The sequence below is a fragment of the Topomyia yanbarensis genome, chromosome 2, assembly GCF_030247195.1.
Source record: "Topomyia yanbarensis strain Yona2022 chromosome 2, ASM3024719v1, whole genome shotgun sequence".
Taxonomy (NCBI): domain Eukaryota; kingdom Metazoa; phylum Arthropoda; class Insecta; order Diptera; family Culicidae; genus Topomyia; species Topomyia yanbarensis.
In genome coordinates, this window is record NC_080671.1 from 120,445,795 (window position 1) to 121,022,510 (window position 576,716).

General features: G+C 38.2%; 4 protein-coding genes across 5 annotated transcripts; 2 read left to right on the forward strand and 2 right to left on the reverse strand.

Annotated features, from left to right (window-relative positions):
* The first annotated feature begins 14,650 nt into the window (after positions 1-14,650).
* LOC131679583 (larval cuticle protein A2B-like) lies at positions 14,651-58,841 on the forward strand. The gene is made up of 4 exons (XM_058960322.1): positions 14,651-14,730; positions 56,490-56,570; positions 57,281-57,397; positions 58,209-58,841. Exons 1-4 carry the CDS (start codon positions 14,719-14,721, stop codon positions 58,623-58,625), a joined length of 627 nt encoding a protein of 208 aa, XP_058816305.1. The 5' UTR covers positions 14,651-14,718; the 3' UTR covers positions 58,626-58,841.
* Positions 58,842-104,569: 45,728 nt separating this feature from the next.
* On the reverse strand, positions 104,570-105,614 carry LOC131686059 (uncharacterized). The gene is made up of 3 exons (XM_058970179.1): positions 105,381-105,614; positions 105,122-105,270; positions 104,570-104,841 (listed from the first exon to the last, which is right to left on the reverse strand). The coding sequence occupies exons 1-3, from the start codon at positions 105,595-105,597 to the stop codon at positions 104,662-104,664; spliced, it is 546 nt and encodes a 181-aa protein (XP_058826162.1). The 5' UTR covers positions 105,598-105,614; the 3' UTR covers positions 104,570-104,661.
* A 43,652-nt stretch (positions 105,615-149,266) lies between these two features.
* Positions 149,267-403,007, reverse strand: LOC131679641 (zinc finger protein chinmo). 2 transcript variants are annotated; one of them, XM_058960373.1, is made up of 8 exons: positions 401,204-403,007; positions 281,552-281,573; positions 237,887-238,118; positions 159,610-159,830; positions 159,065-159,540; positions 150,501-150,645; positions 150,228-150,432; positions 149,267-150,163 (listed from the first exon to the last, which is right to left on the reverse strand). In XM_058960373.1, the coding sequence occupies exons 3-8, from the start codon at positions 237,999-238,001 to the stop codon at positions 149,943-149,945; spliced, it is 1,383 nt and encodes a 460-aa protein (XP_058816356.1). In that variant the 5' UTR covers positions 238,002-238,118; positions 281,552-281,573; positions 401,204-403,007; the 3' UTR covers positions 149,267-149,942. The 2 variants fall into 2 exon arrangements, with proteins under 2 accessions (XP_058816356.1, XP_058816354.1); XM_058960371.1 differs by lacking the exon at positions 401,204-403,007 and adding an exon at positions 347,410-347,604.
* On the forward strand, positions 391,458-392,110 carry LOC131679642 (uncharacterized). Its single transcript, XM_058960374.1, has 2 exons — positions 391,458-391,640; positions 391,708-392,110. Exons 1-2 carry the CDS (start codon positions 391,489-391,491, stop codon positions 392,027-392,029), a joined length of 474 nt encoding a protein of 157 aa, XP_058816357.1. The 5' UTR covers positions 391,458-391,488; the 3' UTR covers positions 392,030-392,110.
* Positions 403,008-576,716: the final 173,709 nt, after the last annotated feature.

The following is a 576,716-nucleotide window of genomic DNA, read 5'->3' on the forward strand; positions in this document are numbered from 1 at the left end:
TGGCTTATGAAACCAGCGCCCTTCCCTATAAACCTTCAGGCCTGGGCGTTGCAGTAACGGAAACTTTTTTCGTGTTGATTTACCATTTTACTTCTTTCAAGTCCAATATACTAACCGGAAAGCATGTATTCTTAGTTGACGAAAATGTGTTACCGAAATGACCCTTAACTGAATGCAATTTAACCAATGTAATATCAAAAGTTCATACCGTTTCAGAATCCAAAACTAATATACTGAGATCGCCAAAAATGGTATGATTAGCAGTAGTCATTACCATGCGACGCAGTGCTTTAAAATTAAAAGCTACAGATCATTTTGAATTATTTAACACGCAAGAAACACCAATAATTCTCCAATATTAAAGTCAAAAAGCACACTCTACTAAGGAGACCCACAAAGCTTGATTAGCTAAATGGTGCTCAACAAGTAATTTACTATTGATTGAAGGTACCAACCAACCGTAACATTCCCCTGGTTAGCTCACGACGAGTCACACTCAAAAGCGAGATTGATAATGTGTAGATCGAAAAACTTCCCGTCAAAGCAGTACCACCTCCTTCTAACGAAAAGCTAACTCTCACTAACTCGAAACCCTTCCACCATATCAATTGCTCTTATGCACAAATTGCCGGTGTGAGTACCCAGATCAATCTGTCCATTTGTACCCGAAGGGTTAAAGAAATATTTATTGTAATCGACTACGTGAGCCGCCGAACTGCCACATACACTGCCTTCCACCAAGCAAAAATAACACACAATCTCGCTCTGTGTGAAGCTCTAGACCAGTACCCTACCTCAAGATAAGGAAAAGCGATAAGACTGCTCTGATAAAATCCTTCATATTAAACACAATCATGTGATATATTCATTCCTCTCAGCTGTTCCTCTACACGAGTCTACGAAAGGCGAGACAGTTCATTCGTCGGCATTCTATCATGTTTACTTCACATCCACGCGATCCTATGCTATGATTCCCTGCTACATCCTACTCCACACCAGGGGCTGAGTCAGTGAGTCTGTCTGTCTCCGTCCACAGGCGGCATGGCGCTTAAAATTAAAGCACAAACATAAAAGGCTTAGGTATTGCAGCTCCGTCACGTTGCCGTATGATTACGAACGACGCTCACACTGACATGGGAGCGCATAGTTTAGACGAAAGCCCACATGCAGCATACCAATGGGCGTCGATGACGAATGCTCTCTAGCCGTAATCGTGTAGGTAGCCACCGACGACGACGACGACGACAGACGCAGTCTTCTATGATTTAGGTGCTATGTCAAATTGCTAATGCACACTTATGGACGGATGCTGGGAACTTCGTCTGCAGCGCGGTATGCAGCGTAACGAAAATTAAAGCAAAGTTGTCGCGTATAAAGATAATTATTCGCATACACGAATAAAGGTGTTCAAATACGAATGGTTTGATATAAACGCGATAATTTGGAATCGATTACTCGTTTTTTTAGCATTTCTGCAGTGCTTAGAGTATCTTTTAAAGGAACGCTTCGGATTTGTCAAGCATTGTTTGTACGCAAGTCATGGTGATAGATCATGGAAATTCTCCCCACAATAGGCATTCTTCACGGCATTCCCAATGCAAGAGTCATTCTAAATATTCGCTGCGCAATTGCCACTTGACACAGTTTCTTGTTTTTAGTCCAATGCATGACTCGCGACAATAAATATCCGAATAGGTTGAGGAACCTTGTCCAACAAGACTTAATTAGACAAAGCAGTCCCACCAATAAACCCGATACAAATTAGAAGGGGAACACAATTCGAATCGGTGACCACACCGTCGATCTCACTTTTGGGTGCGGGAATGTAAACACGGTAGTCCAATAAATATACTTGTCGCTGGTAATGTAATTTCCTTGCTTTAGACACACTATCACAAATGGTTCATTAAATGAAGAATAAATTTATTTTCTTCTTTTGTTACATTAATCGATGGAAGCACGATTTTTGATTTTTTTTACAAAGATGTAAATACGTCTTTGACACTATCGGTCTTATTTAGTAAATGATTTTAGCCACATGGGATTGTATTTTTGATAGTTAATTCAGGAGAGCGATAGGGTTCAATTTGATGAATGGAAGGTGTGGTCCTATTAATTAAGTTTTATAAAAGAGTTTCTATTTGTCATTTACATATCAAAACGTGATAAAAAGTCGATCAAGCATTTTTAGTGTCAGCTGCATCTAAAATTAGCCAAAAGAAGACTGAGTATTATGTATATCATCTTAATCGGGAAGTCGGAGTCGTCAATAAAGAATCACCTGGGTTTTTTTCAGGAGAGGCCTCACCAGGCTTCACCTCAGTTTACAGGTCTTGATATACAGTCTCCTGAAGAGATGCACCATTTGCTGCCTTCAAACATCTAGTATTATCCGACAAGATAAGATTTGCGGCATGATCAAGCTTCGGTCGAATCTTTCGGTAATCAGATTTTTCGGAAATAAATATAAGGGATGGTGAAAGAACCAATATTCAAATGAATTATTCGAATTTTTGTATGGTAGAGACGAGTCTGCTCAGTAACCGATCTGTATGAAGTCTCTTGGAAAAATGCTCCATCTGTCGCCTTCAAATACCTTGCGTGAACTGATTTCACAGCAAATGCTCCGTTCGTCGCTTTTACAAACGTTTAGTTTTCTTTAGAAGCTCCGTGTCGATGGATTTTGATGAAATAGACTGGGAAATTTTAGATTTCAGCGTCACTTTTAAAATATTTTCTGAAATTTGGATTCCACATTTTTTATAAAAGTCATAAGTGCTTCGAAATTGAATAAACATTGATTAAGATTTCACCGACTGATATGTTCATTCCAGAGCTTAAAAAATTGACATCCCTGCGTGAACTTGAAAGGAAACGAAATTAATTTCTTTCATGCTCGCCGCGATTAATGAAATTTTTGGTTCCTTTCCATCGTAGTTCGTTCTACCTACGCAGCTGTATTCGGACATGTTCGGTTTCAGAAGCAAACTGAATTTTTTCTCTATGCTAGCTCTGAGCAAAAGTGCACCAGATATAGATTACGCAATTCACTTAAGCTCGAAAATGTAGAAGATGCCAACTTCAGCCTTCAAACTGTCCACATAATAACAAATGAATGCTTTGATTGGCGAAGGAATTTATATTTCCTCTGCTTTCAAGCATTCGATTCTGCATGAAATTTCGGTCAGTTGAAAAGTTAATGATTGAGGGAGGCGGTGAATCTGAATGTTGGTTTTGGTAAATACAAGCAGAAATATGCAACTGATTTTGAAATTTCAAAGCACTGGTTCATTTTGGTCAATATTTCATCAGTGTATTTAGCCCTCCGTGCACATACGGTGAAGAAATAATAATCCTTGAGCCTGCAAGGTTTCAATGATTCCGAATCGAAACTGCCTTTTCAAGTCAGTAAAACTGTTATGAAACGGCGTATTCACATGTCCATGTTAAATCAATCATTGTTCAAACCTGATGGATTCGCCATCTATTAAGGATTTTCGCCAGTTGTAGCATTAACTCACACTTGCAGTTAAACCCTGTAAAACTTGCACCATTTTCCTTGCTGTGTGTAAAGTTCATCGTGCGCTCTTCGCCACGCTGTGCGATTTGAAATTTTGCATGTTCACGAATGAGTTCAACAGTGCAGGGTGCGACGTATGTGCGCCACTTGTGACTTGCGTTGGGATAAAGTAAGTTAAGTTTCTGCTTGTATGTGAGTTGGGTTGATCAGATGTATCGATACGTGTGAAATTCTCTAAACAACATGTTTTCGGCAGTTTGTAGGTGTAATAAGCCTATTTCCTCGTAAGTTTCATATTTCGAATCTACGTGATGCGTTTTTGATCACTAAAACATCTAAAAACTATAATTAGTTCACGTGTTTGCGTTTCGACTTTGTCTCTTCAGCACCACGGCACCAATGCACCGGGCAAAACACTATTTGTGAACACACTAAACGACTTCTACCTTACGATGTCCCATAGCTGACAACCGGATTTGCGCCTACTGATAGGCGGATGTTACTTGGAGATTTTGATGGGTGAGGAGATTGAGTTATGTTAGAGCAGTTTCAGTTTATTTTGAAAAGTTGTGAAGCAAATCGATAACGATTCTTGGTATTTATTTATTCTCATCTGGAGGCATAAGATAACAAGCGTCAGTAAAGAACAACGAAAAAAGCAACGGTCTTGGATTGCTCCCTTGAGGCACTCCCGACCAGTTGGTGAAGCTGTATGACATGTTATTTCCTAATTTTACGTATAGTAAACAATTTGCGAGATATGATTTAAGTAACCCTGTAAAATTTAAATTAGTTATGGAATCGTCTCGTCAGAATCCAACACTAATTTAGTGACAGGACTTAGCTAACGCTTCAAAAACCAAAACACTACTTCTGTTTCTGAGCAAACCCCTAGTCCTGCCTGATGTAAAGGGTGTCCCACATCAAAAATTACTTTGTGAACCGATCCTATTCAAACTTCCAGACAATAAAATATATCCCGTTAGTAAGCTTTTGGCATATTTATTTCATTCCACTCCAATACCATAACATTGCGCTCGCACCTTACGCTTAACTCCACTTATTAGGTTCTGTGCAACATCTCGTTGCAGTTTCTTCTGTACGGAAATCCACTTTTTCTTCATGTCTTCCTCAGATTTTACCTCCTTGGGATGCTTCCGTAGCGCCTGTTTCATAATTGCCCAGTATTTTTCGATGGGCCTTAGTTCCGGTCCGTTGAGTACGGAAGTGACTCCGTTGGCTTCATACCACTCCAGGAAAACATTTCAATAGTGTCACGAAACTAGATCCAACCAGAAGTCCGTAGAGCCCTCGTGTTGCTACAGCAGAGGAAGCAGACGCTTCTGTAGATACTCCTTGAGCGAATCTGCCCGTTCACAGTCCCGGTAGTCAGGAACGGCTCACTTCGTTTGTCACATGAGCAGATTGCTTGCCAAATCATGTATTTATTGGCAAACTTTAAAAGTTTATGTTTTCTCACTTTCTCCGGAACATCAAACTTGGACTGGGCGGTGAAGAACGGTAGCCCGGGAAGCTTCCGGAAGTGCGCCTTGACGTAAGTCTTATCATCCATGATGAGACACTGAGGCTTCGTCAGCTTCAGGAAGTACGGTTTCCGGGACCGTGACTTTCCCATCGTATTTTGCCGTTCGTCACAATTTGCAGCCTTCTGCACTTTGTACGTGTGCAGTCCCTCCTGGTCCTTGTCTCTCTGAACGAAAAATTTGGACAGATTCAACTTTTTGGCCACATCCCTGACCGAAGCACTGGGATTCCGCTTAAACGCTTTCACTACATAATATCATTTCTGACCGCATTTCTCCTTCCGTGCGATGCTCAGAGTTTGGTAGTAAGTTTTGATCACACGACTCACTGTTGATAGCACGATTCCGAATTGTTTTCCGATGTCCCGATGAGAGAGTTGAGGATTTTTCAGGTGCTTGCGCAAAATCAATTCGAGACCTTGCTTATCGGGTGATACCATTTTTTCCAATTTTCGAAAAACTGACAGCAATAAAAATATCATATAAACAATACACTCTAAACTACTTCTACCCAATTTTTCAAGAGAAGGTATCCAATGGGTTATTTTCTACAGCGTTTTTTTCCGTGATGCAATTTGATGTGGAACACAATTTACCACAAGAAAAGGTGTTCTGATTATGCTGATTTAGTTTAGGTTTTGTGCCCTTAACGCCCACTTAAAACAATTTTCTCCTCAGTGGAAAAGAAAAGAGTTTTACCTATGTTTTCTCCACAAAGGAGAAACATGGCATAGCGCATATTACATTGGCTTGCTAAACCAAACAAAATTTCGACTTCTATAATTCTCATCAACTTAATCAAAACTCTTTTTCTTGTGAGACATTACGCAGGACTAGGGGTTTGCTCAGAAACACAAATAGCATTTAAGTTTTTGGAGCCAGCATTATTCTGACGCTAGCTTCGTCCTATCACTAAGTTAGTGTCGGATTCTGATGAGATGAAGTCGAAACGCAAATTCCATAACTATTTGTATTCCATCTTTCCATTGTGAGTAAAGCCGACAAAAGTGCTCTGCTTCGACCCAACTCCACGGTTGTCGGCTTTAGATTTTGTTCAATACGACTGAGTTTTCTTGAAGTGAAATACCTTCTAAAGGTGAAAATGTAGTATTGCGGGAGTCGCGTACCTTCAGTATCATCATCTCCGCAATGCAGTATCAATTTCAATTAACACATTGGCGCAAGCTGAAGTATTTATTTGAAGAACAACTTAAAACACGTGGCTGAAAGTAACAACGTTGGAATTAAGCTTCCCGTGTATATAGATCATGACTATGTGGAGGTAAGGCTACATGACTCTCCTAGACTAATTACAAAATATAGGGTGACGAGCCTATTTGCGCCATGTTTCTATTATCACCCTACCCATTTGAAGCCGTTGGTTAGAGCAGTATCTGCCATCTTTGTCCAACGCATTGAGTCTAATGGTAGTGCAACAATAGGGGCACTCGATTTAAATTTTCATTGTGCTCAAACACGAGAATTGTTTTGAACGCATTTGTGTTATTAAATTGGTTCTAAACAACGAAGCAAAGCGGTGATGTCAATGTCCACGCATTCCATTGATTGTAAGGCAAGAAATTACCGAATTAGTGAGAAGTAAAATCCGTTACACCTGACCTATTCCCTTCTACATGATTATATAACTCAAAACTGACGGAACTACTATTAATCAAATTACTCTATGCACCCACGAGGGAAAAACTCCTACTAGCAATTAAAGTTTTGTATGGAAAACCAAGTTCCGTAATTCTGAAGAGACGAAGTCAAAACGCAAACACCTGGGTTAATTATAGTTAGGTTTTGTGCCCTTCATGCATAAAGACGGTATTAAACCAATTTTCTCCTTGTGGAGTAATATGGAATAATGTCAAAGAGCTTGTTTTTGCTAACATTTTTACTGAAGACCAAAAACCTTTATTTATAGTACACTCGAAGTTATTGACCGTTGTTTGTGAATGACTCCTTAAAAGCTTTTATTCAAAACATAACTTCCTAAATGTCGTAGATAAAGCTTCAGTATGTTCAAGACAGTTGTTCGTCTTTTTAAGATACCCATCTTTCCAGAAGAGATCATTGGTCCATCACTTGCGACTTAGCAGTTATTGGGTAATTTTTGGTAAAATTAGCAAAAATTTGAAAAGCAATAACATTGGAACGGGTAAAAACGGGCAGCCAGTTCTAATACAATTAGAAATGCTACATCAACACTCTAGAACTCAATGAAGTTCGCTTATCTCTCGTTGTCTCCAGTAGAATTATAGATGATTTGAAAGAATATATTGCTTTTCAAAAAATATCAATTATGATTATCTAATTAATTTACCCTAATTAAAAATCATTTTTTAGTGAAAACTCGCAACACAGTCAACCAATCTTCGTAATATTTGTTTCCGCGCTCCTCGATTTTTGTTTATATCATTGTAATTTGTTGCCTCGATATCCTGCAAAACCGTTCAAACTTGATATCCAGCCTCCGTGTTCACTTGCCGAATGACGGTGTTTTGCTCACACGCAAGGTAGGACCGCAATATCAAGGTATTCTGGACAAGCTGAAGCAGTTTGCTGATTTGCCATAGCCGCCATACCACCGCTACACCGCCACCTCGCCACTCCGTCACCTCGCCACTCCGCCATCTCGCCACTCCACCACCATCACTTCCACTCGCAGTTTACAAAAGTGTCACCATCTGAACAAATATCAACATAACACACGACCAAATACCGCCCATCAATTTGCTAATTCATCATCCAGCAGAAATAAACATCATCGTCGCTGCTGTGTTTTATTTCTGCCAACCGAAAGAACAACAGTTGTCCTCCGCCTTCCTGAACTCCAGGTGCCAGAACGAGAAAGGTGAGAGGTGATTTCGTAGTTGTTTTGGTTAGTACTTTCTTGCGCTCCTTCGATCTTGTACCTAAGTGAATTTCGTACCCAAAAACATACCTGTCATCATCTTGTAGAGTGTAAGTGGCGCCATCTGTTACTGAGCATTTCAACTAGTAACCCTTACACTACCGCATACCGTAAAATGCCTGGATTTTGTGAGAGTTGTACTGATAAATTTTCCGATGGTCGTAATGCCGTAAAATGTGGCGGTTTTTGCTCTTCGTCATTTTGCGCAAAATGCTGCGGACTAAACGATGAATTATTTGCCGCTGTTATTAACAAGTCTAACTTATTTTGGATGTGTAACACCTGCAAAAATATCATGGACAAAGCACGTTTTCGTAACGCATTAGTGTCCGTTGAGTCCGCAAACCAAATGGTGATCGAGGAGCTTAAAAATTCTATTCGCAACGACATACTGGAGGAATTAAAGGTATAAATTCGGACCAACTTCAAAACGTTGATAGACGCTGTACCAAAAACGCCGATTCCTGGACCGCGTCAATTTTCCTTTAATTCTGCTAAAAGAAAGAGAGACAACGATGATACAGGCTCCAATCCTTCTAAGCTGCTACGTGGTACTGATGCCGCCGACTCATTGACACCATCTATCGCTGTGAATCGTGAAGATAAAAAGTTTTGGTTGTACCTGTCAGGAATTTCGCCCGATGTCCCTGATGAAAGCGTCACCAAGCTAGCTGCGGATAAACTCGGAAATTCGAACATCACTGTCGTCAAGTTGGTTCCTCGTGGCAGAGATCCTAGAACGCTGAAATTTGTCTCCTACAAAGTTGGCATGCCCACGGATCTCAAAGAAAAGGCTATGACGGCATCTACATGGCCAGTTGGCATTGCTTATCGTGAGTTTGAAGAGAAGTCGGTTTCCAGAAAGGTTTTTTGGAAACCGAATGCGCCCGACTCAGCAACAATGACTACTTCCACTGCTCTTCGCCCTCCTCCCAACTAGTTACATCGCCTGTTTCACATCCTGTATTGCCTTTTCCCGAAGTTACCGCACATTCCGAGCAGTTTATTTCCGTTTACTACCAGAACGTGCGAGGAATGAGAACGAAAACACAAGAATTCCATCTAGCGCTCTCTTCTAGTGACTACGACATCATTGTCCTTACGGAAACCTGGCTGCGCGAAGACATATTAAACGCTGAGCTCTCGTCAAACTACGTAATATATCGCTGCGACCGCAACTCAACAACCAGTCATCTGCGTCGAGGCGGTGGCGTCCTAATAGCGGTAAAGAACAACCTCGTAGGCTCGCAGCTAAGCTTATCTGGAATTGAACGCCTGGAGCAAATCGCCGTGCGTATCGCGCTCCCGAATCAATCTGTATATATTAGCTGTGTCTATCTCAGGCCAAATAGTGATCCGGATTTGTATCACGCGCACGCTAATGCCGTTCAAACAATTCTAGACAATGCTGGCAGCACCGACACTGTTCTCGTCTTTGGAGACTACAATCTTCCACGCCTTCAGTGGTCGCTCGATAATGATCTAAAATGTTACCTACCTATTAATGCCTCTTCGGAACAAGAAATAGCTGTAACGGAGTCTATGGTTGCAGGCGGTCTGTACCAGATCTGCTCATTGACGAATGTGAACGGGAGGATCCTCGATCTTGCATTCGTAAACAACACGGATATCGTAGAGCTGCTTGAACCTCCGACTGCTATTCTCAAAGTCGATCCTCACCACAAACCGTTTGTCCTGCGGCTAGATGTACGTACCAACACTGGTGATGATTCATTTCATTCGATTGACGAGCTTGATTTTGACTTTAACCGTTGCAACTTTGACGAAATCTCCGCACTGATTGCCACTGTCGACTGGACCGACTTAATGTGTTGTAATGAGCTTGACGAAGCAGTCGCGCTGTTTTATGGCAAAGTATATGACATACTCCGCCTAAAGGTTCCACTGAAACGAGTCAACAGGAGGGTGGATTTCAAATTTCCATGGTGGAACGCTGAGATTCGCCGTTTGCGTAATGCACTGCGAAAACAACGCAAGCGGTATTTCCGCCATAAGTCAGACGAAAACAAAGTTACTCTTCGACGGATAGAGCTGCAATACGAAACGGCCCGGAATTCCGCTTTTCGTGAGTATTTGAATCATGTGCAAAATAGCCTTCGCGATAACCCCGCAACATTTTGGAAATTCGTTAGCAGCAGAAAACGATCTGGTAGTACTCCCACTGACGTTTTCCTTGGAAACGCAAGCGCGCAATCTCCAGCTGATACCGTAAATTTGTTTGCTGATTTCTTTCGCGGAGTGTTTAGAAGCGACTATACCGTCCCTTCGGAAGAGTATTTGGAAACATTACCATCGTACAACATAAATCTCCCCCGTCCCACTGTAAGCCGAGCTGACGTCTTGTAGGCTCTGACTGCTGTTGATTCGTCGAAAGGGCCTGGCCCCGATCATCTCTCGCCCCAATTTATAAAAAGCTGCGCCCACGTGCTGTCTCTTCCGGTGTGTATCATTTTCAATCGCTCTCTCGCTGAAGGCATTTTTCCTATCGCCTGGAAAGAAGCTGCTATCGTTCCCATTCACAAGGCTGGAAATATTCACAACGTCGAAAATTACAGAGGTATCTCATTATTAAACTGTCTCTCCAAAGTTCTCGAAAAGCTGGTCTACAACGTCACGTATGCAGCTGCATCCCACATTATCTCGGAGTATCAACACGGGTTTGTCACAAAACGATCAACAACTTCTAACCTGATAGCCTACACTTCTAAGTTGTTTCCCGCCGTCGAGAAGCGTCATCAGGTGGACGCAATTAACGTCGATTTCTCAAAAGCTTTCGACAAAGTACCGCACAACATCGCAATCTTGAAATTAAAGCGTTTGGGATTTCCCACCTGGTTGACTAACTGGTTGCAGTCGTATCTTTCCGATCGCTCGGCATTCGTGAGTATAAAAAACACGCGTTCAAGCACATTCAGAACACCCACAGGTGTCCCGCAAGGAAGTCATCTGGGCCCGCTTATTTTTATTCTGTTTATTAACGATATCTGTAGTCGGATCAAGTCTGGGAAATTGCTGTACGCGGACGATCTCAAAATCTTCCGAACTATCGCTTCTGCACTTGACGCCGTAGTGCTTCAAGAAGATATCTGTACTATTCAAGAATGGTGCACGCTTAACGGAATGGAAGTCAACGTTAATAAATGCAAAGTACTCAGTCTCGGACGCTTGCTTACTCCAGAACGTTATGAATACAGCCTTAATGGTAGAACAATTGAAAGCGTCGACTCGATCCGTGACTTGGGAGTGCTCTTCGATAGGAAGTTGAGCTTTTCCGACCATATCACCGCGACAACTGCTAAGGCTTTCGGAATACTGGGCTTCTTAAAGCGGAACACGGCGGACTTCGATGATTTCTACGCACTAAAAGCACTCTACTGTGCCCTGATCAGAAGTGTTCTGGAGTATGCTGTGCAAGTGTGGGCACCATACCATGCCGTTCAAATTGACCGACTAGAGCGTATACAAAGATGTTTTGTGCGATTCGCCCTCAGGAAACTTCCATGGAATGATCCAGTTGTGTTACCTCCTTATGCCGATAGATGTATGCTACTCGGTCTGCAGACTCTGGCGACTCGCCGTATCTTCCTGCAAAGAGTTTTTGTTTTCGACTTGCTGTCAGGTAATATCGATAGTCCCGATCTTCTCTCGGGCGTTAATTTGTATGCGCCTCCTCGTGTTCTCCGTAATCCCACTCTGTTGTGGATCCCTAGACACCGTACTTCATATGGACAAAATAATCCACTGGAAAGATGTTGCCGCAGATTTAACGAAGCTTCTTCAGTGTATGATTTTAACATTTCCAAGCATAGATATAAGATATTAATAAGAAATATATAGTTTTAAAATGCGTCTGTACGGTGTATACCGAAGATAAGGAAATAAATAAATAGATTAATAAAAAATGTCAATTATAATAATCCAATAATTGTCTTCGAAAATACTCGAGGAAAAAAAAATTACGCGTTAATAAAAATTGTGTATTTTCATGATTGGAATAACTTCGTAGAATATACGAAACCCGTAGAAATGAAAATTGAATAGATATTTAAAAAAAATTGGGGTCATCCAAATATAACGAGCTATAACTTCTTATGCATTCAAAGAAGAAACTTCGTGTATTTAGAACAGATATTCGTGAAAAACAATCTACACAACTTTTCCAACGACGTTAGATCATTTCTTTTACCAAAAAAAAATTAGTTGTAATATCTCACTTATAGGACGATTAATCACGAAAATCAGCAGCAAATGATAAACCATGCTATTTTCGATGAGTAGTCCGAAAACACTATTAACGTAAACTCATCCGTTTCCCCGTTAACAACCAATCACCATTTAAAACACTTTATTTTTCAAAAAATGCTAAATTACTTTGATAATACACGAGATACGCCATTGTTTTAATATAGAAAGTTTTCCATTTTGATAATTCAAAGCTTTTTACTGAGCATGTCAAACTTGCCAGAATGATATTTCAAAGGGATCATCCGCAAACAACCAACCATAATATCGAAGATATTAAAGATATAGACTTTGTGTCTTCAGCAAAGTTGTTGGCATGTTCTACAACTTTTCCAAAGACATCATTTTAAAATATGCACTTGCAAGACAGTTGGTAAATATATCTCACTTTTAGGGAGATTAATAATTAAAATAACAATACCATGTGAAAGGGCTTATAGTGTCGACAAGCTCCTCCGAAGACGTCATTGACCCAAATTTAACGATTTAGGCGTAATTAATAGATCGCAGATCTTTGGCAAAAAAACACTGCTGTTGAGAGTGGGAATCGACTAAGAAGTAAGCTGCTTGAGTTCTTGAAAATTGCTTGCGTTCCACGGCGTTCGTGATGGACGTACCCGTCATTACTTGACTTAAATATTCTAGTTTATCCGTTCATATTGTTCTAAATGGATTAACAATTATACGTTGGGCTGCCTTCCTCCCCATTTCTACACTACTGCGCAAATTGTTTTCAGATCTGATATTACCAGTGATTGAAGCAGCAGGAAATAAAAGTTTTGACCAAGGATGCAAAATGCCTACCTTTTCTGCGGCTGTAATTTTTCTGCCTACATTCTCATTTCTGTCTCGATGCTGCTGTCATTCGCTAGTGCAGGACGCCCAGCGCTGTACGGCTGCCTGTGTGCAAAGCAGTAACATGACAAAAAACTACTGTCCCCAGTACAGCCACCAGACGCGAGCGGTACAGCTTCTCTTTCCTTATTTTACATTTTTTAATATTTTCAACCTTTTTAATATTTTTATTCAAAAATGACAACAATGAATGCGGCTCATTTACGCCACGGCCGGTATCAACGCTTTCGTGTGCGAGCCTCTCCCTTTGACTATGCAGAGAAAAATGTACAAAGCGAGAGAAAAAACTTTACTACGCCACACTCTCACCGAGCAGTCGGAGTACAGTAGCAAAACAAAAATGTATTCTACTGCTGTACGGGAAAATGTACTCGGTTTGGCTACCGTTCTGGCAAGAGCTGTAGTCATGCGTCGCTGTAGCGGGCTGTACGGCTTGTGAAAATGTAAATATACCGAAAAAATGTAGTTTATCGGTACCGTTGGCATCCCTGGTTTTGACAATTCTCCGGGAATGTAGTGATGATTATATCACCAAAACTGGTGCTTTTTACAGTTCAGCCCCAGATGAACAATGTTACCCAAATTTGTTTTACATTAAACATAATGTATAAATTTTGCGTAGAATAGTATTTTAAAATATGCTTTTGAAACTGGTTTGTTATCTCACTTCTTTAGATGCTCGAAGATAATCAACAATATCAGACTATTTACTACATTTAATAGTTCGCTGAATATCGCCCCTTTTCGTGAAACTCGATTCTGCCCGCATTCCTAACAAGGCAACACTGTTGATCGTTGACAAATTGAAAAATATGATTTATCACCATCAACAAAAAAGCACTACCCGAAAGCTTACGGAGAGCGAAAAGGTAAAAAGTCGAATATCAAGCAACGAACCCGAACCTACGATAAACATCTCAATCGAGTGCAATCGCCGGCAGCTTCCACCTGGTCTCCATTGTATGTGTGTGTGTTTGTGTGTGATATTCATGTTCTACCTACCTTCAGTGTACGGCGAGCATTTTGAGTTTGATTTACTTTGGTGGAGGTGGAGTCGGTAGCCGTGTACGAACGTGAGAGAACGATCAATATTACAGCATCCTGAAAGTGCAGCAGCGGCACGTCGCGTCGTCCCTGCAGCGATTCTATCAACAGCCGGGCACGGCGGGTGGGTGGTCGGACGGGTACGGTGGCGGGTGTCGGTCGCCGAAAGGCCGGCTGCTTATCGGTGCGTCTCGATCGATGGTAAGCACAGCCGTGGGTAAGCACGAGGTGTGAGAGAAGCCGAGTTTCTGGTAGAAGGCAGGTTCGACAAGGTGGGAGAACTCGAACATTTTGCTCGTTGGGAGGTTCAAAATTGAGATTGATTCTATATGCGTTTTTCTTTTTTCATCGTTTTGCGCCCGAATGGGGGGAGGGAGGGGGTGAATGCTCTTTGATAGTATTTTTCGCGGTCGCTTTTTTTACTGATCACGCACCGTTTTGTGACAACCGCTTTCTGAGGTATATAAAGTGCGTGCATTGCACCGAATTGGTATCAAAGTCTAGTAAACCTTCCAAGTTTAAACACAACTCGACCCTCCAGTAGTAGTCCCTGCTCCAAAAATAAATCGACAACAATGTTCTCCAAGGTAAAGTGTAATTGCCAACAGTGAAATCATATTCAAGTGTTTTGGGAAAATCGCCATCAGATCGACGTTAGTGCATCAAAAAATTTCAGTTTAATTTTTCAGTGCCAGTGAGAATAGTTCATTCGAACAAAGTAGAAACGAGATGCAAACGACAGCTACAAGCAGCTTTCGACATGAAATTCAATTATTCATAAGTCAAACTCGCTAAAAGAAGTCTTACAGTAGAAAAAAAAACTTGTGTGTTCTGAGAAAAACGACCGCCTGTTCTAAGTGAACTGTAAATCTGCAAATGCAATCAGATAGTTTTTTTTGCTAGTTCCAGAACTATTCGGAATCCAAAGTTTTCTGCTGTTTCAGTCAATATTCATATTAAAGCACTTTTTATGACAATGAAATCCCATGTTCTCAAAAAGTTAAAACTTTGTTTAAACTCAATTTGGAATCATCCAGCGAGAGTAATTATGCTCCAAAAACCACGTGCTCCAAAGCCATGGAAAATCTCTTCCTCACACCAAGGTTCCAAAGTACGTGCCCGAGGGAAACTTTCATCCTTGCGGGAGCTACAAACCTGTTACCAATGTAGAATGGGAAAAAACGGAAATCTAATTTCCACCTCAATCCCGCTGGTTACCGATTGAGGTACAGCAGTTGTAAACTAAAGTTTAATCATCTTTGCAATAACTTTCTAGACTCATATTCCAAGAATTCGATTGCTCTCATGTTAGCAGCAGAATTGTTTAGCTATGCATTCCTCCGTATGCAATGTTAAAACAGGTTATCGTAATGGTGAAATGATACTTTCCGGACTAGCATCCGATAGCTCATAGAGTAGCTGCTTCACTAAAGCTAACCAAAGCGGAAATATTATCGCCGCTGCAACGAATGTTACAAATGTATAGTGCAACTGGCAAATCCAGGGAAAAAGTGGGCTGCTCTAGTTCTGACCGAAACGTATTCCTTTTTATGGCTGTTCGTTCGTTCGTTCGTTCGTTCGCATTTACATGGAATGCTGCTTTGGCTAAATACACAAATTCCAAACGGGGTGGAATTCAGAGATTACTTTTATCTTTCCGGAAGTGCCGGAAACGGCGCGATGGGCAACAAGTTGCTACTATTTCTATGCTACTTATCGCACACAAATGAGGCAGGATGTACGTTTGAAACTTTTCTTTCTCTGCTCATTCTCTGAAGAATTTTAATTTCACCCGCTTTTGGGTTGATGATAAATGCAAAATTACTTTTTTTTCGTGGTAGTGACTATGCAGGAACACGCTCAAGGGGTAGCGTGGTCTTGAAGCGTTTGTTTAAGTCCTGTAAAATGAATGTACTCTTGCTCAGCGTTGGATGCAATATTGGGGAAATATAACGAGCTCCATTTACGGACTCATTATTTTTACGTGACTTACTTAAATGTAAGTACCAAATTTCAAAGCAGATACCATTTGAAATTATTATATTTTTACTCACGCTTACAGTGTGTGTTCTAGTGGCTGACCTATTAATTAAAAGTTTAGATTAAAGGGTATTTTTAGTTTAGGTAGCTTCAATGAAGTGCTGTATTCGCATTCTAGGCAGTTTCACAATCTATGAAGTTCACATGTTAAGTATTGCATGCATGTCTAGAAAACACTTCAAAAAAGGTGTATGAAATAGCACTTTCTTTTTTTTCATTTTTAAATCAGTTCTTTTGAAACGCATTTTGCTTAAAATTGAAATAAACCAGGAAACTCGTAAACTGTCGAGATGAGTGAGTCACAGAAGCAAGAAGTGGAGCTCCGGTCAAATACGGTTTGCCGAAGATTGATTTAGACAAACAACCTAAAACACGTGTTTGTGTACGCATTAAAATTAATATATAGGGGAACGCGGGGCAAGTCCGACACCTTAAGCGCAATAATTTTTCTAAAATTCCACAAAGTTCCTAAAATTGTATATTCTGTGCATAATCCTTGTTTAGGTGGTTCTTAACAAAATATATTTTTTTCAGCGTTTCAAAAAATTGAATTCATTAAAAAATATTTTCATCAATATCATTTCAAAATCTCATATTAGATTATACTTTTCGTTTCTTTTTGTAATATTATTATGAATCACGTTCAATTAATTTTTAATTTTTTTGGTCGGCTTGAGACAATACTGATAAATAAATGCAAAAAACATAGTTTCCGTGTATTTCAATTATTAACATGACGTAATTATAGTATAATTGAACACAACAAATATACCCAGTCGTTTGTATCGAATCAAAAACGAACCCAATTATCTAAACACCGTGTCGGTCTTACCCCACCCAAAAATTGTCGGTCTTACCCCAACAGCGCCCATTTTTGTTAAATGCTCAATTAACAGTATTGGAATACTCAAACTTATCTTCAATACATACAAATAACGATATGGAGAGTAGAATAGAATGTGTGACAAAAAACAGGTCATTTTCAAAGCTTTTGTGTTATTAAAACCTTAAAATGTATCAACTAAAAATAACATCCAAAAGCGCATCAACTTTGCTTTCGCTTGTTTTGTTTATTTTGTTGACGTTTATGAACCCATATGGCATCGATATGTATCGAAATGCCAAAAATAATCGTACTAATAATATCCTGTCATTATTGTATGATTTAAAATTTGATGTCAGGGAAAAGTCGTGGGGTGTCGGGCTTCCCCCCAGTTCCCCTACACACTTAATTTTTTCAACCGAAATTCGGTTTTTTATCATTTATCGAGAACTTAACACCTGCAAAGTAATTTCGTTACTGGAGTCTCAGTAAATGTGATGTTTGATAACTGAAATGCGGAAAATATTTCACTGAAAATCAATAGACAAAATAAGCTGAAATATCAGTTTCTAAACATGCTGACCACACAAAATTGAGTGTGGATTATGGGAAAACTGAACTAAGGCTATAAAATCCCCTACACAATCTACGATACCATTAACTGAATTGAAACATTGTGGCTGCTGTTCAACAACAACGGCAAAATCAGTCAGCACCTTAAGCGAGAAAACTTATACCGACGGAGTCGTATTCACACTCGTCACCTGTAAATGCAAGAAGCGCGGCATAACATCGAACATCTAGGCATTAACGATGGCAATAAGACCACATACTACACGATACAAACGAATGACGTGATTGGTGAAGAAACAAAGGCTTTTCCGCCGAGAAAGAGGGTCTCAAAGTGCAATGGAATTGGCAAGTCACACGCATGAGATTGAACGAACAGTCGCTGATATTTGCTTTTACTATTTTTAAATCTCATAAATATGTAAAAGACCCTCGACTCCGTTGCGCTAGCGCATTGAGCTGTACTAAATTGAAACAATAATTTTAATTTTTCTGACATTACTCGGGATAATACTCGAGTCAAGTTAGTTCGATTATCTATGAGTTGCTAATGGAGCAAAGATTATTCGGATTATTCGCTTACCATAGCTGTTAATCGATGAATCGATTAAACGAATAATCGAATCGTAATCGTACATCCTTACATCAAACAAAAATGTTTCCACGAATAATATTCCAAATTTTGTGAAATAGTTCGCGTGAAAATTTCATAACCACCTGTACAGTTGCAAGAAACTGAAAATGATTAGAGATATCTTCTAAATATCATAAGCAGGCAAGATAGGTGAATTATGTACTAAGAATCATAAACCGGTTCACGGACTTCATGATTTTGTGAACTACTTCACGGGTATACAGTCAGTCGTGACTATTATACTAGGAATCATGAGCAGCGATGCCGCATTGAAATCTGTGTTTCGGTCAAAAAAAGATTTTTTACCATCTGGCCTGTGTTAAGCCAAAGAGGACCAAGCGCCATTTTGAGGTACTTTATCTAAAATCGCTTTAACATCCAATGTAACACCAGGAACTCTAATTTCTATTATGTTTTGGGAGCTCAAATAGCAAACGAAAGCAAGCAAGTGTTCTTTGACTTTCTACGTAAATGGTAAGTTATCGAAAAATGAATTTTGGTACGAAAAATGCACGAAAAAATTATGGTGCTTAGCTCGGTTTGGCTAAACGCAGGCCATCTGTGATGACTCAAACAGGAAAACAATCTGTGAAAATCTGTAATAAAATTTTCAAAAATCTGTGAAAAATCACAGTATTTCCAAAAATCTGTGGAAATCTGTGAAATTTTCATCAAAATGCCAAAAATCTGTCATCTGTAAAAAAGAATCTGTGATCAAAAATTTCGCAAAAAATCTGTAACATTACAGAAAAATCTGTGAATATGGTAACCCTGGTCATGAGCATCATGAATCATTTTATGGTGAAAAGCTACCCCGTTTTCGTGGCATTCAACAAAAAGGGCATGAAATGCCTCGTGCGTGTATACTTGCGAATAGTGAGTGCCATTAACGCATGTCTTATATCCGACCTCACAACTCGCGTGCTGTCACGGTCAATATGACTGTCGATAAAATAAATTATCTTAGGGTGATTGCAAAAGAGCTATATCATACCGTGGCAGCAATGAGTTTCCCCTCATACTCGGCGGAGATGCAAAGGCACCGAATTGATGGAATACATAAGTAGTACAAATCGGCACATACCTAATGTAGGAAATCACCCAACATTTGCACGAGCTGGCACAGAAGAGGTGATAGATGTTACTCTCTGCTCTGACGGTATTACGCATGAATTGGCAAACTGGTTCATACCAAACGAGTTCGAACTTACGACTGCTCCTTCGTTCTTTTCAGGTAGTTCTGATTCTTGGCCATCTGCTCGTAGAATTGTGACAACCGAATCGATCAAAAGGACCATTGAAAGTTTTACTCCGTTTAAGTCTCCGGGAAAAAATGGAATCATTCCAATTCTACTTCAAAGAGGCTATGAACACTTCAAACATATTTTTACAAAAGTTCCCAAGGATGGCTGCGTCAATTATGAGGAGGGAACGAACTTTAGACCGATCAGTCTGACCTTCTTCTCAAATCAGTGAAAGGTTTAAGCGACTATTACATTCGGGATGTTAGCTTAGGCAAGCACCCGCTGGATGCAATGCAAAATGCATATCAGCGAGTGAAGTCTACTACCACCCTGTTACACAATGCTGTCTAATAAATTGAAAATACTTTTACGCAAAAGCAATTAAGTTTAGAAGTTTTTCTTGATATTAAAGTTGCTTTTGACAATGTGTCTTTCGAATACATTTTGAAAGCAGCATGAGGTCATGGAGTACCTTCATATATCACAAACAGGATACACGGAATGCTTAGCAACCGACATCTGTGCTCATCATTAGGACAAGCAGAGATAAGGAAACTGAGTGTCTGCGGATGTCCTCAAGGTGGTGTGCTGTCACCACTTCTGTGGAACCCTGTCGCCGATGGCTTGTCGAGGAAACTTAAGGAGCTTGGAATTCCGACACATGGTTTCGCCAATAATTATCACGTAATGATCACCGGTATTTGCATTAACACACTTTTTGATTTGATGCAACCAGCCTTTCGTGTTGAGCAACGGTGTCTTCATGTTGAATTATCAGTTAATTCAAATAAAACATCAATGGTGCTTTTCACGCAACGAAGGATTACAATCGGAACTCATTCGTTACAGTTCTTTGATCCTCAAATTATTGTCGTAGATCAAGTTAAGTACGTTGGAGTAATTCTCTACTCTTTAAGCTTAATTGGACAGCTCACATCGATTTCAGAATCAAGAATGCTTGCAAGGCATTCGGCCAATATGGACGAGCTTTCGGCAAATCTTGGGGACTCGAACCCAAGTACATTCAATGGATCTACTCAGCAATTGTTAGGCCAATACTAGCATACGGGTACCTTGTTTGGTGGCAGAAGGAAGAAGTCATGACAATTCAATCAAAGTTAAACCATCTTCGGAGGATGCTCTAGATGGCGATGACTGCATTCTCAACAACATCTACTGCTGCTCTAGAGGCACTCTTGAACATAAAACCGCTACATGTGTTTCTGAAACAAGAAGCACTTTCTTGAGCTTTAAGTCACTGGGCTCTGCAATAGTAATCCAATAGATTGGCAAATTAGCCACAAAAGACACTTGCTCCTTTCAAAAGTTTCACTGTAAGAATTCCTCCTCACGAAGAATGGCTGTCTGACTGGATGGAGCAACAACTTGACGAATGCGTAATTTGTCATACTGACAGTTCCTTATTGGAGGACTGGAGCTGGTGTCTATTGTTGTGAAATGAGATAAAACTAAGCTCATTCGCTTGGTAGATACTGTACCATATTTCAAGCAGAAATTTATGCTGCGTGGCGTACAACCGGCACTTCATCAGGAACTTTACGGTAAAAGAATTTAGTTTTGCTCTGACAGTCAGACTGTCCTAATAGGAGTTAGTTCGACCGATTCGAAATCGAAATTAGTAATCGCATGTCGAACTCAAGTCGAAGAACTTAGCATATCAAATTAGAGATGGGCGAATGAATTCGTGAATCGATCAAAAGAATCGACTCTTTGAAAAAAGCGAATTAATCGCGATTCTTTATTAAGCAGCTGCGATCCACTGAAGGAGTGACAATTTATTATAAACTCAACAAGAACCAACAAAAAAGCCGAATGAGTTTGCCATGATTATGAATCACTCTAAAATAAACAAACACGATGAAGCTCTGTTTGTCTACACGGAATAAAATCTCAACTCATAACTAATTTAAATAGTTGTAATTTCGAGGGAGAAACTAATCTTGAAAATGGCGGATTTTTTTGGAAAAAAATAGCCATTTTTATTTCAAATGAGTAAAAAAACTCCCATAATTGAAAAATTATCTCGAAAACTCAACAAATACCAGTAAGATCACTGACTGGACATTGTAAACTCAATTATGTTTTGGCTACTATTCAGTGTGCTGAGTGTTATTCGTGTGATCTTTGTGAATCCGATTACGGAACCTCGTATCATTTGAGATGTAACTGCCTTGCGGCAATACAATGGCGTATTAAAATTTTTGGTTTACATACATATAACTCAAGGATATGATATTGTCCTTAACCCAGTGTAGTATAGAGGTATAGCTTAAACCGCATTTGAACGACAATATCTCTTCGGGGGTGTTGTCGTTCTGTTATCTAAATATCCCCTCGTGGTGCTGATATATCCGCTCACTGTTTAAATAAAAATGCTAAATCCCTCCGGGCGTTTGAAGTTTTATTCCTGCTATTGTAGCACCTGCAGATCGTTCAACATCCTTTCGAGGGTGCAGAATGCCCTGTTTTAATTGTTCTGTGTCGTTATTTTCCTTATCCCTAACCTTATCACTTCTCCAATCATTCCCATCATAGAAATGATGAAAAGATAAATCATGGCAAGGCACAAATCTCCGACCAACATGGGAAACGTGTCATTTGAGCCAGTCGCTACTGATTCCTGATTCCTGAAATCTGGAACATCTATTAACCAGCCAGTAGCGTTCCACGAAAATGGCCATGGGCAAAAAATATTTTGGCAGCACTGTTGGATCGCGCCATGGCAAAACGGAGGAATCTTGCTTACACTGCTTCAATTCTGGGGCGACATTATGGAACCATTTCGAATCGACTTTTTCATACAAGCTTGCATACAATAAACCTTTCGTTTCGAGATGCGTAATGTCACCCCTGTTAGTACAAATGCTCATAGAAGAGGACTGGATAGGTGCCGAAGTATCAAGAACAGACCGAAAAAGCAAAAAATACAGAGCTCGCAATCAATAGGGATCAGTGAACTCGTTAGCCAGTTTTACAATAAAGTCAAGGTTTATATTCGCCCTTGTTATGACATGGGAGTAGTAATTTCTGAAGGACAATTGCAAGTGTAGAAGAATACAAAAATCTCAGACGACTGACACCAGTCTTCCCATGAACATTGACAAGTTTGCACCTGTGTACAAATTTTCGTGCACGCGTTCAACCTCAAACTTGTTTTGCCTTTGTGTACAGGTTCACCTCGAACACCGAACCCAAGCGAACTATGTGCAAACTTAGGTTTAAACACCGTGAACTACACCGTGTGCGTACACAAGAAAGGCACACACAAAACAGAATGAGTCAACACTAGTGATGATGAGTGATAGAAAGAGAAAACTAGTGTCAAGAACCTATGTGTACAAACACCGCGTACGTACATGGGGTTCGGTTGTGCAGACGAACATGTGTACGTGTTTTGGTACGCATTAGCGCGTTCGAGTTTGCACACGAAATGGGGGTTTAAGATGGGCACAGAACTAGAGCGAACATGGTGTTCGATGTTCATTTGGGAAGTCTGACTGACACTCTCTCAAGCGAATCCCCAGAAACAGTGCAGCTACAGACTATTGGATTTTTTACAGAGAATTCAGTTACACTAAGCCGCAACAAATTGTGTTAACGCCAATCACAGAAATGAGCGACCGAAAACAAAAGTCGCAAAGACAGAACATGCTTCGTAAAACCTGTTTCAAATATATTATAATATAAAAAGCGGATATGAACTTCAAGCATAAAAAGCGGATTGGGACTTTCCTATATAAGAGTCGGATAAAAAACCGTCAGTATAAAAACCGGAAAGAAATATATACGATTCTTACAAAGTAGCTTTTTTAGCCTACTTTTAATCTTGAACATCAAGATATACGGATTCTCTTGCGAGCGATTTATTTATTTTTAACCGATTTTTAAACTGGAAGTTCATTCTTGGCGAGTTTTACGGGTGAACATTTTGTAACCGATTCTTATACCTCTGTCCGTTTTTTACATTCGAAGTATATTTCCGATTTTTATATTCTAATATATTTGAAACGAGTTATACGAAGCATGTTCTGTACTTCCGACTTTTATTTTCGGTGGCTCAAATTATCTAGGTGTCGATTCATTTCAGCACAATCTGCTATGGATCGTACAATGAGAAACAATTTGACGTTGTCAGCATATATAAGTATACATCCTGGCGATATCACATAGGAAATATAATTGAAGAACAGCGTAAACAGCAAAAGACCTAGGGTACTTCCTTGAGGCTCACCCAACAGGTTGATAAAACTATATGATTCATTATTACCCAGTTTCACATTTAGAGCACGATCTACGAGATATGACTTAAACCGTCTAGTGACAGCAGGCGATTCGTACACGGCCGAACGCTGCCTTGAGGTCCGCATTTACGTGCCTTTCTGAGATCCATCTTAAATATTGTTAATACAATGTGAAGTAAATTGGCCCAAGTTGGTAGTTTATGATCTACCGGAGAAAAATCATGTTGATTATTTTATGTGTAGGCCTAGGTCTCCCGGAAAAAGTAAGTTTCTGCCTAAAATTTCGAATAACTTTGATGCAACATGTAGCGAGGGTATTCCACTATAGTTCACAACTTTTCGCTTATATTCTTTTTTGAAAACTGACAACATAGAAATTTGTTCATGCACACGGTTTCAAAAGCGTAGTACAACGAAAGGAATTTCGTCATGTCCTACTGATGCTGAGTACTTCAGTTTCCTTATGGCAGCTAGAATGTTATCGCCAAAAGGCGAGTACTTACAAAGTTTGATCACGTCGCGAGGAACATCACTAAGATAATGTTCCACCTGTGTCAGATCAGCCGAATCAGTTTGAACACATTCGCGGAATATTTTGCAAATGCCACTTGGAGTACATAAAGTTTCGTTTGCGAGAAACATACTGGAAGGAAGCCTGTTTTCGTTGCGCTTCCCGTTCGCAAAGCATCAAAACGGTTTGGAGTTGCGTTTTAAATTGAATTGAGTTCGTGCTACATGTCTACTAGCTAGCTGCTACATGTCTGCTAGCTTAAGTGGATTCCAGTTTGGTAACGGCGTTCCGTCGGCTTGTGCAAAGCCGAAGTCTTTTTAGATCACGTAGACGCGTGGATTCCCTCGAGAACGAAGTGAAGAGGTATCAAAAGTTGTTTCATGACGAACGAAAACTTTTCTACAACAAAATTCACATGGGTCACGTTATTTAAGAAAATCGCTCAGTCGAATTAGCAATTAGCTTCCTCATTGACGAACAGAAGGTCTAGAGCGCGGTTTCGCGAGTTTGTTACCATGCACATTTGTAGTATATTCAATAACTCCGTGCCATCCAGTCAAACAATACTCGATCACGAATGGCTTGAGTCAAAAGGATCTAAGAAAGCATAGTCGGAATTGGTGCTCTTCCAAAGAAGCCCAGGTTGGTTGTAGTCTTCAAATAGTAAATGCACCGTGTGATGTACAATAGAGTTTGCAAAGTTGTTCAAGTCCGAGACTAATATCTGTTACACGTTTAGACGAAAGTTGATTAGAGACGGCGATCAGTATTCCACCACCTCGTTTTCTTACTGAGGAATTCTACGAAGATCCGTCCGAAAATCATTAAAATCGTGACCGACCATCTTAGATTCCGATGAAACTTTGTACGTTTCACCGTCATGGAAGACTAAATATTTTCCACAGGTAATAAGATTATTTTGACTCAAGAGCAACTTTTCAAAAGGGCGTAAACGTTTATATATGCATGAATTTCAAAAAAAATTTTGTTCGATTACTATATTTTATACAGCAAAACTATCTAATAACGAGTTACAGGGAATGAATACTTCTGTCTGTCAAAAATATACACTGAAAAAAATGTTGTGTCATTTTTCAAAAAAACAAAAATTTATGATAAAAATTTAAATTGCGAAAAACCTATTTTTTTAATTTTTTTTATATTTTGTTACCAAAAATCTAAAGAGAAAAGAAACATTGATGGAGAAAAAATCGGTAAAAAAAATTTTCTAACAACTTCGTACATGTTTTTAAATTTCATACTAATTGATATATAAAATTGTAATTTTATTACAGAATATAATTCAAAGCACCATATAAAATCAAAATGCATTTAGTAAAAATCTTCCAAAATGCGATAGATTTCAAGATATTTGAAATTTTGCTCCTTCAAAAACAATTAATTCGTGTAATTATGCTATTTTTAAAAGTTATTCGCGTTATCCCATCATAAAATGTCAAAAATTTAATGTTTCTCGTTTTAAAGACCTAAAAGCAACTTTTTAGTGTATTTGGATCATGGAAAAGCTTTCAATAAAAAAGTTTTCCTAACAACTTTTGACATATTTTTATAATTCTTACTATTTGCAGTCAAAAATACAATTTTCTTTTTGAATATGATTCTAAACGCCATTTTAAATCGAAATGCTCTTAACAAAAGTTTTCTTAAATGTAGTAGTTCTCTTGATATTTTAACTTTTGTTTTAACAACACAATTATTTTGTTTTATTACGACCTTTTCATAAATTAGTCGCGTTTCTCCATCAACAATAATAGGTTTTTCAAAAGTTCCGTAAACTTTCCTTCAACTTTCTCTTTGATATCTAGGCGATATTGTGAAAAATTTGAAAGTTACATGAAAACAACCAAAATATGACTCAACTATATAGTTTAATCATCAGACCCTATGGTTGAAATATATTTTGGTTACTTTCATGTAACTTTCAAATGGTTTACAATATCGCCTTCATGTCAAAAAGAAAGTTGCAGGAAAGTTTACGGGCCTTTTGAAAAACCTATTATTGTTGATGGAGAAATGCGACTAACTTATGAAAAGGTCGTAATAAAACAAAATAATTGTGTTGTTAAAACAAAAGTTAAAATATCTCGAGAACTGCTATATTTTAGAAAATTTTTGTTAAGAGCATTTCGATTTAGAATGGCGTTTATAATCATATTCAAAAAGAAAATTGTATTTTTGACTGCAAATAGTAAGAATTATAAAAATATGTAAAAAGTTGTTGTTAGGAAAACTTTTTTATTGAAAGCTTCTCCATGATCCAAATACACTAAAAAAGTTGCTTTTACGTCTTTAAAACGATTAACATTAAATTTTTCGCATTTTATGATGGGATAACGCGAATAACTTTTAAAAAGAGCATAATTACACGAATTAATTGTTTTTGAAGGAGCAAAATTTCAAATATCTCGAAAACTATCGCATTTTGGAAGATTTTTGTTAAATGCATTTTGATTTTAAATGGTGCTTAGAATTATATTCTGTAATAAAATTACAATTTTGTATGTCAATTAGTATGAAATTTGAAAACATGTACGAAGTTATTGTCAGAAAAACTTTTTTACCGATTTTTTCTCCATCATGCAATCACATTCAAAATGTTTCTTTTCTCTTTAGGTTTTTGGTATCAAAATATAAAAATTTTAAAAAAATGGATTTTTTCGCCATTTAATTTTTTATCATCAGTTTTTTTTTTTTTTTTGAAAAATATCACAACATTTTTTTTTAGTGTATATTTTTGACAGACAGAAGTGTTCATTTCCTGTAACTTGTTCTCAGAGAGTTTTGCTGTATAAAATACAGTAATCGAACAAAAAAATTTTTGAAATTCGTGCACGTAGAAACGTTTACGCCCTTTTGAAAAATTGCTCTTGTATCAAAATATTCCAATTGCCAGAGAATATCATGAAGATTCATACAGTGAACACACTTGCAAAGTTTCGTTCGAATCGACGATGGTCATATTTTGCGGTCGGCCGGTTTCTCATGGAATCCCTCTACTGCATTCGTCGTATCGCAATCATTGCGGTTAACTGTGTACCTTGTGCCAAATAGTTGAAGCGAGTTCACTTAATCACTCAGTCTTGTCACGGTCAGAACAATAACATGATCAACATCCGCAACAGCAAGGAACAGCTCGTCAATTTTTGTTTGTAGTCCACTTACGTTCTGATAATAAGTTCGCAGTTGCCCTGGTTGGTAATCTCCTCGCGGCATGGCAGCCGAAACACGATTAGCATCCACCTTTAAATGGAGTGGATTTTCAGCGGAAACACCTGTGAGTCCAATTTCGGCAGAACATACACATTATGGGTACCTGAGACTACGGGACATCTATGTTCTTCAAATTAGCCTACAGCCAATAGAATTAGGTATCTGGGAAGCAGTATCTCGAATGGCTTCGGGTGAGACTTCCATGGTTGCATCTGACTGGAAGAGATCGCTTTCATCAGCAGTTCTTCCATAACCTTGTTGCTGTGTAGCGCTATGGCTTGACGTTGATTGCTATGTGGTGTAATCGATTCGTAGACGGGCTCTTTTCAGTATCCTTTGAAGTTGCGGACATTAAGAACCCCACGCGCCAAAAAATAATGAAATTTAAATGACATGTAAATCAATTCGAATGTAAACATACAAAGCATGAATCAAAATTTTTATTGAAAATTAAGTTGAATTCGATGTACTTAATGGAAGCGTCAAAATGCATATGATTTTTTACATTGAACAATATAGTAGACACTTATACCTTTCAAAACAATGCAAAGTGATTTTTTTTAAAATTTTGTATGAGAGCTTTCCTTTAAACTCCGAGAATACATTTTCAAAAACAAGTTTGGTTACAGTACAAATTCTCACCGCCCTCTCCGGAAGAAAATCTTATTTCTATTTCCGTAAAAAGAAAACCTGCTATATAACCATTAAAACGATTTCTCGAACTGTTTATCGCATTCATTCGTTTCAATCAATTTAAAACACTCGCCAACTAATGAGAACAACACCAAAGCAAACATTATACACAGCACCTGTGTATGCTTTTCTCGCTTCCAGCTAAGCCATTTCAATCGATACCGAAATGCTTAGTTCAATTTCCCAGCGAAGCTTCCGAATCGAGACGAAAGGAACGTTTTCAATCAATTTCTACAATCTCGTTCGCATCTCGCAATGTGTATGCCGAGCGGAGCCACGCATACGTTTTGCAACAAGTAATACACCACACCGCCTGTTTCCCATCGGATGCATCGGAAAATACTGGAAAGCTGGATCGATTCGCCCGGGCAATGCTTATTTACTGATACATTGCTGGGCGTAGTTTGTTTCACCAAATGTTTGAATGCTCTACTTACACTGCAAACGACATGGTGTGTATAAGTCATGTCCGAACATGCTACTATCTAAACCAGCGGTGAGAAATCTTTCGAATGTTATTTGAGCGACATCTACCCCCGTACAATTGACGGACAATGTTGGCATAAGCCACAGGTGTAAACTTTACCCGCACCAACAAAAAAGTTTTCCCATCAGAATCCGATTAGGATCGCCTCGTGTTGAAAACTCGTTGAAATTTGATCATGGTGGTTTATTTTTGCAATTTTATTTAAACTTTCTCTTGTTTCCAACTCACCAACCTGCCACGAAGCACTCCGACGGAACGAAATGTGTTTTATTTCCGCCGACGAAGCGCGATTACGACACCGGCACCCAATTACTCAATGGAATGTATTTCCACCAACCCACCCACAGCAACCACCTCACTCACCTGCTGGTTTATGTCGTTGCCATCATAAAGTTGAAATGGTTTGTTCTGAATGACGACAGCTGAGCATTAATTTTGAATACTCTTCTCTGTGTTGTTCTCGTTGTCACTGGCTTTTTTTCTGCATCTCGTTTATAAGGTGCGATCTCAATGAAAGTACAAAAAGTGATTCTTCACAACGTATAACCCAACATCTTTTGTGAAAAATTCAATTACGCTGTGTTGCTAAAAGCACAATCAATTCATAATCAATTTTTCTTTGTCTGATTTAACCTCAACTGGATGAGTTTAGAAATATGCCAACTACGCAGAAGAGATCAATCAGTGAGGAACAGAAGAATATCAGCCGTATGAATCAGAAAGCTTTACATCAATTTCCATCCGATTTAGACAAAATGAGGGTAAATTGCTAAACGGGAAATTATCCTAAGAATCATCATCCGCTGCAGTCACTTCATACAAATAGATGATGATGATATTTTATCTGTCTACGAAGCAACAATCACTAATGACCCAGACTCGTCCCGACAAAAAAAATGGCAAATGTTCCTCAGCGGGGTTCGTTGGGAATAAGGTCATTAGAATTTGATTTTTTTTCGATGTCCCACCTAAAGGAGTTAGACCAATAACTGGTCAAAATCCAAAATTTGACCATTTGTTTCTGATTCATTGTTTTAATTTTAATTTTATGATCTGTAATTTCTCTTCATGAATATTTCAAAATCGTGATTTGACCGTTTTTAAAATGCTAAAAATTCACTGATACAATTTCGGACATGAAACTTTGTGTTAACTTGTCTACAGTCTCACGAAGCTAAAATTCTCAATTAATCCCACTATGTTTTAAGGTCTATTTGAAAATGTTTAGTCTTTCGTTAAAAAATAACTAAAACAAAATTCAAACCCTGGCGAAAAATGAAACAGTGTGGTCAGGTAATTCGAAAATTTGCATTGTCATTGTGATATTTTTAGGAATGGTTCAAACCCACCCACCCGCTTTTTGCCACTCCTAGAAGGCACAAAATAATTTTGGCCAAAGAATTGCAGCACTACTCCACTGTGCACAATCGTGTCGCATCTTTTCTCGAGCTAACTCCCCATTTTCAACTATCCGGCTTCCAATTGTGTGACGACAAGGAGAGCTGATGATGATGCCGACAGGAAGCCGGGCACGATAGCGATTTGGGGGCGGCAGCGCAGCCCTGTTGGAAGTCCGCTTGGCTGGGTATGGCAGCTCAAGGCCATCCGTCTAACGATGGTACCAATTTGCATGTCGTCCTTCGAACGGATTTTGGAAAGAGTGTCTGGTTGGGTAGAACAAAAGGGAAAAAACTGCGGAAGGTGCCAGTTTTACATCGGACATTAAATGTGAAATAATAGTTGGGTGCTATCGAGTTTATCCTCCAAAGCAAGGTTGCCAATTTTTTGCTGAGGAGTCGGGATGCTCGTCCGCATGTTTGTTTGCTTCCAGTGGCCCGGCTACCATATTTGGTTTTGGAAGTGTAAAACTGGCACAGTCGGGAGTGTCAGATGTTTCAACCTTTCTTTTTCTTCATCTTGTATTGAGCTAAGATTCAGTAGGTACTATTTGGAGAGGGGGGGTCGTATTTGAATTGTGAACTGCAGATATTGTGTAATATAATTTAGTAATGCAGCATCGATATTTTTTCTGTTTCGCGTTCTCATTGCAATATCCGAACATTTACTCAAACGAGGTGAAAAATTTAAAGTTACGGGATGTGTGTGATAATACCTACAAAATACCATTTATAAATTCTGCCACGCTACTAGGGGGAAGAGCTATGACAAATTATGACATAAAGGGATGGGGAGCACTCCAAGTGCTTTGACGCAATCGGCCGTGCTATGGCTAAGAAATTCCATAAAACATGTGACACTTTTACGTATAGTAACAGTAATCTGCTCCCAAAAAAACATCATTTGGCTCGTATTAGACAAAGGGGATATAAAAGGCGGTAATATAAGAGAGTTAGTTAGTATTGGGCAATCTTTGCGTGACGTAATTTATGAATGCCACAAAATATCACATTTCCAATTTGCTGAAATTTATGTAGATTAACGCACCCCTTTAAACTCATTATTTATGGTCCATTTTATATAACCGACAACACTCCCGACAGCCGGCTGTCCGGAGTTCAAGTTGTTTTTAATGAACTCGATAAACGGTTATCCAGAGCTAAACGCCTTCGCATCTAGAACATTTACGGATCCTACAGTCAATAAAGTGTTCAAACTCCTAATGCATGAAAATATATTCTCAGTCGCATCGCTTGCTTGAGGCGAATCCTGATTAACAACCCACCCACTACCCAATCTGTGGTACTTATGGGAGTGTCACTGAGTCGAGGCCTTCCGTTAAGTAAGTACCACATCAACACTTCCTTTCTCATATCCCAAGTTACGGTAAAGATGGTCGTGGCCAGCAATGGTGGTTCTCAGGCGAAATTCTCGCTTGGACTGGATCAATTGTTATTCCCAAACAATGTTCCTCAAGTAGTCTGGCTGGAAATGAGAGTCATCAGTCTGCAATCTACGAAGTATACCATGCTTACGCAACGCAACGCAAAGCATGGTTGCCAACTTTTTTGAATAAACTGGAATATATTTTTAAAAAATCGAAAAAAAACTGCCAACTAAAACATGAAGACATTAACATGAACGTTATATTACCCAGAAAAAAACTATTTTTTGAAATCCCAATCAGCCCACTTCTGAGTCGATTCTTAGTGATGCCAGGAATATCTACTCCAAATTTGAACCAAATCGAACAAGTGTAACTGTCGGACCAACGTGGTTGAAATTTGTATGGTATTTTTCGACAATTTACACAGAAAAAACCTTAACTCGCATTTTCACCGCTATTTGGCACTGTATACCAGTGCTGTGCAATTTCACGATGGTCTTTGAATTGTGACGGTAAATGTGAAGTGATCGTATCACCACAAAAATGACCGTTATTTCATTTCCATTTTCCTCGGATAGTCTTTCAGTTAACTCTCTCACAGAAGCCGTGCGAGAGAGAACGCATTGAAATGATAGAGATTGAGTACCATTTATTTTGTATTGGTATGGCAAACGAAATGTTATCAGTGTATTGTATTCAGGCAGCATGCGGTGATTTGTTCATTTTGTCTCCACCTTTCTATTCCTTTTATGCATAGCAATTTATGTGAAACCGCCTGTTTGTTAACTCTAGCTTGTTGTTTGTAATAAGATGACCGTTATAACCGTATTCATATTGTTTATAAAATGACGGTCAGTTTTCCTTCCTCTCAATAATGATATCAATGAGTGAGAGATTCAGAAGAGAACCGTCTGACTGTTGTCAATTCTTTGGAATGAGAATTGTAACTCAATAAGCATCGCTTACTGTTTTAACTGCTAACCGTTTCATTCTCTTTTGTCTAGCAGGTTTGCCGTCAGTACCGTGATGGAGCTCAGCGCTGCTGTATACATCACATAATCACCGCAAAAAAAAACCAAAAATAATTTTATTACCTACAACTTTGTCGATGACTAGAAGTCAATCCATCTTTGTTAAGAGTGGTGAGTGGCAGAGATAGCGTAGTTGGTAAATCGATTACCTTGTACGCAACTTACCTGGGTGCGATTCTCAACCCCGACAGAAATATAAAAAGATTATTCCCTCCCGAATAAAGAGGCAAATGGCCTCTAGGTTAAAATCTTTATAATCAAAAAAGAAGAAGTTATTAAACGTTTTACGAAGATATGTCAGCTCCCGTTGTGCACGGGGCTTAACAACGCTTATCATATCAACTCTTTCAAGGAATATTGAGTTACCAGTAAGCGGCCCCTAAATAGGAATTTTCTCCCAGTCACATAGTACACATAAAATGTACCTAAATAGAAGAGTAATCGGTCATTTCAAGCTACCGCATTTGGGCCTAAATTATTAATAAAAAGTAAATGAACCATGAAATAGAGACAATGTTCAAAACATTTTTTTATTTATGGTTTTACCTTATCCCAACATGTAGATAATTAACTGAAATTTATTCTCATGAAAAATTGCAGAAAAAATGCACATTTCAAGATAATTCATCTTATATCACATTTAATTTAATTTTAAAGTAAAAAACTTCTAACCTTTCACTTTAGGGGGACCAGCTTCAAAATTTCCTGGTTTTTTATGTAAATTAACTTTTGCTGAACTGATTGAAATCACTAGTGTTTTCGCTATCTGATCGGATATATGTGCATCTACATAAGTTATATTATATCAAACTAAAATAATCGATTTTGTGAAAGCATGATTGGTCCGCACTAGTCAACCGAGCGAGAGTTCACAGCTAGGACTGCCCCTTTTCCATGAAATCAACTGCGAGACACGTATAAAAAGCCCCATAAGAAAAAAAATCGTCAATTTGCGTTTTGACGTCGCAGCAGCTGCTACGTATCATGTCAGTTCGAATTCTTCAGTGGCAATATATTCCATGAATTACCACCAGTCACTAACAATATTTCATTCCCATAATGCAGTGGTGTGCCAGTTTCATGCATACACAGAGGATTTAATGGTCACACACCAAAGCGCTCTTTTTTATGATGCTAAAAAAACAGGCTTCAAGCATGCGTTGGCGATGGGGTGATTTGGTGCGAGAGAACCACGCTCTCTTGCTCTGCTAAGAAGTTTTGTCCAGGTAGTTTTACGTTGGAAATGACGTCAAACCCTCAAGCTTGTCATTTCCTGATAAAAATGTGCACAGAGGAAGAAGTACATCAAAAGAAAATTAAGCAGAATTAACATATCAGTCGGAGAGATTTTTGTAAATTTTTATTCAATTTCGAAACAAAATGTGCAAAACTAATTTTTAAATTCTTTCAAAAGCGACGAATAAAATTGATTTTTCTCAGCCTGTTTATGGCAGAGCCGTCAATATGGAGCACCAACAAAACAATATAGTTTTGTGAAATATTACATATAAGTTTAAACGTGACGGACGGAGAAGTTTTCCGAGAGACTTTATGAAATCAATTGACGCTAATTACTTGAAAGCGACAGATGGAGTCTTTTCCAGTAGATCGGTTAGGTGAGCTGACGATTTATTGTGGAATTCATCCCGCATCTATACAAAGAATTGATTTGAAAATTTATTCTTTCACCAACTCTTATATTCATTTCCGAATATTGGAAGTTTGTAAAACGAAACGCAAATTCCATATCGAATTTAATAAGAAATTCTTACTTCAAATTGGCACCAGTTCCACGCATTTTTTAAATTTTACGTTCAAAAAATTTAATGTTACATTTTCAAACTCAAGTTTTATCTCAACTCAAAAAATTTTCCAAAACGGCATTTTTGTCAAAATGGCACCAGATCTCGACACTTCATGACATCTGTTAGAAATTTTTTCTTCAATCGCGCTGATTTTTTTTTTTTAATGCTGAAGTTTTTGAGGTATGTCCAGCTTGAAAGTTCAGGATGACCATACATATTGATACTTCAACGTATATTAAGAGCAGTGCACTGAAGGGACAATTTTTGGGAAGTGTGACCTGGTTAGTGGATTGTTGATTGGGGTACCCTGCTCGTAGAAGCATAAGAGTTCCATATTGAACAACAGCAAGCCGAAAAAAACGCTGTTCCAGATTTATATTTTCATTGAGCCTTATGGATGGGACAACCATGTTTTGGTATTTTTTTTCGTTGTTTCCTAAACAAACCTGGTAATCTTATTTGTGCATAGTAATTCAGTGGTGATACAAAATACAATCCAATAGATAACTCATTTTCGACAAAAATCTATATGGGATTCTTATGCTTTCATGGGCAGTACATGTCATTAGAATTAAATTACTATTTCAAGTGCCGTCACGACATTCGGTTAAGTCCCAGATATTACCCACCCATTTTTTGCACGTATGCGAGTGAACAAAAGATTGTTTTATGATCCCCAACTGTTAAAGGCTTTTAACCATTCTTGGTGCAGTAACTAAGAAAATGAAGTAAAAATAATTGATCGCATTTTTATTATATTATCTTCTAATTTAGCTTTCAATTTAATATATATCCCGTCATTTCTACCTCTTCCTACGTGTTTTCCAGTTCCAGTATGGGGCTCTGGGCCCGTACATAAATAAACTCTACTGAAAAATCAAGCTGATGGAAAAACGGATGTCGAAAATGATTCGTCACCAAAGACCCCGACTTCCTGATTAAAACTATAGACATTGAACTTGGTCTGATCATATTTCATCTGCTTTTGGATCAGTATTAATCCGCTAATGATTTCGAAGCAACTGACACAAAATATACCTCGAAAGTTCACCTATATAGGCTCAGAATTGTGATATTCTATATAAATCAAGCAAATCACGCTTACTGGCTACAAACCTTTTATCAAGGACTACCGCGTCTACATACCTGCTCACAAAGTTGAGATAGACGATGTAGTCACCGATTCTAATTTATCATGTGTGGAACTACTGAAGCACGGGGTTAGTTTTCTCAGGGACCCCCTGCTTCAGCGAGCAATGATTTTGAATGGCAATCGCTCTGAACGGGACAAGAATGTGTGTCTCTTCAAACTCATGTTGGGTGACCTTTGGCGGGACTAATTTGCGTTTAATTACGTCTTATTCGACAAAAAATGGCTATCTGTTCGACTGTTTACACAAATGGCCCATTGTTGCAATATGTCTGGGTGTGATAATTACGCTGAGAATCATGAGGGTGAATCTTGCATTGGGAATACTGAAAAGTGTGCCTATTGTGGGGAAAGTCCATATGATCTGTTACCATGCCAAAAACGCATAAACAGCGCCCGAGGAATATGAAGTGTTCCCTTAAATGACGCTCTAGGTATTCCTTTGTAGAAATACTAAACAGAGCTTCGCCACTCAACACGACAAATCATTCTACTTTCTTGGCACAGGAAGAGTGTGAATCCAATGATCCACATATGGGTACATTTTTCATAGCTCCCAAAAACTATAGGCAGATGAGATGTTTTGTAAAAGCTTACATTTTTCTTCTAAAAGGCCGCCAAATATACCAGCTTCAGGATACTCTGACACAAATCCAAAACAAACAGGTTTTAGAAATTTGAGATCAAACAATGAGTTTCCATTACTTCCAAAAACACCAAAAAATTATGTGTCATTTCAATCAGAGATTCAATTTAATGTAGAACTGATTGGGCCTACATCAGGCACGACCATATATTTGTCCCACTTGTGTTTGTATGAATCTGAGAAAACTTATGTAGTGCAAACGCAACTAAATCCAAATATGCCGCCGAGTGCTTAGCGCAGACTTCATCTCTCAAGCGCATGGATTAGGCTTGAGCTCTATATTTGATTCCATCAAACTCGTAATTAGCTACTCACAACATCTAATAGTTTATCCGAGGCAGAAAGCTTGTGCATTGTGAAGAACAATATTCCACACGACGTCGAACGTAAGAATTAAGATCCCCGTATGTATGATCGACGATAATACTGAAGTACGCTTACACGATTTAGCACCCTGCGCTAACTCAGATTGCAATAATAGATATAAGTCAAAATACGGAAAAGTAGATTCCGTTACGAATGACGCTTGGAGAAATTTTCCTCTGGCATTCTCAGCAGTATTTGGGTGGTGAGAATGTGGCCGAACCAACTTATATCGATTGATTCTCGAGTCAGTACCGTAACCAGACGGTATACCACTCTAATCTATATGCAAAAACCAGACTTCCCATCTGAACATCGAGCACCATGTTCGCTCTAGTTCTGTGCTCATCTTAAACCCACAATTCGTGCGCAAACTCGAACGCGCTAATGCGTACCAAAACACGTACACATGTTCGTCTGCACAACTGAACCCCATGTGCGTACGCGGTGTTCGTACACGCCGGTTCTTGACACTAGTTTTTTTCTTTCTATCACTCATCATCACTATTGTTGACTCATTCTGTTTTGTATGCGCACACGGTGTACGTACACGGTGTTTAAACCCAAGTTTGCACATCGTTCGCTTGGGTTCGGTGTTCGAGACGAACCTGTACACAAAGGCAAAGAAAGTTTGAGGTTGAATGTGTGCACGTAATTTTGCACACAGGTGCAAACTTATCGATGCGCATGGGAAGACTGGCAAAAACTATTAAGAAAAATTTACCTGCTACAATCAACACTTACAAACTGCCTTCTCAATCTACTGCTAAACCACAGACAGTCAGCCGAACAATAATCCTCGACATCTCCAAACCAACATTGTGTGTTTTAATATTTTTGATGAAGTGTTCGTTATAACAAATTTCTGTTTGTAACTGAAATGGAATTTGACCCGAAAACAACTGAATGACTATGCTGCACCGGACTACCGAAGCACGAGGCAACTCAATGAAAAATTCCATTGGTCGCTGCGGGCATGAATTTAATTTCGATTCTCTTTTAAGCTCACCAGGGGATGCCATTATTTTTGAGCTTTGATCATTATGGTCCTAACAAGATGCATGCAATCATAGTGAGTTAGCTGGGCAGCTTACTGTGGTCATGAATCACCTCAAAAAATAATCGCGATGGACACAACAGCACATCGAACAGGATTCACTCACTATAAACTGAATCAGTTTGTCCATCTCTAGGTTCCACTGTTATGAAGCTACTACAGGTCGACGGATTTTTTTTTTTCAACGTTGCTGTAGAGTTTGACAAAGCATCAGCGACAGAACATCCATCAGCTATTTACTGATGGATTTCGATTCGCTTTTTACGTTAGAGTGAATGTCCGGTTCTTCTAGGTAGCGACTGAGGATCGCTGATAATTGTTTTATTCAGTAACAACATTGGTTCAATAAATGCAACACTCTACTAAATAAACACCATGCGTCCGCGCAGTCAAGAAGTATTTAAGATTGTGTGATGGCAGCTCCTTGCCTTTGAATAGCGGATCTTCGTATCGAACCTTTGAGTGCTATTATGAAAAATCAGTTCAGCAATAATCAAGCGTTTGTTACGTTACCCGATCAGAATGAAATAACAAGATTATAACAGAACACAATTTTTGTAACATATTGTGTTATAAATTAGGTCTCGTTAGTAGTTAAAATAACAGAAATTTATAACAAGACACAAAGCGAGATATAGTTTTGAAATATTTCTGTTATGTGTTTCTGATCGGCTAGCGTCGAAGGAATCTGCAGCTATTCTGATGTTCGATTTTGACTCTTCCAGCTTCATACAAATCAGCATAAACAGTGTTGCCGGAAAGCCTGGCCAAGCATTAAATGCCACTGTTCGTTTCGTTTTACTGAATCGTACGAATCGTAAATACAGTAACTGGCATAATATCGTGGACTGAAGACCAGATAAAAATGTTTTGTCAAGCAGGCTAAGGCTGATCTTCACTGAAGTTCGTTTGTATCGATAAGATTGGGTTAACGTCTTAATTATTTTCGATTCTATTTTCATCGGAAATACAGACCCCATATATGAAAAAGTTAGACAAATTTTAAATCTTATGCGAAAGACAAAACCATATATTTTGACACGAAGATATACTCCTCCTTCATCCGCTTCCTGGAACCGCCTGTGAGAACAATACTATCAATATTGAAATTGAATGTGAAAATGCGTGCGACTGTGACAGCAAAGATTCTATAGTGTACAAATGCAAGGCGCATTTCGCGTCAAAATATGGTACCTGCACCCTATTTCCCAATTCAGATACGAGAGGCTGAAGCTATTGTACAGCAGGAACAATCAACCGGAAAATATCCACGATACAGCGAGTAAGCAATAACTGCTAAATTTTACTATATGGAAATCGACCATCGTCCTTCCTTCGACAACCCGGTACATGGCAGTACCAGTTTCACCGAATTCGTATATTTGCGGTTGGAATTGAATGCGATGATATTTCCGGTACTAAAATAGCAGTGTTAATAATAATAATAATAATAATAATACTAGCAACTTCCTAGCATTTCGTACGTCACCATGTTGGGGTCAGCTTTTTATATTTTCGAAGAGCAGGCGAGTTGCTAAAGGCAACAACATTTAAAAAGAGCCAATCACCCGTATTCTCGATTACGGATGGAAGACTGCTTGGATCGAAAACATTTCCCTCGACTTTTAAGAAAGTTTGTTTTGCTCTCGGAAACACGAACACGAACCAGTTTCGTTCAGGAGGGATACTCGGTCTTGCTGAATATTGAAACGATTTCCCCGAATCGAATTTGTGATCAATTTTGGAGCACTTCTGATCAAAATTGATTCTCCAAAATTGTTATTACGAAAGTTTACGATGCGGTTAACATACATTTCAAAATCCTATTGGATGCTACCTAGATCCACAATCAGTAGAATTCCGTTTAATTCCCGGACTAATCCCTAAACCCGCTGACGAAAGGGTGAACAAATTTCTGCAGAAATTTGTGTGATTTAATGAAGCGCTACCATAGATAATGCTCACACGCGGCTGCATCGCCAGCCGGTACCTATGCAATAATCCACCTGTCAGTTCAAAAAGGGAGCCAAAATAATCCGTTTTATTTCTGCAACATCACTGTGAGATTTGTTTGTACCTACCACGGACGTGAGGATGGCGCGTTAGTCTCCCGCGTGTGAGATGTTGTGCACTCGGAGTTGGACCATAACGAAACATTCCTAGTGATGGTCTGGAGATTGTAACGTAATTGTCAGCATGGGCACACCAAGCTTGAGTTGCAGTCTAGATTTCGGCAACAGTTTTTCCAGCGAAAAATATCCAGTTCATCAAATAACATATCGACGAAATTTTCATAGAATTTCCGTTTGGAACTGTATCGATCTGCATACAATTTTCCGCACAACAATTCTACGTATAGACTAAATAAAAACCGCTACCGCACCCACCGGCCAGTGAAAACGAGCGTCGATTTGTGGCATCAGAGGTCCGCCATATGATGTGCTCTGCAAGATACGGACGATGTCATCATTTTCCCATTTCCCATTTGCATGCGAAAACTGTAACGGTGTGCGTGATAAAACCGGTCTATTTCGAAACCTCGTAAATCCATCAATTCGGTCTGCATGATCTCAATGCGATTTCGGCATTAATATCAGCGAAAACTATTCGAGATATTAAAATAGGATAAAAATTATAAATGGCGTATAAGTCACTCGAAAACCGAACCTAAAAGTATTAGCATAGTATTAGCTACATTCATAGGAGTTCTCTTGTAATGATATATTGTAAAAATAATAATGATAAGCAGACATGAAATGTATTGCCGAAAACATAAATTTTATGCCTCGTTTCTGTTGTTTGCCGCACACAATCGACAAGTTTCTACAGATTTTGAAGTTTGAGATTGTCCCACGCTGAGTTAAAACCGTTCAAGGTATCGGCTTGATATTTTGGTAACACTTTTATGATGTCTATATTCTTCCTGAAAAGTTCAATTAGGATAATTGTGGGGGATGATACAGTCAACACAAAATATTGTCCTTCAAAGTCATATGATCTGATCTGATAATTTTTTGTATCCTTTTTATCTACAAATGATTAGGTATCAGAGACTGAAAGCTCGAAGATATTTGAAGGGTTAAAAGTAAATTTTACCAAAAAGTGAAATCATTTCAAAATTTAAATTATCAGTGTTAATGTGTGTTGCGGCAGATTTGAAAATTCGAACTTTTTGTACAGTAGTGTCGCCTTCCATATTTTCATCACCGTCGATCTCTCCGTCGTAGTGGCTGACAACTAAATACTTCGCAAAAATGAGTATCGGTATCGGGAGAAATACCGCAGCCGAAAAACTCTCAGCACTTGCTAGCAGATGAATAGGAACGTGTAGTGCCAAGAAGGATAGGAAACCCTGTGATCAATATAATCGTCACCTCCGGATCGGTTCGTGTCTCAACAGGTGACGATATTTGCAGCAGACCTGAGCAGGTCAGATATACCGCGAAGGTTGGAAAGCAAGCATGAAAAAAACAGCAATGGAAAAAAACATGAACGATTAAAATAGCATAAAAAGTTGAAAAGCACAATACCTACTGAAGTAGTACCTAACAGTGACCCCAGATGGATGAGATGGATGGTTTAGGTTTAGTCAGTAGCCTTAATTACTACAAGCCAATCCGACACTACCACGAGATAGCAGACAGCTGTGTTTAGTGAAAGTTTCTTCTCGATAACAGGCAGACTGTGCCCTCCAGGCCACGACAAAAAAGTTCAAAGTTTGAGGGTTTCTATACCTTTCTTTTATAGGAAACGTAAAAAAATCATAACCCTTCCCTTGAGATTTTTGTTGCGCACGGGTCTGGCTGCGGATAATTTTTCAGCTGTCAAAAAAATCCAGAACTTCAAGTATTGTGAGCAGAGTAGTTCAATCAAATAATAATTACATGATTTCTTACTCCAAAACATGGATAACGAATTCAGCAAGCCGTGAATTGAGAAATAGAATGATGAAGGAATTTCAGATTACTGAAATAAATCCTTCCAAATCAGATTTTCGGGGATTTAGGTACAAATTTAGTGATTCCGGAAAACAAGATTCGAACAAATTTAGGATCGTTTCAATGATTAATCATTAATTCTAGTGGTTGATAATTTCTGAAACATAATCGCGAGACTATTTGTAAACGCTTTATACCATATTCCTATGGGTTTATCTCTTTCAAAGGTGAAATTTATCTTTTCCATACGCATTTAATATAGATCATCGTACATAGTAGTTTTTGAGCCGCAATAGCTGCGTAGTTTGAAAGAAACACGTAAATTTTCATATAAATGGAAGTAACAAAAAGCATCTATCAAATACAACGGCATATAACGTGCGACATGAAAATTACATAACCACAGCACAGACTAACAGACATAACGCTCGAAAACAATGCTTCGCTCACTTTAACGGTCATTTTAAATATATTTGTGGTTGAGACTTTGACTACATTTGCAATTATAGCACCACTGACATATGAACAAGCATACGGGCGATAGACCACTAGTGAAAAATTGTTCACAAACCGGAGGGGTGACCCACCAGCAATTGAGTGTTTGGGACGGTGAATAAAAGGTGGAGCTAGTATTCTTGTAAAATTGCCGAATCGATGTTTTTTGAGGGAATTCCCTCATAGTGTTATGTCTGTTAGTCTCTGACCACAGCGTCATTAGGAAAAATATTGGCAACCGATGGTATCGAGACTCGAACCGACAACTGGCAACCATTTGCTCACTGAGCATGCCTCTTTACTTTCCAGGCCATATGGAAACACAGTCGCTTGCTCGGAAAACGGTGTACATAAACATAAAGTGCCCCCATAAGTCCTGGTTTACGGGACACGTCCTAGGTTTTTAACTGGAGTAACTTGGTGTCCTTTGACTTCAAGAAAAATGTTTGATTTGTCCTGGTTTTGACTACTCTAAGTAAAAAAAATACTGGGTCTCCGTTCGATTCTTTGCGGTCGCAACGTAAGCACGATTTGCTTTTGATCGATCATTAACCATTAACAAGTTCCATTTGATCGATGTTAACCCTTTCATGCCCAACTTTTTTCTAGTGCACGTAGGGTTTCAAAACTATTTTTCCTTGAAAACAGTGGGGTCAAGAAACCCGAAAAGCCTATTTTCATAAAGATTGTTGCTGCCATGGCAGTGCTAGAAGCTGGTCAATTTTTACCTTCTAATGCTCAATACAATTCTCCTAGAATATTTACAATAGTCTAATTACGTGGAAAACGTAGCCAACGATAGTCTAAATTGATAAGTTTTATCAGTTTTTAGTAATATTGCACCATAACGAAGATATACGAAAAAATCATTTCCGTGGTCAACGTAAACTGTCCCTGGCAGCACTGCTCCATCGGAATCCAATCAGACTAATTGCAAAAACTTCAGTTCTAGAGCTGATCCTTGTAACTGTTAATACTCAAATTAAAGGCAATAATCACATTAATGAGCCTTACTGGTTTTCGTGAGCAAATCTCGCCTCAATCAAAAGTTATAACTGTTTAAAAACGTTGTTACAATTACCAGCGCTTCTTCTCGACTCAAATTGTCGTTCAATCCAGGACCCGACAAATTTCCTTCAGTACTTTTAATAAGTCACATTGTTTCAGTGACTCCGCTCATTCTAATCTGTCAAGCATTCTTTTTTCTCTTGCTAGTGGCAAATTTCCATCTTGCTGGAAACATGTTTCCATTCCATGAAAAGAGAAATAAGCGAGATGTCAATAACTATCCAGTCTAGTCTACATATACACAGCCACTACATGTAGGGATCCTGGAAAATTGCAGACGTTCGCCAACAATTTTTCTTGTCAATATTAATGTTTGTGGTATACATGGTGTGTGACACAAACATTAAAGCGGCCTGGCCAACTGTGCAGCGTAAAAAGTGGAGATGATTCAAAATTATACGGCAATTAAATTATTCATGTAATGAAGAATTTAATCAGCGAACTATTTCAAACCTTGAATATGGAAGAAACGTGGACAACCATACCGACCGTTTCGATTTGATGGGGATTTGATAAATCGTTGGGAGTTACTTGGTTAAAAGGATTAATGTCACTCCTTTGGTCCTAGGTTCCTGGGATGGGACAGAAGTATTTAGCCCTGTCCTGACTAATGAGCCTAGGTTATAGCGCCTTTACTCGCTCTACATCTTGTCCTGGCTCTAAGCGAGACATCAATAACTATCGTGGAATAACTTCATTAGGTACTGTTTCGAAATTGTTCGAGCTGGTCATTATGGATCCTCTTAAGGCTCACTACCAGCAGTGCCTAGGTGACAATAAACAGGCTTCTGGATGATTGGCAGCGACTAACCTTCTGTGTCGAACATCCTACAATATCCTACATAATAAACAATATGGAATGTCGCGATCAATCTGATATTATTTACACCAACTAATCTGCCACTTTTGATAAAGTGAACCACGCTACAACAATCGCTAAAATGCAGAAATTTGGAATCAACGATAATTTGTGTAGTTGTTTCGATCCAACCTTACAAATCGAAAGGTAGAGCTAACCAGGTACTATTCTATTCTATTCTAACCCTTACACAGCCAGTATTGAAAAGCATCCTGGAAAACACTACCGTGATTCTGTAGTGTTTTTCTTATCAATATTAATATTTGAAGCATATTTTGATATGTCACAAATATTAAAACGGCCAGGACTACTGTGCAGAGTTGGGTTTGAAGATGTTTCAAAATTAGACAATTAAATGATTCATTTAATAAATAATTTAATTAACGAGTTGTTTTGAATCTTAAAGGAGGAAAAAACGAGGACAATCGTACCGACCGTTTCAGTTTGAAGGGAATATGATAAATCGTTGGGATTGACTTGGCTAAGAAGGTTAATGTCACTCCTGTGGTCCTTTGGGATGGGACAGAGGTATTTACACCTTGCCCTGGCTAATAAGCCTAGGTTAAAGCGCATTTACTCACTCGAAAGATAGAGCTAACCAGCAGGGCATAGCAAAAAAATTTATTTTTTTAATTCTCAAAGGCTTATGTTATAATACTAAAGATTTTCCACGTTCAACAAGGTATAGTTTATGAAAATTGAGTGAAGAATAATGAAGATATATGCACGCGAAAATGATGAAGTTTAATATGAATGACAAAAGGCCATTCAACCCCAACTTCTTGTATTTGGACAAAGGTCAAAAAGGCTCCGATCGATTTTTGAGATTTTTTCACATTAGAAAAACTACAAAATATGTATAATTTGAATCACGGAGCAGAAAAATCATTAAAAATATGGGATTTTGGGGCCAAAATGACCCAGTACCCCACTTTCCCGTATTTTTCTTGAAACAAAAACATCTCCATTCAAATACTAAGATTATTTCCTTTCAAAAGAGGTACAAATTGTAATTTTCAGATTGCTACTTCAAACGTTATAGCATTTAATGTATGTTTCCTCCATATTTTCCCATACTACCAATTTCAAAAAATTTCAAGCGAAGTGGGCGGGCGTCTAAAATTGTCCAAATGATGTGAAATTTGGCATCTGAGCTTACTTTGATATTTGTCACAATATGAGAGGGGGGGCCTTTGAGAATTCAAAAAAAAAATTTTTTTGCAATGCCCTACTAACCAGGTACCCACTTTTACTTCAATGCCAAGAACACCACAAGGAAGGTACCTGGGACTGTTAATGTTTTTGCTGTACTTCAATTATGTATATCTAGTGCAGAAGACGCAGTGACTGTCCTCCGCAGAAGATGTCAAGATATTTTGTCTGTTTCATTCAACTGACGATTGAAGATTTCCCCAACATCAGCTTCCTGTTTTTTGTTGATTGTTATAGAAAAAACCACATGTGTGTAAACCTGAAGAAGTGCTCGGTGATTTCATTCTCATGAAAGAAACATCTGATTGGTTTTAACTAATTGCAAAAATAAAACGAACCTTTCACTACCGAAAACCTCAGAAAAACACAGGCATGTTCGAGTGGAAAACACCGTGTTTGTTGTAAATGAGTTTTATTAATACTGTCTGCTTCTTCAGCGGTCCCTAACTGTCGACCAATGAGAAGAGCACTGCTCCTTTGTTGGAAACTCCCCATCGACTGTGATGACGAATAACGTCCACCGAAGAATTCCAAGAGACACCGCAGTGTGCTTCGCGTACGTTGTCGCATTTTAGCTTGTTTCACTCTATTTATTTTTTTTTCCTGTTAGCTACCTTATTCTCCACAGCGAGAGTGACTGGTGCTTGTGGGTAGCCGGGGAAGTCAAATTCCTCACCTATCTAATTCACTGAAACATTCTACAAACGCACAAAATTTGCAGCCTTATGAGAACGGCTCGGAACAGTCAGTTTTTATAATGGACACTCTGACGAGTTACAAAAAGAATGATAAGGGTGCAAGCTTGTCTTTTTTCAACTCAATAGGTAGCCCTTATAGAAACGTACAATAACAAAACCACAATTTTCGCTATAACAGTGCTATAATTTTGCCATAGTTTACAATAAAATCTAATGTTATGCTACAACACACAAAACAGTAGAATTAAATGTTTCTACAGCAAATTTCAATGCAGAATCAATTTAAAAAACCGATTTCTTCCGAACGTATTTCCTCAGAGACAGTGACATTTAATGTTAATTTTTTGTATCATTTCTTTGATGGCCAGTAAAATTAATTGTTACCTGAAATTTAATTCGCAAATCTGCTGAAGAAACTCTGTTTCAAACGACGCAAAAACATTGATAATTACAATATCAAAGAGTGTTTGTAGGGTAAATTCCACTGTTAAATCTATTTGGGAAGTCTAGCTTTAGCGTATACATGTGTTTCCATAAAAGCCTATCCCAGATCCATAAAGATCTCCGGTTGCAAGCCTTACTAAAGGTGGCAACCCCAGTCTTGATTCAGAAATCGTAACACTCGGCGTGGAAAAAGGGATACACATAGTATAGCCTGTTTGATCATACTCTTGTAAGACAAGCAATGCATTCCTTATATGGTGGAATTGAATAAAAGTGACAATCAGATTAAGGTGCCATTTTCACCTTCCATAAATGTTTATCTTATGAACAGATGCATAGACACAGCAATAGTTTTAGTTGACAGACTCGGACTTTTTTTTTCAAATTTAGTTATATGGTTCAGTGTAAACTGGGAAGTGCGAACCGTCAGTTATTGTACCCAATGAGTGGCAAAAATCTAGATAATAACCAGCGATATTAGAAAATTTAATAATACTTTATTGCGGTACAGTACAGTAGTGGGAAAAAGTTCTCTGTTCCGCTAGTTACTACTAAACTTATTTGATGAAAAATAACTATAAGTCAATACCAATATCAATACCTGACTCGGATAAAATTATTCGCAAATATTTTTAATTGGCGCTTTGCAAATTAGACAAATCACTCATTTTTCGTTGATAGCATCCTGATTGGCCAAGATGTTGCGTAATCGTAACTATAAATCAATTTTTCCGACTTTAGCAGTAATCGTCGAGGAATAAACTAAAGATCGGTTGTTCTAGGTGACTCCCTTGAGTAGACCACATAGGCATTTCGCGTGGTATAGGTGGTACCAGTTCCAATTAAGGCAATCGGGTGTGAATAATATTATGGATATGCCGAATTACGTTAATTTAACATCGCATAGGTTTACTACCCATGATCGCATATTTATCTCGCTTTATATGGAAATTTCCTATCTTTATGAGACTGATTTGCAGGCATAGGCAGCTTGGTTCGTTGGGTTCCCGAAACTTAAGACTTTTGAGTATTAGTAACAGAAATATTTATGAAAACATTTTGCTTTGAAAGAACTCTACTTGAAAGCAACCTAATGACTATTTGCAAGTATTTGTAGAACCCTATTTGACCTTAAACCTTGCCATAGCCGAGAACAGAATATTGTGACCCCAAAAACGAACTCATTGCGTTTCTCGGCCAAACGATCTAAGTATTTCCATCCATCCATGTATTTCCGAATGCAGCTCTGTCTTCCTGCCATTTCACAATATTCCGACACAACCCGAATCTAAATGGAAACTTTGCCCCATCATTCAAATTTCGCTTTGCACACGTCGCTTCAAATTCAATCACTGAAACGTGGCTCTAACCAACTTATCCGGCAAAATCGGTAAATTGCAGACAGATTGACAGTCGAGAGTAAGACCCTATGCTGTGCAGTGTTTGAGACTTCTGAACCACCGCAGAAATGTATATTCCACAACAGGCAAAAGTACTTCCAACGATCCTTCAAAAACCACTTTCGAAAGCGACAAGTGCTGTATTTGATTAATTTATACAATTCAATACGGAAAAGAGCCAATCGTGGTTCGCGCCGTGGTCGTCGACGCTGTCAAAGTGTGAAGTGCGGGAAAATTGTTCTCGCAAATATTTGCTCAATGAATGGTGAGTCCCGCCAGACCAAACGAAACTTTTTACATCACCACCGCCCCTCCTGGTACACCGCAATAGACCAGGTCCCCCCTGCCTCCCTGTTCGCAAAGCGCATCAAAAGCTTATTTTATAAGCGGAAAACATTTCAGTTAGAAATAAATTTAAATAAATCTTCGAGGGGCTCCTGTCCCCATAGCTTTAGCCTAGCCGTTTCGCAGCTGAGAAACAACTTCTCGGCGTACATCCCTTGGGGGCTGCTGGGAACCTGCACGCTATTTACACAATCCCCCCCCCCCCCGACCCTCACGGCGCGATGGAGAGGGTGCCGAAGCCAAGTAAGCAGCATCATCATCACCATCACCATCGACACTTTAGGTGCGATTGTAATGCAAATAAATGGTTCTGCATGGGGGATGCGAAACCGTGATGGTGTAGTATTTAACGTCGGAAATAAATTCCAGCATTCGACGATTGTGGGGGGCGGGGGGAGCGAAGGGTAGTTGTGTCGGTAGTTCGAAAATAGAATATGCAACAGCCGGTTGTTTTATTGATCCCTGATGGCACGGTGGAACACGTCGGTGGAGGAACCTGAGCTGAATTTACAACTAACTGTATGTGGATGGTAACTCTGTAGTTAGATTCCCCGTGGAGTTTTCGGGAATTAGTACCATCTTTACGCACACTTGGCTAAGGTCGGAGGCGTCGAGATTTTTTGTGCCCAGCAGCACTTAGCGTACACGGAAAAAAAATTGTTCCCAAAATCGTGATAAAGTGCCATGAATTCTGGAACAATCACGTTTTTACGTTACGAAAACAGGACCATGACCAAAAATCATGGCTTTTATAATTATGTTCAATTTCCCTTCAGTAACGCCCGCATAACGCTTTCATTAGTGGAAATTTTTGATTTTGTTTTGTGAACTTCAGTCACGGTTTCCGCCGAGAACTAGTTCACAACTTTATGAACATTAGTCATAAAACCAAAGATTAGTTACATTAGTCTTTGAAAGTAAGCTCTAAAATAAAATATCATGATAACATGCACAGAAATTACGAAAATCGTGACTAAGATCCTGAAATCATGAACACAAATCACGGAACTAGTGACAAAAATATCTAAAATCATGGCCAAGATCCTGAAATCATGAACATGAATTGATCTATACATGACTAAAATGTCACGATAACATGAACAAAAGTTACAAAAATCGCGATTAAGATCCTGAAATCATGAACTTAAATCACATGACTCGTGACAAAAATATTTAAAATCGTGACAAAGATCCTGAAATCATGAACATGAAGCACTCTACTCATGACTAAAATATCACGATAAAGTGAATGGAAATTACGAACATCGCGACTAAGATCTTAAAATCATGAACTTTAATCCCACTAACATCATGAGTATTCACAAGAATCGCGAATAAGCTCTTGAAATCATGAACAACGTTTGACTGTCGACTGTGTATTCCCAAATCATGAACAACAAAAACTAAACATGTCCAGGGAACAACAACAATAACCCAACCAACCATTCTAATGTAACGCCATGTATATATTCGGGGCGAACTAGTTTTTAGAAAACATACTTTCATGAATACGAGGTTTTTTATTCATAGTTTCAGGAACTTGGTCACGGTTTCCGTAAATCGTTCAGTTCACGAAATCATGACCTTTTGTTCATGAATTTATGAACGGATTTTTTCCCGTGTAGACATAAAATCATACTAGCTACCAGTACTGGCGGTGTTAGGAAAACTTTCAGACATGTATGTTCCTATTACTTTAGTCTCGAAAAAATTATGGGTTGGATAATGTCACAGCATTTTTTGCGTGCTACGAATAAATAGTATTGAAATTATTTTTCGGCAATGATAAAAACTGTTACCAACTTTTAAAGTACTGCATGCTAAATGTTGTCGATAGATAGATAGGCTGACAAAATTTACTCGCCGTTTAGGAAAGATTCCGTGCCGCTTAGAAAAAAGCATTTTACTATATTAAAGAAAGATATACTTACTTCGAAATTAATTATGAAATTCGTGAGCATTTTGCTGATCCAATATTGCAAAAATTTAGTAATTCTATTTAGCATACCAAAAATTCTAAACCTAATCTCTAACCTCTTGTTTTCCCAATATTTCGAAACGCGGTCCTATGTTAAACCCTTGGAAGTATGGCACTTTCTGTTGAATTATGACTTACGGAAACAAATTTCAGATTACATGCCAACGAAAATGTAACCGTTTGCAGTCGTGAGAAATTTGCGCAATAAGTAAACTATAACTAAATTGTGTTCAAACCCTACTTTTCCCTGAAGATTCGAAACGTTGCACTATGAGGAAGCATGTGATAAAAAATCGATAACTACATCCAGAGCCGTAGCGTGGTCTTCTGGCGCCTTTGGTAGAGTCTCAGTTAATGCGCCTTTTTGCTGTTTGTTTTGGCTTTCTTTTTCAGATCGACTCTCGAACAGTAATTTTGTGTGTACCAAGGAATGATACTCCTACCCGATCAGAAACACAAAACAAAAACAACAGAAATATTTCTAAACTGTATCTCGCGTTGTTACTTGTTATAAATTTCTGATACTTGAACTACTAAGGAGATCTTATTTATAACAGAATATGTTACGAAAATTGCAATCTGTTATAATCTTGTTATTTCATTCTATTCGGGTATCCAAATTTTATAATTTAACCACACCTATTTTATAAAGCAGATCAAGATTTTAGCGCCCCCTAAGGTTAGCGTCCTTGACGGAAATCACCCTGGCCAACCGCACGCTACGGCTCTGACTTCATCAACAATTTAATTCATCTCTATACTGAGTGTTTATATATAGCCCGAGCAACACCAGTTGTTGACTAGCAGTTTCAGCAACATAATTCGTTACATAAAGGTATATGGCAACCATTATTGCGCTAGTTTAACAACCCAAAAAGCGCACGTGTAAAAGCCTTTGCTTATGCAACTAATCGCTGTCGTTGCTTGTTACAAGTGCTGCTTGGGAGGGGAACCCGGGGCTATTAAGACAGTGGGAATAATTCGGACACCCTCAGTTTCTCAGAAAATGGCAAGACTTTCTGACTATCGTACATATTCGTGGAACCGCTATTCTGAAGCATTAATTTTGAGAGCTGAATTTGATTCTTTGTAGAAAGGAGATACAACGTGTTTCGTTTTATTGCCATTCTCAAAACAGAAATCATTATAATGGAAAAACCGTGATTAAAGCAGCAAATAAAAGTGAAAAAATATAAGGTAAATGTTTTGGAAAGCTTGAGGCTCCTATTTTATGGCACACCATTGCATACGCTACAGCAAAGAAAATACATGGGTTGCCAATCGACAGCTGTGACATACCAGATTAAGTTTTTGTAAAGGAATTTATTTTTTTTTTTTGCTTCTTAAGGAGTCTCTCTTATAAATATTTTATAGGTAAACATAATTCCATTGCAAAAAACTTAAAGAATTGCCCCGTATGGAGGTCCGAATTACCCCTACATTGAAAAAGGATGGAAAAACGTAGAAGTTTGCAAATCGTCGCCTAGCGCTGCCATTGAGTGGTGAAAATGAACCTTTTATGGCAACAAAATGTAGCTGAGGTAAATTTTCTCACATCTATCCACCTAAAAGGGCGATTTGCTTAAGTAGGTCCGAATAACCCCGGGTTCCCCTATTATAATTAAGGAAATCCTTGGGTATTTCTGAAAAATGTGTGACTTAACAGGACAACATGAGTATTGAAAATAACAATTTTAAAAGAGACACGCCACGTATGTTTTTTTACTCCTCGCATCTCTATTGAATTTTGAGTCAAGCTTATGATCAAATATGTCAATTGAGAACTAGAAATACCGGTTTTGTAATGATATTGGAAATGCATATACATTGGTGTGAGTATTTATGAAAAATAACGGCCCAAAGTCCAAAAATATTCAAAAAATAGATCCGGAAAAAAGTCTCCCAAAGAACTCCTGAGCTCTCGATGGGGAATGCAAGTATAATGTTTATTCTAAATTATAGCGAAGGTTTCAGTTCCCCATATTCACCCTTTGCTGAGAATGCTCAATTGAAGTTTATTGGACGCATTTTCGCTTGATGCCCTCCATCAAAGTCTTTACAGTGTCATCCAGTACCAGTTTCTCAGTTTTTTTTTCCATTTTCTTAACATGTCCTTCTCGTCTTTGACTGCCTTCTTGCTCTTCCAAATTTCCCGCTTCATCATTGCCCAGTACTGCTCCACCGGGCGCAGCTCCGGACAGTTTGGCGGATTCATGTCCTTTGGAACAAAATGGACAGAATTGGCCTCATACCACTCCAGGACACTTTTAGAATAGTGGCATGATGCCAAATCTGGCCAAAATAGCGGAGCTTCGTCGTGCTGCTGCAAGAACGGCAAAAGGCGCTTCTCGAGGAACTCAGATTTGTAGATCTCGCCATTTACTGTGCCCTTTGTCACGAAAGGCTCACTCCTCAGTCCGCAAGAGCAGATGGACTGCCAAATGAGATATTTGGAGGCGAACTTCGACATTTTCTTCCTCTTAAATTTGTCGTCCACATAGAACTTGCTCTTGCCGGTGAAAAACTCCAATCCCGGAATTTGCTTAAAATCGGCTTTTATATACGTTTCGTCGTCCATCACACAGCAGCCATATTTTGTCAGCATCTTCTCGTAGAGCTTCCGTGCCCGAGTTTTAGCCGTCGATTGTTGCCGCTCAACGCGGTTTGGGAAGCTCTGTACCTTGTATGTATGTAGTCCAGCTCTCTTCTTTGCATTCTGGACGTAGCTCTGCGACATGCCGATCTTTTTAGCCAAATCACGGCTTGAGACGTTGGGATTTGCTTTAATCATCCGCTTCACCTTTCCCTCCGTCTTTTTGTTCTCCGGTCCCGGTTTTCTTCCAGATCCTTTGCCGGGGTCCAACGTCAACCGCACCTGGAACCGCTTCAACACTCTGGAGACGGTTGAATGGTGAATGTTTCTACATTTTTCCCAACTGCGGGTGCGACCAGTCAGGAAATTCCAGGTGTTTGGAAAGAATTTGTTCTATCGACTCGCGTTGGTTCACCTCCATTTTCGTTGAATCGAAAAACACGACTTCGAGTTTGACAGCATGTAAACAATACACATCAATAATAAAGTGTGCAAAATTTGGTTGATTTTTACCCAATGGTAAAAAAGTTATGCCCTGTTATGTTATGTCTCATAGCAGAATGCACTGGCAAAGTGATTGACAAACAACAAGCATTTGTTGGAGGTATTTGAGGAGTTCGTCTCTCTTAAAAAACATGCTTACTGGAAGACCAGTGTGCTTACGCTTACTGTTGACAAAGCTCCAAAATGATTTAGGATTTATTGGATTTGTCTTTCTAATATATATCTAGTACAAAGATCTACCAAGTGAATTGTATACCAAATTCCTCTGATCAAGATTAGAAAAAGCCAGCAGGTTCGACTGTCGACTTTGCTGGATCAATTCTGGTGCAGCCTTCTTCTTTGTGCATCCTGCATAGACCGGCCAGATTGTAATCACCAACTATAACAATTTAATTACCGATTAATGAAAAAGCACTAATCGTAGAAACCGAAGCGAGATGGTTTTCCTGAATTTGATGCTCATTAACTTCAACTGATGGGTGGTAGAAAGAGCAAAAACAAAAAGCATATTGCTATGTTGCCCATCTCGTACCCAAATCTAGAGCTTTTATTCAAAACGACATATCTACAATAAGTGACTCTCTTTGTTTACTTTCTCTTTCGATTATTACGGCGTCTCTATAGCCCTTTTAACTTATTTTACAGTAAAGATCGAAGACGGTGGTTTGACTAGCATATTATGCAGAGTTAAATGTTAAAACGACCAAATTATTAACAGAAGAGAAAGTAAACAATGAGAGTGACTCATTGTTGATATGTCTTTTTGAAAAAACGCTCAAGAAATCTGCTCCAGCGCATGACAATACTCCGTCGCAACTATCGAAGAGTCCAAACCTTTTCTCACAGCAATAAGAACTCCACCACCGATGCTCTTTAAACTGTTCTGAATATCTCGTCTGTGAACATCAAACGCAATGTCAAACAACTGTTCCGACTGTATTCGTCCATCCAAATAAGTTTTTTGTCAGAATGATGATGCTGTATTCGCAGCTTGTTGCGACAAGAAACCAAGAATTCAGTTTTGTTTTTAATTCTCGTGCGTTTTGATAATAGATGCATTAAAAATTTCGCTAAGCTAATGATATCGCTTATTGCATATTACTGTTTGTAGGAGATTCGAAGCGTGAACCAAAGGCATCAGTTTGAGTGTCGGTTTGCAATTGGGAACTGCTTCCGGAAGGTGCAAAATCTTGCCAAACTCCGGCCGAACATATATGTTCGATCATATTACGTGGACAAAAAATGGTGGCATCGCCACGTGCGTTGAAAGTGGCAGTCGAAACGTTGGCATGTATCTGAAATTGGTGAATTTTACTGCGAGAAAGAGAGAGTGTTCAGCGCCATCCTTAGCTTCGATTTGGCATATATTGTTCATAAAATTACCTGGAACGATCCAAGATTAATAAGCTCTCGACAAACGACGATATGATTACGGCTTAAAAGCCAACTGTTAAAATTCTCTTTGAAAGAAAGTTCCAGACAATCCGTTACTGGCTAAACACAGTTCATCGCAGTTAATGAAAGAGAAATCTTTTACTACCAACATCTGTGATTGGTGAGTAACGGTTTGTCTCTAGAATTTCCTTTCAAAGAAAATTTTGACAGTTGGCTTTTAAACCGTAATCATAAGTTTGTCGCTATGTAACATAGTTGACACGTTCCTATCCCTCCCCGATCAGAATGAAATAACAAGATTATAACAGGATGCAATTTTCGTAACATATTATGTTATAAATTAGGTCTCGTTGGAAGTTAAAATAACAGAAAATTATAACAAGTAATAACCTAAGACATAGTTTTGCAATCTTTTTGATAAGCGTTTCTGATCGGGACTTAAGACGTATTTGGTACAAGGGGGCATTCGGAACTGCATGAAGAATAACGGATCTCAAATATTTTCCCGATTGGTAGTTTACACATTTCCAAAACTCTGAATAACAATCCTTGACCTGATGAGCTCTGGTGCATTTGGTACAGCAAACAGATTTATTACATTCAGATGCTCCATGAAAGTATTCCGAGCAATTGAAAGACTGATGAACATCAACCGCTTCCTATATTCTGTAACGTTCCCTTCCAACACTGATACGTTGACGTTTCCCCAACTATTCGAATGATAGGACGTCGGTTTCTAGCACAGCAATTATTTAGTCATTCAGCCAATTTCCATTCTTTTTACTCGAATTATATTAGGTATAGCCGAGTCAGATAGTCCGTTCTGTTTTCTCAATTTCGGCACAAGCTCATTTTATAGAATTTCTTCAACAAATCTAACAATCTTGATCCTGGGCTTGAAGACCTTCTTTATTGTATTTCTCACCAAGAAACTCATTGGCTTTCGCTGTCAGCATTTGGGTAAACTGACCCGACTCACATCTAACACAGACTTCTCCAGTGTTTCAGCAGCGAAATTTTTACACAACAAAGCTAACGGGATCGATTTTGCTTCGAATTCAAGAAAGTTGTTATTTCTTGGCAGTCTTAATGCACACTTTTTGTTTTCCATTTGCACGTATTGATGCAGTGATGTCTTATTTAGAAGCGCCTCTACAATCTTTATTGTTGTGCTATACATTGCTCCCGTTATGCCGATGCAAGCTAAGCGGAATTTGACATCAACTCACATAAAATAGCCTCGGAGTATTCGTTCACTCGATAACATGATAAATGATAAACGATAAAATGATAAATGATAAATGATACGATAAAAATCGTATTTCTCGAAATATTTATGAAATCATCATGGTGGATAAGTGTTCAACTAGCCCTACTCCTGTATTCCTCATTTTTGGTTAATGCACCCTTCATTCTCAAACGACGGTGTGTAACTATGAGGCCAGATTATAACGTGTTAATACTGTCAATTACCAACTGAGGATATTGTTAGACAGATTCTGATATCTGAAGTGAGTGTTTTGTTATCTTTCCATTCGCCATTAAAATATGTGCCATTTCAGAAATCGTGGGTTAATCACAGTATGCTGAATTATCTTTGTGCGGTAATTCTTTATCTCTTTCATAGAATCTAACTATACACCTGTTCCCCAAGATGCCTAATACAACTCTCTTGGGAATCAGGTCCTTATATCTAAGATTGAAAACTTACTCCTACGGTTGAGAATTATTAGCGATAGTTGATTTCCGGTTAAATTCGGTTGCGTTACATACTACGAAATTTATTTTATTACGAAAAAAAAACAAATTATTTCATAAAAACTAACGCGAGCAGAACTCTCGCTATCGCTCTGATGGTGATTGAATTTCCCAGAATATAATTATACTGCACAGCGGGTGATTGCAGGTGATTTCCATCCCAGAACGGACCTAACCAACAACTCCTTTTATTTATTTATTTATTTTTCGCATGGCCATTCATTTGGAAATCCAAACTATGCTGTGCTGAAACAACGCCTTCGACGGTAACATTGCGGAATACGATGATGAAAAACCATCCCACCCAAACAACCTACAAACCAACAGGTATTCGTCCTGCTCGCTGCCGTCGCCGTCGGTGTCAACTCGGTGGCAATTGGCGTGGCCGCTCCAGCTGCCATTGTAAAGGTAGGTGGTTCAAATTCCTAGCACCAGCATCAAAATCATGGTCGGTCGACAATGCAGAAAGTCGGAACCTGACACTGGCACTTTGAATGTCATGACAACGATTCATTTGGATGTTTAGAGAAGCGAATAGGTTAAATTATTTTCTCTTGCGATGTTCACTCTTTCATTTCATTGGTACACACAGTACCTGCTGTGAATCCAGAGTTATGGTAGAAAAAATAGTTTATATGCACCAACATGACAAAATTGAACAGATGCAGAAATACTAGTTTGCCAAATTGCTATCAAACCTCGAAAAAAGTCAAGGAATATTCATCAGAGAGAACGAATTAAGATACCACGACTCTGCCCCTGGAGACAACAGCCGTCAAGTGACGAACTCATTAAGCAATCCTTCGTCATGATCCCTCTAAATATAAAGCGTCTTTATTGTTCATTCAACGGACAAAAAATATAGCATGATCATATAAAGATTGGCACTTTAAATTTCCCAACCCCATTCGGCTGAAATTTATCGCTCTACTCGGTGACACCCCGTTCAACAATTTCATTACCCCCGATAAATGCTCAAAATTAAATTTATATCCATACCTCCTTTACCAGCTCTTTAGCCAGCGAATCACGTCGTAAATCTTCGCTACATCCGAGTGCAGCTATTTATTTTAAACTTGCTTCCCAAATTCACCAACGCTTCTCACTATTTTCCGCAGACCGAAGAATACGACGCACATCCACAGTACAGCTTCTCGTACGACGTTCAGGATGCGCTTACCGGAGACAATAAGCAGCAGCACGAAACCCGCGATGGAGATGTTGTGCAGGGACAGGTACGTTTTTTTATGATATGACCTGATAGCGATAGTTTAAACGGGAGAGCATTTTTGGCTCCATAGAGGATGAACCACGCGCCAAATTGTTCGGAAATGGTTTCAATTACGAGAAGAATTCTATTATTGCGTGTGGATAAGTGAGACTCAAACCGTAGCTGATAAGGATCTGTTAATTACTCTTTTTAAAAATTATTAAGCTCAATTTTGCCTTCCCCAATATTCTTCATTCTGCTTTAAATCCAGGAAGGTGTTTAGTTAATCATGAGCACACGTACAGCTTTAACAGAATCCTCGGCGAAACCACGGTAACCATCGCTGCTTCCAATCATTTATAAATCAATTCTGTTCCTTCAACCTACATCATATCCACCCCCATCTCACTGACAGACGTCGTTCTGGTTTTATTCAAACTTCTTTTTTTTCGAAACGAGGCACCACATTTCCTGCGTGGTAGCTTTCCTGATGGGTTATTGAATGCGAGTAATATTACCTACCTATGCTGATGCTGAAGCACTAGAAACACACACACAAAGCGACTACGTCAGCAAGCATTCCTAGCCTCAAAAGATGCCTCCGTTTGGTTGACGTTAAATTATGGCTTCCGTGACAACCGCGGAGCCTGCTCGCAGCTACTGGGGCCTACTAGCTATCAGCACCCAGGAAAGACAAACGTTAAAACGACTCACATAATTAGTTTCGCGTTCCTGGAACTTTTGTGATAGAATCAAAAGTGCGCCATCTGCAGAAGACGTATTAATTCAATGACATAGCCTTATACCCTGACGGTTCCATCTTTTTCTTTCTCCAGTACTCTCTAGTTGAACCCGATGGCACCCGTCGTACCGTGGACTACACTGCTGATCCCATCAACGGATTCAATGCTGTAGTGTCCAAATCCGCCGATGCCGCAGTTGTGAAGACCGTTGCCGCCGCACCAGCCGTTGTTGCCCACGCTGCGCCTGCCGTTGTTGCCCACGCTGCCCCAGCCATTGTAGCCCATCACGCTCCAGCCTATGCCGTCGCCCATGCCCCAGCCTACTCCGTCGCACATGCCCCAGCCTACTCCGTTGCCCACGCTCCGGCTTACTCCGTCGCCCACGCACCGGCCTACTCCGTCGCTCATGCGCCAGCTATCAGTTATGCCCATGCTCCATCTCTGGCCTATCACGCCCCAGCCCTGGTACATCACGAACCGCTGCTGTCCCACGCGGCAGTGTACCACTAAACAGCGCAGTGATGCGCGAAGGAAACGCATCTACGTCTCGAACTTTGCGGCATTGAAATGGACTCGGATCCGGAAGGAACTCTACAATCGTAGGTTTTAAACAATGGCTCAAATTTGTTCTGTTTTGTAGATACACACACACACACTGGTTGCAACATAAGATGAGATTATCGAATAAAGTATTGTACTGTTAGTCAATAAATAAGTTAAACTAAACTCTACGTTCCATTGCCTCAACTTCCGAAAGAAAATCCAACATAAATAATGGCCTACTTTGTGGACTGACTCTGTTAAACGATAGGGTAATTTGGGGAGAGATGCCGCACATTTCTTATAATCGATCCTGCATCAAAGTAAACCATTCAATATTTGATAAAATACTGTGAAATGGTTTTTGTCATGAAAAAAAATTCATCAAATTTCCATGAACATTTTTTTTAAAAAAAAAAGGTCATTGCGGGTGAGATGCCGCACCATGGTCACAAACTGAAAAATGGTGAACAAAAGTATTTTTAGCTATCGTTGATGTTTTTGTGATTAGGGGTCTCCAGCTGAGTTTCATGAAGTTTGATTGTTTGATTATTGAATCGGCCAGCACATTCATTTTTCTTAAAGGGGTAATACCATTTCTAGAAACATTTTTTATACAACATTTTAAAAATATTTTTCGTTTGCAACCTTGTGTACCGGTTAAGTTGGAGTATCTCAATTCAGGATACTATTTATTTATATGTTTGTACGAGCGATATATTGGTAGGGGTTCCTTAAAAGCTATTTTTGGTAGTTTCTTCCAACAATGTATTTATATAACTTTGGTTTGTTCTTAAAAGATTCATTTTAAAAAGCACCAATTTGTCGAAATTTTTATTTTTATCCCAAGATTGACATCACTACAAATCAATGCGTTTACTAAAATTAGTACCTGAAACTGTAAAGAATAAACCGAAGTAACTAATGCTTAGATACATATTGCCCGTTTGAATATATACAGGGTGTTTGATTCATGGTTAAAAACCTCTCGATTGATTGACTGTCTTATGTGGAGAAAAAAATACACACATATCATCCAATCTCAACCGTTACTAAGTTATTTAACCTTTTGTGTTAAAAACTTAGTTGTCTTAAAATAGCTATAACTCAAAAAGTATACTTTGTATTTCAAATATTTTCGATTCATTGAATAGGTGAGAAAAATTCCCATTGAATGATGTCCTCACATGTTTCAGTTAATTAGGTCAAGTAATCTTTTCACAGTAATTTATTTAAAATTGAACAATTTTGATCGATTTTTCGTTCATTTCGCGAATATCTTAATAGTTAACATTACTATTTTAATGATTCAGATTGTTAGTCTTGAAGAGCTGCATAATTTGTTCTTTGACATGAGACATTTATCTTTTCTTGTTTTCATGTGTTTGCGTTATTGAACTTTTAAATTTTTATCTCATTTTCACGAATACTAGCTCTTATTGAAAAAGTATGGCACTTATTGTACCTTTTCTTATTTTTATTCGAAAGCCATAAAAAATTTGCAGAGGAAAATGTATTAATACCTTTCATTTAAGTACATTTAGTATTCTTTTAGAAGTAAATTAGTTTAAAGTTTGTGTTATTTTTAGCATTTTCGTTAATTTACTTAAAAAAGTAAATAATAAGCATCACCATTATTATCATCGAAATAATGTATCTCAGCAAGTTCTACAATTCTTTCTTTGACTCCATTCAATCATCTCTTTTAATTTCGAAGCAAAATCAGCTTTATCACCTCGCTTCATATGCAAAAACAACGATTTCGAACCAACTACATTGGCGGTGAGGTCATCCTGTGTTAACTATTAAATTGCAGCGAAATGAAAAGCGATATGGATAAAGTGTCAAACAACAAGTTATAGAGAATGTTAAGGGACACCAAATGAGCAATAGTAAAGATAAATTTAAATTTTAGAATAATTACAAAACTCTCCAAAAACGCTAATTCTGCGATATTTAACTAGTAAAAAGTCATTCAGTACACTTAACTAAAGGATATTTGTACATACATCGAAAGGAAATTTTCTCAGCTTTCCAATGAAGCCTTGGAAATAACAATTTAAAGCATATTTTTTAGATTAGAGTCTTTTAAATACTTGCAAGTCAATTACAGGAAAATTTTAGTAATGAAATCACAAATAAACTAGAAGAGATAAGAAAACAAGTGAAATTCACTAATATTCATAGTTTTATTTAATTTTTAGACCAAGGATTTGTCCAAAGTCCAATATTACAATGAAGCGTCTATTTAAATGCATGCGTTATACTTGGTCAGAACATGCTTGTACTGCTTCCTGGTAAAGTTTTGAGCAACCACGTTTTGTTGTCATGCTTGCTGACATACCACGACTGACAACCTTCTCAAAAAAAAAAAAACAAAATCGCCAAAGTGAGATTATTAGCCGAAATCACGGCCGGAAATCCCAGTATTCTTTTGCACTACTCTACTGATTTTCGCTCGCAGAATCCAGTCATGTATTCCACCTCTAGATTTGTTTTGCTTTGCATGATCAAACGTCATAGTTTACCGGTAACGTTTAATCATGGTATTCGTAATCGATTTTTGAAATTTGGAACCTTTGGCAATCACTTCTGTTGATCTCGTTGGTTTTCAATATGAACGACCAAAATTATTTACGTCTTTTGCGTTCCACTTTTGATAACTTGTGAAAATGTTTAGGAATCTCGATGAAGCTTTCACCAATAAATACACAATTCTTCCTGTTCAAAATGCAGTATTGTGTGGCTCGCTACGACAATCGGAGGTGCAGCAGTAATTAAAAGTACGAGCCTAATTTTCAAACTGAAAATCTTTTAGACCACCTCCGTCTCCACTTAATCAAACATAACTCAAAAACGGGCGAATTCGGGCAAGAATTCTATAATATTCCAAATGGAGAAAAATAGTGTCGGAAAAGGCGAAATAGTGTGCCAGAATAGAGCTAGTTCAGAAGCACCTTAATAGCTGTGAGCAATGTTAACATAGAGATGCGTTTTTTTAAAGTAACTCTACCCTTCTTTATCGACACAGCAAAGAAAAAATTAACTTTCGATAACACCCTTTCTCGCTTCTTTCGTTTGACATGCCGACTGTTTAAATTGACGATTTAGTGCCTATAGAATAGGGATTCGATCCGCAGTCGAAAACCTCGTCTCAAATATGCGGAATATGCGTTTGATCACTGATCTGTAAAAAGATTTGCATGTATACTTAGTTTGATGCTAACTCTACCTAGATGTTTGGTTGAAATTACGCCCACGTCTGTTGTGGATTATATTTGCCATTGTATTTTTTCGAAAAATCGTGCAGAATTTGCATTTTGATTTTAAGTTTATTGCATCATCATTTATTACATGAAGGCATACGAGTTTAGGTGACGCAGTATAGGAATATTCCATATTTGCACTTAGAGTTTTCTATAAAAGCTTCATAGCATTTATCTTCAAAAGCTTTTTAGCACGATATCTATGTTCTGTATGTCGATATAGTGCTAGATTTAATGCTTTACATTTTAGGTTCATTGAAGCATTAAAAATACTTGTATACAGCTAGTTAGCAATGGATTCGCTAACTTATAGCTTATCTAGAGTTTCTAGTGCTTATGGTTACTTGGGTAACGACACAAGGCAATTAAAACAGAGTATTCTGCCCCCCGGAAGGAAGCTGAACGATCTGCAGGTGCTGAAATAGCAGGAATAATACTTCTAACTCCCGGAGGTATTTCGAATTTTTATTTTGACAGTGAGCGGATATATTTCGTTTCGAGAAACAAACACTTCTGCTTGATTGATAGTCTGGAACATAATCAGCACGCTATGTGTAACATGGTGAAATTGTAGGGTGTAAACATTGGCAATCTTTAGCGCCCTTTGTACTTTTAACAATAGATCTGAAAGACCGTAAACAGGAATACAGTTTGACTACAATAGGCCACTTTCTGCTTGTAATCGTCACTCATATTTTACGACATAGTGGGTTAGAACACGATATTTTGCTTCTACTGTGCAGAAAAAGCGACACACTGATTGATTTATTTGCTGGTAGCAATGGAGCAGTTTCTAGTTTTTGTTGTAAGCAAAATGAGAAGGTAGAAGAAACAGTTCGAAATTCTAGTTTAAAATTTTTAAATCAAAAAGATTTTCAATTTACATAAGTTTTTCTCATATTTAATCCAAGAAAACCATTTCTAATCGTAGATTTTATGCAGGTTTAATTAATAAACAATGTGATATGTCTAACGCAGAAGCCGGTTTTGATATGCCGTGAGAATATGTAGGACCCGATAATAATATAGACACAGAACGCAATAATAAAACTCAAATTAAACAACTGCGAGTACAGTGGGCTACCGAGTACTGCTCCTACTAGATGAACTGAACTTATTTGATTTCTTTATTTCGCACATTATAATAGGGTTGTTATAGATATCACACGCATCTATGGCGAGGCCCAAAATCACCGTTCTATACAATGCACTTTTAGAAGAAAAATTCCTTGAGCTTGCTATAAAAATTCAAAAATTATCCATTTTAATCACCGGTTAATTAAGGTCGGCCTACCTTCTCATCTCACTCAGAGTAGAAACTAAAAATCGTTCCGCTATAGATACACGGCAAAAACGACAGCAGACAAATTGTGTTGCTATTGATTTTTGGAAATGTCCTGTAAGACCAGCTACTCGGGAAGTGACACAATTACTAAATATACAGATTGTGCTCAATCCGGGCGAAGTTAAAGCCCTGCAAATGCACCATATCAAGCATTAGTCGTTTGTTTCACGGAACTACGTGCAGCACACCAACGAAAGCTGCCACGTTAACATCATCCCCGTATATATAGGCAAGGGTACTAGAGAGATGTGCTTACACGAATTATCTACACAGGCACCTGACGTCGTGATTAACAAATGTATGTCAAGATACGAGGAAATGGCTTCCATAAGAGTTGTAAATTCGCATGTTCCCGGGCGTCCCTAATGTTGTTCTTGTGATGAGAATGCTTCCGTTTAAACCAACTTTTCCATACGTAACCATTTTATGCGGATCAACCGAAAATGGGACGTTTCATCAGACAATACTGGTTATGCAACCATGGTAGATTCCTATGCGCGAATTCTACAAAAAGACACTGCACCACGGAAAACTTTGTGCAAAAGCAGCTAAGAAAAGCCTACCTGCTATAACCGTAAAGAGCAAACCGATATCTTATGCCAAACCACAAACGACTACAAAACAAATACCTTCGGGTCTGACAGGAACAAATATTCACTCAACAACAATCACGCCCAGTGACTCCAAGCCAACTACCGGCACCACCAGCAAAGAAGCGAGCGTAGAAGAGGACGGATGCGTTTGTCCGTTGCTTCGCATTTCTGTTTAACGCTCTATTGCTTTCTTCGAAAATGCTTGGAATTGGTTTTTCAATATGTTGTAGTGTATTCCGTCGATTCAAGCATTCAAACTCGTATTTTAAACTTGTACACAAAGTAGACAATTCCCTTAAGAACAACTGGTTTAACAAATGCCAACTATCAAATAAAGTTTTCATTTTTTGCGCTTTCATCATCTAACAATTTAATAAGGCGAATGATTACAAAGAAATTACTATTGCTATTTTTTTTGATCTTCTATGAATACCGGACGTGTTCGCCCATCTTCAGGGTAAAAACGCGGGCCCCCAAATACGACCCGGGACCGAGGGCAATTGCCCTGGCTGCCTCCCCATCTCATCGGGCCTGGTGATAATAGAAACATGGCGCTAATGGGCTCATCATCCTATCTAGCTATAATTTCTAGAATGCGTGAACGAATGCCACTACAGATTCTCTTGATGTGTTAAGCTATTGCTCAAGTCATAACGTACAGCGGGTATCTTTTATCAATGAGGAAACTTTGACCACATAAAGCTTGTTTCAGTAACTATACGATAAGAAAATTCCCTTTAACCCTCCGGAAGTCGCGCAAATGGCCCACTGAACGAGCAACCGCGGGAGCGCTAAGATGATTTCGCTAGATGTTCAGAGCAGCGTGCACTCAGTACACTAGCGCGACTTCCGGAAGGTTAATTAAATTATCGAAACAAAAAACGGAAAATTACTTTTTCTTCGTGTCGTCCTCAGATTTGACCTCCTTGGGAGACTTCCGTAGTGCTTCATAATTTCCCACTATTTTTCGATGGGCCTTAGTTCCGGTGCTTGGGAGTGGGTTGATGTCCTTGAATACGAAAGTGACCCCGTTGGCTTCGCACCACTCCAAGAAAACATTTGAATAGTGGCACGAAGCTAGATCTGGCCAGAAGGTCGTAGGGCTCTCGCGCTACTTCAACAGAGGAAGAAGACGCTTTTGTAAACACTCCTTGAGGTAGATCTCCCCGTTTACAGTTCCGATAATCACGAACGGCGCACTCGCTTGACAAATCATGTATTTCGTGGCACACTTCGAAAGTTTCTGCTTCCTTTCTTCCTCCGGAACATCAAACTTGCGATGCGCGGTGAGAAACAGTAGCCCCGGAAGCTGCCGGAAGTCCGCCTTGACATAAGTCTCATCATCCACAATGAGACAAAGACGCTTCGTCAGCATCTGGGTGTACAGTTTCCGGGCTCGTGACTTTCCCACCGTATTTTGCCGTTCGTCACGATTTGGAGCCTTCTGTACATTGTACGTATGCAGTCCCTCCCGGTTCTAGGCTCACCGAACGAAAAACTTGAACAGATTCAACTTTTTGGCCACATCCCTGACCGAAGCATTTGGATTCCGCTTAAACGCTTTCATGAGAGAGTTGATTATTTTCCAGGCGACGCAATTTTTTCCGATTTTCGATAAACTGACAGCGATAAAAATACAGTGTAAACAATACACTTTATACTACTTGTACCCAAATTTTCAAACGAAAACACTCAATTGTAAATTTTCTACAGCGTTTTCTCCGTGATGCAATTTGACGTGGGACATTCTTTAGGTACAGACAACTTTCGTAAAATATACGACAATTTCGTACATATGGTCAACCTTTCGTAGTTCTTTGGAGACGATCCTATTTTTATTACGAGTTTTTAGTAAAATCCGCGAAACAACTTTCGTAGGCTTATTACGAATCAGTTTCATTAGTCAAACGAATTGATTGATGAAATATAAGAAAGTCTTTCTAAAGCTATCGAGCACCTTTCGTAAAATGAACGATTTATTGCCGCAAGCGGATTATGCACAGGTCATCAGTTATTCGTAAATCTTCGTTCAATACACGAATAATTTTGAAGTATTCAGTTGAAATTTTTATTCAAATTAGTTGCTCGTAAAAATATTTCGATTATATTCACAAATCCAAAGCAAATCCAAAACTTTGCTACCATATTTAACTCATCAGGAATAAGAATATATTGGCTCGATTGACACGTTTCCCATGTTATTCGGAGATTTGTGTGTAATGAACCCTACTGATAAAGCCTGTTACTCGGAAAGTATGGGTAGTACTACCCACTCGAAAATTACCGAGGGGGGAATTACCCACTCGAAAATTTGGAACAAACCACAACCTGACATTAACCACGTAGTGTCTCGTGCACAAAATGCATGCGTCTGAAATTCTCGATGTACAACAATTTCATATTAAACTTGCAGTTTTTTGACAAACAGAAAATCACTGCCAGGACATCATGAACCGGATCGCCGACTGGGCTCCTTGGATCCGCCGGGAACTCTTGGGATCAGATTTCAAGGTATCTGTTCCCGAATAAAAACTTTATCTCGAATCATTCATATTTTACGAAAATCATAAGTGCTATAACACATACGTTAAAGTCTATTTATGATATTACGACAAAATGCGTTTTTCTGTAAAATTATATGAAATTATAGAATGAAGATACGAGTTATTGTTACAATATAGGGAATGGTTATAATATAATATTGCATGTTAGAAAAGAATTGAGGTGCTTCCGTAGGATTATAAAAAAATGGTGTGTCGTTGTCATATGGTTCTGTAAAGTTTCCTTTAAAGAACAACGTGTACGAATTTCGCGCCAAATCGTATTCGGAGTTGGCAGCACCCTCTCAGATATTAATGAAACTTTCTGTACATGAGGACTTTGTCACAAAAAGCCACTTTGCATATTTTGTTTTTCCAAAAATGATCTAGACTCTCTTTTGAAAAGGGACAAACTTTTTTACCAATTTTTTGAAATAGCTTTAGTCTAAAAATGACAAATCCTACAAAAAAATGTTGTAGGAGTGGTTTTCCCAAAATTTACGAATAAAAATATTGAAAAAAATCTTCGTCGACTCCTACACTGAAAAAAATAGATTTTGAAAATTTAAAGTCGATTTACAAAAAAAAACCATTTTTGATTCGGATGAAATTTTGTTCCAAGATAGATAATTATGTTCCCTACCTACCGTCAAAAATTCAAGTTAGGCACTGTCAAGGAAAAAAAGTTATTTGAAAAAAAACTTTTCCTTGTCCAAGCTGAACTTTTTTTCTTCAGTGTATTTTTATAGAAAACTAAACCAATAAAAGGCATAATCATCTCAGAATCCAAATAAAACTCAGTTTGTGAGAATATATTGTCTAATTTAGCAACCAAGCATATTTTTATTAAGGGGTTAATACTTTTTCATTTTTCATATAATCGAATTTTTTTTATTACTTCATCTGAAAGTACAACTCCTTGAGAATGTTTTCCCAAATTTTTATAGAGATGCGAGAAATAGATCGAATGTTACAGCGCTTCCAAGCGCGCTTCGTCTACCAAGAGCAATAGTAATTTGAAATTTTAAACTCGATTATATCGAAATGTCGACTTACTAAAAATGGGTTTTCCGTGATCACGATTGCCGAAAAACTACTCAATCAATTTTCTTATTTTTTTTCAATTGATCGTAATTAATTTTTCTCGTTCTTTACCGATTCCTTTTTTATTCATAAAATTTTGCTTCAATTCCTACTCGTCAATTACGCAAAAGAATTTTTTTCACGATAGATCATCACCGAACAGATTACGCTAAATTAGGACCACTAAACCAAATCATGGCTTTGTATAACATTTGTATAAGCATTGTGAAAGTATTGACATTAACATGCCCAGAACAAGTTTAAAAGTATTTCAGCTCTTCGCGAAATCATAGTATATAAACAGTATAGTATAGTATATAAGTAATAAATGTTTGTGTCATGTAGTCTACGATTGATTGACGAATAAATATATCAATAAAAAAATTGGTTTTGAAAAATTTAATTTAATTGAAATTAATTTGAAATGTTTTTAGATGTATGCAACAATGGAAGCTAGATCAAAATGTTACATTTTGCATTCTATGATGCTTTTGGCACATTACTTTATTTTAATATGCCGTGTCGCATGTTTTTGAAAAAGACCCAATCTTGATCAGTTCCGGTGTAAAATATAATTTACCCGTGCTACCCACGTGATCCGCCGGGGCTGCTTGTAGGAATGATTAAATTGCACGGTTCGAACGTAGATTAAGGATCCATGTATAACGTGTTGTATCGGGAACCTTATTCAATATTTTAAAACGGTATTAAGTGAGTTAAGCCAATTTCAACAACTTCTTCTAAGACGCAATCAACAGATTTTGGACTATGGGTGTTCGAAAAATATATCTGAATATCTGAAAACACATACACCTATTTCAGATATCATTTTTGGGCCGAACAGGTCTCTAGACCGGTGAAAATAACGATATCTAAGAAATGTACAAACTGTCATCCAAATCAAATAAGATCGTTCCTGATTTAATTACTTTAATTACTTAGCTTGTCTTATTACCAAAATTTATACCTCACATATTCTCAGGACTATCTTCAACATACCTGTAGTAATATTCCTAAATTGTAATCCTTTGGTAGTGACAACCATCACGAACTAGATAGATATATCGGCCATTGATTTTTCTCTAAACTCTAAACTTACTCAGCACTACAACATTAATTAATACACACTGACAGATTAATTACACAACGGATTGAACAAGCTAACACAGTAAGCTACTAGCCGCAGCGACAGGCGAACACTACTCTAATGCCGACCCGTTTTCTAACCACAAATATCCTTCGGCGGGCTTTCCACAATCAATAAGCTATCTGCCAACAAATTTCTAATCAACCATAAATTTACTCACACCTCCGACCTACGCACAGGCCGGCGGCTAATGTCTGAACGCGAACATCGTTAAAATAAATTAGCCAAGGTGCACTCAATTCTTCCGTCTGTCAGTCAACGTGACAACAGATCCAAACCATCCGCACGTCACCCACCACCCGCAAGATTAACACGCTCCTAAAAGGGTTTCTCTAAATTTACTCCAGCAACGTAAATAATCCAACGAGGTGTTTTCTCAGTGACTAAATTCCGCGTAGAACATTCGTCAAGAAAGTTGTTTGTTATCACTTTATCCTTCGTTGGCCCGTTCAATCTCAATCAACTTTTTGGTGTTCAAAATACACCGGGAGAAACTTCTTGGAACCGAGGATTCCGCGTTCGTAGAATATTGGATGAAACGACCGAATTTATCCTCTAAATACACTGCTCGAGAAACAGTTTCAACACTTTTCCCCCCAGCACAGCTGAAGATCACCCGCAGAACGCCGTTTGGCATTACCTTGAACCGAAAAGATAGACAGCTGAGTGCCAACTGACACCGAAGCCGCCTGGCACAGTTTCCTGTTGGAAACCCACTTTAAAGTGACACGGGAGAACGATGTGTCTCGCTCGAAATATTTAGTCCACCCAGTTCCCGGTTAGGCAGGCAAAAACTTCCCTCCCGGACTTTCTACATCCAACCGCCAGGAGAGAATCTATGCAAGTCGAGAAACGGCACCAGAGACGACGCGAGGAGTCGGAGATTTTTGCCATTCCATCCCCGGCGGCATCGTGGGATCTTGTTGGAAAGCGTGGGGATGGGAAATCATGGGTGGGAAAAGTGCCACTATGCTCTCACTCTCTCTCTCTCTCCGAGGCAATGCGCTCCGAAACAGTAGGAAACAGCTGTTGATTCACGTGAACTTGTCAGAATGGCAGGATGCATATTGGAGCAGTGTAGTTAATCGGTTTTGCTTTAAAAGGTAACAGATTTCTCCGAAATTAAAATCCTGTTTTAAAATACCGGCCATGCTGGCCATTGGATTGGGTTTGCAATTATGACAAAATTCGTATTTTAATGTATCTTTAATATATTTAAAAAATTATCGAAAATTATTATATAGTAAAAAGCTTTGAAATTGTGGTCAATATTCCAGTATTTCCCATACGTAGACGCTGAGAAAATTCGAATCCTTCCTTGTCTGAATGAATATCGATAACCACGAAAAAATATACTGTCGCTGTTCCCTAGTCACATCGCACCCGTTATCTTCTTCCCTAGTTCTCTAGATGCAAGGTGAGCATTAGGCTAGCTCGAGATTGTACGGAAAAACTTAAAATGACCCTAATTAGCGAGCACAGTACTTTTTGAGTTCTCTTTGTTATTCCAAATTTTTTGAGCGATTGGTTGCTCCTCGGATTTGCGCATTCTGTTTAAAGTTTATGTGGAAATTAGTATGAGGAAATGCACTTTTTGTATCTCCACTCGTACAGATCGCTATTTCCCTCAAATCGAAATTCGAATACAATAAAAGAGTAATGCAGAATGTGATGCACAGTTTGGCCGAGAACGGTTACAAGCTAGATTTTTTTATAAAAATGTTATTACGATTTTAAAAGGAAGGGGGTTTAATTAATCGCAGAAATTCATTAATTCTGTCAGCACTGCAAATGTACCAACAACTTTTACGTTTCAATCCTAAATATCTCAGAACCTGTTCTCTGAGACTTATAATCTTCGAAAGAGTTAAAATAGCTTTTAAAATAATCTTTAGGAACCTGAAACAATTCACAGGCTAATAATTCTAACGCAAACTTTAATAATATTTACTGACACAGCAAAACCTTTCTGATCGAGATTCAAAAAAATGTCGCTTAATTATGTGGTTTGTATCCTGTAGCCAAAGGGCCAAATGGCCGTTCACGGTTTCAGTCTCACCTCAGGACGTTTTTAACGAGTATCTTAATCGCTACCCCCGAGGACTACAGACCACTCGTCAGATTCGAATTGCCCAGCATAAAGCCTAACCTCAAGGCAGGGTTATTTTAATTTGAACTAAGATGCTGGGCAGGGGTTCCTTCAGACGATTTCGTAGTATGGCTTAGAAGCGGATCGGCAACACACCGAGTTACACGTGTGATTTTCCTGCTGTAAACTAATGAAGGTGTATGGAATGTGCTTTCTAGCTATTTTCGAGTAAAGAGTCTCTATTAAGTTGAGGTTGTCCAAAAAGGTCGATAGGAACACGTATCCGCCAATTGAGGCCATTAAAGCTAACATTTATTTGGACTGAGCAAACCGATTTCTTTGCTTGTTTAGTGTTTATTTGACCAACTAGGGAACTTATCTGCTGGGCATTTTTGTGCGTAAGGAATATGCATGGTCTTGTGTAATTGGAATGATAACTGCTTAATCATGTATGAGAATTGACAATTCGCGAGAAGAATCGTTACCGATTAGCAGTAATCAAATCACCATGAAGAACAAATGTATTATTGTAATGTTCATTGGTTTATTTTCGTCCTTTAAATCATCAATAAATTATAATAATTCTTCTCGATGTATTGAGTACTTTCATATACGTTGGAGTAGCTCATGCACTACATTATTGATTGTCATGTTAAACATATTTCTTCATGAACATAACATTTTCATACAGGGCCAGCGGAACACCTTTTTCCTGAGTGGGTAGTAAGATTCGAAGTGATTTCTCCTCGTACTGACGAAAGTTCAGATATGACGTATGTAAGTGAAAATGAAAATTCCCTGATAATATCTGGTGGCTATTTGGAAACACTCTTTGTTAACAGGGCTGTTTGTCTGACGGCTCAGCAAAAATGTGTTTGTTGAATACTACACCCAAAATCCAACGGGCATGATTCTATTACTTTTGAGTAAGATTCTATTGCCTTTTTGGTAAAAGACCACGCAATTGCGCATTGCGGTAATAAACTCATATTACCGCAAAGGAAGAAAACGGTGGAATGACGATGTAGGATAATTCGGTCGATTTCTATAATAGTATTAGTATCGAGTCAAACCAGCCGGAGTTCTGGCGGATTTTTACCCAAATTCAGGCCGGAATCTGCATCAATTTTGGCAGTAATAGGCGGAATTACGGATTTTTTATAGGGTAGCTTGGATAGAAAAAATTTAGGCAGTTTTCGGATCCGGCCTAGTTTCCGGATCGGACACAGCACCCGATCTGGACCAGCACCCACATTTGGACCTCCCGGATTTGGATCAGTTTCCGGATCTGCACTAGTTCCCGATCCGGGCCTGCTTTCGGATCCGGACAAGTTCCCGAATCTGGACCAATACCCGGTAATGGACCAGTCCCTGGATCTAGCCCATCCCCTTTTCTCCCTACCAGGTCAGGACTTGAACCAGGCCCAGATTTGGTGCTTAGATCCAGACAAGAGTCTGGATCCGGACTCTCGAATACGTGGATCCAAACTATATGTTTTGCTTTCCGTACATGACGGGAAGGACTGTTAATGTTTTATGCAGTCGCTACGTTGCTGTTGACGTTCGTGATAGAAAAAAAATCAATTTAACTACGACCGAAATACCCCACCACTATTCCGAGTCGGCTTGTTTCTGACTGTGCTTTGAAGTTAGCTGAGCGTGAGCCGATGGGTATCTCCGACAAGCCATTTAACGTCATCGATAAATCGCATGATCTAACTAAACAACACTCGACTGTGTACGAAAAAGTATTTTGTCTACGTACCCACCCGCGAAGTAGAGATTGATGGTGTAATCTCCGAGAAGGGCCTTGATTGCGAAATAAAAAAATGTACTTCAGTCAGTGTAAATTCTGGTATGCAAGCAATTGTGTTCAGTAAAAATCGAGGAGTATTAGAAAACTTATTTTCCATCAGCCTAATTTCGAGCCTTTCGTCGGATTGGTTCTTCAAAAATTTGTTCTTTTGAACTCGGGGCTCGTCTACTTGTTCGCTTTTTTGTAACCCAAGGCATGAACTGAAGAACCCATTGTAGAAATAAGGCACGGTGTGGAAAATACGGAGAGGATCAAGACATTGGCTCCTGGTCTCGGAAAGTCCACATGGGACATCCAAAACTCCTAGTGTCTCAATATTTCAGTCATATTATTTTTCTAGGTTTACTACCGACGTAGATCTTCCTTAATTTTAGCATTTTTCGCCATGGCCGAAAACAATATTGAGGAGCGCTTTGGGGATCAAAACGTGCTATTTCAATCGGATTAGCCTTTGCTCGGTACCAAGTATTGAAGTTGTCGCTTGTTAAATCCGAATCATAGGAAAAGATTTATTGATATTCATTCCATATACATCGTACCTCAACTGGGTCGAGAAGATTTCAACTCCCACTGCATGTCATGGGGTTGTCTTCATGCTGATAACCGATTTATCTTACTGCATGATATTCGCGACAATTTCAGTATGACCATCTTGAATACAGTGGAAATGACACGAATGCCTACCAGCGCGGCCAAGTGCGTTAGATTTATCGTTGTACTCTACCTCATTATTGTGCCCATTGATGGAAAGTGCTACGCGTTCACTATATCCGAAACAATCGAATCAAAATGAGAACAACGTGCGACGTTTTGACTGGCTTGTTTTTCTACACTGAGATTAAAGGTCAGACGAAACGAATACCTGGCGCGAATCGTGGACGGCTTTCCACTCCGTTGTGGGCAGAGAGTTGTATGCCAAAAGGTCCTATGAGAACTTTTTTAACGTCAGATCACCCAAATTTTTCCGAATATACGCGACGTTAGAAACGCAAATAAAAAAACTTGATGCAAACTGAAAAACGCGGTTATTGGCACCGGTTCGTCAACGGATTAACGAGAGAACCAATATTTCGTCTAACAGCTGGGCCCTACGTCGTGTACTTGATTCGACCTTTGATCGGAATACACGAAGCTAAGAATTCTTTATCGGCGACAACAGCATTCCACGTAAATTCACATTCAAATGATAGACGTTTCGCGATGAAATAATAAAAATGTATATAAACGTAAAAATTGTTCTTCAAACACACAAATTTATCTCACAGAAAAGATACTCGCGCTAAGCATATGGGCGATCCTAGATTCTTTATATTGAAATCGTTCCGGATTGCCTGATACAAATATTAGTTTGAGTTCATTCGCATTGATCTGTTCCGGCTAATAAGAAAAGTGGCACTTAGATTAGAATGGTAATGAGAAGGCGGACACTTAGACATTAGAAGGTAATATTTGTGAAACATCATTTTTCTCTTATTGTTCTCTGATACGGTCTCTGCTACTGATGTCAGGATCAACAGTATTTTGCCTTCCTTATACAAAGTCTACTGATTTTTATAGTGATTGTTTCTCCTTGCTTCAATTTTTAATCAAATGATTATTCATGTTAAAAAATTACAAATTGTTTATATTGTCCTTAAAAATATTTCTAACTGCATCCCATAGTCTGAATAAAATTGTATATTAATATTTTTTGTCTATCGATCTGAACTCATTGTTTTAAGATGTAGATATGTCAAAATGTATTACCATGAGTATAATTATAATAAATAATTCCAAATTTCAAACAAATCCTAATTATTCTAAAGAAATTTAAAGAGATTTGGATCTGAATAAAAATATGCAATTTTTATTACATCGGTGATTTCCAACGCAAGAATTTTGTGCGAAAAAAACACATACGTGGATAATCTCAGGTTTTGATTTGTTCCAAACTTTCGAGTGGGTAATTCCCCCCTCGGTAATTTTCGAGTGGGTAGTACTACCCACACTACCCACGCATTCCGCCGGCCCTGTTTTTATAGCATGATAATTGACGTGAATGTGAACAAAACCAGGGGTCCCTTCTTAATTTCTTGCATGCACTTCTTATGCTCAGATCACGCTGTGTACCTATGAGTGTCAGATTGACATGTATCAAATCTGTCAACAAATTGCATACCACTGGAAGCCCTGCACAGAATCTACTAAGAAAAGACGTTAAAAATTTTAAAATTATTGTTTATTTAATATACATAAAACCCTCAGACTCAGAAATTTTAACATAACACGGTGCTACAGTGATTTTATACTTTTCAAGTTACCTAGCATAGGTTGTAGATCTCGCCAAATGCAACACAAGACAATGTTTGAAAAATGTTGTATACACTCGAAATTTTGATTGATGGCAAAAAAAAATTTTTTCGGGGCTTTTGGCATTAAAAAATATCTACGCGGTCATTTTCCCACCGATTTTTAATTATTTACGTGTTCTGGAAAGAAGAAGAAATTCCCTTTCAAACGGCATGCTAGGTTATGTTCTTTTGTCAAAGTTACTTTGCGGTTTTGGGTCATCAATATGAAAACAATAATAATTTTGCGATTTTTCCATGAAAATTATGAAAATTTCTCAACATTCTTCTAAAGAAGTCTTTGTTTTAATAAAATTTTAGAGAGAGCATTTAATATTGCATACACCGACCTATTTATCATCAAAATCGGTTGAAAAATGGCGGAGTTATTTATTTTTTCCAAATTATAAACTTGCTCGCATGAACTCTTAAGGGGTTAGTGAGGTATTGTCGCGCATTATAAGATGCTATAATTATATCTTCCATTATTTTTTCCAATTTCAAGCTCAAAGTTCACGCACATATTTTTGAATAAGGACGTAATCGAGCAAAAAAAATTATTTTTTAGATAATTTTATATGAGACTGTCCCTTTAAAAGTTCATGCGAGAAAGTTTGTAATTTGGAAAAAAATAATAACTCGGCCATTTTCAACCGATTTTGATCATGAATAAGTCGCTGGATGCGGAATTAAACATTCCCTAAATTTTCATTTAAACAAAGACGCCTCCTAATAAAAATGTTGAGCAATTTTCATATTTTTAATGAAAAAATCACAAAATAATGAGTACTTTCATATTGTTGTCCCAAAGCCGCATAGTACTTTTAACAAAAGTACATAACATAGCATATCGTTGGAAAGGTCATTTCTTCTTCTTTCCAAAATACTTAGAGTATTTAAAAATTGTCGGAAAATGACCGCGTAGAAAAATTTTTCGTGCTGAAAATTACGAAAACGGTTGCTATACTGTTACTGTTTGGGTTCATATAAGCAATATATAATATGATCGAACATTGAATGACTTACCCATTGCTCTCGCCTCGCTCTATACTTAATATTCACCATATATTGGAATCAGTGTTTCAGATTTCGAGTAATTACCTTAACAACGTTAACTTAATAATACACAATTTTATTTCGATATATATATAGTTGGTTTTTATTGAGTTTACATTGTACACGTGCACTTTATTTTCGTTGGGGCCACCTGCTACCTGGAACCACCCGCCGCATCGCCGTCGCTTTCACAGAGATCTCATCACACCATGCACCTCCGTCCACCCGCTCCTCGCTCCAACACGATCGCACCACCCTTTTTCTATCACAGCTTTTCACGATGTTTCATCTCCCCCTTTCCTGTCGCCTTTTCTTCACCAAGTTTCACGACCGTTTCGAGACTATATCCTCCCGCTATCTTCACTATTACGGGTTGTTGTCGTACACCCCACCATACGGTTCTCTCCCCAACGCACTAAGGCACCGAGGGTTAAACTTCGCCCAGCTCGTTCCGATACACGTGTGGCCAACAAATGCACAATCGTCCACACCTATCTTCCACCTTCTTTACAGGGCTTCAATCGCTCTTCTCAGTCTTCGCGCTTTTCTATAGGCAGGATAACCGCGCTGACACACCTGAGTTGTATTTTCTCGACACGTTGTTTTTTTTTCGACACGTTTCACCGTAGATCTGCTTTTCTGACACGACCGTATTTCGCACGACTTATTTCTGACCGTTCAAGTCGAGGGATCGTCATCTTCTCCTCCTTTCCATAGATTAGCACGTTACCAATGCTATCGAGAGGACTGAGGGGGGGGGGGGGGAAGGGTGGCGGTTTTATCTGGTGATGTGCTGCTTGCGTGGACGAAGGTAATTGGACGAAGGATCTCTCCCAACGATGGCTCTCTGTTCAGTCATGCCGCTGTCTCGCCGTCGCTGTGCCGCTTTCCCGTCGCCTAAACCTAGAGGATGTACAGTGGAATAAACGCTTTTGCTGTGGCCACAAGCGTAGCTGCGATCTTTAGCCTCCTTTCGAAGACGATCGCTCTATTCCCGCAAGCGTTGGGTCTTTGCCTCTTTTCGTTTTGTTGGTTTTTTGTTGTATGAAACGATTATCCCACAGTACAGCCTCATCGCCTCAACAAGAGCGTTCAAACAGTGCACTGGAATTAGCGTCTTGTTGGGGTGATTGTAGTGTTAGTCCCTAGTCGCGTCAAACGCAAAAGCGGACTAAGCGACCGATAAAGCTAATCTGTATCAACTCTCCCTCTCTCCGACAAAAAATTGAATTATTGAACCTTCATTGATTTGATTTTTTTAAGCTTAAGCTATTTCAAAACATTTTTTTTTTTGACCTAATTACCTAAACTTCTACTTTTATGCAATACATTTACTCTACCAACACCCATTCAAAATTTTCATTATTTTGAAGCAAGCTTGTTCCTAAAGATTCATTATTTTCTTTTAGGAACAATAATTCATCTTTTCGGAGGTTAGTTATCGACTCGTTCAACTTTCAGTTTTAACTTTAGAAGGATGGGGTTTACCTATTTGAGAGCATAGATTGACCAACCAACGGATAATTTTATTAACACTAAATTAGAACTATCGTTTATCTGATTCGATGATCCCTTCAGTTTGTTTTCCTAAATTACTCATTCGTACACAGTCGCAATTTCACCAGGGTTCTTGGCTATTAACATACTCTCATTCATTCTTAGAACTCATTCACCCGTAGCTGTTTCTTTAGTCATTTTCTCCAAGAAAATAGTAAAGTACGCCATTTTATTCATGGATTCACCGTGTTATCCCGAAATCGTCTTTGGATTTCCAGAAGTCACAGATTGCTTTCTGATTCGGTTCTTTGCTCGTGCAAAGAACGTTTCAAAGTTCCATATCCTGATCTGTTAGAGGAATTGATTCGATTTTCCCTCCCCCTGTTTTATTACGTTCTATTTTCCCCCTTACGTTCTTATCCGCTGGCTTTCAGTTCCTATCTTTCTTTTAAGGCTTCAAATGGCATGCTGGCCACCAACCCATATTTTTACCCTTCATGTCTTCCAATTCATATGATGAATTCCCTTTCTTCGCGATTACTTTGCATGGAACAAACAACGGACCATATTTGGCATTGTATCTTTCCCCTGCATTGGATACTTTAAAGTTTTTTCGATAAACAAGTTGCCCTATTTGAAAATTTGCTGGCGTTTTTCTTATTCTTAAATTATAGTTGTGTTCTGTCTTCTTATAAGCTTTCCCTAAGTTTTTCTTCACAATTTCCATCGTTTTCTCTTTTATATGGTTAGTTCGCTCTAAATAATTTTGGAGGCTTTCCTCTGCCCCTTGTGGTTCGCGTTTAAAATCTTCCCCTGACAAACTGACCTCATGACCGTTCAAAACAAAATACGGTGTGAACCCAGTTCCCGAGTGGACTGTGTTGTTAAGCACGAACTGAATCTCTTTGACTCTCGCATCCCAGACTCTTTGATCTTCCTGTACATATGTTCGTATGCAGGCATTAATCGTACGATGAACTCGCTCGACAGGGTTTGCCTGACTATGATGACGAGTTATGAAAAAATGTTTGATTTGAAAATCGTCCATCAGACTTTTAAACTGTCTTGAAGTGAAACTAGCCCCATTATCTGTTATCATGATTTGGGGAACAGAGTTTCTCCAAAACCACTCTTCTTTAAGTATCTTACATACCTCTTTTACGTCTATTCGTTTGAGAGCGTACATCTGTACCCATTTACTAAATACGTCGAGAACTACCAGTAAATATTGATTTCGGTTTTTGCTCATGGTGATCGGTCCCACAAAATCCAAGGAGATGATCTGCCATGGCAAATGTGCTATGCGAGCTTCTCCCATTTTTGGGTTGGACGGGACTGACGAACCCTTGCATTCCTTGCATGTTTTGCATTCCCGGATGTATTGTTTAACCTCCTGAGACATTTTTGGCCAATAGTACCGCAATTTAATCCTCGCTAGCGTTTTATCAAATCCCATATGCAGTGCATCATCGTGTTCTTTTTTAAGAATGTCTTTCTTTTTTTCTGGTGGGGGAATCCATTTCCACTCAAAGCGATTATCTCCCGGTACTAGTGGAGTTGACACAAACTTCCATATCTGATCTCCCTCCACTTTGAAATCGGGGTACTTCTCTACATCGGTTCTTATTTTATCTCGTAGATTTTGGTACCACACTGAATCTGTTGACGCGCAAATCGCCGAAATGCTCCTGGAGAGTGCATCCGGTACAATATTGTCCTTCCCTTTTCGATGGACTATGGTTAGGTCATATTGTTGCAGAACCAGACTCCAACGGCTTAATTTCGAAGAAGTCTTCCATTTGGTTGTCATAATGTAAGACAGTGCCGAGGAGTCCGTTATTAACGTGAAGTGACTTCCTTCTAAATAACCTCGGTAGTGGTCGATTGCTAGCATCGCCGCTAAGGCCTCCTTTTCAGTCGCATGATAGCGCTGTTGAGTTGCTGTCAGTTTTTGAGAAAAATAGCTAACAACCCGTTCCTCGTCCTGTTGTACTTGGGTAAGTACAGCGGCTACTGCGAGATCGCTTGCGTCGGTTTGTAGAGTAAACTCGTTTTGAAAATCGGGTGTAGCCAAAATGGGCGAGGATATCAGTAACTCCTTAATTTTATTAAACGCGGTATCTGCTTCCTTCGTCCAATTAATCTTTCTAGGTTTACCTTTCAAAAGATCAGAAATTGGAGCTGTAACGCCACTAAAATCGACAATGAACAGTCGATAATAGTTGCTCATGCCCAAAAAACGACGAACCTGGCGGGTCGTCTTTGGTGTCTCAAAGTTGACTATAGCTGTGATTCGCTCTGGATTAGGTCTTATTCCGTCTGCTGATATCACATGTCCCAAAAATGGCAGTTCTTTCCTACAGAAAAGTGATTTCTCTACATTCACTGTAAGGTTAGCTTCGCTCAACCTCCGGGCCACCTCGGCTAGGGCCTCAAGGTGTTCTTCGAAACTATTGCTAAGAATAATTATATCATCCAGATAAATAAAAATTCTGGGCTCTAGTTCCCCATTCCCAAGAATTTTGTCAATCAACCGTGAAAGCGTTGCCGGACTGTTTGATAGCCCGAATGGCAATCTCTTATACTGGTACAAACCCTTACCAGGCACCGCGAAGGCTGTATACTTCCTAGATTGCTTGTGTAGTGGGATCTGTAGATACGCTTCCTTAAGATCTATTGTACTTATATATTTTGCACTTTCTATACGACTTAGGATTCTTCCGATGTGAGCTTGTGGATACAGGTCTCTAACCGTTCGTTCATTCAAACGTCGGGCATCTAAACATAACCTGATTGCCCCACTTGGCTTTTTCACTGGTATTACATTTAGGCACCAATCTGATTGGGCCGGTTCTATCACCCCTGTTTTTAGAAGTCTATCGATCTCCTCAAAAAGACCTTTTTGAACGTGTGGTGAAACTGTGTATGGTTTAAGGTATACCGGTTTTGTTTTCGCGTATTCTTCTTTTAATTCAATCACATGTTCCGTTAGTGTAGTTGTTTCTAGTATTTCTCCTTGCTGAACCTTAAATATCGCCTTTACTTTTTCTAACTTAATTAGCTGTTCTTTGCTCAGCTTCTCAAATTCCGTGTGTGTCACCATTTTCTCTTCTTGAATTCCCCAGTCACTTTCAAGAGAATTTACGTCTATTTCCCCCGAATCCGAATCTATCTCTTGCTCGCCTCGAGCTACTCGAGTTGTTGGAAATCTGAAGCCGATTTCGAATGCTCTGAAGAAGGACATTCCACAAAGTCCAGCACCCTTCAGATTCTTCGCCCAATATGTCTTCACAACGGCTATACGGCCCATATAGCTATAGGGTAAATTCGTAACACCTACATTTTCTAATATTGTACCATCCGCCATTTTCAATACTACATTGGAGGGCTCTAACTTCACCCTCAACTTCCTAACTAGTTCTTCGTGGAACCGCAGAATCGTTACTTGGCTCCCACTGTCTAGCATACAAATCACTCGAATCCCCAACACTGAAACCTCTATAAAGTTCCTGCTGTCTCCAATTACTTGTATAGTCTCCAGCTCATGAGAGTCTCTATCATAATCATTTTCCTTTGCTGCCATAAAACCCGCACCTTCCAATAGTCTATCCACACTCTGCTCCCACTCTTCAATTTCTTCTGGAGAGAATACCTTAATGCTATCAGACTGGACAGCCGTTAGGCTGTCCCTTCCCCGTTTTTTGAACAGAACCTACATTCCTTTGTTTGTTCGCCTTCCAAGCCGCATTTCCAGCAGTATCTGTTTTTAGATTGCCTACAGTTCTTCGCAATATGACCCGTCTGCCTGCAATTGAAGCAAACATTCCATTCTGGCGGTTTGTATTGATCGACGAACTCTTGACTTTTTTTCTCTGTTTTGCTGTATTCTTTCTGAAATTTTGATTTTTCTCTGCTCCTTATATTTGTACCCTGCTTATGTGGTTCAGTTTGGTAATCTTCCCTATCCATATCTCGATATGCACCAACCTCCAGTTGGTTACTTCTCTGTCTATTTCCTGCATTTGCTTCTTCTGCGCCCACCGCACTTGTTTGTCCCGTCTGCCATATTACTGGTGTTAACGCATCTAGTCTATTTCCCCAACCCTCTAAGTCTCGTAAAGTAGAGATTTGAACCAGCATCAAGGATCGCCTAAAGTCAGCACGCACATTTCTACATACTGTTGTAATTAGCTCTTCCTCAGCCATAGGATCAGCTAGCCCCCGTGACTTTTTTAAAATATCGGAATAGAATGCTTTGAAGCTTTCGTTGCGTTGCTGCTTACGATTGTAAATTTGCATTCGTATAGCGTAATCTAAATCTGGGTGCTGAAACTCCTGCCTTAACCCTACGATCACCTCCACCCATTTCGTGAAACGATTAAAGTTACGGATATACCATTCTCTGGCAAGACCTGTAAATAGATGATAGGCTGAGCGGAGTAGCTCCTGCTCTGTTGTTTGTTCGGCGATCACAAGATGATGCACTTCCCATAAAAATTCATTCAGATTGAGTCCCTGATCATCCCTCGCGTACCTAATCTTCCAGCTTGACACCGGCATCCTTTTGACGAAATATGCAGGACCGGAAGCGAGTCTGGGATCCGAGAACCAAGTCTCTTCTAATGGGGTTTGCGATGTCCCACCTCCTTCAAAATCTTCGGTTTGATCTAGAAATGGATTTGACCTAATTGGAACGCGTCGCGAGTTTTCTGATTGATTTCTGAACGGATTTTCAGCCGTCCTTTGTGTGTAAGTTTCCTTTCTTCTATTATTAGACAAACGATAAGAAGCAAACCGTACTTCTCTGTCGATTGGATTTGAAAATTGCCCTACTACTTCCATTCTAGGAGGATCTATTTGTATGGCAGCCGTTGTTTTAGGGATCGTTCCTGTGGCAACGGAAGGTTTCCCCCCCAAGGGAGCTCCGTATTTTGTCTTTATGAATGGATTAGTTGAATCGCGTGTCCGACCAAGTGGGAGATCTATCTCTTGAACAAACCTTGAGCGAAGGTTTTTCAATTTTTCAATAGCATCTGATACGTTATGATCTGTGTCTTCATCTTCGCGAAGTTGTTTTCGCGGATTAATGATGGATAAAGGAGAGTTTACGGGTTTGCGTTTCTGTCCGATGTTGTCTTCCCTGAATGTTGATTCTGCGAGTTTTTCCCTAAGCGAAAATGATTCGTCCATAGACTCATCATCTGCTTGTTGTGCCCCAGCTTGATTACTTGTTATATCTACCATTATCGACGAGTACCTGTTCATTAAAGCCATGATTCTTGCATGGTCTGTCGGGGGGACCATTCTGGTATTGCGCAAATTCACCAATCTATACCCCAAATGTACTAACCGATATGCTATATCTTCTGCCCTTCCTCTATTGCTCTGAATATTTTCCCAGTGTTCATTCAGTTTCGTTTCACAAGTAATGATTTCCTCCATTAGGTTTCCTTTTATATACCTTGACAAAAAAATTGAGTTTTCCTTCTCTGTGCGCAGCCCAATTGCTAATCTTTTCTGCTTTTCTCTCGTTGACATTTGGTCAACATTAGAGATCGATCTAATTTCCAGCTCATAATCTAGTTCGTCCGGCTCTAGGTAATCCGTAACCATCTTCCAATATAGTTCTTTAAATTTGTTTATATCCATTGTTAATTATCAATCTGTGCTGCTGTAAATAGACTGATGGATAATCCGAAAGACGATTGCGTATACTCTGTAAACGAGGTGGTGTGTATCTGTATTTTTTTGTAATCTATTGGTGATCAGTTATCTGATATATTGCTCTGAGAGCAGAAAATGAGTAAAGATATACCCAGCTTCGTTGTGTTGAGCACTCAACTCCCTCTCGCTCATGCGCGCCACTTATACTAATTAGGATTTTGCAAACTGAGTGATAACCGAACCAGAAATCTAGCAAACCACTCAAATCCGAACAACAGTGCTAGATCTATTGTTATAAACTGGCTTTGCCAAACACTATTGAGTTAAAAAAAACCACGTTGGATCGCCAATTGTTACTGTTTGGGTTCATATAAGCAATATATAATATGATCGAACATTGAATGACTTACCCATTGCTCTCGCCTCGCTCTATACTTAATATTCACCATATATTGGAATCAGTGTTTCAGATTTCGAGTAATTACCTTAACAACGTTAACTTAATAATACACAATTTTATTTCGATATATATATAGTTGGTTTTTATTGAGTTTACATTGTACACGTGCACTTTATTTTCGTTGGGGCCACCTGCTACCTGGAACCACCCGCCGCATCGCCGTCGCTTTCACAGAGATCTCATCACACCATGCACCTCCGTCCACCCGCTCCTCGCTCCAACACGATCGCACCACCCTTTTTCTATCACAGCTTTTCACGATGTTTCATCTCCCCCTTTCCTGTCGCCTTTTCTTCACCAAGTTTCACGACCGTTTCGAGACTATATCCTCCCGCTATCTTCACTATTACGGGTTGTTGTCGTACACCCCACCATACGGTTCTCTCCCCAACGCACTAAGGCACCGAGGGTTAAACTTCGCCCAGCTCGTTCCGATACACGTGTGGCCAACAAATGCACAATCGTCCACACCTATCTTCCACCTTCTTTACAGGGCTTCAATCGCTCTTCTCAGTCTTCGCGCTTTTCTATAGGCAGGATAACCGCGCTGACACACCTGAGTTGTATTTTCTCGACACGTTGTTTTTTTTTCGACACGTTTCACCGTAGATCTGCTTTTCTGACACGACCGTATTTCGCACGACTTATTTCTGACCGTTCAAGTCGAGGGATCGTCATCTTCTCCTCCTTTCCATAGATTAGCACGTTACCAATGCTATCGAGAGAACTGAGGGGGGGGGGGGGGGGGGAAGGGTGGCGGTTTTATCTGGTGATGTGCTGCTTGCGTGGACGAAGGTAATTGGACGAAGGATCTCTCCCAACGATGGCTCTCTGTTCAGTCATGCCGCTGTCTCGCCGTCGCTGTGCCGCTTTCCCGTCGCCTAAACCTAGAGGATGTACAGTGGAATAAACGCTTTTGCTGTGGCCACAAGCGTAGCTGCGATCTTTAGCCTCCTTTCGAAGACGATCGCTCTATTCCCGCAAGCGTTGGGTCTTTGCCTCTTTTCGTTTTGTTGGTTTTTTGTTGTATGAAACGATTATCCCACAGTACAGCCTCATCGCCTCAACAAGAGCGTTCAAACAGTGCACTGGAATTAGCGTCTTGTTGGGGTGATTGTAGTGTTAGTCCCTAGTCGCGTCAAACGCAAAAGCGGACTAAGCGACCGATAAAGCTAATCTGTATCAACTCTCCCTCTCTCCGACAAAAAATTGAATTATTGAACCTTCATTGATTTGATTTTTTTAAGCTTAAGCTATTTCAAAACATTTTTTTTTTTTTGACCTAATTACCTAAACTTCTACTTTTATGCAATACATTTACTCTACCAACACCCATTCAAAATTTTCATTATTTTGAAGCAAGCTTGTTCCTAAAGATTCATTATTTTCTTTTAAGAACAATAATTCATCTTTTCGGAGGTTAGTTATCGACTCGTTCAACTTTCAGTTTTAACTTTAGAAGGATGGGGTTTACCTATTTGAGAGCATAGATTGACCAACCAACGGATAATTTTATTAACACTAAATTAGAACTATCGTTTATCTGATTCGATGATCCCTTCAGTTTGTTTTCCTAAATTACTCATTCGTACACAGTCGCAATTTCACCAGGGTTCTTGGCTATTAACATACTCTCATTCATTCTTAGAACTCATTCACCCGTAGCTGTTTCTTTAGTCATTTTCTCCAAGAAAATAGTAAAGTACGCCATTTTATTCATGGATTCACCGTGTTATCCCGAAATCGTCTTTGGATTTCCAGAAGTCACAGATTGCTTTCTGATTCGGTTCTTTGCTCGTGCAAAGAACGTTTCAAAGTTCCATATCCTGATCTGTTAGAGGAATTGATTCGATTTTCCCTCCCCCTGTTTTATTACGTTCTATTTTCCCCCTTACGTTCTTATCCGCTGGCTTTCAGTTCCTATCTTTCTTTTAAGGCTTCAAATGGCATGCTGGCCACCAACCCATATTTTTACCCTTCATGTCTTCCAATTCATATGATGAATTCCCTTTCTTCGCGATTACTTTGCATGGAACAAACAACGGACCATATTTGGCATTGTATCTTTCCCCTGCATTGGATACTTTAAAGTTTTTTCGATAAACAAGTTGCCCTATTTGAAAATTTGCTGGCGTTTTTCTTATTCTTAAATTATAGTTGTGTTCTGTCTTCTTATAAGCTTTCCCTAAGTTTTTCTTCACAATTTCCATCGTTTTCTCTTTTATATGGTTAGTTCGCTCTAAATAATTTTGGAGGCTTTCCTCTGCCCCTTGTGGTTCGCGTTTAAAATCTTCCCCTGACAAACTGACCTCATGACCGTTCAAAACAAAATACGGTGTGAACCCAGTTCCCGAGTGGACTGTGTTGTTAAGCACGAACTGAATCTCTTTGACTCTCGCATCCCAGACTCTTTGATCTTCCTGTACATATGTTCGTATGCAGGCATTAATCGTACGATGAACTCGCTCGACAGGGTTTGCCTGACTATGATGACGAGTTATGAAAAAATGTTTGATTTGAAAATCGTCCATCAGACTTTTAAACTGTCTTGAAGTGAAACTAGCCCCATTATCTGTTATCATGATTTGGGGAACAGAGTTTCTCCAAAACCACTCTTCTTTAAGTATCTTACATACCTCTTTTACGTCTATTCGTTTGAGAGCGTACATCTGTACCCATTTACTAAATACGTCGAGAACTACCAGTAAATATTGATTTCGGTTTTTGCTCATGGTGATCGGTCCCACAAAATCCAAGGAGATGATCTGCCATGGCAAATGTGCTATGCGAGCTTCTCCCATTTTTGGGTTGGACGGGACTGACGAACCCTTGCATTCCTTGCATGTTTTGCATTCCCGGATGTATTGTTTAACCTCCTGAGACATTTTTGGCCAATAGTACCGCAATTTAATCCTCGCTAGCGTTTTATCAAATCCCATATGCAGTGCATCATCGTGTTCTTTTTTAAGAATGTCTTTCTTTTTTTCTGGTGGGGGAATCCATTTCCACTCAAAGCGATTATCTCCCGGTACTAGTGGAGTTGACACAAACTTCCATATCTGATCTCCCTCCACTTTGAAATCGGGGTACTTCTCTACATCGGTTCTTATTTTATCTCGTAGATTTTGGTACCACACTGAATCTGTTGACGCGCAAATCGCCGAAATGCTCCTGGAGAGTGCATCCGGTACAATATTGTCCTTCCCTTTTCGATGGACTATGGTTAGGTCATATTGTTGCAGAACCAGACTCCAACGGCTTAATTTCGAAGAAGTCTTCCATTTGGTTGTCATAATGTAAGACAGTGCCGAGGAGTCCGTTATTAACGTGAAGTGACTTCCTTCTAAATAACCTCGGTAGTGGTCGATTGCTAGCATCGCCGCTAAGGCCTCCTTTTCAGTCGCATGATAGCGCTGTTGAGTTGCTGTCAGTTTTTGAGAAAAATAGCTAACAACCCGTTCCTCGTCCTGTTGTACTTGGGTAAGTACAGCGGCTACTGCGAGATCGCTTGCGTCGGTTTGTAGAGTAAACTCGTTTTGAAAATCGGGTGTAGCCAAAATGGGCGAGGATATCAGTAACTCCTTAATTTTATTAAACGCGGTATCTGCTTCCTTCGTCCAATTAATCTTTCTAGGTTTACCTTTCAAAAGATCAGAAATTGGAGCTGTAACGCCACTAAAATCGACAATGAACAGTCGATAATAGTTGCTCATGCCCAAAAAACGACGAACCTGGCGGGTCGTCTTTGGTGTCTCAAAGTTGACTATAGCTGTGATTCGCTCTGGATTAGGTCTTATTCCGTCTGCTGATATCACATGTCCCAAAAATGGCAGTTCTTTCCTACAGAAAAGTGATTTCTCTACATTCACTGTAAGGTTAGCTTCGCTCAACCTCCGGGCCACCTCGGCTAGGGCCTCAAGGTGTTCTTCGAAACTATTGCTAAGAATAATTATATCATCCAGATAAATAAAAATTCTGGGCTCTAGTTCCCCATTCCCAAGAATTTTGTCAATCAACCGTGAAAGCGTTGCCGGACTGTTTGATAGCCCGAATGGCAATCTCTTATACTGGTACAAACCCTTACCAGGCACCGCGAAGGCTGTATACTTCCTAGATTGCTTGTGTAGTGGGATCTGTAGATACGCTTCCTTAAGATCTATTGTACTTATATATTTTGCACTTTCTATACGACTTAGGATTCTTCCGATGTGAGCTTGTGGATACAGGTCTCTAACCGTTCGTTCATTCAAACGTCGGGCATCTAAACATAACCTGATTGCCCCACTTGGCTTTTTCACTGGTATTACATTTAGGCACCAATCTGATTGGGCCGGTTCTATCACCCCTGTTTTTAGAAGTCTATCGATCTCCTCAAAAAGACCTTTTTGAACGTGTGGTGAAACTGTGTATGGTTTAAGGTATACCGGTTTTGTTTTCGCGTATTCTTCTTTTAATTCAATCACATGTTCCGTTAGTGTAGTTGTTTCTAGTATTTCTCCTTGCTGAACCTTAAATATCGCCTTTACTTTTTCTAACTTAATTAGCTGTTCTTTGCTCAGCTTCTCAAATTCCGTGTGTGTCACCATTTTCTCTTCTTGAATTCCCCAGTCACTTTCAAGAGAATTTACGTCTATTTCCCCCGAATCCGAATCTATCTCTTGCTCGCCTCGAGCTACTCGAGTTGTTGGAAATCTGAAGCCGATTTCGAATGCTCTGAAGAAGGACATTCCACAAAGTCCAGCACCCTTCAGATTCTTCGCCCAATATGTCTTCACAACGGCTATACGGCCCATATAGCTATAGGGTAAATTCGTAACACCTACATTTTCTAATATTGTACCATCCGCCATTTTCAATACTACATTGGAGGGCTCTAACTTCACCCTCAACTTCCTAACTAGTTCTTCGTGGAACCGCAGAATCGTTACTTGGCTCCCACTGTCTAGCATACAAATCACTCGAATCCCCAACACTGAAACCTCTATAAAGTTCCTGCTGTCTCCAATTACTTGTATAGTCTCCAGCTCATGAGAGTCTCTATCATAATCATTTTCCTTTGCTGCCATAAAACCCGCACCTTCCAATAGTCTATCCACACTCTGCTCCCACTCTTCAATTTCTTCTGGAGAGAATACCTTAATGCTATCAGACTGGACAGCCGTTAGGCTGTCCCTTCCCCGTTTTTTGAACAGAACCTACATTCCTTTGTTTGTTCGCCTTCCAAGCCGCATTTCCAGCAGTATCTGTTTTTAGATTGCCTACAGTTCTTCGCAATATGACCCGTCTGCCTGCAATTGAAGCAAACATTCCATTCTGGCGGTTTGTATTGATCGACGAACTCTTGACTTTTTTTCTCTGTTTTGCTGTATTCTTTCTGAAATTTTGATTTTTCTCTGCTCCTTATATTTGTACCCTGCTTATGTGGTTCAGTTTGGTAATCTTCCCTATCCATATCTCGATATGCACCAACCTCCAGTTGGTTACTTCTCTGTCTATTTCCTGCATTTGCTTCTTCTGCGCCCACCGCACTTGTTTGTCCCGTCTGCCATATTACTGGTGTTAACGCATCTAGTCTATTTCCCCAACCCTCTAAGTCTCGTAAAGTAGAGATTTGAACCAGCATCAAGGATCGCCTAAAGTCAGCACGCACATTTCTACATACTGTTGTAATTAGCTCTTCCTCAGCCATAGGATCAGCTAGCCCCCGTGACTTTTTTAAAATATCGGAATAGAATGCTTTGAAGCTTTCGTTGCGTTGCTGCTTACGATTGTAAATTTGCATTCGTATAGCGTAATCTAAATCTGGGTGCTGAAACTCCTGCCTTAACCCTACGATCACCTCCACCCATTTCGTGAAACGATTAAAGTTACGGATATACCATTCTCTGGCAAGACCTGTAAATAGATGATAGGCTGAGCGGAGTAGCTCCTGCTCTGTTGTTTGTTCGGCGATCACAAGATGATGCACTTCCCATAAAAATTCATTCAGATTGAGTCCCTGATCATCCCTCGCGTACCTAATCTTCCAGCTTGACACCGGCATCCTTTTGACGAAATATGCAGGACCGGAAGCGAGTCTGGGATCCGAGAACCAAGTCTCTTCTAATGGGGTTTGCGATGTCCCACCTCCTTCAAAATCTTCGGTTTGATCTAGAAATGGATTTGACCTAATTGGAACGCGTCGCGAGTTTTCTGATTGATTTCTGAACGGATTTTCAGCCGTCCTTTGTGTGTAAGTTTCCTTTCTTCTATTATTAGACAAACGATAAGAAGCAAACCGTACTTCTCTGTCGATTGGATTTGAAAATTGCCCTACTACTTCCATTCTAGGAGGATCTATTTGTATGGCAGCCGTTGTTTTAGGGATCGTTCCTGTGGCAACGGAAGGTTTCCCCCCCAAGGGAGCTCCGTATTTTGTCTTTATGAATGGATTAGTTGAATCGCGTGTCCGACCAAGTGGGAGATCTATCTCTTGAACAAACCTTGAGCGAAGGTTTTTCAATTTTTCAATAGCATCTGATACGTTATGATCTGTGTCTTCATCTTCGCGAAGTTGTTTTCGCGGATTAATGATGGATAAAGGAGAGTTTACGGGTTTGCGTTTCTGTCCGATGTTGTCTTCCCTGAATGTTGATTCTGCGAGTTTTTCCCTAAGCGAAAATGATTCGTCCATAGACTCATCATCTGCTTGTTGTGCCCCAGCTTGATTACTTGTTATATCTACCATTATCGACGAGTACCTGTTCATTAAAGCCATGATTCTTGCATGGTCTGTCGGGGGGACCATTCTGGTATTGCGCAAATTCACCAATCTATACCCCAAATGTACTAACCGATATGCTATATCTTCTGCCCTTCCTCTATTGCTCTGAATATTTTCCCAGTGTTCATTCAGTTTCGTTTCACAAGTAATGATTTCCTCCATTAGGTTTCCTTTTATATACCTTGACAAAAAAATTGAGTTTTCCTTCTCTGTGCGCAGCCCAATTGCTAATCTTTTCTGCTTTTCTCTCGTTGACATTTGGTCAACATTAGAGATCGATCTAATTTCCAGCTCATAATCTAGTTCGTCCGGCTCTAGGTAATCCGTAACCATCTTCCAATATAGTTCTTTAAATTTGTTTATATCCATTGTTAATTATCAATCTGTGCTGCTGTAAATAGACTGATGGATAATCCGAAAGACGATTGCGTATACTCTGTAAACGAGGTGGTGTGTATCTGTATTTTTTTGTAATCTATTGGTGATCAGTTATCTGATATATTGCTCTGAGAGCAGAAAATGAGTAAAGATATACCCAGCTTCGTTGTGTTGAGCACTCAACTCCCTCTCGCTCATGCGCGCCACTTATACTAATTAGGATTTTGCAAACTGAGTGATAACCGAACCAGAAATCTAGCAAACCACTCAAATCCGAACAACAGTGCTAGATCTATTGTTATAAACTGGCTTTGCCAAACACTATTGAGTTAAAAAAAACCACGTTGGATCGCCAATTGTTACTGTTTGGGTTCATATAAGCAATATATAATATGATCGAACATTGAATGACTTACCCATTGCTCTCGCCTCGCTCTATACTTAATATTCACCATATATTGGAATCAGTGTTTCAGATTTCGAGTAATTACCTTAACAACGTTAACTTAATAATACACAATTTTATTTCGATATATATATAGTTGGTTTTTATTGAGTTTACATTGTACACGTGCACTTTATTTTCGTTGGGGCCACCTGCTACCTGGAACCACCCGCCGCATCGCCGTCGCTTTCACAGAGATCTCATCACACCATGCACCTCCGTCCACCCGCTCCTCGCTCCAACACGATCGCACCACCCTTTTTCTATCACAGCTTTTCACGATGTTTCATCTCCCCCTTTCCTGTCGCCTTTTCTTCACCAAGTTTCACGACCGTTTCGAGACTATATCCTCCCGCTATCTTCACTATTACGGGTTGTTGTCGTACACCCCACCATACGGTTCTCTCCCCAACGCACTAAGGCACCGAGGGTTAAACTTCGCCCAGCTCGTTCCGATACACGTGTGGCCAACAAATGCACAATCGTCCACACCTATCTTCCACCTTCTTTACAGGGCTTCAATCGCTCTTCTCAGTCTTCGCGCTTTTCTATAGGCAGGATAACCGCGCTGACACACCTGAGTTGTATTTTCTCGACACGTTGTTTTTTTTTCGACACGTTTCACCGTAGATCTGCTTTTCTGACACGACCGTATTTCGCACGACTTATTTCTGACCGTTCAAGTCGAGGGATCGTCATCTTCTCCTCCTTTCCATAGATTAGCACGTTACCAATGCTATCGAGAGAACTGAGGGGGGGGGGGGGGGGGGAAGGGTGGCGGTTTTATCTGGTGATGTGCTGCTTGCGTGGACGAAGGTAATTGGACGAAGGATCTCTCCCAACGATGGCTCTCTGTTCAGTCATGCCGCTGTCTCGCCGTCGCTGTGCCGCTTTCCCGTCGCCTAAACCTAGAGGATGTACAGTGGAATAAACGCTTTTGCTGTGGCCACAAGCGTAGCTGCGATCTTTAGCCTCCTTTCGAAGACGATCGCTCTATTCCCGCAAGCGTTGGGTCTTTGCCTCTTTTCGTTTTGTTGGTTTTTTGTTGTATGAAACGATTATCCCACAGTACAGCCTCATCGCCTCAACAAGAGCGTTCAAACAGTGCACTGGAATTAGCGTCTTGTTGGGGTGATTGTAGTGTTAGTCCCTAGTCGCGTCAAACGCAAAAGCGGACTAAGCGACCGATAAAGCTAATCTGTATCAATACATCAAGATTTTGAGGGTATATTAAATTGATCATACGTGGTTTTGTGTTGTATTTGACGAGATCTACAACATTTATAAGACCACTTTTAAAGTAAATTTATTTTTTTTATTATGTAGCACCGTGTAATTTACAAAAATCGACTACTATAACTTAGCAGAACAAATCTGGCTCCACCACTGTACGCTGATAATTCAAAATATGTATCAGGAAGCCATGTCCCTCTTTATTAACGAATTGGTGCCGCCTATGTCTACCGGTAGGGTGATGTGCCTATTTACTCCACGTTTCTATTATTACCGTACCCATTAGAAGCCGTTGCATAGTGGTCGCAATGGTATCAAAACGTGCGTTTTATTAATTGTGCTCTAGGAGTTGATTTTAGTGATTTAGTGTGTTAGGAATACTTTTTCGAAATGTAAGATCTCTTCTTTTGAGTTATACTGAATTGTGATTAATCCACCTAAAAGAGAGACAGAAAATTTATTTCTACTAACTTTCGAAATAGAGTCATGATGTCAATGACAAAGTTGTAGAAAATTTTACTAAACTCTTCAAAATGTAATGGCGTTGAGATAAAGCGCGTTGTTCGCGGAAGGCACCCAAAAAATAATTTTTTCATTATAAATTTTTTCTGAGATTTTTTCAATTCTCTAAATGTTCTGAGAAGTCTTTGGAATCGAGAATCTACAGATATTTGTCGAAGACGTCAACATTTTTATTCGATCACTTAAGAGTTATTGAATAAAGTAGCTTAAAAATACAGTGAAGACACGATTTTTTCAGCACCCGATTTTTTTTTATTTCGATTATAGAGGTTTTAACCTTAAGGTCATTCGCCTCTTCGATTTTATCAGCCCCCGATTTTATCAGCTTCATTTGAAAATTGATAGTTGGTAGTTTGATGGGCTCTCGCAGACGAACTAAGCTGAATTAGAGTAATTCCTTTCTTGGGCATATTTTTCTTATCTTAGATATTCTAGATACGCAAAATTTATTTTTTTTAATTTTGCGCTGTTATACCCCCTTAACACTCCTCCAACCGTGCCAGTTTTATTTACACGAACAACCATGCCTCAAAAAAAGTCGGTACGGTATTTTCAAATCGCTATATCTCAGCAGTCGCTTGACCAATTTGGACAATTTTGGTGTCAATGGATTTTTTGGACTCTTTAGATTATTTTGAAATAGTTCAAATTTAAATTTGACCACAGTTGGTCTTTTTACGACAAAAAAAGTCGGAGCAAGTACTACAAAATTTCCAATATTTGTGAAGAACTTAAAATCTAGCGCGATGACCAACGCATATTATTATGTTAAATTCTTTGGATTGATGTAGGCAACCAATTTCTAGCAGAATGTTCATAATTTCTTATGAAAGAAATTACGATATCTTCACAAAATTGCATACAATACAGAAAATGATAATTTTCGGAAATAATTCAAATTTTATAGCGATGACATGCATATATTATATTGTCAAAATGTTCGTATATATGCGAGTGATAATTTTCAAGAGCATTGTTCATAGTTTTTAATTCAATGAACTACAAAATCTTCACAAAATCACGTACTTTACAGAACATTTCTTTATTTTCCATTGTAACTTTAAATTTTCACAATGAATATCGCATTTCATTATATCAAAATGTTCGCATTTATGTGTTAGACGTGTTTTCAGAACATTATTCATAGTTTTAAAATCACTGAACGACAATAGCTTCACAAAATCACGTATTTCATAGAACATTTCTTTATTTTCCATTGTAACTTGAAATTTTCACAATAAATATCGCATTTTATGATGCTAAAATATTTTCATTTACGAGATAAACAAGTTTTTGGAACATTGTTTATAGCTTTAAATTCAATGAACAACAATATCTTCACAAAATCACGTATTTTACAGAACATTTCTTTATTTTCCATTGTAACTTGAAATTTTCACAATAATTATCTCAATTTATGATGCTAAAATATTCGGGTTTACGAAATAGACAAGTTTTTGGAACATTGTTTATAGTTTTTAATTCAATGAACTACAAAATCTTCAGAAAATCAAGTATTTAAAGGCACCTTTTATATTTTCCTTTGTAACTTGAAATTTTCACAATGAATATCGCATATTATAACGCTTAAATATTCGCATTTACGAAATAGACAAATTTCGAGAGCATTGCTTATAGTTTTTAATTCAATGAACTACAATATCTTCACAAAATCACGTATTTTACGGAACATTTCTTTATTTTCCATTGTAACTTGAAATTTTCACAATGAATATCGCATTTCATTATATCAAAATGTTCGCATTTATGTATTAGACGAGTTTTCAAAACATTATTCATAGTTTTAAAATCACTGAACTACAATAGCTTCACAAAATCACGTATTCCATAGAACATTTCTTTATTTTTCATTGTAGCTTGAAATTTTCACAATGAATATCGCATTTTATAATGCTAAAATATTCTTATTTACGAAACAGACAAGTTTCCAAAACATTGTTTTTAGTTTTAAATTCAATGAACTACAATACCTTTACAAAATCACGTATTTTACGGAACATTTCTTTATTTTCCATTGTAACTTGTAATTTTCACAATAATTATCTCTTTTTATGATGCTAAAATATTCGCATTTACGAAATAGACAAGTTACGAGAAGATTGTTCGTAGGTTTTAATTCAATGAACTACAATATCTTCACAAAATCACGTATTTTACAGAACATTTCATTATTTTGAAAACATTGTAGTTCAAATTAAATTAAATTCAATCAACAATGTTCTACAAACTTGGCTACCATATATATACAAACATTTTGGTGTCGTAGCATTATTCATTATAAAAATTTCAAGCTACCCATGAAAAAAATGTTCTGTAAAATACGTGATGTTGTGCAGATTGTGTATTTCATTGAATTCAAATATACGGACAATGTTCCACAAACTTGAGTATCACATAAATTCGAACATTTAGATATAAAAATGTTGCGATATTCATTGAATTCAAGTTACAATAGAGAAAAAAAGTTCTGTAAAATACGTGATTTTGTGAAGATTTTGTAGTTCATTGAATTTAAAACTAAAAGCAATGTTTTGGAAACTTCTCTGTTTCGTAAATAAGAATATTTTAGCATCATGCGATATTCATTGTGAAAATTTTAAGTTACAATAGAAAATAAAGAAATGTTCTCTAGGACACGTGATTTTGTAAAGATATTTAAGTTCATTGAATCAAACTCTAGGAACAATGTTCCACAAATTAATCTATTAGATAAATGTGAACATTTTGTATTAGAGTTTCATTCCCTGTGAAAATTTAAAGTTACACTGAAAAATAAAGGAAAATTCTGTATAATACGCAAATTTGTGAAGATATTGTAGTTAATTGAATTAAGAACTGAATAATATTCCAGGAACTTGTCCATCACATAAATTCGAACATTTTGATATCATATACATGGCGTAAATTTCAAGTTGCAATGAAAAATAAAGAAATGTTCTATGAAATACTCGATTTTCTCGATGAAATACTCGATGTAGTTCATTGAAATAAAAACTATTATCAATGTTCTAGAAACTTGTCTACTTCATAAATGCGATATTTTAGCATCATAAAATTGTAAAAATTTCAAGTTACAATGGAAAATAAAGAAATGTTCTGTAAAATACGTGATTTTGTGAAGATATTGTAGTTCATTGAATTAAAACCTATTAACAATCTTCTCGTAACTTGTCTATTTTGTAAATGCGAATATTTTAGCATCATAAAATGAGATAATTATTATGAAAATTACAAGTTACAATGGAAAATAAAGAAATGTTCGTAAAATACGTGATTTTGTGAAGATATTGTAGTTCATTGATTTTAAAACTAATAACAATGTTTTGGAAACTTGTCTGTTTCGTAAATAAAATTATTTTAGTATCATAAAATGAGATAATTATTGTGAAAATTTCAAGTTACAATGGAAAACAAAGAATTGTTCCGTAAAATACGTGATTTTGTGAAGATATTGTTGTTCATTGAATTTAAAACTACAAACAATGCTTTGGAAACTTGTCTATTTCGCAAATGCAAATTTTTTAGCATCATAAAATGCGATATTCATTGTGAAAATTTCAAGCTACAATGGAAAATAAAGAAATGTTCTATGGAATACGTGATTTTGTGAAGCTATTGTCGTTCAGTGATTTTAAAACTATAAATAATGTTCTGAAAACACGTCTAACACATAAATGCGAACATTTTGATATAATGAAACACGATATTCATTGTGAAAATTTAAAGTTACAATGGAAAATAAAGAAATGTTCTGTAAAGTACGTGATTTTGTGAAGATTTTGTAGTTCATTGAATTAAAAACTATGAACAATGCTCTTGAAAATTGTCACTCGCATATATACGAACATTTTGACAATATAATATATGCATGTCATCACTATGAAATTTGAATTATTTCCGAAAATTGTCATTTTCTGTATTGTATGCAATTTTGTGAAGATATTGTAGTTCCTTTCATAAGAAATTATGAACAATCTGCTAGAAATTGGTTGCCTACATCAATCCAAAGAATTTAACATAATAATATGCGTAGGTCATCGCGCTAGATTTTAAGTTCTTCACAAATATTGGAAATTTCCAATTTTTTGTAGTACTTGCTCCGATTTTTTTTTGTCGTAAATAGATCAATTGTGGTCAAATTTAAATTTGAACTAATTCAAAGTAATCTAAAGAGTCCAAAAAATCCATTGATACCAAAATTGTCCAAATTGGTCAAGCGACTGCTGAGATATAGCGATTTGAAAATACCGTACCGACTTTTTTTGAGGCATGGTGGTGGGAGTGTTAAGGGAAGTTTAAGCTAAATAATCAGGAAAGGTTATGAGGCTATATCTAGGGACCAAAGAAGAATATTTTAAGAGATTCGGTTTCTCAAAAAGAATGAAAAATATACGTCCCGATTTTATCAATGTCCCGGTTTTATCTGCCTAAAATTCACCATGGGGTTGACAAAAACGGTTTTCACTGTACCGCCATTTTGAACGTCAGTTACTAGGAGATGTGGAAATATGTGGAAGACATTTCGAATCTATGAGAAAGACAGCAAAAAGTACTACAAGAAATAATTCTAGTCACAACAGGCGTCAACAAAAATTACATTCCAGCAATGCATGTTTTGTATTTTGTGACAAAATTAGTAAGACTTTTTCAACATTACTTTTTCTAGTGATTTTCTTCTATTCGTCGAATGTTCTAAAATATCATTGTAAGTACCAAAGTGCACATATGAATCTCGGTTTCTGTAATTTCAAATTTACGAATTGTTAAAAATAAACATAATTTTGAATGTTAATACTAAAAGACGTGCACAAATTTTGACAGTATTTGCAGGAGTGAGAACTATAACCAAAAGTATTAGATGACGTTTTCACGAAACGATTACGTAATCACAGTTGCATTTTAGGCTCAGACTTTTTTCTTTTTTTAAACCACCAGTAAACTCTAAGCTTGCTCATATGACCCTTTCCACGCTTTTCTAAACTTCATCCCCTCAACTCCTTGCTCTCCCTTGAATACTATGGCTCTTAATATTGAAAAATATACTTCACCTTCCAGTCCCTTGCTAATTAAATGCCGTAACAACAGTTGACAAATTACCAGAAAAACTTTTGAACAATATTTTCACGCATATATTTCAAATATTTATTCATTCAATGTTTGCCTAAACGTGCATTTTGAAGGATTTGAAAAACAAAAGAATTAATGGAAATTATGACCACGTAATCGTTGCATGAAAACGGCTTTCACCTTTTTGTTTTGCTTTTTACTACAATCAAAAAATTGTACGCATCTTTTAGTACAGTCGTGATTCGCTCGTTGGTCGCTTTTTTCCTGGACCACTTTTTAGTAGGACCTCCGCTGGTTGGACCATTGTCCAACTAAAAAGCTTCTGAACGCCAAAAATCTCACATCAAATTTGCTTTCACAATCTACCTGACAGTAATTAGAGATATGAACAGATGCATTTCCACTATTAACGTCTCCTTCGAAGAGTTTATTTTTGGCATTTGTCAGTCGGTCCACCTAGCGAATCAAATTCGTTAGTTGGTCTGAGGCTGTGGCCCAACCAGCAATCCACGACTATATTAACATTCGTTATCATGTCAATTTATAAGTAATTCATGAGGGACCGTTCATAAACCACGTAGCCCGAAACTTGAGAATTTTAACCCCCCCCCCCTCCCCCCTAGTAGACCTTAGTAAACCTTTACCAATCCGGGGGGGGGAGGTTACGCCAAAAGTCTAACTTTTATTTTTTTTATTCGCGGGAAATGTGAAATTAGCAAGAAGCACATTATAATGTTCATTATAATGTTCAAATAAAAATTTATTTCAAGCTTTTTAAATATTACAGAATAATTTTTCACATGAGTGTTTTGTATATGACTGATCAAATCAATTCAAGATGCTTTCCAATGTTTGTGTAGCGGAATACTTCAATTCAAGGTTAGTCACTCAAGTATATGTAAAAAGATATATTGCTATAACTAGTTCAAATTTTGGCCGAAGTGCGACCTACACCAACAATGCAGAATTGCTAAACACTTTCTGAGCCTTACTAGTGCATTAAAAATTGTTAAATTATAAAAAAAAAACATTTACAAAATAATACTGCCGATATGTACTATCATCCAGACCAAAATAATAAACCAAACATGCACACAAATTTCACTATTCGTGAACAAATTTCAATATTTCTAAGATAATAAGATAATTGCCTTATTTGATGAAGGATGCCAGGCTATTCATATCTTCCCTAAAATATTTATTTTTCTTATGTGATTAATAGCCATATCACCTGAGAGTATTATCGCAAAGTATCAATGCTTAACTCCAAATATTTTCGAAGATAAATATTAGACCTCTCCACATTTTGAAAAAGTTTTGAAATATACATCGGTCAGCTCAAATTTTTGTTCTAAATGTGAATTTAAGAACTTTCGCCAAAAATGGCTTAATTTGGACATGATTTAGAGGTGTCTCCAATCAAAAATCGTGTTTTTGCTATGTTTCCATAGGAAGATCACTTACACTCTGATTCAATAGGCCCTACATGCCCACAAATCATCAAAGGTTGTTCCTTAGACTTATCTTAACATGTTTTAACAGGTGAACATAGCTCTAATCGCAATAGAAAATTTGTTAATTGGATTTTTATATAGAAAAGAATACCAAAACCAAGAACAAATACTACTAATTTTCGTTGGTTTTGATATATTTTTCTATATGAAAATCCAGTTAGCAAATTTTCTATTGCGATTTGAGCTATTTTCACCTGTTAAGACATGTTAAGATATGTCTAAAGAACAACCTTTGATGATATGTGGGCATGTAGGGCCAATTGAATCAGAGTGTAAGTGATCTTCCTATGAAAACATAGCAAAAACACGATTTTTGATTGGAGACACCTCTAAATCATGTCCAAATTAAGCCATTTTTGGCGAAAGTTCTTAAATTCACACCTAGAACAAAAATTTGAGCTGACCCATGTATATTTCAAAACTTTTTCAAAATGTGGAGAGGTCTAATAAATATAGTAGAACCGGTTTGCACGGAGTGGCGTAGGGTCAAGACGTAAAATTTAACGGGTGTTTAAAGATTTTGAAATCGGTGTACTAATACTTTGTTGTAGAAGTTCAACTACACTACTGCTTTAACCAACAAAGTCCACAAATAAAAAATAAAAAAATAATCGATTTATTGTTAAAAATCGAATGTTTTATTGTTACAATGGTGGTTTTAATGCCATTTTTTAACTTTTTATGGTTCATGCATATCTGCTAACTAGTTGTGTCTCAGATGATTTAACAGCCAAAATCTTCCGTCGAGAGGAATTTTGGGCGATTGTTACTAGAACTGTCATTTTGTGTTATTTCTAGATCAAAACTATATCAAAATATACGCAAGAAACAACACCACGGTGTCTTTGTCGAACAACTTTATTCAAAAAAAATCGGCATCTGTAAAACTTCGGGATATGAAAGAATGGACTTTTCCCTTTCATTTGAAAGTAAAATTAAAATATTCTCTCGGGGGGTCTAGAACAACTTTTTATTTTAAAGTTTTTTGATTGAAATTATTAATGAAATTAATTCGCATTTTTGCCACTAATTGGTACTATAGACATTCAAAAAATACTAAAAGTGAGAATCTGATGAACAATCCTATTTTCTAAAACTTCGTAGATTGCTATGAATCGATATAAAATCACCCGAGAAAGTTATTACAATTTTACCAGCTTTAGGTGTGCGCGGGGCCTATGGATTAACAAGGACTTACAAAAAAATGTTGGGTTTAAATGAACAGTAAATTCAGATAAATTTCAATGTATGCAAAGTCCCATTCTGAGCAGAAAAAAATATATTTTTAGATTTCTCCGGGTCTTGGGCGAAAATGACACTTATTTGAATGAACTAAAGTAGACAGTTTGAGTCATTGTAATAAACGACGGATTTTATTGCAATTGTGGGTTGAGAATCCTGTCTGTCTTTATCAACATTAAAAGAAAGATGATTGAAAAAGAAAAAAAGCTCTTCGAGTTTTGGATCCATGTTTGTTATCTTTTGGGGTAGATTCATCAGAATTTATAGATGCAGATTTTTGCTTGTCCTCAAATTTAATTTCCAAATCGAGCACTCTTCACATAAACTTAGAAAAAAGAATAAAAACATGTTTCATAATTTCCTTTAAGAAGAAATTCCGGAGTCGTTACTCGTTGTACACGGATCACAACAGAAAACGAACAAGAAAATATCAGGCTGTACCATACATTCAAGTAATACAAGTCTGTTTATTGAAGATTTCCCTCATAATATGGGATAAGAGCAAAGACAACATATCAAGAAGACAGAGTTGCCAGTTCAGTTCAGAATCTGGAAACATTAACCGCAACACGTCTTTCGGGTAAAGGTGATACTTTCTATATCTACCTTTATATTGAGATCGCTATCTTCGTATAATAGACAAAACCTTTATTTCTCATTTACTATTGCAATTTCTGTTAAATGTACAGCGATTTTCAAAAGTTAACAAAGTTAAACATAAATCTCATCGAATTATTTTTCTATCCTTCATGAAACTGTCAATCAGGATTCTCACTCGAAATCAAATCAAATGACTGAATATCTAATCGAGTTTGATCAAATATAAAGTTTTTAGGCCAAATATATCCCACAAGATGCTAACGAGCAAAAAGGTGGATTCAAGGTTACATCAAGCATACTCCAGAATGAGCGAAGAAAAAGAAGAAGAAACAAATACAGCGGAGACCCGATTTTATTTTGAAATTTACGCGGTTTTCATTTACGCGGATTTTGAAATTTACGCGGTTTTCATTTACGCGGATTTTGAAATTTACGCGGTTTTCATTTACGCGGATTTTGAAATTTACGCGGTTTTCATTTACGCGGATTTTGAAATTTACGCGGTTTTCATTTACGCGGTTTTCATTTACGCGGTTCGTATCCCCCGCGTAAAAAAAACCTGAGTGTATCTCCATGCTCCTAAAATATCATTGGTGCGCATAAAACGGTGGAATCTGGAATTATATTTTTTACGCTTAAAGGTGGGACTGTGCTAGCATTCAGGTTCTTCGGAGACACTGTTAAAATAAGGCAATCCATTTTTTTTACAAATAAAAATGTTTTTGGAACAAAGCTTCTTAACCAATAGGCCCCGTGCGAATCTAAAAACTTTGATAAAAATTTAATATCTTTCTCTGGCGATTTTAGATCGCGATGTAGTTTTTAACAAAGTTGTACACAATGAAATTGTCCATCATATTCTCACTTTTGGTAATATTTGTATATCTAAAGTACTACCTAGGGGCAAAAATGTGAACCAATTTCATTGAAAAAAGTATTCAAACAAAAAAAACTTCAAAATAAAAAGTTGTTCTGGAGCCCCCGATAGAATATTTTAATTTTACCTTTAAATGGAAGGGAAAAGCGCATTCTATCACATGCTGAAGTTTTAGCGATGCCGATTTTTTCGAATAAAATTATTCTACCAAACACACCGTGACACGTGTAAGGTTGTCCAAAAAATCGTGGGTTCTGGGTTGGGTGATTGCTTAACGAGTAGTTACCTCAATGGTGTATTAGCTTTGAAGTGTCTGCATAAATACACCTAGCTGAATAGACCGATATTTTTAATACAACTCTCTTTAAATCCCATCTATAATTAGTAATACGAGAATAACAAAAAATGAAAGTCTACGTATACTTTTTCAAAGACACCCCCTCCCCGATCGTAGACAAACGTAGACTTTTACTAGACCCCCCCCCCCGTGTCCCTATGAGTCTAGGTGGTTTATGAACGGCCCCTAAGTTTGAGATTACAGAAACTGAGAGTTCTGGATTCATATGGGTGATTCGATATTTCCAATGATATTTTAGAACATTTGACGAATAACAAAAATCACCAAAAAAAAGTTATGTTGAAAATGTTCAACTTAGTTTTTTTACAAAATACAAAACATGCATTGCTGGAAAGTTTTTAAACTACTTTATTTAATAATTATTAAGTTTTCAAATAAAAAATGTTAACGTATTCGACAAATATCTGTAGTTTCTCAAATTCAATAACTTCTTGGAACATTTAAAGAATTGAAAAAATTTCAGAAAAAAGTTATAATGAAAAAAATATTTTTGGGTGCCTTCCACGAACAATGCGCTTTATCTCAACACCATTACATTTTGGAGTTTGCATGTTTAGCAAGTTTTTTCGTACAACTTTGTCATTGACATCATGACTCTATCTCAAAAGTTCGTAGAAATTCATTTACTATCTCATTTTTAGGTGGATTAATCACAATTCAGTCTACATCAAAAGAAGGGGGCGTACACTTAAAAAAAGTAGTCCTAACATACCAAATCAACTAAAATCAACTCCTAGAGCACAATTAATCAAGCGCACGTTTTGGTACCCACTGTGCGTTGGTTAGAGCGGCATCTGCCATCTTTGTTCAACACATTGAGTCAAATGGTAGCGTAACAATAGGGGCATCCAATTCGAGTTTCATTACGCTCAAACACAAGAATTTCATCGTTTTCAGCGAATTTATGTTATTATCTTGGTTCTTAACAACGAAGCAATGCTGTTGATGCTGATGTTGATTTGTGATGTTGAATTGTACGCATTACATGGATTATTTGCCTAGTAAGTAATGCATTAGTGAGGCACCCTCCTTAATATGGTGAAAATAGGCACATCACCCTATATTAAACCCAAACCTTCGGCCCGGAGAAGATTCATGCATTTTCTATATAAACCTACATCACTCATCCCAAAACATACCGGCGCAAAACGAAAACTGAGCCTTCGCGTGAGAGGAAATTACCTACCCACTGCATTCAGTTGCAGCCAAAAGGAACGGGCGAACAATCAAATTGCAATCACAGCACGGCATGCCGCGGCAGTCAGTAACAGGTGATTGCTTCGGAGGCACCGAATGAGAGAATAAAACGTAGGCGAATTCAAAGCTCTCGGTTTTTTACGGAACATACAGGAAGCCGTCGACCGAGAGAATGAGAATCTAATATCCTTATGGTCTGTACATAGCTTCAAACTAGCACTCAAAGTAGTACTCCGTTGGATGGCAAAGCATATGGATGTACCTATTCAGCTTTGCATAAGATTGCAAAGTAGTCAGAGCGAAACCTATGTAGTACTCTGTTGCTAAATGAGCACAACAGTAGTTTGAAGAAAAAAACCCAACTTCTTTAGCATTATTTTTAAATATTTCTGTAAAGGTGTGACGTATGTGGAATTCTTATGTAGGATTTATTTCACAAAATACCACATTTTACCAAATTGCAAATGTATGCATGTAAGTGTTAAACTAGATAAAGTGTCACTAAATGGTTTGATAATTTTCCAGCAACTCTCAGTTTAGGTTACAAGATTAAAGTTAAACTGTGTTTTCGCCAAGTATATTAAATCGCAAATATGAATTTTTGAATAATTCAAACAACCTGAAAAGGTGTAGGTTTAAAATTAAACCTGGTGGACTTGAAATATTTCTCTTTCTTTTATAAAATTTCTATATATTTTCAATATTGATGTCCAAAAAACACGAAATACCACTGGCGAATTGCACTTTTTCAGGATTTTTTGCGAATTGCTAAAAACACATTAAAAGAAAATATAATAAAATATATTAAGCCAGATAATCTACACAGTAAATTTATTTCCATCTAACGGACAAAACCCGAACTGCAGCACTACAATGCAATCAGCCGCCTGCAAGTGCGGCCATCCTTCAAAACTCGTAACACCCGAATCCACCATTATCCCATCCTTGTTCGGGATCATCGCAAACTGCCATGTACACCAGTGTAGCATAATTGGGGATTATTTTCGTGGCAACGTACGTCCTACGATCGTTGGACCAACGAAACACGTCCTTCTGATCTTCGGTCAGCGTTTCGCCTGGCTCACCCTACGAAGTGCATGCAGCAAAGGGAAAATAGAAAACACTTTTCATTCGTTAGCAAAACGTGGAACTAATACTTTTTTTATTTTTTTATTTGGTTTGATTAATTGTTTTAAGCCAGTCTAAGAGCTCCTTAACTTCGCCTTGGATAGTTTAGGTTAAAATTCACTCTAGCAAGAATGCAGATTGTTGCCACATAAACGTCGCGACTATTGAAATAATTGGAACTATTCATACCCAACCACCAAACTTCCCTACGTTAAAAAAAATCTAACCCAACACTTACCACTTGTACGTAGTGCTGCTGATTCCGGATGGAAGCATCCAGTACCTTGAGGAAGTAGCGAAAAAAGTTATTCCGGTAGCTTTTGGACGAGTGGGTGGCGTTGCCGAGAATGCAGCAGCGTGAGATATACTTGGCGGCTATTTGACGATCTGTGAACAAACAAGGCCACCACAACGAGTAGCGTGGAAGAAGGTAAGCATTCTGGAGAAGAATTTGCTTCCGAACCACTCGAGTCGGATTTTGCTATCCAAGTGCTTACCGTTGGGTGATAATAGTTTCGGCATCAGGTGCTTAGCTATTTGCAAGTACTGGGCAAATTGCTCGTCCAGAATATCTATCCGGAATTCTCCACCGGCCGGAATGGATACATTGGACACATGGGAGTGATGTGAAACATTCGAGGTGTGCAAAATATCCGAGGTATGCGAAATGTTCGAGGTATGCGAAATATGCGAGGCGTCCCTGGAGGTATCCATCGTATGACAAGTTCTAATCAAAAACGTGGATTACTGTGATCATTATTTCGTGTGGTATCCATGCTGTGGATGTCTCCGTGGTGTTCTCGTGTTTGCCGTTGTAGCACGGTTTAAACGAGTCATTCACGATAGATCGGTCGTACGACTTGTAGTACGATAAGTCGTACATTTACGATTTAATTCACACCTACGAACAATTCGCCACACACAATGGTATCTGCAGTAAGGGACATGGGAAGACTTGAACTCCATAAATCTCTAAAAAAGCCTTCAATCCCTCAAAAGTTATTGAGATATAATATGCAAAGTTATTGTGCGTCTTCACGATTTTTTGTAGATTTTTAATTTCATTTTTGAAAAGTTACAACAGTTTTTCTGTGATCGTTTTTTTGTCAAGTCTCCCCACTGCGGGGAGACTTGACCAAGGCGTGGGGAGACTTGACCAAGAGAATTTTGAAAAATCATAACAAAAAATAATGTCATAAAACATACTGTTATTTTTTTCCATATTGTTGAGGTCCTTAGGTAGCAGTAAAAAATATAAAACGGTTGCATTCGATAAATTTCGATTTTTTTAATACATTTCTTTTTAAGGATTACCTGTACTGCTTGCATTGCGTGTTCACACGTCACAAAATCAGTCCTACTGTTGCTAACTTGTTTATTAAAACTAAAATATAAAGACTTATGTTTGAGGTGGATTTTTTTTATGGAGTGATTAACATTAACAGTAGATACCAAAGCATAATAAATATCAGGAATTTTGCATCTTTCTTCAGCTAATTGCCACTTGGTCAAGTCTCCCCATAAAATCTTGGTCAAGTCTCCCCAACATTAGTTATTACGTTCAATGTCATTCAAATTCTAATACTAACTATTCCAATTTATGTATAATCATTTCACTGCTTCACAAGGATTAAGATGGTTTATTAGTGCATTAATAGTCATTAGTAGTCGAGTAGATATATCCATACAAAGTTTGAAAAAAACTTAGATCATTTAATGCAAATTTATTAATCACGTAATGTTTTCTGTAAAGAAATGATTTTTCATTTCAAACTTTTAAAATTACCTTAAGGGATCGCTACAAGTATAAAAATATTTTTGAAAAAAATTTAAGGATCGAATAGAAGACGCCATAGCCAAAAATAGAATTTTGCGCTTGGTCAAGTCTCCCCATGTTCCCCTACGATAAATCTCCAACCAGTTTGACGTTATTCTTTTCCCCTATAGAAAAGTAATGCAATCACTCTAAAAATCGACCCATTAACCAAGACCCGGCGGGCCGAGTCTCATATACCACTTGACTAAGTTGGTCGAGTTCGGCAAACGATTTGTACATTTCAATGAAATTCTAACCAAATAGTGTAAATTTACATCTCCTGACCCTGACATATACGAGCATAAAAATAGCTTAATTTTACGTTTGATTTTAATTTTACAAGACGTTGAATTTCGTAAATCACGTAGTTTTACTCCACGGAATCTGGTCTCGTGAATTACGGTTTGTTAAACTGTGTCATGTTTGCAATTACGTCAACGGTAAAATTCATATTTTTGGTGTGAAGGTATGTAATCCTTTAAAGAGGTTGTACGAAGCATGAAACCCGATGATGAACAGTTTTGTCAAAGTTTAGAAATCTATCACTGCGCAAAACATTGCATTTTCTTTTAGAAGTAAAATTATTGTGGAAACGTTTTTGAACAGGTGATGTGCTAATCGATGCCGATGTACAAATTACTTTGGAATTCCATGCGGCACTAATGAGCACGCAGAAATGTACACTCAAGTATCACGGAATAATGATTGTTTAGAAGTGTGGTGTCTTTGGCAAAGCATTTTAAAATTCGTGAGGAGATCCAGAGCTGCAGATTTATTTCGAGGTGGCGCTAGTTAGCAACCAAGGTTCCAATCCATGACAAATTTGTAAACAATTATACGGGTAGTATTTCGGCAAAGAGCTTCTAAGGGTTAAATACTGTGAGTTACAGAAAAACTAAATATGTGGAAGCTGTCCATCAATGTCAGCTTAGATATGCAATGTAGTGTCGGTAGTGATTGTTCCAACCGACTAAGACTTACATTACGGACTACCTATTCCGGTGGTAAGAACCAACCAAACAAAACCCGTACTATGGTTAAAATTGTTGAGCAAATATTCTCAATTGGGTCATTAAATGAGAGAAAAAATCTTTTTTGCCTTTTTCAATAGAAAGGTATTGCAATTGCTCTGAAAACCGACTTTTTAACGGAGGCCCGGCGGGCCGAGCGACATATACCATTCGATTCAGTTCGTCGAGTTCGGCAAATGTCTGTGTGTATGTATGTGTGTGTATGTATGTGCGTCTGTGTGTGTACGCGAACACAATCTCACTCACTTTTCTCAGAGACGACTGAACCGATTTTCACAGACTTAGTCCCAAATGAAAGGTACAACGTTCCCATAGGCTGCTATTGAATTTCTAATGGATCCGACTTCCGGTTCCGAAATTACAGGGTGATGAGTACGATCACGTAGAAAATGTCGATTTTAATAAATTCTGCAGTGAATGTATAATGGTGACAATGTTTTTAAAATGTGACCACAACTGCTTCGATTTGTAGTACTAGGTCACTAACAGCCATTCAAGGTCTCTTTGGTCACATTGGCCACCATCATCAGTTCCGGAAGCCCCGGCGGAAGTATCCAAATTCAGAATAACAGTCACATCGGTTTCTCGGAGATGGCTAGACCGAATCAACCAAACTTAGTCTCAAATCAAAAATGTTGCGTCCCCGTAAATGGTTATTAAATTTTATCCCTAACCGACTTCCGGTTCCGGAGTTACGGGTTGTGTCGTGCGATCACATACCAAATTGTGATTAAGACCGATACTCCGATGAAAGCAAACAAGGTAAATTCACGATTTTCACAAACTTAGTCCCAAATGATAGCTATAATATCCCCACAGATGTCTATAAAATTTCACACGGATCGCTTATATGGTTCTGGAAATATAGACTGGTCACATATGAAATTCCCATATAAGCCGGAAATCAAAATTTTTTTCAAACGGGGGACCCCATGAAATTTCAGAAATCGAATTCATATTTTTGATGCCAAACATCTTTAAAATGCATGAAACGTCGAGATTTTATGTTATCACGAAAAAATTTTTTTTATAAAAATCGATTTTTTGGGACTTTGACGATTTCGCACCTTTTTGCCTTTCTCGATAGAAAGGTATTGCAATTGTTTCAGTTCAATGTTACCGTGGCTCTTTTTTCGTTTACAAAATTTTAGAACTCGAATAATGATTTCTTTTCTTGTATATCTGTCATGTCTTGTATAATAATAAAATGTAATATATGCATTGGAAAGCTTTTAATGAATATAAACAACGCATACATTCTCGTGTTCATGATTGGGAAAGGCACAATTGCACCGCTAGATGGATTAAAACAGGTTTTTTCGTTTGACATCAAAACATTCAGTTGAACTCAATATTTTATTGCGAATTATTGAGATCCAGAATTATTTTTGTATTGTTGAGGTTAGATTGGTTGTTTTAGATATAGAAAATATTTATCTAAAAATTGGATTTATCGGTGGATAACCCAGCCCGGGGACAACTTAACAGCTCCCATATATTGAATTCATAAGCAAATTTTGTGGTGATTTGGGGATGTCATGGCAGCTCGAATGGAGCAAAATTTGAAAAAGGCGCATCCCATTTATTATTTTCCATATCTGTAAAAAATAAACAATTTAAAGATTTCTATCATCTAATTTATTTCGCTGTTCAAATTAGAAGCTGTTTTTTAATTCCGCCATACCTAACCAGAAACATAGATTTCATTGTGAATTTAAAAAATCCAAAATAAAATAAATTCAATTTTTGGAAATACAAGAAGACGACTTTCAAAATCAAACCACTTCCACTTATATTGGAATTTCCGAAAATCTTTCGGATCGAATCAACATTTCCCCAGGTATGAAATTCTCCGGTAGATGCCGTTTCGTTAGGTTTCTATCAGACTGGAGTAAAATGCCAGAATAATTCTGAAGGAATCCGTACTAAAACCGTCGCAAAATCTACCGGACAGAATAATTGCAAAAGTCTAACAAAACTCTGGCAGGAGTTGAATAAAATTGTACATTCCTGGCAGCATTCTTGCTGAAACCGAGTACTACCGGTTTGCTGCCAGAATTCTAATAAAAGCATACAAATTCTATTCAAAACCAATTTTTTGCTTATTTTCCCGATCAAAATACTAGAATTTTTGACGTGCTTAATGAACTTGAAACAAGATATCGTAGGTTCACGAATTGTTAAGCTTGGTGATTTACTTTCATTGGCCAAAATGTTTTTCATTTATATTTCTCGAGAAAAAAGCCCAAATGATTTACCGACTACAAACTACACAACAAGAAAACCAAAGCATTTTTAGAAAAGAAGCGGGCCGATTGCTAAAAACAACGACTTCCAGCTAAATTAATAATAAGATTTATGTAACTTTGCTGACGGTTTCCAATTAGGGATAAATTTATTCTCTAATAATAGTTTTCTTTAGCCACATTTTGGAATACGCTTTTTCTAAATGTTGTTCTAGCCGCATCAGCACCGGTGCGTAAGCAAATGCGTGTGTATTTTGATTACGCTAAACGATAACATTTTATTTAGACACCCGTTTTCGCACTGGTCGTTGGTAAATAGGTTGCCAAAATAATAATCTGTTTTTACACCGGTAGTTGTTATTATAGTTACGTAACACTTTTTTGCAATCATGAAATAAAATAATCGTTTTTTCAATGATATGGACTTTATTCAGTGAAAAAATATTGCTAGAAAGAAAATACATTTATTTATTGAATTTAATAAAACCATTTCAGTAACAAACATCGTTCTCTTTTCTAAAAATATTTTATTGCAATGATTGTAAAATTATTCAAACTGGAAATGTTTATTGAGATTAAAAGTTAATTATTGTTTCAATGAAAAAAATGCTCATACTATCAATTTTGCCGTTTGGAGCAATAAACATTGTATTATTGAATTGAATAAGACATTTTTTTGTTCAAATATGCTAAAATTCTCTATGTAATAAAAATTATAAGAAATGTTATGGGTTCGGAACGGACAATGAATTCTAATAACTAATGTTTACCCAGAAGTTATTGTCTGAAGCACATACTACGGCCGCTCTTAATCAGGAGTGTAATGAAAAGGATCTCATGCTAGATATTACAAACAAACTTGCGGAGAAGGAACCTTTACGACCATTCAACGATTGTTTTGCGGAAACAGTTTATACGAACGATCAGTTTCGAATACGCTTTCGTTTTTATGTATTTCGAAGCCTTTAAAGAGGAGCTAATACTATATTGAAAAGCCAGAGAAAGTTGGGTTTTACCAAATTATACGGAAGCCATCTGACGTACGTCCTTCAGACGCTGCAGTCAAATATATTCGGATGGGAGAAAAATTGCACGTTAATGTATGTGAGAATACCCCAGGTAATAGACGTTTACACTGATTTTTACATAAATTTTGTAGCCCAAATGTCCGTCAGCTGTGGTCATATTGTAGACAGCATATCCGGGTAAATATATCTGGGTTTTAAGTATATTCAAAGGTAATTTTAAATCGCAGAATAGTGGGCTTATTCATGAATACTTGGTACGCTGGACTGTAACCATTCGAAATGAAAACATTACTGTACAACTTGGGCAAAACAGTATACAGTAAAACAAAAAATAGTATTTTATGTGTGGCTTCAATAATAATATTAACTTGCGTAAAATGCGTTGTTTTCCTAGGTTGATACACGGAGCACGTTGTTATAGTAATCATATCTCATCTAACTAACCTAGAACTAGAATCAGGAATCAGTAGCGACTGGTTCAAATAGCACGTTGCCCATGTTGATCGGAGATTTGTGCTTAAAAGACAATTATCAAAATTCACGTTGAGAGGAAGTTCCAAACCAATATTCACCAAACACATCTAGTGCTCGTGAACAAAAGGAGTATCGTCAACTCTTTCGTGACTGCTGTGAATTGCGCTGAACCAACAATAGTTTCTCCGGAATTTTCCCTCAATGTGGATTTTGACCCATACCAAAAGCAATTTTACTTTTGCTATTAATAAATGATCTTCTTTGTTTCTGGCTCCCATAATTTTTGTTGTAATTTTGAGTGACTTCAACCGAGTTACACAATAAATTAATATGGAGTGAATTGAAAACCCACTGTTTCGTGGCTTATAGCACTTTATTCTTGATACTATTCCATGTAATTTATTTTACATTGTTACAAAAAAAAGTATAATAAACTGAATACAGTGTCTTGTTTCGACGATTGAAATATTTCGCCATGATATTAACTACACACTTAATTTGAATTACTGGGTACAGTAAAATTTTGCTGGGGTTTTGAACAGCAAACCGTTCGGTAATCAATTCAGTAAAACAATTCGGTTACCGACCTCTCCGCAATCCGTTCCATCCAAACGTCAAAAATACTGGTCAGTCAGCAGTTTTCTCTGAAAATGGCGACTTGGCAGATGATTTGATGTACCTGTTTTGTAAGTTTTTAACGAGGTTCGGTAATGTTGGTACAATTTTGCCGAACAATCAGTCAGTATTTTACTGGATAATTTTAATGTACCGAAAAGAACAGAAGTTCTGATAAATTCAGTTAAAATATTGCGGGTTTCAGCAAATTATTCGCAAAATTACTGAAAATCGTTAAAAAATGAAAACTTTACTGCAAAACTTTAAACAATTTGCTGAGAGCTCAGTAAAAATTTCACTTTACTGTGCAAGTCGTCAAAAGAAATTACTGAACAACTTTTGGCTGGCTTAGTGTGATAACTAATACATTTCTTGCATGTTCTCCGAAAGAAGAATATTCGTTTACTTAGCACGATAGGTAGCCATCTGACTGACTGTAGATTTGGGTTCACTCTGTGCGAGCCTTTATAACATAAACAAGGCTTTTGGCAACAAGTAGCCGCTAGCCGGCGCTACTATCGGCCAATAGGCTTCCAGTAATCGATATATGAACTTTGCGTGCACCTATGGATAAAGTAAAGTTCAATCGGAAATTCTGGTTGGTTCTAATTCGTATTCGTAATTCGTATTCTGGCCGATTTCCCGAAAAAGCTTAACTGTGTAGTATTCCGGCGCCAATAACATAACTAATTCTAATTACAATCGGTTGTATCGCTGGAGCTGAAATACTAACTACATCTATTTCAAGAAATAAACATTAAGGGCGTACCCTGGAGCAAATTGGTACACACGAATTTGTGGCAAGTTAATACAGATATATATTAACTGAATTCAACATTTTATCGTCGATACGGTAATTCCAAAGATGGAATCAAATAATGAGTTATTGCTTAAAAATTATAAATTTGATTCCAATTTATCAGTATGGCAAATGACACAACACGGAATCTTGCTTTCAAACAACGGTCCTGCGGGGTAGTGCCAAATTTTGCTGCTTACCAAATTGGTCATCAAATCCACATCCATGTATCCACAGTTTGCATAAAATTGTCGGAGTAAGTCAAAAACTATTGCAACGAATTAACAGCTATCCTAGAATTATAGGACATTTCCACATTGTTCGACGCGGAATACTTCTAGTAAATTTATAATAAACGTCTTGAAACAAGCAATTTCATTGTCCAACAATAAATTATAAAGTTAATTAACATTTCGTGTTACTGTTTCTAAGAACAATATTAGAAATGTTAAAATGTATTAAAAATATCATTTTTATAAGTTAAGTACAACCACCCAACCCCGTCTACTCCCGCCCTCCCCTTATTTACAGACTAAGTGAATTGAATTCCAAGTGCATTCACGTTCATGCATTTCACTATACTGTCTATGATCGCAAGTCAGTCCCATGAAGATAGGAAATCCCATAGAAAACGGGGCAAATAAGCGATCTTGGGTAGTATACAGTCGTGATTCGCTGGTTGGGCCACAGCGTCGTCCAACTAACGAATTTGATTCACTAGTTGGACCGACTGACAAATGTCAAAAACTCTCCAAAGAAGATGTTGGCAGTGTAAATGCATCTGTTCTTATCTCTAAATATTGTCAGATTGATTGTCAAAGTAAATTTGGCACGAGATTTTGACGTTCAGATGCTTTTTAGTTGGACAATGGTCCAACTAGCGGAGGTCCAACTATAAAGCGGTCCAGTTAAAAAGTGTCCAACCAGCGAATCACGACTGTACACCACAACACAATATTATCCCTCGAAAATATGATGAACCACCGGATGAAATGGGATGGTGATGATGTAACAGGTGTGATCTGTGTCCTGCCATGCGTACCTATTAGCAATTAAATCCAGCGTTTTTGAACTAAGCGCTGCAGAGTGTGTGATAAACTATTATCGTTGTGATCTTCTTTTTACTACTGGTCCTGAATTAAAAACTTTGCGCGAGAAAAATACACGCATTTTCTTTCTTCTCGAATCTTAGTTTCCACAGTCCCCACAATCATCACCATTTGTTCGCAGCGAAGTTTCGATTTTCGTTGGACACTATCATTAGCTTTCGTATTGGCCTCCACATATAAAAAATTTCGGGCTTTTACAAGCTTCAAAGCCAATGAAATTCCGCTTCCTGCTAGCCTCCCATCAATCGGATCCTGGGACACATCATGCCCAGCTTGACATAATGCTACATCTTCCAGTTCAATCCAAGCTGCTTAGATGTACTAATTTTTACTTCAACGCAGAAAACATACAGCATAATCAAAACTGTGGGTAATTGAATACAAACAAATACTGTTCATTGTATCAAACGACAAAATAATTGGTGTGCAGCGAGGCTTGAAAGTATATTTTCATTAAAGTTACAATAAACTTTTAATTTCAATAATTGTTTTAATTTCTGTAAACTTTAAAAAAATGTTATTGAATTCAATCAAATAATTTATTGTCTCACAACCGATAGTTTTATTTATTGAGCTCAATCCATAATTTTATTTAAAATAAAAATCTTTTACGAGTCGAATCAAAATTCACGCAGAACACTTCTGCATAACATTTATCGCGAGATCCTATTTTTTACATTTTCCTTTGTTTTGCCTCCTTTCTGCGAATAGCAACGTTGGCGTCAGTTGGAAGAAGTTACCAAATATTGTTTGTGGCACTAAAAACTGGATTCTAACAGCACTGCGCACTTAAGCGGCCCTTACACGTTCAATATTTTTGTCAATACCAGTATTGACGGTATTGTTACAATATTTCAGTCCCGTTTGAAATCCACATCGTCAATAAAAAATTTTCCATTGCACGTGCAATACTTTTGTCAATACTCTCTAGTATTGACAAAAATATTGAACGTGTAAGGGCCGCTTTACTATTCTTCTATTAAATTCTTCTCATAGACTGGTTAGTTCGACTGGTCTGTCTATAGCGGCCCTTACACGTTCAATATTTTTGTCAATACTAGAGAGTATTGACAAAAGTATTGTACGTGTAATGGAAAAAAAATTATTGACGATGTGGATTTCAAACGAGACTGAAAAGCGGCCCTTACACGTTCAATATTTTTGTCAATACTAGAGAGTATTGACAAAAGTATTGTACGTGTAATGGAAAAAAGTTGTATTGACCATCTCTATCACTTGAAATACATGTGTTTTGACAGCTCGCAGTTTTCAGTAGCAGTTTGATCACTCGCACTTTGAAAGTGCGAAGTCCAGGTTGGTGGGAAGTGCGCAATATAGACACTCGCTGTAAACCGAAACGATAAGTTTCCATTTCCCAACCTGTTTACCAACCGCCGGTGCGGTGTCGTGTTATGATGACGGTTAGTAAATAGCTTATACCCACGCCCGGTGCTGATAGTCTAACACAGGTAACGAAACACGATTTTCTCTTGAAACTTTTTCGTTTCGTTGTTCGTGGTACTCATACAGAGAAGGCATATTAGCGCCACCATCAAATCGGTGGTACACTGAAACAAGCACTATCTGTCAAGTTATCCCTGGGTTGGGATAACCTCTACTGCCAACACCTGCACTGTTTAATCCAGTGATTTTTGCCCATCATCGTGTGTTCTATCGAAATTACAATATCTGAATTTCATTTTAGTATAAATTGAACCCGGAAGAACGAATTTTTAGTGATGTAACAAGAAATTTACCATCTGGATATTTTTCAGAGGTAGGAAACATATTTTCTTCATCAATATTATTTTTCATTAGAAGAAATAACATGTAATTATAATATTGATTGAATTTATAAAATTCAGAATTTACTTTCCAATGTGTTTTGACAGACGAAAATAAAAACATCATCATTGCACTCCCGTGCCATCTGGCGGTCGACATCTAGCGTTAGATCACAAATATTATTCAAATGCAAATCCGAAGCTCCAAATAGTAGATACAGAACACTAGATTAGGATTGTCGTTGGCATCAGTGGTTGGAACATCATTGTTTTGATTCCGGGATATACCTGTCAAATGGGCCAAATAAAAAAAAGCAAAAAAATAATCCTCTATCGTTGTTTCATAGCGACCAATCATTTTTGTTTCTTTTCGCCAGCAAAGCAATGGCCATTCTCGGTTGATGTATTTTCACTAATTAGAATGTACAAATTGTCTAAATCTGTACTGAATTTTAATGAATTTTCATTTCCTTGTGCGGTATATACAAACTCTTCCATCTCATAACAATAACAGTCGAAAATGTACACCGAGAAAATTGAATATATTGATTTCACACATATTTTTTTTGCAACTTGTAGTAGCAAATAAAAATTACCTGTCACGCATAGATATCATGTGAGCACTAATGAAATTATAATAGTATGCCACATAGAAATTTGTTTCATAGCAGATATCACGTAATTTTTCTGTTTGCCTCTCGTTTATTCTGCTGTATATTTTATGCATTGGACGTTTTCGATCATGAATTCATAAAAATCACAGAAAAATAAACGAGACTGAATTGAAGAAAGGCAAACTCTGCCTTTTACTAATTCGAAGTTCAACTAAACGGTTTGTGGTTACAAGCAGGCCATATTTTTCTGCGTGTACCAAAAGTGCGGACCAAAGACTTTTACTAGAGAGACTTTCGATAACTTGACAGATATATACCGAAAGCAAAACAAACATGTTCCGAGGCGAAAACAATGGGAACACCAGCGACAATCCTTATCTAGTGTTCTGTATCTACTGAATTTACTGAACTACCAATTTTTGACAGATCAGTATAAAATCCCATTACCGAACGTTATGTACTTAATTTATTTGCCGAACTCGTTACGGGACGTTCAGCCGTTGAAAGTTTGGTAAAAAATTTCTGAGTGTGTGGGATTTCGAAGTAAAGGGAACAAAGAGACCACTATTAGCAACAAATTAATTTTTATTTTTATAATATTCATATATAAATTATCATATCCACTTTTTTGTTCATTTATTATTTGCATCCACTTTTCACTTACTTATATGGGATCAGTGTTTGTCAGTGATTTGTTTTTCTTTTCTTGCTTTGTGTGTTTCCGAGAGACTTCTATCCATTTGTATTAGTTTCTTTTCCTCTAGCGTTCGTATATTACTTGCGTTTTTTTTGTTTTCTTTCCTGGTATGATCTGAAATAGATTTTGCCTTCGAAAATATGTAGACTTAAAATACATGTTTTGGATGTAGTTGATTTTACTACAAAGCCTTTCCTTAGTGATGCCGCGTCTCAATACAATAAATATATGGAATTCATAATTTGGATCGAGTAATCAAATAATCCCGTGTGAAAGTGTGAATATGCTTTCTCGTCTTTATTTTGCTTCGTTTCGTGAGTATACCGAAAATGTATAAACTAAATACATTCCCTCTACACGAATTACGAAAGTGACTCTTTTCATCAATAAGCTGTTGTTATTCTTTTCGTTTAGTTTCCATTCTCGCTATTACTATTTAATTACATTGTATTTTAAAATCACAGATATCATAAATATTATTCCACAATCATAATCAATGTTTAATAATTTAATCATAAATGAAAACAAATAAAAATTCGATTTCAAATCTAGGTTTAATAAACAACTTATAATTAAAAAAAAGAAAAAATAATCTTAAAGCACTGCAAGCGCCCTGCAAACAAGAAAACTGAAACTTTTTTTATCTTGCATGCGAGTAGATTCCTGCACAAAAGGTGAGTGTGTCTAGGCTAACGAGTTCTCATTTTTCACCCTTTTACAGTCGGCACCAGATTCATTCGGCTAATACACTCCAAACCTTTGTGAAGGTACCTTCTTTTTTTTTTCTTAAAAAGAAAAGTTAATTCCAACATCGTTCTCATGAATCGTTCCTTTGGAAGCAAATGTGACACTTGCGGTGTTCCACCTTAGGGCAACAATCGCCGTGTCGTTCGTGTTGTAAGGCCCGAAGAATTTTCCAATATGAAATATATTGTTTTATTACTCGTATACAGAGGGAATTTGAGTATACTTTTTAAATGTATTGCGGCTGTGCTGAATGGAACACCCAAGTGACCTATCGTCGGTACAATTCACATGATCGATATTTGACTTGACAGAAAAAAGAATTGAAACTAAACATATTCAATCCTATTTAAAATCTTCTCGCCGTTGTTGTTTTAACGCGGATCTCTACAATGATGTCATTTCCAAAACTATGTCGGTTTGGCTGACGAAATTCGAACTTAAAAATGCTACTCAAATTGGATCCTTTATATGTTTGGTGAATGAGTTGTGTTCATTTTGGAATACATTGTGAATACGTGTTGGTTTTTTGTGTATGTGTGTGTGTATCAGTAGTTGCCGAAAAGTTTCAACTAAATACGTGATCTCCCTACAAATATTAAAGTTCTAAATCTTAAATTTACGTATGTTTTTTTTCCATCTTTCTCCTTTGTTACTGTTTTATCTTCGAGCCTAACCCTCACACTGTGGATTGTTTGCATCCAAATCGGTAATAAGCTGCTGTCCTCACGTAATAATATTACTGATGTACCGTCCGTCTATCTCGTACGCTTCCGATCAACACGCTGTGGTTGTCAATCTGTGACAATTCGTTCATTTAGTTTGCTTATGATTTCTATTCTGCGTTTGTTATAATTTTAATGCTTGATTTAATTTGAACCCTGAAATTTTGTACTTCCGAAAAGTGTGTTGTTTATTAGTGTAAATTTTGCTCACTTTTTTCTTACTTGTTTTGTTACTTTCAAGAGAATTTTGTACTTTATTCTTCGATTATGAATCAAAACTGCGTGAAGTTGTATTTATGCCCGTGGCTGTAGTTAAACTGGACCGACAAAAATATCATTACATGAGTTGTGGTAGATTTACGGTTAGCCCTTATGGAGTGCATTGTTTTTTTCCAGAATTGAGTAACACAATGACGGTGTAGGATTATGTCGAAACAATCGTCTGTTTTGTGTGGAGAAATTCTTACCTAAATGTAATTTTTCACATTTTTTCGTTTTCATCATCTTTTATGTCAAACTACATCGAAACATCTAAGGGTTAATTTTACTCTCAATTTTTTTCCTTCTGTTTTTGTTTTGTTTTGTTCTGTTTTGGATTACTCAGATACACACATCTTCATTATGATAGATTCTAATAATAGTTTTCATCCTTTAAACATATGATTCTTCATGTGGTATACCATTTTTTATCTTGAACTGGTAGTTTGTTTTTTTTTGTCTGATCGTATCTCTTGAATGTTTTTATTCTTCTTTGGGGAATTTTCACGCAATCTACTTGCAAACTGGTATGGTGCCCATCTTCTACGAAGGAGTTTTTTACTTTAAACGCTAAAATCTAATTTCGATATAAATATAAATTAAAATACTACTCCAAAATTGCGTTTTTTTTTCTTGTCATTACAATATGGTTCTGAACTTCATCATACTTTATGTGTTTTTATTTTCTTAGTGATTACGTCTAAAAGTAGATTTTTAGTAAGAACATTGCCAAAGTCTTACTTTAGTAATGATTAATTTTTAGAGTTAATTTTAGTTATCATGTAGAGATCGTATTGCTGACATTTTTTCCGTGTTTTCCATAGAACAGCTGAAGCGTTTTGGACGCCGAAGATGCTGTCGCTACATGACGGATGTATCTTCTGCATCTAAAACATTAACCCTCACGCGTACAGCTACATAGGTTGAGGAGTTTTCAGTTCGACTCCGAACTTTAAGATCAACAGTTCTGTCGCTGGTTTTGCTTTTGCACTCGCCCTCTCTTTGCGTCTATATATGTACAGTGTAACATTGACTTGCTGGTGTGTAAGCTACGTTTTCAACTACTGCCCGCTCACGGTAATAATATCTGAATGTTTTGTTTTGGTGTACTGACTATTTACACACGAAGTTTGAATTTGGTTTGTTGGTATGTAGGCAAATGAAATTAAATATTTCTGAAGTCGATTTGAAAGTGCGCAGGTTATGGTTCTCTTAACTATTAAATGGACGGCTAACACTTTTGTCTGTTTGTGATTGGTACAGTACAGTACAGTCTGGTCGGTCGGTCACTTTCACTCATCGCGACAGGCATACTTTGATTATACAGCTAAACAAACAAACAAAAAGTTAAGCAAAGCTAATAAATTTAAATGAGTTCCGCTTCCGATGCTACTATTGCATCAATTATTCTCACATTATTTATAAACTAAACTGTGGATCATTCGATGAGATCATTAATTAATCGTGGGGTCTAAAATACAAAATAAAGTCAAGTGGATGTAAGAAAACCATTATAAGTATAAAAAATTTGTTGTATTAAGATGCTGAAAAATACAATAACTGCTACTACGTTTTAATTGCCGCAAAGTTCTACTGTTGCGGTTTTGTTGGCTTTTTTTTTTTTTGAATGTGATATGAAAATTGAAAGATGTTCTATTGCGTATTAGTAACTACAATTTTAAAATGGAAAACTAGAGCTAGACAAAATATGACGATTGGGTATATTCTTTCACCAACCATGCTGCCAAATTTCGAGTGAAACGCCCGACTCCCAGCAAGAGGAAGGCATAAGATTCTTTCGATCATGCCCTTAGGAACCTGGCTCTAATTTTTCGTTTGCTTTAGAACCTATCCATCTTTCAATTTTAATATATTTTGTTTGATTTAGCCATTAGTTTGCCGAAATCGTATAATCAGGTTGATTTCGCTCGAAAATTCATTATATTAATTGCATGTTGGTTAGTATTATTTATAAAGTCGTAACCAGCATTAAAGACATTAATGGACAAAAGCGACTCATAGCAAAAATAATAGTTGGCAATCGAAGATATGATCAACATGGTGTATTCTTGTTTCAAATTATTTTACGGCACGATATGAATAGTTTCAGGTTAGAATTTGAAACCCTTCATACAATTTTTAAAGCTTTGGGTGATTCGCGATCGAACCTATTGGTAAGATGACTCCACATAATATGCAGTTCATACTGCACCATGTAGGATCGACCGAGGACTGAATGGCAGTTGCTCACAGAAAATCATGCTGTGTCAAGCCAATCTCTGACACAGTGGACGTTTGCTTCTTCGCAAGAGATTCAAAGGATAGTCACGTCCCTAATACCCATTTGGGGGTTTGCTTTGGGTGATAAGTATCCAACGTGTTTGGTATCTTCTAGTTGCTAAACAATATATGCTGGTAATGAAAATGTGATTAATGCTCTAATCGACAATGGTTAGAGTGGCACAAATTATCTCCAGCATAAACGTGTAACAACTATGCGTCTACCCTGCCTTGTGCAGGAAGAAAAACTTCAATAGCTTTGGCTCTAGAATCGTATTTCCACATATAGGCCTTTTATACCCCGTCTTCGTAACATTCAACAAAAATTGCATGACAAATCCATGTGAGATGCCTAGTTCGCGTAAACTAGCAAATAGTGCTGTTGACGCATTTCTTATACGCATGAGTAGATCAAATAAGTTACTTTCTAACTCAAAAAACTTTCACGTCAGTTTAATTAGAATTTCTTATGATGAATATTCGTCTGATAAACTTTCTTTTTGAGACACACTTTGCAGGTTGCACGGAGCCTTCACCGACGACTGCCCCTGAACTATTTTCAGGTAGTTCTATTTCTTAGGCACTTGCGCCTAGAATTGTGATAATCCGATTGATCAAATGGTCGCTTGAAAATTATTCTCCGTATCAGTTTCCAGAGAAAGATGGAATCCTTCCAGTGCTACTTCAAAGCGGATATGAACACTTCAACCTTTCTTGTAATCTTGCAACAGGATACATTTCCATTGCCGAGGCAGGAAATCATTTTATAATTAATTTCCAAAGGTGGCCACGAATGTAATGAGGAGACGAAGGGGCTTTAGACCGATGAGTCGGAACTCATTCCTTTTCAAATCTGTGGGACGTTTAATCGATCACGACATGGGCAAGCAAACTTGCATATCTGCGGGGAAGTCTACCCTGTTATACAATGTTTTTTATAACATTGAATAGGCTTTTACGCAAAAAGCAATCATGTTACGTGTTTTTCCTGACATTGAAGGTGCTTTCGACAGCATGTCTTTCGACTCAAGCTCAGTACCTCACGATATCTGCGCTCAACGTTAAAACAAATAAAGATAATCATGATCATCGACTTTGAATCACCAGCGACCATTATTGACACCAAGACGTGCAATGAATTGAAAAATCGAGGAACACAAATCCTCAACGTAGGGACACCGAAGAAGAGTGAAACCCATTCAAGGGATTTGCGTCTAATTATATTATCCTCTTCAGTACAATCTTCGAAGTCGAGATCAAAATTCCTGAGAAAGAAACTGGGATCTGGTACCATGTTTTGTTGCGCCTGCTATCGAAATTCAAGGACTGGAAGAATTCCCAAAGATTTCAGTTCAACCAGTCGTCCAAGAAGCTCGATGTCTTTCGATTTCTATGGAAACAGATAGGGAACACACAATTGAAGATTTGCTGGATACAAACATTATCACAAGTGGATGCCCCAATAATTTAGGTATCACCTCTAGTTCCAGTAAGGAAGCCCAACGGAAGAATCAGATTGTGTATTGACATATGAGCTGCCAACAAGTTAAATACTTTCCGATGTCAAATATCAACAATGCAATATCCGAAATTTAAGAGGTACATTAACAAACAGATTTAAAAATAGTTTCGCAGCCAAGAGTTTTATTATTATTATCACAACTTGGCTGCAAAATTTATCCACGATCGATTTTGAAGCAGCGTATTACCATTTTAAACTCGATGGAAACAGTAGAAACAATACCACTTTGTAGCCAGAAGAGGTGTGTACAGATTTTGTAGATAAATGTTCGGGGTAAAATCGGCTCCAGAGCTTTTTCAAAGTGGAATGAAGCACTTATCCTGAAAAATTACAAACTGACAATTTACATGGGTGATTGTCTAATCGATTGAGGAACATGATAAAACATTGCAAGAAGTTCTTCATCGGATTAAGATATTCAATATAAAATCAACAAGAAGTAGGGTCAGTCTATTTGCAACCATCAAACACATCGGTCACGATACTCAGTGTGCTCCTGCTTCTGTCCGAGCCAGTGCAAAGCAAACGAAAAAAAAAACAGTTACTTGTGCGCATTGTCTGAACAACAAAGGATACCGTTATTTTTACTCTCGCGTGACCTCTCATGATGACTGAGTCTCATCAACAAAACGTGATTATTCGGCCTAACACAGTGGCCATTGACTTCAGGTCTTTTCGCATAAGACCAAGTATTCGTGATGTGGAACATCTGCTGAAGGTGAAAATGCAGCTTCGGTTTTCGGAAGTCACCTCCATACAGCTTGAGCACGTCAGGCATGCGGTGCTGATAACCTTCAACAAATTCGCCCAGGCGAAAAGATTCATTGCGCAGAACAATTTAAAACACGTGCTTGTTTGTGACAACGCTGAAATCAAGATCCCTATATACATGGATAATGGAAATATAGAAGTTAAATTACACGATTTATCTCCACTTACTTGCAATGTGGCCATTAAAAGATTTATGTCGTATTTCGGAGCAGTGGAATCTATTACGGAGGACACATGGAGAAACTACTTCCCAGGTATTTCAAATGGTGTCTTTGTGGTGAGAATGCGGGTAGACCAACCCATTCCCTCTTACCTTACCCTGCAGTACAAAACAGAAGGGGGTGATACCATTACACAGCGAACTCTTTGTACATATCAAGGACAAACTAAAACGTGCCAATTCTGTGAACAAACGGCGCACTACGGACAATCCTGCCCAGAAACTGCTAAGGAAAGCTCAGTTGCAGAAAAAAATGCCAACACCCAAGCCCCAATATCTTTACCTGAACCACAATCGGTTGCCAAATTTGTGGCTGCAGTTAAGGCAATAATGACAACTGCAAACGCTGCGTTAAGTAATTCGAACGTATCAACTAATACCACCAGTGAAGAAGCTACCACCAAGGATGGAGTGTTCACATTCGTGACCCACAAGGGCAAGGAGCCAGGAAGAACATCTGATCGCGAGTATCAAGGCAGTAATCAAGATGATGATACGAACGTAAACGACAACGACAGAGACGTGGATAACCCTGAAGTTGACGAAAGAAGGAACATCTTCCCGACGCGAAAAAAGATCTCTGCTCGCAATAGCAAGTTGCGCGCACGGGATCTTACAGGCTCGAAATAAAATGTATTGTAATTTTTATTTTTTACATATTGTAAATATATAAAAGACCCATGGCTCCTCTAAGCTAACGCATTGAGCCGTGTCAAATAAACCAATAAAAAAAAAGAAGTAGGGTTCGCAGTACCGACCCTTTTTGGCGAGAACCGGTACTACGGTACTGAAGCCCTCAGTACCGGTAATACCGGTAAAGTACCGGTACTCGAATATTTTTTTAAAAAAAATCGAAAAAAGCTTCAAAGTGAAATTAAATGCTTAAACTGATGACCTTATCCTCAGATGATTGATTTGTGCTGATCAAAAAAACATGTTTATTGTTTTCAATTGCTTCGGTATGGCATGACTAAGCTGACCAACTCTGTCGAAAAAATCCGTACACCATGCGAACAATCTACCTGAGTGTGGTGAACGATTACGCTTTATTGCTGCAAGGTATCCGGATTTTTTCGTCAGAGTTGGTCAGCTTAGGCATGACTCATTTCAGCAGAAGATATTTTTCGCATACACAACCTTTTTTTATTTCGAAATCTAGGCCACTTTGAAATCAATAACTGCTAAGCGGTGCGACTTTCTTCGATTTCACAGATTGTAAATGTAAGAAAGCCTATTAACAACAGTAAATCAAAGCGATCTCCGAGCAGGCTGCTCGCATTTTCCCTCTTGCTTTTCTGTAAATTGGTTTCGATCTTTATGTCGTTTGCCCACTGTTCTCTAATGCATACCAACGCTCCTTGCTTTCCTGTAAACTATGGAGTTTTGCTGTCATCAATAATTACAAATCGCCCCATTTGAAGCAGTTCACCAATTCTAAAATTGTTAGCTACTAAATCGCTGTTCGTTCTTTATAGATAAAGGTTTAAGAGCAAACCAAATACAGACATGAATAATGGAAACCAATTAGAATGCCGCTATTAAAAAAATTCATAGCAAATTTTTACGTTTCTGACACTAGATGTGAATATTTTGAAATTGAATACAAGATCGTTAAAATTTAATTACTCAGCGCATTCGCGAATAGTTTTTTTTTTCTTGTGTTGCCTTTTTTTGTCGTTGAGAACTGTTGTGTCCACTACCGGGGGGGGGGGGGGGGTCTCTCTGCGAGCCTTGTGGTGTGGGGGTGATAGGCGGGCCTATTTTAAAAAAAAGATGGGTAAAATTTAATTTCGACAAAATAGTGCCCGAATTTGAACATTCCCGTTCAGTACAACGGGAGCTAGCAATGTTTAATTTCTAGAATTATTATGATCATCGCCCCACCTCATTCTCCCACAAAGGTGTTAGCTCAACGATATATCTAGAAGGTAATTAATATAATTAAAAGTCATCTTGCAGACCGATATTCTGGAACAGGTCCCCATATTTTCCATAAAAAATTTGTATGGTACCGAAAATACCGGTACTGGCTTTTGTTCAGTACCGGTATTACGGTACCAAAAATGGGTCGGTATTCCCGGGATTTTCGGTACCGGTATTACCGGTACCTCAACCCTAACAAGAAGTCAGTCTTTAGGGCACCCAGAGTAGAATTCCCGGGTGATATTATGTGCGTCGGAAATATTCGACCAATAGATGACAACCACGTTCCATAACTGAGATATTTGTGAGGCCTGTTCAATAGTGTTCAGAAGTTTACCTCAAACTCATCAATTTTTACATTTTACGTGAGATCCTTTTTGAATAAGGATTAGCCATTCATTTGCATCGATACACACTCCCAATAGTTGAATACAATTTAAGCTATCATTACACGTGTTCGTTACCTCAGCTTTTTTGATTCAAATGACGAAACAGTTCTGGTGAGGACTTAAGTGGAAATATTGATTCAGTTTGAACGTGACGTATCGCGAATAATATCATGCATATAGAAAAATTTGATTGAGTAATAAACGTTGTATTTATCCGGAGAAGTTGTGTGAGTACTTACAACTTTCCGTTGGAAAATGCAACTTTATATTGTTCGAACTTGAATAAACTGATAGTAGCATCAGAATATTAAATACTCAGTGCGATTTCGAACTATTTGCGAGTTCAAGTTATACCGATCAATCGATCAAAGGTCTGTATATTTTCAAAGTGGGTCACCTAAATATTCTTGCGCACTATAACCATATGACGGATTTTGATGAAACTTCACGGATGTAGTTATATTTTGAACTATTTCTGTTTCAAATTTTAGTCTTTAACTACTGCTTGTGGCACTAAAAAACTCGATTCTAACCACACTGCGCACCTACTATACTTTTATTAAATTCTTCTCATAGACTGGTTAGTTGGACTGGTCTGTCTATGAAAGTATCATTTTTATCACTTGAAATATAAGTATTTTGACAGCTCGCACTTTTCAGTAGCAGTTTTATCACTTGCACTTTGAAAATGCGGAGTCCAGGTTGGTGTAAAGTGCGCAATACAAACTACAATTTAACAGACTATTAAATGAGTTAATTTATTCAACTGCTCTAGTAAAATCAAAGAATTATGAGTTGATTTTTTTTATGGATTCATGGTTGTGAATTAGCATCGATATTTTCTCGATACACCATTCGTACCTGAGAAATGTTTCACAAAACCGTAATATATGATATAAGATGTAGTATGCAACTTTGTGCATACTAATATTTTTACCTGATCAATTTTACCGAACTAAGAATATTGCTCATGCATACATTTTTGCTTCGAGAACTATTACTTGACAGTGGTCGGGAATAACTTTACGAATTTAGAAGATATTCGTCACCACTTTTGCTTTCATGATATTATTCATAGTTCAAGCATCTCAGCCCTTGGTCTTAACAATTTCACGTGAACTACCCAGACCATCGTTTTACATTTGTTATGGTCCAATGGGATGTCCGGGAAGAAAATGAAAACTGAGCCGAGCGATTACACTTTCATAATTGACAAGGCCGACCGATGACGTGGGTAGTATGGGTACTGCTACCTTCTTGAAAATGTCCGGTATTGAATCCACTCGAAAAAAAACTTATAATTTGAAAACTGTTACGCATTTATCTCGCACACATAAATTGTGTACGGAATATTGCTAAAACTGTATTTTCTTTGTAAAATTTTGGGTGGAAGTTGTTCAATATCGAACCTTGGGCATTACTGTTGCACTAAAAGCCTCGGGATCAAGCCGGTCCAACGCTCGTGACAGACAAAAAACTTAATTTGTTTTCAAGTGATGCCAGATTCGGCCTTCTGTTAGCGAAGTAAAATGTATATTGAGAAACAAAACGGGACTAGAAGTCCTTTTTTCCAGCAGGAACATTGTACTGCTAACGTAGGTAAGTATGTTTGGTAGTCTCGAAAACAGAAGACATAAAAATATTTTGTCTCGGTTTTCTAAGATACTCACTCCGAATTTCACAGCATAAAGGTACCAAAAGTTATTGGCTGTGGCTGTGGGGTCCACTTATTTGCAGTTAATCCGATTGGGACCTTGTCAATGAGGAGATAGTTAGGTAAAGCCAACCCAGTAAGGGTCACTCGATGTGAGTTGTAGGTCCTTATTCCGTTAACTGTGACTAATATTGTATACAATCCTTGGCAGCCATCAGTGGCTGAAGTAAGCGGATACGCGCAAACCAAACTCGTCTCGGTGACCACGCCGTCAATCTCAACTACATTTATCGGTACTTACACGCGGTACACCTTCGAAAAAGGGTCGTCGCTAGTAATGTCATTTGTTTATTTTTGACTGGGTACCAAGAAGTGCTTACTAGGGCGAAGTTTTGATATCACCATCCGTTTGAACGTGAGGAGAATCTTAGCTATGAAATGTCATTTTTGAACGGACCTAGAGAACAGAAACAAAAATGAAGGAATCGGAAATAGGTATGAAAGAGGGCGGCGTTCAAAGCAAGTAACGTGATCAAAATGGATCTCATACGATGAAAAGGATCCCAAGCAGGTTGTCTAAGTTTTCAAGAGGAATGCCAATACTTCAGTGAGCAATGCGGTGCAAAAACTGCATTTAACGAAACATTTTGTGCAAGATGCAAAAAAAAACGTGCAGGACTACACACGTACAATATTCAAAAGGTGCCAGAAATTAAAAAAGAAAAATACGCTCAGCGCATGAATAGCAATAGACGAATGAACACAAATAAGTGAGCGAGTTAGACTCTCAGCGGGTACAACCAGAACAGTTAGTTAAAAACCAGAACATGTCCTGCGAAACGAGTAGTACCTCTGGGCAATGTTATTTGAGCCGTCCTGACATATATTCAAACGCAAAAATATGCATCCAGATTGCAGATACAGCTATCAAAACTTGAAAAACTCTAGAAAGAGAACTGCGGAGACACCATTTTGGATCGATTGGATTAGCTGTCAGAAAACGAAACCATTCGAACTTTGCCTATCCTTCCCTGTCAAATAAAATGCGGACGAACATGGTCAGGCGATTTAAAAAGTTTGACGTTTGACTCAACTCGCCTGTGCTAATTGCCCCTAGGAACAAATGCAATTTGCGTATGCGATTTAAAGGCAATTTCAATACTTAGACAATTTTCTAGCGGCTGAAATGGACTTGCTGGTTTTTCGCGTTTTTCTAACATGGCGGTTCATGTTTGGCTTATAAGCTTAAAATTGTTTTTTGAACAATTGACGTGTTCTCACTTGTACTTTGTTTGTCTAATGCACTTCATTTAGCCAACGAACGTGAGAAATTGTGGAATCGTGTGTAAGTATAGTAGAACAAGATCTCTGACCTAAAGTCTTAATGAACGTCAGATTGTGATAAGTTTTGGTGTGCAATACTAATTTCACCATTGATTCTTCCTATGGTTTGGTAGTGATTACCTAGTATACTGGTAAGTATATGTGAGTAGATAATGAATCCGAAAATAAGAATTATTTGTAATTTTTATATTGGGCAATTAAGGGCGATTAAATGGCGCGTTCCGTGGGCGATTAAAGGGCGGGTTGGGCGGCAAAAGAATGACGGCGGCAAATCGCCCAAATGTTGCATTTGAAATAGCCCCCTAATTGCTAGCAATTTGTTGACAAATTGAAGGGCAATTAGCGCATCCGAGTTGGCAAATAGCCCCCGTTAGCCAGAAACTTGCCCTTTTTGACTGGGTTATAACATTGGACGTGATGCCATACAATGCTGGGACATAAGTTGCCAAAAATGCTGTTTTTCTCTCCGCAGTTCTCTTACTACAGTTTTTCTAATCAAAACATATCGTAACACTTCATTTTTAGAATTCATGAATTCATGTTTCAACTTTTGATTTATTTATACGCAGCTGTCAAAGGGTTAAGTAAGCATTAAATTGAAAATTGCTAGCAAGATTCCGTATTTCGTGCAGTTTCCATATCTCGGACCCATGACAACAACCTGATTTGTTTCCGCTTCACAAGTTCCACTATCGACCACTACTGGTGCTGGTATCGCCAGAGCTTCGCACCAGAGATGCCAGATGGGAAGACAAGTTTTCGTTTTGAACATTTTGAAATTGATAGCTTGTGTTAAGATGTATTGGTCATTTTTAAATGTTCAGTATTTTAGATGAATATTCTTATTAATCACCAATACCAATTAATGATAGTTAGTTTTTGAAACGAAGAAGTGATAAAAGAATGCAGAATTTTGTGTGTTCAAAAAATGCTTGTAAACCTATGGAAATATTAAAGGAGTTGCTCCAAAAATTGTAACATATTTGGAGAGAAGGCTATTACCATTGCAAAATATTTGTTTAAATTTTACAATTTTCACTAATAGTACGGTGATCATATTTCCTGGTTTCTTAGAGCGTATCTTTGTTTTTTGTCAGACTGTCTTGATGTCGGGGAAAATTTTTGATTTGTCCTAGTCCTGCAAGGTAAACTCATTCTCCAGCAGAATACGATAAACAAAGCCTAATATACTCGAATCTACCAATTTTACCATATGATGTCTCATTTTAATCAAAAGTTATTTTTCTTTTAACTTCATTTTCTTACGTGCAAATTGAAAAGGAAGACAAGGAGAATTTCTAATAATTTTTCATATAAAATGTAAATACAGAGCACATTGTAAGAATCAGTTCCAGTTATGGATAGAACTAATGGCTCAATCGATGTTGTTGAATCGATGAATATCAGAACATCTCGGTTTAAATCGTCTTTCCACCTGGGACCCGACGAATTCCCGTCGGTGCTTTTGGAAAGGCATATCGGCGTTCTGTTGACTTCGCGTCTTCACATCTTTTGAGTACCTCTTGCCAGTGACATTTTTCCATCTTGGAAGTTTGCGAAAATGTTTCCAGTTCATACAAAGGTAAATAAGCGAGACATCAATAACTAGATCGTTGAATAGCTTTATTGAGTGCTGTCTCGAGTTGGTGATTACGGAACCACATCTGGCTCAATGCAAGCAGTACCTAATCAACCATCTACATAGCTTCACGTCTAAATATTAAACAGCGACCAAACTGCCGTGTCTAACATCCTATATAGCAAGGAGAATAGAATATCGCATTATTATTTACACCGACCTATCTGCCGGTTTGAATAGAGTTACTAAGATATAAAATAAAGAATTTCTGAATCAACGGCAGTTTTTGCAGTTGTTTCTATCCTAGCTCATAGATAGATTGCCAGGCACCCACATTTACTTGTACTTCAGGAATAGCCCAGGGAAACTGTTTGAGATCGCTGCTGTTTCTGCTTTACATCAATGGCGTGTATTTAGTGCTTAAAACTCCTCACCGGTCCATCGCAGATGATTTCAAATTATTGCGTCTCATCCGTTCAATTCAGGTCTGCAAATTTCTACAACAGCCTAACACCATTGCCGATTGTAATGTAGCATAAAAAGGCGTGTGTTTAAATCCGAAGAAGCGCATAATGATCGAATTCTTCCGAAGGGCAGTCAACGAAACCCCAGATTTTTTTGACGGCCTAACATTTGCGCAGAAATTCACCAGAGAAGTTCGAGTGAGAGGTAACGGGGATTCTCTTTCGACTGTCCGGGGTTTTTACTCGCCTGATATAGTCACCCTAAATACAAGTGATACAGAGCATACGAGAATTTAGATCAAAGTATTCTGCTCATGATCGCAAACTAGGCCCATAAAGATAAGAAATCCCATAGAAAACAGGACAAATATGCGACCATGTGGTATTGGTAGTATTGTTCTGAGAAACTAACAAATAGAAGATAAGCCAAACTGACATTAAGGTTGCACAGAGAATGCGCAAAATTCGCAAACGAAAAAAGCAGTTTTTTCCACACCGTATGTCAGATCTTCATAAAAATCAATCAGCAGTACTGCAACAACATTCTACATACGCTGATTGATTTTTATGAAGATCTGACATACGGTGTGGAAAAAAAACTGCTTTTTTCGTTTGCGAATTTTGCGCATTCTCTGTGGAACCTTAAAAAACTCTATCGTGATTGCAAATGAATACATTTGTTCTATCGGGGTACAAAGATATGGCAAATGTCAGCTGTCCCTCTTCTTATAGTACTGCATACAAAATTCAGACCAAGGTAACTAAAGTGGAATAAATAAAATGTGAATACAGCTAAAAACATACAAGAAAATTAAAACCAGGAAAAAATATCCAAATCAACCTAAAAGTAAAAAAATAAAACAACAAAACCAACCAGATTTGATTATTTGACTCTCTGTTTTATATTTCTTTCTTTGACGTTATAAAATCATGTATTTATTGTTTCTCATACACTTTGTGAAACCAAATGATACATCAATCACTCAGCTGGACGTTTTCATCCGCCACCTGCGGAAATCGATCGGATCAGAGGATCGCACAATGGCCAAGCTTTCAATGCTTTGATTTTTCATTCAGTTGTACACATTTACAAAAAAAACTTAAGCCGACTAATTATAAACTTAAAAACAAAAAGGTAAACTTACAAAAACTTAATAAAATATAATGTTAAAAATAACTTATGAAAAAAGTTTTCGTTTTTTTTTTGTTTGTTATTCACTAGGGGAAGCACAGCTGGAAACTCCAACCAGTTTCCCCACCCGCATATATGTGTGTAATTCATAAACGTACACTTACAAACCTAGCGTGTTTCCAATAAACACACACAATAGATAATATTTAGATTTTCTCGTCGCTTTTGCTTATCCCAAATACTCTTTTTGTTTGCTTTTTTTTTCTTCTAATTTTTTTTTTCGTTTTAGTTGTAGTTTAGACTCCATGATATTTTTTTCACAAAAGTTTGCTCATCAGAGTGTTGCCTAACCTAGGAAATTGTAGTACGGATTGCGAACTCTTGACGGCGGGGGCATTTCTAAACCTACGCAAGTAACGTTTATACAGGAAATATTTTTTTAGTTGTTTTGTACCAACTGAAAGTGTAAAGCAAATTAAATGGTAACATCTGGTTCCGCGGGTCTACCGATCTTCTTCCAGCCAGGGCTGCCATGAAGAATAATGTTCTAAACGCTAAACTTGTCACAATATTATAATTCGAAACGAAAAATCCCAAAACCCAGAAAATCTAGAAAATCACTTAACGGTAAAATTTAGAAGGTAAAGAAGCCTAAATGTTTGCTCGGTGGAAAAGTTGTTTTATTTTTTCCACCGAATTTATTGATTTGTTTGAAAATGATTCTTCACGACCTCAATCACTCCGCTATTCATTCATTCCGTGTCCTGTTCGGTGTTCGTACGCTTTACCTCAATTTGGCTGCAAGGATTCATGCTTTTTGTTCTCCTTTTAATTGTGTTGTTCACGAATTTCCGAAGAGAGCGTCGTGTGACTTTTTGTTTTCTGTTTTTTTTTCTGTGTGGGACAATTTCCGGGTTGGGGATACAAGAAATGGAAACCAATAAATACTAAATATCGGCGTCCGCACAGTCAAAAATTGCTCCTGTTTGCGCTGAAGAAAAGCAAATTAAAAATTTTCGTTTTAAACTATTTCACTATCAATTAACCGGTGGGATCAATACTATTTGCTAAATTTTTATTTTATTTTTTCGTTAGTTCCAATTTACCTCTTTTCTACGCCTCAAGAATGAGTAAGTAATACGCGGTACACATGCGATGAAATGTATGAAACAACACAATTAATGGCTAGGGTTTGTAGGATATTTGTGTTAAGTTGAACGGAGTCCAAAGTCTGTTTGTCCGAGTCATTCAGAGTAGTTATTGGTTGATTTAATTCGTGTGTTTACGTGGTTACATGTCACTTTTGTGAGTGTCTGTTCTGCTGTGTTCATTTATGTACAAATAAATAATGAAACTGCGTTTTTTATCGGCTTTACTATTACACGGTTGTAAAAAACTAAAAGGATTAGCTTACTTTTGCTCAGATCTGTAACTATTTCAAAATATTTAATAACTCGTTGCTCTTTCGAGTCGTGATCAGTTTGTCTCATAGAATTAACAATAAATACTCGTTATTTTAACTATTATCTTAGAAATCATCATTACTATTTAGCGTTGCGTCGTCACTTCCGAACTATTGCTGGGGGAAGCAATAGCAAGTATTTCCTTTGCCTGTAGTTGACAGTAGTCAAGCTGTCGAAAAGTTAAAAACAAAAATCGACCTAGTTTCTGCGAGTATGATTTGTGTATGGGTGTTTTTTGTTTGTGTGGCGTTGCATTTGTTCTTCAAAAACAAAATCCAAATCACATATCTATTGCAAGAGTAACAAACAACCGGTTTAAAAAATATACGTGGAAGCTGCGTGTGTTGATTTGATTTCCTGTTTGTTTTATCTATTGTACAGAAAATGAACTATTGTCAGTACTGTATAAGGGTACTGTTAACTGTTTCTTGTATATGATTCTATCTGTCTGTTATTAGAAATATTGTAAATATTTATCAGTTTTGCATTTGTAGATTCTGTTTTCCATTCTTTGAAGAAAAATGCAGTTTTTTTTTACTTTCAATAAATAATTCGTCTATTTGTTTAAATGTACTTTTCCCTCTAAACTATTTCTCATCGGTCAACTGTATTTTTTTTTCTTCTTCTCTCTTTTCGTTACTGTAACTATTGCAAATCGTGCCACATCCAACCTCCGATTGAGGGATCGGTAGTGGACTGGTCTTATCGACCGGTAAGGTAAAAGAACCAATTAAAAACAAGGAATACTGAGCTTAACTATATAGGTTTCAACTGTTTCTTCCACTATGTATCATTGATTTAAACTATTTAAGTTCATTAAGGCTGCTTGGTCACGGGTCTGCTGTGCGGTTTGGGAGGACTGTAGTTCGGGGCTGACACATTGTACGGCGGTGATGCTAGTTACATGTTATGGTTGTCATTTTATGCAGTTTTCTTGGAATGGTTACAGAGGTGCGTGCTCGATGGTGGACACTGAAGTTACTTAAATAACAAAGGGACAGCTTGTTCCGTTTTGAATTCTAATTCAACAGTAAAAAACTTTTTCAAAAGTTTATTGCTGAATTGCAATACTATATTCTGACACTAGAAGCAGATCACTTGTGATGCATTTTTAAAAATCGCCTAAATTAAATGCATTTCTTTCCATCAAAATAGAAATTCATAGTGTATTTTACGTTGCGTGTAAGACGTCAAAACCCTACAAAAAACTAGCACTATTCTAATTTGATGCAAATTTTTTATACATTTCTAGAGTGATCTGCCCTTAGTTCTGACATCAATCAAGAGGCAATATTATATTACACAGGGTTCAGCAGACTAAACTTCATCGCCTTTCAATTTAATTTTCGGTTAATGGCAAAAAAATCCACCTCCCACTGACCGGCAGTGTTTTTATGAACTTGTCTGCACCTATTTAATCATGCATTTGGTATTAACTATAGATGTACACATGTTTAGACGTGGAGATGAAAAGCGATAACTCTACCGTAAATCACAAGACCCATTCAAAAATGACTGCCACGTACATTCTGAGGCCTCCTTCGTATGAAATAAACCTCGAGTGAATACATCCACGAATCAATAGTATATCTACAATATATTCGTACTTCGAGAGTTATAAGTAATAATTTTGATTCTGCCACATAATGAAAATATTTAGGTAAAATAAGCATTAAAAATATCAAAATGATCTCACTAGCGTGCTGCTCTAAATTAATTAATTCATGGCATTTCTGCGAAGAATTCCTCAAAAAATCGTTGCATCAACTAGTCTGATTGAGATGGCGCTATAGGCGCTAAGCGGAACAAACGGGCGTATTTTTGGCGGCTTGATTCATGCATGACAAAATTATTAGGATGTGGCGATAAGATCACTATGTAAAATCTCACTATTCTCGTGATATTTTAACTAACACATAACTCAAGAAGAAAAGGCCAATCGAACGATTGACTACGATTTCTTGTTGTTATTGTCATTGCAAAACTGAGAAATATTTTTGGCGCACGCAAAGCCACGTCCGAACTATTCAGCAGTGCTGCCACTTCTAAATTGCAATAATCCAAAATTCAGAATCCATTCACTTTGGCTCTACATGGACTTTTTACCATGATTTCAGCCCCAAACCGGGTAAGTTTAGTTAGATAAATATTTTTAGTGTTTACAAACTGTTTGACCACGATTTTTACCGATTAAAAAACAGGATGTTTGAATATTGACCACGCTCGGCCACTCAAGAAAATCTGTGCTCTATCTCTATCTATCTATTGCTTTCCTCCATTTATCTGCGACGTTAATGCTTTCGGTGGATTATCAACAAGGACATTGGCTATCATCAGTGCAAATTTGACTTAGTTCACATGAGCAGTTTGACCGATGTACCGGATTGAAACTGCCCTCTAAGAACGGTTGGTTTCAAAATCGTCCAATGACGGACGTTCGTTGGACCAATTTGGACAACGTCCAAATAACCGTTCAACGAACGTCCATCGTTGGACCCGTGTTGAACGATTTTGAAACAAATTTTTGGACGTCTCAGTGGGTGGCAACACTTCATATCAGCCACCCTGTACAAAGTAGCTGTCAACTGACAGCATTTCAAAAACAGTCACTTTTCAGCACCTTTCATGTGAGGAAATTCGCCGAAATATCATAAAATTCTAGAATCAGTTTGTAAAAATGCAGTCTATTAATCAAAAATCTTAAAGCCAAACCGAAGTTTTATTTTATTTGCTGTAACTTACCTACCAATTTTATTAACCTTCTTACTGGCGACATTGCCTATTTTTGTCACTTCCGCCATTAAACACCATTGATTATTCGAATGGCGATTTCGTTTGGGAACCTTGAAACGAATTTAGCTAAGTTGCTTCAAACCAGTTGGAGCTGAGCTCGCAAAACAGCCGGTTGTTCAAGCGAACCTGAACTATATTTCAGGTTAGATACATCCCCATTTTCGATTTAGGGGAGCATAACCTAGGTTTGACAGCAGTTAGGCCCGAAATTAAGTCAGTTTCAGCCTCAAGCACAAACGACATATCCGACGAGCTAAAATGTGTCTCGTTGCTATTGCTTGTGGTGCTGAAACTGGATTCGAACCGCAGTTTAATCACTCGCACTTTGAATGTGCGGAGTCCAGGTTGGGTGGGAAGTGAGCAATATTTTGACCGTAAAGTTCTTGATTGACGTATGACAACGATCAATGATAGCTCATTGGCAGGCAAATGCTCTGTGACTGAAGCACAAATGAGAAACATAAAACTACATTAGCAATCCATCGATCATTGGCAGCTGGACGCATACGAAAGACTATCTAAAATTGAGCTGTTTTTTTAACATTAAAAATGTCTTACTCCACTATCTGGGGCTAGGTGTCATTCTAAAATCTAAACTATCTCCCATGTAACGAAACTATGTAAGGTTTGCACGCTTATAACTCCGATATTACTAGATGGATTTTAATCATTCATACACCAACCGATTCAGAAACACCTAACTTAAATATTGGTAATAATTTAATATCTCCCCAATAAAAGTAGACTTTTGGAAATTGGTAAAATTAAAAAGTTCACAAAAAACGGGAAAAATACCATTCGTGAGGCAGATTTCTCAGACACAGCCGTTAAAAGAGGGCAGCTTAGTTGCTCAATGAAACACGAAAAGTCATAAATAGAAGCAACGCATGTCCGTTTAAATCAGTTGTTGCTCTTATCCCATACGAGCAACGTCGTCTCCGGGCGATGCAATAAGCGCTATCAATTTTCGGTAACGTTGGCATTTGCACACACTCGCACCTAAGTGACTAAACCATATACGGTTAGTTTATAAATAGAGGTGACGCGTACCCGTTTGAATCAGTTTTTGTTCTTATGTCGAACGGGTAAGACCATGGCTGCAGCGTCTGGGCACTACAATAAGCGGTAGACGCTATGCATTTTCGGCAGCGGTGGCCGTGTGCGGATTTGTCGGGTACCAGCATGGTGTCACAGAATGATTTGCAAAGTGGGTGGGCGGGGTGGTTTGGATTTAATTCAATACGGTGTGTGCTGCTTAAGAGTGTTGCGTTTGAAAAAAATATATTTATTTTTATGCATGCGTGTGCGTTATAACTTGTTAATCCATGTTTACGGCGCTTTGTAGCTGCGTAGGGTAAAGAGCCAATTGGTTTTCATGTTTCATATTTCGGTTATATGTTTTTTATCAGTAAGGCATCTGACAACGTACTTCTGTAGTTATTGCACTGTTCAGCAGCGTAGTATTTTATATAGAAGAGTACACTCAGGTTTTTTACGCGGATTTTGAAATTTACGCGGTTTTCATTTACACGGCCTGTATCCCCTGCGTGAAAAATCTGAGTGTAATTGCATCGGAAACAATCACATTCCCAGCAGAACTTTTTGTTTTCTAATTTCAAACACTTTTGTTTCGTACTGCACACAACGGAAAATTTTAAAACAGAACTCACCGTCCCAGCAGCAGTTTAAGCGGGTGTTCTTTTTCGATTCAAATTCAAGCCATGTCTTAAGCGTTACTGGACTTAAAATTGTTTTTCCAGTTTATCCAGTCAGAATATCTGTCCTACCCTATGTATTTAAAACACAGTTTTAATTGCGTTTTAAAGTATACAACAAATAGAACGGTTGGGTATAACAATTTTAATTTTAAAATAAATCTTTTTTAAATTATGAAACAAACCGCTGTACTGAAGATATAATTATGTCAGTCCTATTACCACATAAAACACCTATATAACATAAAACGCTGCAGAATTGGTTTAATAATACAATGTTTACACTACAGAGTTATAACACGTTTTAATAATTAGCAACAAGAAAAATGTCACCAAGATAGCATAAAAACCCGTTTTAACTGGTAGTGCGAACGTTGTATAACAATGTAATTTATCAAATAATTTCATTTGTTCAACCACTAATCGATCAAGAAATACTTAACCTTAAGATTGTTTACTTAAGTTCATTAGTACATTATTGAAAATTTAAATGGAAAATGAAATTTCATATTTCATGGAGAATCTGTATATTTCCGTTGGCAGGCGTGGGCTTCCTCATCACAGTTCTCAATATGGAACTTTTCTTTTGAATATATTTTCTGGACAGACCAGCCTATTTTTACTAGATGGATCAGCCAAATAATGCCAATCACCTAGTGAGATACTTGATTAATTGTAATAATAGATTACCGTTAAAAGACCTTCAATAAATTATGTTTTAATGGGGAGGGTATATAGCAAATTGTAACATATGAAAACAGGCGAGTGAACAAGAACGTGTGTCGATATGTGTGATAGATAAAAAAGCTATATTTTTAATGTCACCGTGGTCGTGTCCTGTACACAACCCTTTAATTTTTTTTTACTCAAATCAAACAAGAAGGTAATTTTAGGTAAACCGCGTTAAGGGTAGTTTCCATTTGACAACGAAAAAAGCAGAACTTATTACTCTAGAGACAGAACACTTGTGATGCATTTTAAAAAATCAAAGAATTAAAATTAATCTGTCATGTTCATTCCGGGCACGAGACCTGCTAAAAGCACCCACTTCGAATCCTTCTGAAACGAGGGTCTTTGACAGGTCTCGTGCTCGATTGGAAGGACACTGGCAGACAAATGGTAAACAAACGACAGATAGCGAGTCAATCCGAACCAACGTCGACATGTTATGCTTGACAGTTTCAAATGCAGCAACTATTTGTTCGATGGCGAGATATTGGACGTGACAGCGCCGGTGGTTGAGTGGGAAGCGTGACCGCCACTCACCCCAAGTTAACCCGGGTTCAATCCCAGCCGAAGTCGTTGAGATTTGCCTGAGGTGAAAAAGATATGTTGTCACGCCTTCCTTCGAAAGGGAAGTAAAGCCGTTGGTCCATGGTCCATGAGTTGATGGTTCGATATCTAGTCCAGTTAGTGGAGTCACCTAGACCGACGAAAAATAACAAGAAAAAGATATATTGAACGAGAAGGATGCAGAAGCTGCGTGACTCTCGTGAACTGGAATATGTAGATGCAAGGGCATCGTGACGAACGTGAGATTATCGAAAGGTTGAGGCAGCATAAACGGACTACGGGGGGCGTTTGGGAAGGTCGATGATGTTAGTACTGCAGCCGACGAAGATACTGCAGATACGACGTCAAGGAAGCTATCCAACAGCTCAAGAATAACAAAAATGCTGGTAAGGAAGGCCTGGAAGCAAAACTCTTTAAGTTTAAGAGCCCGGATAAACCGACGGAATGCATGAATAGAGAATGATCGTACACAGAACAGCTACCGGAGGAAGGATTGACACCTCAATATACAAGAAAGACGACAAATTGGACTATGAAAACCAAAGGGCGATCACAGTTTTAAATACCGTTTACAAAGTGCTTTTTCCAGATCGTATTCCGATCCCACAGGTAAACGGATTTGTTGGTAGTTATCAAGTCGGCTTCATCAACGGTAGATCAACAACTGACATAATCGCCGAATCCTCAAAGACTGTCATCAATATCAGGTCTCGACTTATTTATCGACTTCAATGCCGCATATGGCCGTGGCTTTAGAGAATCTTGGACGAGCTATACGGCCTTATTCTGCGCTGCGTGTGACGTGAGGTGACTAAACTCACCTCACCTTACGTGAACTTATTCACCCGATTCTGAGAGTCGACTCGAGTGAGGTGAGATTCCCAATTGCTGTTAAATAGGCGTCTCACGTCACCGGAAGTGACTTTTCAGAATTAGGTAAGAAAATCACTTAGAAGGTGAGATAAGTCAACCATGAACCTGCAAAACTCTATGGTCTACCAAGTGTCCAAAAGCTAACTCGGGATATGTTGTAAGAATGCCGTACAACAATCGCACCAGTCAGTCAGACTTTCTTCTTCTGCCGCAGCCAGACGTACAATCGAGCCAAGTGAACAACAGGCCTCTCGATCTAGTGTGCATTGTCTCGAGAACAAAGGAAATATCGGATTATTCTTGTCATCATGAGTAAAGTTGACGAAAAAGCTCTACTCCGACCCAACGCTGCGGTCGTTGACTCTAAATTTTGTTTAAAACGACCGAGTTTTAGTGAAGTGGAATACCTTCTGAAGGTAAAAATGCAACTTAGGTGTGCGGAAGTCTTGTACCTTCAGTATCATCATCTTCGCAATGCAGTATTAATATCATTCAACACGTTAGCACAAGCCGAGCGTTTCGTTTTGAAGAACAACTTAAAACACTTGGTTGAAAGTGACAACGTTGGAATTAAGATTCCCGTATATATTGAGAATGATTATATAGATGTAAGGTTATATGACCTATCACCTCGTACCCCTCCTAAGCCAATGGCAAAATGCATGTCGCAATACGGTAGAATCCGTTACACCTGATACTTGGAGAAACTTCTTCCCGGGTACCCCTAACGGCGTTTTGGTGGTGAGGATGCGGCTTGGAAGGCTTATACCCTTCTACTTGACAATAAAACTCAAAGCTCACGGAACTACAATTATGCGCCCATGAGGGGCAAACTCCTGCGTGAAAGTATTATAATCAGACAACTTATCATGGACTACCTTGCGCGGAAAATGCAGAGGAAAATGCATTTCAGCCGATTGGCAACTCATCTACGGTAAACCAACCTAAAACAGAGTTTTCAATACCAAATTTGTGGCAGCTGTTCAGACCATAATGACAACCGCAAAAGAATCATCCAGCATTCCAAAAGCAACATCGGCAACGAATGTAGTGACAATGACGACGGATTTACACTGATCAACAATAAGCGCAAGAAGCAAGAGAGAACATCTGATCCCAGACACCAAGCCAACTTCGACAGGGACGTGAAAACCGTGAGAGAATTAAATGACCTCCTGACGCTGTTTGCCAACAGACCTCGCGAAAGAAGGTCTCCGCTCGCAATAAAAAGTTACGCGCACGAGATCCAATGTTACTACAATAATTCTTGTTTGTATTTTTATTTTTACATGTATTGTAAACATATAAAAGATCCACGGCTCCGATTAAGCTACCGCTATGAGCCGTGTCAAATAAACGAATTAAAAAAATAATAATCGCATCAATTTGACTTTCACCTCCACTTTGGCAGGTACAAGATAAAAAGGAGCGCAGCGTCCACGGTAGCTAGACTAAATGGAGCACAATCTTTGTCGCCTATGAAGTTTACTACAAGCGTCTATGAGTCGAATTACATACAGAATAATTGTTATACAGATTAAATCAATCGATACAATGGATTTGAGAGCAGATTGAGCGAATTTTTACACCCAAAAATATTTACATCTCGCAAGATGCACATAAAAGGAGCGACACAACTAACTTGAATTTACCTCAAAGAGCATGTAAAACTATACGTTATTCACCTACCCCCAGCTTGCTCATCCGAGTTTCAAATTAAGACAGAATATTTTATCTTACATATAAAAACCACAAATCTCTTGAAAGCGAGCTGCCGAGAGAAAAAAGCAGCACTTTTGGCAATGCTGCAAAAATAGACAGTTGTTCGATTGGATTCGTTTTAGATAGCTTAACCCGAATCCAAAGCTGCACTCTTTCTAGAATATTTCTAGTCAACACAAACGAAATTCTATTATCACACGGAAAAATATGTCATAAAAAATGTACCTTTGTTTTTTTTCTCTAAGTGTAATTCAAAACCAACTGATTTATAACGGGCTATATTTTGAAGTTAAAATGGCCATTTTTAACAGTTCCGAAAGAATTTTTGAATTCAAACAACAGCTTATCAAACCATTATTTTTGATCAGCAAACTAATTGAAAAAATAAATGATTTGACCATAAGAAAGACGATGTATCGATTATCAATATAAAAAATCGTTCATAACGTTCTTTTTACCAGTAATAGAAGCCTTGGTAGGCATCACATTTAGTTCCCTAGATACAGAGACCCATTTATTCATATCATCAACGATCGAGCACCTCCCGTGGCCAGTTCCATAAAATCTATTGCATATTCGACAGACACCCACAAAACACGATTCATATCAGTAGCAGAGACCCCGGTTGACAGTTGATAGATGCGCTGTAAACAGATTGTTGATACCATTTGCTGGCCCTTATCCAGTTACAACCTAAGTTAAGTAAAAGCTATTGTTTGTGTATACATAAAAATGAGGTAACAGTAATCTGCAGTCTTTTAAATTGGTGATAAATCTTTGATATTTGGTTATTCTTACAAGTGTAAACAGTATTCGGTTGAATCTATAGCGTTTTTGCAGATCATCCTGTCAAACCGTTTACGGTCGCCACGTGTCAGCCACGATCCGTGTCCCATCCATAGCGCAGACAGCATCTCCGTTTTATGGGTGCGGGGATATTTCAAACAAAATTAGACTAGCTTATTGCATATTAGTTACTGGGGCACGCCAAATGGATGCCACCATCAATAGTACGAGTTAACCGATCAGGACCGCCTACCAGTGCTCCGAAATGTTCACCTTCAAATGGCAATATTGGCACAAAATGCATTTGCAAGCCTCTCTGTGTGCACTTTGGCGATTCCATTCGATTGGTAGCCTCGATTTTATAGCTTCTGTTGGAAAAAAAACTGTGTGTATTGGTTAGGAAAAACCGCCGCTTGAAGAGCCTCTTCTAGTCGGTAGCACCGGAGGGCAGTCCTGTAATGTGTTTCAATGTTGTTTTTGTTTTTTTTTTTGCCAAATCAGTTACAATGCAAAAAAGGTCGCTTCCCCGTCAAATAATGCAACCAATTTCAACCGAACAACAGAAATGCTGTCAGTTTCGGCAGACATCTGACCAATAATCAGAGTGGTGACATTGCACATCTCGAAGCAAAAGGTTTATTGTATACAAGCTTGTACGAAACAGCCAATTCGAATTGGTTGCATAAAGTGGATCGACGGGAACGGGTAATCCATCTAAACCATTTGCACTGTCACGGATTAAGCATATTCTATTTCTTAAAATGCATGTCTAAAATCAGTATTCCGAAAAACAATTGCCGCAAAAAATGTGTATTCAAAATCTACCGTTTGGTTTTTGTGTTTGTTTGTTTTTTCGTCAATTTTGAATGTCAATTTTCAACTGCATAGTTAACCTGGAAAAGTTAAATCGGCCTTTTACGTATTTTTGTTAGTTAAGTATATCCTTCCTCGCTTGAATCTTATCATAAGTTTGCTACCTCACTATTCTTTTAGATGGGTTTTCTTTTTTTATATTTTTTTCTCTTTTCTTTTATGTGCTTTGCTAGTTTTACATATTATCTAGTAAAGAACAAGCCTGCACGATTCAACTTAAACCATTGGACACGAAACGAAATTAAATCATTGGAAAAAACTAAACTTAAAAGTTACTGTTATCGTAATTAACTTTGTTACAGATGTATCTCTAAAAAGGGTTACCCTTTCGTTTAAAGTTTTTTTGTTTGCTTTTTGTTTGCAATTTTTTCCCTTAATGTTAAACGCTTACAGTTGTTTTTTTTTTATTGTACCTGAGTGTGTTGCACGTGTGACTAGTTGAGTTTTTCTTCTTTTACATGTCTAAACTTTACACTTCTATGCAAATAGATTTTCACTTTGCATTCTAACGCAAGTTTTACAAGTAACAGTAGTGAAACTGAAAAACGAAATTCTACTTAACGAAAGAATCGATTCTATTCTCAACAAAAGAAATTAAAACAATCTTCATCTTCGTTCTTCTTTCTCGAAAAAAGGCTTAAAGTGTGGATGTTTTATTTTTGACACCCCCCGAAGCGGATTTTATTTTTGCTTCTGGGAATGCAAAATTCTGTAGCTGAAAAATTGTAATTTAAAAACCCAGCAGGAAATATGCCAGTCTCTCATTTCTGCCTACTAGTGGGATGAGTTGTATGCCAAAAAATAATATATACCAAGATCGAAAAGTTGCCGAAACGTGTCCCAGAATACTAGTTACTACAGCTGGTAAATTTTGACGATTATTTAGTACAATGTAAATTGGTGACACTGCACGCGCTAATTCTTCCTTTGTCGTACTGCTTCTCCATCGCAAATCAAATAGATCTGATAATTTTGACTTCGCTTTCCGTTTTCCTTTTTAATTTTCATTTAGCCCAACAAAAAACAGCAACGAAAATTTGTTTTACAATTTAGAATTTTGCTTAAAAATTGGATTAATTTTGAAAACGTTTTTGCCTAAACATTTCTAACTAAGCTTAACTATGATGCCGAAACGATTTGTTTTGCCAAAAAGAGTGTTTTTCTTTTCTCTCTCTCACACGAGAGTTCAAACGAAAATAAACTAAAACTCGCCTAGTTCCTCCTCGTTTTTCATTGGGATGGTTCCAAACTTTTGACTTTTACCTATTTCAATTTTTATGCTCAGAATTTAGCCTAAACTTTTGTTATATGCATTTTTGTTCTGTTCAGTACCCCTATTTACATGCCCGTCCTTTCTGTATGTCACCACTTTACATTTTTGTTTTGTTTTGAATTTTAAGTAAGATTTAGTAGTAGTTATTTTTGTTTATCTCAAAGTTATATTAATAGTTTCATCCAGTAATTTTTAAATCTAAAGGGTATGGTTACCTTAATTTTTCATCATCGAAAAGTTTTACACTCTAGACATTAGATTTTCATGTTACGATTATGCTTAATTTTGCTTCCACTACATCCATTCCATCGCTTTTCTTTCCAAATTTAATTTTATTAAATTTCAATTTTTCAAGCTATTTTATAGCTTCTATTTGCTTTGTCTTCACTGTTTTTATTTGCAGTATATTGTTGCTCTTCTTCCTTTACGATTCTAGTGCTCCATTCCGCTCTACCGTTTGGTTATGACCATTAATATGTGTTTGCTTGCTTACATGTTCTTTCACCTTATCGCAGAAACTATCGCTATTTACACAAGATTATGGATGGTGAGCCATCTCACGATTTTTAAGCCTTTCCCTCGCAAAAAAATGGAACACCTCTTTCTCGATTCGCTGTTCTTCTCTTCCTGTCCCTAATAATTAAATTTTTAAAGTGCTCGCACTTGATTCTCTCGCTTGTTTTTTTTTGCTCATAGTTCTCGTCTAAACATATTGTTACTCTCGCCATTTCTTTTTTTTAGATACCGCGGCCTGAAAATCCTCGTCTGTGTTATTATTTTTTAGATCCGTCCGAAATTGTTATTACTTTTCACTCTGCCCGAAAGTTGATGTTTTTTCTCGCTTTGCTGATTTTTTTTTATTTTTGAATCCGAAACTTTTCTCTATCTGCTCTCCTAAACCGATAATTTGGATGTTTCCCATCTGTGGATGTGCTGTTTTACTGCAAACACGTTAAACTTTAAATTATTATGTCCTGCTTCTGAAGTGTCGTTCCGCACAAAAATCTCCAACCGATTAAAAATTCGAAACGCACTACTTTGCCTTCTGAATGGAACTTATTCCTTTATTTAAAAAATGCATTGTTTTCTTCGTTAATGCTGGTGGATAAAAAACGAAGGCTCTATTGCAGTAGAAGTGTTTTAAATGCTTTCTCACTATGTTTTGTTTGCTTGCTATATATGGAGGTAGTTGATTTCAGTGATCATCATTCTTTTATGGTTTTCTTATTGGATTATGACTTGTGGGTCAATCTAAACTATAAGGAAGAAAATGGATTCTCTAGTTACTTATAAGGGGCCGTACACAAATGACGTAGCTTTTTTTCAGCGATTTTCGACCCCTCCCTCCCCCCTCGTAGCATTTGGTCACAAAATTCTAACCACCCCCTCGTAAATAACGTAGCATTTACCTACCCCCCCCCCCCCCTCGTCCCATGCAAGCGGCCGGCAGATGAAAAAAATTACATATGTTTTTCAATTATTTTAAATACATGTCCTTTCAAAATGTTTTCATCATCATGACTTTCATCAACATTTTCATTATAACACCAAATTGCGTGCAAAATAAGCCCAGTTCTCGACAAACGTATGATTATGGCTTAAAAGCCAACTGTCAAAACTCTCTTTGAAAGGAAATTCCGGACAAACCGTTACTGGCTAAACATGGTTCATAGCAGTTAATAAAAGAGAAAACTTTTCTCTTTTGTTTACTACCAACATCTGTGATTGGCGAGTAACGGTTTGTCCGGAATTTCCCTTCAAAGAGAATTTTGTCAGTTGGCTTTTAAGCTGTAATCATATGTTTGTCGAGATTTCATGATAAATATATAGTGTTGATAGTTTTGTTATGAATTGTATATGTCAAGGGGAGCACTAAGAGAAGTTCTCTCAGTTCACAATCCTGCAGCTGCCAATGATTCTAAGAAGCATACGTTCATCTAAATTACTAAATTTTGTTTGGTTGAATCCAAACTAAGTCTACTAGTTATCAACATAAGCTAACTAATGTAGCAAGTTAAATCCGCATTCAAAATCTTTTCGTATTTTTGAGAACTTGTGATTCCGCGAATCGTAAAATTTACCTCATGAAAAACCGTATCAAAAGCAACTTGTTTGAATTTCAATTTATTTCTCTTGGGAATCGAGGATCATTTAATTTGTTTTCTCTAAACAATGGGATTTAAACTTAATGTTACGTCACACAACTTCTGACCCTACCCTCCCCCTCGTCACACTTCGTCACAAATTTGGTATACCCTCCCTACCCCCCAAAATGCTACGTCATTTATGCATGGCCCCTAAAACAATAACGCAAAAATACGTGAAAAAGAGGTATTCGGAGTTTACATAATGGCAGTTTCCAAAATAAACTGTTGCATTTCTGGGGGAATGTTCCTCAACAGGCCAGAAACCTTGCCGGCCAAAATTTCCGTTCTCAGCTGACAAGAGCCCTGGCATATTATGAACAGAACTAAAAAAAAATTTCTTCCTTGTAGTGTAGAATTCGTTTGTATTCCTGCTATTATTGGGTCCCAACGGACCACTCGTTATGTAATGTTGAGTCTGTTTCAATAAGGGTACACTTTTTACCGTTAAATATCACTATTATTGTTTCATTTCACCTATTTTGTATCTGTTTAACTATGAACAACTCATATCCATTCCCGTTTCGTTATTTTTCGTTCGCATTGAAACTTTGTTTTGAAAAATTTAGCTAGATGGAAGCTTTGCCTGGAGTTAACAATGCTCGCTAAAACGGTTTCGCATGGAAAAAAGAACAAATAAATATGGCTTAAATAAATTAAATAGCTCTTGATTAATCTGTACTGTAAAATTCTACAACGGTGCCGAAAGCCTGGCTTACCCCAAGCTTCGAGCGTAATATTGCGTTCTGGTATCGTATAGCTGACACTAAATGTAAACTTCCTACTACTTACATGATTATCAACGTAAAAAAGAACCGTGTATTTTAGCATCTTTGTAGCGCAAATAAAAATCTTGCTGTCTCGCTATAGGTAACTTCGGTTGATGCGTTTTAACAGAAAAAAGAAAACACATGTAACGGAAAAAATGCGTAACTCCAAATGCAACCTTCAATCAGATTCTCCCTCAATCCAATTGCTTGCGTTTGAACCTTTTTTTCTGCTCGTCCTGTTTCCTAGAGATCAGATCCAATCGGGACCTCTATTCTCTTTCCTCGATTTTTTTTTCTCTCTTTCTGTTTCCAACTTATACATTAATATGAGCACATTAGTTTTGATTTGATTCTCTGTTATGCTTGCTTGCTGCTCGGATAGGCAAACAAAAACTCGGGAAAAAAACAAAAATCCCTTTCGGTTTGTTTCGTTTGGATTCTATCGCCCGCTGGCGAAGGAAAAATAAAACTGGCACCGCGCACGTTTTCCTGTTCCGTTTCCGAGAGAAAAACGCGCACGATCACCTTCGAACAGTTTGCCTGCAAATTTTGAGATGTATTTTGCGCCGAAAGTTATGTAAGGGTCATACTAGTAGGAGGATTGAAAGCCAGAACAAAAAACGTGGGTGGGGAAAAATTGATACAACTGACAGCATTGGGGGATCCGAGGCAGACGCGATTCGCGTCTAGAGTGGGAAATGCTGTCAGTTTGGTAGCGAGGCAAAATGTAACATTGCTTGCTTCTACAAACGGGGTGATTAAAATTGATGTTCTATTGTTTCTATATATGTTAAAGAGTTCCTAAACTGAGATCAATCGAATGTAACAAGTAACTTGTTCTATTGATTTCACTATCTTGTACGCTCTATTATGCGGTAACAGAGCAGCGGTTGTAGTAGTAATAGCTTCAGCAACTGTAGTAGGTAAGTAGTAGTAGTTTCTCTTAATAGGCACCCAGTTTTATACTATTTTAGCAGTGTTTCAAAAAGTTACGATTCTTCTCGTGCTGCTTAACTGTTAGACAAAATAAACTGTAGAAAATAAACCATTTTCTGCTGTTTGCTTTGCTGTTCTTGGTGTGTATGTGTTTTTGTTTATTCTTTTCTCTTTGTACAGATCTAGTATTTGCGCTATGCTTATAGTTGCTGTCTCCTCTATCGCCAGTGAATAATTGAAATGTCTTTTGTTTAGCAAGTAGTGCTGTTCAACTTGAGTCCTCTGTTTACTGCAACCGCACTTATGTTACAATATATTTAAATATTTATCCGTATATTTATATTTAAATATATCTCATTAAACTATGATTCCTTATTATCAGCAGGTACTTTGTATATTCATATTCATAATTTATTTCTCTTCTATTACTTTTAGTTACTTTTAACGTGTGTTGTGTGAGAAAACTATCGTTCATTGATATAAATCTGTGTAGTTCACTTGCACAAAAAATGAAACTTCAAATATCTTGTATCAGTTACGTTTGTGAATTGTTATACTTCAACTATGATTTATCCTCTTTAAAATTATTAAATAATGACACTTGTGGTGATTAAGTTTATCTTTCGCATTTAAATATTGAAAGAATGCTGTGAGCCCTCCAGCTAGTTCGCGGAAGAGGCCCAACACACAAAAATAAGAAATTCAGTACAGTTGTTTAAAAAAGAGGAACTTTGATGAAAAAGGAGTAAACTTCGGGAGAAGCTAAGGGTAATAAAAAAGAACTTAAATATTGCAATCAGTTTGCATCCGGTAACATTGGTAAACTATGGCTGGATTCTGGTTCTCAGTTCCCAGCATTCGTATCACTTTTCAGTGGCTAGCGTGAAATACATCTCAAAATATGGCGGGGGCGCTGTTTTGATCACCACCCGCTGGTTCGCTGTTTCGGTTTCAGCTGTGCCAATTTCTCGTGTGCCTCTATACACACGTCGTACTGCCTAGTTCGTTAATGGTGTTTATTTCAGAGTTTGTTTGCGAAATAAATTTCGGATTTCAGCTTTCCTTCCCTATCACTTGATTAGCTTTAGCTTGCTTGCGAGTTAGCTTATTTTTTTTCTCTTTCTAACGGCTGATGTTCTGCTGGCAATTAATTCATACGTTCGACGCGTCCCGTCACAGTTGTCAGCCAGCGGCAACTTCTTAGCTGTGCAGCTGGTTCTGCATGTACTGTTCCTGCTGTTTGTGTTCCCGCGCCACGTGCCGCCGGACCGTATTATTACGAGTGAACGTTCGACTGCAGAAGGGACATGGCACGCGGATACCCTGATGTCGCTGGCGGATGTGCGCACGCAGATTCGTCTCGTAGCCGTACTGGCGATCACAGAGATGGCACTGTAGCTTCTTACCTGGCGGCAGGGAACCTGCGGTTCATGGAATCAAAATTACTAACCTTTCGAGGGGTGCCTACAAACTACAACAACTTACCGTCCGCGGCGGTTACACCGGCCCGCTGAGCGCTCAGCATCGTTAACACATCAACCGAAGGCATCGATCCGTCCAGTCCACCGGGTAGCCCACCTTTCACGTTTATGAATCCCACCGGTGTCGTTGGCGTTGCCGGTGCAGACGAGGTCAGGGGCGATTGAATCGGTCGTATTTCCATTTTCACTCGAAGATCCTCAGCACCAGTCTGAAGCGGACACGATGAGTGAATGAAAAATCAAATAACTGACGGACAATGGTACACGATACACCTACCTCGTTGCTTTCCCTGATCTCAGTTTTTAGCTTGTCTTCGGATAACGCTCGCTCGCTTCGTTCATCTCGTTCCAGCGTGTTCGATGAGACTGGTCCATTTCCGTTGCCGTGATGTGTCGTGCTAGGACTGTGGTTTTCATAGCGGCTGTAAAGAGATAGGATTCGGAATGGATAAGTCTAACGGATCGTTAACGAGGGTTACATTCTAAGACTTCCGAGAATGGCTTGTTTGGTTGGTTTTGTAAAGGTTTATAATTGAAGTTGTTATCGCGACTACGACTTTCTTTTCAATATAGGAGTAGAAAAAATTCGGAACAAGCAGGTAGAGTTTTTTAATAGTTTTCATTGCACTCCACGGAATTACTTGGAAATGTGTGCACCAATATTACATTAAATTACGGGATGACTTCCACAATCAACGCAGAATCTTTCGGAAAATCGATATTTCCCAGCCAATGACAGGCAAATCCGTCATTATGGAGAACCTAAGAGACCTACTCGAATATTGTGTAGTTATACAAGGATCACATGTATTTTTTTGTTTTATTCATCGTTCGCTAATCGAATCAGAAGCACGTTGATGCACGGTTAGACGATGGGGTGAGAAGGCAAACTAAATTTTTGTCGCTTAGTTTACTACGATCGAACTAAAAATAGCTTTTTATACTGATAAGCAGGGATGCCAACGGTACCGATAAACTACATTTTTTTCGATATATTTACATTTGCACAAGCCGTACAGCCCGCTACAGCGACGCATCACTACAGCTCTTGCCAGAACAGTAGTCAAACCGAGTACATTTTGCCGTACAGTAGTAGAATACATTTTTGTTTTGCTGCTGTACTCCGACTGCTCGGTGAGAGTGTGGCGTAGTAAAGTTTGTTCTCTCGCTTTGTACATTTTTCTCTGCATAGTCAAAGGGAGAGTCCCGCACACGAAAGCGTTGATGCCGGCCGTGGCGTAAATGAGCCGCATTCATTGTAGTCATTTTTGAATAAAAATATTAAAAAGATTGAAAATATTAAAAAATGTAAAATAAGGAAAGCGAAGCTGTACCGCTCGCGTCTGGTGGCTGTACTGGGGACAGTAGTTTTCTGTCATGTTACTGCTTTACACACAGGCAGCCGTACAGCGCTAGGCGTCCTGCACTAGCGAATGACAGCAGCATCGAGAGAGAAATGAGAATGTAGGCAGAAAAATTACAGCCGTGGAAAAGGTAGGCATTTTGCATCCTTGCTGATAAGATAGAAAAATAGTATCTTCGACAAAGTTTTAGTACTGCTCGTAATAGACTTGCTGAAGAACTTATAGGACTAAAGGTTGTCGATTCATAAAGTGTTGAATATACCATACCAATATGTTTTGGCCGATTTTTATGCGGAAAAAGTAAATAAAACATGAAAAAGCAAGCTTACCCTATTCATAGAGCTCTAGAGTGCCATGGTTCATATCTGCTTTTACCTTTGTTCTAGTTAGTCTAGACAATGAAAAAAGCATTTCTGCGAGCAATACATGTAGTTGAGAGATACACTCGTACCCATCTCCTCCAGAACTGGTTTAACATGGCTTCGCAAAGCTGCCAATCTCCTCTGCACGTCAACTTAGGTTCCGTTTGTCTCTTCGGCCGGCGGCTGCACTACTCCACGTGAACTCGACAAAAGAAAAGTGTTGTGTCAACACCTCTTGCTGCTCCGCCTCTCAAGAAATTAAAGTTGACGGTCTGGAGTTGACGACGCTTTCTGCTTCGACCACAACAGTAGCCATTGTCTCTTCGTTTAGAATCCTAGACGTACCCATCGCCGCCAGCGCTACTTTACCGACCTCACCAACTGCTCCCAAACACCTCCCATGTGAGACGACTCAGGTAGGTTGAACAACCACCGAGTATCCGTATTGGTAAAAGATTCTTCAAGCTGTCCGTCTATGGCGGTTATCGTCCTGCGCAGCTTGTTGTTTGCCCCAACAAAGTTCGTTCCTTGATAGCTATGTATTTCCCCCTGAGAACCTCTACATCCGATAAATAGGCATATTCCGTCATCAGAGTGTGTACAACCTAGATGAACTACACGGGTTGGGAGCCACGTGAACCATGCGATCCATCTCTTTACGATGCTGCGGTTGACTCGAACAGCGATTAGTCCAAAGTAGTCAATTCCCATGTAGGAGAGCGGACGATCAAAGGACTTCATTCTGCCCGGCGAAAGCGGAGCCATTCGTGGGATCGCAGGAACTACTTTTTCACCGTGATCAGCATACACTCCCTCGCCATCTTGTGTACTATTGCCACAACACAGACACGTAGAAGCGCTGCCTCACCTCAATGACGACAGAAAGAGCCCCCTTGTATACCGTTCCAGCAGTATGTAGGTAACTAACTGCTCGTCTGGAAGAATTATCGGAAATCGGGTATCGTACGACGTAAACGAGGCTTCGAGGACTCTGGAATCAGAACGGATAACTTTAGCTTTGTCCATGTATGATGACAGTTTCCATATTGTGTTAGTCCTCTACATTTTCTTCTGTCACCTTATCTTATTATGATATTTGCCTATCTTCAGGGTAGCAACCTCATTGGGATACATTTCGCTTCGAACCAGTCGACAAACCAATCGGCACGCATCGGCAAGTGCCACCTCTTGCTGCGTGATAGGCCCAGCTGATGGAGATATGTTTTTAGATCTCCAATGAAGAATCCTCCGATATCGGAGAACTAGTGTCCAGTTGGAGAAACGCTTCCAGACGGACTTCAAAATTGCTTCACCTTATACCACACTTGGCCGCAATTCTTCGTCGGTCGTCTCCTCGACAGGATTCCCGACGGCCACTGTGTTCCCGCAGGAAAAGCTTACCGAATCACGGACAATCCGCCGAGAAGCAGGGTCCTCGCACTTTCCATTTGGTAGCCAAATCTACGGGATTTATCTTATTCGGTACGTACCGCCCCCTGGCCGCGCCCAGCTTCGACAATATGTCGCCAGCTCGACATCCAACTAACTGCTGATACATTCGATGGTACGCATTTATCCGCGCTAATACAGTTTTAGAGTCGGTCCACATGACCGTCTTGTCGAATTTAAGCGTGTGTCCGTTGATGATAGCTTTGCGCAGTTAAACTCCGATTACAGCTTCATTCATTTCCAGCCTTCCGGAATAGAAAGTGTCTTCAAAGGAGCTGCCTATCGTATCGTTTAGGGAAATACCTTCCTCTGTTCTGGTTATTGTTTGTCGACCTATTCCCGCTTCGAGTGCGATGCCAGAGAGATGACTCCATTATCTGAACCCTTGATATCGACCCATCAACACATGGACCGGGCCCAATGACTTTGCTTTCCTTCCGAAGGAAGACATGACCACAGATTTGTTTACCTCTGGAAATCTAAACAATCTCGGCTGGGATTGAACCCAGACCCATATCACGCATCACGCCGCCTGAAAACCCTGCACGACCATAAACTACGCACGCGAACGCTTTATTCTCAACCTCCTTGATCGAATGTTCAGAAAGTAGCAGCGAGGAATGCGTATCTAGTTCAAATGTCGGAACAAGCCGGTCCACCGTGTCCATTTCTCGTTCAATATCAACGGAATCTGTAGATCCCATCCGGTTTTTGGTTCTCCATAGCTCTTGATTCAAGATCTTCCCATGAACAAGAAGGAAACACAGTAGTCCTGCTGGGTCAAACGGGTTCATCACGACCTGCAATGCCGGTTGCTTCATAGGGTGAGCCTTCTCAATCGCTAGTGTCGTTGAGAGCGTAAAGACGTCTTCTTCTGGCTACCAGTACATTCGAAGAACCCGTTTCATGTAGCAATTTTTGTCCAGCTGTATCCATTCTCGGTAACTGGGTCGTCTTCCCCGTCCCGTGCCAGAACCTCTTTGGAGTTTGACAACCAGTTTAGCTGGTGAAATCCACCAAGGGCATGGACGTGTCTAACTTCCAACGTTATTTTTACCGCTTCCTCTACACTATCCGCACTGTCAATAGAATCGACGACACATTGTTTCCGGATTATGGCATCAGCAGCTGCTCGGAACTTTTAAGCATGATCATCAGCATTCCGGTTTTGCACGTTTTGTGTCGAGCATAGTGAACACGCGGTTGCAAATGTGGCGACATCTATCAAATACACTGTAGGTTCCATACTTGGATCATCCGCCACAGCATCTGTTGTACATGACGGTCCCGTTGAATTTTAACTTGGTGGTGCATCTCTTTTAAATCAGCGTAAAGAGCCACTCGTCTTTCCCGGAATCCGAAGAGCACTACCAAAAGAGAATTCAGAAGATCCGGTCCTTTCAATAGCATAGTGTTAACGAACCATGGTTTCTTCGGATTTAGAACGACACCTAATGAAAGATACCAAGTCCGTCGGGGACTTGCCTCCTCCAGTTCCTCTGGGGTCGCCCTATGGATGGACTTGTACACCTTCGCCTGGAATTCGGAAAGCTGCCTCACAACACCCTTGCGAATCACTGGGACGTCGCTCCAAGATCTACAATCAACAGCCATCTCGGATAGTTATCAGAGAACTCGAAACAGTCATATCGTTACAGCAGTCCCGTCTTGAATCGTTGACCAACACGCTTCGTAATTTTACACGTTGTACTTTCGGAGATCCGGGACCCATACTTTCCACCGAGAAGAACTCTTGAACGAGATAAGATCATGCAGTGAACGATCATCCTGACCCACTTAGATATGGAAGCTGTCTGCACGATCCACAAATTTGCATTGTTTCCCGTCACAGTCAACCCGAGCTACGAATTCGCCGCAATCGGTTATCCAGACTGGTCCTCACGTATCTTGTGCGTGGCAGTCACGTGAGCATTGTCGTTACCGATAAGAATGCAGGCCAATGCGTTCTCGTATTCTTTGACCGGAAGACCTTTCAAATACGGGAACGGATCAACCGAATCCGTGTATCGCAGAGATTGCCGGGATAAGTCCAACTTATCCATTGTGCGCAAATCATTCAGTATTAACTTTTCACCATTGGCTTCTCCACGAATCTTCAACAAAGTTCGCTAAGCGTCGCTGTTGATGTGCTTCATGTTAGCCGTCCAATGCAGACGCAGTGGGAGGGAATCTCTTTTGTCACCCAAGTGTATCGCAATCTCTTCGTTGAGTAACGTCCATGATGACCCGTCATCCAAGAACGAGTAAGTCCACACGATTTGGGCTCGAGATTCTCCTGTTTTGACTCAAGTTCACTCTGCTTTTGCTTTGAGTGTAGCAGGGAATGATGTCGACGCTGGAATTCGTCGATCTCACACTCCGTACGAATTCGGCACGATCGCTTTCCATGAGCTCATGAATGGTCTTCCAGCGTTTATACATCTTTTTGGCAAGTATATCACAGTTTTTCACTTCAATGCTTTGGATCTTCGCAAACTAGACATGCTGGATGCGTCTTCATTATTTAGCTTTGTAGGTCGCGACAGTTGTTGCAGCTGTATCGGGTCGTAGTACGGTGTCACATCATTTGCCATGTACCGGGAAATGATCGAATGTTCACCTCTCTGACCTTTTCTTTGTACAATGACCAATCAAGCTTCTTGGTCACTAGATTAGATTGTCCACTAGCTCGGACAACAGCATTGGATTGTTCAAATACGTCTCATGAGCACCGGCTTCCAGGTGATCGCACGACCAATTCGTATCCAATAAATGTGTCGAGTCAGTTTTGCTTCGTTCCTGGAACGTTGCGCATCTTTTGCAGCAGTCTTCCCAAATGAACATCGCACACAATGTTCGCTCTGGTTCTGTTCTCATGTTAAACCCACACTTCGTGTACGAACTCAAACACGCTATTTCGTGTCAAAACGTACACGTATGTTCGCCTGCACAACCGAACACCATGTACGTACACGGTGTGCGTAGACATACGTTCCTGGCACCAAAAATCCTCACTCTCGTCATCATTAGCGTTGACTTTGCCTTTTGCGAATCGTTCTCGTGTACGCACCCGGTGTACGTACAAGGATGTTTGCACTAGAGTTTATACATCGTTCGATTAGGTTTGATGTTCGAGGTGAACCTGTACATCGAGACGAAGCATGTTTTAGATTGAACGCGTGCACGAAATTTTGTACACAGGTACAAAGTTGTAGATGTTCATGTGAAGTCTTTTTTGCAGCAACGTGTGGATTAATAGCTTCGGGCAATAACATGTGACAGAGCAGCCGGTAGCAGTAAACGACTTCGTACTGCTTCAAACGCGTTTCCATTCAAACACCACTGCAATCTGGCTCTGCATCGCAATATCCGCACGCTTCCGTCGTGTTGACAACAGAGGCCAGTCCTCTGTATTTCCCAAAAAAAAGTAGAAAGCTCTTTGAAGATTACCTACCTGTTAGCGAGCTGCTGCGGATTCAGTCTACCATGATAAGGTAACCAAGGAAGTTCATCCAACGAATTTGCGCTCTAACCCAGTTGTCCGCCCTGGTACAACGTCGGTACCTTTGGCATTGATGGGGTTCCAAAACCTGGTAAGAAATGAGGTGTTGGTGCCGGCAACGATTAACCACCGGACCTCTGCGATGAAGGTACTCTAGATTGCCCTAAAAAGGGTGACGGTTCGAATTCTGACCTCGGCATCGGATATTCTGCGGATTGCACTGGAACCGGCTCTAATTAACCGGCTAAGAGGTTCGGATGCGGCTCTTGATCTTAATACTCTGACCCTGGTCAGCGTGAGAGGGAAAGATCTGTATACCTGCGTAGCTAACTGCCTATCACTGATAATCGGTATGACGAGTTCTAACACTATCTGGGATGGATTCAGCTAGCTAGTGACATATGCTTGCACAACGGTCCCAGAACTTCAACCAATGAGACCCACTAACGAAGACTGTACTGCTGTATCGTCCAGGGAAATACCTTATTTTGTTCTGGTTATTTTTCTTCGAACTATTTCCAATTCGATTGCCAAACATCGACGCCAGAGAGGTGTCTCCATTACCTGAACCACAGATATCGACCCCTGAACACATGAAACGGGAGCAACGGCTGCACTTGCCTTCCGAATGAAGACGTGACCACAGATTTTTTCACCTCAGAAAATCTCAACGACCTCGTCTGGGATTGAGCCCGAACCCACTGGATGAGTGGCGGTCACGCTTAACACTCAACCGCCTGTGCTTTCAGCTTTTCCATCTGCAGTTGAATAGGTCGGGCACTTGCAGCGGTCTTTACAGAACTTGTACCACTATTAGGCCTTCACACGGGTATCGTCGATGATGACCGTTGGCATGTGGAACATGTAAAAGCACGGTCTGGCTCTACGATGCTGTCGTTGACACCTACGCCTCTGTAGTTACAAAACGATTCGTGGTGTCCATTCTGTCTGTGTCCGCTTCGACATACACCTGGTAGAGGGTTTTCTTACTCCGCTTGTTTGGCATCTTGAATAATCTCTTAGTTTGTTGGGGGAATTTTCGGGGTCTTTTTAGCAATACACCGTTGTTCCGGTAGATATGCTAAGAGCTAAAGGTGTTGATTAATTTAGTTGTTTTGCTTTGCATTAGTTTAGTAAACTCACATTGGTTTTAGTAACAAATTTTTCACTTTCAGATATCTGGCCAAAATACACTACTGTAAATATAAATTCATCATTAACGTTACTTCTACTCACAATACTTCTCGCTTAAATTAAGGTGAACTCCATGTCGTTTCACAATTCAAATTCACTTTTAATCAAATTATTTAATTCTCTACAAATCAAATGCAAATGTTTCGGTCTGTCAAAATCCTTTTTACAATTCTCGTTCTCGCACTACCGATAAGATCCGTCCGAGAGCACGTGTCGATCCTAAACTCAACGCGCCGCACTCTCATTCATCAAGGGGGTACTAGACGGACTGGTGCGATCCTCCGTAACAATGAGCATTTCTGAAACTTTATCGAAGACACCACCTTTCAATCTTGTCAGTATAAAGTTTTTTTTAGTTCGATCATAGGAAGCCATGTCTAATTTAATTTTTTTCTGGTGGTCGGGAATATGCATACGAATAATATCTCCAAAGACACCCTGTGAATATAGTCAATGGTTTGGGCTCTAGTGAATTATGTCCACGTTTTGGCTTGTCCGATGCGCCGGGTATGTCCCAAACATTACCCACACATATTCGTATTGAAATGCGGTCATCAGTCTTGTGATTTAGCCAGAACATTTGATTGACTTTATGTTTTCTAGTCCTTTTCAAGGATTGAATAAGGTCCAATCCCTGAAAAAGACTAGAAATATAGTCGAAACGTTGGAGAGAACATCAAAGTCTGTTGTGCATGAATCACAAGAATGATGATCGCATTTCAATAAGATCATAACCTAGATAATCGGAACAACAGTATCATCTTTTTTATTCCGCGCCAAGTCTGAGTTTTCCAAAAACGTCCAATACGAGACCCACTTTTAACCTTCCGATGTTACATTCTTGTCCATATCACTCCCCATAGCCTAAAACAGCCAAAACCTGCCTTATTAGGGTAGCCAGATCTGACAAGTAAAAACCCAGGACAATCGCAAAGGGCCCCCGTCATAGCAAATCCAAGCCCACACTCACTTTGACTGCTGCGGTGAATCCCGATCCGTGTGTACCGTGTCCGCCTCCGTCGGTGCTGCCGATGATCCACTGCTCGAGGGACGATAGTTTTTGCTGCCGCTCACAGGACTGTCATTACCAACGCTTGCCTTGCCATCCCGGAGCACGCTACCCCTGGTCGCTTCCTGATGTTCGTAGAACGGACTGCGGATCGAACGTTTGCGGGAGCTTTCATACGGTTGCGGCAGATACGACGGTTGGAGGTAGGATGAGAAATTTGGCGTTGTACTTCCGCCACCTGTTACACCTCCTCCTCCTCCTCCTCCACTTCCGGCTAACGATTCATTTTTGACGACCCGATTGATGGACTCGAGCGAAGCCGACAGAGAGTTTCGTTGCTGCCGGCGAGCGGCAGGCGATGGCAGGTTGTTGGGCGTTTGCGGCTGGGCAGCATTGGCGCTCGCGAATTTACCGTGCTCTGTCGTGAGACCTTTGACCTACCGGGCAGGAAATAGAAATTAGAATACACACACGGACACAAATTAACCCTAAAGTCCCAAACTGACCTGCAAATTCTCAGCTGCCTTCAGAAAGCTTTCCAGCGCTTTCTGTGACACGTGCACTTCGCCTTTGTACATAAACTCGAGCAGAGCGTGCATGTTGTCGGCCGAGGTGGCCTCCAGCATCACACATATCTGTCCCGTGCCAACCGGAGCTCGCTCGAACAGATCGGCAAAGTTTTTCGAGCAAGCCGCTAGGATGACTTTGTGAGCGTTGAAGATTGTTCCTGGGGAGAAAGAGGGAGAAACAAATATTAATGAACTGACATTTGACCTTGGCTATGCTGGAAATCTACGCCAAAAATCTGCATCTCGTATTTATTGATGTGATAATAGTTGACATCAGTACAATTTCGATGAAAGATCTACTCGCATTACTTGCCACTAAATTACAAAATGAGTTAACGATACCCCGTTTCGATAATCTAAAAACTGTCAACATGACAAATGATCACGGGTGGGCCAAAAAAATCTCCCAATCTAACTGCCCTAACCCAGCCAAAAGCAGCTGCATTCGCTCGAACCAACATCCAAACTACCAGTGACCTAATTTCGGCGTAATCTAAAAATAACTAACCCTAAAAAAACAAATATTCAACATTTATCGCCGTGCATCGATCGTCACTGAATCAGCAAACAAACCATTCCCGAAATCATGCAGTTCATTTCCGACCCAATTTTTTGTGCTGCGCGCTTCTGCCACTAAAAGCTGACCTGCGCGCGTGTTTGGGCCACTGTTGTGTATGGCATAAGCTACCAAAAATTTGTTGCTTGCAAAGACCTTGAAAAAATGCGCCAGTGCGCAGTGAGTTACGCGCAGCGCGCGCTCTGCCAAAAACACTGATGTCATATTGCGCCTTCGTTTTTTTTTTGGGAGGGAGACATTTCCTGGAAACTTGCCTGCTTCGTCGATTAAGCGGTTCTTATCGATGGCACTGTGTGGGGCGGGTACGGTGTGTGCAGAACCGCATCAACCAAGCCAACACATGACACGAAGTTGCACGTTGCTGTTTATCAGCGGTGCTGCGGTTTGACGCCATATTGCTCCAGCACCGAAGCTAATCATGTGATTTGTTTGTTTAACGATTTATGGGTGGGAACGAAGTGGTGATGGGAGAAACCAAACCAAACGCCAAAATGTATACAACCAGGAAGTATATACAGGAGACGGGAGTGTTCCAAAACTTTTTTACTCACTTGGCATTGACTTAAATTGGATTAGTAGTTTCCTGCTCCAAACATGCAAGGTACAGGAAAGTTGGAACATCATAGCTAAGACTTTGCGGAACTACTTGTGGTAACGGGGAACGTAGTCAAGAACTATTTTGGGGCAAATGGATGATCGAATAGTGCGCATTTCGCTAGGTCTTGTATTGGGAAAATATGGCATTTTCGTTTGTGGCATTTTTAACTCCACAGGGAGGGAAAACGCTGTTAGAAAATGATGCAATATCGAATTGCTGGCCTTTTCATGTTACCAGTGCGAGCGTTGGTGAAAAAAATATAGCGAAGGTTCTAACGAGATGCATATTGCCTAAACCGCAGCAGGCGTCATCGCGATCAGTGCGTAATTGATGAGAACAGAACGAACGTCTCTAGCGGTATCGCAATCTAGACGCGCATTCTTTTGTCTGTGGAAACTGGGTCAGATGCAAAGGAATTTGGATGTCGATGCCAGCCGATAGCTGGTATTATTCTAATTAAGATGCGTTATAGGTGGCATACATTTTACACACTAGCCAACGTGAGTCATTTTTTAATTTGTTTTTAGTTACGAAAAGAAGCGATCTCAAAAAGCCTTTCTGTAAAGAGAAAACACGAAATTATTTCAACACAGTAAATGTACTACAAAATCTGTACCTATTTATCAAATAAAACATAAATTTGTAGGAAAGTTTTGTACATGTAAGAGCCGCAGTTTGCACAAATAAATTGTTTCGAGGTTGGCTGCTAAATTCTCGACAATTTCGCTTCAATCCACCCATTATCACTTATACATGTGTATCCGGCACATTTTCTCATTATTTTTTCCACTTTCTAAGAATGTCATTTGCATTATTTAATTTCTCCTAGGTCTTTCTTAGTTTTCGCTTCATCTTGAACCAATATGCAATAGAACGATGGTCAGAAAAAATGCACTCACATTTTTGGGGACAAGCAGAAACTTTTTTAAACCACACTTGCGCGTTAAGGGCACGGCACATATGTATAACCAAGTTAGTTATGGAATTGGCGTTTCGACTGCGTCTCATCAGAATTCGACACTAACTTAGTGACAGTGACAATGCGGTTTAATTTCCTCCTTAGTGAAGAAAGAATAGTTTTTTCTTTCACTAAAGGGAAATACAGCACTATGCTTTTATAAAGATATTATATTCCATATGATTTCTATCTCTTCCTTCATATTCTACAGTTTTCACTTTGCTCTAGGCCCGTGCATAAATAAATTCTCCTGAAATGATCCAAATGATCCTAAAATGGATGTCGACCAATATTCATTATGAAAGACTCCGAATTTTCATTTAAAAACACATTGAACTGGGTTCGACCATATCCGATCTTCTTTCGGATCAAAGATAGTCCGCTAAGTATTCTAATATTCCTCAAGACGCAGAAATATTCAGCTGTGCCAGATATCTCAAAACTTCACTTAGATAAGCTCAGAATTGTGATGTTTTGTCTAAAGTAAACAAATGACGTTACTGGCGACAAGACTTTTATGACGAACTAACGCGTTTACATACCCGCTCATAAAGTTGAGATTGATGGTGTAGTTATCGACTGGAACTTGACCTGCGTGGATCTACTGTAAAACGGGATTGGCTTTTTCAAAGACACCTTGTTCCAGTGAGCGAAGATTTGGAATGACAATCGCACTGGGCGGGACAAACCCTTTAAATTAATATCGGATGACCTTTGATCGGTTGTTTGTGCCGGGTCTTTGTGGAAATATTTTTTTTCTCTCTTGAGAGTCCGTCAATATATCGCCAAGAGGAAGCTCTACCACAAATCCGAAGCAAACAGCAGCTGGTCTTAGACATTTGTGAAAAAAATAAGGATTCAACTTAGTGCAGGATTGGTTGGAGCTAGGTTGAGAACCGGCAACTTTGTGATATTGCGTAACTTCTCCCGGCACGGAGGAGACTTCAATTTCCACAGTACGGCGTGGGGTTATCTTATCGATGAATCTAGCTTACTCCACGATCTTTGCTGCCGCTTTAAAAAGGTAGATTGCTTTACTACCCATAACCCCATCTCCGTTCCCGTGGTTTCTATCAAACTGAGAAAACGAGCGGAAACAGTTTGCAATAATTTTCACTATTTGAAGTCCTTGTCTTGTTCGTTGTTTATTCAGGACTAATAGGACCGTAGTGGAATCTTCTGGTGCCTTTGGTAGAGTCTTAGTTATACGCCTTTTTGCTGTCTAGTTGTGCTTTCTTTTTCAGTTCGACTTTCAAACAATAATTTTGTATGTACCTGGGAATGTGCTCCTGTTCTAACTTCCTTTTTTATTTTGATTGTAGAGGTTTTAACCTTAAGGTCATTCTCGTCTATCCTGACTTATTTTTTGACTTAGGCTCACTTATTTTATAAGCAGACCAAAATTTTAGAGCCCTCTTAAGGTTGGTGCCCTCGGCGGGGGCCTAACTGGCCAACCGCACACTACGACTCTGTATGGTTTACCCCCTTTTGGACGCTAGGTACCCTCGGGGTTACCCCCTGCGGAAATGCTCGTGAATTGAAAGGTAGTTCATGAAATGATTTTATTTTATTTATCGGTAGCAGTCATACATCGAGTGAAGATACGTTGCCAAATTTTTGCTTTAATTGACTTATCGTTTCATTATATCTCAAATGTTCTTTTTCTTCCTTCGTATTCTTTAACTTTTCACCTTGCACCGTTTGCTCTGACTCCTGTATAAATAAAACCTACTGAATAAAACTCAACTCTTGGTAAAATAGATGTCGAACAAGATTCGTAATCAAGGACGCTGACATCCCGTTTAAAATCATTAACAATAAACTCGCTCTGATCATATATGATCTCCGGAATCAAAGATAATCCGCCAAGTATTCTAAATGCTTTGAGTGAACTTTTATGAACCACAGCCACGTCTACATGCCCACTCACAAAGTTGAGATCGACGATGTGGTCACTGATTCGAGTTTGTCAGGCGTGGACCTACTGACTGAAGCACGGGGTTGGCTATTTCAAAGGCCCACTGAGCAAAGATTTTGAATGACGATCTGCCTGATCGGCTATTTTGCATTGCCTTATGCATTACAGCATTGCACTTTATAAAAGCAAATGATCCATTGTAGCAATAAGGCTCGGTGTGATAATTGCGCAGAGAATCAACTCTTGCATGGGATGGCTGAAAAGTGCGTTTATAGTAGAAGAGTTGACATGATCTATTACCATGCCTGTCTACAAATGGCTTCCAAGAAATCTGAAACATTTCTGTGAAAGACGTTCTAAACACTCTTTTGCAAAAGTACTAAAAAGAGCTGTTCAGTGTTTATTTGACCAACTAGGTTACTAATCCACATCGTACTAAATGTGCGTGGGGAATACGGATGATCTTGTCTGAGCGGAATGATGACTGTTGAATCTTGTGAGATTTGGCCAATTTACGGCACGGTAAATCATGTTCATTATAATAATTTCCCTTAATTATATTGATTACTTTCATATACTTTCAAGCTGTAGATATACTATGTTAATTTCCACTAAACCAATGCGACAAAACAAGGGTTTTCCCCTTTATTTCTTTCATCTTGTGTGTTTTCTTGTTTAGCACATTGTTGTCGTTATTAGTAAACTAGTTTTTTTCGTTCTCTTTGTCTCCAATATTGTGCTAGTAATGAAAGTCTGCATTCTACATGTAAATCTGTGGGGTCTCTCGAAATCAAAATGCAAAAAAGTAGGTTTTCCTATACGAATTCCTATATTAATTTCAAACGCAATGCGCTATGGCGGGTCAAAACCAAATTGTGCTCTTTTTGTGACCCTAATGGAACCAAAACTGATTTGTGCTGAGATACGGCTAAGCTTACGTTTTTTTCCCTACAAGTATGCGCCATCGTAATGCATTGTCTTTCGAGATACTTTATTCTTTTGTGTAAAAGCATCTTCGACTACGATATCATTTAGAAATATTGTTACTCTAGAAACTAAATATTTATCTAGCGTGACAATGTTGTACACATTACATACACACACTACACATTTAAAATTCATAGGTTGGCTGAAATAGGTTCCAACGTTCGAAATAAACGTATTGTTGTAAAAAAAGAAAAAAAAAAAAGCTTCTCTTACTTTTTTCGCAACTTTAACATGTTTATGGGTGGATTCATTAGGTTTCGATTTTAATTTGATGAACACATAACAGAGATGCCGTTTTCGACATAATGGACAAAATGTACCTGCCCAGTTGAACTGGATATCTCCGGTTTATGATAAGGTACCGATAACAACAGTAAGTGTTAGAAGCAATATGTCATCCTACTGAATCTGAGTGCAGCTTATCTTTGTTTACGCACTGTTACTGCATATTGAAGATATTTCTGAATATTTCAATTGTGCACCCGTCACATTGGCTATCATGTCGCATGTGACCTTCAAAATAAGCTTCAATGATTCCCTTGAAGAGAGCGTTTTTAAAATTTGGACTTCCCAGAGTTTTCGGTAATTTCTTACCATTGCACTTCTTGCTGTTCCTATTTTCTCGAATTCAATTGAAATGAAAATATTTCTAAATAAAAATGCAATCAAGTCAACACCTCCCATGAAGACCAATATTTACTCTTCCAAAGCCACACAGCAAACGAAACGAAATGCAACTGCACCTAAGCCAACATTCGACTGCAAACAGTGCGAGCCTGAGTGTGGCAACCAAAATGCTCTTCCCCCAAAATGGCTGCACCGTTGTTGTTTTTTTGTCAACGAAAAGACCATATCGATTTTTGCGTCATCCGCATGAACCGCTACCGCCACTCCCCACGGAACAAACGAATCGCAACGACGACATTGCCTTGGGGCCAATTTGTTTACAAACATTTTACTAATCCACACGAATTGTTAATAAAAAAAAGTGGAAGAAGAAAAAGTCCGCATCGATCCCGCGCTTGATCACTTTCGAAGAAAACAAACGCTCGTAAAACTGCCATTAGCTCTGTTAAATAGCAGCGAGCGCTAAGATGCATCACAAGTTTTTGGGGGCAGCGGGCATTTCGCGGCCCAACTTGTTTTATGCGCGCCAAATGCGTCGTCAATTTCCCACAACCAGCTGTCTGGCCCCATGTGCAATCGAAGCATATTATTTGAATGCTGCGTTACAGCGACCGAACGATAGCTCGCGTTGTGTTTAACAGCCCATAAACATAAGTAGCATGCCATTCGTAGTTTATGTTTCCCGGCTTGACGTCGTAGTGTTATGCGTTTCTACGCAACAACGCGAGTTCGAGAGTCGTGACCTAATTTTGAATTGGCTCTTGTCTGCGTTCTATATATTTTTTTGTCTGTCTCGCCCCTCATTCAAAGGCATCGCTTTCGATGCGTACACGCATACGTTTAAATGCGTGCAGCATGGGGCAACATACGGGGAGGGGCAGCCGCAGTAGGTAGTACTCCGTTACTTACTTTAAATGCATGCACTATTCGGTGTCGGTGGTCGTACCTCTCCGCTCCCACCAACCACTGCACCGTCATTGGCGGGGAAGTTTCAACAAAATGCGTTTCAGAACCGCGCTACAGTTACCGACTAACTCTAGCTAACTACATTCACAGGGTAGCGAAACCGAAAGTGTGTCAAACGCATACTGATACGATCTGCCGAATTTTGGTTTGGTTGTTGCGACGTTTGGAGGTTATCGTCATTTTTAGTGCCCGCCCGGGATGTCATAAATTATGCCCTGAACTGCAGCGCAACCCATATGGGGCAGCATACACGCTTGCACGAGGACGCTTGTTTCAGAGGCAGCGCGTGTGAATGTGTCAAGAAGTTTTATAACGCAATTCAGAAAGGCCATCCGTTGCACAGTGGGATTAAGTCAGGGTGTTTTAAATGAGTTGGGTTAGTGGTTTTTAGATTAGCAGAAAAATAGTATTTCTATGTGGAGGACAAAATGAGCATCATCAACAATGAGTAATTATTATGAATCATTTCAAGAGTCAAATACTTTTTATTGTGTTTACCATTAATTAGAACTGGGAATTCTAGGATGGAAGTGGCTAATGTTTATTCGGTAGCGGTAGCGGTGGCGTTAAGCCAAAGCGCCATTTTGAGTTTCATGCCTAAAAAGCGCTATCGTATCCAATGAACCGCAAGAACCATCGACAACAATTTATTTTTGAGAGCTCAAATAGGAGCAAATAAGTGTTCCGTAAATTTCTATGTTAATGGTATGTTATCGATAAATGATTTTTGGTATGCAAAATATCAGTAAAAAATTATGGCGATAAATAGGCCAAATATCTGAAAATTTTTGAAAAGTCCGAATCTCTCTACCTTCGGTCCTACCAGCCCAGGTCCATGCCTTCGGTTGGACAAACAAGAAAAAATGACGCTCATATCCACCAGACAACACGATTCATGGCGTCCTTGAGACATACAAACGCCCACGCGATCGAACACGTTAACTTGCAAACGCCTGAGCCCTTCACGATGATACACAAAGATGGCACTTATAGTTTTATAACCGCGGTCTGAAGCGCGCGCAAATAAACATTCGTTCCCACGTGATCGTAAAGTCTGTGCGCCCGCACATCTGAACTGTACACTCAATATCACAATTGGACCTAAGCAGTACTTTAGTGGCTGACATTTCCCGTCTCATATGCTATTGTCCTGATGGCGAGCAGGATTATCATATTCACGGCTTTTTCTGTAATGTCACAGATTATTTTTTTCACAATTTTTTATCACAGATTCTTTTACACAGATGACAGATTTTTGGCATTTTGATGAAAATTCCACAGATTTTTGGAAATATTGTGATTTTTCAGATTTTTTGGAAATCTATCACAGATTTTCACAGATTTTTTTCCTGTTTAAGTCATCACAGATGGTAAGAAGATTTTTTTTGACCGAAACACAGGTTTCAATGTTGCATCCCTGATGCGGAACCCTTCCGAGAATCCAGCTTTACAGCTCCAGTAGGATAACTTTCGAGAAAAAAAAAACGACTCGCCCGTTTTTGTATGTTGCGTTGCTACGTCATGTGTTTCACTCTCATTGTCGTTGTCATTATCGCGAATGCTTGAATAGTATTCGCGATCATTATTTTTACACTAGTCACAGGTGTGAATCCACCTTCTTTGGTATTCGCTTCCTCACCGGTGGTATTGGCTGTTTATTTGGAGAGACCGGACGCAGATTTTGCAGTTTACATTTTTGCCTGAACAGCAGCCACATTTGGAAAACGATTGCGATTCAGGTGATGGTATTTCTGACTGTGTATCATATTGGATGGCCGTAGATATATTTTTCTTAAGAGGGTCTTCTCAGCAGTCAGCTTCAAAAAAAATATTTTTTTTTGCATCAATCGTTAGAATTATTATCAGAGAATATTCTTGCAAAGTTTCAGAGAATAGGAATAGGTCGATCAAATCGCATTTTCACCACAAAAACACCATTTGTAATAGGGTACTATGGGTATTTTTGACTTGTTTCTACAATCACCCAACCCATTTGAAGATGTTGGTTAGCCCAACCTCTGCCATCTTTGTTTAATCCGTTGGCTCAAATGGTAGTACGATAATTGTGGCATTCAATTCGAGGATTTCATTGTACTCAAACGGAAGTGCACCCCATTCTCAGACTATTTTTATTATTGAATTGATTCTAAGGAACGAGGCAAAGATACTAATAGATCTTGTTAAATGGGATTTATAACATAAGTAGTGATTGTTTCGAGCAATTTTAATACAAGATGGCGGCTGTGCAGCATTTTCTCCTATGAAAGATTTTTGGAAGGGGTCCACGGCCGGAAATCTGTCTCCCGTAATGTTTGACCTATAGCCAAAAACTTAAGTTTTTCTAATTTTTTATGTCAACAGCAAGCGACGTACCTAGGATTTTTTATGATATTTTGATTTTACGCGAAATGGCGCACTTTTGAGTGGAAAAGTTCCGAAAATTTCATTAAAATAGACACAAAATTGTTAATTCAAAAAAATTAAGCAATAAAAATAAAATCTTGCGTGCGTCGGTGGAGAAATCAATTTTGAATAAACTGTGAAAATTTCAAAGCGATCAAAAATCATTTGTTCGAGTTACATTTCCGGCCAGTTCAAAAAAAGTGGTTTCGAGAAAAAAGCGGTTAAAGTTTTCATTCCACACGGGACGCTGCGGCAGAATTGGGGTCGTCAAACGGTGGGATAACAAAATTCTCACAAGTTTCCTATCTCACGCCTCCACGCGAGTCTAAGTCTATTGATGACATTTGGTCCTTAGACCGGCGACGACTCGGTGCTATCAGCCTTCTGCCGATAGTAGCAGAATGAGGGGGTGCGAACAGATCTAGCCGAGAAAACATTGCCGTAAAAATGAATAGTTGATCGGAAATTAACCCCAATACGACTAATCTGACTAGTATCTATGATCACGGGTCAATACGTATTGAAAATTCGCCGCGTCTGTTTTTATGAACCTAATTTCAAGCTCCGTTATTGCTAACAAGCCCGTGCATCAGGTTAACAGTCCTGTATATTTCCCTTCAGTGTTCGATATTATCGCTCGTATACTTGTATTCCACAAACAATCCGATATGGAAAATAAGAAATACTTTCCTTGATTTATAACATCTCGCGCTATTTTTGCCTGTATAATGTGTTATCACAGGGAAGTAGCGAATTCTGTCCAATTACTGTTGCAATGAATAGTGATCCGGCCCATTACGCAGATAAGATTAGCTTTTCTAGGCAATACTCCCACGGTCGGCTGTGTGGAGTTCAAACTGCTTTTGTTTAGGGAACATAGAATACTCTCGGTAGCCGGCTGCCCAGAGTTTAAAAAGAACCAAAAACTAAACAAGATCTTCTCTTTTACGAGTGATCGTGCACTCGAAGACTAACTAAACAACTACCTAATAAAACATGCTTTACAGGTCGCATCACTTGCTTGGAGCAAATCCTAGATCTGATACCCTTCCAAACTACCAACTCCGCGACACCTATGGAAGAGTCTGATGAATCGTCGTCCTTCCGTTAAGTAGGTGGAGCATCAACACTTCCTGTCTACCTTATCCTTTATCCTTCCCCGTGAACGATGGAGATGGGGGCGGCCGGCAATGATGGCTTTCATGCTGTTGAGGTTTTAATATGGGTCGGATTGGTATGAATTCCTACTTACCATTTCCTAAGAAACTCTTATTAGAAAATCAAAAGTCAAACATGATGAAGTCAGTGTGCAATCCGCCAAAATCATCGTCACAACGCAACGCACACGCTGCGGCAGAATTGGAAATTTGAGCATTTATGTATTGTTTTCGTTTTCCATGTTTTGGGATATCATTTTTAACATCCTACAGCACATTTTAGACTAATAAATAGAAAATCGATTTTTTTTAATTTTACAGTGATGTAACCCCTTAACGAAATAGTTCGGCACCATGCCTATTAGAGCAAAAATAGGCTCTTTGCTTTATCTGGACAATAATTTCCGTATGTATCTTCTATAAATGATTTTACTTCTGTGTACTGCGACATGATCTTTTATTGCTATATCGCAAATGGCGCATAATCGTTCAACGGTACCTCAATTTTAACATCATGGAATATGCACAAGGATGTTCATTATAACGTTGTCACCCTCAGCTACGCGTTTCAGATTATTATGAAGAATGAATCTGTATGATGGATCAAGGAAATAAAGTATCTTTCGGAATAGCCTCGACACTTTTCGTCGAGAAGCGGTTCGGCGGTACTGAAGCTCTCAGAACCGGCTGTAAAATACCGGTGAAATATCGGTACACGGAAAAAATCCGTTCATAAATTCATAAAAAAATAGACAACGATTTCGTGAACTGAACGATATACGAAAACCGTGATCAAGTTCCTGCAATTAGGATACCTTGCCTTCAGGAAACTATTTGTGTTTCTAAAGCAACTTCGTTCGCCTCGAATATACATGACATTACATTTGTTTGGTTGAGTTACTGTGGTTGTTTCCTGGACATGTTTAGTTTTTGTTCATAACTTGGGAATACATAGCCGACAGTTAAACATTGTTCATGAGTTCAGGGGCTTCTTCGCGATAATTGTAATTTCTCATCACGTTACCTTCATAAGTTTACTCTAGAATTTTTCTGACAAAATAGCGTATTTTATGTTCATGATTTCACGATTTTTGAAATACGTATTTACACCATGGTGATGTTTTAGTCATGAGTAGAGTGATTTCATGTTCATGATTTCAGGGTCATTGTCACGATTTCTAATATTTTAATAACGAGTAATGAAATATACGTTCATGATTTCAGTATCTTAGTCACGATTTTCGTAATTCATATGTACGTTATTGCGATATTTTATTCTTCAGTATACTTTCAAATTTGACACGCGAAGTGATGTGACTCATGATCATGATATCAGCAGTTTTATCATGATACTTATTCATAATTTCACTTCGCCTTATCACAATATGTTATTTTTTGGTTTCTTACGGATTTTTTACTCGGAGTAACGTGACAATATTAACTGAATCATAAAAGTGTGACAGATTCCCGGTATCTTGTTCTGTGAACTATATCACGAATACGGATTTTTAACTCTATAATGTATTTTGGTGCTCATAGCAGTTTTCGTATTCTGTCCAGACATCACACTGAACCTTATCAAACGAATATTGTTAATAATATTCAAATGTTTAACCCCCTATTTTTAAGAAATTCAAATTTTGTGAAATATTTCACGCGAAATTGAATTGAATTGAAATTGAAAATAACGTTCACGAATATATGGATAATATAATAATAACTATTTCACGGGCATGGATATTGAATCGCGACTAATATATTAGAGATCATGAAACGCGAATTGAATGGATACATGAATAAAATTCAGCGAAAATAGTTCACGAGAAAATATCCAGAATATTTTGATTTTGTGAACTAATGTAATGTATAATGTAGAATACGAGAAGCTTTGTATCTATATAAAAGTCAATGTTTGCATGTATGTGACTTAAGGACTACCAAACAGCTTAACCGATTGCCATAAAAATTGATACACAGTAGGCATTTGTTACAGAGCCTGTTTGTGTGCTGTTGGTTGGGGATTATCTGCCCATCAGATGGCGCTTCGGAACAAACTGTGTTTTCCTCCTATTTCGTTGAAAGTCGCAGCTACGCGCGACGGGTATTTGCTAGTCTATGAATAAAAGAATGAGTCTTGATTTTATGAATCATGTTCATAAGGTTGTGAACTAGGTCACTTTCTCCAAAACGCTTTTTATTATTAAGTTTTTTTTAAATTTTCTTTGCTTTGTGAAAAAGTTTTTTTAAGCGTATAATGTTTACATAGAAGTATTCATTCCTCTTTCTCAGCTATTTTTTCTGTACAAAACACGGTTTTCGAACAACATTTTTTGAAAGTAATGCATGACTTCGAAGCACTTTTGAAAAAAAATGCTCTTGAGTCAAAACGATCTGATTGACTCTGGAAAATGTTCAGTGTTCCATGCCGGTTGGAAGTGTAAAGTTTCTTTTTAATCATTATATTGTGACAAAAGTCAAAGGAAACTTAGATACCTTATTTCACATCATTTGGACAATTTTTGATTCCCGCCCACTTCGCTTGAAGTTTGGTACTACGGAAAAATACCAGAAAAAATATATTAAATACTGTAACTTTTGAAGTAGTGCTCGAAAAATTACGGTTTGTGCCACTTTTTAAAGGAAATATTCATAACATTTTAATGGAAATAGTTTCATTTCTCGAAAAACACGAGAAGTTGGAGTTTTGGGACACTTTGACCCAAAAATCTCATATTTACAATAAACATTCTGCACTTTACTGCAAGTCATTAACATTTTGCTGTTTTTCTAATGTGAAGAAATCTCAGAAATCGAACGGTACCTTTACGACCTTTGTCAGAATACGAGAAGTTGGGGTTCTAAAGCATAAAATTCGATATATATGGCACAATGCCTTACAACCCCAACTTCTCGTATTCTGACAAAGATCGCAAAGGTTCTTTAAAAAAAAGTTATAAACTATCATTTTCCGAGTGCTGCTTCAAAAGTTACAGCATTTAATATATTTTTCCTCAAATTTTCCCATTTCGTCACCCAATATCAAAAACTTCAATCGACGTTAGGGGGGTCAAAAGTTGTCCAAATGATGTGAAATTCGACAAGTGAGTTTATTTTGACATTTGTTACAATATGAAGGGGGAGGGCTTTGAGATTAAAAAAAATAGTGTTTTTTGCAATGACGTAATGGTGGTCGGACACAATTTTAAAGATTTTCCGACAAATCTTCATTTAATTCCTCTATGACTTTCGGTCGGTTTCATATTAGACCGAGTACTCGCGAGGCATGCGTAACATGCTGAAAGTGAAAATGGTGCTTGCATTGGTAAAAAAAAATATTTTGAATAACAGCCTAGAACACGAGATTGTGTGTGACAGTGTTAAAATAAAGATCTCTGTGTTTATGCAAGAGGGGAAGAACTAAATGGGGTTGTACGATTTGACAACGCGTACTTGTGGCTATTAAAATGCAAGTCGCATTTACGGAGAAGTTACGGAGGATACTCGGAAGAAATATTTTTTCTTGTTTCCTCTTTCATCGACCTCTTTTCGCATTGAGTACCTATCATTGACGCCAGAGAGGTGACTCTACCATATGTACCCTGGATTTTAACTGCCCTTCCTAGGGAAGACGTGACTACAGATTTTTCACCTCAGAAAATACTTCTCAGGTACCATGAAAAATTTATTTCTGAAAGGGAAAACAATGGATTGAACCGAATTGTGCATTAAGAGCAAAAAATCTAAATTCAATTAAGTTGGATTTTTGTGTGTCGATTTCATTTCATCAGTATCTAACACCAACTTGGGGACAAGTTAGAAGATGCACAGTAAGAAAAAATGGACCCAAAACGCGACTTTTTTTGAAAATGCTGGATGACGTTTACCACGAAAGGTTTTTCTTATGTAAAAAGGTCTGAGAAATTGATTGCTAGTATTTACAACGACCGCACGGTACGCTTTTATGCCCGTTTTGCCCCAATTCCCCCTTTCGTTTGAGTTTATGTTCAAAACTGAATATATAACTCAGTGAAAAGTTGACTACGGCTGACAAAAATTAATATTTCTTATGTAAAAAAGTTCAGAGAATTGATTTAAGGTAATTAGAATAATCTCACGAAACGTATACATCCATTTTACCCCAATTCTCCGAAAAACTAAAGTTTGAAGTTAATCCTGGTTTTATATTTCGGTAAAAAGCTAAATGAGGCTGATCAAAAGCAGAAATTCTTATGTATAAAAGTCCAGGTTATCGCTTGAATATAGATAGAGTGGCTGTCTGAAACGTGTGTACCCGTTTTACCCCAATTCCTCCTATACTCAAGTATAAAGTTAAACCAGGCTCCACATTTCAGAAAGAGACTGAAAACGGTTAGTCAAGAGTTTCTTATGCCAAAAATTCTGGGGAATCTATTGAAGATAGTTTGAATGGCCGCACAAAACGTGTGTACCTATTTTACCCCAACTCTTCCTATATTTCAAGTGGAATGTTAAACCTGGCTGTGCTTCTCGAAAAGAGGCTGAAGATGGCTGATAAAAAGTAGCAATTCTTATGTTGAAAAATCCGGGGAATCAGTTAAAGATAGTTAGAATGACCGCACGAAGCGTTTGTATCCGTTTTACCCCAATTATTCACATAACACAAGTGTGGAGATATACCTTACGCAATATTTCAGAAAGCGGCAGAAAGCGGCTGTTCAAAAGTATTTTTTATGTTAAATAGTCCAGGAAATTGTTTGAAGATAGTTCGAATGATCGGACATAACATGTGTACCCGTTTTACCCCAAATTCTTCCCATAACTCAAGTGTGAAGTTAAACCTGTCTGTACTTCTCTGAAACAGGCTGAATGTGGCTGATGAAAAGTAGTAATTCTAATGTACAAAATTCAGGGGAATCGATTGAAGATAGCTAGAATAACCGCGCGAAACTTGTGTATCCGTTTTACCCCAATTCTTCCAATTGCTCAAATGTGAAGTTAAACTTGGCTGTGCTTCTCGGAAAGAGGCTGTATGCGGCTGATGAAACGTAGCAATTCTTATGTAAAAACTTCCGGGGAGTCGACTGAAGATAGTGAGAATGACCGCACTAAACGTATGTACCCGTTTTACCCCGATTATCCACATAATAAAAATATGAAGTTATACCTTACTCATCATTTCAGCAAGAGGCCGAAAGTGGCTAACCAAAGTAGTTTTTCTTATGTAAAACAGTTCAAGAAATCGATTAAACATACTTGGAATGACCACATGAAGCGTGTTTACTCGTTTCACCCCAATTCTTTTTCTTATACAAGTGTAAAATTATACTTACCCAACATTTCAGATAGAGGCTGATAAAAAGTAATTTGTTATGTTAAATACTTCAGGGAATCAAAGGTAGCTAAAATGTCCGCACAAAACATGTGTAACAATTTTACCCTAATTTCCTCTCATAACTAAAGTGTGAAGTTAAACCTGGCTGTTTTTCAGCTGTTGAAAAGTAGTAATTCTTATGTATAAAAAATTCGCGTTCAATCTGTTGCTGAAATGATGAGTAAAGTATAACTCCCCACATACATTACGTAAAGAATTGGGGCAAAACGGATATACACGTTTCGAGTGGTCATACTATTTCCAATCGATTCCCCGGAATTTTGTACATAACAGTTTCTACTTTTCATCAGCCGCATTCAGCCTCTTCCCGAGAAGTAAAACCAGATTTAACTTCACACTTGAGCTATAGGAGAAAGTCGGGGTAAAACGGGTATACATGTTTTGTCCGGTCAACTATCTATCTTCAATCGATTCCCTGGTCTATTTAACATAAAAAGTCACTTTTGATCAGCCGCTTTCAGCCTGTTTCTGAAATGATGAGTAAGTTATAACCTACATTATGTGAATAATTGGGGTAAAACGGATAAAAACGCTTCGTGCGGTCATTCTTAATATCTTCAACCGATTCCCCGGAATTTTCAACATAAGAACTACTACTTTTCATCAGCCGCCTTCAGCCTCTTTTCGAGAAGCACAGCTCGGTTTAACTTCCCGCTTGAGATATGGGAAGAGTTGGGGTAAAACGGTACACACGTTTCGTGCGGCCATTCAAACTATCTTTAATCGATTCTCCAGATTTTTTTGCATGAGAAATACTACTTCTGATCAACCGCATTTAGCCTCTTTCTGAAATGTAGAGCCAGGTTTAACGTTATACTTGGGTTATGGGAGGAATTGGAGTAAAACGGGTACACACGTTTTAGGCGGCCAGTCTAACTACATTCAAACGATAACCTGGACTTTTATACATAAGAATTACTGCTTTTGATCAGCCGTATGTAGCTTTTTACCGAAATGTAAAATTAGGATTAACTTCAAACTTTAGTTTTGCGGAGAATTGGGGTAAAATGGGTGTAAACGTTTCGTGAGACTATTCTTTTTTACATAGGAAACACTAATTTTTGTCAGCCGTATTCAATTTTCTTCTAAGATATATAATCAGTTTTGAACATAAACTTTAATGAAAAGGTGAATTGGGGCAAAACGGGCATGATAGCGTGCTTTAAAGTCATTTTAAATACCTACAATCGATTCCCCAGACATTTTTACATAAGAACACTTAGCTTTCCACCAAGCTATTGAGTAAAGTCGCGTTTTTGATATTTTTTTTCCACTGTGCGATGTATCAAAAGTAGTACCCAAATTAGCACTATTTAAACACTCTATCCCAAAGGTCACACGATATGTATGACGCCTAAAGCGAGTGATGTCCCGGGAAGCAATGATAGAAGCTCTAGTTTGATGACGAGAAAGCGAAAACAAACGCTTGTTTTTTTACTAGGAAACCAGAGCTTCTATGGTTGCTTCCTGGAACACCACTCGGAATTTATCAGTTGATTTAGGCATCATATATGTCGTGTGACTGTTTGGCTGTTATATCTAACTGGTGCTGATTTGGGTAGGTACTAATTTTGATATATCATTTAACTTGGCCCTAAAATGGTGATAGTTACTGACGAGATGAATTCGAAAGAAAAAATCCAGTTTTCTCGGATATTCCCAATGAGACTTTGTGACTAGAAGGCGATTGGACCGACCCACTTCTTCCCACCTGCAAAGAAACTAATACCAAAGACGACGGTGGCACACTCGTGACCCGTAAGTGCAAGAAGAAAGGAATAACATCTGATCGCGAGCATCCAGGTAACAATAAATCACTCCCAAAGACACAATTTGCGACGAAATGTTTTCCCGTCGCAAAACAAAGTTTCTACCACGCGCACGAGATATGGCGGACAGCTAGAATATTTTTATTATTTTTTTATATCATGCAAAAATATAGAAGAGGTACGACTCTATTAACCCTCCGGAAGTCGCGCTTATGGCCCACTGAACGAGCAGCTAAGACGATTTCGCTAGATTGTCAGAGCAGCGTGCACTCAGTGCACTAGCGCGACTTCCGGAATGTTAAGCTGATGTTTTAATCCGTGTCAAATAAACGAAGTAAATAAACTCAAGGTCATTGTAATTATTTTCGAACAATTGCCTCAGGAGAGGTTAAATATATTATTCACGAAAAGTTCTCGATAGTACCGAAAATACCTGTACATACTTTTATTAAGTACCGGTGAATCGGTATTAATAAAGGGTATACCTAAGCTGACCAACTCTGACGAATAAATCCGTACACTGTGCGGACTATTTGCCTGAGCGTGGTGAACGATTTCGCTTCGTTGCGGTATGCTGTACGGCTTTTTTCGTCAGAGTAGGTCAGCTTAGGTATACCCAGGATTTTCGGTGCCGGTATTACCAGGTCCACAACCCTAATTTCTGGTCGGTAAGTTATCAAATGTACTTTAGAACCCCGATTCAGAACAGATGTTATAAACTGCAGTTTTCCAAATTTTTATTGGTTTTGCTTTTTACATTTTCTTTTCTCGGAGAACCAACCTACGGTCAACGCTTCACTTTTCTCGAAGAACGAAATATACGCCATGTCATCCGCCAAAATTCGATCCGACATTGATGACAGTACAGTACGCTACCAACTGAAACCAACGAGTTCGTTTGACGAACGACCGCTGCATATAGATTCCGAACGACTCACAATCTGACAGGATCCTGTCCCCCCGCAAGCTGCGGTAGCCAAACCAGGTTTGATATTTATTTCGATTTATATTCATCTCCCATTTTAAAAGTGATATATGTTTGCCATTTCAGATCTTGTTCGGAACAGTACAAGGCCACTGCCGTCGTCCATCTATCGGGACGATAGGATAGATGCGTCTCTCGAAAATTTCTCTGCACAGCTTTAGGCGACGTGGTTTTTCTCCGTTCATCTAGTACGAAAACCGCTGAAATAGTTGGAAAGTGCACGTATATTTCATTTCTCACACCCAATCATCCCCTTGCAGGCAGCAGCTTCGTTGACTTTCCACTCGACTTGACCACTCAAGTTCCGTCATACATCAACCGGATTGACATTATTGAAAATGACCAATATTGTGTGGATCGGCGCGGGGGAATAAAGTGCATTGCTCTTCGTTCCGTCGGCCGCGGTCGACGTCATTCGGAACGTAAGCGGGTGTGGAAAAGATGCTCCCGCACACTTCACGGTCCGCAAATTGAAATTGATGACTATTTGTAAAATGCTAATTTCATGTATATTGCCGCTATCTGTCATTCATTTGCGTTTTCAATTCCTGTGCTGACCGACCAGCCGGTGTGTGTGTGTGGTGTTCGGAATTCGATGGAAAGCTCTCAACAGCATCAAATCGGACTGGATTCTAACCAAACCCCGTGCTGCTACTTTTGTTGGAAGCGAGTGCGATTTTCCACCCAAAGGGGAATCATCCCTTTTCTGTCTCTGTTGAGTGTTTAATGAATATTGATTTATAGGTGCGCTTCAAAATTAGATTTTTTTTTCGACCACCCCTAAATGGAAAGAGGCTGGCCGGATGATTGGCTGTCCAGCCAGGACATATTGACAGAGTTCGACTAGCTGGCAAACATTATCATCGCATGTATCAACAATCACACTTTTTTTTTAGCGGTAGAATGGTTGACACTGTAGTGCATGGTGAAGTTTGAATTTGCAGGACGTACCTCCTAACGAGCGGACGGGGTGAAACAAAAAGGCACCAGCTGACGGTGGATCAGACAAGTGACGAGGAGCCCGCGAAAATTGATTTCACAGAACGTTCGTGCCGTGTGACGTTAGCTGGCAGAATCAGGACTGGGAAGCCAAAGAAAAACTACACAATTCAATTTCATCTCCGAGGTGGAATCCGCGGAAGATGAAATAGTGAAATTGTGATTCGATTTTTTTTTCGACTACGCTCGTCAAAGCCAAAACTGCGCGTTGCTTTTTGAATTTCAATTTTCATTTTCGTGCACGTCGCATTTTCCCTTCCTACGACGGGATTTGGATTTTTTCTGCTTGATTTAATGCGATCTGTCGCGTTCCGTGCTGTTTTCCGGTGGTACCTACTGCGTTGACGAATCCGTAGTGCGTAAGGCCGGATACAGAAGGAGTTGACGAATGACAATACGGCGCGTATGGATTGGTGTCTCATAGACACGTTGCCGTTTCATTAGTGTATGCAAATATGTATTCTTTCTTATCGGTGGCCGGAAGGTACCATCCATACCATGCTGAGCCTTTAGGGACTTGCGAGACACATTGACGGGAGAATCGGTTTTATTAATTGCCAACGTGCCCGGAAAATGTTATGCGGCCGAAATTGTAGGATGGGTGATACGCTAACTGATGGAAATCAAAAGATAGATATGGATAAATGGTAAATGACGGTTTGGCGGTGTACCACAATTGATGGGTGTAGCTGGTCCTTGACATAAGTGATCAGATCAAGTCTAGTGAAGATAACTTTAAACAGGAGCAATAAATCGTAAAAACTATTTCGGATTAACGATTTACCATCCATAAGGAGCAAATTTCAAGACTCAAAGTTGTCACTTGGACATTATTATATCCGAATCAAATAATGTTCACATGCCAAATCAGAAAGGAAAACTTCTGATTTCATCGACTTTCCAAAGTACAATCGACGAACCGGAACGCATGGGAAATTAGCGCCCTTCAAACTAGACAATGCAAAAACCTCCTAATTAAAAGTCTCAATCTTTTGTTTGCACTAGTCACGTTTCCTAATCGAATCCCTGCTACGCAAACAGACAAAAACGTCGCTTCATCAAATCGGTAAACAGGAAAAATCATTCCCTGCCGTAGGTAGAAATGTAGCAGATATGTGCAAGCATTTCCATTTTCACGATTTTTGCACGTGAAAAAAACACATCCGACCCGATTCGAACCCCTGCCCAGGAGACAGACCAAAGCGGACTGACTATAAGCTACCCCCAAGCCCGCGATTGGTTTCATTTGTAGCGACAGTTCCGCCAACCTCATCAGTCACCAACCGAATCAGCCGGTCAGCCAGCCAGCCAACCAACCACGGTGGGCATACTGAAAAGAAACCGACGATGCGAACCGGGGGAAAAAAATCGAACTTCACTTGTCCCCCCCCTCCTTCCGAGCCGTGCAAAGACTATACACATAGCCAGCGCCAGGCTGGTAGGCAACCCGGAGCAGGCAGGCAGGTATCCTTCCCATTATTCGGGTCGCACTGGCAGTCGTATTCTAGTAGCTCTAGACAACGCTGGTTTGGGTAACGAAATACGATTTAGGCATATACTCATCGGAGCATAAATATCTGCTACGGAAAACGAACCAGACCCGCGAATAGAAAAAAAAAAAGGCAGGTCGCGCGACGACGGAAGGGCCTACCTACCTACGCGACGAGACCGGTCGGACATGTCGATCTGGCAAAATTCAAAGAAAGTCCTCCAGTATCGAAGGCGGTGGAAAAGGGGGTGGGTGGTTGGTAAAGTTGCAAGGCAAAAATAGAAACAACATGCAGTATGAAAAAAAACCGAAATGGACGGCGAATGAGTTAACCATTTGGTTGGAAGGTGGTGTGGTGGTAGCATTGATGTCCTGGCGGGCCGTCGTTCGTCATTCAATATTCTAAAATATTTATCATTGTTTTGTCGCTTGGGGTTTGCTGTGCTGGCCGGAAACCGAAGGAGAACAGGCAAATCGAGCCGGACTTGGTGAGCTTTGGAAACGGTGACCTGGCAGGAAGGAAGGTAGGTTTCTTCTTTGATTTAGAGTCAAATGAATTTTATTTGAAAAACAATAACCTGATCAATTTTTCCAAATTGCATCGCATTAAAAACTACCAAACGAAGGCGAAACTTTAGTCCAATATAAACTATTCCATAAGCTATTGGAAAAGTATCCACAACATTCAATACCTTCACATCTCTCCACTACGGCTATCGGATCTTCCTACCGCTTTGCTGATTATCAACTGCACAAGCAGTATAGTATCGTTGCCTTGATTATGAAAGAATGTCAGAGCAACAGAAAATAAAAGCGTCTCTACCACGTTTGCTTTAAGCAAATTCAGACTATACCAACAGTGCACGAGGTGGAACAGTCACTAAAAGTGAACATGGGACTTAACCTAACGGGAGTGGTCCATCTACAGCTACACCATGTGCGAAATGGAGTACTGATAACGTTTAGATGTCCCTAACTTGGGAGTTACTTTGTTTTGCCGACCACAGCACCGCAACAAAGGCCAAGGAACCATGGACTTTCTGAAACGGAACACTGCTGATTTTGACTTCTACGCACTGAAATTAGTATACCGCGCACTAGTCCGGAGCAACTTACAGTATGCTGTACAAGTCTAAGCGTCACACAACGCTGCTAAAAAAAATAATTTAGATCGCGTTCAAAGAAGCTTTGTACGATTTGTTCTAAGAAAATTACCTTGAAATGATTATTTCAGTCTTTCCACGTGTGAGAATAGATGCATGTTGATAGATTTAGCAACCCTGGGGTCTTGTCGCACTTTCTTGCAAAGAATCTTTTACGAACAATATCGATTGCGTCGACATTTTTTCGAGGATTAAAATGTTTGTTTCTCCTCGTGTTCTAAGGAATCAGCCGCTTCTGTGAATTTCTAGGCACCGTACTGCATATGGCCAGAATTGGGGTTGTGGTACCGGTAGTACTGGTACCGAAAATCCCGGGAATATCGTCCCATTTTTGGTACCATAATACCGGTACTGAATATAAAAAATTACCGGTATTTTCGGTACTATGCAAATCTAATGATGGGGAGTATAACTAACCTAACCTTTCAGTACATATAAAGGCCTCTTTAAAAACATCGACCAGCAAGGCGGCACTAGAAGATTAACTATCCTATGTACGTAACTAGTTATTTTATCAATTTATTCGAATATAATGACAGATCAAAAATTTAGGTATTTATAACCAGCACAAATAAAATAACTATTGATTTATTATTGAAATCTCTCATGAGCGACATTTTTTTATTTATTTATTTTTGGAGCAGGGAAAAGCCCGCTGAAGTTGTATTTCATTCATTCAAACATTTTCTCCAGCAGGCATAAAACCTCGTCATCTTTTGCATCAACAGATTACAAACATCCAAATGATACATCTCAGCGCATATTTCTACAATTAAAATGTAGCATTATGCAATTGCTAAACTGGGATTAAACTCCATCATGCGAACCTTGCACCAATTTGAGAAGACATCCATCCGAGACTGCAAGAATTCGGTATCGGTGGGTGTTGTGATGATATGGAATAGTTTGAAGTCATCTGTAAAGGATAGTTTCATGGACTTAATTGAAAGGTTTCAGTCATTTAGGTAGAGTAAAAATATGAATGGGCCTAGATGACTGCCCTGTGGAACTGCAGAGCTTGCAGCAAATGGGAAGGTTGTGTTGTCGCCAATTTGTACAGTCATTTCACGTCCAGACAGGTACGAAGGGAGCCAATTCAGAAAAGAGCCGCTAAATCCAAGTCTGTCTAGCTTGGAAATTGTTACCTGGTGATTGATTTTGTCGAAAGCTGCGGAGAAGTCAGTGTATATCAACTGGAAGTCTTTCTTGCAATGAATTGATGATGAATGATGTGTAGGGTATTATGTTAGTAGAAGTTGGTCACTTGGGCATAAAATCGTGTTAGGATATATAATCGGAGCAGTTGTGAGTAATGAAATCCAGAACAATCTTTTGAAACAGTTTTGATACTGCGCATAATGAAGCTATCCCACGATAGTTTGCGATGTCACATTCATCTCTTTTTTGAAGACTGGAAAAATACGATTGTTTCCAAAGGTCTGGAAAAATTCCTGAATGCAAAGAAATATTAAACAGCATGGAAATTGAAACAAGTAAACTATTTGCGCAGTTCTTCAGCACAGCAGCTTACTTGTGGAAAACTTCAGCTTTGGTGCATTCGTTCTCATTTTTTGCTGTATGCCGACATAATAAGTTCATAGCCAAAGGCACGCCTGCATTCCTTTTGCTATTAAATGTTAATCGATAAAAGAACGAACGCCGATCTAGTACCTTGATTCGAATAGGACACGTAGAGATCTGATCTGAGTTTGTTATCAGCGTTGTTTAATTATTCGAAATTTGAATTCAAAATTAGTTGAGAAGGAATATGTTTCGTCATCTGGACTCTCACAAAACAAATTGTTAGAACAACATGGGAAAAGATTTCTTTAAATAATGGATTCCACTCTTTCGCATTTCAACGAGATTCTTTTAAAAAAATTCGAGTTAGTTCGTAGTACGTGCCTAATGAAGCTCCGTTTTCATCATTAGTAATTGTTTCACCAGCGCATGTTTGGTCAAAAAGACTTTGTTAAAAATAAGTGGCTATAGTAATTCTCATAGTGGAGGTACTGTTCACTTTCTCAATTTCACTGCGCAGTCCGGGGAACGATACTAACTGTTTATGCAGTGGATAAGTCACAAAGGTGTATGAATTGATTGCGTGCTTTAATGATAGCTATAACAGAGCAATAATAAAAATATACTTTTAAACATTTTACTTCCCTCTAGCGTTATTGAGTTTTTTTTTGACGAAAATATTCCAGTACCGGTACTGAAGGCTTCAGTACCGCAAAACCGGGTCAGTGCTAGGAACCCTAGCCAGAATAAAACGATAAACAGACGTTGTACCAAATTCAACGAAACTTTTCTAGTTTTTTACTAAATTTACTAAAGTACTAAATTTTATTGTACGTTACCAATAATTATTTTTTAATTGAATTGCAATAGCAATAAGTGTAATCTGTACGGTATCTGCCGGAAATGAAACACATTAATTTGGTCGAGGCAGAATATCTAACTGTGAAGAAAAAAGTTCAACACAATATCGAATATAATAACGTTAAAACGAAGCAATTACTACAAACAACCACCAGCACATGCTCAAAGACTGCCGCCCAATCAACAATTACTGCGACTAGTATCTCTAAACCAACAACCAGCTAACCCAGTGAAGCAATGATCACAACAGCGGCCAGCACCTCAAAACCAACAACCAGTACCGTTTACGAAAAAATTAACACAACTGGCAAATATACGCTAGAAGAAGAAGCAGACAGGGATATCTGAACGCATGCACCGATGCAACAGTGACGAAGACGACACGAATGTGTACGACAACGACAGACCACCAAGCTGCAGCAGATTACGCAGCAAATCTTTTCTCGTCTCGAAAAAGGATCCCCACGGGCAATAGTAAGTAGAGAACAGGCGGGAAATTTTTTTTGTTTCTTACATGTTGCAAATATAAAAAGACAACCGGTCCAGTAAACCTAACGCGTGTCAAATAAAAACAATAAAAAAGAACAGTCACAAGACAAATTCACAACCGTCGCACATCTGACGAAATATACACGGATAAAACAATAAATCGTCGGCAACAGGACACCAGTAGTGAAGGAAACCAAACCTAAAGCAGAGATTTGGGCACACTCTCGCAAAAAATAATCTCGGATTCTGAAGCTAATCATGACTCTAAGAGTTCAAATCGTTTTGAATTCAGTTTTGATACATTGTCTTGTAAAATTTGGCTGATGAAATTTCTTCTGAACAGTAGGGTGCTGAACCCGGTTGTGGACCACCACCGTTTTCATTGTGTACGTTTCGCTAGCACTGTGAAACTTTGTACAATATCATATCTAAATAAAAGCTAGTTTTTCGAGTGCACACCGAACCGAACACGTCTATCCTTATTGTCTAGGCTTAGTACAGTGTTATAAAATCAGCTGAAAATCATCAAAAGATGCAGTCTATGGTGGAGTTAAGGATATTATACATGCGAGCCACAACATAGCTTCTACGCCGCACACTCCCATCTCCCCTCCTAACCATGTATCTGACATGAGCAAATATAAAAATACGTTTTTTAATACACTAACCTTGCCGGTGTACCACGAAACTGCTACTTGAGGAAGCTAGAACATTTTCCTATTTAATCAACCCGAGTTTTTGACGAAATTCCATCATTAGCTCTTATTTTGTGCGAAAATATCACCCCTCTTCACTTGGGGTTTCTTTTCGAAACGCTTTTATTTTTATTCTTCTCATTTTCAGAACACTTTTTCAAATGCACTTTAATCACACACCACTGAAAAACACCCGCGAAACTTTAATCGTTTACTAACTAAACTTCAAATTTTCTGCCAATGTGCAGATTACCGAAGGAAAATGTCCGAAAACTACTATTTGTGCGTTTGAATTTTCACTTCCATTTTTCTCAATGTAAACAAGCGCGTCGGTGCCTAGCAACAAGCGTGCGTTGCTGGCTTCCACATATTTTCACCTTAAAATTGCTCAAATGAGTCACCCAAACTCATTTGGGTGAAACTACAATTTCATTGGAAGATCAAATTTTTTGGTAGTATTTGGGATTGCAATATCCAATCCAGATAGATTTAACGAAAAAATAGACCATAATATTGACTGGTCACATGGGTGTATTTAGCCACTCGATTAAAATCCTCAATGCGCCTCGTGTATGCAAACGAGGGGTGAAACAAACTGATCTGAAACGATTGCTACCGCAGATGGCATGTACATTACACAGGTAGTCATTTAAACCAGCTCTATGCTGGTAGGCACCAAGGGACGAACCAAAGTGATGAAAAAATGGTGATTTTTTTAAATATATATATATGCAATCTAATTGACCGATTTTAACGAACTAACCAGCAATGAAATTGTCGTAAGACACAAATTGTTCGTGAATTTTTCGATCCGAAAAGTTATAATTTTGAATATTTTATTAAGAATTCATTTTAACAAAATGAAATAAAAAGATGTTCTGGACTTCTTTTCGAAAACACCTAATACCTAACAACATTGCCACTGAGAGAAAATGCCCCGGCATTTGTAATTAATTTCGAAGAACGGATTGAAGGTGTAAACAGCTTGCGTTGCAGCGAACCCGCTTGGATCAACATGACAGTTGCAGCTTTTGTCACATTATAAAATGATAATGAATGGAAGCGCGACAAACAGGTGTGGTAAATATTTATTCAGTCTAAAACTTATTCCAAGCGATGACATATACATATTTATACATCAACCGATTGCAATTATTGCAGGCTACAATTTATAGAAGAAATTTTTTGAAATTCATTGGAAATATGAATTCAAAGATATTGGCTGAATAAGTAATAATCCTAATTTCTTTGTATTTCTATGATTTTTTTTCAATATTTTCAGATGAATATCAAAAAACTTTCTACCATACATTGAATCCGCTTGAAATTAATATTACAGGCTGACGAAATATTTACCACGTTTGCTTCACGCGCTTCCATTCATTATCGTATAATGCCACAAAAGCTGCAACCGCTATGTTGGTCTATGCGACGTCGCGGCAACGAAAGCTGTTTTTCTGCGAGAAATATCACTCGCTAATTGAATTAATGAAAAGCAATCGGTACCGGAAATCTACTATTTTTTGAATTAGTTTCACAATGGGCGCAATCGCACGATTTTATTTGGCGATGAGAAGTTTTTCACAGTCTGACAATCCCACAAACCGCGAAATGATCGTTATCCTCTGACCAAATATCTAAATTACCCCATCCAGTTACGGTGGCTGTTTGGACAGAAATTATGACTACTGGTAAAACTTCCCTAATATTGCTCAAGAAAGGCGTAAAAATCAATCATTTTGTGTACCCAGAACCTTCTGACGGACATTATTGTTCGATTCGGTAAAATCAAACAAGCATTTCAAAAAAATTGGGTACCATCGCATGACGCGAAAACGGCTTTGGAGCTCTGTAGCGAACTTTTTCCGAGACAACGACATCAAATAATAGGTACATTTAATATGTTTGACTATGACCGAGATGTGCCACTTGCTTAACTGACAGTCCTTCTTTTCATAGGATTGCGTACCCTTTGAATGTCATCAAACAATATTCTGGTTGAGATATCACATCGCTTCGGCGATAGAGCAGTGGGTATACGGCCAAGTTCCCCCTGTATATCGCTAAACTGATAAGCTACACCAAATATATCTTTGCTTTATGCAGTTTAATAACTAATACCAGCGGAATTTAATATGCAGGGAAATACGTATTGTTTGGTTTGAGTAGGATAATGGCTGATGTCTCTTGTTTTCAACAAACTTTTTGAAACATTTCTCACTATGCTATATCTCTCCTTAGTGGAGAACAATTTCGGTAAAAACTATTTTTGCTCCATTAAGAAGAAAATTGCTTAAAAACAACTTTGCGCGTGAAGAGCACAAAACCTAAACGACTTCGTCTCATCAGAATCCGACACTTACTTAGTTAACGGACTAAATTGACGCTAGCTCTAAAAAACGGAGACACAAAATCAGCAAAGGACTAGAAGATATGCAGTGTTTTTTTATGTTAAGTGCCATCCCGAGCAGAGTCTGATAACAAATTGAGAACTAAACTTGATGTTGTGATGTAGTAGGGAATGATTGCTCAGGTTGTTATCATTTAGGTCGTTTTAATGGTTAAAAGATCTAAATCGAAAGCAGAAAAATTGCACTATGACATCAAACAGAAAAATATTTATGCTATTAGTGAAAGCAAATTGAAAACTCATTGAGATGGTGAAATATTTCATTGAAAACAAAATAAGTAATCAATTTGATGTTTGTCAAAGAAATAGAAACAAAATTTTTTTACTAAAAAGATCAAAATATGATGTCATATCTAAAAAAGTTTAAACTGATATCAAAATAAGATCTCAATTTGATGCTTGATATCAAAATATGTTGTCTATTTGCTGTAATTTTGATGTTGGACTTTGCTCGGGATAGTACTCAAAAAGTAGAAAAAACTTTAGAAAACTGTGGAATAGGGACATGTGTGCCAGTATAGAGTTTCCCAACGATTTAACCCTTTGTCTTCTACCGCAAGAGTCAGGATATTTTGGCATTTTTATCAAACGCAGATCACCTCAGTCTGTGACATTCCCGAGCAAGCGTAAAGTAATGTAGTACCGTACGCTGTCGGAACCGACAAAAAGTAGAAATGTATCTTAATTCTCGTTTCTAAACTCAAGTTTCGCAATTCTCGTTTCGTCAGCGAGGATTGTATCAATCAATATGATCTTCAGTGATAGTGTGGAGATTTATTTGCGGCGTTACTGAGTGTCCATTGGGGATTTCTAGTGTTGCAAAATTAGACCACCCATAGGATGCTGAAAGATAAAATATGCATCGATGCAACTGAAGCTCATATTCAGTTTCACCATATACGCAATTTCGTACGAATAGGATTCAGGGATTACGGCTTAGTCAAGCAATTTGTTTCCCGTAACAAAAAGAGCCCCTATGTTGAGTGTGACAATGTTAGAGTCCCCGTGTATTATGATGATAAGGCAAACGAAGTACGACTGCATGATCTGTCTTCGCTTACACTCGTTGACACTATTGGGCAGTTCATGTCGCTATACAGTGAAGTGTTTGCCATTAGAGATATTAAATGAAACTTTGTCCCAGACATCAGCAATGGTATTCGAGTGGTGAGAATGAGGTAGAAACACTCTATTTCTTCCACCGGGACCCTACAAACTGGGTTTTACGCTGTGTATCTATGACAATATGTTTCCTATCTACAACTACATCCAGTACATTTCACATAACAAACTGCACCGTCAGTAACAAGACAGGGAACGATGAAGCAGGTTTTATGAACGTAATTCGCAAACCGATGAAATAAATTAAAGATATCAACAACCTCCAAAACAGCAGCAGTGATGACAGTACGGACGAAAGTGACAACCAAGGAAGTAGACCGAATGATCGTCAGGCATCTCCGTCACAAAAAAGTATCTCCACACGCGTTGGTGAATTCGATGAACACACACAAAATGTATTTTTAGTATTTATTTGCTGTAAATATTCAAAAGATATACTGTTCACTAATTTTGATTACACGATGAATACCTGCGAGACTACCACAATAGATCTAAATAATGATCGCAGTCGTCTCCAACAAAAAATAAATAAATAAATAATACCTGCGGAACGCTTTTTGTAACAATTTTGAGTATAAATTTGGCGTATCACATTAGCTTCCACTAAATTCAATCATTCACTCAAGCTAAAGAACTACTATCCCTTACCTCCCACGACGCCACACGATGTGGGGTACACACAACCTTAGTAAGGATCGGATAACCAACCCCGATCATATATGGACAGGAAACAGCCAATCAAAGAGAACCTCGTCCTCATGTCATGAGTGGTTAACAACAGCGTCTGTTTCGAAACGAGCGACTAACGAAGAAATGTGGTACCCTGTTAGCTATAGCAAAGATGGCAGCCCCATCACGAGGCTAGGTATAGCATCTCTAGTATCTCAGGACAGCATACCGAATCTATAAACGGTTCCGGGCGTGAGAGAACCATGTGGCTAAGGGTGTTGCCCATGAATCTGCCTAGAAGCTCAACGAACAAATAAAAAAAATGGGGACAATCTGATCACAACCTGGCAGCAGGTCTATAAGGCGGTTAATATAACAGCCACAGAGGAGATATGTACCACCCGTGCATATCAACGGAACAGTTGGTTCGACGTCGACAGACGAGAAACCCTAGCTAAGAGCCGTATGCATGCAGCGGCAACATCGACTACAAGAACAGGGAAACAATAAGGTGAGCTGAGGGCAGCCGACAGAAAACTTTAACGGCATAGAAATGGTGAGTCGTCGACTTCGGGGCTTTACTGGCGACTGACGGCCCAAGATCGAGCAACCTGGTAGTCTGAAATACGTCATGGTTCAGAGAACCCGAATTGTTCGCACGAGCGATTAACACCTTGCATGTGTAAATTTTTGAAAAGAGTCAACAGCTTTGATTTCTTAAAATTCATTCACGAATAAATTTTCTCATTTTTTATGTTTTAACGACATTTAATTAGTAAGGGACTGGAAGGTGTGCAATATGGTTTAATATTAAGAGCCATAGTACTCAAGGAAGATCAAGGAGTTAATGGAAGAAAGTTTAGAGAAGCGTGGAGAGCAAGCTAAGTGTCCCGGCGACTTAACCTTTTGTCTGCTACCGCAGGAGTCAGGATCTAGTGGCATTTGAAATGCGAATCACCTGAGTCTGCTGCATGTCCTGGACGAGCGTAAAGTACTTTACGCTGTCGGAGCCAAAAATGACTCATCCTTAGTTGTTAAAAAAAAAAAGAAAATTAATTTTCTCATCCATAATATTTGGTCTTACCGGTTACTCGGAGAAACGGTCCTTTAGCATAGATTCCTATTGTATAATGTACAAGTTCTCGGTACGGCCACTAGAACGATTCTTTTTGGAGATTTAGTTTGCTTTCTCTGTGCTTTTACAGCATTCGTATCGAGCAGAGGGAATAAGAGAATTAAAGAAGGTTTTAATAACTTGGTAATAGCGGAAGAACCGGTTGCCTCCGTTCCCCCGGGCTACCGCGGGCAATTGCGTAGGCGGACCGCCCGCCATACACGAACTATACTTCAGGAACCAACCCAACCGATAAAGGGAACGTCGGTCCCCTCGGTCGACGACCCAACCCATACGCTAACTGCAACACCCACCAACCAATTTTCTGGCGAACCGGAAGCTCCCGGCCGGCATCCGCTAGGAAGCCCCAGAGGAAGACTGCCTGGCCGCCCTGACCACAGGAACGACAAAGAGAGAAGCAAAGCACACATCACAGATGAGACGTGCACAAGACCCGTCGCTACGGGCTCTTTCACCCGCTCCGGCAGACAGTACAATCCCCCACCAACTAGGCTAACTCCAATACAGAGCAGAGCAGATTACACAGTACCAAGCGGAAACGCCACGAACTATAACCTCTTCAGCAACACGCCGGTAATAACATACCCATCCCTAAGCCTAGCAGCGGGCCCCTCATGGCGTACAGATAGCTACAGAATTCGCCAAATAAACACTGAAGTCCCAAGTACCGCGGACCCTTCGCCAAACCGCTTGATGTCCCGGGAAGGACTATCCTTTAGCCCGACACCACCTCACCGAAGACTGGAGAATAAAAGACACAGGACAACCAACAAGAACAAACACCTTACCAGATCTGTTAGGGAAAAAGCCTTCTCCCCTGTACTGGCCCCGACCGCGGATGTCCCGTACCCATTCGATGAGCCTCCGGCGGCTGCCAGTGCAGGGGGCCCGGCTCCTACCCGGGTAAGTCTCTACACAATAATCCCTAACCAAGACCAGATAAGTGCTCCAGCCTACTTTCCAGCCTATGATACTGAACAAAGCAATACAGTGGACGCCTCGACAACCTTCCAGAGGGCTCTGGGAGAGAAAAAAGGCCGCCGTGCCTCATCCACTAAACCTGAACCTAGGAGCAACCTAAACAACGAGATAATAAAAGCTAACGACTCAGATGAGCCGTCCTCAAGCTCCGTTACAACAGGTTCCTTCACCCGCTCCGGCAGATTATACAATCCTTCATCATGCAGAACAACCTCGGCAACAACTCTTCCATTACAAAGTCCAATGGCGGGGTCATGGCTCACCGATAGCTATGGAGCTTGCCAAATAAACCCCGAAATCTCAAGCCCCGCGGTTCTCGCGCCAAACCCCTTGATGTCCCCGGGAGAGCGATCCGTTAGTTCGACGCAACCTCACAACAGGCCGACGGACCAAAGACACAGCATAACCAGTAATAATAAATACGTTACCAGATCTGCTAGGGAAAAAGCCCTCTCCCCTGCACCGGCCCCGTCCGTGGATGTCCCGTACCCAGTCGATGAGCCTCCGGCGGCTGCTGGTGCAGGGGGCCCGGCTCCAATCCGGGTAAGTCACCCCACAATAAACCCTAACCAGGATCAGTTGAGCTCCCCGACCTACTTTTCAGCCAATGAAACTGAGCAAAGCAATTCTCTAAGACCCCCGGGAAGGCGGTCCGTTAATTCGACGCAGCCCCATAGAAGCCCAGAGGACAAAAGATACAGCAGAGCCAGCCCAGTGGTGTCCGAAATTCACATACCGCCAAGCCCAACAAATACCGCTAATCGTCGGAGATATTCTGGCCTCAGCACATCCCCACCAGACGAAAAGGATTCTACCCTAGCAATCCAATGAAATACCAATGGATTTCGAGCCAATCTAGGTGAGCTACAGATTATTATTGCTCGAAATTCCCCTATTTGTCTTGCGATCCAAGAAACCCACACCAACAGCGATATAGATCTAGCAACATGGTTCGGCAACCGTTATCAGTGGGAAACAGCTAGAGGATCTAATCTCTACCAAACAATCGGCCTCGGCATCAGGACAGATATACCTTCGGAACCAATCCCTTTGACAACCGAGTTGATTGCCACGGCGAGTCGGATCACCTATCCTCTCAACTGTACTGTAGCTAATGTATACCTGCCACACACAATTAGCGATTTCGGAAACAAATTTAGAAACCTTGTCAGACAGCTACCCATCCCCTTCATCATTATGGGTGACTTTAACGCGCACCACACCTCCTGGGGCTCAGAAAAATGCTGCCACCGGGGCAACGTAATCCTCGAGGTGGCCGAAGACACCAACACCATCATACTAAATGACGGCAGTACCACATTTCTCCGTGGCCGCACGTCGTCGGCCATAGATCTGACCATTTGTTCCAGCAATCTCGCTGGATCACTCGGCTGGAGGGTATCACCGGATATGGGTAATAGTGATCACTTTCCAATCGTTATATCGCACAAATATTTATCACCAGCAACCACACGCCGAAGACAATGGATTTTCGATCGCGCTGACTGGCCGGTCTTCGAAGAAGAAATCTCGGAAAGCCTGGACCACGACCGTAATTACGCTACTGATGAACTCACCAACATCATATTGAGAGCAGCGGGTAAGAGTATTCCCCGGACCAGCGGCACCCCCCCACCCAAAGCAGTACACTGGTGGAACCCTGAAGTGGCTGCAATCCTTAAAGACCGCCGAACTGCACTGCGCGCACTCAAGAGAACACCCCGAGACCTCCCCATTTGGGAGAAACGGTCGTCCGAATACCGGCGCCTCAGAAACAAGGGAAAAAAGGCCGTTGAAGAAGCCAAAGCCGCTAGTTGGACCAAATTTATCGATGGTATCAGTCCCAATTCTCCAACTCCTGAGTTGTGGAGAAGAGTTAACGCCCTAAGCGGAAAACGTCGGCAAATAGGCTTTACACTCACAACCGATGGAGGCACTACAATGGATCCACAAGCAATATCCAATCAGATTGGCACTTACTTCCAGCTCCTGTCAGCCGACGAATCGCTCCCACCTGCCTTCCTTCGACGCAAGGCTGCATTAGAAGCATCCCCTACGAGTTTCTCACCGGACTCCAGTCAAGAATACAATAGAGCCTTCTCTAATATCGAACTCGCTACAGCTCTTGGTTGTGGTCGAGGCAAGTCAACAGGTCTTGACGATATAGGTTACCCCATGTTGAGGCACCTCCCACCAATTGGGAAGAGTGCACTACTTCGCAGCTTTAACACAATCTGGGAAGGTGGGTCCTTCCCAGATAACTGGCGTGAGGCTCTTATTGTGCCAATCCCAAAAAAGAAAAGACCCAGAATCGCAAGTGACTTTCGCCCAATAAGCCTTCTCCCGTGCACATCTAAGGTGATGGAAAGGATGGTAAACCGAAGACTTACCACGCTCCTGGAGGATCGTAACCTGCTTGATCTCAGACAGTTCGCTTTTCGCAAAGGACTCGGTGCCGGAGTACACTTGGGATCCTTCGGCGAAGTGGCAACTCAGGCCATGAACGAAGGTCACCATATCGATATCGCCATTCTGGACTTAGCCAAGGCCTACAACACTACGTGGCGTGAAGGAATCCTCCGACAACTTAGGCAATGGGGGATTGAAGGAAATTTAGGCCTCTTCGTGCAGCATTTTTTGAGTAACAGGCGTTTTCAGGTTGGTATAGGTGGAAGCCGATCTAACTTTTTCCAAGAAGCAAATGGGGTTCCCCAAGGCTCCGTCCTGGCGGTGACGCTCTTTCTTATCGGGATGAACTCACTGTTCGCCACCTTACCAAAGGGTGTTTTTATATTTGTATATGCGGATGACATTATCTTGGTAGTCACCGGAAAACATAAGACGCGCGTACGAATCAAACTCCAAGCTGCTGTAAGAGCCGTCGGCATTTGGGCGGAATCAGTCGGCTTCAACATTGCGGCCGAGAAATGTGCAGTTACACACTGTTGCAATACCATGCACAGAGCAACGGATCGGCCGGTGAAACTACTCGGTACCATTATACCGTTCAAAAAAGAACCAAAGATTCTGGGTATTACGATTGATCGTAAATTGACCTTCCTACCGCATTTTAGAAATGTAAAACAAGACTGCAAGAGCAGAAAGCGATTAATTCAAGTAATTAGCACACGACATACCAAATGTAATCGCACAACCTTGCTTGACATTAGTCGGGTCTTGATCCAAAGCAAAATATATTATGGACTCGAACTAACATGCTGCAACTGGGAAGATATGGTCAAGACGCTTAGCCCACTATACCATGGAGCGATTCGTTTTGCATCCAACCTCCTACCCAGCACGCCTGCTGAAGCTGCATGTATGGAGGCTGGTATACTCCCATTCAAATGGGCCACAGCAGTTGCAACTCTGAGGCAGGCCCTTAGATTCCTCGAGAAAACAACTGGCACTGACTGCGCTTTGTTACGGACCGCTGAAGAAATCCACTCCAGCTTCACAAACTCACCCCTGCCGCAAATCGCCCGACTATACAACACCGGAAACCGTGCCTGGTCAGAACACGGACCGAACACTGATACCAATCTGACCCGCCGTCTGAAGGCAGGTGTTTCCCCCAACATTGCCCGAGCCAGTTTTCTACAACATGTCAATAGAAGGTACTCAAACCACCTGAAGATATTCACCGACGGATCAAAGTTAAATGGAAGGGTAGGGGTGGGTGTGAGTGGAGTTGGAGCTGGTCTTTCAACTCGCCTTCCCTCGCCGTGCTCTGTCTTCTCTGCTGAAGCTGCTGCCATCGCTCTCGCTATCACAAAGAAACCCGAAGATGTTCCAGTTGTTATTTTTTCCGACTCCTTGTCTGTTATAACCGCACTATCCTCCGGAAACTCCAGGCACCCATTTGTGCAGGCTATCGAACAATCTTGCAACTCGCTCACCTCCATCTGCTGGGTACCTGGACACAGTGGCATCCACGGTAATGAGGATGCAGACCGCCTAGCATGCCTCGGACGTCAATCCAGCACCTTACTCACCAAGAAGGTTCCAGCGGCAGACATCTTGAATGAGTTCAAAGGGAAAGCGGTAGCAAATTTTACAAGCCATTGGAGAAGCAGTCAGGGACATCTACAAAAAGTCAAGTGTACACTCGAAGGATGGACCGACCGTGACAGCAGACTCGAACAGAGGGCTCTGTCCCGGCTCCGCGTGGGACACACAAAAATCACTCACGCTCACACCATATCACGTGTCGACCCTCCGATCTGTGAATCCTGCCAAACTAGACTGACGGTCGAACACTTGCTGATTAACTGCCAGGAGCTAAACGATCTCCGTCAGCAGTACAACCTGCCCTTGTCCATTCGGGATGTTTTGGATAACGACCCAGTTCGAGAGGAGACCCTACTAGCCTTCTTAAAAGATGCTAGGATCTTTGATGCAATTTAAACAGGAATCAACATCTTCCGCGGGCCCTCCGCCACACTCTGGAGAGTGCTGGGGAGGTTTCTCCGCGGCCCTAACATACCCAGATGAATCAGCTAAACAATGCTCCATTCGACTGCAAACCCGCAAACCACGACAACGCAAAGGAGGAGAAATCCGTAATAGCCAATCTACGAGCCCACATAGCAACGAGGCATCTTCCGGACTACAATAAAACAATAATCTAAGAATTTTTTTGTAAAATCCGATGTAAATTATCTATTTATTTATTTATTTATTTTTCTTATCAAGGCGAATGACCTATGAGGTTAAAGCCTTCAATTAAATAAACAAACAAACAATAACTTGGTAATCAGATTCAAGGATTGTTTGTTACTATGCTGGAGATTCAGTGTAACTAGTGCGATTGAGATTTTTACTATGTTCTCAGAAATAACATTCACCATTCTCACGAGCGTTCAATAACCCAGATGCTGAATCTTCAATAAATGTTGTGCACACCAAACAAAGTCTACAAAGACGCTTTAAGCCTTTCTGAACCCTAAATTTTTTCATCAAATACCAACATTCGTCACCTAATTAAAGGCCAGATTACGACCTACTTCTGCGGAAAACCGCCAGACATAATTTACCCCTTTCTTCCTGTCTATCGAAAAAAAAATCTCAACAAACAAAACAAACCTTCACCTTACCCAACAAATTATGCCTTTGACCTAACTCAATCTGCACCCACCCAAAGGTGGCAACAAAAAAAAATTCGCTAACTCTCCTCCAACAGCTGTTCCCAGTGAAATCCTTCCCGGAACCACGGATGTACAAGACAGGGCAGACATCTGAAAGAGACACCGAGTGAAGGAGCGAGGAGAAAAAAGACCTTTCACGACACCCAAAGCCACCCCGTCCCTCCGATACCCACCCTAGGGGGAAACAAGCGCCAGACAAATCTCATTTACAATAATTAAATCTAACCACGCTTCCATCATAAAACCGACAACAATAACACCACCGCCAGCCGGCAAACATACGACAACGACGACTACGACGCTCTGGTACTGAAAGAGTCGCCAACCTGGAGAGAGAAAAAAATACAACCAAAGAAGCATAAATTTTACCAAAACAAGGATGCTGGCATCCCAAAGACGTGCGAGGAAAAAAATATAATAAAATGAAAGGAAAAACAACCTCTCGAACGGGGAGTGGGAGAAAAAAAAACCATCACCCTCGCCACCCACTTATGGTGTGACATGGCTACTGCTACCACCGGCGAAATGAAGATCCTTCCCACCAAACGCCGAAGGAGAGCCGCAAAGGAGGGCGTCAATGCGGAAGCACACCGAACATTCGACCCACTGACACAAATGTAAGGTATATGTACAACCGACCAACCGTCTTATTACGAATACGATGGTAGTCAGTCTGCTCAAACCTGCACGGCCATCCCGCCAAAACTCGTAAGCAAATTAATCAATTCTTCGGGACGATAGGAAAAGTATGCCGGTAAACTTCTATTTTCTTTTCTTTTTTTCGTTTCGTTCGGTTTTCTTCACATTTATCAGGCGCCAGTCAGCGAGGAGGGTATGGTGGCACTTCTTGGAATATGCGATACTCGCGTGGGTCATCAGGGTGCGGGGTGGGAATATGTCAAGGATACATATTAAACCATTCGGTCGAAAGAGAATTCGTTTACTTCGAATTTCAAGTATATAGGTTTGTGTTCGGAAATTTAGACGTGTTTGCAATTTGGAAGTAATTTTTGCTAATAAGATCAATATTTCCCAGTACAAACATCACAAAGTATGTTGTGGAAGTTGTGGTGTATAGAGGTATAAGAGCTAGTTTAACGGGAATGCCCTATAAGATTTTTTTCTGTTATGACAAAGACGTCAGGTTCTATGTGCCTATGGTTTTTTTATTAACTAAGGTGGAATCCCAGTGGAAATAGATTTCCTAGTTGGTGTTAGATCCCTCTTCTGCTTTTAGATAACCACAAATAATGAAGCTACTGGAAGAATTCGACTTTACTTTACTCTGTACTGTAACTGAACTTGTTACTTTCCATCGTTTCAAATGGCTTACCCAGATGACAAGAATCTTGTGTAAATCGGATAAAGACATTGGGTTCAATCCCCCACTTCATTAAGTATCTTCCCAGCTTAAATCTTTCGGCTAACACCTGCGTAAAAGAATGAGGTGGGACCATAATCATCACTATTAGTTATGAAATTTGCGTTTCGAAATAGTCTCATCAGAATCCGACACTAACTTAATGGCAGAACTAAGCTAGCGCCGGTTTAACACTAGCTCCAAAAAACGAAAACACTATTTGTGTTTCTGAGCAAACCCCTAGCATAGTGCTGTCACTAACTTCGTGTCGAATTCTGACGAGATGAAGTCAAAACGCAAATTCCATAACTAATTTAGTTATAGGTTTTGTGCTCTTCGCGCGCAAAGATCGTTTTTAACAATTTTCTACTAAATGGAGAAAAAATAGTTTATCCACTAGGGGGAAATACAGCTTAGATCATCATTATGTCAATGATAGAGATATATCATTAAAACCGAATATCAGATACAGTATTATTGAAATAAAATAATACATATCTTACACTTGTAATAATAGGAATAAAGCTTCAGCAGTCGATACCAAAATCAATCAATTAAATGACAATTAACTAGCGAAAAACTTCCTCCTCCATTCCTCAAACCCGAAGCATACACCTTCTAGTTTGAATGCTATATTTATCTTTTATCAATAGAAAACACCGCCAGTACGGTATGTAAGACCTTCGAGCAAACCCGATATCGAGCCAATATTTTTTCGTCATTCACATGGGACTTTCACTCAAGGCGAACCTCCGCCCCCTCCCGGAAAATGTTCCTATCCATTGCTAACAACATCAACAAATTTGTGTACGATATCGCTTTTCAACTCATCGCATCGCATCGCCCGACTGACTGACTGGCTGACTGACTGGCTCGGTTAGGTTGGGTTGGGGGGATGGGTTTGGGTTGTTTTTCCAATGTCTAAGGTTCCCCTTCCCGTACTCCCGCACGTTGAGGATCACAGCTGCCCACCCACATGTACGCCTATAAGGCAGCAGATTATAATAAAAATATCTCCACTTTTGCGGGAGAAAAAAAAAGCGTAAAAACTGACTCGATGAGCGCGGGGGTTTGCTTGTTATGTTTTTTCTTCCATTCTTTGACTCTTTAGTCTTTTCTCTCTTTCGCTTTTATCACTCATTGGTAGTGAGATGTGCGTTAAGTTGTATCGTTTTTATTCATGATTTTATGTTTTTTTTTTCTTTCCCGACGACCCTGGCAGTGTGTACCGGGCCCACTCCACCCACCGGCAAAGCCGGCGGAAGAATGTGTGTATCCGATTTTCTTCTCGCTTCCAGTCCTCTTTGTTACGTCTTGAGAAGGTCCGGGAAGTCTAAGAATTTTTATATGCGTGTGTTTGGAATAATGAAGCCGATTTCGATCACGGAGATGCAAAAGTTCCTTTATATGTACTGTATATGTAGGGGTCGTTCGGAGGGATCGGTGGTGGAGATGGTCGGAAAATTGGCGGCAGCGAGCTCGTGATTTGTCTCGTGCCATAGTATTGTCTATCGGTTACAGGGGGTCTCCAAGTGTCTGAGCGGGTGTGTGCCGTGTAGAGCGTAACGGATCAGGAAGATCAATTCTTACGATATCGATTTAGGCGTGTATGTAACACAGAGATGCGGCGCGCCGATGAAGCGTAATAAATTGGGATGATTCTCAAAGCAAATACTAGCAGTATAATTTCCTTCGTTGGCGACACTATGTCGAGTCTGGTAGAAAGTAGTAGTAGCTTTAATAGAGAGTCGCTTACCAAATCATTCAAATAGATGTATTTGAGAAAAACTTCAAGAATTACCTGCAAAGAAATAAAAATAAATGAATTAGCAAATGTAAATTATTGAGTAATCAGACACTATTCCATGTGCATTAAAGATCTGCATGAATAAATAATGTATCTTATCACCTGTATGCAACAGGTATATCTCTCCAGTACGAACACCTACGCTTCTTAACGTACGCATTTTCGATTCACAAAATGTTAAAAATGTTATTATGTATTCCTAATACTAGATGAAAACTTCTACTAATAGTATAGGAGAGTGAACCGGAAGGTTCAGGCACGTATTGCCACGAATTTTTTGTAAAATAAATTAAGAAAAACATGGTTTTCGGGGACTCTTAACAAATTTCTATCTCGTTTGATTTGAACAAATTAAAGAGAAAATGTTGAGGAACATTGCTATTTCGAACCACCACCAGACACCGGGCACTATACTCAGTGTGCTTTCTGCTTCTGCTCGTCGAAAAAACAAAAGAAACTGCGAAAGAAACTTTAATTCTTGCTGTGGTGATCTGTGAGTCGCAGAAGCAAGGAATAGTGCTCCAGCCAAATACGGAGGTCAATAACTTCCGGCCTTTTCGCATAAGACTGAGGCTTAGTGATGTGAAGCATTTGCTGAAGGTGAAAATGGAGGTTAGACATATGGAAGACTTCTTTATCGAGTTTTACCATGTCAGGCATTTAATAGGATTCAACAAACTGGCCCAGGCGAAACCAGTCATTTTGCATAACAACTTGTAACACGTGGTTGTGTGGCAACGCTATAATTAAAATCCTCATATGTATGGATGATAAGAACATCGGTTACAAGATCTGATACCACTTATTTGCTTCACAGAAACATCATTTGATATGCCGGTAAGAAGCTTCTAAATGTGTCCTTTGTAATGAATTCTATTCTTTCAAATTGTGACATGATCTTTTAATGGCCACATTAAAAAATTCGTTTCACATCTGGAAGTAATGGCATTCCTTGCAAAAGACACATCTAGGAGCTATTTTCCGGTATTTATCGTGTTTTTGTGGTGAAAATCCGGGTGAAACAACCCACTTTCTTCTACCTGGCCATGCATGTATAAATATATTGCGATCATTCAACACATTACATCTATGAACATCCACAGTCTCCAATACCATTACCTGAACCACAAACAATTGCCACATTTTTGACAGCTGTTCAGGTAATATTGACGACAAAAGCATAGTCAAGTACCTCAAAATCATCAGCCAGCACCATCATTGAGGAAGGTCATCCTCGTGACTCATAAGGATAAGAAGCAAGCAAGAAATCAGATGTTCGCGAACATGTATGTAGAACCACGATGATGACACGGAAGTGTACGAGATAGAAATGAACGACCGTCAACTCGCTGTTAGTGACGAAAAAATATTTCCCCGCCTAGTAAACAGGTCTCAACGTGCAATGAATAGTCGTTGGCACGAGATCTGCCGGACGACCATTAAAACTCGTTTTATCACTTTTATTGCTCACAATATTGAAATATATAAAAGACCCATGGCTCCGTTTAGCTAACGCACTGAACCGAGTCAAATAAACAAATTATGTAATGAAAAGGAGACGCTCATAGTCTGAGCACTCAAACTCTCCAAAAATTAGCACTTTGTCACTAGTGATTTCCACGTTTAGTAAAACTCGGATGCTAAGATATTGGTCAGAAAAAAGTTAGTATGACAAATTTTAAAAATATTCCGAAGAACTAGCTGTCGTGATTTTGTCCTTTCTTTCCATCGAATATCGATTGCTACTTAATCACATATTAATCAATCAATCATAATGAACTTAATGTTGCAACCAGCAGCAGAATTTTGGTCGCTTTCTATGGTTTCCAATTATTTTTTCAATTAAAGTTTGAAAACGACACGATGAAATAGTGCACAGACATCATAAGGGAATCGCGGAGAGCGACATGTTGAAACTGATTGAATCTATAAGTCACTAAGTTGGGATTGTTGTTTCGATTTCATTTTGCAGCATACGCCAGTAAATCGTTCTATTTTTATTTGTTATCGAGTACGTCTTCGCTATCCGTACGACTTTGATGCATCAGGTGCAACAACTTTTATTGAAACTGTTTCACAAATTGTGGTAAAAGAAAGCTGTAATCAAACAACAGCTTTGTTCAAGTAGCCGAACATCTCTTTCAATCTTTATGGTAATTTTAGAAAGAAAAAAAATCAGGGAAAAATATTTTAATTGAAAAAAACCATTTACTGAGTAGTTTAGTGTCAATAAACAAATATTAACGAAGTGGCGAATTGACATAAAAAGTGGAACCGAAATCATCATAGAAAATTACAGTTTGAGCTTGAGCTTGTGCGACCACCCCTGGCTGCTACTCCGTTATCGATCGGGACTAGCTGAAGTTCCACAGAGAATCATAGAAAGTTACACCTACGTTACTCTTCGGCAAAAGGAAAGGGAAGTGCAATGTATTCTCTTCCATGTGTCGCAAGCAAGTGATTCTGAAATTATTGATCTTATCCATAATTATAGTTTCTGGTTATTTTGGTGGTGTCATCACTGATACATTTAACAAATTGTAAGTAAATTGGAAGATATCAGTGACCAGTGTTAAATGATTTTCTTTCGATTAGAGAACAATTTCTGGGCAGTTGTCTGCAATAGATTAAATTCTGAGCAGTTTCCTTTAGTGCATTAACTCATTGAAATGCTTATTTTGCACTGTCCAAAATACCATGAATTCCGAAAAAAAGATTTTTATTGTCCGATATGTTGGAAATTGTTGAAGTTTTACTTGCTCAAATCAATAATTTGCTTAAACTGGGTAATCTTACCCAGTCCCAATGGTTCTGCGATCGTTTTCAAAAAGTCTAAAAATCACAAGAAGGGTATGTTAGTAAAAAATGAAAACTGCAAGAGTTATATAAAAAACCTGTTTTAATCCACCTAGTGGTGCAATTGTGTCTTTCTCATTTATCCAAACTATTATTTAATGGCACGACTGTCACGAACCTGATAAGCAACATGTCGATACTGACACACATGAAACAAACAAAAATATAATATTTATATAGCTTAATCAGCGTGAGTTCAATGTTGTCTTCGTGTTAACTTCATGGTGGAGAAGGGAAGGGATATAATTAGTGGGAGAGAGAGGATGCATCGGGAATCATCTAACTTATTGTAGTATACGGGGTGGATGAAGGGAATGCATTTGGGAGGTTGGTCTGAGCGGGTGGGGGGTGAGAGAGGGCTGGGGGTTAAGAGGTAGGAGGTAGAGGGGTAGATGGAGGCTTCAAAACCGAACTTCATATTATACCTTTCATTTGAGACTAGGTTAGTGAAATTTGGTTGTCATCACCGAAGTGGCTTTAGATCTGGAATTTGCCTGGAACCCCGGGATTTCCGGAATTATCGGTAGTGGACAATACATTCCAATAGTTTTTGATTCGCCATCAGTGATCTAGGCCTGCGAATCGAAGTAAATTGATGTTTATTTCAATAGATTTTAAACCTATGAGGTATTACAATTGTACCGGTTTATATGGTTTATATGAGAAATTGCTATGTGATCTTTCATTTAAATTCAAGATTGTAAACATCGGTTAAGAGTTTGCTGGGAAATAGGTGTGACATTAGCTCGGGAGCTTGGCGAGTTCCCAGATCCGTCATAGGTGACCAATGTGGTCAAAACTACTTCAATTGGGCATTGGTGATCTAGACCCGCAAATCCAAGTAATGTTGAACGTATTTGAATATGTATTACATTATTCGGACAACACAGTTTGAATAGGAATTTGCTGTGTGACCACACTTTTCAACCCATAACTCCGGAACCGGAAGTCCGATCAACTAAAAATTCAATAGCGTCTTATGGGAGTGTTATACCATTTATTTGAAACTAAGTTTGTGCAAATCGGTTCAGCCATGTCTGAGAAAATTGAGTGACATTATTTGACACACACATACATACACTCATACATACACACACAGACATTTTGCGATCTCGACGAACTGAATCGAATGGGATATGACACTCGACCCTCCGGGCCTCGGTTTGAAGATCGATTTTTGGAGTGATTGCATAGCCTTTCATTATATGAGATAGGCAAAATTGCTTTTCCAATAAGGAAAGATAAGGGTTTAGGCGTGAAAAACACTTTTTTGTGATTTTTTTAGAACTAAAATGTATCATTTCTTTTTGTGCTTTTTGTGGAACGTCTCTGGAAAAAACATGATATGCGGTGTAAGCTGCCGTTCAAAAACTACTTAACCGATTGGTTTCAAACTTTGCATGCACATTCTATGTAAAAAATACCTAATCCCTTCGTTGAGCTTTTGGGATAATTTTTCAATTAAGGGAGTTAGCACCGCAAATCAGGAATTTTATTCGTACAGACAAATTTCATAAAATATTTGTAGTTCTCTTGAAACACTTTTATATTTTATTAGGAGTTTTCGTAAAAACCACAAAACGACTTTCATTGGCTTATTACGAAACAGATTCATTAAGCAAACGAATTGTTCGTTGCTATATACGAAAGTCTTTATAATATTTACGAGCACCGTTCGTCAACCCGTCAACGTCCAAAGAGCTTCAATAGAGGTGAAATATGGAATCCTTGTTGCTATACGGTCTGACTATTTAATAACCGTATCCGTGTCCGCCGGTTTCACGATGACTTCCTGGACCACTTTCGATCCATTTGATACAGAGTCCGGAGCAGTACAGATTCGGTCGGATTCAGCTGAGCCATCGCGAACTGTTCGTTGGTTTTGCATAAATAAGTTTGAGTTTTTCTCTCTGCCGAGATAATTCACAAAGAAACCGAGCTCGTTCCATATTCTGCCGGAGCAATGTCAAAATAATACGCTTTTAAATACGAAAACTTCTCTAAGATGAACGAAATGAATTCACGCGACTAATGAAACGAGAACATTAGTGCAATGTACACATAACTAAAAGTAACGAAAACTTTTGTTTACTAAGCGGCCATTCATGAAATGCACGAAACCTACTATTTATAATGTACGAAAATACTTCGTTGCAGAAAACGACGAATGAACTCGTGCATTGCACGATCAATTTCATTATGTTTACGAATAAATATCTTTAGTGAAACTTTGGCACTATGAGGCTTGTTGTCTAGTGTATATAAGATACGTATTTAAAATAGGGAGCTCCCAAGCGAGTACGATTCTTGATCGCGCGTTTGTATGTTGTCGCTTACGACCGACCTTTAAACGTGCTACCACGTTGTTTTAACCGCTGAGACGTTTTTATGACTGCGAGATTGTGTATGTACGTATGAGTTAATATTTGCTACCGGTTTTGTATTACCATGAAAAACTCGAGCGTTTGTATGTTATTGTGCATATTTTTTTACGTTTGATATTGCGTTTCTCTAACCATGTGGTCATCGGAATTGAAGAAGGAACGACTTAAACAGCGCAGCCGAAAAATAATTTTCTATTCATTTTCAACTTCATTGACGAGGTGAATATTTCTGTACGCTGATTAAAATTTTCGAGCTGAAATTCCCTTAAGGGGTTATATACAAAGTTGGAACTTAAAAAAATCGAAAAACATTTATTGAAAATTCAGAAAGTACATACTTTTGAAAATATCTGCGAAATTTCATCCAGGTCGGAGCAATAGATTTTAAATTACAGCCGTTTGCAGCGCGCTGGTTCTTCCACGAATGAAGTGAACACAAAACTTTAAACGCAATTATTTCGGAATGAAGTTTTTTGAAAAGTACTGTTGCGGTGAACGTGATATCTCAAAAACTATTCATCCGATGTTCAATTTTTTTTAATTGTTTTTATTTACATTCTCGTGTACTTGAACGGTTCCTTTTTTATCAAAAAATTTTCGATTCTTTACAGTGATTTTTTGTTTAAAATTTTGAACACCACAAAACTAAATTTTTTGGTCAACATGTTTTTTTTGCAAGAAAAAAAAATATTGGAAAACCGATCCGTTCAAGTATACCACAATGCATTTTTCTTCAATAATCTTTTTAGTTTTTTGATTTCAGTTGAGTGGTTCGGCTGACAGAACGTTCACCGTAAACCTCTGCCAAAAATATCAGGAGATGGGCCAACTCCGACGATATTGAATAGTTTTTATAATTAAACTTGTTTGTCTATCTTTGACAGTGCTACCAACCAACAGTCTTTTGCTTATTCAAATAAAATTTGCATAAAATATCTTAAAAAATCACGAATTTAGCTGACTTTTTCGCCACAACTTTGTATATAACCCCTAAACATATTTCACACTGTTCATGTATGCTCAAAAAAGCTCACCATGTCAACGTTTAACCTAAACTGTCCACAAAAAACCAGATGAAATGATTTGAAATGAAATCGTTTGATTCTGTATAAAAATTCCGTCAACTTGAATCTTGGTTGCGATAGATTGTACTGGAAGTTGCATTTTAAAATGAAAATTCGCATCTCTGATTGTCATCTACAACTCAAAGCAACTTTCTGTTGGAGATCAATATGAAGAGCCACAATCACGTTCAACAGACTATAAATAGCTATTTTCCTAGTTGACACATTAATTGGAGGTTTACGATTAAACTAGCACTGATTGTTGATAATTGATGCACCAAGTTTATTTAGACTGTTACATCTAATATTGTTTGAAGATGTTCGCAATATCGTTAATTTATTTAGCCTATAGGAGGGAGCAGTGACGATATCCGATTTCGACACTAAAATATCTATTCTAAATATCCAGTGCTGTGCTTCGTTCTAATCGTCTCGATTTAAAATCAACTACCAACTACTGACTATTTTGCCTTTCTCATATAGAAAGGTTATGCAATCGCTTTAAAAATCGTCAAACTAATTCCGGCTCGGAGGGCCGAATGTCATATGCCATTCGACTCAGTTCGTCGAGATCGGAAAATGTCTGTGTGTGTATGTATGTGTGTATGTGTAAAAAAATGTCACCTCTGTTTCTCAGAGATGGCTGGACCGATTTGCACAAACTTAGTCTCAAATGAAAGGTACAACCTTCACTGCTATTGAATTTTTTGTTAATTGGACTTCCGGTTCCAAAGTTACGGGTTGACGAGTGCGACCAAACAGCAAATTCCCAAATAAACTGAAATGAAAAATTCTCATAGGGGGGAGTAAGGGAAAATTTCAAAATCGAATTTGTATTTTGGATGCCAAATGACTTTAAAATGCATGAAACGTTGAGATTTGATGTAATCTCGAAAAATTTTTTTTGACGAAGATTGACTTTTTTACTTTGGCACAGTTTTGCCTTTTTCATATAGAAAGGCTATGCAATCGCTTTAAAAATCATCAACCTAATCCCGGCTTGTATTAGCTTAGGTAGGAGTATGCAGTAAGGGCTACTTTAAAATTATAATTTGTTTAAAATTGCTTAATGGATCTTCCTCCTTGATTCGCCGCTGCACAGTGGCACGACTTAGAACAAAAGGTGGACTAAAGTCCAAACTTTTCCGTATCGGTTCATATAGGACGTCTTTATGTAATTTTGGTACGCTGAATTCGTTTTCGATATTAAAACATTTCAAAAATAAACATTTACTATTCATTAGGGTGTCTCAAAAAAATTTTTTTTTTCTAAATCGTTCTTAAAATTTGTGTATATTAATTTTCGTGTGCTAAACCGTTTTTGATATTAATATCTGCAAAAAAAATTATTATACATTAGGGTGGCTCAAAAATAATTATTTTGCTGTGAAGGTTAAAAATTTTTTTAAAGACATTTTTGTACGCTGAATTCTTATGTTGGTTATAGAAAATAGAAATTAACTTTACTATTTATTAGAGTGGCTTAAAAGTAAATATTTTGTCTTTTATAAAGATTTCTTTCAATTGTAATTTTGGAATTTATTTTCCGTATTGAAACGAATTGATTCTCATTATGTGGCTTTAGAAATGACTATATTATTTTTAAGGATGAAATAAGATGTGATCGATTAATTTTGGAACGTTTAATTCATTAGTGGGTTACTTGGTATGAAAACTCCATTTTTTTCATTTTCACAACAAACATTTTGAGCGTCTTAGTGGAATATTGATTACATTCACTAATCAACAAGATGGTTAACGATTTTGTTTTCGCAGGTGTGTTTTAAGTTGCTTATATTGCTTATTTCATACCTTAAATTAAAATAAATCCAAAATCCTTTTTTCGCGTTAATGGTTCATTTAAAAATGGTCTTATTTTATTAGGATAATATCGAAAAAAAAGTCTTATCAAATGACTAGAACTCAACTGTGTTCACTCAATTTGACAGTTATTGCGTAAGTTAGCAAACATAGTTCATGAAACATTTTATGACACATTTCAGATGGTTGAAAATATTGACTGAATTTTAAACATTCTTAATTCCTTTACCACTTAAAAACCATACTTCCCATTCGGCTCCTTACTCTTGATCACTAGTAAAACCCTTGTAGATCATGCTCTAAATGCTATTATTGCTGTGCATAAATTAGTGTCATTATTCTAGTCATAAAGTGAATATTCAAATTAAATATCAGTAATAACCATGCGTCTCCATTCACAGTTTTTTCAAATTTTGACTGCTTATCGCAAGTTTTCGCAAAACTAGCATAGGCTCATTTTAAAGAGAAAATGAAAAGCTTTCGAATGAGCATAGTGTGATCGCGGGCATTCACGGGCGTCGTTGTTGTTATCGCTTTAGAAGTTCGAATTCAATAAAAATTCATGACAAACAGTTATCTAAACACTAACTAAACCAACTAGTGACTTATTTTTGGCGATTTTACGATGTAATTTTATCACACGGATTATTTTGGTGAAGTAACGCAATTCATAAAATCAACCGTTTCTTTGAAAAACGAGAATAACCGTATGTAGTTCCTATGGTCAAATAATGCAAAAAACACTTGAGTTATGCCCTTCAAAAAGCTGTCAAAAATTCATTTTGCATTCAAATCACCTAAAATCTCGCGAAAATGTCTCCAATGGCTCAGTTGATACGAGAAAAATACTACTGAGAATATCGCATAACCTTCATATATGGACTTAAGTCCGGGCTCGTCCCACTGTGCGCTGGTTTCAAGCAATGTTTCAGTGTCGACACATAGTATCTCAAAATCTGTCGATCCAATGTATGTACTATGTGCAAATCGTACTGAATATATAATATACATTTCCACCATTGTATTGAACATAATGAGCCATGGAATCGTAGTTTGGACAAATGAGAAAGGCACAATTGCACCACTAGGTGGATTAAAACAGGTTTTCATTCATTGAATAGGGACGAAACAATTTGTGGAAATCCTTTATTATTTATTTTAAAGCTTTTCACACATTATCGACCCATTCCAGGACTTAATGCGTTCAAAAAAGTCGAACGACTTGGTTTATTTAAACTTATTCACAAACAATGCTACTCGTCTGTAAAATTACTGCATTTTTAAAATCCTCGTGGTTGAACATAAAATTTTATTTATTTCATTTGAGATATAAATTCTAAAAAGCAAATTTACTGTTTATTTTTCCTGTACCATCCATTAAGATGACGACTGGCTACGTTCTTCAAATTAGATAGACAACCTGGCTGTCCATCGCAAATTAGGAGCCAATGCGTATTGGATAAAAAAATACAGCAAAATGAAAAAAATCACAATCCGAATCTCCAAAATGGAATTAATCCTTTTCTACTTCTAGCCGGAATCGTTTTCATTTCTCTGCAAGTTAGGCAGCCAATATCAACGTAAACATTTTCAGCTTTTTTCCCCGAACGATATTTTCCGCTATTGTCTCCCACTCTCCCAACTGACAAAATCCTACGCAGCAACCATTGGTTACCGCTCCATCATCGTAGCAGCAAGGACACAACGCGGGGTAACATAGAGTAGCAGCAGTAGCAGATTTTCATTTCGAGAGGAATAATGATTGCTTCGAAGCATGAAACATGGAGCCGATGGAAGCTTTCCTCAGTACCTTTGAACGAACAGGGAAAAAATCGGGACAGCTATATGGGTACAAAACCGTACGGAACGAGTGAACCAAGAACCTCAGGCGTAGGCAGCATCAGCAGCACTAGTAGCAGCAAAGGTAGAGGCGTGTTTAGAAATATGAAATCGTGATAACGCTTCGCTTTGCGAACCCCGAGTGTGTACGATACCCCTGCAAAGGAAGAAACCGAACCAAAGTAGATCTTCATTGTGCTTGGTATAGGTTTTTTTTTGTTCTACCAGGGGCTACTCTCCCGACCAAGCTGGAAAAATGCGTATGATAAGAGCAGACCCGTTTCGAGTGCGATGTAGCAAAAAAAATCCACTCGTTCAATTTTGCCTCAATGTTTGGCAAGATACTCGGTCCAATGGAGAACTGCCATCAGGCCTCCCGTGCCATACACAAACTCATCCGTATAGTTCTCCAAAAGTGGATGAGTTTTCCTCCATCAACCAGCAGCGAGAAAATACGATCCGACCAACAACAGGAAATAGGGCAAGTGTGTGTACGCCAAGGGAACGGTGAAGTACTGCCCGTCAAGTCCGGGAAAAATCGATTCCATTCAGTTCGCCGCATTCTCCATCATCTTCCGGCTCCGCTGTCTCGGGAAACCCTCGCACCGGCGGCGGGCAATTGAGCATCCGGCCGACCGACCGACAGACCAACCGACCGTTTGATTCGACTGAACCTGGGGGTGTACCGGGATTCGATGTTTGACTTTACAATTGACAGTGATACGACGAACGGTGAAGAGGAAAAAAAATGTTTTTTTGCCCTTTCATTATATGTTGGATGTTTTTTTATGTGAGCAGAAAACTGAAAACAAATGATCTTTAAGAACCCAGCTCGGCACAAGACAGTGCATAAGTAGATTTTTGCGTAGTATTCTACTGCATTCTTTGTTTTGGAAATGGCCAGCGATGATTTTACACCATTTCAACCGAGATAATGAAAAAAAATCAACTGCTTTATTTTATCTTCGAATCAACGGTCGTGACACGAGGTTGATGTACCGAGCGCCTCCATCAACATTGGAACGCTGTTCCGTACACCAACGCAATCCTAAGGAAAACGTACGGATTCTACCCCATCGAACCGCAAATTGCCGCCCATATTCACAAAACGAGTTAAGAATGACTGACTTGTTATTCATTGTGCCTCCCAGCGATCCTGCGTATAATATTCAATACATTTTCACATCAAAAGAACTGCCACATTTCACCCGAAGCAGCAACAGCAGCAGACTCGCATACCGATGGAAGATCGGCCTTGATCTGCGACGCTGGTGTTTGGCAGGGGATCCTGAGATTCATTCCTTCAGCCTGGAATTTCACAATCGTCACTTCGCCGAAATTGCGTCAATATTTCCCGCCACGCTTGGAAAGGGGCTTCGCGGTAATGTCAGTCAGAGCGGAGCAGATTGTGTACATACATACATACTATCCTGCAATCTATTTTGCATGTTTCATATCGAAATCATTTCATTTTTCCTACGCCAATAGCAGCTGCTGCTTCACAATACTATGCTCCGGCTTCGGCCTCGGTGGCTTGAGCACTCGGAGCTGGGACAATCTATTTACCCCTTTTCGCATGAAACAGAGATGAAGTCCTTCTACCCGGTGTTTGCAGGCTCACTGCTGGTTGGTTGGCTGGTCGGGCTGCTGCTGCTGCTGCTGCTGGGATATGGAGAAGACCTGCGTCGTATTAGGTACTAACCCTCACCCTCACAGCCGGCCTGTGTGTGTGCTCTTCTTCAAAGAGTCTTATTTATTCGAACGTTATTGAATTTATGTGTATTCTCAGGCTCTGGCTCACCTCCACTGCAGGGGGATCACGCACCGGAAACTGAACCTGACGGCTTCGGCTGGTGGCTGGCTGGCGAAAGTGAAAGCATCGACGAAAGGGTTATATCAGGGTATTGGGAAAATTAAAGTGGCTGGGAGGACAGTGCGACGAGAGAGAGAGAGGGGGAGGCAATTTTGAATTGTTTGTTGTTTTCTCTACATTTTCCCATGTATTAAATAATTATGTATAAAGCACGGGCTCGGGTCCACTCGTTTCTTCCTAGCATGATCAGCAGCAGCAACGAATGACTGATAACACTGTCAGAGGAACGAGTTTGGTCTGGGTGGTGCGTTGGTTAGGTTCAGGCTCTTTACCACGCTGGGATGAGGCTCCTAATGCGCATTTCATGAATTTGTTGGAGAAAGTTTCAATCGGGGCCGACTGGAGGGAAAGGATAGCATGTTGAAGCGATGGGAACTTTCCATTGAAGCTTGGTGTTTTTTGTTGTTGCTTGTTGTGGCTACCACTGACAGGAATCCATAGCGAAACAGTTTTGGCGATGGTAAAAGGGAACGCTGCTTTGAGAACGATGACAACATCGTGCTGGGCGAATACTGGATCAAGTTCGGAGAGGTAGTGTGTGGGCTGTTTGCGAAACAAAAATTGACAATCGAATGGTTATGAGGAACGTTGAAATTGGCGCTTTTTAATTGCTAGTTTTTCGAAGAATTTTGTTCTTTTGCTGGCAAGTCAGTTTAAATGATTAATTCTCAAGTTATAAAATGTTGTTAACAATACACTAAATGAGTGTTTATAATAGATTGAAAAGAGGGGGTAAGGTTACTTCGGCAAAAAAGCTACATTTTTAAAAGTTGTTTTATGATACAGAAAGTGTTGGAATATTCATTCCATTTCCATATAATATTCCAATGGACATTTTTCATAATTTTTCAAATATTTTCTCAAGCCATCATTGCGAAGTGTTAAGAATGGACTGAGAGACAGTAACTCTCCGGAGGCGCCTCGACACAAAACTTGTTTTGCGGTGTACATCATACCTCAAAATCTACTAAACCAATCCTTTTTAAATTATGTAGGGGACTGTGGGGAGTTGTGAACATAGTTTTGTTTTCGGGGCAGAACAATCATAAATAATGGTCAATTTCCGAAATTTGACCTGGTAATTGTTAAGAACACCTTAATACATCCACAAGCAATTTAAAATAATCGTAATCTTCTTTGAGATATGGCACAACCACAAATACGAGTGAATAAAAAAACCTCTTGTTTGGTGTATTTATTCACTAGTTACCTGAACACGAAAAACATCAGTTAATGAAACATTTGCTAATGAGAAAGTGACTTTATGACAGTGGGAACATTTAAAAGTTGTTGCCACATTTTTTTCATTTATAGCTTAGCGCTAATTGACGGTGTTCACAACTCCCCACCGTCTTCTGTATAAGTCTTTATAATCTTCCAGGTAACGATGGGAGCCCTTCCTATTTTTTGATTTGGGACTTTTAGCGGCACTAATATTAAAACACATATTTGAAAAAAAATTATTGCAACTCGAAGAAATTAAGAATTTTTGCTTATTCAGCCAATATCTTGACATATTTCCACTGATTTTCAAAAAACTTTCTTCCATAAATAGTAGCCTCCACTAATTGCAATTGATTGAGGTATAAACATTTCAGTCTTTTCCAAATGAACATCGTACACAATGTTCGCTCTGGTTCTGTGCTCATATTTAACCCACACTTCGTGTACGAACTCGAACATGCAATTTCGTACCAAAACACGTGCACATGTTCGCCTGGACAACCGAACCCCATGTACGTACACGGTGTGCGTACACGTAGGTTCGTACACGGTGTACGTACACGGATGTTTGAACATCGTTCGCTTGAGTTCGATGTTCGAGGCGAACCTGTACATCGAGACGAAGCATGTATGAGGTTGAACGCGAGCACAAAATTTTGTACACAGGTACTTGTACTTGTCGATGTTCATGGAAAATCTGAAATATTTTTAGGTCATGAAAGAGGGATTCCATGAGGAACCGGCCGACCACAAAATATGACCATCGTCGATTCCAACGAAACTTTGAAGTTGAGTTCGGTTTATGAATCTCTTTGATTTTCTCTGACAATTCCAAGGTTTGATACAAGAGCAATTTTTTAAAAGGGCGTAGACATTTCTACGTGCATTAATTTTAATTTTTTTGTTTGATTACTGTATTTTATACAGCAAAACTTTCTGAGAACGAGTTACAGGGAATGAAAAGTTCTGTGCGAAAAAAATTACGTTCAAAAATGTGGTGTCATTTTCCATAACAACAAAAATTTATGTTAATAATCTAAATTAAAAAAAAAAATTCTGATTTTTATATTTTGTCAACAAAAAGAGAAAAGGAACATTTTGAATATGATTGTATGATGGAGAACCTATCGGTAAAAAAGTTTTTCTAAAAATAACGTTTTACATATTCTTAAATTCCATGCTGATTGACATATAAAACTGTAATTTTGTTACAGAAAATAATTCTAAGTATCGTTTTAAATCAAAATGCATTTGACAAAACTCTTCCAAAATGCGATGGTTTTCGAGATATTTGGTATTTTGTTCCAACTTAAACAGCTAATTCGTGTGATTACTCCCTTTTTAAAAGTTTTTCGTGTTACCCCATCATAAAATGTCAAAAATCTAATGTTTATCGGGTTAAAGACGTAAAATAAACTTTTTCAGTGAATTTGGATCATGGAGAAGCTCTCAATAAAAAAGTTTTCCTAAAAACTTTTGACATATTTTTATAACTCTTACTATGGAACTCCACGAAGATCCGTCCGAAAATCTTTAAAATCGTGACCGACCATCTTAGATTCCAATGAAACTTTACACGTTTCACCGTCATGCAAGACTAAATATTTTCCACAGGTAATAAGATTATTTTGACTCAAGAGCAACTTTTCAAAAGGGCGTAAACGTTTCTACGTGTATGAATTTCAATTTTTTTTTATTCGATTACTGTATTTTATACATCAAAACTGTCTGAGAACGAGTTACAGGGAATGAATACTTCTGTCTGAAAAAAATACACTGAAAAAATGTTGTCATTTTTCAAAATTTTTCAAAAAAACAAAAATTTATGATAAAAATTTAAATTGCGAAAAGACCCATTTTTTTAAATTTTTTATATTTTGTTACCAAAACCTAAAGAGAAAAGAAACATTTTGAATGTGATTGCATGATGGAGGAAAAATCGGTAAAAAAGTTTTCCTAACAATAACTTCGTACATGTTTTTAAATTTCATACTAAAAGACATACAAAATTGTAATTCTATTACAGAATATAATTCTAAGCACCATTTAAAATCAAAATGCATTTAACTAAAATCTTTCAAAATGCGATAGTATTCGAGATATTTAAAATTTTGCTCCTTCAAAAACAATTAATTCGTGTAATTATGCTCTTTTTAAAAGTTATTCGCGTTACCCCATCAAAAAATGTCAAAAATCTAATGTTTATCGTTTTAAAAACGTAAAAGCAACTTTTTTAGTGTATTTGGATCATGGAGAAGCTTTCAATAAAAAAGTTTTCCTAACAACAACTTTTGACATTTTTTTATAATTCTTACTACTTGCAGTCAAAAATACAATTTTCTTTTTGAATATGATTCTAAACGCCATTTTAAATCGAAATGCTCTTAACAAAAATTTTCTAAAATGTAGTAGTTCTCGAGATATTTTAACTTTTGTTTTAACAACACAATTATTTTGTTTTATTGCGACCTTTTCATAAGTTAGTCGCGTTTCTCCATCAACAATAATAGGTTTTTCAAAAGGCCCGTAAACTTTCCTGCAACTTTCTCTTTGACATCAAGGCGATATTGTGAAACATTTTAAAGTTACATGAAAACAACCAACATATGATTCAGCTATATAGTTTAATCAGCAGACCCTATGGTTGAAATATATTTTGGTTGCTTTCATGAAACTTTCAAATGGTTTACAATATCGCCTTGATATCAAAGAGAAAGTTGCACGAAAGTTTACGGGCCTTTTGAAAAACCTATTATTGTTGATGGAGAAACGCGACTAACTTATGAAAAGGTCGTAATAAAACAAAATAATTGTGTTGTTAAAACAAAAGTTAAAATATCTCGTGAACTACAAAATTTTAGAAAATTTTTGTTAAGAGCATTTCGATTTAAAATGGCGTTTGGAATCATATTCAAAAAGAAAATTATATTTTTGACTGCAAATAGTAAGAATTATAAAAAATGTCAAAAGTTGTTGCTAGGAAAACTTTTTTATTGAAAGCTTCTCCATGATCCAAATACACTAAAAAGGTTGCTTTTACGTCTTTAAAACGATAAACATTAAATTTTTGACATTTTTTGATGGGGTAACGCGAATAACTTTTAAAAAGAGCATTATTACACGAATTAATTGTTTTTGAAGGAGCAAAATTTCAAATATCTCGAAAACTATCGCATTTTGGAAGATTTTTGTTAAATGCATTTTGATTTTAAATGGTGCTTAGAATTATATTCTGTAATAGAATTACAATTTTGTATGTCTATTAGTATGAAATTTAAAAACATGTACGAAGTTATTGTTAGGAAAACTTTTTTACCGATTTTTTCTCCATCATGCAATCGCATTCAAAATGTTTCTATTCTCTTTAGGTTTTTGGTAACAAAATATAAAAAATTTTAAAAAATGGATTTTTTCGCGATTTAAATTTTTATCATAAATTTTTGTTTTTTTGAAAAATGACACAACATTTTTTTCAGTGTATATTTTTTTCAGACAGAAGTATTCATTCCCTGTAACTCGTTCTCAGATAGTTTTGCTGTATAAAATACAGTAATCGAACAAAAAAAATTTGAAATTCATGCGCGTAGAAACATTTACGCCCTTTTGAAAAGTTGCTCTTGAGTCAAAATAATCATATTACCTGTGGAAAATATTTAGTCTTGCATGACGGTGAAACGTGTAAAGTTTCATTGGAATCTAAGATGGTCGGTCACGATTTTAAAGATTTTCGGACGGATCTTCGTGGAATTCCTCGAATGTAACTCGAACAAATGATTTTTATCGTTTTGAATTTTTCACAGTATATTCAAGATTTATTTCTTCAGTGCCGTACGTAGGATTTTATTTTTTATTACATTTTTTTTAAAATAAACTATTTTGTGTCGATTTTTATAACATTTTCGGCGTCTTTTCACTCAAAAGTGCTCCATTTCGCATAAAATCATAACATCGAAAAAAAAAATCCTAGGTACAACGCTTGCTATTGATATAAGGAATCATAAAAACTTTGGTTTCTGGCTCAAGGTCAAAAGTTACGGGAGATAGATTTCCGGCCGTGTACCCCTTCCAACAAAACTTGTTTGGGAAAAAATGATGCACACTGCACAGCCGCCATCTTGTGATAAAATCGCTCGAAAACATTATTTTGTGTGATTCAATACTTTTGTTATAAATCCCATTTAACAAGATCTTGATTCACTTCTGCGTCAAGAAAAATTCTCGAAATATGCTTATTTTTTCGGGCTCTATAGTGGTTACACCCTTAAATGTCTGCATGGCGGTCACGACGACTCTCATGTGCTTAAGAGTGGAACGTGAAACGTTAAAAACAATTTCAAAGACTGAATAAATGTTTACCACGCTACCTTGCCGCGCTTCCATTCATTATCGTTTGATGATGCCACAAAAACTGCAACAGCCATGTTGGTCCATGCGGGGTCGCGGTAACGCAAATTCGTGCGCGGAGCCATTTTTTCTCGGCAGCATTTTTTTTAGGTGCAAAAAGTACTATATCCGGTTTTTTGACCAAAAAGAGGTCCAGAACACCCTTTTATCTCAATTTGTTACATGCAATTGTTTAAAAACGTACAAAAGAGTAGCTTTTCAGATCTGAAAAAAATCATGGACTATCTGTGTCTGACGACAATGTCATTGTTGATTAATTAGTTAAAATCGGTCAAAGAGGTCGATCGTAGTATTTTTTTTTAATAAATGGCCTATAAACTTATGACCAATTTTTTTTTCGTTTCCTCCATATGGTGTTGAATGCTACGAAAAAATTAGATCTTCCATCGAAACTGTAATTTCAAGTAATTTGGGTGGCCGGTTGAAAAAATTTAACTCAGTAACATTTTTATAAAAAATCCCAGCTAGTTACAGATTTCTGCAAAATTGTTAACAACATTGTGGAAATTTTTATTATTAGATTGGTTGCACAATTGAGCTGAAATAATGGTCTGAACTTGCGGAGATGCATAAAAGTTGTGTTTCCCATACTAATGTCCATACAAACTTTATACATAATGCTCTAATCCGGAGAGCAACCAATCGCCCTCAAAAATTTAGACAGTGATTTGGGACCACGAAAGGAACTCAAAAAAGGCTGTGCTCGACCCTAGTTTTTATGTCAAAATCGTGCGATCTGTTAATTACGTTTAAATCGCCAAATTTGAGTCAATGACGTCTTCGGAGGAATTTGTTGACATTACAAGCCCTTTTATATGGTGTGAATCTAGAGATTATTCGTCCTAACAGTAAGGTATACTTACCAAGTTTCTGGCAAGTACACCTGTTTAGATTAGGTCTTCGGTAAAGTTTTAGAGCATACTTTTGCCAACAACTTCTCTGAAGACAAGAAGTCTTACATTATTGCAACAAGTTCGACATGTTCCATTAGAAGGTGTGTAATAACAAAGTGCAAATTTTTCTGTGGCGCAACATTGACTTAATTTCATTTGCTGCCATCATTTTGGTGATGAATCCTCCTATGAGTGAGATTTTACAATCATATTTTATTTGGTTGAAGATATAACTTGACGTTTTCGGCAAAGCTTTAGAGTGCTTTCGCGACTATCTTTGCTGAATACACAAAGTCTCTAGGGGCGGACATAGCGCAATTGGTAAATCGATTGCCTTGAACGCAGCTCATCTAGGTTCGCTTCCCCCGACCCCGTACATGGGCTTATAGATTTTTCTAAATCGAAACCCTAAGGTTAAAACCTGTATAATCAAAATAAAAAAAACTCTGTTTCTTCTTTAAATACTTTTGAAGTTATAACTCTTTATATTTGGAAGACACCCAAAATAATAATTGTCTTTAAGGGAGCGTCTGGTATAGAGGGCAAAAATAATCGACTTTTTTGTCTGCTTAATTGATAGTATTGAACCTCTAAAAGGTCTCCCACAATCTCGCTGAACTTCTTTTGTTTTAAACAGCCATGCATTCCACGCGAGTATTTGCAATACACACGCAGATTTCAATCTATCGGCAACAATTTTCGAAAAGCTGACAGCGATAAAAATACAGAGTACCTAATACAATACACTCTAAACTACTTCTACCAAATTTTTCAAGAGAAAGCACCCAATAGGTCATTTTCTACAGCGATTTTTCCGTGAAGCAATTTGGTGCGGGACACCCTTTAATAGCGTTTTCTCGAAGCCGCGTTTTTCAAATTGGCAAACACGATAGCTCAAAAACTAATAAACGAATTGACTTGATTTTTTTATGAGGATGCCCAACATGTGTAGTCTGTCAATGAACTTCAGAAAACTGAATAAATAAATTTTCTCCCTCTTATTTTGAAGAAAAATTTGCGAATTTTACAGTAAAATATGAGATTTTTCGGTTTTCATGAAAGCCCTTTTATCAAGAGTTATCGTGTTCGCCGTGAATTGGTTGGACGTCGCATGTGTGGCTCTGTCTGACTGAATGTACACAATGAATGTATAAAGCGATCCTAACACTACACAAACGATCCATTGTTGCCTTGCCTTCAAAATCGTAAAACAAAATAACATTCGTTTTGAGCACTTTACACCATCCTTAAGCCATTTTTTCTTAATTCGAGTATTTTCAAAGATATTAGACATTTCTTGAAAAACTCTTGAAAAAGATAATAGTTTGAAAACAAATTAGTATAGTATAGTACTTTTCGTGCGTTGAATCGTTTACGACATTAATTAGATGATTAGACAAAAAAACACTTTATTATTCATTAGGGTGCCTCAATAATAATTGTTGTGTCGCAACAGCAGATAATTTTTTAAGAAATGTTTGTGCGCTGAATTCTTTGTTGGATATAAGTTCGGAGTAACATTTATTGTTTATTAGGGTGGCTCAACAATAAGTATTTTATCTTTACGGTTTAAATGATTTTTTCATTTTATTTATTTATAACGTCTTCGGTATATACCGTACACATTTACATCTCGTTATGGTGCTTCCGAAATGTTTATTCAGTTTTAGCGACTCAAATAAAATATATTTGAATAGTTTTTAACGTTGAATTTATTTTTTGCTTACATGAAAAAATTCACCAACCAGTAAAGAGGTAAGGTATTTTCAACGAAAACAAATATCGTTGACAAAAAAAATGTTTTGGTGATGCAGAGAGTGTTAGTCTATTCAGTCAATTTCCATGCAACGATTCAACATTTTTCTAATTTTTTACTGCAAAACATTGATAATTGGATGAGTGACCGTGATTATTTAGGAGGCATCTCGAAAAAATGCGGTATATACATCAACTCAAACTCCTGGACCAATATTTTTGAAATTTTGCACACTTCTTCTTCACATCAATGTGAGATATGAGAAAGAACAAAGGCACGAATATGACTTATACTGTTCTCTCGCCGGCTGTGTTAGTTTGCGTTGGGACAATTATCACAATTACTCCAATATATATATTCTAGGATTAGATGAGTCGCACAATACTCCGCCTCCACATACAGCGCCAGAAGTATTTTGCATTATAATATGCCACTTGCTAAAAGTTTTCATCCTCCTCAGCTCCGTCTAGTTCTGCAATAATCTGTTCATCATCGGACAACGCTAACAGCGGCGAAATTCTAAACTAATGGGACATCCAATGGCTCTAAATTGTAGGTCTAAACAAGCACAACTTTGGCAAAGAAAGTTGACACGGAAGAAATAATCGGCCACAACCCCAAATAGTCAAAATCCCATTAGTAATGGTATATCTTCCTGTAACTGTATGCAAGTGACTGTCACATTACCTATCAAATGTTACTGCTGCAATAAATATTCCACAGCACCAATAGATGAACGATTGCTGCAATATCTAAAATCCACAGCACCTGTATTGCTTCGCAGAGTGTGAAATACATGTAGGTTTCAAGATTCTCGCATCCGATACTCACCTGTATTAAGTTCGGCGCACTTCGAATCCGCACACAAAAAATTCGGGATTGATTTAGCGGAAGAGCAATGTATTTTTGACGTAGGACTACGCTTTTGTTTATTTGAACAAGAATGTATTTTATTGCACTTTCCGAAAAAAATGAGAAATTACAACAACGGCATTCGGATGAGCTCGTAAACTTTTCAGGAATCATCTGCCGCATACTAAGCTGGTCAACTGCACCGGAGATTTTTTTTTAAATTTCGAGGCCATCTGCGTATTTTCTCGAGCCGTCTTCCCAATTTACTGTCTCCGTCTCCACAAATAGCGTGAGAATAATTTTCCCGATACAATTTATCTATTTTTTTCATCTCCGGATGGTGATAATATTTTGTTTTCTTGGAAATCAAAAAAAAAGTGTTCAAATACACACTTCATTTGCAAGAAAAGCGACGAAGAATAACAATAAAATTGTTTGTTCGTGTTCTGGAATAGCGGTAGCATGGCTGAGAGCCCAAAAAGGATACCGCGATAAACTCATTCGCTCATTCTCCGGCGGATTTATTTCTCCGGAGAAATAATGCGTTGTATTTATACGGAGAAGTTATGTGAGTACCAATAACTTTTTGTGTGAAAGTGTGAGTTTTATTGTCGCATTGGCAAATTATCCGAAATCATTTACACATATGAGTGATAAATGCAACGCCTGAATATCATTCAAATAGCAAATGACTAGAAATATTTTATTAGTAAGAACCATAATACAAATAGGAGTTAAGAAAGCATAGGAAAGCTAGCTATAGAAAGTATAGGAAAACCTCGCAACTTCTATTTGATAGTTACTTTTCGATAAGTTACAATTGCGGGCGTTTGGCAGGATTGATAACCTTGGCGACTTAATTCACCTTATTGTCGCGGTAGCTGTAGTAGTAGCTTGTCAAATCTGATCAAAACTTCATTGAACCTTAGTTATGAGCCCCCAACTGCAAATTTCTTGCTGAATCATCAGTTTCCGGGAATATTTATCAGTAAAAACAAACCTGACATCTGGGAAAATAATGCAGTTCTGTGACTCGGTGAAATTGTTGTGCGGAAACCTTCCTGAAATCGATCTTGGGATAAGTTAAATTTAATATGACAAATGGCCCTATAAACCCAACTTCTCGTATTCGAACAAAGGTCAAATGGGTTCCGTTCGATTTCTGAGATTTTTTCACATTAGAAAAACTGCAAAATATGTATAATCTGCTTCACGGAGAAGAAAAATTTGAAAAATATGGAATTTTACGGACAAAATGGTCCACTTTCCCGTATTTTTCGAGAAGCAAAAATATTTTGATTCAAATACTAAGGTCATTTCCTTTTAAAAGAGGTATTAATTGTAATTTTCTGAGAGCTACTTCAAAAGTTATAGCATTTAATATATTTTTCCTTGTACCAATTTCAAAAATTTCAAGCGAAGTGAGCGAGAGTCTAGAATTGTCCAAATGATTTGAAATTTGGCATCTGAGCTTACTTTGACATTTGTCACAATATGAAAATTCAAAAAGATTTTTTTTTGCGATGCCCTATATGCATTATTACTTTGATTTTCTCGTCTTCAACCACCATTTTATTCTTGTTGTCTACAACATAAAAATAACTTTTCGTAAAAGCAATCAAGTGAAGGAGTTTTTCTTGACATTGCAGAAGCGTGTCTCTCGAATCCATTATGGAAGCAACACGAGGCCACGGAGTACTTTTATGCGACACAAACTGGATACACGCAATGCTTAGCAACCGGCATCTATGCTCATCGTTAAGAAAAGTAAAGATTAGGAAATTGAGTGCCTGCGGGTGCCATCAAGGTGGTGTTTTGTAACAACTTTTATGGAACCTTGTCGCCAAAAAATTCCATTGGTCTGCTCACATCTATTTCAGAATCACGAAAGCTCGCATGGTATTCGGCTTTCGGCAAAATTTTGGGGACTCAAACCCAAGTACATTCAGTAGATCTACACAGCAATTAGTAAACCAATACCGGCAATACGGGTGCCTTGCGTGGTGGCAGAAGGGAAAAGTCACAATACTTCAGTCAAAGTTAAACCAATCCACTCTTGAATATAAAACCACTGTATTGGCTTCTGAAGCAAGAAGCACTTCCTTGTGCATACCGCCATAAGGTTACTGTACTCTGGAACAGTAACCCAATCGATCGTGCAACTAGCCACTCAAGATTGTGGCCCCGAATGCTTACGTGGGATTAGTACATACCTGCTCCCTGTGACTTTACACTCATATGTGGTTTTCTTTTTAAAACTTTCAATATGCAAAATTCCTCTTAAGCTGGATGGAGCGGCAATTTGAAGAAACGTAGTATATTTTACTAACGGTTCGCTGTTTAAAGAACCGAGCCGGTGCTGGTGTCTATTGTTATGAAATTAGAATAGATCAATCTCATTCGCATGGTAGATACTGTACCGTATTCCAAGCAGAAAACTTTGCGATTCTAAGTGGCATACAGTCGGCATTTCAACAAAGAATTTGCGGTAAAAGAATTTATTGTTGCTCTTACAGCCATTTTTTTTTATCGTAAATCGGATTTTTAGCTACAAAGATTTACGAAAAAGTTTTATGAAACGCTCTCATTACCTGAACAATGATGTGAAGATAAACCGTGCAAAATTTCAAAACTATTGGCCCAGTAGATTTCGAGCTATGATGTACATCTCAAAACAAGTTTTCGACGAATCGTCTCCTGATATTCACTGTCACTCGCTTAATTTTCAGGTTTTAAGGCGACCAATGCTTTTTCTAGTCTTCAAAATAACAAATTAAAAGTCAAAATATGTAGCGTCAAAATAAAAAATAAAGTATCAAAATCTTTTCAGTTATTACATGCAATGTATTCCCCAAAAACAGTTCAATTTCTCAATTCAATTAAAAAATGATTAACTTCTCCTAACAACATTCACAAAAAAATAATTGCAGTTGTAGGTTGTTAATCCTTCTTATTTTCATTTGCAGTGATTTTTCTGATGTATTTAGTGCCACCTAGCGTTGAACTTGCTAGCTAGTGAGTTTTCTCCATGTATATATCGAAAAATCTCATGCAAATTTCATGCAAGCTAGTCCGATAGCTACACTTGTCCGATGTGGTTCAAATTTGGAGCAGACATTTCTGGATGGGACTAAGAATCGATTTAGGGAACGACCGATGGGAGCCATGTTTTTCCTTGTCACTCTCCTGTTCTATCTACTTTTTCCAATCGGAAAACCTATTTGTAATTGTTTTTCATGCATTAACTATTCCTTTGTCGACATTTAATAAGTATTGTTAATAACAAGCCAGTAACATGCAATATTTTTACCAAGAAAAAAATTGGATTGATCAATTAGCGCATGAGGGCACAAGACCTAACTTAGAATAATTGGGTTTAAATAGTTCGTATTCCACTCGTCAGTAACTGACACCAACGTACTGCCAGTTAGACAATATATTCAAACTAACACCAAAATTGGCGCCAGTTGGACACCAAATTCTAACAGTTCACACAACATGTTTTTTTAAGTTTTAATTATTTTTTTGTGTTTCGAATTCATTTCGTCAGTAACTAGCACCATCTGGGTGTCTAGTTACACGATTTATCTAAACTAGTACCCTAATTAGCACTAGTTAGACACAAAAAAATCCAAACAGTTCACACGACACATGTGAACATTCAAAGGCGTTTGGCTCCCGAGCCAAAAGACAAGAGTTCGTTTTCGCTTTCTCGTCAGCAAACCTCAGTCTCTGTGCTTGCTTCCTGGGACATCACTCGGGACAAGTCAGTTGCTTTGATCGTTCACATGTGTCGTGTCCGTATGAACTGTTTGGATTTTTTTTGTGTCTAACTGGTGCTAATTTGGGTACTAGTTTAGATACATCGTCTAACTAGACACCCAGATGGTGCTAGTTACTGACGAGATGAATTCGAAACACAAAAAAAATAAAATAAAAATAAAACTTAATTTATGTTAGGTTTTGTGCCCTTAACGCGCAAAGTGGTTTAACCCAATTTGCCCTTAGGGGAATCAATATTGCATAATGTTTTTTTTTCCTTTTTTATTTCGACTATGTTAGTCACATTTTCTTTTTTTACATTTTAACGACATTCAATTAGCTAGAGATTACTGGGTAGGAAAATGTATGAAAATTAGAGCCATAGTACTCAAGTGAGAGCAAGGGTGTGAAGTATACAGATCGGAAAACTAGAAGTGGCAGGGTCATTAGAACAGGCGCTTAACTTTTGTCTTCTGCTGATGCTCATTAATATCTTACGGCGCTTAACTTTTGTCTTCTGCTGATGAGGGTCGAGCTTAGGCAGCATAACTACGAATCACCCGAGTTCACCAGCATGTGTCTTGGCATAGACAGACTTGTCTATCTTTACCGTGACAACCAACATGTGTGACCGCCTAAAGTAACTGCTGGTACCGAGTGATGTCTCGGACAGCCAAGCAGAGAATCTCTGGGTCGCTAACAAGTATAGAGAAACGAACTGTCTTTTGGTATGAAAGCCAAACGCCTGCGGGTATACAACATTTTTTCCCTAGGACGTTCACACATGTAGTGTGAATTGTTTGGATATAGTGTCTAACTGGTGGCAATTTTGGTGTTAGTTTCGATAGATTGATATATATTTTCTAAGGTAGTTTTCGGACAAATCAATCCAATAAAGCAGTACGTGCAATGGTAGGATGGTATCAAGCTAAGATGCTGATTTCAGAAACCAATCACCTCATTTATCAGTTTAATAAAATTTAAGGTCAAACTCAGCATTAAAATGTAGCACTGAGATATTCCAAATGGTCATAGATTTAAGCCATTTATTTTTAATCAGTTTAGCGAAACGACATCCGTTAGTTAGACAAGCGGAAGTCAATTGACTCAATTATTATTGATAATCGCTTTGGAAAACAAACTTTACTAATAGCTACACACTTCACCAATATAAGATTAAAATCACCAGAAGCTTCTTTCGTGAACATGCGAAGCACCCATAGGCACTTGCTTTTCACCAGCTGTGCGCAAAACTCGACACATTACAGCTCCAAACAAACCACCAAGACGAAATCGACCAAACCTCATTTGGCCCAAATCTAGATGCAAACCACTTACTTTATTTGTTTCATTCTTCGCCTCGTTTCACTATTACTCCGGGCTTAAATTCCCTTCCGCAAGATTTAGGTGAATCCTCCCGCCTTACCTCACGCTTCCGCGAAGGACTGCACCATCATTGGTTCAAAACTTTCGAAAAACCACACAACAAAACAATCCCCAAACCTGTCCCTATCTATCCAACTTCAATTTATCCAGCTGAACAAGTGACGAAAAGGTGAGGGCTTCACAGGAGCAGCAAAAGCGGCTGCCGAAGCCTGACGCAAACTTTACTAATTTATTTCTCAAGTGCACACGCAGGAGATGGAAAAAAAGGCATCACCATCATTAATTCAGAGCAGCGGAACACAACTGGCACAAACAGACTGGGGGAAATAGCCAGGCAGAGGACGACGAGAGCTGCTACTAGGGTTGATAAAAATGAAACCGTTTCTCCTGTCGCTGTGCTTCCACCGCTGTTCTCCGATGCGTCACGCGTTTTGGTGAAAGGACTCATGAATACGCATTTTGAACTAGAAGTTTTCCCGTTGCTGTTGCTGCCAGAAGACCCCGACTGGCTCGGTGGTGGTGGGTTACGTAAAGGAGGATATTAGAGCGGGGATGAAAATTTAGGTGAAAAGTTTCCCCGACACACCAGCAGCCAAGACGAGACGGTTGGATAGACGAACTAACTGAAAGCCCGCAGTAACGGCCTCGTCAGCAGTGGCGCAATATAGGTAAAAGTTTTTCGTTTGAAAAATTTCTAGCTTAATTTCTGAATAGATTTTTGAGATGCCTCCGATGAAGATGGAAAATTTTAAAATGGTACGCGTCACTTGAGGAATTGAATGGAGTGTGGGCCGCGCGGGTCCCATTGACGAGAAGCGGAATCGGCTGAGGGATTGGTTGGATTAAAACTTGAATTCAATTTAGAAAATTAAACCCCACAGCAAAGAGCTGCAGCTGGAGAGCGAGAGAGTGAGGATTCTTCGGCCCAAGGAGACACTCAACGTGGCGGCAGAATTTGCTAAATGAGTGCTTTGTAGCCCCGTCGAGCTTTTACCGGGATGAAATGCTTTCATTCTGCGTTTCCATTCAGCTAGAATGATTAGAAAGTTTTTCAGCGTGGCTCATCTCCCCCTCGAGTTGTCCCGATAAGAGGAGGGTGGCTTTCTTCGTCAGTTGCGAGAAGGCAGAAAAAGTATGGGGAATCGAAAGATGAGATAAAGAAACTCCATTCCAAACCAGCATCGACCGGTTATTCGGGAGGATTTATCAAAACGAAATCGCTGAAATTGCTAAAATTGCCAACAGTTTTCGGCCGGAATTTTCAGCCTACTAGCGAAACAATCGAACGGCGCGCGTGATGGGCGTTGCTTTCCGGTGTGCAGGAACCACCCCCTCCTTCGTGGCGTTACCAATAAATTTTACCTTCCTCGCCTAAATCATTGTAGCAGAAAATTGTTTTCCAATCTTGCGTCCTGCATGGTTTTGTACGCTGCTTCTGCAGCATCTGGTTGCGATGGAATCGGCCAGGGCCAGGACACGATATCGGATTTTTTTGCTGCCCGAATTGCTAAAGGGGGGCACAGCACGTTGCGCTGGGAAAATTTATGTAAGGTGGAGTGGAGTTTAAAGGAAATTCTGTACTTTTTCTGTGAAGATAATGTACAAACTAATGAACTAACTGATTGTTCGAATTCAACGGCGCAGATCGAATTCAAACAAAGTATGAAAACTTGATTTGGCCAATTGTTTTTAGCCAATCTCCCCTAAATCTTATTCATCACACTCGTTTGTTACAGTGAACTTTAACATCGGGCGATGTCGGCAGCAGGCTAAATCCGGAAATACTTTATTTCTTATGTAGGCCAGAGAGCGTTTTCGGGCAATCAATTCCGAATCAACTCCGAATGGGTGTGTTGCGTAAGGCTCAGACGCGGAAAAGAAGGAAGTGTTGTTATATTTCCGTTTTCGCAAAATTGCTGTTTTATTGCATTTCGGCCAACATTGGGAGAAACATAAATTCGCATTAGGCTGCGCAGGAAAGCAAAAAAAAACAAAGCAGCAACCAATTACATTTTTTCGATTGCACTGAAATTAGAGTTCTTCAAACAACATTGTCACCGGAGATCGGTCGAGCGAAACAATTTCAACATCCGGTGATGGCCAGCGGGGAAGGGGTGAAAACCGACGGCCATTATTCTTAATTTTCATAACACACATTTTATCGCAGTCCTGTCACGTCACTGGCAAACTCCTGTCCAGTCTGCACACACATTATTAAATTTTAATCCTTTCGGCTCAATTATACGAGGTGCTGGAGTCGGCTAACAACTCGCGAACCCACCATCCCGGATGACGGAGCGGACAAGATAGGACGCGCGGTTTTTCACGAGAAAATGTGTTCAAGCCGGGGTTGTACCGTCCATAGCAGCAGAGTCGTATTTAGGGGGGAAAGAGTGATTTGGGACTGTCACATGTAGCCTAGGACATTAGGGATACGGGAACAGTAAGTGCTAGGTACAATTGCGATTGCTGCCCCGTGCGCTAAACTAGTGGTTTTCAAACTTTTTCGTTACATGTACTCCTTTTCGAATATTGATCTCCACCCCTCTCTGAAAGTGGCTTACCACTATTACCATGTTAGAAAAGAAAAAATGGTTTTCAATTGGATGAACTCCATATTAGAAATCTGTTCTTGAACAATCTTAATTCTTTACACATTGGAACAATATGTGAAGACAAATATCCGACGGGAATGTCAGAATAACAATTTAGAATTTACCACGCATAATTTACTCTCTATACAAGTCTAATTCACCCCTGGGGTAAATTCACCCCCTGTTGAAAACCACTGTGCTAAACTAGTCGAGACCATTGTCCTCGACCTAGTTTCAACAGAGACTTCAAGTTGAAGAAATTTATATAGAGCCAACCGCAGCTTTTGAAAATGTCAACTACCAACTACTTTCCAATCTCAAACAGTTCGGTTTTCATTGCAATTATCACATTTCCTAATTGGTCACCAAATGAATATTTAAATTGAAGATATTGATACCTGATGCTACAACCTCCAAAATCACACAAGGCAGCCACCTGATACCTATCCTTTTCCTGATACACATGAATGTCGTTCACTATTCTCGTAAATGTGCGCCGATGATTTCGAACCATTCACCATCGTCAAAATGCGAAATGCCTTGAGGATGCAAGACTTCTTCAATGTGATCTGAAAACTTACGCCAATTGGTGAAGCATAAATCGGATGGTTTCAATGCCATTAAGTGATTCGTAATCTCCATTACTCATAAGCATTCTTTTTCAATTTTACTAGCATTGTTGCAACCGTCTTCGGGAAGAAACTTCTGTTAATCGTTTAGATGTAGTTCTTGACTCTAAGTTAACGTTTGGAGATCCTCTTTGTTAGTTTATTTAATTAAGGGTATTAACCCCATGGGTTGTTCGCCTTGCAAAGAGTAAAAGAAAAAGAAAATTTATTAACGACGTATTTCACAAAATATTCTTAAATTATTGTTATTATTTTGTTGTAGTCCGGAAGATGTCGCGTTGGTATGTGGGCTCATAGTGATGTCTTTATTTGATGTGTTCTGAAGGTAGGTATTAAGGGTTTCTCCTGCTTTGTGTCGTCGTGGTTTGTGGGTTTATCTGGTTTGGCGGAGAAGAGGACCCACAGCATGGGCAGACTTGTACGTTGTAGCTCGGGAGAATCTTCTGGTTTATTGATAGCAGACCCGAACACCACAATGGTAGAGGTAATATTAAAAATTATAATTCATTAATTCAACAAATTTGTTATGGGATTTGCGTTCCGACTTTGTCTCATCAGAATCCGACACTAACTTAGTGCCAGAACCTGCAAAAAAGCAAGCCAATGCAGGATGCAAGGAACAAAAATTTAGGTGAAAATCAAGTTTCTACCACTAAGTACCAAGTTATTTATTGATCTATACCTGTGCCATCCTGGCTCGAACGTAGATTGCAGCAAGTTGGGGAAGGAATGTTAGTCGGACACCTGCTTCTGCTAGAGACTGTACAGTATAGTACTGCGCACTCCATGAGTGTCACGAGAGGAGAGAGATTATAAGTAGGGATTGATTTAAAAATTGTGCTGAAATTCGCACCCGAAAAAAAAATTGTGATCCGTGGGCACCCGGCCATTTATTTAAGAAATATCGTACAGGCGAATTGCAAGAAAATGTCTAGAAACATACATAGCACAAATTTTATATTTACAAAAAAAAAACAAACTAATAAAGGTAAAAGCGTCAACTAATCTCGAAAAAACAATTAAGATTAGTAAACAACCTTAGGCTACAACTAAAAAAACAAAACAAACCAATTCAAGACATTCCCAGTGGATGCAGGTAGACCTACAGTGGACTAAATTTCTTTATCAGATAACTGGGCGAACCCGTGCACAGAGGCGTTTACGCGCCTTCCGCGGAGAATGGAAAATCTTTTTCCAACAATAACATCCGGCCACTTATTTCAGATCTTTAGGAAGAAACAGGAGGTTCCCCCAAGTGATTCAGATTGACAATTCCCTCTTATTAATGTATTTATTTAGTAATTCATTAATGTAATAATTAATTTATTTATTTAATAATAAATTAAATTAGTGATAAATCTATTTATTAATTTTAAATTTATTAAATTATGAATTTACTAGTTTATTAATTTATTGATTTATCAATTTATAAATTTATTAATTTAATAATATATTAATTTATTTAGTTGTTAACTCATCAATTTTTTTAAATTTATTAATTTACTAGTTCATTAATTCATTAATTTGTTAATTATATTATTTTTTATCAATTTATTAATTTATTAACTTATAGATTTATTGAGTTATTAATTTTTATTGCATTATTTTTTTTTAAATTTATCAATTTGTTAGTTTATTAAACATCTGGTTTTTCTAGTATTTCGAGTTCCTTGTCAGTAATCAACGCCAACTTGATACAAGTTAGATAAGTCCAAACTAGCACCAAATTAGTTCCAGCTACACAAGTAGCCAAAAATCACACACCTTGCGTGAATGTCTGAACAACTGGCTGATACCGAGTGATGTCTCGGTAGTAAGCTCACAAGGTGCACACGAATTTCGCGCCAACTCGAACAAAGGTTGGCAGCACCCTCTCAGATTTTAATGATACTTTCTGTGCATGAAGACTTTGTCACAAAATGCCACTTTGCATACTTTGTTTTTCCAAAAATGATCCAGACTGTATTTTGAAAAGGGTCAAACTTTTTTTATCAATTTTTTTTCAAATGACTATAGGAAATAAATGAATAAAAAAATTGTAGCTGTGATTTTCACAAAATTATTCCAGTTTAAAAAAAAAATTGAAAAAAATCCTCATCTACTCCTATACTAAAAAAAATCTATTTTAAAAATTTAAAGTCGATTTAGTTAGTTAGGTTAGTTATTAGTTAGTTCGTTAGTTAGAATAGTTGGTTAGTTAGTTAATGAAGTGAAAGTATTGAAGTATTAATTTAGATCAGTTAGTTAGGTTTAGAGTTAGTTTTATTTTAGCTTAGTTAATTGGATTAGTTACTTAGTTAGGTTAGTTAGTTAGGCTAGTTAAAGTGCCCAACTTGAATTTTTGACAGAAGGTAGGGAACATATTTACCTATCTTGGAACAAAATTTCATTCAAATCAAAGATGGAATTTTTTGTAAACCTACTTAAAATTTATAATACGATTTTTTTTCAGTGTAGGAGTCGATGAAGAATTTTTTAATATTTTTATTCAACAGTTAAACTAATTTTGTAAAAATCACTCCTACAATATATTTTGTAAGATTTGTCATTTTTAGACTATAGCCATTTGAAAAAAATGGTAAAAAAAGTTTTACCCTTTTCAAAAGATCTAATTCATTTTTGGAAAAACAAAGTATGCAAAGTGGCTTTTTGTGACGAAAAAAGGTTTATTTAAATCTGAGATACTCTGAATACGATTTAGCGCGAAATTCGATGAGGAATATTGAACCAAAGCCGTCTTTTGGTATGGGACCCAAACGCATGCGAAAATAATCCCTAACACTAAAACACCAAACTTTAATGTTAGGTAGGGGAGACCGGGGCTAGTTGGCGGTGTTTTCAATTATCATTTTTACCGCTTTGATTTTGGTAGATCTTGTAAAATAGAACACGTTACATGAAAGGGTAGACTGTTGGCAACATTTTCATTATATTTCGCGTACTCCATATTCAAAAGCAAATTTTCGAAATTCTTCAGGCGATTAGCTGAAATAGTTGTCCCCTGCATAGACGAGAGGCACAAGAAAAAGTTTCTCTTACTGTGGAGTGAATTTCAGAAGTAAAAATAGATGGTGACTATTTTCGCACTATAAATAGTACCGCCAGCTCGCCCCGTGTGCGTTACCGCCAACTTACCCCAACCGCATATTTTATAAAAAAGGAATTAAAAAAATACTTTTGGGTATGAATAGGTATAAAATCTATACGGACACTGAAAGCTCTTTTCACGTACTATCGAAAAATATAATCGTTCGGGGAATAGATAGAAAACCACCTTAAATAACACAAAATGTTTAAAATTAAGAAAATTTACAAAGTATGCTCAAAAACACAATATCGCCCACAGCTTCTACAAAACATAATGTTTCGCAACAAAAACACATTGGATAATGCGTTTCACATTACTTGAGCTACACAACGAGTGCCAGAGCTTTATGTCTAATAGAAACGGAGAAAAGGGGGTTCCGCCAACTTACCCCAACCGCCAACTAGCCCCGGCCTCCCCTATTGTGTGCTCATGTACAAAATTTGGCCATATCCAAAAAGGTTTTCCGTTTGAGAATTGCATATTTTTATTATTTAATTTATTGATTCATTAATTTATTAATGTATTAATTTATGAATTCATTATTTAATATATTTATTCATTTTTTAATTAATTTACTAAATTACTAACCCATTAATTTATTATTTATTAATTTATTAACCTATTAATTTAATAAATTATTATTTGATTATTGCATCAATTTATTAATTTACTAATGTATTACTTCATAACTTTATGGATTTATTGATACTTTATAGATTTATTAATTGCCCCATTAATTATTAAAATGAAGTGTAAGCATTCAAGTATTAATTTATCGATTCAATAATTGATTTATCTAATTTTGAAGTCAAAGTTAAAGTATTAATTAAATTGTTCATTAATTAATCAGTTTCTATTTGAATTTTTTAAATTTCATGCTGAATAAATTTATAAATTAAATTATTAATTTATTTTTTCGCTTAATAAAAATTTATGTTTATTTTTTGTGCCTCTTTTTATTCAGTTATTTTTTATTCCTTTATTCATTTTACCTATTCTTTATTTCTCTATTTATAATTTTAACAATCGATTGATTTATTAGTTTACTGATTCTATAATTCCATAACTTAATTAACATTTTTTTTTGAATTTTGATTTATCAAATCACTAATTTATTTATTTTTTCTTAATTTATTAATGTTAATGTAATAATTATTTTTGTTGTGATTTGACTGTAGCGGTTTCAACCTAAGGGATACTCTCCACTTAATTCGGTTTAGAAAAATTCCTTAACCAAAAATCTCAAAAATTTATTTGCGAGGTTGGGAATCGACCACAGGTAAGCTGCGTAATTAGCTATCAATTCGGCAGCTATGTATTTAGTTATTTTCTCATTTACTTATTTATTTATTAATTTCTTCATTTTAAATTTGTTCATTTATTTGTTTATTAATTTATTTACTTATTTTTTTTCATTTTTGACTTCGACTAGTATGTAGTCACATTTTTCTCTTTACTTTTTAACGACATTCAATCAGCTAGAGATTACAGTATAGGGAAGTTATGAAAATTTAGAGTAATAATACTCAAGTTAGAGCAAGGATGTAAAATATACAGAGCAGAAAACTAGAATTTGAAACAGGCCTAAAATCTTACGGACTAATATTTTGTCTTGTGCTGGCACGAGTCGAGCCTAGGCAGTGTACTGCGAATCGCTCAGGTCTACCAACATGTCTTACGAAAAAACAGACTTGTCCATTTTTACACATTTAATTTTTTCTGCCGAATCTCAGCTTTTATTGCATTTTTTGCCGAAATCTCAACAGCTGAGATTCAGCAAACATTATTTTTTGCTGAGATCTCAGTAAAAGTGACGTTTGAGTGCTGAGACTCGGTAAATATTTCACCGAAAATCAGCAAGCTAATTTCACTTTACTGATATATCAGTTTCTAAATTTGCTGACTACACAGCTGTTGGGAAATTACCGAGCCGAATTGAGTGTGTACCGATACACGAGAAGTCATATAAGATCACCATTAGAAGCCTATCGACGCTTCACAGGTTTATTTGATTATTTGTTTATGTATTTATTTGTTTATTTATTATTGAATTAATCAATTTATTTTTATTAATTTTTTTATTCGTTAGTTATTTATTTAGATATTTATTTATTTTGTTATTTAATTATTTATCAATAATTTATTATTTTTAAATCTATCATGCTTTTATTAATTACATTATTAATTTATTAATCAAAAACGGTCCATGGTCTTAATAAATTTCAAATAGTCGAATTATAAAATTGAGAACAGTGACACTTTCTGTGCTAATGGACACCACGGATTTCCACAATGAAATAGATGTTCAACAACGAATGAAGTTCAAATGCAAGCTGTTGTCTGATCAATGCGTCCAAGTGTTATGCGATCCAACCTTGCATGAGGGGGGAGGAGGAGAGTCGTAGGGATAATTATGAAACGCTAATTTCAACTAGTTGGTGTATGAGCGAGCAGCACACAAGTAACCATAAGCACTAAGCCCTTATCCTAATTTGGTTATAAATTTGCACTAAAATTGCGTAGAAACCTTCTTTCGGCATTTACAATACTACCGAGCTCCACATTAGCGTTATAAATGCATAAAGGCAAAGGTAAAATGTTGCAGCTAGCGTACATAATGTTTTTATTACGAATATAAGCCTCAAAAATATTTAAAGCATATATGCCTCACAGTTGCATATAATGCTATTATAGAGCAAATAAAAAACCAATATAATACTGATTGAATACGGTGGTATTATTAACCCTTTCATGCCCTACTTTTTTCTAGTCCATGTATTATTTCAAAACTATTTTTCCTTGTGAACGGTGGGGTCAAGAAACACGAAAAGCTTTTTTTCATAAAGATAGGTGCCGATGTTCGAGTATCACTGAAGATAATTTTCGTAAAAACTTTTTTCATTTTTTTTGATAAAAACATTATTGACAGCATTGCGCAGCTAAATTCCATTAAAATTAAATAATCATCTTATATCATTAGAAGAGTGTCAAATACTTCTCTAAACGGTATTTTGATGTGCCTTCCTTTTTGTCCATCATACTGAATGAAAAGCACATACAGGAAAGTACCTCAAAATCATTGCGGATAATGAAAGCTAATTGAAACTGTCTAAAACATGATTAGTACCGATAATAGGCTTTCAATTTGGACAGTTCTACATAGGTGCTCAACAACAGCATTCTTAATGCAGAAAACGAGCTGTCAATTTCTGTACAATAATAGCACCATATCTTGCCTTTTTTAATTTTAATATTGAGCTCAGCCGTGTACGCGGATCTAAAGCAGATATACTGCTACGTTATGACACTGCAATCAACTTTAAACAGATCGGATCCTGTTTCGACCTATTCAAGAAATAAATCAGAGGAGTCATTTGCTTTGGATATTTAAGACCAATCAACGCATATTAAGTACATCCAACAAGATGCAGAAATCACAAACATGGAGCACCCATTTGAGCATTTTTCCCATTGATTTGACGAATATACCCATAAAATAAGGACGCAGTCATCACTAGAGCAAACTACAACGCACAATTCCAAAAAAGCTGCATAAACCAGTTTGCATTCAACAACAAAACACCAAAGCAGCATCATTGAAGTACAGCACAAACAGAAGCGGTTCGACGGGGCTGCCTTATGAAACTCTAGATCACCGATGAGGCAATGCAACAACTTACCTGCACAGTCAATAATCCTTCGTGATGTACCAAACAGTGACATATTATTTCAGAATTTTCGGTGATCTATTCTGTCAAATGCAGGCATTATACATTTGTACCATGCCAGTGTGAAACGCAGGTTGACGTAAAGCCTAGAATAATTGTGCTTACAGATCATCTAGGAATAAATACATGTTGATCGATGGAAATATTACTTATGATAAAAAAATACTCTTACTCAAATTTATTTCAAATAACTAGGATGCAGTGAATAAATTATACGGTGCTAGAGTAATTTTGAGCTTTTCAAGAGAACCAGTCTAGGTTGTAGGTCTCGTTAAATGCAACACAAAACAATGTATGATATCTGTTGTGTACCCACGAAATCTTTATTTATAACCGGTTTTGGGGTTTCAACAGTTCTAAAAAGGAAAAAAACTCACTATGAGTATTCCTAGAACATTGAAAATGTGCCCTACTTATATAATAAAGGTGAAAGGGTGGGATCCGTAACAAATGATACTTGAAACAGTTATTTCCAACAAAGTTAATGTGGTAACACGAATGCTGGTTCATATTAATCCTTCCTACCTGACCATTCCATACATACAGGATGACATCCATACTCAGACAACTTTTTGCATCTACATAAGTCAGATTTCCAGTTTGTCAGCTATGTAATAAGCTGGCAAACTACGGAGAACCCTGCGCTGAAAGTGCTAAGCAAAATTCATAAACTACAATCAAAATCACCCATAGCAAGGTTAACATTAAAATCAAAAAACCCATTCTCATCTTAATCAACAGCAAGGCCGGGTACTCCAAATAGATTTCTAGGTTACTCAGAACCATAATTCATAATACTTCCAGCCAAAAAAAGAACGGTCAGACGCGGCAAGGCCTAAAATCAGTTACTGCAGTATTAAACCGCAGTGGCGACACTTTTTTCCTTTTCTGTAGGAATCCCTTTTCTTTATGTGAATTTCAAAAGAAAAGATTTGACGACAGCCCAGTGGAGACGTGTCTTTTAAATCACACATCTCGACACAAACACCAGATCGTTCGATCGGTATTTATCGACTTGCTCGAATTATTGTATGTCCACCCTTGGGCCATATCTCGATTTTCCCTAAATTCCTCTCTGGTGCTACGCTTGAACTGCAAACGCGAAAGTGCGGGCGAAATCAATTTCCCTCTGGAAGAACCACTCCTGCATGGAGCATCGAGGTAAAACACTGCTGTGCCGTAAAGCAGGTCCATGTTGCGCGAAAAAAAAATACCCCAAACCCTTGGCCGGGAACAAAACAACCGCGTCAACAACAGTGTCGTCACAAGTTTGTACTTTAGCGAAAATGAACACCATACAACTAGCACGCAATAGCGACGGCGGCAACAGGGAACATTGTTTGGCTCTTGTTTGGTTTGCCGCTCAAACTCCGGAAAGAGAGACAACGATGTATGAAAAATTCTTTTCAAACCGAACGTCGCGTTGACAGCTTGCCTACCACACAATGTTTTTGGGCGCTCGCTCGGCTCGACTCGACAGTAAAAGCAATAAAAATTTTAAATAAATGTCTAATCCTTCGAATAACCCCTTTCGGGGTGATGTTTGTTTCTCTGTAGCGCGAATCGCGCGGTACATCCGCGACTGGTGGGAGATTTTAAGCTAAACTTATTTTTTTTATCCCGGAAGGGGAAACGTACAGGTTTTTATCTTTACGTCAAACTTCCCGAATGGAGGAACAACGGGCCGTCTGGGTAGGAAACGGCACATCAACGACAACACCGATTTCTTATATCGCAAGCCGGTAGGATTTGACAGGCTGCCAGAGACCGGATATCGGCTCTGGCTGGACACAACCACTGACCGGCCGGATATCACTCTCGGCATCAGTAGCCCAGGTGTGTATGTGTATGCTGAATTCCCACCCTCGATGACAAGCTTTAGACTCCCACTACTCACCTCCACAGACTAGCGTGACATCTGTCAGTGTGGCCGAATCGAACAGGTTGGAAAAGGCCGCCGCCAAATTCGACGAGTAGTTGCTCCATTTGAGACAGTACTGCTGCTGATCCATTGTGACTGGCGGGCGGATTGCGTTCAGTGTGGCGTTTTGAAGGACGGTGCCGGCGGCGATGGCTCTGATACTGCTGTCTCTGTCGACAACCTGTCACTTGAGATGAGTTGTTGGGATCTGTGGAAAACAGAAGGAGGAAACGTCAGCGGATTAGTGTGTGCAAAATCGGAAATGAAATGATTTTATTCGAGTAATTTCAACAGCGGAAAAGTACCACGATTCTCCATCGAAACAACGTATCGTCGCTGTTGTGCTATCTTATGACAAGCGCCATTTAGCACATTTCGAGAAAAAAGATTTTTAAAGTTTGAGATTGAATATCTTGAAACTTCTAAATGGTAAAAACAATTCAAAGAAGACAATTAATGCTTCTATCTATTCTGTATTACACTCTCAAATATCACAAAGTTCGGTTGACTATGTTGCGAGTTTTCACTATAAATGTAAACAAAAGTCGCACTTACACGTGTCGTAGGCGTGTATTGATGACAAAATTTGTATGGCGTGTCATAATTGTGCATGGAAAATTTTCCATAGAAAAAAAGCATCAATTATTAACTTTTATTAATATCTTCGGCTTTATTCGGCCTAGAAACAATCGATAAGATGCATTTTGAAGGAAATTGAGCAAGCAATCTAGAAAAAAATAGTAATTTTTAATTTCAGTGTTGCCAAACATGAAATATTGCCAATTTAAAAGTAAAACTGCATATTTCTCGCAATACATGTATTTTTATTTTAAAAATTATTATGCCATTGTGTTTCTCAGACATTTTTACATATAAAAACATCTAAAACTTCTACATTACTTAAGCGAATCCCAAGATAAAGTGATTTAAAGCAAAAAACTGACAATTTCTTATCACTTTTTTCGCTATATCTCAGTAACCAAGCAAAATTTCAAAATTCTGAAAACGTCATTTTGTAGAGAATTTTCAGATTAGTAATGTTGCATATCTAACTCAGTTTACCCCAAAATGGCGTTTGTCATAAGATAGCACAACAGCGACGGTATATCATATGACTTTTAGATAAGATCCATTTCCGTCGGCTCAACTAGCTTGATTGCCCTGTCGAACAGCTGTTGCTGAGCTGTAATGCCAAACCAATAATCAAATATTTATTCGCATCCAAACCGTGTGAGTGCGGCCCAAAAACGGCAACCAGCAACATCTTGAAGATCCCGAGCTTCATCACGCGTATATTTGCACTAATCATTTGCCCTGTTGGAACCGTACGATTTTGCGTACCTATTGATTACTAATGGCGGATTAGATATGCCGGCACGCAAGGCACACTCACTCAGCCATGCGGCGGGCGATCGCCTTCGAATACGCATAGTTTGGTTTTTTTTTTCTTCTTTTTGGCATATGGCGACGAGCTAGGGCCGGTTTTGTGTAGTCATAACATGCAAATCACTCAAACCGATCGTAGGTGAACAACATTTTTATTGCAATTTGAACAACAGATTGACAAATAAGTTGGGTCCCATAGTGGGCTTTTATTAGTGAACTGGATGCATGTTGACAAACATTCGAATTTAAATATATGAGAATAAAATATCAATTTAAGCCACTTCCTGTGCTAATTGCATTGCTTCCACACTGTTTTGATATGTCAAGGATACTAAACATTGTGAAATTACAAATACATCCGAATAGGGCAACGCTGGATGAAAATCGAGCGTCACATGTAAACCGGCTTAATCTCTTTCAGAACCCATGAATTTGAAAAATATATTATTACTGTGTTGGCTAAATACATTACTGTTTGTTTAATGAATTAATCATTTTACAATAATAATTCGATTGAAGACAGGTAGAGCCGGATAACCTTGTTACTATTTGGAGCCGGATAGAAATGTTACCAAAATATTCACTCACTTAAAAAAATATTAAGGTCTCAAAAGTGTTATTTGGCCGACGGACCCTCTAGCTTACAGAGGCCTAAATTACCGCAATATCTGCGAACGGTTTCTCTCGGAGTGAAATGATTACATGACTCTGAACTTATGAAATACTGGTTTGTTATACTTTTTGAGTATTTTGTTCGGTTTTTGGGTACAAAAACTACAAAAAACCGAAATTTGACTTTACCTTATTTTTACGAAGCTTCATAAAGTGTCTATTTTTTATAAAACAAATAAATCTCAGATTTGAGCAAGAGTAATAAATTACAAGCGAGATTTTATTTTCCTTTAGAGTGGGATGTACCAAATTTACTTTTAAGAGTTTGTTTATTTTAAATACAATTTTTTGTGAAACTAGTTGGCAATTATTTAAAAAAAAATTTAAGCTAAAACTCGCAACTTTTTTTATTGTGCAATATTCCAACGTGTTAAAATGGATGAAACATTTTGTACATTGATAAAGCACTGAAATAAAACAATTTTAGCAGTTTTAAGGTTTTCAGAATCTTTTATTCTAGTTGGACACAAATTATACGAATTTTGGTTACTCGAATTTTATAGTACATTGAAATACTTTGTATAATACCAATTGAAATCTATTCAACAATGAGTATCTTTCCAGAATCAGTTTAAACAAACATTTGAATGAAAAACATTGACATCAATAACTTAATGTGGGTGAACATGCAGGTTATCAAAGTCACCCCGGAATACGAAAACGGAGATCAACTTGAAATCATTTTTGGAAAAATAGCTGTAAGCGGACAATTTTAGGTAAAACCATCCAATCTTGTTCTCCTTACATTAGTACATGGTTTAAAAATTTTAAACTTGAAAAAAATGTGTTGCGTCTAAAAATATGTAATGATTATTGCGAAAAGCGATCAATGTCACCCCGGTTTACGGTATGCTGACCGAGAAAGGATAATTCACGTGCGCCGTTGAATTTATTTATTTATTTGTTTATTTATTCATTTATTTATCAAAATAATTCATCAGACAAAAAATAGTCTCAATGAATAGCAGGAGTCAAGTCATAAAATTGTAGACCGCGAAACTTTCTGTGCGATGATTCACCAAACTCGAACAGATCCTCGACCGTGGAGAAAGTTCGAATACAAGCGGTTATTCGTTCGTTGAATCCAAACGTCTCGCGCTGGAATCTAGGTTCTAGTAAGCCAGATGAGCGTAGACAACGTTGCGACGCAACGAAAATCAAGAAGGGACAAGATCTTCGGGGAGTCAATTTCAGCGTTGAGAAGCTTTGCTACGAACACTACTTGCTGAAGTTTTCTGTATTGTTCCAATGTGTCGAGATCGAGCAGGACACGGTGGATTCCGCCATAGAAGGTCTCGTAGTGCGAGTCGGACAAATCTCTTCTGCACCTGTTCAATCCGTAAGTTCCATGTAAGCTGAAAAGGACTTCAAATCAAAGAAGCTGTTTTCAAGTAGTGGACGAACCAGCGAACAATATAACGCCTTCATACAATGCGGGTGATTGAAATCCCCGCCAATTTTAGAAATAAAGCCGAATTGTCGGGATTAAAGCTGATCGATGCTGATTGAATGTTAGCTTCACCGAGGTCACTAACGCAATCAACTTTAGCGAGCCTTTGCCCATCGATTTAGTAGTCGTAACGTATCGGACTAAACATGCGGTGAAAAGATGAAACTTGGCATTTTTCAATGCTAATAATTATCCAGTTTCTACTACACCAGCTAATGTATCCAGAAGCTCTTGAAGACGGATGCAGTCGTCGATAGATCGGACTACGAGGTACAATTTCAAATCATCGGAGTAAACTACTTTGCACCCCAAACCAAACTTGCAAAGCAGCATCGTTGGTGAATAATACCAACAGTGGGGGTCCCATGTTGCTGCCTTTACTTGACTCTAGATTTGCTCGTAAATTGAGAGGAAACACAAGAGCCAATTAATTATTTATTTTTTGAGAGTTGTCCTAGTGGAGCTGTAGAGCTAGGTTTTCGCAAGGGATCCCCATCAGAATCACACACTACAATTGCAGACGAGACAGGCAATGGCACCAAAAAACACTGCTTTAGGCAAATTGTAGCGGGCCGGGATTCTCAATGTGATATTCATTGTACGGTTCAGGTATGTGCGGGCGTAGGGACTCGCGATCGCATGTATCATCACTAAGGGCTGGAGTATTTGTACGTTAACGTGTGCTAACGCGTATGTAACTTCGCGTGTATAGATTCTATTTTATAACCGTGTGCCTTTCGCATATGTTCTAGAATGATCGCGCGCGGACCGTGAATCCGATACTTAATTTTTCGTGCACGATTCAGATTCTAGAAGAAAGTGGGTTCTCGCATATCACTAGAGTTCCCAGTCATGTCGCAGTAGAACGTGTGGTCTAGTGGATATGAGCTTTAGTTTTTCATTGGTCCAACTGAATGTATGGACCTAAGTTGCTAGAATGAAGAGTGAAGATTTCCGGACGTGACCGATTCATGATCTCGCGCGTGTTTGCGGGTTTGCGTTTGAGATCGCGTTTAGAGCTTCGTAAGTACTAAAACGTTCACATTATTACCGGAGTGTTATCAAGTTTATGCGATCGCGGGCGTAGGTGTGAGTAGATGATCGCGAAGGGCTTAAGCCTTCGTATGTTGACGTGTTTGTCGCGTGTATGTGACTTCGCGTGTATAAATTCGATTTTGTAACCCTGCGGCCCTTCACATATTCGCTTCTGTTCTTGGATGGCCACGCGGACCGTCATTCTGATATTTAGTTTTCTGTGTACGGATCACATTCTGACTGGGATCTAGTTACCCCATATCACTAGAGTTCCCGGTCATATCGCAATGTATATCAGAGCTTTCTTTTTAATTGATTCAATTGAAGATATGGAACTAGACTTCTGAAATCGAGGATAGAGATTTCCGGACGTGACCGACTCATGATCGCGCTAGTGGAGTGGACTGTAGTTTCACGCTTGAGACCGCGTTTGAATGTTTGTAAGTGCTGAGACGTTCATATTGTCACCGGGATGTTATCATGTATGCGAGAACGCGGCTGTAGGTTGCATGGATGATCGCGAACGGCTCAAGCATTGCTATGTTTGTTTGGTCCACCTGAACGCACTGGACTTATGCTACTAGGGCCGAGAATAAGGGTTTGCCGGACGAAACCGGTTCATGATCGCGCGAACACTGGCATTTGAAGCTTCACTTTTGAGACCGCGTTTGTGAATTTATAAGTGCTAAACCGTTCACTTAGTCATCGGGGTGTTATCCTGTTTGCGAGATCGTGGGTGTGGATGTGGGTGTTATCGCGAAGAACTCGAGCATTTGTATGTTGTCGTTTTTGTCGCGTGTGCTAATGTGCATGTAACTTCGCGTGGATACATTATTTTTATAAGCGTATGGCCTTTCGCATGTTCGCGTGTTCTTCAGTAATCACGCGTGGACGTCTTGTTCAGTTTTTATTTCTATTGGTCCAATTGAGTTTGGGCCGCCATGATCAAGGATGAGACTTCCGGACGTGACCGATTCATGATTGCGCGAGCGGTGGGTTGATACTTGCGACCACGTTAGTAAATTTTTAGGTGCAAATGTTCACTTAATTACCGAAGTGTTTGAATGTTGTCTAGATTGCGGGAGTTCGCATTTGTGACCAGGTTTGTGTTATCGCGAAGGCTACGTATGTACGTTTGGAATGAGAGATTGTGAGTGTATATGAAATAATAATCAATTTGTGTTAGTGAGCGTTAGCATGGATCTAATTTAAAATATAGCAATTAAAGAAAGGTGCCTCCGGAGAGAACTTGGCCCTAAACCCACATTGTATATTATTGGACCATGGCAGTGGATGATAAAGGTCGCCAAGTTAAGTACTAAAACTGATCACAATGTAGCTTAACTAAAAAGAAAATAATCGTATCCGTAATACTGCTTTGGTGGAAATGCCCCCGGACCACATCAAAGTACAGTATCATGTCGAGCGTATTATTTTATTGCACTTTCACAAAAAATCAAAAGTTACGTCCATTTTTGCCAATTTCGAGCCATTTTTGCAGCGTCTTTCCAGTTTTCGTTAACTTCTGCTTGGCCATTGCCTCAAAGTCCAGGGTCAACTATTTATTTATCTTGTTCGTTCTATTTCGAGTTAACGGTTCCAGGTCAATCGGTCGAAAGCCATTTGGCCGTATGCCGTTTGACCGAAAGGGTCATTTAGGCGAAGGCCGAACGCCATTGGAAGAACCGTGTCCCAAATCGGTTATACCGAAAGCACCATTCCACCGTAAGGGTCATTTGGCCGCAAGGGTCATTTGGCCGTAAAGATCATTTGGCCGTAAGGATCATTTGGCCGTAAGGGTCATTTGGCCGTAAGGGTCATTTGGACGTAAGGATAATTTGGCCGTAAGGGTCATTTGGCCGTAAGGGTCATTTGGCCGTAAGGGTCATTTGGCCGTAAGGGTCATTTGGCCGTAAGGGTCATTTGGCCGTAAGGGTCATTTGGCCGTAAGGGTCATTTGGCCGTAAGGGTCATTTGGCCGTAAGGGTCATTTGGCCGTAAGGGTCACTTGGCCGTAAGGGTCACTTGGCCGTAAGGGTCACTTGGCCGTAAGGGTCACTTGGCCGTAAGGGTCATTTGGCCGTAAGGATCACTTGGCCGTAAGGATCATTTGGCCGTAAGGGTCATTTGGACGTAAAGGTCATTTGGCCGTAAGGGTCATTTGGCCGTAAGGGTCATTTGGCCGTAAGGGTCATTTGGCCGTAAGGGTCATTTGGCCGTAAGGGTCATTTGGCCGTAAGGGTCATTTGGCCGTAAGGGTCATTTGGCCGTAAGGGTCATTTGGCCGTAAGGGTCATTTGGCCGTAAGGGTCATTTGGCCGTAAGGGTCATTTGGCCGTAAGGGTCATTTGGCCGTAAGGGTCATTTGGCCGTAAGGGTCATTTGGCCGTAAGGGTCATTTGGCCGTAAGGGTCATTTGGCCGTAAGGGTCATTTGGCCGTAAGGGTCATTTGGCCGTAAGGGTCATTTGGCCGTAAGGGTCATTTGGCCGTAAGGGTCATTTGGCCGTAAGGGTCATTTAGCCGTAAGGGTCATTTGGCCGTAAGGGTCATTTGGCCGTAAGGGTCATTTGGCCGTAGGGTCATTTGGCCGTAAGGGTCATTCGGCCGTAAGGGTCATTTGGCCGCAGGGTCATTTGGCCGTAAGCCATTTGGCCGTAAGGGTCATTTGGTCGTAAGGGTCATTTGGCTGTAAGGTTCATTTGACCGAAATGGTCATCCGACAGAATGCCATTTGACCGTATGCGTTTTGGACAAATGCCAGTTGGCCGAGTTCTAGTTCGCCCTAGTTATTTTTGGCACAGTCCTCTACACAGTGAATAGCAAAGAACAAGTTTTCCTAGTTCAATGTATTTAATTTACAGTTCTTTAGACTATGAAGAACAATCCTCGTTCTAAAAAAGAAACATACAGTTAGAAATAAATTACAAAATGCACTGTGTAACTGGATATACAATATAACGGTTATCCATTTGCGACATTTGTCGGACCAGTATTAAAGTGTTTGTACTACATATAAGTTTAGAACTTGATCTTCTATTTAAATTAGTTTCGCAACAAATTTTTAGCATTTACGAAAGATTCAACGTATAATTATGACTAGCTAATGCAAGGTAACTGAATTCTAAAAAGTGCGAGGTTATAGACTACTATCAGATCGAAGAACCAACGAATTAATCAAGAGGTCGTTGTTAAAACGAGGAGTTTCACGGGAAATCATATTTTACTTTTAATGGTTTTTGGTGATTTCAAATCGGATTAAAAAAAGAATTGAACCAAAAACAGCAACATAAAGAATTGGATTATATTAAATTACATTAAATTACGAAGCCATCGAAATTTTCCAAACCAATCCAATGCGAAAATTTTCCCAGCAGTCGTTCCCAATATCATACTCCAGTACCCGGAGTGAGTCATTCAATTGCGTACCTCAGCTGCTACACAACCGTCCGGACAAAGAGAAAAAAAGCAGCTGCACACACGCTTTCCGCCTTCTTCTTTTTCTCAGCAACCGGTCCGGTTTTCTGTGCCATTGTAAACCCCTCCGCGGGAGCAACGCATTCTCATTTTAGCGCATTCGATAAAAATGCGTGTGCAATTTAAAGGCCCCCGGGCCACAAAAACTAACCGAATCGCTTGCCTCATCAAACCATGCCCCCCGTTCGTTCCCTCTCCACACGTTTGGACGACGTTCGAGACTATGCGAGTGCGTGGCACAAATACGTACCGTCTGGCCAGCTGATTTTTTTTTTCGTTTTCGTCTTCACTTCCTTTCCCAGTCCGGTGCAGACGAAGTGAAACATCAAACACGGACAAATTGGAGGAACCACAATTGAGAAAAGGTGCGTCTGCAAGACGCAGAAAAAGCAAGCGAAGCGAAAAAAAAACGCACCGATTCAGTTAACCTTCAACTTAATTAAATAATGAATCGACGATTTCGGTGCCGCGCTTCTCCTCCTCCGTTCGAGTTGGGTAGCGAGTTTTCCTCCCACCACCCCATCACACCCAACACCGTTTCGATCAGTATTGATATGTTGGTGAGCGAGCGGTCACGTTTGGCGCTGTAGGAGTGGGTCAAATCTGCAAGATGCGTACGTTTTACTGAACGGGGAAAAATGGAGCGAAAAAGCGAAACCACACCGAAGCAACTCTCAATCGGTTCGGCTGTCGCCTCCTCGAGTTTTCCGTTTTCGCTCAGTCTCGGTCGAACAGATGGAATCGATTTAGGAAGTCACACGTTGGTACGCCGCCAATAGCAGTGCTGCGTGAGTCGAAGGAACTGACCTCAATCGAAGTGAGTTCCTTGCATTGCGCGCGTATGTGTAGCCGTTTTTCTGGGTGCCCTTTTTGTAGGTGTCGAATTCGTAGCTTTACACTACGAATCGAGCCAATCAGACTGAAAGATACGACATCAAAAAGTGGGTAACAACAGCAGCCCCGGGTTGGTTATAATTTCAAATGAAAAAGGTTTATAAATATTAATTTGTGCGTTTTGCTATGTCGGATTATGCGTTTACTTGGGTGTGCGATTTTCGGTGCGTTGTTCGTTGCAAGCAGCAGTGAACTGTTCGAATAAATGCGAATCGTGCATTTGGCTATGTTTAGTTCGACTTTGATTGTATGTTTTCGAAATGTAACTCCACAATAAAATGCTAATGCCTGTTCGGATATGGGCGCATTTCTGCGGTTGGATTGCCATCAGTTCAAAAAAATTGTTATTCGAATGCACCATCACAATCAGCTAAATCAGAACTCCCTGACATTCCTCATAAGTTAACAACCGTCAACTAGTTACGCAGCAGTCCACCCCAACAATCCGTTATCCGATTTAAACGTTTCCAATGAAGCGCCAGATCATAATCGTATCTCCTGCAACAGCTACAAGCTGCAGTGTTATCAATCAAGACGCGAACGACGTTGTCGAAACTGGTTTCCACCCTAGCGCTTGTGGCACCCCTTGCGGAAAAGTACGTTTTCTTGCATTTCGAGTGTACTGCCTGGTAGGACCAAACGATTCGGGTATGAATGCGGCACCCGACACCCGCACTGTCACCGAAAAGTGCGGACAAAATTTTGGGAACACCATCACACCGGGGAAAAACTTTGCCCGTTGTTCCAATATACGGCTTGCAACCGCCGCAACGGGCGGTGGCGGGTTGGAATAGTGTACGTGACAGCACGTGTGCAGTTTTCAATGTCCCCCTTTTCACTGCTTGCTGCAAGCGATGGCAGCAGAAATTTTTTCTGGCTCTAATTATGTATTCTCGGCGCATTGTCAGTTTCGGTAAAAACCATTGTTTCAGAATTGGATATTCGTACCGAATTTCATGGATGCACAATGCCCGTCGGAATAATTTGGATAATTATGCAAATTTATACCTATGTAGAAAATATTATAAATTTCACTATATTCTATTCTATCAAACTGTCAATAATTGAAATACGGCCAACGATCATGAATATCGCTAAATTATATATAGTCGAGAAAATTTTTCAACGTTATATCCTGTTTGGGGCCTTTCTTGTTGCATTAAAAATTATTTACAGAATCAGCTTTTGAATATTTAGATAGATAACACAGGAACTGAAAAGTATGACTTGCACCCGAATTGGTGATGCGGCTATTTTTTCCTGAAATCGGTGTAAACAACCGCTAGAATTGAACGACACAACCAATGCAGCTAATTTAAAAGTATACTCATTCTCACAAGTTTGTAAATTGTATTTAACTCTTCCTCTCCTGCCTAGTACTGTGTGCAATTTTTCTATGGTGAATCAGTTGCTTCTATGCTCCGTGCGAGGTGGACATCAGTTAGTCTTAATTTTCGGTGGCATTCAATATTAACGATTGCAGCTCGGAAATGTACACAGGAAAAAAAATTGTTTATAAAACCATGAAAAAAATCACAATTTTGTTAACAGTAAACGAAAATCCTGACCGAAATTATGAATAATAAACCTCGTATTCATGATAATATTTCCACAAAAATATTTCACGTCAAAAAAACACTTTGCGTTTATGCTTGTTAGGGTTACTATGGTTTTGTCCTGAATATGTTCAGTTCTTTTTTATGTTTTTGCCTTTCTCCTATAGAAAGGCTATGCAATCACTCTGAAAACCGACTTTTGAACCGAGGCCCGGAGGGCTGAGTCTCATATACCATTCGACTCAGTTCGTCGAGTTAGGCAAATGTCTGTGCATATGTGTGTATGTGAGTGTGTATGTATGTATGTGACCAAAAATAAGCACATCGGTTACTCAGGAATGGCTGAACCGATTTTTTCAAGCATAGTCTCAAATGAATGATACAACGTTCCCATAGGCTGCTATTGAATTTCATTTAATTCCGACTCCCGGTTCCGGAGTTACAGGTTGAAGAGTGGGGTCACGCATGAAATTTCCATATAAATCGGAATCAGCATGGTATCTAAAAGATGCAAAACTTCATAAAATATGCTCGAAAATAATTGAATTTATAGTTTCAGCTCACTGATGCCCAATCAAACCCACGTTGACCACATTGGACAAATTCGGCGGAAGCTTCGGGAAAGTGACTATGTTCCTGACTCTGTTCTCAGAAATGTCTGACTCGATTTTCACAAAATCAGTCTCAAATGAAAGCTAGAATATTCTTATTGAATGTTATTAAATTACCTTTAAATCGGAGTTATGGTTCTTGTGTTACTGGTTGAAGTATACGGCCACATGCGAAATTTCCATATAAACCGATAATCAATATATGTATAAATGAAACAAAAATTATTAAAATGAGTTACATATTGCTTGCAATTGTTGGCCGACACTCTTATACCATTAGACTCACTTCGATGTGTTTGTGTATTTGTACGTGTGTATGTCTGCGTGTATATGTGTGACCAACAATGGCGCATCGGTTACTCGAAGATGACGGAACCGATTTTCTGAAAACAAGTCTCAAATGGAAGGTATAACATGCAGTTTGGTGTAGTATCGACCCCCACTTACCATAACACCTCCACCTTTCATCAACCCCCCTTGGCCACCCTCGCACCCGTATTAGGGCATTGCAAAAACACTCATTTTTGAAATCTCTGAGGCCTCCTATTGTGACAAAAAGCAAAGTAAACTCAGATGCCAAATTTCATATTATTTGGACAATTTTAGACCTCCGCCCATTTTGCTTGAAGTTTTTGACGTTGGTTTTATGGGCAAATACAGTGCGTCACACATTTATACTTTCACCCTAATTTCTCAGAATAACTTTTTTTTCTATTCAAACAAACTGCACCAATTACTGCGCTTGTTTTGAAGCTTAATCAACGATGTTTCTCGAGATTTAGAAGCTCTGGTGCGTTTAGTTCGTTTGTTATGGCAGTTTAAGTGAAAAAAGTGATGTCCCATATTTATAAGTTCACTTTACTTTTTTGCCTTTCTCATATAGAAAAGCTATGCAATCAATCTGAACATCGTCACCCTAATCCCGGTCTATCCCCTCATCACACACCATCCTTCCCTAAACCCATCTTTCCTCATCAATTAACTCCCTTGCCCCCACCCCCCTTAGAAAATTTCCTAGTTCCTCCTAAATAAACTTCCCTGGCAGGTCTGTAAAACCAGTGAAAAATTTGATTTGAAATGATTTTGAATTTGAAAACTAAATTGGAACTAATTTAAAATTTGTTAACAACTTGAAACTTTTTGGCGGGGTGCGGACCCCCCGAACTCTCCTTCTGGATTCGCCGCTGGGTTCAAGTATTTCAGCGTCGACATATAGCGACTCAAGTTCGTAGCTGTCGATTCATTGTATGTATGTGTAAATCCACTGAATATTTAACAGACATTTCCAACATTATATTGAACATAACCAGCCTAGGAATCATACACGAAAAAAACCAAATTCATGAACAAAAGGTCACGATTTCGTGAAATGAACATTTTACGAAAACCAAAACCAAGCTCCTGAAGTTATGAATAATAAACCTCGAATTCATGAAACTATTTGTGTTTTCATTCATTCTTTCAGGATCTAAGTCACGGTTTTTGTAACTGCTGTTCATGCTGTCGTAATATTTTAATCATAAATAGAGTAATTCATGTTCATGATTTGAGGATCTTAGTCATGATTTTTTTAATTTCTGTTTATGTTATCGTAATATTTTATTTTAAAACTTACTTCCAAATTTGGCACGAAGCAGTTTTACCATTGTTTTCGTAAATTCTCTTCGCCTTCGCCTATTACTTCTTGGTTATATCGGTTTATTTTATTCGGAATAGCGTGACAATATGAACTGGATCATAAAAATTTAACTGTTTCGCGATATCTTGTTCTGTGAATTATATCACACTATTTGGACTAATAATTCATTTTTTTTGTTTTTTTACTTAAGTGCCAATTCCTTATTTAGGACTGATGGTATCTAGCGGGGAAATTAAATAGATCAAATGTGTTGGGGCGATCAGCTGCCGTGGTGTGTGATTCTCGCTTTGCAGGCAGGGTGCGATCACCGTCGCCAGTGGGATAATCATATATTCTTTATGGGATGTCACCATACCCAGGGATAGCATAAGGATTAGTGCATTCGGCCGGAGTCTCATAGGTTGCGAGTTCGAATCTCGCCTCTGGAGGATTTTTTTTTCACATGATTGCTTCACTCACCATTTTCGATCATTTTTCCCTGTTAGAGACCAGTCCCACTATTTGGGATTCTCAGCGCAGTTTTTGTTTTCTATCCAGACATCACCATTAACCTTATCAAATGAATAACGATGTTCGATGTCCTAATAGTTCTTTTTATATCTAATGCTCGTGTCTATATTATTTTTGTGTCTTTTAAATGATAAGCGATATCTTCTAAATATCACCAACACGCAAAATAGATTTTAAATCATGTACTAGGCTTCATGAACCAATCCACGAATACATGAATAATAATTAATGATTTCGTGAACTATTGCACAAAAAATGAAGGTGAGTTGTGACTTATACTAGATATCATGAACCAGTTCACGAATACATGATTTGCATAATTTCGTGAACTATTTCACGAGCACGGATATTGGATCGTAACATATATTAGGAATCATGAACCAGTTCACGAATACATGAAAAACATTTGATAATTTTATGAAATAATTCACGAGCACGGATATTGGATAGTACCTAATATATTAGAGATCATGAATTAGTTCACGAGAATTGAATGGATTCAAAGTAAAGAGTTTTGTGATTCGTTTCACGAACACAAACTGTTAATGTGCAATTTATTTTTGGTACTCAGTGTAGGTTTCGTTTCCATTCCTAACATCACACTGAACAAATGAATAACGTTCGAGATCCTAATAGTTATCTTTTATCTAATGCTCGAAACTATGACGGGTTGCTAGCAGCTGTACGTTACTATATTGCACTTCATGTACTAGTTCACGGAACAGAAATGAATCCATGAATAATATTCCAGATTTTGTGGGACAGTTCAGTTGAAAATTTCAAGACCATGTGCAAAATTGAATGAAAGGAAAATGATTAGGGATTCTAAATTTGTGAACTTATTCACAAGCACGAAGGAACCAGTTCATGAATCCATGAATAATATTCTGAACTCTGTAAAATCGTACACCTGAAAATATTGTGGCCATGCACAAAATTTCATGTTTTATGAGCTGTACCATGAAATTGAAAACGTATTTTAGGATTTTGTGAACTATTTCATGAGAACGAATGGTAAATTTTGACTATTATACTACAGTTTCAAAGCCTTTCAATAAATCATGAATAATCATGAAATAATATAAATAAATAAATCATGAATAAATTTACGTCGTACAGTTGGACCGTAAACAATGTTTTCAATTCTATAAACAAAATCACATTTTACCCCTATTTTGTCCCGCCCAGTCTGATTGTCATTCAAAATCTTTGTTTCACCGAAGCAAAAAGCCCTTGAACTCAACAAAAAGCCCTTGAAGATAACTCGATGCTTCAGTAGATTCACGTACGGCTAACTCGAACCGGTGACTGCACCGTCGTTTTTAAATTTGTGAGCGGGCATGTAGACGCGGTAGTCCTTCATAAAAGGCTTGTCGCCATCAACGTACTTTGCTTGCTTTAGACAGAATATTACAATTATCTGGGACCTTATCTGGGCGAACTTTCGAGATATCTGCCACGAAAAATATAATAAATTGAAAGACGTCAGAGAGTAGTAAAGCAAAACTGTGGTCAGCTATCTGCACTTGATGAATGACTGGATGATGCTGTGAAAAAATAGGTGTGACATGATAGTAATGTTGTGGTGGTACTTGGACTGGTGATTTAAATCTAACGATATGCACCAAAATCAACGATCTACCGACCAGGTCGCAGCTCCTTAAATTGCGCTGTTCTCGATATAACGACATAGCTCATCGAAAAAAGTCCCTATGCATATTTTAAACACAATCGAAAAAAAAAACTAAGGTGCGAATGACCTCAAAAAAGTCAAAGTTTCAGCTCATTCACACATAATTAAGAGCTAGCGCTAAAAGGTCGAAGGACTCGTGAAAATACCCTTTGAATATTCAAGAATCGATATCGTATCCTTGTACTAAATGTCCTATAATGTCACGAACGGTTGAGATCCGATGCAATCTCGAAAAAAAAATCCCTTCTACAACCTGAGATTTTTTTAGTGGAGTTACGACTTGATTTTGGAAATGCCGCTTTTAATTTTCTATATGTCTTAGAAACACTTGAAATGTGTCGATTTAAAAAAAATATTTTCATTTTTTTTGGAAAATCTCAGTTTAAAAACTAAAAGTAAAAAAATCATCGGACGGTACAAGATCCGACGTTTAATACATTTCAAAGATTTTTTTTTTCGAGAGTTGTCCTACTGGAGTTGTAGAGCTAGGTTCTCGGAAGGGCTCCCCGTCAGATACTACAATTGCAGACGAGACAGGCAATGGCGCCCACTAAAACACTGCTTTAGGCCAATTGTAGCGGGTCGAGATTCTGAATGTGATATTTATTGTACGATTCAGGTATGTGCGGGCGTAGGGACTTCGTGATAGCGTATATCATCGCGAAGGGCTCAAGCATTTGTACGTAAACGTGTTCGATCGCGGGTACGTGTAGTTTAGTGGATATGTTCGTGTTCGATCGCGGGTACGTGTAGTTTAGTGGATATGAGCATCATCTTTCTGATTGATCCACCTAAAGGCATTGCACAATGGTCCAGAATGCAAATTTAGCAGGAATTTCAACTATGCTATATTTCACCCTAAGGAGGAAAATTTGGTAAAAGCCAAAATTTCTCCCTAGGGTGAAAATTTGTTGGTAAAACCAGTCTTTATACAGGAGGGCACAAATCCTTATTTCATACTTAGTTGCGTTTCGGCTTCGCCTCATCAGAAACCGACACTAATTTATTGTCGGAATAGATTAGCGCCGGCTTGACGCAAATCCCTTAAAACTAAAACACACTTTGTGTTTCAATCGAACGACTCATCAAACGTGATGTCCCGTTCGAGCAGAAGTTCTGTTTATGCCAATGAGACACAGTGAAGCCGAAACTTGTCTTGGCTTAGCAGGCCTATGCGAAAGCACTATGCTATTTCCTCCTTAAGGTGAAATATAGCATAGTGCTTTCGCATAGGCCTGCTAAGCCAAGACAAGTTTCGGCTTCACTGTGTCTCATCGGCATAAACAGAACTTCTGCTCGAACGGGACATCACGTTTGATCAGTCGTTCGATTGAAACACAAAGTGTGTTTTAGTTTTAAGGGATTTGCGTCAAGCCGGCGCTAATCTATTCCGACAATAAGTTAGTGTCGGTTTCTGATGAGGCGAAGCCGAAACGCAACTAAGTAGGAATTTCGAGATTTTACTAAAACTAAACAACTTAGTCTTATTAAGTCTTTGGAGAAGTTTTCGTAGTTTTTTTTGTTAAAACAGCAGTTGGGGTGGTTCTAATTTTACCAAGATCAAAAAATTAACTTTTTAACCATTCTTGTTAGAACCAAACGACCTTCAGCGAAGTTGTAGAACGACAAATTTTGGAAAAGTTTGCTGAAGACATGTAAGCTCTATCTGTCATACTTTTTATTTTACAACAAATTTAAAGTCGGAGCTTAGGGTGTTTCTTCGAAATACAGTTTTATTCCAATAACTTTTGCTGTATTTATTTAAAACTGAAGTAGTCTTCAGACAACATTAAGATTGTTTCAAGGCGAATAGTTTGTTACATGGCACCGTATATCTAGCTAGTTCCGTTGAAAAGTTATGAGCACTTTTTCGTCAAAAATGGGGTTGTTTGGAATAAAAACATCACTCATTTGGGGCAAATAAAAGATAATTCTTTTTGAACTATAAATAAGGTCATGATTAGAGTTATAATCGAGCAAAAAATGGCAAAGACGATATTTTTTAAAATTTCATAAAATTGATTTAAAAAAAATCTATTTTTGAAATATTAAGTGCTTATATCTTCTGAACAATAAAAGCTAGAGTTTTGATGTATTAGAAGAAAATGTCCGTCTTCAAAAACTCTGAAAAACGTCTGAAGGAAAGGTTGGAAAAAAAATAAACCGGAAAAAGTTATAATAAAAATTTGGTTTTTCATAAATTGACTCTTTGTAATATGTTTAAATTACTTTTACAGTGAACAATTTAAAAAATGTAGTTTTGTTCTCATGATAAAATATTGCACTTTACAATACTTTTCCATTATTTTAAATAGTGAATAGGGTGGCTCTATTTTTTTTTAAAATCAAAAAATTAACTTTTTAATGGTTCGAGATAGAGTTTCGAGGTCTTCCAGAAAACTGCAGAAAATGAAATTTTAAAAAACTTTGTCAAAAACACTGAAACACACTCTATGTCGTGTACTTTTCATTTTACAAGAAATTTACCAAAAAAATTTAGAGTGTTTTTTAAAAAATGGTTTTTTTATAACCTTTGCAGTTTTGATTTTTCATTAAGATCACTTTAGAAATACTTTCAGATATTTTGAAGGAGAACAATTTGTTTTAATATATTGGTTTTCTAGCTTCACTCGTTAGAAAGTTATATATACTGTTTTCTAAAAATAAACTATTTTTTGAGTATATATTGCAAGATATAAAAACAATCGTGTTTGCCATTTTTTGGTGATCTATACTACGAAGCATGCTATTTCTTATGAAAGCAACAGTATTTAATGTTCAGTGCCCAAATTGAAGATAATTCTATTTGAAAAAGTTATATTTTTTATATAAAAGTTCTTATAACTTTAAAACGAAAAAAGTTAAGTAGTTGGTGCTTTAAAGCAAATTGCGCCCTAAAAAAATCTTCAAGTTGTTTAAAGGATACTTTAGCGTAAAATAAAAACTTCAAAAGTTATAGAAATAAAACCGTTTTTTAAGGAACACCCTAAAGCTTACATTTAAATTTCTCGTGCAATGGAAAATATAAAAGCTAGAGCTTGCATGTCTTCAGCAAATTTATCTAAAATGTGTTGCTCTACAACTTCATCGAAGACAGTAAAGCTCTATCTCAAACCGTTAAAAAGTTATATTTTAAATATTGCTAAATTTAGAACCACCCTAACATCGGTTTAAACAAAAAGAAGGGCCTTGCAAAGTACAACAACTTTGCCAAACATATTGTAAGGCTAAGTCATTTAATTTTAGCAAAAAGTTAAAATTCCTGCTAAATTCGCATTCTGGACCACTGTGCATTGGACTTATGCTACTAGTGCCGAGAATAGCTGTTTTCGAACGAAACCGATTCATGATCGCGCGAAACCGCTGGATTATATCTATAAATGGGTGACGAGTTAGACTGGCACTAAAATTTAGATTTTTTCGGAATATCGCTCAACCGAATGGTTGGTTGCTTAAGTACACACCAAAAAATAATGATATTTAAACGACATGTAAATCAATACGAATGTAAACATACAAAGCTTGAATCAAAAATTTGATTGAAATTTAAGTTGAATTCGATGCACTCAATGGGAGCAGCAAAAAGCATATAATTTTACACTTTCGTTCGCATAATATTACATGTCGTTTATTTTACAGCAATATTGGATTAAAAATACATTAAAGTGCATTGTTATCCCGTTTAATGAAACTGTAATCTTCAATCAACGTGTAAAATTATAATAAAATTCGTTGAAGAAAGCACGACAACTTGTTTGTATTTGTGGTGGAACTTCATTTTACATTAATATTCATGCTCCAAATATGTGCATGAAAATAAATTTAAAATTACAAAATATTTTTTTCTGTGTAAAGTACCAAATATGTGGTTACTTCTGGTTTATTCATAAGAATTTCTAAGTTTGTATATGAAAATATATGAAAAATTGACAAAGGAAACAATAAATTAAGTAAAAAATTCACTATAGCTTTGGGTGTAAGAATCAACATTGCCGAAGACTGCATATTGATCCGATGGTGTGATAAAAAGATATTACTCCATTGCCGCTCATATTGCCGCCAACAGCTCTTCTAGACATTAGGTCTCGCTTCAGTGCACGTTGACGATGCTATATCTGAAGAAACGGCCTTTGATCCTTACTACATCCATCCTCTAGTTGATCACCCACCACTGAATTACGCGTTCTCGCATCTGTCCTGCACTACCAATATGGTTCCCAGGTCATTCGTTGTGCTTCCACTCTGGTAAAAGGAAACGTTTGCCCGCCTTTCCTCACCTTTAGTCCACCGAGCAAAGTTTCTGCAGTGTTACTACCCCGAAGCTGCAAATTTTCAGCTCATCGTGCAAAATTCGGTCGAACCCCGGTAAGCCAAGCGATCTGCAGTTCCATGTTTCACGGTTACAATCGCAGCCCGTTTTCCATTGCGTCGATTTTTGTCGATTGTCAACTTATATTTTGTCTCTCTATTTCAATAATGTGAATTGTCATCTACAAGAGCCACTGTTGCCGTATGCAGAGGAAGAGGACCTTAAAATCTTCAACGGAATTAAGAACCAAACGGATGCACTTTATTTGCAATTTGACGCTTTCAACAACGCCGATTTGAAATGTGAATAAATAACATTTATTGACGCATCTCCAGCTTACTCCCAACGTGGGGCCAACAGAACACATAATTACACTGTAAATGCAAAATTTGGTTGCTTCTGTTCAATAGGATCAGCCAACTGTAAGTGTTGCAATAGTTTCGTGATCGCCCTTTATTACTATACTGTGCCATGTTTTACCTCCTTTCTCCGAGCATGCATGTAATGCTTCGATAGTATCAACCAGAGAAAGGGTTAGAATATGATAAAACAAAAGGTTCGAGAGAAACAGCGAAGCAAGGTAATTTAGAATAAATTAAAGTCCCTCAGCCCGTTTATCGGTAGCGAGATAGTTTTGTTTACCCGTACCTTGCGCTCCTTTCGGGAAAACATACACGCATTGACTATGGTGTGCGTATGGCGCGAAGCGGAAACGAAACAAAACAGGATTCTTCCTACGTTTCGCGTACAAGGCATGTAAGTATGTACGTATCCGCATCGCAGGTTCAGATCTGCAACGTGGCTACCACCTTCAATGCATGTGTGAGTGTGCCGCACGTGTGTCTTTTGTGCAATTAGAGAAATTAAGAGTCTCATTCGACTAAGCGATACGGGAGGGGGCCTTCCGTTCCCGCTCATTAAAATCCAACCCTCCCGGCGGCTGGAACGGGATGATATTTCTCCGGTGCGTTGTGAGAATGGGCACATTTAGTTTGTGAACTAATTGCCCACAAGATACTTCCAGCAAACAAAGAAACTGATTAGCAACTTTCTGTTTTGTTTCCAGTGTTGATGTAGCATTTTTAATGTGTAGATCCACAATCACACAAACAATTACACTTTGGTGCGTTCACATCCGCTGAATCGGTTTAGAAGTCGTCAGCACCGCAGAAGGTCAATACGCGTCTCGAGGACACAGCAATTGTAAACGTGCTCTTTATGCGTTTGTTGCATAGCAACAACGGGACGGCTGTCGCGTGCGTTTGGGTTCCATTAAATAATGGAACCAATCATTAAAATTACCCTGAGAGTGAGTGAGAAAGAGAGAGAAAAAAACGCAGCACTAAGATCAGCGCTTTTGCAGTTTTTAAGCCCGACACCGAGTATGACGTGTGCTTACGCACTGAAAACACTTTTTGACCGATCAGGCGATCGTCGGCGAGTTTTGTTGCCTTTGGAGACGCTTGACATCGCCTGGTGGGTTAGATACACAATCATTAACAAGTGCTGCTTAGGTAACAATTGACAATGACTCCGTTCGGATTCGCTAACAGTCTGACCTTCACGGTGTGTCTGGCTCACACACAGCTGTGAAAGATTTTTGGGTTGTGTCCCGCTCTAATTGCTACGTTTTGAAAGGTTATAGAATATGGAGCATTATTAAAACATTCGATTTACTACTGTTGGAAGAAATGGGTTGTTTCAGTTTCAACGAATGACCAACCGTCCCCATCAGCCTTATCATATTCCAAGAATTTCTGCTACCATTTTCGACATTCTCAATCTAGCAACTCTCGACTACAAATGGCTTCTCGTTGCGTAACAACGACCGTCAAGTGCAAATCCCCCCTTGCAGGAAGCTTCCACACAATCCATCCAAGGCGTTACATAAAGTGTGCCGAGCAGCAATGGCAGTGAAGCATCACACGCACATAGAACATAATTTAAAATTTCCACCCGCTTCCTGCCTCGACCCGGCTTTTCCCAGGAACGTGTAAAGTTTTCCCAGCAAATTGGCGAAATAGAGTTGTGAAACGCACTCGCATACTCTCGGATGGATGGTCTGGCCGGGTCGGGCCGGTCCATACGCACCGGAATAGTAGTGCTTGCCTTGGTTACTGTGCCTTTAGCAACGTGGTGGTGATTCTGCTGCTGATGATACTCTGCCCTGTGCGTCATTTTATCGGTTCATGCGCATTTCGAACGCATTCGCAATAGAGAGTGCGTTTCCCATTCCACCACTCTACCAGGCCTATGGGGGCAGGGTAAGGGTACCCCAAATCCGCCACACCATCAGTCGCAATGTCCTACCAACTAGCGACAGCCGTTTTCTGTAAACCCCTCATCCCACCATGCTCCAAACGTGATGTTCCATCTTCCTTCCGGTGATTCTGGCGGTGTGGTAGGTATTAGTCGATAGCTCTTTCTCGCTGCAACCTCCGTCCACCTATCTCTCTCTAGCTCACTCGTGCTGGTTTCTTATGTATTTACTACAAAACTCGGCTCGCTATACAACGGCAACGGCGCGCATAGGCCAAGGAATGGATTCGCCTTAGATTTTTGTTTTTTTCGGACCAGCCGGTGCGCGGCGGGGTAGGCAACGTGTGCACTGCGTGATTCAAGATCGTTGGAATACGAAACGCATTCAGCATACTTCCCCGGGCTGCTCGTTTGGGGGTTGTTCCGTTCGATGGTGGTCGTAGCCGCCGCTGCCCCGTCGTCTTCATCGTCGTTATCGTTGTTCGGTGAGACGCACGGGGGAGGTTCTTTGTTTGCTGCTTTGCGTTCGCTGCTCGGTCGGCAGGCAGGCAGGCTGTATTTCATTTTCTGGCAGTAGGTACAACTGCACACGCAATGCCTAGATATGGGGTTAGATTAGGGCATTTCAGAAAAGTCGCAGTGCAATTAAGGCGTTTTTTATAGACTGGCATTTTATCTAGTACAAGCAATCAACGGAATAGCCAATTGTTCATACTGTTTCTTTGTATTCTGGTAAAATATTACTGGACATATTTCGAAAAAATGAAATATGACTGGTTGACTATTTTCTTCAGCAAACGTATTGAGGCTTGCTTCGTTACAAATTGGTTCTTGCAATTTGGATTCTAGTTTTTCTTCCTGGTAACAAAACATTATTATTGCTAACGTCGAAATTGTTAAGACTTTTTCATTATATTACTTAAAATTTAAGCAACTATGTAGTCCAAAAGGAATGACATCGATCGATAGAAAAGGTCGAATAAATGAAAAGTCTAAGCAGAAATTAAACGGAACAGCATACAGCATTTTCATACGTTGTGCTTAAAGTCGCTGTTGACACTTCAAACTTTATAACATGAGCATTGACAATGTAAAGCTACTCCAAAGTTCTGTTTGATAAGAATATTGGGCAAGACATGATAATATAAGAATATTGGAACTCAAGGAATTAAAACAACATTTGATGCAACAGCACATACCTCAACTTTGGGCAACTTTGGACTCTTCTTTTTTAAGGTGAGCTTACACGAAACTTTTTGAGGAATACTTCAAATATTATGTGCATCCGGCTCCTTGAATTACGTAGATGTATTTTCATTCTATAACATATTTACATTGTTTTCATTTTTGACCCATAAAAAATAACAAATTTTAGATAAAATTAATGTACATTTAATATTTTACCGTTACGTGAACGGAATTTGACAATCTATAGCTTGTTTGAAAGGTATTCTCGAAACTATTTCTTATAATACATATGTAATATTTACGTATGTCATAATCGCCTTGTTTGAAAATTATGTGACCAAAACTCGCTGCATTTTGACAATATTGCCAATATCTCAGAAACTAAAAATCATAACCAAAAACAAACCAATATCACAAAATTGCCCTGCGATAATTACATGCAATTAATGCACATAAATGTACATTGTTCCAATTTGTCAGGCCGATGAAGGGTGTTACGATCAAAATTGGCCAACGACAACTGGACGCATTTTCCATGGGTCATTAAAAAACCCCCACACCCCCTTTTAAAAAGGTGTCCGGCCATTAGGCCGAAGGTCATTCGGCCGAGGGTCATTAGGCCGAATGGACATTAGGCCGAATGGTCATTAGGCCGAATGGACTTTAGGTCGGGTGCTTAATAGAGAGGAGGGAAAGGGATCCGAAAAAAAGGGATCCGAAACATATCCCGTACAGCTTTCGGAGCTTCTCGGTATGAGCTAAATTTTCGTATCTCGGTTGAACGAATCTCGTATTGCTTCCATTGTCTGGATATCATAAATATTTTCTTTTTCATTTGAGGTCCGAGCACATGGATTAAAGCGATGCGGGGTAGCCACGTTAGGCGCTATAATAATTTATTTTTTACATTACGTCGGCAACAATGTCCGGCCATTAGGCAGAAGGATGGTAAGCACATAAAATCTGTCTATAATTAAAATAATCTGTTCTATCAATCAATAATGCTTTATAAAGTCTTGTGGAATCGAAACAATCCAATTTTCTTCTTTCATATTCCTTCTCTACCATTTTGTCTCACCCTCTTCCACTATCTCTTACTTTTCTATTTTGTTCTACATTCTCTCTCAAAATCTCTAATTATTTCCTTAACTCAATTAATTTAAATCATTGATGTTTTATCCTTCTTTTTAATATGAGCTGTTCTTTCAAATTATATCCTGTGCATTCCACGATTTCTATCCAGCTAGTAAAATTACCGAAGTTGACCTAGATGTCAATTAACATTCACAAACATTGTATACAACTTTTACTAAAGTTCAATCTCTTTAATTCGATTACGGCAGTTAAAGCGGATAACTTATTCTAGAAGTTGTCATTGTACATGCCACTAAGCTGCAATTTTTTTTAGAAGGCATGAACAAAAACACTGTCGGGTCAAATATTTCACCAGAAACACGCATATTTATTTATTTACTTTTTGAACTTTCTACCGCATGCAGCGAAGTCTGTGTGATGCGGCTTTGTCGCATAACCGAGGCCAAGGATCCGAAGCAGCGTAAAGCTGCTGAGGATCTGCCGGACGAGGTGGCCGCCGACCCGCCGTCGGAAGCGGCGGCCCCTCGCAAGCGAACTTGTGATCTACTCGTTTGCCCGGATTATTCAAACATATGGGCTATCAATTAGTTTAAGTCCGACGGAGCGGTAGCGATGTCGGACATCACCCGGATTGAAGCGATGTGGCGTAGCCACATTAGGCGACCATTTTATTTTTTATTCCATGCAGTCAATAAATCAGTAGCGAGAAATGGGGTGTAAATATGCTAAACGTTATAATTTTAAGTTAAAAAAAATTCAAATAAATCACCCTTCATTGAAAACTGATCATTCTTTTCCGTTCCAAACACTTCATCTATCACTCTTTGGTTTATTTGTTCTAATGGCCGTTCAGCCTTTTGCATTCGAATGAATGACCATTCGGCCTAATGACCATTCGGCCTAATGTCCATTCTGCCTAATGACCATTCGGCCTAATGACCATTCGGCCTAATGACCATTCGGCCTAAAGACCATTCGGCCTAAAGACCATTCGGCCTAATGACCATTCGGCCTAATGACCATTCGGCCTAATGACCATTCGGCCTAATGACCATTCGGCCTAATGACCATTCGGCCTAATGACCATTCGGCCTAATGACCATTCGACCTAATGACCATTCGGCCTAATGACCATTCGGCCAAATGTCCCAGCATCCTTCTAAAAATGCATGTGTGTAGCATCAAAGCTACTATTTGATTTTGACATAAAATCTTCAGTTGTGAAAATGGAATCGAAGAAGCAACGCAGCAAAATGTTGTTGGTGCATCGCGAAAAATCCGAACTATTCGCATGCCAAGTTGGCAAGTTCGCTACATGCGTTAACATCCCAACTTACTTGGTGTCCTCTAGTTGTTGTGCAATATATGTTGGAAATAAAATGTAGAGTTCTCTGATTAACCATGGTTAGAATAGCACAAATCAATCTCCAGCATAAACGTACAGCAACTATGAGTCTATCCAGGCTTATGTAGGAAAGTAAAGCTTCCATAACATTGGTTCAGAACCGTACTTCCGTAAAGGAAACTTCTATATAGGAAAGTTACTTAACACTGCCTTCATTGCTTACTACAAGACAGGCATGACATGATTTCAAAAGCGTTGCAGAAATGGGCTTCCGCTCGTTATCGGCAGTGATGCAAATGCGAGGCTCAAACTGATGGAGAACATAAGTAGTACAAATCTCTATATTCTGAATGTGGGAAACCGATCAACTTTGGCGAGGTCTGGGAGATAGGAGGTGTTAGACATAACGCTTTGCTCTAAAAGAATTTCTCATGAGAGGGGAAATTGGCAGATTTCAAATGAAACTGCACCGTCTTTCTGATCATAAATATATATTTTTCGATCATCTTGATGTCACCCTCAGTGTGGAAATATATCGTAATCCTAAATATACAAACTGGGACCTCTTTTTCATGAGTATTTTCTAACAATTACTCAACTAAACGACTTGGATGGTGTCATATCTACAATAAACTCATTCATAGGAGCATCATACAAAGAAGTTTGTCCATTTCGTACTGTTATCGATCCGGAGCTGAACCATGTTCACAGATCTCATTCTGGTGATTCGAACTCGTAGGCGTTAGCACGCGCATTGGTGTTCACTGAATCGGTCAAATGGGCAGCTGACAGCTTTGCTCCATACAAATCACAATTATTCGAGAAATCTACAAACGTGTTGACTAACAAAGGAGTTTTTAGAACACCCGTGCCCAGTCTCCTACATTTTCCGAAACTCCACTGCGGCATGCTGACAAGGGCTTTAACCCGCCACTGCAAACTCAATGATCACATGGCAACTATTCAGCGCGCTGAGTCTTTTTCATGTGATCTTTGTGAAGCCGACTACGGAACCTCGTACCATCTAATAAGAAACTGCCCAGCAGTAGCACTATCGCGATTTCGAGTCTTTGGTCGTCCGACGACACCGTGTGTGGGCGACTGAAACTCAGAGATGTACAAAAGTTTATTATCCAATGTGGTAAAAAGCTTTAGGCTTACTCGTAGGCTATTTGAACTACTTGCGAGTTTAACTTACCTGCTGTTTGTTTTAGTGCTTGTATTTTTCCCACCCTTCCAATTCATTCCTCCTCCTTCTCCTTTTCTTCCGCTCACGAAATGATGAGAATACACGGCAAGGCACAAATCCCCTACTACATACGGAGAACGTGCCAATTGAGCCAATATATTCTGAAAAACAAACCAATATCACAAAATTGACTTGTTTGCCCTATCATCCAAAACTAGTTCCCGCCAATTATTTGATAATTACATGCAATTAATGAACAAACAGACATTGTTCCAATTTGTCAGGCGGAGTTGATTGGCCTGTGAAGGGTGTTGCGATCAAAATTGGTCAACGACAACTACACAACGCCTTTTCCATGGGTCAAAAACCTGCATACTCCTCTTTAAAAAAAATCATGTGTAGAATCAAACTTACTGTTTGATTTTGACATAGAATCTTCAGTTGTGAAAAATCGAAGGAGCAACACAGCAAAATTTTGCTGGTGCATCACGAAAATACGAACTATTCGAATGTCAAGTAGGAAATATTGTTAAATATGTAAATTCATCTGTCACTAACGTAATAAAAGTTCTGAAAACGTTTGTCGACAACTAATAAACTGATAATTTATTTGGTTTTTGACGTAAGTGCCAATATCCTATCCTTTTTTCGTTGTCTCCAACGGGGAAACTGATCCAAATGGTGAGTGAAGAGAAAGCAATTATGTGAAAAAATTCCCCCAGAGGCGAGATTCGAGCCCGCAACCCTCGAGACTCCGCACAGTGGCGCGACTTAGATCAAAAGGTGGACTAAAGTCCAAACTTTGCCGTATCGGTTCAACTAGGACGATTTTATGTAATTTTGGTACGCTGAATTCGTTTTTGATATTAAAACATTTCAAAAATAAGCGTTTACTAATCATAAGGGTGTCACAAAAATTTTTTTTTTCGACATCGTTCTTAAAATTTGTATATATTAATTTTTGTGTACTAAATCGTTTTCGATATCAACACATGCAAAAAAATAAATCATTATACGTTAGGGTGGCTCGAAAAATTATTTTGTTGTGAAGGTTAAAAAATTTGTTTAAAGAAGTTTTTGTGCGCTAAATTTCTATTTTAATTGTAAAAATAAAAATTAACTTTACTACTTATTAGAGTGGCTCAAAAGTAAATATTTTGTCTTTTTTAATGATTTTTTTCAATAGTTATTTTGGAATTTATTTTCCATATTGAAACGAATTAATGGACATCTCATTATGTGGCTTCAGAAATGACTATTTTGTTTTTACGGATCAAATAAGATGTGTTCGACTAATTTTGGAACATTTAATTCATTAGTGGGTTACTTGATATGAAAGCTACATCATTTTCAAAACAAACATTTTGAGCGTCTTAGTGGAATGTTTTATTGCATTCACTAATCAACAAGATGGTCAACGATTTTTTTCGTAGGTGTGTTTTAAGTTACTTAGATTGCTTATTTCATATCTTAAATGAAAATAAATCCAACACCCTTTTTTCGTGTATATGGTTCATTTAAAAATATTGTTATTTTATTTAGATAATATCGCATACCCTTAAGCTATATCAGTGCTATACAAATTTGGATCAAAATACTCTCACCAACCGACTAGAGCTCAACGGTATTCACTCTATTTGAGAGTTATTGCGCAAGTTAGCAAGAAATAGTTCCAGAAACATTTTATAATCTATTTCAGATGGTTGAAAATTTTTACTGATTTTCAAACATTCTTAATGCCTCTACCATTTAAAAAACATACTTCCCACTCGGCTCCTTACTCTTGATCACTAGTAAAACCCTTGCTCATCATGCTCTCAATACTATTTGACAGTTGTACATGTATTCGTTTCATTATTCTAGCTATAAAGTGATTATTCAAATTCAATATCAGTAATAACCATGCGTCTCCATTCACAGTTTTTTTTAAATTTTGACTGATTATCGCAAGTTTTCGCAAAACTAGCATATACTCATTTTAAAGAGAAAATTAAAAACTTTCGAATGAGTATAGTGTGATCACGGGCATTCACGGGCGTCGTTGTTGTTATCGCATTAGAAGTTCGAATTCAATAAAAATTTATGGCAAACAGTTATCTAAACACTAACTAAACCAACTAGTGGCTTATTTTTGGCGATTTTATGATGTAATTTTATCACACGGATAATTTTGGTGAAGTAATGCAATGCATAAAATCAACCAGTTCTTTGAAAAACGAAAATAACCGGATGTAGTTCCTATGGTAAAATTGTGCAAAAGCACCTGAAGTATGCCCTTAAAAAAACTGCCAAAAATTCATTTTACGTTCAAATCACTAAAATCTCGCAAAATGTCTCTGATGGCTCAGCTGATAGGAGAAAAATACTAGCGAGAATAGCGCATAACATTCATATATGAACTTAAGTTCGGACTCGTCCCACTGTGCTCCGGCCCAATACACTAACCCTTATGCTGTCCCTGCGATATGATGACGTCCCAGAAAAAACATATGAATATGGCACTAGCGACGGTGATCGAACCCTGCCTGCAAAGTGAGCTCACGCATAACCGCAGCTACCACCCGACACATTTGATCTACATATTTAATTTCCCCGCTAGATACCAAGGCCCGGGTTTTTATTAGCATCTGGTATCTAATTGTTAGTTCATAATCAATCGTACTATGGTGGGTGACAGAGCTAATGAAGACAGTCAATTTCTGGTCCCTTTCCCAGTTAAAAGAGACCTAACGGGAGCCCAGAGATAGCGTAAGGATTAGTGCATTAGGTCGGAGGTTGCGGGCTCGAATCTCGCCTCTAGGGGATTTTTTTTCTACACATAAGTGCTTTCGCTTCACTCACCATTTCGATCAGTTTCCCCGTTGGATACCACACAGAGAAAGTGTGTCGACAGCCAGGAAGACTGGATCGGGGAGAAATCGAAAACCGGGGTTGCAAAAAAAGAAGCAAATAATGTTCAACTGTTTCAAGCGGAACCCCAACCTCTCGGTCCGAGATGTCTCAAGCAAACTGAGAGTGTTGTCTACAACCAGGCATCGAGCTAGAACGAATCCAACAGTCGACTCACAAGAGAGTGGTGACTTCAAATCGATAAGCAAAACAAATCGGCTAAAGAACGATCGCGAAAGCTGTACATGAAGATGCTGACGAATTTTTATTGCGTGGTACAGGATGAAGAAATCTACGCCAAAGTAGACTATATTATAACATTATACGTCAACTGGAAGAGGAAGGGTTGCTGAGATTTTCAAACACATTTGACTGTCAAAGTAGGCAAAGAAATATCTCGTCTGGCAGGCCATCTGTGCCTGTAGCTTGAAGAACGATATTTACATCGCAACCAGGATCATCAACCGGGAAATTTATGTGCAGCAGTGCTCGGAAAAATGTCTGTTATCTTTCATGAAGCAGCACAATTGTTCCGGTCTGTTTTAGCCGAATTTGGCATCTTGCCATTACGGAAAAAGCTTATGAAGCAGTATGCCATGAACAACGTCCAGGTGGTCTCAAAGGAAATCCCTACCAGCACTCCAGAGCTCCACCCAACAGAAAAATATTGCACAATCGTCAATCGTCAAGTGGAATTTCAAGAAAATACGAAAGACAGAGGAATTCCACGAAGATCCGTCCGAAATTATTTTTTTGACTCAAGAGCAACTTTTCAAAAGGGCGTAAACGTTTCTACGTGTATGAATTTCAAAATTTTTTTGTTCGATTACTGTATTTTATACAGCAAAACTATCTGAGAACGAGTTACAGGGAATGAATATTTCTGTCTGAAAAAAATATACACTGAAACAAATGTTGTGTCATTTTTCAAAAAAACTAAAATTTATGATAAAATTTAAATTGCGAAAAAACCCATTTTTTTTAATTTTTTTATATTTTGTTAACAAAAAGCTAAAGAGAAAAGAAACATTTTGAATGTGATTGCATGATGGAGAAAAAATCGGTAAAAAAGTTTTCCAATTTAAATTTTTATCATAAATATTTGTTTTTTTGAAAAATGACACAACTTTTTTTTCAGTGTATCTTTTTTTTCGGACAGACGTATTCATTCCCTGTAACTTGTTCTCAGATAGTTTTGCTCTATAAAATACAGCAATCGAACAAAAAAATTTTGAAATTCATACACGTAGAAACGTTTACGCCCTTTTGAAAAATTACTCTTGCATCAAAATATTCCAATTGCCAGAGAATATCATGGAGATTCATACAGCGAACACACCTGCAAAGTTTCGTTCGAATCGACGATGGTCATATTTTGCGGTCGGCCGGTTTCTCATGGAATCCCTCAGTTTGTGAGCGACATGCAGTTCAAGACGAACTGGCGTTCTGCGACAAGGAACGTGGCGAAGGATTCGGCGATTCGCATTCGCTTCAAAAGAAACTTGAATGAATATTAACTTGCGAATGAAAACATGATAAAAAAAACTTGACTGACATTTACACAATTTTTTATCGTAACACCTTTAAGAAACGGTCTTCCAAGCTTCAGAAAAAGTTTTGATAGTTTCAACAATTTCTATACATTTATTTTTTCTTAAGCCAATTTTTGATGATTCTCAAATTGCCGCTGAATATAATTTAAATTCTTTGATAAAAAATAAAGTGTATTTCATCATTTCGAACTCAAGGTTAGTTTAAAACTATGTGATTTTTAACATTTTTTGTATTTCTGCGTGTTGTTTCCGACTTTTTAAATTTGAAAAAGATAAATTTGTCCAAAAACTGTCAATCAAAAATGCTTTTACATGTACTCAATTAGAAACAACGTACCGAATTAGTTGAATGGCAATTGACCGAATTCCTAATTCATGAATGTACAATTGCGTCTTGCACAATGGTCTAATCACAGTATATACAGTAAACAATGTGTGAAGAACAGTTCATGTTCTAAAGAAGGAAAGATATAATTAGAAACAAACTACTAAATGGAATGTTCGTTTGGATATACAGATTGAGCCCGATTCTGGAAACAAGCAAACAAAAATCCGGGTATTTTTACCTATAACTTTGACGGAGACTACAAATCAATCAAGCTTTGTTGGAAGTTATTAACGCCCAAGATACATTGGTTTCGTGAAACGCTTCGCTGCTCTAGTACGGCAGACAATCAAATATACCCGTGCACCGCTTTGTCTAGTTGCAAAAGCAAAATTCGATTCCTACCACGTAGTGTGTGAAACATGAACAAACAATGAGTGACAATGTCAAGCCAGTTTTTTTTCCCGATTCGGTCCAACTGTGTTGCGGTTGACTTTTCGAAATGTTGTGTAAGATCATCGATTCGTGAGGTAGAGCAATTGTTGAAGGTGAACATAAAAGCTCAACATAGCAGAAGTTGCCATTTCACCATCTACATCACGAGGTACTGATTATGTTCAAAAACATTACCCAGGCACAATCATTTGGTACGTAGAACAGCTTCAAACAGGTTGTCGAATGTAATAACTTTTTAAACAGCATTCTAACATACATCGACAATGACACTATTGAAGTTAAGCTACATGACCCGACACTGCGTACTATTCCCACCGCTATCAAACAACTCATGTCAAAATACGGTGAAGTGGAAACCGTCAAGGAAGATACTTAGAAGAACTTCGTCCTAAGTCTCCAACATAGAGTTTGTGTGAAGATAATGCCTCTGATTAAACCCATCTCCTTATATCTTACCATCCAATGCAATTCACAAGGTGTTACATTTAATCAGCGAACATTGGTGACGCATTTAAGCCAGATTCCTACGCGCCAGTTCTGTGATCAGCCGCTACACCACGGAAAATTTTGCACGGAGGTTGCTAAAGAAATTCCATCTGTTACGACCAGGACCGGTCGGTACACGGTCGTCGTATGATAAACCAGAACCGGCTATTAAACCAACGACCCGATAGATAGACACTTTGAAAACTAACTTTTAACCACGGCTGAGTTATACTAACGCATTGAGCCGTGTCAAATAAACAAAAGAAGAAAAAAAACCTCTTTTTAATGGTTTAATAGAGATTTTATATGAATAGACCGGGAGAAAAGCAGAGTACTGTTTTACGCATACTATCAAGGGTTATACACACTCAACTAAAGTTTCCTGAACCTTTAATTTTTGGTGGTGAATCCCGACAACTTTTATTTTTGGGAAGAAATGATTGGGTTTAGCTGAATAGTTTGGAAAAATTATAACACATAATATAAGTCATTGTTGGATTGGGTAAAACGGTCGATAGGCACAATACACGTTGGGCAGAGTGGTAAGAGCTTGTAAGTGTGCTTTTTTTGATCTAGTAGAAATACGCTGTAAACTGAACAAACTCGATCAATATTTAACTTACTGTATAAGCAGGAAAATTGTCTTACTCAAATAAAAGAAGCGAACGCTTAACATGGGGGAGCTCATTTGTATTTAGGTACATAAAATACACATATACTTTGCTTAATTACATGCATACATGATGCAATGTCCAATATTAAAAAACTTGGAGAACAACTCATGAAATGAAGAATGATCAATTTTATTATTATCCATTCAACGACTATAAAAATATGGCTGATCTCTTCCCATGTTATTTAATTCAATGAATATATTATTTTCGTCATCAAAGATAAAACTACGCAAAATTAGTATATAACTTAATTTTCTTTCGACCTGAAATTGCGGCTGAATTTAATTTAAATCCTGTGATAAAAAATAATGCGGATATCATCCTTTAGAATTCATGTTTTGTTTTTTATTTGTTTCTTTTAAAAAAGAAAAATTTGTCCAAAAATTGTTATTTTTTCTGATTTAAGAAGATAATATCTACAGAGAAAAATAAAAGTTTTGTTCATAATGAGTTATCTTCCGACTACAATCGACAAGATTTCGTACCAAAGAAAAGCATTAAAAATGCTTTTATATGTACACAAATAGAAACAACGAGCTGCCACATTGACATATAGTCGTAACCATTTAATTATCCAAGAAAACTACGAACAAAGAATTTTTCCGTCTATGCACTTTACTATCAGTGGGCTTAGTACCATTCATCATCGCTGCCTGTTCCAGTCTAATATCAGATCATTTCCACGCACCAGGCGCCTCCATGCACCCAACCCTATATGCTCTATTCTTCACCCTTCATTTTTCCACTCCATCTGGTCGTACCATTTATCCTCGACCCCCGGGAAGCCATTTCTTCCGTCCAGATGCTGCCAGAGGAGCAAGAAGCATACCCTCCGTACCTAAATACACGCGAACGGATAGCACGTAAGAGCCAACCCCGACGCATAGTGCCGAAGAATGCGCTTCCAGCCAGCCAGCCAGCCAGCCCAGCATCCGCATCCCTTTTTCGGTCCGAATTTTAACCCAGTTTATTTCAGATGCCGAAGCAGACTGGATGGAAGGAAAATGCGGCGATGCTAAAGCTTCAGCAGCTCGTTTCGGCCGGTCGGCCTTGTGCAATGCGCCATTAGCGATTCCTTCTCGGGAAGGGAGCGCTGCGTCGAAATTGCCAACCCTTGGATAGGACGAAGAGGGTAGAGGCTGATGGGGTGTAAATTTTATGCCCGTAAGAACAGGCGATAAAATGCAATTTTATGAGAAAATATTTCAACTTCAGCTGTGTTTTTGTTGGCCGGGATGGGGGATCGTTAAAGCAATTGCTGCTCCCGTTGGAATGGGGTCGGTTTCCATAGAATCGTCGAAGGTTTAACCCTTTCGGTGTCGTCGACGGAAAGTAATAAAATTGCAAGTGACAAAAAGTGAATGGGACACACAAAAACAAGCCAGGTTGGAAGGATTCTTCTTAATCGATATCCGATTCGGAACGAAACCGAAAAGATATAGATATCCTATTGAGATTTATGTTCGTTCGACCCTCTTTGGTGAAACTCATCCATATGCATCCAAGTAGTCTGTACACATTCTCCCAGGGATATCGAGCGGTTTGGATCGGGGGAGCAGACAACGTTACGTTCTGCTTTCAACTGTAGGAAAAAAAACACACAAGAAAAGCTTCGCATCACAGACGGACGCCGCATTAAGGTTGGCTGCTCTTGGCCCCTCATCGGTGGCGGTTTTCTTGCGTTCCGTGCTGCAGTACTGGTTGGATTTTCACTTTCACTGGCACACAAAACCCCCCTTGTGCTGCATAATGTGTATTTCCGGAATATAAACCAAGCGCCCGACCGTACCCTCCCACAGAGACGGCAGGGGGGGGGGGGGTCGGAAGCGACGAACGAATCCCTGCCACGAACTTGAATTTCGAACCGAATGGATCGATGCAGCTTAGCAAACATAACAAACGAAGTCGAGGCTGCTGCATGTTTTATGTGGTTATGTATGTGAATGTTTAACCATCGAATGGGTGGAGGGTAGGGTAGAAAGAAGAGTATGCTAATTTGGCTGGCATCGTATTCTTCTTGGTGTGTCCCCATTCCAGTGTGCCAACTGGCGGGGCATATATACTTGATAGGTATGGGTACTTTTCCAGCTCATCGGCTGGGGGCTGCTGCTTTTTATTTTTTTTCGAGGGTTTATCGGTGATTGCCCAGCAGTTGCTGCAGTGAAATGAAATAATCATGAAAAAGCAGTTGCGTCTCGGAATGTCTGATTTCTGTTACAGCAGAAAAAAAACCTCTTCAGAATACAGTATTCGAATGAGGTTTTTTTTTTATTTAAGGACATGAATCCGTGGGTACCAGTTCTTAAGATAGTACAATCCAGTCTGCACCAGTGACTCGGGTAATTTGAGAAGCAACGTATTAATATTTAACTCGCCAGCAACGTATTAAATTATATGACACTATGCAAATGTATACTGGTGCCAATGTTTTGCTACCAAACACTCTGATATTTGATCACTGCACTTTTAAATGTAAACTATAAAGCCCAGAATTGTTGCCAAACGCAGTGGATTACGCAGTTTTTTTTTCGATGTCACTTGTTGCTTATTTGACAATTTTTTTCCAGTGCAACAAAAATATTATCAGCTTACTAGGTTTGTTGACCCAACACGCACAATTGTTTTATGCGTACCTTAGAAGTTTACAAACAGTGATCGTGTTCAAATTGCACTGCGATTAAACCACAGCAATGTTTCCACTAAACGGTGCAATATTTATAACTTCAACTGAAACAACATCCTAAAAAAGTGAGCTTCTATAAAACACTCGACGCATGCATGGACAAGCGAGCAGTCCGTTGCATGCATTTTTAAGTGCTCATTAATTTCCATATTCTGAGGACACGACCGACGGCATCATCACAGTAGGTCTCATAAGGCAAAACGCTTCTGCTCAGTGGCGACAGTAACTCGTTGCTTTTGACTTAATGCTCCGAAAGTTGCATTCAATTTGATATGTAGCACATAGAGCATAGGGGAGTGAGGGGCGATAATTGCTTGCACGTTTGATCAAAAATACAACAACCTGAATGCTAACATTATAGCCGCAGCGTACTAGGCCAAACATTGTCCATCTGAAACGGACCAGCTGGCGACAAAACGAGCACCACCACAACGCCCCACCATCTCCTACCGTGTTCGGTTCAGCAGCGATGACAACAAAAAGCCGCTTTGTAGGTCAAATTCGTTTCATTGATGCGCTCGCTTTTTTTCGGCAATTGAACTCAATTAGTTTCACAGAGAAACGAATGTGCAGCACCACGTTGCGAGTGCGTGTGTATTCAAATGCAATTTCCGCCAAAAAAAATGCGATGCGGGACGACGATGCGGTCGACCGGTGCCTTTTGTTTGATGGGCACCACACAAGCAACCCGGATTTGGCTGGCTCTGTATGATGGCGAGCGACAAAAAAGCGATGCGTTCCATTGCAACCATCCTGCTTTTGGGTGGGGACTGGATGGGGGAGAATTCATCGTTTCCTATGGCAGATTCAGATTGGCCGGGGAACTAACGGGCTAAGTCTGATACGAATATGAGCTACGAAACCAAAAACAACCTTACAACAGGCGTGAATTATGTGGAATATTTCGAAAACATCTTTAGGAAGAGCCTGAAGGTAGCATGATGGAAAATTCTTTTATACCAAAATCGTGAATCGGCACATTACCATGAATTCTGAAATAATCGAGCTTTTGCGTTACGAAAACCGGATACGCGTTTCATAATAATGTTCGTGATATTTGTTTTTATTTTGTGAACTTTAGTTACGATTTCCGCCATGTCATTACCAAATCTATACAAAATTCCAAAAACGGGAAAAATTTTTTAGATGAGACTAAATTTTTGTTCATAAGCACAAAAGACCTAGCATAATTACCAAATAGATTTTCTGTACATGAACTAGTTCATAACCGTATGAATATTATTCATAAAACCAAAGGTTTTGATTTTATTCATAGATTCAAGAACGTTATTCAAAGCGCGACTATCGACGTGAACTGATTCATGATTTATTACATATTCATCATGATCTGGTTTTCATAGTTGTGAACTAGCTCGCGGAATCAAAAGAGTCTGGATACTTTCTCCTAAACTATTTCACAAAACTCGGTACTTTATTCATGATTCCTTCAATTTTCGTGAACTAATTCATTATTTCTAATATATTATTCAAGATTCAATATCCGTGCTTGTGAATAGTTCACATCAAATATTATTCATTTATTCGTAAGGTGGTTCATGACTCCAAGTATAATTGTCAAGAATTCATAAAATCATAAAATATTGTTCATATATTCGTGAACTGATTCATAATTTCTAGTCACGACGGACCATTCGTGTTCGAGGAATAGTTCACAAAATTATGAAATATTATCCATGGATTCGTGAACTTGTTCATGGTACCTAGTACATGATTCACGATATATCTTGCGTGCTTGTGATATTTAGAAGATATTCCTAATCATTGTGAATAGCATGCACATGGTAATGAAATTTTCACGGGAATTATTTCACAAAATTCGGAATATTATTCCGCAGAATCATTTTTGTTCCATGCACTTTTTCATGAAATGTCAATCTAGCGACTATTAATAGGTACGAGCACAAGATATAATTAAACTATTAGGACCTCGAACCTCGTTATTGATTGGATAAGGTTCAGCGTGATGTCTGGACAGAAAACGAAAACTGCTACAAATAGTGTTCGATAGATAGATCACAGAACAAGATACAGCGAATCAGTAACCCTTTTATGATCCAGTTCATAATGTCACAATACTCCGAGTAAAACATCCGATAGCAACCGAAATGACTAAGATCCTGAAATTAAAAAACATAAATCACACTACTCGTGAAAAAAATACCTAAAATGGTGACTAAGGTTCTGAAATCATGAAAATAAATTACTCTACTCGTGGCAAAAAATATTAAAATAACAGGAATAGAAATTATGAAAATCGCGACTAAAATCCTGACATCATGAACTTAAATCACATTACTCGTGAAAATCGTGACTAGGATCTTGAAATCATGAACATGAATCACTCTACTCAATATTACTAAGGTTGTGGTGCCGCTAATACCGTACAAGTATTTTTATGAAACACATGTGCCGCCGTTCTACGCATAAATGTCTCATGTATACAGGGTATCCCATAGAACATGGGATAATTAAGCTTATAACGGTAGTATGCAACCCTATAGGGACTCATTAGAAAATATCGGTCTGCAAGGTGGCTTTTAAATATAATAATAATCTTCCAGATACATCGTTCAGCTTTGTGAGGGAATGAGGCGGGACCGTCATCACAATAATTGTAGAAGTTGAACATAACTAACTCCCGTTGTACTGAACGGTATGTTTTAATTGCTGCACTATTCGATCGAAACAAAATGTCAACGATCTGGTATTAAATTTTAAAATATCTAGCATAAGTGTCGTAAAAATTTGTATTGATTTTTTTATTAGCGATATTCTGATTGGTTCTTATTATTCACTGAGTGGCACGTTACAAGACTGGCCTAAGTTACGTCTGTATTTGGTTTGCTCTTAAATCATTATCAATAAAAGAACGAACACCGATTTAGGAACTAACAATTTTACGCTTGGTGAACTGCTGCGATTGGAGAAATTTACTTTTTTTGGTGATCGAAAAACCGCATTAAGATCGAAACCAATTTACAGCCAAGCGATAATGCCGAGAGGAAATGCAAGCAATGCGCTCGGTTTTACTGACATTTTCGCTTTGATTTTCTGTAAATGATAGGGTTTCTTGGACTTACCATCACCAGCTTAGCAGTTATTGATTTCGAAGGGGCATAGATCTCTAAATAAAAGATGGTGCCGCGTATATATCGTGCTGAAATGAGACATATCATTCCGACCCAGTTACAAACAATACATATGCTTTTTTGATCAGAATAAATCGATCAATTGAGAATAAGACCATCAGTTTGAGCATTCAACTTAACTGTAACGCATGTTTCGACGTTTTTGAAAAATAATATTTGAGTATCGGTACGTTATCAGTACTTTACCGGAACTACCAGTATTTTACGGGTACTACCGGTACTGAGGGCTTCAGTACAGCAGTACCGGTTCTAAAATCCTGTAATCATGAACATAACTCGCGCTACTTTGCTAGAAAAATCCGCTAGCACATTAATGAATAAAATAGCACGGTTACGTGATGAGAAATTACGAAAATCGCTACTAAGCTCCTGAAATCACTAACATCGTTCAACTATCGAGAAGCTTAGTTCATGTAGTTTAAACAAACCAGTGTATGTATCTTCGTTTCTTTGAAATTTGATTGAAAACTAATAAAACCTATCAATTAAAATTGTCTTCGCATATCTTTTCGATGCAACTGGACTATTGCATAATCCTTGAAGACGTGCATTGAGCATCGGAAAGCAAAAATTTTGACATTTGAGAAAAGGATCAGTCTTGATCTTTCATGATACCAACAGTGTCAGGAAAATATATTTAGGGAACCTTATATGTGCTAGAAAAAAGCTGATCATGAAATACAATTTATGCGAAGTATGCTATCAACTAGAGACGAGAATACGCAGTTTTAAATCCTGCTTGAAAAAGAACAACAAAAAATCCTACAAAATTACTCAAATCAATAACATAAATAGAATAAAAATAAATAAAATTCAAAAATAAAAGCAATGAATAAAGGCAATAGAAATTAAAAATAAATTATAAAATAAATGAAATTTAAAAACAAAAATAAATTCAATAAACCGAATAAAATGAATAAAATGAAAAAATAGCAAAAAAATGCAATTATGACAACAAAATCATTATAATGAAACATCGATTAACTTCTGCGAAGCTCACTCGGGTTCGATTGTCAACCCCGCACATAAAGGTTAGAGATTTTTCTAACCCGAAAAGAGACGAATGAGGCTAAAACCTCGATTAGGGAAATAAAAAAAGAACGAATAAAATTTATACACTGAGTAAGACAAAAAAAACCAATGAAATGAAATATATAAATGAAATGAATATAAATTGAACCAAAGTAGAAGATAAAATTAATAGAAAAAAATAATAAAATTATAAAATGCGTAAAACAAATGTGAGGAATAAAATTTAAAATGTATAAAAGAAATGAAGTAAATAAAAAGCGTAAGATGAATAACAGAATCAAATTTTAAGCGGCTATTTGCAGTCATTAGTGGATTAGAACGACTTGTTTGTTTTTAAATGCCAACGTTTTGACGCCTTTTGCGCCTTCTTCAGGAGATAAAAAACTGATTAACGAGGAACACCTTCTTCTCCCCTGAAGAAGGCGCACAACAAGGCGTCGAAACGTTGGGATTTAAGAACAAACAAGTCGCTTTAATCCACTAAGGACTACCAAAAGCCGTTTAAAGTTCTTGAGAAATAAAGTAAATGAAGTGGATAGACTGAATAAAATAAATGTAATCAATTTTATGGATTGTAATAAAACGCAATGAATCAATAAAATTGAATAAAACAAATAGAGTGGAAAAATAGATAGATACATCTAATTTAATAAGTTAAATTAACATAACGAATAAAACAAAGTTCAATTTACGCAGAATAATGAAAAAAGATTCAACCAAGCTTCCTTTTTACCGAATGCGAGTTACTGGGCCATTTGCTCGACTCCTTCCATCAAGTTTTTCACAACCGCTCGTCAAGCCACAGGAACAGATGGCCTGCCACACAAGATATTCCTTTGCAAACTTCTTAATGTGTTTGAAAATATCTGCCACCTTTCTTTTTCCAGTCAACGTTACACGGCTGTCACGGAAGACGGCAAAATAAAATCGCGCGTAAGTTCGCTAATATTGACTATACACCTTCTAAACCTGCAATGGTTTTCAGTCCAAAGTTCTAGGAAAGTTCTTATTTACTATCTCCGTGAATTTTTTTATTAACAGATTGAACAAAGTTTGTCTTATTACCTGAAAATATTGCCAGCTTTCCGGGTTAATTTGGAATATAAACCATAGTATTTGCAACAAAATGCTAGAATTGTTGAATTAACTTAATTTAATGTGGCAACGTTTCAGGTAGAATTTTGTATGAAATATTGAAAGTAAATGTGTTTTACGGTGTAAGCTAGGAAACATTGCAATCTTCCTGATGAATTACTTCAGTCTTCATCATTGCATAGCAATATAAAATTTTGAAAGATAATGAAATCCTATAAATGATCAGATAAACACGTTTTGGTATGGAAGATTTTTTTAAACCCCACACGTTGATCCATAAACCAAGCAAACTGTAATTTCACTAATTTTGAATTTTGCTATTGGTATATTTCCAGAGACAGCAGGAACACCTCTTATCAGCGTCAAAAAAGAATCAATTTCATTTTTCCTATTAAGATGCGAAAGCCATTTTCGAACCAAATCCGGGTCTATAATTCTAGCGGCTAGGTTTCTGGCCGATTCAAATTAGTGTTCGCGAAAAAATATGATTTGGCAAGGGTTCCTGTGGCAAGAAAATAATAGTTTTCGTCACAGATAACAATATGGATTCAAAAGTAAACGGACTAAATCCCATGATTGTTTAATTACAATAGTACAATGATAATCCCAAAAGAGCTACATCCACCCCAGTTCCGTCCAATATTTAGCGAAATATTGGTCGATAATTTTTCTGATTGGATAATTTTTCATAAGAAAGCAAAAATTAAAAAAAAAAAAAAGTACACAAAAACACGTTTTGTGAAAAAAAAATTCAAAAACGCTTCTTTGACAGAGAAAATATTTTATATTATTTTTTAACGTCTTTGAAAAAATGTCCTAAAATCGATTGAAAGCAAGGTTAAGCAAATATACGCATTTGAAAGTGCCCCTGTTATAAATGATCCAGACATTTAACTATTCGTTGCATAGAAAACTGAAGCCTTTCTGCCACAGCTACAGATTTTCTGCCAGGAGTGGATGGAGGGGGAGCAGAATTCATCATTTCCTATTAAAGATTCTGAATGCCCGGAAAACTAACGGACCAAATCTGATGTGAATATGAAGTATCGAACCAAATGCCACATTGCAACAGGCTGCAAATATCCCTGGATTGGGCTCTTCAGAATTATGGTTAATATGCACATCTATCCTCCCGCAGGTTTTATCGATATCACACTGTTTTGGAGTATTGAAAGAGTATTAGATATCTCAACAAAAAAAACCCTGGCTTAGTACATACTAGCGTTCGTAGAAGTGAGCAAAGTGAACGACAACTAGTAGCCCCTAGATTTAGTATTCATAATCTCAAGAACAAAGAAAACATTATTTTAATCCTTTCCGCCATGGGTGAAGTTGACGAAAAAGTGCTGCTCTAACCCAAACTTTTGTACAGCGGTATATTTTCTGAAAGTGAAAATGGAGCTTAGACTGATGAAAGCAGCCTATGTTCAGTTACACCAACTGCGCCATTCAATACTAATATCATTGAATACGTTAGCTCAAATAGTTAAGAATTAAGATTCCCGTGTATACAGAAAAAGACAATATAGAGGTGCACCTACAATATTTCGCACCGCGTACTTGCCCAAAGCTCATTATAAATACATGTCGCATTACGAACAAGTGGAAACAGTTACACCACAAACTTCGAGAAACTTCACAAGTATAGCTTACTGTCTTTTGGAAGCGAGAATGCGGGTGGAAAAACCAATACATTTCTACCTGTCTCTTCAATTCAAACAAATGGAATTAAAATTACACAAACCACACCATGTACCCATCAAGGGCATGTGTCAGTGCTGTAATCATACGATATACCATGGAAATTCTTGCGCGACAAATGCTGAAGAGAATGTATCACAGTCGGTTACCCACTCATCACAGGTAAACCTATTCAAAACAATGTCTCGAATAACATTACCCATCAGCGAAACAGCAAATTTCAATAACGGCGGATTTACGCTCTTGACCCATAAGTGCAAGAAGTAAGGAAGAACATCTTATCGCGAGCAATTTGTTTAAAAAATACATATCTCTGTCAAAAAATAAGTATGTATTCAATAATTTTCCATCCATACAAAAAAGTTCTAGATACACATCAAAACTTCTCGTAATTAACTAGATTTGAAAAAAAAACTGCCATGAAAATTACGCCAGTTTGCTTACTCTGCAAGTTGGAATCACCTCCGTACAACTACTGAGAAATCCCAAATGAAAACTTTAATGAAACTCACTTCATCACCTTCAGCACACGAACATTTGCGAGAACGCCTCTCAATCAGATAATGGGATCTGCTCACAGCAACTAGCAATTTTTAATTGCCGTCTAACATGAACTGACAAATGTCCCGCGGTGTGAGAAAGTTCAATTACCCGAATGTTCTTTGTCAAATTAGAAGTAAGTAGTGCCAAACAAACCAAATCCCTGGTCCCGTCACCTTGAACGCGCACCTTACACCGGTCAGCAATAATGCCAGAAAATCTCGATAATATACCTAATCGGTAACTCGCGAAAGTGATGAATCGACTAATACAAGTCAAATATATCATGCCTCGTTGGGGGACCTTGCCGTGAAAACGCACTGAATCTAGAATACGGCACGGAAAAAAAAACGCGCACGAAGCGCGCACCGAAATAAAAAGTGGAAAGTGTAAATTGCTTTTCATACCTAAGCATTTCCACCCACTTCTGAACTATTACATCGTAACGGTCTGCTTCAGCATGCCAGCGTATAAAGTGGAATTGAAGACCCAGCTACATTGGTAGGGAATCGGTCTAGCTCTAATAGCAAAACGGGCGAAACTTTTCCGTGCCGTTTGGTGTGTAATCTCGGATCTCTTATTTTGGCGTTATTTATTTCTTTCGCTAATTTCCTTAGTCACGGGAATGGTAATAGCCGCCCTGCCAGTGGCGAATCACGGCAGAATTTTTTTTTTTCATCCAGAAAACGAAAGCTTGCTAAAACACTCAAGACCAGTGAGGCTAACTTACCTTTTCGAAAATTACTACGAATCTGAAAGAAAAAGAAAATATTGTTATTAATTATTTCTAATGCATTATAATAGTTTAAACATAGATACTCAAAACGTAAATTTAACTATGATTTGCATGTTTAAATTAAATTCAAAGAAAAGAAGAAAAAAAATATAAATTCGTTCAATATTACTTTACTAAACGGAAAAAATTGTTCCCAAAACCGTGAATACAGTACCATAAATTCTAGAAAGACCATGAACAAAAATTATGTGTTTTATAATTATGCTCAATTTCTTTTCTGTAATGCATAAATAACACTTGTTTTATCACGTGGAGATATTTGTTTTCGTCTTATGCATTTCAGTCACGGTTTCCTCCATGTCGTACCCAAATCGATTTTCTGTACGTGAACGAATTTAATAACAGTTTTTACAAACCAAAAGTTAACTCGTAATTTGAATCAGAGATTTTGGAACATTACTCAGAGTCCAATTAAACGACACGAACTGAATCCTGATTTATTACATCTTGATTACGATCTGGTTTTCATGGTTGTGAATTAGATCACAAAATGAAAACGGTCTAAATATTTTCTCCTGAACTATTTTACGAAACTCCGAACATTATTCATGAATCCCTTGAATCCCCGTAAACTAATTCATGATTTTTAAAATGTTAGTCACGCTTCAATATCCGTGTTCGTGATGTAGTTCACAAAATCATAAAATATTACTCATGTATACGTGAACTGGTTCATGATTCCTAGCATATTAGTTACAACTGACCATGCGTCCCCGTAAAATAGTTCACAAAATCATGAAATATTATTCATGGATATGTGACCTGGTTCATGATTTCTAGTATAATAGTTACGACTGACTATGCGTGCCAGTGAAATAGTTTACAAAATCATGAAGAATTCATCATGTATTCGTGAACTGTTTTTTTTGTTGTGCATTTTTTGTACTTCTGCATTTTCTACAATCTGCCTTTTTACCCATTTTTATTGTTACCATATTTTTAATTTATCCATCCTTTCACTTTCTTCATTATTGCATTTTTTTGTTGCTGCTACTTATTTTAATTTATGGCCATTTTTCTATAATTCTATTTTTTGCAGTTTTTTGTGGAAATTTTACAAATTTTATTTGATTTTTTTCTATTATTCCATATTTTAATATCCTGCTTTTTTGTTTCTATTGTTATTTAATCCAACTTTTAGAATTTTCTTGCTCCATTTATTCGTATCATATCCTTTTTCTACTTTAGGGGAAAGAGGGTAACAGTGGAACTATGAAAACAATACGTTTTCATAGTTCCACTGTCACCCTTTTTCCCCTACTCCTCTCCATACTTTTTTTTGCATTTCTACATTTTTTAAATTAATGTTTTCTACTATGCTATATTTTGTCTTGGCTTAGCATAGGCCTGCTAAGTCAAGACAAGTTTCGGCTTCACTGTGTCTCATCGGCATAAACAGAACTTCTGCTCGAACGGGACATCACGTTTGATCAGTCGTTCGATTGAAACACAAAGTGTGTTTTAGTTTTAAGGGATTTGCGTAAAGCCGGCGCTAATCTATTCCGACAATAAGTTAGTGTCGGTTTCTGATGAAGCGAAGCCGAAACGCAACTGAGTATAATGTTTTCTAGTTTTTTAATTTTCTGTTTCTTGTTGTTTTTTTCCCATTGTTAATTAATTAACATTTTAACTGTTTTTACATATTTATTCACATTTAGTTTTCGTTATGTGCATTATTGTTATTTTTTTTCATTTAACCTATTTCGAAAGTACAATGTTACACTATTCCCAAGATAAATAAATTTAAATTCTCGCAAGTTTTAATTTTTTCGCGTGGTTTTACATGTTGTAAGTTTTTCGGTTCACGGAATAGATTTTGTACACTGTCGCAAATTTATTAGATGGGTTTTTACACCAAAAAGGGACTTTACAGGAGATAGACCAGAAAGATTCATCGTACTAACTAGAAGATTTAGTTTGGTAGCTGAATTAAATTTTTTCTTCTGATTCACTCAAACAAAATTTTGTAATTTAACGCATGCGTTTTAGAATCATTCAAAACAAACCTATCAACACGGTATTTGGCATGAAATGGACTTATTTTGTACGTCAAAAATTTTGAAAGAACTTGTTTCTGATTTTTTCATCGGTCGGCCCCGTTACGGCGGAGGGGGTCTTGGAAAATGCTATGTTATTAACCAGGGGGGTTAGAGTTTTGTGACATAATGCTACGAGGGGGAGGGAGGGGTCGAAAGTCGCCTGAAAAAAGCTAAGTCATTTGTGTACGGCCCCCTAGAAAACCAGCAGTTCATTTTTTCTTTGAAGAGTGCCGGAAGGAAGTGTCGCCAGAGTGTAGAATGGAAGCTGTGCATTCTGGTGGTTGCTTAGCTGCGCGACGATCACGTTTGCACTTCGGAGCATTTTTTTGGATTCCTTTTCTTTCTCTTTTTCAATCATGTACTTTCGATTTTTTTTGAACGAAAGCTTGAATTGTTTAGAGGCGGATCGAATACTGCCGTAATCTTGAACAGAACCAATTGCGTTCTTTATATCCTCTTCACTTCGATTAAGCGTTTTGCGTTCGAAATTACGTACAATTTCCCTGTCTAAATAATTCAAATTTACATTATAGTATTATCCCATAGTGCCCCAAACGGCTGACCTATCATGCCCGCCAGGCGTATGTTTCATGTTAATGTCAGCATTTTTTTTTTTCAAGAATAGAAATATCGAAAAACCAAAACAATATTCGTGTTCAGCATTATTTTTACAATGAAAAAACTCACTTGGCTTTTTTTACATTGATTAAATGTATTGTACTGGGAACGAAAGGCAATGCGGTTTCGGTTTCGCTTTAAATATTTCTTGTTTATAACGATTGATATATTTTGTATGCTCATTTAATCGAATTTTTCAGATTTATGCATTTTATGTTGGTGTTTGCTAATAATTTTAATAATAGTTTATTTAATTTTTATTGGATTCCGAATTTCTCTACTTTTACTTTTTTTTATAACTTTCACCATGTATTCAATAATTTTCAAATTTTTAAATCTTTGCCATTTGTTTCTCTATTCACTTTTATCAATTTTTTATCGTTTTGGTTTTAGTTGTTCTCGATTATACTACATTTGTATATTCTTTCAATATTCAGTTTTCCCATTGCTTAATTTTCATTTTTTGTGATTACTACGCATTAAATATTTCAATTTCTTCAATTGTACTCATATTTTTTCCGTTTTTCAGCTCTAATTTTTTATATATTTTAAATTTTTAAAGATTACCATTTTGATGTTAACATACTTTTCTTCTGTTTCTAATTAACCCTTCTTTTGCGTGTATATTCTCTTTGTTTTTTAGAAACCTCTTTCATTTACATTCTTTGCACTTTTTACTATTTTTTAAAGCGCATTATTTCCACAGATATATTAGATATATTAGAGTAATGCAGCATGCCGAAAGACGAAACGATTGATATTGGGTACCGAATTATCTCATGCAAACCCAAACCTGGATAAAGGGTGTCCCACATCAAATTGCATCACGGAAAAAACGCTGTGGAAAATTACCTAGTGGACCATTCCAAAATTTCAGACAATAAAATATAACCCATTGGTAAGCTTTTGGTACATTTATTCAATTCAACTTCAATACCATAACCATGCGATCGCACCTTACGCTTAATGTCACCCATTAGGGACTGTACAACATCTGGCCGCAGGTTTTTTTTGCATGGAAACCCACTTTTTCTTCATGTCTTCCTCAGATTTAATCTCCTTGGGATGCTTCCGTAGTCCCTGCTTCATAATTGCCAGTATTTTTCGATGGGCCTTAGTTCTTATGCGGTGGGGGGGAGGTTTATGTTCTTGGGTACGAAAGTAACCCCGTTGGCTTTGTACCACCATAGGACAACATTTAAATAGTGGCACGAATTTAGATTCGGACAGAAGATCGTAAGGCCCTCGTGTTGCTTTCGCAGCGGAAGCAGACGCTTCTGTAGATACTCCTTGAGGTAAATCTCCCCGTTTACAGTCGCGGTAGTCACGAACGGCGCACTCCGTTTGCCACACGAGCAAATTGCTTGCCAAATCATGTATTTATGCAAACTTTCTACTTCCTTACTTCCTCCGGAACATCAAACTTATGCTGGGCGGTGAACAACAATAGCCCCAGAAGCAGTCGGAAATCCGCCTCGACGTAAGTCTTATCATCCCTGATGAGACAATGAGGATTCGTCAGAATCTGGGTGTACGTGACTTTTTCACCGTATTTCACCGTTCGTCAGGATTTGGAGCCTTCTGCACTTTGTGCGTATACAGTCCATCTCGGTTCCTGGCTCTTTGAACGAAAGACTTCGACAGAATCAAGTTTTTGGCCGCATCTCTGGCTGAAGCACTGGGATTCTAAACATAAATGCTTTCGCTACACGCTTGTGATCCTGATCACTGATAGAACATTCATATCAGTTTGCTAGTAACGTTTAATCGCGCGACGCATCGTTGACTGCACGATCCCGAGTTGTTTAGAAAGTTGAGGATTTTCCAGGTTCTTGTGCAAAATCAATTTGCGACGTTACTTTTTGGGTGGCGCCATTTTTTCCAATTTTTGAAAAACTGACAGCGATAAAAATACAGTGTAAACAAAACAATCTAAACTACTTCTACCCAAATTTTCAAGCTCAAGATAAATATATCACGATAACATGCATATAAATTACGAAAATCGCGACTAAAACCCGGAAATCATGAACATCAATCACCCTACTGTACCAGACAAATCCGATACGGATCTCGTGATTAACGATAACGTGAATGGAAATATTGAAAACCGTGACTAAGATACAGATATCATGAGCATAAACCACGCCATTCTACAAAAAAATCCAATAGTAAACTCAAGAATAATATATCATAGGAACATGATGAGAAATTACGAATTTGTGACTAAGTTCCTGAAATCATGAACATCGTTTAACTGTCCCCAAATCATGAACAAGTATCATAACTAAAACTAAATGTGTCCAGAGGACAACCACAGTAACCCAACGCCATTTATATTTTTCGTGCGAGCTATTTTCTTGGAAACACGAATAGTTTCATGAATCTGGAGTTAATTATTAATAATTGTAGGAACCTGGTCATGGTTTTCGCAAATCGTTTTCGATGTCGTGATTTTTTCATAAATTCATGAACAACATCAATAAAACCTACTTACGGGTGAATACCAACTATTCTGATTGTTCCGGGGGTAACATACTGTCATAAATATATTGATTTTTCTCAATAACCGTTGCACAAGATCGGAAATGTATCTCACGGTGACATGAACAGTAATTTAGGTAACAAAATCATCTGATGATCCTCACGAGAATCGCCACGAATAAAATCATTCGCACGAAAAAAAAATGCGATTTCTTCGTCTCCCTCTATACCAATAGGGACAATGATTCTAATTTTCCCTTCCGCATTCTGTATTCGTTGCATCACTTTCACTTTTCACTAATCCCGGTCGACAAGCTGCAATGGGAAAACCATATCCGCTTGTCTTCGTTATCTTCTGGCTGTCTGTGTGTGTGTGTGTACAGTGACTTCATCCTTATCACTATGCTGTATTAGTGCACTCAATGTTGGCATATACGAACACACACTCACACATCAGACTGACTCATTCTACTCTGAACCTTCAGTTAGTGGGCTTTCTGAGTGACCTCATACCACCGAACCACCAGCACCACCATCACCACCCGATACGAAAGCTACAGCAGAAGAGCAGCTGTACGACCGAGGATGCGAAAAGAAAAACAAACTTCGCTTCGCTGCCGGTTGACTCCCAGGCTTGTGTATTGGTGCAATCAGTTAAACATCAGCTAGCAGCAGCAGCAGCAGCAGCAGGCACAGTATATAACGAATGACTGAAAAACAATCCAACCAAGCAGGCTGCCACCCAAGCCCACCACCCACTAGCCGAGTCGATGAATTCGCTTGGATACCATGTTTTAAATACTATATTCCCGATCGGTGTATGCGTTGCTCTTGAACTAAAAAGCAGCCCTCGCCCGGTGTCGGAACCCGTTTTAATACATAACAATGTCCTCAAACCCCACATCGGTCGCAGCAGTCGTGTGACTCGAGTGTCACCGGTTTTCCTCGGTTGGAGCGTGGCCTGATACCGTTCCGTGCCAGTCAGTGGAGTATATACATGGACAACGCATATATTTTCCTCTCTGAAGGTATACCCACCGACTCACCACCCACTATAGTTGGGTGAAAGTGAAAGCAACTGATACCGAGTGGCATTGCGCTTAGATGGCGTGTACCTACTTTTCTGCTTCACCACCCTAGATCCCATCTTTGCGCCCGAAGACCACCACTCGCCCGGTTTAGAATCAGGATTGCTTGCTTTTGCTGCCAGCGGTTCCCCTTCCGCTCGGTCTCTCTCTCTCTCTGCGGTCGAGCATTGGTCGCAGCACTGATGGGTTGTGAGGAATAATATCATATCTCTGCGCTGTTGTTGTTAATTTTTTTGTTATGGTTCTGTTCTCGCCTTTGTTATTATCATTCAGGACCGCTGCGTTGCTGTTCGTGCGAGCTATTATCGGAGAATATCGGAAACCGGAACGAGCGCAAACGCATGCAAATGTTGGAGCTGATTTCTGAGGTTGGTCCTATCGTGCAGAAAGGTTTGGTTCGAAGGGGTTAAATTTTTACTGATTTTATTCTTTGATTATACTCGACTTTGAACCATTAAATCGAAAATTTATTATGAGTACTTTTTTCACTGTTTTCGGTGGTGATATAAGTTTGGAAAAACGTTTTACATTTTAATTCCGCCATATATTTTTTTTCGAAAGTTATCCTACTGAAGCTGTAGGGCTAAGGAAAGGCTCCCCGTCAGAATCACTCACTACAATTGCAGACGAGAAGGCTAATTTCACCCACTGAAACACTACTTAAGGTCAGTTGCAGCTGATCGTGATTCAGAACGTGATATTCATTGCACGGTTCAGCTATGTGTGGCTGAAGACACTTCATGATCGCGTGTATCATCGCGAAAGGCTCGAGCATTTGTACGTTAACGTGTTCGATCGCGGGGGCGTTTGTATGTCGCGTCTGCTAGCATATATGCAACTTCGCGTGTATGAGCTCGATTTTAGAACCGTGTGGCCATTCGGATATTCGCGTGTATTCTTGATTGATCGCGCGCAAACCGTGAATCTTACGTTTAAGTTTCGGTGTATGGTTCAGATGCTAGAAGAGAGTAAGTTCTTCTATATAACTAGTTTTCGATACATTTAAATTCAACGCAATTGAATCTTTCTTTTCCCCCTGTGACTCGTGGTAGCAGCGAAAATAATTTTTCTTGTGATTTATTACCTTGTGATTTCGAGCGGAAATAAAACAAATCGGACAAAAATCGTTTTTATTTTGTTTTCATTCCAAATTTACATTAATATTTATTACAGTGGTTCGTTCAGTGGAACACCCGTGGGAAAAGGCTGCACCGAGAACAGCACGGATCATCATTTCACTAAACGTGCCACCTCATTTTTCGCCCATTCACAACAATAAAGTGCTGAGCTGCAAAAAATCATGGATTTCGCCCAGCGAAAGGAGAAAAAAAAGAATGTTACAAAACTTTCAATATTTATTACGTTTTATATTGGGCAACGGCGGCGGCTGCAATCGGAAAACTTTTTCCATCCATCCTCAACCCCATCGAACGATTCCGCCGACCAGCGAGGAGCAGCATGGGTTGTTGTTTTTCAGTGGATACCGGCAGCTTGGAATGATATGTGGGTGGACGCATCGTTGCTTTCGCTGGTCGATTCGAACTTTGCTTCGAAGAGCAGGAAAGTTTGAAGCTTCCAGAGCGTATATTTCCCGCTAGCAAGATTGCGGCCTTTTTATAGCTGAGACATGCAAGATTGATCCTTCTAGTAAATAACGTTTGGGCGAAGCAAGTGAAGCATATTAGCAAGAAATCTTTGTGGAATCTTCTTTTTAAGGAGTTCGTTCGGTTTGGAACAAATTGGACAATTCAATGAATGTTGACTGTACCTTAAAACTTCCGCTTCCGGACTCCAAAAATCGCCGTAAGAGTACATAAATTCGCTTCTTAGCACTTCCATTACGGAATTACCTACTTTATGAAACAAGCCAGCGAAAACTCAGCAAAGGTATACGAGCCTGTCATTAGAGCTTTAACTGTCCGGCCAGACTCACCGATTTTCATAAAAATAATTACTGGGATTACATTTCAACTCTACCTCGTTGGAAGTCGTTGAGAACTGTAATGTTCTCCAGCATGTTGAAAATATTATTTCAGCAATGAAAATTACTTTTTACTAGCGTACCGGGCCCATCACTGGAAAATTTAATGGGGATAATTCTGCTACAAAAGTGCACCCGGTTTCCATTCTCTAAGGTACAGTTACATCTTACACAGAAATCAGATTTAACTGGACAGCACTATAGTTGGGAAACGCATTAGTGTTAGAACGATTTTAGATTCGAAAATGCGAAAAATAACATGGAAATTAGTTTCCGGGCCCTTAATTTTGACACTATTGTTTTTCACTGTGGGGGGGGGGCTGTTAAATGTTGCCCTCGAATTAAATGCTCCAAGGTTATATCTGTTGCTTTAAACTCGTTGCGTAAGGCTAAAATAATATCAAAATCCGTTGGAATAGAAAGGTGCAATTGGATACAATAGAGATGGGAGGGTAATATACTGAAATTAAATTTTGAGAAATTTGTGCAACTCTACAGACATTGAAATTTAATAAAGTTTTTGACAGGAAAAGTATTCAAACATATCTTAATATTCTCATATGCGAGGATTTCTGATGCGTTTGATGTCAGAAAAAGAAATGCATTCGTAACAGAAGACATGACTGCATTCAGTTGACATTCCAGCGAAACAAATTAATTAAAATCACTATAATAGCAAACAACCCAACCAGGTCGATGTTCCGAATACGGTATTCGCAGTACACCGCGTTCGATGTGTAGTCCAGAAGTTAGCAGGAAAATAAACGAATTTCCGTCTTTACGCTTGGGCACACTGGGCTCTGGCCAAAAACCCCAGATTAATGTCAAACGCAAAGAAAAATAATGAGTCACTGCGACAGTCGGGTCTGGGTCAATTGGCATAAAGTCATTTGGCATAACGGACATTTGGCATAACAGTTATTTGGCATAATGGTCATTTGGCATAATTTTGAGAATCGATTACACTGAAAGTCATTTGACATAATGGACATTTGGCATAACGGACATTTGGCATAATTTTGAGAATTGATCACACTGAAGGCATAACAGACATTTGGTATAACGATCATTTGGCATAACGGACATTTGCCATAATGGACATTTGGCATAACGGACATTTGGCATAGTTTTGCTAAGCGATCTCACTGAAAGTCATTTGGCATAACATACGAATGTGTATTTTATCAGGTGAATGACCCATAAGGTTAACGCTGTACTAAGCAATAATAATAATAATAATGTGTTGTTATCTATTACCTAATATTGATTATATTTCGAGCGAATTTTTAACATTTTATAACTGATTTGGCTTCTTTTAAATATGAGCAGTTTTTTTGAGTTTCATTTTTAAAATTTTTGTGCTTGTTCATTCTTGCAATTATGGATTCTTCGCTATGACATACGTTTTGGTAAAGTATAGTGTAGAACTGCGATCCACCCGACGTATGTTTTGTTTTGGTTATAATTATTACCATTGCCAATGAGTTTTAATTTTCCATACAATGTTACAATAATTAAAATTAGCCTTATTATCTTTCTTTATATCATGAGCTGTTCTTTCGAATTATTTACTTTATCATTTATGGATTTCGTCATGTTTCTCAGACGATGATTTATTGAATGAACTTACATATATTCAATCGTCGGTTGTTACACTGCTCTAGCACTTGAGGAGAAGCCAGTACAATTCGGCTTTGCCGCATAACCGAGACCAAGACTGGACGAGGTGGCCGCCGACCTGCCGTCGGAAGCGGCGACCCCTCGCAAGCAAACTTGTGATCTACTCGTTTGCCCGGATTACTCGAATATAAGGGCTATAAATTAGTTTATAGCGATGTCGGACAGCACGCGACTTGAAGCGATGTGGCGTAGCCACATTAGTAGTAAATGTTGTTTTATTAATTGGTAAAGAAGAATAATCTAATATTTTTGGTTCAAGTTCAATTTTAGTACTATTGGTAAACCAACTCATTTAAAGTCATTTGAATATTTGGGTAGTTGCCGTTATGCTCAAACATGTGATCAACATGTCAGCTGCTTACAACTGCATAACTAACTTTACCTCGAACGATGAACGTTATTGTCAACATACAATCAAAATACATAATACATACAAGAAAGGATATACTCAAAAAATTAAAGGGTTGTGTAGAAGACACGACCGCAGTCACATTGAAAATACAGCATTTTTGGTGTGGCTTTCGCTTAGTGGCAAGGTTGTCACATTCACTAATTTTCTTAAAGGTTTTGCAAAAATCATTATTATTTTGAATATTTGCTTATATTACAATTCACTGGTACAGGAACAGTATTAACAAGCACAAACTTAATACAACTTAATTAAAGGAATTTTATCATTGAATTTCTTTTTCCATTATATATTCGTCCTAATGATGACGGTTTGCTAATAACTATTTTTCGGATGCGGGACGAGAATCATTTGAAACAATTTGAACTTAACCGGCGATTCGTTTCTGCTGCATGCACACAGACGAACATTCCATAATTTCAAAATCAGCGTAAATGGAGACCGCGTAGATTAAAAAATCCGCGTAAATGAAAACCGCGCAATTTTCAAAAACCTCGTAAATGAAAACCGCGGAAATTTCAAAATCCATGTAAAAAACCGCTCAAAAAACGCGTAAAGAAAACCTGAGTGTATTATGATTCAATGGTAAAGGAACAGAATTAACTAGCACAAACTTAATACAAGTTGTTTAAAGGAATTTTCTAATTGAATTCTTTTTCCATTATATATTCGTCCCAATAAAAACGGTTTGCTAATAACCATTGGGTTACGGATGAAAATCCTATGGAACGATTTGAGCCCTGCCTGCACGACTAATATTAACGGTGTGAACCAGCTGACAGATAAACGTTCCCCGTTCCCCCTCGTGTCAAATAAAAGATCTAACAGCTATCCTACAAGCAACAGTAGCGATAATCTAATTGGTTCTGCCAGCAGAGCAGGTATAGCAATGACGGAATTCGGTCAAAAACATTCCTTTTATATAAAGCGATGGAATGTACAGAAAGCTTATGAATGTCGAGATGAGGTCCGTGTTAGGGAAAGCCTTGCACAAATTTGTGAAAACTGTATACGTTTATCCCTATTTATTCCATATTTACGGATTTTTCAATAATGTGCTAATAGAATACACAGATAAATTTGATAACAATTTTTTACTGACTGTTTTTAGAATCGAAACGTATTCGAATTATTAAAATTCATTAACAATTAACAAAACGTAAGCGAAAACTTTGTTTATTTTCTGACATTTTTCAAATGTTTTCACAACATAATACGGATTTTTCAATAGTGTGCAGTCGTATTACTAATTTATAGTTGCAACCAATTTTTAAGTTGAACTCCTCTGAATCCATTGGTGTATAAGTTACGCAAATCCATCAACAATTAACAACGATACAGTAATTTAAAATTATGCCACATTTTTGTGACGCTGTTCGAAATCAGAAAACGATCGGTGTGCTAAATTACTGTTTTCCTTAACATAAAAATATTTGTACCGAAAGACCGTTAGCACGGCTTAAAATTATGCCGAATTACCTGCCTTCTTGAACAGTTTTAAATTATGTGTTTCCACTGTAGTTAAAAAATGGCAAATGACCTCTAGCGTGATCACTTCTCAAAATTATGCCAAATGTTCGATATACCAAATGTCCGTTATGCCGAATGTCGGTTATGCCAAATGTCCGTTATGCCAAATGACCGTTATGCCAAATGACCGTTATGTCAAATGACCTTCAGCGCGATCAATTCTCAAAATTATGCAAAATGACCATTATGTCAAATGACCGTTATGCCAAATGTCCGTTATGCCAAATGACCTTCAGAGTAATCAATTAATAATCCATTATGCCAAATGAACTTATGCCAACTGACTTTATGCCAATTTACCCAGACCCGACTGTCGCAGTGACTCATTATTTATCTTTACGTTTGACATTAATACGGGGTTTTTGGCCAGAGCCCAGTGTGCCCAAGCGTAAAGACGTACTGATATTCAATTCGTTGCTTAGCAGGCGTCTACAACCGGAACCTGTTTGTTCAACAAGTAATTATTATGGGCCTAATTGACGCGAGAAATTCGTTTATTTTCCTTTTATATTACTTCTGGACTATACATCGAAAGTGGTGTACTGACAATACCGTATTCGTATCATTGGAATTTGAATGTTTTATTCTGGTTTTACAATCTTTAATTTTTTTGAAATTTTCATCTTTCTAGCGTCGAATTCTCGGATCTAGATCGTTGTATCTTGAATTGAATCTTTGCATCATTGTACCTGGAACTTTGAGTATTTTGGATCTTTAGACCATCACATCTTTTGGTTATTTCGGATCTTTGGATCGTTGCATAATTTCCTATTTGGATCTTTGGATAATTCCAGTTTGAGATGTTCGTATCAATGCATCATTCAATCTTGAAATGTTTGGTGCCTCTAGCAGTGGCGGACTCAGGGGGAGGGTCTTGGGGGTCCGGACCCCCTCCGAAATTCAATTACTTGTTGAAAAATTTCAAACTGTTTTCAATTTTCATCTTAGTTTAAAACTCAAAATCAATCCAAACCAAATTTGTCCAACAAAACTGATATTCATTAAAAAAGGTTATTATGAATTACGAATTGTACAATGTTCATTTTAAAATCGAAATTTCAGACCCCTTCCGAAAATTTTTCCTGGATCCGCTCCTGGCCTCTGGTGTCCACTACGAGATTGATAACGCTACTAACTTGCGCCGGACATAGCCAACCTAGAGGCCATGTGGCATTCGTCGCAGAAGCAAAGAATTTATCCACAGTTTCTGCTTCCAAGCCGTAATAAGAACTGACAAAACAGGACTCCCTTCTGCAGTTTCTGCATCTTTTAAACTTTTTAATTAATTGTATTAAATTACTAAATAATTTCTTTTCATTCTTTTTATTTATTCATAATTGTTTGCTTCTTTTTTGGTAGTTGGAATAAAAACACACGACGCGCACTCAAAATGGCTAATGCGCCCGCCATACAAAATAAAGTTTACGAAGCAGTCAAAGATTATTTTAGACCGCTCAAAATTATTTCATGTTCATGTCGCGAGTACAATCAATAGTTCAATAGTTGTAGACTCTATTTGTTCACTATCTCAATTATTTTTTTCCAGTCTAGTGTTTTTTGCAATCAAAATATTTAATCTGAAGCAAAAAATATTTGAATTAACTAGACTTGGAGAGCGTTTTTCGACATTACAAAAATTTGCACACGATTTGATTTCCAAAATATACCATTTATTGTGTTCTGAAGTCATTCTATTCTTGCTATACTATCACTAAGACGAAATATGAATGAAAATTTGCCTTGCAGTACTAAAAGATGAATGCGAAACACAAGAATTCAACTTAATTTTAAGTTAGATCTTGTTACCTTGATGCACAAATTGGTTCAATCCAATTTTTTCCTTAGAGAATACATACTGCCTAGTGCCAGGTGTTTGGTTCCTGAACCAAAAGACAAGCGTTCGTTTTCGCTTTCTCGTTAGCAAACCAAACCTACCGCCTTTTCTGCCCGGAACATCACTTGGGGCTAGCCAGTTGCTTCAGGCGCCATAAAAGTCGTGTGAGTGTTTGGATAGTGTTTAACTAACAGTGCTAATTTGGGTACTAGTTTAGATACATCGCCCAGATCTTTCTTTTCGTACCGTTGCTTTCAAAACTGTTAGATCCAAATTCCTGCATACATCAAAACATCGACAAAGAATGAAGACATACAATTAGTAATGGAATATGTGTTTCGACTTCGTCTCATCAGAATCCGACACTAACTTAGTGCCAGAGTTAAAATGTCCCGCAAGACAATCTTATTCCTATCATTAACTTCCTTACAACAAGGGGTGGTCCCACAAGTTCGAGCTCAATGCATCTAATAATCTTTGAATGTTTGACTTTTGGAATCATGGATAGTTGAATCTTAGAATCTTCGACCCTTTAGACCATTGAAGTTTTCGTTATTTTGGTTCTTTGGATAGATGGAACTAGAAAAAAAGTTTTTTTTTCGATTTAGTGAATCATAGGGGTTCAGGATCTTTACATTTTTGGAACTATGAATTGTTGGATCTTTCAATCTTTCCATTCTTTGAATGATCTTATCTTTCAATTTTCGGATATTCGATTCTATGGTTCGCTGGATTTATAATGTTATTACTTTTTTAATCGTTGGAAAGTTGTATCTTTGGATCAATGAACCCTAAACATTTTGAATCTATGAATCTTGGGAGCTTTGGATCTTTGAATTATTGGAGATATTTGATTCTTTGAGTGTTTGGATCTGTGACTCTTTGGATTTTTGAGTATTTGAATCGTTGAGTCTTTGAATCTCAGGATTTTTGGATCTGAGGATTGTTGGATTTTTATTTTATTTTTATATCTTTAAATCGTTAGAGTTTTGGATCATTGGATTTTTAAATATTTGAATAATTTGAGGTATGCATCATTGGGTAATTGGAGCTATGTTTCTTTGGTTCTATGTATCTTTGGATCTATGGATCTTAGAATTTTTGGATTTTTGGATCTTTGAGACATAGAAAGATCCAAAGATTGAAAGATCCCAATATCCACATATCCAAAGATCCAAAAACCCGAAGAGAGTTTGATCTTTGGATCTTTGAATCTTTCTATCCTTGGATCTTTCTAGCTTTCGATCTTTCTATCTCTCGATCTTTTTAGCTTTAGATCTTCCTATCTTGGGATCTTTCTCTCGTTGCATCTTCATATCTTTGGATCTTAGGATATTTGGATATATGGATACATTCTTTAAATTTTAGCATCTCTGGATTTTTGGATGCTTAATCATGAAATTTTTGTATCTTTGGATTTTCGGGCCTTTGGATCATTTGATCTTTGATTTTTTTCAATCTCTAGAACTTTAAATGCTTGGAAAAATTGGATATTTGGATCTTTAGATCTTTGGATCTTTAGATCTTTGGATCTTTGGATCTTTGGATCTTTGGATCTTTGGATCCTTGGATCATTGGATCTTTAGATCTTTGGATTTTTGGATCCTTGGATCCTTGGATCTTTGGATCTTTGGACCTTTGGATCTTTGGATCTTTGGATCTTTGGATCTTTGGATCTTTGGATCTTTGGATCTTTGGATCTTTGGATCTTTGGATCTTTGGATCTTTGGATCTTTGGATATTTGGATCTTTGGATATTTGGATCTTTGGGTCTTTGGATCTTTGGATCTTTGGATCTTTGGATCTTTGGATCTTTGGATCATTGGATCTTTGGATCTTTGGATCTTTGGATCTTTGGATCTTTGGATCTTTGGATCTTTGGATCTTTGGATCTTTGGATCTTTGGATCTTTGGATCTTTGGATCTTTGGATCTTTGGATCTTTGGATCTTTGGATCTTTGGATCTTTGGATCTTTGGATCTTTGGATCTTTGGATCTTTGAATCTTTGGATCTTTGAATCTTTGGATCTTTGGATCTTTGGATCTTTGGATCTTTGGATCTTTGGATCTTTGGATCTTTGGATCTTTGGATCTTTGGATCTTTGGATCTTTGGATCTTTGGATCTTTGGATCTTTGGATCTTTGGATCTTTGGATCTTTGGATCTTTGGATCTTTGGATCTTTGGATCTTTGGATCTTTGGATCTTTGGATCTTTGGATCTTTGGATCTTTGGATCTTTGGATCTTTGGATGTTTGGATGTTTGGATAATTAAATTATTGGATCTTTAGGTTTTCGAATCTTTGGAAGATATAAAAATCCAAAGATAGAATGATCCAAATAGCCAAATATCTAAAAATCCAAAGATCTTTGAATATTAGGATAATTTGATCTTTCTGTCCTTGGATCTTTCTACCTTTCGACCTTTCTATCTTTGGATCGCTCTCTTGTTATTTCTATCTATTTTTGGATCAAGAATCCTTGGATAGATGAGTCTTTGTATCTTTAAATAGTTGTATTTTAGGATATATGAATTTGGATATATTCCGATCCTTGGATTTTTGGGGTTTGGATCATTCAATTTTTGATCCTATGGATCCTTGGGACTTTGGATTTCAGAATCTTTCAATCTTTGGATCTTTAAATGTTAGGATAATGGGATCTATGGATCTTTGGATCCTCGGATCTTTACTTCTTCAGATATTTGGATATTTCGATTTTTAGATCTTCAAATGTTTGGATAAATTGATCTTTGAATCTTTGAATTTTTGAAACTCAAGATCCATAGTACTCTAACTGACGTTTTTCTTGTGAACACAAATGCACAATCTCCAGACATAGTGAATCTGTTTGTCGATTTATTTCACGGAGTGTTCAGTAGCGACTAGACCGTCTGATCAGATGAGTACTTGGAAACATTTTAATCATAGTACATAAATCTTCGTCGCGTCGTTGTAAGTAAAGTCGCCGTTTTGATGACACCGACATCTCTTGATTCATCGGAAGTGCCTGGCCCTATCCATCTCCGTCCAATTCGTACAAAGTTGAAGAAATGTGCTGACTCCTCTAATGTGCTACATTTTAAATCGTTTGTTGAAGGCATTTATTCTTAGCTCCTACTCACAGAATTGGAAACTTTCCTAACGTCGAAAACTATAAAGGTAGCTTTTTGTTCCCGAATTTCTGGCAAAATATCCGTTTCCCTCAAATGGCCTTGTACTTGTAAACACACTAAACTGCAAGTGTGTGTCCAATTTTGCTCTTGTACATCCTTCAATTTGGAAAAATGCTTTGTGCACTGAAATATGCTTAAGATAGTACTTTGTTGATATTTCAGTTACCAGAATAGTTATGAAGAATCGATCCTACAATCGTCAGTCGACTGGCAATCCAGATTTTAAGCTAGCGACCCAAGATAAATTCTTCCCCGATCACCAAACAATTACACGCAGTCATGCCAAAAAACAGCAGCAGCATAGAAAGAATCGATTTTTCGCATTTCAGTTAGCTGCACCCACCAGAAGCCCCCTTTCGCCAGTACCTGAGAAACTGTCGGTACGGCTGGTACTGGTCACAAGCCATTTTATCGGCTATATTTTCCCACTGGGACAGCACTTCAACTGGTGTAGCGCTCTAGCCCTATGTCACACACATACCCGAATGTTGCCAGCTGCATATAACAACCAGTAAGCTCCCCATCCCTCCCCACACCATTTTCTGTGCCAACATCAACGGAGCACATTTCCGCCAACGTCAACCCTCCCGCGCCATGCACGCCATTTTCCCCCCGTTGGCACTCCACCAGTCCAAAACATTCACTTTCACTTTCGAGTTTCCCTCGTCCCAGCTTCATCCCGTTGCAATTTGTCTCCCTCCCCTGTGTGCCTTTGGGAACCGTTTCCGTTCCGTGCAGCACCAACGCAGAGTTCGTGCAGGCTTTTCCAAGCGGCGCTGCTATTACGTATTACTATCTCGCTCTCTCTCTATGGTACACAATCACCACACCAGGAAAGCATTTAGTGATTCAGCCATCCCGTTCCTGCAGTAGGCAGGAACCATGGACACGATGTTTCCGAGCCCACTACGAACACTCTTTCGCACCGTCCGAGTCGATCGCAAAACTTCCAATGCTCGGGCAAGTAACAGTTTTCGTTTGCTGCGGGTTTCCGTCTCGGGCAGGGAAATCCTTCAAGCATAGCATTGCAGTAGCTAGCGAAAACTACCAGTGGCGACGACGACGACGACGACGGTGTATGCGAGATCGTCTATATATCTATGCTACACTGAGAGGTATTATATACCAACCTATGCAATTTCTGCTTCTGCGCGCATGTATGTAAGACAGCGAGCGCAGCTGCTGTTGCGGCTGGCTGGCTGCTGGTCTGATGTCGGTTCTCGGCCAAGAAGGAAAAACGCACCACACGAAATGTGCTGCGCCTTGCATCTGGCAAAAATGGTGCTGCGTTTGTGTGGCTGTGGTGTGTGCGGATGGAAAAACTAGGCTTCTAGGGGAAACAGAAGGCAGCGCTGCAGGATGTGGTTTGCCCGTGCAACTATGCTGCTGCTGCTACTGCAACTGACGGTGGGTGGGAATTTAGGCGAGAAAAATCAATGAAATGATTCCGCTCGTTGGCATTGTAGTGAGGGATTTGGCGTTTTTCGGTGTGAATCTAGTTTTCGAGATCTGTGTTCATACTCAATCTTTAAGAAACTCAAAATTTTGATTCCAAATTCACCATGTCATGAAAATTTAAAATCTACGCTGAATATCGGTTTACCCCTACTTGATGACAAAAAGAGAAATCAAAAATGCAGCCCTCGTTTAACCCGTATTGATTTCCGTCGACTAATTTATTCAAATGAACCTACCTTGAACCCGAAAATTGACAACGTCATCGTTCATCAAAGGAACAGTAATGTGTGTAGCTTAGTCAACCAAACGCAACCTATATCTTGACCACCTGCTCGCTCCTACCACGTACTTCCCAGAAGGAACGGGCTAGAAAGACCCATCATCCAGCCTGTCATCGCCGGGCACACGACACGAAAGACGACAGGGCTCTGTCATCGATCGACATTCGATGCTGACACCGAAAAGCCTTTAAATTTTCACTACTGTGATGGAGGCGCTTCATCCATTATTTACACTGTTCGACGAACCTGGGGTGAAATCGTTTAGGGCATTGTTAGGTTGAACATTTTCAATATGTTTCCAGTTAAAGCATACAACAACATAGCAAAAAACAAAGTTAAGGAATACGTTAGTACCTTTTGGGGATTTCAGTAATTCCATAGCGGTCAAAGAGTCAATGAATAAATAAAAGCAAGATTTTACGAAATTCAAGAGAAGTTTATGTTGCAACCATATCAAAAACAAGATGTTAACTCTAAATCAAAATAATTGAACGCATTTTAAATGTCATTTTAAACAACTTTCACCCAAGCTCCGTTCCTCGGACAGCGATTTTCAGCCCATCATTCAGGGAAATTTGATAGAACGCAAAAGCGCATTTACATAAAATCGATTTCCTCCCTGCAGTAGAGTAAAATCGTTTGCACACAGAAGCAAGGCTGTATGCATGATTGTGTTCACATTCCTTGTACATTTAACGATCCTGTTCCTTATCTGTCCTGGATGCGAGCAGCATCATCCGCAGCATATACAACACAAAAAAAACAGCAACAACAATCAGAGTAACATGCAATGTGATGTTTCCTCGCAGACCTGAAAAGGAAGAAACATTCTTCCACTGCTCCACGTCAAGATTATGTGCAACGTTCGAGTTTCTCGATCGATTTTTCCCTGACAGTCTTTATGTAACAGCGCACAGTGTGACAATACGAGAGAGGGAATGAGTGCGAGCAACGACGGTGTTTGCGAGTGAAAAGGAAGCACTGGGTGGAAAATGCGGGAGGGTCACCATTACCGCCACCACCGACACCCAAAGTTGGCCTGGTCTCCGGCCGGGATTGCAGTTACGTCATGCGAAAGTGAAAGTAGAAACGAGCTAGTATATACTTTCGTTTTCATTTTTGATATAAATAATTCACATCGTTGCAGCCCGTGTCCTACCGATGGAGGCGGCGGTGGTGGTGGTGGTGGTGGTGGTAGTGGTGGCACTGCACGTACGACTGCTGGTTATAGGATTCAAAGCGTTTGATTCTGCACAGAAGCGACTGGTACCTGGGAGAGTGGGATTCATTGAAATAGTTTTCAATTAAATTTACTCAACTAAAATATCGAAACAAATAGATGTAGTTTTCATGTACAATAATTGCGTCGAAGTGAGTCCTTGCAAAGAATAGAATGAGAATCTTAAACTTTTAGCCGGTGAAAATATTTAGATCTGTTGCAACACCGTCGAAGATATTGCGAAGATTTCCGATTTTAGAAAAAAAAAAAATGACCAACGCGCCTACGACTAGGTCAGGTCACTGTCATGAAACAAAACCGCTGTTGTCAAAAAATGATTGTGGCTAAAAAACAGGGTTATTGCGATTCTAGGAACACTGTGACAAGAAATTCACTTGAGCTTAAAGAACAATGGTGATATTTTCACTTTATGTGCTATTACTACATTCTGTGATACTACAGAAAAAACTGGGGGTTACATACATTCCACACCAGACCACAGTGTTTTTGCAAAAAATGTGCAATAAATTATTCACGCGTAAACGGTAAAGTGTGCAACAAAGAGATCCTCTGAGATGTTTATAGATGTTCCAATGTCTTCTTTTTGGTGAAACCGTTACAGTGATTAATCCCTCTTAAAATGAGATATTTGCTACAATAAGTTTGAAGGAATTTTTTGGGAGCGAGCAAAGGCGATAATAGCAAACACCTATGTGAATCCTACTTTTCCTTTTTATAAAAACGGTATCCCGTTAAGGACCTCGACCTGTTAGCCATCGAAACGGATTAGTGCAGACAGTAGATGCCATTTAACGACTAGGTTGGGGGGGGTTCTCTACTCTCGAGGCACAACATTAAGTAGTTTTTTTGGGAATAAGCTTTCGAATTTTTAATTTGAAGCAAATGTTGGCTTTTTAAATTTTAATTTTAAAGACTAGATAAAATACAATTGGGACCTTGAAACGCCATTTATTACATTGATATTAAAACTGCTTCCGAGTAAGACTTTTCATAAAAGAATTAGTCCGATAATAATATTTTCTTTAATAATTCAGGTAAACCTACCGCTACGTCTTTCCGTGAAATATTTGCAAAAAAAATTTTTGTTCTATTTTTATAGTCTTTAATATGTCGCATGACGCAAAAATTTAAAAAACAACTGACAAATGGTTGCGTAAATTTTACAATCTTTAAAATAAATAAAAATGTCACGGGAAAACATAGCGGTACGTTAATTGAATAATTTAAAAAAAAAATTGAAATCGGACCAAAATTTAAAAAAAATAAGTCTCGGTAGGAGTTTCAAAATCAATGTAATCATTGTCTGCCTTGAAGCAGATGGCTTGTACCGTCCCTTTTTAGGTGGAAGCTTTGAGAAAGAGACAGCACTTCTTTTCGTAAATTAGTTATGGTATTTGCGTTTCGACTCCGTCTCGTCAGAATCCGACACTAACTTAGTCGCAGGACTAAGATTCGCTGCATTGACGCTAGCTCCAAAACCAAAAAACCAAGTTTTGATTCCATTAATTATAACACTAGTTTATTAAATAACATTTTAAGATTTTCAATCTGAACTTTAACAAGTGACCTCCATTTTCGATGTAAAATTGAGTCCAAAAATGAAGTCCAAAAAATTACAGTAGAACAGTTTTCGTGTTAGAGTAAAAAAGTTGATTTCACTTTTAAAGAAAAAGTACATTTAATCAAATCAATATATCTCGAGTAATAGCGTATCAATGCGAAATATAATTATGCTAAATTAAAGGTTAATGCATGTACTTTCGGTCGTCTGAACATTTTGTTTCGATACGACTAATGGTTCTGACGTTATTTACGAGTTTGTTGAATTTTTTCTTAATTTTTTAAAGAAAATTGAGCGTTTGGTCAAGACTTTGGGCAAAATGAAACAATTTAAATAATTATATTTTTAATAAAATTTATAGCCTGCCAATAACCAATGAAAATAAGCCCTCGTTAGTTAAAACCGGATGTTTTTTACATTTTAACGAAATTCAATTAGCTAGAGATTGTTGGATATGGAAAGTTATGAAAATTAGAGCCATAGCCCTCAAGTGAGAGCAAGGATGTGAAGTAAACCGATCGGAAAACTAGAAGTGGCAGGGTCATTAGAACAGGTTTAATATCGTACGGGCTTGACTTTTGTCTTCTGTTGATGAAGGTCGAGCTTAGGCAGCATAAATACAATTCACCCGAGTTCACCAGCATGAGTCTTGGCATAGACAGACTTGTCCATCAGTCGGTTGTCACGGTAAAGATGGACACGTTTGTCTATGCCAAAACACATGCTGGTGAACTCGGGTGATTCGTAGTTATGCTGCTTAAACTCGACCCTCATCAACAGAAGAGAAAAGTTAAGCCCGTACAATATTAAGCCTGTTCTAATGACCATGCCACTTCTAGTTTTCCGATCGGTTTACTTCACATCCTTGCTCTCACTTGAGTACTATGACTCAATTTTCACAACTTTCCCTACCCAGCAATCTCTAGCTAATTGAATGTCGTTAAAATGTAAAAAAGAAAATGTGACTAACATAGTCGAAATAAAAAAGGAAATAATAAAATCGGAGGGAAATTAGAAAGTTATTAAATTTTTTGTAAAATGGGAATTTTTGAGTTTTTCTGACTTAACTTATCGAACCGTCCCAAACGCATTGTTTTCTAGTACTTATTTTATAAAATGTTAGGGATTCTCCGTTAGAACTGTGCTGGTCAAATAAAATGAAGAATTTGAGAAAATTTGATCTGGAGTATTATACAACCTCGTCTATCCAAATGATTCTAGTCTTCTGATAATAATAATTTCAGGCACTGCGAAGGGATAAATCATCGATTGATTTGTATGCAGTACCGCGTGTAATGTGTCATACAGAAAATAACTTTCTTCTAATACAAAATTCTTTGTAAACTTAATCCTCACAAGTCATAAAGTTCATATCTCGAAGCTCTATTAGTGCTCAACTATGGTTTGTACAATGTTAATACAAACTTTACGAATCCCTCCGTATATGTGATACTACATATACATACGTCAAGTATTGTAAAACTAATAATATCTTAGTTATACTTTCTTTACCATCCAGAAGATGAAGAAAGGGTGTCAAATGGATGGTATCTATACCGATCTGTCTACTGCATTTGATGAAATTAACCACGACATTGCTATAGCGAAACATAAGCGTCTTGGTTTCCATGGATAATTTCTGGACTGGTTACATTCTTACCTGGTAGCCCGCGATATGTCAGTGACACTATTTCTGAAACATTAACTCCCTCAGACGTACCCCAAAGAAGGCACCTTGGGCCTCTCTTATTTCTGATATACACCAATGACGTTGATCTCTCCTTAAAGTGTTTAAAGCTATCCTACTCGGATGACTTCAAGTAATACTAAAATTTGTAGTCAAAGTGATGCCCGATTTTTGCAACAGCTGCTTGATATTTTCGCAAATTGGAGTCAATTAAACAGAATGATGCTAAATAAATCTATGTGCTCTACAACCACCTCCACTCGTAAACGGAACTCTATTACATCTAACTATTCTCTACAAAGAATCAACATGAGACGAGCATGTTGGAGTCATGCTTAGTAGCAAAATTGTCTTTCTGTGACCACTTACTTTTGGACAATATTGACACTCCTAGTCTTCTCAGTCAACTAAAGATAAACATCAGACGTAAAATTCAGAGAACTAATAATTTTCTCATTACTTCCTCTGCAAGAACGAATTATGGGTACAACGAATCAATGTCAAGTATAACCAGACTATTCATCCAATGTTATACGTCCTTTGATTTTAACTTGTCCCGTGTCTCCCATCTGTACAGTTATATTTCTAAAACTTGACCCATAGTCTAATAAATGTATCGCTACCTTATTATTATTATTTTAATGTAGTCAGACTGTCAATTTTAAGTGTGTTATTTGGGTTATATCTGTTGGTAAGAAAAGACGAGGAGGTTTTGCGCCCACTTGAGAAAGAGCTAATTTGTGTTCAGCTCAAATAGGCTTTGCCTGCTCCAATAAATAAGTAAATTAATTAAAAAATAAATAAATGAATAAATAAACTAGTAAATGAATAATAAAATAATAAAATGAATACATACATATATAAATACATAAATACATAAATACAAAAATACAAAAATACATAAATACATAAATACATAAATACATAAATACATAAATACATAAATACATAAATACATAAATACATAAATACATAAATACATAAATACATAAATACATAAATACATAAATACATAAATACATAAATACATAAATACATAAATACATAAATACATAAATACATAAATACATAAATACATAAATACATAAATACATAAATACATAAATACATAAATACATAAATACATAAATACATAAATACATAAATACATAAATACATAAATACATAAATACATAAATACATAAATACATAAATACATAAATACATAAATACATGAATACAATAATGAAAACATCATTCTTAGTTATTCTGAGTTTTTCGAAATATTTCCGAGACTTCACAAATCTCTACGGCTTTTCGAGATTTTCCGAGGCATTAAATGGTTTTCACGTTATTCCGAATTATACCTAGATTAACCGATTTTGTGCGAGTATTTTTCCATTTTTCTCCATCTTTCCTAGTTTCTTCAAGTCTTGCTAAGTCTTTCCAAATCTTTTCGAACGTTTACAAGTTTTTTGGGGTTATTCCTATCATGTCCGATTTTTTCCGAATAGTACCGAGTCTGTACCAGTCTTTATTGAGCCTTTTGGATTGATGTTTTCCATCGTTCCAAGTATTTCTTAATTTTCGAGTCTTTCCTAGTTATTCCGACTCTTGCAAAGTCTTTCTGAACACTTTCAAGTTCTTCGATCCTTCGGGAGTTTTTACGAATTATTTCAACTCCTTCGAGCCTTCTCGAGTCTTTTCAAGTCTTTCCCAGTTATTCCTTCCAAGTTTTTCCAGTCAAGTTCTTTCCAAGTTTTATTTAACCTTTCCGGGTTTTCTCGAGTTTCCAATACTTTCCAAGTTATTGCGAATCTTCCCGAGTTTTTACGAATCTTTCTAATATTTTCCGAAAATTTTCGAAGTCTATGTTTTACAGAGTATTTCAAAATGTTGATAATTTGCGAGATGTGAAGTGTTTCCCATGACACCCTTGACACCAATTTGAAATTAAAAACGGCGACTTTCGATTACCACAAATCTCTAAAAATCATCAATGTGGGTATCGTTCATCAATGCGGGTATCGTATTCAATTCTCAAAAAAATCATCATTATATAGATGTCATGTGGAAGGTAGATAACGAAAATCAATGATTAACACCATTTTGAAAACAAAGTTGGCGGCATGCGGGTACAACAAAACACTGGAAATCATAATCAATATGGGTGTCGTTAGAAAGGTGATGGTCAGTAGATAACAAAAATTGGTGATGGACTCAATTTTGGTGTCCTTTTTCGATGGTATTAGAGAGCATGATTGTATTGTAGATGCTGGAATAGGGTTTTTAAGCAATATTAGTACAAAGCTACAACCAATATTGTGAAATGATGCTTATGGTTACTTGGGAAGTGGGTCCCATAGTACGCTTAGCAAATCGATTATTTGGTCAAATGGACAACCAGTCAAACTACCTATTCGGCCACATGGAATACGGCAAACACGGACATATTCCAAATAAAAATGTCCTCTTTATAATTCCATTATGAGAGCTTGAGCTTGAGCTTGTGCGACCACCCCTGGCTGCTACTCCGTTATCGATTGGGACTAGCTGAAGTTGCACAGGGAATCAGTAGATAATTATGCTTGGGATTAGCGAAACATCTTTCAATGTGCAACTCCTGGTAATCCTAAAGTGTTTCTGATCAATACCGGCGCCGGCCAGGCCCGAACGTAGATCGCGGAAGGAAAGGTAAGGAATTGTTAGTCCGATACTTGCTTTTGCTAGAGGCCGTATATACTACTGCGCACTCCACAAGTATCACGGGAGGAGGATATTTTTGTCAGTAGAGTATAGAAGTTGGATATACTTCTTCTTTACCGGCGCCAGAGAGGTGATTCCACTACCTGGACTAGATATCGATCCACCAATTTCATGGACCGGGACCAACGGCTTTACTTCCCTTCCGAAGGAAGACGTGACCACAGATTTTTTCATCTCAGAAAAATCTCAATGACCTCGGCTGGAATTGAACCCAGGTCAACTGGAATGAGTGGCGGTCACGCTTACCACTCAACCACCGGCGCCGTCATGTCCTCTTTATAATCACATTATGTATATAAAAAATAAAATGGATTTGCATTTCAATGTCAAAACGGAATCATATTGCACCACTTTCAAATTGCTGTAACTTTTGTATCCAATAGGTATTTTCTATTGAAATTTATGGTGAAATTCAATGTGTATTGTTTACATTGTGTAAGTATTACAAGTAATTTTACAACCGAAAATGGAGTCGGAAGCGGCGTAAACAAATTTTGCGCACGTGTCCAAACAATCCAAATCACTTTCGCCATGCCATTAGCAAAAAGATCGGAGTGGCCTAACCTATGGTAAGCCATGTTTTTAAATGGTATAACGAACAAGGTATCAAAAAATTACACTATTAAACCATTTTTGCACGTGCCCCAAATAGATTGAAGTATTATATGAGAAATTAATGTATTTTTTCATACGTGATATACGAAAGTTCAAAACTTTTTCCAGAGCTCGAGTGCACTTAAAAAATTAAAAAAAAAAATAGCATGAATCAAAAAAAATAAATAAAACCCGAAATCGAAGCATTTTTGTAAAACAATATTGTTAAAAAAATTCAAGGAATCCGAGAACTTTCCGTTTTGAAATCTTCCATAGTGTGCTTATGATTTTTCAAAAAAACGTATAAGAAAAGTGAAACTTCAATCACGTGTTAAAATGGTCCAATGTCGCTCAATTTTGGCCCAATCTTTTTTTTGATATCCTGATTCATTTTTTGACCGACGATGGACGAAATTCCAACATCGCAAAAACAACTGCCAACCTAATGCACACGAACAGTATCCAAAGGGCTCCGAATTGCAATGAAAGGCAGAAAACAGTAAAGAAACCATGTTCGTGGAAGCTCTACACTCAGCTGTTAACGAAACCGCTTTATCTCGTCGTGGATAACGAGACTTATGTAAATGCAGATTTCCGGCAGTTTTCTGAGCTCGTTTTCTTCAGTGTTCGTCATAAGTTTAACGTTTCTGAGCAAGAGTTAGAGAGCAGAAAAAATTTAAGTTTGTCCAAAAATACATGGTTTGGCAGGCAATTTGCTCGTGTGGAAAACGGAGCACTCCGTTCGTGACAACCTGAACCGTCGCACACTTGAAAGAATGTCTCCTTAAAGCGTCTAATGCCACTTATAAGTCTCATGATAACCCTAGGCTTAGCTGAAAGGGTTTATCCAAAAAATACTAATCTCCCGAACACGCTGGAATTGCGGTCAATTCAGAAATACTCGGTCATCGCGAAGCAGGCACTTCGTAAGCATCCTAAGGAAGTGAAATCAGTGGCAGTAATGAGAAAAAATAGATTTCCAAATAAAAAAAGTTGGTGCAAACGTTGTACGTTAATCAGTGTTAGTAGAAAGATACGTGAAATTGGAAATGGCTATGAAATTGAATATAGCGAACATGGAAAACGTTTAATATTTTATTCTGTTCACTGTTGAAAACGATAGGTTCAATTTGTGAATTTACACGAACCTTTTCTTGTTATGCATTTTGATCTCGTACACCTTTACTGATATTTCAATACGACGATCAGTTTTGCTTAAAAGTTGTAACAATGGAAGAAGGCAAACAATCGAAGAAGAATTAAAGAAGAAAACAGTAAAAGGTAAAAAGGACAAGATAAAAAGTAACAGGTAAAAGATAAAAGCTAAACAATTAATAGATATACTTAAAAGGATAAACTAGAACATCAATTCGTTACAACTATACTTAAATAATGCACAAACTAAATGAACGAAAAATGAATGAAGGCATTTCTGAATAAAATAAGACATATAACAAAGCAACAGGAATACAATCGGATCTTATTTGATATTTATGTTCATATTTACCACATTTATCAATGAAACAATTCCAAAGACAGCACATACCTGAAAACAAAACAGAAAAGTTCACATTAGTGTTGTTTTGATTTGATATAACGAATAAAACAAGGAAGCTCAATTTTACCACCCACACATATCTGCCACTGGCAATCGTTAGCTCCAAAATAAAAATGACTCTCACCCCCGGCAAGATTTGCGACTGCAACAAAGTATTCACCAGCAAACCGGAAAATGTTTTCACGCGCCGAAAGCAAAATCCGCGCCGAGTCTCTGAAGATCAGATCTAGGTTAAATTTATAAATAATCCCAGAAGCAAAAACGGTATAATAATGCGCATCCAACAGAAGTCTCTTTACGTAAGCGCCGAAGATGCATCAATTTTTTCCTGGTCATAGGAAGCAAGAAGAAACCCACCAACAAAAACCAAACAACGACGACGGTAAATAACTCAACGAACGCAACCGGCAACGGGTACACACTGCAAACAAACACATTAAACTTGACCGTGAAATTCGCGGATTCTTTCACCGCCGCCGCAACCCCCAACCGAAGGCCCTACTCAGCACCGGGCTGCAGCTGTGCATCGCGCCACCCCCTAGCGCGCTAGCACAGTTTTGAAAGCAATACCGACAGTTTCAGTTATCAGCCAGAAGCTCCACCGACAAGCCGGGGGTGTTGCTGGGATAAGGATAAGGGGGGATTGATCCACATAATGTCCTCGTTTCGCGCGGGTGTAGTTCGCGGAGCTCGCTGTTAAAGATGCAAATTAATTTAGATGGTGGTGTGACAATAACATATATTTGCTGGAACAGAATGTCGAACCGATAAACATCTGACGACTTTTGGCATTCCACTCTTGTATTCGTACTGTTAGAATTGTAGTGTAATGTCTCGTAATGTCAATCTTAAACCAATCTAATAGATGAATTCGCAATGTAAAAACTAAATCATGGAGGAGATCCAAATTTGAATGTGAAATAATAACTACTTCTAACATCCAATCAAATGGGCATACATGAAGATAAATGGTCGACGAATGTAAAATCTGAACTATGGCAAGAATCGTTTGAACAACTAATCAACGAACCTTTTCCTTTATTGCACCGCACGAAGAGATGCAACAAAATTCACCCAAAACCCCCTTTTAAGAAACGTACCCGAGTGAACTGACTCAAAATGCGCGCACCCCGCGCAACATGCACCAGCAGACCACCAGAGTGGTGGGTGAATCGACGGTTCGCAATATTCGCATCCACCGAGAGCTGTGCTCCTGTTCACGGTCGCAGTTGCAAGAATTTTGATGCGCTTCGGCAAAAATAAACAACACACATTCGCGAATTCGCGCCCGGCAATTGCATTCACGAGTACGACCGAGTTTCGGCGGCCTGAAGATATGTGTCAGTAGGATTTGGCTGCCGAGCCGTGATCTGCGAATGCTGTTTTGAGTTGTTCGTTGTTGTTTTCCTTCCTTGCTCTCTCTCCCTCTCTCTCTCTGTTTGCCTACAGAGTGGGGTGATTTTATATCTAATATTTCCGGAGTTTATTAGTCACATCCGTCGAAATTTTTTTTTTTTTTTTGAAACAGTATTTCACATCGTCGGGATTTGCGTCCGGACCGGACCGCGTACAATGAATCTTCAAATTTATCGTTTGCACCACAATTCGAGAAGATACTATTTCGTCAAATCTGCTTCAGACGATACACGCGGAATGGTAATCTTTAAATCACCCCGCGAATAATGGCTGCCACGCGGTACCCGTTTCTGACGCGGAGACACTGTCGAAGGTCACACTCATATCCCGACAGCCGTGGCTGACGTTGATAAATGCATTCCAACGACTACCAGTTCGATTCCTTGCGCAGCGCAACTTCACCACTCCTCACCAGTCGGGCGTTCTGATGAGATAACTCGTCGGCTGATTCATTGACGCCAAAATAAGCTCGTTAGCAGAATTGATACCGTCACGTGGTCCTGCTCTGAAATTTTCAATTTTTAATTATATGCCGGGAGTAGCTCACAATAATGTCGACAACAGGCTAAAAAGCAGCACTTCGGTTCGTAACCCGACCAATGACACCTGACCCTACGGTTCCAAAAATTAAACACAAATTTCACCCGCACCAAGCTGCGCGATTGTGTGGGGGCATTTACAGCGGGTGCAGCGCAGAAAAATTCGGCGCAATGCGCGTGCTGACCTTGGCCGGTTTTTAGGTCCACTTTTTTTCGGTCTTCGTTGTATAACTAAGTCAACGTGTGAGAAGTAAGGTTTTTTTTTTGGTTCGACTTCGAGTGCATGCAAGAATGCAAACGGTTTACTTTGGGTGTGAAGTCGTATTGACGTACGAAGCTGGACATCGTCAGTTTTTTTTTCGGTTTGGCATTCTTGTCTTTCGAATAATGTAATGTAATGCATCATCGCTCCATCACAGATCGTGACCAAACGGGATGCTGTTCAGAGTTAAGATTTATAATGTGCATCCGCATGTGGGCTTAATTTTTTTGGGCAAGAAGCGCATACAGGCTATTGCGCGGTTAGTATTTATACAAAAATCGCACTTGTCTCACCATCCAAAGATGAGTACTTGTTATTTCGGATGACCATTGCATCTGCATGGGAGGCATGGGGAGGGGGTGAGTTATCAGAGGCTATTTGTTTGTTCTGCCGGATCTCTGTTGTGTGTCACATGACACAACGGAAATCGAATATTACGTAAAACTAACTACACGTTCCAGCCAAGGCCACAGGTGGTGTCGACAAATCAGCGTATTTTTGAGGATTGTGTTGAATATCAATATTTACGACCTGTACTGGTATAGACGCAACGAAATTTTATATCGAACGTTGCAGCCTGTTTTTGTGCTCAGCTTCCACCATTGCTTTATCCGATCGATTTCGCTGGTGATTTCTCCTTGCATATTTAGTTTCCGCTTCATTATCACCCAAAACATTTCTATTGGGTTGAACTTGGAATAATATGGAAGATGCAGCTATTATGGGATGAATTCCTTGTTGTTGAATCATTGCACAGTGGTCCAAAATGGAATTAGCAGGCATTTTAACTGTTCACTGCAAATAAACAACTCAGTATTATTACAACTTTGGTTCCAGGATCGTATTCCTATAAAAGAAACTTATATATTGGGGAGCTACTTAAACCCATCTTCAAAGCTTTCAACAAAAATTGCACGACAAATCCACGTGAAATGCCTCCTGCATGCACTATTAAAGCATGTCCTATATTCGTTCTCATAATTCGTGATGTTTGCGTTATCGCAGTCAATATGACTGTTGATAACAAAAATGGGAAATGGGTACATTGTGCGGCATGTTTGTCATATAACGAGTCATTGCCTTCTGATAATTTCAAAAGGGTTGTATCATGCTGTGGCGAAAATGGGCTTACACTCACAATCAGCAGTGATGCAAATGCCCATCACAAAATTTGGGGCTGCTCAGATATAAATATGAGACTCTTTGAAATCATGTAATACTTGAGCAGCACGAATCTGGTATGAAATGGACGCTAGATGCAACTCTCTGCTCTGACAGTATTACTCATGAGTTAGCAAACTGACTCGTATTCCAACGAGACCGAACCGTCGTTGTCTCATCATTATTTAAATGGTTCCCTAGATATCGTCACATATCATCGTCCTAAATTCACAAACTGGGACCTCTATGAAAAGGACTTGGCGTCTAGGTTTTATGGGTATTTCCAATGATTGAATCCCCAAGTGACTTAGTTGCAGTCCTGGTTCTGGTGCTTCTAGGAATGCCGAAATTGCTAGACTCCAAAAGTTATGTAAAAGAGCTTGGAATCGCAGATGCTGGGACAGGTTCATGGAACTTAACCTTCAGTCGGCTCGCAAAACTTACATAAATGCTCATTATCTCTATGAACAAAGTGGTTGGAAAAACATATTCCCAACTGTTTCAGGTCTCAACAAAGCGAGTAGAATAATTAAATTTCTTTCAAAATCGAAAAAAACTCATTGTGACTGGTAATGGTGGTTATTCCTCTGACGAAGATGAAGCACTCAACTGTCTGTTGGACACACGCTTTCAAGACTGTACGGAGCCAGTTCTAATTCTTGGCCATTTGATCGTGAAATTACGACAACCGATTCGATCGAAAGGGGATTGAAAGATTCACTCCTGGACTGCATCCGAATTGGCCAACCTTGAGCTCAAACAAATACATCTCTGCCGGATGAGAAATAAAAAATGTTGAATTTTTACATTTTTTCAAGCACAATTATAGTATTATAGTCAGGGCACTGACTAGTCATTGCAAACTCAATTAGCGCATGGCTACTATTCAGCGTGTTGAGTATCATTCGTGGGATCTTCGTGAATGCGATTACGGATATTATTTGATATGTAACTGACCTGCAGTAATGCATTTGCGTATCCTGATTACTGGTTCCCCATACACAGTCGAACGCAACCAGGCAGTTAAAACTCAATGATACATCGTTGTTCCTAGCCCGGGGGTGTAAAGAGCTATAGTCTTTATCAGTAGGCTTCATTATTCCTCCGGAAGCAAAAAACCAGGGCGGTTTACTGTTGTGGTCTGAGAGTATTGTGCTATTATTTCCCATTTCCCTAATTTTTTTTTCATGACCCTTTCCCATAAGAAAAATGATGAGACAACAATGCAAGGCACAAATTTCCGAATAACATGGGGAACATATTTTAAAAAACTTTGTCGAAGACAACAGAGCTCTGTCTTTCGTATTTTTCATTTTACAAGAAATTTAACAAAGGTTTGGGAAAGCCTTCATAACTTGAAAACGGAAAAACCATTTTTTCTAATTTTTTATATTTTAGAAACAAAAACCTATAGAGAAAAGAAATATTTTGAATGTGATTGTATGATGGAGAACTTATCGGTAAAAAAGTTTTTCTAACAATAACTTTATATATGTTTTTAAATTTCATACTAATTGACATACTAAACTGTAATTTCACTATCTATACTGTAGTCTTATTTCAAAACAAAATGTATTTAACAAAAATCTTCCAAAATGCGATAATTTTCGAGATATTTGGAATTTTGTTCCAACAAAAACAGTTAATTCGTGTGATTATGCCCTTTTTAAAAGTTATTCGCGTTACCCCATTATAAAATGTCTAAAATCTAATGTTTATCATTTTAAAGACGTAAAAGAAACTTTTTAAGTGTATTTGGAACATGGAGAAGCTTTGAATAAAAAAAGTTTCCCTAACAACAACTTTTGACATATTTATATAATTCATAATATTTGCGATCAAAAATCCAATTTTCTTTTTGAATGTGATTCTAAACGCTATTTTAAATCAAAATGCTAAGAGCTATAATCTTCTGAAATGTAGTAGTTCTCGAGATATTTCAAATTTCGTTTTAACAGCGCAATTCCTTTGTTTTCTTACGACCTTTTCAGAAGTTATTCGCGTTTCTCCATCAACAATAATAAGTTTTTCAAAAGGCCCATAACATTTCCTGCAACTTTCTCTTTGACATAAAGGTGATATTGTAAACCATTTGAAAGCTATACGAAAACAACCAAAATATGATCGAACTATTTAGTGTAATCATAAGACCCTATGGTTGAATAGTATTTTTTATTAAGTTTTTACCGATAAGGTCTCCGTCATACAATCGCATTCAGAATATTTCTTTTCTCTTGAAGTTTTTATTGGCAAAATATAAAAAAATCAGAAAAAATTGTTTTTTCAAAATTTAAATTTTTAACACAAATTTTATCGAATCTCTCTCTCTCTCTCTCTCTCTCTCTCTCTCTCTCTCTTTCCGCAAACATTAAAGTTAAATTATAGATCTCGCCAAAATCAGAACCAACCTAGCTACGATGTCAGCGAAAAGAAGCAACATCTTTCCCAAACGTATTATAAGTCTAAACTAGTTAGTTTCAATGAAAGTTTAAAATTATTGCAAAATTTTAATGCTTGACCACTATGCATTGCAGCACGTCCTTGCTGTATTGACGGCTGGCTTATTATAGACCTTTTAGAGAGAAAAATCCGCCTAATGTAATACTCCCTTTTACATACTTTAAAATTCATAGGCTTATCCGGCACAAAACACTGGATTCTTGCCAAAGGATCAGATCCCTTGCCGAATCACAACTTTTTTTACTAAACTTATCAGCAAACTTCACTTTATTAAATCTTGGGTTGGCGTTTAGCTAGAGAGCTGAGCGCCTTTGTTGAGACTTCCTTAGCCACGCTGGCGACGAATCGCCGCAGTGGTCTTCCTAGGGGAAACCTTTGTCCGTCCTGCTTTGTTCTCCTTGGCAATAGTGGTGGTAGCTATCCTCGATGGCCGCCTTTCGCAACATGCGATCAAAACACTCCGCCTTCCCTCACTGTCTCCGCGGTTGCTTGCTGAGTACCGAATTCAGCGTTCGTTTTCGGTAGGAGTAAGAGAATTGTGATATAACTAAGCCCTAACATTTAATCACAAACGACCAATAAAAAACTATACCTAACACTGGGTGTAAAATGCCTAATACCCTGACAGGTTACTAGTACAAAATACTAAAGACTTTAGAACTTCTATAACTTTTTTCGTACTTGATCTAAATGGACCAAGTTTGCCACTGGTTTTATTTAGAGTGAATTGTTTACATCCGCTAAGTTTTGCAATTATCAATTCCAGTAGTCATGGATCAGCAAACCGTTCGCGAAAGAACTATATCAAAGTTCCTCCAAAGATTTCAGGAACTGAATATTTTACGGATATGAACAAGTTTTCTGTGGCTGGTCGTTGCATATGGAAGAAGCTTCAAAGTACCTGATTTGGCAGACCGTATGCCCTTGTGGCAAACTTAGTGAACCATTCGTGACCAAAGGCACCATGAACGACGAAATTTGCAAAACTGAGTACCTCCTGAGACAGCACGATCAGAAACCGTTACTTTGGCCTGATTTTGGCGTTAGCTGGCATACGGTTAATTCGGAGAATTTTGTGCCGAAAGATATGAATGCACCAAACTGTCCTAACCTCCGTCCAATCGAAACTTATTTGGCCATGACCAAGCGCGAGCTTTGGAAGACTGCCTAACCCTTTAACAAGAGATTTCAAAATATGGCCCACTTAGAATCCAGACTCATAAAACCAGGTATTTCTTGGAAAGAATTTTGACGTAACTAAATGTACTTTAGTCAAAATGAAGGTAGTTTATTGTACTTTCACAAAAATACAAAATGGCCTGATCAACCTAAGTGACCATTTTGTTACAATATCCAGCAATCCGTTTTCCTAAATCTTCCGCTTGATCATGCCAAAAAAAACTTGTCGGATGGGTGGAATATCGACACAATCCGCCTTATTGTCACGGTACCACTGTAGCACACTCCCCCGGTAGCGTTGGTGACGCAAAGCTTGATCTTGAGTCCGCAACTGCAAATTCCTTGCCAAACTATCAGTTTACGGGCGAAATCGTCTGCGAAAATAAAATTCAACTTGCTGGGAGCATTACCCTGTAATTCAAACTAATGACAACATTGGCACTAGTTAGACGTTTAATCCAAAAAGTCATATACCTTGGCTAGTTCCTAGTGATGTCTCGGATGGCAAGCATAAAAGTTCTGTTTTTCTGATAAGAAAGCGGAATCCGAAACTGCCTTTTGATTTGAGAACATTTTGCCAATAGGTTTCGTTGTCCATTAGAAGGCACCCTCTGTTGAAAGTTGAATTTTAGTCTAACAGATGCATAATGTTTCTCGAGATATTCAAAATTCTCTTTGAATCTTTTTGACTATTCTGATGGAATCCTTCTTAGTACTCCGAATAAATCATTCTCTGCATTTCTACGTTACATGGTTCTTCTCGTAGATCCATCTAGAGATTTTGATGAAATATTACCCAGGATTGCGATGGGAATCTTTCCAGAAAACGGATGGTGAACTACTCAAAATTCTGATGAAATCTTTGGGATTCTGGTGGTATACTTAGTACGATTGAAAAGGAATAATTTCTCAAGCTTGTGATGGAATGCTTCTTATTATGGAATTTATGGAATTCTGGAGACCTTGCCTTGCTCATGATTATAACCCTATCCATCTCAACATTGGGAGGTATCCCTTCTCCAATTTCTGTTGGTACCTGTAACAAAATCCTAACGGTAAAGAATAACGTCAAAATAGCGGGATTCCATTGAAATCGTAAAATTTCTGAGCAGAATTTCATCAAAATTAAAAAGGATTCTCTTGACAGTACTTTGCCAAAATCCTGAATATGATTCTAAGCAAGCTTTCGCCATGATTTGAGAACAAGATTGTCAAAATCCTATCATAATTTTCATCAAAGAGAATCTGTAAAATAACATTAGTCTGATGAAAGAGTTTGCAAGTGTTTATTTAATTAAGCTTAATATGTCGCACGATTGGTCTGTATTAAGATGTCCAATATACCCTCGGAGAAGCACACGGAACATTTTTTAAAGACTGAGTATTTTCGAATATTTTCGACAAACGATAAATTCTCGGCAGCCGGCTGCCCAAAGCAATAAACACATGATAACGCTTCTTAGAGATGCATAGATAATAGTATCACTTATCAAGGTGAATCCAGATTTGTATAACTTCCCATTCCATCCCACTAACTAAAACTCTTTCCCGTGGCAAACGTGGAGATGCAGAGCATGCACGATCTCCGTAGCAATGTTTGTTACACTAACATTTCTTTCCTTCCCCGATGAGTGTAAGGACGTGGCTGGCACTGTTATGGGCACTTCAGTTTAGAAATCTAGAAAAGTGCACATTAAGGATCAATAGCTACTCCCCGGCTGCATTCCTTGAGTCACTGTGCAATTTCGCTTATTTTAGTCAATCACACAGTAGCAACTACGAACTGTACGGTCAACATTCCCATGCTTATGCCAGATCCGAGACGTGTGTTTGGCCGGGCTAGCCCATACAAACTTTGTGAGTATAAGTCACACAATAAGTCAGAATAAGTATGCTCAATTTCTGTCGTCCAAACACGGCACAGTGGAAGAAATCCAACCAAAAAGGCAATTAATTGGAAGCCACTGAAAAAGTATCACAATGTACACACCAAAAGTTGCGGAATTTTTTGGGAAATAAAATGCAATAAAATTTGTTCTCCGCACGCAACTGTGACCGGAGATATGGGGCTTTAAAGATCCGGAATATTACCGATTTTCTGTAAGCCGGAAGCCGCTGTAAAAGTACAAATTGTTATACCCTTAAAGTTGTGGAAAACTCCAGCGATCAAAATGCAATCAAGTTTGTTCACCGCTCGCACTTGTGACCGGAGATATGGGGCTTTGAAGATCCGGAACATTACCGGTATTCATCAAATCTGAGGCCTTATACAGAAGCCGCTAAAAAGTTCAAAGAATTATACCCATAAAGTTGTGGAAAGCTCTAGCGATGAGCCCCATATCTCCGGTCACAAGTGCGTGCGGTAAATAAATTTGATTGCATCTTGATCGCTGGAAAACTTTAAAGGTATAATTCTTTGTACTTTTTCAGCGCCTTCTGTATTAGGCCTGAGATTTGATGAATACCGGTAATGTTCCGGATTTTCAAAGCTCCATATCTCCGGTCCCAAGTGCGTGCGGTGAACAAATTTGATTGCATATTGATCGCTAGAGCTTTCCGCAACTTTGAGAGTATAAATCTCATATTTGATGAATACCGGTAATGTTCCGGATTTTCAAAGCCCCATATCTCCGGTCGCAAGTGCGTGCGGTGAACAAATTTGATTGCGTTTTATTTCCCAAAAAATTCCGCAACTTTTGGTGTATATATTGTCATACTTTTTCAGCGGCTTCCAATTAATTGACTTTTTTGTCGGATTTCTTCCACTGTGCACGGTGTCGTCTATGCAAGGACGACCGAAAACTTGAAATCGCAATTTAAAAAATTAGTCACAGGACCAAGGCTCGATACTGCTGAATAGTGGCGCATCAGATGATATGAGGTTCTATAGGCGGATTCACAAAGATCACATGAAAATTACTCAGCGCGCTGATTAGTTGCAATGTGATAATTGAGTTTGTAATGGCCACGTAAAGCTCTAGTAAGCATAATCTCAAATTGCTAAGACCAGAGGCTGTTTGCTTTGGCTTTGTGCCAGCACCAGCTTGAACTGTTTGGCTCTCAAAAGAAGCTTTTTAACCTTTCCCACAAGGAGATTATCACGGTCGCACTCTTTCTGAGCCAAGATAGCATATTGATTTGTTGTGGTGAGTAATGTACTGCCTATGATCGCAAGTCAGTCCCATAAAGATAGCAAATCCCAGAGAAATATGCGATCACGGGTAGTGTAGCTCTCTTTAGTATATTTGTAAAAGAGCGCTTTCAGATTCTCCGGGCGCTGTTCGTACGCGGGGCGTGGTAATACATCAGATGAACTCTCTCCACAATAGACACACTTTTCAGCATTTCCAATGTAAGAGCCGTTCTAATCAGTCTCTACCACATTTGGTCTTATTGCATACAATGGCCCATTTACTTGTATTTAGTTCAATGCATGGCACGCAGGACAAACAGTGGAACATGCAGACAAACCTCACCGACCAAGACGTAATTAGACAAAGCAGATCCAACAGAGGTTACGGTGCGATTATCATTTTCCAAATCTTCGTTCACTGGAGCTAGGGATCCTTAAAACAGCCAACTCGAATAGGTGAACATACCGTCGGTCCCAACTTTGTTAGCGGGCATGTAGACGCGATAGTCCTTCGTAAAAGACTTTTCGCCAATAATTCATTGAACTATTATGGGAAATTTTCATTGAACTTATATTTAAAATCTTCCAAAACATTAGTATTTTTTTAATGTATTATAATAATGATTTTGCGCGAAATAGACTGATAAATAGGTGTATTTTCTCTGTGCTTCTTGTATGAGCTGATAAGCCTGCGGATTTCCATCATTCTCAATAGTTTTTTAACCGTAGAGGCCTTGTTTGGTCTCCAATCTTCTTATGTGATAATCTGTAAATGAGAAAACATTCGAGGCTCCGCCATACAGGCGCCATACAATCTCACACTGACTCATGCTCAGTAGGTAGCACTGCCTTAGCGACATCATCTGGTAGATCTAGTCAATATAATATTCCCAGTTAATCTACTGTTTATGTTTTAATGTATATGCAGTACATTATAAAATATAACAGAAACTAGAATTATTAGATATCTATAACGGTTTGGTAAGCTGAAATGGTATAAAAATTCGATATTTGTTTAATAATCGTATATTTGTTGAATTAATTATCCGTTAAAAATAACAACCACAATATTTTGACCTTATTCTAGCTCTGGACATAAATTAATGTTTCGTTATAGCCTAAATCATACACGGAAAAAAAACAGTTCCTAAAATTGTGAATAAAATGCCATGAATTCTGGAACAATCACGTTATTACGTCACAAAAACAGGACCACAAACAAAAATCATGTGTTTTATAATTATGTTCAATTTTCATTCAGTAACACCTATACATATAGCGCTTTTATTAGTCTAGATATTTGTTTTTCTTTTGTGAACTTCAGTCACGGTTTTCGCCATGCCATTACCAAATCGATTTTCTATACGTGAACTAGTTCACAACTTCATGAACATTATCCACAGAACCAAAGGTTGCATAGTGATTTTATTCATAGCTTTTGCAACATTATTCAAAGTCCGACGTGAACTAATTCATGATTTGTTAAATCTTAAACATGATCTGGTTTTCGTAGTTGTGAAGTAGTTCACAAAATCAAAACATATTTGCTCGCGAACTATTTCACGAAACCCGGAATATTATTCATGAATTCTTTCAATCATCGTGAACTAGCTCATGATTCCTAATATAATGGTCACGATTCAATATACGTACTTGTGAAATAGTTTACAACATCACAAAAAGTTATTCATGTATACGTGAGCTGATTCCTGATTTCTAGCGAATCAGTCACAACTCACAATTCACGCTCATGGAATAGTTCACAAAACCTTGAAATAATTTTTATGTATCCGTGAACTACTTCAGGATTCCGAGTATAATAGCCACGACTTACCATTCGAGTTCGTGAAATAGTTCAAAAAACGAAAAATATTATTCATGTATCCGTGAACTGATTTATGATTCCTAGCGACCGATCGTTTGTGCTTGTGAATTAGTTCACGAAATCATGAAATCTTATTCTTAGAAAAATGAACTTATTCATGATAGTCACATCTGACCATGTGTGCCCGTGAAATAGTTCACAAAACTATAATATATCGTACATGTGTTCGTGAACTGGTTAATGATTCCCAGTATACTGAACATTCGTGCTCGTGAAATGGTTCACACAATCATAAAATAATATTCATAGATTCGTGAACTGGTTCATGAATCGTAGTACATGCTTCACGATCTATCTTAAGTGCATGTGATATTTAGAAGACATCCGTAATCATTTTATATTTTTTTCAACTCTGCGTATGGTCTTGAAATTTTCACGTGAACTATTTCGTAAAATTTGGGTTTTGTTGTGAAACTTTTTATAGTTATGTTCAACCTTTAGCGACTATTAATAGATGCGAGCAGCAGGTATAATAAAACTATTAGGACCTCGTACGTCATTATTCATTCGATAAGGTTCAATTGACTGGATGTCTGGACAGAAAACCAAAACTGTGCTGAGCACAAAAATATATTATAGAGCCACAAATCATGTTCGTGATGCTGTTCACAAAAGAAGATACCGCGAATCAATTACACTTTTTTGAACCAAATCACACTACGAGTAAAAAATCCGATAGTAATTAAACATGCACGTGAGTCACATTACTCCACGGGTCAAATTCGAACGTGAGCTCAAGAATAAAATATAAGGATTATGTGCATATAAATTACGAAAAACGTGACTAAGATCCTGAAATCATGAACGTAAGTTACATTACTCGTAACTAAAATATCAAAAAGCGTTACTATGATCCGGAAATCATGAACAAAAATCTATCTCCTCTGATTAAAATATCACGATAATGTGAATAGAAATTCCGGTAATCGTCACTGAGATCCTAAAATCATGAACACAAGTCACACTACTCTGCCAGAAAAATTTAACATGAAAAAAATTACGAATATCGTGCCTAAAGCCCTGAAATCAAGAACAAAAATCGTGCTACTCTACCAGAAAAATCCGATATTAAACTCATGAATAAAATATCACAGTAATGTGATGAGAAATTACGAAAATCGCGACTAAGCTCCTAAAATCATGAACATCGTTTTAGTTGATATACTACAAACCAGTGTACAGACCCGATGAGAGGGGGAGGCAGCCAGGGCAATTGCCCTGAGGCCCGGGTCGTATTTGGGGGCCCGCTATTTTACCTGGTAGATGGGCGAACACGTCCGAGATTCATAGAAGATAGATTAAAATAGCAATAGTAATTTCTTTGTAATCATTCGCATTTTTAAATTGATATATGATGAAAACGTCAAAAATGAAAACTTTATTTGATAGTTGATATTCATTAAAACAAACGTTCTTAAGAGAGTTGTCTACCTTGTGTACAAGTTTAAAAAATGAGTTTTTTGTTTGAATCGACGGAATACACTACAAAATATTGAGAAGCTAATTTAAAGTATTTTCGAAGAAAGCAATAGAGCGTCAAACAGAAATGCGAGCTCACAAGCAAACGCATCCGTCCTCTTCTACGTTCGCTTTTTTGCTGGTGGTGCCGGTTGTTGGCATGGAGATACTGGGCGTGATTGTTGTTTAGTGAATATTTGTTCCTGTCAGATCCGTACATATTGGTTTTGTAGCTAAAGATGGCTAATGTTTACAATTTACAATTTCAACATATTAGACATAGCGTGCTGCATATGCTCCAGACCATCAATCAAGCAGAAGTGTTTGTTTCGCGAAACGAAATATATCCGCTTTTGTTAAAAAATAAAAAAAATGTAATTCCCTCCGGGGGTTGAAAGTATTATTCCTGCTATTGTAGCACCTGCAGATCGTTCAGCATCCTTCCCGGGGTGCAGAATGCTCTGTTTAAATTGTGTTGTGTTGGTACCCAGGTAACCAATTTAAAACTCTAGATAAGCTATAAGTTAGCATTTCCATTGCTAACTAGCCGTATACAAGTATTTTTAATGCTTCACTGCACCTAAAATGTAAAGCATTAAATCTAGCACTATATCGACATACAGAACATAGACATCGTGCTAAAAAGCTTTTGAAGACAAATGCTATGAAGCTTTTATAGAAAACTCTAAGTGCTAATATACACCCAAAACGGCGCGCTCAGATTTTCTGATTTTGGGCTCACAATCTCATTCCCAAAAGCAATCTTTTTTGAACATTGAGCTGTTCGCGCACAATTCGAGATGAGCACAACGCTCACGAAAAAAAACGGTGACACACACTCGCACACAAGGAAACTTCGTTAGTATTTGGTTTCGAATCTTTCCTCTACACCTTACATTCCCCCCACCCAACCACCACAAGCAATCTCATCACCATTGCTGCTGCATTGCATTTTGTTTCGTTTCATTCTTTATTTCGCTGCTATAAATAGCTCGTGACCTGAAACTTGTAGTAAAAAAATTCTGATATCAGATTCAAGATTAAAACCGACAAACTTCTAATCGATAGAAACACCTCTCTACTACCCGTACCATGACGACACACTGGTGGAGTAGTATAATGGCATATATAAACTTCACACTAATGATGAGTGAGATAATATCGTTTCCCTCCCGCCACCGCGTCGGTATTTCAGCATCGTCAATGACGCATTTTCCTTTGTACCATTTCTCCCCGCTGTTATTAATATTTCGTTTGTATGTATGTGTTGGGAACTAAGCTTTACTAGAAAAAAGATTAACGGGTAGCATCAGGACTGGAACCGACAAACATCTACTCGCTAAAACGCCTATTTTACACCCTATGCCACATCGACACGTAATGAGTAGTCGTTCGAATGGGCTATATAAACTTCACATCATTGCATCAGCGATTACAAATGGGACAGCATGGAGACGATGGTATGTGTTATTCAAGTTATCCCTGCACTGCAAGAGCCAACAGCGTGTAGCTATGGCGTACGATATTGTATTGCACAAGTATGAGGTTGGTTGAACACTAATGCATCGTTTGAGAGCTTTTCGCTCACAGTTCGAGAGCGAAAAAAACAGAATCAATTCCGCTCTCAAAGATTCGTTTTGGGTGTAGAATCTTATAGTGCTTTGAGACATCGAATAATAACAAATATACGTATGCGTTCCAATAGTCACCTAACCTCGTATGCCTTCATATAATAAATGATGATGCAATAAACTTAAAATCAATTTTTTTCGATTTTTCGAAAAAAGTTAATTGCAAATATAATCCACAATAGACGTTTGCGTAATTTAAAGCAAACATCTAGGTAGAAATTGGAATAAACCAAGTATACATGCAAATTTTCCCATCCCAGTTCTGTAGGCACTAAATTATCAATTTAAACAGTCGGCATGTCAAACAAAAGAGGAGAGGAAGGCTGGTTACGTTATCGAAAGTTATTTTTTTTTCTGCGTCGATAAAGAAGTAAAAAGTTAATTAAAAAAACACGGCTCTATGTTACCATTGCTGACAGCCATTAAGGTGCTTCTGAACTTGCTCTATTCTGGCACACAATTTCGTCTTTTCCGACACTAAGTGTGCTTTAATGATCTCTATAGAACTATAAAACCGTAGAGAATATGTTTTGTATGCGAATATAGAACATATCTGAAGCCATTAAACAATACTTCGTGGTTTCTTGGGTATGTTCATTACTCCTAACCTTACCACTTCCCCCATCCTTCATGAAATCATGAAAAGACGATTCATGGCAAGGCACAAATCTCCGATCAACATGGGGAACGTGCTATTTGAGCTAGATGCTACTGATTCATGATTCCTGAGTACTCGCAAATTAGAAGAAGCTGTCGAAATTCTCCTGTCTGGCACACTATCCATGAATGTAGCAATATGAGTCAACCGGAGACTAATAGAAACCTGACTCTGACTCACGAGTTTCCTACGGCTGAAGAGGTACTAACTCATACTGAACTAGAGGGCTTAGGTTTAAAAGGACCCGGCAATAATACAAGCCTTGGGGCCCGACGCGGCTCTCGACGGCCCTGTCAGTGTATTCCCAAAGTATGCTCGATGAATCATAACAAAAACGAAACATATCCAGGGAACAACCACAGTAACACAAACAAACAATTGCAATGAAACGCCATGTACATTTTTCCGAGAAGTAGCTTTTTTTTGAAGACACACAGTTTCATAAATACGAGGTTTATTATCCATAATTCAGGAGCATGGTTACGATTTTCGTAAATCGTTCAGTTCACGAAATCGTGATTTTTTGTTCATGAATTTATGAACGAATTTTTTCCGTGTATAGATCAATAAGTCGTATAGTTGATCCCTTACATAAGCATTGACTTTTTCAACAGACAACCATCGAACAATTTGCCGCTCTACCTTCTTTTAGGTTATTTGACTACCGTGTATTGCCGAACTGTGACGGGGAGCTGCAATGCATGAGCGAAGCATCTGACTATGAAATGCGTCGTTAATTCCCACGGACCATCCAAGAAAGCCTCTGCTTCTTTGTCTAGTGCAACATTAAAACCCGCAATTCCAAATCTGCCCTGAACGAGACAAAAAAAACAAACCATCCGGAATGACACGACGCGTGAGACTACGCCATTATCTTCGCTAGGAGGCTGACACACCTGGGAAAGTGATCCGCCGAAAAAAAGCTTTATTCAGTCCTTTCATAAATTTAACTTCTTCCACGTATTTCGGATCTACAGTGCAGTCATTGTACCGAAAATATGTTGCAACTCGTTCCGTTCCGTAGCATGCATGGCCACAGTGAAGCAGAAGTCGTTTTACAATTCCACATCGGGTAGCATTCCATCGCTGCGGCGCCGCCGCCGCCGTCGCATTGCTGTCAGCCCCTCCACCAGAAACATGCACTCGATTTTCGAGTAATGATAAAAACGTACCGCCTAGACCATCCTCTGGAGAGTTTTTGGATGCCGAAAATATTCCCCGGTTTGATGAATATAATAACAAACAAGGTACTGGATTGAAATAATAACTACCCCACGATTCGGTGCCTCTTCCGCGTGTGCATTGACCGGCCTTTTTCGGCACCGGGTAGCGGGAGAAGGGGTCAGGTGATATGCATGTGCTTATTTTCGTTGTTCTTTTTTTTCGAGGCGTTGGTGAATAACAAAAAGATGTACATTTCAAGTCGTGCCTTTTGCTCTTCCTAGGCACAAAGATATGCATGTGTATGCTAGACAAGCACGGGAATGATTGCATGTTGTACCTTCATGCAGATTTGAACTACGACTAGCGGGTGCACCGTTATTCGCTTCGCTTCCAGTCATTGTTCGGTCGAACGGTTCCGTTTGCTGTATGTAATGATGTTTTTCTACTGTAACGAGATTCGCCGGAGACACGGTTGTTTCATCGTTTTTAGCTTGGTTCCTGACTTACGCACATCTGAACTCGCGAGTTGTGCTTATTTCTCACCAAATCGATAGCCCACCCCCCACAGTGTGGCATCAATTATCGGCGAACAAATGTAGGTTATATTACGCCACCACTCCACATGTGCATCAATCATGATGAACAGAATCTACTTGCTATTCAAAGTCAAAATCATGTTTATTAATTTCTAACTCTTTGGTCTCCGATGAATCGGATGACCGTCCGCCTCAAATCGATGCACTCTAGCTATGCGCCAACTGGACCGGCACAACACACAGCGATCGGTCGGTACAAATTGATGCTCGTGTTTTCCCACCTCCGTTGGTTGGCTAAGCGCAGGCCAGTTCTGCTACGAACACTAGACTTGCCAGCGCATAAGCGACGAACCCGATCTATATCTTGTAGAACAGGGAAACAACACATCGAAGATTGATGGATCTTAGCCGAAAATAATTCCTGAGTTCCATCTCGCATCGGATAGATGCATTACTCACCCTTTCCTCTTCACCGGTTCTTTCTCAGCTTTCTTTGGCTCCGCACCCTAGCTGAACCCGATAGATGAAGCCATGAAAGTGGCTTCGAAGAGCCCTGAATGCAGGAAATAATTAAACACGATTACCATGCGTTAATAAAAAGGTCGAAGCCAAGGTCTGGCCGTAGAGACCGAACTGCTCCAAAACGCAGCAGCGCGTACCGAAGAAGAGGAAGCAAATGCTAACGAAGATGATGAGCATAGATTACGATTAGAGATGCAGCAGATTGTGTACCTCGCTGAGTGAGCGGCACGGTGTACGGAGAGGTAATTATACTGCTTGTCTGACTGCCTGCCTGCTTGCTGGTTGGCCTAGCTGACTTACTTCATCGGGCGAACGGACAGGTGGTTGGTAGAAGAGTGCACGCCGGAGGGGGAAAGAGCCCGCAAAGAGTTCTCCTGACGCCTTCGCCGCCATAGAGAAATTTTAAGGAGCAGAGGTCAACACTCCCTTCTAGATCGTGGTAGTGTGTAGCGAATGCGTATTGTTGCAACGATCGTAAAGTTTGATGCGCTGCCCTTGCTAGATTATTAATCGAAAACCAATGAAGCGATGCAAATGATTTACACCTGAGAGTCAGACAGAGAATTCATAACTTTAAGCGTTGGTCACAGTCCAAACTAAAATCAATACCATTTCCGTGCCTGAGATGTTCCTTATCTCGCCGAAAGTCCTTCACTGCACAGAAAAAAAAATCACCCCACAAATTTCCCGACTGCGAATATGTACGTGATGCTGCGTGTGTTACATGCCGATCACGAACGATGCGTACGAAACGATGTAAGAATAATGATTATTATAATGTTCATCGTGATCATCGAACGGTGCCATCAGTGGGAGTCTGCCGGCTGCCACGGAGAAGGTGTGTGCTTGGAGCTACCTCCAAAACCCTGGCGTCTAAACGACGACAACGATGATGACAATGACGACGACGACGACGACGACAACGACGGTCATATTCCGACGGTTGTTGTAGTTGCTACCGTAATCAAAATCATCTGTTTTGGTTCTTACATATTTTGTTCCGTCCCGCCACCACCGTTGTCCGACATGACTCGTTTCACAGAGCCCCCCAACCAGCAAAAGTGCGTATGTACTTGCCCGTAGCGATGATAGATGGAGTCGTTCCTGGGCCCCCGCTTGGCAGTAATGACTGAACGGGGGGGCAGGGGATAATCATAGAAATTGGGTTTGAAATTGAGCAAATGAGGCAGAAAGAATCGGAGAAAATTTAGATGAAAATTACAGATAATAACGCAATGTTTTGGCTGCTGAGGGGATGCGCATGGCTTTGCGTTGTGGGAACTGTGGACGCTGGCAAAACGACAACATTATGCGGTTTGGGGCAACTAATGTAACGTCCACAGGAAAAGGTTGATGCTAACGAGCGCCAAGGACGTGTAGTATCTTTATTAAAGCCTTTATGTTTGCTTGTTTATCGTGTACATAAGAATTGCTGTTTTCTAGAACCGAAAAAAATGCTGTAATAATTCAAAAAGGTTAAATTTAAGATATAATATCCTAAATTCAGATGCCAGTTCCGTCATATGCGTTCTTATTATAGAAACTTTCAATACATTTTTTCGAGAGCTGTCCTACTTGAGCTGTAGAGCTAGACTAAAATACAATAGCAGACGAGACGGGAAATGTCACCCACTAAAACATTGCTTAAGGCCAAGTGCAGCGGACCGTGATTCTGTATGTGATACTCATTGTACGGTTCAGATATGTGCAGGCGTAGGGACTTCACGATCGCGTGTATTATCGCGAAAGCCTCGAGCGTTTGTACGTTAACGTGGTCAATCGCGCAGACATATTCATAATCACGCGAACACGGGCGTTTGTAGGTTTACTCTCGAGACCGTATTTGTGAATTTATTAGTTCTAAAACGTTCACTTATTTACCAAGGTGTTTCCACTTTGCACGTTGTCTATGACGAACTCCTTAAATTAATTTTTTGCACTTTTTTGCATTTTTATTTCCTATTTCTCACGATTATAATGTTCAGAAACAATTTTTATTATGACAAAATACACAACTTTGCGGTAAAAAACAAATCGAAGTGGTTTGTTTGAAATCTTTGTCACGCGTGCATATCACGCTGAACGAATAGGCGTTGGTGTTCAAAGACACTTTCGTTTGATTTTCTGAGTGGCGCGCAATCAGTGTACTAGCGAGTCTGCCGGAAGTCTTACACCGATATTGATTTTTTCACAGATGGTGTACAATTTCATCTTAGTCCGATTTATCGTGTGAATTTTAGTATATCAAAAAGCCTCTTTTTTGTTGTTTTACCAGTGAGAGAATCGAAAGCTCGAAAACGCTCGATCATTTGTATTTCAAATTACAAGTTCATTGGAACTAGTGAACTGTAACTAGCCGGATCTCTGAGACCCCTTGCCTTTTTGAGGGTTAAAGGAAAATTGCCGTGGTCCAGGCGTTTTCGAGCTTTCGATTCTCTCACTGGTAAAACAACAAAAAAGAGGCTTTTGATTACATTGGGTCTTAGGGGTGATACTTCTTGAGGTCACAATTTTGGCTTGCATTTTTGAGGGTTAAATCCACTAAAAAAGAGAAACAACGATGATACAACCTCCGATTCTTCTGAGCTGCCACGAGATACTGATGCCGCCGGTTCATTGAGATCATCTATCGCAATGATTCGTAAAGATAAAAAGTTTTGGTTGTATCTGTCCGATTTTTTTCCCGATGTTCCTGATAAAAGGAGTCAAGCTGGCGGCGAACAAACTCGGAAATTCGGAGATCACTGTTGCTAAGTTAATCCCTCGTGGTAAAGATCCTAGAACGCTTAATATTGTCTCCTACAAAGCTCACGGATCTCAAAGAATAGGCTATGAAGGCGTCCACATGGCCAGTTCGGATTACTTGTCGTGAGTTTGACGAGAAGTTTTCCAGATTCCAGAAAGGTTTTTTTGGAAACCGAATGCGCCCGACTCAGGAAAGATGACCTCCGTTGGTCCTTGCTCCAACTAGTTACATGACTTGATTTACTTCCTGTATTGCCTGTTCCCGAAGTTGTTGCAATTTATTTCCGTTTACTAGCAGAAAGTAAAAGGAATGAGAAAGAAAACACCAGAATTCCATCTAGCGCTTTCATCTAGTGATTACGACGTCATTGTCCTAACGGAAACCTGGCTGCACGAAGACATATCAAACGCAAACCAGTCATCTGCGCCGAGGTGATGGCGTTCTAATAGCAGTATAGAACAACCTCGCAGATTCGCAGCTAAACTCGTCAGGAGTTATGGAACGTTTGGAGCAGAACGCCGTGCGTATGCATAGCTCTCTCGCATCAGTCTGTATATATTAGCTGTGTTTATCTAAGGCCAAATAGTGATCCGGATTTGTATCACGCGCATACTCAAGCCGTAGTGTTACGTGCCTAATAATGCATCATAAGAACAAGATGCAACGGAATCTATGGTTCCAAGCGGTCTGTACCAGATCTGCTCACACGGATATCGTAGAGCTGCTTGAGCCCCCGACTGCTATTCTCAAAGACGATCCCCACCACAATCCGTCTGTTCTGCGGCTAGATGTACGCAGCAACAGTGGAGATTCACTCGATTGATGACCTTGATTTTGACTTTAGCCGTTGCAACTTTAGCGAAATCTCTGATTGCTGCTGTGGAATGGATCGACCTAATGAGTGGTAATAAGCTTAACGATGCAGTCACGTCTCTCTACAGCAACATGAAATACTCCGCCAAAAGATTCTATTGAAAGAAATTAACAGGAGGATGGATTTCAAATATCTATGATGGAACGCTCAGATTCGCGGTTTCCGCAAACCTTTGCGAAACAGCACAAACGTTATTTGCACCAAAAAAACAGACCAAACCAAACTACTCTTCAACAGACCTAGCTGCAATACGAAACTTTCCAGATTTCCGCCTTCCTTGAGTATTTGTATTTGGTACTTCCACTAACTTTTTTTCTTGGAAACGCAATGTTCAGCTGATGCTATGAATGTTTAGAAGCAACAATACTGTCTTTCCGACCGCTCGGCAATCGAGAATATAAAAAGAACGCACTCAAGCACATTAAGAACTTCCACAGGTGTCCCGCATGGCAGTCATCTGAGACCGCTTATTTTTGTATTATTTATTAACGGTATTTGTAGTCGTATCAAGTCTGGGAAGTTGTTATATGTGGACGATCTCAAGATCTTCCGAACTATCACTTCGGCACTATGAATACAGCCTACAAGAAAGAATTATTGACTTGGTAGGAAGATTAACGCGACAACTGCAAAGGCTTTGGGAATGCTGAGCTTCTTGAAGCGGAACACCGCGAACTTCAATGATTCCTACACACTCAAATCACTTTACTACGCCCTGATCAGAAGTGCACTGAAGTACGCTATGCAAGTGTGGGCGCCTTACCATGCCGTTCAAAGTGACCGATTGGAACGTATACAAAGATGTTTCGTTCGATTGACTCTCAGGAAACTTCCATGGAACGATCCAGTTATGTTGCCGTCTTACGACGTCGATAGATGTATGTTACTCGGTCTGCAGACTTTGGCGACTCTCCGTATTTTACTGCAAAGAATTCTTATTTTTGACTTGCTGACAGGTAATGTCGACATTACAATTTTTAGAATGGGTTAAAGACGTGATATATCGCCAAAACTGTTTGTGTTAATTATTCTAACTATATCTGTCAAGTAATGAACATGTAGTATCCATGAAATGACATAAAAGTTTTATTTTCAGGATAAGTATGTATAATATGGCCAAGGACTGTATTTTTCAAGCAAATATATTGAAAAATAGACGACAGTGTCTTCGAAGCCGCAAAAAAATCCTCCACTGCCACAACAATTCCGCCCGAATTAGTGGCCGATAGCCCAAAATCTAGAAGTCATTTCCTATATAATGATGCAGAATTTTCGAAAAATATCAAAATTTAACAAAATGGCGTTGTTATAAAAAGAAGTAGTTTTAATACCAAAACGAGTGTTTTCATCCAATCAAACCTACGCCATTATAGAGTACTCAGCTCAATTTTAAAATCAATCGGATAATTGCTCTTCGAGTTGCGATGGCAGCAAATTGGAAAACGTCATCTCCAAAAATAACGTATTTAAAGATTAAACTAAACATTTTAGCGAAATGAATTTATGCTAGCAATTTATACTGCATTTTGAGACCCTAAATGCATATTTCTAACCTTCCTACTTACCTGTATACTTTTTACAATACAAAAGATTCATAAACGAAAGTTAGAAGTTGTTTGATGTGTTCACAAAACGTGTTCCCAATTAGTCAAAAAATTTACTGGTACTGAAGAGAGTACAAAAACAAAATTCTTAAATTATATTTTGGATTTTTTGCCCTTCATAGATAAGATGGTTTAAACCAATTTCCCTCTTTAGAAAGAAATTTAACATATTACTATGGACAATATCAACACAGAAAACTTTACTATGTTTTGTTCAAATACTAAAATATGTTTGCCATTAGGGTTTTGTTTGTATACTACCTGTTGAAAATTAGAAAGAGAAAATTTTCACACTACAAAGCAATGTGCCAGCACTAACTCACCAAATCACGGAACTTTGCTAAAAGAACCAAATTTTTTATTTAGAAATTTTGAAGATATGAAGTGGCTTCCATTGACCCCCATCACGAATTCCATTTTAACCACTTTTATAGCAGGTGCATGTAATGTTTAAGACAAATGCAAACTCAGTACAATACCACAGTTTGCCACAGTTTCCATTTGACCATAATGCTTTACTGCAAAATGTTATCTCATATCTATCTTTCGCTCTAATTTTCGGGGAGAAGATCGCAGACCAGAATATAGGACTCAATATTTACTAGTTAGACTAATTTATTATAAAACTAGAAATCTTTGGTGAACAGCACTTAGAAACAGTATGGGTGAACTTAAAGTGTGACATTTTGTACATTTGTTTCTGCACAAAAACATAACTAAAACCGTTGAAATTTCCAACCATTCAAAACCAGGGTATGGATTCATTTGATTTAATCGTGACTTCCAACTGTATTCACTATCACTTTAAAAACTATCATCAGTCTACTTTCTACTTCTGCTCAAGTCAGACGTACATTCGAACCAAGTGAACAACAACTAGCAACCTCTCGATCTAGTGTGCATTGTCTCGAGAACAAAGGAAACATTCAATTTATTCGTGCCGTCATGAGTAAAGTTGACGAAAAAAGTCTGCTCCGACCCAACACAGCGGTCGTTGACTTTAAATTCTGTTCAATAGGATTAAGTTTTAGTGAAGTGGAATACCTGCTGAAGGTGAAGATGCAGCTTAGGCTCAAGGAGGTTATGTACCTTCAGTATCATCATCTTCGCAATGTAGTACTCATATCATTCAACACGTTAGCCAAAGCTGAACGTTTTGTTTTGCTGAACAACTTGAAGCACGTGACAGAAAGTGATAAAGTTGGAATTAAGATTCCCGTGTATATAGAAAAAGACTATGTAGATGTAAAGTTACATGACCTATCACCACGTACCCCTCCTGATCTAGTTGCAGAATACATGTCGCTATACGGAGAAGTAGAATCCGTTACACCTGATACGTGGAGAAAATTCTTCCCGGGTACACCTAACGGTGTTCTTGTGGTGAGGATGCGGATCGAAAGACCTATCCCCTCCCACTTGACTATAAAACTTAAAACCCACGAAGCTACTATTAATCAAACTACGTTATGCACCCACGAGGGGCAAACTCCTTCGTGCAAGTATTGTAATCAGACAGCACACCACGGACAACCTTGCGCGGAAGATACAGAGGAGAATGTATCACTACCGATTCCCAACGAATCCACGGAAAACCAACCCAAAAAAGAGTTTTCAATACCAATACCTGAACCACAAACGGTTGCAAAATTTGTGGCAGCTGTTCAGTCTATATTGACAACTGCAAAAGCAGCGTCCAGCACCCCAAATACCACTGTAAGCAATATCGGCGAAGAAGATAAAAATAATGACGACGGATTTACACTGGTCACCCGTAAGGGTAATAAGCAGGAAAGAACATCTGAGCACCAAGACACCTTTAACGATAGAAGGGAATTAAATGATCCCCATGACTCAGTAGGCGAGCCGCGAGAGAAGGTCTCCGCTCGCAATAAAAAGTTGCGCGCACGAGATCCAACGGGTAATCAATAATATTTGCTTTTATTTTTAATTTTCACATATTGTTAACATATGAAAGATCCACGGCTCCGTTAAGCTACCGCTATGAGCCGTGTCAAATAAACGAAATAAAAAAAACTATCATCAATATGGATGTCGTTTGAAAGGGGGTGATGGGTAGATAACGAAATATGATAGATGACACAATTTTGAAATCCTAAATGGCGGTTTCCAGTAACTACAAAGCAGTAAAAAGCATCATCAATCTGGGAGTAATTCGAAAGAGGGTGATTAATAGTTAAAGAAAATCGATGATTGGCACTATTTTGATATTTAAGGGGTTATATACAAAGTTGTGGCAAAAAACTAGGCTAGGTTCGTGATTTGTTTGTAAAACGTTTCATGCAATTTTTTTTTTTTGAAAAGGCCCATCCCCCGAAGCGAGTTTTTTTGGCAGAGGTTTGCGTTGAACGCTCTCCAAGGCGAACCGTTCAACTGAAATAAAAAAAAGTGAAAAGATTATTGAAGAAAAATGTGTTATGGTGTACTTGAACGGATTCCCAATAAAAAAAATTCCTGACAAAAAACATGTTAATCAAAAAATTGAGTTTTGTAGTGTTCAAAATTTTAAACAAAAACTCAAAAATGTTTGGATGAAAAAGGAACCGTTTAAGTACACGAAAATGTATATACAAACAATTCAAAAAAAAATATTAAAATAGGCTAAATAGTTTTTGCGATATCGCGTTCACCGCAACGGTACGTTTCAAAAAACTTAGTTCGGAGATAATTGCGATTAAAGTTTTGTGTTAGCTTCATACGCGGAAAAACCAGCGCGCTGCGAACGGCTGTAGCTTGAAATCTAGTGCTCCGATCTGGATGAAATTTCGCACAGATATTTTCAAAAATATGTAGTTTCAGAATATTCAATAAATTTTTTTTCGATTTTTTGAGTTCCAACTTTGTATATAACCCCTTAAGATGATGGCTTTTGTGTAATGAAAAACCCAGGGACTCATTTGGTATGGTTGTTATTTGCATAGGGGAGATATGCAAGCAGAAATGGTTAAATATATTTCGAAATTCAACATGACGACCACCCATTGAGACTAAGGGAGTTTATCCCTCATAAAATGGGGGAGTTTTTCGTGGAATATTTTTATTTAAAATGAGTAAAAAACCCCTAAGGGACCATTCATAAATGACGTTGCATTATATAGGGTGGGGCGAGTTTTGTATTTTGTGATGATGTGTGACGACAGGGGGGTAGGGGGTGAAGTCATGCTACGTAACTTTTTTAAAGGAAATAGGTGTTGACCTGATTTCACAACAACCTTACCCGTTTCATCTAACATCGTTTTTATTAGTTTTTTTTTTGTGTGGTGACAAGGAGGGGGAGGAGTAGGGTTACCGCCAAGCTACATAATTACCAGGGGGGGGGGGGGTATTTAGATGTTTGTGACGAAATGCTACGATGGGGGAGAGGGGTGTTAAAAATCACTCAAAAATGCTACGTCATTTATGACTGATCCCTAATTGAAAAATTATCGCAAAAACTTAACGTAGAGGTTAGGTATTTTCTATATATAACTAGCTAATACCCATCGCGCGTTGCTGCGACACTCTGCGAAATAGGAGGAAAACACAATTTGTTCCAAAGCGCCATCTGGCGGGCAGATAATCTCCAACTAATAGCACACAAACACGCCCCATACCAAATACCTACTGTGTGCAATTTTTTACGGAAATCGGTTAAGCCGTTTGGGAGTCTATAAATTATATACATACAAACTTTGACTTTTATATATATATATATATATATATATATATATATATATATATATATATATATATATATATATATATATATATATATATATATATATATATATATATATATATATATATATATATATATATATATATATATATATATATATATATATATATATATATATATATATATATATATATATATATATATATATATATATATATATATATATATATATATATATATATATATATATATATATATATATATATATATATATATATATATATATATATATATATATATATATATATATATATATATATATATATATATATATATATATATATATATATATATATATATATATATATATATAGATAGATGTGTGAGCAAAGTTTGAAATAAATCGGTTAAGTAGTTTTAGAATGTCAGATAACATCGTAAATCGTGTTTTTTTCAAGATGAATCTTCCCATGAACATTGATAAGTTTGCACCTGTGTACAAAATTTCGTGTACACGTTCAACCCCAAACTTGCTTTGTGTACAGGTTCGCCTCGAACACCGAACCCAAGCGAACGACGTGCAAACTTAAGTTCAAACACCGTGTGCGTACACAAGAAAGGCACACACAAAACAGAATGAGTCAACAATAGTGATGATGAGTGATAGAAAGAGAAAACTATTGCTAAGAACCTGCGTATACGAACACCGCATACGCACATGGGGTTCGGTTGTGCAGACGAACATGTGTACGTGTTTTAGTACGCATTAGCGCGTTCGAGTTTGCACACGAATTGTGGGTTTAAGATAAGCACAGAACTAGAGCGAACATGGTGTTCGATGTTCATTTGGGAAGTCTGTTCAAGATACGTTCAACAAAAAGCTTCGTCACCGAGTCGCTTGTCGATATTTTTACATAAAAAAATTACAAAATGTTACTGAAAGTATACATTATAATATACATATTAGGGTGGGACAAAAAATAGATTCCAGCTCCGAGCAACTTTTTAGGTACCATTTGGGTCCTAGAACAACTGTGCAAATTCTTAGCTCGGTCGGTGAAACTATATTTTTGCGCCCACTGTTTAAAGTTTACATGGGATTTTGTATGGGAAAGTTAACTTTTACAAAATAATTTCTCCAGGAGTCGCCCATTACTTCCTAAAAATAAATCATTATGTGGCTTGTATAGGAAATTTAACAAAGAAAAAAAGCCTCGAAAACCACGAAACGATCTGATGCTTGAGAAAAAAGTTATTAAGCAGAAACCGATTGATGCTCTGACGATTGATCAAATATTCATTTTTTCTAGCACCACTGCTGTTGGTTGTCCAATTATACACAATTTTGTTTTAATCCTCTCTTAACGTATCTAAATCGTTTATCTATACTATTTGGCCACTTCGCAAGGTTTTGAGGGATAAATTGAGGCTTCTTTTGTACATAATAAGAGAAAGTTAAAACTTTTGCATATAATAAAACCGTCAGAAGCAGTGATGCTATGATAAGTGAAATTTTCATCAATCTTCAGGGCATCAATCGATTTTTGCTTAATAACTTTTTCCACAAGCATCAGATCGTTTTGCAGTCTTCTAGACTTTGTTCCCTTGACAAATTTCCTATAAAAATCAGACATCTGTTTATTTTTAGGAGATAACGGGCGACTCTTTGAAGAATTAATTTGCAAAAGACAATTTTCCCATACGAAATCCCATGTAAACTTTAAACCGTGGGCGCAAAATTATAGTTTCGCCGATCGAGCTAAAAATTTGCAGAGTTGTTCTGGGAGCTAAATAGGACCCAAAAAGTTACTCGGAGCCAAATTTTATTTTTTTCATATAACCATGTCCCACTCTAATACATATATGATCAATAAGCTTCATCAAAATTTCTAAAAAAATCGTGAGAAAGTTTTTTTTCGTGCTTAAACCCTTAAACATTACATGCATGTAAACCTGACATAATGGTTAAAATAGAATTCAAAACGGGGTTCAATGGAAACAGCTTTATACAGTGGAGACCCGACTTTATCAGCACCCGATTTTATCAGCCCCAGATATCTACCCCGGATTTTATCAGCTTCATATGAAAATTGATAGTTGGTAGTTTGATGGGCTCTAGAAGACGAACCAAATTGAATTCGAGTAAATCCTTTCTTGGGCATATATTTCTTATCTTAGAGATCCGAAAAATGCAAAAAAAATTTTTTTTTTCAGACCCCCTTAAATAAGTTATCAGAAAAAGTTGCGAGGCTATATATAAGGACCAAAGAAGAATATTTTAAGAGCTTCGCTTTATTAAAAATACAGAAAAATATTTGTCCCGATTTTATCAATGTCCCTGTTTCATCAGCTTAAAATTCGCCAGAGGGCTGATAAAAGCGGGTCTTCACTGTATCTCCGAAATTTCTGACTTAAAAAATTGATTCTCAGAGCAAAGTTCCGTAGTTTGAGCAGTGCTAAAACTTTACAGAAGCAATCATTCTTCTATCAAATCGAGGAGAAAAAGATTTTTTCGGTGAATTTTTTAATTTACGCGTTTTTACACGGTTTTTGTAAACCACCTAAAAACCTCATTTTAAAAAATCCGCTCAAAGAAAACCGTGTAAAAAACTATAGTGTAAAAGGACAATTACAGGGGTATTTTGCAGCGATCCTACAGATCACTAAGAATCCCTCATGGTTGAGGCTCGAACAAATGGCGAGTAGCTTATGAGACCAACTCCTTACCCCCTGAACCGTCGCACCATGCTCTATTCTACGGAAAGGAAATTACATTTAGCATTTTTGACATACAACTACTCCAATAGAATATTCTAAAACTCATTACAACGACATGGAAAAATAGAAGCCTTAGGACACTGACTAAAACCAGTAGTTGACGCTGAATCCCATCTTTCTCGAAATCTTTCGGGACTTTTGATCGACTTATAAATCTTGTGAAAAGGACACAGAATTTATTAAAAATCGTCACCAATCATTAGAATACTGCAACTGTTTCTTCGGGTTCGGGATTGAACGAAATCATAAATTATCATCTAAGAGTTCAGTGCACTCTGGTAAATGTCCGAAATATCCATCGGCAGCCTTTTCTGAAACCATTAACGGGCATAAGTCCATCATCGGTGCTCTATTCGACAGCGGAGAGTGCAAGCAAGCGGGACCATCCCTACCCGAGCCGTGCCGAGCCGAACGCAAAGGTAAGATGAAAAAAATGCAAGCCAATCAAATTGATTGCATCCATCCCGAAGAACTGAACTCTTTCATTACACGCTCGACCAGGTTCGATGCCCCCTCTCGCTCTCCTGAAATAGACCAAAACTAATCGCGTTCAAGTGCTGCTCGGGTTTTGTGTTCCTTTTTTTATTGCTGTCGATGCCCTTGTTGCCTTTCTGAGGCCCGGCGCGGCGCGGCGGTTGAATGCAAGCAGTCCGACGGAGGTGTGGCAGGAAAGAGGGATGCAGGAGGAAAGTAAATCAAAGTGCTTTCCTCCTGAGTTCGAGTATTCACGTCGTATTGCAAGAAGTTGAATCGATGGTAATTTTAGGACAGACCAGCGCAACACATTCGGTCCCCAAATCATAGTCAGTGTGCTCGCGCTGCTGGCTAGGGCTTCATTCGAATGGTCACTTATTAGGTGCATTAAACATCGGTACCACCTTCTTTCGTTGATTAGGATGAGATGGCATAAAATCAACCGAACCGGTCAGATCGGCTCAGAAGTGCATGAAAGAAAGAAACCAGGTTTGGTAAACGCATTTCGGCTGTCCGATCGGTACAGCCTTCTCACCCGTCTCGCTCTCGGAGTCCGAAGAGATAGGGAGGAAAAAGCATTTACGCATCGAAAATAATTGAAGAAAATAATTTTTCCTCCTGGCTAATGGGTAGAACCAAAAGTCGTGAGAGGGCATCAGCAGCCGGTACCTAATGCCTACTGGCAGCACAGCTATGCGGTGCATTCCTAGGTAATTCCAGTTGTTTCGTTTTTTTTGGTTACGATTTTTATTTCATTTTAATCACTTTTTGTCGGTTGGCTTGGCATTGCTGGCGTACATACACTTTCTGATGCATTAGCGGGTCCACCGTCGTACCGTGGGGCCCCCCAAAAAATAGAGAAATGATGATTACCGTGCTGACTGATGCGATCTAATCAGTTTTATGGTCCCTTCCTTGATTCTAACCAAGTTTGGTGGTAATTTCTGGATAATTAAATAAAGCTTTCCAAAAGACGGTATTTCCATTGTTTACTCCGACTGGGTGGAAAATTAAGTTAGTTATGAAAGATGAAAGATAGGTATTCAACCATTTTAGTGCCAATTTTTCCAATATTGCATAACGACGCAAATTATCAAATTCAAATATCCTCGATTTTTGTATATAACTCACTTGACCTATTTTAGATGAGCAATTCGACATACCTGCAAAGAAAAGAAAGAAAGTCATTAGTGAATTTGTTCAAATTATTTAAAAAAAACTTAAAAGCGTTGAAATTTTTCGTAAAAAGTTGTTTTCAACTTTATTTCACAAGCAGATATTGCACATTTTAACACTATCAACATCAGCGACTTTAACGACTATTTGTTCGCCCTAAAAGCTTTCCTTCTTCGCCCCCTTCGACCGTTCCGCGTCAAAGGTCAAAACGCACAATGTAGAGCTAACTGTTCCCTCGGAGTGCCTTCTGGTCAAAAGCCCATGTAAAATAGACAAAAGCCCAAAAACTGATAAATATTTATTTTCTTTATATCTAGACCACGGTTCCACCACAACCCGTTCCGACCCCGCGTGGTTCTTTTCCTGTGACCACCGAAACGAAGGAAACAAAAACCCTGGGGGCGCCCTTGTGGGCATTATCTTCAACATAATCTCCATTAATTATCATCTCATTTCGCCATAAGTCATCGTAAAGAGTGGTGCATTTCGGACCGCTGCGCTTTTGTTTTTATTTTTTTGTTGTAAGCTACAAGTTCGTTATGGTGCGAGAGCGAGATAGAACCACCTAAACTCGGTGTTGACGCGTACATCTAACGCTTGGCCGCCGCGGTTAGGGCCAAGGAAAGTGCTATTTTCCCATTCCGACTTTCCGGTCGAAAATTTTTACGACAAACTATGAACATAAATATATTGCTACAACTTTACGGCGGTCTCAAAACGTTCAGGTCAGTGCAACAAAGACCCAAGGCCATAAATATGTAATGCACTCGAGCTTGACACCTTCGCGTCTCGCCTATGATTGTGGGGAAGATTAACTGGTGTGCTCTCGATATTGGATGGTGGATAAGCAAGTGGCAGGTTGAACAGAAAAATAATGTTTTAGTGAAAAATTCTAGTACTAATTGCTCGATCATTGATTTTTGGACCCTTCACCAGTTTACTAAGTAATGGTCCAGTTTCAAGAAAAAAAATCTTTCCCGGTATCGTACCGTAAATTCTGAAACAATCACGTTTTTACGTTACGGAAACATGAACAAAAATCATATGTTTTATAATTATATTCCATTCCCCTATCAAATCGATTTGCTGTAGGTGAATTAATTCACAACTTTAAGAATATTATTCATAAAACCAAAGGTTGATTATGGTTTTATTAATAGGTTTGGAAATAAATTTCAGAGTCCGACTATAGGACGTAAACTGATTCATGATTTATTGCATTCTAATCATGATCTGATTTTTGTAGTTATAAACTGGTTCACAAAATTGAAACAGTCTGGATACTTTCTCGTCAATTATTTCACGAAACTCGAGATGTTATTCATGAATCCTTTCAATCCTCGCGAATTGATTCATAATTAGTTAAAAAAATCATGAAATATTATTCATGTATTCGCGAACTGGTCCATAATTCCTAGTACGATGGTCAGGACTGACCACTCGTGCTCGTGAAAATCCTTAATCATTTTCAATTTCATGCATGCACAGTACATTATAGAATCACAAATCGAGTTCGTGATATAGTTCACATGACAAGATACCGCGAATCAGTGACATTTTTATGATCCAGTTCATATTGTCACGTTACTCCGAGTAAACAAAAAACTCCTGAAATCATGAACATAAATCACACTACTTGTGACTAAAATAGAACGATAGCGTGAATAGATATTACGAAAGTCGTGACCAAGATCCCGAAATCATGAACTAAAAGCATTTGTGACTGACAAATCAAAAAATATGACTAAGATCCTGAAATCATGAATATGAATCAGTTTACTCATGACCGAAACATTACAAAGAGATGCTTAGAAATTAGTGATGGGCATTTTGAAAAATGAAATCGATTTTGCTACACCGATTTTTTTAATTCGAAAAAATTGATGTTGTCAGCAATCAAGCGGGGAAAAATCGATGCAAAAAATCGATTTTTGATGAGAAAAGATCGACGAATGGACATCGCCCATTCCTATTAGAAATTTTTAAAATCGTGAATAAATTCCTGAATTCATGAACATAGTTCACGCTACTTTGTCTGAAAAGTTCGATAAAAAACTCGTGAATAAAATATCATTCTGAATTCTGAATTCTGAATTCTGAATTCGGAATTTGGAATTCGCAATACGGAATTCGGACTTCGGAATTCTGAGTTCTGAATTCTGAATTCTGAATTCTGAATTCTGAATTCTGAATTCTGAATTCTGAATTCTGAATTCTGAATTCTGAATTCTGAATTCTGAATTCTGAATTCTGAATTCTGAATTCTGAATTCTGAATTCTGAATTCTGAATTCTGAATTCTGAATTCTGAATTCTGAATTCTGAATTCTGAATTCTGGATTCTGAATTCTGAATTCTGAATTCTGAATTCTGAATTCTGAATTCTGAATTCTGAATTCTGAATTCTGAATTCTGAATTCTGAATTCTGAATTCTGAATTCTGAATTCTGAATTCTGAATTCTGAATTCTGAATTCTGAATTCTGAATACTGAATTCTGAATTCTGAATTCTGAATTCTGCATTCTGAAGTCTGAATTCGGAATTTGGAATTTGGAATTCGGAATTCGGAATTCGGAATTCGGAATTCGGAATTCTGAGTTCTGAATTCTGAATTCTGAATTCTGAATTCTGAATTCTGAATTCTGAATTCTGAATTCTGAATTCTGAATTCTGAATTCTGAATTCTGAATTCTGAATTCTGAATTCTGAATTCTGAATTCTGAATTCTGAATTCTGAATTCTGAATTCTGAATTCTGAATTCTGAATTCTGAATTCTGAATTCTAAATTCTGAATTCTGGTTCTGATTCTGATTCTGAATTCTGCTTCTGATTCTGGATTCTGCTTCTGATTCTGGATTCCGAGATTTGTTTCCTGTTTAAAATTGAGAGCATAAATCCTGATTCTGATCCTGGTACTAATGCTAATACTGATACTGATACCGATACTATCAGTAACACTGATACAACTGATACTGATACTACTGATACTGATACCGATACCGATACCGATACCGATACTGATACTGATACCGATACCGATACCGATACCGATACCGATACCGATACCGATACCGATACCGATACCGATACCGATACCGATACCGATACCGATACCGATACCGATACCGATACCGATACCGATACCGATACCGATACCGATACCGATACCGATACCGATACCGATACCGATACCGATACCGATACCGATACCGATACCGATACCGATACCGATACCGATACCGATACCGATACCGATACCGATACCGATACCGATACCGATACCGATACCGATACCGATACCGATACCGATACCGATACCGATACCGATACCGATACCGATACCGATACTGATACTGATACTGATACTGATACTGATACTGATACTGATTCTGATTCTGATTCTGAATTCTGCTTCTGATTCTGGATTCTGCTTCTGATTCTGGATTCCGAGATTTGTTTCCTGTTTAAAATTGAGAGCATAAATCCTGATTCTGATCCTGGTACTAATGCTAATACTGATACTGATACCGATACTATCAGTAACACTGATACAACTGATACTGATACAACTGATACTGATACAACTGATACTGATACCGATACCGATACTGATACTGATACTGATACCGATACCGATACCGATACCGATACCGATACCGATACCGATACCGATACCGATACCGATACCGATACCGATACCGATACCGATACCGATACCGATACCGATACCGATACCGATACCGATACCGATACCGATACCGATACCGATACCGATACCGATACCGATACCGATACCGATACTGATACTGATACTGATACCGATACTGACAGTAACACTGATACTACTGATACTGATACTACTGGTACTTATACTACTGATACTGTTACCACTAATACTGATACTGATACTACTGGTACTGATGCTACGGATACTGATACTAATTCTGATTTTAATTCTAATTCTGTTTATGAGCTCTGAGTCTCATTATGTTTTTGATTTTCAGCTGATTCTCACTATCATTCGGATTTTAATTTTGATTCTGATTTGGAAGCCGATTCTTAATTCTGATTCTGTTATATCATGCAAACTTAGCAGATGGACATCTGCTTCAAAAATTCGATTCATGAATACGTTTGCATAGTTGGAAAATAATGAATGGATAGAATTTATTCCGAAATTAGAAAGAACCCCGTGAAAGACGTGGTGATATGTGATCTGGAATGTGAGGTAAGTCTTATAATAAATTTCTAAAAATCGATTTTTTCTTACTTAATTGCATACATTTATTGTACGCGTGTAAAAATTTAGTTTGAGTTTCAAAGATCGATGAATTGAGCTGGCAAAACTTTGAGAATATTTTCTCAAAATCATGTTTTAAAACTGGTCAGCCCATTTTAATTAAATTGTGGATATTAATGGGGACGACATTGGCGAGTGAATAACGAAGTCAAACTTGAAAAAATTGGTTTTCTCACAAATCACGCCATGATTAATATAAAAATAAAATTAAGTCAAAAAAGAAATGTCAACCATTAGACGACGCAACAATAATCAAGACAAGTCTACAACATTTTTTTCTTGATTCAATTTCCAAGGCTCCTGTTAAAACTTCACTGTTCACTTGTAGCGCTCCAAACTCAACATTGGAAAATTCCAAAAAATCGCTTGCGCTGTAATGTGTTTAAAAAGTACTACGCCTGTTTAAAATCACAATCTTATGCATAATACAGTATCGTTCAATTCCACACACAATGTTGAGATCGACAAATATGCCATCTATATAAGACTAACCACGCTTACGCGCCTTTGTACGCAATGCTAAGAAAACTCAATGCACGTACGATGCCAAAATTATTAGAAGCATGATCTCCAGAACATGTACACTACGCCAGGCATGGAATCAGCTAAGAATAATGATCTCAAGTCGTACAAAATGGACTACAAGACATCACAAAACATTCGCTCAACCAGAACCTACTAGTGAACCATCGATTAATATAACGATTCACCTCCAAATCAACAGCCAGCACTACCAACAAAGAAGACGGATTTGCAACCGTACACAAGACGAGTTAACAAAAATCATTGACCATACACATCCAGCCATTATTAACGGCGAAGTCGTATGTAAATTGAATAGCTGCGAAGCAACTTTAAGGATTTCGCGTACACGAGAATCATGAGACGATTTTTAATTTTTTTTTTCAATAACAAATATCCTAAATACAGCATTTTTTGCTAAATGGATATTCCAAACGCTGATGTCAAATGGGTTAAACATTTTTAAGTAACAAAAAACAAACACTACAATCATTCGTTATCATATGGAGCAAAACATGAACTCGTACGTATATTTGTCAATTCCACAAAACAATGGCAGAATTTCTAGTCTACAGTACTAGAGAGATGGGCGAGTATTAGGTATTTATAAAGCTATAATCGTTCCGAAATCGAAACCTCTGACCCCAATCAAATTTGAAAAAAAATACTTCAATTAAATTAAATTAAAAATCATCACCCTCTGTAACACGAATTTATTTGTTTACTCGCTAATTTGATATAATGAATGGACTGTCACTGAGCTCCTACAAACAGACCTGCAAATTCTACAGCTTCTGATATTGTGAAGTGAAGTGTGAAGCTCTTCTTGTTCACCAGTATTTGTCCTTCGCAATTTCCTGCGATTATGGTGCAATTAATATTAAAAGTTGCAATTGCAATTTGTTTACATATTCGTTATACAACTTGGTTTATATAAACAATTCCACCTATATGATTCTGAAAATCTTTGAAGATTCAAAACATTTGATAAAAAAAAGAAATGAGTATTACGACCATTTTACCGAGTAATACTAAAATAACCCACTGCTTACAATCCCGAGTCCGACCCGATTCTTTCCGGGTATCAGTTCAAAAAACCCTTTCTATGCGCACATCCATATGAGCGAACCAGTAAAAATAACAATAAGAAAAAACTTATACCTCCTGTAATTTGCATGCATTCGTTTGTGACAAACAACTCATAAAACAAACGATGGTCCTCGAATAAGTAGCACTGATAGATAGAAAAACTGTAAACGGTCTCAATTATGGTGATTATTTCTACACGTCCTAACCTCAATTTCGGCCACTAAAGCCATCTTATTTCTCAGGTTTCAAATCATATGAACTCTCTTGGAGCCAAGTATCAGGTATACCTCTGGAGAAAATAAATGTCAGACGCCGCTTGCTCACTACCAGGTGCCATTACATTGAATACATCCGATCATTTTCGCCCCCAACGTGTATACAAGTACAGTTGGACGAATCGCCATAATTCACATGTCCATCACGTCTCAAACCCGGAGGCCTATCATTTTATTACACCGCACCAGGTTCGGACTAACAATGAAGCCACCAGACAGAAGTTACAGTTTCATTGAAAAACTTGTAATGAGCAAAAGCAAGCAAACGGCCACAACAAAACAAACCAAAAATGCTCGAATTACGGTTACCTGAAACTAATCAACACCGATCACATCGCGCGCCGAAGCTCAACAGCAAACAATAGAATAATTTAAAACTCCTCTATCTCGAGACGGTTTGCCACTTGGGATCTGCACACACGCACCGATCGGCACTTATTCCACCGAAAACTAACTGCAAAACTGCTACTTTCGGGGTGCGTGTGCAAATCTGCATCCCACCACCACCACCATCACCACATGTGTGTTCAAAAGGCATCCGAACCGAACGAGAGTCGAAGAGGAAGCGCTCGTGTCCGTGAAGATATATGTACCTATACAGAGCTTTAGAGCGAAGAACCGTTCGTTTTGTTAGCTAGCTAGTCGCCCAAAAAAGAAACAACAGAAACGCATCCACTGACGGGCATCAAATATAATATGATGGCCTGGCAACGGCCAGCAAACCATATCATTTGAATATCAATAGCAGCAAAGTAAACCAACACGAGAGGAAACCGAACCGGTGAAAACAAAGCCAAACCAGCAGAAATTCAAAGTGCAATTGTGTAATAATGAGTGAATTTGTTTACCAACACTTTTGGCTGTAGCTCCGCTCTGCCATCCTCCACGCCCTGCACCGAGCTCTACCAGTGCGCGGTAGAGGTTTTATCGCAGCACACACTTTTTTGGATTTTGGGTAGGCTTGCGCGGCGGGGCCATTTAAAGGTTCCACATATCCCAGGATGAATTGTCGAAACGGATACATGGAGAGAAAAAAAAACGCTGCGCTAAAAATTGTAATTCGCACTGCATTTGGCTTGGTGTGAGGTTAAGATGTACGGCGAGAGTTAGCATCGTTGTATTAATAAGGTAGGAAAATAGAGCATTCGAATAACAATATAACATCAAATCACAACTACGTTGTAATGATCGATAAGTTTGAAATCAAACATCGATTTGAAACGATTATGCGTTTCTGGGCTACACACGCACAGTCGTACTTCACTTCATGGGTCAGCAGAGCGTTGCACCCGGGAACGTTGTTTGAAGTTTCGGCATTTGAACGAAAACAATTGACAGAAAGAAAAAAATCATCAAACCGCAAATACGTCGCCCTGTCACAAGCTTTCCAAAGCGGGGTGTCAAATTCGAGTCATTGCACATTGGCTGTATGTATATCGGCGAGGACCGGTTGGAGGAGGAGGAGGACGGGTAGCACCACGAATAATGCAATACGATGCCAGCGGAGGCCGCGCGTACGCGATATGCTTGCGCAAGCTGTAAAATACGCGTGTGCCACTAACGCATTTTATGGATGAGCACAGCACTCCACACTGAACTGTGCGAGAGTGCACCAACCTAGCCCTTTTTATGGGGCAGGAGACTAGGCACGGATATATCGGCTGTCGCATAAACGATGCGATTTATGCAGGAAATGGAATTCAAACTTTGGTAAATCTCTACCCGACGAAATTGGGTACTATGATTTTGTCTCTTCGCACAAGCGATGTTAAGTATAAATAATAGATAGATAGAAAATATCAATTTAAACTGTCTTTGGTTGGGTTTTCATAAAAAAGGATTATTGTAAATTGGCTAGAAGAATTGTATTTAGCCTCAAAAGCTGAAAAATGGGCAGCTTTCTGAACTGCATAGATAGCATCGACTTTGACCAAAACGTGTTTTTCTTTCCCTATGGTATATTTCTTCTTAGTGGAGAATTTTTTTTGGCAAAATCCATGTTTTCTTCATTAAAGAGAAAATTGCGTAAAGAGCACACAACTAAATTAGTTATGAAATTTGCGTTTCGGCTTCATCTCATCAGAATCCGACCCCCACGCAGTGACAGAACTAAACTAGCGCCGGATTGACGCTAGCTCCAAAAATAGAAGCACTATTTCATCACTGTTGTGCTGTCTTATGACAAGTGCCATTTAGCACATTTCGAGAAAAACGATTTTTAAAGTTTGAGATTCAATATCTTAAAACTTGGTATGGTAGAAACAATTCAGAGAAGACCATTGATACTTCTATCTATTCTGTATTAATCTGTCAAATATTACGAAGATCGGTTGATAGTGAGTGTTTTAGCTAAAAATGTAAACAAAAGTCGCACTCACACGTTTCGTAAGTGTGTATTGATGACAAACTTAGTATGGCATGTCATAATTGCACAAGGAAAATTTTCTAAAAATGAAGCATCAATTATAAACTTTTATTTATATCTTCGACTTCGTTTGGTCTAGAAACAATCAGTGAGATGCCTTTTAAAGAAAATTTGTCGAGGAATCTAGAAAAAAATAGTGATTTATAAAATTAATCATTCTACTTTTTTCACCCAACCAAAACAAACATAAACATCACACACATGAAAGAACCTTATCGTCTATTAGAAGAAAGACTCCCAGAATTGTGTTCGCAGGAAATTACCACGCGAGGCTAACAACTGGTAATGACTAGTTTCACATCAAACATTGCATTGTCACGAGCCGAATTTTATGTACAGATGATAATGAGATCTCTGCAATCAGCAATCAGTTAAATAACTTGAAATAAATGATGACTTACACCTGAAATTGCATTGCAATATCTTTTTAAGTTTATGTTTCAATTTAGCCACGCTACTAAATCAATCTTTCCTGTGTGTTGGAAGCTAAACGATTGTTTTAATTACGGTAGTGTATCTGAAGCAAACAGGGCAAAACTTGAAGCTGTCGTATTTCTGAATAACGTATTATAGAAAGCCTTTCCAAGCGTTCAACGGGTGTTTTTATAGTAAAATAATCATGAATGGATTCTCTAGCTAAAATAAAAGTATGTATCAGTTAGGGTTGTGGTAGTGGTAATACAGGTACCGAAAATCCCGGGAATGCCGACCCGTTTTTAGTACTGAAATACCGGTACTGAACCAAGAAAAGTGCCGGTATTTTCGGTTCTATGCAACAGTATTGGTGAGGAATACCAACAAAATTCTGTATTACAACGGATCTTTTTTTTTTAAATAACGTAACGGAAAATTGTTATTTATTGCACTTTGTAGTAGGGAATAAATTACGGAAAACTAAATCTTCAATTGAAAACTTTTCATTACAACGCTTTAATTGGTTTCCGTTATTCACTGTTTTGCGACGAAGATAGTTTGTGGTACAAGTTATGTCTTTGTTTTATTTTCTGTTACATCTTTCTCTATAAAAGAACGAACACCGATTTAGTAGCTCTTCCTTTTGGAATCGGCATGTTCATGCACATGACATTGTCATTAACAATCGGAAAAGACAGTAACCAGCAATAAACCAAGATACACAATATTTTGGAAAACATCCCAATGAAAAATCGCGAAGGAGAGAAGCAGACAAGTCGTGCTGCTACATAAAGCCACTTTGGAGTAATTTTTTCTGCCTATTGTATTCGTATGGAGGTATAAGCAAGCAACCAGAAACAAGCAAGCAATCTGCTCGCGTTTTATTGACGTTCTCACTTTGATATGCTGGTCACAATAGGCCATAATTGGCGCATTACCCAATTATTCATTGGAAAACAGAAAGAAAATGGCGAAAAATGGTGCAATACGTCAGAATCAACATGTATGGGTATTTGAAGATTTTTTGAACCATTCATTATAAAAAATATCGACTTTGAGATTGATAAGTAGGGGGAAAATTAATAAAAAAAAATCAAGTAAATAACTATTTAAGTGCTGAATTGAATAGCGTAATTCGTTTTTGTAAACAAGGTCTTGTTTTCGAGTTATGCATTTGCTAAATTGAATAAAAGTACAATCAATACTCTGAAACAATTTTTTTTGCGAACAGAAAATGTTTCACATCGTAATACAGCGCACAAAATAGTTTCGGTGATGGATACTCGTAAAAGTAATTAGAAGAGTTAATTTTCACAAAAACAGTGTCTTCAACAAAGTTGTTGAATTGATATTACTAACAACTTTATTGAAGGCTTACAAGTTTTTAGGCCTCGCTTAGGTTGTTTAGCCAACGAAAATTAGCCATCTTTGAAAACGATAAAAAGCATTTTGATGCACAGTTTACAACATCTTCATGAAAATCAATCAGTACTATACAATGCCCCGACTACATTGATAGTCTCTCCAAAAGCAATGTGTAAATGGAGACGAAAAAACTTCTTCCAATTTCAAAGAAGATCACTTTTTGGAGCTTTCGCAGTTGAACTACAAATATCCATTTTTAACCAAGTTCTTTTAAAGAAATTTAAGGTTAAGAAAATTTCTTTCATATCTCGCTATACTGAGTTTCCATGACTTCAACAAAGCTATTTCAAATGACATTCTCAACAACTTTGTTGAAGACCAAAAGTCTCTAACTACTTTCTATAGTTCTGACATTCGATGCTGCCTGAGCTGCAGCTCCTTTTGTGTGTGTGATTTAGTTGATGCCGATGGAGGCTGTGCGTTGGGTGTGTTTGTTTCTTCAGTAAATGTTGTATCGAGTTTTCCTTAGTGTGGGGGTCAGGGTCTTTCGAATTTTAAATTCTTTGGTTCGCGTTGCCCACATTTTAAATCCGCGGATTTTAGTCGGGTTTGGATTGGGTTAGGAAGAGTTGGATTCGAGCGTTTTGGCCATTTCTTTGCCGATAGCAATTAACTTGAGCTTGAGATAGAAAATGATATTACCGTGGTAATCTTTACTTCTCTATTAAAATTCTTTTCATACATACTTCTAGAACAATATTAACTATTGTAATTTCAAAACGGTAATTCACAAGAAGAGTGGGTGGGCGTAGCGTAGTTGGTAAATCGATTGCCTTGTACGCAGCGCACCTGGGTTCGAGTCCCGACCCCGCACATAGGGTTAGAGATTTTTCTAACTTGAAGAGGCGAATGACCTTCTGGTTAAAACCTCTATAATCGAAATAAAATTAAAAAAAATTCACAAGAAAACATTTAGGAAGAATGTTTATATTTTGCAGCAAATTTTTATATTGTTTATAATAATCCTACATTATAGAACTTTTCTAAACCAGTCCAAGGCATCGGATAGTACTCGTTTTGCTTTTAATTTCGAAACATGAATATCACCAGACTGCGCAGCCAATTCTTAACTCGTTCCAGCGAGGAACTGCGCTGAGCCGAATTGTTAATTTAAACAGGCATTCCACAGTTTGTTTAAAAAGGCAGAAACAGACATTCCAAAGGCCTAATTATGTTTCAAATCATATCATAGGTATTTAGAATGACCACACGATACCATATCACGCTCGTTTTGCCCCCATTCCCTTTTCTGTTGATGATTACTTTTATGACTTTCGGATGAAATTTTAATGCGGATGACAAAAGTTCTTTATAAAAAGTCCTATTGAACAAATTTAGATTAATCGCAAGAAATGTTTTAATCCATTTTACCCCAATTTGTCATGACCTAAGAATTTAGTAAATCTGGCCCGCCATCTGTGAGGGAGGCTGAACGTTGCTAATTAAGGGTATTATTACTTATGTAATACAGTGCAGTGGATTGTTTGCAGCTAATTAGAATAACGAATGAAGCGTGTGAGCCCGTTATACCCCAATTCTTCCCATAATTCAAGTTATAAACTATATTTAGCTGTTCGTTTCTGCAATAAATCTGAATCTGGCTGATCAAAAGAAGTGCTTCTTTCACATTTCAGTTCAGGGAATTGATTGCAGAGAGTCAGAATGATCGCACGAAACAGCTGATCTTCTTTTGGAAGATCAGCTGTTTCGTGCATTTCTCCCACACCTCGATTTTTAATGAAACAGATTAAGAATTCTTTGTAGACCAGTGATGACTCCATGCTTACTTTAACTGGTGCTTCGGAACGGTAATCAGATTACTTTTATTTTTTATTTCCTTTTTAAGAGCGGTGCAACGGGAGTTATAAAGCTTGATTCTCGGAAGGGCTCCCTGCCAGAATCACTCTTTACAATTGCAGACGTGACGGGAAGTGTCACCCACTGAAACACTGCGTAAAGCCAATTGAAGCAGGCCGTGATTCTGATTGTGAGATTGAGTGTATGGTTCAGATGTGAGGGCATGCAGATTTTTTGATCGCGTGGGAACGAGCGTTGGTATGTTCGTGCTTGAGACCGCGTTTATAAGCTTTTAAGAGGTGAAACTTTTCGTTTATCACCGGGGCGTTTTCAGGTTTGCGATATCACAGACGTAGGTGTGCGATGTTATTCGCGAAGGGTTCGAGCGTTTAATATTGAACGTACGGTTCACATGTCAGAAAAGAGTGAGCTCCCCAGATCGCCAGAGTTCCCAACATGTTGCCCTGAAACTTGCTGTTTACTATATATGAGTTAAAAATGTTTTTAAATGGTCCAAAAGAAGGCATCTAGGCTACTAAAACCGTGGGTATGGACTTCTGGATGTGAACGATACAGGCTCGTGTGGAACACGCGTTTTCTATAATCGCACTTGAGACAGCGTTTATAAATTCGTAGGTGTTAGAATGTTTAATTTAGCACAGGAGTGTTTTATGTTTACGAGATCACGAGCGTAGGATTGCGTGGATGATCGCAAATGACATGTTCACGTTTGTGACCAGAGTTGTATTATCACGCAAAGCTCGAGCGGTTGTATGCTATCGGGTTTGATTGATCTGGAACACCGTTTGTTGACTAGCAGTTTCTGCAGCATAATTCGTTGAAAAGTAGCGTACATCAACCATTATTCAACTGATTTAGCAACCAGAAACGCGCACCAGCAAAATTTTATGGTTATGCAATAAACCGCAGCCATTGCATGTAGTAAGTGTTGCTTGAGAAGGTGCCCTTAGACATCTAACATATGAGTTTCATAATAATTCATAATAATGTGGGAACGGCCGCTAGTCTGATCGTAGTATAGTAGTCTATATGATTGTAAGTGCTGACATATTAACTTAAGCACCGGATCGTTTTTGTGTCTACGATAGCGGGCGTAGGTGTGCGCGGATGAATGCGAGTTCGTGCTTGCATACGGTTTATATCATCGCGAAGGGCACAAGCGTTTCTATGTTGACATATTTGATCGCGTGGCCGTTTGTATATCACGAATGCTATAGCGTGTCTGGTTGATGCACTAAGCTTATTCAAACTGATACTTGTAATATTGTTTGAAGATCTTTGCAATACCGTCCATCCAATCAGCTTAGGGGAGGGGAGCTGTGACGTTTATGTTAAGTTGTTTCAAAATAGCTGATACATCTATACGATCTTACAGAGTGTCATCAGCGATATTGATGGCACCTCTTGTATTACTTCCAGCATACAGGGGATCCATTTGAATCAGCTGACACCGGGTTTCATAGATACAGTAATCTACGCAACGTGAAACGTAAAATAATCGATGCAGCAAGGATTTCTTTTACTCATTGCAGTGTAGCTTGGGCTCCAAACGACGCGTGCTTCACAAATCAACGAACAATTGAAGCTGATGCTGATGAAAAAAATTCGACTGAATGAATCAAACTAGATAACTTGAGATAATCCCAGAGGGACATTCGTAGTCTTTAGAATTAAATGTACATCATTGAAGAAGAGCTTAAACATCAACGATCCCAAGTGGCTTCCTTGTAATATTGCTAAGGTAGAAGTAAAGCTGAATGCTGTTATCGAAAGCTACATACAAATTGATGTAAACAACGAGCATCTTAGATACTGCCGAACGTCCAGTCTTGAAGCCATGTTAGTCGCCCCTTGGGTATAGCTTGCAGTACCATAATCACCAGCGAGAATGATTTAGAGAGAGCACTTAATGAAATTATCCCACGATAGTTATTGACGTCTCGCATATTTTTCTTTTAAGAGTTGGGATTCCCTGCACGATGTAAAAATGTCTCTAGCAATAGAAGCTCGACAGACGTGACGTGAAACGGAGCTACCAAAATACCTGGGTGCTGTTTCAGAATAACCGAAGGGGTTTCCCTTCAGTTATTCTGAAAAGGCACGTCGTCGTCTGGTCCCGGATTGAATGACGATTTTAACCTAGAAGAAGGTCTGGTAATCATCGCTGCATCGACATCGATAGCATTCAGAGTTTGACTCACATGAGGAGCTCTGCTAGCCTGATATATTAGAGTCTAAATGAACAGCTCCCTTTTCCTAAAAAAAACGATTGCAGCACGGAAAAAATCCGTTCATAAATTCATGAAAAAATAACGATTTCATGAACTGAGCGATTTACGAAAATCGTGACCAAATTCCCGAAATGATGGATAATAAATCTCATATTCATGAAGCTACTTGCATCTCCAAAAAATTAGACCAAGCCAAAAATATACGTGACGTTACATTCGAATGTTTAGTTGAGTTACTGTGGTTGTGCCCTAGACATGGTTAGTTTTTGTTATTATTCTTTTGTATTTTATTTATTTTATTTATTTCTCATTTTTCATCTGATCCGTGTTGGTCTACATGAATTTTAATGTTGTTATAGTATGGGAAAAGCCCATTTTACGGTTCACTTTTGAAGCAGACCTCGAATGCGCGTGAAAACCCATAATATATTCGTACGTTTTTTTCAAAAATTACAATGATCTCACATTACAAATTAACAAAATTACATACAAGGTATACAGCAGTACAATAACATCACAGAAATATTTTAACATCTTTAAGCTAAGTCAGTCTTCTAAGTCTGTTCTCTTGAAAACAACACTATTGAAAACATTACACACCGCCCTTATGGGTTCGATCCGACCGTACTCGGTGCGCTGAATGTCGAGTCTTAAGAACTGACGAAGGTTTGCTATTTCAAGACCTTAGTCACGATTTTCGTAATTTCTATTCACGTTAGCGTAATTTTTTGATTCACGAGTTTCGCATCGAAATTTTTCGATTTGTGTGATTTATATTCATGATTTCAGGTTCTTAGTCGTCCTTTCGGTACTTTATATGCGTTATCATGATGTTTTATTTATGAGCTTTTTATCGAATTTAACACGTGGATTCATGATATCAGCAATTTTACCATGATATTCGTAATTCCTCTACGCCTTATTGTCATGTTATTTATTTATTGCTATAGAATTTTCACTCTGAGTTCCATGACAATATGAGCCGGGTCATACAACTTTGACTGACTCGCGGTATCAGGTTTTATGGTGCTCTACAATGTAGATAGATCGTGAAACATGTACTATGAATCATGAACCGGTTCACGAATACCTGAATAATAGGTTATAATTTTGTGAACTATTTCAAGACCAAGTCGTAACTGGTGTACTACTAATCACAAAACAGTTCACAAACACATGAATGATATTTTTTAATTTTTTTTCACGGGCTCGTGTGGTCAGTCATAACTACTACAAACTACTACAAATTATAAACCAGTTCACATATCCATAAATAATAATTCATGAAATTGTGAACTATTTTACGATTATAAATGACGATTCGTTACTAATATAAAAGGAATCACGAATTAGTCCATGAATACATGAAAAATATTTTTTTGTGTTTTTGTAATCTATTTTACAAGCGCGTATATTGAATATATTGAATCGTGACTAGGAATCATGGATTAATTCACGAGGATTGAAAGAATTCATGAATAAGCCTTTGGTTTATGAATAGTGTTCGCTCACGAACAGAAAATGGATATAGTAATGACATGGCGGAACTGTGACTGTAGTTCACAAAACAGAAAATAAGTATCTTCACTACTAATACCGTTATACAGGCGTTACTGAAAATAAAGTAAACATTGTCTGAAACTAAATTAAACATTAATGATTGTCCATGGTTCTGTTTTCGTAACGTAAAAATGCGACTATTCCGAAATGCATGGCATCATTCACGATTTTGGGAACAATTTTTTCCGTGTGAACATTTTGCAGGATTTAGAAACAATCGATGATCCCCTCTAAAGACATCAAATAGGTGCTACAAGCATACATTCGCGTTTGCGTCTGTCGAAGTCAAAGTCAAATATTATAAGGAAAAACATGGCCCTCTGAGCCTCTCGTTAAAGTAAAGCAGCAAGATCGCGGGATGTCACACCTAGCTGCGAACATATCAGAGTGGCCGTAGCCTAAATTCAATGACGCTAAGTTGACGCTATGCTATCGCTACTCTCAGAATATTGGGATCGCAACATGTTCCAAATGTTGAATTCACGAGAGCTCAGATCAGCTTCGCGTTCTGTTTCGGGCCAATAGGATTAAAAAAATTAAATCCGAACCCCCTAGTTGCGATGAACTTATCGACAGTACGCGGGGATAGATCTTCCGGAATCGTACCTCAATTTTGTCATCGTCCCTATAAACGATCTTGATACTATCCTTGTCATGCTCAACGACATGTTGCATATTGATATGCATAATAAGGCTTTCAACAGATGTCGAACGTTATCAGTACAGCATTACACAGGTGATGAAATTGGTTGAAGGTGACGTCCGAAAGCCTAAACTGCGTTTGCATTTTTGATAAATGTCCCACTTCGCGAACAGTAGGGTGAATCCGGGCACTATTTAAAACACCGAACACTGTATTGTGAACCGAAATGCGTTTACACTTTGTGAGCGAATCTCACTGAATTCGATAAACAATGATTAAGTTTAGCCAGCAATACTTAAGTTCATTTCAAATCAAATTATTTCACTATCTCCGAAGTACATGAATATTAGCCCCCTGCGCGAAGTGTTGCTATAAACCGTGAGATCTGCGAATCTAATTTCGAAAACCGAAATGGGAATTTTTGTTTATCTTATATGGTTTCATCCTGTTTCTCTTAATAATATCTGCTTATCCTACTTCAAACTTAGTTAACTTGAATGCAAGCTAAAATTGTAATTTCAAGAAGCATCGCTCCTGAGACCCAATGAAACAAAAAAGGCTCTTTTTTGTCGTTGTATCAGTGAGAGAATCGAAAGCCCGAAAACGCTCAATTATTTGTATTTCAAATTAAAAGTTCATTGAAACTAGAGAACTGTAGCTTGCCGGGCCTCTGAGACCCCTTGCCTTGCTGAGGGTTAAATGGACTATCATGTAACTCCATTGCACAATATCAACTCTTCATCTATCAAATAATCATATTTTTATCCCAAAATTATTACATCGTTCTACTGTGTAAAAATTTTATCGAGAACCAACGCTCGTGCCAACGCACCAATGACAAACGAAAACTCAATCCAATTCGATTATGCAACACTTCCCAACCGGCTCCTTCCACGACCGACGACGTATCGCTGATATGAGAAGAAACTGTCCTTGGAGCGACCCAAATAGGCCACCCTGTGCACGGTGCGTGTATAATCTCCCACTGCATTATCTTATTTATTTTCGCTTGCTTTTCATCCGCTTAGCCTTTTCCGGGAAATGAAAGAAAACATTCCACCCACACTCGCTTGCTCAGTGTTTATTTCATTTTGGGATCGATACGGGAAACGTGCGTGCATAATAACACCTGCCGAAAGACGCAAGCTGTTGTGTGACAACCTGAATCAGAATTAACAACAACAACAACAACAGCAGCAAAACTCATCCGATCCAAAGTCGAATCGCAACCTCACTTCAGCTCCAAAATTTGTGTGCCTCGACCGTGTCGAACGACGACGACGACGACGACCTGTATGTATGCGTTCGTTGGAATGTTCCGGGGAAATTTTGCTACGCGCCACATTTTCAATGCCATCCATCGCATCGGGTGGTGGTGGGTGTTGTGCGTGGGTTGTTCAGTTCAGGGGGGAAGGAAGCCGAGGTGCAGCCAAAGTAGTATTTTTTTTTTTTGGTGATGTTGCACGATTTTCGGGAATCGACAATCGCACATATTCGACCAAACAATATGTATATGTATATACACAAAATAACAAATCTCGAGCGCTTACGGCGCAATGGATGGGTTTGAGTATACGCGAAAATTCGCGAACAACGACGTTTGATAGATAGAGTACGATCGGGTGAAGGCGGCAGCACCGAAAAAAAGTCTGACGCGGAAATGTGTACTGCGTTTCACCAGTTCAAATTCCCCCCCGGGGACTGCGGGGTTCGAACGAAATGAATTGTGTACGAAACCATAATAAATTCTGATGTACGCTGTATGACTTGCCTACCCAGCCCCATGCTCTCGGTTAGTTTTGTCATTTCGAGAATTAGTTAATCCTACGCTACGCTGCTGGCAGTGTACACGAGCCAAGCGATAAAGCCGATGATGGTACGATGCAGCCGCATAACGCAACGGGGTGGAGTCGCCCGGTGTTCCAAGGTAAAGGTCGTTATCAGCAGCAGCGCTCGGGTGTTGTCAACTTGGGCCTCTCAGTAATTGCCCGAGTGCCATTGTGTTGCGGTAGCTGATTAGTGGGGACGGCCAAAATATTGTTAATTTTTTTTTCGTTGTTTTTCATTCTTACTCCGGTAATGATTATGACCGACGACGTCGATGATGATGATGATGGCACTGAGCCACGAGGCCACTACTGCGCGAGCTGCTCTAGATGGATGGTGGCAGTGAATACACGGACACAATCGGCCGAGCGTGGAGCGCGTATTTCGTCGCATTTCATTCACGAGCTCGCGAGTGATTGCATAATGTTTGTTTTGGATGGGTGCTCTTTCGCGCGGGTTGGTTTGTTTTTCTCGGCGTAGTTTCGGATGCGAACAATCCAAACTGCACTAGGATAGATTCGGTTGTTTTGTTTTTTTCGATCTGATCAAATGACCTCCGAATCGTGATAAGAGTTGGAATGGGTTTATTGATTGATTGGCAAGTTCTGTACGATCTGAATTATAATTAAGAAGTTTGACGATTCGAACTGCAGCCGAAAATTGTTTATTAAGCTGACAGGAAATGAGTGGATCTTTCACACATACAGCTGGGGTTATGCAAATTATATTTACATGGCCAAACATGTCGCAGTGGAGGATGAGTTTGAGCTTAACTCGGTCAAAATATTTGTGGGAAGGACATTTTCAATATTATCCTGAGTATATATGTAACTCGTCGTATTGATCATATAAAATCACATTATTCTTTAGCAAGTTATGGATTTATGTTTCGACTTCGTCTCATCAGTATCTAATAGACCAACTTGGTGGATTTTAGTGTTCATTACACTGGCAAGGCTAGTGCTACGAACCCTGCCTGGTTGGGACTCGAACAGGCGACGAGTTGGTTGTGAGATCAGCGCCTTACCATCTAAACCGCCAGATCAGGGCTGCAATTGTCCTATATGACTACGAAATATTCCGAAATAGATGGTAAAATTCAGCGACAGTAGAGTAGAATCGTTGACGACTGTCATTTCGGATGTTACTGTGGATCAGATGTATTAGTTACGGCGTCATTTATATTTTTGTGTGTTGTTCTGCGAAAACCCAATATATTTTTTCCTTAGTATAGTATATTTAATCAATGTAAAAAAATTGCAAGTGAGTTTTTTCTTATGTTAAATTCAATGCTGAACAAGAGTTTTGTTTTAGTTTTCCGATACCTTTGTTTAAAAAAATACGGACATCAACATGAAAAATACGGCACAATAAGTCACTACTACAACATAAATTTGAATTACTTTGATAGGAAAATTGTGCGTAATTTCGAGCTTGAGCTTGTACGACCACCCCTGGCTGCTACTCCGTTATCGATCGGGACTAGCTGAAGTTGCACAGGGAATCAGTAGATAATTATGCTTGGGAGTAGCGAAACATCTTTCAATGTGCAACTCCTGGTAATCCTAAAGCGATTTTGATCAATACCGGCGCCGGCCAGGCCCGAACGTAGATCGCGGAAGGAAAGAGAAGGAATGGTTAGTCCGATACTTGCTTTTGCTAGAGGCCGTATATACTACTGCGTACTCCACAAGTATCACGGGAGGAGAATATTTTTGTTAGTAAAAGTATAGAAGTTGGACCTACTTCTTCTTTACCGACGCCAGAGAGGTGATTCCACTACCTGGACTAGATATCGATCCACCAATTTCATGGACCGGGGACCAACGGCTTTACTTCCCCTCCGAAGGAAGACGTGACCACAGATTTTTTCACCTAAGAAAAATCTCAACGACCTCGGCTGGAATTGAACCCAGGCCAACCGGAATGAGTGGCGGTCACGCTTACCACTCAACCACCGGTGCCGTCTTCATAGGAATATTGTGCGTAGTTTCGTGCAAAAAACTCCAAAACTAAGTGAAAAAGACATAAAGAACACAATTGCATCTGTTCAAGATGGCGCCAGTATTCAATCAGCCTCTAAACAATTCAAGGCTCCGTTCAAAACATTACGCGCTCGTTTGAAAGGAAAGTGCTCGTCATTAATGAAAACGCGTCAGATATTTCACATGAGTTAGCAACGTACCGAATCAGCTTGACTCAGCTTTGCCATGGAACTTGGAAAACTGAAAGCTCCGTTCAACCGTCAGGAGGAAACTTGCAGGGACATCTTAAAATCTACTATCAGAGCGTCAGAAGGTTACGCACAAAAAATAATGAGCTGTTCGTCGCTGCTTCGGATGTTGATCATGATGTTAATGTTCAGACCGAAACGTGGCTGAATGATCAAATCAACGCGCTCCAATTATTTGGCTCAAAGTACTCGGTATATCGTTATGATCGCAATTCCAATATTGCAGGGAAGAAACGTGGTGGTGGTGTGCTCATTGCAGTCTCCAACCGACTCTCATCCAAACACAAAAATAACACTCGCAATCTCGACCAACTCTGGGTAAATTTTCGTGGCCCCTAAACTAATCTCTGTGTGGGTGTTGTATATATTCCCCCCGATTCCGCAAGTGATATAGAAATTATTCAGAAGCACAAAGACTTCGCACTTGACATTGCAACTTCCGGCGAACACAACACGGCACATCTACTATTTGGTGATTACAACCAGCCTGGACTTCTTTGGAAGAGCACCCCCTCCGGGTATGCTGTCCCAGACCCTTCTGAATCAACTTTTTCGAGGGCGGGTACAACTGGACGGAATATCTATACTGAACATGCGACAAATGTCTACAGTTAATAATAGGCGAAATCGAATCCTGGACCTCCTGTTTATAAATGAAGAAGCTCCAATGAACTGCACCGTTTCAAGTAACGCAGATTTGTCCGCACCTGGTACTCGGAGATGGAGGATATCAGGGATTGTGTACACCTTTGCGACTAATCTTCAATCAATCACTGTCGCAATCAGTGTTTCCCGTGTGTTGGAAAAAAAAATCAGTAATGTATCCCATTCTAAAAAGGTGATAAGCAAAATGTTGCGAACTATCGTGCCATAACCTCGCGCTGGATCAAAGTTGCCTGCAAAAAAGCCAACATGGCTTTTTTGCAGGCAGATCAACAACCACCAATCTAGTAGACACTATATACGCTGATCTTAAAGCTGCTTTTGATCGTGTAGACCACTCTTCTTCTGGCAAAGATCGAGCGGCTGGGTGCTCCATCAAATTCTACAGGATAGCATAAATCATATCTCGTAGATCGTTCTCTGTCTGTGAAATCAGGAAGTAACGAGTCATAAAACTTCATAAACTTGTCGGGTGTTCCTCAAGGGAGCAATCTCGGACCGTTGCTTTTTTCTTTATTCTTCAATGACGTTTGCTATGTTAGACCCCCAGGGTGCGAACTTATATACGCTGATGATCTCAAACTCTTTCTCATTGTGCGATCAATAGATGACTATCGAACTTCAGCGACATCTAGATGCTTTCTGTAATTGGTGTAATCACAACTTGTTGGCTATAATATCTTACACGCGAAAAAAAAATCCAATTCACTGGAGCTACAACATCGCCAACCAATTGCTAGAGAGAGTGTCAGTTATCAGAGACCTTGGTGTACTCCTGGACTCGCAACTGACATCTAGAAACCATTACTCTCACGTTATAGCACAGGTAAATAGAAACCTTGGCTTCATAATAAGAATTGCCAACAAGTTTACTGATCCATATTGTCTGCGGGCATTGTATTTTTCACTTGTTCGGTCTGTCCTGGAAGCTTCCGCTGCCATTTGGTGTCCTTATACGAGCATTTGGACTAACCGTATTGAAGCAGTCCGCTTTGCTCATAGAACTTTACCGTGGCGTAACCTAACAGAGCTACCACCATACATCGATCGCTGTCGTCTGGTCGATATGGAAACTCTGGCAAGAAGGCGAAATACATTCAGAGGTATTTGTTGGGAAAATAGTGACTGGCTAAATCGATGCCCCAGATATTCTCTCACAAATCAACATCAACGTGCCCCCCCCCCCCAAGAAACCTTAGATCACGTAACTTTTTAAGACTCGGCTTTCAGCGTACCGAGTACGGTCAGAACGAACCCATAAGGGTGATGTGTAATATTTTCAAAAGTGTGTATGACCATTTCGATTCTTATGTTTCTAGTGATGTTTTCAAGAATAGACTTAGCTCATAAGATTATGTTAAAATATTTCTGTGATGTTTTTGTAATGCTGTATACCTTGTATATAATTTTGTTAATTTGTAATGTAAGGTCATTGTAATCGTTGAAAAAACGTACGAAAGGATTATGGGTTTTTACGCGCATTAGAGGTCTGCTTCTGAAGTGAACCTTGTAATGGGCTTTTCCAACACAACAACAACATTAAATTTCATGTATACCAACACGGGTTAGATGAAAAATGATAAATAAATCAATAAACGATAATTTAAGGTGGAAAAGGAATCCAAACAATACTCCGAAGCACAAACTTGAACGTTGAACAGGTAAGCACAACTTCAATTTCACACTCTAGCGACGACGAGGACACCGAAGAAGTCATTCGCCAGTACAAAGCCAGACACAGCTTTTTGGATTTAGGATTGAGCATCTAACTAGTGCCAGCTTTGGTTCTAGTTTAAATTTATCGCCTAACTAGCAAAAAGACTGGTGCTAGTTACTGATGAGGAGAATTCGAAACGCTATATTTTTTGCATACTGCCAGACACAGCTGCTGAAAAAAAAACATATTTTTCAACATCTTTTTCAACATTTCTTTCCTCAATGATGTTAATGGTTTACATGTATTATTTTTAAAATCTGCTGTATTCACACTCTTCTAATAAAAGTTGAACCGCTGGTTTCAAGGCGTGTACATTGTTTTAGTTAACCTTGAATATAGTGACCTATCATATTCCCAGATTTTAAAACATCGAAAAAAGTATCTTCGCTTTATTGGACTTACCTCTAAAAATACATAACCAGGCATAAAATAATTATTTCTGAAACGTTTCAGATGTATAATCTTTTCAACGAATGCTTGTTTGTCAAAATCAGTGCAAAAATATCATCGCACGAGCTCGCTAAAAAACCCTACTTGACCCCACTCTACTTTACAAAAAATCCGTTCATAAATTCAGGAAACCAAGATCACGATTTCGTGAACTGAACGATTTTTTTTTATTATTAAAAGCTCACAAACGGAGCCCCCTGGTAGTGGACACATCAGTTCTCAGCGTACAAAAAAAAGGTCAGCACAACAAAACAAAGTTACGAATCGCGGAAACACTGAGAACAAAAAAAACAATACGAGACCGACAAAACACAAAATTTGACAAGAAGCTACGGCGAGTACCCAGCGGAAAAGAATCCTTTTAAGGGTCCCATCGTAGCTTTGCAGGAAGCTCATAATAATTTAAATTTATTTATTACTTATTGCTATAAAAAATACATTTATCAATTGTTTTATTTAAAAAAATGTTAACCAATTATATCTAAAGGAATAAGCTCGATTGGTGGTTTACGAAAACCGTGATCAAGGTCCAAGGTATGAATAACAAACCTCGTATTTAGGAAACTATTTGTCTTTCCAAAAAACTAGTTCGCCACGAATATATACATGGCGATACATTCGAATGTTTAGTTGAGTTACTGTGATTGTTTATTGGTGCTCAGCGCAATTTCCGTTTTCTATCGAGACATCGCACTGAACCTTATCAAATGAATATCGATGTTCGAGGTCCAAATAAGTTTCTTATGTCTACTGCTCGGACCTATTACTGGTCGCAAGCAGCTGAACATTTTATGAAATAGTGCATGGAACATAAATGATTCCACGAAAAATACTCCAAATTTTGTGAAAAAGTTCACGTGAAAATTTCATGACCATGTTACATTAAATTAAAAATGATTAACGATATCTTCTTAATATCACAAACACTCAAGATAAATCGTAAATCATATACTAGGCATCATGACCAGTTCAGAAAAACGTTTTACGATTTCGTGAGCTATTTCACGAGCACGAATGGGTAGTGATGAATATTGTACTAGGAATCATGAACTAGTTCACGTAAAAATGAATGACATTTTACGATTTCGATAACTATTTCACGAGTACGAATGATAAATCGTGACTATTATACTAGGAATTATGAGTCAGTTCCCGTATACATGAATAATTTTTTACGAGTGCCTGGACTATTTCACGAATTCGTGACTATTGTACTAGGAATCATGACCCAGTTCACGAATACATGAATAATATTTTATAACGGGTATTCAATAAAAAAAATGTCAATACCTTTTTGTAATTAAAGTAAAGAGCGCATTTTTTTTCTCTCCAAGAGAATTGCTCTCTGGACTCCCTAAAAATGGGTGGCATGTTTCTTTTCGCTCGGGTGTTGTCAGTTCAATTGAACATGGCGTCACTCCGTGAGTGTGTTGTACGGTTTTACACAACGCATGGTCATCGTGGAGAAAAGTTTAGTTTTAGTAGCCCACTTTCGAGACGAAAACATGCCCATGAGTACAGTTTACCGGATTCAGCCATCCCTGAGCGTGAAGCGGAAGGCCGGTAGCGGCCGTCCGCTGAAGATAATGAAGAAGAAGAAGGAAGCTGTTCGACAACAAGGACGGAACGAGTTTGTGTGACGCCGGCCGAAAATATCACTGCTCCCATATCTTAATTCACCGAACCCTCAAGATGAAGGACGTCATCGGTCGGAAAAAGACTCGGTCCTCCGAGTACACGGACGCGCAGATAGCGATCGTGAAGTCGCAGTGCAGGTGGATGACGAAAAACTACCGCGGGACGTCGTTCGTGCTGGACGACGAAAGTTACTTTCCGCTCTCGAAGACCCACATTCCAAGAAATGACAGTAACTATTCCGGTGACAAGTCGGCCACACCCTCTGAAGTAAAATATAAATTTAAGCATGAATTTGAAAAAAAGTTATGCTGTACATTGCCATATCGGACAGAGGGATTTCAAAGCCGTGGTTCAAGCGAGCGGTCTGGCCATCAATCAACAAGTGTACTAGGAGGAGTGTCTTGAGAAAATTCTTCTGCCGTTCTTAAAGAAGCATCATGCGTATAGGAAGTACGTCTTCTGGCCGGACAAGGCGTCTTCCCATTACGCCAAGAATCTTGAGCAGAAAAAGAAACCGTTCGTGCCGAACGGAACCCGACCAACTTGCCCCTGTGCCGTCCCATTGAGGATTTATTCGGCTCCCTCAGTGCCCAAGTGCGCAAAAACAATTGGCGGGCCAAGGATACGAAGCAGTTGAGCACCAGGATCCGGAATTGTATCAAGAAGATGGACGTCAGTGCCGTCCAGCGTTTTGTGAAAGCATCGCGACTAAGTTGCGTCGTATGGCTGACCAGGGCCCCTTCTCCAATATTCATTGACATTTTTTTGCAGAATAAACATTATGATTGAATTCGTTGAATTTTGTTTTATTGCGAGCGGTCAGGCGTGATTTATACTGGAACTCATGAACCAGTTCACGAATACATGAATAATCTTTGAGAATTTTGTGAACTATTTTACGAGCATGGATATTTTATCATCACAAATATAATAGGAATCATATAGAAGTTCACGAGTATTGAATGGATTCGTGAATATAATATTGAGTTTTGTGAAATAGTTCGCGAGGAAATAAATAAATTTTGATTTTGTGATCTAATGTTACTAAATCTATAAATAAAATCATCAGTTTTGGTTTTATGAAAAATGTTCGTAAAGTTTTGAACTAGTTCACGTACAGAAAATCCATTTGATAATAACACGACGGACTGAATTTCACGAAACAAAATCAAATTTTTCCACTAATAGAAGCGTTATGCGGGCGTTACTGGAGGGAAATTGAACATAATTATAAAACATACGATTTATGTTCATGATCCTGTTTCCATAGTGTAAAAACGAGATTGTTCCAAAATTCATGGAACTTTATTCACGTTTTTGGGAACATTTTTTCCGTGTATATAGCAGTCTTATCTTTACCGTGATTGAAGATGTAAAAGTGTTCAAGGAATGTCTAAATTACTAAATAGCCGTAATCAGCAGGAAATCGGAATTAGAGGTGGGTTTGAAACTAACCGGGGAAGAGTGAACAAAGTATTCATTCAAAACTCAAGGTGATTAAGAATATAAGATGAATTAAGATGAAACGTATTTGGGCTGTCTATAAGTAGCTGTCAGGTCACAATTTTGATACAGTCAAGCTTCAAAATACGTTCAAAATCGTTGAAATAAAAAAAAAACTTTTTGTTTGGCAGGTGATTTGCGCTTGCGACACAAACGCATTTCTACTTAAAAAAATGAGAATCTTATGTATCTCCTTCATGTCAATACTTTTTTGTTGCGATTACAGAGGTTTTAGCCTCTATTTCTAGAGTAGAAAAAAAACTCCATTTTCGATGAATGGATCATTGACAATATTGTTTTTTCTGCTGTGGGAACGCATTTCTTCCTAAAGAGTTCTCTTTACACAAATACTACATTGCTCGCTTCTCAAAGGAAACATCTCCAAAACAAATTTCCTCGAAATGAAACCTCAACGCAGACCGTCAGAGACACGTGAATTTAGCTTACCCTTCCCATGCAAAAATATGGTAGCTTCTAACACAAACAAAGATTAGATAACTATTCTTTCCCCACCGTTTTACCAATTAGGAAGCAGGAACTCTAGCCGAAAGAGACATGCAGTGAAGTCTATTTTTCGGCGCATTCTCGGCCAACACTCCGCAAATATACAACCAACCAAAGTGCGATAAGAAAGGCGTGGAATTTCGGGTTGCTCCACAGCGCTCGCACACATCAAAACCGAATCCGAAAAAAGCAGCCGAGAGCCGCTCATTATCCGTTCCATTCCGTTTGGTGGTAGTAGCAGCAGCAGTAGCAGCGCAAAGCGGAGGGGATGAGGCTCGAATCACACTGACCCAGTAACGTTATCTACGACCAGTCAGAATGCACCGCGCAACTTTGCATGGCCCGTGTCAGAGCGTGCTCAGCAATCATCGTCGCCAATCATTCGCCATGTCATAGGAAGCGGGCTGATGGGGAAGCCGAAAGACTGTGGTCGTTGTAAGCTCGTGAAACCCCTTCTGCTCATCAGCATCCGTCTTTGGGTAGGAAGGAAGGCACAAAAAATCCTTGTTTTTATTCTTCGCTTCAACCCTTATGGGCGATTGAAAAAAGTTTATGGGGTGTCTCATTGCGTCGGGCCCAAAAAACCAAGCCTTTGTAAGTTTCCTTCCATCGGGGGTATGGAGGGGAAGGGAAACTCTGAAACGAAGCAAGGGGTATTGGGATCATTTTTATCGCGAGAGACGTGAATACATTGAAAGTCTTGAATAGTAAAGTAGAAAAAAAAGTTACGACGACGCAGGAGCAAAATATGAGTACGACCTTGAGATTGTTTTCGTCGTTCGAGTAGGTATGAATCAAGATTTTTCGGTAGTTTTTCTTCTCTGTCTTTCTCCTGCAGCGCGATCTACCCATACAACACACACACACTTCCTGAATATTAGTGATAGATTTTTTTCCGAACCGACCGCTGCATTTCTGTCCCATGATGTTGATTGTTCAATGGCGTGCTTTGCAGCTCCCAGTGGCAGTGGCGATGGGAAGGGGTACATCTTAAAACCACGTGCGTCATCGAAGCCAGTTTCGTCGGGTGACGCGGTATGCGGACTGCAACTTGAAGGAAGTTTATTTCGTTACCGAACGGGGTTTGTTTACGTTTCTTTGGGTTGGGCCATGTACCCTGTTAGTTATCGGTGGTCACCGATCGGTTGGACACGGACTGACCTTCACACTTCGAGAACGATCAAATGACAAATGTTTTAGTTTTGACGCTACCGTGTTTACCATTTTTCGATTCATTTTCGATTCATCCCGGAAGTGAACAATAGTGGAAATTATACAGAATTCACATGATTCATATGCCGACGGACTTGAGGTTTCGAAAAGTTTGATTGCGATAGCGATCTTGATTTCTGATTCCAAAGTAATATAAATAGACGTGAAACGAGATATTCAAAGATTTCATCTCCGAAGTGTTCTAAGCAGATTCGCGAAGATGATGCAACTTGTCGTCTTGTTTACTTCTCTCTAAAATCATACTGCTGAAACATTATGAACGCACCATCCTAACCAAATGCAACTTTCTGAACTTTGAGAAATTTAATAAGGACGTTTGAATTCCAAATCTAGTCGTTCAAAGCAAAACCTTGATTGTTTATGTCAGATCTGTAGACCAATTCTTAAATATAAAGCATTCAGATACACTCAGAAAAATTCCTCCAAAGTTAAACAACTTCAATCAGATTTTAGTAAGTCAATTTACAAATTTACATTTCAACTTTGTATTACCCGACCCACGTTTCGAATTAACCATGATCGCGTCAGCAATCAGTTTTTCTTTGCGCTTGTCGAATCTCATCCCAAATGAATATCACCAAAAGATGGCGGTTTTAGACACATAATATTGTAGAACATGTCAATTCGCAAACATTCAGATTCACCGCCTCCCTCATTCATTAACTTTCCAACTGACTGAAATTTCATGCAGAATTGAATGCTTGAGCGCAGAGGGAATATAAATTCCTTCACCAACAAAGCATTCATTTGATATCATGTGGACAGTTTGAAAGTAGAAATTAGCATCTTATACATTTTCGAGCATAAATGAATGGCGTAATCTTTATTTGGTGAACTTTTTCTCAATAATCCCTCTCATAGGTAGAAAAGAAACAAAAAACAGTTTACTTATGAACCCGAACATGCCCGAACGGGAATGCGCTGCCTTGAAAGAACGAATGACGAGGGAAACGAATCAAACATTTCATTCATCGCGACGGGCATGAATTGAAATTTGTTTTCTTTCAAGTTCACGCAAGGATGTCAATTTTTTTAAGCTCTGAATACAGTCGATGTAAGACTGCACGAAAATTGATGTCGTTATTAAAAAAGGAGTTCTCTCCGCCAAAGAGGACAAATTCAGAATTTTTCCCAGATATTCTCGATGGTGTTCGAGTGGTGAGAATCAGAGTTACAAATATTCATATTCATTAAATGAAAATTGATCATTCAGCCGAATTCCTTTTCAAAATTCGGTGACGAAGCTGAAAACGTCAAACGAACAAACCGGCCATTCATCCATGCAGATTTTCATTCGTCTCCGATTATCACACGATGCGAACGTGCAGCAACGAATCAAACGCGTCAAAGTAGGCCCTGGCACAATGTAAGCGATGATGATTGTTGTTTTATATACTTTACCGGCATTTGAAAACATTTGCCTAGATAATTGAATACTTTACGCTGACGTCACAAATGAACTGAGTGTTCATTTTTGACAGTTCACTTGTACTGTTTACATGGACTTAGAAAAATTCTTTACGATTTTCTTCGAGCGAATCTAGTCGTCCACAAATTTTTCTAAGTCCATGTAAACAGTACAAGCGAACTGTCAAGAAAGGTGAGGTTAACTGTGCCAGTAAAGAACCTAATTAGTGAAATGAATATTAATGTACGATATTCAACTAAATGAATTGCATGGATATTTGAATGAATATTGTTTCTATTCACCGCGAGTCGCATCAGGTTCACTTTCAACTGTCAAAAAAAGCTTCAATCATTTTTTAACTCTGGTGCGAAGGCAGTTGAAACACCCAATTCCATTTTTCGTGACCCTGCAACCTGAATCTGTCTATTCTCAGACCACGCTACTTGCTTATGACACTCAGTAACCCTTGTGTCAGTACTGTAAACAATCAGAACACTACAAAAAACTCTAGCCAGGAGAAACAATTTGCAGAATAACGCCTGTTAAACCATAAAAAACGCTATTTTTTGGCTATTTAAACAAGTATGTTGTATTCCTCACGAAGGCCAAAGTGGGATTAAACAATTTCGTGTTTAAAGAGCATAATACCTTACTATAGTGAGACGAGGAATTGGAGTTTAAACTTCGTCTGTTCAATATCATGGACGATCGATTGGGCCCCGGCTATCTGGCGGCCAAGTCGGTCTGCCATAATACTGATGAGACAAAATCGAAACGCAAATTCCTCAACATACTAAAGTTAGGTATTGTACCCTGCTCAAAATGGTTCAATTCAATTTTTCTTTAGGGAAAAACATCGCATAGTGCTACGCATTAGCTTGCTAGCCGAAACTAAGATTCGATATCGCTATATTTATCAGATCTTCTGTTCTTGCTGGACGTAACTAGTGAGTTAGTTGGATTTAGAGTCCACCTGACAGCCAAATCAGTCTGCCATCTACTACTAATGAGACGAAGTCGAAACGCAAAATGATCGGCTAACTGTACAAAAAAGATTTACGATGTTTCTAGTAATGAAACTATTTTTTTCTATTTTGTTAGTTCATCAGAAAGAAAGCTGAAAATGGTTAACGTGTCGATAAACTTCAAAATACCATCGATATGACACTGCAGTACCGATTCGAAGCGATAGTATCGAATACTAATCACAGCCACGTATAAAATACTGATCTCCAAGCAAAATGAAACAATAAATTCAGTAATTCTGTGATTCCAATACATTAAAGCCAAGGTTTCATCTATCTAGAGATATTTTTTATTCGAATTGTATAGCTAAATATTGATGGTAATAGTTCTAGGTATCAAGACCAACTGTGAATCTACCCACGCTAGACCGTTCGAGAGCTAAAAAAACGGTAAGGCCGTTGGGATGAACGGAAACCCGACCGAAATTCTAAAAGTTACACCGGCTGTACAAAACAATCCACTATGTGATCAGAATGGTCTTGGAATCATTGGATGGCATCTAACAAGAAAAGTCACAAACTCGAGTGGAACAACTAGCAGGATCGTTACTCAATGCTTGACTTTAAGTTTCTATTCCGTGTTCTGTTTAGCAAACTGCGCCCGTTTACTGAAGCCTTTGCCTGCGAATATCAGGGCGGGTTTCAACAATAACGATCCATGCTGGACCAGATGTTTACCCTGCGACAAATTCTGGATTAATTTCGGGAAGGGCATGCAACGTGCGAACTCATCATCTGTTTGTGGATTTCAAGGCAGCGTACGATTCAGTGAATCTAAATGAACTTTGGCAGATACTCGATAAACATGGCCTTCTGGAAAAGTTAATTATTTCAATTCGTTTATTTGACACGGCTCTATGCGTGAGCTTGACGGAGTTGTGTCTTTTAAATGTTTTCTCGTTTCCTGTCTTGTTGTGGACGGAACCGTATGTTGTTTCAGATGTATTTGCTGTAGGCATTCGTCGATGATTCAACATGTATTGGTAGTAGGACAACAATTTGTGAATTAATTGAAGAAGATGAGGCCGTTGTATTTGTTTTCGATGCTGTAGGTTTTTTTTCTTTGGTAATCCAGCGCAGGGTGTCTCGTAGTGTGCAGATTGTTTGTAGTACTAACAAGTGTGAGACTAATTATCATAAGGACACAGCGTGGTCTGAGCACAAGTCGAGCGAAATCGCTGGATCACGAAAGAAGGAATAGGGTTCCTCAGTCGCATTCTAATACCACTAGAATACCACCTCGGAAGCAGTTCCTCTATTTATCATCTCAAGTGGAAAGAACTTCTCCGTTTTGCGACTTTAACTTGAGAAAACTGCTATCGAGTGTATGCGAAGATAGATCATGCAGTCGTACCTCGACTACATCATACACGAAAACCACTGTCACTCCCAACATAGTGGCGCATGTTGTTAACGGAAATAAATTGCTCGGTTAAGAGATTACTTTAGAATCCTATCAGTACAACATCACTTACATAGTGACACTGAATAGAAATAACTTCAGTTTGCTTGAGACACATTTTAGCTCTCCGACCCGATTTTATTAGCCCTTGAACTTTGTATGCCCCCAATTTTGTCACACTTAGAGGCGACTGAATGGATGGCAGGATTAAAAATTGCCAGTGTCGCTCGGAGTGTCCACTGATGGAATACTTAACCCATTATTGCCCAACCTACTATATATAGTAAGTGCTAAGAATAACTCCTATTACTTAAGGAATAACACAAAACAGGCATTATCAATGAGTTAATATTGTTCATATTTTCTTACAGAATACGTTTAGAGAAGTTAGAGTGGTTAAACCGGTGTTTATGTTTTGTTTTTATTCAATTTTCCCTTAAGGGGTTTTTGTCATGATAAAAAATCGAATTTTTGTAAATTAGATATTCTCAAACTACATACGCTGAGGAAAATTTTCTCAAAATTTCATTAAGATCGGAATACTAAAACTTGAGTTACAGCGATTCATAAACCGCTACCCATTGACCACTCGTAGGCGGTGCGTAGTGTTTGATACGCTAGACCGTTGACTCGCTGCAGCGACAGTGAAACTCGATTATCTCGGAATTGTATTTTGTTGAGAAGTTCATTCGCGGCGACCACGATATCTCAGGAATTAATTAATCGATCAATCTGAAATTTTCACTGGTTGTTTCTTATTATATCAGCTAATCTTAGTAGGAAATTAATTTCACTGGAATGACCACATCATTTTTTCCAATCGGAAAACTCAATTTGTGCTGCGTATGAAAAATAAGTTGGGCAATAATGGGTTAAGTAGTACAAACTTGCACATGACCGAGAAGAGATGTTACTCTCTGCTCTAACGGTACTGCGCATGAGTTGGCAAACTGGCTCGTATCATAACAAGACCGAACCATCGTTATCTGATCATAAGTACACTGTCTATGATCATTTAAACGTCTCGCTAGATATCGTCACATATCGTAATCTCAAATCTACGAACTGGGACTTCTAAGAAGAGGGCTTGGCGACTAGGTTTCACGGATATCTTCAAACGATTGAATATCCAAGTGACTTGGATGAGGTCTTGGATAAAATAAACTTACTCATAGTAGCAACCTACCAAGAGGGTTGTACGCTTAGAGTTATGCGTGCTGCTAGAGGAACACCTTCGTGGAGCTTTTTCGACTCAAAAATTTATGTAGAAGAGCTTGGAGTCGCAGGCGTAGGGACAAATCGAAGGCATTCAAGTTGGCTCGTAAAGCATACAGAAATGCTCCTCCGAGCGAAGTGGTTGGAAAAGCCTCTACACAAATGTCTCAAGTTACTTTCGAAATCGAAAGACTTTCAGTTCGTTTAGAACTGTTTATGGTAAATACTCCTCTGACGAAGATGTGGTACTCAATTTTCTCGTTGACACACACTTTCCAGGCTGTACGAAGCAATCACTGCCCTAGTAGCAATTAAAGTTTTATTGTACTCTTGAAGCCATCCTTAAAGCTTGAATTGCACTTGTAGTGTGCTATAAAACTCGAAATGCTACTTGGGTGACGACTGCCTCTGAGTTCTTTTCAAGTTGGTCTAATTCTTGGGCATTTGCTCGTAGAATTATGATAACCGAATCGATCAAATGGGCGATTGAAAGTTTTGCTTCGTATAAGTCTCCGGTAAAAGATGGAATCATTCCAATTCGACTTTCAAGAGGATATGAACACTTCGAGCAAATTTTGAAAACAGTTTATACTTGTAGTTTTACAACAGCATACATTCTGTTAGCGTGGCGGTAACTAACTGTAAAATCCATTCCCAACGGTGACCGCGTCACTTATGAAGAGGCAAAGAGCTTTAGACCGATCAGTCTGACCTCCTTCCTTCTCTAATCAATGGCACGTTTAATCGACCCCAACATTCGGAATGTTAGCTTTGGCAAGCACCCGCTGCCTGCAATGGAACATGCGTATCAGTGGGGAAAGTCTATTACCACCCTGTAACACTTAATGCTGTTTGCAACATTGAAACAGCTTTTTTTGCGAAAGCAATCAAGTTCAGGAGCTTTTCTTGACATTGAAGGTGCTTTTGACAATCCATTTTGGAAGCAGCACGATGTCAGAAAATACCTTCATATATCACAAAATGGATACACGCAATGCTTAGCAGCCGACATCTGTGCTCATCGTTAAGACAAATAGGGATAAGGAAACTGAAAGTCTGTGGATGTCTTCAAAATAGTGTGCTGTCACCACTCCTATGGACCCTTGTCGCTGATGGCTTGCCGAGGAAACTTAATGAGCTTGGGTTTCCGACATATGGTTTAGCCGACGATTTTTATATAATGATCACCGGTATTTGCATTAACACACTTTATGATTTGATGCGACAAGCCTTATATATTGGTGAGCAAAAATGTCTTCATGTTGGACTATCAGTTAATCCAAATAAAATATCATTGGTGCTTTTCACGCAACGAAGAATGACAACCGGAGCTCGTCCGTTGCAGTTCTTTGACTCTGAAATTTTTGTCGCAGATCAAGCTGGAGTAATTCTTGATTCAAAACTTAATTGGACAGCTCACATCGATTTCAGAATCAAGAAAGCTTACATGGCCTTCGACCAATGTAGACCGGCTTTCGGCAAATCTTGGGGACTCAAACTCAATTACATTCAGTGGATCTACACAATTGTTGAGCCAATACTGGCATAAAGAAGACTGTGGCCCCAAATGGTTACTTGGTATGAGTACGTCCTCACATTCCTTTTAAAACTTTCAATGTTTGAATTCCTCTTTGCTAGGAATGGCTGTCTGGCTGGATGAAGCGACAACTTGAACAATATGTAGTTTTTTATACTGACGGTTCTTTGTTGGAGGACCAAACCGGTGCTGGTGTCTATTGTCGTGAAATGAGATTAAACCAATCTCATTCGCTTGGTAGATACTGTACCGTATTCCAAGCAGAAATCTCAACGACCCTGTGTGGCGTACAATCGGCACTTCAGCAAAAAATTTACGGCCAAAGAATCTATTTTTGCTCTGACAGTCAGGCTGCCCTGGAAGCATTTAGTTCGGCAGATTCGAGATCGAAATTGGTATTCGCATGACGAACTCAAATCGAAGAACTTACCATTTCAAATGCTATTTACCTACTATGTGTACCCGGTCATTCCGGTATAACTGGAAATTATTGAGTGGACGAATTGGCTAGAGCGAGCGCTGCGTATGATCTCGTTGGTCCAGAACCGGTTCTACCATTGTAGATAAGTTGGATAAAGCACAAGATTCGCTCATTCGAAAATGCCAACCGTAGGCGTCGCTTGCAAACTTGCGTTCAATCAAAGACATTTTCTGCCGGTGAATCCGAAAATGTCAAAGAATTTGCTGCATTTTTCCAAGCACAATTGCAGTATTCCGGTCAGGGCACTAACTGGACAATGCAAACTCGATTATCACATGGTTTCAGCGTGCTGAGTATTATTCGTGTGATCTTTGTGAATCCGATTACGGAACTATATATTATATGATATGTAACTGCTCTACAGTAATGCAATTACGCATCCGGATTTATAATTCTCCACACATAGATGAGCCTATGTACATAGAGCTGACCCTCAAGGATATGCTTTTGTTCCTAACCCAGTGTTGTGAAGAGCTATAGTTTAGGCCGTATTTGAATGACAATATCTCTTCGGTAGTGCTGTCGTTCTGTTATCTCAATATCTTCTCGGGGGTGTTGATATATCTACTCACTACTAACTTAAAAATTCTAAATCCCTCCAGGAGTTGGAAGTTTTATGTCTGCTATTGTAGCGCATCCCTCCGGGGGTGCAGTATGCTCTGTTTTAATCAGACGTCCCAAATGAACATCGAACGCCATGTTCGCTCTAGTTTTGTACTCATCTTAAACCCAAACTTCGTGTGCAAACTCGTACGCGCTAATGCGTACCAAAACACGTACACATGTTCGTCTGCACAACCGAAACTCATGTACGTACGCGATGTTCGTACACACAAGTTCTTGACACTAGTTTTCTCTTTCTATCACTCATCATCGTGTTGACTCATTCTGTTTTGTGTGTGCCTTTCTTGTGTATGCACACGGTGTACGTACACGGTGTTTAAACCTAAGTTTGCACATCGTTCGCTTGGGTTCGGTGTTCGAGGCGAACCTGTACACAAAGGCAAATCAAGTTTAAGGTTGAACGTGTGCACGAAATTTTGTACACAGGTGCAAACTTATCGATGTCCATGGGAAGACTGGTTTTAATTGTTCTGTGCCGTTATTTTCCTTACCCCTAATATTACCACTTCCCAAATCCTTCCCATCAGGAAAATGATGAAAAGACGATTCTTGGCAAGGCACAAATCTCCGATCAACATAGGGAACGTGCCATTTGAGCCAGACGCTACTGATTCCTGATACCAAGAAAAACAAACATTACTTTAAATCCGTACATAAAGTGTTCATTTACGCTATATTTTCTTTATATTTCGCAATAATCACCATGCGCCTCAATACCAGCAAAAATTTAATAGCGTGAAAACAGTTTTGGACAAACAGGGGCAAAACGAGAAAATGAAATTTGAAAAGTAGAGGTTTCCTAGAGAATAAACAATATGTAACAAATCCGATCCTATTCCTTATGGAATGAACAATCTGTACACCTAACTGTACAGAATAGATTTGTGAAAAGAGAAGAGTATTTTTCGTCACACCTTTCAAGACAAATTTGCAAAAAAAAATTGTTCAAATTCCTTTCAAAATGATCTAGTTATCCTCACATCGCATCAAAATTGAAAGAGAATCATGAATTTGAAGTTTGGTTTCGGAAACGAAAACATTGGCGTTTTAATGGGAGGACCGCTTTTCCAATCGCTAATTGAGTTGTAGGTGTTGTGCCCTTTACACGCCAATTTGGTTTAAAACAATTATCTCCGTAGCGGAGAAAAAATAGTTTTCATCTATATTTTCTCCGCTAAGAAGAAATATAGCATAGTGCATATTGCAATGGCTTGCTGAACCAAACCAAGTTTCGATTGCAAAAATTCAGAGCTATGTAATAACTCACCATCTTTGTCTGAATCATACTTGAGTAGTTTGCCAATGTTCACTCTGAATTTGCCTGCAACATCATTCACCGAACATCAGGTACATATTAATCTTCGGGGGATTGACAGTTCCAAGGGCCCGGGATTCGACGGGCTACAACCATCGTTCATCAAGAATTGCTCTTCATCTTTGGCACTACCAACATCTCTATTATTCGATCGCTCTCTTGCTGAAAATGTTTTCTCCACGAAGTGGAAGGAAGCTTTGATAACTCCAATCCACAAAACAGGCAATGTACATGATGTCACCAATTATAGAGGAATTTCAATCTTAAGCTGCCTCCCCAGCATGGTTTTGTAAAAAAGCGCTCGACAACTACAAATCTGATGAGCTACGTGTCGTCGCTGATTGATAAATTGGAAAAACGACAACAGATCGATGCGGGGTACATCGACTTCTCGAAAGCCTTCGACCGTGTTCCTCATCAGCTTGCTGTGGAAAAGCTAAGGCGGACTGGACTGCCAGACTGGCTGACTAATTGGATCTCCTTGTAACTACATTCTCGGATCCTTTCCACATTTCATCGGGCGTTCCTCAAGGGAGTCATCTCGGATCTCTTCTATTTGTGCTCTTTGTGAATGACCTCTGCAGTGAATTATCGACCTCTAAAGTCATGTTTGCTGATGATCTGAAAATTTACCGTGTCCTAACAACTATGGTAGACTGTTGTGCATTGCAAATGGACGTCGATAGGATCATTGACTGGAGCGACAGAAACGGAATAAGTGTGAATATTCAAAAATACAGTACAATCACTTTCACACGAGTACATACTCCAATTAAGTTCGAATACTCAATGTGTTCTGCTCCCGTAGAACGAGTCGTATCCGTCAAGGACCTTGGTGTCATTCTCGACTGTAAGCTACGCTTTACCGCACATTACTCTTCCGTTATTGCTAAAGCCTAAACTTGGACTCATTAATCGCAACACTCGCGATTTCAGTGATGTGTATTGTCTAAAAACACTATACTCCATCTCTGTCCATCTTAGGTCTGTGAAACTTTATACTCATGAAAATTAGTTAAAATTTCGCGGGTTTCCAGCAAACAAAAAACCTTTAACGTGTAAGGTATCCTCCAAAATAATGAAGCATAACTGCGGCAGTGAATGATTCATCCACATTTTCTACCGAAACCAACGGCAGATCGGGGCAAAAAATTGCACTGTCAAAACAGAACCCAACCGACGCGCGGTGTGCAGCGTCATCGGCAACGAAACAAAAAAAAGTAATCATTGTTAGGCGGTTGTTATGCAATAATACAACGAGCAAAGATAATTTCGATTCTGTTTTGAAAGAGCACTCCAGAAGGGACGTACATATTTTTTCAACCTTGATTCTGATCGGGAACGAAGGAAACCCAACAACAAACAAGTTGATATATTCAATTACCTCACGATTTTGTACAATGCACCGAGCTGTCTTAGTAGGTCTAATTTAGTATTCCACCAAGCCCCGATTCGAGTCTAATTCCGTTTCCCATCCTTTTCCTTTGCACAGGGGTGAAAGTGCATTGCCGAATAGAATATTCAAACGAGGACTTTCGCGGTGCTGCTGCTCGTGCTCATTACATACAACTCGTAGCTGTTTAGCATTTCGGGAGAACGCGAAAACAACGAACGGATCCAATTGGAATTGTTTGGGAACAAGTTCCGGGTGAAATGTTTACCGATCGAGACTCTGCTAGGGGAGAGTTATGCAGGAAGTGACCGCGCACGCTGCATATGTACACTGCTGCTATTGTAAGCCATTGCCGTTTGAGAATGGAATTGCTTCCTATGTGAAGGAACCGCTAGCATTATGTAGAGCGATCAGGAGCGAAACACACGCAGGCAACCGTGTGCATGTAGGCTAGTTTCGCCTATGCATTGGGAAGCAGAAATAAAAGGAATAATTTCCCGATTAGCATATGAATGGGACGAATCATAAAAGGCTTTTGCATTTCTAATATTTCTTCCCTAATTTCTAATTTAAATTTTTCTCAGGGAAGTAGCTCGAGGGGACCGAGCAAAAACGTGGCCTGTGGAGAAAGCCACCGCTCGACGGCTCAGTTCCCCAAAGCTGATGCGTGTCGTGGTGCTACGCTTGAGTTGCAACGTAATTTAGGTTCTTTTTCTTTGAAATAATAATCGCGTGAGGTATTAAAAATAATGATTTTTTCTCTACGATCGAGGTTTAAAAATAATTTTTGTTAGCTGATTTTTTCGTTCACACAAATGCCAACAACGCAGATTCGATGCAATATTTGCGACGAAAGGCATCGACCTAATCAACATCCGGATCATGTCACCCTCTTTTCTAGTCCTAGATGAATTATTTTCACTTTTTTTCCCACCGGACAGCATACCCCTCTGAATGATGCATTTGCTGTATGTGCAGCGGTGCATACAACTATCGCTCTTATGCTTTCGCCGCGCATGCCATTTCACCCCAGCTTGCAGGCAGTGAGTGGTACAAGCGCCTTGTTCTTTCACCCTCTTTCTGAGCTGAGCTGTACCTTCTATTGATGTGTTATTTCCGATTCCCTTCGCCTTTGATCTAGAGCCTGCAGCCTAGATGGCAAGTGCGTCGTTCGCTTGTTTTTGTGATACAACGAACGCATTGCCGATGGACGTCAAAGGGCAATGAACTGCAGTTTACTGTCAGGCATTGTTTCTGCATTGCACATCCGAATGATATGGGTGAATCGATTCGAATCAGGATGACACGTGTGATGCTGCGCTTTCTTTGCTCGTGTCAACGTGTGTGTGAGTGACCTAGTGAGTGTGTTTTATTTTTTATTGTCACTCTTTGTGTCTCGGCTTCTTCTTAATGTCGAAGCTTATACTGATCGATGGTTACTTTGTCGTGCTTGGCAAACAATCAGTCATTTACGTAACTAGGCTGCGTATTTGAGTGGATACACGGAAAAAAATCATATTAACCTTTGAACAGGGCTAATAGATTGTATACACGCTCTTTTGAAAAGCTGATATTTCTGTAATTCCGCGTCAAAAACTTTCACAATTGCTACTACCAGAGGTATTTTTCATGAATTTTGACTTTGCAGCGAATAATAAGCGAAATAAGTTCATTTACAATAATCTCTTTAGCGCTTATGAAAATATTCCGTAATTCATGAAATTGCGTTAAATGATGAAATTTTTTATCTAACTCTGTACGGACATATCGGACATAATTAATCTTTTTATAGAACTTAAATACTATGTTAATCCCTATGAAGTAGTGAAATGATTCTACATGAATCGGAATATTGCAATAGTTAGTAGAACTGGAGTTGGGGAGACTTGACCTAGATTTTTTTAGGAGACTTGACCAAGTTCTAATCAACTGAAGAAATATACACCATTTCTGATATTTACTGTTCTGTGGTACGTATTAATGTTAATCACGTCACAAAAAAATCCAACCTTAAACACTATATCTTTATAGCACTAGCCAACAAAGTTTGCTGTTATATGGCTGATTTCGTGACGTTTGCACATGCAATGCACTGTCCATAAAAGCATAAGAGTCCCGTATTGAAAAACAGCAAAGCGGAGAAAAACACTATTCAAGATTTACATTTTCATTGAGCCTTATGGATGGGACAGCCTTGTTTTGGAATTTTATTTTCTAAACAAACCTGGTAATCTTAATTGTGCATTGTGATTCAGTGGTGATACAGAATACAATCCAACAGATAACTCATTTTCGACAAAAATCCATATGGGACTCTTATGCTTTTATGGGCAGTGCACTATGGTCCCAAAGCTGTATTTAGGAAGACAAAACTTTTTGCGCCCAATATAATTGCCGTGACTTTCAGCATAATCACACAAATTGCCTATTTCTCAGGTGATTTTAGGATAAGAGAATGAACAATAAAAATGTGACCTCTAAAAACACTATTTGTCATTTCATACATTGATTTATCGCAAATACTTTTTTTGTAGCCAGGGCCGTCGAGAGCCGCGCCGGGCCCCGAGGTTTGAAGTAGTAACGGGCCCTACCATATACGACTTCTTATTTCAATATCGATTAGTGAAATTATACGGATGCAACAGTTTCAATTAAACTATTTTTTATGAAAATTGTTTATTTGCCACGATTCAATGCGTTAGCTTAACAGAGTCGTCAGTATTTCAAACATGTAATAGATGGAAAAAATAAAAAAAAATAAAGGAATATTTGTGGCTGGCAATCAGAATGACTTGCGTCTGACTTGCCATTGCAATTGGAAACCTTTTTGTGGCGTTGCCATACAATTCATATCGCCATCGTTCATGCTCCCTTGACGCACGTTAATGCTATCATCGTTAATGCTGACCAGAATCAGAGCTTACAAAAATTGACATCCCTGCGCGAGCTTGAAAAAGAAACAAAATTCAATTCATGACCGCCGTGATGAATCGGATGTTTGGTTTGTTTACCTCGTATTTCGCTTTTCCGATACAACGCGCATTCATGTTCGCATATGTTCGGTTTCAGGAGCAAACTGAATCTAGTTTCTATGCTAGCTCTGAGAGACATTATCATGCAAAAGTGCACCAGATATAGATTACGCAGTTCAGCTATGCTCGAAAATGTTATAGAACTTCTGCCTTCAAAATGTCCTCATAATTACAAATGAATGCTTTGGTTGGTGAGTGAATTTTTATTTCCTCTGCACTCAACCATTCGATTCTGCATAAAATTTCAGTCAGTTTGAAAGTGAATGAATGAGGGAAGCGTTGAAACTAAATATTGGATTCAGCAAATTAATCAGAAATAGGCAAACTGAATGTGAAATTTTGCACCACTGATGCTTCCTTGATTCTTGTTGTTGGTACATGCTGTTGATTTTGAGGTACTAGATGCAGCTATTGCAGTTGTCACTATGACCTGAACGAATTTTCTTTATCGGTTTCTGAACATGGTAAAGTCGGTTTTGGAATCAGTAGTTACATTTGCGCTGACATTCAGAGAGAAAACATTCCGAAGCGAAGTCTGCTCTTAAAAAGACTGCGACAGAGAGTTGTGAGAGAGATTCAGCTTTTGGTGGAAACTAATGGGAAGAATAAGTAGTTAAATTCCCATATTTTTCTGCATCAAATGTGTACACTGGAACCTCCATTTAGGAACCAAGCCCAGCGTTTGTAAATTGAATTAGTTCGTAAAAAAAGTGTTCGTTTTTTGGGATTTAGATCGTAAAAAAAGTTCGCTTCACATTCTTATTAAAATTCGTTGGTTGAGCAACATTATCGATAACCCTAACAATATGGGTATTTCCGGAACGGGCTTGAAAAGTACATGGTAAAAATGGATATTTGGTACCTTTTTGAAATCCAAAGTGGAGACTTCCGATTGAACAATAATCTCGATAACCCACAGAATTTGGGAATTTTTGAAACGGGCTTGGCGAGTAGATGATAGAAATGGTAGCTTGAAGCTATTTCCGACAATTTCTGTATAAACTATGAGAGTATTTTTAAACGGGTTTTACGAGTAGATGAGCGATGCCTTTTTGAAGACCAAGATAGTGTCTTCTGGTTGAGAAAAGCTTTCTATAAACATATCATCCGCATCACAAATCACTATACCTATATCTATTCTACGATTATCTTATTTCAAAAATGTCAATATTTTAGGTTATAGAGATATCTTAATTGGGATTCGCCATCTTGGTTTTTAAAATGGCTTCATACATTGATTTTCGTCATCTACTCGTCAATCCCATTTCGAAAATATCCAACTTATATTAGTAACAGTTAGCTAAGAATCTGTTAAATTGTATACAACTTCATACTGTACTATACATACAAACTTTTTTTACGAACACTTTGAAAAACAATTGCACTGTTAAATGAATCTAATTGGGTTACGTTCACGTACTTCACAAAACCATTGGAACGTAGTTGATTGTGGTATATTTGCAGTGTCAACAGATACAATAAACTTCAACAATTAAATTATAATAAATTAAATTCAGTTAAAAACGCGGGCCCCCAAAACAGACTAGGGCCCCATGGTAGTTGCCCCCCCTGACCCCCCCCCCCTCTCGTCGTGCATGTTTGTAACACTTTTAGAACATTGCATAGCACACATGTTTGCTGAAGTAACTAAGTTGTTATCTCGTCTATTTGAAAAGTTATGAATAAATTTTATTGAAAAATACCATTTTTATAAATTAATTTTTTTTACAGAAATTACGCTCCTGCAAATTTTTCACTATAAACTAGAAAAGTTCCGATCTTTCAAATGAACGTAACAGATTGAAAATCCATTTGCAATCTTGCAGAATATATAAGTTTGAAAAAACTATTTTTGTTTTGAAAATCGCCTGTAACTATGTAAATAAAATAGAAACCAACTTTATTGCTTCGGCATAAATGTGCAGTTCTAAAAACTTCTACTACAAAGTATTTGCGAGAAATTAAAATTATCTGCCTACACACTTAAATTTGCACAGTTTTTTTGCATCATTTGCCGAAATTTCAACAGCTGAGATCTCGGTTAACAATTTTTTGCTGAGATATCAGTAAAACTGACGTTTGATAACTGAGACTCAGATAATATTTTGGCGAAAATTAGTAAACAAATGTCACTTCGCTGAGATATCAGTTTCCTAATTTGCTGACTATACGGCTATTGGAAAATTACCGAACTGAAATGAGCGTGTCAAAGATATTATTGGAAAACCAATTTTTCAAGAGCCACCCTATCTTAAATATACCTAAACAAATTAAAAATCAAGATCATAACACATGAACCATTAGAGATGGCCATATAGTTTCTTCAGCAAGATAGATTTAGTTTAACTGTTTTATAACTTTGTAGAACATTATGTAGCTGAATTTTATACATCTAAAAAGTTGATACTTTGGACACCCAAAGCCCACCCTAATTCAACTAATATAAAAATCAGCAAGAAAATTCTAAGAAAGTTTGCTGAAGTTAACATATATCTAAAACCAACGGTTTGGACGCAAACAGTTTTGTCTTTCTAAATGCAGCTTTCCCTAGCAACAATTGAGGTTTTATGATAGTTTTATAGCCACTCATAGAACTTAAATTGCACTTTTAGGGTGCTATAAATTGTCACTTGGGTTGGGACCATAGTGCAATGTAATCAGTACCGTTAATCCCAAAAAGAAAATGCATTACCCAAGTAACAATTGAGGTTTTATGATAGTTTTATAGCTACTCATAAAACTTAGATTGCACTTGTAGCATGCTATTAGTTGATACTTGGGTAAAAAAAATTAAATTCATTCAATGCAATTCTTTATATTTTTTCCTGCTACTAAAGATCTCGGTAATATGGAAAAAATGATTACAGAATGTTTTATGCTATTATTTTTTGTTCTAATACATCAAAATACTCTTGGTCAAGTCTCCCCACACCTTGGTCAGGTCTCCCCGCGGTATGAAGACTTTACCAGAAAAAAACGATCGCAGAAAATCTTTTAAAACTTTAAGTAATAATAAAAGTAAATTATTTATTCTGAAAAAAAAATCATGAATAAGCACAATAGTTTTGCACATTACATTTAAATGAATTTTGAAAAAAAATAATTTTTTTAAAGATTTATGTAGGTTTAACTGAAAACCTGGTCAAGTCTCCCCACGTTTCCTTACACAAAAACCTATTAAACAACCGGATTTTTTTCAGGAGTTGTCCTACTGGAGCAGTAGAGCTGGATTTCCGGAAGGGCTCCCCGTCAGAATCACTCACTTTAATTGCAGACAAGACGGAAAATATCACCCACTAAAACACTGTTTAAGGCCAAATGTAGCGAGATTCTGATTGTGATATTAAGTGTAAGTGTTCAGATGAGCGGGCGTAGGAACGTTACGATCGCTTGGGATTTATTTTTCGCGCGCTTGTGACCGCGTTAATCAGTATTATAGCGTTCACCAAATCATCGGGGCGTTTTTGTGTTGGCGAAATCTAGGGCGTAGTTGTGTGTGGATGATTGCCATTGCCTGTTCGTCCTTGTGTATCATCGCGAAAGGCTCGGACGTTTGTAAGTTAACGTTTTAGATCGCGTGACCGTTTGTATGTTGCGTAGACATTTGAATGTCGCGTGCACTAGTGTGTATTTGCCTTCTGTATTTAAAATCGATTTTAAGCCGTGTGTCCATTCGCACATTCGCGTGTTTTCTTGGATGATCGCGCGTGGACCGTGAATCTGATACTTAATTTTCGGTGTACGGTTCAGATGCTAGCAGGGAGTGAGTTCTTCCATATCACTAGAGTTCCCCGTCATGTCATCATGTGTTGTCTAGTGGATATAAGAGTAATTTTTATTGGTCCAACTGAAGGCATGGGCCTAGGCTGCTAGGACCTAGAAGAGGGACTTCCGAAAGTAACCGACATATGATCGCGCGAACACGGGCGTTTATGAGTTCATTCTTGAGACAGCGTTTGTAAATTTATAAGTGCTAAAACATCACTCGATCATCGAGGCGTTATCCTCGTTGTGAGATCGCGGACGAAGTTGTGCAGTGGTGCAAATTTTCATTTTCAAATGCCAACTTTCAGCCCATTCGAACTCAACCATGCTTCAAATTCAAAGCCTCCCTTAATAATTCACTTTTAAGTTGGCGGGATTTTTATACCCAAACCGTACGTCTTCATTTCAAATTGATGCTTTTTCATTCACCAACCAAAGTTGTCATCTGCTCTGTAGAGCCCAGTTTGGGTTAGATGTTAACATATTTTGCGTTTTCAAGCTTACTTGAACAGTAAGAAGTATGTTCAGAGTAGTTTTGCTTAAAAAACCGGGTCAATATCCCAGTACAGAGATAAATGAAATCGAAAATGAATGGAGAAAGATTGAGCAGCTCGGCTGTTTAACTGAATGATGTAAACGAATAAGCATAGTAGGGCATGATTTGAGATTTGTTCTTCCTTCAAGTTCAAAACAACCTGGTTAAAATTGGCAGCTCTGGCGTGGATAACCGTGAACGGCCCGAGCGTTTGTATGTTAACGTGTTTAACTTTGCGTACATGAATTTGATTTTACAACCGTGTGGGCATTCGCACATTCGCGTGTATTCTTGAACAATCGCGCGCGGTTCCCGGTCATGTCGCCATGGACCGTGTTATCTAATGAATATGAGCGTCATTTTTTTTTTTTGGCCCAACTGTACGCATTAACCTAGGCAACTAAGGCCGAAGGTAAATTTCCGGACGTGACCATCGCATTATCGCGTGAACATGGGTGTTTGTAGATTCCCGCTTTGGTATACGTGGATGATCACGAAGGTCTTAAGCGTTTGTATGTTAACGCGCAGAATGCTAGAAAAGAGTGGGAATCCTCATATCACTAGGGGTCTCGGTCGTGTCACCTTTGGACGCGTTGTGAAGACTCTAAATCGAGCAAAGTGAACGACAACTAGCAACCTAACTGACTAGTGTGCATTGTCTCCAGAACAAAGGAAACACTGTATTTATTGTTGCCGCCGTGAGTGAAGTTGACGAACAAACACTGCTCGGACCCAACGGTAATTAACTTTTAATTTTGTTGTATACGACGAAGTTTTCGTTAAGTGGAGGTAGAAATGGAGCTTAGGCTTACGGAATCGTCAGTATGCGCCATATAGTGCTGATATTATTCAATATGTTAGGCCAAGCGGAATAATTCGTTTTGCAGAACAACCCAAAACACGTGGTAGGAAGCAAAAGTGTTAGCTTCAGTATCCCGTCAAGATAAAGATTTAGTCTGAGCGTAAATTTAGTCAATTTTTCTCGTATTCATGATAGAGTGAAATATTTTGGCAAAGCATAATGTTCACAATTGCTCCCTACAGCTGATTTTTAACTGAAAATTGCTTATTTTCGTTTTTGTAAATGGCGTGTTTAAATATAGGATTTCTAGAGAAATTTTAGAATAGGACGTAAGTAACAATGAGAGATTCTCTTTGGGATCTTTCTCTTCTGTTCATTACTCGGACATTTCAACATTTACTACTCTACTCTTTGCATAATATTCTAGTAATAACCGTCGGCTTTCGATATGTACTGGAAAATTAGTGCAAAGTGTTGTAACAGTCAACAAAGAGAGGCTCTCAATGTTATTGAAAATTTTCTCTAGATTTCATTTCCCCAGCTTACCGCAAATAATCCAAAAGCACAAGCCACTCTCGCTGTGGTGGATAATACAAACGAGTAATCCTCCATAGCTAACAGTCAAAAATAAGTAACATGTATTTGTAGTTGTAATTAAACAGTCCAACTGATGTTAAGTCTTATTGAAGCAAATTAAAAATAATAATCCTAAAATGGCAACAAAAGATTTCGAAACTGTGCTGACGAAGTCGAAAATTCCGGTAAAATCAAAGCTTATATCGGACGGTATACAGCGTAGTTAGTGTTGCGCATTTCAGGCAGCAGCAATGTTCGAGAGCGAAAAACATGAGTTGGTGCGTTGCGACTAATATATGACAGTAGATCAAGAACATCATATTCAGCCAGAAGAAGCTTAGACACGTGGCTACAATCTTCTAAAGTAGGTAGTCAACAACGGACCGGTTCAACGCCATGGCAATTGACGTTACGCATATCGTATGAATCTGCGATGGACACCTCAATTCTAGGGCTCCACTCCTTTGGTATGGTAGGGGCACCCGGCGCCGTTTGCAAATTCAAACTGTGATCGCATAAGGTTGCTCGAATACATTGTCTCCAATTTAAACAATGACCTCACGGTGAACAAGGTAGGACCGAAGCCTACGACAGAATCGAAAGAATGTAATTGCTCTCATAAAATTAAACGAATTTGGAGGAATTGGCTGTGAAGAAGATTGACAAATGCATAAAAAGGGGTGCACAGCTCCAAATCAGGTTGCTTACCTTAAATATAGTGACGTTACTGTGATACCACGCCTTATCCCTCTTCATAGTATCGGTAAGATCATAGCACTAGACCTGCAATTATTCTACACGCGAAGGCTGCGAAGTGTGCTAAAAACAAAAGGGGAAATTTTCGTTCCGGGCTTGCAGTACCAAACCTTTGCTTGTAGGTGGTGGTAGCGATCAATACTGTGCAGTTATAGTGCAAGTGTAAGTAGTTTAGTGATTTTAATAGTGCCACTGATTTCCAAAGAATATCGATTTAAAAGTTTACACCAGTTTTAAATAAGTTCTATTCTAACCTAAACATCCGTGATCTATTGTGCAGTTTATTTGAAGTGACTCAGACTGCGAGCAACCCTCATTCAGACGAATGCAAAATGGCAGCACATCCAAGACGTTCCTGATGAGCATCCTACCATCCAACAGGGGGTTAACATACCTGCCAACAGTGCAAATACGAATGTGAAATAATTGTTCACAAAAAATAATCCTGATTCTCACACTATCCTATCCACACTTCCGCTGTGTGGTGCGCGTCTCTGCCATCCATTTTGTGAAGCGTTCTCGGGTTATGCACTCCTCTATGTCTGTCACACTTGCCCCACGCACGAACAAGCCAAGGGGTGCTAATGGGGTGAACCGTTTGGTTTGCCTAGACCAAACCCAGACTTATCGGCCAAACTATTCCCTGATGCTGGTGGTCGGTCCATTGGTCAATAGCAGGAGTCGCTAGAAACTACAAAAATAGCACGTTCCGCATTTCTGCGCCCCGCCAACGTTGCACTGGTGTGTGCGAAAATAGTCTGTACACAGTCATGCAATTTGTGGGGCCTCCATATAATAAGAAAAAAATAATATCATTGACAAACGCCGAAGAAAGATAAAGAAACGTCAGATATCAGTGCGTACGTGTGCGTAGTTTTTTTTTCGGTGGCACTCGGGCCAGGCAAAAAAAAACTCCAAACGCGTTGAGTGCGAAAACACACTCACGCACAGCATACGGCGCGAATGGTGGTTGGTAGTGGTAGGCCATGTTTTTTTTGTCTTCGCTAGGTTGAAACTCACAACTTACGCGCGGAAACGGGTTGAACAAAATGCTCCGAGGCCAATAAAATGTGCGTTTTTGAAATTGGCTGCCGCGAGCGAGCGTTTCAACTTTGATAATAAATTCATAAATTTTAGAAATCTCACACCGTGCAAAAAAAAAAATGGAACAGAATTATGAACAGCAGCAGGTCGCGGGCAAAATATAATTACAAATTAGGTCAATAAATAAATTGATTGGAACGGAATGTCAAAATAACTAATGTTGACGTTTGCGTGTGCGATCCCGTGAACGTAATTAAATACCTCTGAGATGATTAACCTAACCGACGAGTAAGTAGCAACGCAAGAGAGATAGGTGAAGTTTATCAAAACATACACGGCGAGCAATAGTTTGTTTATCTTCATATTTACCAAAAAAAATATGAACCTCAATAGGGTTATTAATACCGTTTTTGTCTGACCCCGAAACTGTATCGGGTTCTAATCCCAACGGTTGTCAGTTCATACATTTTGACAGCATTTGAGGTTAGAACCTTCGACGACGTAAGTTATACACTGTTTTAAATCTTTTATAACCCAATATCTAGTTGGTAGAGATGTTGAAGAATTGAACGCATGTGGTTGAAACAAGGGGTGAGTCGCTTAGCACAAATAGAATTGTGCTCACAATTCAAAACGGGTGGTAGCTTGTGCCGCAATGTGCCTCGATGTGCCACGATGTGCCATGGTGTTCAGTAAAACAAAAGCAATGGTTGCTATGATCATTTAACTACACTTTGTTGACAGTTTTTGAGTTGTCAGAAGTGTGCCTCAGTGTGCCACACATTGTGGTAACGAGTGAAATGATCGTGTATTACTGTGAATCGTAATCTTATATCGTGCTATCGGAAGTGATACAGTGTGAATGGCACATTGTTCTAAGCGACTCACCCCTTGGGTTGAAACCTTTGTCAGTAAGGTCAACATTATTGATCAGTTTCCAACACTTTATAAGGTTGGAAAAATACATTGAACAATTTATGCCGTTTTTGCTTGACCCCGGAACTAAGTCAGTTAATGCATTTAGATTGGAGTTTTGGGTTAGAATCGGATAAATTTTCGAAAGATCTATCGATACATGTAATAAAAAAAATCATTCTTGTTTTAATAACCCTATTGCCGGCAAACGCATAGATTATATTCTTCGTTTTCCTTAGTAGGCGGTAATTCCTTGTATCAGAGCATTTTTGCCAATTTATGTCAAATCACGGAGTAATCAACATGTGGCTTTCAAACTTCATTCTGTGGACATTGATAGGACTTGCTGCTGTTGAAACTCTTCCTGGGCCGAGAGCACGACTAGATATACCGCTTGCAGAATTGCAATCACCCGATGATACCAGTGATAGGTAGGAACAATTAAAAATCTCATTTTGACTACTAATAACTGCATTAACCTAACTTCCTCCATCTCAGATATTACGTAGTCCCTCCACTGATCCGGGCAAAACGACTAGATGAAACAACTTCGGTGAAAGTAAATCCTGCGGAAACTACTACGGAGAAAGTAGAGACTGACGTTAAAACTACGGTGGATCCAAACGCTAAGGAAACCGTGACTAAGTTCGTAACAACAGAACTCCCATCTGCAGAATCAACCTCTGTGGGGTCGACTTCAGAAGAAATACCCCTTCCACCACCCACCGAAGTTTATCCCAATATGCCGAAACACTTTCCATATCCCTTGATGGGTGTGAATACTGCTCCGCTACCAACTAAACGCAGAATACTACATTAGTTTGACCGATTGGTGCGTCGATTGGACTGCTTTAGAGACATCGTTGGAAGCTATGTGATGCAAATAAAATTCAAACCTGAATCTGTTACAGCTTTTTTTGCCTATAAAAATTTAAAAGCATAACTGGTCTGTTTTTGTTTTGAGGCAAAATCTGGGTCTCCGTAAACTTCTGTCCAAACGAAATCTCAATGTTACTTAGGCCTTGTTGAAAATTTTATCCAAAAATCAATTTCTGAACGCGATGAAATCAGGACATTATGTTACTTCCGAATGTCTTCTTCGTCCAGTCTTTCGATGCTGTCGATTTCCTGTTGCCAACAGTCGTTTTATTCTATTTGGGGTATTTTATTAGCTGTTTTCCGACAACCTTCCGGTCTGCTTACAAAGTTGGCTCTTAACTCGTTGTAATTTGATTTTCATATCTACACATCGTAGCCTGAGAGTAAAGAACGCTGTAAGCAAGGGCTACAAAGAACGCGGATCAAGCGCATTTTCTGCACACAAATTCTATCGTCAATTCCCAGAGAAAATTACCCAAGTCGCATACGAGCTGTTACCTCGAGGGTCTTCACGACTGATGCGCCATCTGCCATCGAGCTCCTAAACGCGGCCCGTGATGTTCCCGTTGGCGCGTGATGTTCGGAACAATCGGTTTTCTCTGCAATACGGAAAACGAAATCGTCTTATGCTCCAGGACCAAGTGCTAGGCTTTCAGCTGTTCTGAAAAAATGTTACGATATTTTAGCGATCCCACTGACGCACGTTTCCAATGTGTCACTTCAGCTTCAAAAACTTCCCGATGATTGGAAGTGTTCAGTCATGTTTCCGGTACACAAAAAAGGTGACGAAAGCAACATCCAGAACTACCGGTGAATCACTTCGCTGAGAGTAGAGTAAAAAAATCGAATCGCTTATCAACGAGGAGCTATTTACTGCTAGTAAACATTACATAAACACTTGTCAGCACGAATTCTTCCCTGTACGATCGGTTGAGACAAATCTAGTTAGTTTAACATCGTTATGCGTAGAAAAAATATCCAAAAAAAAACTCCTGTTGGGCATAGTCTATGTTAAGGCCGCTTTCGACACAGTTAACCACGAGATACTGCTAGCAAAGCTGGATGAATTAGAATGTACCACGAGATTCTGCCATTGGCTTCGATCCTACCTTGTACCTTGTGTCTGAATCCTTGTCTAAAAATTCCGGAGTTCCCCATGGTAGTACACTAGATCCGTTACTATTTTCATTGTTCGTGAACGATACGGTCTTCGTTCTAATGCGTGGAGGGAAGCAGTTTTTCACCGATGACTTGAAAATATTTATTGCCATACGGAATAAAGCCGATTGCCGTAAGTTACAGTGTCTCATTGATACATTTTACAACTTGTGTCAAAGAAACACGTTAATCTTTAGTGTTGCGAAATGTTTTATCATCAGTTTCCATCGTTCAAAGGATATGCTTAATTTCAACTACAACATTGCTGGAACTCAGCTGCAACGCGTTGAGCACGTTTTCTTGATGAAAGACCAACTTCTACCAATCACTTATCAGCTTCTCTTGGTTATGAACAAGAATCGCCAAAAAGTATGTACTTTTCATGTGCTCGGATGACATTGTTTACGTAGTCGATGGAAAGCGGTGGACAAGTCCGACTAGCTTCGACACAGCGGCCTCCAAGTGTGGTGTCACGTACCGCACCGTCTTTCCACCGATCCTCCGCTCCAGCTAAAGTGCTTTTTTATTCCCTACCGATGAGAACCCAAGATCCTACAAGAAATGACTGGCCATAGAATGACTTTTCCTCCACACTTCCGGCTGGTCAAGTGGAGCTATATATAGATGACATAGAATTACAGCATTTTCCTGGATTTTTTACAGAATTTAAAGCACGTGCCTAAATTGGAGCAACCTGATAGACATACTTACTACACTTTACCACAAAGTTATACGAGGTACGCCTTAAAACTGCTACCTAGCACCACAGCAGCATTTGCTACATTAGTTGAAGCTAGTATACTTCCAATCCGTTAGGCACCTGCCGTAATAACCTTTGGGCGAGCTCTCAGCTATCCGAACATGATTGCGCCCTGCTCCAATCGGTGATGGATGCGTCTCTGGCCTACCCGCGCAGGGTCCGCAAACGGCCCTGGTTCAACAACCGATGAAGTATTGACACCAGTCTAGCCAAGTCAACGAGAACAATCACCCTCTGCCCTTCTCCAGTATGCTCGGTCTTGTCAGCAGAAGCTGCTGCAATCGCACTTGTCATCTCTTGCAAACCAGCAGATGTTGCAGTCGTCGTATTCCCCGGATCATCATCCGTACTAAAAACACTCGAAGCAGGTGAATCGCGTCATCCTTTTGTGCAAAAAATTGAGGTCTCTTGCGACTCCAATGCTAACAGTGTGCTGGGTTCCCGATCATTGCGGCGTCGAAAGAAACCGAAAGGTCGACTGACTTGCTGTACTCGGTCGAACTCCTAGTGAATCACTCACCAACGAAACTACTTCAATTGATATAATTAGTAAATTTGAAGTAGAAATAACATTCACTGTATCCGCCACTGACTGGAAGTAACTACAAAATGGGGTAACCACGATGACAGAACTGGACATAGAGTGCAAGCCCAAGCAAATCACGTTTGACATGGATGCTTGAAGTGGGGTCAACCCATGAAAACACCATCACCAGGGTTCGGTAGGTCCCATATAAAAAGTTTATTTTAGTCTATGGGTTATTGAAACCATTTTGTGGTGTTTTGATGGTTGTGAACCATATTTTTGGCTGTTTTCAAAGGGCTCTGTGGTGAACCTATGAGAATTTATTCCTTTTCATATCAGCGAGATCCTCGCAAAAGAAGTGGTAACCAAAGATATAATCCTGTAATTCCTCGAAAATGCTGACCTCTACAATCAAATATAATCGGATTCAAGAAAATTTTCCGAGGCCCATAACCTCAACCGGCCATGTATTTCACAAACTGCGGTATAGCAATTCGCTTCTCCTACCCGGCAATCAGCGAAAAACATCGAAGCACAACAAACAACCACCCCGCGACGACCCTGATCCTGTCGGTCTTACACAATAAATTATAGCATGACAATGATCAAGCTAACGACTACTCTGAGAAGAATCCTGAAAAACAAGAATAATTCCCTGATACTTTACAATGTTTTGTTTTGTTTTTGATTATAGATGTTTTAACCCTAGGGTCATTCGCCCTTTTCGAGTTAGAGAAATTTGTTTTGGAAAAATCTCTTAAACCTGTATGCGGGATTGGGACTCGAACCCAGGTGAGCTGCGTACACGGCAATCGATTTACCAACTACGCTATGCCCGTCCCCACTTTACAATGTTCTTCAATCCCACTACATAATACCTATTGGAAGCGACGCTGAGTCGGTGGCCTTCCTCATGTAGGTATCACATCAACATTTCCTACTCTACCCTTAGTATAGGTGAAGATGGTCGTGCTATTGGTTTACTGAACTCAAAAGATAAATAGAAAGATTAGTTGAACTACCTATAGGCTACATGTTTCGTCCGGATGGCCAAGAAACGATGCGGATTAAAAATGTACAAGGTGCTGAGTCTCCCAAATCGGGATTAACGCCAACAAAATGTTACCAAAACGCGCGTCGAAACTTACATCAAAGCGGATTTTAAGCAGTTGCCGGGACAGGAATATTTTACAAGTTTTATGTGGAAAACCGTTGTTTTAAACGGATGAATCTGTCAAAATTCGCTTCGATGTGCCTGACTTGGCAGGTCATCTACACTTGTGGCAAACGTAGTCAACACTTCGTGAGAGAAAAGAGGAAAATTTACAAAATTGAGTGCTCCAGAAACGGCTTGTATCTTTTTTGAGACAGCTCTATCAAAAACTGTTGTTTTGGCCCGATTTGGCTTGACGTCATTACGCCAAAACAGTGCAAGGTTGGAAAATTCGGAAGACCGAATTTCCGCTTCCAGTTAATCGATGGACAAGACCGCTCCAGTTCCGTGATCAGTTACTCAGGAATATACTACCAGAATGTGAGAGGACTGCGCACGAAGATCGATGAGCTATTTGTGGCTACATCTGGTGCAGATCAGGATACTAACTGATGACTGCTGATAGAAACATGGCTGAACGACGATATAAACTAGTTACAGTTATTCGGTCCTGGGTGTACGGTATATCGCAACGATCGTGATAAAACCACTTCCGGCAAAACAGGGGGTGGTGGTGTTCTGATCGCTGTTTCAAATCGACTATCATCGAAATACAAAATAAGTCGCAACAATGGTCTTGAACAACTCTGGGTAAACATCAATAGCCGTGGAATAAATATCTGAGTAGGTGTTGCAAACATTCTGTGATTTAGATAGTGATTTTGATTTGTTAGATGTATTATTAAGTTCAACACAGTGTAATGTAACGTAATGTGAAAAGATAATGAGGTTTTCACGCGCATTTGGAGGGTGTTCGATGGACTTATTCCACATAGGCTTTTTCTCATTCTATATTTCATGTAGACCATGTAAGTAAATATCATAAATCTTGGCCACATTAGGACAATTGCAGATAACTTATTGCTTTTACATGCACCAATACAACACAACGGAGATACAATATCCACGATGACAGGATGGGTTCTATTGCAATCACGAAAGCGGATGATGATAAAATGATTGGGCCTACCCCTACCCCTTGTCCGAAATAGAAAAAAATACTGTGGGTGACTGGAAAACAGCTAGTGAGCCTAGTTATGTAAGCTATTCAAACTAGGCTCGAAGAACTATCCAAGTCAGTCTTGAAATACATACCTACATTTGGAGCGACATAAGATGTTGCTTCCAGCTGTTCTCAACCCCTTTTCATTCTTCTACAGCATTGTGGCTTCTGCATTAGAATCAGCAGATAGCCCACGTTGAGACGGCGCCGTTGGTTGAGTGATAAGCGTGATCGCCACTCATTCCAGTTGGCCTGGGTTCAATTCCAGCCGAGGTCGTTGAGATTTTTCTGAGGTGAAAAAATCTGTGGTCACGTCTTCCTTCGGAAGGGAAGTAAAACCGTTGGTCCCCGGTCCATGAAATTGGTGGATCGATATCTAGTCCAGGTAGTGGAATCACCTCTCTGGCGTCGGTAAAGAAGAAGTATATCCAACTTCTATACTCTACTAACAAAAATATCCTCCTCCCGTGATACTTGTGGAGTGTGCAGTAGTATATACGGCCTCTAGCAAAAGCAAGTATCGGACTAACCATTCCTTCTCTTTCCTTCCGCGATCTACGTTCGGGCCTGACCGGCGCCGGTATTGATCAGAAACACTATATTTATTTTTTTCCAATCAGAAATACTTTAGGATTACCACAAGTTGCACATTGAAAGATGTTTCGCTAATCCCAAGCATAATTATCTACTGATTCCCTGTGCAACTTCAGCTAGTCCCGATCGATAATGGAGTAGCAGCCAGGGATGGTCGCACAAGCTCAAGCTCAAGCTAGAATCAGCAGACGTTGATTGAAAGATTTGAGGAATATGTATAAAGTGATATATGACGTGTCTTTTTCGCTTCAGATTGTTGGTATTCGCACCAGCAGATCTCTTTGAACGTCTCATAGACCAGTTCCGAAGAAAATAGCGAATTTGATGACAGAGATTTCAATTCTATGATGAGATCAACCAACGATGTCGAAACGCTGGAAGAGATGAGCAGCGGCAATCTACAGTTAGATTTATAAGAGTGAATAGAACACTTACTACCACTGAAATGAAATGTGTAACTATCACTAACACAGCCTGTGGCCTTCGACTGGCATGGTCCATTCTCATTAGTTCGGATGTCTTCAGGACCGGTTGGTAGTCGTGTTCTTCCACCTACAAGTGGATAGATCAATAGGCTTGGGTGGGAGGACATGTGGATCCTACTGGTGGAGATATGAGATAGTTAATTACTCAGGACTTACTGTTTGTATGATAAATTAACTCGACCAAGCACACCGGCATCTATAAATGCTGAGTAGCCTTTTTGGGTCGGTATGATCTGTTCGACTCGAATCAGATGGACTTTCGTTTCGAGCAAACTTTATGGGGAATCGTGGCGAAATATTTCTCATATGATTTATGGGCAGAGATTCTCTTTGCGGAACTCAGCACAATGGTAATAAAAAAAACCGATATAGACCAATATAGATTAGATTAGAACAGGGATTATCGAATTAGATTATAACATCAAGGAGAAACATGCATAGTAGTAGTGAAAAGTATTCGCGAGTAAGGACCAGAACTGCTAGTACCTTTAACATATTCATTAATAGTCGCTTCATCTGCTTCGGACATAGGAGATAAAAAGGAAACCAGAAACAAGACAAAAGCGGATTCAATGCGAAATATTTTTCAGTTGTATTGATGACGGCAGGAGATTTAATAAGATCGAACAGATCAGAGGACACGATAATGCACACTCTTTGAGACAAATATGCGGTAAATTGTATGTATGTATGGATGGATGGATATACTTATACGAATGTATATAGGAGCAATATATCCCTAAGCAACAGCGAAGGACAGCTTCAGATCCACCATAAGGTCCATAGGAAGCCCGGTGCGTGGTCATTGGTGTGACCATAAAACCGTGTATATCCTGACAAGTGCAACGCTTAGGTGTGCAGTTAATGTACAGGTTGCAAAAATTGGCTGTTGAGACAGCCCGATTGTACATTAAAATATAACAATAACTATAACAATAACAAAGAGAAAAAAATTAAAATCAGCATCATCTCATATTGACAAAATTTTGTTGACAATCATATTTTTATAATAATCCAGAGGTACACCACACCACAGACTATAGGACCGTTTAAAATCTGTTTACAAATAAAGATTGTGAAAACAAATTAAAAAGTAATAAACAATATGTATACATAAATATCGACTACGGATTTCTGGATAAAGATTTCCAAGAATTCTGAAATACAAAATATCGAGCCCGACTCCCAATTCTGAACCATCAGACAACGGCAAACATTCCCATGTCGGAAGTGCAGATTTCGCTTCCGCTCAAAACAAGAGGTGTTGAATATTTGTTGGTCGCCATATTACAGACAGAGATGATTGTGATAAACAACTACATATCGAATTGAACATAAACCCCGGTAGAACTGGATCAACTCTTTAACAACTAACTAAATTGTAAGCAATGAGTAGAAAGAGATCTATTCATGTTGGGTAAAAAGCATGGTTTTGAAAAGTACCGACACCCTAATTCTTGAGTCAAAGTTTTATGAAAACATTTCCAAAAGTTGACAGAAAAAATCTTTTGTCAATAACATTAGTTTAGTTTCAATTCTCCAATAAGGAAACAATTGAGAAAACGCATGTTGAATATTTTTTGGTCATCATAATGAAGTCACATTGTGGTGATTATGGTAAATAATTGTCTCTTGAATTGAACTTGTACCCGGGCAAAACTATACCAACTCTCTAACAACGGGCTAAATTGTAAGAAAAGAGGTGTAAGCCAGGTTTAGTGTATCCGAACCCAAAATGAACGCTAAGAATATTGGTACTTTTCAAAGCCTTCTCAAAATGAAGAAAAAATCTTGAGTTTTTTTTGACTATTCCAAAAGTTAAAAGAATCTAAATTGTGTCAAAACGACAAAACTGAATATCTTTGTCCCAACTCCCATGCTTAATTTGATAGAGCCAACAGATTCATTGACAAATATAGATTTTTATCGCCACAATAAACCACTCTGTTTCCGATGGTTCACTAGTACTGTTTAAGGGGTTAAATATCATTTTATTTTTAAAAGGATCGAAATTTTTTAGCTTTATTCGAAAGTATAATTCCTTGAGAATATTTTTTCAAATTTTCATGCAGCTCCGACCAATAGATCTAAAGCTAAAGTTACAGCACGTCGAAGCGCACCTCGTCTACCAAGAGTAGTAGCAACTTAAAACTCGATTTTCTCAAAATGTTGTTTTCCAAACAATGACTTTAATGATGACTCGTAATTAATTTACTCGAACCTTAACGATTCCATTTTTTATGCCTAAATTTTCTTTTTGGAAAGAATTTTTCAATACAATTTTAAGTGCTCAAAACGTCGATTTTTTGGGAAAATCGTTCCCGTATGCCGTAAAAATATTATTTATTCAACTAATCGTTAAGGTACGAGAACTAATCCTATATTAATGGAATTTTTCGACATTTAGGATTTTGATTGATCTGCTGGACTTCTACCGTGATTACCACAAGCCTCCTAAATAAAAGTGTTTCGGGGCAAAGACCATAACTCAAATTTCCAATGTTTTTTTTAAAAAAACTCATGCTTGTTTTTTTTTCACTTAAAAATGTACTATCAAAAAACAAAAACTCTATTGTAATAAATTCATTGCTACACACTTTAAAAAAATCAAACTTTTCTCAATTTTTTCTCTCAAAAAGCTACGTAGCCCCTTAAATGGGTGTCGAAGATTCACTGTAAGTGAACATTTTTTCTAGGTCCCTGTAAACAGTATGTGCTAGCAATCTTTTAACGAATAACACTCAATTGCATTCGGGACGTCATAGTAAAGTATTCTATTAACACCTAAATTACTATTAAAAGCGTCTAAGGTTTCATTACATCGAGCATCGAGCAATTGTGCATGAACACAAATATCGGATCCAAAAGACTGACCAAATCAGGCCAGAAAGCTTATTTTCTTTGTAAAAGAAAATAATCCCAAAGGAATTAGAAATCTTTCAATTCTATCTAATTCACTTCAGTAAATTTGAGATAAAATGGTTAAGAATCGATACATTTATAATTTGTAGCGACTACCACTTCGATATTAAAATTTGTAAAATTTTAAGAAGATACCAGATAACACTTCCCGGTTTTCCATGCTTTTCTCGATTTTTTCAGAAGGCAGATACCGTGTAAACGTAAGTTACTGCTTTTATTAATCGGCTTCTTTTCAGCTATTACAGATTACAGGCCGTATAATTTGTGTGAACAACAATTTTTGGCTTCAAACTGTGTTACACAAGTCCTTTAAAAACACAAAACGCATTATTTCGTAGATTCTGATCATCGATAACTCTTCGTTACTTTTTAATTAACTTAACGAGTGGAATATAAACTAACAAGCCATAAATCGTAGAATAGCTTTAAAAAAATTTAAACAAAAAAAACTCACCTCTTCGAAACTTCCAACAACCGCACTCCTTTATCTTTGTCAACGCGAACCGAAACAAGCGCAGAGCTCTACTCAAACTTTTGAATATTTTTTTTTCTATTTTTGATAACCAATTGATAATCTTCGTTTGTTTTGGGGTGTGTTTTCGTTTTCCAAAAAGATTCTTTGTTTTCGAAAAATTTAGATGTCAAACCGTTCTTTTGAGCCGAAAATGTTAATTTTGAACCGAAAGGTATACGTTTCTACGTTTTTTTTTGGGTCGAAAAGTTCTACATCGAGCTTCACATTAGTTTGGGTCGGGTGGGTTGTTTCTTGACAACTTCCGGCGTTCTACTCATGGAGACGATTGCTAGGCGGCCGTTCATAGGAAACTGCGGCTGCTGCAGCTGCGGACGTTGATGCAGATGCTGCTGCTGATGTTGCTGCAACTGCTGCGGCTGATGCAGCTTTTCGCCAAGCTGGTAAAATTTTGCGAGATTTTCATCGGCGAGCACTTGACCTTACCGGTCTGTATGATCATTTTCTCTCTAACTTAAACTAGTTGGAAATTTTCTGTTCTTCCTTTCCGTTTTGGGGGATTATAGCGATATAATGATTAATTTTAAACTTATTAACTTCCAAAATGTACACTTTTATACACACTGCTAAATTTTGCTGTTCGGCCTTAAACCTACAATTTCTTCGTTTGCTTCACAAACTAACCGCTAACTGCCCCGTAGATAAGTTCTATCAACTGCTTTCTGAGCCTTCGTACGTTTTGTACAACATAAAAAAAATCCGAAATTTGTTAATTTTCACCACTTTTTATGCCGAAACTTTTTTTTCGCGAAACCAAAGAAAACCTCCAAATTGCTATCCTTCAAACTTCACATGGACAAATTTTAATTACTTTCAGTACCACTTCCCATTCCCGATGGGTGGGGGCGGCTTGTTGAGTGGTATAGCTCGCGGTTCTGCTCCAAGGCCTGCCGGGGTCCGGAATTCAGGTTCACAACTTCCTCGATTGCTGCTCGAAAACGAACTGCCGGTTGCACCCTTGCACTTGTGCAAACTCGGAAAACTCGGTTTTCTCCTGCAGCACCCACCAGGCGGCGGGCGGGGCACCGGACGTCGGTGGCTGCAGATGTGCGTCTGTGTTAGGGGAGGAAAAAGTGCAACACCCCCAAAGCAACGTTTATGCTGCTTTTTTTGGTTCTCTACTGTTCACTTTTAATTTAGCACTGGTTCGTATGGGATTTAGTGACCGCTTACGTTTGAACTTCACTACTTTTTAAAATATTGTTAGCAAATATTCGTATATCTCAGAATCACACAATATTTTCACCCCGAACTATTTTATGTCGCTGACTGGTTATCCCGCCACCCTGGGAAGCTACTTAACGCAATCTTCAAGTTCCGGATCACACTGTTCACTTGTTTGTTGCACAATCCGACTGGTTCAGGACCGCGAATACGCGCAAATCCTCCAAAAAAATCACTTATTTTGTTCAATGAAACTTATTTTATTCTCCCCATCTCAGCAGTGATAATCTCTCAATTATCAAGTCCGGTTATCACAAAACTGTCTCGTTGATCCTGAGCCCGAAATGCACCTTGCCGATTGCGTGCTCCTGTTGTCTTGTTTCCAGTTGTTTCTCTCCTTACTTGTTGTTGCTGCGAATCAATGTGTTTTGTTTATGTTTTGTTGTTTCAGCTATTTCCGCAAGTTTTGTTATTCCAATAAAAATTCCGCGCAAAAATAGTCGGTTCAAACGGTTTTGGTTCTTTTGATTTTTCTTCGAAGTGCACGCACAGAATACACGGCTTGCTCCCGAGCACCTCCAAAAGCTAGGGCCGAATAGACAAATATGAAAAGTGTAAGCTGCGTTTTGGCAGAGTGTGGCCCCGGTAGTCACTCACTACGCCGCATATACACACCGACCATAGGCTGCGACCATCGAAAACGCGCTGAGCGCACTCCTCGCACACCACCATAGCAGGCACGGTGTCGAAAACCCCCGAAAAAATAACCCTCCTCAAGCCTGTCAGCCATACAAACCGAACCAAACCAACCGCTGCTGCTGCTGCCGCTTAGAGTATTTTTTTTGTGAGTCCTCTTCAGCTTCACGTAACGAGTGGTCCATGCGAGTGTGCGGGTAACAGTGTGCACCACGGGTTGGGTGGTGGGTTGATGCGGCGGCAGAACAAAACCGCGCTCGGGTAATAACAGGCAAAATGCGTGTGAATGAAATGCGTTTACTGCCCATGGGAGAGCGGACGAGTGAGCGAGAGCTACCGACAAGCCTCCCCGCGCTGGTATTAGAGAGAGCATTAGAAGTATCAGCAACAACAGCAGCAGCAGCAACGAGCACTTGTATGTGCGTATTCTACACAGGTATGAGTGCACGATGGCATAGGCCGCGCATTTCGTTGCCGAATGCCGAAAAATACATTTTTTGGCCCTCTACAAAAAAAAGTGGTCACACATCTAGAGAGCGGCTAGAATTGGCGCTCTCCGCTCAAGAGCAGCGTAGAGCCGAAGTCTATTGCATATAAAGTGAATAAAATGTACACGACAAACACATGCGATGGCCGGAATTGCCGAAAAATCATATAATCACGCGAAGCAAACGAGAGAATGAACCACCGAAAAAGTCAGAACCAGCAGAGAACGGCAATTAGATATGCCTGTTTGCGTATGTAGTGTTATCAATAGTAACAGAGATGTAGTTTTCGCGTGGAGACGGGCGGTCGTCTGTACTTTTCAATAACAGAAATTTAAATTGGTAAGGTAGCATATGGAGCAAATCGGGGACTTAGAGGCCGTTCATAAACAACGTAGACTCATGAAGGGGGGGGGGGGCGGTGGGGTCTAGCAAAATTCTACATTTGTCTACGAAGGAGGAGTGCTTTTTACAAAAGTCTCCGTAGACTACGTAGATTTTTTTGTTATTCTCGTATTACTAATTATAAATGGGATTTAAAGAGAGTTGTTTCAACATAGTAGCCGACTCAGCTAGATATAGGGTAAAAAAGGTATTTTGGCCCACTTTAGGACATAGTTTTTAAAATTTTGCGAATAAGACATAAAGACTGCAAAAGTTGGTAAATATACTCATACACAACATCGGCTTACATCTGACCATCAATACAGATCCCTTAAAAACGTATAATTTACTAAGAAATCAATATAAGTTGTATTTTTCATAAAATACTTTTTTTCTATTTCCGCCACCCAAATTTCATTTTGGCCCGTGGCGGAAATATATTTTGGCCATGGGAGCAATTTTGCAAACATATTGTCGCCCACTTCGTGTACACTCGCAGTAATTTAATATTGGTGTGGTAAACTGCCGTCACAGAAATAAAGAATAAATAATTATCAAATTCTATTTTTATTCCAGCTTTTGATTCATCCATGTTATTCCTATTAATGTGACTGAATCTCTGAATAATGACTCGCCATCTCAATCGTTTACTATGTATCTGTCAAGTCATTCCAATCGCATAACATACCATGGGGCCATTGGCACGTCTCGTTCTCGATTGGAATGACACTGTTAGGTAAATGGTAAACAAACAATTGAAATGACAAGTCGTCATACTAGAGATTCAACGTCTTTATTTCTATGGACCATTGCAAGATGACGTCAACTGAATAAAAATACTCGTGTGTAGTATGTACATATGGTTATTTTTCTCGTAGAAGGCTATTTGCACAAATTTAGTTGATTTCTAAATCTTACGTCAGTTTCAACTATTGGTCTACTATAGAAAATGTCAGGATGAACATCCATCTCGAGCTATTGATTTGAGTAAGATCGAATGGATTATTCAAAAGTACTGCCTTTTGACTGTATTGACAGCTTATACCGCTAGTTTGGAATATACTGGTACGGCAGCGAAAGTGTTTCAACGGAATTTCATTCAATTGTTTACGGAAGTATTTTATACATATTTTCTCGAATATGGAAGTCTATTATATGCAACAACAGTATTTATTCAAATGAGCTGAATAATGCCGCGAGCAGCAACAAACACGAGATCAACAACGATTGGGCCCAGTACCACTAAACAAACAGCCATTACCAAGAGTGAAGTAACAATGATAACACCAAATACCTCCAAACTAACAACCAACACCATCAATAAGCTTCAGTCTATTCTCAACCACCAAAATCATCAGTCACAATACCAGTGTGCTCTCTGCTGCTACCCAAGCCTGCGCAAGCAGATGCTTTTTTCTTGTGTGCTTTGTCTGAAGAACAAAGGGAACCGTTACTATTATTCTATCAAGATGACTGAGTCTCGACAACAAAATGTGATTCTTCGGGCCAACACGGTGGCCATTGACTTCCGGTCTTTCCGTATAAGACCGAGTATTGGTGATGTGGAACATTTGCTGAAGGAGAAAATGCAGCTTCGGTTTTCAGACGTCAGTTTCATTCAGTTGGAGCACGTCAGACACGCGGTGCTGATAACGTTCAACAAATTCGCCCAGGCAAAAAAATCATTTCGCAAAACAACTTGAAACACGTTCTGGATTGTGACACCGCAAAAATCAAGATCCCTGTGTATATGGATACCGGAAACGTGGAAGTTAAATTACATGATTTGGCACCACGTACTTGCAAAGTGGCCATTAAAAGATTCATGTCGTAATTCGGAGAAGTGGAATCAATCACGGAGGATACGTGGAGGAACTACTTTCCAGGTATTTCAAATGGTGTTTTTGTGGTGAGAATGCGGGTAGACCAATCCATTCCCTCTTACCTTACCCTGCAGTACACAACAGAAGGGGTGATACCATTATACAGCAAACTCTATGTACATATCAAGGACAAACTAACACGTGCCAATTCTGTGAACAAACGGCACATTACGGACAACCCTGCCCAGAAACCGCTAAGAAAAGCTCATCTACAGAAAGAAATACCAACACTCAGTCTCCAATATCATTCCATGAGCCACAAACGGTTGCCAAATTTGTGGCTGCTTTTCAAGCAATAATGACAACTGCGAAAGCTGCGTCAAGTACTACAAACTCAACAGCTAATTCTAGCAACGAGGGAGCTACTAGCAATGACGGAGGGTTCACGGTCGTGACCCGAAAGGGAAAGAAGTTAGGAACAACACCTGATCGCGAACATCAAGGCAGTAACCCCGGTGATGACCCGGACAAGTACGAAGACGACAGAGATACAAATGATCCCCTTGATATAGTTGACGTGAATGCAAGGATTTCCCCGACACGAAAACGGATCTCCGCGCGCAATGGCAAGTCGCGCGTACGGCATCGATCTTAGCATTAATTGTTTGTTATTTTTATTGTTTACATCATGTAAATATATAAGACCCATGGCTCCGTGAAGCTAACGCCTTGACCCGTGCCAAATAAACGAATTAAAAAAAACACCATCAATAAAGAATCAAATGCCGATGGAAACGGATTTACAAAAGCGAGTTATAAGTTCAAGAAGCAAATAAAAACATGCGACTGTTAGCATCATGAATGCAGTACCGAAGACGACATGGACGTGAGCAAAAACGCGTGACAAGACGGAACGAATGATCTCCATAGTCCGGGCGACAACACAGAATGTTTCACAGCCAAGGAAGAGAATCTCAACACGCAGCGTCGAGCTGTGGCAACAAGACCCGATAGGAAGGCATTTAGAAAGTTAATTTTAATTTTTACATGGTATAAAAATCGAAAAAGTCCCACGTCTCATTTATGCTAACACATCGAGCCGTGTCAAATAAACAAGAAGGAAAAATATGCGAAACAACAAGCTTTGCCGCCTACATTCTTCATTGAGTAGCAATAACGTCAAGAAACGGATGAAAAGGTAAATTGCAGAAGATATGGCAGAAATGTGTTTTATCCCTAAATCGTACAATATATTGTGGTCATAGCTTATTGTATGATCTGCGATCTAATTTTTCGTATAATTTACGCAATTTTACTTTCGTCAATTAGTTATGATTACAGTAACATGATTTGTTCAACAAAAAAGGACGTATTTTAATAACAATATGTTTTGAAAGTAGTTCGCAACATTGCTACTTCCTCCAGTTTTTCCATCATTCCTGTATAGTTGATGAGTTTCCACAATTTTGCGATTTATAATGGTAATATGTATCTGCAACAATAATCTTGGTATAAAATAACTGTAATAAGAGTTTTTCAAGAAAACTGCGACTAGATTTTCAAAATTTTATGTAAATTCGTTTAATAAACATAAAATGTGATTGGGTGGGCCAAAATATGTGAGGTGGCCAAAATACCTCTGTTACCCTATTTATGCAGACACTTCGAAGCTAGTAAGCTATTGAGATATCTGCTCTTTAGGCGCCCACACAACCTAGAGTCACGTAGTTTTATGCTGATTTCGTTTTTAGATCAGAGTTGCTCTAGGTTCGCTCGGAGCTGTCACTTTTGTATGGAAAATGTAAACATTAGAGCGAACCTAGGGCGACTCGATTCTAAAACCGAAAACAGCATTAGTAAACAAAACAACCTGACACGTTGTTGTTTCTTGCCAGTGGCGTAACCAGAAATTTGGTTTGAGGGGGGTTGTGAACAAAAAACGTTGAATTTTTGAAAGTGCAAAAATTTAATACGAGTTTAATAAATTATTGAAGATTCAGAAACATAAATAGTCTAACAGATGCCATTCAACACTCAAAAAAATGTAAACGTTATGCCTATTGGATTTACACATAATTTTTTGCAATTAGCAGAGGCTAATGTGTGTATTTACAAGACATATTAATCTTACATTAACATTTCATAACTATATAGCTCATAATACCCCATTCTATAATAATACGCACATATAACTTATGTGTGCGCATATATAGTTTATGCAGTTGACACATAGAAGGTGTGTGTGCACGTGATAACATTAGCATTTCTTCTTCATATGGATTTTAAGTGGGTTGAAGCTAATAGAATTAACGTTTGGTTTTTTTTTCTACAAACAAGAAGAATAAATATGGAATAGTTTTCAAACCTCAATAGATTATTTTCTTGTATAATATGTAGATGAAGTCAAAGAATGTGAACTGTTAAAAATGATAAATGTTCGAAAACTTTTTCAACGGTCAAGATCGCTGAATTTAAAAATTATCAACTTTGAAGGTTTAACGACTTCGAAGAAGTTTTCCAACATAAACCAGCGCAACAGTTGATATAAAAATAGTGATTAATTCTCATAGAAATAATTATGGAGAAATATCTCTTGAAAAATAGTAAGAGACTTGGTGCCTTCAGCATGATAATTTTGAACAATTTTGTTGAAAATATAAAAGTACATGAATATCTAATAACGAAATGCTAACAAAGGATAAATTTTCTGCGAACAATAACTGGATCATGGTGGGGTTCTCATCCAAGTGACATGATAAGATTGTAAACAACAATACTTTCAGTAATGAAATATGGGTGCATCTGTTCCGTTCAGCTGCGAACACTCACATTATTAAACTTGAACGGATACAGTATCGTTGTTTACGAATCGCCTTAGGTTGCATGCAGTCGACCCATACGATGAGTCTTGAAGTACTAGCGAGAGTTCTTGCTTGAAAAGACCGATTCTGGGATTTCTCCTCTCGTTTACTTATTCGATGTGAGGTTATGAACCCACTGTTAATTGAAAATTTTGAAAGACTTGTCGAGCTTCAACCCCAAACCAGATTCATGACAGTGTATTTCAATCACATGTCACAAGAAATAACGCCTGCTAGGTATGTTCCCACATACGTCAATATACTAGATACTCCTGAATCCACTTTATTCATCGACACGTCCATGCAAGCGGAGATTCGTGGAATTTCGGATCATCTACGCTCGCGGGAGATCCCTAAAATATTCACAAGTAAATATCAACACATAGACTGCCTTAAAATGTTTTACACTGATGGGTCACGAATCAGTGAGGCCACTGGTTTCGGTATTTTCAACAATAATTTTTCAATTTCTCTCAAACTTGCAGAACCCGCCTCTGTTTATATAGCGGAACTAGCAGCAGTTCACTATAGTTTTCAAATAATTAATACTTTACCCCCGAACCATTACTTTATCCTCACTGATAGTCTCAGCACAATTGCAGCTCTACTCTCAAAGAGGATTGATAATCATGATCCATTCTTTTTGGGGAAGATACGAGAATCTCTGCGTAACCTAATAAGAAAATGTTATAAATTTACCCTAGTGTGGCTCCCCGCCCATTGCTCTATTGCGGGCAATGAGAAAGCTGATAATTTAGCCAAGATTGGTGCACTAGATGGTGAAATATATGAAAGACCCATCGCTTACAATTAATTTAATAGCGCTTCTCGACAGAAGACGCTTGCTAGTTGGCAAACATCTTAGGACCATGGAGATCTAGGACGATGGCTACACTCAATTATCCTTAAGGTATCAACGAAGGCATGGTTCAAAGGATTGGATGTAAGTCGGGACTTCATCCGTATGATTTCTAGGCTCATGCCCAATCATTATACTTTAGATGCGCATCTCCGTCGTATTGAGCTCGCTGAGGGTAATTATTGTGCTTGTGGAGAGGGTTACCACGACATTGAGCATGTTGTTTGGTCCTGCACTGAATATCGTGAAGCCAGATCACAATTAGTAGATTCTTTACAAGTACGAGGAAGACCAATCCATGTTCCTGTTAGAGACATCCTGGCGTATCGCGATCCTCTATACATGGAACTTATCTATCATTTTCTAAAAACAGCGTCTGTCAAAATTTAATTAAATTAATCTCCTCATACTCTTATCCAAGGCTAATCATTCACCAATTAAAGTGTCCTAGAATATTCAGTTTTTAAGTTTAGACAATAACAGAAAAAAAGTAAATGAATATACCCGAAAATACTAGATCATTATAAAATACAACAATGTAACGAAAAAAGCAAACAATAAAGTGATTTCAGTGTTAGTTTTAGACAAATTACTAGTATAGTTAAAATTAGTCTTAGATTTATCAAATACAGTAATATCAGAACAACTTGTTTTAAAAGTTTTTCTTTACATATAGTGTACTATATTTCGTTACTCTGAATATATGGAGTACGCATGTCTTCAACAAAGTTGTTTGAAATAGCATTTTCGAAAGCTTTGCTGAAGACATTAAGTCTTGAGCTAAATTTGCTTGAAGAATGCATTCTCTACCTTTAAGAGAATCCACTGCCAAAATTGTTTTATCAGAAAATTTGCAGTTTCACGTTGTAAAATTTTTCAATGATTCCAAACATCGAAGTTTGACAGATTTGAATGAATGTGATCGTGACACATTCACAGATTTTTCTATAACCTTACAGATTTTTTGATCAATTTTTCGTCACAGATTCTTGTTCTTAGATGACAGCTTTTTGGCATTCTTATGAAAATTTCACAGAATTCCACAAATTTTTGTAAATATTTCGATTTTTCACAGAATTTTTGGAAATTTCGCACAGACATTCATAGATTTTTCTTTTGTTTTACGCATCACAGATGGTAAAAAGATATTTTGGACCGAAACACAGATTTCAATGTGACATCCCTGACATATACACCATTTATAGCCACTAACCTGAAATATATGATTTTTTTTATTAATTTCAATCCTGCTTTGAGTCTATTCATATAATTGATATATAACAAAAATTAAACGCTCATAAAAACCGATCCGGACTTGCCAAAGACAAATTGTAAACGTCATTGTTTCGTCATCTTCCATGTAGTTTCCGAAATGATATTCTTGTCTCAACGCTACGCATTCTCAAAAAATGCATTTTCAGCAAATGTTGGAATGTATGCAAGTTTTCGGTGAACAAGTTTATGTTTTATGCACAATCAACCTATTCAAACTTAGCTTCCCATTCTAAAAATTGTCCCTAATCCATATTTTGGAACATCTCATCAAAAGAGTTCATAATAATTCAGGCCGTTATTTTATTGTATATTGATGTAATTTGACAACTATGCGATCTCGGCAAAGAGATATATTACAAGATCCTCTTTCCACAATTTTCCAAAAGTCTTCATGATGCTCAAAACAATGGGTTCTCAATGTAGTGATCAGACAATATTCTTCCAAAAAATATTTCGTACAATATTTAATTAAATTAGTCAGCAGTTATTAGTTTTTTTTCGGCCCGGTTGATCAAATGTTGCTCCATGATAATCATAATTATGAAAAAATGAACTTTTCTAACTAAATAAATCTTAGTGTGTATATTGAGTATCCCGATATGAGAAACCGAAAATAAAAGTCGCAGGAACAGAACATGTTTCGTAAAAATCGTTTCAAATATATTCGATTATAAAAATCGGATATAAGCATCAAGCATAAAAAGCAAACTTAGATTCTTTACCAGAAGAATCATTTACAAAATTCTATCTTAAAAAGTCGATAAGGATGAACCTCCAGTACAAACAGCGGTTAAAAATAAATCATTAGGTCGGAGGAAGAGCTGTATAAAGTATAATAATCAAGATTAAAAACCGGATAAGTAGAAATATTTTGTAAGAACCGGATATATTTTTTACCGTTTTTATACTGAATGTTTTTAGGCGCTTTCTACATCGAAGAGCTTCTTTCCGATTTTTATGCTTGAAGTTTATATTCGAATTTTATATTCTAATGGTTTTGAATTTCGAATCGATTTTTCATACAAGCTTACATACAATAAACCGTTTGGTTACGAGATACGCAATGCCACCCCAGATTTCACGTTCTGTTCTGGCGATATTTATTTTCCATCTCTCATATAAGACTGAGGAAATCTTAAAAATTGGACTATGACTGTTAGTTATAAATCATTGTTTTTTTACGTACACACAGAAAAAAATATTGGTAATAGTAAAAGTGATCCGCTCAGAAAATAAACAACTAACGGCTACTATTAGGTTGAAAGCAAAACTTTTAAATTAATCAAGAAGAATAATCAAAATAAAAGTATTCGTTTTAGGCTCATGAAGAATAGTAATCAAAATAATAGTTTTATTTTCAATCAGCGTTGGTTGTTCTTTGCTAGGAGCTAAAAACTCTTATTTTTACCAATATTTTTTTTCTGTGTGAATTTGGTTTTAACAAGGCATTTTTTTTATTTTCAGCAAAAAAGGCTATTTTAGTTGACCGAAATAAACATTAAATGGCCAACATAGAAAGTTTCGCACAGATTTCTAACTTCTAACAGAAATTTTCTCTTAGAAGCCAAATCTGTTCAAAACTTTCTATGTTGGTCTGATTAGATTCCCCTCTGCTTGCTTACTTCACTAGGCCAGTGACGACGGGTGGATTCGCGTTCGGCTTCGCCGATTCTCTTTGCAACGAATGAAACGACACAGCTACATTTGATGTCACTCACCTTCCTCTCTGCACGAGTTCAGTGGCACTGTAGTGGTATTGGTACCACGAGTGTTGTATTGCACCGCTGCCCTGACTAAACAACCATAGGCATAGATACTGGTGGTGCTAATGCTGCGCTTATGTACCTACGCGTCCGTCCATACATCTCTTCGTCAAATCTGCCGGAGCCAACCCCAAACACCGTCGCTCACCATCCCACCCACTGAGGCACATTCGAGTGGTAGAATGTTGTTGCTGTTGGTGCTTTGGTTACGAAATTTAGCGCGCACACTATCGCAAACCCCCTTTCCTGGCGGCTACCCCTTTTTAGTCTTTAGACTAAAAATATAGAGCTTAAGATGAGTGCAAAAAACGTTGCACCACGACCATGACAGAGACCGATATGGCCCCACAGGACGTCCCGGTCAATGGAAATATTCGTTTCTATACTTATAAGGAGCTCGTGAACGGAGGGTGCAAAAAGCTTTTGATTTATGCTGTAGCAAATGACCGTTTCAATTGGATTGTGAGTTCCTTATGTGCAACCCCATCCATGCAAACGGCTTACACATGCATGCAAAGCAACCAGGAAGTGGGTGGTGGGCGAATGACATAGTGTGCGAAAGTGAGTGCAACGCAACATCAAACAGCACTAACGAAACGGATGAGGTAACGCCACTTAGCCTATCACTCTCAGCGGTTCGTGCGCGAGAGAGAATTGCAATCTCCGTTTGCGCCTACATCGAACAATTCAGTGACTGCGAGAGCGTACAAGAGAGAAACTCAATTTATGCTGTCTAGCCACCCAGAAAGAAAACGCACACGCATCGCGTCAGCAGTCAACACACAAGCAAAAGGACGCCACAAGGGAATCACTCAAACGCACTTTGCCACTCTGCAATTCACGCACTCCACTACCAATGCAACCGCACCCGTTGAGTGACTTGCGTGAGTTCACTTCGCTGCTGCCGAAAGAAACCTGTTCGGTGTGCTGCTATAAATACATAGGCATAGTTTTTAGCCTACCTCAAGCACCCTCGAATGAACAGGGGAAAAAAACGACGCTTTGTATAGTTTCTTTTTGCAGCGCTAGATCGCAATGTTTGCTAGGCTACCCTTTGCCATCGTGGTGTGGAGTGGAAGCAGCCGAAAAAGCGCCTTCTAGCTGTGTGGGTGCCCGGTTACGATTACGCGTGCGAGAATTATGCGTGGATGGTTTGTGTGCAGAGAGGTGAAGCATCACCGCACGCCGCCACTACCCCTGCTATAGTGGATGGTTACTAGGCCTACTACTCGTGTGTTGTGTCGTAGAAGATTGTCAACAAAAAAAAATGCGTACGTGATAAAGAGTGTGCGTTGTTTTTGCTTCTGAATACATTGTGCTTTTGGGTACCTACCAACACAGCAAACTGATCGAGCAATCTTTACTTTGCCCCGTTGAAAATGCTGTTTCTGTTCCTAGATGTAAGAGATCTTTAGGGCGAATATATTGGGACATTGGGGTATTCAATTTTTACATTTCACATTTTTATTTGTTCTTGAACAAATAAAAATATGGAATCATATCAAACTTTTTGCGTCCCTCACATCTTTACATTTTAAAGTGGAATAGAATTATTAATTTAATTTGTTTGACTGTTTGCTTGAAGGTGCCAAGTTTGGCGATTTACATGTTTAATTTCTTAAAACCTGAGATGTAGAATTAGAATGTATCTAGAGACAACATTTTTGAGACTATATATATATATATATATATATATATATATATATATATATATATATATATATATATATATATATATATATATATATATATATATATATATATATATATATATATATATATATATATATATATATATATATATATATATATATATATATATATATATATATATATATATATATATATATATATATATATATATTTAAAGCTAGCACATGAGATGCCAGCTGGCCTCTTTTCGAGCAAAAAAACCTCTTCTTTCGTTGACCCCTGTTGAAAATAACACAGCACTGTTGCCAATATATTGATATTGTACTGGGCTTAACTCGTTAAAATATTTTTTTTTCTAAATGAATCAGTCTGATAACAGAAATTAGGTTAGATTAGGCTATAGAAGAGTTGAAACTAGTTTTGATGTGGTTTGAGAAGTAAATTCGGAAAGAGCTTATTTCCCATCACCTGATATACATATGGTCAAGGCTTCTGTCTGTCACGTTACAAGTTTACGCATATTTCATAAGATAAGTCTGCAAAAACGATAAAATCGGAATCTATCTCAATTGCTCATTATTAAGATCCATCATGAACGGTTTTCGCTTTATTGTCATTTTGACACGTCTGTCACGTTACACAATTTTCGCGGTGAGTTTGAAGGTTACCAGACTATATTAAAAAAATCTGTTCCGTTGGCCCCCAAATTTGCGTGAACACAGTTTTAAGTTCAAGCTTTGAAAACAAAGAAGAGTTTGAAATATATTTTGCTGAAGAAAAACTTTTTTTTTTCGATTTTATGGAGTATTCTCAGTAAACCAGAATCTGTTACGTTACAGTTTTGTATTTTTATTGCAGCAAGGATATCGAGACAGTCGTACTCAAATCATCTTTGATCTGGGAACTGAGTATTTACAGGAAATTTCATTTTTCTTTTGAAAAAACATATTGGTTTTGATGAACAAACGTTAATAGCTTTTGAAAAGGTCGCAGTTTCACGAAGTAACACTATATTTTGAAAGAAAATCTGAATTAGCTAGAAAACAACTGCATTTTGAAGGACAATTTTGAGCATTTGGAATTGAAAAAACATTTTGAAATACATAACTAAATTATTTAAGGAAGAAAAAAATAAATTAAGAAATTAATTTTTTTTTAAATTTGTCAGTACCTGCCCCTGCTCAGTTTCTCGCCGCCACTCTGTATCGGCCTTATTCTGGTTGCAGTTTAAAATCGAAATTGAACTTTCGAAAAAAATTGGAGAAAATTTGAATAGCGCAAATTCACTATTTTGATTTTCAACTGCAACCAAAGTATTGAATTGCGGAATTGGGGATTGTACTTAATAATTTGAGCTGGCATTCAGAAAAAAAATATGCGGGAAAATGTTAAGCTTTGGACTAAAATTAAAAGGCTAACTCATTCTGCTTTAGTATTTTTTAACATAAACTTATTTCAGTATGCTATATTTCACCCTAAGGAGGAAAATTTGGTAAACACTAAAATTTTTCACTAGTTTAAAAATTTGTTGGTAAAACCAGTCTTTGCACTTGGGGGCACAAACCCTTATTTCTTACACAGTTGCGTTTCGGCTTCGCCTCATCAGAAACCGACACTAACTTTTTGTCGGAATAGATTAGCGACGGCTTGATGCAAATCCCTTAAAACTAAAACACACTTTGTGTTTCAATCGAACGACTGATCAAACGTGATGTTCCGTCCGAGCAGAAGTTCTGTTTATGCCGATGAGACACAGTGAAGCCGAAACTTGGCTAGGCTTAGCAGGCCTATGCGAAAGCACTATGCTATATGCTTCTGCTCGGACGGGACATCACGTTTGATCAGTCGTTCGATTGAAACACAAAGTGTGTTTTAGTTTTGAGGGATTTGTGTCAAGCCGGCGCTAATCTATTCCGACATAAAGTTAGTGTCGGTTTCTGATGAGGCGAAGCCGAAACGCAACTGTGTAAGATAAACTTATTTTACAAAGCAGATTAAAACTTCTCCTTCCCCTAAGGTTGGTGCACTTGGCGGGAGTCAAATCGATAGACCACATGTTACGGAACTGTTTATAATACAAATATAAGCAGTGGAATAGCTTCATGTGAATTTTACAGAATTACATCCAAAGTTGTCTTCATCTTTCTTATCAGGTTGTTGGCTGAACACAACCAAAAGCAAAACCGCACACGGTGTAAAGCAAATGAAAGCACGTGTGGAGATTTCGTTTACCGTACCGGTACTCAACCGGTTTTTGCCCACCTCTGGTCAAAATTGTGGTTGATGGTCAGGCAGTGATGTCTACGACAAAAGCTATCAATCTGATACCAATGGAGGCGACTTCACATGCTTGATTCGGAAATGCAAGAAGCAAGGAATAACACCCGATTGCGAGCATCAATTCAGCTTTAACGATGACAACATGAACGCGCACAGCCTCAAAAGAGAAATGAATGACTCCACAAGTAATGAGGAAATAAATGTTTTCCCGTCACGGATGAAGGTCTCAACAGTAGTTTTTGTATGACTTTTATTTTTTGTATTTTGTAGATATGTAAGAAACCCTCGGATTCGTTAAGCTAGCGCAGCTATATCAAATTGAGGTAATTGAAAAAACAATCATTTTCATGCTTCTGGCACTAATAGTGACAAAAATCTAGGCAGTACCATCTTTACGCCTGGGCACACTGCGCCAAGACCAGGGGCTCCCAACTTAGGATGAATATAGAATCATTTATTTATTTATTATTACATCTTCGATATATATATATATATATATATATATATATATATATATATATATATATATATATATATATATATATATATATATATATATATATATATATATATATATATATATATATATATATATATATATATATATATATATATATATATATATATATATATATATATATATATATATATATATATATATATATATATATATATATATATATATAACACTGCTGGCCAATAAAATAGGTGTGTGATAGATTATTTTGTTTTTCTCTCAATTACGCATACCAAGTTGCAGCAGTCTCTATCACACCTACCGCACACAGAAGCCTTGGGATCTGTCAAGTTACTAGTGGGTTGTTGGCGCTGATTATATTTGCAATCTTTGTCAAGATGCAAAACAAGACTACCGCAGGCTTTCTCGCCTGGTCAATATAATAGGTGTGTGAAATATATTAACGTGTTATTATTTTACATAATTCCATTATACGTTTTATTTGGTGAAGTTTGAATTCAGCGTGTTAGTAAATGTACTTAAATGTTGAATAAGTCAAAGATTTGTTATAGAATGGGTCGAGCATCTCACTGCACTCAAGTGGAACGAGTTTTGCTAAAAAATGTTGTTCAAGAAGTTAAGACGTATAAATAAATCGCGAATACACTGCGGCGTGCCGAAAACTTCGTTACAAATGCCTTTAAACCTTTGAAAAAAGGAAACATGCAAACAACCCAAGAAGACGTCTACAGCAGCTGACCTTCGTATTGCAATTTTAGCTAAATCTGATCCTTTCGCGTCATCCAAGACCAATTCAGCACAAATTGGAAAAGTGGTAGGTCCGAGAACAGTTCGCTGTAGGCCGTAAAATTTCAAACCTCCAGAAAGAATTGCTAAGAAGGTTCCACTATTTCGAAGCCAAAGCCTTTAAAGAAAAATGCAATTTGCTTTTCAACAGCGTTAATGGGCCTGGTTCAGAAGGAATCAAAAAATTGCGACATATGCTTCGGAGGGACGAATCAAAGGTAAAGGTGTTTTCCTCCGATGCACAACGAAACGTTAAACGTCCAAAGTGCAAACAGTTTGATCTGCAACACGCAAAATATGGTAAAGCACGGAGGCGAGAATAATGAGGTTTGGGGCTTGCTTTTCGTGGAATGGCGCAGGTCCTAATCTTTGCAACGCCACTATAATGGCAAGATTCGAATGCAAGGCTAAAGGATGGACATCCTAAAGGATGTCATGCAGTCCTATGCCAAAGATAATGTGCCTTTACATGACAGTTTCAGCAAGATATTGACCAAAAACACACATCGAAGTATGTAAAGGAATGACTTCGGGATAATAAAGTGACTATAATTTCGGACCATGCCAATTTCCTGTCATCAATCCCGTAGAAAATTTACGTAATGTACTTAAAAAGAAGTTATTCGATCGAAATTTCACAAATAAGGATCGTTTGAGGGAAGTAGCTTAAAAGGAATGCTACCCTATACCAACGGAAATTTATCAGCGTTTGAATGACTCAATGCCAAGACAAATGGATAAAATTTGGTTGAATAAGGGAGTTTACACAGGTTACTAGTTGTTAAAAATGTTGAAGTCTTAAAATCATTGGATTTGAAAAATTTTAATGCAATGGATTACAATACACCTATTTCATTGACCAGGTACTTTTTTGGATTTCATGGAGAAGAAAGAGTTACAAAAAAGCATAACATTTAATTTACAAATAAAAGTATTCTTTTTCATATTTACGACTGTGCCTAACTATAAAATATTTGAATATGAACATATTTTTAGAGAAAACTCAGAATTTCATGTACTTTTATCTCACACCTATTTTATTGACCAGCAGTGTATATATATATATATATATATATATATATATATATATATATATATATATATATATATATATATATATATATATATATATATATATATATATATATATATATATATATATATATATATATATATATATATATATATATATATATATATATATATATATATATATATATATATATATATATATATATATATCGTACAGATTACACTTAATTCTATTGCTAGTGTCAATGTTAAAAATTTCTAATTGCTAACTTATAATTAGATTTAGTGGTATGGAAACTAAATAAACTAAAACAGTTTCTTTGAATCTGCTACAACATCTGTCTAGCGGATTGCTCTGGCCATATGCTGTGCGGTGCCTGGGAATCCACAGAAGCAGACGATTCCTTATATCACGAGGGGGAACAAAAAAATGAATCCTTGAGAGAATGTCGGGACACTCAATATTGTTCGACAACATATCGAAAATGAACATTCTTTGCAAGAACGTGCGGCGAGACTCCAGCGTTGGCAAATCTAGCAACATGCTTCTATTATTATACGGCGGAAGACGGATAGGGTCGTTCCAAGGCAACTTTCTGTGAGCAAATCGTACAAAACTTCTCTGAACGAGCTCCAGTCGGCTACTTTGAACGGCGTTGTAGGGCGCCCATACTCGTACAGCATACTCCAAAGTGCTCCGGACCAGTGCGCAGTATAAAGATTTCAGAGCGTAGAAATCCACAAAATCGACAGCGTTACGTTTTAGAAAACCCAATGTTGCAAAAGCCTTCGCCGTTGTTGCAGTGATGTGGTCGGCGAACCGTAGTTTTCTGTCGAATAGCACTCCCAGGTCACGGATAGAATCCACCCGCTCGGTGACACAGGCTTGAAGAGTATATTCGCAACGCCTTATATTTGCCGAGCGTCCGAAAATTATCATCTTACATTTATCAATGTTGATCTACATACCGTTCAGCAAACACCATTCCTCTATATTGGCTATATCGTCTTGGAGCACAGCAGAATCGAGTGCTGAAGCAATTGAACGAAAGATTTTCACATCATCAGCATAGAGCAGTTTTTCAGAGTTGATGCGGGTGCGGAGGTCGTTCATGAATAAGAGAAAGATCAGTGGCCCTAGGTGACTTCCTTGAGGCACACCGGTTGGCGTTACGAATGCGCTTGAGCATGTAGTGCCAATTCTAACGAAGGCAGATTGTTGTGAGAGGTAAGAATGCAGCCATCTGGTAACCCACTCAGGAAAGCCTAGTCGCTCCAGCTTCAAAACAGCAATGTTGTGGGGCACCTTGTCGAATGCTTTTGCGAGATCAAAATATATAGCGTCCACTTGTTGACGCTTCTCTACAGCTGGAACTAGAAGGCTCGTGTACGTCATCAAGTTCGAAGTAGCGGAGCGTTTTTTCATAAATCGTCGATTATGTTGGAAGAAGCAGCGTACATCGCATTGTACACAAACTTTTCCAGAACTTTAGCTAGACAGTTCAGCAGCGAGATTCCTCTGTAGTTTTCAACATTGTGCCTATCTCCAGCCTTATTAATAGGAACTATAGCAGCTTCTTTTCATACCATTGGGAAAATATTTTCCGAGATTGAACGCTGAAAAATAATACTTATTGGTGCAGAAAGTGCTCGGGCACAATGCTTTATAAACACAGGAGGCAAGCAATCCGGACCAGGCCCTTTCAAAGGATCAACGCTGGACAGAGCGCTCGCTACATCAGAATCATTTGCGTTAGGAAGAGGAAGGTTGATATTATGCGTTGGCAATGTTTCAAGGTATTGTCACGATGGATAGACAGGAGGGCTGGAAAATACATCTCGGAAGTGATCTGCAAAAAGGTTCGCCGACTCGGCAGCGGACTGTGAATTTTTGTCTCGAAGATAGACATTTTCTGGTACACCCACGGAACGTTTTCTGCTGTTTATAAATGTCCAGAATGTCGAAGGATTATTTCGAAGGCTGCGCTGAACTTGGTTCAGATATTCACCGAATGCACTGTTCCGGGCTGTTTCATATTGCAGTTCAGTTTGACGAAGAATAGTTTTATTGTCGTCGGTCCTATGATGTAAATATCGTTTTCGGTGTTTCCGGAGTAGGGGAACTGTGGGTAAGACGGACAGGTTGGCTAAGACGGACACATGGGTATTTTAGACATATAACATATAAAGTTAAATTGAATTATATGAGTACTCTCTCTTCATGGATATCCTTGAATTATGAAGCACTCAGTAGGCCTTGAATATTGTTAAAAGCGAAAAATGTAAGTAAACATTGATAATCAGTAGTGCATCTTCGTGCGGATGTAATTTTTACGTCTCTGATTTTAAGGTTTATCGAGGAAAAAATCAATTTTTTAGCGGATTTTTTCTTTTATTTCGATAATGTAACTCTTAAATGACATCTTCGTGGAAAATAACAGGTAAGTTCTTATACGAGTAAATAAGTGCAAGTGTTTAAAAAATATGTGTACTGGTGGGGCAAGACGGCCAGTCTTGATTAATTCTATTGATTCATCCTTATATGAATGTCTCGCGTGTAGAAACGAAATTCTAGCAGTCAAACGTGGAGAACCATCCAATTAGCTGAAGTCTCACATGTAGTAGACCGCAAGATGTACGTTAATGTGACCGAGGCTGAATACGGAATTCCTAGGACCTGGAAAAGACTTTGTGCAGGTCCCATATTCTGGCTATGTGTAATCGAGGAACTGATATTACCAATTGCGTATTTAATATGTAACTTTCCAGTTTTGTATAAATGATTTGTCTGATCATTGGAAGTGATTGTATAGCTCTCTTTATGACAACGGAAAAGACGATATTAGAAAATACATCATTTGCATCAACTTTAAATTGAACCCCAAAACGTTATTTTTCACCTCGAATTGAACATATATATTAAGAAGAACAACAAACTATCCAAAACATCCGTTAGAAACAGTAAATTTTAATATTTTGTATTGTGATCATCTTTTCGGCGACATGCTCGTCTTACCCCCACCATATGTCCGTTTCACACGCAGTCTGGAAGAAGTTCAGATATTTTTTTGTTTTCTTTTTCTTTCAAAAAAGATACTTGTTGATTTTTGTAACATAATCCCTCTGGGCACTCAAAAGCCAACATATGGAGCTACAACATAGAGTATTTCATGTTGACAAAAACATGCTTTTACTATGTTTTATTTGAGTATAACCTTAACATGTCCGTCTTACCCCCAGTTCCCCTACATTGCGTAGGCGACCAAGCTCAGCGTTCCACCACGGAAATTTATATTCTGCTTTTCTGCTGAGACGTTTTAGGAACATTACGGCGAAGAATCTCATATATGGCATCATAGAACGCCAGAACTGCCTGATCTAAGTCATTTCCAACCAGCATCTCACGCCAATTGAGTGCACCAATGGCCATTGAGACTTCATCGAAGTTGCATCGAGTAAAGTCAAAGTTGAAGTCGTCGTTAATTGTATCAAAAGCTTCACCGTCATCAGAACGCAAATCAAGTCTTAAAACGAAGGGTTTATGGTGAGGGTCAACCTTCAGTATAGATGTGGGAGGCTCAATCAGTTCGAACACGTCCGTGTCATTGACGAAAGCTAAATCTAGGGTTCGTCCATTCACGTTGCTAACAGAGCAGATTTGATATAAGCCACCAGCGACCAAAGTTTCTGTGGTGGCCGTCTCTTGTTCTGTGGTTGCATTTTCAGGAAGGTAGCACTTATAATCGTCATCAAAAATCCACCGAAGATTAGGAAGATTATAATCACCTACAACAAGTACATTGTCGCGCCTATTACATTTGTCCAGGATGCTTTGGACATTGTACAAGTCAGGATCACTGTTCGGCCTTAGATAAATGCAACAAATATATAACGGTCGACCTGGCAGTGAAACGCGTACGACAACTTGCTCCAAACATTCACATCCAGGCATTTTTAGTATAGTCCCAGTTAGATGTTTCTTAATCGCTATGAGAACACCACCTCCGCGACGTAGATGACTGGTAGAAGAGTTGCGATCGCATCGGTAGATTGTGTAGTTCGTCGTTAGCTCGGTGTTTAATATATCATCACGTAACCGGGTTTCGGTGAGAACGATAATGTCAGGAAGTGAGCGCAAGCAAGAAAGCCTGCGTTTTTGTTCTCATTCCATGAACGTTCTGGTAGTAGGCGGACAGGAAATCTGGAGTTGTACGCAACGGCATGCTATGAACCAAGAGGTTTTGAAGGTTATGATCCAAAAAATAGTAGATGAATGCTACTATTGTTTACAAATCTTTAGCGTGTTGTGGTAATAATGGATCAGTTGCTTGTGTAGTAGTAATAATGGATCAGTTGCTTGTATTTCTTGACAAAATAATGAGAGGAAGAGGTTCTAGAGACGACAATGTGAACCTCCCATCCCGAGTTCGGATTGATGGTGATGAAATCGAGATAGTCGACGAATTCGTGTATTTGGGCTCACTGGTAACTGCCTACAATGATACCATCAGAGAATTTCAGAGACGGATCTTGGCGGGGTATCGTGCCTACTGTGGACTCCGGAGGACGCTCCGGTCGAACAAAATTCGCCGTCGCACAAAATTGATTATCTACAAGACACTGATTAGATAGAGGACGACCTGCGGGCCCTTCGAAGACTGCGAGGCTGGCCACAAGCAGCAATGGACCTAGTGGAGTGGAGACGGCTTTTGCATACAGCAAGAGACAACAAGGCGCTGATGAATGATGCTCGTATTCGCACATTCCACCTTAACCCATGTAACATTTTAAGAGCATCTGACAGTCAAGCGGAATGATAGTAGCAGTGGGAAACGAGGCACTGCATGACCAGGATAGTATTGGACCAATTCAAACGTCAATCCAACAGTTCGATTCAAGTTTCAATTCATTTTGAGCAAGCTGAACATATCCCGTAAGTAGTCGAGGATTTGTGCGTCACAGCAGCGTGCATTTGATGTGTTTCCTATTTCGACTGTTTTACATGACTGGTATTGAAATGATTTTTTTAACTTAAATTTTTATTCATTTACGTTTGAGTTTAGTTTTTATATAATATTGCAGTCTAAGTGATATAGTATTTGCTTTTCGTCTTTGATAAGCTTCGTTGGTAGATGGTTGCATTTCTGGTTGTGGCTGATTGTGAATAAATTTCTAAAAGTTGTGGTAGTGAATTGTGTTGCTCATATTAATAGGTCCGAGTAATTTCGAGGTTTCACAATGTGTATTTATTTCCGCAACAATGGAGGTATTGAACATTTGTACTTTCGGAAGGTGAAAAGGCTAATTACACTAGTTTACAAGAAAAATGAAGCTTCAAGAAAAAATATTTTTTAGACTAATTTTGGGTCGCTGAACACGAAAACAATATTCATTTTTTTGTTCAAGGAAGCGATTTTGTGATTTTCTCAAAAAACTCGTTTTGAGCACTTTTTGTAGTTTTTAGTCAATATTTCGTGTCAAAATCATCCAATTAATATAGTCAATAGGCAAGTTGAAAGGTGCCGAGATGCCCTTTCCAAAAACATATAATATGTGTCGATCATATGTAAAATTTTTAGTGCTGCAAGCGACCAAAGTTTAAAAAAAGTGCATTTTTGACCATTTTTAAAAAATACTCATTTTTAAAAGATTTTTTTTTACCGAAAAATAATTTTTTTAGACCTTTTAGAATCTAAGATGACAGATAATATGTTTACGTTAATTTTAAGCCTAATATCACTAACATCGGATGGAAAATGTTGATGCTATGGCACATTGAGCGAAATGGAAATTTTATGATTTTAGCGGACTCGGCCCTGATGCGGCGGTTTAGAGGGTGTAGCACTGGGCTCATAAGCCAGTCTTCAAATATTCGAATCCCTATCGGGAAGGAGTCTCAGGGGGATCGTAGCACTAGCCACGTAATATTCTGTTAACTGAGAATCTGCTGTGAAGCCTGTTGAAGCAGAAGGCGAAAATTCCTTTAAATCGTAAAATATGTACTCACCACAGAGAAAACAAAACTTTTCCAACGATATTTCCACATTTGAAAAAAGCACTTAGTTGTACAATGAAATATACAAACCATTCAAATGCCGCAGGAAGGATGGATGCAAGCTCGAAAGGACAGTACCCAACACAAACAATAACTATCAAGTATAAAAGATTATTTCAGCCGAAAGTACGATTGTGCGAAAAATAAAAAGTTACAATTTTCACTCAGTGCTTCATACCATCTACATTTTTAAGACGACTTTTGTGACCATTGGATAAAAATTTATGCAAAAAGATTATTTATCTCATTAGATTCTAAAATAATTTTCTTCTGTCCTTGATTTATTATAAAAAATTACTAGAAATATGCCTTTTTTTAAAAAAAAGCATTAGACTTTTTTTTACTTTGGTCGATTGTAATCATAATAAATGTGCATTTCTCGACAAACATACGATTACAGCTTAAAAGCCAACTGTCAAAATTCTCTTTGAAAGACAATTTCGGACAAACCGTTACTGGCTAAACGCAGTTCATAGCAGTTGATGCAAGAGAAAACTTTTTTCTTTTGTTTACTATACACATATGTGATTGGCGGGTAACAGTTTGTCTGAAATTTCCTTTCAAAGAGAATTTTGACAGTTGTCTTTTAAGCCATAATAATATGTTTGTCGAGATTTGATCCACGCATATTATACATTTTCGAAAAGGGCGCATCAATACCTTTCGAACTGTTTCGATCGGATCCTTTTTGAACAAGATATTGACAAATAACTAAAATAGTGCCCCTTTTTCAAAGAAATCTTGAAAATGTTTCTTTGAAAAAAAAAAATGGACTTGGTTTTCATATTCAGCGATCCAAAATTAACTGACGAAACACCTTTCTTCTTAGCTTATCGTGATTACCTTAAAATTGTTAAAATCTGTCACATTAGATTCTGAAAATATGAGAAATTATTTTTCTGTAATAAAAAATAGAGCAAAAACAAAAAAAGCGGAAGCAAAAGAAAAACTTTTTTTTAACTTGAACTTCTTTTAAAGAGAAATGGAGTATTATTTTCGTATTCAGCGACTCAAAATTAATCTAGAAAACACTTTTTCTCGTAACTTTATTTTTCTTGTAAACTAGTGTAATCTTATTTAAGACCAAAAGAGATATGTGAAAAACAGAGCAATTTTCACTCGGTGCTTAATAACATCACCAATTTTTGTTGGATTTTCGTGATCTTAGTCTTAAAATTCACGTGAGAAGTTTGTCTATCACATAAGATTTTAAAAGATTTTTTTTGATGATTTATTTTTTTATGAAAAATCAACTAAAAATTAGTAATTTTACCAAACACTACTTTTTTTGACCTTGGTTTCTCTTAACCCTAAATTGATGATATTTTATCCTAACATGTTATACATTTTTGGAATGGGCACATCAATACCTTTCAAATGGTGAGTTGTGTTAATCGGAAGATTTGTTCCTGAGATATTGACCAAAAACTGCAAAAAGTGCTCAAAAACACCTTTTTCAAAAAATCACAAAAACGGTTCTTTGAAAAAGAAAATGGATATGATTTTCGTGCTCAGCGACCCAAAATTGACTTAGAAAACACCTTTTTTCTTAACTTCATGCAATTAACCCAAAATTTGTAAACTAGTGTTATTGTTATTATTTTTTTGCTTCTATCTCATTCTGCTCTGTCATCTATTAACAAGTTGAATTTAATTTATTAACCCGCCTTAATTCATCATTCCTCATTATTGATGGAGGCACTCTTCAGCCTCAAACAACGTCTTACAACTATGAAGGTCAGATTATTTCATAAGGGGAGGGAATAGCGCAGCTAGTAAGCTCATTACACTGTACGCAGCTCACCTGACTTCGAACTACCAGAACCGCATGTAGTGTGTTAGGCCCTTTGCCACTTTCGGTCAGATTGGTCAAAAATGCTAATATCTTTTTAAGATCTATCAAAATCATCTTTCGTTTTCCGACGGTATCTGGACAATTACAATGCCACCTATAGTGATGGAAATCTAAAAAATTTCTCCATATATTTTGATTCCTACGGTATTTTTAATACTTTCACATGGTTGAATGATTTTGTTTTATTTTGAAAAATAAATCTCAAGGAGACATAGATGGTTCTCTGATGCTGGGGATCATTTGTAAATCATCCTACTCTACAGCAATAGACCGGCAACAATTTTGACCTTTTTTCGGAACACTGCTAATTTGAATGGTAATTGGTAATGGTAATTATATGCAGTATATGAGCTTTTTCCGATAGCTCTAGTCCACCCACAAGAGGTTTCAAGTTTCTATAGTAATACATATGGAACTCGGAAATAAAAACTTAAATTCCAATAAAAAATTTCGCAGTAACTTTGCGTACCTCAAAACCTACGGTCGGGTAGTTTATTTTATAACGAATAGCTTTGTTGAAGATCGCAAATTGATTGGAGGTTCCCCTTAAAAGTTATTTAACTTTGAAGACCAACCAATTTTTTTGAAATTTCCTATTCTAAGCATGTGCGAGAAAGAGAGGCAATACATAACTTTATATGAGAATATGTTTTTACTAAAAAATCGGATCAATTTGCAGTCTTCGGCAATGTTGATCCTAACACTTTAAGCTGTATATTTGCTGATTTTGGGATGCACAAGATGATACTGATATTTTGAGCTGAATTTACTGATACTAATTTCTATTGCCTATTTTTCATATATTTTCACATACAAATTTGAAAACTCTTGTGAGTGAACTAGAGTTTTCGAAAAAAGCTCATATTTGGCAAGTGGTATGTGAAGCCAATAACCGTTTGATTTAACAGTGTTCCGAAAAAAGGCAAAATTGTTGTTGGTCTACTACAGCAATTTATAACTGTTCAATTATAGGAGCCCCTCAGCTCAGCTGTGCCCAGGGGCCCCGAGTGGTCTAAAGACGGCCCTGAATCTAGGTAAATTAATTGATCACTTCGATTATTTATCAGTTGCTAATCGATCTCTTAACAGTATAAAAACTCCAAAAAACCTTGTATGCCTTATATTTTCCAGAAGATTATATCGCTCAAGGAAGCGTTTGACAACTCCACTGTGCAGATTCTATCCAGACAAATACAACGCTCGCATTAGGGTGTCCCAAAATGACATCTTGTTAAAAAAGTTATCGGGCTCACTTCTTAAATGAAAGGTTAGGGTATTAGGACCACTTTCTTCTTCGGAGTGAATTTGCTAAAACGCTTACTACTGGTGGCGAATTTTGATTTTTTGAAAAAATGGGCTGATTTTGGATAAAATTTCAAATTTATGCCTGTCTTAGATTTTTTTTCAACATTTTTTATTTTTCTGGAGATCAAAATGGAGAAGTTTGATTAGTTAGTTTGCACAAATTTTGAATTATAAGAACGGCAAAGCCATTAAAACTTAGTAAAAAGTGAAATTTTTGGTGCTTTTTAGTATTTTTCTTCAAAACTGGGTATCTACAAAATTTTAAAAGTTTAGAAAATACTTTATACAGTTGAGCCGAATACAGGAGCGTAATTTTGCTGAAGAAAATGTAAAGCTACGGCTAATAGGGTATGAGTAATTTAAGTTTTTGTTAGATAACCTTTGACATTTTTAGCAATTCATCAAAACTAATACTGTTCCAAAAAGTAAATCAGTTCAAATGTGCTTTGACCACACATTGTTTTTCGGAAAATAGAAGGAAAATGATGAAAAATGACGTTTTCTGTACGTCTTTAGTATATCAGGACAAGGTTTAATGAGCATCTGATGATTTTTTTGTAACTTAAATTATAAAAATAATGATAGCTTTGCCAATGACGCCAAGTCTCTAATTATTTTTTGAAGTTGTTAATTCTCCATAATTACTTCTAGGAGGAATCTTCAACAAAATAATTGTGTCAAAAGATGCGCTGTATTCTGTTGTAACACTTTTACGAGGATATTTGCCCCAAATTTGACTATTTCGAAATCATGTGACCTAAACAGTAAATATCAGTTTTTCAACACTCACCTCACTCTTCTGCATTTTTCTCCACTTTAAAGTTTCTAACATGGAAATAAGACCTTATATATAAAATGTGAATACGCCAATTAATTCAGCCTTCAAATATAGTCATAACTTGCCATTAACTCGACATATTGGTTTAATTTTAGTGATTTTCAAACCCGCTAGGTGGCTATTAGAATACAAAATAATTATAAAAAAATCGTCAAATGCTCATAAAAACCGATTCTGATGTACTAGAGACAAGTGAAAAACGCCATTTTATATCATTTTCCTTCTTTTTTCCGAAAAATAATATTCTGACTAAGCACACTTAAGTTGTTTTATTTTGTAGAACCGTGTTATTTTTTATGAATATCATAAAATGTCAAAAGGTTGTTTAACAAAAACTTAAATAACTCATACCCCATTGACCGTAGCTATACACTTTCTTCAGCAAAATTACGCCCCTGTATTCGGCTCAACTATATAAAGTATTCTCTATACTTTTAAAAGTTTATAGATACCCAGTTTTGAAGAAAAACTACTGAAAGACACTAAAAATTTCACTTTTTACTAAGTTTTAATAGCTCTGCCGCTCTTATAATTCAAAATTTGTACAATCTAACTAACCAAACTTGTCCATTAGGACCTTCAGAAAATAAAAAAAAATGCTGAAAAAAATCTAAGGTCGTTCAGGAGCCCTACAAGAGGCATGTATTTTAAATTTTACCCAAAATCGGCCCATTTTTCAAAAAATCAAAATTCGCCACTAGTAGGGAACATTGTAGCAAATTCACTCCGAAGAAGGAAGTGCTCCTAATACCCTAACCTTTCATTTAAGAAGTGAGCTCGATGATTTTTTTAACATGATGTCATTTTGGGACACCCTAGCTCGCATACAGTAAGCAACTTTCTGGCTATTCTTAAAACAAAACCAAGCTTCCTGTTGAATTGTTCAAATCGTTGATAATAGGAACACAAAAAATGTCTTTATTGTCATAAGACAAAAGTAGCTTGTGTTGTGATTACAACAGTCCCACACCGATCTTTATCGCATCACCGATTTTATACGCACAATTTCAAATTGTTCCAATCAAATGATTGCACATTTAGTGCGCTCTGTTTTTCCCTTCGCGATAAGAAACATATCGCAACTGCGGTATGTATTTCTACCGTACAAGCAACTTGCAGCTATTTTTTATGTGATTATAGATATCTGTTCGATCGATTGCGAACCAAAAAACGACGAATGGCATTTGTGTGTACACGCAGTACATTGGATTGACCTCAAAATTAGTACTGGGCACAACCACCAGTGTAATTAAATGATGGAACTAGACCTTTGTTTTGTAAGCTAGCCGACAACACTGTAAATATACGAGCGCTGTTGATAAGGGGAACCTGTCAGCCACCGTCAAGTGCGAGTGCGTTTACGCACCCTTTATCGCGGTGGCGCTCTGGGTCACCGAGCATAAGCATCTGGTTCCGTGTGTTGCTTTTTATTTCAATTCCATGCGAAACTGTACAGGTCCAATTCACGATGTAGTAAGAATTACTAACATAATATAATCAATTTTTATTTGGGCAAAAAATGTAAAAACCAACACAAGAAACATCGGTTTTGAAAAGGTAGTACAGTGAAGACCTGTTTTTATCAGCCCCTTGGTGAATTTTAGTCTGATAAAACAGAGACATTGACAAAATCGGGACATATATTTTTCTTTCTTTTGAAGAAACCGAAGATTTTAAAATATTCTTCTTTAGTCCCTAGATGTAGCCTCATAACCTTTCCTGATTGTTTAGCTTAAATTCCCCTTAAGGGGGTCTGACAGCACAAATTTAAAAAAATATAAAAAAATAGGATTTCTAAGATAAGAAAAATATGCTCAAGAAAAGATTTACTCGAATTCAACTTAGTTCGTCTGCTAGAACCCATCGGACTACCGACTATCAATTTTCATATGAAGCTGATAAAATCGGATCAAAAAGCTGATAAAATAGATGGGAGTAGATGAAATCGGGGGCTGATAAAATCAGGTCTTCACTGTACCATCGAAAGCACACCAGCAGTCAGAACCACCCACCGCTTCGAAAAGCACTCAAACCATCCGGCTCCAGGTTTGCGTCCGGCACGTTCAATTCGAAATCCACCTCGCCACACCCGCTCAAATGGTCAACCAAATTCGCTTTTTAATAATGGCAGCCTAGCAAAAGTGCACGGGAACTTACATCCCGGTTCTAGCTAGGCTAGCTACCAACCAAAGCCGGAGTACCCCTTTCGCATAAAATTATTCATATATGATAGCCAGGGTTTTCGCTTGCCGCACGCATTCGTTAGTTCTCTTCGCCGAAAAAAAACGGCCGCACCCCCAACCATCGGCTCTAGGCGCATTACAGCCGGGTTCAGCGAAAAAGTGGGACCCATTCCCCTGCAAAAAATACACCACTGATTCTACCAGCAGGGTGATTAAAGTTTTACTTTCAATTACTTGTGCTCAATAAGACAAAATTTATCGAGGTTGCGTCTTTTGTTTCATTTCAGTCGAACTGGCTGTAGTTATGAGCATAAAGATCGAGTGTGTTTGTGACGAGTCCATCATCTTATTTGTGGGTTTTAGTACGCAGCTACAAATATCTGGCCAAATATTCAAATATATGAACAGAAAAGCACATAAGCTTTTTAAATTTTCCACGGTATGATGTTTTACGTTACGTGATTTTGATTTGATTTGATCTAATTGTATCGCCCTGAAAGGGTCATTTTGAATTCATTGGCCAACAATTTAAAAATTGGCGATCCATTTGGTCAGAATTCGGAACACCGCATGTTTATGCACCTCCGAGAGAAAGAAAATTAGACAACCAAGAAATGTTTCGGTAATCCAAAGTCAACAGAAAGTTCAATTTACTCATTTCCAACAATTTCATAACTTTTCCCAACCTCAGCTGAAAAGTCCCCGAACTTTATTTTTTGACTTTCGCCTCCATGCGTATGTGTTTCAACTTCGAAAATTCTCATTCGATGACCGATGTCGAGTCGAACATACATCGGAGAGCATTTGATTAGAAATCTAAACAGCTGAAGTACTGAGTGGGCTGTTAATGGTACTCCCGGGATTTACAGAGAGTAGCAGCTAGAAGGCGCGTTTCTCATGGCGCGATTTTTTTTTGTTTCAGTTCCATTTTCTGCTGTTGGAACAGCTTAGCACGTAAATACACACGAGCCGGCATAAATTGAATCCGTTCGGTATGCAATATTCGCTACTGGTACCAGTTTTCAGACTCGGCAACCCCCAAACCACCTAAGCTAGGAGTTGGCAAGCATCTCATTTCTCATGCAGAAAACCGGTAGATGGAGTCGTGCCTTCTTTCACGTATTTGTTCGCGGAGATGCGAAACGAAAGATTGCATGATTTGGATGTTGTTGGAACGTCACTATTGTGCATGGAATGAATCATCTCGACATGAAAATTTGGAATGAAAAATAGTTGATAAATCATTAAACTTACTGAAACTAGTTTTCCTTACTTCAGACCTGTGGGGGTCTCCTTCACTAGTTTTAAGAAGTACGGCCTACAGAATTGGTTCAAGGCGATTTCAACTACAGTACAAACTACTAAGTTCTCGTTAATTACATTGGTGTAATAAGAAAATTGAGAGGAGTATGTGTTTTTTTGTAAATGAATGCAATATATATGTTTTTTACTTGGTGGTAAAGGTTTTACGCCGATTTAGAAAACGTTCAGTAGTTAGACCATACTACCGATTTCGTCCATCGTGTGCCAGAGCGAGGTACTCCGAACAGAGAAGATAACTCTGAATCCTACTCCTCTAAATTACACCAAGAAGTCCGTAATTTGCCTCCTGGATTCCATTTGAAATGACATTAGTGGGAGGTTGGTTCCATGTCTTGCTGGTCGTGCTAGTTCGCTGGTTTTATAACCACCATATCAGTCCTGCATGGCATGATATTCTACATGCGCTCTACGTTGACCAGGTGGATACCGTGGTAGGTCCAGCGATTCCGGTGGGAGGATGTCTTTCGGTTCACTGGTGCCACGACACCCTATACTGGTGGTTTGTCGTGTTCGGTGCTTCCCGGCGTAGTCCCCGACGGTGGAGCTAGCCTACCACGGCGGAGAGTTCCTCGACGAAAGAATATCTTCTGCAACCGTTGACGGACGCTTTATTCTAGCTTCGTTGCAGTCCGGCAGGATGCCGAGGTCTGTCCAGCGATTCCGGGTGGAGGATTGTGTGATTCGCTGTGAACTACTCGGAATAGTCCGCAACGGAGGATCTTACCTACTCCGACGAAGAATTACCCGGTAGTGGAAGGTCTTCCGAAACCGATGCTACCCAGGCAGATGCCGAGATCGGACTTGGATTCTGGGTTGAGGGTGACTTCTATCCCCTCGACGACCATTTGCCGGTAACAACTTCAAGACCTACTCGAACTAGTCCCCGTCGGTGGGCCTAGCCTACTCCGACGGAGGAATCTCCCGACGTTGAAAGTTCTCTCGCGACCGTTATATCGATGCAGAATTAGGTGCCGAGGTCAGTCCTACGATTGCGGGCGGAGGATTACAACAAGTTCTCAGGTGCCCCGGCGACCTTTCGTCAACGATACGTGCACTTAGTCTAGTCCCCGGCGGTGGATTTACCGTACTCCAGTCTCACCCACTGGTCTCTTTTATCTCTCTTCAGCAAACTGACTTGAGTTCCTCGACGAAAAAATGTCTCCCGCAACCGTTGACGGAAGCGTTATTCTTGCTTCGATGCAGTCCGGCAGAATGCCGAGGTCTGTTCAGCGATTCCGGGTAGAGGATTGCGTCCAGTTCACTGGTGCCCCGACGATTCAAGCCGGTGATTCGTTACGGAATAGTCCTCGACGGTGGATCTTTCCTACTCCGACGGAGTGTTCCCCAGCAGTGGAAGATCTTTCGAAACCGATGCTACCCTGGTAGATGCAGAGGTCGGTTTTGCGATTTATGGTGGAGAGTGACTTTCTGTTCAAAGGCGCCCGACGACCATTTGCCGGTGCTACTTCCCGATCTACTCGAACTAGTCCCCGGCGGTTGGCCTGGTCTACTCCGACGGAGAAATTTCCCGACGTTGAAATTTCTCTCGATACCGTTATCTCGATACTGGTCGGTTAGGTGCCGAGATCAGTCCTGCGATTCCGGGGGGAGGATGACTTCCGGTTCTCAGGTGCCCCGACGACATACCGTCGACGATGCGTGCGCTCAACCTGGTCCCGGCAGTGAATCTAGCCTACTCCGGTCGTGCCCGGTGGTCTACTTTATCTCTCTTCCACAGACTGACTCATCAAGTGCCAAGGTCGGTCCGGCGATTCCGGTTGGAGTGTAATTTCCGGTTCATCGGTGCCTCAACGACCCGAGACCGTTTACTGCTACGTTGCTCCTCTCGCCAGCTTCGTTGCAACGCTGGCATGATGTGAGCGACTGTTCCGTTCACCGTGTCCCATTTTTCTTTGTCCGCGTACATTCTTTGGACAATATTGTTAATGTTAACGTCCTCACAGACGATGGTTCTCTTTTTGTTTTGCTCGGGCATCCGAAGACCACGTGCTCAGACATCTCCTCTGCATCACCGCACGCGATGCAGAAGGGTGAACTCGTGGCCGAACCTATTCAGATACCCATACCAGAACTGTGTCATGTGGAAGTTCACTTCACCGTGCGCTCTGTTTTCCCACACCGACAGGCATGGAATTAGTCAATGTGTCCAACTATCGTTTACAGCATTATTCCACTGATGTTGCCACTTGCTTAAGGTATCATCTCGGGCTCATTTACGAACTCTTCGAGCCCAGATCCCTGTAACACTCGCTACCTTCATCGATTAGAAGGTTTATGGGACTCGTTCCAGCTTTCGCGTAGCTTACTTCTGACAGATAGTTCGAAACGCGCTAGATACCCGCATGGTCATCAGCCAGAATTTGCTGTTCAGCTCAGATGTGTTCTTCGTCTGCAATGCCGTCATCCATGTATGTCCTGCGTATCGCCTGCTGCATTGCTGTTCGGTTACTTATCTCAACCATTTCGGTTTTGTGGTGAGCTAACGCCAGCTTCTTCTTGTGCACCCAGCCTTCCACCCAATCTATAGCCTCCGTGGTGAGTACTTTTACTTTCTCTAGTGATTCGCTGATGACTATTCGCAATACTGACAATCTTCACGCCCCTGGGGAGGCTCAGCTTCAGCACTCCGTCGTACATAACATTCCAAAGAATTCGGCCAAGTAAAGAGCCCTGTGGATCGGCCGCTGTTACGGTTACAATTCTTTTTCCGGCATCAGTTTCGTAGATCAGTTGCCGGTTCTGAAAGGAGCTCCTCAGAATCCTACAGAGGTACTCAGTAACTCTCAGTCTGACCTCGGCAACAGCACCAACTTTTGTCGCTTCCAGATGTCAGGGAAGTTACCATAGTCGATGCACTTTTGCAACGCGGTCGATAGGATTGCTGTTTTCAGAGCCACGTTGGGGATACCGTCTGATCCCGGGGCCTTCTTGGTTCTCAAGGTTTTTGCCACCACCATTAGCTCCTCGTTGGTAACTCGAGCTACTTCTTCGTAGTCATGCTGCGTTCCGTATGGCGTGGGCGACCAGGCCGTCGATTCATGCTGTGGAAATAGCGCTTCTATGATGACTCTCATCCTCTCCGGGCACCTATCCGGTAGTACTACCAGTTCTATTATCTTCGCCATGGCAACTCTTTAGGCGTCGCCCACAGATATGAATAGGCATTGCGGTAAAGCTCCTCTAGGCAAGCTTTCTTACTGAGCTTGATTTCCTTGTTAGGTGCGACTCTTGCTGCCTGGTCGCTGGTCTTGGACCATCTCTTTCCGCGACGTTTCGGGCTCTCTACATCTTTCTCTGGACTCGGTGGCAGCATGCATGTAGGTCGGCAATCTCCGAATTCGACCAGAAAGCTGGGCAGCGACTGTATCTTGGTTTACCTTCTCTTGGCATGGTTGCATCGCACGCTCTTGCTAATGCCGTTATCACTTCATCTGCACTGAAATCAATGTGATTGCACTCACGCCTCAGCGCTTCGAAGAAGACTCCCTTGTCGAATTTTGTTGTTTACCACCTCCGCTCGTTTGATTGGATCACACGCGCTTCCGACTGTCTACTGCTTCCGATTGTGTTCTGGATCGCTTTGTGGTCGCTGTGAGTGTACCCTCGCACACTCTTCAATTTAAACTTCCAACTAGCCCGGGGCTGCAGAAGGTAACGTCAATAACTGAATGTCGACCTTCGCGGCGGCGGTAGGTATTGGTTGTACTATCGTTTGCAACATCTACGTTCAGCTTTGCAAAGGCCTCGTGTAGACTACTCCCCCTTGAGTTGGTGAAGCCTCATTCTTCTGTCCAAGTTTTGAAATCGCCGGCTATAACGACAGGTCTCCGATCGATAAGCTCTTCTGTCAGCTTATCGAGCATTTCTGTGAATCGATCGGTCGTCCACCGCGGAGGTGCGTAGCAGCTGCAGAAGAACACTCCATTGATTTTGGCGATTACGAAGCCTTCATCTGCACGATAAACCACTTCATGAAATGGATATCTCCCCGTCGTCCAAATCGCCGCTGAATTTGCGTTATCTGCTATCCAGTTTCCATCGCCGACCGGGATACGGTAAGACTCCGAAATGAGTCTACCGGCAGTCTTTTGCCATGTGGCCTTCTTCCCCGCACCTTCTGCATAATTTGCTCCTGTCAATAACACTGTAGTTTCTCGACAGGTGGCCGAACTCATGACACTTGAAGCACACTTCCGGTCGCTGAGAGACATTCAATGGACATATCGACCAGCCAACTTTGATCTTCCCAATTTTAAGTGCCTTGTTTGTTGCTTCGACTGGAAGCCTAACTGAAGCCGCTTGCGTGCCGAAAGGTCCCTTCCTCATTCGGATCATCATCTGCACTTCTTCAAGCTCGCACTGTTTTCCAGTGCTTCTCTTAACTCTTTTTCCAAGGATATCTCATCCAGGTCCTTACGTTGGATAGTTACCTCCGGGTACAAGGTTCTCACTTTCACCGCTTCACCTATAGCTCACCTCGGTGAGCTCTTTATAAATACAGCTGTTTGACTTCGGATCCTTTTTCAGTGCCAGAATCATCTCTCCGGTGCGGGTGCGCCTGATTTTCTTGATATCTGAGCCCAGCTCCTTGAGTACCGGGTTTGTCCTCATTGCGCGCAGTACTTCCTCGTATGAGCCATCGTTAGCTTTGACTATGAATGCTTCACCTTTATTTCGTCCCTTGAGAAGCTTTCGCTTCTCGAGCCTATCCTTGTTGTTCGCGTTCCGTTTTGTGCTGCCGACGACTTCCCATTTGGTGTTTTTATCCACAATGGTGGCTGCTTCGTTCACGACGCGTACCACTACAACGGGAGCCTCCTTGTGTTTCTTGGAACCTCCTGGTCTTACATCACCAAGAGAAGCTATTGGCCTCTTCGGTATAGAGAGGGACGTCCCCTGAGGTTCGCCTCGTAAGTCTTCCTTACTTTCGGTGGTGCCACTGTTTGCCTTATTTTCAAGAACTTCTTGGCCATCAACAGCTCCATTCCGCTTAGTTCTGCTTTCTGCTCCGAGGTTCTCCATTCCTAAACGAGGTTTCATTGTATCTTCAGGACCAGTGCCTTGAAGTCCTTGTGCACGTTACTCCTTTGGTAACAAAGTTGTGCAGTTCGTCCACCAATTTTTTAGCTACTGCTATACTCGGCAAGCTTGGTATTTTCCACCAGGCGCTCCCCTCCTGCTTTTGCTGCTTCTGTTGAAGCTGCGTCTGCGGCTGCTGGTGCTGTTGAGGCTGCTCCTGGTGTTGAAGCCGCGGCTGCTGTTTCTCCTGATCGTGTTGTTGTTGCACCGGTTGGCTTTGCCGTGATGGTGAGCTCGGTAAACCGCTTTTGGCGCAGGGATTTGCCGCGTCCACTTCATATGTATAAGTTTCTTGCTCCATTTTGTTGGGTCCCAAATCCGGGCCGCTATCTCCACTCGTTGCACATAATCGCTACTCGTGATTCCATGATTTTCTATACATATTAATATGTTGGCAGCAGGGAGTTCATGCAAGGGTTGACACTATTCTTCAAGGGAGTAGTGTTCAGAGCTGGATCGGCGTAAAATCGGGAATGCTTCACCCGAACCTAGTCGCCATCCAATTCGTGATCCGTGTCCAATCCGTGCTGTTCTACCTGTCAGTCTAAAGTCGCCGTCCAATTCGTGATCCGTGTCCAATCCGGTTGGGTTTGCGTGCTTTTATTGCTAAGATCTTAGATTATAAGAATTTTAGTAGAATAGGCACAGACTCGCTTCGTCGGAGCTGCTTTCGGTGGCTATTTTGGAGATTTAGCAGAGCACAACCAAAACACCACCATATCCTCGATAAACTCCCCAACTCGCAGTAGGGCCGGGGGGTGGTGAGCTCGTCCCTAGCCTCCTATCCTTCCTGTCTCTGCTGCCCCCGAAAAAGTTTGTATGTGTGTGTGTGCGTATGTATGCGCGTGTACCCCCCCCCCCCTGCGCTAAGGCGTATAAATGCCTTATCTGCACCGCTAAGAAGCAAGCCCGTAACCATGCTATGGGCGGACCTTCGTGTCCCTTCGGTGAGGCCAATAAGAAGAGCCAACAGCTGTTGTGGCAGTCGGTCTCGGAGTCGAGGACAGATGTCGTCCTCCTATCCGACCCGTACAACATCCCGGCCGGCAACGGCAATCGGGTGTCGGACGAGTCTGGGATGATGGCAATCTGTACAACGGGACGGTTCCCGGTTCAAGAGATAATACACTCCCCCGTCGAGGGTGTTGCGATTGCAAAGATCAATGGTGTGTTCTATTGTAGCTGCTACGCTCCACCAAGGTGGCCCATAGAACAGTTCAACCAGATGATCGATAGGCTCTCGTCAGACCTAGTGGGCCGGAAACCGGTAGTTATAGCGGGAGACTTTAACGCTTGGGCAGTAGAGTGGGGCAGTCGCTGTACAAATAGCAGGGGCCAAGCGCTACTGGAGGCATAGATTGACGTAACATTTGCCAGCCCGAGTCTGGTTCTAGGCATGGAATGGAGGGTAGACGAAGCGATCATTTAGCAATCCGCTTTAGGATCAACTATGGTGTGCAGCATCCGAGGGCGAGAGATCCCTGTCAGGTACGCGGGTGTCCAATCACTTCAACAGCGAAGCTTTCACCGCGGTCCTGGGACTGGATGCCAACACCGACAGTCTAAGCGGGGATGCGCTGGTAGCCGTTCTACCACGCGCGTGCGACGCCACTATGCCGAGGAAAACCCTGCCAAGAAACGGCAGACGCCCGGTATACTGGTGGAGTGCCGAGATTGCAGTTCTACGATCAGCCTGCCTCAGAGCTAGACGTAGGATGCAAAGAGCCCGCACCGTGAATGCAGGAGAGAACCGCCGTGAAGTGTTTCTAGCTGCGAAATCGGCCCTTAACAAGGCCATTAAAAGCAGCAAGAGAGCGTGTTTCGACAACCTGTGTGAGAGTGACAACGCGAATCCGTGGGGTGACGCCTACAGAATCGTGATGGCCAAGACCAAAGGGGGCTCTTCACCCCAGAACGGTCTCCGGACCGGTTGTCGACGTTTATCGAAGCACTCTTCCCGTCTCAAGCCACAAGCCCCTGGCCACCTGCACTACGAGATGGTGCGGGCACGGCCGAAATGGTGGCTCCGGTGACGAATGAAGAACTTCTCGCAGTGGCTAATTTCCTAGCAATGAACAAAGCTCCAGGGCCGGATGGAGTTCCAAACAGCGTTCTCAAGGCAGCGATCATAGCGAACCCGAACATGTTCAGGCTAGCTATGCAGAGATGCCACTTCCCCGATAGACGGAAAAGGCAGAAATTAGTGTTGGTGCCGAAGCCCGGGAAGCCGCCAGGCGACCCATCGGCAAACAGACCAATCTGTCTGATCGACACGACTGGCAAATTGCTTGAGAGGATCATCATCAACAGGCTAACCCCGTACGCAGAAGGTACGGACGGCCTGTCAAGCAACCAGTTTGGCTTTCGGAAGGGTAAGTCCACGGTGGACGCTATCAACTCAGTGATAAAGACTGCCGAGATAGCGCTCCAACGAAAAAGGCGAGGCATTCGATATTGTGCGTTAGTGACACTTGACGTGAAGAACGCATTCAACAGCGCAAGCTGGGATGCCATCGCGCTCTCGTTACACCGGCTTAGTCTACCGGTGGGTCTGTACCGGATCCTGGAAAGCTACTTCCAGAACTGCGTACTGCTATACGAGACCGATGCCAGGAAGCAGGAAGACAACATTTAGCTAATGCTGATTAGGCTAACTAAGTATGATATTTTTTTTGTTTCATGTGTGTCACCGTCGACACGTAGCTCATCAGGTTCGTGGCTGGCAAGCCATTGTGTGCAGGTACAAAGTGTACTATGATTATTAGTCATAGTTTGGAGACATGAGAAAGACACAATTGCACCACTAGGTGGTTTAAAACAGGTTTTTTTTTGCTAGAACCATGTACGCTACTTTTTAACCATTAGAAATGAAAGAAATGGCTTCTGGTAGTAACACGGAACGACACAAACTAATTCTCGGTATGCTACAATCCTTTGAGGAGATGCTGTGTTCGCTTCAGACAGCCCAATACAATTGATAATACAATCAAACCTATAGCGGACCTACCCGATCAGAAACACATAACAAAAATATTTCTAAAACATATCTCGCGTTGTCACTTGTTATAATTTTCTGTTATTTTAACTACTAACGAGACCTAATTTATAACACAATTTGTTACGAAAATTGCATTCTGTTATAAACTTGTTATTTCATTCTGATCGGGTACATTTCAAACTGTTCACCATTTTGGTGTTCGGTTGGTCCACCATATTGAAAACTTTATCCGAAATGGGATCACTTTTTTCGAACCATTTTCGATTGATGTTTCAAAACGCAGTTTTTTTGTTATTCGTCATATCAAAAAAATTCCAAAATTTTATACATACGTTGCTAAACATATTTTCGACAAAATGGCGAAGAATTCATCAAAACAAAACAACAGTAAAATTTCAACAAAAGATATAAACGTTCCAAAGTTTACACGACTTTTCTCCCAAAACTTTGAAAAGGGGCTCCTATGTTACAAGGTAAGTCGCTAGTCAAGATAAAAATACATCGAAACCCATGGTTCCGAAATTGATCTAGATTACCTAGAAAAAAACTAGATTTTAATGTTACAATTAATAAAAAAAGTTTCACAAGATTGGTGAACTACAAGTCACCAATTTTCCACTTTGTAGAGGGCTTTCTAAATTTGCGTTTTACTAGCCTCCTGTATAGAGAATCCAATTGTATCAGAACTATACCCTTAATCCAGTTTGGTAATTTCCGCACAGCTGAACAGTTAGTAAAATTTTTCAACTGATAGCTCATCCAAGTGGCTTTAATTTGCTGATTTTCAGCGATATATTTTTTCCGAGTTACAGCAAAACAAACGTTACTTCTACTGAGATTTCGGTACAAGCTTTGCTATCTGAGTGCTTCGGTAGAATAAAATAAGGTGTGTATTATTGGTCTCGATATTAACCCTCTGGAATACGTTCCAATATCTACCTATTGGGGATCGCACGAATCTCAAAGACAATTTCACTAGAATTTTATAAAGATTATGGTTCCAACCGTGTGGAACATTCTCGACAACAAGTCACAGATTTACGCATTCCGACAGACCTTGCTTGCTAGGGCAGGCCACACCAGTACATTTTCGCCTCTAGCCATGTCGCACTATTTAAGCAGGTGTGCGTGTCTATTTGTACGGGATTCAGTGCGTGGAGTAGGAGGAGGGTTTTTTTTCGGCGCGTCGATGAAGGTGATACTCTAGCCAAGTAGCATCAGAACTTGTTTGTGTTAATCTAATCCGTTTGCGGCTTGCTTTTCGTATGAGAAAAGCACGGCTAAACCTGCCTGGCAACCTTTTTCACAGATGCTATGTGAAGGGCTTATAAATTATTTAATTTAGTATCAAGGCATTTTTTATGCGCGCGAATAGCTTCCCTTCTGCGAGCGCGATCTCTCTTCCGTCTTGCTCGATCGCGGTGCGTATCCCATGCGGTAGAAAGGCGATGCTCGGCTGGTAGTTGATTCTGCCGGGCCGATCGGTGCACCAGCAGCGAATAGAACCGTACTGAAGTTGACTGTTGGTTTAACAGCTTGAGCCTTGAATTTTAATTTGTACTATAAACGCTGAATTTATACTGGCTGGTTAGTTGCGTGATGGCAAGGACCAGGAACTGGCGCCTATGTAGAAGACAAACAGCCGTATTTAACTAATTGGACTCGGTCGATCCACGACTGCGGTGTTATTAAAATTTGTTTGGGAATGTTACACGCAATGAACTTATAGAATTGTTTGATTATGCTTAATTTTCTAGCAATCTTTTTTATCGGGAAACTAGTTTACAATTTTATTTTGTTTTCTTGGACTTACACAGAAAGAAATATTTTGTAATTTTAAATTTATTTTCATGCACATATTCGGAGCATGAATATAAATGTAAAATTAAGTTCCACCACAAATACAAACAAATGCTTTCTTCAAAGAATTTAATTATATTTTACACGTTGATTTAAAATTACAGCTGCATTAAACGGGATACCAATTTACATCAATGTATTTTTAAACCAATATTGCTGTAAAATAAATGACCTGTAATATCACACGAACGAAAGTATAAAATCACATGCTTTTTGATGCTTCCACTGAGTGCATAGAATTCAACTTAAATTTCAAAATCAAATTTTTGAGTCAAGCTTTGTATGTTTACATTCGTATTGATTTACATGTCGTTTAAATTTCATTATTTTTTGGTGTGTACCTTAATTACGTATGTTCAAAACGATACAGCTATCTATGTTAAAGATTTCGTTTGTGTGTGGATCAGTACCTAACCACGAAACATCGTTGTGTGTCACAATTTTATTTTTGCAGTTCTTCACGCACTTAGTCTGTGAAAGCCTGTGGAAGTGCGGCACGCACTCGGGCGTCAACATGCGCCGCCACGCGAGCCGCTGCGCCACGCCAACTCCTTTCCTGAAACTTATCTGACCAACGGACAGTATCGATAGCAAAACATCATACGTTCGTTGATGAGACGCACTCGATATTTTCTTTGTCGCGATATAGTTGTGTTTGCGTCGCAAGCGTTAACCGGCGGGATACCGTCCGAAATCAATGAGAGCAATGCATGTGATGTTTTTATTCATAGGGGAACGCGGGGCAAGTCCGACACCTTAAGCGCAATAATTTTTCTAGAATTCCACAAAGTTCCTAAATTTGTATATTCTGTGCATAATCCTTGTTTAGGTGGTTCTTAACAAAATATAATTTTTTCAGCGCTTCAAAAAAATTAATTCATTAAAAATTATTGGTTGCCAAAAAATGGAGAAAAATGTCATTTTAAAAACGCTGCGGGTAAGACCGACACCCTAAAGGGGCAAGAGCGACCCCCTTTTGAACTTTCTTTTTGTCCAATTTTTTCCATTAAAAATGTATTGTGAAAGTGTGATAACGTGCAATTATGTGTATATGAGTATGTGTGATGCAAACGCATACTTTCTGTAGTTTCATCGCGTAGCAAGAGGAAGAGCATTCGAATGCGTGGTGTTATGAATAAATAATGTTTAACGCATGGTTTATATTATGCTACAGGTTTTCTCAAGTAATTCTTTCGAGCTTTATTGCCACTTGTATAGCCATTTTAACGAGGAAGAGCTGTTCTGCAAGCAGATTATATACGCTGTTACTAGGACTCATTCACTTAGAAGTGACGCACGCTTCGTAGTAAGCTATCCGGTTCGTGTTGTGATTTTTCGGAACATTGTTGATCAACAATCCGACGGCCAATGAATTTTTTTTATCAATATCATTTCAAAATCTCATATTAGATTATACTTTTCGTTTCTTTTTGTAATATTATTATGAATCACGTTCAATTAATTTTTAATTTTTTTGGTCGGCTTGAGACAATACTGATAAATAAATGCAAAAACATAGTTTCCGTGTATTTCAATTATTAACATGACGTAATTATAGTATAATTGAACACAACAAATATACCCAGTCGTTTGTATCGAATCAAAAACGAACCCAATTATCTAAACACCGTGTCGGTCTTACCCCACCCAAAAACTGTCGGTCTTGCCCCAACAGCGCCCATTTTTGTTAAATGCTCAATTAACAGTATTGAAATACTCAAACTTATCTTCAATACATACAAATAACGATATGGAGAGTAGAATAGAATGTGTGACAAAAAACTGTTCATTTTCAAAGCTTTTGTGTTATTAAAACCTTAAAATGTATCAACTAAAAATAACATCCAAAAGCGAATCAACTTTGCTTTCGCTTGTTTTGTTTATTTTGTTGACGTTTATGAATCCATATGGCATCGATATGTATCGAAATGCCAAAAATAATCGTACTAATAATATCCTGTCATTATTGTATGATTTAAAATTTGATATCCGGGAAAAGTCGTGGGGTGTCGGGCTTACCCAGGGTGTCGAGTTCCCCTACCACGTAGTTTATTCGGCCTGTTTAGAATGAAAATTGGGAATTGACAATTGATTTGGATTGATATTCTAACTTTACTCCAATCGTTACTGGAGAAGCAAAATAAGTAATGCAAGTAATTTTAATCCACATTGTTTTTCTAGTCATCCGGGAACCCGACGATTTTGTCTTATAGTCGACAAATGTGTATTCAGAAATATTTCGAGCACCTAAAACATTATTAACACACAGAAAATTCAACTTGAGCTTACGAAGACAGAACTTTATTTTCGAAAACAAGGAACATATTGAAAACGTGCTTTTTCCGGCAAATCAGGTTTATATGAGGATTTGATGCTTAAAAAGATAATTTCGAAGTGAGCCTGCATTTATAGTAGGGGAAAGGGGGTTGTCGGCACCCCTATGTAACTTTTGACAGAAAATAGATATGACAGAAAATAGATTTTGACAAATTTTATTTGCGTGATATATTCGCACGTTATTTTCGTGCCGACAGCTGAAGCAAACAGTTTCGTATGTTCTTACATCCAAAATATTTTTTGAACAAGTTGAAATCTACTCCAAAGATTTCTTTAAACATTTGCTTAGTGTTATAGAAACAAGTAAATCTACCGAAAAAATTAAATGTTTACGAAGAGAATTTATTCTATATTGTGATTCAACATTGAATGGCGACGAAATGTTCGCCATATTTTTTTTTGGTTCAATTTTCAAAAAAGTTACTAAAATCGGTTGTCGGCATCCCATTTTTTGTGGCAAATTCTGAATTCTCTATAACCCAATCAATATGAGTATTATCGGAACGAGCTTGACGAGTAGATGCCAGAGATTGATTTTTGACACCATTTTGAAAACCAAGATGGCGACATACGGTTTAGCGGAATTCTCTATATCCCAATCAATATGGATATTTTCGACGCAGTTTTTATGAGTCGATGCCAAAAATCGACGTCTGTTGCCATTTTGAAATTCAAAATGGCGACTTCTCTATTCTAAAAGCACCCAGATTGAAGGTTTTCAGATTTGTCTATAGTAAAAAATCTGTCATATCAATTATGACGGATTTTCGTTTGTAGTGACCTTTTTATAATGCGTTGGCCATTTGACGCAAAATAATATTTTTTGGGAAACTTTGACCAAAAATACATCATGGAATTCCAAAACAAGTTGAATGTTCCTGTGATCTGATGATTAATAATGATCCATCAATAAAATAGAAACAGAAGAACGAAAAAGTTAAAGTGAACCCAGAAAAGAATGGCAACGCTAGAAAGTGCATTGTATATTATTTTTATTCTTTTATTATTTTATGGATTTAGATAAACTTTTCAAAACTTTTTGAAAAAATGGTTCTCAAATACGTCTAATTCGTTTTCTTCATTGACTTTATTTAAATCATCAAATACTCATTTTTTCAGTTTATTAATTTAATGGATTTCATTCTTACTGTTTGTTCCATTCATAATGAATAATGGAGCAATTTTCGATATATAATGTTTTCATGTTAATCTTTTATTTCATTCAGTATTATTTTTATTAATTTTGTTTATTTGAGTTATTTTTATTCATTTAATGTATTTTATTCATTTCATTCTTTGTATTCAATCTGATAAGTTCATTCATTTCATGAATTTAACTTATTTTATTCACAGTTTTCATTTCATGAATATTGTTCCTTTTTTCCAGTTCATACATTTTATTCAGTATATTCATTTTAAAAATCTAACTATTTTTTCCTTTATTACTAATAATTGGGATGAAATGATTCATCCCAATTATTTTTAAACCTTTTTAAATTTTGTTTACTTTTTCATTTTGCTAATTTAATTCGTTTATTTGTGCGTATTTTTTATTCTTTTTTCTATTCATATTATCAATTCTACTCATTTTCTCTGTTTCATTCATCTATAAAATTCATTTTATTTGTTTTACTCATTAAATTTATGTTTTTATTTCATTCATTAAATTCATTTTTTGTAAGTTTATTCATTTTATTGCTTTTATTTATTTTGTTCATTTCATAAATTTAATTAATTTTATTATTTTATTATTCTACTACTTTATTATTTCATCATTCTATTATTTTATTAAATTTGTTCATGTAATGCATTAAATCCATTAATTTTTTATTTTTTTTGTAGAGATTTTAACCTTATGGTCACTCGTCTCTTTTTTCGGATTATAAAAAACTCTTTGAAAAAATTTCTAACCCTATGTGCGGCAATCGATTAACCAACTAGTCCATTCTCGCCATTAAACCATTTAATTAATGCGATCTATGTAATTCATTCAATCCATTTATTTTTTTAATTAATTTAATTCATTTAATTCATTTAATTCATGTAATTCATTTAATTCATTTAATTCATTTAATTCATTTAGTTAATTTAATTCATTCAATTCATTTAATTGATTTGATTAATTTAATTCATTTAATTGATTTAATTAATTTAATTCATTTAATTCATTTAATCCATTTAATCAATTTAATTCATTTAATTCATTCAATTCATTTAATTCATTTAATTGATTTAATTGATTTAATTGATATAATTCATTTAATTCATTTAGTTAATTTAATTCATTCAATTCATTTAATTGATTTGATTAATTTAATTCATTTAATTGATGTAACTCATTTAATTCATTTAATCCATTTAATTCATTCAATTCATTTAATTCATTTAATTCATTTAATTCATTTAATTCATTTAACTCATTTATTTCATTTAATTCATTTAATTCATTTAATTCATTTAATTCATTTAATTCATTTAATTCATTTAATTCATTTAATTCATTTAATTCATTTAATTCATTTAATTCATTTAATTCATTTAGCCCATTCATGCCCAACTTGTTTCTAGTGCATGTCAGTAGGATTGCAAAACTATTTTTCCTCGAAAACGGTGGGGTCAAGAAATACGAAAAGCCATTTTTCATAAAGATAGGTGCTTTCCTCGTAGTGCTAGAAGCTGCTCAATTTTTACCTTCCAATGCTCAATACAATTCTCCTAGAATATTTACAATAGTCCACTTGCGTGGAAAACGTAGCAAAAGGCATTCTAAATTGATGAGTTTTATCAGTTTTCAATAATATTGCAACATATCGAAGATATATGAAAAAATCATTTTTCGTCGTCAACGTAAACTGTCCCTGGCAGCACTGCTCCATTGGAATCCAATTAGACTAACTGCAATAACTTCAGTTCTAGAGCTGATTCTTGTAAGTGTTAGTACTCAAATGAAAGGCAATATTTACTAGCCTTACTTGTTTTTGTGAGCAAATCTCGCCTCAATCAAAAGTTATAGCTGTTTAAAAACGATGTTGTCCACAAACAACATGGACATGAATGGGTTAATTAATTTAATTCATTTAATTTATTCAATTCATTTGATGCATTTGATCCATTTAATTAATTTAATTAATTTTACATTCATTCAATTCATTTCATCCATTTTTTTTTCAATTTGTTTATTTGATAAGGCACGTATGCGTTAGCTTAAAGGTGCCATTTTTCATTGTTTTACATTTTGAATTTCTTAAAACTAGGGGGTTACACATTTCAATATTATTTTGTTTTATATAATGAAACTAAAAAAAAAACTTTACAGCTAACTTATACATATAAAAGAAGGTATAATATAATATTCGTAAGATTTGGGGGACGGGCCATTTTGTGTGTTCTTTGTATTGTAATTCACTTTATGATTTTTAGAAGGGAGTTTGTAGGAGTAATGAATTAATAACTAAGCGGAACATTTTACAAGCTTATTAACTAGAAATAACTAGAGAGAGTGATTTAAGATTAAGGGGAATTAATTAGGGCTATTTTAAAGTAGTGGTACTGTTGTGCATTTCTTAACGAGATTAAATATTGATCAACTAAAACTAGAAGATAGGGGGGCACATAAGTTTTGGGAAGATATTCAAGGGGAGAAGGGGGTGAAGTCATACATCTGTCTATCAGAGACATAGGAGGGAGGGTGGACAAGGCTGAACGGGGGGGGGGGGGTGAGATATAAACTTTCAGTTTCCGGCAACAGGAATTAACGGCCAGGATTACATATTCGAACGGATTGATCAACTAAAACTAGAAGATAGGGGGCACATAAGTTTTGGGAAGATATTCAAGGGGAGAAGGGGGTGAAGACATACATCTGTGTATCAGAGACATGGGAGAGAGGGTGGACAAGGCTGAACGGGGGGGGGGGGGGTAGGGATATAAACTTTCAGTTTCCGGCATCAGGAATCAACGGCCAGGATTACAGATTCGAACGGATGCATCAAGTATTGGGACGCCGGGCGGTTTTCCTCGAGTCGGCAGGGGTTCCTCCAGACGATTTCGTAGTACGGCTCAGATACGGATCGGGAACACATCGCGTTGCGCGTGTGATGTTGTACTGTAGATCTCGTGTTGTTGGTTCGTTCGACAGATGTTTTGTCTCGTCTTGGAGTGGTATCAAACCATCGTTGGGGTACGGTAGTCGGAAGAGGGCACTTCTGGGAATGATAAGAGAAAAGATAGGGGCATTTAAATTTGGATATTGATGGTTTTGAGGAACGTGTATATAAGGGACATGTAGAGAATATCGCGGCTTGCTAGTACATCTCGAACCGGGACATTGGGTGATCTTCCTCGGGCCCGAAGGGAATCGAATAGCTGAGATCTGGCAGAACAGTACTCGGCGCATGCCCAGACAACATGTTCGATTTCGTGATAACCGTTACCACAAGCGCAGATACCGCTATCCACGAGCCCAATACGCCGGAGATGTGCGTCCAGCGTGTAGTGATTGGACATGAGCCGAGACATCACGCGAATGAAATCCCGACCCACATCCATCCCCCTGAACCAAGGTTTCGTCGATACCTTAGGGATTATCGAATGTAGCCACCTTCCCAGTTCACCATTGCTCCATGAAGTTTGCCAACTTTCGAGGGTTCTCTGATGAGTAATACTGAAAAATTCGCTGAAGCTAATTGGTCTTTCATATATGTCACCTTGTAAAGCGCCCGCCTTAGCTAAAGAGTCCGCTTCTTCATTACCTGGAATGCAGCAATGCGAGGGAACCCAAACTAAGGTAATCTTGTACGATCTTACAGATAAAGCACGCAGGCGCTCCCAGATTTTCCCCAGAAAATATGGAATGTGCTTTCTAGGTTTCATTGAACGGAGAGCCTCGATTGAGCTGAGGCTATCCGAGACAATAAAGTAATGATCGGTGGGCAAAGTATAAATGATCCCAAGGGTATACTGAATAGCAGCAAGTTCTGCGACGTAAACTGAAGCAGGATCATTGAGTTTGAATGAGGCGGTGAGGTTTTGATTGAATATACCGAAGCCAGTGGAGCCGTCGAGGCTTGACCCGTCGGTGTAAAACATCTTGTTGCAGTCGACTTCTCGAAATTTACTATAAAAGATGCTTGGGATCACTTGCGGACGTATGTGATCCGGGATTCCACGAATCTCGTCTTTCATGGATGTGTCGAAGAATACAGTTGAATCAGAAGCATGAAAGAGATTGACACGGTTGGGATAGTATGAAGAAGGATTGATATTTTGTGCCATGTAATCGAAGTACAAGGACATAAATCGGGTTTGAGAATTCAGCTCGACAAGCCTTTCGAAATTTGCAATTACTAACGGGTTCAAGATATCGCATCGGATGAGCAATCGATATGAGAGTTCCCAAAATCGATTTTTCAGCGGAAGGACGCCCGCCAGCACTTCTAAACTCATCGTATGTGTCGAGTGCATGCAACCCAAAGCAATACGCAAACAACAATATTGGATTCGCTTTAGTTTGATGAAATGTATGTTCGCAGCGGAGCGGGAACAGAAACTCCCGTACTCCATCACAGACAATATTGTTGTTTGGTAAAGCCTGATCAGGTCTCCTGGGTGGGCACCCCACCATGTTCCGGTTATTGTACGGAGAAAGTTGATCCTTTGTTGGCACTTCTTTTCAGATACCTAATGTGACATCCCCAGGTTCCTTTAGAGTCGAACCAGACCCCGAGATATTTGAAAGTTGAAACCTGAGCAATAGTTTGACCCATTAATTGAAGCTGTAGTTGCGCTGGTTCACGCTTCCTTGAAAATACGACTAGCTCAGTTTTCTCCGTGGAGAACTCGATACCTAGCTGGAGGGCCCAAGCAGACAAATTGTCCAAGGTATCTTGCAATGGTCCTTGCAGATCGATGGCTTTGGGACCTGTAATAGAGACCACACCGTCATCTGCAAGCTGCCTTAGCGTGCAGGAATTGACAAGACATTCGTCAATGTCATTCACGTAAAAGTTATAGAGAAGGGGGCTTAGACATGAGCCCTGGGGAAGACCCATGTAGCTAATTCGTGATGTCGATAAATCACCATGCGAAAAATGCATATGTTTTTCAGACAGCAAGTTTAGCAAAAAGTTGTTTAGAGTCGGTGAAAGACCATGCTGGTGCAGCTTCTCAGAAAGAATTTTGATAGAAACTGAATCAAAAGCCTCCTTTATATCTAGGAAAACTGATGCCATCTGCTCTTTGCTAGCATAAGCCATTTGAATTTCTGTTGAGAGCAACGCAAGACAATCGTTCGTCCCTTTGCCTTTGCGGAAACCAAATTGTGTATCTGACAGTAAGCCATTTGCTTCAACCCAATTATCGAGGCGAAACAAGATCATTTTCTCGAACAACTTTCGGATACAGGACAGCATCGCAATCGGTCGATACGAGTTGTGGTCGGAGGCTGGTTTTCCTGGTTTTTGAATGGCGATGAACTTCACTTGTCTCCAGTCATGAGGGACAATATTACCCTCAAGAAACTTATTAAATAAATTCAACAAGCGTCTCTTAGCAGAGTCTGGCAGATTCTTTAACAAGTTAAATTTGATTCTGTCTGGCCCTGGGGCTTTATTGTTACATGACAAGAGAGCAAGTGAGAACTCCACCATCGAAAACGGTGTTTCGTTCGCGTTATTGTGAGGGGACGCGGCGCGGTAGATCTTCTGTGCCGGGGCGGAATCCGGACAAACCTTTTTGGCAAAATCGAATATCCAACGGTTTGAATATTCCACGCTCTCATTAGTACTGTTTCGGTTTCGTAAGCGCCGGGCCGTACTCCAAAGAGTGCTCATCGATGTTTCTCTCGTTAGTCCGTCGACGAACCGGCGCCAGTAGCTAGTTGGCTTTTATCAAACTCTTCATGCGCGTTTCCGCCATCGCGTACTGTCGGTAGCTAGCTGGCAGCCCGTCGTCCCGGAAGGTCTTATACGCAGCGGCCTTCTCCGCGTACACGTCTGAGCACTCTTTGTCCCACCATGGATTGGGAGGACGCCCGCGTGAGTTCGCGTCTGGTATACGTTTAGTCTGAGCTTGAATCGCGGTATCGAGAATCAAGCCAGCCAGGAACCCGTACTCTTCCTCCGGAGGAAGCTCTTGAGTGCACTCGATTTTGTCGGATATCGCGTACGCGTAACTCTTCCAATCAATATTTCGTGTGAGGTCATACGAAACATTGATTGTATTCGGTGGCCCTGAACCGTTAGAAATATTAATTACGATTGGCAGATGATCGCTGCCGTGGGGATCAGAGACTACCTTCCACATGCAATCTAACCGCAGCGATGTCGAGCAGAGGGACAGATCTAAGGCGCTCGGTCGCGCTGGAGGGGCAGGAATCCGTGTCATTTCACCCGTATTCAAAATAGTCATATTGAAGTTGTCGCAAAGCTCATGGAGTAGGGTAGATCGATTATCGTCATGAAGGCAACCCCATGCCGTGCCGTGGGAGTTGAAGTCACCTAAAACTAGCCTCGGTGCGGGGAGAAGTTCCGCAATGTCGCAAAGCCGTCGGTGGCTAACTCTAGGGGGGATGTAGGTGGAAGCAATGCAAAGGTCTTTGCCTTTTATTCTGGTTTGGCAAGCGACAACTTCAATGCCTGGTGTCGAGGGGAGGTCGATCCGATTGAAAGAATAGCACTTTTTGATCCCCAAAAGTACTCCTCCGTAAGAGTCTTCTCGATCCAAGCGAATAATATTAAAATCGTGGAAGTGTAGGGTTATTTCTGAAGTGAGCCATGTCTCGCATAGGGCAAATGCATCGCATTTCAAATTATTTAGTAAGATTTTAAACGAATCGATTTTCGGGATAATGCTTCTGCAATTCCACTGTAGAACAGTGATTAAGTCCTTGACATCGTTCGATGAATTAGCCATCGAAGGATACAATCGCTGAAAGAAGGGGCCATTTCGCAGTGAACTGCATCAAAAATGTTTTCACTGCGGGGAGAAAGCTTATCAAGATACTTTTAAGGGGGTCAGAAATGTTTAACGCTGTAAGAATACGGTCCACAATGTCAGAGAAATTTATTAAGCCAGCGCTGTTTTCTTTCTCTGGCTGAGATATGGGAACACATGGGGTTTTTGATGTTCCTGGAAGTGCTGGGAACTCCTTTTCTGAGCTCAGGTTACTGAGACCGGGAGCGACTTGCTTCGGTTTTGCACCAGTACTTCCTTGAGTAGTTATTTTAGGGGGACCATGAAGAGACACCTTCTGGCCTTTACGACGAAGCTTGGAAGAGGAAATGTTCTTCCTTTTTCTACTACTTCTAGGCACAGCAGAAGATGTTCCCTCCTGGGGTTCATCACAGTCGCCTTCGTCAGTAGACAAGTTGGTATAGATGTTCGCAGAGACAGGTGGCGTAGCTATCTTAAGCATTTCTGCAAAAGATCGCTTAGAGCGTCCCTGAAGGGAACGCTTAAGATTCTCCTCGCGCTGTTTGTACGCGGGACATGAAGGGAGATCATGTGGGTTTCCCCCACAGTCGGTGATGTACCGATGGGAAAAATTCCATCTTCCCGGGTTTTTATTTTTGGGTTTTAACCGGGTTTTTTCCCAAATCATTTTAACCCGGACGAAATATGGGTTTTTTTTCGTTTTATCGAATGTATAATGTTCATTTAATGTTTTTTATCCTTTCGGCAGTCGCACTAGTGCACTGAGTGCACGCTGCTCTGAAAATCTAGCGAAATCGTCTTAGGGCACCAGCGGCTGCTCATTCAGTGGGCTATAAGCGCGACTTCCGGAGGGTTAAAGAATCTTGCATTTACATTTGAGAGACCGAAAATAAAAGTCGCAAGGATAAAACATACTTTGTAGAATCTCTTCTTAGATATCATAACATGTAAAAATCGAATATAAGCATCAAGCGTAAAAATTGGACAGAGATCCTTGAGCATGACAATCGCTTAGAATATTCTCACCCGAAAAAGTCGGCAAGGATGAACCTCCAGTATAATTCGCTCAGAGGAAATACCGTACAACGTTACATTCAAGATTAAAAGTTGGATAAAGAAAAGTCCTTTGTAAGAACCGGATATACTTTTTTACGGTTTTTATTCTGTAGGACATAATCGAAAAGCTCCTGTCCAATTTTGAAACTTGAAGTTTAAATTCAATTTTCACATTCAAATATATTTAATACGGGTTTTACGAAGCATTTTCTGTTCCTGCGACTTTAATTTCGGTCCATTCCATATTCCAACTGGTTTCATATAATACTGGGAACAATAGTCATTTTTACTCTGACAAGTAAAAATTAGAATAATCGTGTGATGCCCAAACTACTTTTATTCTGCTTGTTACTCATTTTAGGGGTTGCTATACTTTTAGCAAAATGAGGTAGGTATTCACACAAAATTTAGAAAATACCTATTTAGTTCGGTGAAAAGTGAGTCATATGCAGAATGCGAGTGGCCTTGACATTCGTCATTAGTATGAACCGTAATCAGAACTCTCACAAATCACAATCCGAATTTTTTCGGCATCAACTACATCAGCAACAGTAGAAAAAATGTTTAGTTCGTTTAGGCGGATTCACAGTAAGAAACACAATCGACTTAGCTCAAACATTGAAAAGTTTTATCACTTATTTAACCACAATATTTGTAAAAAAATGTTAGATCACCGCTATAACAATGATTCAATCGAGGAAAACCATTCAGAATTCATATACATGCAAAACTTTATGACAATAATGCTCATAAATAAAATAAAAATGTTTGGATAACAATACATTAATGTTCAATTACCAAAATATCAAAAAATGCAAAAAACCCAATCTTCCCGCGAAAAAACCTTTTCAACCGGGAAAAAACCTTGGTTTTTCCCCAAAATTATAAAAACCCGATTTGGTACATCACTGCCCACAGTAGAGACACTTTTCGACATCTCTACCACAGGAATCATCCGCATGATTCCCACCGCATTTCCCACAGCGGGCTTTATTGCTACAACGGGAGGCTGTGTGTCCCAATTGTTTGCAATTAGTACAGTTCATGACCCGCGGCACAAAGAGGCGAACAGGTAGACGAACCTTGTCAAAGAGGAGGTAATTGGGCAGGGCAGAGCCGGCGAAGGTCACCCGATAAGAGTCTGAGTTGACGTATATTTTCTTGCCGTCAGCTGCGACTGATGCTGAATGCAAACGTTTGCATTCCAGTATCTTCACTGGCTTAAGCATGGGGTCTTTGAAACAGCCAGTCCCATATTTTAGCAGGTCCTCGCAATTCAGACTCGAATCGGAAACGACCCCACTGACTTCAACCCTGCTAGCTGGAATATACACCCTGTACTCCCTCGTAAAGGGCTCGTAGCCAGCAATATCGTTTGCCTGAGTTGAACTGTTAACCACCACCCGAAGCTTATCAGGGCGAATTTTCGATATTTCTGTCACGGCCGAATACCGATCCGTCAGAACTCGAGAAATCTGCAACAGATTCAAACACTTTTTTTTCTTTGGTCCGAAAGAAGATCACAAATGGCCCGGTGGCCGTGCTCGGATATACCTTGAGCCGGGGAGCCGATTTTATTTCGACGTCCATCTCACCTTGAGATGAATCGCCGTCAGGGGAAGTCATTTTTGCACGGGCCTATTGCCCAGTGCACGTTATTAAGACAACCAAGAAGGGGAAACGAAAACTAATACTTAGCTTGTGTACGTAACGGTATCCAGACGGCTTACTAGAAGAACACTCTTTCACTTCACTGACCGGCTAACGGTACTCAGAAACAGAAACACAAAAGAAGGGAAAAAATACTGAAACCTCAACTAGGCGTAGAGTGTGCAAATAACCTTGAACGCGGATTAACACTATTTGTCGCTATAGAGTGTACGGACCGATGACAAAAGACTTCTATCTCGACTGAGTGCTCGATAACGAATGATTTCATTTCATCCATTTGCTTTTATTGTATTCATTTCATTCAGTCTGTTCAATTTGTTAATTTTATTCAATTTCCCGGTTCATATACTTTTTATATCATTTTCTTTATTTTTTTTATTAATAGAATCTTCCTTCTTCCTTGTGTTAGAAACGGTTGAATTTGCCCGCAATATAATTCAAAAGGGTCCGATCTTACAGTGTTATGTGCTGTCCTGATAAATACTGGTTTCTTTGATCAAATTATGGCAAGTGTTTCCGGTGAAGTTTTCCTGCCTCAACTAGAGTTACTGGAAGAGATTTTCTCCATGAAGCATTAAACTGTGTTACGTGGGTGTGGTCGAGCAACTATTGCAGACAGCTCCAAGGAATCGAAGACGGACCTGAATGATAAGGGAGTATTTCCATTTTTCTTATTGACCATTGTTATTAGTTGTAGGGTAATTTCGGGAGAGACGCCGAGTAGGGGTAAGATGCCGCACACTCTGTATCTCGTATGTATGGTCACTTTCGTGCGGTAATGGGATACTGTTAGTTCGTCTTTCGAGGAGTTACTGGATATGCAAAATAATCCTTAACATTGGCTCATGAAGGTTTTATTATTTATGCGATCAGTTGCTGATGTTTTAGAGCGAATCAGTCATGACAATGGCACTAGACTTAGATATAAACCTGCTGTCAGGAGTCTAAGGTTACATCCGAGAGTTTCATTTTAAGCTCAAACGTATAATCATCTTTTTGTTTCACTTGTTTCCTTTCTGTCAACTGACCGAAAGTAACCATTCTACTACGCTCCAATCTATTTATACTAAAACTAGGAAATAATCACATATATTTTTTTCTCGAGATAATCTCCCAATGATAATGAAAGTTTAAAGCACAGGTGCATGCTAATGCTGATTTTATTTTTGGATCGCGGTCGCTCTAGGTTCTCTCTGAACTGTCATTTTAATATGGCTTTTGTATATATTAGAGCGAACCTAGAGCGACTTGGATCTAAAACCGAAGTCAGCATTAGTTTGGAGGAGAGCGAGTAAAGGCGCTTTAACCTAGGCTTAATAAGCCAGGGCAAGGTGTAAATACCTCTGTCCCATCCCAAAGGACCAAAGGAGTGACATTAACCTTCTTAGCAAAGTCACTCCCAATGTTTTATCCTAACCCCTTATAAACTGAAACGGTCGGTACGGTTGTCCTCGTTTCTTCCTCATTCAAGTTTCAAAACGATTCGTTGGTTGAATTGTTCATTAAATGAATAATTCAATTGTCGTATAATATTACAACATCTTCAAACCCAACTCTGCACAGTAGGCCTGGCCGTTTTAATATTTGCGACATATTGTAATATGCTTCAAATATTAATGTTGACAAGAAAAACACTAAAGAATATCTGCAGTGTTTTCCAGGATGCTTTTCAATACTGGCTGTGTAAGGGTTAGAATAAAATAGAATAGAATAGAATAGAATTTTCTTTATTTTTTTATTAATAATTCTGCGGGGCCGTAGCGTGGTCTTAGGGTGCCCTTGGCGAAGTCTTAGTTTTGAACCCCCTTTGGTGTTAGCTTTGGCTTTCTTTTTCAGTTAGACTTTCAAACAGTTATTTAGTTTGTACATGTAAATGACTGACTCTTTTTATGACTTATCCTCTCTCAGTCTATAAAGCAGATAAAGATTTCAGACACTCTCCTAATACTGGCGTATTTAGCGGTGACCCACCCAGTCGGGGCATGATACCGCCCTGCGCAAGTAAAATGCAATTGTTGAAAGTGGCATCATTCGTCAACGATAGCAGCATTGTCAGCATTGCCGCGGTGAATATGAAGTTATGTGTCACCGATGGAAAATTGAGCAGAATTAAATCATTCATGAAAATTGTATTCAATTTGGAATTATGCATGACTTTTATTAAAAATGTGGATACCAATAATGCGGAAATCAACCCGCCTATATCATACAACAATTTGAACGATTAACCCTCTGCTGCCATCCCCGCTTTTTGGTGGGTTACGGGAAAACCGCTAACCTAAACCTCTTCACTGCATTCCCATTAATCATACAAATACATTGTTTGCATCTTGAAATCACTATGTTGAATAAATTCTACATTGATAGTTGAAAATTTGAGGAAAACGAGAAAAAAAAATTTATGTGTGGTAGTGCAATTAAGTTAAAAAATGTTTATGCCTTTTTAATTTTTTTGAGAAAGTAAAAAAAATATTTTTAAGTTGCTAGCTTGTGGTACTCCTCTGTAGCTGTGACATTATGTTGTGAACGTTGCGGAAATAAAAGTTATTAGCATTAAAATCTTGACTCGTAAAATGACCATGTTGGACATTTTTGAGGGTTAAATGAAAAATCCGCAGCGTTCGTGAGCTGGCAATTTATTTTTCGGCGCTCTCATTATAAAAACAAGCTACAATACATAGTATTTTTAAGCAAAACAAAAATTTGGGCAGCAGAGGGTTAATATGAATATTTGCCATTATATTTATTTCCTATGGTTGGAAACTTGTATATATACCGAAAAACCTTATTTCCAAAAAATCAAAGTTCGTTCGTAGTTGACTGACATGCATTTCATCTAAATGCAAATTCTAATCTTGGACTATATGTTCGTGAAATAAGTTGTCGATAGATGTTTGAAGGCGATAAAGTGAGTATCTTTTCAGGAGACTGTATATGAAGACCAGTATACTGAGGAGACAATTTTTAGAAGCTATTATCTAGTTAGTGGATTATTGATTACGGTGCATATCATTAAATTCAAACTACCTGTCCAAGTGCCGTCACGATATTCCAGTTATGTCCTAGATATCACTCAGCCATCTTTTTACACATGCGAGTGAATCAAAGTTGCTTGATAATCTACTGCTGATAAAGATTTTTACACATTTTTCGTGCCAGTTGTTAAAAAATCGGTATCATTCAAGCATACATCAAGTGAAGACAGATGGCCATATTTTTTTATTTACTCTGATTTCCCGTTTAAATTCATACGTAAGGAACTTTATTAAACATTTTCTGATCTTCTTTCGGATCAAAGATAATCAGTGACAGATAGCTCAACAGATCGTCCAGATCGGCTCAAAATTGTGATATTCGATACTGACAAAAGTCTTGTATGAAGGACTACCGCGTTTAAACACTCGATCATAAGGTTGAGATTGACGGTGTGGTCTACGATTTGAGTTTGTCGCTCGAAAGTGGCTATGTCAAGAACCCACTGCTCCAATCAGTGAAGGTTTTGCATGGCAATCACACAGGACAGGGCAAAATTCTGTGTCGTCTTATTTGACAAAGTTCGTCTGCCTGTTCGGTTGTTTGTACCGCACGTCATGCATTGCACTAAAAAAATGACATGGACCATTGTAGTAAACCGGCTCTGTGTGGTAATTTCATTGAAAATCATGCGGATGACACTTACATTGGAAATGCTGTAATGAGTGTCTATTGTAACGACAGTTCACATGATCTATTACCGTGTCTAGCGTACAAACAGCGCAGGAGAAATCTAATCGTAAAAAAGTGCATAGAGCGACTCTTTTATAGAAACACTAAGAAGAGCGACTTCACTCACCACGACAAATCATTATGCTTCCTTGGCTCAGGAAGAGTGGGATTCTGAAGATCCTCATGTAGGGACATGTTTTGCTGCTGCTAAATCTTTGGGCAACTGAATCCTTGGGAAGGTTTAAACAAACAGCTCTTGCGTCTTATAAAGTTTGTAGCACTTCCAAAGACACCCAAAATCTCAAGTAATATTTCAACCAGAGGTTCAACTTAGTGCAAGTATAATTGGGGTTAAGTTATGCATAGGTAACACATAATTGATATCTGTCCACTTGTGTTTTTATGAAACTAAGAAATTGTGCGATAAATTTTGCAACAATTTGAGCTACTTTTTAAGTTGATGTCTTTGCGTGTCACCATTTATTGTAAATAAATCCAGTGGCGTGGCCAGTTAGTACCAAAGTTAGTAGGATTGAAAAAAAAAAACAAATTAATAGATGCTATGAATTTAATTGAATATTGCACAATAATAGTTTTGGAAGTATATTGTCTGATTACTACATTGAGAACATTATTGATTAAAGCTTCATAGCGACTTTTAGATCCGACTGGGAATCGGATCATGCTAAAAATGTATTTTTTTGAGAAGGCGTAGAGTTGAGACAAAAAGTCAGTATGATTAATGACAATAATATTTTGGACAGTGAAAGAAAAATGATGAAAAATAACGTTTTCCGTTTACCTAGCAGGTCAGGATCGGTTTTTATGGCTATTTCATTTTTTTGTTATTATCAATTATATAAACAAATTAAGTTTTATTTTTTGTGTTTCGAATTCATCTAGTCAGTAATTAGCACGATCTGGGTGTCTAGTTAAACGATGTATCAAAACTAGTACCCAAATTAGCACTAGTTAGACACAAAAAATCCAAACAGTTATCAATTATATAGATAATCTCTAAGCAGTATTGGAAATAATAAAAATTTTAAAATATTTCATGTGGATATTAATCATGAATATTTGAATGTTGAATTGAATGGTGTAATAATTTTTTGCCTACGAGAAATCGTTCTGTAGTTGGGAGCTTTTATAATGAAGAAAAGTAATTTTTTTTACGGTCACGATCATTTAATTTCGAAACTGTCAACTTTGGATGTTTAGTATCTTTGAAGAATATCACAATGTTAAGCAGCACCTCATCTAATAAAAAATAATTTTGGCGGTCAAGCCTCCTTGAAGTAATGATAATTAATTTATTTTTTTAGTTCGAGATTTAATGTCTTCAGCAAAGTTTTCGAAAATGCTATTCTCAAACAACTTTTTTGAATGAAGCGGGTATAGTGTAGTTGATCAGTTGATTGCCTTGTACGCATCTCTTTTAGGTTCGATTCCCAAGTAACAATTAAAGTTTTAAAGCACGCTATAAGTGCATTCTAAGTTTTATGAGTGTCTATAAAACCACCATAAAACCCCAATTGTTACTAGGGTTCCCAACCCCGTAAATCAGGTTTGCAATTTTTCTAACCTAAAACTAGATCCGAAAGACCCTAAAGTTCAAACAATATAATTCACATTTTATTCAAGGTAGTCTGTGAAGCTTACAATAAAACATTTATTGGAAAGAACTGGTTTTAAGAGAAGTTCTTCAATATCGTTTGACATCTCGATATACTGCATTTATATAGCTTTCATATTTTCAACAAAGTTGTTTTAAATGACATTATCAACAACTTTGCTGAAGACACCAAGTCTCTTACTATTTTTGAAGAGTTAATTCTTAATAGATACTTCTAGAAGATTTTATGTTGGAAAGCTTCTTCGAGTTTATTAAAACTCTAAAGTTGATGCTTTCGAAATTATGTGTTAAGATCGTTAGAAAATTATGGTCAATATCGTTAGAAAAGTTTTCGAACATTTTTTCCCTTTTAAAACTACACTTTGTGTTATAATACCTTTACTTAAGTGACATATTATTAAAGACATTATAAAAGACATTTTTTAGACTAATTTTGTTTCTGAACTTTCAATAATTTATCAACCTTACTTAAAATTTAAGTATTTTCAAAAAATGAACAATTTTCATCAAAACCCCCCACAAACCAAATTTCTGGCTACGCCACTGAATAAATCTGAATGGGACTAACAGGATGTGGTGTAGTCTTCTAGTGTCTTTGGTGGACCCTTACTGCCTTTGACGTTCACGTTGACATTATTCAGTTCGACGTTCTTACAATAATTTAGAGCGTGCCTGGAAATAGCACAATTACCTTGACATATTATTTGACTTATCCTCACTTATTTTATATAGCAGATTAGGATTTCAGTGCCCCTCCAAGGTTGGCGTCCTTAGCGGGGGTCTATCCAGCCAACCGCACGCTACGGACCTGAAATTTAGTTCAGTTGTTTTTTTCATTCGTTTCATCCAATTTTTTAATATGACTCAATTTAATTTGTTCTATTAATTTTCTAACTTTTCTTTGCAATTGTTTACTTTTTCATTTAATGAGATGAACTAATTTCAATTATTGATTTTATTAATTTTATTATTATTAAACATTATACACAATCTGTGTTGATAACTTTTTTTTCTTTTTTTTTAATTTCTAGAAACCGTGTTCATCCCTCCTCTAGATGAGTGCCTACTTCGCATGAGTTCTGTAAACTAATGAATTATCCTATAGTGAAATGTGTAAGAAATGTTCACTGTTGGGGTAAGACCGACATGCTGTTTAAAGGGCGAACACGAAATTGTTGCGACACCGAAAATGTCATGCCAATTTTCTTATAATATTTAAAATCAAACCAAAATGTTGGGGTAGTTTTATACAAATTTACTTCAAAAATCAAAAGAAAAGTTAATCGATGGAGCCTTGAGTGTAAAATTGAACGCATTTTCGCTTGATGCCCTCCGTCAAAGTCTTTACAGTGTCATCCGGTACCAGTTTCCCAAGTTTTTTTTTCCATTTTCTTAACATGTCCTTCTCGTCTTTGACTGTCTTCTTGCTCTTCCGAAGTTCCCGCTTCATCATTGCCCAGTACTGCTCCACCGAGCGCAGCTCCGGACAGTTTGGCGGATTCATGTCCTTTGGAACAAAATGGACAGAATTGGCCTCATACCACTCCAGGACACTTTTAGAATAGTGGCATGATGCCAAATCTGGCCAAAATAGCGGAGCTTCGTCGTGCTGCTGCAAGAACGGCAAAAGGCGCTTCTCGAGGCACTCAGATTTGTAGATCTCGCCATTTACTGTGCCCTTTGTCACGAAAGGCTCTCTCCTCAGTCCGCAAGAGCAGATGGCCTGCCAAATGAGATATTTGGAGGCGAACTTCGACATTTTCTTCTTCTTAAATTTGTCGTCCACATAGAACTTGCTCTTGCCGGTGAAAAACTCCAACCCCGGAATATGCTTAAAAACGGCTTTTATATACGTTTCGTCGTCCATCAGCCATATTTTGTCAGCATCTTCTCGTAGAGCTTCCGTGCCCGAGTTTTAGCCGTCGATTTTTGCCACTCATCGCGGTTTGGGAAGTTCTGTACCTTGTATGTATGTAGTCCAGCTCTTTTCTTTGCATACTGGACGTAGCTCTGCGACATGCCGATCTTTTTAGCCAAATCACGGCTTGAGACGTTGGGATTTGCTTTAATCATCCGCTTCACCTTTCCCTCCGTCTTTTTGTTCTCCGGTCCCGGTTTTCTTCCAGCTCCTTTGCCGTGGTACAACGTTAAACGCTCCTGGAACCGCTTCAACACTCTAGAGACGGTTGAATGGTGAATGTTCAACATTTTTTCCAACTGCCGGTGCGACAGGTCAGGACATTCCAGGTGTTTGGAAAGAATTTGTTCTCTCGACTCGCGTTGGTTCGCCTCCATTTTCGTTGAATCGAAAAACACGACTTCGAGTTTGACAGCATGTAAACAATACACATCAATGAGAAAGTGTGCAAAATTTGGTTGATTTTTACCCAAAGGTAAAAAAGTTATGCCCTGTTGAATGTGTCGCAATAATTTCGTGTTCGCCCTTTATATAATTATGTGTTTTGTAATTCACTATGAATGATTTAGAATCTTTGCGATATTTCAATCACACTATAATCACATTATGATAATAGTAGGAATTCTCAGAAACTCTTTAATTGTATTAATTTCTTATATGTCCATAAAAAAAGATGTTTGTTTATTAGATTTTTTCGAATGCTTTAATATTTCAGCAATGTGCTTCTCAAACCAAATTTCCTGTGTTCTCTCGATTTGTACAATATAAACTTTTTCACAGTGAGAACATAATCTTTTGTCTATGAAACTGACCAACTCTGTAGAAAAAATCCGTATACTATGCGAACCATCTACCTGAGTGTGATGAACGATTACGCTTCGTTGCTGTCCGGATTTTTTCGTTACATTTGGTCAGCTTACGTATATCTCATTGGATTTGGGGTCCCGGAAATAATGTTCCTATTTATTGTTTAATTAGGATGTATTGTGTGTTTCATTGAATTGGACGATTACACTGTCATTATTTTTTTAGTTTGTTCTATGTCCTCGTGTTTTTTAATGCAACCATCTATGTGTGTGAGTAGTGTATCTTCAAAAAACTACTGAAAATATTTGCATAAATAGGAGTTCTGATGAGAAATAGCACAATAAAACGGCAAAAATGAAGCGTCGATTCTATTCCTTAGTTTAAGCATAACAAAATGATCAGTTACCGTACTTATCTAACCATTTTAGCGCCGATCTCAAAGAATACTATCAATTTTCCCACACGGAACGATCAACACGTGTGTGCGCCTCCAGCTGCGTGCGCTGAAACCGGTCAGATCGTCGTAGGACGCTGCGAATCGGGATGACTTCTAAATGCTAATATTCGTTCGTCGTTCGTTGTTGTTGTCCTCTCACGCATCATGCGTTTAGAGTCGCGATAGAGAGCAAAAAAAAAGAAACTAACAAGCCGTCGACCTCCCTACAGATCTTTTTTTTTCTGGCAAACTATGCGTGTGCAAAACCTGTCGGACAGGTTTCAGGATAGCGAATACTAGATGTAAAGAATATTGCCGTCGTTGTTGAATCGGGAGAAAAAAAAGTTTTGGACGGATAACAAGAAAGCAACGGAATCCGAATGACTAGGAGGCAATTTGAAACGCACGAACCCTTATTAGGTAGTTCCTGAAACAGTGAGCCGAAGAGATTAGCAGTGGTTTGGGTTCACTTGATTGATAAAATAAAAAAAAATGGACTGATAAATTTTATCTTGGTCTACAAAATATAAGCATAAGAATACCTATATTCGAACTTTTTGTATTTGGGACAAAAAATATGAAATAATACTAGAAGTACTAGTATGTTTTAACTCTTGCTGAAAAAATATAACATTAAATCTGACACAAAAAAATGAAATACTCTTACATAAGCGAAAAGAAAATTTCAATCAAGCCCATCAACTGTCATTCTTTCATTGAACAAAAATATTTAATTTACAGTGCTTTAAGATTCAGCTTCAAATGAAAAAGGAATGAAATTTCAAGAATACTGAATATTTTTTTCCAACAAAACAGCATAAGACAATCTGAACATTTCCAAGATGCGCTGCAGAAATTGAGAATCGACTGACTTTAAAATAGAGCAATTAGATGCCTTTGTAATTGATTTAATCCGAAGAATTTCCATTCCCACTTCGAACCCGAAACGGAACGGAGAAAAGGGACTGAATGAATAAGTTAATTCTCTCGTTTCCGTGTGCCTCGCAATTGGCCAGGAGCGTGATTCAGTTACATAAGATTCTACACAGTGTCTGATTCAACTTGAATAATCACAATAAGGCAGTTTCTGTGCCTGCTGCTGCTAGTTACAAAACTGGCCGGGACGTTCTACACGTAGCGGCAAGGTGGACGACGCTGTCGCGCAAAGTGCGTTTTAGAATCAGCTATGGATGGTGATGTCTTGTAGGATTTGATCGTGCAACAGTATTTTGAAGAAAACGATTTATGACACATATTTTACTCTCTTAATAACATTTAATGATTTAACAGGCCATAAGAAAATACGCAGCAGTGAAGAATGTTAACTAAATAGCGATGTAGTTTCGTCAATAGATGATCGTGAGATAATCTATTCTTCAACATATACGTCAACAATATTTGTTGAATTTGCCATTCTGAAATTCTTTTTTATTTTGAACTAAGCGACGAATGACCGGTTAGGTTAAAATCGCTTTTATTAAATCCAATCAATCAATACTAGCGTAAGTCATGGTTTTTTCCTTTTTTTTCTAGATTTTTAATAAAACTACTCTCACTCACACTCGAGTGCGGTGAGTCTATCTCTCGCTCCACTTGTCACCCTTACAAAAACAAAAACGGTTCAACAATCGTTCAATCGAGTCCTACGACTTGATCAATGTCACGGGAACATTATTTCACTAGAAATAACCTAGCAGCTTTGGTTTAGCACCGTTCTACGTCGTGAGAAATCTTCACTGTGATACTGTCGGCGTAGGCGTCAGCGTCGTGTTGACATTCGCTCAATGTGAACGCATGAATGTTGAGATTTATCGCAGCAAATCTCGTTTAGTGTCTCGACTGCACAATGCCAAAGAGAGAAAGCGAGACAGATAGTTGGTAGGGGGGCCGCGGGGCACAAATCTATGGACAACCTTAAAACTATTCTATTTATAAAGTCGTCACAATTCGCAACTTGAAGCGCGTTCAATTCACGGTGAAGATGCGGGATTTTTTAGTTCGTAGGTTTGAACCAGAACTTTTGTGTATTATAATGAGGGCCGCCGAGAGGGGAGTGGGACGGGGTGTTTCCCCCGGGCCCGGAGTTCTGAAGGGGGCCCGGATTTTTACCAAAAACTAAAGATCAAAAATCTGTGTATGATGAAATTAGAATATCGAAAATTCTAAGCTGTTTTATTTATTTAATATAAAATATATATTTTTACCAAATCAGACGATCAGACCCGGGCAGGCATAACGTAGTTGGTACATCGATTGGCATGTACGCAGCTCATCTGGGTTCGACTCCCAACCCCGCACACAGGACTAGAGATTTTTTTATAGAAATAACCTGAATGAACAAGCGAATGATCCTAAGGATAAAATTACTATAATTGAAACAGAAATATGATCAGTCTTGTTAGGTTTAAAAAGTTAAATGATTTAATTAGAAGTCATGGTTGTCTTCAAATTTCGCCAATATGAAATCGATTTTTTTGATTTATTGAATTTCCTGTCTTCGCAACTGCTGGATTATTATCGAAATCAATTATTAGAAGGGGTGGGCGTAGCGTAGTTGGTAAATCGATTGCCTTGTACGCAGCGCACCTGGGTTCGAGTCCCGTCCCCGTACATAGAGTTAGAAATTTTTCATAAGAGATTTTTCTAACCCGAAGAGGCGAACGACCTTAAGGTTAAAGCCTCTATAATCGAAATTAGAAAAAAAATATTAGAAAGAAAAAGAAAACTACACAAATTTATATTTAGAGTGGCCACCCCGGTTTTTAGAGGCGAATTCCGGGTCTTCGTTCAGGTAATTCGGATTTCGCCCGGAAGAATCCAGTGGATTATTTTGTGGACAGCACACAGTCATCATAAACATCATCCTCGGACTGCAGGTCCTAATCGATAAGGAGAGCCCCACTCGGTGCCATTTAAAAAGTGTTCACCACCATTTGGGTTCAACTTTACTTTTCCCAACAAGACATTCGTTTCAATGGATCATCGTATAATATGCTCTCCACAAAGATTCGCGAAAAATACTCAAGTGTGCCCCGCCTTTGCTACTACTGTGGAACAGAGAAAAACTCGCTTGGGTTATCCTCCACAGCGAGAGTTGTTAGTGCTTTTCGATTATTTGTGGATATTTGAGGAAGCGAAATACTACACCCAAGTAAATCAACAAAACTTCACAAATGCGAAAAAATAACCTAAATATGAATGGCACAGAAAAGTGATATGCTTTATCAAAACAATACACTCTACGGTGACTGGGAAGAAAATGTGATATTTTTCCTTCTAGTGCAACGAGCTGCATGAGAAATAAAGCAGAGCATATTAAATTGTTTTTAAGCTTTTATATATTAAAAAGCAATGGAAGCGTCTAAAATTCAATCGAGTAATGACTTTAATTCGAAATTATAACTGATTTCAGCGCATATCTACGTATCTCTTGAAGTCTATCCCCTGTTCAGTAAAATTCTCTTGGTCGAAGTACCACTACCACTATTTGAGAGCTCAATTTATATTCTAAAAGAATTCGAAATAACTCTAACAATTTGAAGAAAATTGAAATCCATGGTTTGTCGTTCATTGTTATAAAATCTATAAAAAAAATCATATTCAAATACGAGATGATACTGAAAGTTTTCGTCAATTAATGGGATATACATATTAGCCAATGATTGGAACTCTAACACTAATTTGCTAAATGATTCAAAATATTTTTTCTAGAACCAGTTTTTTTTTTTGCTTTTCAGAATGTTTTTCGAATAAAAAAAATCACAACTTTGCCAATGGTTTTCCATTAATAGATGCTTACTTTATAAACTTTGCGATTAATATAACTAAATGATTCCGACAGTTGTGATTTCATCTTTCATCAAAATCCCGAATTTTTCAACTTTTTAAAATCTTTTGCTAGAAGAAAATTCTACAATCTATGATTGGAGTGCTTAGCAAAACCGGTTAATCAGAGCTCTCGAATCTCAAAAATAATTGAAAATTAAAAACTCGAAAACTCATCCATAAAAATTGTGACGAATGATCACGTTTGTTGGGTTAAAATTCATCGGAAAGCGCAATATATCTCATTATGAAAGAACTTTGATATATAATACATTTAAACTTTCAATATATAACCCGATTTAGAAGGATTTTTTTTATTTTTGCTCTCTTTACTAGAAATCAGTTACAACATTCTTATAATATACTTCAAAGTCTGCTAACACACCAACACAAATAACTGAAAAATTTATATTTTTCATAGGATTATGAAAGTTTTCGAAGCTAGCATAGCGTAAAATCTAGCCACAATCCTTATTTGAAATTTGATCTTTGTTTCGGTATTCTTCCATCTTCTTTATTTTTACATGGATTTTTTTAAATTTCTTTAAAATTTCAAGTTGTAGATTATTTTTGTATTTCTGCAATTTTTACATTTCACCTTTTTTATCTATTTCCATATTTATATATTTACCATATTTTTATTTGATCCATCTATTCACGTTATTATTTTTGCCTTTCTCATATAGAAAGGTTATGCAATCACTCTGAAAAACGTCAACCTAATCCCGGCCCGGAGGGCCGAGTGTCATATCCCATTCGACTCAGTTCGTCGAGATCGGAAAAAGTCTGTATGTGTGTGTGTATGTATGTATGTGTGTGTGTATGTGTGTGTATGTGTGTGTGTATGTGTGTGTGCATGTGTGTGTGTGTGTATGTATGTGCGTATGTGTCAAATAATGTCACTCATTTTTCTCAGAGATGGCTGGACCGATTTGCCCAAACTTAGTCTCAAATGAAAGGCGCAACCTTCCCATCGGCTGCTATTGAATTTTGGATCGATCGGAATACTGGTTCCGGAATTACGGGTTTCAGAGTGCGGCCACACAGAAATTTCTCATATAAACTATAGGAAAAATTAAAAATAGAATTTTTATTTTTGATGTTAAATGTGTTCAAGGTGCATGAAACGTCGAGATTTGATGCAAACTCGAAAAAAAAATTGACCACGATTCACTTTTTTGGATTTTGGCACATTTTTGCCTTTCTCATATAGAAAGGTTATGCAATCACTCTGAAAAACGTCAACCTAATCCCGGCCCGGAGGGCCGAGTGTCATATCCCATTCGACTCAGTTCGTCGAGATCGGAAAAAGTCTGTATGTGTGTGTATGTATGTATGTGTGTGTGTATGTGTGTGTGTATGTGTGTGTATGTGTGTGTGTATGTGTGTGTATGTGTGTGTGTGTATGTATGTGCGTATGTGTCAAATAATGTCACTCATTTTTCTCAGAGATGGCTGGACCGATTTGCCCAAACTTAGTCTCAAATGAAAGGTGCAACCTTCCCATCGGCTGCTATTGAATTTTGGATCGATCGGAATACTGGTTCCGGAATTACGGGTTTCAGAGTGCGGCCACACAGAAATTTCTCATATAAACTATAGGAAAAATTAAAAATAGAATTTTTATTTTTGATGTTAAATGTGTTCAAGGTGCATGAAACGTCGAGATTTGATGCAAACTCGAAAAAAAAATTGACCACGATTCACTTTTTTGGATTTTGGCACATTTTTGCCTTTCTCATATAGAAAGGTTATGCAATCACTCTGAAAAACGTCAACCTAATCCCGGCCCGGAGGGCCGAGTGTCATATCCCATTCGACTCAGTTCGTCGAGATCGGAAAAAGTCTGTATGTGTGTGTGTATGTATGTATGTGTGTGTGTATGTGTGTGTATGTGTGTGTGTATGTGTGTGTGTATGTGTGTGTGTATGTATGTGCGTATGTGTCAAATAATGTCACTCATTTTTCTCAGAGATGGCTGGACCGATTTGCCCAAACTTAGTCTCAAATGAAAGGTGCAACCTTCCCATCGGCTGCTATTGAATTTTGGATCGATCGGAATACTGGTTCCGGAATTACGGGTTTCAGAGTGCGGCCACACAGAAATTTCTCATATAAACTATAGGAAAAATTAAAAATAGAATTTTTATTTTTGATGTTAAATGTGTTCAAGGTGCATGAAACGTCGAGATTTGATGCAAACTCGAAAAAAAAATTGACCACGATTCACTTTTTTGGATTTTGGCACATTTTTGCCTTTCTCATATAGAAAGGTTATGCAATCACTCTGAAAAACGTCAACCTAATCCCGGAAAAATTTTTTCGACTCTCATAAGGTTTCTGGATTTTAACAGGGGCGTAGTTGATTGTTTACGGAGAGGGGTTACCCCCCCCCCCCTCTACTGTTGACTTCCCTCCTTTAAAAATCTCCTTAAATCACCCCTCAGACCACCACCCCATCCAGCCCTCATACCCCTCCCTTTCAACCCCATCATCTTTAAACCACCACTATATCACAAAGCATACCAATTTAAGCTCGGGAGTCGTTCGTTCATGGGACTTTCGCCCTCCTCACATACCCACCCCCGCATGACAAAATGAGTTAGCAAGCAGATAACATTGATCTAATGCTGATTAGGCTAATGGAGTATTATATTTTTTTATTTCAAGTGTTTCACCGTCAACTCAAGTTCGTGGCTGGCATGCCATTGTGTATAAGTGCAAAGTGTACTAAGAATGTAATGGACATTTCCACAATTATGTTGAACATAAAAAGCCTCCGTGCCATAGTTTAGAGAAATGAGAAAGGCACAATTGCACCGCTAGGTGGATTAAAACAGGTTTTTCCATTTTTATCACTACCACTTAGGCCATTACAAATCTTTTTTAAAAATTATGTCACCCCCCCCTTCAAAATCGCTGAAAAAAATCAGGGGGCAAATAATTTTTTTTATAATAACCAAAATTCAAAAAATTGTCACGTTTTATAGAACAACAACAGCTTCCATAGAGTTTTGCTTTTCGTCACTGAAAACTATTATGGTTTTAGAAATTACCATCCCATGATAGTTTTTATTTTGACCATTCTCGGGTAAATATGAAGTTTAAATGAAATCGTCAATCCAGTCCAACATCAAATGAAACGTTTGCTGGTCGCGGAAGGAAGGACCCGCCAGTGTATTATCAAACAAATATCTCATGGAAAGGCTAATACTGACCGACTTCTGAATCGATTCCATTTTAAACGCAACAGTCGATAGAGACAGAATCGATCGTTGCATTCGAAAATAATTTCGATAAGGAAACAATCTGAATTCAAATCAGACTCCTTGCGATTTATATGTGGTTCAATATTCAATATACATAAGCTTTAACGAAAGGTTTTTGACATTTAACGATTTCATATGGGATCGTAGTGTTCATACCGTATTTCCGCAGCCATATGTGCGATTCGTATGAACTTGACCAGATCAAAATCTGCTATTAAACCTTCCATTTAAGACTAAGCTTGTGAAAATCGAATAAACCGTTTTCCAAGAAGCCGAAGAGACTTTAATTCTGAAATATTCCAAGAACCAGAAACATGCGAAATTTTCGAGATAGACGCTGGAATCAAAAGGACTTTGCCTGGCCATCAGCGACCAAGAATGCTCCTGCAAAGCTAAATATAGATCTTACCAATAATGGTATCATCGGTACTTACCGCAGGGAGAGCCGGGAATCCATTATCGATGTCAATTTTTGTAGCCTTGAAGTAACCGGAAAGATGGACTGAAAAGTGTGCGAGGATATATCCACAGCGACTTCGAAGCGATCTGGTATAGCATTGATTACAGGACACGGTTTGAATATGTGGGAGATATATAAACGAATGAAGTTGGAAAACACCGATCTTTCACAGGAACGTGTCCGTCGAGGAACTTGAATTTGAGGGTATCCTCTTCAACCTAAATGCGAATGAGTTCACGGAACAACTAACAAGGGCGTGTATTGCGACCATACCAAAGAGAAACGGTCCCCGGGTGCAATACGACGATTATCGATCTACGTATAAGTTGCCTCTGAGCTTGGAGAAGAAGTCGGAGATCACTTCGGTTTCTCATCTCGCTCAGTTCAGAAGCTAGAAATCGCTCCGCGGCTATAGCAGGGCAAGTAATCAAATTTACCCGCGCGACGTTTAGTCTATTTGCAAAGGCAAAAATTGATTCCTTCTGCCTAATGTGTGAAACGTGAACAAACAATGAGTGACAATGCAAAGCAAAAGTATATGACGGTGCGGGCAAACTGTGTTGCTGTTGACTACTCGAAATGTCCGGTAAGACCATCAATTCGTGAAGTGGAGCAAATGTTGAAGGTGAACTTGAAGTTCAACGTAGCTTGCGGTACTCTATGCGGTGTAATTCCACCATTTATGTCATGCGGTACTGATTATGTTAAAAAACATTAGTCAAGCAGAATCATTCGCTTCCCAGAACAACATGAAACACGTCATCGAATGTAATGACATTTTATACAGTATACCAACGTATATAGATGTTGACAGCATTGAAATAAATATACATGACCTGGCAGCACGTACTAGTTCCTCCGCTATCAAACAAATCATGTCAAAATACGGAGAAGTGGATAGTGTTAAGGAGGATACTTGGAGGAACTTCTTCCCAAGACTCCGCAACGGCGTTCGTGTGGTGAGAATGCGTCCGACAAAACCTATTCCCTCTTACTTGACTTTCACATGCAAATCACCTCATGATGTTGAATATTCTCAACGAACACTAGTCACGCACCTGTCAATATTGTGATCATCCGCTACACCACGGGAAACCTTGCGCAGAGACTGCTAAAGAAATTCCACCTGATACGACCAAAGCCGGTATACAATCATCGTATGTTAAACCACAACCAGTTGGTAAACCAACGACTGCAGACCGGGCATTCACAAACACCAGCTCAACAACGATCGGCTCCAGTACCACTAAACCAACTGCCATTACCAACATCGAAGTAACAACGATTACAGCAAATGTTTCCAAACCAACAACCAACACCACCAACAAAGAATCTAATACCGATGAAGAAGGATTTACAATAGCGACCCGTAAGTACAAACAACAAATAAGAACATCCAACGATGAGCAAGATGAATGCAGTACCGCTAACGACATGGTCGTAACGAAAACGCAAGAGAAGACGGACCAAATGACCCCAAAGGTGCGCTCCACGGCTCAGAACCGTTCTCAACAAAGCAGTCAAGCTGAACAAGAAAGCATTGCCACAAAGCCAACGCGAATTTCCTTAGGAGACACCTACAAAGTTGGCATAACAAAGATAAAAGGCTCAGCTGCACCACCTGAAAGGTGCCCGGAGAAGATGGAGGTCACCATCGAAAGGTTTTCCCCACAACATGAAGCTATTTTCGCCGTACAGTGGGGAGGATGATCACAAAGATGAAGATCGATTTACCAACAAACAGCTGATCGAGATGTCGAAAGCCATAAAAATGAAGCGATACATTAGAGCCCGGATATGTTCAAAGCGATCCGATAATTGGAAGCGACCAAAGGTGATGTTGCTTCCGATGCCGGGAAAACATGGAGATCTTTCAGCGTAGTCAATATATACCTTGGTAATGTTAGAGAGAGAGTAATGCTGAACAAGCTAACGAAGTACGCGGACCGTGAAAACGGCATGTCATGCAATTCAGCAATTGTTCAGTGGGAGCTGTGGAGACAGCAGAGATAAGGATATCGTTATTGCGTGGTGGTTACCTTAGGCGTGAAGAATGCTTCAATAGTACTAGCTGGGAAGCAACCGCCCATTCGCTGTACAGCATGAGTGAGTAACTCTGCAGGATATTATAGATCTACTTTCAGAGCCGAACAATCTACGAGACAGACAAGGGAGAATCACAACTACAACTGACGTTCCTCGACTCGACGCTGTGGAACGCAGTGTACGATAGAGTATTGAAGCTGAACCTTCCCAGAGATATAACGATTTTCGGCTTCACGAATGATGTGGTGTTCCAAGTAATCGGACAATCGCTAGAAGAGGAGACACTCGACACGGAGACGATTGCTCATCATAAAGCAGAGTTGGTGATGACTAGCAGCCGAAAGACAGTAACAGGCGAAAATCGCGGACGGAGAATATATCATCGACTTGAACTTTTAAAGTCATGACGATTATGTTAAGGGGAAGGCTGCGAGAGCAACCACAGCTTTGCTTGAGGCGCCAGTGTACTGGGCACCACGAACCAGCTGGAATCGCCGGACCGAAGCATGTGAGCAGACTAGTTTCACCGTCAGGGACAAGATCGAGTAGGTCGAGTGAAGCACCAGCGGTGGGTCATCGAGTTTTCAACGAACCAGAAGCTACGCTCCATCCGGTATCGCCGAACCGTCCTCGCCAAGTACTGGTTGGCCCTTTGAGTAGGATTTATGGACTATGCGAGTAGATTGCGATAAAACTGGGAGCTAAATGACTCACGCAACAAGCATCGGTATCGGGAGAACTTCCGCCGAGGAATTGAGATGGCTCGCGAAAACAGGAACTAAATGGTTCACAGAAACGGGAGCCAAATGGCTAAAGGAAGTTCACCACTGCGATTGAACGAATAGGTGTTCGGAGCTAAACCGCTCTAATGTATCATTTTGTCTTAAGACTGAATCAGCCTCTCCACGATATAACGCTTCGATGCAGTCTCGTGGAACAAAAGGAAGGAAGAAAAGTAAGGACTGTTAGTAGTGGTTAGGCACAAAAGTGAGTCCCACCTAGGGCCAATGCACTTTTGAAGCTATTTAACCATACTATAAAACGTACAGATATTTTCAGATATCGACGAACTGAATCTAGTAGTATATAACACTCGACACTCCGGGTGTAGCTTAAAAAGTCGAGTTTCAGAGTGATTGCACAATCTTCCTTATATGAAAAAGGCAAAAATGAACTGATGATTGCTATACATTTCATAAATCCGTACGATTGTCAAATGAATTTCTCTGATGTGGCTACCTACTGCGCAACAAGATGGAGAAAAATGCAAAGATTTCGAAGATGCACACGGAACCGAGCCGAATTACTATCATGTACCAAACAAACAAATCTACAAGTCTTCAAGCACAAGCGATAAACCAAAGCTGATGTTTCCACTAGAGTTCGAAAAAGTATAGTATGCACAGGATGTACGTTCACCAGGCTACTGTATACGAAATACGCAATAGAAAAAAATATCAGAGAAAACCATATCTGAGATGAATAATTCCATTGACGCGCGCTTTACCTTTGGATTCATTCCAGAATGTTTTCCAAAAGTCCATAAGTGAAATGTTGCAATCCTGTTTCTGTACATTGTTATCAAGCAGAATCATCTTTGACCGATTTTCATGCCTTGTGTGTAAAGTCGGTCCGTGTGCCGCCACGACGGAACGAAAACTATTCTAGCAACCAAAAGTTAATACCTTAAAGTACTCTTAAATGTTTACATTAGGTTCTTAGAGAATTTTCAAGCTTTTATTGTGAATTTAGAAATGGCACTTTTCGGAAAATTATTTAAAACGAAAACTTTTGCATCCCTTTCTTATATGAACTTTTGATTGATTCAGTAATATTTGCTTGAATTTTTCAAGTAAAACAAATAGCTCAACCTCGCTACACGAAATCACCCTGCGGAAACGTCCACGAGAACAATCGAAAGAAAATGTAAAAAAAAAATATGTTTATTAAAATAAATATTTATTTTTTGTTTGCCCCCCCCTTCAGAAAAAAATTTGTACTTGGACATAATTTTTAAAAAAGATTTGTAATGGAATACTTTAATTTATAGATTCATTTATCTGTTATTCCATTTTTTCCAATTTTTCGATAGAAATCTATTTTATTCATTTTATTTTTTCTATTGTTTCATATTTTAATTACCTGCTTTTCAATTTGTTTCTTTTGTCATTCTATCCATTTTTTTTTTAAATTTGTCTATTTACTCCATTTATTTCTTATCATACCCTTTTTCTATTATCTTTTTTTCTCCATACTTTTTTTTCGCATTTTTACAAGTATTTTTACTTTTTTTAAATTCGTCCTTATTTGTCTTATTGTCCCATTACTTACCCTTTTCCTATTTTGTTCCATGTTTCAGTTTACGTAGTTTTATTTTTTCCCATTGTTAACTTAATACAATTTTATTTATTTTTCACATTTTTCCAATTCTTTCATTGTATTCATTGTTGTTATTTCTTCATTTTTTTCCATTTAACCTATTTTGAAAGTAATTTTTCTGCTGACCATTTCCCTGTACGTTTACTTTTATTTTCTGTTTTTTTTATTTCCCTACAAAACATTCGAATTTTGCCATTTCCCGTACTTTCTGTTCATTTTACATTTAGTTCGTTGTTTGAATTTATTTCAATTTTTTTCTAATGCTCTTTTTTCATTCTCTAAATAATTAAAATCCATTTTTTTAAATTTCTTCTTGTTTCTTTCTCCACTTTGTGTGTTTCTATAGTATACCATTTTGGTTTTTCTAATATTTTTGTTTTCTAGGTTGTCCGTTGGCTCCGCTTTTCATCAATCCATAGCTTCCAAATCTCTTTATTTATTTTCGCATTTTCATTGTTCCAATTTTTCAAAATTTTCCGGACAGTCGTTTTTTTAATTTTACCATTGTTATTTTATTTTTGTTTTTTATGTTTATTCCACTAATTTTATGCACTCTTAACGTTTTTTTCACTTTTTCTATTGCATTGAATACTTATTGTTCTTGATGTTAAATATGTTTTGTTATTTTCGGTTCATCAAGTTTTTCAGTTTTATGCATTTTTATATTAATGTTTGGTTTTTTTCTAGCAGTTTTTTTTTTCATTTTATTTGATTGCTAAAATTTTTCTACTTTTACCCATTTTTTAATTATTTTCACCTTTTGTTCAACAATGTTTGACTTCTTTACTCTTTGCAATTTGTTTGCTTTTTTACTTTATTAATATTTTTAATTTTTCTCGATTAAACATATTCTTACAATTGACTTTAATTTATTTGGTTGATTTTGATATTTTTTTTGTACATTCTTTCAATATTCAGTTTTCCCATTGCCTTTTTTATTTTTCCATTGATCGCCGTTTAGATAATATTTTTAATTTTTGTAATTGCTACATTTTGAATCTTTCCATTTTTAGTTTTACTAACACTATTGACAAAAATGGCTCTTTTTAAAGTCACCAAAACTTTTGAAAAGGTATTTAAAATCCTTCAAAGTATAAACAGTTCTTTCCGTCATTGTCACTACAAATAACTAGAGCAAAAATTGGTACATAACTATAAAATTTCAGTGAATATCAGTTAACTCCAATGAATTTCAAACTTTAGCTTTTTGGTACTCGGGCAATATACATTGGTGGGGCCCGTACGTTGGACCCCCCGGGCCCGCATTCTCTCTACGGCCCTGAAATGTATCATTTCAATAACACTGTAATTTTTTCATGCAAAAATATCGACAAGCGACTCGGTGGTAAAGCTTTTTGTAGAACGTTTCGGAACTGGAAAAAACACGATTTGCGGTGTTCACTGCCATTCGGTATTTTTCACATAGAATGTGTATACAAAATTCGAAATAAATTATGTATTTTTTGTAATGACAGCTAACACCGTAAATCGTGTGTTCCACAGACGTTCTACAAAAAACTTCATCACCGAGCCGCTCGTCGATATTTTTGCATGAAAAAATGATAGAATGTTATTGAAATGATACTTTATAATAGGCAAAAGTTTTGGTCAATTCGCTTTACTCATAGTTCCAACAAAATTGGCGAAAAAAGTGATTTTATTTCTTGCTGAAATCCTTACTCCCCCCTTAATTAGAAGCAAATGCGAGATTACTGTACATACAACTGCAGACCTGTTAAGTTTCACTCCACAAAGTCACGTGTTTTTTTTTCGGAAATTCACTAATTTTCCAATATTTTATTGCTGAACTTGTTATGAGATCGCTATTTTTCTATTGGAGATAGAGCACATTAGGGCGGGACAAAAATCAGATTCATGCAATTTTTGGAGTATCATTAGGGTCCTAGTACAACTGTGCAAATTAGGGCGTTGCAAGATTTTTTTCTGAATTTTTAATGTCACCCCTTTTCATATTCTGACAAATATAAAAGTATTAGATGCCAAATTTCACTTCGCTTGAAGTTTTTGAAATTGGTGCTATAGAAAAATATGGAGGAAAAATATATTTAATGCTATAACTTTTGAACTCAGAAAATTACACTTCATACCTCTTTTAAAAGGAAATAACCTTAGTATTTGAATGAAGATTTTTCCGTTTCTCGAAAAATACGGGCAGGTGGGGTACTGGGTGTTTTTGTCCCCAATATCCCCTATTTTTAATAATTTTTCGGCTTCGTGCCGCAAATCATACATATTTTGAGGTTGTAGCTACTGACATATATATTTGCTCGAGTTGACAGCTGCGGGTGGTACTGAAGTGAACTCATCCATCTTTTGATCGAATCTACCCTGTGGTTTCGTAACATTCTCATTTGCAGCCAAAAGTCGGGGGGTCAAAAACAACTTTTTTTATTATTTCGACTATAGAGGTTTTAACCTTAGGGTCATTCGCCTCTTCGGGTTAGAAAAATCTCTCATGTGTGGGGACGGGACTCGAATCCAGGTGCACTGCGTACAAGGCAATTGATTTACCAACTACGCTACGCCCACCCTGTAAACAACTTTTTTTTCTTTTGAAAACAAGGACATTCAAATATTACTACAAAGGAAAATCTTTCAATATCTCCAATTTGGTATGAATCTACAAATTGATGTAAAATCATCCGAAATAGTTATTAAAATGTTATCAGTTTTTAGTTTTGCTCCGGGCCTACTAGTTAAGAAGTCGATTTTCAAGGACTTAAATATGTTGGATTTATTTGAACAGTGTAATCAGCTAAATTTAAGTGTTTACAAAGTCCCATTTTCAAACGGAAAAAATACATTTTTAGATTCCATCAGTTCTTTGGCGCAAATGATATTTTATGAACATGGAGGCATAGAGAACACCGCAAATATCCACCCAAAATAGATAGAAACCATTACTGTTGTAAATAGTGATCAAGTGCACGTTCTCAAAAACTATTTTAATCCATTTGAGCGATTTAAAATCGATTTTAGAGCTACAATCCAACCAAACAATTACTTAAGTATGTATTAAGTATTATACTGTCACACTACTACCAAAATCCATATTATTCGATCCGCCAAACTATGTCATGTCCCATAGTGAAAACACCTGATGATGACCCTCTCCGACCTGACTGTTGCCCTATGCAAAACGAATCGTGACATTGTTGAATAGTAACGAGTAACACTACACTAGCATTATGATTTTATGTTTAGTTCTTGTCATATGTAACAAAACAATCGATTTCCCACAAGAAGTTTGGCCCTTAAGAAGAATCCAACCACGAATCAAAACGTCGGCTAAGAAAAATTAGAACCGATGCAATTCATATGTAACTGCACTGCAGAAATCATTTTTCGTTTGTACAATCACCAGAGTTAATTTACGGTATAGAGAAGTGTTGATCAAATATATTCGATATTCTTACCATTTTTAAGATGTTGATTAATATACAAGTTTGTCTACAATGGAATGTAGTACTAAAGATTATCTTTTTTATTGTGCTTCTTTCGAACTTTTGATATCCAAGGACTCCAAACCTCCCAATATTGCTCCGCTCTGTCTAATTGATAATTTGTAGTCAAAACTTATAAAGGGTGTTCTTTAGCATTTTATTTCAATTGTAATTTTTTGGTAACTGAATTAAGGGAGGCGTCTGGTGTAGTGGGCGAAAAATCGACTTCCTTTTTATCCGCTTAAATGTTAGTATTGTTAGTTAGTTACAGCGTATTTGCTGTAACACACGCAGATTTCAATGTATCGGCAACAATTTTCGAAAAACTTACAGTGATAAAAATGCAGTGTAAACATTACACTCTAAACTACTTCTACCAAAATTTTCAAAAGAAAATACCCAATGATTTCTTTTCTACACGATAACTCAAAAACATTTTCATGGGAATGCACGATATGTGCAGCCTGTCGATGAACCACAGAAAACTAGAAAAAAAAACTTATTTCGAAGAAAAGTGATCGAATTTCACAGTAAAATGTAAGATTTTTCGGTTTTTATGTAGCTATTTTCCGAAACTCGAACTTTTTTTATTTTTGTTGGTTCGTCGAGTAACTACAAGTCTAAGCTTCACAGATCTTACTGAATTTCCTGTGTCAGACAATTTTATCAAGAGTTATCGTGTTTCGCGGCGGCGCCCCTCAATCTGATATTTTTTTCGTGCACAATGAATGTATAAATAAATCTTAACATTACACAAAAGATCCATTGTTGCCTTGCCTTCAAAATAGTAAAACAAAATAACTTTCGGTTTGAGCACTCCACACCAGCCCCCCTTAACATACCAATTGAAATTCTATTTCAGCTTGTTCAGTTTTCTTTAAAATTTTATTATTCCAAAGATATACTGTTGAACAGCGTTTTCAAATTTTGGGATTTCAATTATAAATGATCTTCCGTTCAGGCAAACTTTTCGCAAGTATTTGCCAAAAAAAATTACAAAACTGTAATGTTGATTGACTGCTTCGTTCTTGCGATTTAATGTCCTTGGAATTTTTTTCATTGTGTAACGTCTCTTGTCTCTCGTAAACATTGACAAACAGCAAGCAACTGATGAGCTAGAAATCAACATAGAATGCGCTATTCACGAAATTTCTCCAGTTGTTATCGAAAAAATAACCAAAATTCATTAAAATTCTGAATTTATTTCAAAACATTTAATTAAAGACCATGTGATACCAAAATAAAAGAAACAACGATTTTTGAGCATATAATGCAATTCAAAAAAAAATTATAAAAAACTCTCAAGAACAATCAAACTGAATAACTTCTTGGCAATTCACGTATAACAATTCATGGAAAAGAGGGAAAAGAAAAAAAATCTATTTTTAGTTGCTATAGCTAAGATTCATTTAACTGTAATAAAACCACCAGAATTGGTATGAACCAATTGTTAAAAGCTGAGTTATAAACGTGAGCAAAAAAGTGTGTTTTCTTGCGAAGTTTTTTTTCTAGCTCGTCTAGAAAACTCTTTTCCACCGCGTACTTTAATACCTCTCCCAAGTACAGGTGAAGCTGATCGTGGTGATTCTCGCACAATTTTAAATCCTTCATTTTTCAACAGGCAACGATGCCAGCGTAAAAATCAAATTCTTGTAAGACTAAGGGTGTAACCTTCGTCTCAAAAGTTACTCGAATGTGTGTGAACAGTTTTTTTATGAGATAAAATACTAGTGTAAAAGATATATTACTGTTAAGCTATCTTCACGATCATTTCAACGCATTCCACTGTACAGCAAGGCAAATCATTCGACAGTCTGTAACAAATTTGCCCTTGGTGCCCATTCGTATACTCGTTCTGTATTCGAAAATAGATTTTTCTCCTCTGAGATCTGGTCAAATAAAACATACCGCACGCATCTCCCCACGCACAGCCAGAATGCATGTAGCCCTTCTCAGCTGTTTTGAATAGTTATGTAGTAGTGTGGTAGTTAGCAGGATAGTTGCTCACGTGTCTGTCGAACCACCAGCTGTAACTAGCAACCTAATTGACTAGATGACCTAACTGCTATTTTTTCGTTCATGTCAATTGCGGTATCATGCGGGTTGCACTGCAAACCGGTCCTCGTGTGGTTACGTCTGGTTGTGCGTAGGTAAACAGTCAGTCCCACAGTTCTGGTAGGCTTTTTACAAAATTGGCCTTGATAGTTGTTTTTTTTTATCGAACGCACAAACCATTGTCTGTTTGGAGTGATAAATGAGCGGCAGGAAAATATTTATGTAACTGTCGTTTCAAATTTTAAACTTGTGGAGGTAATTTTGTACGACAAGTAACCATAATGCGATTACACACATCTAACAAGGCTGGATTTTTTCTCACTACACATCGTTTTGCGACACTGACTGCAGGCATCGTATAATACGGTATGGTAAAAAAAGGAAAAACTTAGACATTGACAATTCCACTTGTAGATTTCGGTTCAAATACAACGCTATTAAATACAGAGAAGATACATAAAAGCTAGATCATTTTTCCGGAAAGCATCTGATTAAAAATATATTATAAATCTCCATCGCACTTCACATGCGTCAATTACCATTACACCCCCAAGTCTGCACCCAAGGTGTATAGCGGTTGCTGGCGCAACAGCGGTTCGTAAGATGTTACTACTTTAGTCAAAACATGTTACCCGAGTTAGGTGAAATTACAATTTCGATTTTAGATCCAGAGTTTCAGTAGTATTTGGTATTGCAAAACCAAATCTAAATGCGTTTTTCGAAGAAAAATGTTTTGACCATAATGTTGACTTTTGAAGTTTTCAGCCTGTCTATTTTCAGAAATATACTAAGGGCAATCTAATTGACAGAATATACCGAACTATTCAGCAATGAAATTGTCGGATTTTTCGAGACCACAAATAATACTGTTAATAACACGCCGCCGAGAAAAAAAATGGTCCGCCATTTATAAGTACTGATTTCGAACAATAGATTGAAGGCGTAAACAGCTTGCGTTGCCGTGAACCCACCGGGGCCAATATGTCTGTTACAGATTCTGTCGCCTTATCAAACGATAATGAATGGAAGCGCGGCAAGTAAGCGCAGCAAACAGCCTATAACTTTGAATTTAAAGTTGAAGCCATATACATATTTTTACTTCAATCAATTGCAATCAATGCAGACTGCAATTTATGGCCGTTGTTTGAAATTCATTGGAGAATCGGTCAATTAGATCGGCAGTTGTAATATTTTCAAAATAAAAGAACTAAAAACTTTAAATGTGAATATCACGGTCAAAATTTTATTTTCGCTGAACCCGCTTATGATTTTGCAATGCTAAACACTACCAAAAATTTGGATCTTCCATCGCAATTATTGTTTATTTTTATTTTGGATTTTAACCGTTAGGTCATTCGCCCATATTCCACCGCAATTGTAATTTCACATAATTTGGGAGGACCGTTTGAGAAAATTTACACAGGATTGGTCCAAAGATAAATAATAGTGCAATCGCTCTGCTAGTGGCCATTAGCTCATAATTAAGAGTGATAATAACATCGATTAAGAAAAAGAGATTATAACTACTAGAGGGAGCAAAGCGCTACTGTCTCCATGTATTCACAGACTGAAGCATGGGGTCTCGCTCTAGCATATCGTATCCCATTACTTTGACAGGTGTATACCCGGGGCAATATGTGTCAAACTAATGGGCCTAGCATATGTAAGAGCGAGATGATAAATTTTCAGTGTTAACAGCGACATGCGACCTATAGTAATTATAATCTCTTTTTTCACAAATGTTGTTGGATCTTGGCTCGAAACTTCCACAATAAATCAAAACGAAGTATATAGCTGTCATACTTCATATGGCAATCGTTTTTGACAACAAGTGTGGTAAGAATGCTTAAATGTCAAAAATTATTCTTAGAAAAAAGTTAAGGAAATGCTAATTTTATTCCGGACACGACACACAGTGACACCTATCCGTACAAAGTTCCATGATGACAACATTATAAAAATTGAGGTAGTAACTGATTTCTGGCCACTTAATCATATCATCTAGCAGATTTGGAATTCCATAAATTGTTTTTCGATCATTTTAATTTGAAACTGTAAACCAATTTGAAAGCGATTGGTGTTAAAGGGTTAGTATTCTTGTCTATAGTAGTGTCCATTCAAATCTGATAGCAGGAATAGTTTCAAGCAAAAATTAGTAATTTTTCAACAATATGAAGTTAATCATGTATGTAATTTGTAAGAAGGTTTATGAAGTACAGGGCGTCTCCATGAGAACATTTTCTAAACCTATCGTATAAAGTCTTTGGCAAAAAATGTGCGGGACCTAAAGACGTGTTTTTGCCTGCTAGATTTTTCGGTCATTTTTCTGGGAGCGAATAATATGAACAAATTGTAGGCCAAATTCATAATAAGTGATCTGTGGGAGCCCGTCGCAAAAACTGAAGGGCGTATAAGTATTAATTACGGATATTACAATTTTCCAATTTGTTTTTCTTCCTGCAGAACAAACAATTTCTGCAGAAAAAACTTGAATGAATAATTTAAATCATTTATTCTTTTTCCATTCCATTGAACTCAAAAATATTCTAATCAGTCTATTACCTGTTTCTTGGGATATTATCATTTGAAGTTACAAAGTATTAAAAATTCGTGGGAATTGAATTCAACAGATATCATCGGCCGAATAGGAAAATTGATTTTACCTTCGATCATTATAAAATTTAGAAATATTTTGCTCAAACTTAGAAATGAGTGAAATAAATAGTTGCAAAGGAATGCAAGACCATTGATTTTATGTCACACTTCGGGGTTTTGTCACACGTCGCGCCACTGTGTACTAGGCTGGACAAAAACACCCTGTACTGAATAACAAGAAAACTATTTCATACTTAGCATATAGTAGTAGCAGGTAGTCTATCAATATTTTTATCTGATGTCTTTTTCTGTTTCAAATTACTATGCGTCCCCTCCAATAACGTATGCGGAATGAAATTTGAATAACCCTTCCAGCATTAAAACAAAAATGCAACCCAGCGTAAGGCACCGTACCAAACGTCATACTCTAGGCACACATACCTTAAACATTCAGTGTTTACTTCGACCCGCTAAAAGATACCATGTAAACAAAGTGGCAGCGAACGCCCAATCTGGCACCTAGCTATTAGGCCAAAGAAACTTTGGACGCAAAGGAGCATTATGGCATACCTTTTGTACAAAAACTTGATAACCATCCAAATGTATCACAACTGCGTCCAATTGACGCTTTCTGGGCCAATTTAAAGCGGAGAGTATATGCCAATAATTTTCGAACTAAAAGTATTAAATATTAGATCATCAAAATTAAGAAAGACATCAAGAAAACGCCAACAACTTTTTCGGCTGCTTTGCAAAAAGTTTCTGCAAACTGTCGTAAAACTTCTCGAATGAACTCAAATTTTTTCTACATTAAGTTAATAAACTGGAAAATGTTTTCACATAGGAAGAACATTTAATAAAGATTTTTCTACAAAAATTGCCTATTGAATTTTGTCCAAATTTTATTCCGCATACGTTAAATCGTTAATTCCCATCTTGGTCAGAAAGCTGCTTAAAAGTAAAAGTAACTAGCATTAACTAAAGAATTAAATTGGCTAATGGAATTTGAAGACTAAAAATTTCATATTCAGAATTTAGGTAGTGCTAATAACACCAGATATACCATCATTGGAATAATCCTCGTTTATCAAACAGAACCACATGCTTCGTTACAGACTGAATATAGCATGCATGTACTGTTTATTTTGTAACTTTCAACAGCATCATGAAAATCATGAATTATTTTATCGTTATTTCATTTCAAACTAACACACCCGCCATTAAACTCAGCGGGTATTGACAGTGTTCACACCAACCTTGGTTCACAATACCCCAACGTATTGTCCCCTAATTTTTAAGTCTTCCGAAAATCTCATTCTTAAGGGGTTTACATGCTTTTTAAACAAATTTTAGAGGATGAACCAGTAATGCGAACAGGATGAGACTTTTTGGGTTCGAGTCATTTATTATTGAATTTTTAACATGATTTCTTGTTTTGTTTCGATGTTGTTTGACCTTGAATGCACACCTCTCAAGAATGCAAGGTGTCAAACATTTGGCAGTAACGTTCATGTAATTCATCTGAATCTATTTCAGATTAAAAAAATGTTTCCCCTTGGCTATAGTCTGACACACGGTTTTCCGAAATCCGAAAATTTGGAAATATGGGTGAGTCTTAAACAACCATTTTCCAATGTTTTTGTTAGATAAATAAGCAACAGTAATAACCAGGGGCGGCGAAAAACTTTACGCCCGAGTGGGTAGAAAGCATAGGGTGAGGGGTCCATTAGTAACGTTTTTTCCCTTTTCGCAATGCACACGCTTACATTACATTCACATTAAATCACGTTCGTTTATGCAAATGGAATTGTGGTACATCGATGTTTTCAAATGTGTGTAGTGCGAGATACATGCGTTGCGCATCTAAATTTTTTGAAATGGTTCAAAATTTCGAGTGGGTAAATACCCACTCGGTTATTTTCGGTATGGGTAGTACTACCCATACTACCCACGCTTTCCGCCGGCCCTGGTAATAACGTTCAACAATTGTTTATATAGTAAATATTAGAGTATACGTAGGGGAACCCTTGGCTTTTAAGACCATGAGGGTAATTAGGACCCTTCGATTTCTTAGAAAATCGATATTTGTGAAACTGCTATTCTAAAACATTAATTTTGACAGATGAATCTAATTATTTGTTTTTTTTTAAATATTTCATTTTATGCAATCCTGAAAATAAAAAGTGTTGTTATGGAAAACCCGTGATTAAAGCAACAAATAAAGGTGAAACAAATGACAAATAAGTGTTATGGAATGCTCAAGGCTCCTATTTTTTGGAATGATTTTTGTTTGGGTGAAAACACAGATATTTTCAAGACGATCACCACCTTTGTGCGAAATGAGCGTACGGGGCTATTCGGATCCCCTATTCCATCAACCACCGTTCAGTGGCTTGCGGCTACGCACACGATTACACACGCCACAGTAAACAAAATACATGATACGCCAATCTGCTATGACGAACTAGATTAAGTTTTTTAGCACAATGTTTTTGCTTCTTACGGAGTTTCTGCAACAAATATTCCATAGGTAAATATAATTCCATCGACAAAAAATTTAAAAAATTGACCGTTTGACTTTGTAAAAAGATGGAAAAACGTAGCGTTTTGCAAATCATCGCCTAGTGCTGCCGTGGAGTGGTGCACATGAACTTTTATGGCACCAAAATGTCAATTAATGATAAAGGCAAAATTACACCAATAAGTGGATTAAAACGAGATTTATTGTTTTTATATTTTATTCAGTTTCTTTATTTTAAAAATCCTACTAATTCTTATTAGTCACTTATTTTATTCATTTCTTGCAAATTATTATTTTGACGCAATTTAATTTATTCTGTAATTCTAATTTTTTTAATGTTGTTTAATTTTTCCTATTAATCATTTGATTCAATTTATTCTGTTTACTCTTTCCTCCTTTCTATTAATCTTTTCAATTATATTCACTTACTTTATTTTATTCATTCGATTCTATTGTATTTGTTTCATGTATTTTATTTATTTTGTTTATTTAATTTATTCCATTTAAAACAAATACTTATTTAATTATTTAAATAAAATAAATTATTTAGCTTAAGTTGATTATAGAGGTTTTAACCTTAGGTTATTCGTCCATTTTTTTCAAGTTAGAAAAATCTCTAACTCTATGTGTGTGAGGTTAGGAACTCAGGTGAGTTGCATAGTTGGCAATCCATTTACCAAATTCGTTACACCCGCTTGTTTTCATTTTATTCATTTAATTCACTTTATTCATTTCATTCATTTTATACATTTTATGCATTTTATTCATTTTATTCGTTTTATTCATTTTATTCAGTTTTATTCATTTTATTCATTTTATTTATTTTATTCATTTTATATATTTTATACATTTTATTCATTTTATTCATTCTAAACCATTTATTAATTTTATTCATTTTAATAATTATGCTCAGTCATCCCAACCAATTTGTTAAAAGGACTCAACTTCATTTAATCTTTTAATTTAATAACCTTTTGCCTTTCTCATATAGAAAGGATATGCAATCACTCTGTAAATTGTCAACCTAATCCCGGCCCTGAGGGCCGAGTGTCATATCCCATTCGGCTCAGCTCGTCGAGATCTGCAAACGTATGTCTGTGTGTGTATGTATTTGTATGAACCAAATTGCTCAAACTTGGTTTCAAATGAACGGTGCAACGCACCCATAAGCTTTTATTGAATTTTTAGTTGATCCGACTTCCGGTTCCGGAGTTACGGGTTTGAGAGTGCGACCACACAGAAATTTCACATATGGAAAGGATATGCAATCACTCTGAAAATCGTCAACACAATCCTTCCAAATGTCATATCCCATTAGACTCAGTGCGTCGAATTATTTTTCGACTGATATAAAATTTCTGGATTTTAACAGGGGTGTAGCTAGGGGTGTACTGAGAGGAGTAACATCCCCCCGTCCCCCTCACTGTTCACCACCCCTTTATATTGCCTTAGATCACCCCTCATTGCACCCCAAATTAATCTGGGAATTTAATTCGCGGGTTTTTCACCTTCATTCATTCGTGGGTTTTTCACCTCCCTCACAAACTAGGGTTGTGGTACCGGTAATACTGGTACCATAAATCCCGGGAATACTGACCCATTTTCTGTACCGTAATACCGGTACTGAACAAAAGCCAGTACCGGTATTTTCGGTACCATACAATTTTTTTATGAAAAATATGTGGACTTTCTAGGGGGACCTGTTTCTAAATATCGGTCTGTAAGATGACTTTCAATTATAATAATTACTTTCTAGATAAATCGTTGAGCTAACATCTTTGCGGGGGAATGAGGTGGGGCTATCATCATTGTAACTCTAGAAGTTATTACTAGCTTCCGTTGTACTGAACGGAATGTTTAAATTCTGGCACTATTTTGTCTAAATTAAATTTTAACGATCTTGTACTAAATTTCAAAATATTCACATCTAGCGTAAGAGACGTAAAAATTGCTATGATTTTTTTTATTAGCGACATTCTAATTGTTTTCCATTATTCACTGGGTGGCGCGTAATAAGACTATAGTCTAAGTTATGTCTGTATTTGGTTTGCTCGTAAACCTTTATCTATAAAAGAACGAACAGCGATTTAGTAGCTAACAATTTTAGACTCGGTGAACTGCTTCAAATCGAGGGATTGCCCTTCCTATGATCATTCTCAGGGATAGACCGTTCCAACATCAAATAATGGTCTTGTCAATTTTGATCTTGTCAAACTGCAAGTGACGTAAAAACCCAAGATGATACCAGATAAGCTATATGCATACGTAAAGCGAGAGTTTTGATTTTACGATTGACAAGATCGACATTGCGTACATATTGCTTCATTTCCCAAAAAAAAAAATCAGCTACTCTTCATATTCTTATGCGGATACGCTCTTCTTCCCTTTGAGGCAGACCCTCGCTTCAAATAAGGCGATTTGTAATTGTTGATTATAGAAAAATTCAGCAAAACTCCATAGTTTACAGGAAAGCAAGGAGCGTTGGTATACATTAGAGAATAGTAGGCAAACGACATAAAGGTCGAAACCAATTTACAGAAAAGCAAGAGGAGAAATGCGAGCAGCCTGCTCGGAGATCGCTTTAATTTACTGTTGTTAGTAGGCTTACTTACATTTACAATCCAATCTGTGAAATCGAAGAAAGTCACACCGCTTAGCAGTTATTGATTTCAAATTATTGGCCTAGATTTCGAAATAAAAGGTGCCGCATACGAAAAATATCTTCTGCTGAAATGAGTCATGCCATGCCGAAGCAATTAAAAACAATAAACATGTTTTATGATCAGCACAAATCAATCATCTGAGAATAAGGTCATCAGTTTGAGCATTCAATTTCACTTTGAAGCTTTTTTCGAATTTAAAAAAAAATATTCGAGTACCGGTACTTTACGGGACTGAGGGCTTCAGTACCGTAGAACCGGTTCTCGCCAAAAAGGGTCGGTACTTCGAACCCCATCACACACCCACCCTGTCATGACAAAATTAGTTAGCAGGAATACCAGATTGAACTAATGCTGATTAGGCTAATTGAGTATGATATTTTTTTGTTTCAAGTATTTCAGCGTCGACACGTAGCTCATCAGGTTCGTGGCTGGTGAGCCATTGTGTGTAGGTGCAAAGTGTACTAAGAATGTGCGAGATATTTCCACAATTGAAACGAACATAACCAGCCATGGAATCATAGATTAGAGAAATGAGAAAGGCACAATTGCACCACTAGGTGGATTAAAACAACCCTTTTTTATCAGCCCCTTGGTAAATTTTTCGCTGGCAAAACGAAGATATTGTCAAACTCAGGACATACTTTCGATTTCATTTTGATATGAAGAAAATATTAAAATATTCTTCTTTAGTCCCTAGACGTAAACTCATAACCCTTTCTGATTATTTAGCATAGATTTTCACTTGAGAATGTCGTACTGCGCAAAATAAAAAAAATTTTTTTTTGCATATTATGCAGCGTTTAGATAAGATGCCTCACGGTGTCTTTGTCGAACAACTTTATTCACCAAAATTCGGCATTCGCGAAACTTCAGGATGCGAAAGAATGGACTTTTCCTTTTCATTTGCAACCGATCGTAAAATAATCGGTCGGGGGGTCTAGAACAACCTTTTATTTCAAAGATTTTCGTTTGAAAACATAGGTTTTACAATGATACTAGTTCACATTTTTGCCACTAGGTGGTACTATAGACCTTCAAATAATACTAAAATTGAGAATCTGATGAAAAATTTCGTTGTTTATAACTTTGTAGAGAAATATAAATTGATATAAAATCATGCGAGAAAGTTATGGACATTTTATCAGTTTTTAGATTTGCACTGGGCCTACTGGTTAAAAACTCGTTTTGTAAGGACTCACAAAAAATTGGGTTTAGCTGAACAAAGTTGTCAGATGAATTTAACTGTTTACAAAGTCTCATTTGAAACGGAAACATTATACTTTCAGATTCCGTCGGTTCTTTAGCGCAAATGATATTTTATGAATATGGAAGTATAGAGAAATGTTGACCAGATTTATTCGATGCTCTTACCTGTTAAAGATGTTAATTAAAATAGTAAACAGATTTGATTTTTACAATCATATGTTCGTGTCTTCTTTATAATATCTATTTCCATTCTAGGGGATAGCAATTGTAGTCTAGAATTACTCTCCTTTCTGATCAGATTCTGCATGGTAAAACACAATTGCTTTAAATTCTAAACTTTCTATTTGAATGAACTTTTTCAGAAAATTCGAGTCATTGTAACAGATGACAGATTTTATTGCAACTTTTGATTGAAAATTATGTTAGTCCTTTTCAATATTGAAACAAAGATAAAAAAAATTGAATTTTAGGTATATGTATGATAATTTTTGGGGAATATTCCATTCATCAGAATATAAAAAGGTAGAGTTTCGCTTGCACTCAAATCGCATTTTATTTCCAGAATAAACACATATCACAAAGCCTTGGGAAAAGGTATTAAAAACAAGTTACATAATTTCCTTTAAGAAAAAACTCCGAAAACGTTACTCGCAGAACACGGATCACAACTGTAAACGAACAAGAAAGCATCGCGCTGAACCTTATATTCAGTAAATTCTCCTGGTCATTTAAGCCTTTTTATTGAATATTTCCCGCATAATATAAGATAAAAGCGTAGACCGCAGGACACGAAACTGGAAACTCTGTCCAGAATTTGGAGACAGTCACAGCAACACCTCTTTCGGGTAAAGGTTGTAATTTATATATTTACTTTCATATTGAGCTCCCTATTTTCTATTTTGTCTATTTTACAATAGACAAAACTTTTATTTTTCATTGACTATTGCGATTTGTGTTCAGCGTGTAGCGATTGCGGAACTTCTTCTTAAAGAGAGTTATGACAGTATGCTTTGACATTTTTCTCCTAGGTTACGTAAAAGTCAAAGTGTGTTTGGAGTACAAGAAAAGCCTTGTAGGTATTTCGTTCGATTAACAGAAATCCTTCAATTTTTCCCAAAAGTTAACAAACTTGAACCTAAATCTCATAGAATTATATTTCTTTCCATCATTTTTACACTAATTTTGAAACGGTCAATCAGGATTTTCAAATGACTAAATATTTAATAGAGTTTGTTGAAATATAATTTTTAAATTTAAGCCAAATGTATCTTAAAGGATTTTGATGGAAAATGAGGTTGGTTCAAGATTATACCAGCTATCCTTCAGAACGAGGAAAGAAATTAAAAAGAAGAAACGAATAATGTTTTGACAAAAGAAAATGTTCCTTTACTACATTACCCAGCATCTTTGAAAAAACTCTCAATTTAAAACAAATTTTATCTGCTCTTCTATATACCTCCTTGGTCATAAGATATCATTTGTGTGTAAGACCCGGTAGAATCTGGAATTATGTTTTTTCTGCTTTCAGGTGGGACTTTGTTAGCATTCAAATTCCTCTGAATACATTGTTCAATTAAAGCAAACCATTTTTCGTAAATGAAAAGATTTTTTGAAATTGGCTTATTAACCAACAGGCCCCGTGTAAATTTAAAACTTTGGCAAAATTTTAATAACTCTTCCAAACGATTATAGATCGATTTATAGTTCTCTATATAGTTGTAGATAATGAAATTGCCCATCCGATTCTGACTTTTTCTAATATTTGAATGTCTACAGCAATATCTAGTGGCAAAAATGTGAAACAATTTCATTGCAAAACCTACGTTTTTAAACAAAAAGTCTAAAATAAAAAGTTGTTCTGGAGCCCCCGACAGAATATTTTACTTTTGATTGTAAATAAAAGGGGAAAGTCCATTCTATCACGTACTGAAGTTTCATAGATGCCGATTTTTTCGAATGAACTTGTTCTACCAAACACACCGTGGCCAATGAAAGGATTTCCTCGAATTTGATTTTGTTCCTCTGCTAGAACCCATCAAACCATTTTCCATATGGACCAAAAGGCGAAAAACGAAACCACGTGCAAAATAAAATTTATTTCATTCCCGCATTTTTTGGATTTTTCGTGAGTAATACACATCCTGAAGTATCACTAAAGGCAACTGTTAACTCAAAATTGTTATTGATATCGAAAATATCACGCTCGTTTTTAAATTGCCTCTTAGTGAGTAAAAACAAGCGAAAATTGAACGCTAAACTAAAAAAATAGTTTTATTCAAGAATATGTTATTTTTTACGCGCTATAATTTTTTTCAGATAGATTAAAGTTAAGTAAACGTAACTGTAAGGAGTACTCGAAGAAACAAATATTCATCAGTTTGTTGTATGATAAAGTATTAGGTCGCTTTTTTCGATGTAACGTAACAGTCCAAAATACCAAAAAGTCTTTTTGTGCGTAGTTTACTACGTTAACAAAACATAAACATGAAACTTTCTTCAAGCATTTTCGACCTATTTTCTAAAAAAATAAAACAATGCGGTATATTTAGGTATGTCATTGGGTAGAGCCAAAACAATTTGTAACGAAACAGTCTTTTTCCATAGATTATTTAATTTTTTATACTATGTTGGTTTTATAACCCAAAAACGTTCTTTTTATGCCTAAAATAAGTTAAATAAAGCTAGTAGTTTGAAAATAAGTTCATTTCTGCATTTACTTTTTTCTCTTCAAAAGCGACTTTGGTATGAAAATTTTATATAACTATTGCACGATTTCACCCAGGAAATTCTTTATGGATAGCATAGGGGCAAATGCCAAAACAATGTCATGGAAGCATATTTTTACTTGTGATTGTATCGTACATTACTTTAGATTTTGATACTGTATTAAACAGAACAGAAATGAATGTTAACATCGAGAAAGCTACAAAAATTGATGTTATCGACATAAAATACATTTTGAATTAGCTTGCCCTTATTACTAAAGTAAAAAGTATTCGCGACATAGCGACGACTCATCAAATTCAAGTGAATAATGGAGCATTCGCTTCTTCTAGCAGTACGAAACAAGGATATAATTCACTATTTTCATTTACTTTCAATTGGGTGAATACTTTTATTGCATAATAAAAGAAGAATTTTTTTCTTCATGAATAGTGACCCAAAGAAGTTATTTTTCTAAACGTAACCATATGAATTTCCTCTTGAATCTTCAGAAAGATTTAAAATTTAATTTCTACTACAATGTAAACAGATCTGTTTGATACAATCGGACTTGCTCGACAATTGTTATACTCACAGGGCTTAGTGTCTTTGAACCTAAGCGAAAGTATAGTAGGTAGGTGGTTGAAAGAAAGGTATTGTCCTGCTAATCCAATTTCAAAAAAAAAATTCTCGATTGACCTCACATGCTTAACGTCAGCTGCATCGAAATAAACCAAAAAATGATACATTGTATTGGGTCCAAACTAAAAATCTAGTTTCAATTTATTTATAAAAGTTTAGGAATTAGTGGGGTGTAGCTGGGTTTTTCATAATTTAATTTTGATTTCTTGGAATCTATTGTATATTTTATTATGAAACCACTTAATTAAGGTTATCCATTGTATAATAGAACAACTAAAGTCAGTTTAATGCATAATCCAACTTTAGACACAAACCAAGATCGCACATGTAACGTAACAGTCTTTTAGTGTAACGTAACAGTCCGAACATTTTTGCTTTTACACGAGTCAAAAAAAATTTTCAGCATTATCGACATTTTGTTTTCAGCTTTCATCCTAAAGCTTAGAAAATATGTAACATTAGTTAAAATAGTTTACTAGGAGAGCAGACTTTTTCGACTTACATCAACTTTAAAAGCAGCTTCCAAAATAATGTAACGTAACATCCTATGCTTAGACGTTCTTAACTCACAAATAACAAACCATACAAAAAGTTTTATATTTGAAGAAAATCTCACCAAATGAGCATACTTTCAGGTGGTTGTATAATTAATAACAGAAATGTGTATTATCAGCGAAATTCATGTCGAAATAACCGTCTGAATATAACGTAACAGTCCGCGATTTGGTCCATATAGAGGTGATAAAATCGGGTTAAAAAGCCGACAAAATCGGGTCAAACCGACAAAACTAGACAAAACCAGGGACTGACAAATCAAGTGGTTGATATAATCGGGTCTTCACTGTATTGTTTAACTTTTCATTTGGGGTGCTGATCCAATTTGATTTGTTTATTTTTTAATTTGATTAATAAAATTGGCACAACGTCTAATGAAATTGAAAACATTTTTTTCTTATTTTTTACTTTATTTTTTTATATCATTTATTTTATTGATTTTCTGTGAATTATTCAGTTCATTCGGCTTTTTTTCGTGTGGGACTCGAAGCTATGTTCATTCATGAGACCTGAAAACTAATGAATGATTCAATGGTAATCTGCGTAAGGAATATCTCACTTCACTGCTCGGTGGATAGAGTAGGTTTTTTGTATAACCAGTTGAATAATTAGAACCTTTTAGAATGAATTCGGTGCGTGTATCGCCATCCATATGCTTGCTGGAAAGCCGTACGGCATCTTTCTTCGATAATTGCTATAGATGCCGCATATGGTCCGCATCGCAACTCCGGGAGAGATACCGAACTGGTCGGCTAAGGGTGCGTAGTTGAAATGTATATATTTTTTGACGTGAGGATGTCGTTCAATGATCTTGTGCGTCCGGCACAAATACTTGATATTGTATATCCACATAGAAATAAAATTAAAGCATTTTGTTCCTTTTTTAAGCTACCATGTTCTGTAAATGCTCGATGGAACATTATGTTCTAAGCTATGCAATGGTTGTTCGAAATTAAATGAGCATTTGCATCGCAAAGCTACTATATAAATAAACATTTTAAAAAATATCGTGGAAATTTAGGTTTCCGGAACCTATGTCAAAAATAGTGTTGTCTACAATATCACATGGCATTAAATGTAATGAGCCGGTAGTTATTTTACTCTGAAATAAGGTCTTTTTTAAAACGTAAGCTAGTGGAATTTTTTGTCACTTCACACCGAAAGTAATATCATACAACAGTAAGTGGTAATAATATGACATATCGAGCATTACGTTTTGTTAAATTGTTTTAAATTGCGTCACAGATAAATTTACATTTTTGTGTGGTGCATAAGCCATGGATCATGCAAAAATCGCACTTGTTGGATATTGCATATGTCACACCAAGTTGTACTATCGTATAAGTGTGAACAGTTATTCAAAGTGTAGTAAAAGTATTCGTTTATGTCAAATCGTCTAAGAGTCAACGGCGTATTTTTGATTCATAAGAGAAACTAGCACATCGAAGATTTTGCGACGATTGGACATGAATGCACTCTTTTACTTCGTTTTCAAGGAGTGTTCACACTGATGTTATAGTTCAATTTGTTGTAAAATGCGTAATTTAATGTTTTGAACTATGTTACAAACTAATCAATTTGTAACTCTATAATATGAATATAATAACGTTGAGGGCGATGAGATCCACCACATGAAGCATCATTTTTTGGCGTATGAGATGAAATTTAAAATATCGCGTGCCGCAGAATTTATTGAAATTACGTCATGTACGATAATAGATTTCATTACAACAACCTGTCAGGCTAGGAACAATCCCTGTGTCGAACTACTACAACTCAGGTGCCTATTCGGATTTCAACTTCGTTACCACCAAAGCGCTATTCTTTCAACTAGTACTTTAAGGCCAAAGGCAGAGACCTGCTATGTTCCTTCTGCCTTTCCTTCAACGTTTCGGAGGCACTTTTCAGGGTCACATATCGAACACCGGGTGTCTACGCCGAAGCCGCTCATGATGATCAGTGCACTTCTCGGTAATTTCCGAACAGTCTAACTTTCCTGGCCAATAGGTGAATGATTTGAATTCGAAAAGTCAAGGATCATCCACCGTCTCGCCGGTCGGATACTGTAATATATCTAAACCTCGGTACCGGTACATACCTGAGCAGTAAAAAAGATCACGGAAATTCAGTTTCGGTGCGATTCAAACGTAATTGTTCGACTTTTTTGTTCACTGGGATACTGAAAAAGTGGCATTCGAATCGGCATCAGCAGCACTCATCGCTGGCACTGAATTGCCATGAACGTAACCTTGAAAATTTCGCTTCAACTGTATTGGTTGACGTCGGTACGACACATGTGCTTATTTTTATTGGGGAAGTTGACGGTGTGTTTGTTATAAATTTATGACTTTTTGTTGCAACGCTAGAATGGGGGGTATATACCCGAGCGGCCACAACTACAGCTGCATCCCAGCTGAATCTTGCAGCAGTGAGTCTGCAAATACCAAGAAGACACCCGGCCGGACTAGTCCTATCCATTTGCAAGAGGATCGCCATTTTGAACATTTGCATTGGTGTCCACTTTTGCACACGTTTCCTAGTATGAAGTGCTGCGCAAATGCCTGAAGTGACCGGCCAAGCGCTTTCAAATTGCACGTCAAGGTTACCGCATAACAGGAAGTTCTAGGAATAGCTAGTCTTCGCTCACCACACTGGGGTTTTGTATTTTCATACAAACAAGCCGAATGAATAATTTATAACCTGAATGAAATCTAACGAATCGAAGCTCGGTTCAGGGATTGCACTACTGATGACTTCGTTATGAATTTCTGGTTCGGTTTCCAGCTGATACACGCGGAACCGCCGAAAACGCAGAAAAGTGTGTGTGCGTATTTTTCTTGTTCGCTTCGCTTCCCCACCAGAGCTCCACCGACCGTACCAAGACCTTCCTCAAGTTCGATTCATGCGTTGGGCGACCGTGAAATGAGTGGATTCGTGTCGCGGCCGGGGCTGCACGCACCAACACAGCCACTTACGCACTGAGTCCGCCGCGTCGATGGTCTGCGTAGCGGCGGCTTGGATGGGGCGAGTGTTGAAGAATAAGAGTGCGTGTACAAATGTGAGTTCGCGGGATCCGCTGTTTGAGGTAGAGGTTTTTTGTTGTTGTTTTTTCGGGTTGTGTTGCGCTCGATTTCAAGGTTAGCCTATGCGAGAGTATATATGCTCCCCAAATGAATCTAGTTGTATGTACACAGGCGACCAGGTTGGATGTCTGTCCGTGGGCTACCTCCGCGACTAATCAGTGTGTGGAAAATGCCGAGGCCACTCCGACTACGACTACTAGCCCGATTACTGCGATTTGGAAGTTTTTTCCACCGCTTAAACATAGCGCAAATGCTGTTTTTTGTTATTGTGCATTTATGAGTTCCTCCCAGGAACCGCAAGTTTTAGAACTCGATCATTAAAAGTGCTGCGCAAGCCAAGCCTACGGTATCGAACCACGTTTCATTGCCATGCACGAATCGGCCAACAAAATGGCGACTTTGCGAATGACGATGCATGCAGCGAAACAGCTGGTGTACGTGCAGAAATTGTCTATCTCGCGACGCCATTCGCGATGTCGCGCCCATGTGAACGGCGCATGATTCGCATATGGCTGAACGGTTGGTTTCTTTTGCGGAGCGTCTCTGCACCCAGTCAGCGGTGGGAACAGTTTCTTCGCGAATGTATCTTGGGATTATTTTTAAATAAATTTGTTTTGCGTTTGACTCTAGATTCGACGTATGATTCAATTTCATAATTAATATTAACTGAGGCCTCGATTAAAATTTTTATCTAATAATGCTGAATTGAATATGAAAGTGTTGAATGCAGAAATATCGCTTGCGAATTTTCAACTAATTCATCTGTCCTATCAAAGTATATGTTTAAAAGTATTCTTTACTTTTCTTATAATTTATTATTGAATTAATTTTAAATAAGTTGAATGAAAAACTAGTCAAGTCAAATCGTAGATCCTACCAGGACAGATTATCGTTTTTTGTGACAAATAACAATCCTACCAAACTCATTCAATATCAATTACATTTACCAAAGACGAATGTGTTTTGTAATGGAAACTTTTCTAAGTCACTACTTTATTGGAAATGTTTAATCTGAATGTCAGTCCACAATCCGCTTTCTTTTAATACCTACGTTTAAAGCCGCTTTCAGAAATTGTGTTAAGTTTTCAAGATTTATTTCCCAGTGGTTCCTGTCTGCGCTTAATTGACCAGGTAGAGTGCTAACGCGGAGCGGTAATTATATTAAATAAATTGCAAAGCATTTTGGGTTGGGAAAATGCACGTTGAAATAGTCTAATAAAGCTATTATTTACTCTTGATTGATCCATAACAAATAAAAACGAAATGCAAGAGACTTGTTTGTTTCAAACATTTTTGTCTGCACTATGTACTTTATGTTAAAGTACAATATTATCTCAACTATTGTCGCTTATCTGAGTTTTTAATGTTTCTTTAAAATTATTTCCCACCTTCAGCATTGCATATAAAGTAAAAACACTCATTCTTGAATTTAATGATTACGACTGGTCCCGGTTTTGCTCACAACTAAAAATACCCGTTCAGATAAAACATGTAATTTTGTTTGACTTACCATTTTATTTTCATTCACTTAGTTTTTCATATACTTCAAGATGATGATGATGATAGTCCCACCCCATACCACCACAAAGATGTGAGCTGAACGATTGATCTAGAAGATGATTAATATGTTGACAGATGGCAAAATTTGTAAGCAAACCATTCGGTCTGGTTAAATATGCAGACATAGCTTTTTCTTCAAAAGAACGAAACCAGAGATATCCCGCCAACTTCTAGGATCCATCAAGCAAATTTCTATCCCGGGAAGGTACTCGATAGAATCGGGAATCGGAACCCAATGTCCTCCATTTTCGATAACACAAGTTTACAGTATTTCTGAGCTCAGTAAGCTTGTGGTCATTTTTAATTTAAAACCGTGATCTGAATCCGAAAATGAAGTCCAAAAAAAATACAGTAGAACAGTTTTCGAGTTAGACTAATAAAATAAATGAAAAAATACGTTTTGTAAAATCCATATAACTTCGGCTATAGAGCATCGATAGGAAATACCATTACGTTAAATTAAAGGTGAATGAATGTACTTTTAATCGTTTGAACTTTTATTTTAGTGTGACTAATGGTTCTGACGTTAGTTACGAGTTTGTTGATCTTTTTTTCTCAATTTGTCCTCATTTTGAAAGAAATATAAATGTTTGGTAAAGCTTTTGGGCAAGATAAAGCTATTCTAAAAATCGTATTTTTAGTGAAACCTGCCTGCTAAAAACCAATAAAAATAAGCCGTTATCAGTTTAAATCAGATGAAAATTATTCAATTTTTTGTGGGGTCAACTAACACTAGTTTACAAATTTTGGGTTAATTGCATGAAGTTAAGAAAAAAGATGTTTTCTAAGTCAATTTTGGGTCGCTGAACACGAAAATCATATCTATTTTCTTGTTCAAAGAAACGTTTTTGTGATTTTTTAGAAATGGTGTTTTTGAGCACTTTTTGCAGTTTTTGATCAATATCTCAGGAACAAATCTTCCGATTAACACAATCGACTCACCATTCGAAAGGTATTGATGTGCCTATTTTAAAAATGTATAACATGTTTGGATAAAATATCAACAATTTAGGATTAAGAGCAACCAAAGTCAAAAAAGTAGTATTTGGTAAAATTACTAATTTTTGCTTGATTTTTTATAAAAAAATAAATCAGCAAAAAAAATCTTTTGAAATCTTATGTGAAAGGCAAACTTCTCACGTGAATTTTAAGCCTAAGATCACGAAAATCCAACAAAAACTGGTGATGTTATTAGGCACCGAGTGAAAATTGCTCTGTTTTTCACATATCTCTTTTAGTCTTAAATAAGATTCCACTAGTTTACAAGAAAAATGAAGTTACGAGAAAAAGCGTTTTCTAGATTCATTTTGAGTCGCTGAATACGAAAATAATACTCTATTTCTCTTTCAAAGAAGTTCGAATTTAAAAAAAGTTTTTCTTTTGCTTCCGCTTTTTTTGTTTTTGCTCTATTTTTACTACAGAAAAATAATTTTCTATATTTCCAGAATCTAATGTGACAGATTTTAACAATTTTAAGGTAATCACGATAAGCGAAGAAGAAAGTTGTTTAGTTAATTTTGGATCGCTGAATACGAAAACCAAGTGCATTTTTTTTCAAAGGAACATTTTCAAGATTTCTTTGAAAAAGATGTTTTGGGCAATATCTTGTTCAAATAGGATCCGATCGAAACAGTTCGAATGGTATTGATGTGCCCTTTCCGAAAATTTATAATATGCGTAGATCAAATCTCGACCTAACATATGATCACGGCTTAAAAGCCAACTGTCGAAATTCTCTTTGAAATGAAATTTCAAACAAACTGTTACCCGCCAATCACAGATGTTTATAGTAAACAAAAGAAAAAAGTTTTCTCTTGCATTAACTGCTATGAACTGCGTTTAGCCAGTAACGGTTTGTCCGGAATTTCCTTTCAAAGAGAATTTTGACAGTTGGCTTTTAAGCCGTAATCGTATGTTTGTCGAGAAATGTACATTTATTATGATTACAATCGACCAAAGTAAAAAAAGTCTAATGTTCGACCTTTTTTAAAAAAAATGCATATTTCTAGTAATTTTTTTATAATAAATCAAGGACAGAAGAAAATTCTTTTAGAATCTAATGAGACAAATAATCTTTTTGCATAAATTTTAATCCAATGTTCACAAAAGTCGGATGAAAAATGTAGATGGTATGAAGCACTGAGTGGAAATTGTATTTTTTTATTTTTCACACAATCATACTTTCGGCTGAAATAATCTTCTATACTTGATTGTTATTGTTTGTGTTGGGTACTGTCTTCTCGAGCTTGCATCCATCCATGCTGCGTCGTTTGAATGGTTTTGGATATTTCATTGTACAACTAAGTGCTCTTTTTAAAATGTGGAAATATCGTTGGAAAAGTTTTGTTTTGTCTGTGGTGAGTACATATTTTACGAATTAAAGGAATTTTAGCCTTCTGCTTCAACAGGCTTCACAGCAGATTCTCAGTTTACAGAATATTACGTGGCTAGTGCTACGATCCCACTGAGACTCCCTCCCGATAGAGACTCGAATATTTGACGACTGGCTTATGAGACCAGTGCTACACCCTCTAAACCGCCGGACCAGGGCAGGGTCCGCCAAAATCATAAAATTTCCATTTCGCTCAATGTGCCATAGCATCACCATTTTCCATCCGATGTTAGTGATATTAGGCTTAAAATTAACGTAAACATATTATTTGTCATCTTAGTTTCTAAAAAGTCCGAAAAAAAATTGTTCCCCGATAAAAAAAAATCATTAAAAATTAGTAACTTTTAAAAATGGTCACAAATGCACTTTTTTTAAACTTTGGCCGCTTGCAGCGCTAAAAACTCTACATATGATCGACACATATTATATGTTTTTGGAAAGGGCATCTCGGCATCTATCAACCTGCACATTGACTAAATTAATTGAATGAATTTGACACGAAATATTGACTAAAAACTACAAAAAGTGCTCAAAAACGAGTTTTTTGAGAAAATCAGATAATCGCTTCTTTGAACATAAAAATGAATATTGTTTTCGTGTTCAGCGACCCAAAATTAGTCTAAAAAATACTTTTTCTTGAAGCTTCATTTTTTTGTAAACTAGTGTTATTAAACCATCTCGATCCCAATTTCTTCTAGAGTTTGTTTCATAATATATGAGGGATTCTCTGTTAGAACTCTGTAAAATAAATAAAATGAAGAATTTGGCGATAATTTAAACCGGGGTAATATTCGACCTCGTTAATCCAAATGATTCAAGTATTCTGATAATAATAATTTCAGGTTCAGTAAAGTGATAAGTCATCAAAAAATTGGTATTAAATAATGCGCATAATATTTACACATGTCATATAGAATAGTTTATGTTCAAAATTCGGGGCAAACTACACTCTCCACTATGCCCTGATATACATATCGTAAACTTATGATGGAGCAAAATGTTAAATGCTCTCACCTGTTTCACAAATTGTGATTTATCCCTCTTTTTCACCCAATCATTTGTATATCAAATTTCAAGTTCTTTAAAACTGGAGAACTGTAACTAGCCGGCCTCTGGGACCCCTTGCCATTTTGAGAATAAACAGAAACTATCCCTGGCAGCACTGCTTCAGCGGAACCCAATCAGATTAATTGTAATAACTTCTGTTCTACTGACAATATTTATAACCGTTAGTACTCAAATGAAAGATATTAGTCCTAGTTATTAGCCTTACTTGTCGTTGTAAATATATGTTGTGTAAACTAAATTAGTCGTTTAGAAACGTCGTTGTTTATCAACAATATGGGCATGAAAGGGAAGGATGCCATTAGAATTCTGAGCTGGAATCAATTGTTGAAGGCGATAATGGGAGAAGAGCAATATTGTGTCAAAGTCCACTGGAACACAGAGCAGGATATTCATGATAATTTTGTATCGGATTTCATTGAAAATAGGAACATGATTCTATCAACATCTTGAATAAGTAATCTTCAGCAGAATTCTATTTTGAGAAGGATTTCATCAGACCTCTAACAAGCTTTTCTCTAGAATTCTGCACCAAAGTTCAGAGAAAAAAAAACTCGTAGAAATACGGATAAGGATTTAATCGAAATTCTGAAAAAGATTCCATTGGAATGCTAAGAAAACTTCGATCAGAATCCTCTGGAGAGTATCCAAACAGAATCCTGAGAAGCATGATATCATTATCCAAACAGAGTGCCAGAAACCAACTGAGCAAAGTAGGTATAAAGATATTTTGCGTGTCAAAAAGGCCTGCAGTAACCGATAAGTGTATTACGTGTAAAATGTACTTTCAGTTTCAAATTAAAAAGTTGCATATTTGGCAACACTGCCGTTAAAAGTGATTAGTGGGAAGGTAGGATGCGTTGGAAACAACCTTACCTATTTCGGTATACGGGTGGGTGAAGCGAATGCGAGTGTAAGGTTGGTGTGAGAGGGGCGGGAATATTGGTGAGGGTTTGAGAGGAAGGAGGAGGAGAGGTGCCAGCCAACTTCGTATTATACCTTTCATTTGAGACTAAGTTAATACAAATTCGTTCAGTCATCATCGACTTGAGTTCTGGAATATGTCCGGAACCCGAGAATTCCGGATTTATCGATAGTGAACAATTCATTCCAAGAATCTTAGTGATCTAGGCTAGCGAATCGAAGTGATTTGGTGTTCATTTGAATAGATTTTTGCCTTTCTCATATAAAGAAAGGCTATGCAATAGCCTGGCCATTCTGCAACATCACTCGATCTCGAAAAGCGCCGGACTGAAAAAGTTTCCTTTTATCCTAACAAAAACACCTGTAAATTTTAAAGCCGAATTTAATGGATTGAAGTTATATGATATTATTTGAATTTGAAGAAAAAATTAATGGATTGAAGTTAACCAAAGGCATTTTTATTGAAATTTTGCATTTTGTCGCTTATTTCCGTATATAAACTATTTTAAAACCATTAAAATTAACATGAAATTGTATATATCTTATTTTATTGATGCGAGAAATAAATTACAAAATTTTGCGCGGAGTCGATCATTCAGAGGGGGTACAGACGTTGACAGTAGTCAACATATGGTGGGCCCAACCGCTTCTAGGCCTATGTTGACCACCCACAACGTCTGTACATCAACATAGGGATGCCACCCCTCTGGTTAGGAATGATCGACTCCGCGCGAAATTTAAATTTTGTTATTTGTTTCTGGCATCAATAAAAACATTATATATTATTCATAAACTTAGTTGCAAATGAAAAGTATAACGCTCCCATAAGCTGCTAATGAATTTTTGGTTGATCCGACTTCCGGTTCCGGAGCTACGAGTTGAAGAGTGCGGTCACGCAGCAAATTCCCATATAAACTGGTACCACCATGATGTCCAAATGTTGTAATACATATTAAAATGGGTCCAACATTACTTGAATTTGCTGGTCTAGATGACTAATGATCATTCATAGCAGCTTTGACTACATTGGCCTCTTATGACGGTTCTTGATGCTCCCGGGGAACTCATCAAGTTCCTAAACTAATATCACACCTATTTCCCAGCAAATTCATGATCGATTTTTCCAATCTGAATTTCAAATGAAAAATACAGTAATTCTATAACCCGCTATTGAATTTCATTCGGTTCTGACTTTAGGTTCCGAAGTTACAGGTTGGTTAGTAAGGTCACACTGGAATTTCCCAAATGAACCGTTACAATCGTAATACCTCAGAGGCTAGGGTGTCCCAAATTGACATCATGTTAAAAAAGTCATCGGGCTCACTTCTTAAATGAAAGGTTAGGGTATGAGGAGCACTTTCTTCTTCGGAGTGAATTTGCTAAAACGCTTCCTACTGGTGGCGAATTCAGATTTTTCAAAAATGGGCCGATTTTTGATAAAATTTCAAATTTATGCCTGTTGAAGTTGTCCTGCACTGTCATAGATTTTTTTTCAGCATTTTTAATTTCCAAATAAAAAATATCCAAATGGAGAAGTTTGGTTAGTTAGTTTGTACAAATTATGAATTATAAGAGCGGCGGAGTCATTAAAACTTATTAAAAAGTGAAATTTTTGGTGTTTGTCAGTATTTTTTCTTCAAAACTGGGTATCTACAAAATTTTAAAAGTATAGAAAATACTTTATATAGTTGAGCCAAATAAAGGGGCGTAATTTTGCTGAAGAAAGTGTATAGCTACGGCTAATGGGCTATGACTTATTTAAGGTTTTGTTAGATAATCTTTGACATTTTTAGCAATTCATCAAAAATAATGTTGTTCCAAAAAGCGAATCAGTTCAAATGTGCTTTGACCATACATTGTTTTTCGGAAAATAGAAGGAAAATGATGAAAAATGACGTTTTCTGTACGTCTTTAGTATGTCAGGACGAGGTTTAATGAGCATCTTATGATTTTTTGTAACTTAAATTATAAAAATAATGATAACTTTGCTAATGAAGTCTCTAATTATTGTTTGAAAAGTTAATTCTCCATAATTACTTCTAGGAGGAATCTTCAACCAAATAATTGTGTCAGAAGAAGCGCTGTATTCTGTTGTAACACTTTTTCGAGGATATTTGCCCCAAATTTGATTATTTCGGAATTATGTGATCTAAACATTAAATATCAGTTTTTCAACACTCACCGCTCTTCTGTATTTTTCTCTACTTCAAAGTTCCTAACATGGAAATATGACCTAATATATAAAATGTGAATACGCCAATCAATTCAGCCTTCAAATATACGCCATAACTTGCCATTAACTCAACATATTTGGTTTGATTTTAGTGATTTTCAAAACCGCTAGGGTGCTATTAATACCAAAAAAATCGTCAAATGCTCATAAAAATTGATTTTGATGTACTAGAGACAAGCGAAAAACGCCATTTTCCATCATTTTCATTCTATTTTCCGAAAAATAATATGCAGACTAAGCACACTTAAGTTGTTTTATTTTGTAGAACAGTGTTATTTTTGATGAATATCATAAATTGTCAAAAGGTTATTTAACAAAAACTTAAATAACTTATACCCCATTGGCCGTAGCTATACACTTTCTTCAGTAAAATTACGCCCCTTTATTCGGCTCAACTATATAAAATATTTTCTATACATTTAAAATTTTGTAGATACCCAGTTTTGAAGAAAAACTACTGAAAAACACCAAAAATTTTACTTTTTACTAAGTTTTAATGGTTCTGCCGCTCTTATAATTCAAAATTTGTACAAACTAACTAACCAAACTTCTCCATTAGGACCTTCAGAAAATAAAAAAAAATGCTTAAAAAATTTAAGGTCGTTCAGGAGCACTGAATCGTCAATCGTCAATCAATCATTGAATATATCGTCCTCTATCGACTATTCCGGAAGTCCCGAGCATATTCCCCAGTTAAAGTCACATCGATTCTTCGATGATGACTGAACCTTCTTTCTCATACCAAGTCTCAACATGTAATATGCAGTTGGGTGTTGCACCCCCCCCCCCACCTTCTTTCCAATACCCCTCCCTTTCATCACTCTACCACCCCCTTTCGACCACTCTCTTACCTGCATTCTCTTCATCAACCCAGAATACCGAAATAAGATAACGAATTTCTGACATAATCTCGACCCTCACTCCACTAGCCCCAACCCCCATAACATTGAACTCATGCTGATTAAGCTAGTCAAATAATAAAGTTTTGAAAATACGGGATGAGTGGGATACGTTCTGAATATTATAAGAATGTAATAGACATTTTCACAATTATACTGAACATAACCAGCTAATGAATCATAGTTTGGATAAATGAGAAAGGCACAATCGCACCACTAGGTGGATTAAAACAGGATTTTACCTATGAGGTATTACGATTGTACCAGTTCGTGTCAACGCTCGGCCGCGGACGATTTTGTTCTCATAAGCGGAATAAAGCAGGAGAAAATTTATTGGTTGTATTTGACCAAATATGCTACTGGTGATATTGTGAAACATTTGAAATAAAAATTGCTATTTTTCACCAAAAAAATCCGCCATTTTGAGTAAAAACCCCCCTAATTGAAAAAATATCTCAAAAACTCAACGTAGGGGTTGGGTTTTTTTACAAAGAATGTGTATGCAAAGTTTGATATAAATCGGTTAATTAGTTTGTGAATGGCAGTTAACACCGTAAATCATGTTTTTTCCAGAGATATTCCACAAAAAACTTCGCCACCAAGTCGCTTGTCGATAATTTTGCATGAAAAAATTACAGAATGTTGTTAAACTGATACATTATAATATACAAAAGTTTTGATCAATTCGCTTCACACAAATTTCCAAAAAAAATCGCAAAAGCAGTGTTTTTTCACGATGAAACTCTTACACCCCTCCCCTTAACCAAAGTTTCTTTTTTTAAGGCTCAAATTACCTCAAGGCTTGGTAGTGTGCGTAAGAAAAATTGTGTTCAGCTTTGCCACCAGATTATCCATTTAAACCTTTTCAAAACTCTTAAAGAAGAATATCAGTCGATTTATTAGATCATCACGATTCAATTAATGCAAAATACCTGCTGGTAAAACCATCGGCTTAGCTGAATGGTACTTTTAAAAAAGTGGCTGTGATTTTTTCATTGCGCAGTTGTGTTGCGTACCCCAGCACGGTGTGGTGGTGTGACAAAAATTCACAGCCACTTTTTCAAAAGCTCCTTTTAGAGAAACCGATAGTTTTTCCAGCCGCTGTTTTGTATGATTTGAATCGTTGTGATGTAATAAATCGGCCGATATTCTTCTTTTAGAGTTTTGAAAAAGTTTAAATGGATAATCTGGTGGCAAAACTGAACACAATTTTTCCTACCCATACTAACCAGCGTTCAAATCTAACACATGCTCAAAAAAGGTTACTTGAACCTTAACCGAAACTATTCCTGCAAGTGTAATTTTGTATATTTTATTACATGTATGTTGTAAAGCTATGTCAATTGGCAATTCGTATTCGACAGTTTACACGGTGCGGTCAAACTTATGTCGAAGGGTGTCAATTAAGATTGTTTTTTACTTTCCGTAGTTTACTTCTCGCTTGCAGGGTTGCCACATTAAAAGCTGTAATTTTTCGTAAAATAAATTTGGAAATCTTCATCGCGAGAAAAAATTCTGTATCAAAAATTTGTATTCAAAAATTAACTAGAAGCTTTCCAAAAAATAATATTTCATTTGACAATGATATCAAAATTTGGCACTTTTGTTCCACGGCTGAGTGGTTTCTTAAGATCTGAACTGCACATGGTGCCTTTTAAGTGTTAGTTCTGATAGGCTGGATACTACATATCTACACTGAAAATCTGTATTTTAGCCGAAAATCTGTAATCTGTATATACAGAATCTTGGTCGTAAATTATCTAGAAAAATCTGTAAAATACAGACTAATCTGTATATGTGGTAACCCAGTCGCTTGAACCAATATTTTCCAACAAATTTCCTTTGGCTTGGTTTATTGATGATTATCATGAAAAATAAATCGCATAGAGACTTTAGACGCGAAACATTTATTGTTGAATGCTCTCTCATTAGTACACGTTTAAAAAATAAAACAATTCGGGCAGTTTGCGAATCTGTCATTTTAAAATAAATAAAAATATAATTGAGTTGAATAAAAAATACAATATTTGAGCATCAGAAAATATGACGAATTCTACCGATTCAAAGGTGGTAAAATTTAGTACGGTTATAATGTGTCATCCATTCGTATCACGAACAGGGTTACCAAAAATACAGAATAATCTGTATTTATACAGATTTTTCAGCCATTTTCAGACCAAGAATCTGTATGTACAGATATACAGATTTTTCCGTGTATGTACAGATATACAGATTTTTGAGAAATGATGTGCCAAAATTATTTTTAGAAATATTTTTTTCAGTTTCAGTAATACTTCCTCTCTGTCTCTCTCAGCTTAGCCCATTATATTAAAATATATCTACACTTTTGAGATTGGTCGCTCACTCTGAAAGGTAAAGGTTTGTAATACACTCGGGTTAGCACCCAGCAATCGCCTGGCTGAAGTCTACTTCCAGAAACGTTAATTGTAATGCTCTGTGACTTTGTTAAGTCTAAATTCTTTGTCCGAAAATTCGACAGCTACATTTGTCGACTTAATGTATATAACATTATATATCAACAAAAGTCATTAAATGAAGAAGAAAATTATTTTTCCATTGCGCACATCGATAAAGTTCAAATTTCTGGATGTAAAATATCAGAACGACTTGTAGTGTGTTTTCATGAAAACGTAAAAAGGTCCTTGCTTCACTGATTTAAACCAGAAGAATTAATATCTTCGATAGATAATCCAGCAAATGGTTAAACGACTCAACTGATTCGATACAGATATCGATACAGATTTTTGGTAGAGTAAATACAGATGAAAAGATGTTTTAAAACAAAAATACAGATTTAATTTTGGCAACCCTGATCACGAAGTAAAATTAAATACTATGAAAATAGACTGGGTGTTGCGTATACGCCTAAACAGCGTCAAGAAATTGTTGGGTGTGATCTGTTAAAAACCCTAACTCGACCCGAATCCGAAAATTGTAAATTCGAAAAACCCGAACCCGACCTGAACCCGAAAGTTTAAAATTTCATAATCTGGACCCGACCCGAACCCGGAGCCCGACCCGAACCAGAGAAGTTTAAATTTACAGAACCCGAACCCGACACGAAACCCGTTTGTTGGAATCTCTGGTGACGAATAACCGACATCACAGTGTGTTACTCAGGTGATGTCGCTGCCATAACTCCTTTCTCAGTAGCATTTCTAGTTTTATAGCACACTACAAGTGCAATTTAAATTTTAAGGAAGTCTTCAAGAGTGCCATAAAACGTTAATTGTTACTAGGGCTTCGCTCTTCTTCTCCGGTTAGTTGTGGAGTAGAGCAATGCTCGTTCTGATTATTCTCCACAGCGAGAGCAGCTGATGCTTTTGCATATCAACCAGTACTAAATGTCATTCTCGTACAGAAGGAATGCAAAAGTACATGCTTGTTTTTTGCAGGTAATAAAAAGCGATAAAAGTGCTTTAAAATGTGGAGCAATCGCTTTGATTCCAATTTATATCTGGTTTATCTTAACGACTACACTCCCCTCCCCTCGGCAGTAAAACCTCTCGGTCAAAGCCTTTCCAGAGGTGGCAACTCTACATCTCATTTGTCACAAAGTCAATAAATCGCGCTCTTTAGCGAAAAATAATCGACAGGCTTTTTTTTTCAATACTTCAGATACGAGTATTGAACATAAATCTCTAATAACTCGTAAACTGTTCGATAGTTGCGAATTCGTATGTGCTCACTGGAAATAATTTTGGAATATGTTTGTTCAGCTAATTCACTTATATATACTGCATTTGTTAGAGACAAATTGATTTTGGAAACATGGCAAATTTAAAGTGGATTTAAAAATGCTTTACGAGATATTTCTATTATAACAATAAACTAGATGGGATGTGATAGGTCCATACCATCACCAGTCACCACCATTTGTGGGTCGCCCTCTAAATTGGTACCAGACGTTACAAGTTCTGAAGAAAAGCGTTGATTTCTTTTGCGCCTTTCTGTGAACATCCTGACTACGAGCATAGCTGGTACAGTGGTATACAAATTCACGTTGATAACTGTAAAGATTTTTACATTATGTATACAATTTACGCGTTATCGCGCGAAATTAGATTATGAAACAATGTATTGTTTAGTAAACAAATGAACCTTTTTGATCCGAACCCAGAGCATCAACAAATGGTAAATTGGTTGAAATATATACTCTTGCGTGATGATTGTTTACTTGATATATTTACTTATAAATTTTCAGCAAGAAATGTAATACTATTGAATTAATTTTGTAAGTTGCATAGCTAGTGCACATTATTACAAAGCAACAAGAAACGTATGTATAATTTTTGTGCAACTTCTAAATCTCTGGGTTAATAATTTATTTTAGGTAAATTATTAAATTTATTTAAGGATATAAGAAGTCGAAGTTAAATACTCAAGAGCTTTTAGTTTGACTTTTAAGTTAACCCCTTAATAAATATACGTTTTTTTCCTCTATGCGGGAACCCTTTCAAACAATATACTGGAGCCAAGACAACACCTACCCTCAAATTCAAGCTCAATCAATTCCTAGTGTAACACGCAACGAGTACAACCACATTTGTAAAGAAAACCAAAACAGAAAAAAACACATTGCTGCAGCTAGTACTAAATCTGTATCTCCCTACTAATACACTTGGATTGAGAAAATGGTGAAGTCATCGGGCTGAAAACGAAAAAGGAAGTGAATAATGCGTTGTAACTGGCCTGCTTCTTGTTCAGTTCCATTCCCAGGCAGAAGATAGATTCCACTGTCAGACAAGAGAGCAAGCCCCAATCGCTCCGACTGGCGACGAATGCCGAGGCGACTATGGTGCCGAGCAGCTACAGTTCCAACCACCGACGACGGGGTACTCAAGAGACGTAAGCTAACGCACACACAACGCACGATGCGTACCCCAGTCCGGCTTACCCCCGGGCTCACCCCTTACTCACATCAAAACCCCAATCTGCAGTAACATAGGCTGTACTATTTCAAGGCCACGTGGTTAGTGACCCAGGACTCGGAATCTTTTTTATATGCTAGGCTGCCGCCAGTTCATGCCATAGATTGCTTTACAAACTGGTAATTTGAAGAAGAAAAAGACGTATAGAAAAAAGTGCCCAGCTAGATGAACGCCGAGATAGACAACTATTGCAGCACAGGGAAGTTACTGCCTTTCGAAGAAGTAAATTAACCGACCGCGCTTCAGCTAAGACCGGCGATGTCAGCCTCCGCATTGCTGGGGGCTTGGAGCATAGAAAATTACCTACGTTTTCCCTCCATAATGGGGTGGTCTGGAGCGTCGGCCTGTCGTCCATGTTTCAACTGTCATTTATTCATGATGAAACACACGATGAAGGGGCAGAATCGAAGGGCGTTATTCTGGTCATAGGTCATAGGAGATGGTGCGTTTGCTGTTAGAGGACGTCGTATGGGTCAGCGGCTCGGAAGGACAAGTGTTACGCATAAGCTGCTCAAACAAAGACTTTCTTGTTGGTGTTTTCACTCCAGCTGATTCCACATGTAACTAATGACGCAGATTCATTACATCATCATGAGATTTGTTTGGCCAGGATAGTTGAACTTCTTTTTGGAAATTGCACGGATATATCATATTCTAGAGACAAAGCAACTGATATATGTCTAATTAGAAAAAAAAAAAAAGCTAAAGATGAAACTGTTATATACAATTGGTAAATTTATAAAAGTAAACTATTGATGTCAGTTAGGTTGGACATCTGTAACCATTTTCGTGGGATTGTTCTCAACAATAAAAAAAAACAGTATGGATAATTATTATACTCAATTTTTGTAAAATAAATAAACGCAATTCCCATGTCTGCCGAATGACCACCGTTACGCAAAAAACCGCACACCCTTCGCGGAAACGGCGAAACCCTACCAGTGAATGATTTTAGTGCTTTGGAGTGATTAGCAAGCTACACAAAGGGTATCTTGGTACGGACCTACCGACACGATGGCGGCATCCTTTGAAACAAAGCAAAAGAACTACGGTGGTAGAGTCCATACGCACCTTTTCGAAAAAAAACCCAAATTCAAAACGCATCAAACGAAGGTGAATCGACATCGAGGAAGCCTCGGAAATTTTATACCCAATCATAGACAGGCGGTGTAACATCTGCCTTTACGCATACCGTCCCCAGTTGACCGGCAGCGCCGCGAATTTCTACAAAATTGGATATTCAAACCACGACTGGCGGTAATTAAATATCAAGTTCTAAGCCTTGAAATGACATCTACGCACATGTCGGTCGAATTGGAAGCGATCCTTTGGCCAATATTATAGGTTGCGATGAATTCCCTTCGAGGGTTTCCAGCGGATATATTAGGTTTGTTTTTTATTGCTGTGGGCAACACAGAGGCCATAAATTCAATCCCGTGCGGCTGAAAAGCGTAATTCTACCTATTTGGATTTCTGAAGGATTTCCGAGAAGATCGCTAATGATTAATTGTTGTACGCATTCTTGGAACTATGAATTTTACTGCTCCGACAGCAAAGGTGCGTACCGAAAAACCGACCACGCCATTTAATTAGCTAGATTCTTCATTGGAACATAATGGTTCCTCAACCAAATGATTGCAAGAATTTTCTTGATTTCAAACCGCACGCACAAAAAGCGTGATCGGCTGGATTTCGTATCTATGCTGGCTACTCGTATCCGATTATATGAGAAAGGCTAAAATATTTGAACCGCCAATTGATGTCCCACCGGACGCAATTGCAACGCAATTTGACTTGAACAAAATACAAAACTGAGTTCCTAGCACTTGTTTTGCGCCACATGTCGGAATGCAATGATAACACACACCCCGTAAGAAATTGACAGTTGATTTGTGTAGAGGTTGAAGAACTTAATGCGTATCAGCGCATTTTACGCATACCATTCCACGCAATTTAGTGGTTTTACACGGGCAAAAAGGCTTGACATATACGTAGGATTAAGTGGTTACATCCATTTGAGTCGCATCAAATAGGATATATCGTATATTCGGGATTTTCTATTTCGTAATTATTATATTTTTTGTTGTACATTTTTGAAACAACGATATAAAAACAACCACAAATGATTTTTTCTTAAAAATTATGAAAATTGCTCACAATTCTTCCAAAGAATAATCTTTATTTTATTGAAAAATTGCGGCAAACATTTAGTTCCGTATATAGTGACCTATTTATCACTAAAATCGGTTAATGTCAGTTATATTTTTCCAAATTACAAACTTGCTCGCACACTGAGAGAATATATTCGTAGATCTATTACGAATAGAATTTGCGCAGAAAAATTTCGTAAAATATACTAATCCTACCTGTACAAAAATCTTTTTCTGGGGAACATGTGACCAAAAAGACAACTTTGAATTCCAAAACATATTGAACGTTCCACGTTCCTGATTACTAATTGAAATCCATCAATAAAGTAGCAACACCAGATAATCCGTCAAGAAAAAACCTGTTTTAATCCACCTAGCGGTGCAATTGTGCCTTTCTCATTTCTCTAAACTATGACACGGAAGCTTTTTATGTTCAACATAATCGTGGAAATGTCCATTACATTCTTAGTACACTTTGCACTTATACACAATGGCATGCCAGCCACGAACTTGATGAGCTACGTGTCGACGGTGGAACACTTGAAACAAAAAAATATCATACTCCATTAGCCTAATCAGCATTAGTTCAATGTTATCTGCTTGCTAACTCATTTTGTCACGCGGGGGTGGGTATGTGAAGAGGGCGAAAGTCCCATGAACGAACGACTCCCCAGCTTAAATTGGTATGCTTTGTGATATAGTGGAGGTTTAAAGATGATGGGGTTGAAAGGGAGGGGTATGAGGGCTGGAAGGGGTGGTGGTCTGAGGGGTGATTTAAAGAGATTTTTAAAGAAGGGGAGTGAACAGTAGAGGGGGGGGGGGTGTAACCCCTCTCCGTAAACCATCAACTATGCCCCTATTAAAATCCAGAAACCTTATGCGAGTCGAAAAAAAAATTGGCCCTGGACGGGATTAGGTTGACGTTTTTCAGAGTGATTGCATAACCTTTCTATATGAGAAAGGCAAAAAAAAACACACACACATACAGACTTTTTCCGATCTCGACGAACTGAGTCGAATGGGATATGACACTCGGCCCTCCGGGCCGGGATTAGGTTGACGTTTTTCAGAGTGATTGCATAACCTTTCTATATGAGAAAGGCAAAAAGAACGAAAACGAAAAGGAGAAAACAAAAAAGAACGGAAACCCTAGAAAGTCCATTGTATATTAATAAGCCATTATTCATATCGTATTCATTTAACTAATTTTATTCACTGTTTCCATTCTATACATTGAATTCGTTTTTTCCAGTTCATACATGCTATTCAGTTTCTTCATTTTAATCTGACTATTTTTTCAGTTTTATTCATTTCATCCTAATTATTTATTTAACAAAATTTATTTTTTCTATAAATTTATAACTCTTTACCATCGCGAAATTTTTCATTTCATTAATCATTTCATATTGTTCTGCTCATTTTCATCTTCTTTTTATTCATTTTATCAATCCTATTAGTTTTGTTTATTGAATTCGGTTGTTTTATTTATTAATTTTTTCAATTCACTTATTTTTTATTTGTTTTATTTTATTCATTTCATTAATTCTAATAATTAGATTCATTTTATCCATTTCATTCATTTGATTAATTGTATATACTACATTCATTAAATTCATCCGATCCATTTGATTCTTTTGATTTATTTGATTCATTTGATTCATTTGATTCATTTGATTCATTTGATTCATTTGATTCATTGGATTCATTGGATTCATTTGATTCATTTGATTCATTTGATTCCTTTGATTCATTTGATTCATTTGATTCATTTGATTCATTTGATTCATTTGATTCATTTGATTCATTTGATTCATTTGATTCATTTGATTCATTTGATTCATTTGATTCATTTGATTCATTTGATTCATTTAATTCGTTTAATTCATTTGATTTATTTGATTCAGCTCTTTAATTTTATTTATTTCATGATCAGTCATTCCACTTGTTTCTTTTGTTCAATTTGTTAGTTTGAGTCAATTTAATTTATTCTTATAATTTTAAAACTATTTTTAAATATTGTCTTATTTTCCATCTAATGAGCTAAGCTAATTTGATTTATGTATTTTATTATTTTTGATTTATATTAATCATTCTATTCATTTTATGACGAACCTTTTTTCATTTTTCGCTTGATTTGTTTTATTTCGTTCGTTTTATTATGTCTTTTTGATCGACTGGTGGTGTTTCATGTTTGGGTATTGGCTTTCGCTGTCATGTATAAATATCAAACGACTTATTTTTTGATAGTCCGATGCTTCGGCCGTTTTTGGTGGGAAAAAATATCCATGACAATAGCGACAGACAGATAATTTTTTTTGAAAAAGGCCGTCAAAACGTTTGATATTTATACAAGACGGCAAAAGTTTGTTTCATTGATTTTCTATAATTTATTCAGTTTATTCGAGGTTTTATTCGTCCAGCACTAGAAACTGTTGTGTGCCTACTTCGCATGAGTTCTGAAAACTAAAAAATGATCCAACAGTGATATGTGTAAGAAATGTCTCACCTCACTGCTAGGTGGATAAAGTTGGTTTTTTTATTGTACCTACATTTTACGAAATTTATCGTAGAAAACAAAACTGTTTTTCGTGATTAAAACTAAATGTTTCGTTATTTTGCAAAATGTTTGTATGTATCACGAACATTTCGTTGGGTGCATGATTTCATTTTTTGGTTCTGCGAACAAAATTTTCGAATATGTATTCATCCTTTCTTCAAGCATCAATGTTTGACAACATAGATAATTTATATTAAAGAGATCGATCTGGCAACTTGCTCTCATGAATAGTATTGTCTGATTTTCGCAAATAATCGATTATCCGATAATCGAGTAATTTTCGAGAGTTTGATTAAGGGGTTATATACAAAGTTGTGGCGAAAAATCGAAATAAGTTCGTCATATTTTTAAAGCATTTTACGCAAATTTTATTTGAAAAAACGAAAGACAGATCGTTGGTAGCACTATCAAAGATAGAAAAAAACAAGTTGAATTAAAAGAATATTCAAGGTTGACGGAGTTATGGTCGGTCCCCCGAAAAGTGGTTTTTGGCACTCTCCTAGCCGAACCACTCAACTGAAATCCAAAAACTAAAAAGATTATTGAAGGAAAATGTATTGTGGTGTACTTGAACGGATCGACTTCCTAATAAAAATTTTTTTTCTTGCGAATAAAACATGTTGACCAAAAAATTGAGTTTCGTAGTGTTCAAAATTTTAAACAAAAATTCATTGCAAAGAATCGAATGTTTTTTGATGAAAAAGAAACCATTCAAGTACACAAGAATGTAAATACAAACAATTTGAAACAAAGTTTAGGCAAATCGGATGAATAGTTCTTGAGATATCACGTTCACTGCAACGGTACTTTTCAAAATACTTCATCCCGATATAATTGCGTTTGAAGTTTTGTGTTAACTTCATTCATGGAAGAACCGGCGCGCTGCAAACGGCTGTAATTTAAAATCTAGTGCTCCGATCCGGATGAAATTTCGCACAGATATTTTCCAAAGTATGTAGTTTTAGAATATTCAATAAACAAAATTTCGATTTTTTGAGTTCCATCTTTGTCTTTCCCTTAATTGATTCGATTAATCGGCCAAGATAATCGATTAAAATCAATAATCGATTAGGTAGTAAATCTTAGTTTGTCAAAAAAGGCCTTTGAACTAGAAATTAGAAAAAAACCAAGTTTCTAATTTGTAAAAAAATAATCACATTTTTCAACCGATTTTGATCATAATGAACGGAATGAACGGAACGAACGGAATGAACGGAATGAATGGAATGAATGGAATGAACGGAATGAACGGAATGAATGGAATGAACGGAATGAACGGAGTGAACGGAATGAACGGAATGAACGAAATGAACGAAATTAACTGAATAAACGGAATGAACGGCATGAACGGAATGAATTGAATGAATGGAATGAATTGAATGAATTAAATGGATTGAATTAACATAGTGGAATGAAATGGAAGAAAACCTCTGAAATATTACGTACATTCCACTAAGACCTCCGTTCGTGTAAATATTGTGAATTAATTGAATGAATTAATTTAATTGAATTAATCGAATTAATTGAATGAATTAAATGAATTAATTGAATTGGAAAGATTAAACGGATTAAATGAATTAAATCGATTTAATTTATTGATTTAATTCAATGTATTTAATGCATTTAAAGCCGCTTAAGCAAGCTTTGCTCGCACCGGTAAACCTGGCTTAAAAGTTAAGCGAGGATGAAGAAATCAACTCTTAGTGCTTTTAATGAATTTAATTAATTTAATGAATTATTTGAATTGAATGAATTAAACTAATTAATTAGGCGCAACGCAGCGTAAACCAATTAATTGAATTAAATGAATTGAGTTTACTGAATTAAGAAAAATTATTCGAATAAATAAATTAATTAATTAAATAATTAAAATTATTTGATTTGCGAAATTAATAAAGTAATAAAATTATTGAAATCAATAACATTAATCAAATGAAGAAAATTAATAAAATAAATAAAAATAATAAAATGAGTATAATAAATTAAATTGATGAATTGAATAGAATAAATAGAACAAAAAATAAACGAGATGGATTAAATGAATAAAATGGATAAAACGAATAAAATGAATGAAATTCATGAAATGAATGAAATCAATAGATAAAATTAATAAATTAGAAAATTGGGATTATAAAATATAAACGAAATGAATAAAATGTATTAAAAAATGAAACAAATAAATAAATAATGTGGACAAAATTATTAAAATCAATAAACTAAATAGAATAATTTAAATGAAAATAAAAATGATAAAATAAAAAATAAACATAATGAAAATAATTAAATTATTAAAATGAAAAATTAAACAATATTAAAAAAAGTTTTAGCTTAATATAGTAAATTGAATAACGTAAAATTAACAATCTGGATTAAATGATTAAATTGAATGAATGAAAATAAGAATATTAAAATGAAGAAACTAAACGAAATGTATAAACTGAAAAAAATAAAATGCATAAAATAAAAACAGTGAATAACATAAGGTTAATGCATGAAATGATTAATCTGATCAAACTGAACGAAAGAAGTAATTAAAATGAAATTATCCTATATTTAAAATAACTCCAATATTAAAAACGCATAAAATAAACAGAACAATTAAAATCCATGAAGTTAATAAACTGAAAAAATGAGTATATGAAAACAAAAATGATTTAACTAAAGAAAATGAATAAAACAAATTAAGCGAATTAGAGAATTATTGTTTTTGAAAGTTCAGAAATGTTTGTGCAAATCTCATTATTTGAAGAATAGCTAGTAAATATACAATTTAATCTTTAATGTTTCCATTCTTTTCTGTTTTCACCTTTTCATTTTCGTTCTTCTTTTCTTGGAGGCGTCATTTAAGATTATCTGGTGTTTCGACTTTATTAATGAACCTTAGTTAGTTATCAGGACGCTGGAACGTCCAACTTGTTTTGGAATTCAAAGATGTGTTTTTAAGTCACTGATTTCTGAAAAAATATATATTTTGCCTCAAATGGGCTACGCACTGGTAAAGTTTAATACAAACCGGTGACTAAAAATTATGTGTCTCCTATTCTTGCGCAAGAAGTTTGTTGGAATTGATAATATTGTATGACACTCATAAAGGGATCCTTAAACATGCCAAAATCAATAAACACTTATGTTTAGGACTTTTGTTCTGAATGGGATTTTCAGGTCCAGTATTTCAACGCGTAATTGGAAATAGTTAATAAAGATAAAGCCACATGTGCTTTCAAGCCCCAAGCGACAGAGAGATAATTGTCCCTAGGCATAGTCTCATAACCCTTCCTGATCCTGCTCAGTATAATTTTTTGTTATGGGGGTCTGCCAATGCAAAATTTAAAAAAAAAAAAAATTATTTTGGCATATTTTGGACCTTTAAGCATACGAGGCGACAGGACGAACATCACAAAAATATTCACTATGGATTTTGTTCTAGCTATTCCAACGCGACAATAGCAACAGTGTTGGAATAGGTAGAACAAAATTCATAGAAAATATTTTTTGTGGCGTGTCTCCTGTCGCCTCGAGTGCGAACATCTTTTAGATAGGAAAAAAGTGTTTAATAAAGGATTTACTCGAATTTGAGGGGGCTCGTCTGCTAGAGCCCATCAAACATATGTTCAAAAGCTGACAAAATCGAGGATAGACAAAATCGGGTCCTCACTCTATTGAACATGATTTAAAAGATTTTAGTCATTCCAATAAATATGTTAACGAATCATTTGTTTTTTTTGTGCTGATATGACTGATGGTCGCAAATTGCTAACTGATTTTCGATCCTTTTCGCGAATTGTCATACTTGCCAAATAAACACTAAATGAGCAAAGAAATTAGTTTGCTCAATTCAAAAATAGGTCAACCGCCGTGTTTTGAAATGCCGTTTCATGCTCAAAATTAATAGAGTTTAAACCGTTCACTTTAGAAGTATAGTTTGTTCGGAGTAGTTGTTGCAGTTATTATTGCGCTTCTATAGGAATACACGGTTCAGTGGATAAATCACCTATATGTGAAATACAAAATTTGTTTTCCATACGAATTTAGATGGAGATTTTATGTATCCTCTTAAAACTAGATATACGATGTCTTCAGCCATTTTGTTTGCAATTACACAAGCTACCGAAGACATTTTTTTTTTAATTTTGCGTTTCGCTCATAGATAAATTAGTCACTGAACCGTGAATTTCAGTAGAAGCGCAATCACAAAGGCAATAACTTCTTCAAACAAACTTTACTTCTAAAGTGAACAGTTTGTATGATATTAATTTTGAGCAGAAAACGGCATTTTAAAACATTGTTCCACCGGCAGATACCTGTCCCTTTACAATGTCATCTTATCAACGAATATTTAGAATTACACACTACAAAAATGTGCAGTTTAGAAAAAAAATAAAATGAGATATCGCACCTCTACGCTCAAGTCAAAAGTCTGTGTGGATAAGCCTGCAACAATTAAAGTATTGGCAACCAACGTCATTTGAGTAATACAGATAGAGTAATAGACAGATACTACATACTTGCAATGCTCGAACGCGTCCCAAACACTCAAATGGACCAGCTCAATCGCTGCTATGGTCAACATTTAAAAGAAATTGTTTTCAAGCATAAAATGACAAATTGTATTCTTTCGAGTGATAATAAAGATTTCGCAATTTTATTTATTTTGCTCCTTTAAAAAATATGATGAATCACCTTATTTTCTTAGCGACAGGACAATTCAATAATAATTCTCCAAAAGGGCTAATGAGATTTTTGTAAACAAACTGATTTTGCTCATTATTCCGTTGCCAAGCTGAATTTCATGAAAAATACGCAAGAATCATCATCTTTATCCTCGGTAGAATCAATCTCAAATGTTTTCTGTGTTGAAATTATAACAAATTAAGAGAAATCAGCAAAACAAAAGTTTATTTACAAACCTTATTATCCCTATTCAAAAGTTGATATGGAATTGTCGGGTTAGTGGTGCCAAACTGAGTACAATGATCTACAGTGTTTTGTAGGTTTTTAACTGTAACGTAATGAATTGTGTTAGCTCTTAAGATACACTCTTATGAATTTATCTAAGGTTTTCAAAGATGGCGATTGTTTTGCCCGGCTGTGAATGTAAAAAAATGTCTAACTCATATGAACTTTTTCCTATCCTGTTCATGTGGATTTTAAATTTCGATAAATATAATAACGAAATAAATAAAGAAATTAAGTTTTGCTTTTTAGTGTTTCGAATTCATCTCGTCAGTAACTAGCACCATCTAGGTGTCTAGTTAGACGGTGTATCTAAAACTAGTACCCAAATTAGCACTAGTTAGACACAAAAAAAAATCCAAACAGTTCACACGACATATGTGAACGCCTAAAGCCATATGTTTAAGAACCAAACGCCTGGTAGTATGCAATAAAATGTGGCTTTAGGCGTTCACATATGCCGTGTGAACTGTTTGGAATTTTTTTGTGTCTAACTAGTGCTAATTTGGGTACTAGTTTTAGATAGTTTTAGATAGACACCCATATGGTGCTAGTTACTGACGATATGAATTCGAAACACAAAAAAGCAAAACTTAATTTAAGTTAGGTCTTGTGCCCTTAACGCACAAAGCGGTTTAGTCCAATTTTCCCTTTTGGGAATTTATTGCAAAATAAAGAGATATTTGAATTGGGCAAACCTTGACCCGTGCAACGCATTTAAATGATATTTAAATAACTGAGCTGAAAAAAATAACAAACCATTTATTATCAGCATTGCGACGTTTTTCATGTCGTATACAAGGCAATGTAAGAATATCTTCTTTCACTAATCCTTTCCTAGCCAAGTTCACATTCAATATTGCCAAATATATGACGTAGCATGCCAAAAATTTCTATTGACATTGAAAATTTGTACTCTTCCCATCAACACTTTTTCCCATCAAAACTTTATTTAATTTCGCTCCAACGAGCATTCCCTCATCGTAAATTTAGCTTCTAATCTATCGAACCTACACATGTATTCAATATTTTGAACGCAAAAAAAGTTAACAAACTGCACAAACCTACATTCAACACCAACTTGCGTATTTTTGCACAAATCAACCAATTTAATGTGTGCGTGTCCTTGAACCAAACGCAGTTGTGTATCATTTTCTTTATTCCCTGCGATATTCCTGCATTGTACATAAAAGCAACGCAGCGGCAGTTCGCTCACCTAAACACTATTAGATGTTTTGCTACTATTCGCAAAAAAAACGAACAGGCACCAAATTCGCACGTACCTACGCAAATGAATCCGCGGGGTCCACCAACACAATGCCGGGTCGTATTGGCGAAGATTTTACACTTACAGCAAAAATTGATTCAGGCTAATGACCTGAATGACGAAATTGTTTTGTGCACTCAAGTACTTCTTTTTGTAGGCTTATTTTTATGCGGTGAATGACTGATAACACAGTTGGTGAAATTTCTTAATTTGTGGTAGTACTCGAACTAGTGTGCGGCTTTGTTGTGTTCTTCGCCTTTATTTGCTTTATTTTTTCTAGTTCTTCTCCTGGGCGTACTTTCTTTATTGCTTTCAGTCCACAAAACCGCATTCAGAGTGGCATTAAATTTGCTTCGGACCGCACATTTCATTGTGATCGTAAAAGATGTTCGGAGAAGTCATCATCTTAATGGCACGCACTTTTGGATTCTGGCGGCAGCAGTACACGCTACACACGCATTTGCAGACGCCATAAACGCTTTTGAGATGGCGGGCAAAAAAACGCATAACTTAGCATATTTTATATCAGCATTTCTAGCATAGCACTCGCTTGGCACATCGCAAAAAAAATTAAACGGCCGACAAGTTAAAAATAAAATTGTTAAATAAAACTCCGAAGACAACAAACAAAACGACCAGCACCAACAATCTTCATACGCTTCTTCGCACGAAATCACCGCATCCTCATCGCTTACACGCACTTCGGAACGCACCCCCTAACGATCGTCACCCAGCACGCGAAGGCGATCGGCACCACAACATGTGTGTATGTATATCACAGTTAAGCGTAAAAGCGGTCACTGCGCTCAGTTCTGCCTACCCCGCCACAAGAGACCACCTATCGGCACCTGCCAAATCGCACTTCTCTTGTGCCACCCATTTTTGGACGACCGATGCGGCTCAATCCGGCGGAGTTTTTTTTATTTTCTAAACTGTTTAGCCAATACACTGACGAAAATCCAAACGCAAAATTTACTCTATTAACTTAGATGGGTTTCCACATAAATCTGCGATAATCTGCGAGTTATCACATGGCAATTTTCGGTGCAATTCTTATTATTTGAAATATTTTTCATATAGCTTACATGTGTCGCTGGAAATGTTTGTATGCAAATTGTGAAAATTTATAGTTAAAGATACGATTTTTATTCCTGTTCATTCAGATGGGCGCAAAATTGCATATCAAGTGACATGAAAATTTACAATCCATCATGCGTCCCCATCAAATAATGTAGCAAACGATCGTGCTTTTGCAGTGCGTTTATCTTCAGTTGAACCTTTCCACATGGTACAACGCAGCGGTAGGTAGGCAACAGCTGAAAGCGCGACAAAAGGTGAGGAAAAAAAAGCTGTAGAAGCACGGACATCGCCATATGCCCAAGTCAGTGCAAACGCAGCTCGTTTTGATCTGCTCGCAAACCTGTGGCGGCAGCGGCGGCTGCGGCGAGGACGGTTCCTGCCTGCTTCTTGCTTTCGGGTTCACTCTAGTCTCGTTTTAAAGCTTCGCCTCCACCATCACCTCCACCAGTACCACCTTCGATACCGGCAGATCCGGACGAATGTGGTTCTGGCGTTTTTTGTTGCCTATACTGAACAGGCAGGCCACACGATTCGCTGATTGTGCGTGCCATTCGTACTGTAACTTCGGCGGCGGATTTCTTTACGCACACTATTCCGCGAAACAGTCATTTCGCGTTCGGACTTACACGGAGTAATCTTGCTGCCGCAGATAACGAACGATGGGTGATTAGAAAACGAAAACTGCCCAGGAATGTTTCCATTTAAATGTGCCTCAAAAGTTACTTTTTATTATTCTTCTTTAAAAAAAATTTAATATTATTTTTGTGCTGGTTTTGGCTGGTGAAAGAGGGGCTTGTTCGGATTTTGAACGTGTATTGCAGTACAGTAAATATACTACCAAATATCTTGTATGCATCGAATAAAAACCAAATTTGGGGAGATGGTATTTGTGCAGTCATTAAGCACAGTTTCTATAAATTTAATCAATTATTGGAAGTTGCTTGATAAAATTCTCGATACTTTCACTTCACGCCACTTCTACTTGACCATGTCGAAAAATTCGAAAAAAAAATTTTGCGTTGCCCTAATGTCCCATCCCTCAAAAAATTCCAAAAGAATATTAGAACTGAAATTACAGCACTAAATAACCGACATAAGTGACATCCATTTTCGCGCGTCCCCTGTTTTCTCCAAAAGACAAAATGCGCGGAATGCGTACCGCATGCTTGTTCATCCCAAAAGTCACGTTGGTCAGAGTGTTCATTAGTGTTAGTGCATTCATGATCTTTCGAAAAGTAAGTTGCTTGACAATTGTGTTTGCGAATTCACGCAAAACAATAATGTGAGTTGTAATCAACTCATCTTGAAAATTAGACAAAATATTCTTCCTGAAGGTTGTTTACCAGTCTTTCACTTCCGTTTGCATTTTCAACGGTGGTAATTTTGCAGTTTTAATGATTTTTTGAGTAATGGCTAATGCCCATCCGTTTGTAACAAAACAGGACGAGGTTAGAGGCTACCATAGGTGGAAGAATGGCACGTCAACATCAAAATGACATTCTTGATACAACTGCGGCTTCAGAGGATAGTTAGTATAGCTCCAAAATGTACGACTCTATACTGAGAGAATATATTCGTAAATCTGCTACGAATAGGTTTCGTACAGAAAACTGTCGTAAAATTCACGAATTTTCCGTAAACGGAAACGTTTTTGTTTTCATTATGAGTTTTTCGTAAAAACCACGAACTTCTTATGAATCAAACAAATTGTTTGATAAAATACACGAAAGCCTTTATATTTTCGTAATATAAACGATTTTTTCCGAAGAATTCCCAAAATAATTATGCACAAAAAATATATATCGCTAAACGAATTTATTCGCAAATCTGCTATCAATTAGATGCTTTCATTTCATGAACTAGAAACAAGGCGACTTGATGATCGAAATGTTTCGTTATTTTACCAAATATCACGAATATTTTCGTATATAGTCCGTTAACTAAGTAAGTGTTGGATTCTGATGAGACGAAGGCAAAACGCTAATTCAATAACTAATTTACGAATATTTCGTTAGTCGCACGATTTCATTTTCGTTCGCTGAACAATATTTTCGAATATTTTTTCATCCAATCTCTAAAGATCGATGTTTGACAACATTGATTTTTTGCCTTTCTCCTATAGAAAGGTTATGCAATCACTCTGAACATCGTCAAATTAATCCCGGCCCAGAGGGCCGTGTGTCATATACCATTTGACTCAGTTCGTCGAATTCGGCAAATGTATGTGTGTGTGCGTATGTGTGTGTATGTATGTGTATATGTGTGTACGTTTTTTTAGAGAGCAGTAAAAAAAATTTCAGGAAAACCCTGAGACCTGAGGGAAAATGTACAAAAATCCCAATATCTCAGGGAACGGGTTTGGGATGCCATCACCCGACCCGCTAAAAAACCACTGCTCTTGCCCAGAACCTGATTCCTCCCTGGCACTACCATACGGAATTACTTCGGGGAGGGGTTTTTATGTGCATAGCACACACTCTAATTCAACTACTTACTAGTTCGTTTCTTCCGCAGGGTTACATCCCCACTCCTCGACACACCACCAATTCTCCACCATCCACACAGACTGGCAATTTCTGCATAGCAGTCGGAAAGCTGGCTGTGAGTCGAGACTTAGTGCACCTCCCCTACGAAGACAATCTGGGCGGCAAACTTCAGACTGTCTAATTCACCGAGCCCTTCGGCTCCCTTGTGCCAGTTAGCACCGCAACTCCCTTCTCACACCATTCAGCGCCATTTACTCGTTGAGCACCAGACTTGTTCGAGAACTACGATGGACCTAGCCTACTCCGACGGAGAATTCCCCGGCGAGAGAAGTTCTCCCGAAACCGAGCCAACCAAACAGGTGTCGAGGTCAGTTCAGCGATTCCGGTGGAGCAGGGCGTCCGGTTCGCTGATGCCACGACGACCTGCGACTGGTGGTATCTCGTCGCGGTCTACTCAGTCTAGTCCCCGGCGGTGAATCTAGCTGACGCCGACGGAGAGTTCCCCGGCGAAGAAAGCTCTCCCGATACCGATTGTTCTTTTGTTTTAGCCCTTTGGCTTCCTCTCGTTCCGTTTCGCTCTACTTTCCCGATAAGCCATTCAGCTCCCGCCCTCACTTGTTTGCGAACTACTCGGTCTAGTCCCCAACAATGGATCTAGCCTGTTCTCCTGCAACCGAGCGGTAGATTTCTCCTGATACCGATGTTCGTTTTTGTGAGCCATTTAACCCTCCGCGTCGTCCCGATCTACTCGATCTAGTCCCCGGCGGTGAATCTAGCCTACTCAACGGGCCATACAGTAGGTCCTGAGGTCTATCCGGCGATTCCGGGTGGAGCGTAACTTCCGGTTCACCAGCGCCCCAACGACCCACTGCTAGCTCTTCGACGCGGTCTACTCGGTCTAATGCCCGGCGATGGATCAAGCCTACTCACGAGCTACCCGGTAGGGTGTCGAGATCGGTTCGACGATTCTGGTGAAGCTTGACGTCCGGTTCACAGGCGCCCCGACAACCCAACTCGGTGCTACGTCACGTACTACTCAACGCGGTGGACCTAGTCTACACAGTCGGAGAGTTCCCTGGCGGCGAAATTTCTCTCGAAAGCCGATTTGTGGCTTCTTGTTGGTCTCTTCACCACTTCCTCTACAGCTCGGAGAGTATGCTCGAGACCACTCTGTTGACAGCGTCCCAGGTATGTTCGTCACGGCACATCTCTTCGACGAAAGTGTCCACTAGAGTGACAGAAAAAAAATGACCCCCATCGGCCCACCCCTGAGTCGATTCCTAGTCCCATCAGGAGTGTCTGCTCCAAATTTGAGCCAAATCGAACAAGTCTAGCTACCGGACCAACGTGCTTGAAGTTTGTATGGGATTTTTCGACAATTTACATGGAGAAAACGCACTTGCTCACATTTTCGTCGCTAGGTGGCACTGTATACATCAGATTATCACCAAAAGTGAAACTTAAGAAGATAATTTTATTATCTATAACTTTGTTGAAGACTGCAAAGCGATCCGACTCCAATAGGAAAAGTTATTAAACTTTTAACGAAGTGATGTCTGAGTCAGTTTTGCATGGGGCCTAGCAGTGCATGATAGTGTATCAGTACTAGGTTCTAACAAACTAAACATTTTTATGGAATAATGGTTAGATTTAGCTGAATAGTATGTTCGGAAGAATTGTAGTACATAATACGAGTTATGTTTTGGTTAGAAAATTGTAGTTCCATATCTGACCGCATAGATGGCGCCAACACTAACTTTTCAACGAAGAGAGATAGAAATTAGGTGTATTCTACAAAGTTGTAGAACAAGAATATTGTAGTAATTCTTCCAAACATCTCAATATTCTATCTCTCTCCGTTGAAAAGTTAGTGTTGGCGCCATCTATGCGGTCACAGATTGAACTAAAATTTTCTAACCAAAACATAACTCGTATTATGTACTGCAATTCTTCCGAATATACTATTCAGCTAAATCTAACCATTAATCCACAAAAATGTTTAGTTTGTTAGAACCTAGTACTGATACACTATCATGCACTGCTAGGCCCCATGCAAAACTGACTCAGACATCACTTTGTTAAAAGTTTAATAACTTTTCCTATTGGAGTCGGATCGCTTTGCAGTCTTCAACAAAGTTGTAGATAATAAAATTATCTGTTTAAGTTTCACTTTTGGTGATAATCTGATGTATACAGTGCCACCTAGCGGCGAAATTGTGAGCAAGAGGGTTTTCTCCATGTAAATTGTCGAAAAATCCCATACAAACTTCAAGCACGTTGGTCCGGTAGCTAGACTTGTCCGATTTGGCTCAAATTTGTAGCAAGTACTCCTTGTGGGACTAGGAATCGACTCAGAGGTTTGAGTTTTCAAAAATTCATTATTTTTCTGGTCAGTCTAGTGTCCACTGTCATACCAGGTATACCCTTACGAACTTCTTCGAAGCTAGGGCATTCGAAGACCACGTGTTCCGGTGTCTCGTGCACAGTCGCACACTCCGGGCAAAGGGATGACGAAGTTCACCTCTCCATGCTTCATATGTACCCAGGCCGACACATTTGGGATGAGTCGGTGGGTTCACTTTCCTTTCTCCGCGTTGTCCCACTCCTGTTGCCATTTAGCCAACGAGTCCGCTCGGACCAGTCTCCTAGCGTTACGTGCATTTCTCCCCTGATAGCGTCTTCCGCCAGGATAATGTAGATGGGGATCATGCCGGCGATAACGCATACTGCCTCCGACGATATTGTTCTGTAGGCACTCGCGACTCGTACGGCCATCAGCCGGAATGTCCTGTTTAGCTTTTCACGGTTCCTCTTGGTTTTCAGCGCAGCACTCCAGGCAGGAACCCCATATCGGAGTATCGATGACGAAACAGTAGATAGCAGACGTCTCGTGCTGCTTCTCGGGCCGCCGTTATCGGTGCAAAAATTTTCATTTGGGCGATCCTTCTGACTTATAACTATCGGATCGATCTAAAACATATTGTTTATATTGAAGTTAAAAATGTATTGATGCAGACTGATTTAATTCAATATTACAATGATAATTATCTGATCAGTACATTGATAACCAATTGTTTGAAACATCATGAGGACCTTTGAAAAAATGTGGGAATGCGATCTTGATCTGTAACTGATCTATTGGTCTTGATCTCATAGTTGTGTACTAACATCAATATCAAATACTTGCCTAAAAACTCATTCCAGAGTTCTGAAATCAATCATAATCATAATCATAATTTCCGATCATATTGAGTTCAGTTTTGAAGGGGTGTACTGTAATATAAATTATGATCTCTTTTAATAGGAAGCGAAATCAAGGAACAAACTGATATTAATTTGGAACTTTTCCTTGAAATTTTGCGTAGATTGTAGCTATTGCAAATACAACAACCAACACTACCAACAAGTTTTCGGTACAACTATGGGCAATCCTATATCGCTAATCTTAGCTGAACTAATTATGGAAAATCTTCTTAATTTAGTCATCCGGTTACTAGACTTCAAACCACTATTTCTCAAAAAAATTGTTGACGATCTGGTCTAGCGATTCCACCCGAAAAACTACCACACGTACTCGAAGTTTTTAACACGTACAATGAAAACATCCAATTCGCTTCTGAATTGGAAACAAACAAACGATTACCGTTCTTGGATATGATGCTCGTTCGGCAAGAAGATCAATAAATAAAACGGAATGGTACCTGAAACCCTTCGCCAGCGGTAGGTTTCAAAATTATCATTCTCATCATCCACTACATCAAAAGCTATGTTAGCCGTCTAAACCGTTTATCGACCAACCTAAACACATCACAAAAAGCTGCAATAATTGAACAACAACTAAACTTTAACGACTACTCTACCCGTCCCCCAAATCTTACGAATATTATATTATACCCTCTTTTATATGTTAGCTGTAAAGTTTTTTTTTTTAGTTTCATTGTATAAAACAAAATAATATTGAAATGTGTAACCCCCTAGTTTTAAGAAATTCAAAATGTAAAACAATGAAAAAATGGCACCTTTAAGCTAACGCATACGTGCCTTATCAAATAAACAAATTGAAAAAAACGACTACTCTAAGAATCTACACCGCCGACTCATAAATCGCATGCATTAACACAGCGTTACACCAGCAAACCAACCATCCGATATTCCGCAGCGTACCTACCGTTCTATTGCATACATACCACAGCTGACCAGAAAAATGGATAAACACCTGAAAAAAATAATACCCGAACATACGACATACAACATCAATACAGTAGGACTTAAGTAGCAATTCTAGTTTTATAGCACACTACAAGTGCATTCTACGTTTTAAGCAGGTCTTCAAGAGTACTATAAAACCTCAATTGTAATTAGGGACACTTATTCTTCCAAATCAAAGACACCATCTCCGAGGAAAACCAATACAACGTCATCTATAGCATACCCTGTTCCAATTGCAACGCATGCTACTTAGGAATGACAACAAACAGGTAAAAACAAGAATCAACGGACACAAAAAACTCTACAATGCGCGGGACAAACTTCTTTCTCAAGGCACCAGCAACACCGATCCAGAGATCATAACACAAAGAGAACGGACAACACTTATGGACTACAGTATAGCATTTGATCACAGGTTCGATTTAAAACGAAGCAAGATTGTAGACAGACACAACAGAAAACAGTCACTAGCATATCTTAACCATCCACCGAAAATAGCATAAACAAACGAACCGACACACAGGGACTAAGTACTATATACGCAGGAATTGTATATACAGTAAAAAACATAAATCAACACAAACACAATTCCGATAGACAAGAAAATGACAACCCAAGAAATGTCATAGTTGCTATAAAAACTTGAAACACAAACACCAATGTGACAAAACTAGCAGAAAGAGATTAGGCAAACAGATTGACAGGAAATTTTTCAAACCGTACCAGCAGACTAGCAATTCGATGCAAAAAGAGAAAATACAATCGACCGCAAAAATATCGGCACACTTGCACATTTTTCAGATACCATTACATTTTTACCAACACCATTTGATGTTAGAGATACACACACACTTAACAACAAAACGAAATAACCTCTGTAAGTCTAACACACAGTAAACTCTCCCTAACGTAAAATGAAATAAAAATTATATAAAAATGAAATTAATCTTAGATTCCTTGAAAAAGGTGGAATAAACCACCAAAACGTCGGAGTTGAAGCGATACATCGTTTTTGTTGCTACCATAGACTGTATAGAAGAAAAAAAAACCCTATTCATATGTTCCTAATAAGATTATGTAAATTATAAAGTATTTGAAAATTTTTAATAGAAGTGACGGAAGGTTATCCAAAAGTTTCGTGAAAAAAAATTCCAGTAATGATAATGATTTTCCCTAACGGGTTTCGTTGTTCTTTGACATTAGGATTATCGAAGTAAAGTTTGAACTATGCGCGCATGTACTTCAGAGGTAGCGTGATATCAAGAGCTGAAATTTCAGTGCTTAGTTCTCAGCCGCGTTGGGAATTTGAGTAAACGCTATTGAGTATGAGCTTCAAATCCATTCGAAAATTTGTTTTTCGAATTTTTTTTTTGACTCAGCACAACATTTGTAACCCCTTGAAAAATTTATATATGTTATTAACGGAGCATTAGCAATAATTCGTTTGTATTTCTATTTTATGGGCCATTTTTCCGCCTTTCCATTAAATTGGTTTAACCTTTGAGATTTCTTGCACTGATATTGTCCTAGGCTAATTTGAGCGTTTCTCTGAGTCCTGCCACTATCCCATGTAGTATGTGTTATCAAAAACATCACGAAGCATCAAGTTCTAAATGTTCTCAATCGGTATAATACCCGAAGAAAGCGATAAGAGTTATAAGAAATGTATCATCACACTGTAAGGAGGATTAAAAGCGTTTTTTACCTGTATTCGGGAACGTTTTTCCTAAAAAATCTATGTTTTAAGTTCTCAAAGTTGTATTAAAAAATTCATGTGCAAAACAAAAAACCCCCAAGACCCCTGGATCCACCACTGTTTGCCACCGCTTGTCAACATTTTTGCATAGAAACATTACAGAATGTTATTTTCTAATGAAAAAATTTCTTTCAAAATTTCTAATGAAAATTCGCAAAAAAAAAGTTTTTTTTTCACACTGAAACCCTAATACTATAATAAGTTTCTGCTCTCTACCTTAGTTGTAATATCTCCACGAAATTGCTCGTACCACAATTGCCAATGCATTGTAGTATTTTGGCTCCTGTCAGTGCATTGTCGATCGTCGAGATGACGATTTTCCATATTTCTGACGAGAGTGAGATATCGTAAAAGTATGTTGGTTGTGAAATTTTTTTTTGGTACAGCATATCATGCAAATGCTCTTCAACAGCATAGAATAATTGGTACCCGCCGCAACATGAAAAAGGAATTGCAATATTCGGTACAAGACTTAACGCGATATCGGCTTTCAACGGAAAGAAATTGTTCCTGAATAATTGAATACACTATGTCTCAAAATGGTCAGATTTTGTATCAATTTGGCAAAAATTGGAAGGGGATCGGAAATGATGGATACGAGATGCAGAAACCCTGTCCAAAAAAGAAATGAGAGAGAAGAAAAATATCACTCGAATGATTGGTAGCACATGTGCTGTTTTTTATACCGCTGTGTAAGTATCTGTGCGTAGCACACATCGAAAAAGTGCGTGCAATTCGGTTGGTTTTACTGCCACCCAAATAGACTAGATCGTTTCGAATGATTTACAATGCAGTGAGTGGAAAGCATTTTTAAAATCGTACCGAACGATAATATGCTTACCACTGATGTACAACGAGAACTTTACCGTGATATATGGAGACGCGTGGTAAAATGTGAACGTAAAACATTTCAAATTATCTTTTAGTACGTGAGAAATTATTTCTAAATTATTAATCGAAAGTGGAACTATTTAAATTATCAGGTTGCTATTACCATTCGAAATTCAGATCGTTCCCAACAGTCTAAGTGGCTCATAAACATGCGTTTGTGTGTGCGTTGAATCGTGTCAGTTTTTTTTCACAAACCGTAGGATGTCAAATTCGTAGAGACTATTTACCCTTCCCTAATACTAATGAATGTGTTTTGAAGAAAAAAAATCTAACGCTCACCCGTGCAGAATACTACTATATGACCAACACGCACAGAATCGTTTCTAATCTCTAACACACATTTTGCAGCGGGGAGCCAAGTTCAAAAATTTCGTTCGTACGTTATCTCATCGCGGGACTAAGGAACGAAATTTCCTCCCGAATGATGTGGAAGAGAAGAAGCGTGACACACGCAGCCCACGAGTGGGGGTTAAAACGCAACGTTTAGTCCCACGGGGGAAGGAGGGATCTTAGAAAACGCGGTGCAGTGGTTCATGTAGTATAGTAAAAAAAACTTGCCTGGTTTTCGGTGACTTAGACGTGTGAGTACTGTGAGTGTCTTTCGATGTGTGGGGGATCGATCGCAGATTAGACCGTCATACGATAACAGGATGCTCCCGGTGTTCTTTCGTTACGACTTGACGCACGCGCTCACGCAGACCACTTAGCTGTTAGTTGTTTTATTTGATATGGGCAAAAAATGGAAAACAATATTTGTTTTAAAAACATAATTGAAAGATTGCTGGTATTGCAGCGCCATTACATTGCTGACACATTTGGAAATAAAATAATGCATTATGATACATGATGGAACCTCATGATGTCATACGCAAAATTGTGAAGAGGGAGTCACTTTCACAATATGATTCATGTATAATTAAGGAAAAAGTTGTTCTGGTCTTATGCGGAAAACAACAATTGTATTTTTGCCGCGTTTGGAAATTTTTTCAATATTTTAGTACCTAAGTTGATGTAGTCGATGCTTGTTTCATCCCAGCAGAGTGACCTTTTGAGGCCGACGATTAAATTTGGGAGATCAAAGATAACAATATTTTAGAGGATTAAATTTCTTTTCGATGTTGTGTGCCTCTTCTAATTCGCTAAGTGATAATGAAAGACTGCGCTAATTGGATTAGTAACTGCCTAATCAGAGAAAACGAGAAAGTTCAGGGAAGATGATAGAAGTCAAAATCAGCATGAGTAATCAATTTAATTCAAATGTGGTTCTGATTTGTCAATACCAAATCAATTATATATGAATCCCTCACAGCTGAAAAGCGTGGGTAGGGTCAGTGTTTACTGCTGAAAGAATCAATTTTCTAAGCTTGGACAAACCCCAATTGCACGAATCTTGATAGAATCAGGTAGGGGAACTGGGGGTAAGACGGACATGTTAAGGATATACTCAAAAAAGACATAGTAAAAGCATGTTTTTGTCAACATGTAATACTCTATGTTGTAGCTCCATATGTTGGCTTTCGAGTGCCCAGAGGGATTATGTTACAAAAATCAACAAGTATCTTTTTTGAAAGAAATAGAAAACAAAGAAATATCTGCACTTTTTCCAGACTGCGGGTGAAACGGACATATGGTGGGGGTAAGACGGACATGTCGCCGAAAGGATGATACAATACAAAACATTAAAATATACTGTTTCTAACGGATGTTTTGGATAGTTTGTGGTTCTTCTTAATATATATGTTCAATTCGAGGTGAAAAATAATGTTTTGATGTTCGATTTAAAGTTGAAGCAAATGATGTATTTTCTAATATCGTTTTTTTTTTCGTTGTCATAAAGAGGGCTATACAATCAGTTCCAATGATCAATAACAATCATAAACTGGAAAATTACATATTAAATACGCAAATGGTAACATCAGTTCCTCGAGTACACACAGCCAGAATATGGGACCTGCACAAAGTCGTCTACCTACGTCCAGGTCCTAGGAATTCCGTATTCAGCCTCGGTCACATTAACGTACATCTTGCGGTCTACTACATGTGAGACTTCAGCTAACAGGATGGTTCTCCACGTTTGGCTGCTAGAATTTCGTTTCCCCACGCGAGACATAAGGATGAATCAATAGAATTAATCAAGACTGGCCGTCTTGCCCCACCAGTACACATATTTTTTAAACGCTTGCACTTATTTACTCGTATATAAACATACCTGTTATTATTTTCCACGAGATGTCATTTAAGAGTTACATTATCGAAATAAAAGAAAAAATCCGCGAAAAAATTGATTTTTTCCTCGATAAACCTTAAAATCAGAGACGTAAAAATTACATCCGCTCGAAGATGCACTACTGATTATCAATGTTTGCTTAAATTTTTCGCGTTTAACAATATTCAAGGCCTACTGAGTGCTTCATAATTCAAGGATATCCATAAAAAGAGGGTACACATATAAAGCAATTGAACTTTATATGTTATATGCCTAAAATAACCATGTGTCCGTCTTACCCCACCTGTCCGCTTACCCCACCTGTCCGTCTTACCCACAGTTCCCCTAACCTTGTTTCCAAAAAAAATTTGCTTCACAAGTTTGCAGATCCCGTCAATAGTTGCAGTACTCGGATGAAACCCGTGAGAGATTATTTTTTCCCAATCGTCGAAAATGGAAAAGTAGGTTCGGAACCCACGAAACCTGCTCTTCTCAATTCGTCAACCTACTCATCTCAATAACACCAGAATGTCAGGGCACTCAAAAGAGGTTGACTATATCAACAATCTCAATTTGAGCTCGACAGGCGATCACTAGCTTAGACCGTGAATTGTCCCGGTTTTTCAGAAATCAGAATACATTGGCTCGATTTTACCGTTCCCCATGTTATTCTGAGATTTGTGTTTGTATTGTAACCGGCCTATGGGAGCAGAAGTTAACTTTGCCGGACAAGCCATGTTGAAGAGTCGGTTGTGCCCCACACATATAATTCTGCTTGGAATGAAATGCAGTATCTACCCAGCGAATGAGACTGTTCCCATTTCGCGGCAGTAGACATCAGCACTAGCAGTATAACAAACACCTGCTGTTTTCTCTACATTTAGTCATACAACCACTCCGCTCTAGAAGGAATTTTCACATGGAATGTCCTGTAAGGAAAACTCAGGTATCTGCTATGCCGACATGATATTCAAGCCAAGATCCGAAACGTCGACAGAATTGACTTCATACAACACGACTTTGTGACGTTCGGCATCGTTTTATTATTGCTTAATTATAGTGAAAAGTGTTTGTCATTCATCCACATGTCGAAAACAACACTTTTCTTAAATCAATTGTCCACTAGTTTAGCTTGATGACAAACATCTAAAGATTGAGACTTGCCGTTTCGTTTCTATCTAGTGCAGGTAGAACAAAACAGCAAAACGAGCAGAACAATGACAGGTCGCGAAAAATGTACACAGGATTCAACTATGCATACAACACTACACGCCACAAACACCCACCAACACCCATACTGCAGAGAACTAAAGTTGAGCTCGGTAACCACGGCTGGACAATTGGAAATCGAAGGCAAGGTTCCGGGAAACTCGGCAACCGACCGATCATTACGAACTACAAACCATCCACACGACTTTTGGAAAACCGAATTGAAGCAATTAGTACGAAGAAAAATATTATTAAAGTTTTGAATTATCAACCGTAAATTTGTGGAAGCCTTCATCTTTAAGGAGCTTTTATCGTAACGACCGTAGCACCATCGATCACGGGTCGCATTTCGGATTGCGGTTTTCCGGAGAACGAGCAACCGATCCACGTGCTCCAGCGTTTCAACGAGACGGCAAGATCGAGGGAGAAGCGCTCGAGTTCCCGAACCAGCCTGTTTCCACCCAAAAGGCCATCAGGGGTCCGGAAGAGGATCGCCTTGGTCTGAGTTGGAGTCATCATAACCAGAACCAAAAGAAGACGACGGCAACGGCAGGTGCGCAACGGGCCCACACACTTCACACCCACACAATACCTTTAAGTAATCACAAGTGTATCAAAGTAGGGTATTATGGACATTAGGGACCTTCAGGTTAGCGTGCCAAATAAAACAAAGGTTAGGATCAAAAAGTGATTTTTCCCCTTTGCACATTGAGAAACCACACGTCGAGGATTGTGCCGACCCTGGGTAAAGTTTCCGTGTGACTGAGCGGGCGGTAACGAAAGAAGTTACAATTTGCAATCCAATTTCCACTCCAAATATCATTTAAATCTTGATATTGGAGGAAATCTTGGAAAGCCCCGAATGTTATACAAATAAAGCAGTCTTTAGCTACCTCCATTAAGGGGACGTTCTCAGTTAAAATTTTCAAAAATTCGATTTTTTATCTTTGCATCTTTGAAAGATATATGAAGAAATTCGCGCCAACTCGAACAAATGTTGGCAGCACCCTCTCAGATTTTAATGAACCTTTCTGTACATGAGAACTTTGTTACAAAAAGCCACTTTGCATACTTTGTTTTTCCAAAAAGATCTAGACTGTCTTAAAAAGGGCCAAACTTGTTTTACCAATTTTTTTTCAAATGGCTACAGTCTAAAAATGACAAATCCTACAAAAATGTTGTAGGGCTCACTCCTACAAAATTAGTCAAATTTTCGAATAAAAATATTGAAAAAAAATCTTCATTGACTCCTACACTGAAAAAAATCGATTTTAAAAATTTAAAGTCGATTTACAAAAAAAAACCCATTTATGATTTTGATGAAATTTTGTACCAAGATAGATAATTATGTTCCCTACCTACCGTCAAAAATTCAAGTTGGGCACTTTCAAGGAAAAAAAGTTATTTGAAAAAAACTTTTCCTCGTCCAAACTGAATTTTTTTTCAGTGTATTTTTATCTAAAACTAAACCAATGAAAGTCATAATCATCTCAAAATCCATTTTCCCAGCTGTTAGTTGCCTGAAACATGCAAAAAGTATCAGTAACGAATTTGGTATATATTCATAACAAACTTGAATGAAGACTGGAAGACTGGAGATTGGAAGATCGGAAGAGTGGAAGATTGGAAGACTTGAAGACTGCAGTTCATTTGTTCCTCTCAAATCTGATAAATGTTATGAAACAATTGACAAACTTTTCTAAAATTTATTTTATGTCTGATGGAGCAGCAGCACAATAAAAAATAAGAAAAACTTAGCAAGCTTGTGTAGATTCCAGTCAAAGTAGGAGTTAAGCGCAGAATGGCAATGTAATATAAAAAAATAAATAAATAGTTATGTCAAATTCAATACATAATTTTATGGTGGTTATTTCTTTCTCTGATTCTTCCTCAGCACTAAACAAGAAAATAAAAAAGTTAAAATGGAATATTTGTTTAACGACATAAACTCTTTTCAATGGGATTCTTGATTAAGGGGTTACATACCTTTTAATGATAAAAATGTCAAGAAAGTTTGAATTTAAGCAAAGGAATAAAGCAATGATTTCATTACATCAAACTTATAATATTTTGGTAGCACATTTTTCAGTAAAATAAACAAGCATAAGTTTATAAAAATAAATTGATAATGAGTGGAGTTATGGCTTTTTCTCCAAAACCCTTTTTATTTATGCCCGTATATTTAAATTTTTGGATGCATAAAAAGTAATACAGAATGCTTTATCCGTCATGTCATGTCATATCATTCGCATTCAAACTCTTTAAAAGTCGCTTTCAAAGACGCACGCTGGATTTTTGAAGGACCTTAAGATCAAGATATTCAGATTCTGACAGATACTCGCTCGTAACAGGAAATCGATGGTAGACTTCACCTATCGCTGCACATTTCGTCCATTATCTGCTTGATTTTGATTCATACTTAATTCGCAATGATGCTGATTCTAATGTGACGGAAATGGATTCCATATATCATGTTTTCTAATTTGATCGAAAATAATTGCACACTACCCTGAAGCAGCTCAATCATTTCATTTAAGATTACCAAAGAAGGTGCTTTGCATTAAGTTAACATTCAATCGAAATGTTCTGATACTCATTCCAATTTTGGACAGTAGCTGCGTTTGGTATATCGTCCCAATTATAATCCTAATTACCAAATTTAAGTTGTACATATACCCAAGAAAAATCTTTAAAACAAGCTGATGTTATGCAAACTGAGTGACGAGTCATCAAATGATTCAGTGATGTGTACTCCACCCAATCGGCATCTTCTGACAACTGCTTTTAAGACAGATATACATGCAATCAAACTGGTATGAAAACTTTTCAATTTTACCTTTTGTTTTTAAGAAAATGATCCACTTTTTTATTTATTTTTTTCCATATTTCCGGGATCCCGGGATTTCCCGGGAAATTTCATATTTAATTCCCGAATCCCGGGAAGCTGAAAACCGTCGGGAAATGGAAGCTCTAGTGGCTTCCTGGCCGCCATGGGACGCTCTCGCCTCGAAACATGGGAACCGGCTCAGATAGAAACCTTTTCATGGTATTGTGTACGTTCCCAGAATATTTCGCGTTGCACACCATCCTCATCAAAAGACGTTCAAGATCGTATACGAGGCTCCTTCCGCAGATGATTGGCTACAGCGGTGCACTGGAGGAAACACCCAGAATTCCATTAAATTTTCCACTGGGTGTGTGGTGAGACTTTTGCATTCTGCTTCTCAAACCATGGAAAGTGTCACTTATATAGCCGCAAACTTGTTCAACGAAGGAAGATCGTCATTGATGAAGACTATCAACGCGCTGGGCGTTGATGTTGGGTCTGAAGAAGTCCATTTCGCCCGGACCTCTGATAATCAACGTCTGCAAGCTGCCGAACGCAGGGTCTCCGGTTGCGCAAGGACAGCTTATCTGTAAAAGAAAATCCAAGCTATTTCTCTCCAGGAGCAATGTACCTGGCATTACAGGCCAATCGTGAGTTTGGTCAAAATTTTAGTCCGCCATATTACAATCGCCAGTTTTATTTTTTAAATTTTGATACATATTAACTCAAATTCGTGTTTATAAATCACAAAACCTTTTTTCTGGATTTTGGCTGAAATACCACTTATTTTTTTTAGTGGAAGTCCGCCATTATGGATCGGCCATTTTGAATTTCGAAAAACTGTCTTCAGATTCATCCAAAATCCATAATTCCATGTAATTGTTACAAAATATTGAGATTCTACCACGAATACTTCATCGAAAGTGTTCTCAAAACTTTAAACGCGTTTCCCGAGCAAATACTCATGGATTCAAACACTACATAGCCCCTTGGAAGACCTTAAACATAGTCCGTGCCAAAATTCACCACCATCAAGACACCATAAAATGGTCTCGATAACCCATAAATACACCAACATATTGTATTTTATATGGGATCTACTGGACCATGGTGATGGTGTTTTCATGAGTTGAACCCATTTCAAACACCCATGTCAAACCCCATGAGCATGGTTGTATTATGGGCTTTTCGTTTGCTCGGCTTATCTCAAAACATGATTCTTCAAAACTGTTCCATTTTAAGACTTCATCTTTTGACATTTCGAAAGAAAACTTTTTTCGTCGAAGGAATGACCTATAAAATCTACAAATTCTTTGTATCCACTATTTTTAGTGAAGCCCTAAAGTGGAAAATCGATCTCAATGTTTGAGATCACACCACTACGTCCAAATTGAAGTTTTTTACCCGTTCTTGGATCATAAATTTAGTGAATTTAGAGCCTTAATGTTAGTTTTGTGTTTCAGATCGATCCTGAGGTAGCAGGTTGTACGCGGTTTTGAAACCTCTTTTATAAACCGAGAGTGAAGCAATTCGCTGCGTGTTCGGGATGATCTGGTTTGAAGACGGAATGCCATCGGGATGATTGGATGGCACCATCTGTCCTATCTTCAGTAAAGGCCACAAACTCGAGTGTAATAACCATCGAGGCATAACGATCCTTAACCTACCGGCAGTCGCGCTAGTGCACTGAGTGCACGCTGCTCTAAAAATCTAGCGAATCGTCTTAGGGCACCAGCGCACAGTGGCTCAAAACAGCGTTTTGAGGTACTTAATTCATTGGAGTCAAAACTGTCCATATTAGCGATTTCACATATTCTACAATGTTTGTGTGTGTAAAAAGCGCCATCTTTTGGTAATATTATTTTTTTTTAAATTGATCATGGTAGGCTACAGAAAATTTAACTTTTGAACCGAAAGAGATAGCGCTTGACTGTCTTCGACAAAGTTGTAGAAGAGAGTATTTTTATAAATTTTGCAGAAGACATGTTGTCTCTGTCACTCATAGTAATCGAGTTATGAGAAGTTCTCTATGGTGAACTCCTTCATTTCCTATTTTTACTTTTAACTTTTTTATTTCTGATTTTTCGCATTAACAATGTTCTAAGGTATTTTTTTATCAGCATAACACAAACAACTTTTCCGAAGAGACCAGATAGCTGTGAATGCTGTGTAAAGACTTATAGCTGATTTTGATTTAATTTTGGCCTGCTTTTGAATCCGTGTAACTTCACTATCGGCAAAAACTGTAATTATACTATCAATTATTCTGATAGGACTAGGTTTCACCTACAAAACGAAAGTAAAATTGTTTGTCCATAAGCACCCGTTCAAAAGTTATACACTTTTGAAAACTTTATGTCTGGCCCTCCTGAAGTCGCGTGAATAGCTCACTGAACGGGCAGGCGCTGGTGTTCAAAGACACTTTCGCTTGATTTCCTGAGTGACGCGCACTCTGTGTACTAACGCGTCTGCCGGAAAGTTAACACTGATATTGAATGATTTTCCAACGGGTGACATACAATTTCATCTCGGTCCAGATTATCGTATGAATGTTAGCTTCAGGGAAAAAATATGATGCATAAAATTGCTGCCTTCACCACAGTATGAAATATTTGAAAATAACCAGCCGGGCTATGCAGCAATTATATGGAAAATGTGTATCTTTTACTACTTTATCCATATCCTGAAACAAAAATCCATACGGTATAAACCGGACCGAGAAGAAATTGTATATCACCCATTGGAAAATCATTCAATATCAGTGTTAACCTACCGGTTGACGCACTAGTACACAGAGTGCGCGTCACTCAGGAAATCAAGCGAGAACGTCTTTGAACACCAGCGCCTACTCGTTCAGTGAGCTATTCACGCGACTTCAGGAGGGCCAGACAAAAAGTTTTCAAAAGTGTATAACTTTTGAAGGGCTGCTTATGGACTAACAATTTTACCATCGTTTTGTAGGTGAAACCTAGTCCTATTAGAATAATTGATAGTATAATTACAATTTTTGCCGATAGTGAAGTTACACGGGTTCAAAAACAGGCAAACTTAAATCAAAATCAGCTATAAGTCTTTACACAGCATTCACAGCTATCTGGTCTTTTCGGAAAAGTTGTGTGTTTTATGATGATAAAAAATACCCTAGATAATTGTTAATGCGAAAAATCAGAAATAAAAAAGTGAGTGACAGAGACAACATGTCTTCTGCAAAATTTATAAAAATACTCTCTTCTACAACTTTGTAGAAGACAGCCAAGCGCTATCTCTTTCGGTTCATAAGTTAAATTTTCTGTAGCATATGATCGTTTTTAAAAAAAATAATATTACCAAAAGATGACGCTTTTTGCACACACACAAGAATTGTAGAATCATTCAGTGGACCATAAGCGCGACTTCCGGAGGGTTAATGCTGCTTACAGAGTGTTCGTTTAGCAGACTGGACCTGTTGGCTGGATCCTTTGTCGGCGAACATCAAAGCGGGCTTCGAGAAGAACCATCAACGATGCACCAAATGCGACAAATTCTACAATTATTCGAGGAATGTTACTTGCAGACTCACCATCCGTTTGTAGATTACAAAGTGGCATACAATTCAATGAAACGAAACGAACTGATTCTTATAACGCTGTTTGGGTTAAAATCAAGCGTCCGACTCGTTTGAGACGGTAGATGGATTGAAGCGAGAGCGATGCACTCTCTAATTTATTATTCAACATAGCGCTCGAAGGTGCGATCTGATGTGCAAAGGAGCGGAAGCATCATCACGAGATCTGACATGCTTCTTGGCTTCGCGGACAACATTGACATCATTGGCGCTGATCGTAAAGTAGTGGAAGAGACATTTTTGTCTTTTGAAAGGGAGGCTGCGAAATCGGACTGTATATAAGCTCTGATAAGACAAAGTACATGGTAGGTGGTTTCAAAAAAGAATTCTGCGTTCAATATCCAACAGTACAGTACAAAATGCCAAATGGTACAGGCGCATGAACCATGAGATGTACCATGCAGACTTTGCAAAATCAGGGGCAAAAAACACAAGACTGGAGTGAGAACGATTCCTATTGTTTTGAAAGTTCAACGAATATTCATCACTGGAATAAATAGGTGACAAAAATTAAATGTTAATTTAACTGTTCGAAAGTCGTGTAAATGGCCCGCAGAACGAGCTGGTGCCATAAGACGATTTCGCTAAGTTTTCAAAGTGACGTACTCTAAATGCACTAGCGTGAGTGACTTAAGGTTAAAGGGAGAATCCGATTGGAAATGAGTTTCAAAAATAGACGATCCGTAGGGTATGGTAGTGCTATAGAACACTCTGTGAATTGAAAATATTGAAAGCTTCGATCACTTAACATTCCAATATATCTTCTGGGTTTTGGTCACTGCTCGAAAATATCATCGATCTTGGACTGCCAATAACCAGTCGCCTTATACGCCCGATCATCGATTGCACACAGTGATCCAGGACCACCATAAGACTGCTCGGGCCCCTGGACACTAATAAATTCTAGCTAAAATGTAAGTTAAATCAAACTACGTAAAATTGGGAATCGAGGGCTCACGTAGCCGCGGTTCACCTGTAGCTTCAAAACAATTGAATTTTTAGGTAAAGCTGCAGCCATACGTTTTTTTCTAGATGACGTGTCCCCCAAAAATACATCGTGCATCAGTAGTATAATGTACAAAACGCCCCGTCGTTGGGGCAATAACCTCATTCTTTAAGTTTATGCGAATAATTTTGCTGCGTGAACGCTACATTTTCTCGAACGAGAAAACGCACACGCACCCCACTAAGGGAGAATCTAATAAATATGCCGCTGCCGCGCAAAAATAAAAACTACACATGTTTCCGACCAAACAGACTGCGTGCGATTGTTTGCAAAAAGTGACCAGGATTTATCCGTATTGCGTTTTTGCGGCTGTTCGCGTATACCACCAGCAAGCAGTGCTAAGGCCAGTGAACTGTGCCAATTGAATACGCTACTTTCGTGGGATTCTTCGTGATTGCAAATTGTTGACATCAATGGTTAACCGTGAAGTCAATTGATATAAGGCTTCAGTTTCCTAGCGAAGGTTACACAATCGCGTACACCCGAATCAGTAATAATGCAAGAAAACTATCGAATCTGTATCCACATTTTGTTGTAAAATATGTATTAAATGATTCAATCAGTTTTAAAATGTTTAATACCTGTTTGATTAAAAATGAGTTCTACCAAAACCCAAGACAATATGCCTGGCCAGACCTCAAACAAATTATGACTGGTTATTGAGAGCATTGCCTTACTCCATACAAGTAGACCACGGTTTGTGTTATCACGACTAATAAAGGCACCTTAGTAAAGCACAGATTGTATACTGTTGTGTGTTGAATGGCCCAATACAAAGTGCTGTTGATTGGAATTTCATTTATCGAGGGGACCGCTATAGACAGGGTCTTAAAATGGTAGTTTTTTTTATGATTTTTCACAACTCGCGGCAAACTTATGATTAGGGAGTATAAGCCAACTGTCAAAATTAACTTTGGGGGGAACTGTCAAAATTAACTTTGGGGGGAAATTTAGGACAAACCTCTATTGGCCGAACATAGTTCATACCAGAAAGAGACAATACTTTTTTTTCTTTTGTTTACTATCAACAGCTGTGATTAGTAAGTAACGGTTTTTCGGAATTCCAACTCAATATGTATTTTGACCAGCCCCGCGAAAACTGTTTGTAGCCTGAAGCTGCCACCAAATGCCAGTAGCGCTAGTTACGTTTCAAATGTTCAAGGTCTGTGCACATGAACTGTACAACACTGTTTAAAAGTTGGATTCAAAACAAGTAATCATTAACAATATATGAGAAATTACGCGTTCTGTTAAATTGCTTCTGCTCCACAGAGCCCGAATGCTTTTATCACTTGAGTACCAGTTAAGCACATCAAAATAAAGTTTGTATGCATTCGATAAGTTTCAGGTAGAGTTAACAACATTGGCTCGTAGCGATTTGAACATTGCTTAAAGTGCGTTCGCTGTTATTTTTGGCAACTAGCCGAGCCAGGAAGCCAGCTTATGTTGGCTTCACTCATTTTTCAAAGAAACGTCAAAACATTCACCCTCTTGATTTTGACAGTTGGTTTGTAGGTCCTAATCATAAGTTTATCGATAAATAAAGATACAATTTTTTGTTTCTGCGTACATATAGATTAGGGTTGCCGTTATTTTTAACATATTAACACGCGCTTTTGAGTATTTGAAGGTTTATAAGGACAAGCTGACCAACCGTATCCGGAAAAAATGATTGTACATATTTGTCCGGAATTTGTACGGAATTTTCAACCTCAGTGGAAGTGAAAGTACTCCCGGGACAACAAAAAATCGTCTACAGATGAGAAAAGACTAAATAACTTTGCAAATTAGTTTCCCCGGTTCCAAAAATGCAATTTTGTTAGCAAAAAGAAACCAGTGAACGAGAGTGCTAAATATTATTTTTTTTTTTAATTTTCTTATGAGCTTTGGGACTAAGTAAACTTTACGATTTGTGTCTAATATGAATTGTTTTAACCGTTCTCCCAAGTTGGGTGGCATTTTAAAATTCAGTGTCTAGCAGCTGTCAAGTCGTTTTATCTAAGTCGAAACGCAATTTACCCGATTAAATTCCGTTATGGAAAATGTAGTGCTCGAAGTAAAATCTGCAGTGGATTCTGGAACACTTTCAAATTTTTCATTTACATAGATTAGTAGGTGTTGGTTCACGCAATATTATTTGGCCCCACTGCATGAGAAGCTCTTTTCTCACGCAAAGATTCCCAGTTAAGCTTAACCGGAATTCTGGCTGGTTTCAGTTCGTATTCCGGCTCCAGTGAAACAACCGATTCTAGTTAGAATCGGTTGTGTCACTGGAACCCGTGAACGAACTGGAACCAGCCAGAATTCCGGTTCATTTTCGGCTGAACTTTACTGGGTTGGTACTACCGGGCACCCGTTATACCGGTTTTTCTAGCCCTTCTGGCAACAGGGTAATGATCAGAAGTAGTGAGCCAACATTAAGTCACTAATTAATTTTCAGTCGAAATTAAACCTGCAACTGGATTAGGTCGCTCCACCTGAAAAAAATAAAAATCAAGATTAAAAGTTAAGTGCAAAGTGTTAGTCGTATGCCAGAGAAATATAGTGTAAAGTACTTACCGTGAAGATTACCTGTGTTTTAAAAGTCCCCGATGAAGTTCTCTGCTGCTGCCTGCCGTTCTGTGCAGTTCTGGTAGTTTGTTACTGCCTTTCGTTAGTTTCTTCGCTCGCCATTGCGAGCTGCTGCTGTCGGTGAAAGCGATCATCTCCTGGTAAATTGAGAGTTGCGACAAGAAGGGTATTTGGATCGATGATTGCCCTCGTCTCATCGGAGGGATTCTGGCGACGAAGTAAATTGAAGAATCACATCGTAGAGGTAAGCGACATCAATAAGTTTTTCCTTTAATTTTATTTGAAAGGTTGAACCGAAAATTTCAACGCGGTCTCAAGAATGACCCTACAAACGCTCGTGTTCGCGCGATCATGGATTGGTAACTTCCTGTTGGCCCTAGCAACCTAGATCTATGCCTTCAGTTGGACTAATCAGAAAAATGACGCTCATATCCACTAGACAACACGTTCCATGCAACATGACCGAGAACTCTAGTGGTAGAGAACTCACTCTCTTCTAGCATCTAAACCATACACTGAAAATTAAGTATCAGATTCGCGGTCCGCATGTAACGGGAGGTAAAACGTACCGACGACTGAATCAGGTTACAGCCTTCACTTATGCGCCAGGCAAGCTTTAGTCTTGTCGTGAAGGAGCGAGTTATGACGGTAAAAGTTCATCCCGTGCCCGGCTGGGAGACCTCAGGGCGAGTTCTTGTCGACGACAACCGAATTCGACCGAAACATCAGCGAACACCAAACCGAACGAATGACCAAACAAATTGTTTCAACCTACAGGGTGGATTGGTTACCGCTGTGGGATTCCCTCTCCAGAGCCTATTCTACCGATACCAAACCGCGAATGGAAGAAATCGACCTAACATCCAAACCGAGGATCACTGATGGGGTTTTCGATTGATTGACACCGGTGTAGTGGAGTGCACTGAAACTGCACCGTTTTTGCACTTTCTAGCAGAAGTGCAGAAAACTGGGTATGTTCCATTGACACTTCTGCTAGAAAGTGCAAAACCAGTGCAATCCACTACACCGGTGTCAATCAATCGAAAAACCCATGAGTAACTCAAACGTTTTACTTTGATTCGGCCATATATCGCGATTTATTCTGACGGGGAATAAAGGAAAAAATTGATTTCATTCTATTAACTAAACGCCTAATTTTGTATAATCGTTCTTAAAACTATGGTTAGTATATATATTAATTTGTTTTCGCCACTTTACTTGCCCTTATATTCCCATCTGCGCACCCCTCGGCCTTCTCTGCTTCCATCGGCGGTCGAGTGCAATTGCAGCTGCAGCCTGCAGGCGTGCTCCCTTTGACGCGTTTCACTTTCCTGTTTTTACTGCCCTCTGTGAGCGCGCTCAATACACATCCCGATTCATACACCCGCGTGAGGTCCGTCGACTGGGGGTGAATTCGCACCTATCGACGTGCAACATTTAATTACCGTGTGACGTCACTAGACGAGATAAGCGACGACGGGTACAGGGAGCTGCCCAAGCTACGGTTTCGTCGTTTTTGCCCTAGGGTGGTACCTTCGTTTGAAGGAAATGCTTCAAACGATTTCCAAAATTAAAATTCGGGTAACTAATTTATGAACGGTCTAAGTTACCTTTTACCAGGCTAATACCTAAATTGGTTATGGCTATTTTTGCTGTGCTCGCTTGATGGTTGTATTTTGCTGATCTTATTGGCTCTGCCTGAACCGGAATAATTTATTTTAAGTAACCTATTGCGGATTTGATTGAAATGTGGCTTACTTGAGCACAAAATGGCCGATTGGACGCGAATAGTGGCCTTGGTTGGCCGTAGATCTTCCTTTTCTTCACTCTTCACAATTTCTTTCATTTTCTGATCTCGCTTTACTCTTTACTATGACACTTTTCTTATTTCACCGTAACTCTACTCTACTTTTCTGTTTCAAATGATCTTCTGAATACTGACTTTTTCTGAACCTTCCTTGTCTGTGGTCAGGATTGTAAGACTTGACTTCTTCTCTATTGGGCTTCAAACCCCCATTGGTTATCCGACTTAACCCGATATCATTCGTTCGACTTCGGGGGCCCACATCCGCTTACCAACGTCATCGAAAGTCGCGGAGTTGTCTCTACCTGGCGACTAGCAGCAGTAGGCTAAATCAGAGACCTGGAACGCGAAGTCGCCATTATGAAAATTTTAAATCTAATTCTGATCGGTTTATAATTAATTCTGTAACCTCGTTACACGCACGATCATACAAAACACACGCGAATATGCGAATGGTCAACCGGTTTTAAAATCGAATTTATACATGCGAAGTGACACGCTAGCACATGCGACATTCAAACTCCTACCCGACAAACAAACGCCCACGCGATCGAATACGATAACATACAAACGTCCGAGCCTTTCACGATGGTACAAAAAGACGAACATACAATCGCGATCATCCACGCACAACTACGCCCAAGATTTCGCTAACATAAAAACGCCTCAATGATTTAGTGAACGCTACGGAACTTCCAATCGCGGTCTTAACGCGGTCTCAATCGCACACAAATAAACGCACATTCCCCCGGGATGGTAAAGTCTATATGGCCGCACAACTGAACCATACACTCGATATTACAATCAGCATCATGTCCCGCTGCAATTGGACTTAAGCAGTGACTATAGTGGGTGACATTTCCCGTCTCGTCTTCAATTGTAGCGATTGATTCTGATAGGAAGCCCTTCCGTGAACCTAGCTCAACAGCTCCAGTAAGACAACGACAAAGCCAGAAAGAAAAAAAAATCTGTGAGAATCGTATTCTGCAGTAAAATTATGTTTTTGTCTGCCAGTTTGTATGAAATTTAGAAACATGTTTAACCCTAGAACGTTGCACTTACGTTTTCCACTCTAGAACGTTGCACTGGGGTACAAACTTACCCCACGCGTTTGATTGCAATTTCCGCACGTAAAAATGCAAACAAAAGAAATGTATAATACGTCATTTTCTTCGTTTTTTAATTGCGAAAACACCTGTGTAAGTGAAAGTACGGAATTTATTGAATCAATGATACATAAATTGGATTGAACAAAAAAAAGCGAAAAAATTGCTGCTTGGACTTTTTTCACAAAAAATACTAAAACTTTGCGATATTTCAACCGATTTGAAAAAAGTCAAATGATTCTAAAAGTTGAAAGAATGGTCTAGAAATGGTATAATATGGAATTTCGCTGTTTTTGAAAAAGTATTTCGAAGAGTGAAATCGTGTTTTGGAAAATACCACGAAATAAGGTGGAAATTGGAATGAAAAAAGTATTTATGACCAGTTATACAATGGTAACACGCTACGTTACTGTTACAGCAGTTACTGTGCGCAAATTATATATGCGAGCCAGTATTGAAAACTATAAGAAATAACTAATAAAACTATAAAAATCGGCAAAAATGACAACAATTTTTTTCTACTTCAAAATTAATTAAATTAATTGAATAAATGATTGAAAACGATTATTTAATATTAATTGTTACTTACGTAGTAAAACAACCAGTATTTAAACTGGTATTGTCACGAGTCACATTTCCACTGACAGAACGAAACACTAACGGCAACCGTACACTGGGGTACAAATGTACCCCACGCCAACTTTGACACCAGCTTCCACGAAAGCTATAAGCAAACTGGCTATACCACCTTTTCCTACTCTTACTAGGGACTCTTAATTGAATTAGTTGGTTAGGGTCCCAGGTGGGTAAATGCCGAATTCTCATCTTCACATGGCTCCAAAGAAGGCGTGGGGTACATTTGTACCCCAGTGCAACGTTCTAGGGTTAAAGCCGTTGCAAGAAAAACATTTTTACCAATTAAAGGGCGAACACGAAATTATTGCGACACATTCAACAAGGCATAACTTTTTTACCATTGGGTAAAAATCAACCAAATTTTGCACACTTTCTCATTGTTGTGTATTGTTTACATGCTGTCAAACTCGAAGTCGTGTTTTTCGATTCAACGAAAATGGAGGTGAACCAACGCAAGTCGAGAGAACAAATTCTTTCCAAACACCTGGAATTTCCTGACCTGTCGCACCGGCAGTTGTGAAAAATGTTGAACATTCACCATTGAAGAATTCACCAGAGTGTTGAAGCGGTTCCAGGAGCGGTTGACGTTGGATCACGGCAAAGGAGCTGGAAGAAAACCGGGACCGGAGAACAAAAAGACGGAGGGAAAGATGAAGCGGATGATTAAAGCAAATCGCAACGTCTCAAGCCGTGATTTGGCTAAAAAGATCGGCATGTCGCAGAGCTACGTCCAGAATGCAAAGAAGCGAGCTGGACTACATACATACAAGGTACAGAACTTCCCAAACCGCGATGAGCGGCAACAATCGACGGCTAAAACTCGGGCACGGAAGCTCTACGAGAAGATGCAGACAAAATATGGCTGCTGTGTGATGGACGACGAAACGTATATAAAAGCCGATTTTAAGCAAATTCCGGGGTTGGAGTTTTTCACCGGCAAGAGCAAGTTCTATGTGGATGACAAATTTAAGAAGAAGAAAATGTCGAAGTTCGCCTCCAAATATCTCATTTGGCAGGCCATCTGCTCTTGCGTACTGAGAAGTGAGCCTTTCGTGACAAAGGGAACAGTAAATGGCGAGATCTACAAATCTGAGTGCCTCGAGAAGCGCCTTTTGCCGTTCTTGCAGCAGCACGACGAAGCTCCGCTATTTTGGCCAGATTTGGCATCATTCCACTATTCTAAAAGTGTCCTGGAGTGGTATGAGGCCAATTCTGTCCATTTTGTTCCAAAGGACATGAATCCGCCAAACTGTCCGGAGCTGCGCCCGGTGGAGAAGTACTGGGCAATGATGAAGTGGGAACTTCGGAAGAGCAAGAAGACAGTCAAAGACGAGAAGGACATGTTAAGAAAATGGAAAAAAACTGAGTAACTGGTACCGGATGACACCGTAAGGACTTTGATGGAGGGCATCAAGCGAAAATGCGTTCAATTTTACACTCAAGGCTCCATCGATTAACTTTTCTTTTGATTTTTGAAGTAAATATATGTATAAAACTACCCTAAAATTTTGGTTTGATTTTAAACATTATAAGAAAATTTGCATTACATTTTCGGTGTCGCAATAATTTCGTGTTCGCCCTTTACTTCTCCGCGATGCAACCACATTAAATGTTTCCATTCCCTTCAGACTTAAGTTTTCAAAAAATGAGTTAGTTTTTGTAGTTTTAGTTTTTAATATAAATTTCCATTTTTTTGAAAAATTAAAAAACTTTTTATTCGGCGTTTGTTTTTCTTGCGAAGAAAAGATCATTCCCTTCAACTTTTTCTCGGAGTATTTTGCTGTGCAAAATACAGATTTCGAGCAACAATTTTTTGAAAATGATGCCTGCAAAACACTTAGGCCCTTTTAAAGTATTGCTCTTGAATTAAAATGCTTTGCTTTGCCGTGCAAAATGCTCAGAACCCATGCTGGTAAAACGTCTAATATTTCATCTGTATCGAAGATGTTCGCACGCGATTTTAAAGATTTTTGGGTGAATCTTGGAGGAACAACTATATTATAGAATCCGTCGGGATGTGCCGATTTGAACAACAGTCACTGTATCCAGTATATTTTCTACTTCAGTTAGAGTTAACGAAACTAACGAAAAAAATTATCTTATATCCGGCTTGTATTGTCTGAAGAACAAAGGAAACTTCAATTATTGCCGAAGTGATCGTTTAGTGCCGAGGTGTGTGAATATGAAAAACATAAATGGAACTCTGATCAAAGAACGCGACTTCGAGTCTTTTCGTATTAGCCCGAGTTTTTTTTTTGAGTATTTACAAACAGGTTTCATAGCTTTGGCTTGCGAAAATCACCTCTATCCAATGCCATCATATCGGGCATTCCATAACTATAATTTTCGATAGATTGCACCAGGCAAATTAAATCATTTTGCAGAACAATCTGTAACATGTTGCAGGTCGTGACGTATTAGAATCAAATTCAATAGCCTCGTGTATATAGATAATGTCAAAATCGTGATTGAGCTACACGATATGGCACCTCCAATTTCCAATCGATTTGTATGGAACTCTGTTGATACGTACAGCTGTTTTTGTGAATTTGAATTATAGAATACATTTCAACGACTTTCAAACAGAAACAGACTTAATATTCTACAGGCTTATCTTTTGTCTTCTGTTGGTTGAAGTTGAGCTTAGGCAGCATAACTACGAATCACTCAAGCTCAGGCATAACTACGAATCACTCAAGTCCAGTGATTCATAGTTATGCTGCCTAAGCTCGACTCCCACTAACAGAAGACAAAAGCTATAAGCCTGTAGAATATTAAGCCTGTTTCTAATGACCCTGCCACTTCTAGTTTTCCAATCTGTATACTTCACATCCTTGCTCTCACTTGAGTACTATGGCTCTAAATTTTCATAACTTTCCCTACCCAGACATACGAACTTCAGGCACGTTGATCCGGTAGCTAGACTTGTCCAATTTGCTTCAAATTTGATGCAAGTACTCCTGGTGGGATTATAAATCGACTCAGGGATGGGCCGATAAGGTTTTCAAAAATTCATTATTTTTCTGGGCAGTCTTCTATGTACAATATATATTTCTGCCCAAGGAGATAATATTAGGTACGCTTGACCAGTTATTTGCTTCGAAACACAAATTGTGCTTCCGTTTGGGAACTAGTGTCAATTCGGTGCTAAATTCCGACTCTAAGTTAGTATCGGATTCTGATGAGATGATTTTGAGTTATGATTTGTGCCCTTCATTCGCATAGAATGACGCTCACCTTATGTTTTTTTCCTTATTTCTATTGTTGTCAGTAAAAAAAACTCTTCCACCACTCTGTATATGAATATAGATAACCCTTCACGCTGAAAACAACAGAGACAAGTAACAGGTTTGAATGGCTGAGACGATCACTTTGAACTTGAAAATTTGAAGGGATTTCATAATGAAGTGTTTATTTCCAGTTCCGCATCGAACTTGTTGATATCGTCAGCGGAGAAGCAAGGTCAACCCGCAAGCTGCTTAGTAGCTTGCGCGTATAACCGCGTGGCAAAAACCAGTTCAATGCATAAAACATAGACAAATGAACACTCACACACATTAGTCAGCCCTTTTTCAAGAGCACCAGCACCACGCATCTAAATGTCGCCGCACCGCAGGTGGTTCGCGCGTAACCTCGTCAGTTACCAGAAATACATGCCTATGTACCTATAGGTACATCTACAAGTCTTGCGTTGGGCGCGGATAGAGTTTAAATTAAGCTAAATGAGTTTACAACGGACACCTATCTCGGTGCTGTTGAACACTTGCGGAACCGCTCGGAATCCCAATTCAAAAAGGCAATCACAATCGTTACCGCGCTGTGTAATTCTTTGCCCTATCCCTTGACATTTAAAATTCCGAAAGACACACTTGTACGCAACGCGAAGTTGAATGGGCGGGTTTTTATGTGTTTTTTGCCTGCTCACTAATGCACCACTACTATTTTCGAAACGATCAAGCTTCAGAAGCCTGACGGGAATGGTCATGATGCGGCGTATAGTATGTTGAATGACATCAGCTGCGTGTATCTGCCACGTGGAGAAGCACATGCGCCAAAGAGTGACTGATCTTTCGATGCGCGGCCTCGAAAACTATTTAGGACTGAAGCACCTACGGTGATATGGTCATTTTAACGCTATGTTTTGATTATCAGTTAACCTACGACGGCCAGGTTGCATATCAGGGTACGTCGTTGGGTTAACTGATAATTTCGGTGAAAATGGTAGCTCTAGTTTGTGCGATTTTATAATAATAATATCATATTTCAGAGCTGTAGAAGTATAATGTAAGGCTAAGAAAATGAACTCGACGTAACGACCATATTTATATTCGTAAAGATCCCAACAATTAATAAAACTATAATGCTATAATGGCGGTCTTTATCAAGATTACAAAGAAAGACAATCGAAGCTTCCTTCCCTTTACGGATGCTTTAGGTCTTGGGTTCAAATTGACCTAAAATCAATTTTCAAAATGCCATAACTATTTAAGTGTTACACCTAGAAGTTTGAAATTTCTCGGCTTTTCCTCCTACATGTGAAGCAACAATTTTGAATAGAATTTACAATTTTTGGACATTCATGAAGGACTGTGCAAAAAAATACGAATAAGGAATGAATCCAAATTGACCCGGATTTCAATCACAGTTTAAGGCACCTATTTCGACCAAATCGATGTATTTGCCAGAAACTAAAAATTGAAATTCAAACAAGCAATTACCTAGAGATTTGGCTAAAAATATTTAGATTTTTATTTTTATTTATGCATTACAATCTCTCGACAAACATATGATTACGGCATAAAAGGCAGCTGTCAAAAATCACTTTAAAAGTAAATTCCGGACCAAATATTACTCGCCAATCACAGATATTGGTAGTAAAGAAAGGAGAAAAGTTTTTTCTTTCATTAACTGCTTTGAACTGCTAACTGCGGTTCTGTTAGATAATTTCTTACGCATATCACTATTGGATCACCCACCTACAGGTTGGATGAACACAGTTTCGATTCCTTCACTAATAAAACCTAATACTAATACACTAATCAATTATAGAAAATCAATAAAAAAAAATTAAATTAAATAAATATTAGGTCCAAAACATGAAAAAAGTCATCAATTTCATAAAATGAGTAGAATGATTAAAATAAATTGATATAAAAATAAATAAATCAAATTAGTTCTGCTCACGAAATGCAAAATTTGATAATAATAAAATAGTTATAAAATTAATAGAATGAAATTTGTTTCAAACTAACAAAATGTGTTGAAATATAAAACGAATGACGAAAACAGAATTAATAAAATAGAATCCATGAGCTGGAAAACAACAATGAAATCAATAAAATGAATAAACTAAATGAAATGAAAGAATTATATATTATAAATTATAAAATATTATATTAGAATTATAAAATGAATGAAATAAAAAATATATGAGACGAATAAAGCAAATGAAGTAACAAAACAAATAAAATAATTAAAAGTAAATAAATAAAAACTAAACAAATTAAATTAAATATATGAACAAAATTTTAAAAAACCAATAAATAAAATAGATTGAATAACATAAACAAAATGAATTTAATGAATAAAAGTAAGAGATAAATAATAAAAGATAAAAATTTAAAAAATAGATCATAAAAAGTTATGAAAAATATAAAGTACACTGAAGCTTTTTTTATGCGGGAGATACGTACCGCATAAAAAAATCCGTATAAAAAAAACCGCATAACTTTCAAAATCCGCATAAAAAAACTGCGTAATTTTGAAAATCCGCATAAAAACACATAAGGTGTGAAAATTTTTCAATATTAAGAGCCATAGTACTCAAGTATTTGAAGTAAGAAAGTTTAGAGAAAAGCTTGGAGTAGGGTCGTATGAGCAAGCTTAGAATTTCCCGGCTACTTAACTCTTTTTCTTCTGCAACGCAGGAGTCAGGATCTTTTGGCATTAAATGCGAATCACCTGAGTCAGCGGCATGTCCAGACAAGCGTAAAGTCACTTAATGACTTATGCTGTCGGAACCGTGACTGCCCGGAATCGCAAGACTAACCTCGGCACCTAACCGACCAGCATCGAGATAACGATTTCGAGAGAAATTTCAACGTCGGGAAATTTCTCCGTCGGAGTAGACTAGGCCCACAGCCGGGGACTAGTAGAATAGATCGGGAAGTAGCTCCGGCAGATGCTCGTCGGGGCGCCTGTCAACTGGAAGTCACCCTCCACCCAGAATCGCAGGACCGACCTCGGCATCTGCCCGGGTAGTACCGGTTTCGGAAGATCTTCCACTGCCAGGGAACTCTTCGTCGGAGTAGGAAAGATCCACCGTCGGGGACTATTCCGAGTAGTCCGAAGCGAATCGCCGGCTTGAATCATCGGGGCGCCAGTGAACCGGACGCAATCCTCCACCGGACTGCATCTAAGGAAGAATAACGTGTCCGTCAACGGTTGCAGGACACATTCTTTCGTCGGGGAACTCTCCGCCGAGGTAGGCTAGCTCCACTGTCAGGAACTACGCCGAGTAGCACCGAACGCTGGCACACGATGGACGAAATCGGTAGTATGGTCTAACTACTGAACGTGAGTCGGGTCGGCGTAAAAGCTTTACCACCATGTAAAAAAAATACACGCTCAGAGACTTTTTCCGATCTCGCCGAACTGAATCAAATGGTATAAGAGATTCGGCTCTGCGGGCCTCGGTTAAAAAGTCGAAATTCCGACCGATTGCATAAGTTTTATTATGAGAAAGGTAAAAAGGTGTTCAGTCATTTTCTGTTTTAATTTCACTGCATCTTGAATGCTTCTCATATCCTTAACCCAAAGACTAGTAATTTATAACCTAAAATAAAAATATGAACATTTTATGTCTTTTGTTTAAGCATGTGCATTCACGAGGATCTGTCTTTCGATAAAAGTCGCTTCAGGTGGTGCCCTAGAAATTAAAAGGAAGCTGCATAAAAAGAATCGCATAACTTTGAAAATTCGCATAAAAAACCACATAACTTTGAAAATCCGCATTAAAAAACCGCTTAAGTTTTAAAATCCGCATTAAAAAAACCACATAACTTTGAAAATCCGCATAAAAAACCGCATAACTTTGAAAATCCGCGTAAAAAGTTGCATAAAAAACCGCATAAAAAAGACTTCAGTGAAAATAAAATTGTGTCAAATGTATAATTTGGATGAATTGAATAAATTGAATAAATTGAATGACTGAAAAAATCAGTCAGATTATTTAAATGAAAAGTCTGAATAAAGTATATGCACTGGTAAAAAATAATAAAATGAAAACTGCACAAAATAAGTTAAATGAATGATATGAATAAATTGCATGAAATAAACAAACTGACCAGAATGAATCAAAAGATTGAAACGAATAAAATAGATAAAATGAAATCAAAAAAATAGAATGCAACATAGAAAAAACGGAATGAAATAATGATTAAAATTAAATAAACGTATATTTAAAATTAGTCAAATATTCAAAATAAAAAATATAAGCACAACGAATAAAATCCATGGAGTGAATAAACTGAAAACATGAGTATTAGGGTGGGACAAAAAATAGATTCCAGCTCCGAGCAACTTTTGGGTACCATTTGGTTCCTAGAACATCTGTGCAAATTCTTAGCTTGATTCCTGAAACTATATTTTTGCGCCCACTGTTTAAAGTTCACATGGGATTTTATATGGGAAAATTAACTTTCACAAAATAATTCCTCCAGGAGTTACCCATTGCTTCCTAAAAATAAACCGTTATGTGGCTTTTGTAGAAAATTTAACACAGAAACAAAGTCTCGAAAACTACGAAACGATCTGACGCTTGAGAAAAAAGTTATTAAGCTAAAACCAATTGATGCTCTGACGATTGACAAAATATTCATTTTTTCTAGCTGTTGGTTGTCCAATTATATGCAATTTTGTTTTGATCTTCTCCTAATGTGTCTAAATCAATTCTATACTGTTTGGCCACTTCGCAAGAGTTTTGAGGGATAAATTGAATCTTCTTTTGTACATAATAAGAGAAAATTAAAGATTTTGTATATAATTCGACCGTCAGCAGAAGTGATGCTATGAAAAGTAAGATTTTCATTAATCTTCAGGGCATCAATCGGTTTTTGCTTAATAACTTTTTCCACAAGCATCAGATCGTTTCGTGGTCTTCTAGACTTTGTTTCCTTGACAAATTTCCTATACATCTATTTATTTTAGAAGGTAACGGGTGACTCTTAGAAGAATTAATTTGCAAAAGACGCTTTTTCCATGGGCGCAAAAATAAAGTTTCACCGATTGAACTAAAAATTTTCAGAGTTGTTCTGGGAGCTAAATGAGACCCAAAAAGTTACTCGAAGCGAAATTTTATTTTTTGCATGTAACCATGTCCCACTCTAATGAGTATATAGAATGAATTTGAAAGAAATGATTTAAATGAAATAATTTAATAAAACTAATTGTACAAATTTAAGAACCATTGTTTCAGGAAGTTCTAAAAAATTTGTTAAAATCCTTTTATTTGAAAAATGGCTAATTAAGATACAAATATAATTCCCATTCTGGTGACTTCATTCCTTTTCGTTTTCACCTTTTCGTTTTCGTTCTTTTTTTCTTGACAGCGTCGTTTAAGATTATCTGGTGTTTGTACTGTATTGATGAGCGTTAATTAATTATCAGCACACTGGAACGTTCAATTTGTTTTGGAAATCAATGATGTATTTTTAGTCAACGATTCCTGAATATAGACAGAGAGCGAAACAGCGACAGGTAGGTATTTCAAAGTTCTCATTTACATTGAAGGAAGTGTGAAGTGTTTCGGCTGTGTTGTTGATTATATTATTAACAATAGCACAAAAGCCATGCATTCAGTCGATTACAATGTAGTCTATTTCCAGTCATTCTTATAGCCTACAAATTGTTACGTTCGGAATTCTCGTTCCGGAGATATAAGTTAATGAGTCCTATTCAAACCAGTACCACGAAAAAGAAATGTTTATGTTTATTACCTTCACCAACAGACCCGTTGGCGCCAATGGTGGTTGCTAAATTTATTACATTTCAAAATAGTCAATATTTTCGCTTTTATCGAATTCCTCGTTCGGTTGAAATCAAAGGCCACCGCCACACTGTTGAAAATTCGCTTGAGTCCGGTAACAGCGCTCTGGCGACCATAGTTGGTTCTCCTGAACGGAACTCGCAGAAGAGAGTTATAACGCTCAGTGGAACTACAATCAACTACGCAGAAGAAACGAAACACTTAGGTTTTATCCTAGACAAAAACTAAATGGGAAATGCCAGGTACGGGCATACGCTGTTAATAAAGCAACAACGTGCAGTAAACTATTCGGGAAAACTTGGGGTCTCAAACCGAGGTTGGCTTACTGGTCCTACACACGATTAACTTTTTCCTCCATTGTGTGGTGGCTCGGCATCGGTTTTATCCTTTATTTGTTGAAAAATTTTCTAGTCGTCAGCGAATGAAAGGCGTGGTCCTTGTAATTTTATATTGACATCATTAAAGTAGAGGAGGAATATTACTGGACCGAGATGGCTTCCTCGTGGGATACCGGATGTAGCGAAGAATGGTGCACATAGACAGTCCTAAATGCTGATGTGGAGTTTCTTTCCATCGAGGTAGAAGCGAAACCAGCGCAGAAGTTGTCCATGAATACCGAGTTTGTCCAGTTTCGCTATTGCGATATTATGGTTAATTTTGTCGAAGGCCGCAGATAGATCCATGAAAATAGCAACCTGTCCATCGAGTACATATGATGTGAACGAGAGGAAATTGGTCGTTGTCGATTGCTTAGGCATAAAACCGTGTTGGTCGCCTGCAATGTAGTGTTTGCAGTGAAAGAAAATAGGGTCTAAAAAAACTCGCTCGAATAGTTTTGATACTGCACTTAAACACGATATTCCCCGATAATTATCAATGTTCGATTTATTTCCTTCTTTACGAACTGGAAACATGTGCGCTGCTTTCCAGCAGGAAGGGAATGTTCCAGTAGTGAGTGATAGCACGAAGACTCGCCGAAGCAGCCCGCTGATGCACTTTTTGACAAAAATCGAGGGTCGCCATCCGGGCCCAGGGAACTAGAATATGCTTTCAGTTTGGAATTTGCTGCAAGAATAACCGCATTATAGACGCAAAATTCGGTTGATGCTTCGTCCTGGAAAAGAAGTTAAATTGGCGGCGGCAGCGACTTGTTGTGGTGGAAGGCGCTCGTTGACGCTTTGCTTACGATTGTTTTAAATGTGATAGTAGCTGAGCCATTAAATAGTGGCATTCAAACATCTGAGACCTCTTCTTAATTCGACGGTCTAAACCTGCCCTGAAGATATACTCTTTATCTTACACTAAATAATCGAGCAAAGGGATTGAATGGAACATGCCTCCCTCTTTCTTCATTTTCTGACTACGTCTATGTTATTCAACAATTCATTCAAAGGTACCAAGTCTCTGCTATGAACATATTCTCATTTATTTAAGGTGTTATATACAAAGTTGGAACTCAAAAATTATAAAAAAATAGTATTTCGAAAGTACATACTTTTGAAAATATCTGTGCGAAATTTCATCAAAATCGGAGCACTCAATTTGAAATTACAGCCGTTTGCAGTGTGCTGGTTGTTCCAAGAATGAAGTAAAAACAAAAGTTTAAACGCAGTTATCTCGGAATGAAGTTTTTTTGAAAAGTACCGTTCCGATAAACGTAATGTCTCAAAAACTATTCATAAGATTTTCAAAAAAAAAAATTGAATTATTTGTATTTACATTCGTGTACTTAAACGGTTCCTTTTTTATCAAAAAACTTTCCATTCTTTGCAATGAATTTTTGTTTAAAATTTTGAGCCCCACAAAACTCAGTTTTTTTGGTCAACAAGTTTTTCTTGCTAGAAGATTTTTTTTATTGGTAAACCGATCCGTTCAAGTACACCACAATACATTTTTCGTCAATAATCTTTTTAGTTTTTGGATTTTAGTTGAGCAGTTCGGCTTGGAGAGCGTTCACCGCAAACCTCTGCCAAAAACACGAATCGAGCGATAGGCCATATCCCCGACAACCTTGAATATTTTTTTAATTCAACTTGTTTTTTTATGTTTGATAGTACTACCAACGAACTGTCTTTCGCTTCTTCATATAAAGTTTACATAAAACACTTTAAAAACATCACGAACTTAGCTCACTTTTTCGCCCCAACGTTGTATATAACCCCTTAAGTTTAAAATGTCGATGTCGGTGATGCACTAGCAGTGTTGGGAGAATTAAAGTGTTTCTGCAATTGGTTTGAACCATAAGATTTTAAATTGTTATAACTATTTTTTTTTTTGAAAACTCGTAGCTAGCAACCGTTTTCGACAAAGTTGGTTCAACTATAGTTTTATAAAGCTCGGTTTTCATATTAAGTGAAATAGCGATCTTTATTAACGTAAATGCAAAATAATTGAGTTTCCCTTATAAAATCCCATACATACTTTCAACACAATGCGCAAGCCCGGGGAGCACCCAACCGCTGCCATTTTACACAAGCATTTGGGACCTCACAGGAAACTCAAAAAGTGCTCTGCCCGCTAGTTCAAATCATTTTAAATTTTTTCCATACAACCGCGAGGCACTCTAGTATCACCTACATCCGAAATAAGAAACATGTGTGACACTAGGCTCATTACCCCACGTATCTTGTCGAAAATATGGCTTGATGTAACGCACACATAAGCATAAAAACAAATTATTTTATTCAAACGCAAACTCTCAAGCAACCCACTTCGCAAATCATTCTGTGATACCGTGCTGGTATTTGCTGGTACCCGAAAAATTCATATACGACGTTGCTGTGTGCGAAAATGCATAGCGTCTATCGCTTGTTGCAGGATCCAGAAGCTATTGCCATGATGTTACTCGTTTGGCATTAGAGCAAAAACTGATTCAAACAAACACGCGGTACCTCTATTTATAAGTTTTCGTGCTTGATTGAGCCATTTAGGTGCTTCCTATTGACGGCTCTGCCTGAAATAACTGCCTTGTGTTGATGGAAATTTTTCCCTTTCTTCGTGAACTTTTCAATTTTACCGATTTTCAATAGACTAGGGGAGACCGGGGCTGGTTAGCAGAGTTTTGCTTTCGGGATTTCTGTACTCATTCTTGTTAGACTTAAAAAAAAAACAATTTGTGCTGTCATGAAGATACAAACCTTGAGCACATATGTATTTTTTCATTCATGAATAAAAATCAGGGAAAAAGTTATTAGCAAACAAATGTGAAAAGAAAAATCTGCCAACCAACCCTAGGGCTGGGGTAGGTTGTCCGAGTTTGGTAAAATAAGTGAAACGCGTCAAACGTGTCAGTGGCAAACCTATGTTAATTTAAAACACACTATTTTTTATATATAGGTAAAGAAAATAAAATCTACTCTTCACTTTTTAACCCTTTTGGACTTAGTTTCGGAAGCTGTGAACTTTTTAACAGATCTCGCTGTTTTTTTTTTCTTTCGCATGCGCACGCTTACGTTTGATTTCATTTCCCTCCTCCTCTAATGCTGCTTTTATTGGGGAATCGGTCAAAATTTGAGTCCACCGGCGAATATGCCGCTTCTTCGTATCAGATCATGCAATAGCCTTGGGGAGAGGTCTGATATCTGCAGGGAGGCTTACATCTGCCGCAAATTCTATGCTAATAGACGAGTTTTGCTCGGGGTTGAAGCGATCTGTGACAAATCCTGCCAGAAACTCCTCAGAAGGATACATTTCGGCATTGAAGAGATACACGCCAGGGACCCAGCTCGAATATTGTTAAATATTGAAATCAACTTTTTTATAAACAATTTCCAACTTTGAATGATTCTAATCTCTTATTTTAATTTGGTAATAATTTTAAATTATTTTTATTATTTATTTCTCGTGTATATTTTTCCTTAAAATGATCAATATTAGCATAATATTAAATTTCACTCTGGAAAAGGTTGGCATTTCACAAATATCAAAGTTCACATTGCTATACGCTAAATTTACAACTCGGCCAACCAGCCCCGCACAAAACTCGGCCAACCTACCCCAATGCATATTTTCGAGAACAATCATGATTTACACAAACAAATATAAGGTTCCACTGATAACCTTTATACCATTATGTTGGGTTTTGAATACGCTTTCCAGCTGTACGAAGTTATTGGGGATCGAATATAAATTGATTCGCGTTACACATATTATTTAACAGAAACAGGAGATTTACTCACCAGTGCCGGAAAAAGAACCAACGTGCTCCTGTACCAGCGACACTACTAAAACACCTGAAACTATGTCGGTATATGGGTAACCTAATACCCAAAATCACTATATATGCCACTATTGTGCATAATAGTTTTTTCATAAAAGACACTCTCCCAACCTGCCCCTTCGACCAACCAGCCCCGGTCACCCTTACTTTGATTGCACAGATATTAAATTATTACAAATCTTTAATCGTCTGGTGTATCAACGATTTAAATCCATCTAGTAATAGCGGAGTTATAAGCGCGCAAACCTTACATAGTTTCGTTACATAGGAGATATTTTAGATTTTAGAATGACACCTAGCACCAGACAGTGAAGTAACATTCTCAATATCTATAAACGAATCGCAGACGCCGTTTGGAGTCTCAGACGAATGTAATATTTTCTTTTGATGTCGAATCAGTTCTTTAACTGACATTGCAATTTCTTTTCAAAGTCATCATACACAAATCTACGGAAAATGTTTGAATATTTTCCATAGCCGAAATCGATATTAAAGTCCGATGTTTATAGACATTCATAAATACCGCAATAACTTCAATCTTTCACAAGAGAGTAACAATTGCTGCATTCAAATTAACAGTATAAAGTGTATTCTCCTTCACTCCGAGTATGTATCTTCCATCTTTTTTCAACTGGCTTACAATTTCTACTCTCTTTGCTCAAAGCTGCTCAAAGACCAACATTTGATGAAATACCGAATGATGTGGTACTAATAATGAGATTGTTTTTACATGATGACAGCCAAATACCCAAACCAAAGAGTACACATACACTCTCTGATATTGGCTTTTATGACAAAAATTCCTTTGCCAACACACGCGTTTCTAAAAACGTTCCACCGTGAAGAATAAAATCTTTGCATTCGTTGGTAATCTGTGTACGCATGATCCAATAAACGACCAAGAGCTATTTTTATTTATCCACTTAAATAGAAAATATCTATGATTCATAATACCTATCTCTTTGATAGTAGGGTAAGGTGGGGCAAATCCGACCGTTGGGTAAACCCGACCCCCCTCTGTTATCGAAAATCGGAAGCACTACGCGAACTAATATCAATGTTGTCGTGTAGAGCATCGAAAATAATCATAATGGTGGTATGACAGCATTTTATTAGTCTACATTGCGCTGCTCATACGACAAAAAGTGTATTTTTACAATTTTTGATTTGACTTTTGTGCATCATTGACTACAGGATATTTCTGATTGTTAAAGGGATTGCATAATAAATGTAAGTGGATTTAAATTCTTTGATTTAAGTTCTACAAAGTGCATAGATGAATTTAGTTCAACTTTTTTCATATTTTTTTTAATTGCATCGTAATGAAAAATGACGCGATGGGGCAAATCCGACCTCTAAATATTGGGGTAAATCCGACCGCTTTTTTGCTCAGAAAATTTTTATTTATCAAATTGAAATATATTTTTATTGTTATTATTTATTATTTTTATGCAAAAGCGTTCATAATTACAAACGAAAGACACAAAACCGTGATGATTATAGTATTCGTCGAACAATTGCTCCGATGCAAATGGGAATATCATTACGTGCTACTGCTCGTGATTGTAGCATTCCAAGATTGACATTGAACTCCATTTTCTTCATGTTACAATTCAATAACACAACATTCATTGATTTATCATTGAAAAACCATAAAATTTGAGTATTATCTGAACTAAAAGAACCAAAAACATAGGGGGTCGGGTACCCCACCATTTTTGAAAACAGCAAAAATGAACATTTTTGTAAAACGCTTGTATCTCAAGATATTCTCAAGATCCAAGTAAAATGATATACGAAGGAAGTTGCCTAGAAGTCTAACCTTTAATTTGGTATATAAAACGACTTGATCCGATGTAAAATGAGCATTTTACAGCCAAAACCGTTTACTATGTCGGATTTGCCCCACCTCACCCTACTAAAAAATTTACCACGCCTATATTCGAACGTACTAACGGGTGCAAATGTAAAATTTGAGTTCTAGTATTAGTAAAGTGGACACTTAAAAATAAATTACAAACACGGAAATTTAAATGAACAGTCAAAACAAAATACAAACACGGAAATTAATTATAATTCAAAATCATCGGCTGACTTGGCAAGGTAAGCTCTACCCTAACTTCAATCTTGTTAAAAAAAATCACAACTACTTCGACAGACCACTTGCTGTGCCTAGTGCTATTTATCACCCCATTACAGTCTGGTGGAAGCATGCGTCTGTGTCTCACTAAAACCTTAGGGCCGAAACATTCACCATGCCCGGCGGCTGTGACACACATAAATTATTTCAGTATTTATTTATGTGAGTGACATTGAAAAAGGTCTATGGGTATCTTAAAAAATGCGCTGCTTTTTATTTTCGTCGTAACCGGTACCGAATCATCGGCAGAGATTGGGGTTTCAACTAGTCCAAAGCTGAATGTCCGTCCCAGTTGATGTTGTTGCGTTTGTTCCATGATTTTATTGCTATGACGACTATTTACGTAGGCTGTATCGTATAGTTTCAAGGGATTTGAACCTTTTCTGTTGGGTTCTTTTTTAGTTTTCTTTTCAAAAATTCGCTTGCTGGGAGTAAGTAAATTACTAAATGATCAGATTGACGAAACAGGCAGAAGATGATTTAAAAAGAAGCGTAATCTCAAAGAATTGATGTAATATGGATGCTAAGCACATGAAAATCAAAAAACCTACTCATCCTTTCCAGATTCATCACAAGAGCGTTTAAAACAAACAGTTCCCTTTACCACTGACAGTAGAGCCTAATCCATTCCATCAATGCTGCTAACCGCAGGAATCGGTTGTGTATAGCAGGACATACACAATACAAACCCCCGATAGATGGTAGTTTCAGCTCAACCCATCATAGAGAATGGAGCCGAAAACCACAAGCATAAAACCTGCCGCATCAGTATTTTATCCGCACAACCGTTTTTATTAAATGCTATTAGAATTATATTGGTTTCCATTCAAATTACCAAGCAACCGAACATTGCGCTCCGGCGAAGCAACCCAGCAGCGGAGATGAAAATTATGACAAGGACTGGGAAAAATATCGGCCGTTGTATCATGCAGACAGATATCGGAAATGGTTCCAGCCTTCCCATTTTCACCGTATGTAGGTCTGCAGACCAATGTTTGCTTCAGCGATGCCCATTTGTCCACCCTTTGGTCATGCTTTTTGGCAATTGAACATTGATGAGAAGATTTGTGGTATGCGACTACACGTTGTGCCCATAGGGTGTGCTAGCACAAAAATTATTGTTTCCTCTAAATTCAGCTACCGTGTGGCTCTATCAAATAAACATCACGTGGTAATGCAATTGGTGAAAAATTTTCCTTAAAGTTCCGACTTTCGGTTGACCGTGTCTGCAGTATACGAGCTGTGGAATCAACCAGGCTAGATTTCGTTTCATACTGCAGAACCAAGGATGGCCATTAGATACCCGTAAGCGTTCTCGTCAAGCTCTCCGCAAAGTTTAGCATGCGGTCGTACACGCAGCACATGGCCATAAATTGTGCAGCATGTGCGTTCGAGATCATTGATTGGATATATGTAGAGGAAAGTGTAACGTACAGACTGGTTGCTGAAGCTAGGAAATTCAAGGCGATTCAGAATGCATGAATAGTATGCATAATTAATAATTTCATTTTTGTCTAAAATAAGCTGATTTTTGAAAAATCATGAAAATTTTCAGTTTCATGATTTTTTTTCTTAACATGAAAATTATCAGTTTCAGTATCAACAAATAGTTGCCCCAGTATTCGAGTAAATATTCACAATAAGTCGAAAACTTGCAAAACATCAACTCTATACTAGAAAATCAGAAGTTATAAAATGACTAACCATGCATAGAAAGTTCTCCAGTCGCTTGGTCATTAGCATCTAAGAGTTCGACTTGAGAATTTTGGTGAAGACGACGCGACCATGGTCTCTTCCAATGTAACTGCTATATTCACAAGTGTAACAAGTTGATCTGGGTGGTCAGCCGTCGACTGGGGCATCATTTATTTTCTTTGCTTTGATTTGTGCAATCGGGTGCGTAGCCGCAAGCCACTGAACGGTGATTGATGGAATAGCGGGTCCGAGTAGCCCCTTATGCTCAGTTCGCACAAAAGTGGTGAGCGTCTTAAAAATATCTGTATTTTCACTCAAACAAATATCATTCCATAAAACAGGACCTTCAGGCTTTCCAAAACACTTATCTGTTATTTTTTTCACTTTTATTTGTTTACTCTAATCAAGGTTTTACCATTATAATGATTTTTGTTTTGAGGATAGCGAAAAAATGAAACACGTTGTTTCTCCTTTCTAAAAAAAACTGCAGAATGAGATTCATCTGTCAAAATTAATGTTTCAGAATAGCACTTCCACAAATATGTACGACAGTCAGAAAATCTTAGGGTTTTCTTAGAAATCAAGGGGGTTTGAATTACCCCCACTGTTTTAATATCCCCGGGTCCCCCTAACACAATAAGATATTATATCATGACAAAATATATAACTCTATTTGCTATAAAAGACACTATTGACGTACTATGATGGGGTAACGCGAATAACTTTTAAGAAGAGCATAACTACAAAAAATAATTGTTTTTGTTGGAGCAAAATTCCAAATATCTCTAAAACTCTCGCATTTTTGAAGTTGTTAAATGCATTTTGATTTAAAATGATACACATTACATAATATTCTGTAATAAAATTACGGTTTTGTATGTCAATTAGTATGAAATTTAATTGTATTTTGCAATTAAAATTTTTAACATAAATTTTTGGTTTTTTGCAAAATGACGCAATATTTTTTCAGTGTATATTTTTTCGTACAGAAGTATTCATTCCCTGTAACTCATTATCAGATAGTTTTACTGTGTAAAATACAGTAATCGAGCAACAAAAAATGAAATTAATGCACGTAGATATGTCTACGCTCTTTTGAAAAGTTGCTCTTGAGTCAAAATAATATTATTGCCTGTGGAAAATGTTTAGTCTTCCATGCCGGTGAAACGTGTAAAGTTTCATCGGAATCTAAGATGGTCGGTCACGATTTTAAAGATTTTCGGACGGATCCTCGTGGAATTCCTCTGTAGTGATCGCAAATCCAATAAGAAAGTAGCAGCTCATTCAAGAGTTTCTACGTCGCAAATTACTTAGTGTGGAAGATTTGCGTGAGTTGACTGTTTGTCGATTTCGACAGCATACGTCACTAAGTGACTTTACGCTTGTCTGGACATGCCGCAGACTCAGGTGATTCGCATTCAATACCAACATATTCTGACTCTTGCGTGTAGAAGACAAAAGGCTAAATCGGCAAAAAACTTTAAGTTTGCTCATAGGACCCTAATCCACGTTTTGCCTTTCTCATATAAAGAAAGACTATGCAATCACTGTAAAAATTGACTTCTTAACCGAGACCCGGAGGGCCGAGTGTCATATACCAAATACCATGTATGTGTGTGTATGTGTGTGCGTCAAATATTGTCACTCGATTTTCTCAGAGATGGCTGAACCGATTTACACAAACTTAGTTTCAAATGAGGTATAGCGCTCCCATAAGCTGCTATTGAATCCAACTTCCGGTTCCGAAGTTACGGGTTGAAGAGTGCGGTTACACAGCAAATTCCCATATAAACTGGTACCACCATGATGACCAAATGATGTAATACATATTAAAATGGGTTCAGCATTACATGGATTTGCGGGTCTCGATCAATAATAATTAATAGAAGTAGCTTTGACCACATTGGCCACGTATGACGGCTCATGACTCCCCCGGGTAACTCGCCAAGTTCCTTAGCTAATATCACACCTATTCCCCAGCGAATTCTTGACCGATTTTTCAAAAACTTGATTTCAAATGAAAGAAACAGTAATCCCATTGACTACTGTTAAATTCCACGCGGTTCTGACTTTTGGTTCCGGAATTACAGGTTGGTTAGTATGGTCACATAGGAATGATTCATATAATTTGCCGTTACAATCGTAATACCTCAGAGGCTAAAAACCTATTGAAATGGTCACCAAATTACTTCGATTCACAGGTCTAGATCACTGATTGCCATCAAACATTCTTCAAATATATTTCATTCAGTTCTAACCTTTGGTTCCGCAGTTACAGGTTAGTTATTGCGGACACATTGGAATTTCTTATATCAGCCGGTACATTCGTAACACCTCATTGGTTAAAAATTTATTGAAATGAACATCAAATTACTAGAGCTGCCATCCCGGGAATTTTGGATTTCCCGGGATTCCCGATTCCCGGGAAATTGTGTTTTCTCATTCCCGGGATTTTTATTTTATTCCAAAAGACTTAGATTCTCCAAATGAAATTCTGTAGGAAATATCTTCACCGGCAAACATTTGGAGTGAGTAGTGAATGCAGATTGTGCTTTTCCAACTGATTTGCAGATCAATGGACCATATATCTTTAGGCTCACTGATATCTTTTCGTGATTTTTTTAGGTACATAGTCCACGACATACTCCAAACCCTGCTAAATAGTGTTGATTTTTTCATTCAAAAATGGATTAATTTGCCGGCCGTTATACCGAACCATTTCCTTACAGTAGCGTTAGTGATGCGCACGATATCTCTGCAACCGATGAAACGATCAATCAGATTTTTAACAGTTCTTTTAATAGTTTATTTTAATAGTTAGATCTGGAATGAAAGGGCTTGCAATCAAATTAGTAATGGAAATTGCGTTACTTTCTTAAAAAATCGATGTGTGTTTGTTTCAAAACTTGGTATGGTTTGTAGTGATATCATGCTTAACGCAAACGCTATTTAAAATAAGGAATGTTTCTAGAACGTCTGCAGGAATATTTGATCGGTTCATCGAATGCATATTTCGTCTTATTTGTTATACCGTAACTGTAATATCTGTAAATTTTTGGATGTATGAAATGAAATACATAACGTTGTATCTGTCCAATATCATGCGCATCCAAACTCTTTGAATGCTTTCAAAGATGCAGGCAGGATTTTTGAAGGGATACGATCAAGCAATCCAGATACTTGCCCGTAACAGGAAATCGATAATAGGCTTCATCCATCGCTGCACAGTTCGTCCATTATCTGCTTGATTTTGATTCACACCTAATTCGAAATGATGCTGATCCTACTGAAACGGAAATGGATTCCATATATAAACTTACCTCTTTTGTTTGGAAGTAACTGCACACTACCCTGAAGCAGCTCAATCTTTTCATCATCAAAGAAGGTGCTTTGCAGTAAATTGATCACATTCTATCGTATCGGAACAACGAATTCCAATTTTGAACAGTAACTCCAGCAGCTGCTTTTAGTATATCGTCCCAATCGTAATCGTAATTACCAAAATTTAGGTTATACATATGACCAAGAAAAAGTTGATGTTGCGTATACTTATTGACGAGTTATCAAATGATTGAACGATGTGTAGCCCACCAAATCGCCATCTTCTGACAACTGCTTTAGGACAGATATACATGCAATCAAACGGGTTTGAAAACTTTTCAATTTATTCTTTTGTTTTCAAGAGAATCATTCCCCTTTTTTCTTCTATATTCCCGGGATCCCGGGATTTCCCGGGAAATTTATTATTTATTACCCGAATCCCGGGAAGCTAAAAACCGTCGGGAAATGGAAGCTTTACAAATTACTCCGTTTGGCTGGTTCAGATGAATGATGGCGAATCAAAATTTCTTGAAATGTATTATCCACTATCGACAATTCCGGAAGTCCTGGGTACCAGGCATAGTCCAGAACTAAAACCACTTCGGTGGTGACTGAACCAATTTTCAAATCTCAATTGGAGGGTATAATATGAAGTTGGCTGTTGCACCCCACATCCACCCCTCAACCTCTTTCTCCTCAACCCCCCCCCCTTATCCACTCTTTTATCCCCCTCTCAGACCAACCTCGCACCTGCATTCCCTTTATCCACCCCGTCTACCAAAATAAGTTAGGTGGTTCCTGACGTCACCTCACATTTCAAAACATGTTCGCATTAAGACTACATTAAACTTACGCTGATTAGCCTATTAAATAATATATTTTTGTTTGTTTCAAGTGTATCAGCGTCGACATGTTGCTTATCAAGTTTGTGACAGTCGTGCTCTTATATATGAATACCAGTAATAAGTGTAATAAGAATGTAATAGACAATGTTATAATGAACGTCACCAGCTATTAAATTTAAATCAGTTTGGATAAATGAAAAAGGCACAATTGCACTGATAGGTGGATTAAAACAGGTTTTTTAAACTTTCTTCCTTCAACTCCTTGCTCTTTCTTAAGTACTACTATTAATATTGAAAAAAAATATTACACACTTTCCATTCCCTTGCTAATTTATGTCGTTACAACAATAAAAAGATCATTTTAAAGTTATTCTCAGATGAAATAGGAGCATCTAGAGATTGGTGAGTAGAGGGATTCCATGAGAAACCAGCCGACCGCAAAATATCACCATCGCTGATTCGAACGAAACTTTGCAGTTATGATTAGTTTATGAATTCCATGAATTTCTCTGGTAATTGAAATATTTTGATATCAGAGCAATTTTTCAAAAGGACGTGGACATTTCTGCGTTAATTTCGTTGCGTTGTTTTGCTCCATTGCTGTATTTTAAACAGTAAAACTATCTGAGAACGAGTGACACGGGACGAATATTTCTGTACGAAATATATAGGGGACCCGGGGCTATTAAGACAGTGGGGGTCATTCGGACCCCCCTCTATTTCTCAGAAAATAGCAAAACTTTCTGACTATGGTACATATTCGTGGAACCGCTATTCTGAAACATTAATTTTGAGAGCTGAATTTGATTCTTTGTAGAAAGGAGATACAAAACAAAAATCATTTTAATTGAAAAACCGTGATTAAAGCAACAAATAAAAGTGAAAAAATAAAAGGTAAGTGTTTTGGAAAGCTTGAGGCTCCTATTTTATGAATTGATTTTTGTTTGGGTGAAAACACAGATATTTTCGAGACGTTCACCACTTTTGTGCGAAATGAGCATACGGGGCTATTCGGACTCCCTATTCCGTAAACCACCGTTCAGCGGCTTGCTGCTGCGCACACCATTGCACACGTCACAGCAAAGAAAATACATGGGCCGCCAATCGACAGCTGTGACTTATCAGATTAAGTTTTTGTAAAGTTTTTTTTTGCTTCTTAAAGAGTGTCTCTTATAAATATTTCATAGGTAAACATAATTTCATTGTGAAAAAGTAAAAGGATGTAAAAGTACATTGTAAAAGGATGGAGAAACGAAGAGGTTTGCAAATCGTCGCCCAGCCCTGCCATTGAGTGGTGCAAATGAACATTTTATGTCACCAAAATGTAGCTGAGGTTTCAAACTAACAATTAGGACCTTCGATAGGTAATTTTTTTTCACATCTATCCACCTAAAAGGGTGATTTGCTTAAGTAGGTCCGAATAGCCCCGGGTTCTCCTATGCACTAAAAAAATGTTGCTGCATTTTTCACAAAAAAAACAAAAATTTAGTTAAAAATTTAAATAGCAAAAAAACCCGGGTTTTTTAATTTTTCATATTTTGTCAACGAAAACCTAAAGACAAAAGAAATATTTTGAATGTGATTACATGATAGAGAACTTATCCGTAAAAAGTATTCTAACGATAATTTCATACATCCTTTTAAATTTCATACTAATTGACATACAATACTGTAATTTCAATACGGAATATGATTCTAAGTATCATTTTTAATTAAAATGCATTCAATAAAAATCTTCCAAAATGCGATAGTTGGAATTTTGCTTCAACAAAAGCAGCTCGGACATCTTGGCTACACCACTCGCGCAACTTTTCAATATGTCGCTTCAGCACCAAACGTTTCCAGTGAACTGAAAATGTTCGACGCTAATCCCAATTTTCGAAAAAAGCGACAAGCGTAACGTTGAAAACCACCGTGGAATTACTTCGCTTGGAGTTGAATCTAAACTGACTGAGTCACTGGTTAACGAAACACTATTTGCTTCCTGCCGACGCTATATTAGCACCTGTCATCATCCATGTCAGTATCCCGGCCGTTCGGTGGAAACCAATATAGTAAGCTTTTCGTCATTTTGTATGGATAATATGAGCAAAAAACTTGCGATATATACAGATTTTAAATCCGCCTTTGACAAAGTGAATCACGATATCCTGATTGCCAAACTGAAAAAAACTTGGCTGCACGACTAGGTATTGTGAGTGGCTTCGATCCTATCTCGTTCATCGTCAAGTTGCTGTTTGTATTGGCACTGCCCAGTCTGATTGCTTTTAGAACAGCTCTGGTGTTCCTCAAGGTAGCACACTCGGACCGCTGCTATTTTCGCTGTTTATTAATGACGTTGCTGGTTTTTTAAATCCTGGTGGAAAACTATTTTTCGCTGACGATGTTAAATTACGAAATTCGTGATCAGTCTAACTGCTTGGTACTACAAGCCGTTCTGGATACTCTTAACGACTGGTGTGTGCGGATTATGATGGTTTTGTGCATTCCCAAATGCAGTGTCATCAGCTTTCATCGCACTAGGAACACCATCCCTTTTGATTACAATATGTCTGGAAATCAGCTACAACGTGTTGACTGCATCAAAGAAAATGGAGTAATATTGGATTATAAGCTAACTTACCATCGTCACTTCTCTGCTACAATTTACAAGGCCAATTTCGTATTTTCGAATTTCGTGATCCTTTGTATTTTAAAGCTCTTTACTGTTCATTAGTGCGTTCGACACTGGAATTTGGCAATGCCGTTTGGAATCCTTACTATGCTGTTTGGATCAATAGGATCGAAGGCGTCCAGAGACGGTTTGTCAAGTACGCACTGTGTTTCTTGCCATGGAGTAATCAGCAAACCCTGCCGCCGTATGAAGACCGCTGTCGTTTGTTAGGCTTGCACATCCTTGCTGAAAGGAGAATGATATCGCATGCAGTCTTTGTGGCAATAATACTGCTGGATGAATTCGATGTACCTGACCTACTAGCACAAATGCATTTCTATGCGCCATCTCGTACTCTTCGTCAAAGAGTTATGCTTATTCCTGAAATGAGACCAACTGACTATGCTGCCAACAGTCCTGTCATCGCAATGGTTCGGAGGTTCAACGAGTTCTCCGAATTATTTGATTTTAACCTCACCGCATCTGGATTTAGAAGACGAATTGAATCACACTAGTTTTAGGAAATTTAATTGAGACATTAAATGTTAGATGAATAAAATTTTAACAAATGCAAATGCAAATACAAATACAAACACAAACTCAAATGTCCTTTGCTAGCAAAGAGCAGATGGCCTCAGATATCTTGAATATGACGGGGGCTTTTGGTTTTCTATTCTATTCTAAGTTTCAATCAACATTCCTTCTGAGAAACTACGTGGGCATGGTCTTTCACCGATTTCAAATGATGAATGTCTTGTCAATTCCTGCACGCTAAGGCAGCTTGCAGATGACAGTGTGGTCTCTATCACAGGTTCCGATTTGGACGATTTGTCTGCTTGGACCCTCCAGCTGACTATCGAGTTCTCGACAGAGAAAACTGAGCTAATCGTATTTTCAAGGAAGCGTGAACCGGCGCAACTATAGCTTCAATTAATGGGTCAAACTGACCAATGGTTTTAACATTCAAATATCTCGATATCTGGTTAGCTAAGGCGGAATCATTAAAAGGTGACATTCACGAAATACCAAACTGCTTCAATTAGTTAGTAAAGTTAGTAAAAATCGTGGAGCAATGGAGAGTTAGGACGCTGGGTAAAGTCTATTATCGCGAAGGAAATATAATGGATATGGGTAACGATTTTATTCGTGTGATGTCTCGGCTCATGTCCAATCACTACACATTAGATGCTCATCTTCAACGTATTGGGCACGTAAATAGTGGTATCTGCGCGTGTGGCGACTGGCAATTGTTCCATGATATGTCCCTCGTATACACCTTCTTAACCTTCCGTCACTCGCGCTAGTGCAATCTAGCGAAATCGGATTAAGGCACCAGCGGCTACTGGTTCAGTGAGCCATTAGCGCGACTTCCGGAAGGTTAAAAACCATCAAGACACAGATTTAGCTCACTCTTTTTTATATTTCTCATTCTCAGAAGTGTCCTCTTCTACCTGTACCGTACACCACATCTACACTACATCTCTCGTAGTCAACAAACATCGGACCTACAGTAAGAACATCACACACGCAACTCCGTGTGTTGCCGATCCACATCTAAGAAATTGTCTGGAGAAAGCCCAGCTGGTTCGAGGAGGACAACTAGGCGTCTCTGTTCATGGTGTCTCCTGATAAAGGCCTACAGAGTCTGTAATCGAAGTCGTGGATCTCCCGTTTGCCTAGGATACAAATTAATATTTTTCTTCTCCCTGTCATCGTTGACCGCTCTGTCTCCACCTGTCTCTGTCCCAATTTGATGCGACTGCTGCTGCCATGATTTCTCCCTCCTGAAGGTCTTCCCGAAGTATATATAATAGCCCTCCCTGTGATTTCGAAGTTTTAATTTCTAAATTCAATATTCTCATTAAAATGCCTAAATGTACCACTGCTCATAAAAACTAACTTTAATTGAACCTTGCGGTTGGAAGAGCCACAGCACAAATGTCACTTTTCGTTTTGCATGCGGGAAACAGTCGGGTCTAAGAGTGTTAACATCGAGTGTTTTCAGAAGTTTGCTCATTGAGTTTGTTTAGTTGAACTGTCGATCTAAAATCGCTCAAAGTGAATAAAATAATTTCCCGAGAACGTGTACTTGGTCGTTATATACAAAAGTAATCATACGACCTTAACGGAATGTTTTTAGATCTGGTCTTCAAAACCATGATATCTGACTTAATCAGATTACAGGGCCATTTTTAATACTTGACAGATTATGACATCGTTTTTCAGTACAATTTTGTAGTATGCTTTTTTCATCAACACAAAACTCTTATTCAAACTGATTTTCTTTACATTGAAAATAATATAAACACAACTAGAATAAAATTAAATGCAAACATTCAAAGAATTCAAATATTACCAGGCACCATAGGGAACAATTCACCATGCTTCTACGCTATATCAAAAAAATAGCATATTTCAGCCGTAATGGTGTCCTTTTACAATCGCCTTCACCGGAAGGCATAAATTTATTCCCGCACAGCACTTGATCAATCAACCCCGCCTTCCGCCATAATAGTGCTGATTTTGCGTGGGCACTAAATTACTAAAACCCGGCAGTAAGCATCGCTTGGCCTGGGGAAAACTTAATCAGCTCTGTAAAATATTTCACCCATTCTTCCGCCTCGGTTTGTAATCAGCGAAACGCGAAAAATTATTCTCATGTGCTTGCCACTTCGAAAATACTTTCTTCTCGCACCCGATCGGTAGCTGCTTTCTGATGGTAATTCAAAGCGCATGCAAATCCATCACAAAACTATTCGACCATTAAAAGTCCTCTAATAAGTTTTCGTGCTACTTTTACTGTGTACACAGTGCTACGCTTGTTGAAGGCACCGCTACAGCCCGAAAGCGATGCCTTCTGGCAGGAAGAAACGAGGAATTAAAATAAAAATCACCCGTAAGCCTCGTTCTTTCCGTGTCCTGCGATTTCGGTATAATTAAAGGGTATAACGATTTAATAGCTGTGACCTTACGCCCGCCAAGGAATGTTGTTAAAATAAATATGAAACGCACTTTTATTCGTGACCACTCTCGCATTTGCATAGGACACGGCCATTGTCGCGGGCCGAGAAGGGGGTTGTTTTTATTCGTTTGCATGCCTCATCTTATACCTATAGCTACTGCCACTTGACAGGAACTCGGTACGTAATTTTC

Bases quoted from the DNA above. Each gene is read 5' to 3' on its own strand.
- LOC131679583 (XM_058960322.1), top strand. The intron at 56,571-57,280 runs GTAGGTGGTTCA...TATTTTCCGCAG, and splicing joins CTCCAGCTGCCATTGTAAAG to ACCGAAGAATACGACGCACA. The intron at 57,398-58,208 runs GTACGTTTTTTT...TTCTTTCTCCAG, and splicing joins GAGATGTTGTGCAGGGACAG to TACTCTCTAGTTGAACCCGA.
- LOC131686059 (XM_058970179.1), bottom strand. From the start codon at position 105,597: ATGGATACCTCCAGGGACGCCTCGCATATTTCGCATACCTCGAACATT. The intron at 105,271-105,380 runs GTAAGCACTTGG...GTTTGTTCACAG, and splicing joins GAAACTATTATCACCCAACG to ATCGTCAAATAGCCGCCAAG. The intron at 104,842-105,121 runs GTAAGTGTTGGG...TGCACTTCGTAG, and splicing joins AGCAGCACTACGTACAAGTG to GGTGAGCCAGGCGAAACGCT.
- LOC131679641 (XM_058960373.1), bottom strand. From the start codon at position 238,001: ATGGATCAGCAGCAGTACTGTCTCAAATGGAGCAACTACTCGTCGAAT. The intron at 159,541-159,609 runs GTCAGTTTGGGA...CCTGCCCGGTAG, and splicing joins AGGCAGCTGAGAATTTGCAG to GTCAAAGGTCTCACGACAGA. The intron at 150,433-150,500 runs GTAGGTGTATCG...TGTCCGCTTCAG, and splicing joins AGATCAGGGAAAGCAACGAG to ACTGGTGCTGAGGATCTTCG.
- LOC131679642 (XM_058960374.1), top strand. From the start codon at position 391,489: ATGTCAAATCACGGAGTAATCAACATGTGGCTTTCAAACTTCATTCTG. The intron at 391,641-391,707 runs GTAGGAACAATT...CCTCCATCTCAG, and splicing joins CCCGATGATACCAGTGATAG to ATATTACGTAGTCCCTCCAC.